This window comes from Rhyacophila brunnea, unplaced genomic scaffold (genome assembly GCF_057557595.1).
Source record: "Rhyacophila brunnea isolate RB1 unplaced genomic scaffold, BYU_Rbru_1.0 scaffold_1, whole genome shotgun sequence".
NCBI classification, from domain to species: Eukaryota; Metazoa; Arthropoda; class Insecta; order Trichoptera; family Rhyacophilidae; genus Rhyacophila; species Rhyacophila brunnea.
In genome coordinates this window covers 50,134,363-50,624,214 of record NW_028232751.1, presented here as the reverse complement: position 1 = coordinate 50,624,214, position 489,852 = coordinate 50,134,363, and the positions used below count along the sequence as shown (strand labels likewise).

The 489,852-nt window shown below is 32.3% G+C and overlaps 2 protein-coding genes across 2 annotated transcripts; one reads left to right on the top strand and one right to left on the bottom strand.

Moving 5' to 3' along the window:
• Positions 1-4,782: 4,782 nt before the first annotated feature.
• Positions 4,783-269,821, top strand: LOC147079911 (dystrophin-like protein 1). The gene is made up of 3 exons (XM_085946878.1): positions 4,783-5,300; positions 24,946-25,624; positions 269,240-269,821. Exons 2-3 carry the CDS (start codon positions 25,448-25,450, stop codon positions 269,294-269,296), a joined length of 234 nt encoding a protein of 77 aa, XP_085803004.1. The 5' UTR covers positions 4,783-5,300; positions 24,946-25,447; the 3' UTR covers positions 269,297-269,821.
• An 88,560-nt stretch (positions 269,822-358,381) lies between these two features.
• Positions 358,382-371,200, bottom strand: LOC147079910 (uncharacterized). Its single transcript, XM_085945893.1, has 2 exons — positions 370,693-371,200; positions 358,382-358,410 (listed from the first exon to the last, which is right to left on the bottom strand). The coding sequence occupies exons 1-2, from the start codon at positions 371,198-371,200 to the stop codon at positions 358,382-358,384; spliced, it is 537 nt and encodes a 178-aa protein (XP_085802019.1).
• Between the last annotated feature and the right edge of the window lie 118,652 nt (positions 371,201-489,852).

The window sequence follows — 489,852 nt, the reverse complement described above, 5'->3', positions numbered from 1 at the left end:
TATATCAGCTATTTTCAAAATTTGTTTGCTGTTGGCTTCCTGTAAAGTGTAAACCGACAAGAACCATGTTTTATTTAGACGTGAATTTTTTGTCAGTACCTAGTATACGACCCAAAGAGGCTGGACGGTCTTTAATATATTCTTCTTCTTCTTTTACCCTGTCACGACCCAATATTGGAGCATAGGGCAAGCACAAGTTCGCGCCAATTCCCTTGGTCCATTGCCAACTCTTGCGCCTCCCGCTATGTCAGACCTGCAGCACGTAGGTCGCTCCTGTAGTAGGTACTGCTGCAGGGTGAGGGAGGGCCGGCCACGGCGACGGAACCCTTGAGGCTGTGCCACAAAGGCACGAAGTGTCGCACTCTTTGGCGGTATCCGGAATACGTGTCCTAGCCACGTAAAGCGTCTATTCGTGATAACCTCAATCACCGAAGGCTGTTGTGTCTGTTCTCGAACTCGAATCGAAGGATTAAGAATACATATTACACATACTGTTGATGAGTCAGCTTTGGTTCATTCCTTTAAACTCCATTAAGCCCTGCCTAAACTAAACTAAAATAGATAAAAAATACTATTTTATCGATAAAAATTTCGATTTAATTGCATTCATTTTTGGACTATTATCTATTATGGCTTGGTTTCGCAGGGTTTAATTGAATTTTAAAAACTAACCAACACCATCTGTAAATTGTAGTCTTATTTCAATGAAAACATATACGTATATCTGAAAAAGTTTAATATGCACTATTTATGACGGATCTTAACAGCCTACATCCACCCTTCACCACTGGTAGCTACCTATGTAAATCAAAATATCACCACCCTTAAAGTATTATGAACATGGCCGCGCCAAAATATACAAGAAATGAAAATAGTTGAAATCATTATTTTATATTTATAATTATGACAAATTATGAAGGGCGGACGTGCTCAGCGTGGGTCAAAATGGAGCTTTTATTCTATTTTCAAAGCAGGATCCTGGACATACCTTAAACGTTGTAGATAATCTATTTATATAATTTTGAAGCCTTATTATCCTTTATATTTATTTTAAACATTTCATGACCGCATAAAGTATTTTTATTACATAAAATAGTATTCTTTTAAACCTCTCGCTCTAATCTTTTAGAATATAGTCATATTTCAGTACATAAATGTGCAGTGGTGTTAAGATTGTTTACATTTATTAATCTTTAATGCATTTATAAAACCATCAGTATAATTTATGTCGACATTATTATAGTGAAATATTTACGATAAAAAAATATATTGATAATCTCTGTGATCCCAAATTTGACAAGAATTAGGCATTTTATTATTCAAAAAATGGGCAAGATTAACACATTTGAAGATAATTCTAAAGATACTAATATTATACGCTATGTCATTGACCATTCAAGTGTGATAAACATCCTACGAATAATGATTGCTTTATAACAATTATTGACCTAAGAATAAGGTAGTGTTTTTTTGAAATACGCCATTTCTTTTGGCATTCCCCAGTGGTTAAGCTACAACATACGGCCGTAGCCATAAATCGACAAACTATAATTGAAGTAGGGAGTAAAATGATGTTAACGCGCGTGTTTGAACATGTACCTAACCGATTTTTTTTAAACGGTACATGTTCAAACACGCGTTAATACACACTATGTTAATAACTTCAGAAAAAATTTGAGCGCTCCGGTTCGTAATCTTTTCCATTTCGAGCGCTTATATAAACTGGCGAAGGGTGGAGGTAGGCTGTTAAGATCCGACATAAATAGTGCACACTAAACTTTGTCGGTAAACTACAACATGCAGTATTAGTGAAGTTATGCAGTCGGTTAGTTTAAAAAAAATAATTAAACCTTGCGTATGGCTTGGTATAATAGATAATAGTAAAACAATAGTTGTCTATCTATAAAATATCTAAAATTATGCCATTATACATTATTTTATATATTTATAGATCTTCTTAGACCATGTCCGATCCTAATTAAGATCATATGGGCCTCCACAGAGTGGATTTTTGTATAAACAGATTTTGTTTTTACGAGAAATGGATGTCGGCCACTTGCTCAACCTATTAGGTCCATACTGTGACTCATACACAAATTGAAAAACAATAATTGTGTAGGTACTTGCCAGACCCACGACACTATAGGCCGACGCTCAAGCCGCGCGGCCATCGTGGAGAATATTATAATATATTCCTTATAGTTTGGTTTAGCCAGGGCTTAATAAATTTTAAAAACTAACCAATACCAGCTGTAATAATATTATTATGTAGGTATTTTTAATTCAATGAAAACAAATACATAAGTGTGCACTATTTTTGTCGGATTGGCCATAGCATACTCAAACTATTAGGGTTTGGTTTAGGCAGGGTTTAATTGATTTTTAAAACTAACCAACATTATCTGCAAATGGTAGTCTTAGTTCAATGAAACAAATATGTTTGACTGACAAAGTTAAGTGTGTACTATGTATAATATACTATTTATCCAGCCTACCTCCACTATTCGCCACTGATGCATATGTATTAATTTTTAGACTTGTGGGTCACCTTTGGTAGTAGGTATAGGACCTACAGCATATTTAGGTACGACATATATTTCAACATTATGCCGGGTCCACACTGGCAACATGTCACCGGCAACCTCGTTAAATTTTACGATAAGTATGATAATTATCGTAAAATTTCTTAAGCAATTATGATAATTATCGAAAATTTAACGAGGTTGCCGGCGACATGTTGCCAGTGTGGACCCGGCATTAGATTTAGTTTACGTATCTACCCGCCTAATGGAATTGATTAGGTATATTGAATTAATTTATAATAGTGAATGCTAGGTATTTTTTTAAATTTATATATTTTATATGCATTTTGCCGCCCCTCGAATCCTGCCTGCATCCCTAATTATGAATGGTATTGTGAATTATTAGTGTACTTGCAAATTGAAAAAAATAATCATAGTGGTTGTCACGGAGCTGGCGAAAATATATGTTATTGTAAATTTAATTGTGTAAGGAAATGTAAAACTGACTGAAATTATTTAACTAAACAGATGTTTTAGTCTTTGGTGCGTTCCTTTTTAAAAAATTATATGTCATTTGGTAGTTTTTGTTGATTTTTATTCTGTCGGGAGGATATCTTTGTGAAGGGCGGTGGCCACTACCCTTTGAAAACTTTAATAGAGTACTAAAATGATAACAAATTGAAAATTATTCTAAAGGACATTACACACGTATGTATCGGATAGGTAAGTATCCTTTTCATCTCCAAAATTTCAGCCACATTATTTGATCATTCATAGTGTAGTAATTCTAATTTAAAAAATAATTAATAATTGAAAAAAAATACTTCTAATGGATTTAAGTTTTGTGCTATTCCATTTGAGTCGTTTTTTGAGACCCAGGTTTCGCCTTTCGGCATCTTCAGGCGCTGTGTACACTCACCAAAGGCAAACATACACTGACAACGAACACTCTTAAGGGGGAGACGCATGCCAGCAGAGAACCTAGCGGAAATATACGAAGCTTGCAATTAGAGATTTTTTTTTGATAATTTACAATTTCAACTGTATTATTTAATAAATATGTATCCGAAAACATTAAAAAGATTTTTTATTTTTTTTTTAAACTTAAAGATAAACTTACAATTGTAAAAAAATGTAATAAAATGAGAATTCGTTGCAGGGTCAAATCTTATTATTGCATTATATTTTATGGTCATAATTATCATTAAAATTTAGTTTATTAAGTTTTAGATTTTATGTGGTGTAGATTTTTGACTAATTCATCGTTTTAATATTTTTTATATATATTTTAAAAAACAACGATTTTTATAAAAATATAAATGTGTATAACTTGAAATCCTTTTTATTTATATCAACTCGAGCTTCAATATTGTGACCATGCCTAAAATAAAATTTGATATAAATAAAAAGGATTTCAAGTTATACACATATATTTTTTTTTAAATCGATGTTTTTTAAAATATATATAAAAAATATTAAAACGATGAATTAGTCAAAAATCTACACCACATAAAATCTAAAACTTAATAAACTAAATTTTAATAATAAATGTGGCCATAAAATATAATGTAATAATAAGATTTGACCCTGCAACGAATTCACATTTTATTACATTTTTTTACAATTGCCAGTTTATCTTTAAATTAAAAAAAAAAATTAAAAATCTTTTTAGTGTTTTCAGATACATATTTATTAATTACTACAGTTGAACTTGTAAATTATCAAAAAAAATCTCAAATTGCAAGCTTCGTATTTTCCCGTTAGGTGCCTCTTTTCGCCTCTGATAGTATAAGCATCCCCCTTAACTCTAGCTTATGTAATAAATCAATACAATAAAGTAGGTAAAAACTCCATTACCTACCTATCAAGTCAAGGGTCAACAATAAAAAAAAGTGTACACAGCGCCTGAAGATACCAAAAGGCGAAACCCGGGTCAAAAAAACACGACTCAAATAGAATAGTAAAAATTTTAAATCCATTAGAATTTAAATTCAAATTCCATCAAGTACATTCGGTCGATAGTATTAATAATAAAAATATACTTATTCCATATTTACGGCGTTTATTTTTTTTGACGGTATATAATAATATTAGAGAAATTTATTTTAATTTCGTCATAGAATTATGTGGAATATTTTCATAAGATGAATCAATTAATTTAGTTTATTACAAGTGACTCGAGACTCGATTCTTTTTTCGGTCGAGACTAGATTCTGTACCGTAGACTCGATTCTTCTGAGTGTATTCGACTCGTCGATTCATTGTTCGGCAACGTGTTGTGGGGTGCAGACGTCGACAGCGCTGCTCGTCCCGACGATATTCCGATAAACTTCACACAACTTATAAATAACTTTTAATTTCATTCATTTAACACATGTCCCGATACGAAACGATGGCCATTCTCTCGTTCGATCCGCACGAAAAGTTATCCGAAGCTTTTGTGAGTTTTTATGGCGACTAAATGGATTCCGATAAGATTCAAACCAGTTAAAAATATTGTTTCATAGATAATTTACCAGTCTGTTTCGCTGGCCACTTTATTACAATAATTGCCACTTTAAAAAACAAAACTAAACACCGTATTTCTAATAATAATGTTGGTAGAAAATAAACATTCAGTGTAATAAAAAATATAGAAAAGTAAATAGCCCGCCAAAAAGTGTTGTGTTGTGACTACGGAAAAGGATCTTTGTTTTTTTTTTGTTGAGATTCCTGACTGCCCACTGAATTCGAAAACGAGCATTGCCGATACTTATATCCACAATAACGATTTATAAGGTAAGATCATTAAAATAATATGTACTTAAGACTATACTTCCGCATTAAAAATGTTTAAAATTATTTACTAAACTATGATAAGAACATAAAATACCTACAACGAGGTTTTTGACAATGTGAAGTTATCATATTAAGTGTAATATTATATTTAAGCAAAATGATTTGTTGGTTCATAGAGAGTTATGCTGTTTATAAAAATGATAGTTTTCTAGATATTACTATATTTTTATAATAAATAATACATCTTTGTTGGCTAATGCAAGCGATATTCTGTGCTAAATAGTGTTAAAGCATTGTTTTTAGGTGTGTTTTAAGGTATCATAAAGCCGGTTTTAACACCTGTTTTGTTCTTGACGTTTAAAATGCGCTCCTGCAGCCACTAGCCGGCCAGCGTAAAGAAGCACACAGATATTTCAAAAACCGGTTTTGAGTTGGATGATAAAAAAAACTGTGACTTTCGTCTTTAGATAATAACAATATTTTTCTGTGATACCTTGCCTACAGCATGTACCTACCATTAAAACCGGGCTTAATTTTAAGGACACCATCGCTATGTTTAATGTACCTGTTATATTATTTTGTTACCCATATATACCCACAATATTCGTTCCGATCCAAACTATCTATGGATCCGAACCATACTATTGAATTTATTAACTAGTAATGTATTTTGTTTTATACCTATTTAATACATTCGCTTTCATTCCCACTAATGGCCTTTATTTATCTTGCGTGTGTATTTCTCTCTCTTTCTAGATGCTTTATGATGTAATCTGGTTCTCCTAAGAAATATTTGAGTCAATATTAATAATAGAATATAAAATACAATGTACTTTGACAAACAACATTATTCGATAATATCTTGTCTTATAACTTATAACAACAAAAAACAATCTCACTCAAATCATATGAAGTTGGTTCATTTATATATAATTATTTCATATTTTCAGTATCCATTTTTAAAGCTTCTACGAAATTGTGAAATAAAAGACAACAAATTGATAGAACAATAAATTATTATAGGGATTTCAAAGTTTTAAATGGACATATTGTTTTAACAGTCATTTCTTTGTGGAAATACAATTATTTATATTAAATAAATAGACCGTTTTTATTTAATCCACGTAATTTCGTCAGGTTGAAAAAAATGTACAAGGATGCGAAAAAAGTAGATATTTAAAAATTGATGGCAACAACACTATGTACGCTAACATTTTTAATAATAGTGTAGGTAACGAAAATCATTCAAACATAATATAGGTACTGAATATTCATTTGTAAGTCAGGTGTAAAGTAAAAATGGTCATTTATTTAAAAACACTGATTATTTTCAGTAAAAAGAAAAAGGCAATACATGTTATGAATTGTAATATTTATTTTGATGAGAAAGTGTTAATTAATTATATTATTAACCGTAATACGTGTGTATATATTTTTGGGTACTGTTCGGTTATCAGGAATACAGCGGAAAACACATTTTGAAAATAGCCGATAAACTGGATTATTTACGAACCTTACCTAACCTAACCTAACCCAACCTAAACTAACCCAAACTAACAAATAATCCAGTTTATCGGCTATTTTCAAAATGTGTTTTCCGCTGTATTCCTGATAACCGAACAGTACCATTTTTTGTCATTTACCCCTGTCGAATTTAATACTCATGTTGTGTCAGCCAGGTAGAGGTTTTTATATAGTAAAACAAACCTCGATTTACTTGTGTGGACTAAAATATGTTTTTCACTGATTTATAAAATGATCGTTTTTACGAGGTGACGTTAATTGTGAATGAAAAGCCTTTTAAATTGTTAAAAACTAGATATTAACCAAAGATGTTGCACATAATATTATCATATTATATTGTACAAGATGAAGTCTTCCGAAATTCCTCTATGTAACACGCTGAAGACTAGGGATTCCAATCCCGGGATACCGAGCTATTTTCGATACCTATGAATCCCGGGATTGATAAACATAATCCCGGGATTTCGGGATTGATTTTTTTATCAATTTTTATGGAAAATAAAATAAAAGCGAAAATAAAACAGAAAAAATACTTTTAATAAAAAATAACTACATTAGAAATAAACTGAGTTTGAATGAAGTTTGATTTATACCCATGTGTAGGTTGCCGATTCATTTTATTTTTTCACATGAATTATTAAAAATGAGAAAGATTGGAAAAAAACAATGCTTCGCACTTTTAACAAAGTAATTATACCATGATATCATACGTTTTACGGCAGTTTCATATTTGGCTGACTAATTAGATTTATGATGCGGAAAGGCCATAAGTACGCCATGATTATTTGCTTTACTATTTTAAATTTCGCTAATCCATTCATAATGTCTTTACTATCAGAAACAGCAATCTCATATTAAATTCACATTATTATTTATATTAAAATATTATTTACTCCGTTAAACTTGTGTATTTCCAAGATTGAACGTATACAATATTAACAATAAATGTCTTAAATAGTATAAATTATACTAGATTTATTTTTGACCGATTTTATCAATGTTATTTGTAAATATAAAAATTTTATATTAACAATGGAAAAAATGCCAATCCCGGGACCAGTCCCAGGATCCCGGGATTGTCAAATTGTAATCCCGAAATCCCGGGATCAGAATTTTGGCTCGGGATTGGATTCCCTACTGAAGACAATAAAATGTCAGTCCTTCATAAACATGTGTCGCTATGGCAATCATCTTGAAATGTCATTCTGACATTTCTGTCTTTCTATAAAAAAATGTGGTCTTTCTATAAAAAAATGTGACTGGCCCGAACTCACACTATTTTATAGATGCCAATTTATCAGCACTTTAAAAAAAATATACTTAAAGAAATAAAAATATATTTGTGTTTAGTACCTACTTACATATATTTTTTAAACGTATAGATTTTGCCGTAATAGTTTCTGTTTTATTTTACAATAAATATAAATATACATGTCATTCTTTAAAATTTTTCAGATAAATAGATAGCTCCCTTAACACTAATACGTTGACGCAAATAAAACAAGACATATGTATTAATGCAAATAAAAAAGGAGTATTGAAGAATTTCCATTTGCATTATTTTAAAATAAATAGATATGTACTACAATGTACAAATGTCTTTTATTAAATGGACTTGTCTATAAATAAATTGATCCATTTTTAGTACTTAAATAAAATTTAGCTTTAATTTTTTCAATCACAACAAAAGTGAAATTTGGTGCGGCCACCAGACGTTTCCATTGAACTGTCAATGTCAATTGTGCGGCCACAGTTAAATTTCACGTGAGGACCACTGACTGGTCTACACTCTACGTGGTGCAGGATTGCAGGAATGACCTGATAAGAGACAAAAAAACTTACAGTAACTTTAACGAAGTGTTGGAGTTAAATTTAGCATATTGTGTAACAATTTAGTAGTTTCAAAATTTTCAAAATTTTTTAGGTCCACAAAACTGTGTAAATTATGAGTTATATTATTAGGTAGACTATTTTATTTTTAATTGTTTTTAATGAAAACTTGCATAGTATTATCAATTAAATCAGACGTTTAACAGAAAATTTGATTAAAATTTTAGGAAAAGTTTTAAACCTTTGGTGGTGTCTATAAGTATAATTGTACTATATAATATGTAACTGTGTAAGCAAACGTATTGTACACTTGAATTGTTTGTTACGTACACTGATTCACACACCTGTAGTTATTACTAAAATCTGGCAAAGGAAACTTTCTTTTACAATATTTTTATGTAAGGACTGTGCGGGGGATGAAAACATGTGTGCGGACACATTTAGGTAGGTCTGCGCGCGCACATGCGCACACTTTAGAGGGAACATTGATTACAATAGGTATATTACGTATATAACGTATAATTAATATTAAGGTTTAAAATATAAATTAAAATAAAATGGAAAAATATAAAAAAATATTTGTCGGAAGATGGATGGATTCGAACCCACGCAAATTTGAATCTTAGACCGTGAAAAATTATAATAAAATATTCCCAAGCGGTCACCCATCCAGGTCGTAGACGCGCTCAATGTTGCTTAACAATGGTGATTTGGTGAAAAATCTTGATAAAATACAGTTGAATTTCTGCACACAGTTTTAATATCGTGGCAAGCAGTAAAACATAATATACATGTTAAAATACAAAATGTCCATAAGTCTTCAGACATCTTCAGGCTGTATAAAAACCCAAGATAACGATAGGTGAAATCCGGGCCAATGAAGGCAATATTTATTCGAAAACACATGTCTTCATAAAGTATATATCTCCCTATCAAACATTTAAATTATAATGTTTGTTATTTCTGAGATATAAATTATAATTTATTATTTTTTTAAATTTCATGTTATTTGTAGGATATTTAAATCTGAAAGATCTTAAAATTATATATTTTATTACATGTTAGATCATAAATTGTTTCCGTAAGTTAGTATTTAACTCAGATTGAAACAGCTTATTATTAGGTAGGATACCTAATCAGATAATTTAATTTGAGTTTTTTTAATATAAATAGTAAAATGCTTTTTATTGTAAATAATAAATATGTTTTGGCTTTTTTTATTGCAGTAATTCCACTTGAACTACTATTGTTCGAAAAGAAATAGGTATTTTGGTACAATAATTTTCTTTTTCAGATACAGAATTATCGAGAAAAATAATAACGTACCTACTAAACTTTTCAAACTAAATAGTTGACGAGTAAAAGAAATTAATTATTAAAAAAGCTTCATTCGGGCATGCAGATGCAGATGCAGATGCAGATGCAGAAAGTCATAGGCACTTTTATAATAATCACTGTACAGCCCAAGTAGCGTATTCATCAATAATTATCAAATTGTTCAGGAAGTGAAAAAAACTATGGGCGTTGGATTTACTTATTATTTTATATATTATTTTATTACAAATGGAGTCGGTTTTCGGGATTTAGGCTTTCGGGATTTCGGCCATTCGGGATTTCGGCCATTCGGGATTTCAGCATTCGGGATTTCGGGATTTCGGCCTTCGAGATTTCGACCCAAACCCGTTGCTAGCAACTAAATTATGAAAATGAATATGAAATCAATATGACATTTCAGTATTATTTCTATCAAGTACAAATTTTTTTGATCGTTTAAGCTAGTCAAGTCAAGTTTATATTATGATTCAACAGAAAATTTAAAAACGTTGTATATAAAAAGTTCTATTTATCTTGTAATTATTTTTATATTATTTCATTTTATAGTTATCCCATTTCAAACTGGTAGCTCTAACCAATCTTCTAAAACCTTGAAAATCATTATTTATTATAATTTCGAGATCAAAATATTCAATATCCCAAATTTTATTTTTGTTTTGACATTTTGACGTGTAAATTTTATTGATTTCCAAATATTAAAAATAATGAAAATTAAAGTATTAATCAGGGTGTCGGTAAAACGGACGCCGCGGAATACGGCATAGGGTGTATTTTGCACTTTCTGTGCATACCTACCACACAGTGGCGAAGGATGGAGGTAGGCTATTAAGACCAACCATAAATAGTGCACACTAACGTTTGTCTGTCATATGTTTTTGTTTTCATTGAAATAAGACTACAATAGTTTACAGATGGTATTGATTTGTTCTTAAAATTCAATTAAACCCTGCGAAAACCATGCCATAATAGATTCGTAATAGTAAAAAAATACTCGTATATCTATAAAATATCTAAAATTATGCAATTACATCATACATAACTTTTGATATTTTATAGACTGTAGTTTGGTTAGGCAGGGCTTAATGAATTTAAAAAATGAACTAACGATAATATAATAATAATATGTAATATGTATTATTAATCCAACGTAAACAAATAAGTATGAATGAAAAAGTGTGCACAATTAAGTCGTATCGCACAAAGTATAACGAAACTATTATGGTTTGGTTTAGGCAGGGTTTAATTGATTTTTAAAAACTAACCAACACCATCTGTAAATTGTAGTATTAGTTCAATAAAAACAAATAAATACTCATGACTAACAAAGTTTAATGTGCACTATTTATACTGGATCTTAATAGCCTACCTCCACCCTTCGCTACTGCTACCACATCATAATCATACATGTCATATTATATAATAATATTATTAAGCTATGTACTTAGATAAGCAACCACAAACCACATAATGACATAATATAGCGATATCATAATAACTACTAAATACTTCTGTATATTTTTCACACTAACTTATTGCAATATTATTTCGATTTATGTGATTTATGCGTGATATATTCAATAACGATCGTTTGAATGATTTGTGTTTTTCAAAACTATGTAATTGGCTAGAGTAAGTAACACCATTTAAAAAAAAATATATATATATATAGGCAATTTCGAGGTGTTTATATGATTATTTTGTGTCACAAGAAAACTAGTTAAAAAAAATCCACTAGCTGTGATCATGCATGCCTTTCAGACGTGGCATCTGACCAATACTCAAGGGTCTTCTGAGCTTCGACGAATCTATAGGTAATAAGACCACGTGAAAAACAGTCAAATCCTTGGTCATAAGTGTCATTATTAGGCTTAACGTAGATATAGCCACTAACCAAATAATGCGGACTGCTATTACCATACATGACATCTATCGCAAACTCGTGTGAGAGTGAGCCGCGCTGTAGCGACTGACGCCCGTTGTCATACCGCGCATTACCTTATTCGCCTCACCACTTCCACCGTTTTTCGTACTGAACATATTTCGGGTCCAGTTTAAATGCCGAGAAACTCTGAGCTTTTGATTTTGTGCAATGGACATCTACCTTGCAGCAGTCACTAGTTACTACAGAGGAGCAACTTATTAATTTAGTAGTCGCATCCACGATTCGTTCCGTGTGCGTTAGAATTAAGAGACGGTGCTCGTGGTTATGGCATGTGTATTGGATTCAATGACATTAATATGGACGAATCATCTGGAAAAGAAAATGACACTCACTTTATTGTCGGGTCTGCCGAATGGCATAATCTGTTCTAACGCCATTACAATAAAGGTGATATTGCTATAAATTCCTGATGCTTTTTGTTGGGTCTGCCGAATGGTTCGGTTCGAACGGGTTCGCTCAAATGAACGTTGACATTAGAAACACTGCTTTAACGGCATTATAATAAAGGTCATATTGCTATAAATTGCCGATGCGTGATATCGCATAATGGAAATTGCGTGACGTCTACCTATACATGCGAATGCGCGAATTTACTTGCTAGCTACTGTATTGAGTGCGTCGTCCATTAATATTGATTAATATAAAATTGATTGAATGCCATCCGATAGTGTGATATTAAGCTCTTATGGCTAAACCTCACAGATGTCGTGGTCGTGGTCAGCTCCCCCCCTAAGGCGATGCTACAAGAACGATCTTAGTTAAGATATTAAGTAGCGTTGGTATCCGTATGCTTGCCCATAATACAGTTAAATAAATGTGAAATTCGTTTAAACTACGTGAGATATATTATTATTGTTAGTTCGAATAAAAATTCGCGCCGAATTGATTTCCTTTTCCGTAAAAGCGACATATCACTTCGTTATGCAAAAACAATATAAAGGATGTGTCGCGAACCGTGACGAGGTTAACTTTAAAAAATCCGCCCTTTTTTTTTGCACACTGCAAGATAATTAAATTTGCAATAGCCATTGCCCGTTTACAGCTATGGTTTATTTACCCCTCATAATGCAGCTATCACGGTTTACGCGGATGTATACTTATCTAATTTAAACCTTAAATAAAATGTCATCTTTTTAACCGGGCTGAAATGTATGAATAAAAGTTTGGTTACCTACTTACTTACCTAGTAACATTATGTCATTTGCGATTCTAAGTAAAGTTATTGCTGACATTATTACTAAGGATTGCATTTCCGGTATCGGTATCCCGGGATTAGTGAAAACATTTTTACGGTGTATAAACTAATGCAAAGCATTTTTGTCTCAGTTTCGATTTGGGAAATAAATCTCAAAGACATGCTTCAAGTTTCAAATTAACCTGTACTACCTACGAAATAATAATAATCAGATATTGTAATCGTTAGCTTTGATGACACTATTTCATCCTCACTTTTTGTTATACTATGTAGGCGCCATATTAATTATTGGATAAGGTTCTATTTATTCATTTTGGAATTGAGGACCTTGATGGGAGAACTACTTAACCCTCGAAAGCTTGTTCTGAGATATTCAGTGTTAAATTCGAAATATTTTCTCGGTAATATAGAATATGTTTACGTATGTGTGCTTTTGATATAGTATTTTGCCATTATTCAGCTATTCAAAGTAATGAAAAAAAAATCTTTTTTATGGTAGTAAAAAACTTATAGCCTTGAAAATGACCCAATGTCTTGAGTTGTTATTCCATCCGGCTAAATATAAAATTTTTAAATGACTTTTTTAAAATAAAAAGTAGATTGAATGGTAAACTATACGTATATAGAAAATGTTTTAAAGGATAATACAATTTAAAAAGTTTACACACTCTTTCTATAAGATTAAAAAATATTTGTTCGTTTTCGAGGAATGCTGTTTATTTTTTATGGATTTTGTATATTACATCCCTTAACTATTGCTATTTTATCAATAAAAGTATCTTGGGTATTTTTATTACCAATGCTCCAAAATTTATCAAACAACTCATTTTTAATTTCGCATCCAATTTTATTTGAGAATTGTTTGGACAGCACTTTTTGACACAGACAAAAGACTTTCCATTAACTTTTTGACCAGTAATTATAATTGCTGTATACGGTACACCAGAATTTCTTTTCTTCTTCACTACTCCTTTCTTTCAATTTTCTTTACACTTTTTACGTTTCATTCCAAGATTTTTTGACACAATAGGTGCATCTGAGATTATTTCGCTTTGGGGAAGATAATCACTCTCTGAATGGTCATTATGAGAATAATTATTAATATATACTAACCATTAAGCCTGCTACGGCTTCTTGGTATTGTATGAAGTCTGTTTATGGTTGAAAAACAAAAATATGTTTCAAAACATCTCACAACAAAAGTATTTGACAGATGAAAGTGAGTTTATAATACCACCAAAATGGCCGCATAATCCCATGTGGAAGAACCACTTGTGGGGTTGTTTGAAGGTAGGTAGTCAGAACATGAACCTTGCTAAATACGATACGAATCGAAAAACCACTTAAGGTGATTTAAGTTCTATTAGTATTCAACTGCGAAGATTAAAGCTGCAGTTCATAGAATTGTATAATAAGCTCAATTGAGATGATTGGATATGCAGTTAATAGGTAGGTACATAGAGATTAGGTATATTCAATTTAGAGTTGTTATACGACTAGTTATAGCTATGCATTTACAATAATTCTGTTCGCATATAACACGATTGGCTTGCAGAGAAAGTGAAATTGACCTATTATCCCGTGATTATGAAATGAAAATTATGTTCATGCAAATAAGTATTCACAGAATTACGAATTATATTTAAATTGTTATGTACACAATGGTAGAGAGAATGACACAAGTTTTCTTACCTCTATTTACTGAGTACAAATACCCATACAGTATAAGCATTACAAGTAGATTTAACACGATTATGTTCTTTTGTGGAAACAATAAATTCGTCAATATGAAGAGCTCAAAATATGTACAATTAAAACAATAATTTTTCCAACATGTTAACGCGCGTGTTTGAACATGTACCTAACCGAAAAAAAAAACTTTTTTTAAACGGTACATGTTCAAACACGCGTTTTATCATGATCTTACTCCCTACATAAGTTTTAGTTTGTCAATTTATGGCTACGGCCGTATGTTGTAGCTTAACCACTGGGGAATGCCAAAAGAAATGGCGTATTTAAAAAAAAACACTACCTTATTCTTAGGTCAATAATTATTATAAAGCAATCATTATTCGTAGGATGTTTATCAAATTTGAATGGTTAAAGACATAGCTTATAATCAGTATCTTTAGAATTATCTTCAAATGTGTTAATCTTGCCCATTTTTAAATAATAAAATGCGTAATTCTTGTCAAATTTGGGATCACAGAGATTATCAATATAATTTTTTATCGTAAATATTTCACTATAATAATGTCGACGTAAATTATTATACTGATGGTTTTATAAATGCGTTTAAAAATTAATAAATGTAAAAAATCTTAACACCACTGCACATTTATGTATTGAAATATGACTATATTCTAAAACATTAGAGCGAGAGGTTTAAAAGAATACTATTCTATCTAATAAAAATACTTTATGCAGTCATCAAATGTTTAAAATAAATATAAAGAATAATAAGGCTTCAAAATTATATAAATAGATTATCTACAACGTTTAAGGATTGTCCAGGATCATGCTTTGAAAATAGAATAAAAGCTCCATTTTGACCCACGCTGAGCACGTTCGCCCTTAAGAGGACGTTCTACAGAATTGGCCTTGAGAATTGAAAATATGATTTTTTAACATGTGGTCCATAATATCTGGTCTACTAGTTAATATAAAAAGGTCGTGTCAAAGTTGTTTGTGTTAATAAATTTGCTCTGTGACTGATCCGACTCATATTTCACATTTATTTCATCAGGGCTGTCGAAGACATAAATCATAATATATATTTATAATTTTAAATTTTTATTTATAATATATATAATTTAAGTTTTGTGCATCTAATGCTGGGTCCACACTGGCAACAAGTTAATTTGCTGGCAACCTCGTTAGATTTTACGATAATTATTGTAAAATTTCTTAAGCAATTATGGTAAGTATCGTAAAATTTAATGAGGTTGCCAGCAACTTGTTGCCAGTGTGGAAATGGCTTAATATCCACTGTGGTTCACGTAGTGGCATGGACCTGGGGTTAGCTAATTCAGGAAGTCAACACCCACGATAGAATTTTTTCCAGTTTTGGTTGCATTATATTCCAAAACTCTTCTGTAAAAATCGTTTCCGAGTTTATAAATGGAAATTTCTCGGTGTACATAGTAAACAAACCTACGAATAAAAAAAGACAAAAAGGAACATACTGATTCATCGCAGTAAAATCTGGTAATCAAATTCGCCATTTTGAAAAGCGACGATTTTGCGTAAACAAATATCACGTGGTCTGTACGTGTGCGGCAAACTTCGAATTTTTTTGTAATTTTGTGCAAAGTGCGAATGTAATGTTTTCAAATAATTGATATGGATTAATTATACCATCGTATTATTTTCTCGAAATCATAAACATACTATAATAGTATTTGAGTATCAACCTATGTTCAATTTGAATTGGGTTATAATAATAATATACCCGTATATATATCAATAGTATGTTTGCTACAAAATCCACCCAAGTTATCAGTACGTACTTGCACAGGTTTGATTAAAAACCATGATGAAATTAACATTTAAAAAATATGAATGCTTAATATTATTTTGACAGCCCTGTTTTCTGATCGGCTTCATCTCGCAGGTGTTCATAAAATAATAATAATTCTCCGCGCGGCAGAAATTATCAGTAATAATAATAATATTTCTTGAAATAAAATCTCCGATGATTAGTGATTTTTGCGAAAAGATCGATTTAAATTGACGTAGTTACGACGCCGAGGTCCTTTTTATACTGAATTATATTTGAACGGCGGGCTCTTCAGCGGGCCCTTAAGGCCCACTACTTATTTCAAAGAAATTATATTAAACATATTTGTGTAGACGAATGGTAAATTCTTAAATCCTGTGAGTTATTCATTGAATAAAAAAATAATTTATTTAATTAAGTACATTAATTACTTCATCACATTTTAGTGAGGGGTGAGGTGAGCAATCTAACAATTTTAGACACACCCAGCTATTCGTAATCCATTCCAAATAAATTGTTACCTACTCAGTAAATAGTGCCAAACCCATATTACGATTGTTTTAAAAGTACCTAATACATTTCTAAAATACGATGTTATAAAAAGCTGCAGTGAACACCATACATATTATTATCTCATGAGTTTACTTTCTATGTTTATATTATATTATAATTATTATTGACTGTTTGTTACCTACTTAATTTAACGTTCACGTCTGTTACGTCACTCATAGAGTAACTGGTTATGACTTAAAATTAATTAGTATTGTTACCTTTACCTACTTATGTATTATTTATTTTCCTTCATAATGTCATCCCTATTGAAACCTATATTATATTATTATATATTAAAATAATTGTAAGGGGTATTTTGTGATGTAATATTTTTATGTCGCCCTGGATATTCCAATTTTGAAATTTGTTATTTATACTTAAGAGGGGACATGCTCGTCGTAGGTCAAAATTGAGTTTTTATTGTATTTTCAAAACGTGATCCTGGACACTCCTTAAACGTTGTAGATAATCTATTTATATAATTTTAAAGCCTGATTATCCTTTATATTTATTTTATAATTAAAGTAGGGAGTAAAATGATATTGATGCGCGTGTTTGAACATGTCTTAGCACCACTGCACATTCATGTACCGAAATATGACTATATTCTAAAACATTAGAGCGAGAGGTTTAAAAGAATACTATTTTATGTAACAAAATACTTTATGCAGTCATCAAATGTTTGAAATAAATATAAAGGATAATAAGGCTTCAAAATTATATAAATATATTATCTACAACGTTTAAGGAGTGTCCAGGATCATGGTTTGAAAATACAATAAAAACTCAATTTTGACCTACGACGAGCATGTGGGCCGTTAAATTTGAATGCAATATTTTGATGTCCTAATTTTTTTATTACAATTTAATTGGTATCATTAAAATAATATAAAATTGTTTGAAAAGAATGAAGAACATTAAATGTATGGAACATGTTAGCAGGTGTTCTGGCCACTTGGTGTTAGGCATGCATTGGTCATATATTATGACTGACTAGAAAGACATGAGTTAGAGACACAATCATAGACCCCTCCAAACCAACCTGCCCTACACTCGCTCTTAATCGAGCGTATCACGAAGCCCTACGTTTGAATGTGAAGCAGCAGTAGTTTTGTACGGCTGGTAATGTTTCAGGGGCAGATAGCCAAGACTGTCGTCGCCACGTTCTCAAATGAGGTTTGACTGAGTTGACTTTATTTAATAAAAGGTGCCATCGCCATGGAAGAGGAAAGCACGGAGAACTAACATAACAAATAACTAAAACAATAAGAACATACAAAACTGTGTAAAGTGATCTTCACGTCCGCAATAAGATGTCGGAATTTTTTTAAAAGCATTATAATTGTTTTTTCATTGGTGGTAACCAGGTTGGATGGCCAGATGGGCCCAACAGTTGGTTGGACCGATTTGAGCATCTCTTCCCTCTCAGAGCACTGTGAGACACACAGAGAGTTGGCGCAACCTTCGGGTCGTCCGACTTGATATCGGCATTGCGGATTTGTGGCATTTCATTGCGGACGTGAAGATCTATTAACATGGTTTTTTTTAGACCATGTCCGATCCTATGATCATAAATGGGCCTTCATAGAGTGGAGGTTTTGTATTGACAGATTTTTAATTTTACGAAAAATGGATGTTAGCCACTTGCTGAAGTTTAGTCACATAGGGTCCATCTTGTTTTAGCTTTGTTTGTACATTAAATTAATAAAAATCATTTATTCTTATCAATTCTCCGTGGTCATTTCTCCCATGAGTATTTTTTTGATTAAATGAAGTGTCACTAAACTTGAGTGCGTGGCGACCTCAGTTTTGAGCATCTGCTCTTGAGACATTCTCCTGCGCAACAACTGTTGATGCTTCATTTCCAAACGTAGGGAATTGTTATATGCTTGATTAAGACCGAGTGTGGTGCAGTGCGTTAGGTTTGGAGAGAACTATTTGGTTCACGCAGGTTTTATGCGCATACAATATACCTACGTCACGACTGATTCAGTTGTCATGGCTAAACAAGTACGTTTACATCTAGACAACGTGTTTCGTGAACGCTCTGAAGATAGGAGCGAGTCTATCTATTATTGTAGACGCAAACCAATAAATTATCGATTTTACTATCTATTCGCCAGTGGCGAAGGGTGGAGGTAAGATGTTAAGATCCAACATAAATAGTGGACATTAAACTATGTCACTCATTTGTAATTGTTTGTATTGAACTAAGACTACAATTAATTTACAAATCTTGCCTAAACCAAACCATAATAGTTTTGGTATTGTATGGGCGATTTAACAAAATAGTACACACTTTTTCATTCATACTTATTTGTTTTCGGTGAATTAAGAATACAAATTACACAATTTGTTGGTTAGTTTTTTAAAATCCATTAAGCCTTGCCTAAACCAAATCATGGTAGATAAATAATGTATGAATAAATAATATATGAATATAATGTATGAATAAGTAAATAATATCCAAAATGATGTATGATTTAATGGCATAATTTTAGATATTTTATAGATGATTATTTTTTGACTATTATTGTCAATTAAGGCTTCGGTTTCGCAAAGTTTGATTGAATTTTAAAAAAACTAACTAAAGCCATCTGTAAATAATTGTAGTCTTGGTAAGATTGAAGACAAATACGTATGACTGACAAAGTTTATTATGCACTATTTATGTCGGATCTTAACAGCCTACCTCCACCCTTCGGTATTATATTTTGATTTATAATATCGGGTGGCAACTGGAAGTATAGGTAGTATAGATACTTCCTTTTAAATTATAAACACATAAGTAAATACCAATATTGTGAATTATTAAAACACTTAACAGCCATAGTAGATTGCATATATTGCAATATAGATGCAATTTACTAATGGCTGGTAGTAATAATCTGCGAGTCCACGAATGGAGACCAGCACGAAATGTTTCACTTCTGTCGCGTGTGTTCACCAAATACAAACATATTTTTGGTTGGCCTTATGTTGAATGGAAACACATTTATTTAATTTCTTCGCAGCGCAACGTTTTGATTATGGTCGTGATCGGTTACTGTTACGTCCGATACTTCTCTTGAATCTTGTATGCCTTGTACTATAGATCTACCATCATAAATTGGCATTTCAGCGAGGGCGCTAGTATGACATTGAGAATATTACCATAACTAACATAAAAATGGTAATTTATAATTTTTTATTGGTAGTAGATTTCTGTACAAATATTATGCAATCCAAAATTCGAGAAACATGTTGTAAAATTAAATGGCATTTGTAACAAATTTATCCTCGATAGACAATTTTAGTTTCAAATTCGACCGGCTGCCAACTTACGATGGTAGATCTTTAACATACCTAATTGAAGGCAATTGTTGTGCTTCAAGTATTCTACATTGTACATCAAAGCGATCTTACGGTGTTGTATTGCAACACCATGTGTCATTATTTCCGAGTTGATATTGTTATATTATACAAGCTCATAAGTAGTGACCGGAAGATAATTTAATCACCACCCTTATAGTGGAGCAACTTAACCTTGAAATTGCGCAGATTGCGATTTTTTCTAATTTTTAAATTTAATTAATGTTACCTTTATTATTTCTGACTGCTCTTACGTGAAACCTATTACATCGTTTTCTCTCGCTCGGCGTCGCTCTAACTACGTCATATTTTCATTCGAACTTTACGCTTATATGGTATGTTTATAGTAACCCTTATCAAATTCGATTTCATAATTATATATAGTATCCATCAACAGGTATGAGAAAATAATAAAATTAGCATAGTAGCGCGTACACATGCATACCTACTGGAACCAATAGTGTGTACATTCAACTATTGCGATAATATCCGTTTACACGAAAAATGCTGACTGTCTCACTAATCTAATTCTTAACCGAGACGTAAAACGTAAACGAGACGCGTTGTTGTCATTTTATGGTGCTATTTGACGGTTGGTGTACGTCAAAAATGCTGTGCTCGGTGCGGTGTAGTTCATTTTTTTTCCCGGCAGGGTCGCCATTGTCGCTCTACTACGCAGGCGCAAATATTTCACAAATTTCAATATGTCCATGTGGCGGAAAAATACAGGATGCAAACCACATCCTCTGGGAGTGTGTACGGAAAGGGAAGAGCTGCTCAAGTCGGTTCAACCAGCTGTTGGGCCCATCGAGCCGACCGACCTGGTCGCCACAAAGGCCAATGTTATTGCATTTAGAAAATTGCCTCTATGTGCACATCTCTTCCAAGGGTACCTTAACTTAAAGTCATGTAAATTCAGTCAAAGCACATTTGAGTGCATGGCGACCTTAGTCTTGGTTAACTGCTCCTGAGACATTCCCAGTCATAAAAAATGATGCTTCACATCCTAATGTAGGGTCCCGTGATACGCCCGATTAAGACCGAATGTGGTTTGGTGGGGCTATTAACTTCAATGTCGCGTCACAATTTAGAACCCGCTGAACTTTTTTGATCTATGCATGTAATGATGTAATCTTGCAACTTGTACGATAATACGTGTTTATACGTACATTTTATTGTTATGGGTGCGATAATACACACTGTCAGCAGTAAATCACACGCTTGTTTTATTAATATATTCGTTTTTTATTACTTTCGCTCCCAACGGAGTTATTTGCTTTCGTCGATTTTCCAAAATCATAATTGGATGTAGTTGTACTGTGGATATAATAATTTTGTAACAAAGTTATAAATGCATTTTCGAACAATAGTCTACTAAAAAGTTGTTTAGGTATTAACCGTTATAGGTAGTATGTCTAGTTGGACTAGACATCTTAATGCTTACGTGTACTCCTATGTCGAGTTGAGCTTTATATTTACATTGAAATTAAACAGCACACTTCTTATAAAATATGTTATAAATAAATTATATGCTGTATATCAGTGGTAGCGAACCTATGGCACGCTTGCCACCAGTGGCACGCGAGATGATTTTGCATGGCGCGCAAATGTTTTATTTTGAAGAGAAAAAAATACATATAAGGGTACTGTTCGGTTATACCGGAGGCAGCGGAAAACGCATTTTTAAAATAGCCGATAAACTGGATTATTTGTTAGATTAACCTAACCAAACCTAACCTAACCTAACCTAACCTAACCTAACCCAACCTAACCGAACCTAAACTAACCCAAACTAACAAATAATCCAGTTTATCGGCTATTTTCAAAATGCGTTTTCCGCTGCCTCCGGTATAACCGAACAGTACCCATATAAGTAATAACAATACATGACAGATTCCACTGTATAAAATATAGCAGGTAAATATTCTTGAAGAATACTCATTACGATTAATGTAAGTATATAGTTGGATAGGTCGGTCCTTAGCGCTTGGCCACAGTGGACGGGCGGGCAGCGGCGTGTGCGACTCAAACGTATAAGCGTATGTGATATGCCCAAATATAAGACATTGTCTACGAACATTTCACACACGGTTATACGTTAGAGTTGCGCACGCCGCTGCCGCGCCGCCGTCTGCCCGACCGCTGCGTTCTAGCACTTGGACTTTATGCGTCACATGTAATATTATCACACTAACCTCATCGGGCGCCGGGAGAAGCCGCGCCACGAACCTCAGATTTTGATTGATTTACAATACTTGAAACCACTGTACCGGAGAATGCCTGATCTGATCGGAGCAATTTTGGTATCAATTTGTGCGTAAAGAATCAAACTAAGTAATACAGTTACAAAAAAATCATTTTTACACAGAAAAGTGGCTTTACCAAAAATAAGAAAAAAAAATGGTGGAGCTTGTAGTAGAAATTCTGGCAGACAGTTTCAAAATTGGTTTACCGAAATGGATGGCGTAATCGAAAAAAGTGATAAAGCTATATGTGTGCTATATTATATGAGTAATATCTAGCTAGAACATCATATTTTTTAATGGAATTCATAAAAAAACCACTTATTCTCCATGAAAAACTGCTCGGCACGTCAGATACGAGTAGTCGAAAATTAATATATGAGAAAATTTCCCACGGGTACGTAAAAAGGTTCGCCAACCCTGCCGTATATTATGTTTATTGCTTATATTATAATTACATTATGTATTTAAATTAATTGACGAGTGGGTGAATGAAAAAAAAGTAGTGAAAAGGGTTAACAATATCCACTGTTGAATGAAGCTGTCTATATTCCGGTTAACGTTTTCCCGTCGAGATTAGTTAACGGCCCACGTGCTCGTCGTAGGTCAAAATTGAGTTTTTATCGTATTTTCAAACCATGATCCTGGACACTCCTTAAGCGTTGTAGATAATCTATTTATATAATTTTGAAGCCTTATTATCCTTTATAGTTATTTTAAACATTTGATGACTGCATAAAGTATTTTTGTTACATAAAATAGTATTCTTTTAAACCTTTCGCTCTAACGTTTTAGAATATAGTCATATTTCGGTACATACCTGTGCAGTGGTGTTAAGATTTTTTACATTTATTAATTTTTAAACGCATTTATAAAACCATTAGTATAATTTATTACGAGATAATTTTTCTAAAATATTCACGATAATAAATTATATTGATAATCTCTGTGATCTCAAATTTGACATGAATTAGGCATTTTATTATTCAAAAAATCGGCAAGATTAACACATTTGAAGATGATTCTAAAGATACTTATTATAAGCTATGTCTTTGACCATTCAAGTGTGATAAACATCTTACGAATAATGATTGCTTTATAATAATTATTGACCTAAGAATAAGGTAGTGTTTTTTTGAAATACGCCATTTCTTTTGTCATTCCCCAGTGGTTAAGCTACAACATACGGCCGTAGCCATAAATTGACAAACTATAATTGAAGTAGGGAGTAAAATGATATTGACGCGCGTGTTTGAACATGTACCGTTTAAAAAAAAATAAAAAAAAATTCGGTTAGGTACATGTTCAAACACGCGCGTTAACATAATTTTACTCCCTACTTTAATTATAGTTTGTCAATTTATGGCTACGGCCGTATGTTGTAGCTTAACCACTGGGGAATGCCAAAAGAAATGGCGTATTTCAAAAAAACACTACCTTATTCTTAGGTCAATAATTATTATAAAGCAATCATTATTCATAAGATGTTTATCACACTTGAATACATTGGTAAAAAAAGCCATCGAGTTAAAAAAGAAATGAAGATATTTCTCGTGAATTCGGGATCGATCAATAAACAAATCTCCAATTCTCGAGAGAAATATATTGTTGAATTCGAGAATTCTCGAATCATGAGAAACAAAAAAGTCGAAAAAATATAATATGCTCTAGGTACAAGTTGCGAAGACAGTAATACAAATTAATATTGTTTGCCAAACATAATATGGATACATACAATAACACAATAATTATAAATATTAGAAAGTTAAGTCTTACTATTGATCAAATAATATACCTAATATCAATTTGTGCCAATGATATTACCGACTGTACAACTAAATTTCCACTGTATTCCAATATTGCTAGTAGTATCGCATTAAACAATATAGTTGCTGAGTTTGCATCCAAAATATGCTGTTATGTTATTTTAATTGGCGCGATGTTTTTATATTGGTGACTGTTAATAATTATTATACCATAGTTGTTAAAAATGATGTCCGTAGCTCTTGTAGCACCGATTTTTCAATGAAATGGTCAGTCTGATTTATTTCAAATTGCTTGAATTAATATTCGATTAATATGTTGCGATGCTTTTGTTTGAAAAGAATGATTATTTATTTGGAGCACATGTTTTGTACGTAATGAATTATATTTTCCGTCGTTTTTTGTTCCAGATACCACAGGATGCAGGTCATGGAATCGCCGAATGCGTTTATCTAAAAAACAACATATCATTAATTCACTGAAAATAGTGTTACAACCGCATTGTGATTAAATAATAACATGATAATTTAATGTCTGCACGTGATGTTTCATTATTGAAATCTTCAATCTAGACAACGTACACATCCTGCGTTCATTTTGATAAACATGGACACTACTTCACCAGGATTTTTCGATATATCAAACAAAAGCAACATAGGCCAATGTTAAATAATAATAAATAAATGAAAAAATCATGTGACGATAAAGTTGAATTAATTTATCATTGTGTGCCAATAATAATTCAAAACGCTTTTATTATTTATTATATTTAAATCAACCAATTGTGTTTCGCTGTAGTATCCGGATTGCTGATCGGTTCAAATGCTTTCATCAAATTTTGGTATATAATAATCATTTGTTTCGTAACAAATCTCTTTCGCCGCGTTATCAGATTCGTAATTGTTTGCATAAATGACGCAAAGTCTGAGTGAAAAGTTTAAGTTTAGTTTCAAGTTGCGTGATTCGAGCAGTGCTGATAAAATGCCCTCGAAAAAGCAGTACAACCTGGTGCAGAATGACGATTACGACACGAGGGTGCCGCTGCACTCCGAGGAAGCCTTCCATCATGGCATCACTTTCCAAGCCAAGGTAGAAATCTTTACCATATTTATTCAATACTACAGCTCAATACCAAATGATATTTCCGTATTGAATACATGTGTTTATTTAGACGTTGTAACTATGTTTAAGATACGCAATATGTTGATTTTTAGAGGGATCTCTTTAACATCCCTTATGTTCGGTTATAATAATGTTTTCTTTACAGGTAATCCAAGATCCTTCTTCAGGTTAAAAAAAAAACTTTCATCGATTCTTAAATATATCTAACTGGCGCGATATTAATTATTTTCAGTTATACTGTAATTTAAATGTAAATAACTGATGCAAAGCTGTTGGTAAAAACAATGATATAAAACAACCCATATTAATTACAACGTTTGTTAGAAAGAAACTTGCAATTATGGTACAATTTAGTACCTACTGCATACATTTTATCATTATCAACTATTAATTGCATTTCTACTTGACGATCGGCTCACAAATATATTCAGATATTTTGTTAATAATATGTTACTATTTTAATGTTGTCAATGATACTTATTCATATTTACGATATAAAATTTTACATGTTATTTATTGAAATTTAACTCTATTTTACCTATGATGGTTAACTATTTCAATGGTGATTGATTATATTGATAATAGTTACTGCGTGGCTATATATGTATAATATTTTATTGCGTGCGTTATATGTTATTACTAGGCTTAGTATTTGTAGGTGCTATAAAATGAATAATCGGTACCTAAAATATTTAGATATAATTGTAAAATATGTTTTTAATATTTCATAAATATGTGCTAAAAAACAAAAATAGGTGCTAAAAAGTTAAGTAAGTATTACAATAAATCATATATATTTCAAAAGTTTAATTTATTATTTATTCACAAACAGAAAACGCTTTATTAGGTACTTACATTAAATAATAAAATAATGCTTCAAATTTTCGAAAGTGAATCTTCGACGATTTGATCCTAGCAAATTTTTATACATGGAAAAACTTATTTCCACTTCTACAGATGTTATTATTGCGTATGTAAATGAAACTATTTCTGAAGTAGAAACAAATTGGAACATCTGAGGCATCTGATAAATTTTCCAAAACATCTTTAATATTCTGCAGCGTTGAAGTCCAGTATTTTTATTTAAAAACACTATTTAATTTTGTACTTATTTTTATTCAAATTGGTCCAGGAACATTGCAATTTTGTGTTTATGTGAAAATATGTGCTTAAACCTAGAATACGTAAAAATATGTAATTATCCAAAAATATTTAAAAATAGGTGCTAACAAATAGGGCTTAAAAGTTTCAAAATTGTCTAAAACAGATAGATATTTTTGATATTTTGTTGTAGGGCCGCTCAAAAAAAATATTTAAATAACTAATAATCCTAAGTCTAGTTATCACTAATTATTTCAGTTTTTCGAAGCGTTTGATCTTAGGTACTCTACTCTCCAATCTCCAGTTCTTTCTGCTGCCTTTAAAACATGCTTCATGGCTCCCAGTTAATATTCACTTTGACGTCAATCGTCTGCTATAAATTGCTCCTGTTTATTAACCAATACACTATTATATTATATTTGTATACAGGTTTATATTTACATAATATAATAATTACTTGAAAAATGCTCTCTTACCTTTTACCTAGCTGTTAGCTGAAACTTTTGACAAGTTGTTTACTTAATTATTACGGGGAAAGCTATCTGCTGTCGGCCAATATCGTAGCCGACTAATTATCAATATTTTACAAAATACCTTTCTTAAAATAATTTATCGAAATACTTCGCACAAAATTTTGCGCGACGTGAAATTATACAATGTAATTAATATGTCAAAGAATGATCGTTGCTTTAAGTCTCACTAAGCACTAATTTGCAGTGTGTATGTACCTTATAAAACAATTATAAGATGGTTATCTATACAAAGATGAATGAGTTTATCACTTGGTAGTTGGTATATACCAGTGGCGAAGGGTGGAGGTAGGCTGTTAACTGACATAAATACTGCACACTAAGCTTTGTCAGTCAAACGTGTTCATTTCCATTGAACTAAGACTACAATGTGTAGATAGGTAGTGTGTGTTAGTTTTTAAAATACAATTAAACTATGCCTAATCCAGCCATAGTAAATAATAGTCAAAAAATATTCTTGTATCTATGAAATATTAAAAATGATGTCATTAAACCATACATCATTTTAGATATTTTATAGATAGAAGAATATTTTTATCGATTGTGGTTTGGTTTGGGCAGGGGTTAATGAATTTAAAAAACCTAGCCATCAATATGTGTAATATTATGTATTCTTAATTTAACGAAAACATATAAACGTGACTGAAAAAGTATGCATTATTTTTGGCGGATCGCCCATTGAATACCTAAACAATTATAGTTTGGTTTATAAAGGCTTTAATTGTATTTTAAAAACTAACCAGCACCATCCGCAAATTGTATTCTTAGTTCAATAAAAACAGATAAATATGACTGACAAAGTTTAGTGTGCATTATTTATGTCGGATCTTAACAGCCTACGTTTAGCCTTCGCCACTGGTATATACCTACCACATAATACAAATTATCAGAAATTACCATCAAGTAAACGATGAATCTCTTGCAAATTATACAAGCTTTGTTTAGTAATGTATGTTTGCACTAAGTATGTATTGCTTTTTGAAACATTAATTGCTACCTGTCTTACCTTTTTATTACTTGCTTTATGAATATTAATTGTATTAAATGCTTCCCCATCGATGCACCTGGAAATCTACATAATATACGCATAACAAATAAATACAATTATACGGTAGCATGTATTATAATACTAAAAAATAGGGTAATCACTAATCAGGTTTATATCACATATTGTAAGGCCTAAGAATACATTAATCTACACAATGCAGACAAGGCACAATTTTGTACAGCAACGTCGATAAATATAGTAATATCCATATCAGGTCATTAGGTTTTCCAGGTTTAGTCCCGCCCGGACATGGATGCCGCGCCGCGTCTTTATTACCCTCGCTTATTATCGCAGAATCATTAGCCGACTCAGCTGTGACCGTACCGTAACGTACCTATCTATCTGGTGCTGGTTTTCTATCTAAGGTAAATTTCCATATACACTTACTTGCCATATAATCAAGCGACCAGAAGTAGACTACCGTATATTATACTATATAAGTAACAGGGGTGGCAAACTTTTTTCTCAATCTGATCAACGACAAGTATATCAAATAAGACATTAAACTTGCACCTACTACATTTTTTTTTTTATCAAAGACTTATATTATTATGTTTTTATTATTATGTAATGACAACCACCTTGTACGAAAAAGCAAGGACATGGTTATTAATAATTATAAAAAAATAAAATAAGTATTATGCAATAATTAAATGGTATACTTACCTTCCAGCGTGCATTGCCAAAAATCGCAGGAGTTCGAGCGCGTTATTATCTAATCTGTAAAACAAACGTGTACGGAATAAAACATATTTTTATTTTTGTCTTGTAGCATTCTCATGTATTTTGATGGATGTGACCTAAAATATTATGTCGAAGATTCATTTGGCAATCAAATTTTAATCCATGTTTTAAAAAAAATATATACATATTACGAAAACTATAATTACGTTGAGGCGTATATACGTAGAACACAGAAAATCTAGCCAAGCCTTCATTAGAGTGTCTTTTATTTTTAAGCTATACATTATAATTAATTTTGAATTTTAAATTTCACCTTATTTATTTGATATAAACATATAAAAACATCACAAAATGATATGATTATATTTTAATTTATAAATAATTGTTTCAGTTAGTAGGTAGGTGGTTAACTCATTTAAAAAAAGAGTCAATTTGTTGATTTGATTTTTTTTTAAATTAAAAACTAAATTACTTAAGTAACTACCTTGTTTTAATTATGTACCTATCATTAAAAATATGTTATTTTAGTCGAATTCTTTATGAACGGCATCTGTGCTGTGGAAATATTTTTTTATACTATTCGAAAAGGTGTAAGTATTTACAACCTTGGTTTTTCCATAATAAATAATTTTCTTTTTAACTCTTAAAATAACAAAAAAAAAAATCATTGGATAAAACTATTCAACTTGAAAGAACATTTAAAAAGGTTCATACAGACTAGCAGAGCTTTGGTATGCCATGTGTGTTTTTATGTTTTAGTGCGGCCCTGTTGGGAAATTTGCGAGATTGACTTAATCAGTAGAACAGAAGCAATTTTTTGCTTTATATTCATAAATTTAGGATCCACCTCTATAAATACAAGAAGATTTTCTTCAACATCTTTGGTCTTAACTAATACGAACATCGTCTGAGTCTACCATAAATGCGATATCTACCGTCATATTATGTGACAATATTGACAATTTTATTATATAATATATCTTATAATTTTTATAGTTTTGACATTCAATTTGGTGTTTCAATTTCTTAGTGAGATTGACGCTAAGATAACGAATAGTATTTTAGAAGAAATACACGCTGCGGCTTAATTATTATACGCTTTCATTATAATATGATATTACTTATATTAAGTATATTTATATTTTATTCAATTGTAGTTAAGGTGAAGCCTTTACTGAGCCTTTTTTAAAGAGGCACCTAGTGGAAAAATACGAAGCTTGCAATTTGAGACATTTTTTTGATAATTTATAGTTTCAACTGTATTAAATAATAAATATGTATCTGAAAACATTAAAAAGAAAAATATTTTTTTTAAGTCAAAGATAAACCTACAAATTAAAAAATATTTATAAAATGTGAATTTAGTGCAGGTTCCGACGTTATTATTACATATTATTTTATAGTCATATTTATTAATAAATTTAGTTTATTTAGTTTTCAATTTTTTGTTGTTGAGATTTTTGACTAATTCATAGTTTTAATATTTTTTAAGTAAGTACCTATATTCATTTTAAAAAACATCGATTTTTATAAAAATATAAATGTGTATAACTTGAAATACTTTTTATTTATATCGAATCATATTTAGTTATAGTACCAATATTGAAGCTCGAATAATAATAGGAATAATAGAATAAAAATAAATATAAACAAAATTCACTTAATAAATGCGTTTAAGTAAAACTTTTTGTAAAAGAAATGAAGGCATTATATTTTTATCACTGTATTACACGGTTATTGTGACAGCGAGCAATAATTATTATTACTCGGTAAGTGTAATGTCATAATGACAGGTGACAGCACGATCAGCTGACTGACCGCATTGACAGTAAAAAAGCGCGCGATAAATGTTCGAAAGAATTTCAATGTCAAGTATATCCAATAGGAGCGTAATTAATTGGTTGGAAAATGTAAACATTATTATGAATGCTTCCGATTTGTAACAATATACATACTTAATACAACAACCGTTTAATAAGTAATATAAAATAAAGATACATTTTAGTAATTAATTGTTCACAAAATTCAATCAATACCAAAACTGGTTTCGTTAACTTCGTACACTAATATTTCGGCCTGTACAACTTTAAGTCGTTAGTCTAGAATTTTAATATATTTTTTTAAGTAAAACGAAATCGATACGTCACATCATTTCTTTAATGACGTCATAAAATTAAAATTAATATTTTTATACTTTGGATTCAGCGTTTATTAGGCATGATATAAAACTCAACTTGTGTCCGAATCTTTTTATGTCATCAATATCAAGTTATTAACTTATTTTATAAAGTAACATGTGTATTTTAAATATAAGGTAAACCCACAGTATTTAGACAAGATAAATACAAGGGCTAAACCTATAATGTAGGTTTAACATAATATCACCTTTAACTGATGGATGATTATTACAATTTTGCATGTTAAATTCAATAAAAATTCTAAACCACTAATTTTTAATAATGATAAGTTTCAGTAAGAATAAATTAAAAAAGTTTTCATGCTATTCGCATCTCAACCGATTGTTAAAATATTTTTTTTTTTTGAAATGCGGAGCGAAAAAGATCTTTTGTATTATCCTCATTTTTTTTTTGAAAATACTAATCACGACATCAAAGCAGAAAAACTGTTTTTACAGAAAACACAAAAATAAAAAAGTTTGTTTCAATAAAACGGAGCTCTTTGTAAATGTTGTAATTTTTTCCGTCGGCGAATTGAACATTCCTTCTTATTGGAAAATAATACATATTATCTTAACGAGATGTAAAATCGGCGAAAAGAAGAATGAATGCTTGCCCTTTTGGATATTTTCTCATTCAAGGATACCATAATATAATATTTAAATTTAAAACATTAATCAGTATCTTACCTTCCAATTTCTTTTAATGAATGTCAATCAAGCCCCGGAGGATGAATTAGGTACATGTTATTTTGCAGTATACCTAATTAATGCTAATTAGTATTTGTTTGTAAAAAAATATTTTATAAAGCTATTTCGAGAAGTTTTAGAAATTAGGTACATACATACAAATATTTTTAATAAAATGTATACCTACGTAAGCTACACTTGAATAATTTTAATTTTATATAATGGTTCTTTAGGCACAGTGGCACCAGTGTGTGCTTCCCGTGATCGCATATGCGTGTGAAACATGAACCCTAAGTAAAAGAGAGATCCAGTAGCACAACGTAGTATGGAGAGGTGCATGCTGAGATAAGGAGTTTGCGATGTAATAGAGTTTACTAAAAGCCTTAAATGGAGATGGGCTGGACACGTAGCTCGAAGAAGAGACAATCGTTGGACAAATCTAGTCATCCAGTTGTATCCAAGAAGAACAAAACGTCCGCAAGGTAGACCTAGAGGCCACTGGATCGATGAAATGATAAAGTTCTGCGGAAGTACGTGGCAGCGTCATGCACAGGACCGAGAGAAGTGGAAGCAGCTTGAAGAGGCCTTCATCCAGCAGTGGATAGATTCAGGCTGATGATAATGGTTCTGGGTTGATTTCGTAGAGAAAGATGACATAGGTACATAATATAGTGACAGTATAGCGTATTTATAATACCATAGAATAGAGTTTAAAAAAATAAACTTAAACTACTAATTTAAAAAATGGTAGGTAATTTCTACCCGTTCGGAAAAATTTTGTCTGGGATGTCTAGAGGCAATACACTTAGTATTCTTGTTAGGTACCTCAAATTATGTAAGCATTTTCATGAACAATTAAAAAAAATTAGGACGATTATGTTTGCTTAAGATTTTTTTAATTTGGGAACCCCATAGTAAGCGCAGGGCCCTACATCTTTCCCTTTCCACACTGCATCGGAAAGAGTAGACATTGAGATAATTATATTAAATATATTTAAAGTACTATATTATTAAATATACCTATAAACATACAATAATGTTGCAATTTCTCCATAGTTATGAGTAAATTGTAAGTTTAAATGAAAAGTGCTACGAAACATCGATGAATAATATTTACTCTTTTATTGGACCAATGACATTATTAATGGACAACGCACTCAATACAGTAGCTAGCAAATAAATTCGCGCATAGCGACATTCGCACATGTATAGGTAGACGTCACGCAATTTCCATTATGCGATATCACGCATCGGGAATTTATAGCTTTATTGTAATGGCGTTAGAACAGTGTTTCTAGTGTCAATGTTCATTTGTGCGAACCCGTTCGAACCGAACCATTCGGCAGACCCGACAAAAAGCATCGGGAATTTATAGCAATATCACCTTTATTGTAATTGTGTTTAGAACATATTATGCCATTCGGCAGACCCGACAAAAAACTGAGTGTCATTTTTTTCCAGATGCTTCGTGCATATTATTGTCATTGTATTGGACCTAATAATATGATCCTAATATTTTGATTTCCATGATGAGATAAGAAACTAGACATCAAACGAGATAAGTAGACATATTTTTTATAAAGTAAAGACTTCCAAAGGTTAGCCTAATTCTTTATTTTTACCTTTATACGACACGTGGAACCTCACTTTTAGTTTTTGAATTATGTTTATATTCATTTTACTACATGGAGGTTGGAAAACCGCATCGCCGTAAAATATTCCATACCGAAACGAGTTAAATGAGATAACGTTTAATATTATGATGCTACGCTTTTTATTAAAAAGAAATCGCTTTGCTGGTGATCGATTCTGAGAGATACTACTGTCACACCTCATCGTGATAGATGATCGCATCAGATGATTGCCATATTATATGGAAGTGGGTAACTTAGCTGTTTAATGAAATGATTTACACATATTATGGAAATACATTATATGATATTTGCAGGCATTATGTACAGTTTTAATTAAATTAAAAGTGTGCCGTTCAGTTATATTCAATAAGACCAATGGTATCAGTAGGTTTGAAATGTAAGACGCACAATATTGGCTAAGCAGTTACGTACCTACTTATTCTGTTACAAATGTCTTGTTAGAAGTGAGCAGGTACTGAGTAGGTACCTACTAGTAAATTAAGTATACCTCATTTCTTGAGCAGTAATATGATATAACTTTTATCGAGCCTGTACACATGCATGTGTTTACTGGCAGCAATAGTGTGTATTTTAAACTATCGTGACAATAACTACTGTTTACACGTAAAAGTGCTGACTGTCTCTCCAATCTCATTCTCTCTTCGCGGTGTAGTTCGTTTTTTTGCCGACAGGTTCGCCACTGTCGTTCTACTGCGCAGGCGCAGATCGAAAAATCCCAACTGTCGCATGGAAATTCAGAAGCTTCCGAACTTTTTTGATGCATGCATGCAATCTTGCAATTTGTATGATAATACTTGTTTACACGTGCATTTTCTTGTTATGGCCGCGATAATAAGTACTGTCAGCAGTAAATCTATGGACATGTGAACGGGGTATTACACTGTATAGAGTATGTTTTCAGCTTTTTTAAAAACTGAACTAGATGCTTCACATCGCCAATGTAGGGCCACGTGATACGCTCGATTAATACCGGGTGTGGTGCATGGCGGGTTTTGGTTTGGAGGGATTAACTTCAAAGTCGTGAACCCTCTTCATAATAGCTACGTAACCTGCAACCTCCCCGCCTAAAAATCACGAATCATAAAGCGTAAAGAACACTGAGGAAAATACAATATTATCGTCCATGTGAATTATCAATCATCATATTTTTAGTCAATTTAATAGTATATTAAAATATCAACTGGTGAATAAATAATATGTTGTCCTATATGTAACCGTTGATGCATATCTGAATGATACTTGTCGCATACTAACGGGATGTTTAAAACTTACTCTTATGGCAAAAGTGCACTTTCTGTCTAGAATCGCATCACCGACGTTGCATTTCTATTAATTTTGTACTGAAATTATTTATTCAAGTTTTCAGAAAAATTTTCTCGATGGGGTTAATCGTGTCTCGAATTTATTCTATCGTGTGAGGTCATGGTGAAACTTGAAATCATTGATATTTAAAAAATAACTGCAGGAATCAAATGACAAGCGAATGTCAAAATAAACTAAAATTTTTATTATTAAATATTTTTTTGGTAACTTAATATTTTAATTAATTCTAAACTTACAGAAAATACCTTGCTACCCTTCTAGAGTCTCGACCCGTGGGCTGGGAATCCGTGATATATTATTACTGGACTATATAGTATTCGATTGACACTCGAAAGACATCATGCAAAAATACACAAGTACATCTTTAATCAGTAGCCACACGTTGATCGCTATACATCTTCCATAAATCGTGCGTTAAAGTTATTTTAAATGAGTAGTGGCGGATTTCTCTGAAGCGTAGGAGGCGCTCGCTTGGTCGGAAGTTCACAAAATCATTAAGAATCGCGTATCTTCCATGACATGAGGTTTTGAAGTGTAATACTTCCTTGCAGCTTATCTCTATTACTATATTTTAACACTCATCGGCGGCTTATCACAGCTTGGAAAACTGACATGTAATACAAACTAATTAATACACTAAAATAAACTTTAATTTCTACCGTAGGATCAAAATCGGTCAGCGCCCAAGGCCTCCACATAGTTTAACCAGACACCCTTAATGTGTACAGTTTTACGATGCAATGTACTGAAGTGATAAATTAGATTCAGTATATAATAGACCAGGGCCACAAACAAAGCGATGAATTACAAACACACGAACCCAAAACTTTAAAGTACGGTCCTGAACATGGATCCGATTCATCAATACGTTTGCAACATGTACCGGAAGATGTTTGATGTTATACATACATGTGTATGTCATGTACCTAGGCACTTATTATTAATTTTAACTTACTACAATGGAATAATATTATATTTTCGAACGTGGCCACCCCAGTACGCACATAAGTCATCATTATTTATTACACCCTTCTAGGGGTAGTTAAAAAACAGCGTCCTGTTTTCTAACGCTCTTTTTAGATGACACTTAGGTGCGGCGTCACAAGAAGCCATGCCCCTCTGCCCGTAAAACATGAAATGGCCGCTCTTAGTGAACCGAACATGATTTTGCTTTTACGATCTGGAAGTGGTCAAGCTAAGGGATGCGGACGACATCTTCGCGTGGTCAAAATACACATCCTTTCCTACCATAAGATAAAAAGTATTATGTGTGGGGCTGGGTTCATTTTATATGTCAATGGGTTAATAAGATAACGTTGTAATTACAAATGAGCCTTCAAGACAATATTGGCAACATAAATATTTCGTTACCTAGTATTGTAAAAAAAAAACTTTGATGCTATGTTAGGTATATTATAAATAAGTAAATTCCAAAGATATTGAAGAGCTCTGCTTCTATGTGTCATTTATAGAGATGTATCCTAAACTCATAAATATAAAATAAAAAGGACCGCAGCAGCTCCATTCCAACTAGATAACATCTTAATTTTCTTGATCCGATATAACTCCGATAAGTTTTAGATCAATTTCTATATACATGGCGGTTACCGAATTTTTGTTTCGTATGAATTTGAAGTAGAAAATAAATGCTATGATCTCTACGAGCCGGTAGTTACCCGAGCCGGTTGATACGCGACCTGGTAGTTTTTAGATACGGTAATTGCCGAATCTAATATTTTTCTGCGTTGTGTACTTTTTACCTATTAACTATTTATTTTAAAAACCGCGATAGTTATCTGAATCCATTTTTTTTATTGAGTTTAATGGCATTATTCTAATTATATCTGCATATATAAAACCTTAATTTTGTGTTTTTTATTATTGAGTTAATTGTTGTACACACAGAACAGAAAATAATGCTCGTAGGGATGACGTGAAAAATTGTGATAAAATAGTAATAGTAACATTTCTGCGTTACCGTTGAATTTCTGCACACAATTTTAATATCACGTCGAGCGGTAAAACATATACATGTTAAAAATTCCGATAGGCAATATTCAATACACTACATTTTGATGCCGGGTTTTGAATGTGTGAGTGTCATACGAAAATGAAACCCGCATTATACACGTGCAATAGTGTGTATAATACACCAATATTAAATGAGCGTCAATGCATAAACCGAAAGCAGTTGTGAATGTTCGACGTATGACGTATTCTTGACGCTTATTTAAGTTTATCCCGGATTACTCGAGATCGGTTTCCTATTACTCCTTACCCGGTAGGTATTTCTGAGTTCCCTGGCTGTACTAATAAAGTGTATGTGTGATTCAATGTGATTGGCTCTCTATCGGCGATTTCATTGACAGTAAAAGACAACTGTGTCCAAACAGATGTTTTCTTCTAAGTCCTGTTCTTCCCCCACCCGGGCTAGCCTCAACAGCATATTACATACCACATTTTTACCCTCTTACCGTCTATGGATAATTTAAAATCATACGAGTATGTTTTCCTTCTTATCTTTTTCGTTTTATCTTCTTTTATTTTGAGGTTACTACAAAAGAGGATCGTGACACGAAAAAGGTCGGGATCCAGTGCTTCGTATGATGCTGAGGGCCGACAACTTAATAATACGAGTGAATTTATTTAGAAACACAAAAGATCACCCAAAAAGACAGCGTGCCCTTAATGTTATCCCACGGAACATCATTTGGGAAGCGTTGCTGTAGAGCCCTTAACCTTAGCGATAAGTAAGGGGTCCACCAAAGATCCTAGCCTAGGGACCCGTTTCGGAATATGGGGGTCCTGGTAAATTACAATATCAATATAATATCGAGATAATATAATGCTTCGTTCGTATTATAGTATTACATTGTTGATTATTGATGGTAATTGTGATTTATTAAAAAAATATGTTGCGTAATTAATGATATTTGATAGTGGTGGCGCTAGTATCGTGATGTGAGTATTAATTCTCTAAATCGCCGAACCTCAAGTTATAATTGTTTTCCTCCATCTCGCTCTACCTAGTCAGCGCGGCAGCCAAGACTGCTGTTAAGTAACGTTACACTTCATACATCGAGATGGTTAACTATTGGCATGTATCATTGTTTTTTATCACTATTTTTATTAGGTTATTTTGGAGTTTTTATTTCATTTATTTAAGAAAACAAATCATTGTGGACGTTCACAACATGAGTTTTACAGCATAAAAAATATTACTCTCACAAGAGAGAAGAAGAAGAATAATACCAATAATAATACGTAAAAATAATAAAAAGAAACATTAACAATTTCATACAATGAAATAAAGTTTCAAAAACAAAATGCAAAGTGCATCATTGAAAATATCTATGTCTGCAGAGAGCGCATTTACTAATATTGTACCCCTCGCCAATGGTGCCTGATAGGCTTGACTCGAGGAAACGGTTCTGACCCAGAATAGGTCATGGCTGCGACTACGTAGGTAATTGACAGGCGCATATAAATTTTAATTCTTTAGGACGCCAGGATTAGAAACCATCCCTGGTGATAGCAGGCAAAAATGTTTCAAGAGCAGAAGTGATCTACGAGATTCAAGAGAGTGAAAAGTGAGCATGCCTTGTAGAAAGGCGGTCGGAAAGTAATCGTTTGACGAATTATTATAAGGAACATAGATATATGTCTTAAAATAAAGACATCGAAGAAATTTCTTTTGGACGCGCTCTAAAATAAGCTTGACGGAAACTTTATAAGGACTCCAGATAATAGACCTATATTCGAGAATACTTCGCACTAGCGAGTCGTAAAGTGTACGAATGACATTCGAATTCTTGAATGGTCTGGCATGTCGCATGATGAATCCTAAAAGCTTACTGGTATAGAGATGCTAGAAACACTGAAATGGGGGAAGGGTAGGCCGAAACAGTTTGGGAAAGCGTAATAAATTGCTATAGTTGCATTGCATTAGTTGGAGAATTATCTTTGGAATAAATTGACGAAATACTTTGGAATATTTTTTTCTAGATAATAAAGGTTTAATAATTGCAGTCTGTCGGATGTGTAACACGGTTACAGGTGAATGATGAGCGATATTTCCGATTATTATTATGCAAAATTGTTTGCCGAATGAATGGAAACCTTTCCACTCAATTTACTATTCATAATAGTGACCAGTGGAACAGTCATTTGGCGACGACATGATGAGTAATAGGTACGCAGAATCCATGAGTGACGTGACTGATGATGGCGATGACTGCTTCGATGCGCTTTTGTTCAAAAATGTTCAAACGCAATGAGGGTTTGTTTATATGCGCTACGTTACGTGACTGTTAATTGGAATTTGGCATTACAATTCATAACTGCATAATAATATGCAGTTGCATTGATAGATTTTATCATACAAGTTCATATCGAAATATTTCAATACGAACCATCTTATGCAGATATTTCAAAATAAGATCACCCAGTGGGTCCTTAGATGCTGCTTGATTAAGAAAATATGAAATTACGAAACGTCATGCCTGAGTAAAATACTAATGGTATTTATTACGATCAGCGTGGTGTGAATATTCTAACTAGCGTTCCTGTCAGTTATTTTCTCATTGCAGAGGACTGCAAACTCGATGTATCTCCAAACTTACAAGAACTCCTCCACGTCTTCTACGTTTGGAAGTTCTGTTTAAGGCACCTCAGTTGAGGCATGGTGTAAAAAAAATCGTGGCTAGGCGATGCGCAGATTGCGGATCGCGGGTGCAAACGACCCATGCCGAACGAAATATAATTTGTCATGTAAATCCAACATGCGTCCATTTAATGTTCTATTAGTAACAATAATAACATATTCATTGACATGTTTTCTTTTTCAAGTAAATGGGTAACGTTTTTAGTCATCTTTACACGATTTAAGAATTAATACCCCCGTCGCCATCACGAAACAAATTTACGTATTCACACCTCGACGTTCTCTCTACGACTGCCAGCGAGTCCAATTTCGTCGCGCCTATAGTTGAAAATTATTTGCCGTTTCACTGAACTATCGTCTTAAGAGAAAAAATCACAATTTCGAGATAGAAATATTGTTAATCCAAAAATACCATAATACCTAGGTAATGGTTGGCAAACCTTTGTACGAACGCGTGTCAAAAGTTCCCAAATATTATTTTTCGATTGTTTGGCGTGCCGAAAATGGGGGAAAGAAGTTTTTAAGAGTTCTATTGAAAATGATGATATTCTAGATACCACTCACAGATCATACCACACATATAGCTTTATCACTTTTTTAATGACGCCACACATTTCGGTCCAACAATCCATTTTTTTGGATGGCAATGATATTGTTTGTTAATGTATTAATTAATGTGTATTTTATGCATACATTTACAGCGAGGCATTCTCTCGCTACAGTGGCCTCAACCGATCAAAATAGGAGGTACGCGGCGCGGCATCCCCTGCCGCCTGATGAGGTTAATGCGATAATATTATATGTGACAGATAAAGCCTAAGGGTCGACCTATGCAATTATATATTTACATTAAACGTAATGGTAATTCTAGAAGAGTATTTGCTTGCTATTTTTTATACAATGCAATTTGTTAATTATTATTATATGTATGTCTTTTCTCTTCAAACGCGTGCCACTGGTGGCCATATGTTCGCCACCACTGACCTAGGTAATAGTACAAGTAGGTAAATATTCATTGCGCAGCCAGTAAAAGATTCAATACAAAGCCCTTAAGTTGTTTTAAAAAAAATTTAATTTAATTTGCATACTATCAACGGCATCGGCGTGTAAGTAAGAATTATAAATTAATTGTCTTCTTACTTACCTACCTAATACACGTGTCCACATGTGAGGCTGGCGTGACGGGTCGACCAGATAAGTGAGATAAATACAAAGTTTTTTTTACAATTTGTACAAAAAATCACTACAATATACTTAACTTTACCTCGAACAGCATTTGAAAAACGCTACTATAGAGAGTCACATTGCCTTCAACCTTAGTGATAGGTTGGGGGGGGGGGGGGGCACTTCAAGATGTAGGAGCCATGCGCGTATCCTAATGTATAAACTGCTAATACATTGAAAGGTCAAACAAGGCAGGCTCCAATGAATTCAGTATCCGATCATGTATACAAAAGATACATACATTTTGTAAAAAATTACACGCATACGATGTCAGTAACTTAGTATCGAGCTTATCGTTTTTTTCACCAGAAATATTGGACACTGTATATGAAAAGAAGTAAATGTATGAAATCATATTATTATTAGGTTGATATCAATCGTGTGATATGGTTTTAACTTTGCGAAATTTGTTCTTTTTTGAAACGATGCAATTTAATTCATGTGCATCGATTTGATCTTCGCTCGCCACTTCGACAAAATTCATTCTAAAAATTACATGACTTTATTCAGCTATCATAAACTCATATTGACCATTACGTCTAACGATTATGTGTAGCAAATACTTACGCACCAACATTACTATACGAGTTCATAAATTAAAATTTACAGAAATGTGCAATTGTTTGAATTCTTTGGATTCGGTTACTTTGATATATAAATTCCCTTTCGAATTTGAACAACCAGCATTCAGAGAATCAATAGGCAAAGCATGTATCCATGTTTAATAATTTTAGCCGTCAGGGTTTAAGTAACCATCTTCTGAGCCCCTGCGAGGCGTATTTTATTATTATTATTAGTCTATTTTACGGTATGTTGTTGTCGTTTTGAGTGAAATACAAAAGAAAAGTATAATATTAAATTTTATGTTCAGTAATTTTAATTGCGTCAATAAAATACTGAAAGTGAAATATGTCCCGTAAATATGGCTGTCTTAGGAATTTACACTTACCTTCCTTCGACAGTTACATGTAAGTTGTACGTATTACATTTCACTGTAGCAGAGTTCGCTGTGAACTTTCTTATCTGAAAGAGATGACCGTATAATACAGGAGCATTGCAGACAATAATGTTGGAATTTTATTAGATCATAACTTAACCTAACCTAACAAATAATCGTTTATATCGGCTATTTTCAAAAATTGTTTGCCGCTGGCTTCCTGTAAACCGACAAGAACCGTGTTTTATTTAGACATGAATTTTATCTCATACGACCCAATGAGGTTGCACGGTCTTTAATATACGACCATATTATATTTCCGATACAATATTTCACGGTGGAGTGTTATACGGCGAACTACATCTTCCTCTTCCACGGCGCTACATCCCGGGGTAGGATTTGGCCTCCTCCACAACCGCTCTCCACTCACTCCGGTATCTCGCCACACTTCTCCAGTTAACCACATACCTACGTAAAAAATCAGGACACGCCTTCAACAGACATGGTTTGCCACTACACATTACAAAGGTACAATTATTGTTGTCTTTGTTATCTCCTTTTAAAATACAATAATATTATCTAATTGGCTACTTCATAATCAATCATTTCTTCGCTTCATTTACATTCATTTTTAGTACAAATATTAATCATAAAACCAAGTTAATGGTTATTGATCGGGCCAACCTTCTACCAACACCAAGTACACTCCAAAACCTCGAAACAGTCGACGAGTTTGTATATCTTGGATCGACCATCAGTGGAAAGGGCGGATGCGAAGCGGAAATAAGAAGGCGCACACAAATTGCAAAAAGTGCGATGACACGCCTTACCACTATATGGAAGGATCGGGGAATTTCGATTGCCACAAAAATGATGCTTGTGCAAACATTAGTGTTCTCGATATTCCTATACGGAGTCGAGTCGTGGACCCTGAAGGCAAGAGAACGGAAGGCAATTGATGCCTTTGAGATGTGGTGTTGGCGCCGAATGCTTCGCATTTCTCGGACGGAGCACAGGACGAACCAGTCAATCATGCAGGGACTGAAGATACAGGAACGGCTCTCGACGATATGTCTGAGAAGAATTCTGCAGTTTTTTGGACATATTGTCAGGCGCGGATCGGACAACCTGGTGAGACTGGTAGTTTTGGGTAGCCTCCAGGGAAGGCGAAGCAGAGGAAGAGCGTCTGCGTGATGGAGCGACCAAGTGAAAGACCTGACTGGGGGCACCATCCATTCTGCCCTGAGAGAAGCGGAAGATCGAGAAGGATGGAAAGTCTTGGTCGCTCAAAGGATGGCGAAATTTAAATGTGGTCACGATCCTCAACCATGAGTGCACGACCAAGAAGAAGAATTAATCATATTACGTATATTGTATGCATTGGGTTATTTTATGACTAATTAAGCTTGTATCATACATTTAGGGGAACCTGTTGGGAAACAATGCGTGTGTACTAAGCGTTGAAATATTTATCAAGGAATCGTTTTCCCCCCTACAAAATAGGGGACAGGCAGCTAACTATGACGTAATAAATAAAATGATAGGTTCTTCTAAAATGCATGCGTCATGGTGTGCCTATCCGTGCAGTGACGTCTGTTGCACCCACAGTGCACCGAGGTACGACGTTGCCGCTATAGAAAGACCGATGGAAAGAATCTGTAATGTTAAATAACCATCAGATAAAATAATAGTGCAGTTAATAATACATAGTAAGAACACACTTAAAAATAAACTTAACTCACAATAAAAGGGAATGGGACATCTGGTCGCCAGGACAATTGGGCGCCGCACTTTCGAATGAAATAAATATACGTTCGTTACGATTTTAAACAGAAATTAAAATTTTAAACAGTTTCTATATACCTACTACTTAGTAGTTTAAATTCATTTTGTTCTTTAAGCTATACTTCAGATCTCATCTTTTGAGGCATGGTCTAAAAAGATCGTGGCTAGGCGATGCGCGGATTGTGCAAATGACGCATGCTGAACGAAATATAATTTGTCATAAAAATCCAACATGAGTCCATTTAATGTTATATTTATTGTTATAACTATTACTAATAATAATAGTATATTCATTGACATGTTTTCTTTTTTAAGTTTTTTAGTGATCTTTACACGATTTAAGAATATTTTCATCCGACACCATGACAAAACAAATCGACGTGCGGACAGCTCGACTGTCGGTCTCCAATTGGCGACTAGTGAGAAATTTCGTCGCACCTACTGTTGAAAATTATTTGCCGTTTCACTGAAGTATGCTCTTAACATAATGTTTTTTTATTGTAAATTGAGAATTATGATGCCTGAGGGTTAATATAAAAATAAAAGAACTCTTTTCTCGTTGGACCTCAAGCATATAATATGCACAATTAAATCATTATTAACGTTTGAATATTTAAATTCTCACAAAGTATTAAATAATGATATAATAATTTAAATATACTTACTGTAAATAATAAAATTAAATATATTTTTAAGTACCTACGTATAATTCACGAACGTCTATTTATTTTAGAATTTCATTCAATTGCGTGGCGCCCAGTTATCCGGCACCAAATCGTCCTAGACTCCAATAAAAAATGTGTAAAACATATAATTTTCAACTAAATCTTTTCTTAATACATTCACTGCTGAGCTACTAATTACCCCTTAATTACCCCAATTGGATAACATGCGAATGACCTCTAATGGCCTTGGGCCAGGCAAGGTGAGCGCACTGAACGAGCTAATTAACCATTTCTTTTATTCAATGAATAATTCACCAAGATTTAAGAATGTACCATTGATTTAGAGAGCGCTTATGAGCAGGTATTAATAAGGCCAATAGTTAAAATTTGTCGCAATTAAGCATATCATTCGTAGCATCGTGGTAATGTATAGGGCGCGAAACCCAAGAGACGTAGGTTCGACTTACTTTTTTCGAAAAAGATTTTTTCTATTGGCTATATTTCTCATGAGTTTTTTCAAAATATGAAAATTTGTTATTATTGCTTATTGTTTTTCCTTTTAAATAATTCGAAAGTGACATTTTGAAGCTGAATTCAACACACGTCATGCAACATGCTTGACAGCTTAGAGGCAAGATGATATTACCTGTATTTACTCCTGCAATGTTCAGATACGGGAAATTACTAAAATGGCTGTATCACTTTTGTTAAAATAACTAAAGATATGGGAATTTCGCATTCGATGGCAGTATTTTTTTTGTTTTTACTACATCAAAAAGGATACGGGATATTGACATTAGACCATCAGTATGTTTATTTCAGTTGTTTGCTACGGTTCGAATGAGGTATATGCGTCGTTTGAACATTCTAAATTTGATTTAAAAATGACTACAATCCGCCACTGCCTACAATGCTAACCATATTATATTATATTGCTTCATGTTATCTCTAGATAAATAGAATCGAACTTGGTTATTACGAGGAAGATGGGACCGACTGAATTTGCTCGTTATAGGCATTACTCGTTATATTGTTGTATAACATTTTTCGCGCCACGATCTATTTGAGCATATAACAATCTGAAAACCATCGTAAAAATCCCCGAAAAGAGCATGGCATTCATAAACTACAAAAGAAGTTGTTTATTGTAATGAAGTGCTGAGCCGCCAGCGCTGGTAGGTACATACTGACTTCACAAAGCTTGCATTTTTTACATACAATTTCAATCATATGCGTGGATACTTTTTCAATGTTGTCGACGAAAACACCAATTAGGTACATAGACAATTAACTAGTGTCATAAACGTAATCCGATCCCGGCGGCATCGGTCTAGTTAACTTCCCGGTCGGATTTTATTGCTTAGTGTCGAAAATGTTGTTTTTAAACGATCGACACATTTACAGTTTTGCTCGGTATAAAAGTAAATAAATTTTAATGTATGGTAAAAATCATAAACTAAAATGTCAACGAATGTTTCCTCATTACATCCGAGATCTCACTATATCCGTGATCGTAATAACCAAGTTCGACTGTACTAATTTCATCCTAAATACATATATTTTTTTCTAAAATGTATTTTACTCGTTCTTTCCCCTGATGAAAATTATATCATGACGGATTGTGACGCGTAGAAACCCGAAGGTATAATAATTTCTAAGTGTGCGTGTGCGTGCTCACTGCATTACCAGGTGCTTTGTTTCATACAATTTAATCGGAGATAGTGGTTTAGTCGGTTAACTATACGTTGTACAATGTGTATGAATGTATTTCTGTTACAGAGTTACGAGTGCACCCATGTTTGTTTTTGTTTCTATACTTCGAGTACCTACACGTATCTATTTCAGACTAGATACGTGTAGGTATAACCATTTTAAACCTCTAACGAGTATATCCATCGGGTCTAGGACGATTTGGCACCGGACAACTGGACGCCACGGAATTCGAAAATAAATAGACGTTAGGTACTTATAGGTACTTTAAAAAAATATGTAATATTAATATTTATATTTAAATGATTATTGAATACGTGCATTAAATAAGGCTCTAAGTACCAAAAAGTAATATTGCCTGGGTACTGTTCGGTTAAAGCGGATACAGCGGAAAACGCATTTTGAAAATAGCCGATAAACTGAATTATTTGTTAGGTTAACCTAACCATACCTAACCTATCCTAACCTAACCCAACCTAACCTAACCTAAACTAACCCAAACTAACAAATAATCCAGTTTATCGGCTATTTTCAAAATGCGTTTTCCACTGTATCCGCTTTAACCGAACAGTACCATTGCCTGTAGTTACAAAATACCGAGTCATTGCAGTAAAATTTCATGAAGCAGACCTTTTGAAAAATGTAGTTTTACAGTGTGAAGCAATCACGGCAGCTTCTATAATTTTAGGTATTAAGAACTCGCAAGTGTCAACACAATCGTTAGCTATTTTATATTGAATGCCGTTTACCACTGCAGTGCTACTTACACCATTATAAATAAAACACGCCAACGGACTTACAACGTCGACAGGTTTAATTATTTTGCTGTATTTTTTTGTCTTGCCTGAGGCACTTAGACTATAGTTGAAGTTATTGGCGTTGGTATGTAGAACATTTTTCTATAAAAATGTCAGTTTTTATGTTTTTGGTACTTAGCGCCTTAATTAATACACGTATTCATATTATGATTTAAAAGTTGGTGAGAATATAAATTATGCAGACGTAAATAATGATTTAATCATGCATATGTTTAAGTTCCGACGAAAAAAGAGTTTTTTATTTTATATAAAGCCTTAGGCATGGTAATTCTCAATCCGCAATAAAGAATACATTATGTTAAGAGTAAAATGAATTAAAACTACTAAGTAGTAGATAGAAACTGATTAAAATACCTCGTCTACGTTCTGTATACGTGTATACGACAGTGCGGCGTCCAATTGTCCGGTGTCCAGTCGTCCCGTTCCCTAGCCATCGTACCTGTGTATATCATGACTAACGTGACCATTTATCTTTTTCTTCAAACGGGAAATCTACTAAATTTTAGTTAATATAATGTGTATTCAAGAAAACGCATATTTCTTCATAGCTTTAAATTATTAATGAAAAGAACAGGAATTGACGCATGCAAATAAATAATTTTTGTGGTCTTATATTTTTTTGAAGAACAAAGTACGTATATTTGGTTTTGATATCAAATAAGATTGAAATTCTTGGCAGGACTTTTATTTGACAATTTACTTTGGTAATTAACATTGCTAAGAACTGCGACTTGCAACTGTGTTTTTCCCAATGATATTAATATGGACGAAGCATCAAGACAAAAAAATGACACTCACTTTTTTGTCGGGTCTGCCGAATGGCATAATCTGTTCTAACGCCATTACAATAAAGGTGATATTGCTATAAATTCCCTATGCTTTTTGTCGGATCTGCCGAATGGCTCGGTTCGAACGGGTTCGCTCAGATGAACATTGATACTGGAAACACTGTTCTAACGCAATTACAATAAATATAGCAATGTAATGCTATAAATTCCCGATGCGTGATATCGCATAATGGAAATAGCGTGACGTCTATCTATACATGTGCGAATTTCGCTATGCGCGAATTTACTTGCTAGCTATTGTATTGAGTGCGTTATTCATTAATAATGTCATCAGTTTTTTCGCTCGTCCATAACTTATTCATAAGAGATAACACCCTTTCTACCGCTGCCTTTCTATCGATTTTTTGATTTTAATTGTTGCGGTGGGTTGCTCTCTTTCTGAAAACGGGACATTTCGGCAGCCCAAAGCTGTGCTAGGGGACAATGGGAAAGGCTACCTAAAAAAACACGTGACTGTCCCCTTAAAAACAGGACGTATGGTCACGTTAATCATGACTAATGCCTTATGGATGCTGCGCATGGCCTCCACATCCTGAAGCGGGCCCCCAGGTCATGATCTTTGGCGGGCCCACCTATCTACCACTAAGGTTAAAGGCAGTCTGACGATCTACAGTGGCGTTTGCTTAATGGTGTTCGAGGTCAATAAAAATTCAGTGTATTTTTAGCGATTTTTAACACATTATGGAAAACACACAATAACCAAAAATTATATCGCACAACCATATATCTATTATACAATTGTAGCAATCGTGAAGTAAACTAGCGCTGCAGGCTACTTTTTTTAGTATTAAACCAAACTTAAGATGTCAATTATGTGGTCGACCCGCCACGCCGGGCCCCCCCTGAACCCGGGCCCCTAGGCTGGAGCGCTGTTAGCCCCCCCCCTTATGGGGGCCATGATGCTGCGTCTTGAGTTTACGTTAAGTTTGAATACTGAGTACAGCGTTCTCACTACAATATTAAATCTGATACAATATTTGTATATATTTAGGGTGTTCCTATATATATCGAATATATCTAAGGAAAACATATAAAATAAAGTATGTAGGGACATAATTTTACATATCATTAATTTAGAAACATACTGACTAATATTGGTATCGAATGGGACTTGAACCCATAATCATCGCATTTCGTGCTCTGCTACCGATGCACTCACTAATTAATATTAACGAAATCTCGTTAAATTTATTTGAAATTTGTTAATATTGGCGACGATTTTTTGGTAATTTTAAATTGAATATATTAACGTCATATTAAGCTCAATTTCTAGAGGGCGTCAGGATCTCTCCAAATGCAGGGCTCGAAATGAACCGGAGCGCCATTCCGGTTCATGACATTGGCAAAATTATCACTCTGGAAAAAATAATTTGACTGTCTGAGGTAGATAGGCCATATAACAAATAACCTGACACACTTATTTTTATAAAATTAGATAACTATGTTAATATTTACAGAGAATTCTCAAGCGTTCCGGTTCGTAAAATTTTGTATTTCAAGCGCTGTCTAAATGTTAAGTTGTTCCTATCGAATGTATGAAATTATCGGGTAACAGGTACCAAATTGGAGTTATGCTCTCCAATTATAATTCAATTATTTTACTATACCTCCTTTAATAGGCTCTTTTTCGAATATATTTTATTCTCTAAAAAAATAAGAGTTAATTATAAATTTTGTTGAGATACTCCATCCATCGGGCACTCTTCGTCGCCCTTTTACATTCTTACTTACATTTTTTTTTTATTATGATAAAAATACTATAACTACGTTTTGAAACTTCTTGATTATTGATATATGGTGACCAACATATATTATTTACATAATGTTGGTTTTAATATAATCGTTTCATAATATTTTAAGTAGGTATCGTCATTTTCACTTTATGGTGACGTCATTTTGAAGTGATATTCAAATTTGTATGTAACCTTGCGAATACAACATGTATTTTTTGCAATAATTAAAACCTAAGACGCTAGCACACCTTTAATATTCCATTCGCGTCGGGACACTAAAATTCCAACGTGTACTACTACAACACACAAAGATGTCTAATGAACAGATAGGTACCTAATGTACTTATATAAATTACGTCGATGCATTGGCTATACTTGAACAAATAATATTAATAAAACTAAACACAGTATTGGCAGAAAACATTTAATAATTCTTATGTATATGTATATTATCGAATACTGATTGATTTGTTTGCGATTATTATATTATAGTAAGGCCGAAAAAATCTTTCGACGAAAACCTATTTTTGTAAATGAAATAATTCAAGAAGAAGAGGATTATGGACTTACTAATGGTATTATAGTGACAAAACATGAATATATTCTTAAGGGCGGACGTGCTCAGCGTGGGTCAAAATGGACCTTTTTTTCTATTTTCAAAGCATGATCCTGGACATACCTTAAACGTTGTAGATAATCTATTTATATAATTTTGAAGCCTTATTATCCGTTATATTTATTTTAAACATTTTATGACTGCATAAAGTATTTTTATTACATAAAATAGTATTCTTTTAAACCTCTCGCTCGAATGTTTTAGAATATAGTCATATTTCAGTACATAAATGTGCAGTGGTGTTAAGATTTTTTACGTTTATTAATTTTTAAACGCATTTATAAAACCATCAGTATAATTTATATCGACATTATTATAGTGAAATATTAACGATAAAAAATTATATTGATAATCTCTGTGATCCCAAATTTGACAAGAATTGGGCATTTTGTTATTCAAAAAATGGGCAAGATTAACACATTTGAAGATAATTTTAAAGATATTTATTATAAGAAATGTCTTTGACCATTCAAGTGTGATAAATATCCTACGGATAATGATTGTTTTATAATAATTATTGACCTAAGAATAAGGTAGTGTTTTTTTGAAATACGCCATTTCTTTTGGCATTCCCCAGTAGTTAGGCTACAACATACGGCCGTAGCCATAAATTGACAAACTATAATTGAAGTAGGGAGTAAAATGATGTAAACGCGCGTGTTTGAACATGTACCTAACCGATTTTTTTTTTAAACGGTTCACTTTCGAAAATTTGAAGCATTATTTTATTATTTATTTATTGTAATAAAGCGTTTTCTATTTGTGAATAAATAATAAATTAAACTGTTGAAATATGTATGGTTTATTGTAATACTTACTTAAATTTTTAGCACCTATTTTTGTTTTTTAGCACATAATTTATTATGAAATTTTAATAACACGTTTACCAATTATATCTACATATTTTAGGTACCTATTATGATTTTTTTAGCATCTAAAAATCCTAAGCCTAGTGATGATAATACGAATTGCTTATATGTAATGATTAATGAAGTAAAATTACATAGTCTTACAGAAAATCCTTCAAAACATTTCCCTATTGGTAGATAATTAAATATTCTTCATTGCTATAGCAATTCTTTCGTACTTGGTGGAATTTGATTTTAGAATAGTATAAATAATAGATATACCTAATATAATATTTCTATTTTCGTTTTAATATGACAGCAATATTACAATTGGAAAGTTTGCAAAGACATATGAATGAAATGAGTTATGATTTTTTAAATTAAATTATTTATCAAAATATTAATTGTTCCTACATTCCAAAATTTTCTTCATAATGACAATGCAATTAGAGTGATTTGTTTTCATTTATCTTCAGTGCTGAGTAGTTTGTAAGCTGATGCTGGTTCCCTGATTCTTGCCACGATTATTCGCCATGTTTTGTGTATGTATTCGGCATTGTTGAAATGCACTGACATACCCGAGCCCGCAGCGTCCTTTGTTTGGTCACTCCAGATAACAGCCATCTGACATAACTCTCGGCGTTCCTCATCCATCCCTAAAACGTCACAAACGTTCTCTAGAAAATACCGGTAGGTATACACGATAAAGAATTGACCCATTTATAATACATTCACTATATACCTATTAGGAAAAATCCTAAATTGGTTTTTGTACCGCATGTGTCTTGAACCCCCATATTTCGGAATCCGGGTAGTGAGCTTTAGCGATTAAGCTACAGTTGCTATTATTTTTCATGTATAAATATAACAAATATGCATCTAATGGTTATGTAAATATCCGTTAATCTTGGCAACTATAGAAAATATGAATCAAGGTACAGACAATACAAATTTTGATTCGTAGACTGTGTCAGGAACTCTCCGAATTATGCAGATAGTTGCAGTGTTGCACTCACTCATATTTTTTATTCATTGATTAATACACAAGTTTTAAGAATGTAACATTCTTCATTGATGTATGCATGTATATATATTACATAAAGAATATAACATCCTTAAAGCTCGTGTGTTATTCATTAAAATATAAAATAATATAACTGAGAAACAAAATTAGCTGCAAGGCAGATTATAATATAAATGCGCATTGCAGATTCATTTGTAGTGCCTACATTCACACTCATACATCGCAAATAATAGTATTAAGTAACTAATCAAATCAAAATGCCAACAATAGGTCACCATTTTCATTTTATTTACGAAGAGTACCTATCGCGGATAATAATAACTAGTAATTACTAATCAACCATAGGTACTAAAATCTCTCGTCATTTCTTCAAAATAAATGTTATTTTACATAATGTTTGCACAGGCCCCTTTTAATTCTAAAGTCACTTTATACTTGTGTATATGTAGATACATACGATACCATTAACTATAGGGAGAAGAATCTGCAGAAATTTTTCATCCTCTATTCAGTCTATTCAACACATTTTATTGATTATTTTCATTTAAATACGTACCTATCTAAAAATAATAAAACATTTTTTGGCTAAACAAATAAACTTAAGTACCTACCTACAACAATTAAAAAGTTTTGTGCGTGTTTTAGAAGTCCGATATTTATTAGTAAATCATAAATTATGAAAATTCTAATGGATTTAAGTTAAAATTCATTTGGTCGATAGTACCTATTAATATTAGTAAATCATAGTTTTATTTATTATAAAATATTTCTCTAGAATGTGATAAAATGATTTTTGAACAGAAATCATGGTTTTTATATCTGCTAATTTTTTTAATATTTTTGCACTAAAAAAATAATTTAACGTTCTAAGAACCGATATTAAAATGATTATTTGAAATTAAATCTATCAGTAAAGTATATTAAATTAGAGTTTTTGCTAAAAACATTACTTTACACCAGTGGTCTCCAAACTCAATAAGGATGTGAGCTACTTATACATATTCCTTCTTTATAATTTTGTAGCATCATCCTTTATCGTACCATACATAATATTATTATAATACATACTTAAAATAAATTACGACATCGGACTTCTAATAAAACATAAAATGCGTACTTTAATTGTTTATTTATAAACAAAATAATAATTGAAAAATATTTTGAAATATGTGTAAGTAAAAGTAAAAATAATTACTGAAAAGAATGGCATTCACTTTCCTCCAAATTTTTTTCAATTCTCGGTGAGTACCTTGTCACTCACATTCGAATGCAATTATCAAGATGTACATCTGTGAGTCTCTTTCTATCATAATATATGAGTCAGTTATAGAAATATTTCATTTCGGAGTCGAATAATAAAATTTGGAGGCAAATTTATAAATATGATAAAATATCCTACGCGAGCTGCCAAAAATGCCGCCGCGAGCTACTGGTAGCTCGCGAGCGACCGTTTGACAATCACTGCTTTACACTTAGGGTGCCGTGATGCCTGTGCGTGTAAATTTGAAAACTGTGGTTGAAAGTTGAATATTACTTAGGTAACTAAAAATTTTCATTTTAAATAATGACACCATTAACACTAAAACGATTGTCTATATTTTTTATTTAAAAATAAATACTAATCTACAATTAAAGAAACTAAGTAAAAACTAAAAACCTATAAATTATAATGTACATTTTTTGGAAGTTGGATTTTTGTTAGTATATTATGAATATTTTAAAAATTCAAATGTTTGATAAGTTCTTTAGAAGGTAATAAAACGGTTTTTGAAAAAAAAAAACATAGTTAGATAATGTACATAATCTTGTTTCTTATTTAATAAAAATCGATTTCTTTTTTATAAAATGTAAATGAATTTAACTGGAAATTCTTTTCATATCGATATAATATGTGTAGTACGTATATTATATAATAGGTATAGTATAAGTAAAAAAAAGTAAAGTTATACTTACGTATTTTTAACCATGGTATTGTTAGGCTGGTTCTGAAACATTTATTGCGTCTTACGTTTGTTATGCCAAGGTGTCCACCCGCATAACGGGTGTTGTGTTGTGATGTGATGGGTGTCGGATGGATAGCAAGCAAGACAGAAGACTGTGAAATAAAACGAGAAAAAGGTATCAGATTTCCGTTCGCTTCCTTGGATCGCTTCACATTGTGTTTATTTTTATCCGGCTGGCGGTGAATTACGAAATATTATGATGCATGCAAAGTGGTGGGGTCAATGTTTTTTGTCCGCGCTCTTCCGCTTCGTGGGCCGCCACTGTCAATGGACGATGACCAATAATAATTTGTGTTTCATTCGCTAGTCGACCGATGACCACTCACCACTGGACGACCAATTTTATTTGAACATTGACAAGAGTTGATTGGCCGTGAAAAAATATTATATTGTCGATTAACCTTTCAATTTAAAATTGCGTTTTTTATAATATTATTATAATCACGTTTGCTATTCGTAATAAATGTTTACTTTTATATTTATATAGAATTGTTACCCATTTGAACCATAAAATGTTGTGAATATTTGGTGCGTGAATGCGTGGTGTTAAAGCTGGCGGAGAATTCAGTATACTATAACTTATTCAGGGAACTGTTTATATTTTATAGAACAAGATAGGGCAGCGTACATAATACAATATTAAAGTAGAAATTTCACTAGGCAAGCGTTACGCGTACGGCCTCAGTGGGTGGGGCGCGCAGTGCAGCGTGTGGTGTTATCTGCTCTAGCCTTATGCCCCGTCCAGGGTGGGCGCATTCGGCGGAACGTTGAGCGGCGTGCGCAACTTAAACGTATAACCGTGTGTGAAAATGTTCGTAGACAGTGTCTTTTTCAGAGTCTTCAGAGGCCACACACTTAGTGTTAACATCCGACCGCATAAAAGCATCAGAAGCTAGTTCTGGCCTAATAAACTTCGAGGAGTCAATTAAGTAGATGCTACTGGGTAATTTGTTGCATCATGTATTCAGAAAGTTTGAATGAATTAATTATAATATTCATATACAGATCAAAATCATTTTTGGTAGAAAACCATTAGCGGATGTTGGTCTCCTCCAGAAAATTTCTTCATTTCAGACGATCCAATGTCATCGCTTTTCAATTATTTTGGCAACTTTAAATCTTCCGTTGCGCAGTCCAGCCATTTCAGTTTCGGCCGTCCAGGTCTTCTCTTACACCAAGGCAGTGTCTGCCAAACTTTTTTACTTCACGGCACACTGGTGAATCGGATTTGTTCCGCGGCACACCGAATAAAAATGCCTTAAAAAGGAAATGTACCTACTTGAACTTACTTAAATGGACCATACATTTTCGAGCTCATTCTTTGCATTAGCAAAATGCTCTTGGAGATGATCATCAATATCTCACTAAATATCTTGAATTTTACGTGAAATCGTATGGGCTGATGAAGGAATGTGCTTAATTTGATGGACGGCCTCGGCACTAATCATTGATTCAACAGTATCCCTGTGTTGCGTCGACCACTATGTACGAACGTGAAAAATATTTATTTGAATAGGTATGTAGATGTTGAATTTATTTGAAATTGAAGACAATTTAAATGAATAGGCATTATTTAAAATTAACAGTTTTGAGGCTTCTTCATTCGCGGGACACCCTTAGATTTCTGCGGCACACAGTTTGGCAGACACTGCCTCAAGGGAATGCCTTACGTAAATCGTACATAGCCCGCCTTGCTAGTAAGGTCTTTGTCTTTCAATGTTGGTGACCCACGCATTGCAGTCTCTATATTTTCACGTGGCTTGTGATCTATTCGCCCTTATACATTGAGTAATTCTTCCGGCTTTATATGCACGTGTATCCAGTACAGTATCTGCATTTTCATACGCTACATAATCTTTTCGTTATAATATAAGTACTAAGTGAGCATGACAATATAATTTTAACTCTAAATAATATTTTCTTCAATATGTCCAAAGATTCTTCTTAAGACTATCCTCTCAAAGATATCCATCCATCTTTCTCTTTTCCTTTGTCCAGTATTCTAATCCACAAGGTAATACTGGGCGCAGAAGAATTTCTATGTCGATAGGAGCGAGTGGAAGGAATGAGTGTGACAATAGGTAAAAACTGACTTTGAAGAAAAATTCTTGAAGCTCTCTAGATGGAATAGTATGATTATGAGTTTATGATGTTTATACTAGATTTGATTACTATCGTACAAAACACTTATGTGCCGATAAGCACTTTGTACTATTAGTTGTTTAGTATTAAGTGGAGGTGGGCTATACCTCGTCAGAGTTTGGTTTTACTCTTGAGCAGGTGTTGTTTCATGATCTTTCTGTTTTACTCTGTCTGCATTGCACCAATCCACCAGGTATCTATGAACAACTGTTGTTGTACCCACGATCCTACGTAGCTTGTGGTAAAGACGGACATGATATTGGCAGAAACAGTCTTTAACAACTTTTCAGAGTAAAAATTATGTATTAATCCGCAACGCTGTTTGAATCAAATGCTGGTATAATAATTAAAAATGTCATGGTGTGATAACAAAAATAACAAACAAATCCATGTTTTCTTTATAACAGACAGACTTTAATTAAACGTATTTAGTATAAATTCATAGCATGAATAAATATCATTCAAATAGAAATGTATGAATTGACATGGTTGGAGTAAAACAAACAAACATCCTTTTTAAAACAATCCATGCAGTTGCATTTTAATGCAATTCTCTTGTTTTGTTACAAATCAAAACTCACCGCACTTGTTAAACAATATATTGTAACGAACCTCCTGATACTAATATTTATATGGTTTGCTTTATTTTTATTTCTCATGAGTCATGAGTAACACTCATAACTCAGAAGAGAGGTGGTCGGTTGTGAAATCTTGTATCGAAAGTTCTCGAGAAATAATCAAAAAAAGCCAATTTCGAAGAAACTAATCATCAATTAAGATCTCGAGAAATTGTTACTAGGCTAAGATGCCGACTGCAACCGGAATTTAAAAAAAATTCTCAAGAATATATGATTTCTAGGTAAAAACTGCATCGAGTCCAGCGTTGCCAACTCAGTATTTTTATTGCCAGATCTACCGTTTTTCAATACCGATCCAGCTTGTAAAAAACGTAAGCAGCATAATATCGCGATTTTTCTATGGTCTGTGATAAATTTTCCGCCCGTGAGACGTAAAAAAATTTTCGACTTTGATTCTGAACGGAAAATAGTGTCTTTATCTCGAGAATCACGAGAAGTCTCGAGAAATCAAAAGACCTATTTTGACTTCTGGAGAAAATAACTATTCTTGATCTCGAGAAATCACAAGCTCTACATACGATTGAATGAATGATTTTACTTCTCTCTTTAGGTTTATTTTTTAATAACAGTGAGATGCTTGAGTAATGTTAGAGATGCGGATTAGATAGGTTTATGTTTGAAGCGCCTAGTTTCAGCCCCTAAAACAGTTTTTGAAATTTTTTGAGTTAGATATGTATTTAAATGAATATTTTTGTTACCTATATGATGGCCAAAGATTGGCCTTTAAAAAACGTCAAAAACCGTCAATACGTATGATCAAAAATTAAGGTAAATTTCAAAACGTGCTAAAATGGTATGGTGTGCTTTTCAAATACCCCTAAAATGGAAAGCCAAAATACTTTTTAGAATGTAACGGATTAAAAAATAAATACATAAATTTCACAGATTTAATAGGTATGATTTTATCTATTTTTTTTAAAACTACCTAAAATAGTTTTTCTCATTTTTCTCAGAACTACCCAAAATCGTTTTAGGGGCTACATTTGAGATAAATTAAAAGAGTATTATACATTGAATAATGTACATTAATGAAACAGGATTAAACATGCATGCACGTAGGTAAGAATCTACACGTAATAAAATCAATTAACTAGAAAGCTTATGTTGTATTAGTAACGTTAATCGGAAAGCATCTTTACTCGTATTTGAGGATTAATACTTACCATATTATATAATATTGTGTGGTTTGTGTGTAGAAATAATATATAATAAGGTGTTGTGCTTGCGCAAATTGTATTTTTGATTTTAAGTGAAATGTGTATGCACCATTAAAAACATGTTGACAAAGAAGCCCGCAAAACCACACACAATGATTAATAGCGCTAGTCAATACTTATATTAAGGCAGAGAGTAACGTTTTAGCATAAAATATAATTTAATACATATTTAAACTTTATAACTTTCATTTTAACCTCTAGCTAGATTTTATAGCCAGATTGGCGTCCCAACTAATAAATGGACGATTATAATTTACTTATCTGGGATACCTACTTATATTTTGTGGAATATATAAAAATGACTTAACTTTTCGTTTTGGAGATCTGTAACTGGCTAGCATTTTGTCAATGATTTTTTAGGACGTATAATGTAATTTTTTAGGAATAGGACGGCATTTAGAAGTACATGCATATATCTAGGTACAATAAACATTTTCTCCATTTGCATTAACTTTGTGGAGACTTGGACACTGAAGGTAATATATATCTGTAATAGTTGTAGGCTTTTGAGATGTCGTACTGGGGGATGACCATAGCTCTAGCCTCGGGCCCGGAGTGGCGGTTCGACCAGCCAAGTATCAAGTAAGCCAACACATATTACAAAATTGCACTAATAGTAAAAAAAATGTCGCCTGCGGCACGGCACTATTTCACTTCAAGCATGCTAACATTTCAAAATATGTACCTACTTGTGTGATACAATTTTCGATTATTGTTTGTCAATATTAGACAACTCCACAATTCAAGTGGATGTATTAGAAATACAAAAATTCGCTATAAAATACCCAAAATTTTACCTTGAACTATATTTGTATTACACAACTATAGATCGTCACACTGACTTTAACCTTAGCGATAGGTAGAAGGGCCCGCCGAGGATTCTAGCCTGGGGGCTCGCTTCAAGATATGGGGGCCATGGGGGTGACACTCCGAATTCCATGTACGACCAAACTGTGACGAATGGTGAAGGATCATCGAGGGTAACGGAACCATTTCGGTCAATGAAGGTCGCGGCCTCTGCAGAGAGGATAATGAGTAACGAATCCACTATAAAAAATGAATGTGATTTATGTATTAATATTATTATTATGATGATGACTTATTGCGATTATGAAAATGTTGATCAGCGCTTCCATTCAATTGTGTTTGACGGGCAATGCAAATTGCAATCTAGATGTGACATATTTAATCAGTAATTTTATAACAATATTATGAATTATTTGTGTCGACTGCCACCATTTTGATTGCGACAAATTAATGTCGATGCAGCATTTGATAAAATAAATATTATTCCAAATTGTATAAACACGATTTTAAAAATTGACAAAAATAACTTACTGACATAAACTGTATAATACTGTATACTTACTGTAATAAACTGAACATGCTCAATAATATCGAAAAATTAACCATTCTTGGTTTATAAAATTGACGAAATATAAACATTTGCGTCACTAATTTTTAGTGATTATTTAAAATATTCGTTACTTATGGATTTTTTGACTGTTTTTCTTTTCCCGCCTCAGGCTTTATCGATTATATTAGGAACGGTTTTTATAATGTACAGTTTCCAATATTAAAATTTTTCGTACATAATTTAAGTCAAGATTTGTATGCCATACCGTACCAGAGGTTGTGATTTCTCGACCGTTTATCGAGATTCGAGAATGCTCGAATTCAAAATTTTTGTTTTCAAGAATGTGGTTTATTGATTTCTCTAGAATTCTTAAGAAGAAATATCTTTAACTCATCCAGCCCAAATTTTCTACCGGCCAAATCCGCCAGAGATTGAGAGAATTCAACTGAAAGCTTTTTTGCAAAAAAATATTCACCGGCGAATAAAAATTAAAAAAAAAACACTATAAAATTTTAGAAATGCCATTCCGGTTCAAATTCTTCATCTTTTTAAAGCTTTTCTTGCGCATTTATTTTCATCGCCACCACCGAATTAAATTTATTACAAAATATGTGTTTTGCAGGTGATAGACTGTTATTCTATTTATAAAATATCTAAAATTGTGTATGTTAATGGCATAATTTTAGATATTTAATAAATAAATTAATATTTTTTGGCTATTATCTAATATGACTTGGATTTAGAGTTTAATTGAATTTTAAAAAGTAACAAACACTATCTACATCAGTGGTCGGTAACCTTTTGAGAGACTGGGTAAAAAAAATCAATTTTGAATCGAAATATTTGGTTAGTGGGTACAGGTTGAGTACCTCCGCTACATGGAAGTACATATGAATGTGGATATGTATCTTCAATCGCTCTCAGACATGTACATATACCAATGTACTTCCGTGTAGCGGAGGTACCTACTCAGCATCAGGCTACTGATGCATTTCTATCCAAGTTCAGCAAATTTATATTTTAATAGTTATATATTTTTAAGAAGTTTTTTGAAATGATGTATGTTCAATAAAAGTATTTATCTTATCTCGATGTGTTTATCATAAATAATATAGATAAAGGTGCATATTTTTCCATTTCAAATTCAAAAAAATATTCTCAAGAAACAATTACTCATGAAAGGGAATTTTTGAAATGCACCCTTTAATTACGAGATTTCCCGATCACATCTAATTTTATTATAACCCCTGTTAAAATAATTATTATCTATTAATTACTATTGAAATTTCAATAAATATTTTCATATTATTAATTCTGTTTCAGGCTTTAACAGAATATAGTAGTACCTACTAGCACTAAAATGTTCTTTACGATGATAGATACGTAGCTGATATTTTGAATTCGGTATTAAAGTCCAGAGGGAACCAGCTTCAAGTTCACTTAAAATTTTGCGCCTGAGAAATTGTATTACTCTAATTGATTCAATTCAGCTGAGACTCAATCAGTTCTGAATGTGATTATCAAGACGGCATAATTATTTAAAATTATAAATTATTTATGTCTTTCCAGTAATTCTCGGGGAAAGTTAACATAATATACACATAATAAAATTGTCAGTAACAATAGTTACATATGACTAGACAGATTTCTGTCGATTTGAGATTAAAATCATAGATCAAAGTTTCCGGCTGCGTCAGGCTAAGCGTTGCCTCTTAACTATGATTTATATAATATATATATATATAAATATTCCCTGCAATATTTAAATCTTTTAAATCTTTAAAAGCTTTTAAATCTTGGGTCGCAAATTTATATTGACAGTACAAATTATGCAAATTGCCGACTATAATATTTCGTTGGAAAATTCTAATAGTTAATGGTTAACTTTCATGATAATGTGTCGGCGAGACTTGTATATCGATGCATTATCATAAAGGTGATAAGTAGGCTTAGGATTTTTAGGTGCTAGAAATGAATAATAGGTGCCTAAAATATGTAGATATAATTGGAAAATATGTTATTAAAATTTCATAAATATGTGCTAAAAAACCAAAAATTTAAATAAGTACCTATCACAATAAATCATATATATTTCAACAATTTAATTTATTATTTATTCACAAATAGAAAACGCTTTATTACAATAAATAAATAATAAAATAATGCTTCAAATTTTCGAAAGTGAATCTTTGAGGATTTGATCCTAGCAAATTTTTATACATGGAAAAAGTTCTTTCTACTTGGTTCTACAGATGTTATTATTGCGTAAGTAAATGAAACTTTTAATTGAAATGAAATTTTTATTTAAATGACTATTTTTTAATTTTGTACTTATTTTTATTCCAATTGGTCCAGCGCATTTATTCTATACACAATACTGCTTTTGGCCGCTACAACGGATATCTATGGTAGGAAAGTATCAAAGTATTAGTACTTATTTTAACAATTACAATAAGTTAGTTGTAATTGTTATAATAGGTGCTATGTTTTAACAGCACCTCTCTTGGCTGTGCTAAATTTCAGAGCGAAATAGTCAGTTTTGACTGCATAGACGGCTAACTTAGGGTAATTGTTACAACAAGTGCTAATATCTCGATATTTTCCTACATTATATAGCTGTCGTAGCGGGCCGACAGCAGTCTTTTGTACAGAATAGATGCCCAGGAACATTTCTTATTTTAGCAGCAGTATTGTTTAAAATATTAATTTGCTCCACGAGTGACTTTGTAGATGATTCTAATATTTCAATTGTGTTAGTACCTAGCGTGAACATTTCATTGACAATTCTATTCTTCTACTTAGATTCTAGATGAAGGCCGTCACAGAGAACTGTTTGGTAAACATAATATTTAAAAAATGAACAGAATAAAAATAATATATTATGTTATAGGTACTTGTGGCCTTCTTTTACGATATGTTAAAAAATCAATTGCACATTCGTGTACAGCGTAAATTTGTACAACTACCATATAAATGACGTGCATTGTGAAATGTTTAAATTGGTGGGAACCCAACCGTAAATAATGAAATACCTGTTTTCAATTACCATACTAACTGTCCCCAAGAAGAAGTCCCGACTTTACCCTCTGCGGATCATAAAAAGTAACCTATGGTACAATAATTATATTATCACACTATTTAATAACTTATATCAGTTAAAAGGTTGAGATTTATTTTTGTTATATAATATTGCGGGTATGAGAAATAATTGTATTTCGAAGTTTTCTCTTCTATCACAGAACGACAATAAACATCAAATTTGTACAGAAAATAGCTTCGAGAAGATAACATAAAGCTCACTATTATTCGAGACAAAATCAGACGGATAAACGTTTCGAAAAGTTTCTTTCAACATAACAAGATTAAAGAGGATACTTGTCAAGCTTTACTACTCGGAACAGATACAAACTTGTCTATTAGAAAACATTTTCAAGTGAGAAAGTTTTAATCGCACCGGCCTTCGGTTTAATTTACACACTGATTCATAACACCAACAACTGATTTTTTGGGTCTACATTTATTTACTTACGTGATTCATTAAAATATTGCGTGATTCACGAATAAATAAACTTATTACCGTTTAAATATCAGTAAATTATTTCGATTAATAGTACAGGGTTCAATTAATTATTGATGATAATTAGAGAACGGATTATAATCAACATAAAAAGCTTGAAATATGCATGAAAAATGCTTAAAATATGCAACACTAAGATACTGGTTTTAGTTTTTTTGTATTTCAAAATCAAATCGACGATAATTATTATTAATTAACAATTATTTAACATTTTGTTACTCTTGTAAACGTTAATAATCAGGTACTGTCAGTGACGTTCCTAGCCAAAATTCCGCCCCTAGGCAGCGCCAAAATGCAACCCCATTTTTTTATACAGTATTTTTTATCATCCTTCCATGACTCCAATATCTAAGAAATGTGTTGTATATATGTATTATGTTTGTATGTTATGTTGTATGTATGTAAATATTACGAGTCCACGGTTTTCAGATACATTTAAATATACACCTGACAATTTTTAAACTCGCGAGTGACTGGCAAAAATATTTGGATAAATTAATTAGGTAAATATGTACCTACCAATAATTCAAAAATAATTCTCAAATCTGCAAGTGTCATTGCTGGTCATCAAGGATGTGACGTCCAAGGACAACGGAAGTAAACTAGACATCGCAACCCGACACAGATACACTCCGGTTAAACATTCTGTGTTAATTAATACATTTTGTTTGCAACCAGTGAGCTGATTTTTTTTACTGGAGAGATATTTCCGCGATTATTAAGTTTAGGTACCTATTTCTATATATACCTAATGATTCTTCACGATTTGCCGCCCTTCGAGTAACTGCCGCCCCCAAGCGACGCTCAATCTGCCTACCCCCACGGGACGTCACTGGGTACTGTTCCAAATGTTTGGTAGTAAGATTGTGTCTTCGATCACTCAATATATTTTTATAAGTGGAAAAAGACCGTTCTACATCCACTGAGGTAACTGGGCAGTATTTTAATTTGAGTGCTATGTTAGCACTAATTGTTTCCGACAAAAGTTCACCCGTCACATTAATAAAACTATCAATTTGACTTAAAGGTTCAAAGCGTGGGTTATTGTTAAAAAATATGTTTTCAAACTTTTCTCTAAGTTTACGCGGGAATACCTCTGGCAATACGGAGTTCATTCGGCGCTAAACCTTGGGTTTCAAGCCTTTTAATACTCGCAGGTATGCGGGGAAAATGAGTACTAATCACAACTTGTACTAATCACAACTAGAATCGTTAAATGCTTCCTTGGACTGACAAACTGCCATAACTTCTGCACTATCGAAGACATTTACTACTCCTTTGATGGACTCGAAATATAAAACATAGCGAACATATGCATCATCACTCAGTGGCGAAGGGTGATTTTTGGAAAGAGGTAAGCTGTGGAGATCAGAGAAAAAGAGCACACTTGTCAGGTAACTTACGGGAAATAAGAAGATAATACTTACGATATTACTACTGATGAATAGGTGCACACTAATGACAACGACACACTGGTCATAGGTTTCACCGCTGAATTTGTCAAATTATTTAAATCACTTATGGCAGTAGAATTCCACGCATACTTTCTTTACCAAACAATACGCATCGCCAACAAAAAAGTTTGTTTAATGTATAACTGCCAGTTAAAAACAAATATTTATCATATAAATTGTTGTGAAAATGTCTAATATAAGTTTTTTTGCTGTATTCAAATCTAAATGAACCCTTGGAAGGTCAAGCTTTGATAATTTTTAAATGCAATCGCTCGCACATTTTCTACCGAGACACTACACAATTTAATAAATACTTATATATTTAAAGCACTGGCGAATGATTTCGGTACAATATGAGATAATTTATCCACATTCAAAACACAGTAATACAATGAATTTTGTATTATAAAATAAACCTTTATCACCGCTTTGAAATGTCAAAATGACATAAACTCTGAATAGCATGTTATGTTTGTCTATGACTGAAGTAACCTAAATAATAATCGCGAATTAATACAATATTTATTTTTAATAACAATTTATAAATTATATGTGATCGAACACAATAATTATTATTTTTTAATCATCCTTATTATTTATTATTTGCTTTTAAAGATAAGCATAGACAATAAACAAATCAACATTTCGAATAAGCTTGTCTGTTTACGCTTCCGAGTCTCGAACAAAAACGCAGACATGCATGAAGTTGGCAACTGAATTGCGGTAGAAAATTCGCCTTGGATTATCGTTGAAATAATTCTAAAAATAGCACTCACGTTGGACGTTCCGTCATTTATTTTTGATTCGAAACTTGACTAAATTAAAAGCTCTACTTATAAATAACGACGATAGATGGCAATCAATATTTTTATTATAACCTACAATGTCCTACAATATAGATATTTATTTATATAAATTAAATACTTGAAAATAGAAGGTAAGCTTTAAATAATCGCTTAGTATGGAGCCTTCGCCACTGTCATCACTAGATTTTAGGTAAAATATGCAATAACCGGTGAGAATGGGCTAAATATGCAAATGCAGAAACTATATATCATTTTATTTTTACTTTTCTTTTTCCATTTCCTCTCCTTATACCCCCCTTATTGAGTTTCCATTATGGGGAATCCGGTTAGCTTAAATAATAATAGTTAAAATAATAGATATTCACGTATTCTTAGTGTTTATATGTAGGTACTTAGGCACAGTTGGAATATAGAATGTTGCTAAACCATCAATCACCGGTTTTCCCGTTAATTGACGTTTGACGTATAGAGTGTGCGTGCGTGGCTTGCGTACAAAGACATGCGCACAAGATGAATAACCTAACAATCTGACAATGCAGTTGCTATAATTAGTATTATAACCAGAAATTAATGATTTGTAACTGTTTTCGTCAAAGGGAAATTTAGTATTTTAAGTATCGATTATATAAGTAAATACAAAAGACTGGCAGTGTTATATATGTCTTATTATATTAATACATTGGACGCTAAAGACGCGCCCAGCGCGTAACGATTAAAGTGGCCATTCGATATAATTAGCATGCTATTTAAATGTGGTAATTAAAAAAAGTAATTATCTAGTCAGCAGCTAATGTGTTAACCACGCTGTTGACATCCAGTTATGTAAACAGACGCCATCCTGATAATACAAGAATTTCTTGCCGTGTGAATTAAACATACGTATATTATGAGAAGACACTGTAGGTATACTGTATCCACGATGCATCATTTATTTTACTGGGTATGTATGTAGTGATAAAGCAACTAAAAATAACTACAATTTATATTACTAGTAATTTATAATTATAAAATTAATTTTTATTAAATAATAAATAGTAAATAGTAATTCTTAATTTTGGCCATCCCATGTATTCCGAGAATTAGTATTGACTAATACGCTATACCTTTAACTCATGGAAGGAAGAAGGTATTGGCTCAAGAATATCAGCAATTGGTTTGACCTCAGCACTTCTGTGTAACCATATAATAATATTAGGATAAGATTATCAAAATCATTGCCGACGCCCCATAACAAATTTCATTATATTAAGACGATGTCTAGACCTACCAGAGACACCTAGCGACAAACTACGAAGCTTGCAATTTGAGACATTTTTTGATGATTTACAATAACTGTTAATTAATAAATTCTCAAATTGCAAGCTTCGTAAAAATACATATTTTTTCCCCCTCCAAATAACCAGATCGCGATCTTCGAGTTGATTGCGGTCAGCGAACATAAGTTCTAAGGAAAACATAAGGCAGTGCTTCAACTATCAGGATGTAGGTACATACAATATACATCGATGACTATTGGTTAGTGTTTTGACAAGAACTCACAGAATCGAGTAAATTATAAATACATATCACTGATTGGATGCATGCGTCACTGAAGTACAGGAAATGTGGAAATAGGAACTAAGAGATTAACTGTTGTGCTGGGTATATTTATATGCATTTAAAGCGAAATAACATTGTAGTCGTTCCATATATAACATGGCATGGCGCTTGTGGGGGTCTAATTTTAGACAGAATGAGAGCAGATGTTAAAAGTATATCGGTAAAAATTGACCAGCCGTTGTAAAAATAGATGATTCACTATGCTTGTACAATGAATTCTAATGTAATTATTATAAAAATAATTAATCACAATCTTTCATACTAGATTTTTCACAACATCAAAGAGAATGGTACGTAATAAGTATTGCCTAAATGTATGCTATTAGTGCTAACGTAAAAACACGTTGTAGTGTTAAAAAGAGTTTATATGTACATGTATATATTTATTAATTTATTAAGAATTGGAAATATGTAAGAGAACAACTAAAAAATAAGAGCAGAGCAACGTGTTTTGGAAAAGTGCATGTTAAGTATAACCGCAAAATGAAGTAATATGTAAGGAAGAAGCCAAGAGTACGTGAGTTTGTAAAACTGATGAATTGCTAATGTACCGGATATAATGTTACTTGTGTAGCAAGTGGGCCGCTAGTAAAATGTAACAGATCTGCAATGTGTTACCCAAGATCCAATAAACGATCAGATAAAACTCACTGTGTATGATTATCGTCGGTTGCTGTGGTTGGTGGTAGGGTCTTCGCACAGTTTTTAGTTTAGCTAGTGAAGCACGGGAAATCTAGATAAAAATGTAATTTTTCCAAAGATAATAAAACATTATCATAAAAACAGACAGTGAAATGAATCTAATTTAGAAGTACCATTATTTATTAATTGATCGATAATATTAATATGGATGTTCCACAAAGACAAAGAACTAAAGTTGGTTGAATCCTGAAGACAGTATCCAAAATGTTTTTAAACTTTAGAAGCATCAAATAGAGTCGACAAGATGATTGAGTATGGAGCTGGGATTCGAACACAACATAATTAAATGTCACGTTACTTTGTTTACTTTACACAAAATAACTCCGTCATTAAAATCCTAGCAGTGAGGTGAGTGTGGATACACTACTTACCATTTTTACAACAGAGCTTCTTGGCACCGTATATTTAACTTTATCTCTCTAGTACAAATAAATCGGAATGAAATGAACGCCATCTCAGATATCCTGTTAAATAAACTTCCTTGGTGTTGAAAGTTTGGAATATCTTACTTACTTACAATGCTCAACTGTCACGAAACACGGTGAAGTATTTCACAAAAATGTTAATGTACTAATTTAAGTTTGCGTTGAGATAACACCAAGATAAAGCATGCTTAAAATGAACTGCCAAGAAAACTGATAATATTAAATTTAAAACGTCAGTCTGAAATTGTGCTTTGAGGTAAATTATATTGTAAAATATGTTTCTATTAAAATCTAGGGTAAATATTAGAATATCTGCATTTTAAACAACGTACAACCTCTTCGATTTCAACAGTTATAATAATTAGGGAATCCAATCCCGGGATCCCGAACAATTTTCAACACCTATGAATCTCGGGATTAGTTTTTGTAGTAGATTAGGATTAGATTGTTTTTATTTATCAATCACAATGAATTATTATACAAAATTATGTGAGTGAAGACTGAAGAGTATGTACCTGCACATGCCATAGGGGGAATCGCCGAATGCTCACGGAACTGACGTTCTGGCACGCGAACGGCACTTGTTTCTACGCAGAATTATATGAATGTAATATTTTCTTAAATAAATAAACAACTGTTTTACTTTCACATTATTATAATATATATATTACAATATTATTTACTCCAAGTATTTCCAAAATTGAACATACATAATATTAACATTAAATGTCCTAAATACTCGACATTTTTGATCGATTTTATCAATGCTATTTGTATAAATAAAAAAAAATATATTAACTATCGAAAAAAACGCCTATTCCGGGAATCGTCAAATTGTAATCCCGAAATCCCGGGATCAAAATTTTGACTCGGGATTGTATTCCCTAGTTATAATTTTTTATACGAGGATATGGTTTTCTCAACAAGTCAAGTGTCCATCGTTCGCCATTGTTCTCCAGTTTACAAATATTTACACTCTGCTCCTTACCCTTCTACACAGTCTCGTTCTGCTTTCAAGTTTCTTCCGATGGGGACCCACTTGATCAGAGTTTTGTCGTCGGTCATTATTTTTCATTCGATATAGCTCACCCGTTACAGGCTTAGAAGGCTTGCTGATCGACTGTGTTGTTCACCTCATAGTTCGTCTATTCTCCAAGTCTGGTTCAAAGATTTTTCTAACCCACTACTGGACACCATTCGTTCTGGGTCAGGCAGGCACTATGTTTCATTAACACCGGTCTTATTATGGTTGCGTACTTATTTGCCTTAATAAAAATGACTTATTTTCACACAAATGAAAATATAGTTAAATATTCACTCTGTATTCACTATTCAGTATCGATTACACGATTACACATCAATAATCCAAGTCGTATACATATTATATTTCAAATATATTTAAATTATGTGGTTTAGTAAATTTATATGTAACTACACAATTAGTTTTGTAGTTCAATATTATATTTAATAACACAGATATATCACAGTTTTTCAATTCAATTTTCCTCCTCATTACTCATTCATTAGTGATTAGAGTGACTGAATGATAATATTCAGAATCGCTAGAAATATTTAGGTTGTGTCATTTTTATTTCCAATTTGATATTTTTAAAGGAAATAAAATAAATTAATCAATTGAAAATGTTTGATTTGCTTCAACTGGGAATATAATTTCTATAATAATTTATATATATTATGAATGTTGTATTTATTTGCTTAGTATTTAATTGTTTTAATTGTTTACTGCATTTTTTGAAATTTGCTATTTTTTGCATACTTAAAACTAGATTATTAATGTTATTCTACAAAAATTTATTGAGTTTTAATTGATTTATATAATACAATCTACGCATTTTCACAAATCTGTATGTAGTAGATAACAATAATGTAATAAATAAATTATGTACTTAAATCATATCTACAACATACGTTTGAATACTTACATAATAATATGTACTTACTTTTAAGACGTGGCTTTTAAAGGATTGGAAAATATTTTAAGAGCTTTTATAAAGAAGTTAAAGGTCGTATTACTGGACATTTATTGGCTTTCGTTGAATTAGCTTTAAATTTAAAAGTCGCATAAAATGAGCAGGGATGAAATTACTTTTTCATTTATGCAAAGCCAAGAGAAAGGCTTAAAAAGGCTTTCCCAAATCAAGGAGAGCGTGTGCTGATTAATTTACGAAAGGATTAATATCTAATAACTCTCTACATATTATAATAATTATTATTATACAATACATTATGTTTAATAATGTATTGGGTATAGGGTTTACAATCCGGGATTTTCACGATTAGCTTCTATATAATTTACATCTGAAATAAACTATTTCTGTGAACTTAAGAAAGTACAACAGAAAGAAAACGGAAAGTTTCTCAAAAAATAGTAGATAAGTATCTATACACTTTTATAAAATCTCTTATTTACATAGACTACTCATCTTCTACGAGTAGGTATTCACTTTCTTCATAATATTAGAGAAAATAAACAATTGTTACTAACAATTTAAATAAATTAATATTGTATTATAATATATTGCGGTTCTTGCGGTAACCGCATATGGAAAACTTTGAGGCACAAAGAAAGAAAGTTTTACAATTCACCGAAATGTGGAAACCATTCAATTGTACACCTACTCAAATTAACTAATTTAAATAATTCTATTACTTATTTCATTGTTTCTTACGTAATTATTTATATGATTTTCGGCGATTTATAATTGAAACAGTCGACAAATTAGACGTAATCATTACATTCGATAATTTGTGTCTTAGTCGTTTTTACCCCGTCTGTCTGATCATAGTTCCTTCCAGCGCCTTAAGCACGAACCAAATTGAGGTGCATATTGTCATGGTGCATCTCGCCTACTGTCGCGCTGTCGCGGCGAAAATTTAGTCTATGGCATTTTGTAGAATATTTTGAACCATCACCATCTCCGTAAATTCACTGAAGAATGACATTGATGAGAGTGCCAACTATAATGTCTTAGTAATTTGAATTATTATTAATTATTCATACTAATTTCAAATAATTTTAATAGTTTCTACGTGTGCGTACATTAAAATACTTATGGCATGACATCCATAGATAATATTTTGAACAAAACCTAACCTGCAGGCCATAGAAAATAGACAACATTCTATTATATTATCTATTATCGAAAATACATAGTGCCAACCGCTAAAACCAAGAAACGTGATTTTGACATGACATTCGAAAAGTGTAGGCATGTGGGATATGATAAAAACGTTCAAAACGTCATGCAGGTGTCGATGCAGTGCAGTTCAACGTGAGGTGACCTCATTGTTGTTTTAGTGATTTCGGCAGATTTTGCCAACTGACAATGTTTGTTTAAAGGTTCAAAATGTGCTCGTGATGGGAGCATCAGTCTGATAACATTTTAAACACCAAGAACAACGACTTTACACATTTTTTTCCCGTAGCGGCAGCTTACTGTGACGTCATGTTATAGTCCGCGACATGCACCTTAATATGGGTCGCGCTTTAGTCTCAGAGATGCTGAGTCTCTTTCTTTACAGTTCAACCACAGCATTCTAGATGGTGCAAGGTTGTTACACCGGTCCCGTGTGGCTTCATTTTTGCACAATAAAATGCAGCAACGAAATATTACACATGTATATACATTACTAATATCAAGTCGATGCTTGATAGAGATTTTGTAGATTTAAAAAAATAAAATACAATAATAATCAGAACCAATGTCGTCCATTTCGATACGACATTACCAACTGACGATCATTGTCCACTGATGACAGATCAGTTAAAATCTTATTAATTATCAATGATTACTAAATTATATGAAATGATTATCTTCTATAATATATTGTGCTTCGTGTTAATTAATATAATATTATATTTTCACTAAGAATTATTAACAGTTTAAAGAAACCAATATAATGCGTAAAGAAACAAGTTTTGGAAGCGTAGATTTGAAAGGATGATATAGCTACATAATTTGATTGTATTATCCCAACACCGGATTTCTCAAAAGAAAAGACAAGTTATGCCTAATTTTATAAACAAAAATGTATTTTGGCCGCAACTGAAAATAAGTAATCCATGAAAAATGCTCCGGCAGGTATTCACCAACATACTTTAGGAATTAAAGAGATCAAAAGTTTACGACTTTAAAATTTGATTATTCCCGTTAAAAGTTATGCTTGTGAAATTAATAAAAGATTTTCTTCTTAATAGTACAATCAAATTATATGTGATTTCTTTTTTGCTTTTATAAAATTTCTTTTATAAGAATGAAAGGTAGGTATACCTAATCCAAAGAATTCAAAGAGACTGAACCAAGGTAATGGAAGGCGTAATATTAACTTTTCGCATTACGAGTTTTTATAATACCTGTGAAGAGATGCTTGGTGTTGGGCCGACTCCTGAGCCAAGCAATCCTGAAAATACTGTTTTTGCAGGATGCCTTGTGATGGTTGTTGTACCCGGTTTTGTCGAAATTAAATGGAAACTATGGGAATTGTGATCTTCGAATTTATTGAAAATACATAATTCGGAAACACCTCAGAGACAATATAATACTATATACTAGAAAAAGTCTTAAAAATCCACATTGGATGAATTCTGATGAATGGGAACATTGCACAATGTTGTATCGGAAATAGATGGCCGTATACTGTATAGTATAGCTATAACATCAAATTCATGTCTAAATAAAATATTTACGAAATATAAACCAATGGAATACAAGGGAAATATAGAAAAAAATCGGTAGGTACCTAAGTATATTAGAAAAAATACAATAATATTCTATTATAATTTATATAAAATTCTGGTACATACTCGTAAGTAATGCTATTAATATTATTATCAGATATTTGATATCAATCAATATAAGATTAATGTTGTTATTGAATCTAATAAAACTGGAGTATTGCTGTCTGTAATGCTCCACGAGCGATGCGTAATCGTTTGATCTCAATGCTATACGGCCATCTCTTTCCAGTAAGATAGATCACGGTGAACTGTGCTACGGTGATTTGTAATAGGGCCAATTAACATATTATGTTACCCAATATATAATATTTTTTAAAGATTTTTTCTAATACTTACATATTATGTTTCTGAGATGTTTCCGAATTATGTATGTTCAATAAAGAATGTTACATTCTGAATTATTCGTGGAATAACAAATAGTTTACTGAATTTATTGTTGAGACAACATATTAATTTTTAGCTGCGAGAGGTAGTTATTTTGAAATGCCACGAGATTGAACGTCGAACGGCCGCAAAAGCAATTTTGATCGGGGTATGTGAGAGTGCGTTTCAGAAGGATATTGTAGGTATCGATAAAATATTTTACTTACAACTATTGAAGTTTTGCTCCCTACCAGTTCGTCTTTGAAAATCTTTAAGGGCCGCTTCATTGTTTTAGCCACATTGTATATTATGTAAATAAAATATTAAATATATACAATATATTATAATAATTAGGACGAAATTAGGTAATGTTTTATGAATATGAAGTGCCTCATAAATTGCATTAATTTTCGCAATCGAATTTTGTGGTATACATTAAGGTACCAATAATAGGTACGTACTAAGGCCTACACAGAAACGAACCATAAGTGCGAGTGAGAAAGCGTTCGGCACGCTTATATTCGCCGCAATATGCGTTTGAGTAAGATAGAATTTCTACGGCTGAATTAAATATTTTTTGTACACGTCGTTGATAAATATTAGTTGAATGACACTATTCATTCAAAAACTGCGAGCATGTATTGCTGAAATTAATTGTTTTTGTGTTAAATATAAAGTAGGTATATGGTAATTATTTTTAGTTAATTTAGTAGAATATAATATGGCTATGTGGTGCTTAAATTTGGTAGCCGTATTAAGAAGCAACATCATGGTTTAACGTTTCATAGGTAAGTTAATAATAGTTAAATTGAGGTTTTAGTGTGCGTTATATGAAAAAAACACCGCTCCAAAAATAGCTGAACAATACACACTCTCTTTATATAATTATTCCTAGGTACGTACCCTGATTAGTAGTCGATGTGAAGATCTCTGGTACAGTATATTGGGGGAAATAAAATGAATACGGTTTTGAGTTTTTTCTAATATATCTGAGGTGTTTTCACATCACAGTGAAACCCCGATTCTACGATTTTCAAGGGACCCTAGACAAAAAACGATGAATGCGGGATATACATTTAAATATTAGATTTTAATTTAATCTTGAATTATTTTCAGTTTCTCAGCTAGAGTTGTAGTTTTCTTCATGGGGGGCATTTTATTTGCGAATCGTAATACGAGATGCGAGGCAAGCCTGAGCGTCAACCGACCTGTGCAAACAATGCGACGCGACTGAAAGGTCTGTAACAGTATGTATCATAAATAATTCTACGAAAGCGAAAAAACGGTCAACCGGGATAATATTTGTGACGATGGGTTATTACCAATGACATTATTAATGGACGACGCACTCAATACAGTAGCTAGCAAGTAAATTCACTCATAGCGACATTCGCACGTGCATAGTTAGACGTCACGCAATATCCATTATGCGATATCACGCATCGGGAATTTATGGCAATATCATCTTTATTGTAATGGCGTTAGAACAGTGTTTCTAGTATCAATGTTCGTTTGAGCGAACCCGTTCAAACCGAACCATTCGGCAGACCCGACTAAAAGCATCGGGAATTTATAGCAATATCACCTTTATTGTAATGGCGTTAGAACAGATTATGCCATTCGGCAGACCCGACAAAAAAGTGAGTGTCATTTTTTTCCCAGACGCTTCGTCCATATTAATGTCATTGGTTATTACACTAAACAGAGAATAAATTTATGTAGTTATCATGCTACAAACTACCTTTATTCATAAAGAAATAGATTAGTTTTTCATTGGCACTAAAAATCTTGCACTGAATATGGGCTAGCCAAAACACTCAATGAATAATAATATTATCATCGAATAGTTACTAAGATAAATTAAAATACGAGAGATGGATCGATGAGATAATCAAGTACGTGGCTACGAAATATGAAGGATCGATGAGTGGAACAGCAAGGAGAGACCTTTATCGAACAGTGAAGCAAGGGTGGCTGAGATGATGATGACCCATGTATAATGAGTACGGGGATCAAGAAAACAAATGACTGAAAATAAATTTGATTCTGTTGTGTTATAACATAGCCGTGTGTTGTAAGTCTCTGACTGTGTGGAGGGCGTTTGTTTTTATTACACCCCGATCCGCTATAAACGTCGTGAATGTAGCACATTGTCTTGAAGATTTCTTCGCTTTTTTGTGTAATATTGCGGCCCGTAAAAACCACTACTCTGATTCCGCCCCTGTACAATTTTATTTCCAATGGCAACACTTTTAATGGTGTTTTACAACTACCTACATGTAGTCGTGATAACTACCAGAGGTGCGGGAATAGACGATAAGTTAGTATATAATTTTCATAAAGTTAACTACCCACCTCTTTCAGACCTTTCGTTGTATTAGACATTTATTAATCTATGATTAAAAGTATACTGTAATTTAATATATCTAATAAATAACACATCTATTCCATCTATACAATAAAATAATGATATTTTTATTCTTCACATGTCACTCCTTGAAGTCGAGAGATCATTTTGGTGATACGTGATACTCATCTTAGAGCCTACTTTTTGGAAACAGGGATTCTCGTGTTTTTGTCGAGATATTCTCTTATAATATACTTATTCATGTTGGAGTATCTTCGCTGTCTCGAGTACTACTTATCTCTAATAATTAAAATATGGAATAAAGAGTGTTATTTTGACAAAGATTTATATTATTACAAGTTTGTTATTGTAGTAACTAGTTTAAAACAATATTTGGAGATGTGGTGTTATATTGCTCAATATCGTCGTAGAAAAATCTATCAGTAACTCCAGCATTTAATCTAATGGGACTATCTTACATGACACATGCCAAATCACGGCATACGATATTAGCGGACAGTCGGTGGTTCAGAAGTTAGAAGTTAGGAATAAAGAAATCATTAGGAAAGGAAGGAAGCAGAAAATATCCTCTAAAACTATAAACGTGATGTAGCCATATTGATTAATATAACCAGGACTTGAATCGGAACTGAACTGAAAACCGGAAAAACCGTTATTTTTGTCGTTTGACAAAAACCGGAAAATTTTCGAGTGAACAAATATTATTGTTTAGCGAATTCGCTAATCTTGAGAAAATATGTATTGTTTATTTCTTTAAAGATACCCTAATTGCGGTGATTAGATGGAGTGGCTCAGGATAGAGCGATCGGAAATCCAGATTGGAGGAGTATTACAGGGATTTCACCTTAGCACAGCTCGCCGTGAGCTTTCTCATCGGAAAGAGATGACCGTATAATATACGGTCATCTCTATAGTATCGAAATAAAAAAATTACGTGTTGTTCGTGGGGCATTGCAGACAACAATGTTCCTTCAAGAATGAAAACCTAACCTAACCTAACAAATAATCCAGTATATCCGCTATTTTCAAAATTTGTTTGCCGCTGGCTTCTTGTAAACCGACAAGAACCGTGTTTTATTTAGACATGAATTTTTTCTCAGTACTATACGACCCAAAGATGTTGGACGGTCTTTAATGTACGACCATATAATATATTTCCGATAAAACATTTCACGGTAAGTATGATACGGCGAACTGCATACGTATAAAATTCCGGACACGTAATTACAGGGGATAGACCGGACTGCGGAAGGCCATGAGTGATGTGTTTTCTATTTTTTTTTGGTTTTCCTTATCAATAATTTAGAAGTGTCACTTTTAAGGTTATTTTCATAACGACGAATATTTCATGACATTAATTTATTATTTATGAATAGTTTGATTATTATATCAATAAGGTTAAAATGAATTTCGTAAAAGAAAATTGGGTAAAATATTTGATTGTAGGTATATAAATTGAAATAGGTCTTGTATTTTGACCTGTTATTTATTTGATGTTTAATTAAAATTGACATCTTTCAACAAGTGCTGCTATTTTAAATAAACAATTAGTTACCTAGCAATATTTACTTCAGACCTAAGCAGACTGTTAAATAATTATTACGCTAAAGCGTATTTTAGGTAAGATTTAGGTAAAATTTTGTTTTGGTTACAAATAAGATAAAGGGTGAACATTTTACGTTGATTAGCGGCGCACCTAACGACGATTGACGACAGCTGGAGTGACATTTTTTTAGGCACGGTCTATTAAAAAAGGTTTATTTATACTTAGTGGTTAATTATTAATTACCAACGGTTCTTGTAGTCTCTTAAACATGATTGATTATATTTCTTAAGTATTTTATGTGATTTAAGATAACTTCAATATTTGAGCGTGATTTATTTTATGTCAATCAACTACTTAACGTATACATAGTTATTAACCGTAATTTTTGTTCTACCACCACTAATTGATAAAATTCCAATATATATATGGGGAGAAACCAGAGCGTTGGAGCGGACCCTTTTTCGAGTTGCTCCGCTCCAGCTCCGCTCCGGGACCCAATACTTGCTCCGGCTCCGCTCCAGGGTCTGCTCCGCTCCGGGTAAAAAGTTTTGTAAAAAGTATTATATGTATACCTACAAGTTAAAAAAAGAAATAGTAGTTTTTTAATAATCGTCATTTTCATTATTAATTCTATTTAAAAAAAATCGGCAGCAAATCGTCACTCATTATTTGTCTCTTCTGTCAAAAAAAAGTGAGGTTATTTATCACTCGGCAGTGTTGCCATATTTCAAATAATTCCAGTGTTGCAAACTGTCAAAATATTTTCATTTCATTTATTTGGATTTTAGGACGAAAATTTAACAATAAAAAAACATCCGGAGCAGTGGAGCACTACAAATTTTCGATGCTCCTGCTCCGAGCCCCGCTCCACCGCTCTGGGAGAAACAACTCAATCCGTGTCAGCATATTGATCGGCGATATTAAACAACTGACCGCAATTATGAATTATTTAATATCCATTTACCGTAGTGTCCAATTTTATGCAAACTCAGTAAACAGCTTACTGCAATTATAATTTCCGAAATATCCATTTTTGCAAATAGTCAGCCATATCCAATGACGTAAACTCCATATAGAGTAGCTGACTCAATTATAATAATTATTTCCTAAATATTCTTTTCAAGATATTATTTTAATTATGAGTACCTACGTCAATAAATAGCGGATCATAATTGATTGGACATGTCATTCGAAAATAAGGTCTGTTAGTATCCCAGCTTCAGTATCGCTCCGCACAACATCTCATTCTACCGATACTCAAACCTCGGAACAGTACGACTACTTCATCCACAACACCCGTGACTCCCACATATTCAAGTTATATTAGAGAATTAGTACTATATTTAAGTTTAAATTACGTTTGATTTAAATTTTGTTCTTTCCTACTTATTACTTATGTCATTTATTGCTAATCCAGTTTTACCTTTCAACACATTCAGGCACTATACCCACTCACCAATTGTAAACGTAGAACTGAGTTCTCTAAACGTCAGTTGTACGTTTGTCATTAGTGAGTATAATATATTACCTATAGTGCCTAAAGAAGCCGAAAGGCGAAAAATGAAAATTGAATGAGAATTAAAGTTATCTCAAATTCTACAGATTGGTTTATTCTTTCTTTCGACCATGTCCGATCCTAATAGGATCATATATGGGCCTCCACAGAGTAGAGGTTTGTGTTAACAGATTTGTTTTTTTACGAGAAATGGATGTCAGCCACTTGCTCAACCTATTAAGTCCATACCCTGACAGACACAAATTGAAAAACAATATGTGTACTTGCCAGACCCAGGATTCGAACCTGGGACCCAGGGCGTTATAGTTCAACGGTCGTTATGCTTTTATCAAAATTACAAAGATGAACGATTTATCCTTGCTTGAGTAGTTTACTCACAAAAAGAGAAGGCATCATCCTTCTTATTCAGTCACTTACTTCCCTCTAACAGGCTCTCATCGCCACTGATATGAAAACCACCGGTATACTATTTTTTTTTTTTTTTTTTAATAATAACCATACCCTTGCTTTTTCGTACAAGGTGGTTGGGTGGGTTAGTTGCATTGATGTGGGGCTAATTAGGTGCCTCCATTTATATCTTTAATTTTCTTTATGGCCAGGATTAAATATTTTGTGTAGTGTTCTTGTGTTGTTCTATTGCTTAGTGCTTCGTGAGGCTTTTGGAGGTCAATTTCGTGATTATGTTGTCTACATCGAGTCCTGAGAGTCCATCGCTCCCTTTCTAGTATAGGGCAGTCGTTGATGACATGCCACACAGTTTGAGATGTGTTGCCGTCACATGGACAACAGTCGTCATCCCTCAATTTAAATCTTTTTAGATAAGCTCGCACCGCTCCGTGGCCTCTTAGTATCTGTGTGAGTTCGTGTGATATTTTTAAGTTCCTGGCAAGAGTGATGGCACAGTTTATGTTTGGAATAAATTTCTGCGTTATTGATCCTGTGGCGGATGTTGTGTATCTGTGGTTCCATAGCTCTATGGTGTCTTCGTTTAGTTTTTGTTTTGCGTAACTCAGAGGGAAGTGTGTATAGGTTAAAGGCCTTTTGTCTGTTGTGGCTTGTTTAGCGTATTTATCAGCTTCCTCGTTTCCGGCTATCCCTGTGTGATTTCTTATCCAGAAGAATCTGGGGTTTGTTCCTATCATTCGAAGCTGTGTTGACAGTGTTAAAATGTCTCTTACAAGTGGGTGTGTCGATGATGGGTTTTGGAGAGCTACCAGACTGGATTGGCTATCTGAGAATATGTTTACATAGTCGTGTCTGTGGAACTTTAATCTTTTGAGTGTCCACTCGAGAGATTCTCTGATAGCAAATATTTCTGCTTGGAAAACAGTGCAGTAGCTTTCGAGCTTAAATTTTCGGGGGGTTATTAATGTTCCATTTTCGTAGGCTACAAAAGCTGCCCCTACTTTGCTATCGATTAGACTGCCATCTGTATAGATCTCCAATCCTGTGATGTGGTATTTTGTTTTAGTGTCTTCGTCAACTGTTCCTATGTGTTCTATATTTTCTAGATGTCTGTTACCAGGATGTGGAAGTTGTGTGTAGTGTATTTTGTTTTCGTATGTTCTGTCTGTAGGTAAGTGTCGGGGAAGTATGTGGCTTGTTTTAACTTGGTATATTCCTGTAAGTTCTTGTATTTTTATATCTATTGGCGCTATTCCTGCCAGGACTTGTGCTGACGTTAGCGATATTGTGCGATATCCCTTGCAAATTGATATTGCGAAAGGTCTTTGCGCGGAATTCAGTCTTTTTTGAATCGACTTTCTGTGAGTTGCTTTATTCCAGACCGATGCCGCGTAAGTTAAGGTTGGCTCCACAGCTCCATGATATATAATTTTTAAAACTTCAGGAGACGCCCCCCAAGTGGCTCTTGCTGTTTTTAAAAAGAATTTTCCCATTTGAGCTGCTTTCTTACATATGTAGTCGACGTGTTTCGCCCAATTGATGTGCCTGTCTAGTATTATGCCAAGAATTTTAAAGGAATCGACCAACTCTTTCGGTTTTCCTTTCCACTGGATTTCTGGTGTTCGTATTTTCCTTTTGTTGATAAACATTATATTTGTCTTAATATCTGAGAAGGTTAGTTTTACGTCTTCACCCCATGAGTTTACTTTTTGAAGCACGCTATTGGTTTTTAATTCCAGTTCGTCGGTGTCTTTTGCTGCTATCAATATTAACACATTGTCAGCAAAGTCTTGTATGTGTGTATTGTGGGGTAAGAGTATTGTTAATAGACTGTCTAAGGCGATATTCCATAGTGTTGGGCCACAAGTTGAGCCTTGGATGCAACCTTGGGTTTGGTCTTCTTTTATTTCTTCGTCTGCATACTTTAGTTTTACTTCCCTATCTTGTAGATAACTGCAAAACAGTTTGTACAAGTTAGGCGGTGTTGATTTGATTGCAAGGGCGTTTTTTATGTGTGGCCACCATGCGTTATCAAATGCACCTTGAATGTCTAGGGAAATTGCTATGAGTGATTCTTTCAATTCGAGATGTGTTGAGATTATGTGTACGGCTTTGTTTAGTGCGTGTTCTGTTGATGTTTGAGGGGTAAAGCCAAATTGTTTAGTGCTCAATTTGTTGTTTTTTGTAAGATGCCAGTGCACTCTCTGAATTGCTAGTTTTTCTAGCACTTTTCCGAAAACGGGAAGGAGGCCGATAGGCCTGTACGATTTTGTGTCCATAGCATCTTTCCCAGGCTTAGGAACGGCCTTAATGATCGCTATTTTCCAGGATTTCGGGAAGTGAACGAGTGTCAGACATTTATTGTATAGTAGTAGAATTTCTTCTGGGAAGTTTTTCGCGAAGTTTTGGCAGACATCTAATGTGAGGTTGTCGTGTCCAGGTGCCTTTTTTGGAGTCATATTCTGTAAGGCGGATAGGATCTCAGTAAGTGTGAATTGGATATCATCCTCTCCGCCCGGAATATGGTTGTCTGATGTGTGTCTGATGTAGTGTTGTATCGGTGTGTCTGTTGTTGGATCATCGTATGGAAAGAATTTTTCCATTAGGGCTATTCCATTAGGGCATTAGGGAGTCTTTTGCGGTTGAGTGCTTTACTCCCTCTGTAGTAAGTGTCGATTGAATATTGCTGGCATTAGTTTTTTTGTTATTTTGTATAGCGAAGACCATGCTGTCATTGGCGTCTGAGATTCATAAAATAATTTAGCGCTTTTAATTTTTGCTTCCTCAATGGCCGTTTTGTATGCTTCTCTTTTGTCGATATAGTCAGTGAGCTTTTGTGGTCGCATGATGTCACTTGAGTTCTGTAATTTACGTTTTGATCTGAGAGTTATTCTTTTCATTTTCGTTAATTCAGCGTTCCACCAGATTGGATTTTTCCTGATATCATGTTGCGTTTTTTGTGGGAGTATTTTATGGCATGCGATAGAGATTGCCAAGGTGACCATTTCCACTGCAGTGTCGAGTTCAGGAGTTGTATGTATGTTTTCAAGGAACTGTTTATCTATGTTAAGCTCGGCCATGTTTTCCCTTGTCAATTCATTTATTTTTCTCCAGTCAGTTTTCTCGTTTGTTATAAAAATGCGTGTTGAGTCGGTCATGGGTGAGAGTACGCTAATTGTATTGTTCCAAGTAAAGGTGATTGGGTTGTGGTCTGAGATGGGGTTGTGTTGGTCTTCTACTGTCCAGTTACCAATTTTGTGTGTTGTGTTACTACTACTGATACTATTATTACTAATGTTACCTTAAATTATTATTCTAGTATTGCAATCGAACCTGTGTCTCCCTATTGAATAAGCCTACATAATTCATAACAAAGAATAATTTAATGCGTGGGAGGTACCTAGTCAGCGTCCTATCATTGGTGGAAAGCAGGGTCGTCAGTAGGGAGAGAGTTATCGTAAATGCCCATTTTAAAATTATGGTAAGATTTTTATGGTACGTAAAGTCGGTTCACGTTTAAGGTCGCGAGCTAGTGAGTCTAGGGTAATCAGTCTGAATAACACCGGATCGGATTAGGTAATACTTGATATTTGCAGACGAGATTTGAACTGGTGTACCGTTGTAATTTACCTACGTTAATTATTATGACTCACATAATTCACCATTCTTCCACGTGTGGTCACGAATTCAATACAATTTTATTGTGCATAATTACAACGTATCAACTTTTTAGTTACTCCTCAATATAAACTTCCCCTATATTTGATATCGATTTCACTAATCATAAAAACCCGACATATTATTTTCATGATAACACAATAGGGTATTGTGATATTTAAATGAGTGGAATTAGTAAAAAAATGGCACATTTATAAATATTAGTATCTACCTACCAGACTGCCTACTCAGATTTTTTTATAAAAATATTAATAAACATGTCCTTGCTTTTTCGTACAAGATGGTTGTAAGTAATTTTGAACAATCATAATCACTCAGGCTTTGTGAAAAACACGTAAATATTTTTTTATGTTAATTTCACCCGTTCTTTAATAATTTCGAAAGTTACAAATTAAATGTGCTCACATTTGTTTAACACAGTCATCTGAAAAAAAATCGGTGTGTGTACTTATGTACGCGCGTTTGAAGTTATACTTCTTTGGCGTAACAAAACAAAATAAGCCGTTACCCGAGTCAATTAATATTACAGTGGATTAGGTTGATGAAAACGTACCCGATTCACCTGTATCTCATATAGCACATGATAATTATTGTAATTTAATTATTGTATTGGACGAAAACTCATCTTTGCCATACAGCGGCTATAATCGATTCAGAAGTGTCCATGATGAATTAATAAAAAATCAAATTTTAATATATTTTTTATATTATTTACCAACTCAACATTCACAAAATTTATTTATTTATTGATATATAATTTTACTCATAAATAATACTTAGATAAATATAGCCTCAAATCTTGATACACAATCTTTACAATGAAAAATAAATATGCACTCCAATATAAATAAAGTTTTATGAATACAAATTAACAGTGTAGAATGTTAGCTTCCAGAAATTTGTTTATAAACATATATATTTATTATAACACTATTAGTTATGTTTACAACACATGCTGTTTACTTGGTTATATTGAACGATTAACTAAATGACACTATGCGCACGCGCATGTACCCCTGAGACCGAAATGAATATAATCATAATAATAATTTATATGTTGCATCGGCGTGCGCAACTTCCGTCACACGCTAAACGTGTTAGATCGGCGCGCGCAATTTCGTCACAAGCCAAAAATACAATCTGATCTGTTTTCCCAAACGCGCCAAAAGAAGTATAACTTCAAAAACCGTTACATTGAATATCAAATAATCACTGGTTGTTAATGTTAAAACTTGACAATTTTAATTTTCACACATTCAGCATCCTTCTGTGATCGTAACGTCTTTACATAGGTATACGTTTTCGTTTTAAAAAGATTTCAGCTTGTATTTTTTCGCAATATTTTGAGAATTCTCATGGAACCCTGATTTAGAAATAATACTATTTTTTTTCCTAATAGGATCATATATGGGCCTCCAAAGAGTAGAGGTTTGTATTAACAGATTTTGGTTTTTTACAAGAAATGGATGTCAGCCACTTGCTTAACCTATTAGGTCCATACCCTGACTCTACACAAATTGAAAAACAATATGCGTACTTGCCAGACCCAGGATTCGAACCTGAGATATATACCTTATACTTATTACCGAATTTTAATGCAGAAAAGACGCCTTAAGGTGGCCCTGGTGGAAATGTATTGCATGGCTGCATTCTGTCTCCGAAAGAGGTGTTCAACCGATCTTTGTTTAGCCATGAACTTCACTGTAAACAAAAGTCGTCGATCTTATCCCACTTATCATACAAAAATCACCGCGGCAACGGTCGATTTTAATTACTTACGTCGTTAACGGTCAATTTTTTTTGTATATTAAAATGTTGCTTACACCGTAGAGCAGATAGATGACGTAAGCACACTGATATTCTGATTGGTGTGTGTGGTTCTTCGCTGAGTAGATACATGTAATTGCAATCCCAGATTCCCAGGAGTAATTGGCAATCCCAGGATTACGCGATTAGTATTTCAATTCGCACCATTGATGAAAAAGTTTTAAATAGCAGATTATAATTGCTGAATATATATAGTTACAAGATAAAAAGAACTTTTTATCTAGTAATTAGTTTTTAAATTTTCTATTGAATCATATAAACTTGACAATTCTATGTATTAATAAATACTTTTTCTTGTACTTCATAGACATACTTAATACATTTAATATAGAATACTGAAATGTCAGTTTAACATTTCATATTGATTTCCATAGTAACGCACGTATATATTAATAATTTAGTTCCTAGGACTAGACACACAAAAAATGTGTACTGGACAAACAAGAATACGAGCTAATAAAAACGCGGTAAAATGATTTTTCCTTTGTGAAAAAAAATACATCGATCTTTAAACTATCGTTTCTAAGTAATGTATAAACACTTTCATCTAATCTAATGTTGCTAATTTAAAAAAATACACATTTTTGAAAAGCGTCACTTAGAAACACCTACCTATTCGTAATGTACTATTCGAAAACGCATATTCCACTTTCTTATATGACGTAATAACAATATAACATTTTTAAAGCTTGTGCATGCAGTTAGGGATCCCGAGCTATTTTCGATACCTATGAATCCCGGGATTAATAAACATAATCCCGGGATTTGGGGATTGATTTTTTTTATCAATTTTTATGGAAAATAAAATAAAAGCAAAAATATAACAGAAAAAATACTTTTAATAAAAATAACTTCTTTTTCATCTTTCTTTTGACCATTTCCGATCCTAATAGGATCATATGGGCCTCCACAGAGTGGAGGTTTGTATTAACAGATTTTATTTTTACCTGAAATGGATGTCAGCCACTTGCTCAACCTATTAGGACCATTCTCTGACTCATGCACAAATTGAAAAACAATATGTGAACTTGCCAGACCCAGGATTCGAACCTGGGACCCTCGACACCAGGGAACTCGGAAATAATGGGAACTGAAATACACAACGGGTAAGGCGATAGCAGGTAACCGACTCGAGTAAGGAAGAATCCGGGTTAAACTTACACACGTGTTAAAAATACGTTTTACGTCGAATACTAAAAACTGCTCTCGGTTTATGCATTTACGCTCATTTAATGTTGGTGTATTACACACACTATTGCACGTGCATAATGCGTGCTTCATTTTCGTAGGACACTCACACATTCAAAAGCCTGCTTCACCATGCGGCGTATTGAATATTGCCTATCGGTATTCTATTTATTATCTGTTCTGTGCTCGACGGCCATCGTCAAAAAAAACTACATTAGAAATAAACTGAGTTTGAATGAAGTTTGATTTATACCCATGTGTAGGTAGCCGATTCATTTTATTTTTTCACATAAATTATTAAAAATGAGAAAAATTGGAAAAAAAAACAATGCTTCGCACTTTTAACAAACTAATTCCACCATGATATCATACGTTTTACGGCAGTTTCATATTTGGCTGACTAATTAGATTTATGAAGCGGAAAGGCCATAAGTACGCCATGATTATTTGCTTTTACTATTTTAAATCTCGCTAATCCATTCATTATGTCTTTACTATCAGAAACAGCAATCTCATATTAAATTCACATTATTATTTATATTACAATATTATTTACTCCATTAAACTTGTGTATTTCCAAGATTGAACGTATACAATATAAATGTCTTAAATATACTAAATTATACTAGATTTATTTTTGACCGATTTTATCAATGTTATTTGTAAATATAAATTTTTTATATTAACAATGGAAAAAATGCCAATCCCGGGACCAGTCCCGGGATCCCGGGATTGTCAAATTGTAATCCCGAAATCCCGGGATCAGAATTTTGGCTCGGGATTGGATTCCCTACATGCAGTGCATGCCAACTGTCATTCACAAAAATATGCCAGATAAAATAAGAAAACATTTACTCAAAATTTAGTCAAAAAATATATCATAATTATTAACATTGTTTTCAGATGAACAAAGATTTAATGAGTAATTTTGTATTTTAGAATTATTAAAATAATTCATAAAATAAAAAAAAACGTTTGTAGTCATTTTGTATGTAACAATTATAATTTATAATACCTATATAAGGTAGAAATGACCGAAATATCGATTTTCAAGCAAATCTCATATAATATTCTAGCTTTATTATGAAAAGTTTTAAGATGTTTGTCGTGTCTAAAAACGCTAGATTTAACACCATACGCCAGATACAAAGTTCCCATGCTAGATGCATTATTAAAAATGCTTGATCTGGAAATAAAAACGCTAAGTTGGCAACGCTGTTAAGTGTATATTCGGTATTGAATAATTAAATGAACAATAATTATTATAATTTTATCACACATATCACTTTATTTAGTAGGTAAGGTATATTGGCAACCAGCTTTAGGAAGGTGATAAATCGTTTAATAGAAATGTTATGTACAATCTCAACCATCTCGAGTCTTCGTAATGAATATGATTCTTTATTAGTTTCCATAAATGAGTTACAAAAATGTAGTTAGACTTCGATCGATACAGTCACTATTAAAATATTCAGATTTCACACACGCAAAAGCGCCTGTGGATGAAATCAATAATATATTTTCGTGATAAAAATGTAAATAAAATAAGTACCTAGGTATAAAATAAAACTAAAAATCATGCACTTGTTGGTACAGATTTTTTCCGATTATTTGCTTTACGCTTGACTTAGTGATTTTATCGTTATTATTGTTTTATACCATAAGCAGATGTTTAACGATAATACAATTTTAAGTGACGATTCGTTCTGCATGGAATATCAAAATAATGCCACTTTAACTTTTACGATAACATTATAAAGCTTCATGGTGCAAGTTATACCTATTGCGTGGTGACTTCGTCGAATGACCCACCAGGCATATTTATGTGACCTCTGCATAGCGACACTACGACAATGTTGTAAAATGTAAAACTTCTTTAGTCTTAACATAGAGTTATGGCAATATTGAATATCTATATTGTTCTATAAGGGCAAGTAAAGATATAGTCCGCAACATAAATAAAATGTGGCAAATTTTATAAAATCGAGATTTAGACTTCTCCGCGACATCTCATTAATGACCTTCCTGTTTCCCGTTAAGTCTTCCCTGATTCTATAAGATTTCAATATTTTTGTGTGAACTCACTTCTTCTGTAGCCGGTTACTAACCATTTATATATTCCATAAACTATAATTAAAATTCGATAATGTGTTTTTATTCGTCTTAGTTCACATGCTTGAAGATTGTAGATTTTTTAAAAATAATAAATTATTATTTAAGAGATTAGTTTATATCTTTTAATACGTTTCTACTTCTGAAATAATTTTTTTATTGAAAGTCAGTTTATTAATAATTACAAGATAAAAAGAACTTTTTATATACTTACCACGTTTTTAAATTCTATTGAATCACATAAACTTGACAATTCTATGTATTAATAAATACTTTTTATTTTTTTTATTGATGAATCATCCCATCAACTTAAAAGAAAATGATCAAATGCGTAATAAAGAGAGCAATTTTAAGAAATTTTCAAACATTTATTAATTGAATAACATAATATATGAGATTTTTAAAACTTGTACATGATATGAAGTAAAAAACAAACAAAAAAAAAACAAGAAAGCGAGTTAATTCTTTTCTCAAAATCGTCGAACGCCGTTACGCAAAAGTACAAGCATTGAATTCGATCAAAGCGCCACCTTGCGGATTTTCCATACAAAACAGAATTAATTGAAAATGAATTCAATTCTGCTTAAAGATGGCTAAAAGTATTAAAATAATGCATTGTCGTCATGTTCTGATATATTCTAAGAGTTTCAAATATCTAGCTAGTCGGGAAGTTCGTTAAAAATCGATTGCAAGATATGTACTGGACAAACAAGAAATCGAGCTAATAAAAACGTGGTAAAATACACTTTCAATAAACTACGAGTATAATAATTAGAGAAGTCAATTATCGTGACCTACGAGCAATAATGTGACCCTAATCAAGTTAAATCTTACTTGCATTTATTAACACGATGTTTTCAGTGTTTTTTTGTAAACAGTTATAAACGGACGTGTCCGAAAATTTGTACATATTATGCAGTTCGCCGTATTACACTTCAGCGTGAAATGTTGTATCGGAAATATATGGCCGTATATTAAAGACCATCCAACCTCTTTGGGACATAAAATTCATGTCTAAATAAAACATGGTGCTTGTCGGTTTAAACTTTACAGGAAGCCAGCAGCAGACAATTTTTGAAAATAGCCGATATACTGGATTATTTGTTAGGTTATGTTAGGTTAGGTTTTCATTCTTGAATTTTGAGAAAATCAGCTATGAAAAATGAATTAATGTTCATGTTGAATCTAATAAAATTGAAGACCGCACAGTATACCTACGGTCATCTCTTTCCGATAGAAAGCTCACGGCGAACTGTGCCACGGTGAAATGTTTTATGTACAATTTACATGTAACCAATCGCGAAGGTTGTTACAGAATAATATATTAGCTATGCAGTGACGTCCCGTGGGGGTAGACAGATTGAGCGTCGCTTGGGGGTGGCAGTTACTCGAATACGGCGAATCGAGTAGAATCATTAGGTATATATAGAAATAGCTGCCTAAACTTAGTAATAACGGAAATATCTTTCCATTAAAAAATCAGCTCATTGGTTGGAAACAAAATGTATTAATTAACACACCTACAAAGTTTAACAGGACTTTATTTTTTGTCGGGTTCGCGATGTCTAGTTTACTTCCGTTGTCCTTGTAGGTCACGTACTTGATGACCTGCAATGATACGTGCAGATTTTTGAATTATAATTAAGCAGATACATACTTAAATAAAAAAAATTCCAAATATTTTTCCCAGTCACTCGCGAATTTTGGAAGTTGCCACGTGTATTTTTAAATGTATCTGAAACCTAGGACTCACAATATTTATATTAAAGCATAGATAACATTTAAATTATATTTAGTAGTATATATTTTGTCGGTAATGTATATTATACGACACATTTTTTAGATATTTTAGTCATGAAAGGATAATGAAAAATACTGTATAAAAAATAGGGCGGCATTTTTTCTGCGCACGTCACTGCATCCATTTTTCTTCTGTAAAATGTAAAGCGTTAATTTTGGACCTTAATTCTCCTTCACGTAACTTTGCGATAGCCGAAAGTCTTTTTTTCTTGAAATTATCCGGTTCACGGCGTGCTAAATGTCCAAACTAATTAGAATGCGTCTTAAACGTACCATAGAAAATCGTTGTTTGATGTGAAGTTCCTGTGAGATTGTTGTAATGATTAATGTGATACAAATCTACTATTCGTCTGGTTGACGTGGTTAATAGGGATTGGAATCCCGAATCCCGAGATTCCGACTAATTACTTATCGATTACCTAACGTCTACGATGTATTAATTAAAGATAAACATTGTTTGGTATTTATTGAAATAACCGACAGATTCATGAATACTATGTCATTTTTCGATAGTTAATCATGAAATTACCAGGTATTTCGACGCCACGGGTTGGGAGAAAAAAAAATTATTAACAATCTTACTTCAATACAGAAATCATAATTCATAATGTTCGCTAACATTATGACGTTTGAAATAAAAATCGGATATCAGGTCGCATAAAAGTATCCAAGTATACTCAGTGGTGAAGGGTAACATGTCCGTTAAAAAAAAAAGATTTTTTTTCAGTCAGATACATGTTCAAACACGCGCGTTAACATGATCTTACTCCCTACTTCATTTATCGTTTGTCAATTTATGGCTACGGCCGTATGTTGTAGCTTAGCCACTGGGAAATGCCAATAGAAATGGCGTATTTCAAAAAAATACTACCTTATTCTTAGGTCAATAATTATTACAAGCCAATAATTATTCGTAGAATGTTTGTCACATTTGAATGGTCAAAGACATAGCTTATAATCAGTATCTTTAGAATTATCAAATATTCAAATAATCGTGCCCATTTTTTGAATAATAAAATGCCTTATTCTTGTCAAATTTGGGATCACAGAGATTATAAAATATAATTTTTTATCGTAAATATTTCACTATATATATACATATATATATTTTAATAATTAAATAATAAATTAAGTTTTGTAAATGCGTTTAAAAATAAATAAAAAATCTAAAAAATCTTAACACCACTGCATATGGATGTACTGAAATATGACTATATTCTAAAAATTAGATCGGGAGGTTTAAAAGAATACTATTTTATGTAATAAAAATACTTTATGCAGTCATAAAATGTTTAAAATAAATATAAAGGATAATATGGCTCAAAATTATACAGATAGCTGATTGTCTACAAAGTTTAAAGAATGTCCAGGGTAATACTCTGAAAATACCATAAAACTGTATTTTGACCTACGTTGGGCATGTGGGTTCCTTAATGAATTAAAAAAAAATGAACGTACAATATGTGTAATATGTATTCTTAATTCAACGAAAACAAATAAGTATGGATGAAAAAATGTGCACAATTGTATCGTATCGCCCAAAACTATAATGGTTTGGTTTAATTGATTTTTATAAACTAACGGATACATTGTAGTTTTAGTTCAATAAAAACAAATAAGTATGAGCAATAAAGTTTAATGTGAACTATTTATGGCAAATCTTAACAGCCTACCTCCACCCTTCACCAGTGTCGCATTTATTTTGTAGGTATAACATTTACCTACAAATGCGACCATTGCAGGATAGATTAAAATAAAACTATTCGAAGATATGGAAGTCGAGCACTTGCTGTACCTCCTACTGTAACTCATGATGATTGTCATGTGGCACTATCCAGGACGTTTGATTGTAATGTACAAGAAGTCGACATACATCTTTAAAATGAGGGACAAGTATATTTGAAATACTTCACGGATTGATTCACATTTGTTACCAAAATTGGTAAAACTCACTTAGGTATTATTCTTTATGTAGTACCATATCCGTTTTTGAACATCGGAAATAATTTTGGCTATCTTTTCTCAATTACCGGTAATCTTCCTTTTTAGAAGTTTATATCTCTTGGGATGCCATATGATGTGGTAGAAGTATGCTAATTTTGTAGCATTTGCTTTTATGATTTTTTTTTCATCGTCTACGCTCGTAACTTTGCCTTTCCAGCCAATACGAAGCATGCACCTGTACACCCACGCTTCAAAAGTTTCAAGCTTTTTGAACGTTTTTTCTGTGAGTGTTGATCTCTTCACTCTGTACAATAGAACTGAAAAGCCATGGCATTTTTTAGAGAATGAAGAATACGTCTGTTTGGAGAATTATACTTGCTTTAAACCTGGGCAAGAGTGGATTTAATGCACAACATGCAAAAATTGGGCTCACATTTCCTGTATTCGTTGAGATAAAGTTAATTTCATGTGTCAGAATTATGATTTTAGTGACTAAAAATATAAATGTAAAGAAAATCACAAGCAAAAAAATTACTTTTACATACATTTTCAATTACTGTTTTATTTGGTAACAATTTGCCCCTACCGTGTAACAACTTGCTCCCGGCTGGAGCACATTGTTACAATTTCCATTTTATGTTTTTAATGCTATTGTAATTTTTGTAAGATATGTATGGATACAAATAAACCGTAGTGTAATAGCTAAATGTATGTAAAATTAGTAATAATTAATACGATGTGTCTTAAGATAAACGGATTTCAAATATTTATTTTTTTCTTTTTTTGTAACAACAAGCCCCCCCTCCCCCTACGTGAAACATGAGTTCGTATAACATTTTATCAAATGACGAGTTCTTCGTTGAACATTTCACCGTGGAATACATTATTTGTACTATCTTACAAAATGCGGCGATAGTTTGCAAATAGTACCCACTGTTCCAATTAGATTAACTCAAACCTAACCTAACCTAGTAAAGACATCTCCACATGTTGTAGCATACGTACAAATATACTCCACGGTGAAATGTTCAACGAAGAACTCGTCATTTGATTAAATGTTACAGGAACTAATGTTTCACGTACGCGGCGCACGAATAAGTGTCCTGCGGTGAACTGTTTACGTACAAATTACCGGATACATTAGTACCTACTGCACGGTGTTGAGTTATGGACGCTGAGGGCGAGGGAGCGGAACGCAATTGATACCTTCGAAAAGTGGTGTTGATGCTGAATGCTTCGAGTTACGTAAAATATGACATATTGATGTAATCTTAATTAATAATCCAATTACGCATCTAAATCAATTTTCCTCTACATTTATTTACATGCTTCATCTCTCTGCTTCTCAATGGATTGGACGATAATATGATTACCATTAATAAATTATATATCTATAATTATATAAGTGATAGATTATAATTAATCTATTTTTTGTACCTGTGTATGACTATTAAGTTATGATTATACTGAGATGCACGTCGTGTACTATCAAGTGACGTTACAGTAAGCTGCCGCTACGGAAAAAAGTGTGTAATGTGGTTTTTATTGATGTTAAAAATGTTATCAGACTGATGCTTCCATCCCGTAGCGCATTTTGAACCTTTAAACGAACATTGTCAGTTAGGAAAATCTGCCGAAATCACCAGAACAACAATGAAGTCACCTCACGCTGTACTGCACTGCATCGATACCTGCGTGACTCAATGAACGTGTTTTATCATTTTCTATATATCTACACATTTTCGATTCTTGTCAAAATCGCGTATTTTTTGTTTTTAGCGGTTGGCAATATGCATTTTCTATATGTATGTTGACTATTTTCTATAGTCTGCAGGTTGGGTTCTGTTCAAAAATTATCTATGGATATAATATCGCAAGTAACTTTAACGTGCGCACACGTAGAAACTGTTAAAATTAATTGAAATTGGCATGAATAATGAATAATAATTCAAAATATTAATACGTTGTTGGCACTCTCCGTCATTGAATTTACAGAGGTGGTTATCGTTCAAAATATTCTGCAAAATGATGAAACTATAGACTAAATTTTTCGCCGTGACAGTACGCGACGTGCATATGAATATAATAACAGCTTTATATTACTATGTATTAAAATTTGTGAACGCAGACATTTCAGCTAGTTATATTTAAATAATTCAAAGTAGCCGAAAGAACAAAAAGCATACACTTTTATACAATTATGATTACGTTTAAAGGTATCCATAAATTTCTGTGCGATTTTTAAAGCTACCCAGTGGCGTGCGCTTACTTGCAATTTTGTGGCTTCAACAAAATCAGAAAACCTTCAGTTACCAATCTGCCATTAATCAATTATTACGGAGTCTCGGAATTTCTATTATAAGGAAATTTACAATGGAATATAATCGATAGATTGGTAATATATGCATATAAGTCGGTTCATATAATTTTATAATTAAATCACTCAGACACAATCATATGTTTCAGTCATGTTTTGGCATCTACACATCCGGTTAGATTCAAATATGTTGAAAAAAACCTTCTTGTATACAAACGGAGCCTAAGCGGATAAAAGTAACGGAAAAATACCAATAAGATATCTATTTTTCTTGCAAAGTCTGAAAAAAACGAGAGGTTATATATATTTTTTTTTACAAAAAAAGTGGTGTCAAACTGAAATTGTCTTCAGTGATTTTTAAAGGATAATCACAAAAGCCTGCATCAGGAAGAAGTCTCTATTTAACCTCGTTTTTATTAGCTCGTATTCTCGTTTGTCCAGTACAATTTTTTTCTTGTTTGTCCAAGATTTGTATTGGACGATTGAAGATTTTTAACTAACTTCCCGACTAGTAGACATTTTAAACTTTTAGAATATATCAGAACACAACTACAATCCATTCTTTTAATACTTCTAGTCATCTTTAGGCAGAATTCATTTTCAGTTAATTCTGTTTTGTATGGAAAGTTATTTCGGAAAAAAATCGTAAAAAGTAAAACACTATTATTGGTTGCTAAGGGGGTCCTATCAACTAAATTATTAATATAATCGTTCGTTATTATGGAAATCAATATGAAATGTCAAAATGACATTTCAGTATTCTATATTTATTCAGTATTTCTATCAAGTAGAAAAAAAAGGATTTATTAATACATAGAATTGTCAAGTTTATATGATTCAACAGAAAATATAAAAACGTGGTATATAAAAAGTTCTTTTTATCTTGTAATTATTTAGCATTGGTTCAGCTATCAGATTTATTATCAATTAGAGAATTAAATATTTTTGTGAATCATTTATTAAGCGAGACAATTAAAGCGTCAATGACATTGAGCTACTTTACAAGCGCTTGTTGGGGAATTTAAAAACTGGCGAATCAGCTAGTGCGATTGTGATGATGACACACAAGACTTTCCACTCGCTCAGAAGCCAACAAGCTAGCGAGTTGAAACCGTCATCTTCGATACTATTTTGACAGGACGTATTGAGTAGTTGGTTTTTTTTACTGGGAGGTCGCTACCATCGCTCTACTGCGCAGACACAGTAGGCCCACACGACAGCGTGTAGCGCGTAAAGTTGACCGGCTTTCATTTTTTCTCGGTAGATTGTTTATAATCTGCTTGTTAGCTTGTTCGGTGATGACACTGGGCGTGTTTACAAGCAGATTGTAAATTCGCCAACTAGCAGCTTGTAAAGTAGCTCAATGTCTTTGAGGCTTGATAAGCTGTGGTAGATTGTAAATAGCTTGCATATATCGCATTCGGAATTAAGTACATAATATTATAGTTCGGCCTTATGGTGGAGAGAGTACAAAAGAAATTTTTAAGACTCCTTTACTTTCGGCTGTATGGATATTATCCGTGGCTCTATCCGACTGATTTTCTCTTAGGGATGCTTACATACTGTAGCTTAAAATTTAGAAGGGATGTTTATTTAGCTACATATTTTTTCAGACTTATACGCGGCGTAAATGTGAACTCTGCCATTCTTGGTGGTGTTGGCTTGTGTGTCTCTGATAATTACCTTAGGAATCGAGGGCATCCGTTGTTTGTTCTCCCATGGTGCAGAACTAACCTGCCATTAGTAATGCCAATTGGGAGGGCAATAACCATGTTTAATGAAATCGCTTCGGATATTGATATATTCCACTTACATGAGGGTGAATTTAGGTGGACGTTGTTTTTTAAATTCTTAAAATAGGGTCTGCTTAACTCATCCGGTGTACTTCCTTGTACCTTTATACGAGGGTGGGTCGTTAATTCCTTAGAAAAAAGCATTAAAACAGTTTTTATTTTTGTATTTTTTTTTTATTTCTCAACATAATCTCCTTGGAGCTCAATACACTTGGTTAGACGTTTCTCAATTTTTTTTAAACCGTCAGAAAAATAAGTTTTCGGAAGGTCCTCAAAATAAGCATTTGTCCGATCGATGACTTCTTCATTTGAAAAAAAACGTTGTCCACTTAGCCATTTTTTTAAGTTTGGGAAAAGGAAAAAGTCACTGGGGGCTAAATCTGGCGAATACGGTGGGTGGTCGACCAATTCGAACTTCAATTCTTCAATTTTAGCCATTGATCGTAAACATGTGTGAACACGGGCATTGTCCTGATGAAAGAGGATTTTTTTCCTGTTTAAATGAGGCCGTTTTTCTTCAATTTCGTTTTTTAGCTGGTCCAATAAAGATGCATAATAATCCCCTGTTATTGTTTTTCCTTTTTCCAAATAGTCAACGAAAATAATTCCACGTGCATCCCAAAATACAGTAGCCATAACCTTACCAGCTGATTTTACGGTTTTCGCCTTCTTTGGACATGGTTCGCCTTTCGCAATCCACTGCTTTGACTATTCTTTCGTCTCGGGAGTATAGTGGTGTATCCATGTTTCATCTACAGTCACAAAGCGACGAAAAAATTCATCCGGATTGCGTTGCATGAGCGACAACAGGGCTTTAGAGGCCACCACCCTATTGCGTTTATTGTCGACTGTGAGCAAACGCGGCACCCATCTTGCAGAAATTTTTTTCATGCCCAATTTGTCATGTAAAATAGAAATGACGCTACCTTTTGAGATCCCTGTAACCTCAATTATCTCACTCAACTTTAATCTTCGGTCACTTAACACCATATCGTGGATTTTATTGATCATTTCTGGTGTAGTCACCTCTACAGGACGTCCTGAGCGTGGTTCATCCTTTATTGATGTACGACCACGTTTAAATTCATTTAACCAGTTATAAATAGTTGCAAGTGAAGGAGCAGATATGCCGTGAACTAAATCCAACTCATTTTTTATTTCCTTTGCTGTTAACCCTTTTATATTAAAATGTTTAATAACAGCTCTAAACTCAATTTTCTCCATTTTTGTAAACAAGCAAATTTTTTTTTAAATGTACGAAAATAAAAAACAACAACCCGACCAATCTGATTGAAACTTCGCAGCATACTGAATCGGTAGTGCCGCTGCATGAAAACAAACCGCTTACTGTACTAGTCGCGCCACCTGTCGGCTTTTCTAAGGACTTATTGACCCACCCTCGTACTTAATATTTTTTGTATTTACACACTTATACTGTAGAATAACTTAATACTGATCTATCTCTTGTGTTATGTACATAAAACTGTTTTAATAATATTTCTTTGTTTCTAAATGTCATGTTGTGAACGTCTTAATTGTAATTTGTAATGTCCACAATATGTAAAATAAATAAATTGAAATTGAAATTGAAATTGAACACAGCACTTTTATCGATGCGATAAGGTTATAAATTATTATAAAGTTTCCGTCGCCGTATTAAAGCTCCGCCATTGTTTAATTTCTTTTATTCATGGGTTGGGTATTGACAAAAGTTGTTTTTTTAGAAAGTGAGGTAACTTTTGTTAATAGTCGTTACCTGTTATGAAACGGAGTTAAAACTTGGATGCACGTGTCTCACCCACGGCAATGAGAATAGGTCAAAGATATTGAAAAAATGTTCTTCCATGCTGTTGAAGATTTTATATATATGAGCTAATGTTTAAATAGGTTGCCAGTAATTTTACACTCCGGTTTCAATTGTAGAAAGCTTGATTTTTTTGCTCTGGCCGCAATATGCAATCACGTCGAATTATGTTAAATAGAATAGATTAAAATGCGATGCATGTATCAACATACAATGATAGCTGCGAAAATTTTAATTAGTAATGCGACACTGTGTTCTGTAATCTGAAATGTTTCCATTAAAAAATACAAAAAGTCCCATGCGTTCTGCTGCTGGCTCATGGCTTTTTGAATTGGTACAGAAACTCCTGGTTAAGCTTGAGCTGCATTTTCAGATTTTTTTCACATTCGATAGTGCCGACATATTATTTCCCGTATCCGGAAATTTGTACGTAAACAGTTCACCGCAGGACACTTATTCGTGCGCCGCAGTACGTGAAACATCAGTTCGTGTAACATTTAATCAAATGACGAGTTCTTCGTTGAACATTTCACCGTGGAGTATATTTGTACGTATGCTACAACATGTGGCGAATTTTATGAAATGTCTTTACTAGGTTAGGTTAGGTTAGGGTTAATCTAATTGGAACAGTACTATTTCAAACTATCGCCGCATTTTGTAAGATACGTACAAATGTATTCCACGGTGAAATGTTCAACGAAGAACTCGTCATTTGATAAAATGTTATACGAACTCATGTGTCACGTACTGCGGCGCACGAATAAGTGTCCCACGATGAACTGCATACGTACAACTTACATGTTACCATTATTTCCGTGTTAGTTTTCGGCATCGCAAAAACTAGAATAAAAATAACTTTAATTGAAAAAATCAAAATACTATATAAAATATTGTAATTCAACAATAGATTCACTTTCCAATTGAAACCCGGATAATGAAAAATGATCTATAATATTAAATGAAGAGATTTATACAAGATTATTAGATTCAACAAGTTTTATTGAATTAATAAATGTATACTTACGTTAAAAAAATACTAACAAAAATTAACCTCAAATACTTAAAACACTTTCAAAATTTATTTATTATTTACACAAGTTTTGTCACCGATAAATTTTTCATTGCCCAATGTGGGAAAAATTAATTAATAATGTATATCGGTGTATATAAATAATTATTGACAATTAATAAAAAATAAATAAAATGTAATTCATGAACTATGAACTGATCCACTATGGATTTTAACAATAACACGTATTATGCTTAGTACCTTGCGTTTGTCTACAGCTGACTGATTTATACATGCGCGTTGGGTATACCTTGATCACGTTCACGGCTAACTTCATTATGTCGCACTTTCGTACCGGTGTGCGCGCGCAGCTCTCAATTTTACCTCTACTAAACTCGCCAAAATAAGTATAGCTTCAAAAAATGAATGCCGATAATAATTACTTAATATAATTTTAAAATTAAAAGTAAATGGAAAGAGAAAGCTCGGAAAAGAGAGATATCTGAAGAATGGTTTTGTGCTATCTGCCATAGACCTGAACGTAGGGACGATGGTAAACGTATGAAAACAGCACAATATATTATGTAAATTGATAATGATAAATTATTATCAGTGATAGATTGAATACATTTATGCATATAAGTACCTCTACAGTATCTTACTTTTCAATTTTTTTATTATCGACATGGCAATAAAAGTATATAATGATCAATATAGCGTCTGTATATATTTTAGATGTTACAGTGAAAATAATAATATATTACAATGCATTTAATTACGAATAAGTATAATCAATAGGCACACAAAATATTGTGCCATCCCCTAGCGGAGGTCAGCCACCATTAAGGCGATCTTGGATTTGTCATGTGCTATCCGGAACAGTTCGGTGGGGCCGCACTCGTACCAATCACGGAGGTTCTTAAGCCACGAAATGTGGCGCCGTCCTCTGCTTTGCTTACCATTGATCTTTCCTTGAATGACAAGTTGGGGAATGCTGTACTTTTGTCCTCTCATAATGTGGCCGAGGTACTGTAGTTTCCTGGTTTTGATACTACGTAGAACTTAGTAAAGTACTTATATAAATTCTGCTTTAAACTGAAATTCAGATTTTAAAGTTATTCGTGACACAGATTCTTGTGCATGTTTTGCGCTCTTACTTTCTCAACTAAACTAAAACACACGAAAATGTGTAATTAGTGTTAATGACGTTTTATGCATCTCGTCCTGGGACTTATTTTCCAGAGCAGCACTGAAAATGTGTCGCATTAGTATTAATTACTGTCGGGCAGAAAGGGTTGTCTTCATTCGCCAGTTTATAATAGGAAATGGTTTTCTGTTCTTTTATGAATTCATATTTTAACACATTGGTGGCGCCTTTTGCAAGTGGACTGTAATTTTAAGGATGATGTGGATTCCGGATCTAGGGGTGGGGCCAATTTAACATGATGCCAGACCTTTTTATGATGTTGATGATGGCTCCGTGGTCTGGTTGCACTCTCACTCACGCAGTATTGTTGTTTGGGTTACTCGGTGCGCGGAACTTGACAGTACACTGTTTTATGGATGATATTATATGGATGAGGTTAATGAATGATGAGAGCCGGTATCACGGCTTGCCAGGTATTCAGAAGTATTGCTTGAACGGCGGTCATACTTTATCAAGCTGACCTGGCCGGGGTCCACGAACTACTTCTAAATCAGTCTGTATTTTACGCAGTGCGGCAATACGCATTCGTTTGTTCGCTTGAGCTGACTACGCGCAACGACTGTCTTGAAGTCACTTTTTTTAGTCACGCTGTAGATAAGAAACGACGGTAAAGCTTAACAACTTGGTCACGTACGCTTGCTGCCTATTTATTGAGATAACTGAATGTTATTTGCATCACGGTCTATAATGACCCGTGACTGCCAGTCACTTGGTCTTGTAACAATAATACTGGGATTTGAGGGAGGTGGAAAGTAAGGATTACGACCACCACAATTTGGTGCAACCACATATTATTATGGTAATAATATGTCAGAGTCAAGCCAGGGTATATAAGGAGTAGTGGAAAAGCCACTCATTCGCCGCCAACGAGAGCAATGCGGCGAGTTCGACCGTTCGAGTCGAGGAGAAAATATATTTGATGGTTTATTAAACTGAAAAACAATAGCGGTTCTCCCGCTGTAGGCTTTTACCGGACTATAAAATCACTGAAGGATTAATACCAAAAGCACTACGTAAAGCATCGAAGCGATTAATCCGGCTAGCGCAGAGTGAAAACGGTCGTAAATACGTTTTTCCGATACGAGCATATATATTTAAACTGCAACTGCTCTTTTCCGTAAGTTTACTTTACTCAATATATTTTAATGTTACTATTACTAGTTGCGTGTGTAATTTAACTAATGCGCAAAGCCTTACGCGATTAATCAATTCGTTTTAATAATAGAAAAATAGAATAACTGATTAATTATTATTAATAATCTTCCACATATTATTATCATCTGCTCTTGAAACACTTTTGTCTGCTATCGCGAGGGATGGTTTCCAATCCTGGTGTCATAATGAATTTGAATTTACATGCGCCTGTCAATACCTACGTGGTCACAGCCAGCGCCCGAAATGGACCGAAACGCACCGGAGCGCAGCTCCTGTTCGTGAATTCCTCGAGATTACCGCTCCGTCTCGTGGAAAAATGAAAAATTGCATCATTTACATATTTAAATATAATTTTTAAAGTTTATACGAAACTGAAAACTTAACTCATTTTTCATCTACCTTGCCGACATCATTATGCCCAAATCTTGCATGCCACAAAACTGTCCCATCAAACCGTCTAATCTTGGTAGGTATATAACAAAAAATCTACTAAGTACATATACTCTTTTTATATAATCTCACATAAATATTTTAATATTTTCGGAAAATTATCGAGCGCTCCGGTTCGTAAAATTGCCCATTTCGAACGCTGGTCACAGCCATGATTTATTCTGGATCGGAACTGTTTCCTCGTGTCAAGCTTATCAGGCACCATTAGCAAGGGGTTCAAGCCTAGTTCATGCGCAGAAAGGCGTAGATATTTTCGGCGACGTGCTATATATTTTGTATTGGAAATTTTATTTTTCTGTATAAAATTGTACTTAAATATGTGTTTATAATTATTTTATTTATTTATTATCTTCTTGTCTCTTGTGAGGGTAATAATATTTGTTATAATGTAAATCTCATGTTGTGCATGTCTTGAATTTAGATTTGTTATGTCCACAATGTTTTGTTTTCTTAAATAAATAAATAAATTATTATTTATCATCATATTCACAGAATTTTATGATTTTGTCTACCCAAGGGGTTTTAGGACATTACTGTATGACGGCATTTGTCCAGTAGTTGTCCACTCACCGAGCGACATTCTAGCCCATTTAAACTGCTTAGCGACCTCTATCACATTGCGTACACTTGGCTGGCTTCCTTATCCATTAATTTATTTTATTATCTTTACGCGTTATACCCAACATGCACATTTCCACGCCACGTGGCGCTACTCGTAATTTTCGATTTCTCTTACATTAAGAGTCCATATTTCCCATGCATACGTGAGCGTCGGTAAAACACATTGTTTGAACATTATACGCTTAAGACACGATAGGAGGTCATTTTTGAAGATACTATTCAGGCGCCCAAATGCATTCCATGCCGGTTTGGTTTGCGAGCAATTTCGTCATAGATTAAAATTATATTTAATAAGTTTCAGAAGTAGTCTAAATGAAAGATTTTAACTGTGTATACACCAGTCAACCAGTGTTTATCAACCCTTTGGCTGTAGTATTGACCCCCACCCATAATAGCTGCTCGGGGGAAAATTAAAGAAATAAACTTTACAAATTGCTTTAATGGTGTTAATAGTAATTTTTTCTTGAAAAAACAGTTCAAAAAACATCAAAACATTTAATGACAGTAATTATATTCGACCGTGTTTAGGAAAAATGACGTAACCCTCACTGAAAAATTTTTACAGGAGAGGCAAAAAATATTTTTTTGAGAGTTTTTAGTTTAATATTTTTTAAAAAATAGGCACAGACATTGGGTGCATGATGATTGATGATTTGGTGTAATATATTTTCGATCTAATAATAATTAAAGAAGTTATTACAGAAAAATCATTAAATTTTAGGATAAATGATATTTTCCATAAATTAAAAATTAATTAATCTCAATTAAAACCTGAATTTAGATAATAATTCGGCATTTGCGGCTTACTTCCTCTTTATAGAACGTGTATTTAGTTGTATACATTGTTAATATATAATAAAAGCACTTTTCGAAAAATCGAGGGTTACGCCCTTTTTCCTAAACACAGTCGTATTATATTTCAAATGAATTACAGATGCGTTTTATAGGTATATTATTTTCTTTATTTGGTGTGATGACCAGTAACACCAAGTGGGGTACACAATGCAATAATGAATTTCAAATAATCGAAAACTTACACCACTAATTATATAGATTTATGAACCATGTATTATTTTGAAAGGTAAAAAACACACTTTATTATTTATTAGTTACTATTGGTATGAAAATATTTATTCTTTGTGTTTTGGTCGGTTAAAAAATGGACGTTGTCTGAGATAATTTCCATTAAAATCACAGACCAAAAATTATTGGCTCGTGCCCTCGCGTTATATCTGAAAACCCCAGTGTAAGACAGTTAAAATATAATTAATGCAAACATTTCGCAAACCGTTGTACCTAAGTATCTACCTACATGAACAGCTACTGAGTTATCTTTTAACTAAACAGTTTTAAGGTTTTTAACCTATTAGGGGTTTATGTTAGGTTAACAATGAAACCAGCAGACATTAACCTTTGGCTTTCTGTACATAAATTATTAACCCCATGACTTGGTTCATATCTGAAAAGGCTACCGGCTTCCTTCCCGCGCTATCAGAACGGAAGGTAAGAGTTGAGTTCTAGCTGGAAAACTGGCATGGATAGTCATTTTGATTATTTTAAATAATTTTAGTCGTAAAATAATATTGAATGTTGGGAGTGGTCTGTTTCAACTCAGTTTCCAGATCAGTTCTGGGGATTTTCATATTTTTCAAACCAAAGCACAACCTACTATACAACGCTTTCGCTGCTGAAGAGATAATGAGATTTTAATTGCATTTAAATGCACGTTAATTACGTTGATCGGCCGCCTGGTCATTACGCACCGTGTGCGTCTTCCGCGTCCAAAGTATTAATATTATATTATGTATTAGGTAACAGACATTCGATTTTCATATTATCAGAACAAATACTAACTAGCACGTATACTTTGAATTATAGTTCATTTCCAATATAATACATACCTTTTTAATACTACTTGTATTTGTGAAGTAAGTATTTCAATATAATAAATTTAAAAGTTTTTATTCAATTTTTATTTACTTACTAGAAAAAATCGGATCTTTGGATGTAGCTTAGTTCTATAAGATAAATTATTTTCCGTCTCTATCGTGTTTCTTATCCGACACTATTATTCTTTATATATTTCCGTCAATCCATCATAAATTAATTGTAATATCGTTTAATCCCTTCTAGATACTCGATAAAATAATACTGCACTGTAAGCATAATGTCAAACTATTATGAGACTACTATTATCCTATCATTTGTTTTCTTTCACGATCCGATAACATAAATTATTCCTTTATTTTTGTTTGTTTGTTTTTAAAATTTAGAGTTTTTCGTATACATGTATATTTTTTTTACATTACCCCTTTTAAAACGTTTTCTCCATGTCTCGCTCTCTCCTAAATATTTACATATATTTTTCTCTCATACATTACAGAGAACAGATAGATAAATCGAAACAAGAAATGTAATAGTAAAAAGATCTCGTCCAAAATTCTGTGGTCAATTCACTTAATAGAGTAAAAACTTCTGCGTACATAATATTATAGTGATTGGATTATAGTGGTTCTCTATGCCGCGTATCGCTGGCTCTAAAGGAGAAACCATGAAAAGTGTGCAATATTAATTTAACATAAAAATGCATCATCTCATTAAGAATTGTTTTATTGGATATTCGCTTATTTAAAAAAACATGTTTATGTTTATTCCGTATATAATATGTAAGTATATTATATTCACACGCTCTTTAACCTAATTTCTACGAAGTGTTAAGGGGGTACGTGCACCGCGTAGGTCAAAATGGAGGTTTTATGCTATTTTCAAAGCATGATCCTGGACATTCTTTAAACGTTGTAGAAAATCTATTTATATAATTTTGAAGCCTTATTATCCTTTATACTTATTTTAAATATTTGATAACTGCATAAAGTATTTTTATTACATAAAATAGTATTATTTTAAACCTCTCGATCCAATGTTTTAGAATATAGTCATATTTCAGTACATCCATGTGCAGTGGTGTTAAGATTTTTTATATTTATTAATTTTTAAAAGCATTTATAATACCATTAGTAAAATTTATGTCGACATTATTATAGTGAAATATTTACGATAAAAAATTATATTGATAATCTCTGTGATCCCAAATTTGACAAGAATTAGGCATTTTATTATTAAAAAATGGGCAAGATTTACACAATTTAAGATAATTCTAAAGATACTGATTATAAGCTATGTCTTTAATCATTCAAATGTGATAAACATTCTACGAATAATGTTTGCTTTATAATAATTATTGACCTCAGAATAAGGTAGTATTTTTTTGAAATACGCCATTTTTATTGGCATTCCCCAGTGGTTAAGCTACAACGTATGGCCGTAGCACATAAATTGACAAACGATAAATGAAGTAGGGAGTAAGATCATGTTAACGCGCGTGTTTGAACATGTAGAGTTTTAATAAGGCTTCAAAATTATATAAATAGATTATCTACAACGTTTAAGGAATGTCCAGGGTTATGCTCTGAAAATAGCATAAAACCTCCCTTTTGCCTTACGCTGAGCATGTGGGCCGTTACTATAAATAGAAAAATTAGCAACAGGATGTATATTACGAATCAATCGTGACAATCATCGAGACAATCCAATTTGTACCTGAATCGTTGGACATAATAGATATTCATAGTTGACATTACTCACAATTAGGGAATCCAATCCCGAGCCAAAATTCTGATCCCGGGATTTCGGGATTACAATTTGACTGGTCCCGGGATTGGCATTTTTTCCATTGTTAATACAAAAATTTTATATTTACAAATAACATTGATAAAATCGGTCAAAAATAAATCTAGTATAATTTATACTATTTAAGACATTTATTGTTAATATTATATACGTTCAATCTTGGAAAGACACAAGTTTTACGGAGTAAATAATATTGTAATATAAATAATACTGTGAATTTAATATGAGATTGCTGTTTCTGATAGTAAAGACTTAATGAATGGATTAGCGAGATTTAAAATAGTAAAGCAAATAATCATGGCGTACTTATGGCCTTCCACTTCATAAATCTAATTAGTCAGCCAAATATGAAACTGCCGTTGGTGGAATTACTTTGTTAAAAGTGCGAAGCATTGTTTTTTTTCCAATCTTTCTATTTTTAATAATGAAATATGTGAAAAAATAAAATGAATCGGCAACCTACACATGGGTATAAATGAAACTTTATTCAAACTCAGTTTATTTCTAATGTAGTTATTTTTTATTAAAAGTTTTTTTTTCTGTTATATTTTCGCTTTTATTTTATTTTCCATAAAAATTGATAAAAAAATCAATCCCGAAATTATGTTTATCAATCCTGGGATTCATAGGTATCGAAAATAGCTCGGGATCCCGGGATTGGAATCCCTACTCACAATCATCAAAGTAAGTTGATGACATGTTTCGCGTAATTTAATGATAAGAATGACACCTCGAAGTAAATCATTGCACTCTTTTCAGTAGAAGTTTGCCTTGTATGCGAAACGTGAGTTTTGCACATATGGCTCGGAGCTGACTTCAGGTTGTTTCTAGCCAACAAACGTACCCGCGGTCATCGTCTAAAGGTGAGCATATCCTTAAACTGCATTAGCGTATTCATTTGAAGTAGGAGTGGGCAGGTCATCGCACTTGGCGGCGGGGCTTCAAGCTTTTCTACGCGATACTGCATGTATATTTTATGTGTTTCCTGTATATCCGTTTATTATATTGATGTGGTATTGTAAACAGTGCTGAGACTTCATATTGTGTTTATAAATGCAGTAGATTTATTATGCTAGCGGGATATTTCAACGTAGCACCATATATTTCACATTTCGATAATAAATTTAGAGAGGTTCTAGAAGTCGTAATAATTGAAAATCCTCACAAATCTTAGTTTTTTTGCATTTCTCGTGAATTATTAATAGGTATGTAATGGATTCTTAATGTACTTATATAAAAAAAGATGTAGTTTATTATTTATTTAAGAAAATAAAATATTGTGAATATGTGTTAACAAAATCTCAATTGAAGACGTTCACAACATGAATGAGAATTACATTATAACATATATTACCTTCACAAGAGAGAAGAAGAGAATATAATATAATATAATATAATATAATAATAATAATAAACGTACGTATAATTTTATACAGAAAAATAAAATTTTGAAAACAAAAAACATAGAATTTTATTCAGAAAAATAATTACAAGATAAAAAAGAACTTTTTATATACCACGTTTTTAAATTTTCTGTTGAATCATATTATAAACTTGACAATTCTGTGTATTAATACATAATATAGAATACGAAAATGTCATTTTGACATTTCATATTGACTTCCATAGTAACGCACGTATATATTAATAATTTAGTTGCTAGGACCCACTTAGCAACCAAAACAGTGAGTAGTAAATATTACTTTTAACGAATTTTTTCCGAAATATACAAAACAGAATTAACTGAAAATGAATTCAATTCTGGCTGGCTAAAAGTATTAAAAAATGCATTCCCGTCGTGTTCTGATATATTCTAAAAGTTTCAAATATCTAGCTAGTCAGGAAGTTAGTTAAAAATCTTGGACAAACAAGAAAAATGTGTACGGGACAAACAAGAATACGAGCTAATAAAAAAGTGGTAAAATAGACTGATTTGATTCACCCCCAAGTCACTTGTATAGACAATGGTTGGATATAGGCGCACGATCCACACCTCACCACTCTAACACTACTATCTGACCACTTTACCAACTCGTGATGAATTATTGTACGTGAATTATTTTCGTGAAGTTTTGCCTAGATGAAACTCAATCGAATTGTTACTAATAATATGTCTGTAATTTGTGCAATATTGCTCTAGTAGTAGTAGTATGTGAAATCGATGGCCGCGCGGCTTAAGCTTCGGCCTATAGCATCGAGGGTCCCAGGTTCGAATCCTGGGTCTGGCAAGTCTAGAGTCAGAGTATGGACCTGATAGGTTGAGCAAGTGGCTGATATACATTTCTCGTAAAAACAAATTCTGTTAACACAAACCTCCCCTCTGTGGAGGCCCATATGATCTTATTAGGATCGGACGTGGTCGGAGTCAGGGAACTGAAATACCTAACGGGTAAGCAGAAGTAGGCAACCGATCTCGAGTAAGGAAGAATACGGAATAAATTTAAACACGTGTCAAGAATATGTTATACGTCGAATACTGAAAACTGCCTCGGTTTATGCATTTACACTCATTTATTATTGGTGTATTATACACACTATTGCACGTGCATAATGCGTGCTTCATTTTCGTAGGATACTCACACATTCAAAACCCTGCATCAACATGTGGCGTATTGAACATAGCCTATCGGTATTATATTTATTACCTGTTCTGTGGTCGGAGTAGTAATATATGAATTATTACGCAATAAAAAGACAGACAAAAATATTTTATGCTCAATTATCAGGAAAATAGTCAAAACACTGATCAAATGGCAAATATTTCGAAATCACAAACATATTACCCACCTACTTACTTACCTACTTCAATTTTATTGGTATAGATATAGACATGTTGTATTGTTTCTCCAATGTATACATTACATACATATGCTCATATTAACCTGTAGTTTTATTTCATAGATACTTTCTTTTGTATACTTTCATGACATCAAATATCTACTATTAACTGAATACATTGTATACATTTCGATACACCAGTTCAATAGGGGAACAACTCCAAATTTAAAGGTTTTGAGTTAAGAATGCCATTTGATGTAGAAAAGTCTCCTCTTTATAATACAGCAAAAAAAAATAATTAAAAATTTCTTCAATGTGTCATAAAATCGAATAATCCTTTCTAAGATTAATCAGTAATTCCATTATATAATCAAATTTATTTGTTAATTCGTTATTGAAATGTACAATTTCATTGTGCATTGATGAATTCCACTAAATAAAATACACAAAAACATACACTTTCATCGAAATCAAGGCTTTAAAATTAAAATAAGAATTACTGCAAAAAATTCAAACGCCATTATCTCGGAACAAGGTTTTATGAGTTGTTCCCCTATTGAACTGGTGTATCGATTTAATAGTAGATATTTGACGCAACCCCCACGATGTTTGAGCGGTGACCGCGTCGGCTTATATAATATCGAGGGTCACGTGTTCGAATCCAGAGTCTGGCAAAATTATTATGTTGTTTATCGATGTGTGTTTGAACCTATTAGGTTGAGCAAGTGGCTAGCATCCATTTATCGTAAAAAATCTGCTAATACAGCGTTTACTCTGTGTACGTTTATAATAAAATATGATCTTCTTAGGATCGAACATGGTATAAATCTACAGATTGTAATAAAATTATTGATTATGATCATTAATCATCAATGCGATAAAGACCTTCACAGCCATTGACTATGTAATATGTATCAAACATACATAACTTGAAAACACCTCAGATATATACCTACTAGAAAAAATTATATAAAAAAATACGAACCTCGACGGTTTTGAACCCGTATAACCATTGGTGTAGCGCCAACTGTGCATTAACCAATTATGCTACGAGACTCTTATCTAATTATGACAATTTAAATTAGTAGGTCATACAATAATGTGTAAATCTTGCCCATTTTTTGAATAATAAAATGCCTAATTCTTGTCAAATTTGGGATCACAGAGATTATCAATATAATTTTTTATTGTAAATATTTCACTATAATAATGTCGACATAAATTTTACTAATGGTTTTAATAAGTGCTTTTAAAAATTAATAAACATGAAAAATCTTAACACCACTGCACATTTATGTACTGAAATATGACTATATTCTAAAACATTAGAGCGAGAGTTTTAAAATAATACTATTTTATGTAATAAATATACTTTATGCAGTCATCAAATGTTTAAAATAAATTTAACGGATAATAAGGCTTCAAAATTATATAAATAGATTATCTACGACGTTTAAGGTATGTCCAGGATCATGCTTTGAAAATAGAAAAAAGCTCCATTTTGACCCACGCTGAGCACGTCCGCCCTTAATATGTATCAATATTATAATTTATAATCTTAGATTAAGTCAATATATTATTAGGATCGTATTATATTTTGCAACTTACCTTGAAGTACAATGATTTTAGTACAGAATTAAACGTTGAATACATCAGCAACAAAGATATTTATTATACATACCTACACCGATACGGTATAAGCCAATTGAGAGGCAAGGTTGGGTGGTTCAGGGGTGGAAAACCGCAGGCTCAATTATGCACCACTCCATCCTTAATTCGCAGGAGCCAAAAGCTGAGCGAATGCTGGTTGGATACAATTATACATATTTCAACACATACAGATGGCAGAATAAATCAATTTGCACAATTTGTGGTAACGAAATTATTTTTTACAAAGTAAACGATAAACTGTACCAATTAGCGTAGGTACCGTATGTACAAACTATCATTAACGTCGAAATATTATAATATTATAATAAATATTATCTTTCATTTAAACGTTTTTAGTAAAATTATTTGATTGTGTTAGATATAGTTATTTTACATTATTCTGGTAAGGTGATTGAAATTTTTTCAGTAACCACAGAAAATGAAATTATCTCATTCTTTTCTCTAACAACAATTACTATTTAGCGATAGACCTAATATGTTGAGCAAGTGGCTGACATCCATTTCTTGTAAAAATAAAATCTATTAATATAAAACATCCACTCTGTGGAGGCCCATATGATCTTATCTAGATTGGACATGGTGGAAAGAAAGAAAAGGAGATCATTTAGCGATGAATGTTCGTAAGTATATAACTACTTTTTAGGGTAAAAGGTTTATAGTATAAAAGTACCAATCTACGTACTAGGTTTCATTCATTATTTTTGGATAATCTTAAAACAATCCAATGATAAAATGATAGTCATTATCGGCACTACAACCCAACTTGGGGTCATGGCCGCCCGCGGGAATGTCTCTACTTTCCTCTGTCTGACGCAAGCCGTCGTTACCGTCTTAGGTATAGAGATGCTGTATTTTTATTAACAAACCAATCACTACAGTTTAGGTCTCCTGGCCCACCGTTTCCCCTTTTCCCTCTTTTGGTCTATTCGAAAATAGCCAATTTGGTGGTTGAGTGTCTTCTAAGGATTGCAATACCGGTATTTAATTATTTATCGATACCGAAATACCGGTTTCAAAAATCCAAAATACCGGTATTTTCGGTATTAAAAAACCATACACATTAATGTTTTTTGAAAATTATTTAAGTTTTTTCTCATTACCTACTACTATATTGTATTTATTTTTAATTTAGTGTAAAAATGAATGCTGCCAAACCGCAAATATATTGACTGAAACCAACAAAAGTTAAATAATATTAAAACAAAATCCTTCTTAAATACTTATTGAATTGTCGCGATGAATAAATATATTTCGAAAAATAAAACATTCGTGGCAAATATTTCCAAATATTCTATAACAGTTATTGATCCAAAATGGATAGTGCATCCAAAAAACGTTGAATTTGAGAGTGACTTTCCTGTATCTGGATATTCTCTATCCTATCTCATCCTATCCTGTATCTGGTATTAATATCGGTATTCAATAAGAAATTCCGAAATACCGGTATTGATATATTCATTCGGTATTGCAATCCCTAGTGTCTTCTATCCTCGAGACATACTATAAGTCTGTCTAACGAAATCGCCTCACTTTCGCGACTGAGGTTTATCATACAACTCTTCGTTGATGAGGTTATGTCATTGTTGTTTTGTAGCTTTTTAAAATATAGTATTCATTCGATGTACTTGACGACAAAAAAATATATTTTATAATCTTTGTGATCTCAAATTTGACAAGAATTAGGCATTTTATTATTCAAAAAATGGGCATGATTAACACATTTGAAGATACCCTACTCCCTACTTAATCTATCGTTTGTCAATTGATGGCTACGGCCGTATGTTGTAGCTTAGCCACTAGGAAATGCCAATAGAAATGGCGTATTTCAAAAAAATACTACCTTATTAGTGCAATAATTATTATAAAGCAAACATTATTCGTAGAATTTTTATCACATTTGAATGGTCAAAGACATAGCTAATAATCAGTATCTTTTGAATTATCTTCAAATGTGTTAATCATGCCCATTTTTTGAATAATAAAATGCCTAATTCTTGTCAAATTTGGGATCACAAAGATTATAAAATATATTTTTTGTCGTAAATATGTCGCTATATAATTTTAACATTAATTTTACTAATGGTTTTGTAAATGCGTTTAAAAAAACTGCACATGGACGTTCTGAAATATGACTATATTCTAAAACATTAGATCGAGAGGTTTAAAAGAATACTATTTTATGTAATAAAAATACTTTATGTAGTCATCAAATGTTTAAAATAAACATAAAAGATGATAAGGCTTCAAAATTATATAAATAGATTATCTACAACGTTTAAGGAATGTCCGGGGTTATGCTCTGAAAATACAATGAAAGCTCCATTTTGGCCTACGCTGAACATGTGGGCCGTTAAGTATGCTAAATTTTACGCAAAGACAACATACAACAATAATGTATTGCAACGATCATTGTACTAGATTTTTGTGGTATCACCACGTGTTATTTGTCCTTCTTTCCTCGACTTCTGCAATGAGCCCGAAACGTTGAAGAAATAAAGAAGAAGAAATACCCGGTGATAGGTTAAAAATCTTTTACGATAAAAAACAACCGCAAAAGTCTTAAACCTACGTTATTTTACCATAGATATTAAATTATAGAAACTTATATTAAATTAAGCGGAATACTGGTATGGGATCGTAAACCTTATCTTATCACTAACCGCATAGCACAAAGCTGAATCTATATATTTGATTTGTTTATTATTATTGAATTGCAAATCTAAACATGAAATTCCAATTCCGGAGTAGGTACAGGAATGCGCCTGGATAGATTGAATAGATACGAGAACAATTTGGCAGTGATTAACACATTTGAAGATACCCTACTCCCTACTTAATCTATCGTTTGTCAATTGATGGCTACGGCCGTATGTTGTAGCTTAGCCACTAGGAAATGCCAATAGAAATGGCGTATTTCAAAAAAATACTACCTTATTAGTGCAATAATTATTATAAAGCAAACATTATTCGTAGAATTTTTATCACATTTGAATGGTCAAAGACATAGCTAATAATCAGTATCTTTTGAATTATCTTCAAATGTGTTAATCATGCCCATTTTTTGAATAATAAAATGCCTAATTCTTGTCAAATTTGGGATCACAAAGATTATAAAATATATTTTTTTGTCGTCAAGTACATCGAATGAATACTATATTTTAAAAAGCTACAAAACAACAATGACATAACCTCATCAACGAAGAGTTGTATGATAAACCTCAGTCGCGAAAGTGAGGCGATTTCGTTAGACAGACTTATAGTATGTCTCGAGGATAGAAGACACTAGGGATTGCAATACCGAATGGGAAAGGGATCGTAAACCTTATCTTATCACTAACCGCATAGCACAAAGCTGAATCTATATATTTGATTTGTTTATTATTATTGAATTGCAAATCTAAACATGAAATTCCAATTCCGGAGTAGGTACAGGAATGCGCCTGGATAGATTGAATAGATACGAGAACAATTTGGCAGTGATTTCGTCACTACCCGAGACAATGGTATGTTCATTAGTCCAGGCCAGGGCTGCTTGCTTATTCATAGTCTTATTCACAAGTTTATGGAAAGTGAGTGGTGAACGGTTCTTGTATTGACTCCAAATAAGCCAGGAAATATTCATTGGTCCGGGAGGCAAACAGGCCTGCCACACTGACTTGAATATTTTATGAAGCTTTGCCCAACCGTATTAACGTAAAGCCATGTTTCTGCATATAGCGGAGATTCGATTGTCAGAATTAAACGGACGTACGGTAGTCGGGATAATATAGAGCAGTTTCATTTTGATTTGGATTATTTATATAATACTGAACGTAAATTATTGATAAAACAAACATCAGATATAGAGTTGCGGTTGGAGATATTTAGGAGGGGGCGAGACACCGACAGGTTTGGAGGCCTTCGTGAAACATTTTTGTCGATACAATAAACCGTCATTGAATGAAATAAATACGGGTATGATATTATATATTTACATATTGATTGTTTTTATTACACTCGAATTATGAAAGGTATGCAACTTTATATATTTTTTTTTACAAAACCGCCACTTTATTGCAAAATTTATTTGGCATAAAAATTACAGGTTGTTCTCATAGAGCTAAACTATTTTTCTTAATACATTTAATAAATAAAGCGGCAGGCTTTCAAATTAGTAATAATGTACAGACAACCAAAAACAAACTTATAGAAAAAGTACACGAACTAAAGAATAAGAATATCTCGTTGTGGTTGTTAACCTATATGTACTGATAGTCCAAATGTCTTCATTTACCTGCCATTATATGTCATTATGCGTACAATCTTTGTAATACCATCTAAATGTAATGACTGAAAATTTATCATGGAAAAGTTAAATCTCTCTTACCTTTTAATGTATTATGAGGATAGTATACATATTTTACAACGTTGTTCTTAGCTCGTATTCTTATTTGTCCGGTACAAATCTTGCAATCGATTTTTAACAAGGTTGATCACCATCGGGGTCACCCGATTCGATACGCGGTGACCGGCATGGCCCTTCTGTATATTACTGCCACTTGGCCTGAAAATATGTCTTCCCAGTCACACAATATAGGCTCACTAATGTAAAGAATGTACATAATGAAAAAAAATTTTTCCTTTAAAATTGTAAATGTATTTTTATTGATATAAAAATTAAATAGATTATAAAAATGTAAGTTATAAAAATTATGTGAATAATAAAAAAATAGAATTATAAAAATGATTATAATGTATGTATACGTATATTTCCAGTTTATGTGTATCCAGGTATTATACTACCCAATTTAAAAACTTTTATTCCGTATTTGTGCCTTTTCTGTTTTTTATACTATCTAAATCTAAATATAATTCGACCTCGAAATGGCACCATGCTCTCGTCAACACATATGGACAGGTGACCGGCGAAATGGCCGGCCCGGCACAATATAATAAATTAACTTGTTGGCGCCGCGACGGACATAATATGTGGCCGGCACTTCATAAAAACCAATATGTACGTAAAAAAATCATCAAAATGAAAAAAAACATTATATTCTTTCATAACCTATCAAATAATACCTTAGAAATATATAATCATTTTTTAACTATTTTACGTAAAACTAGTTGGTGATCAATGTTTTAACTAACTTACCGACTAGCTAGACATTTGAAACTTTGAGAATATATCAGAACACGATGCCAATGCATTTTTTAAATACTTTTAGCCATCTTTAAGTAGAATTGAATCCTACTTAATGAAGTGGTTTAATAAATAATACTTCATTTATATGAATCATTAATGTATTGAAACATTGTGTATATAATATGTGTTTTTATTATGTTTTTTTTTAATGTAAAGTTGTCAACGATGACACAGTAGCGCCGGAAAGTTGTAATTTTTTTGAAGGCTTTTCCAAAGTCTTAAAGAACAACGATGTTCGGCTGAATCATGGTTGGTAATCACTGCAGCTGGAGCATTTACCCCTTGTTAATACTGTCGAATTTTATTTAGAAAATATATCTTCTTCGTAGGTAGGTAATTACGTTACTGAAATACGTTCAACGATGAAATAAGTTTATTCAATTAACTGAAATATGTAATATTCATTCATTCACAATAATTTTGTGTATTTGACTTGTGATTATCCATTAATGTTTTCATTCCGTTTTAATCCAAATGATATTTATTATACAGTAAGTTTTTACTTTACTTATTATAAAGTACATGCCTAGGTCTTAAAACTGTAAATAATTAGAAGATAAAAAGAACTTTTTATATACCACGTTTTTTTAATTTTCTGTTGAATCATATAAACTTGACAATTCTATGTATAGGTACTTTTTATTGTACTTGATAGAAATACTGAATAAATATAGAATACATAAATGTCATTTTGACATTTCATATTGATTTCCATTTAGTTGCTAGGACCCCCTTAGCAACCAACAATAATAACTTTCCATACAAAACAGAATTAACTGAAAATGAATTCAATTCTATTTAAAAATGGCTAAAAGTATTTAAAGAATGCATTGTCGTCGTGTTCTGATATATTCTAAAAGTTTCAAATGTCTAGCTAGGTCAGGAAGTTAAGTTATTTAGGAAGTTATTTAAAAATCTTCAATCGTCCAATACAAATCTTGGACAAACAAGAAAAAAATTATACTGGACACACAAGAAAAAATCTGTACCGGACAAACAAGAATACGAGCTAATAAAAACGTGGTAATAAATACTGTTAATTGCATTTAATGTGAAAATATAATATTTCTGCGAGCTCTAAATGAAAAAGCATTGCTTAAAATACAGCTCATCGTTAATTCCAAAGATGTTTACATGTAATAAAAATATACATTCCCATATAAACCGTTCTCATACATACTTAACTTATATAATTATTGTATACTATCATGTACCTAGGTCTATGCTCTATGAACTTTCGCTAAATACATCTACTTTTCTTGTTGAGAATGTATGTATATTATGCGATGAATAATATTTTCCTCACTAGTGTTTACTCTCGCACGGACATGGTGTTATTATCATTTGCATTTGCGAGCGAAAATACTTTATTTCATGCGATGCAAACCACTTTAACACTTTGTGAATCGACTCAAATTAAAATTATACAAAACACATTTAAAAAAAAAATTGTCTTAAAAATTAAAATACAATACCTATATAGTACCTACTCATTTCACATATTATTATGTTTAATTTTAGTTAATCCTGTTTTTACAGTAAGAAATGGTAAGTAATAATACTATTTGAGTGATTTAAAAATAAGTCTGAAGAATATTAAAGACTACTAAGTATTCATAAATGATTAAATTGTATACATTCCTCGGAAATATAGAAGTAAAACATTGACTTTATAACAAAAATGATAGACGTGTCAAAATAACAGTCAATTGTTGTAGATTAGTGGGCAGTCGCACCATCGTTATTACAACATTTTTCTTATTACAACGTTTTTCTTAGCTCGTATTCTTATTTGTCCGGTGATGGAAGTACACGGAAAAGGCTAAGTACCTATTTAAAACAGCGTTCAACTAATTTCACCATTACGCAAGTGAAATATACCTTTAACTTTCCGAAGTAATTTGGTTGAACACAGCCATTGTCGTCCCAATTGGCATTACTAATAATTAGTAATGCCAATTGTTGCAGTTGCAAATTATTGCAGGTTGATTCCGCACGTCGGGAGAACCTGCAAATAACTTCACAAAACCTGCTAGATCTTCATTAAAGGCTGTGTACACTTTTTACAACGTTTTTCTTAGCTCGTATTCTTATTTATCCGGTGGTTCTTTGTCCTGTACAAATCTTGCAATTGATTTTTAACTAACTTACCGACTAGCTAGACATTTGAAACTTTCAGAATATATCAGAACACGATGCCAATGCATTTTTTTTAATACTTTTAGCCATCTTTAAGTAGAATTGAATTCATTTTCAGTTAATTCTGTTTTGTATGAAAAGTTATTTCGACACCATTATTGGTTGCTAGGGCTCTGGGGTCCTAGCAAATAAATTAATAATATATACGTGCGTTACTATATAAATCAATATGACATGTCAAGTACAAATTTTTTTGATCGTTTAAGCTAGTCAAGTCAAGTTTATATGGTTCAACAGAATTGAAAAACGTTGTTTATAAAAAGTTCTTTTTATTTTGTAATTATTTGGAATATTAATTCATAAATTATTAACAAACGTCAAAGCATTCTGTCAAATTATGGACTATTATTTGTTTATCTATGGTTACAATTTCAATCTCACTAAAGCGTTGTGGAATCGAAATGGAGTTTTGTAATACAAAAAAAAAAACTCACACGACTTAATTTTGTATATATATATTTTGCTTTTCAGTTTAATTTAATTTAATTGTTATAATCAATTTTATAACAGATATACAATTTACCGTAGTACAATTAATTAATACTAGAGGAAGACCAAACGATTTTAAGTAATAACCAATGAATATTTCCAAGCATTTTCAATTTTCATCAAATTAATGTTGGAAAATAAATTTTTATAGCTCATTTTTATGTTTAAGAAGAATATTTATGATGATTTTTCATTTCCAAAGACGCCGTCCTACCGAGAATTATTTACTATTTAAATATATTTTTAATTTGTTCATATATTTGTTTGTTATATATACATATAGCAAAATACAATATAATATGTACCTACTAGTGTTATGAATACATACAAAAATAATTGCGTTAGATTTCTCAAAAAATACCCCCCTTAAAGCCGCGTTGACACGGTCCAAGTACAATCCAAGTACACTTGGACCGAGTGCCATCCAAGTGCACTCGTATGAGACATTTTCATACCAATTATTCCTATCCAAGCTACTTGGACCGCGTCCTACTCATCCAAGTTAACTTGGATAAGAATAAATAGTATGAAGCTGTCACTTGGATGGCACTCGATCCAAGTGTACTTGGATCTGCACTTGGACCGTGTCAACGCGGCTTAAGTCTCAATCAATATCGTTTTCCAAAAACATAATGAAATTATCCCAGGAACCATATACTATAAAATGTATTTATTTAAAAAAGAAATGTGTTTTAAATTATATAATATGATTATAATTTAATGATATAAACAAAACTTTTCTTTCTGGCGTAATTTAAATGCGATATAGAATAAGGTTTTAATGATTAGCCCAGCGGTGGCGAGCCTATGGAGATAATTAATTTTGTATGGCACGCGTTTGAAGAGAAAAATTAACTATAATAATAATAAATGATAAATCGCATTGTATAAAAAATAGCACGCAAATACTCTTCAAGAATAAGCATTACGTTTAATGTAAATATGATTTCATAGGTTGGTCCTTAGACTTTATCTGTCACATATAATAGTATCGTACTAACCTCATCAGGCAGTGGGGGATGCCGCGCAACGAACCTCTAATTTTGATCGATTTACAATGCTTGGGATCACTGTAGTGAGAGAATGAATCATCTGCGCGTAGCAATTCTGATGTTAATTTGTGCGCAAATAACCAAACTTATTAATATATTAACAAACAGTTTCATGTCTACACAAAAAAATAGCTGCACCAACTAAGAAACAAAAACTTGGTGGATCTAGTAGTTGTAATTCTGGCAGACAGTTTCAAAATTGGTGGACCGAAATGTATGGCGTAATTGAAAAAAAACGACAAAGCTATACTGCCCTTCTAAGGAAGAAGGCAGTAACTGACTCTCACACACTTTCGAGATAAATGGCATTATGTGTTTTTTCTCAAACTTTAGTACTGTGAATAAATAAAAAACGGTGGTAATATTTATTAGTAGGATGTTAAAATACAAACAAAGTAATAATAAACAAGCAGTAACTGCAATGAATAGGTGCAATTACTGCCTTTTTGCTAAAAAATGTATTATTTTAGAATATGTCTATTTTTTCACTGAGGATTTTAACGGTATTTTAGTGATAATACTGGTTTTAAAGTGAACAGAATATATAGCTTTCAAAATTACCTAACGGATGGCATTCATAACTCAATTTCACAAATTTCGTGAGTTACTGCCTTCTTGCTTGGAAGGGCAGTATATGTGTGTTATGTTCTGTGAGTGGTATCTAGAACATCATTAAAATAAACAATTTTTTCCCCATGAAAAACTGCTCAGTACGCCAGACAGTCGAAAAATAATATTTGGTAAATTTTGGCATGCGTACGTAAAAAGGTTCGCCAATCCTGGTTTAGACGATTAGTTATTATACATGAGAATTTAAACATTTTGAGAAAAAAAAGCTTACTATGTTATATGCTGTTCCGTGTTGCAGGTGTTAAATTATGCCAAAACAAGCAACATTTAAGCGTTTAAGGTGAGTTTATAGCGCAAACTTTTAACATTGTTTACCCAGAGATAATGCCACACCATAGCGCGCTCGTAATTGTGAAGTTGTAGTAGAAGCATATTGGCTTTCGGGTGTTATGTTATGTCACTGCACAAGAAAAACACAACTTTGCACCATTGCCCTGCTTAAGTAACTGCGCGACACCACCACGGAGAGCTCCAGAATTATTTCATTCTACATATTTATTATTAATATAGTAACGAGACACAATATGCTCCATAAAAAAGTCCAATTAGTACCTCATGTTTATGCCGTCATGTCTAAAGTGTCTAAACATCGTGTACTTATGCGAAGAATGTGAAATAAGTACGATTAAGTATTTATTAATGTGAACGTTTATTTACTGTTCACTTGATTACAAAACGTTATCAATATTAAATAATTATCGATGTTGACAACACTTTACGCTACTTTCACATTATACGGTTTTGACTGCTACAATACTACTGACTAACAACACATGGCAACACAAATTTAATTAAAATTCTAATTCATTAGGCCATTGTACTTTTCTATAAGAATCGGTTAAATGATCAGATGCTTTCGGTATCTTTAGGTTATATAAACATATATTTACTAATGTTATGCCTATTATATGAAAGAGTTCGAATATAATTACTATCATACTCGCCAATATAGGAATTATGTTTTATGCCTGTGTGTCCAATTCCATGCCCGAACCGATTAACAAGCTTAAATGTAATTAAAAAGTATTGAGAAAAATAATTATTAATCACCATGATACATAAATTATCAGAGCGCTGAAGCGGAGCTCGGAGCAGGAGCATGGAACAGTTGAGCAATGGGGGTTTTATGCGGAGCAGTAGTGGAACCGAAGCGCCGAAAATTTGTAATGCTCCACTGCTCCGGATGATTTTTTTCATTATTAAATTTTCGTCCTAAAATCCAATGAAAATATTATATTTGAATTATTTTAAATACGGCAATACTACTGAGTGATAAATAACCTCACTTTTTTTGACAGAAGAGCAGATAATGAAAAACGATTTGCTATAGCAAATTTTGTTTCATAGAATTAATAATTAAAAGGATACTTAATAATAAACCATATTTTAAAACTGCTTATTATGTTATTTTTTAATATTTGTATAGGTACATAATTATAATACCTATTAAAACTTTTTACCCGAAGCGGAGCAAACCCTGGAGCGAACCTGGAGCGGATCAACTTATAAAATAGTTCGCTCTAACCCTCTGCATATTATACGAAAATTTTATTGATAATTTGTGGTTTTAGGACGTAGATCAACTTTCATGAAAAAGTTTTCACAATATAAGTCATTATTTTTACTGTTAAAAGCCAAAGGGTGCAGCCAGTACGTCGTAGATATTGACTTACACCGTTTAGCTTTCGAAAAGTACGTTGTTTGTAGGTTTACCATAAGCAACAGCGTTTTTTTCCGTACCGCAATCAGCGAAATGCAGCTTCAAAGGAAAAAGCAAAAACTTTCTACACCACTAATGAGCAAATGTTGTTTTTAGTCTGTTTCGTAAAATCTACCTTTAGCTTGGAAAATATGGCAAATTTGTGTGCTTTTCCTTCAGATATTCAGCATACAGTAAATAATATAATATACCTATGTGTTTGTAAATATAACGAAACGTTTGATGGAGTTTGATGTTACACACGAATAATAAACTAAATGTTTGCGAAGTAATTTCATGATTGGGTACATTTATTTAATATAAGATAAAGAAAACAAATAATCTACTTACATAATATAATAAATAACTCCTTTTATTCGGTCCATCAGACAAATTACATTATAATATTAAGAGCATACATAAGTGAAACGGCAAATAATTTTCAACAATAGGTGGGCGAAATTTCGCATTCGTCGCCAATCGCCGAGCGGCATTCGAGGTCACGTCGATTTTTTTGTGATGGCGTCGTAAGAATATCGTGTAAAGATGACTAAAAAACGTTATGCCCGTACTCGAAAAAGAAAACATGTCAAATAATATATTATTATTATTATTAATATAACAATAAACATAAAATTAAATGGACGCATGTTGAATTTTTATGACAAATTATGTTCCGTTCGGCGCGCGTCATTAGCACAATCCGCGCGTCGCATAGTTATGATATTTTTAGACCATGCCTCAGCTGAGATATAGCATTAATACTATTGACCGAAGGTACTTGATGGAATTTAAATTTTAATTACATTATAATGGGAGTATTGAATCTCACAGAGCGGAAGTTATGTTATAATAACATGTTTTTACGGAGAATTAATGTGGGGAAAAACTACAATTTGTTAAAATTATGTTACTGCCATAAAATAATATTATGAATTTCATTTTACTAATACTTAATATTTTAAATTTTACAATTTCATTTACTTACTAAATTTAGATTCTAAGACTATTATCTAGACTACATACATTAATTTATTCATAATGATAATAAATAATTTCTGTTAAGTTGTTTCAAAAAGCCCCCTTCAAAAATTTCAATTTTAAGAATAGTTCTGTATTCAGCTGTCGATGTTTTACTGTGCTTATGCTTGTATTTGATTATCTCGATGCTATCGACACATACCCTGCCGCCATTAGAGTGAATGACAAATTCAACAAATTTAGTTTTTTTATCATCATAAGCCACGCCTTAGTTCTTTTCACTCTTCTCAGTCTTTAGTCATTCGCCGTTACAAATCTACAATATTCGTCATAATAGGAACTATATTATTGTTTAAAAGAAGAGTTTACCATACAGTGCTTAAACTATTATTAAAAATAATATATCTTAGTGTGTTTTGATTAAAGAGAATTATTTTTTCGCTGATATTTGAAAAAAAAAGAAAAAAAAATGTAACCTATCCCGAAGAATCATTTAAATATAAATCCTTAAATTGCCTTTATATTTATTTGTCATGATTTATATAAATGTACCTATATCTAAGCCTGGTTTCCTTTAAAATAATGACTACACAATTTTGGACCAGACATTTTTACTATTTTATTATATAGGTACTCGTCTTTTTTACTTATCTGTCTGTAATGCATGAGAGAAAATAAATGTAAATATGCAGGAGAGAGATGACGCATTAAAAGAGGTACGGTGAGAGAAAACATCCATGTAAACGCAAATTATTTTTTTAAAAACCGACACGCAAATAAAGGAATCGATTATTTTACTCAGGTCATAAGATAATAATCTATATATATATCTATATATTATATAAAAGAAAGTCGGGTTAGTTACACCATTTATAACTCGAGAACGGCTGGACCGATTTTTACGATCTTTGATTTGTTGGATTTGTCTCAGCCCCGAATAGCTGAATAACTATTAAAACATCGGAAAATTCACGGAAAAGAAAATTATGAATAAAATTAATTTTCTCATACATTATGACATTTTGAACAATGAACCATTCGCGCATTCGAAAATAAAAGAAAATCACAAAAAATTTAAATCCGTATACAACGCCATCTCTGATACATGACAGAAACAATAAACAAGAAACAAACAAACAAAAGAAAGAATGATAGTCGAAATGTCTAACTGACAATGGTGTGGTGTGCCCAACATTTTGTGCTTCATGTCAACAGCTCAATTTGCTTGAAAACGATACTCATTGCGATATGACAATCGCTGAATCAATTGTTTCTGCATCTCCAAGTCAGATACGCACATTATTTACTATCATTATTTCGACATGCTTCCCATCGAATCCACCTGAACTGTAAAACAAATACAAGGATGACATGTCAGAAGACATTTTACATCGAATTTGTGTCAGTTCAGGGAATCCCGATCTCGAGGTGAATGAGGAGATACATAACCAGGCTTTGCTTTTGATCGAATACATGTGTTACCTCATGTGCGGCAGTTTTTTAGTCAAGTTAGGAATGCCAACGCCACATCGTGGAATGAACGACGCTTTCAATCGAGAATTGGAACGTGATCGTGAATATGATCGACATGCATTGAACCAATCAGTTCGAACGAATGTGCCACTGTTGAACCCTCAACAGAAGGAAGTGCACGATACGTTAATGAAGGCAATTGATGATGGAAATGGTGGCTTATTTTTCCTCGACGCGCCCGATGGAACTGGGAAGACATTCCTCATGTCATTGATTTTGGCTACTGTTCGTGCGAGATCCGAAAATGCTGTAGCAGTTGCTTCTTCTGGGATAGCGACCACGTTGTTGGAAGGATGCCGAACGCCTCATTCAACGTTGAAATTGCCGACTGAAAAACCGACATGCAACATTGCGAAATACTAAGCAATGGCCAAAGTTTTGTTAGCAAGTAAAATCATCACCTTGGATGAATGCAAAATGACGCACAAACGCGCATTGAAAGCACTCAATCGAACTATGAAAGATCTGCGCAATGACTCAAGAAGTTTTGGAGGCGCAATGATTCTACTATCTGGCGATTTTCGCCAAACACTACCAGTCATTCCAAGATCGACCGCTGCTGATAAAATAAATGCTTGCCACAAATCATCGACTCTGTGGTACTATGTGAAGACACTTCAGCTGACGACAAACATACGAGTTGCATTGCTAAACGATCCATCTGCCGAAGATTTCTCCAAGCAATTGCTGACTATCGGTAACGGCCGTGTTCCTGTCGATGAATCGAGCGGATTGATTTCGTTTCCACTGAATTTTTCTAAATTTAACTAAGGACGAACTCATCAACAAAGTGTTACTAAACATCATTGCTAATCACAAACATGACAATTGGTTGAGTGAACGAGCATTCTTGCGGTAAAGAACAAAGATGTGGATCACTTAAACTTCACAATTCAAAATCAAATCGTTGGTCCACTGCATTCCTTCATATCTATCGACTGTGTAACAAACGAAGACGAAGCAACCAACTATCCAACTGAATTTTTAAACTCATTGGATCTGCCTGCCTTGCCACCGCACAATTTACGACTGAAGGTTGGCTCGGTAGTCATCATTGAATTGAAATTGAATTACAATATGTGAACTTACCAGACCCAGGATTCCAACCTGGGTCCCTCGACACTATATACGCTATTATAGAGCTTTATAGAGCTTAATAGAGCTTTATAGTTTTATAGAGCTTAATCCACGCGGTCATCGTGTGTGTACAGTGTGTACAGTTCAATATAATTAAAATGGTTTTCATTTTGATTTGATTTTTGCACATTTATTGAACTTATTCATTTTGAGTATTCATTTTAACTTAATAAAAAACTGAATTTAATTCAGCTAATAAGTTAACACAAGATTATTGATTCTGAGGCGGTACGAAGTTTGCCGGGTCAGCTAGTATATATATAAAACAAAGTCTGGTTAGTTACACCATTTATAACTCAAGAACGGCTGGACCGATTTTTATGATCTTTGATTTGTTGGATTTGTCTCCACCCCGAATAGCATAATAACTATTAAAACATTAGATAAATCACGGAAAAAATAAATTATGAAGAAAATTAATTTTCTCATACATTTTGTATGGAAAGGCTTTTGACTGACATCGATGAATTTGAACGATGAAAACCTCGCGCATTCGAAAATAAAAGAAAATCACAAAAAATTTAAATCTGTATACAACGCCATCTCTGATACATGACAGAAACAATAAACAAGAAACAAACAAACAAAAGAAAGAATGATAGTCGAAATGTCTAACTGTCAATGGTGTAGTGTGTCCAACATTTCGTGCTTCATGTCAACAGCTCAATTTGCTTGAAAACGATACTCATTGGGATATGACAATCGCTGAAGCAATTGTTTCTGCATCTCCAAGTCAGATACGCACATCATATGATATCATTATTTCCACATGCTTCCCATCGAATACACCTGAACTGTGGAACAAGTAAAAGGATGACATGTCAGAAGACATTTTACATCGAATTTGTGTCAGTTCAGGGAATCCCGATCTCGAGGTGAATGAGGAGATACATAACCAGGCTTTGCTTTTGATCGAATACATGTGTTACCTCATGTGCGGCAGTTTTTTAGTCAAGTTAGGAATGCCAACGCCACATCGTGGAATGAACGACGCTTTCAATCGAGATTTGGAACGTGATCGTGAATATGATCGGCATGCATTGAACCAATCAGTTCGAACGAATGTGCCACTGTTGAACCCTCAACAGAAGGAAGTGCACGATACGTTAATGAAGGCAATTGATGATGGAAATGGTAGCTTATTTTTCCTCGACGCGCCCGATGGAACTGGAAAGACATTCCTCATGTCATTGATTTTGGCTACTGTTCGTGCGAGATCCGAAAATGCTGTAGCAGTTGCTTCTTCTGGGATAGCGGCCACGTTGTTAAAAGGATACCGAATGCCTCATTCAACGTTGAAATTGCCGACTGAAAAACCGACATTGAACATTGCGAAATACTCAGCAATGGCCAAAGTTTTGTTAGCAAGTAAAATCATCACCTGGGATGAATGCACAATGGCGCACAAACGCGTATTGAAAGCACTCAATCGAACTATGAAAGATCTGCGCAATGACTCAAGAAGTATTGGAGGCGCAATGATTGATGAAATAAATGCTTGCCTCAAATCATTAACTCTGTGGTGCTATGTGAAGACACTTCAGCTGACGACAAACATGCGAGTTGCATTGCTAAACGATCCATCTGACGAAGATTTCTCGAAGCAATTGCTGACTATCGGTAACGGCCGTGTTCCTGTCGATGAATCGAGCGGATTGATTTCGTTTCCGCTGAATTTTTCCAATTTCGTCTCAACTAAGGACGAACTCATCAACAAAGTGTTACCGAGCATCATTGCTAATCACAAACATGACAATTGGTTGAGTGAACAAGCATTCTTGCGGTAAAGAACAAAGATGTGGATCACTTAAACTTCACGGTTCAAAATCAAATCGTTGGTCCACTGCATTCTTTCAAATCTATCGACTGTGTAACAAACGAAGACGAAGCAACCAACTATCCAACTGAATTTTTAAACTCATTGGATCTGCCTGGCTTGCTACCGCACAATTTACGACTGAAGGTTGGCTCGGTAGTCATCATTGAATTGAAATTGAATTACAATATGTGAACTTACCAGACCCAACATGGGACCCTCGACACTATAGACCGGCGCTTAATCCACGCGGTCATCGTGTGTGCACAGTGTGTACAGTTCAATATAATTAAAATACTTTTCATTTTGATTTGATTTTTGCACATTTATTGAACTTATTCATTTTGAGTATTCATTTTAACTTAATAAAAAACTGAATTTAATTCAGCTAATAAGTAAACACAAGATTATTGATTTTGAGGCGGTACGAAGTTTGCCGGGTCAGCTAGTTACAAGATAAAAAGAACTTCTATATACCTACCACGTTTTCAAATTTTCTGTTGAATCATATAAATATAGAATACTGACAATTCTATTTATTAATAAATACTTTTTTTGTACTAGATATAAATACTGAATAAATATAGAATACTAAAATTTCATTTTGATATTTCATATTGATTTCCATAGTAACGCACGTATATATTAATAATTTAGTTGCTAGGACCCCCTTATAACTTTCCATACAAAATAGAATTAACTGAAAATGAATTCAATTCCGCTTAAAGATGGCTAAAAGTATTAAAAGAATGCATTGTCATCGGGTTCTGATATATTCTAAAAGTTTCAAATGTCTAGCTAATCGGGAAGTTAGTTAAAAACAAGATTTGGGTTGGAAAAACATGAAAAGATTTGTACTGGACAAACAAAAAAGAATTTGTACTGGACAAACAAAAATACGAGCTAATAAAAACGTGGTAGCAGATTTCTAATTATTATTAACTTCATTTAATATTATTTAAGCCATCGGCACTGCATTTTTTGCATTAAATAATACAAACTAAAGATTTTTGTAATCAACCTTCAGTTTAGATTGAGATTCTCATACATATTATATTATGACGTATATATATTACGCATGCATATTATATAATAATATATACGTATATCATCTTCTCGGTTCCTAATAAAGTAAGTACAGCTTTAAAAGCTAAACAAAATTCACGTATGAGGTTTTTAGACTTAGTAGGTACGAGTATATTTAGAGGAGAAGAATGAAGTCACTCCAATGGAATTTTTTGTGGAAAATTATGTTTGTAAAATATAGCAATCTTAGTTTAATAGTGTTAGAAGGCATGACAATAATTATGGTTTGACTATAAACTTATATTTTCGAAACCAACAAAGTCGAAGTAAAGTAGTAGGTATACAGTATCTCCAAGATGAATGTATTTTGGTATTAAAATTGATAACCCAAAAGTGCGTAAATAAAATATGTAACTTTACTAGAAATAAACTTGAATATTGACCAAAAATAGTCATAATTTCGCCATGAAATAATTATGACGCAATTTTGGACGCTGGTATTGATTTCTAAAAATATAGTTTTATAACAAATGATTTTCACCAAACATCAGTTTCTGTATCCATATTGTTCCCACGCACAATTAAATTCTACTGGATTCCTTCACATATTAGAATTGTGGGGATCGAGGAAGTAGATAGTCTAGCAAAAACAGCAACTCTTGAGAGGAGCATTGATAAACTCCCCATACCTTATACAGACTTTTTTAAAACATTCATGAAAATAGCTGAAACCGAAACAGATAATACATTAAAAAATCAAGGATTGACAAAAGGAAAAATTTACTTAATAAAATACTGTAGAGCGGATCACTATAATCTTACCGTATCCCCGGCTCGGTTTGGTATATGAATTGACCCTAGGTGCCAAAGCGGAAGTGAGATTGAATAGATTATTCACGTTTTTTGGCAATGTCCTCTGTATAATACCCAGAGAGAGTGGCTTCTCGAGGATCTAAGTAAACAAAAGTACCAATTGCCACTGGATCTTGCGATATTTTTGGGTCGGCCGAATATCAAGGCGTCCCAGTGTATCCAAGTGTTTCTGAGGGAGTATATTTTTTGTATATTGCCATATCTGTATTTATATGGCAACACTGTCTAACGATAAAACAAGACTGAACTTGGAACAAATGTCAAAACAGATTGTCTTGGTTGGTGTGCGTTTCTTTACCCTGTTAGAACTTTGCTGTGAATTGCAAAAAAGTGAGTAAAATGTATTGTTTTTTTTAAATTTTTTTTGGTGTATAAGTTCATTTCCTACATTCATAAGCATATTTTTACTATATTTTAACGTTTGGTTGCATGTTTGGATCTCCTTCTCATTCGTCTCAATTTCTGAATATATCGGGGTTAATGGAGACGGGAAGAAGGTGAATAGAGACCCAATGGGGGTGAATAGAGACTCCTTCAGGGTCAATAGAGACAGTGATTACACTATATTTAGAAAAAAATTATACTTAAATAACGGTGATTGTTTATTAATTATTTTTTTTGTATTCTTTTCCAGAACCTTTCATCAAATTATACTTAGATAAAATGCCACGTGTATATAAGCCAGATCCTCGAGGAAAAGGGTACAAAAAATAGGTACTATGTTCAAATAGGTACTATGCAGTAGTATCTCCATGCTGTGGAAATATCTTAACAGACATGTTTATTAAAATGGATTTGCATATATGTTTATGCTCAGAATATAAACACACATTAAAATGAATGAAGCTGCCATTCATAGAACGGGGTAAAGCGTTCAAGTCTCTATTATAGTGTGGTTATAATTTAGCAATGAAATATTTATTTGAAACGTAAAAGGTTGATCGTGTATGCAGCAATTTAGTGCAATAAATGCATATAGATACGGGCCCATCCAGGGTCACTGTATTGTATATTCTGCCGTGCACTGGATCTGAAGCCGAAAGAGGAGTGTGGGAACGTAGTAAAGGTCGACGGCAATGCAGCGGCACTGACCCGCCTCTCTCAATGATATCATAAAACTAATGTTAACTATTCTAACTATTTCACTTATGTACAGAGGCGGACCCATACAAAAATGAAAAAAAGGTAGGTATACTACGCTTGCATAAAATTAATTCTTTGTATAAACATCTTGGGGCGTAGATCGTAGCTGTGACTCAATTATTCAACATTATCTGATACTATTACATTTCTTGTCAACCAAGTGTTCAACCAAATGCGTGCTCTCGTGTGTATGTGAAACATGGATTCTTTATGTAAGAAAAATCAAAAAATGGTCATTTATAGGTGAATTTCGGGCATAAAGCAGAAAGAACACAAAAGAATCGGGTGTACAACCGCTGAACATATACTCAAAGTATACGAAATGAACACAGGGACGTCGTAAAATCAGATGAATAGACAAAATAATATTATTAGGTGTATTCCGTGGCGAAGAGCTAAGGACCAAGAAGATTGGGAGGAGCTAGGGCCTTCATCTAGTAGTGTATTGATCCCGACTGATGATGATGATCTCTTACTTTTAAATTTTAACGTTAAAATTAGACCTAAAACTGTTTGTTCACGAAATAAGAATAACGACGACGTAACGGTAACGTGGCCCAATGCTCTCAACGGCATCCCAAAAATAGCCTAAATCGCAATCATGGGCCCCACATCTTGAAGGGGGCCCCCAGGCTAGGATATTTGGCGGGCCCCCCTACCTAACGCTAAGGATAAAGGCTCTATAGTAGCGTTTTCCATATGGTGTAGCAGTAAAATTAATGTGCAGGTATATTTAGTGTTTTATTGTATACTTTTAATTACTTCCATTTGAATTATGGAGATATCGAGTATTGATACACAATTAAAAATAGTATCGTAGAACCACATAATTTAAAATAATAATATCGTTGAAGGAAAATGCGACTTTTTTTTACTATTAAACTAAATTTGTGATGTGTGTTTATCCCATTTATCTGGTCGACTCGCCTCACCGGGCCCCTTCTGAGCCCGGGCCCCCAGGCTAGAGCCCTGTCGGCCCCCCTTGTGGGGGCCATGATCACAATACACTTTTTACTATTATCATCGTCACTACTACACTATTTATAGAGTATAGATCTTAGCCACATCCATGAGATCGCAGTGATTGTATCCCATACCCTCCTTTACCCCTTTGGTCTATTAAAGAGTGGCTTCTTTAGTAATCAGGTGTTTTCCATTTTTGAGACATGGCCAGATCAACGCAGTCGCTCAACTTTCCTATATAACGCCTGGAGGTTCATTATATAATGTGTATAGTTTGTTTAAAATTATTGAAAGCTCAAAATATAAATTTTAGATTGAGTTGAGATAGAACAAGATGAAATCAATTGTCAATGACTCTGCGTATTTTAAAATGTCATACACTACTACATATAAATCGGTACAGTTTTATCGTATTTACTGCATTTTATCTAATATATTTATTTATATTACGTTATGTAGTCAGTAAATATTCTAATCAATATACAAAAGCTCGTTGGAGCTTTCGCGTGTCAACAGGATGAAACAGCTTATGATAATAATACCTTCTGTTGAAATTCTTGGTATTGATTCTACAATTCGAATGTCATTCTTGATTAATGACATAGCGCCGCGGAGAAAATCCTGGTTGATTGATGATGTTTTTCTTAAATGCGAATTGCATTAGCAGATCATTCCCTGTCATCTGTTTATTTGCATTTCAACGATATATCAGGGAAATTGATTCTTTAATAATAGTAGGATTACTAATATATTTCCATATATACTAATATCAGAGACATACAGTTGGTAATATATCAATGCATATACTTAAGTATCTAACTAATTTACTATTTTTAAATATTAAGAAACGTTGAACATATTATTATTTAACACTGTAATGTTCTTTTTCCAATAAATATAGGTTGGTAGATTATGTATTTAATTAGAGGATACCTTCTAACTGCAATAAGGGTATTGATTTTGCTGACGTAATAACTGAAACATTTATCCTTTTAATAAGAAACCATAGAAACATAGGGGAACTAAATTAATCCTATGACTTATTAGTGCGTATCTAGTTAATTAATTCTACAGTATTAACACTACAAGACTTGTAATAAGATCCCTTCTATATTAATGCTGAAATATTGTAATTTTATTTTTAAAATGTTTAAATTGCATTTACGTACTCTACAATGCCGAAAATAATTTTTGTACCTATACTATTAAGGAGAACGAGGTCTAATGCTTACGGGCCGTACAAAATTGTGTTTTTGCTAATTGCTTTTCAAATTAGTAAAAAACCAATAAATATTGGTATTGACAATGTTTATCTAACAAGGATATTTCTGAGTTGTTCCAAATCATGTATAATAATGAATGCTATTATAATATACTTAAGTGTTATTTATTAGTCATTATGCGTTAAAATCATTGCTATATAATGGTTGAAACTAAAATTTAGATATATTCTGACGCCGTCAAGTAATCGAGGTAAATAGAGGTGCATATTATTAATATCTTGATACAAAATCATAAAAGATGGCCGCTAATATTAAGGAAATTTAAGATTAACCTCGGAAGCATAGTTATTAGTTCATTTCAAATTATTTAAGTTTGGCTCAGGTTGTCTAATTGGTAAAGCACATTGGCCGGAACACATGTGTTCACAATGTGTTCCAAATAATATAACATGTTCAATCTAAAATATTATGTAGTTGGTATTAATTGAATAAAAATAGTGAATTGGAATTGTGAACATGTGTTATTTTTTTAACGGTTGTTTTTAATAGATATGTATTGTTTAATTGAAATATATAATATATGTGTGTATAAAAGTTTATGTTGGTAAATGTCCGTAGGACTTACCTATTCCAAAAAGACAATGTAAATACATAATTGCATTAGAATATTGTTGTTTTATTTTAATTTGAAATTGTCGTTGGCGTCTTGCCGTTGCCACCAAATATTTTAATTAATACCAGAATGCACATTAAAAGCTCTCTCTCCCCAGTCTAGTAGTAAACAAGAAAATGACTATCTATTCCTGTACCATAATGTTGCAATCTCTCTTCTTAAGATAGGAAGCACACAACAGTTAAAATTAAATTCAGCTCCGAACCATCACATTTCATCACACAACTTATAATGCTACGTAAACGAAGAATGCTTTTGTAGAAATAGTGAATTAATTTATGTTTGATGTGCTGAGGATTCAACGAATACAAGTGCACCGGTGACAAGAGTTGATTAAATCGACTTCAAAGATGAATCCTGTTGCTCGTCGGTATTTGAAAAAAAAACTCCTACTAGATTAAATTTTAAAATCATGTATCAGTATATTATACTCGTTTAATCATATGGTTCTCATTTGTAGTTTTATCAATACGGACATAAGTATCATATTTAAATAATTTTGGGACAGTAATTAAATAAATAATAATTATTATTTGTTTTATTGTATTCAAACTTGTATTGTCTCATATTTAATATATTTATACAATTTCTTTTATTTTGTTAACTGTCAATTCATGGTGGAACTGCATTGTATTGTTGTTTTAATTTAATAAGACGCATTTTTTGTACTACTTATTCCACTTTTAATCAATAGATTAGGGCCGGTTTAGTCCGCCTCAGAGGAAAGTTGAAAATGTTCCTCTGAGGCGGACGAAACCGGTCCTAATCTATTGATTAAAAGTGGAATAAGTACTTCAAAAAAAATGCGTTTTATTAAATTAAAACAACAATATTTATACAATATTTTTTTTTACATGATATAGTGAATTCGACAAATAATTGGTTCAAGACATTCACAATAATATGACATGGAAGGAAAAAGTAATGTAATAGTAATAGCAATATTTATACAAAAAACAGAGTAATGGAAGTACACGGAAAAAGCTAAGTACCTATTTGAAACAGCGTTCACTTAATTTCACCATTACGCAAGTGAAATATACCTATAACTTTCCGAAGTAATCTGCATGAATACAGCCATTGTCGTCCCAATTGGCATTACTAATAATTAGTAATGCCAATTGTTGCAGTTGCAAATTATTGCAGGTTGATTCCGCACGTCGGGAGAACAAAGAACTGCAAATAACTTCACAAAACCTGCTAGATATTCATTAAAGGATGTGTATCTATGATGTGTATACTTTTTACAACGTTTTTCATAGCTCGTATTCTTATTTGTCCGGTACAAATCTTGCAATCGATTTTTAACTAACATCCCGACTAGCTAAACATTTGAAACTTTTAGAATATATCAGAACACGATGCCAATGCATTTTTTTAATACCATTTCATTTTCTGTTAATTCTGTTTTGTATGAAAAGTTATTTCGACACCAATATTGGTTGCTAGGGGTCTGGGGTCCTAGCAACTAAATTATTAATATATACGTGCGTTACTATGGAAATTAATATAACATGTTAAGTAAGTACATTTTTTTTGATCGTTTAAGCCAGTCAAGTCAAGTTTATATGGTTAAACAGAATTTAAAAACGTTGTAAGTATATAAAAAGTTCTTTTTATCTTTTAATTATTATGAATTGCGTTTGTAGGTGCCTTTTACTAATTAGAAAAATATCATAAAGAAATCCCACGAACAATAAGTATGAAAAGGTTTTTTTTTTGCAAAATAACGATTAGGTACATATTTTTAATAAAACTAAGTTTATAAGAATTAGATTGTTGTAATTTAGTAAATGATGATAAAGTGCTTATCGGTTGATAGTGATACTTTGGGTGAAACTTATTGCGACCTTGAATAATTAATCAAAAAGTAAAGTAAAATTTTTGAGTGATTATTATTTTATGATTAGGTAATATTTGATTTGCTTATTAAATAATTAATTAGTAGGGCTTAGATTGTGAAATCTGCGACTTTGAACGACAGCAATATTTTGATAACTGAGTGATAAGGTAGACAGACACCGGATAGATAATACCTTCTCAAACAATACAGCCCGGTGACGTCATACGTTGACATCGCTGTTGATCTTCTATGGAAAGGGCATGTTTGCGATGTCATAAGACGGCCTTTTCAAGCCCGGGGTCGCAATCTCACAATCACCATTATAATATTACGACTCATAAAACAACGATAAACGCGTAAAACTCTTACATAAACTACGGAAATTAGAATGAAATTTTCAGTCACGTCTTTAATTTACCGTTTAATGGTATTTAAAGTAGTTTGGTCTTTCATACGAAATTTATTTAGGTAAAATAAAATCAAAAATGAATTCGTTTTTTTTTTATTAATAATAATTAAAGGCGTTAAACCACAATGGCCCCCACTGGACCCAATGGATCTATGATAGCCGCGCGGCTTAAGCGTCAGACTATAGCGTCGTGGGTCTCAGGTTCGAATCCTGGGTCTGGCAAGTACACGTATTGTTTTTCAATTTGTGTACGAGTCAGAGTATAGACCTAATAGGTTGAGCAAGTAGATGACATCCATTTCTCATAAAAACAAAATCTGTTTGTACAGGCCCATATGATCTTGTTAAGATCGGACATGGTCTAAAAAAACAAAAATCACAATATGCATAGGTAAGCCAATTTGAAACTGAGTAGCAAAGCATATAAAAATATTTAAGATACCTAGGGTCATATTATATTAATATTTAATTATTCATATGCATATATTGTATGCTCTGAAACAAAATTATAATTTATTCATTATAAAAAAATAAAATCATTCTAAAATAGATCAAAAACAATTTGTCAGAATAATATAACTTATTATTTGATATACGTATTTGAATGGTTGAATTACAGAGTTCATTATACTTACTGACTTATTTACTGATGGTAATTTTTAACAAAACTACAAATATTTTAAAAGAACGATAGTGAATTATTTATATTGTGCTGTCAACTTCTAAATTGGTTATTTGATTTAAATTAATAGAAAATAGTTAACTAGTTAATTAAGCTATCGTCTTTATAAAATCGTCCATCGTGTGCCAGCAATTTTGACCGAATTGATTTGAAGACATTTCACGGATCAAATTGTGCGGTTGTCAATAGAATGGCGCGAAATGCGGTTACAGTAACGTCATACAATGGAAAATGCAACTCCGAGCGCAATTTAACATCCACTACTTGCATTGCACGACTCAGTCGACGTATTTATTCTCTTCGCTTCGAATATTTGCAGCGTGAATCAAATATCTTTTAAGATTATGAGTTACTATTATTGATTATTTTCACTTGTAATATCTTGATTAGGGATTGCAATACCGAATGAAAATGTCAATACTGGTTTTTCGGTATTTCTTATTGAATATCGGTATTTCTTAAACATTAAAAAAAACAGAGGTAGGTGATTATCAAAAAAAAATAGCTATTAAAATCTTATTTTATAGCAAAAATCTACATACCTACATTTATTATATTGACATTTAAAAATATGTATTGATCATAATTGTAGAACTAGTGATTTTTTACAAATAATTTGAATATATTGATAATTTTAACAAAAGCTCTCAAAAGTTCATCAAACGCAAATAAATCCGGCTGCAGGAAATCTGTCAATCATCAATAATTATAGAATAATTGAACATTTTTGTCACGGATGTTTTCTATTTCGAAATAATATTATGATAATTCATCGCGACAATTACTAATATAAATAAATTTGTTTTATTATTTTTTCACCTCTGTTCGATTCACTCAATATATTATTTGCATTTTAGTAGCACATGACAGAATTAATTTTCAAAAACGTAAACGAGTATGGTTTCTTAATACCGAAAATTCCGGTATTTTGGATTTTTAAGACCAGTATTTCGGTATTGATAAATACTGGAATACCGGTATTGCAATCACTTATCTTAATAGAACACATGTTATTTGATGACACACTTTAACCATATACTTACATGTTAATATCTGATAAATCAGCACATAGTAAAAACATATCCTTCCATGCTTTCTTTTCACGGGTTAGATTTCAAATGCAGATTGTATAGGAAGAGTCGGAAATAGTCACTAGCTGCATTGTATTATTTTTTAACGACACTTCTGTCGACATGGATAGGTAGACAGACGATTCAACATAACTATTGCCATCACTGATCATAGAAGTTTAAAAAATGTCATGCTATTTTATTAAAGAAAACAAATTTGTCGTATTAAAACAGTCACAAATATTTTAATAGAAAAAAATACTTATCTGCATATCTTTATTATGTAAAGTTGCCAAAATTATTAACAATTCTATTCGTGAATATGAAAATAAACGAAGAAAATACACTTGCATACATATAATAATAATTAATAAAATAAGAAAACTGTACTTACAGACCTACAAATTTATCTGAAGAATGTGATGGGGGAGCCACTGTCGAAAACTACCCAATCAAGACTCCTTACTGGACAAAATCTGACATTCGGATGAATTTTTCAGAATGGCGTCCTATGGTAGTTCGTAGTTCCATTTTTGGCCATTCTTTAGATACGTTGTAGGTCTGTAATACATATTTACTACACACCTACAAACTTATCTTAAGAATGGGGTGGGGGAGCCACTGTCGAAAACTACCCAATCAATACTCGTAACTGGACAAAATCTGACATTCTAATGAAATTTTCAAAATGGCGTCATATGATAGTTTGTAGTTCTGAAACATAACTAGAATTGAAGACCTTGCATGAAAAGGGGGGGGGGGGCTGATCACATTTTTAAAAAGTTGAGTAAATCAAAAGAAAATTGGTTAATAAAATAATCTTAAGGGACCTTGCAACTAGGCATTACATCTTAGTATTTTTCTTTCAACCATGTCCGATCTTAATAGGATCATATGGGCCTCCACAGAGTGGAGGTTTGTATTGACAGATTTTTGTTTTTACGAGAAATGGATGTCAGCCACTTGCTCAACTTATTAGGTCCATACTCTGACTCATATACAAATTGAAAAACAATATGTGTACTTGCCAGACCCAGGATTCGAACCTGGGACCCTCGACTCCATAGACCGGCATTTAAGCCACTCGGCCATCGTGGGTGGGCAGCCTTCTTCAAATGCAAAGCATGAGTATACACTGGTTCCTGTGGCAGTATAGACAGGTTGGTTTGAATATTCCGAATTATGGGAAAATCGTCAAATAAAGGCATCGTAGTCAAGAGTCTTTCAAATGGTACCTCCTCTGCATTTGTAATCACCTTTTTGAAATGACCTTCGTAATGTTGAATAAAGTTAAAATCATATTTTGATTGAAATTAACAACTTTAAAGTTTTTAGAAGCCTCGTTCGAAGAAGAGTATTTGGTTGAAGTAAAAAACGTAATCCTTAAAGCGTGTACTGACTTGTCTCTAATAGCAACATTATTGTGTCCGTTGCAATAAGGGGGCAGGTCCGGATCTGCTCTATTGTTTCGCCAAACGGACGTAGGTGGCAGATCCAAATTTCACAATAACACGCTTGTTTTTTGACGGAATTTTCTCTGATATATACCAAACGATAAGTAACATTTTTTTGGTTAAATCGCAGGTGAAAAAAAGTGTAATGGCCAAAAATTGCATCCGCCCCCCTTTTCATGCAAGGTCCTCAAATAAATTTTAAAATATACAGTTTATCGCAAAGTATTATTGTATTTAAGTTTCTTTTTTATATTTAAAATAAGATTTAGTTTGTAAGCTCCTGAATCGTGTAATGAAGGCTTATTATATGATTAAATAATAGTAATTTGCATACATACTGGAAATGTAATATAATTAAAATAATTAATTACATTTATTATATTTTTTAAAGTTAAAATACCATCTAATAGATTTAGAAATCGTATGATATCTATTGTGTAAAGTATAATGGCACGAATCCAGCGATTACAAGTTCAAATCCCGTCGGGTGTCGTATTTAATTTTATTTAAGACTTATTCGCTAGGAAAAGAAATATTCTTGAAGCGAAATCACGTCATGGAATCTGATTTTGAACTAGAAGCTTTTATAATAAAATTTTTACACTCAGCTCTGAGCAGCTTTATGTATGTACCCTCGGGAATTATCGGATTAGTTGTGACCGTATGTAGCGCAGGGTTATTTCTTAGAAAATATACATGGAAAAATGTCACCGACCAATAAGAGAGCATTGGCGGTTTACGTATAGCCACATCATCGAATGTTTAAAAAAATCAATTGTAAATTATATTGAGCACACCTGTCTAATCCTGTCAGGTAAAACATTTCAAATTAATCAATCACTGCGACACCTGAGAACATATTTTGCTCTGATATGACGGGCATATATATATTATCTCCCACTAGGTGTCTGTATATATTATATTGTATAAGTCAGAGCGAATACTTGTAAATGAAAGAAAACAAAATATCTAGTTGGTACGTATCTCATATACCTACTATAAACTTCAGAATATCAGTACTATAAATTTAATAAATAATTCTTTTATTGATCGAATAATTCACAAGATACAGGTTCGATTCTTTCGAGTCTGAGAGATCTTTCCAAATTGTGTATGTTTAATATAAATTTAAAAGTTCGATGAATGTTCGTGGTTGCGATGAACTAGGGGCCGAAAAGAATGGAGGAATCTAGGGGTGGGCTTCATCCAGAAGTGGATCGAACTCGGCTGATGATGATGATGAACACAAAAAGCTCGTATATCCACATAACTAATCACGAAAGCTTTCCACCAATTATATTATTAACATAAAGATTAATGGTCTCTGTTGGGTCAATCGGTGGTAATGAAAAATAAACTTTTACAACATTTATGTACATGTTTATCCACGAACCAAGGTAAATTGTACGTAAAACATTTCATTGTGCTACAGAGATAACCGAATACTATACGGTCTCCAATATTATTAGATTCAATATGAACATTAATTTAATTTTCATAGCTAATTTTGGCAAAATTCATGAATTCAAAAATGAAAACCTAACCTTACCTAACAAATAATCCAGTATATCGGCTATTTTCAAAATTTGTTTGCTGTTGATTTCCTGTAAAGTGTAAAACGACAATAACCGGCTTTTATTTAGACATGAATTTGATGTCAGTACTATACGACCCAAAGTGGTTGGACGGTCTTTAATATACGGCCATATATTTTCAAAACAACATTTCCGGATACGCGTAATGACAGGGCGACAATTTGACCGTTCTCTTGAATTTATAAAATCAGTGTATCACGTGGTTTTTATCACATAATTATTTTTTTTTTTTTTTTTTGTGATTTTACCGAGGCTTTGACTGCGACTCGCTGTCATATCGCCTCTTCTCTTCTAGAAGGGGATCCTTCGATCAGGTCCTCACTCCTATTCTGTTAAATGGCTTTATAATTATTTTGTCTAGCTCTTCCGTCTTTCTTTCTTTCTTCTTTAGACGCCAGTGTTTTATGCACCAGAATCGCTCTCCTCCGTGTCCATCCCTTCTGTATTTTCGATACATCGTGTAATCATTGAATTTCAGATAGTCTAATTCAGACCTCAGCCAAGTCTCTGAGATTAATGCTATTGAAATTTTTTGTCTTATTAAGTAGAGTTCTATATCATCCTTTTTTTGCTTCATACTTCTGGCATTCCATTGTAAAATCCTAATTTGTTTTTTATTATCCATTTTGCTCCAGAACCTCCCCTAGAATTTCCTTTAAGTGTCCTTCTTTGAATTGTTTGCATACCCAGTCCACTGCTTTAATTATTAGTTGTTTAATGATCTGCTGCCAGTCTCCCCCTTTCAGCAAGACTTTCATAATTTCTCCCATCGCGTTAACCTCTGTCTTCCCTTTTGAATTTTTCTTATTTTTTGTAGGCTTTACGCTACTACCTGTAGATATTATTGTTGAGCCTGAAGCTTCTACCACCGCTTCTTCTTTCTTTTTGTTTTCCTTAGTTTTTTGAATTGTTTCGCTTTCATCTCTTCCTACGATTTTTTTTTGTTTTAATATGTCAGCATAGCTATTATTTAACATTTTTTTTTTTGCTTCCTTGAAAGGTATGTTCATTTTTTTCATTGCTTCTTTGCAATTCTTTTCCTCTTGCCACTTTGGGCATTTTTGGCTGTTTGCCGCGTGGTTACCTTTGCAATTGATGCACGTAATTTCCTCATTTTTTTCGCAGGTTTTGTGGTTTTCACCACACTTAGGGCACGTTTCTACTGTACGTCCGCAATTGTTCGCGATATGCCCATATCGCCAGCATTTGTAGCATTGCATAACCCTGAATACATACGGTTCTACAGCAAAAGAGACTCCATATATGTAAATTGTTCTCGGCAATATTTTCTCCCCAAATTTAATACTGACTGACGGGGTCTTTGTCAGCTCTCCTGTATCACCTTTTCTTGTCAACCTCTTAAGGTTGATTACTTTTGCATCACTTTTGATTTCCATTTGCAGTTCTTGGAGGTCCATATCAATATCGACTTTTCTTATTACTCCATAAGAGCAGGAGTCATTCTCTTTGGTCACAAAACCGAGATCTTTGAGTTCTCCAGCTTGTTTCACTTTATCTGCTTCTTTTTCGTCTTCTACTTGGATGTACGTCTTTAAATTTTTATTGTAAATTTTCTGTACTTTTACTCCTGCCTTATGCAGCATCTGCGCTATTTTCAATTTTAATGGAATTTTACTTCCCGTCGCTATCATGACGATGTTTTGGTTTCCCTTTGGAGTGACCCCAGAGTCTCTTCTGGGTTTTTTTCCAGAGGTCACCGTCTGCCATTCTTCTTCTTTTTCTCCAACCACTTCCTCTTCATCATCGTTTCTTTTCTTCTTCGTTTTTTTGGTTTCATTCACTTCCATCGTGGTGTTTTCCATTTTATTGCTTTTGCCGTTCACGCGGTCTTGGAATTCGCGCAACAGTGTGAACAAAAAACAGTGTGGACAACCCCTCGCTTCACAGCGTTTGACGCACTCCCCGCACAAAGTGCACTATCCGTGCAACAATAAATATTTTTCACTTTTTCTCAAGCACTGGCACTGATTGTCAAAATCACATGGGACCACACATGTTGAGTTTATTGTCAAATTCATTTACAAACAATATTATTTTTGTTGTATCCCGTATTTATAACCGTTCGCGAGTAACCAGGCGAATTGCGTCCCGAATACGCAAGCGAAGTTGTACAACCTCACTCCACCGCTGTTGGCTTCCGACTGATCACATAATTATTATAAATATTGTTTTTATTAGACGCATTTCGTCAATATGTGAGCTTTAAATGATAATCGTATTATGTGAGTGAAATAAAAAACGATTTTATTAATTATTATCATGAGTTAGTTACCACCAAATAAATGCTGAACATCTCAAAAGGTGTCTTAAATGTTTGGTAAATGTACTTATTGAATTTTTCTTCTTACTACCATTTTCTATTGAAGGTCGCTGACCAAATTGCGGTAGATATCTCTATCCTGAGCCAGTATTAGAACAATAACGCCTTATACTTTGCATCGCCGAAATACATTGTTTAGCCAAAATAATCTATTTCTGTATTACGAACTGAAGTAAATCAAACTTATTTTTTAAGAAATGCTCTTTTAGCTTTTGATAGGGACTATAAGTTATCTTTGCCTTTTTCATCAAGGTATGGAAATCCAGCCTCATCTCGAAAGTTCCGAGTCTTCTGGTGATTAGTTCATCCAGGCTTGAATACAATGTAGCACTTGATCACTTTTAATGCCTCTGTTGAATGCACATATGGGTTGTTTACAGAGGAGGTATCGTCGCTAATTTTCTACTAACACGTATCTCAATTTTTGTCAGTTTTGAGTTGTTTGATGTAATGAATTCAGACTTTGAATACGCCTGTATTCCACTAACACGTATCTCAAAACATACTTTATAATATAATAGATTTAAGCAATAACAAACTCATATTATAATAAAAGACTTTTATAAATATTATAAACTCGTATCTTGAGTTACGTGCTTGTAAGAAGGTATACAGAATACTGATCTCCGACAGATGATTATACTGAAGTTCTTTTTCGTAAGTCAAGATGCGTGTTTGCTGCAGTAATAGTCACAGTAATGTTGCAACACATTCTCGTATTTTCGACAATATGACTGATCGGTCGAATGTATAGTGCGGTGAATTGAAAAAACATAACATTTATTTCATGAAAATTTGAAAAACAATACTAAATGGATATTTCATAAAAGAAAATTTATTTCTAAATTTAAAACTTAGAGAATGAAGTTGTTATTTGCCTCTCATGAATAGTTTTTTGACATACGTGTTTGTAGAAAATTAACGATGATATTTCATTTTTCAAAAGTGATTTTTAACATCTCGATACTCATTTTGATCTCGTGGTCTGGACCCTAGTCTATCTTTAGAAGACAACAGAGTTATTTCACGGAGTTCACCCTCTTTACCGGCTTGTCATCAAAGTACGGACGGTTATGTTCGACCCTTTGCCATAATGTACCTAATTTGTTAATGCATATACAGTGGAAGCAATTTATCTCTTATTGGCAAAGTTATTTATTTTCGGCAGTTTATATTTTTTTAAAACAGATAGTGGATACTTGATCGTTGTAACGTATTATAACAAATATAAAGTTCAAAGTTTTAGTCTAGCCTAATATTCGACGCTTCACTGGGTAAAATGATTAACGCGGCAGGTCTGAAAATAACGCAGGGTGTTTCATTTCATGACAGCGCTTTTACTTACCACTGATATAATATAACATCTCGTCCGATCAATGCTCACGTACGTTATGGGTATATTACACCGAAAGAGCGCAAATTCATTTCGACGCAACAAACTTGAATAAGTAAGTATCAAAAGTTTCAAATCGTTCGAAAAATTAAAACACGCCTTTTTTACCACGTTTTTATAAGCTCGTATTCTTGTTTGCCCAGTACAAATTTTTCTTGTTTGTCCAATACAAACCTTGTTTTAACTAACTTCCCAACTAGCTAGACATTCGAAACTTTTAGAATATATCATAACACGATGACAATGCATTCTTTTAATACCTTTATCCATATTTAAGCAGAATTGAGTTCATTTTAAGTTAATTGTGTTTTGTATGAAAAGTTATTTCGGAAAAAAATCGTAAAAAGTAAAACATTATTATTGGTTGCTAAGGGGGTCCTAGCAACTAAATTATTAATATATACGTGCGTTACTATGGAAATCAATATGAAATGTCAAAATGACATTTCAGTATTCTATATTTATTCAGTATTTCTATCAAGTACAAAAAAAAGTATTTGTTAATACATAGAATTGTCAAGTTTATATGATTCAACAGAAAATTTAAAAACGTGATATATAAAAAGTTCTTTTTATCTTGTAATTATTTAGAATACAGTTAGAAAATTATTCAAAATTATAATATACAATATAACAGAACAGGGCCAGATAGTAAATGATTTAGGGATGGTCTAATTAATGTAGGTCTACTTAAATAACAACAAGAAAAACTACTTTTTATCAATTTATTGATCAAAATTTAAGTTAATAATAATAATAATTAGACTACAATTTATTATTGTTTGAAATATGGTCCATCAATGAGATAGTTGGATTTGATTTTTGGAACCTAATCGTGATTTCAAAGTTTGTACTCCATATCAACAAAATTGATTGTTGAACAAAATTGAACATAATATGTCTATTAAAATTCCACATTCATCTTTAAAATGTTTGAATACCATAAAATAAAACTAAAAATTTAACAATTATTGTGAAAGTGTTTATTGATAAAAATTGGTTAAATGTTAAATGTTCGGCTTCAGACTTCTTAGATTTTTTGAACATTTTTACACATTTATTAAATAAAAACCACATTAAATAATAATATGTACGAGGGTGGGTCAATAATTCCTTAGAAAAAAGCATTAAAACAGTTTTTATTTTTGTATTTTTTTTTATTTCTCAACATAATCTCCTTGGAGCTCAATACACTTGGTTAGACGTTTCTCAATTTTTTTTAAACCGTCAGAAAAATAAATTTTCGGAAGGTCCTCAAAATAAGCATTTGTCCGATCGATGACTTCTTCATTTGAAAAAAAACGTTGTCCACTTAGCCATTTTTTTAAGTTTGGGAAAAGGAAAAAGTCACTGGGGGCTAAATCTGGCGAATACGGTGGGTGGTCGACCAATTTGAACTTCAATTCTTCAATTTTAGCCATTGATCGTAAACATGTGTGAACACGGGCATTGTCCTGATGAAAGAGGATTTTTTTCCTGTTTAAATGAGGCCGTTTTTCTTCAATTTTGTTTTTTAGCTGGTCCAATAAAGATGCATAATAATCCCCTGTTATTGTTTTTCCTTTTTCCAAATAGTCAACGAAAATAATTCCTCGTGCATCCCAAAATACAGTAGCCATAACCTTACCAGCTGATTTTACGGTTTTCGCCTTCTTTGGACATGGTTCGCCTTTTGCAATCCACTGCTTTGACTGTTCTTTCGTCTCGGGAGTATAGTGGTGTATCCATGTTTCATCTACAGTCACAAAGCGATGAAAAAATTCATCCGGATTGCGTTGCATGAGCGACAACAGGGCTTTAGAGGCCACCACCCTATTGCGTTTATTGTCGACTGTGAGCAAACGCGGCACCCATCTTGCAGAAATTTTTTTCATGCCCAATTTGTCATGTAAAATAGAAATGACGCTACCTTTTGAGATCCCTGTAACCTCAATTATCTCACTCAACTTTAATCTTCGGTCACTTAACACTATATCGTGGATTTTATTGATCATTTCTGGTGTAGTCACCTCTACAGGACGTCCTGAGCGTGGTTCATCCTTTGTTGATGTACGACCACGTTTAAATTCATTTAACCAGTTATAAATAGTTGCAAGTGAAGGAGCAGATATGCCGTGAACTAAATCCAACTCATTTTTTATTTCCTTTGCTGTTAACCCTTTTATATTAAAATGTTTAATAACAGCTCTAAACTCAATTTTCTCCATTTTCCATTTTCCACAAGCAAATTTTTTTTTTAAATGTACGAGAAGCACACAACAACCCGACCAATCTGATTGAAACTTCGCAGCATACTGAATCGGTAGTGCCGCTGCATGAAAACAAACCGCTTACAGTACTAGTCGCGCCACCTGTCGGCTTTTCTAAGGACTTATTGACCGACCCTCGTATATAACACATTACTAATACAAGATGTTTGCAAAATAATATTAAAATTAACATAAAGAACCGTTAAATGAAGTTGTAATAAAAATTCAATCTTAGAAAAAAAATAATGATAAAATATTTTTTTTAAAAACAAAATACATAGCGCATCCCTTAAAATATTTACGTGGGTATCTAAAAAACGCAATAATCAGTCGAGCAGCCTTTATAGACAGTATTTCAGATATTCTACAACATGAAGATTTTGTATAGGTATATACTATATACGGTTTTATATTAGCATGTTTTAATAAGATTGAAAGGATCTGATTCCATAGCCTGGAATACAATACAGAATTTTCTTTGAGCTCATATCCAAAGGTAAGCGTGCTTTCTTACAGAAATATGTTTGCACAGAAACTCATCGACAATGTGAATATACTGCATCAAATGTGTAGACCGTAGTTTAATATATTTTATTTGTGATAAGTTTAAAACATTTCTCAAATCTTTTCAGATATTGATCTATATTGGCCATCGGACCTCGACGGCAGAAATAATTAGTTTTCGTATTAGATGTACATAAACATTATATTTTTTACAACTTATCGAATAGTTCTGGAGTTGAATTCCGAGACAAGCAAGTGCTGCTTTCATGAATGGCAATTGGGAGAGATTTTGACTTTTTATCAAGTCAAAACCGGTCAGATCATAAAATACCAGCAAGTTCACTATTTCACCGAATGGTTAAATAGCGAGATGACATCTTAAAATGTTGAGTCGTTTCTTGCGACCCGGGATTCGCCTTTCGGCATCTTTAGGCACTGTGTACAGTCACCAAAAGGCAAATACATACTGACAACGAATACTATTAAGCAGAATGTACCTACTTTGGAAAAAAATCTCAAAACCTGTGTTTGAAAAATTTAGCAAACCGCTATTTCGACCATCTTTGCTTAAACAGATAGATGACTGTACAAATATTTTCGTTAACAATAATAGTTTATTACAATATAAAAGTAAAATATAGCCTATTTAATGGTTTCACTGAAACGTGATATTGACTTTTGTGATGAAACATAATAATTATTATTGTCTTCAATTGTTATAAACCGCTAATAAATAAATTGACATGGGATATACGATAAATATTATCCTCTAAGCCGTAAAAACATGTATTTTTGTGTATGGAGTGTATAAATATTGCAAATTTACAACATACCATTGTTTGAATTATTTACCTACATTCACAAAATTTATTTATTTATTGATATATAATTTTACTCATAAATAATACTTACATAAATATAGCCTCAAATCTTGATACACAATCTTTACAATGAAAAATAAATATACACTCCAATATAAATAAAGTTTTTATGAATATAAATTAACAGTGTAGAATGTTCGTCTTCAGAAATTTGTTTATAAATATATATTTTTTTATTATGACACTATATTGGTTATGTTTACAACACGTACTGTTTACTTGGTTGTAGGTATTAAATGACTATGCGCAGGCGCATGTACGATTGAGACCGACATGAAAAATGAATAATCATAATAAAAGTTGCAACATTCAGTCTTAACCCAACCGGCCCAAGCCACAGCTGAAAATTACAAACCTCCAGCATTTAGAATACCCGAACGTGGCCGCACAAAATAAATTATGTCGCATCAGCAGGCAAAACTTCCGTCCCATGCCAAATTAATGCGTTACATTTGCGCGCGCAACTTTGACACACGCCAAAAAAACACTCTGATCTGTTTTCCCAAACGCGCCTAAAGAAGTATAACGTCAAAAATATTGTGTATCCAAAAGCAGTTCAATAAATAATAGACAAACACTCTCTTTCTTTGAGTGGCATTGTAACGCATGCCGGGTCTCGCTAGTATTTTATAAAATGTATGTTTTTCAAGTTTTTAAAAATTATGAAATATTTTTGATGCCTTTGACGACGTTGAATTAATTTTATGGTCTATGTTACAATTTAGCATTTACCGTTTTATTTTGTATTCGTTTAGCAACTTGATTGTGGTATATTTGTGTAATGTCGACTTTTTTTATATAGATAAAACTCACAAAGCAAGGTAAAATCGGAGCGGGTGTTTATATGGAGCAACGTGTTCGGTCATTTTGTTTGGCTGAAAAAATGCGGCGACTATCCCGAAATAAGATTTAGTGCATTCCCAGAGGCGCATTCAGAATTTTTTAGCGCCCCATTTGCGGCGGTCACGAATGAAAGAGCGAACAAATAACAATAAAAATATTTTTATATCGGGATATCTAGGGTAATCATCGTAACATAAGAAATACGGCGGAGATAAATCAGACTAAACAAGCGATATCTATATTTCTAGTTTCGTATTTTGTATGCTACGCAGTGCTTGAGGTGGGAGGAAAAGGAGGTGGGACGGTGGGAAACCAAAACTATACATATATCATAATGTATACTATATAATTTATAGTTGGTGATGTATTACATATACGTGAGTATGTCTAAAATATTCGGCAGACCAATCTCCTGTACTTATAAAATGTTATTTTATTTTTGTTATCTACCAATAATTATCTAGGTGACCGAAAATCTTGTTTTCATTACGGTTTTAATCTGTGACTTTATGATATTACCACGTTTTTCTTAGGTCGCATTCTTCGTCGCGTTGTTTATCCAGTACAAATCTTGCAATCGATTTTTAACTAACTTCCAGACTAGCTAGACATTCGAAACTTTTAGAATATATCAGAACACGATGCCAATGCATTCCTTTAATAGTTTTAGCCATCTTTAAGTAGAATTGAATTCATTTTCAGTTAATTCTGTTTTGTATGAAAAGTTATTTCGGAAGAAACCTGTAATCCAATCCACTATTATTGGTTGCTAAGGGGTTGGTCCTAGCGACTAAATTATTAATATATACTATGGAAATCAAAATGACATGTCAGTATTCTATATTTATTTGTTTGTTGCAAAATAGCAAAAAAATGATTTGTGGACAATTTCTTTATTTGTCCTAAATTATTAATAAATAGAATTGTCAAGTTTATATGATTCAACAGAAAATTTAAAAACGTGGTATATAAAAAGTTCTTTCTATGTACTTATTAATAAATAGTTTTTTGTACTTGATAGAAATACTGAATACATATAGAATACTAAAATGTCATTTTGACATTTCATATTGATTTCTATAGTAACGCACGTATATATTAATAATTTAGTTGCTAGGACCCCCTTAGCAACCGAAAATAATAAATTTCCATACAAAACAGAATTAACTGAAAATGAATTCAATTCTGCTTAAAGATGGCTAAAAGTATTAAAAGAATGCACTGTCATCGTGTTCTGATATATTATAAAAGTTTCAAATGTCTAGCTAGTCGGGAAGTTAATTAAAAATCTTCAATCGTCCAATACAAATTTTGGACAAACAAGAAAAAAATTGTACTGGACAAATAAGAATACGAGGTAATAAAACGTGGTAATAAACCGACATAATTCAATAATACTTCTTGGGGTAACTCACAAAGTAATCGATGCATCTAATAATTTATATGCGTACAATACGCATTTACTATAAATACCCAACAAGTATAATATTAATATAACCTGAAGTACGTATTCGTTGTATAGCCTGGTCAAATAAATGTGTTACTAATCGTCACTGTTCTGGCAGAAGACACTAATTCGAAAAAATTACATATTGAGTTAGTCAAAATGTTCCTTATTTCAAACTTTACCGTCTGGAAACCTTCTTAATAAATAAACAGTCTTTATTTTAAAGTCATCCTTTTTACGATTACTTAATAAACTCACATGATAGAACATTTTAAACATTTTAACAACTTCAAAGTCAAATTACTCAAAACTAGTATTCTCCAGTTAGTATGTTCTGCCAGAACAGAGACGTAATATTTATTATTATTTAAATAACAGCAGGATTGTGTATCAAACATTGTTATTTTTATGAGTTTATTCTGATATTAATGGGGTAGAAATCATTTGATTTCTACTTCAAGGTAGTCTATTCAGATATGTCAGAGGGGTTAGACAGTACTAAATTGTGCTTTTACAATATAAAGTTACTATCTCTCGAATAGCTTTTAAAAGAAACGGCACCTTTAAAAAGCTTCTAAGAATTAATACTACTATAGGACTGGACTGTTCATTTTTTAGGACAATTTCAAACTTTTATTTTAGTCGATAGAGAGACAAAAAATATAATCCTACAATAGGTAACAGTCATATGCCACACAATATAATAAAAACTTAAGTACCTATCTATGTTATTATATTGTAAGAATAAGTTTTTACTGTCTTAACGTTTGTCAATTCTTTTCTGACTGGTTTTATTGTATTACATTTATTTTAATTTTTAGTTTTTTTTTATGATTTATATCAGTAGATTATCGACGGAAGAAATATTTTTGTCAAAAACGTAAAATTGCAAATACATAAAGATTTTTATTGAAATTTAACATCTTCGCTAAGAATATGTTAAATGTCATTTGTCATTTGGAAGCGTATGGATTTTATAAACAATACGAATTTTAGTGATAACAATAATAATTTAGACAGGCGGCTCTTGTGGTGCAGTGCGTAAAGCGCTGGCCTTCCACCCGAGAGTTATGGGTTCGATTCCCGGTGAGGATACAATATTTATATGTTTTGAAAAAAACCCGGGTGTTTGTTCAAAATTACTAAAAACCACCTTGTACGAAAAAGCAAAGACATGGTTATTAATATTTACAAAAAAAAAAAAAATTAGACAATAATAAAAAGCCATGGATATCGCAATAAGCAGAAAATTTTTATAAAATGTGAAGATGTATGTCAAAGGACCCCACCTTATTACTTATATTTTATGGTCATATATTAAAATATTTTTTTTTGTATGAATGCGTGTTAAACATGGACCCTAAGAAAAAGAGAGATCCAGAAACTTAGAGTAGCATAACGTGGTATGGAAAAGTGCATGCTGGGCATAACGCGATAGGACAAAAAAGGAATGAGTGGATAAGGAAGCAGACAAGGGTTTGAGATGTGATAGAGTTGATTAAAAGCCTCAAATGGAGATGGGCTGGATACATAGCTCGAAGAAGAGACAATCGTTGGACAAATTTATTCATCCAGTGGTATTCAAGAGGTACAAAACGTCCGCAAGGTAGACCTAGAGGCCGCTGGATCGATGAAATGATAAAGTTCTGCGTAAGTACGTGGCAACTCAACGCACAGGACTGAGCGAAGTGGAAGCAGCTTGAAGATTCAGAAGTGGATAGATTCTATGATGATGATAATAAAATAAATATAAAAATATTAAAACTATGAATTAGCCAACAATCTCGTAGGTACAGCTACAGCATAGAAAACTTAATAAACTAAATTTTAATAGGTAATAAATATGACCATAATAATATATATTATAAAAATAAGTCCTTTGACGAATTCATATTTTATAACATTTTTTTACAATAATAATTGTAAGTATATCTTTGACTTAAAATAAAAAATATTTTTCGTTTTAATGTTTTCAGATACAGTTAAAATTGTAAATTATCAAAAAAATGTCTTAAATTGCAAACTTCGTATTTTTCCTCTAGGTGCCTCTGGTAGGGAAAGACATCACCTTAAAGTTCATAGTTTATAGTATTTGTCAACCCCCATAATATTATCGTATCTTCAATACTTGCTGTCCTATTATCAAAACTAAAGGTTGTATGTAATCCAAGTGTTTTTCAACCACTGATTTCGAACGTCATCTCCAACACTACAAAACGATACAACAGCAATTCCGTGACGAAATTACAACTATATTTTGGTAGGGAAGTTAATGAAAAATATATGAGCAAACACCACATAGTTGCAAATTGGCAATCTCTACACGTCATGTTAGGCCTATTCTTGCGTCGTGTTTTTCGTTTTATTGTATTATTACTTTTTCGATACAATATATCAACACTAAGGACCGTTTCAGACGTGACACTAGTGTCGCACTCGATATAATATAGAAAGCCTTTGTATTCGAATAAACGGGCCTTTGTATTATGTTTATGAACGCCCCAGAGCTAATGAGACAACGCATAATTTCACGTTATAAATTAGAACATTAAACTGGCTGCGGTAATAAAAACCGGTGTATCGGCGGCTTGCGAATGTAGCGGCCGACAGAAAACTGTACCGGACACGTGTTGAGTCATTAGCACTGGGGCGTTCATAAACATAATACAATGGACCCTTTATTCGAATACAAAGGCCTCCTTATTACATACGAGCGCGACACCGGTGTCCTGTCTGAAACGGGCCTTATTTTTCATTCCCTGGTTACTCTATAATATTTCCAAGTAACTTTTTCATACTTTTATTATAAATATATGATAATATATTATGCATAGATATATACATATTACAAAATTAATACTTAAGATAGTTTATAATCTAATCAAAATTCTTAATTAATAATATAAAATATTGGTTTTAAAAACTAAATTTCAGTTAGGGCATTGTTTGAATAACATTGAATATTTTACAAGAAAAATACATAATACCTATCTATGTAAATATTATTTGGAATTCTGGAAAAGTATATTCTATGTAAATAGTGAGACTTGATTAAATTATTATTTTTCTTTAAAAAATACAGTACTAGGTAGTAAAAGAAGACATTCTATGTTATATTTTTTATTATGTATAAAGTAATTTTAAAAATTTACATTGTTTATGGAAATAATAAAAAATATTACATAGAAATTTCTTTTTTGCTCACGTTATACTAACAAACGAAAAATTTGAAAAAAAAATAGTTTCTAAATTTTTATTTTTCATAGAATTTTAATAATGTTTAAGCTCTACATTTTAAACGTTTTTATTATTATTTACATAATATATGATACTTATGATTCCTGGAAGATGAGTATTCCAGTAAATATTTAAAAGCTTTCATTTTAATGCGGTGTTTTTTCACATTATTATTTTGATTTCGAGACAATTAAAATTATTCTAAGAAGCTTACAAACTACGTCTAGGATTATGCGAAGTAAAGTATACGTTCAGTAGATAATGCTGCATTTATTCCAGCAATGCAGCCATCATGTCCACAAAACCGCCACAGAAAACTCTCAATGGTAAAACTTGTTTTCATTTCTGTAATGACCTTGTCTCATTTTTAAAATCCCAGCTAGTCTTAGCGAATGAAAAATAATGATCACTCTACTCTATTATTTTTTCCACACACTTTTTTTGTACCCCTTAGGTTTCATTCGTACAATCTTTTTAATATGGAATATGTAGAATGTATATTATTATTACATAAATTTATATAAGTCTTTTTTTTAATACTTTTGAGGCAAGTTTTGTATTCGAGTCTATTGTTTGGGCACCGCATCAGTTGAAGTATGGCCTTATGATCAAGAGGGTTCAGAATTCTTGAGACTCCTTTACTTGAGGTTATATGAATACTATCTGTGGCTTTATCCAACTGAGTTTCTCTTAGGTATGCTTACATACTGCAGTCTGCAATTTAGAAGAAATCTTTATTTAGCTACGTATTATTTTCGAATTATACGAGGAATAAATAAGAATTCTGCCATTCTGGGCAGTGTTGACACGTGTATCCCTGATAACTATCTTAGAAATAGGGAGCATCAGATGTTTTTTCTCCCAAGGTGCAGAACCAACGGGCCACTGGTAATGCCAATTGGGAGGGTGATAACTATGTTCAACCAAATTTCTTCGGGTGTTGATATATTCCACTTGCGTGAGACTGAGTTTAGGTGGACGCGATTTTATAAATTCTTTAAATATGGTCTCCTTAGCAAACTCGGTGTACTTCTTTGAACATCTATAAATGTATAATTGCATTTCCACTGCTTCTGTATGTTTATATTATGTTCTCTTTTTATATTTTAATTTTTATCGTTTTTATTACTTTTCTTCTTTATAATAATGTTTCATGTCATGTTGTGTACGTCTTAAACTTATGATTTGTAATATCCACAATATGTTAAAAAAATAAATTAAAAATTGAATTACCTACATATATTTCTCATAATTGGATCGCGTATTATGTATGATTACAAAAAGGTATAGGTAATATCGAAAAAAAGGTTTAATGTCAAGATCAAAAAATATACTAAAAGTATTAAAATTTCTATATTTCCGTACCTACTATAAATTGGTGAAAAGTAATTTCGTAATTGAAGAAAATTTGGCGAGCCGAGAACAAAAGTAGTAAAAAAGGCCCCTTGACTTTGATTTAAAATGGAATTTCTTGAATTCGCTGGTAAGAATTTTTGGTCGTAAGAGGAAGTTACTTAGGGCCTCATAATTTTTCAAATTCTCTCTTAGTTTTTGTGAGAAACACAAATTTTCAACAAATGACAACGCGTACCATAATTTTTGCTGAAATACAATAATTCGGTGACCAAAAGATGGCAATACTCCTTTAAGGGAACTCGTTTATAATGCCGGCGCTCCATTGGCACGCAAGTCAGACGATTTACAGTCTTCGGACTTTTTTTTCGCATGGAGCACCCCAGATCCGCAGACCAGGCTCGTTGGATTTGGAGTTGGTGCGCTGGCATAAGATCGCATTTGCGGCATGGCAGTCGAGGTGGATGAGCGTCCTCTAAAGCAGTGCTCCGCAACCTTTTTCTCACCCACGGTACACCAAAGGTCTTCCCAGAATTTCGCGGCACACCACACGTAAAACTATTTATACACCAAAACATGGACCCCACATCCTCAGGCGTGGATCTTTGACGAGCCCCCCTACCTATCGCTAAGGTTAAAAGACAGTGTGATACTCTAAAATAGCGTTTTTCAAATGGTGTTCGAGGTAAAATTAATGGTATCGATTGTATGTTTAGCAATTTTTTTGTTTTTATTAATATATCAACATAGATTATGGTTAGTTGTCGGGTGAAGAATAATTATTTGTCGAGTATTGACACAATAATAATAAATTGTATTCTACAATTGCATATTTTTAAATATTAATGCTAGTGTAGGAAATCAGCGCCGCAGGCGACTTTTTCACAATTAAAGCAAATTTTCAATTTGTGTATATCTCACTTATCTGGTTGACCTGCCACTGGGCCCCTCCCTGAGCCTGGGCCTCCTGTCAGACCTCTTGTGGGGCCCATGCACCAAAATTACATTAATTTATGTTTTTTTATTTGATAAATAATAATTATACATAACACACGAGGAAGAACTAAATGTACATATTTCCAGGTACATATTTGTATTGTCAATATAATAACTAATTGATGTGATACCTGAGCTTGTTTCAATAATGTAAAAGTTTTATACCTATATTTTGACTTGATATTTGAATGCAGTGGCGCACCCAGGATTTAATATTGGGGGGGGCCAAGGAGGAGAATGTAAATTAGTCCCATAGGCTCTTTTCCTTCTTCACAGCCTAATTTCTCGTTTATCGATCTTTTGTCTATTGCAATCGGTGTACCTATACCATGGTCCCCACATCCAGAAACGGGCCCTCAGGCTAGGATATTTAGCGGGCCCCCTACCTACCGCTAAGATTAAAAGCAGTGTGAAACACTACGTTAACGTTTTTCAAATTGTGTTTTAGTTCAAATTAAAACTTAATTATACAATTAAATTACTTATACAGTTAATTATTGGCGATTTTTAATACATCTACTTTAATAATGGAGCTGTCGAGTATCGACACATAATAATCAAAAAATATATTGCACAATTATATAAGTAATTGAAAGTGTTCGACTTTTTTACTATTAAAGCTAATTTATGATGTGTGTTTATCTCACTTATCTGGTCAACCCGACTAGCCGGGCCCCCCACAGCCCGGGCCCCCAGGCTAGAGCCCTGTCAGCCCTCCCCAGCAATGACCTACACCACTCCGGAATTCGGGTGGACACCGAGAATTTTTTGACAGTTCCATTAGGGATTGGTTTTCTAAAAAAACCTGACATTAGTGTATCGAAATTGCTGTGTTAGAAATTAAGATCTAAGAAATTTTTCTAAAAAGGGTGCCGGAGAATTATTACAAATCATTTTTTTGCCGTGTTTTTATTTGTCTAAGCCCAAAGGTATAGTTTATTGGCTTTCAATTTCAATGTTTAAAATCATCCTGATAATTTTCATGTTTGGGGGGTGCCATAAGATCTTGCAGGTAGATTGTTTATGAAGAAATGTCAATGTCTTCTAAAATTTTCACTATCTTAAAATAATATTCATATCGCATATTTTGAAAAAAATGTATCAGGCTCGCATAGAACGCTGCAGGTAGATTGTTTTTAAAAAAATGGCAATGTCTTCTAAAATTTTCAACTATCTTAAAATAATATTCATATCGCATATTTTGAAAAAAATGTATCAGGCTCGCATAGAACCCTGCAGGTAGATTGTTTTTAAAAAAATGGCAATGTCTTCTAAAATTTTCACCTATCTTAAAATAATATTCATATCGCATATTTTGAAAAAAAAGTATCAGGCTCGCATATAACCCTGCAGGTAGATTGTTTTAAAAAAAATGGCAATGTCTTCTAAAATTTTCACCTATCTTAAAATAATATTCATATCGCATATTTTGAAAAAAAAGTATCAGGCTCGCATAGAACCCTGCAGGTAGATTGTTTTAAAAAAATAAAAAATTCTCTTAGAATTTTCACCTAGCTTAAAATAATATACATATCGCATTTTTAAAAAAAATGTATAAGGCTCGCATAAGATCCTGCAGGTAGATTGTTTATGAAGAAATGGCAATGCATTCTACAATTTTTCACCTATTTATTACTACGCTAAAAATAATATTGATATTCCATATTTAAAAAAAAATGTACTAGGCTTTCATAATATAGATAAGGTAGATTGTTTGTGAACGAAATATAAAATCATCATAATGTTCTATTTTTCAAATATTATCGGTGCACTGGAAAAAAAGTATTAGGCACTCATAAACTTATGTAGGTATATATTGCTTTATAATCAAATAAAGACAATTCGTTTTTATTATTGTTTAATAGTTACCATGGTAATTTCTTTTAGAATTTTCGCATTCTTACTAAATTTAAATAATGAATAAAGATATTTTCATACTAGGCGAATGTATTAGGTTCTTATAAAATCCCTGTATAGTGTAGGTGATGGTTTATGAAATACAAAAGTAGGTGTCATGATACTATTTACTTTAGTCTACATTCTTATAAAAGCACTGGAAAATGTCTAGGCACTCATACAACCCAGGCGATGCTTTTTTTTGAAGTTATACTTATATTGGCGCGTTTAGGAAAACAGATCAGAGTGTATTTTTTGCGTGTGACCAGCCGCGATGTAACACATAATTTTTATAATTTATAATGCATTCTGGTTGCGTAATACTTTGAAATATAGATAGTTCGATGAACCAAAGAAACACTTTTATTTATTTTGTGAACCTGATTCTAAATCACCACACCAGAGCTAGCCGAAGGCCAAAGAAGAATAACTTCTAACGCGCGTATATAAGTACACACACCGATTTATGCAATATTTTTGTTTGTTTGAAACTAAATACTGTAATCTAAGCTCAAATTTTGTGGTGTGAATACGCAAAATAGATGCGATATGGTTGTCTGTTAATTTTGATCTTAAGTTTGATTTATTAATGCTCATTGTAGAAAATGCTTTTTCACAAATATAGGTACTTCCAAATAAAGAAGCGTTTTTAACTATATTTGGATATACCTCAAGTAAAAGTCCTTTGTAGAATTCAATTAAAATCTTATCATGATATAGATACATACTACGAAACGGCCACAGGGTCGCCCTAAAAGCCGCTGGATTGACGAACTGGTAAAGTTCGGCGGAAATACGTGGCAGCGAAAGACACAGGACCGAGAGAGTTGGAAGAAGCTTGGGGAGGCCTTCATCTAGCAGTGGATTGACCCCGGCCGATGATGATACATAGTTCATATCACAGAATAGATTAATAAATATCATTCCGATAGTCTATTCCCCAATACATTACATTTTGAAGCAGGTTTTTGAATGTGTGAGTGTCCTACGAAAATGAACCAAACATTATAAACGTGCAATAGTGTGTGATGCAACCTTCAATACACCAATATTGAATGAGCGTCAATGCATACACCGAGAGCAGTTGTCAGTATTTGACGTGTGACATTCTTGACACGTCGTGTTTAATTTTATCACATATTCTTCCACACTCGCGATCGGTTGCCTGTTACTCCACACCAGCACCGTCTTTAGATTAATAAAGCCTGAGCATATCTTTTTGCACAAGCAACGAGCGGTCCACTGTTTAGTTGTCAAAATCAGATCCCAGATTGCTTAACATATTGATTCGCCCTTTCTCGTTTCAAATTGAATTATACAAACATCTCAAATCAAAATATATTAACTATCAGTGTTATTTATAAATAATATACATTCCTGTTATTCATCACCAGGTCAAAGTCAGACTAGTATTTCACACAAAAACCGTTGGTAATATCGATTTCCAAAAAATATGTAGCATTGATCTATGCATTACATTTGTAAAAGGTGTGTTACTAGTGTATTATTTATCATGTAACTTATCTATTCAAATCAAACCATTCCCTGTGTGAACACGACAGACGCGTCAGTATGAGCACTCTATAGAACAATGACAGGTCATCCATAGACAACAACGAGAGGGGCGGAAAAAGTAGGACCCGTCGTTGTGAATGTATCGGCTTTCTACTTTAGTCGCAAATGTCCACACTCAGAGTTCCCTGATAGAGTATATGCTTCATAACTTTGCACTCCAGCTCTAGGATGAAAATGATTTAAAATATTCTAAAAATTTTTTTTTTACATGTATTGTTTATTTATTTATTAGTAAATAATATATTATATTAATACAAGTAAATATCATTTGATCTAATTTTATGCGAGGTAATTACGCAAAGAGGCTTATCAGTATAGTAAAGAGTGCAAAAAAGTGCAAAGTTATAAAACGTTTACTCTGGCAACCCTTCGATATGCAGTATTAACTAAATTAGCCGTGCAATTTTAGAATATTAATGGAAGGGGTTGCATTATTTTATTCTGCTTTAGGGCGGCACTTTACCTAAAGACGTCACTGTGTCTATGAGCTTGGTCAAACGGAATCTTTGATGGAATCTACTATTGTTATTGAATATATATACAATTATAGTTGATTACAGTGGCGCACCCAGGATTTATTATTGGGGGGGGGGCGAAGGAGGAGAATGGAAATTAGTCCCATAGGCTCTTTTTCTTCTTCATATAAATATTTTTACATAATTTCACAATACACGGCGATATATTTGTACAGTTTCTCCTAGGTTCTATTAAATTGGAGGCATAGTGGCGGTAACCGTTGAGCGTGTCATCAGCGACTGGCGGATTGGAAGTGAACAGCGACCATGCTGGACATGTGAACCTAGTATGCTGAAACATTACTTAAATAATATCGGCTGTGCTACCCGCTTGGTCTAGAGCAGTGTTTCCCAAAGTGTGGTACGCATACCCCCTGGGGTACGGGAAGAGTTTGGTGGGGGTACGCGCTGCACCGGGTTATGGCTACGCCTGGTGCAACAAGCATTAATACAACATCCATGCTAGAAGGTTTATCGCATGCGGAAGAAGTGCAATTGTTGGAAATATTAGCTTCAGACGGATTCTTGCAAAATAAATATAAGGAGTGTACTTAAACATCATTTAGGTTGCAAATGCAACATGTGTATCCAGTTTTAACAGAGAAATTCCTGAAATACATTTCCTTTTTCAACTTCATATATGTGAAGTTGCTTTTTCAGCATTTGTAGACATTAAGTCAAAAAAAGGAACAGCCTTTGGGTGTGGAACGGCATCTCAGATTAAAATTAATAACCAGGGATCCAAATTGTGATGATCTGTCGTTTTAACATAAATAATTTCATCCTTCTCATGGTTTATAATGAATGTTATTTTTTATAATATAACTTTTATTTATATTTTATTATGAATGAATTTTATTTTTCGTTTATTATTATTTTGTTTATGTACTACAAAAGGAATATATTTTGATTGTTATTAAAGTACTTATATGCATTTTTCTTTGACGAGGAGTACTCAGTGTTACGAAAATTATAGAAGGGGTACACAAAGTTTGGGTAATACTAGTCTAGAGAGCTACAATATTTATGTCGAATTCCACCGAAAAAAATGTTCTTTTGATTTACACCACCACCGTAGTGGGTGTAGTCGTTCTTTTCGCCGAATGTTTATCGCAGATTTTTGGTTTTTTAATATTGAGGTTTCAACATATTAATGAAAAATGGACAAAAAAAGTATTATTGCTTTTAAATTATACACAACCTACTCAATACAACACAGCCTAATATCTCGTTTATCGGTATTTTGTCTATTGCACTCGGTGTACCTACACCATGGCCCCCACATCCTGAAACGGGCCCTCAGGCTAAGGCAGTGGTCGGCAAACTGCGGCTTTTTGGCCCCTTGAGTGCGGCTCTGCCACAGATGCTCTCTGCCATATTTGACTTGGCTACAAAGAAGACGCAAAGAAAATGGAAGAGGATAACCGTAAATGTAATGTTGAATAGACCGAGACTTTGCGTTTATTCAAAGCTTAAATGGCTTACCGACCTTTATTTATATGTCGGGAAAAATTATCGCATTCAAATTTAGAGAGATACTACAACTAAAAACTCGTAATTTTGCGCTAAATATTCTGTCGATGATGCAAGGAAGAAAGCAGCTGAGGAGAAGAGTCAAGAAAAATAAAGTTCTGTATTTAATTAGGTACTGAATAAAATCTTTCAACAATGTTAATATTGCAAGTTTTGTGGTTAGTAAAAAGATTTTCAAGAGAGGAAATCAAGAATAAATATTGAGAAATCGATTTATTGATGAGAACCTGGAATCGTGCTTAAAATTAAATCAACAACATACGAACCTGACTTATCCACATTGAGTTTGTCAGTCATTGTTATGATTCAATTCTATGGATACCTGACATACAATTTAATTTTATAAGATCATTCTTACGTATGATATTCAGTCTTATTCAGTGTACCTACCTATAATTTAATTAGGACTTAAAACTTGGCCTAAAGTTTATTAAGTAAATTAGCAGTGTACCTACTTACTACCTACGCATATAATTTCAGTTTAAGAAATTTGGCTCTCAAAAGAAATCTCAATTGCTGTACTGTTGATATTTGGCTCTATTGACTAATGAGTTTGCCGACCACTGGGCTAGGATATTTGACGGGCCCCCTATCCACCGCTTAGATTAAAGACAGTGTAAAACACTACATTAACATTTTTTAAATTGTGTTTTACTTCAAATTGAGGGTACTTATACAGTAAATTATTGGCGATTTTCAATACATCTACTTTAATAATGGAGCTGTCGAGTATCGACACATAATAATCTGAAAATATATTGGACAATTATATAATTTAAAATGTTGTGATGATGTGTGTTTATCTCACTTATCTGGTCAACCCGACACGCCGGCCCCCCACAGCCCGGGCCCCCAGGCTAGAGCCCTGTCAACCCTCCCCAGCCATCACCTATATCACTCCAGGATTCGGGTGGACACCGAGAATTTCATTAGGGAACGGGTTTCTAAAAAAACCTGACATCAGTGTTTCGAAATTTTTGTGTTAGAAATTAAAATCTAAGAAATTTTACTAAAAAGGGTGCTGGAGAATTACAAATCATTTTTTGCCGTGTTGTTTGTCTAAGCCCAAGGTATAGTTTATTGGCTTTCGATTTCAATATGTAAAATCATTCTGATGATTTTCATATTTTGGGGGGGGGCAAGGCCCCCTGGCCCCCCCTTGGGTGCGCTACTGTTTGAATGAGCTGAGAGACTGCTTATTATTTTTAATGATTATAACTTGAGATGAAAAACTTTGCTCACTTAGATATGTCGTTGAAAATGGGAGTTGAACTGCGGTAGCTTTGTCGGAAATCCGAGGATATTCTTTATTAATCGAAATCCAGAAAATAGCCAATGGAACATCGGCGAAGTTCAGATTTAGCGTCCCGTCGTTTTTCAATACAACAAACTCCTGTTGAATTTATAGGGAAGTGCTAGGTACCTACTATAAAATTTTCGGCATTGGTTGCAAAAGGGCTTCGAATCCTCGAATCCAGTCGTATTGATTGTATGAAAGTAATGGTGAAATTTCTTTTGCAGCAAAGTTAAATATTTTTGAGACGGATCCAAAATTAATTGCTTGTTTTTAATGGTGGTCTGGTAGGTCATTTGGTACATTTTGTAGAGATCCTTGTCTAAACTCCTGCGAAAGTTTATTTTTGAATCCTTCTAATTTATCAGACCATGTCAATATATTTTCATTCTGACCTTGGATTGTTTTATTAAGTTCATGCAGGTGCTCAAATATATTACCAGCCATGTACGCAAATTTGGCTACTAAGTAAGTATTGTATAATATACAAAATTATTTGTGTTTTTTTTAAGAAACCTAGGCACACTTAGCATCGTCTCACGGCACACCGGTTGCGGAGCACTGCTCTAAAGGGTGGCAAACCTTCATATATTTTCTCGTGTGTAGTAATACTATGAATTAAATTTTTGTGTATGTGTTATGATTTACAGCCAATTTATACATTGGTTCTTTTTTAGCTTGTCCGTGTTTCTTCAATATCTTGGGACTTAATAAAATAAAATTGGTTTTTCATTTAATTTCATTATAAAAAAAAAATATGGATATAAAAACTTATTGTATATTTTCTGTTTTGTTTTAGGTAAGCTGACATGAATTATCAACCATGACACGGATTTTTTTTGATAAGAGTCATCTGCTTACTGTTACAAAAAGGTAAGCATAATATTTTTAATGTAAAAAATATTATTTAAAAATCGTTTTCTATTTAATACTCTTTTTATCTTGCGATTTATGCTTCAAAGAGAGACGGTTAATCAGCTATTCAGACTAGAAAGGAAAGCTTTGCAATCGTTAAATATGATTAAAATCCTCTGAGTTAAAATCCTCAAAGTTTACATAGTAATAGCCTTGGCTTCTGATTTGAGTGCAACTGCGCAAATTAAAACTGTAGGAAACTGGTTGCATTTTGCGTTCAATCGCAGTAAGTAGGCACTCGTATATAAAGTCAGCTGGCTTTTATCCAAGGATTTTAAGTGTTTACTTTCACCCGAGAAATCAATTATTGGAGATATATTATATATAATTACTACTATTATACATTATATAATATTAAAGTATCTATGTCGCATTTTCATATGAAGAAAGTGATACTTCGTACTAATAAATACGTTGGGGAATTAAAACTAACGCTTCAGAGACTAAGCTGGAATCGACTTCAGTGTCAATATCAAGAGTTAGCTTCGATTTATTAAAGAATATTATTAAGTGTTATATTTAATTTATTTTGTGTCAAAATTAAAAATTGTGTTTATATTGTGTTTAAAATTAAAAATTCTGTAAGTCACAATATTTCCAAATACACGTTTTAAAGCTATTATAGTTTTCAACCTAATATTATTTTATGTCATATTATAGAACTGAATAGTAGTTTTAAGAATATTATTTTTCTAAAGGAGATATGAAAACCTCCCATCTTTGCCAACCTAAGCAAAAAAAAAAACTTTGACGACATTAATTTAATACACAGTTTTCACTTTTCAGGAGGCTTGTTAATTTTATTTTTTAATACCTAATTTAAGAAATAGTTTTTAAAAATAAGTAAATTAAGTTTAATAAATAATATATTCGCATCATAAGGAACACTTTTTGCGAAGACAGGTGACACAGGTGACAGCAATCCTCTTAAACTTCACTATAAAGTTTCATTCAGCCACTTCTCAACATCCGTTGCGAGCCATAAGTGTTATATATATAACAGAAAACATTTATGATTCAAATAATACGAATGTCATTTCAAACGGCTCTCACGTCAAGTTGCAAATTATCACTGTGTAAATTATTGAAATTGGTTAGTACTCGATAATTGCTTTTTCGAGTGAAATAATGTAATAAAAATTATGTCGCAATAATAAATTATGTACAATTGATATGCTATAGTAATCGTGATTCGATAATAAATATCTCGAAAGGTCCAATGAAATGTGGATCGAATCTGGGTTGCTTTACGAGGCGTAGTAAATATTAATAACCGCTCGTATGAGCTTTAATAATATGACTGGCGTATAAATATTTTTACAATACAATTTGATTCCATATTGCTTTCGTTATATAAACATCGATTGTAATCAAAACTCTATTGAAATGTATGGAAACACAATCAAATAGTAGATGTCGGCATTTCAGAATTTTCGTTGTTGTATATAAATACTTCTTGTGACAAATTTAATTCTTGTTACATTTACATCTTGATAAATTACATTATCGTAATAGATTTTTAGGCTTTCAGTGCACAATTTTCCTCTTTCTTTCATCAACGTTTCGGCTCGTTGCAGAAGCCATTCTCAAGAGATAAATTGTTGTACTGGAATGTGTATGTCATTCTAAGTAAGAGATCTTCTCAGAAAGAGATCCATTTAGCTGAATTTTTCGTTTATAAAAGTGGGTCTTGTATAAAAGAAACCTCAATAAAAGCATATTCAGATATCGACACATTAAAATATGATACGTCTTCTTATTCAACTAATAATAATAAGTTTAAAGATTTTAGCATTCTTTCAAAAACAATATATTATTAAGTAGGTATGTAACAATATTTTAATTTCAAAGTGAACTATTTATATATAAAAAAATAAGTTTCATTAACACATAATGCAATATATCTTCATATTTATTAGTATAAGACTATTAATTATATACGAATATAATATATAATAAATTAATAATATGTATTAGTATAAGAATTAGTTTCATAATGAGATGAAAATAGCTGTCAATGTAGGTATATAAGTTTGATCAGTGCTCCACTGGCAGAACCATCTTCTGTAGTAAATCTGTACAATTAATAATAGTTACACTTGGCTTACCAATCCTTAAAACTGATGCAGACTGACGAGTTTTTTTTAATTTTCTAATTTTTCGGAGTGAAATGTGAATGTTCATACTTTATAAACCTTTAGGGAGGGTGATAGAGGTGCTTATATTTAACAGAAAGGATCATTTTTTCTATTTTTTTGTCTTTTTTTTTCAACGAGATAGACAAACACGCAAACAAAAAATAATGTTGTACTCATTGAAACTTTTTATAGGCCTCTTTGAAAACAGCTGCTTTGTATTATTTCTATATAAAATCTAGACTAGACAAAGGCTTGGTTAATTTGATTAAAAATTATTATAAAATATATATACCATAGGATAAAATGGCGAAACTGTAGATACATAATCCTTGCCGAAGTAATTTATCAACACCGATTACAATAGCACAACATATTAATATGTGCAACTCATCCAATCGTTATAACAATTGAAAATAAATATTCACTTAGGTATATTGATTCTCGGGTTATTATTGAAGGTTTTGTTTTAATTTACTTGATAAGTTAAAATTTGATTTTGTGTGATTGTGTTTGAACCAGTACAATTATTGTTGATAAATTTTAACGCTTTATTTTTATTCGCAGTCTCAGATACTCAGTTGAACGGCACTCACGTGTTTTATCGGTCAAGCGATGATCGATCTCACCCACCATCTTAAAAGTAGTCCCCAGGGTCCGAATGTCTCAAAACCTAGGGGACAGACAGCCGTCTTCTTCGGCTTTGTTAGACTCAGCTAAAAGAGCTGCTAAACCTGACGACTAAACTGATTAGATACAGGTGAGATGCCGTGACTTTAGCCGCTACAGTGGCATCCCAAACCATACGTTTCCCTTCAGTTTTCCCATATTATCATTAATAATTGAAATAGAATAACTCCATTACCATAATGGTCACAAAACGAAGTTTTTATCTTAAATAATTGTAAAATATTTAACGTAGAATTAAAAAAACTTCTTCTTTTATTCTATCTTCTTCTATTCGTATGCATTCCTATACCATTCATCCGATTGCGATAAAACTTTGGCCAGTGTTGTTGTACGCAAACCCGCGAAGGTTTCTAAATTAGTACAACCATCTTCTTCTTCTTCTTTTATTATATCTTCTTCTATTCTTATGTGTTCCTATACCATTCATCCGATTGCAGTGAAACTTGTTGTGCGCATACCCGCGAAAGTTTCTGAATTAGTACAACCATATTCTTCTTATATTCTATCTTCTTCTATTCGTATGTGTTCCTATACTAAATTTGGAAAATCCATGCCTCTCACATTGATAGCTGTATGTGGCCTGCTCACGCGTTAAAAAACCTTCTGATTTATTCGTGCTTGCACCAGACGGAAAAACAAAACATATTGTGTATCTGAAAGCACTTCAATAAACAGAATTAAAACACAAACACTTTCTTTCTTTGTGTGGCATTGCAACGTATGTCGCGGGTACTCGCTAGTTATTATACAAATTAGAGAATTAAAATGACGTTACCTGCAATTCTCACGTAACGATATTATCTAAATGTCATATTCTCCTAGTACAAATCGCCGGTATAACCTTTTCGAAAATGGCTCATTGGAAAAATATTCAGGTAGAAGCTTAGTTACCATCGCATGCCTAGTTTTGAATATTTATAACTACACTTAAATAAAAGGTAATATTAATATTTTTCCAAGTTGCAGCCAATCCTTGTTATAAGACCATCGGAAACCGGCTTCGGGCTGATCCCTCACGAGATGTCAATTTTGTGAATTTTAATATACATACTTATAAGTAATTAGTCAAGTGTTGACGTGAATATTGGCTTCCTTTTATTTTTTATTGCTAATTCAACTATTCTTAAATCCTTCTGAAATGATAAGTACCTAAAACAAAAAAAGTTCATTTGATATCGTTTCCTCTAAGTACCTACTAATGGGACACTTCTCCATAAACACATTGCTTGGGATTGTTCCTGAGTCCTGACTTTCTTACGAGAAGTAATCCTTTAAACAATTCCGGCAACCCTCGACACTTTAAAAAGCAGTAAAACGACAGTACTTTCAAGGGGCCCACTCTACTGGCAATGAGTTTAGTTTTCTCTAAACGCACTTCACTTGACGTTGAAGCATTTTCGCGTCTTATTAATTCTCTAAAGCTACCAACTACTAAAAGGAAGCGCTTGCTCGACGTGTCAATGAAACCTAATTACTATGAAAATATTTCTTGTCGCTACGTCATATAAAATGGATATTATCATTCCAGAACATAATTTTTGAAGTTATACTCTTTTTGGGGCGTTTGGTAGAGAGAGCTGCGCGCTCACAGAGTTACGAAAGTGCGCAACAGTATGAAGTTAGCTGTGAATTAGTCGGCTGTATACAAGCGCAAGTTTGATAGTAGAATTGTTCCGTTGCCTAGGCAACGAATATATTATTGTCGACCATTTGCAATTCCTTACGTTAACAAACAATTAAACGTCAGAGTGACAGTTGTTACTTTAAAAATAAAAACAACGAGACATAATTATATAGGTAATTTAGTAATATAAGACGAATTAAAGTGTATATAAATAAACTAACGGCACTCCAATAAGCGGCCCTTTTTCTTGAGTGTGTAATTGAACAAGATAATTAACCCATAGCTTAAGGGCCGCACAAAATTGTGTTTTTGCTAATTACTTTTCAAATGCAAATTAACACTTTAATTACAAAATTAATTAAAAGGGCCCGTAAGCATTGTGTTAAGAGCTAGTCGAAGGATCTAGGTTCTCACAAGTTTTGTTTTTGTTTTGTTACGCCAAAGAAGTAAGTATAACTTTTAACGCGCGCACATAAGTACACGCACCGATTTTTTTAGAACACACGTTTTAAAGTCTAACATTCTCAGCTCGTTTAATAAAGCGCATACAAACTATCCATCAAATGCATTTGGAATATTAGTTATGTCATGTCACACCCCCGAATATCTTCTTTCGGGATCTACAGAGGCCGGAACCATTTTTGAGTTGACTCATAGTGATGGTCGATTACGAGAAAATAAAAATACCTGGCAACGTGTTGAACGCAAAAAAAGGCAACGCTGTAAATTGTACACCGCCTTTTGTGTGTCAGATTGCTTGAAGCGGAAGAAGTAATGCTTACAGCGTTAAAGTGATCGAAAGCGCAAACCTAATTTTGGCACGGAGACGCTTCTAGACATCCAAACTATAATCAAGTGTCAAACTCGTCCTCCGCAAAGATTAGAAAAATTGTATAAAAATGTAGCTGTAAATAGTATAAGTCACCGTTTTCGACCATTCCGAGGTGTTTATTTGTTCACTCCCAGGTCCCAAATAACAGACGATGACCAGCAACCAGCAAATTGAGCGAGAAGAGGAAGCATCTTCTCGCTCTCGCACTTGACGTGAGATGACAGTTAGTGCCGGTTGTATAAACATGCCAACTGCTTATGTCTGATTTGAAATTCAATCAGTAACCTCCTCGCAAATCACGCTGCCTTTATAATGGGTGATAGTTAATGACAATTTTTGGTTCAAAATTCCAACAATAGTTTTCTTCCAAACTATTTCAGATAATTGAGCAGTTACATTTTTTTCTAACATTTATATGTGTATGCATACTGCATATTGACTGTCATTTTCATTTCGTCATAGTTTATCTTCGTCAAACCAATCATCGTAATTAGCAAAAATATTGATATATAGGTAAGTATTTGATAGGACCAATTGATCAGGACATTGTTTTACTTCCACCGCCTGCCTGGCTTTCATGAATATACCGGGGTGTAAAGAACATGGAGCACTCTTCAGTTGCAAACTCGCTAGCATGAGTAGTGTTAGGAGCGTAACAGTATTGAAACATAAGCAAAAGACACTGCATATTAATAGCATATAGTTACATTAGCGTACGTAAAACTCTTGAATACTTCCACTGATATTTTCATAAATCCTAGATGAAATGAGGTGAATGAGATGTCTCTTGAATGTATGATGCCGCAAGTAGTAAGTGAGCAAACTCATCCTATCCCCGGAGAAGCCAACAATATAACAAGGTAACAGCGTTCTATTTCCTCATCATCACCGTTATGGATAAGGACCTTTTCCATTTTTCCTTATCTTCTAAAAATCTTGTGGCGGATACAATTGGTTGTTTAGCAAATTCCTTCATCCGGTCACTCGCTCAGTGACGTCCCTATATAAAATGCCGCCCCTAGGCAGCGCCAAAATGCCGCCTCATTTTTTTTATACATTATTTTTATCACCTTTCAGGAGTCCAATATCTAAGAAATGGGTTGTATGGATACATTACTGACAAAATACCAGACTAATTATTCGCAAATCTGCTCGTGTCGTTTCTGGTCACCAAGGACGTCGAAGAGCAATGTAAGTAAACTAGATATCGCGAACCCGACAAAACCAGTGAGCTCAATTTTTTAATGGAAAGAAATTTTTGTTATTACTAAGTTTAGGTAGCTATTTCTATATATACCAAATGATTGAATTCGATTTGCCGCCCTTCGAGTAACTGCCGCCCCCAAGCGACGCTCAATCTGCCTACCCCCACGGGACGTCACTGCACTCGCTGCTTCTTTTACAATAACCAAAACAATTTACCTTGCGTTACTTTTTGGACTTTGGCAAAAATTGTATCTGAAGATTCGCATACGATGAAGGCATAATATATTTTATAGATACTCGTTCCGGTAGTATTGATTTGTTGGTTCCATTCAGTGCCACATTTTAAATATGGCACTTTCAATAAAGCAAGAATATATTTCAAAAATAATATGGATAATTTAAATGCAAATTTATACTGGTATACATATGAAATATACCACTGTGGGAGTCGTCGACGTGTCGTCGGTCAAGGTGTTGAGGATGATGACGAAGTCGAAGATGGATGCAGGAGCTAGTTTTATTTGCGGCGTAACGGTCGGTACAATCGTATGTTATAGTAATAGTAGTTATGTTACACAGTGACATCCCGTGGGGGTAGGCAGATTGAGCGTCCCTTGGGGGTGGCAGTTACTCGAAGGGCGGCAAATCGAGGAGAATCATTTGGTATATATAGACAGAGGTATATATATACAATTATAGCATAGTATAAATGGTGTGGAAATAATAAATCTTTGTATTGATAAATGGTACAAACCAAATGTGTCAGAATATCAACCACATATATAACCTCAGACTCTTTTATAAAGCAAACCTCGAGCTTTTTGTATCTTAATTTAATGTTGTATGTTTTCGTGGTACCTATATATTTTGTTAGTATCCAGACAACAAATTTATTCGATATTGGAGTCATGAAAGGATGATAAAAAAATTCCTACTGTATAAAAATGGGGCGGCATTTTGGCGCTGCTTAGGGGCGGAATTTTGTCTAAGGACGTCACTAATGTTACAATACTTATGATACTGCTCCGAGGTCCGCATCTCTGTATAATGAGGTAATTAGATTCGAGTGACATGTCTGATGAATTATTATTCGCCATTTATACAATCAAAATGATATCTACCCATTATAATTTAAGAAATAACCATATTAATCGAGTCAGCTACTTACTGTCATTTGCGTCAATAGACATACAAGTAGATGACTATTGTATACAATAATATAAATATCACGAAAGTCCCCTTTGCTTACTTATTGTACTATAATTTGATACTACGGAAATGCATATTAAAGAATTTGTAATTCCGGCACAGTTTTAAATATCGCCGATTAATCTGCTGATATAGGTAATGAGTTGTTTGCCACCATATAATTCATAGATACTCATTCCTGCAGTTTTGAGGTGTTCGTTTTATGAAATCCCTCGCAATCGTAGTCAGTGCCACATTTTAAATATGGCACTCTGAATAAAGCAAGAATATAATTTGAATCATAATATAAAATTCATACTGGTATATATATATATTAAATGGTATTACATGATATACTTATTATATAAAAGATTCAAACGATGTTTTCAATAAGAGTACGGGTATAATAATATATAGTTTAAGATGCTTCGTATATTATTGTGAAGGTTTCAACACTGTCAGCAAGCAGAGTAGCGAAACAGATTCTCGTATGTAACTGTTGGAATACAAATACCTTCGTAACTCTGCGAGATGCAACAATTTTATTTCAAATTGAAATGCAGACAATAAAAGTTGCAATATCATGTGAGTATTAACTGTTGACATTTCGCTTTTGAAATGATATATCTCATTCTTTGAAACTAACAATATTTCACAGAAATGTAGTCTTACAACATGATTAATGATGTGTGACAACTTACATTTTGATCTTATTTAAGAGATATAGGATTTTAGTTTTTCAGTACCTATTTCAGTATCCGAAAAACTTAATGTTATATTATATAGTATATTATTTAAAAATCCTGTGCAATATTAAGACGTTACATTGTTCATAACCAACTATTTAATTATTAGTAATTATTAAATAAATAACTAAAATTATCTGAAATATAGCACGCACAAACTAATTGAGATAAGTACAACGAAAATGTATTAATTATATGAACTATTTTAAAGTACGCGGTTCTTTTAGACATTAAGTTGTGATTATATTATTGAGATGCAGGTCGCGTACTGTCATGGCGACAAATTTAGTCTACGGCAATTTTGCAGAATATTTTGAATGATCGCCACCTCGATAAATTCAATGATGTAGAGTGCCAACTTTAATGTATTAGTATTTTGAATTATTATTCATTTATTCGTGCTAATTTCAATAATTAATTTCAACAGTTTTTACGTGTGCGTACGTTAAAATCACTTGCGACATTTTATCCATAGATTATATTTTGAACAGGACCTAACCTGCAGACCATAGATAATAGACAAAATTCTTATAGAAAATACTTAGTCCCAACCGCTAAAAACAAAAAAACGCGATTTGAAATGAATTGAAAAAGTGTAGGCATGTAGAAAATGATAAAAAACGTTCATTAAGTCATGCAGGTGTTGATGGAGTGCGGTGCAACGTGAGGTGATCTCATCGTTGTTCTGGTGAATTCGGCAGATTTTTCTAATTGACAATGTTCGTTTAAAGGTTCAAAATGTCCTACGAGATGGGAGCATCACTCTGATAACATTTTTAACACCAAGAAAAACGATATTACACACTTTTTCCACGTAGCGGCAGCTACTGTGACGTTACGTGATAGTAAGCGACGTGCATCTCAATATAATCACAACTTTACTGACAATTAATTAACTTAATCGAGTTTTATTGTAGGTATAAAACGAGGAATTAATTCAAATAAAGATGAATATTGGTTAATCTTTTATGTAAAATGAATAAAGCGTTTCGTATTGTTATTTAATGTTAAAAAAGTGTATCTAATAACAGTTTATAATTCAATTTTTCAAAATAATTGATCAACATTTAATGGATTTTCGTTGTATATTCGGGATAATAATAACATTATTTTCCAGCTAACCATACTATAGGTATAGGTATAGAATGTAATTTAATTTATAATATTGGTTCTGCGTAAAATGTGTCAAAGTATATAATTATTTTATGTTAACTACGAAGTGTTAATTATTTTAAAAATGGCGTATTATAGGGACTATAATATTTCATTTATTTTCGATTTTATAAAAATAAATAGAAAAAAATAATGCGATAATAAAAAGCCATAATTATCGTTTATAAAACATAACACAAATTTATACAAAATAGCTCTAGATGATCCCTGAAAGATTTTTCACACCGATTCATCCCGTTGACATGCTATAGTAGGTACATATTACGTTTTCCGTTTGCCAAAGCCTGACGTTTCCAATTGTTCTAAGCCTTCGCGCTGACAAATGACAGCCACCCGCTTACAAATAGTCGAACGCTGTCCCCGCTGTGCTCGGAAGACGCTGCTCGCTTTTGACTCGTGTAACAAGAGCTTTTCATGTCGGGTGACATTCCTCTAAGCCCAGGACGGCACTACGTTGCTGCCGTCACATAAATATGGACTCCAATATACGTTGGATAAGCAGGCTATTTTAGTTTTTTCACGTGTGTTGCTGCCGACATTTCGTGACACATATCAAGAGTTATAATAATATATCTCCAATGCCTGCGCCTTTGCCTAATAAGTCTACACCAGTGGTTCTCGCATTAAATTTGTGCTCAAAAAAATTGAGTTTTCATTGTATTTTCAAACCATGATCCTGGACACTCCTTAAACGTTGTAGATAATCTATTTATATAATTTTGAAGCCTTATTATCCTTTATAATAGTTATTTTAAACATTTGATGACTGCATAAAGTATTTTTGTTACATAAAATAGTATTCTTTTAAACCTCTCGCTCTAATGTTTTAGAATATAGTCATATTTCGGTACATAACTGTGCAGTGGTGTTAAGATTTTTTACGTTTATTAATTTTTAAACGCATTTATGAAACCATTAGCATAATTTAATACGAGATAATTTTTGTAAAATATTCACGATAAAAAATTATATTGATAATCTCTGTGATCCCAAATTTGACAAGAATTAGGCATTTTATTATTCAAAAAATCGGCAAGATTAACACATTTTAAGATGATTCTAAAGATATTTATTATAAGCTATGACTTTGACCATTCAAGTGTGTTCATGTGACAATTCATGTTCAAACACGCGCGTTAATATCATTTTACTCCCTACTTCAATTATAGTTTGTCAATTTATGGCTACGGCCGTATGTTGTAGCTTAACCACTGGGGAATGACAAAAGAAATGGCGTATTTCAAAAAAACACTACCTTATTCTTAGGTCAATAATTATTATAAAGCAATCATTATTCATAAGATTTTTATCACACTTGAATGGTCAAAGACATAGCTTATAATAAATATCTTTAGAATCATCTTAAAATGTGTTAATTTTGCCGATTTTTTGAATAATAAAATGCCTAATTCTTGTCAAATTTGGGATCACAGAGATTATCAATATAATTTTTTATCGTGAATATTTTACAAAAATTATCTCATAATAAATTATACTAATGGTTTTATAAATGCGTTTAAAAATTAATAAATGTAAAAAATCTTAACTCTACTGCACAGTTATGTACCGAAATATAAAAAGAATACTATTTTATGTAACAAAAATACTTTATGCAGTCATCAAATGTTTAAAATAACTATAAAGGATAATAAGGCTTTAAAATAATAGAAATAGATTATCTACAACGTTTAAGGAGTGTCCAGGATCATGGTTTGAAAATACAATAAAAACTCAATTTTGACCTACGACGAGCACGTGGGCCGTTAACTAATCTAAAATAAAATTTACTTACTATCTCTCAACCGAAAATGTCAACTTTGTTGAAAATTTGTGCCAAATATGGAGAATGTATTTTCAAATACGCTATCTGCTATCATAACTCAGAACACGGTTTTCAATCGGCACTCTTATTTCCGGTAACGGCCGATTTTATTTTCCATGTAAGCATTTATTTCCGATGACTACACCTTCATCGTTCACAGATATTTAAATTGAACTTAATTTACCGATGTGATAAAATTTAAAGAAAGTTTGTTAATAAAACCGCAGATAACAATAAAACATAGTATAAAATTTAAACCACAATATATAATAATTTTAAAAGCTCCGACAACTTTCTAGAAACATATGGTAGTCATCAGCATTACATTTAATGGATTTGATACACTGCTGAGTGAAGGCCTCCCCTAGCTCCCTATTGGGTAGTATTTTATCGAAAATTATATATATATACGTATAGTGATATAATTGGATATTATAAGAAAATAATAATAAAATAAAATATGCATTAGGTAGGAACAGGTGGTGTATTTAATCCGCATAATTTAATAAATATCGGGACTAGTTAAATCTACTTATAGAGATATTATTATTGACTGATTATTTAATTTTAATTACTCACCCATTAAATATGATGTGTTTTCGCTCAGAATTGATAGTTCATACCAATATAATCATTATTATTCGTGGTTTAATAAGCCAGGGTTGGACCCTAGCGTCTAAAACTTCCTTCATCTTTACCAATAATTGTGGACTTACGTTCTCCAGATCTCTCCGCCGGATATATTAGTATCTCTGTTGGCACCAACCACCGACGTTTGGGTAATCGACCTGTGCCACCATCTGGCCCGATACCTATTAATATCATTAACGTGAAAAAATATTGTCAATTTACATCAAGCATATCATATTATAGTTTTTTTGTTCGGTGAGTAAAAACCGAGTAACGTAAGCGATGCAGACCCATTATAGTTGGGCATTTTATTATCTTATATGAGGCCATAATCCAAAGATGTTGAAGAATATTTTCTTGTTGTTTACAATAATTAATAATAATAACTAATTAATTAATTAATATGACTTTCAGACAAGCCTTATTAAAATATTACCTCACTATATTTTGCAAAAAAAAAGTGCTTCTTAAGGGGGGACATGCTCAGCGTACGTCAAAATGGAGCTTTTATGCTATTTTCAAAGCATGATCCTGGACGTTTCTTAAACGTTGTAGATAATATATTTACATAATTTTAAAGCCTTATTATCCTTTATATTTATTTTAAACATTTGATGACTACATAAAGTATTTTTATTACATAAAATAGTATTCTTTTAAAACTCTCGCTCTAATGTTTTAGAATATAGTCAGTACGTCCATGGGAAGTGGTGTTAAGATTTTTTATATTTATTAATTTTTAAAAGCATTTATAAAACCATTAGTAAAATTTATGTTGACATTATTGTAGTGAAATATTTACAATGAAAAAATATATTGATAATCTCTGTGATCCCAAATTCGACAAGAATTAAGCATTTTCTTATTCAAAAAATGGGCAAGATTTACACATTTAATGATACTTTTAAAGATACTGATTATAAGCCATGTTGTTGACCATTCAAATGTGATAAACATTATATGAATAATGTTTGCTTTATAATAATTATTGACCTAAGAAAAGGTAGTTTTTTTTAAATACGCCATTTCTATTGGCATTTCCCAGTAGCTAAGTTACAACATACGGCCGTAGCCATAAATTGACAAACGATAAATGAAGTAGGGAGTAAGATCATAGTAACGCGCGTGTTTGAACACGTATCTAACCGATTTTTTTTTAACGGTACATGTTCAAACACGCAAATCCATTTGGAAGATTGTTAAACATTTTTGCAAGAATCCAATATTTGTGGTAAACGATGCAAACGACACCTCTGTGTCAACCATTGGCTTGTTTCAACGCTAGTTTTTTCCCCATCGTATTGTATTTTAAAAGAAGAACAATACCTATATATTTATATATATTAATTGGCATATACCTACAATGTTTGCAATAAATATACTCATAATAAAATGTTGCATATAAATACATATTTATTTTTATCTGTGTATTAACGGTTTTTGAATATCGTTAAGTTTTTGAACATTTTACTCATCTGATTTATTCGAGTTTTACATAAAATAGACTGACACGTATTTTTGTTGGATTTGTACCATACGAGTATGTGTGTGTGACTTGTCGGTTTGAAAATGTTATTCTTTTTCTTTCGACCATGTCCGACCCTAATAGGATCATATGGGCCTCCACAGAGTAGAGGTTTGTATTAACAAATTTTGTTTTTTTTTACGAGAAATGGGTGTCAGCCACTTGCTCAACCTATTAGGACCATACCCTGACGCACACAAATTGAAAAACAATATGTGTACTTGCCAGACCCAGGATTATAGTCCAACGCTTATGTATCGTTATAAATGAATATAATATACAGTTAGTCCAATAAATATGTAGGTATTATAATATAAAGTAATGAACTTCATAGAATATTGCATATGACTCGGAGATAATAGACCCGCATTAAATTGGATAAATTACAATCGCTAAGGGTTGGTCAAAATGAAATATTGCTAGATAAATCATTCTCCCTATAATTTGAATAATGATTTGCGTAAGCTTTGTTCGGTCTTCACTTAGATTGTGGTAGATTTTACTTCGTTTGATACGGCCTCTGCTTTGTAGAATTGGTGATTTACCTGAAAACGAATATTGTATCTGGAGATAATCCGATTGACCGAAGTAATCCTTGTATAATAATTATTGACTATCTATGAGCTTATATATATATGGCGATATTACATATCGAATTAATAGGCATTTCCATGTAGGTATCAAGTCATAGCTAACTTTGTAGATCAATGACCACAAAAATAATCTTTGTATATCTGTTCTCACTTAATTAGTTGATAGCCTAATTATTACATAATTATAAGTTGATAGCCTAATTATTACATAATTATAAGTTGATAAAATAATAATCAGTACGCCATGATTGATAAAAAGAGAATTATTCGATTGTAAGTTTTCGTCCGAAGCACATCGCTCTGTGCTGTGATTCGCATTATTGTAACAATTGTACACCTGTACTTATGCAATTTAAATAAACTCACACCCTTCATAATCACGACATCGACTTCTCATCTCTCCTCGTCACCACACCATTGGCCCTCACATCGACGACTCCTAAATATATATATAATATACATACATATATTTTACTTATAACTCTGTTAACTGGGTTAATCTATAATATAATAATAGTATTAATTTTAGGATTGGTTTTATTTATCCACAATTCAACAGGTAAATGCATGGTGTCGGTCTTATTCAACATTTACTACGTATTATTACAGATCACGCGTCAGGTTAATTTCATTGATAGCTTTAGTAAGTTAGCAAGCTTTAAAGTTTTGGTACGATATAAGTTGCGACCAGCAATGCGACAATTAATGACGACATATCCACAGAGCGCGAGGGATGAGGCGTCCTGTTGCGGAAAATGCAGAGATGTGGCCTTACAGGCTTGTAATTTATGTTTATGCAAATGCGTCCACCACCTACCCCCACTACGCGACTGGCTTTTCCTGCCGCAGAATCAGCTGTGTACTGAGAAAACGTATGGTCGTAAATATTAATATAGCATTTGGGTAGGTATAATGGTCAACGGTTTATCTGAACTCTCAACAGTTCGACGGATTATTTCTTTAATAAATCCAATAAACTGATGTCTACGATATAATCTCGCTCAGCAAGATTCGTGACACGCACTTCGTGGATGCGATTTCTACTTTGATCGATTAGGTTATGGCTATACTATACAATGTCAATATATTAGTCTGGCATTATCACAAAGGTCGGTATAAACTAAGTTGTGTAAGGGTAAATGTGAATTTTTCTGCGGAGTTATTAAATTTTAAATAGTCTATGTCAGTGGTTTCAAAACATTATGTTACTACGCCCTTTAATAAAATCTAATCTTGGCGCCTCCCCCCACCCTTTATTTCATTAAATAATACAGACACCTTTTTAAATAGTCAACAATGTACTAATAAAAAAATGAAAAAAAATATATATATTCATTTTTAAATTAATTTGTTTTTGTGAATGAGCTTGTTTATTAGCACAATCAATTTCAGTAGTAGTCAATCCAAATTCACCATCATTCATTGACAAATGGATTCTATCATGGGCCCCACATCCTGAAGCGGGCCCTCAGGCCAAGATCTTTGGCGGGCCCACCTACCTATCGCTGAGGTTAAGGACAGTGTGGTGTTCTAATGTAGAGTTTCCCAAATTATACACGGGGGTTATCATTTAAGTATAGCAATCATCATATAGGTATAACGTCTAATTGCAACGCACAACCACACAAAACAACAGCAGCCCGCAGGCGACTTTTTTTACTATTAATGAAATCATGTGAAAATTGCATTTGCAAACTAATCAAGAACTCAGTAAATAGATTTTTTTTTGCTTCAATATATCTGGCGCAGAAATCATTTAAAAGTGGAAACATGGCGAACTTATTTTTTACAAAGTTCCAATTTTTTATAAATGCCTTCACTTTGTCTTTTTAAATCAGTGAATGCATTAGTCCTTCCATTGATTTATTCACCAATTTTTTTTTTAAATTTCAACCAAATAGACAAGGTTAGCAACAAAATTATCGTTCCTAAACAAATTTGCATCAAATTTCAACATTATGGTTTGACCTTTTTATTTCATTTTTCACGAGATAGCCAGCGCGCTTCACAATAGTATTGAAGTGAGGTATTATAAAATCAGTCTTCATATTTTCAGACAGATTTGCAAACAACCTTTTATATGACTTTTTTATGTAGTTTATAACTATCGGCCGTTTTATAAACTATGCATTTGCAAACTGCAAACCTGTGGCTATATTAATTGTGTTAAACTTTTTGCGCCTCCCAGTTTGGAAATCTTCTATTCTAATTCTAAGTAATGTGTATTATCGATTAAAGGCGATTAGTCATGCTTTCAACTACATTAAATGTCTCTAAATTTTAGAGATGGCGTTTTTACTTTGCTGTTATACTATGTGAGTCGTAAAATAACTTGACATTAATGAACATGGAATTATATTATATTTTATAACAAATACATTAAAATATTGGTTAGTAAAATTTCATTTCGTCCGTCCATATCATTGCACTGCACCCACAGCCAGTGTTGACAACTTTACTGTCGTTGACAAAAACCTGCCAGACGGGGTATGAAATCAAGCTATTTGGCAGGAAAAAACGCCAGATTTTGTGAAAATAAAATTGGAAGTAAATATACTTATTCTATCAAGAAAGAAGTCAATACCTTTGCTTTTGCTTATCGAAAAACAAGTGTAAAAATCGAAATGTTGATAGGGAATGGGACGACTGGCCTCCGGACAATTGGACGCCGCACTGTCGTAGACACGTGTAGACGAGGTATTTTAATCAGTTTTTATCTACTACTTAGTAGTTCGAATTCATTTTACTCTTCACATATGTATTCTTTATCGCGGATTGAGAATTACCATGCCTAAGGCTTTATAAAAAATAAAAAAAACTCTTTTTCGTTGGAACTTAAACATATCCACGATTAAATCATTGTTTACGTCTGCATATTTACATTCTCACCAACTATTAAATCATAATATAATCATTGAAATATAAATATAAATATTAATATTGAATATTCTTTTTTGAAGTACCTATAAGTACCTAACGTCTGTTTATTTTTGAATTCCGTGGCGTCCAGTTGTCCGGTGCCAAATCGTCCTAGACCCATATCGATACGTATAAAAACCACACATTTTAACATAAATATATTTCAAAATTGACAACAAATACCTATATTGTGTCAACGGCATTCAAGTTTCGCTTCACGTTTGAAGACGAGAGCTTCTTTCTTGAAGAACAGACATAGATAATTAAAGAACATAACTTTAAGATTAATAATTATTGTTAAATTATTATTATATATACGCGGAGATTCAGAATAATATACAAAAACATTAAATAATGCATGAAATTGTTTCATCGTGGTTTAATTTTCACTAAAATAGGAACCGACCTACCTGCATTAAGTATCTGATATTCAGAAAATGTGATGCGCATGAAAATAAATAAACTAAATATCCACATTTTTTCACACATTTAAAGCTGTTTGAGGCATAAATAACGCTAGTAAAAAGGGAAACATGCTAGATCTACGCTAAATTGACAACGCTGACCACAACATATACAATCGTGATGCTTACATGTAGACAGGAGATTATTGAAGTTATACTTCATTAAGCGCATTTGGAAAATTAGATCAGAGTGTATTTTTGGCGTGTGACATGTAACACATAATTTAATTTTTCGCACAAAAATTAACGCACTCGATTGGATTCGAACCACCGGGTAACAGCCGAACGCACTACCATTACGCCACAGTATGATACTCCAATCGTGACGATTATACAGTATAATATTATAGTTTAGAATTGTTCCGTTGCCTAGGCAGCGAATTTATTATTATCGGCCATTTGCAATTCCTTACGTAAACAAACTATTTTTAACGATTTAAACGATTTTTTTTATAATTTCACTATTCGTGGTTATCATAAAAAGTAGTATAAAGTGTGAGATTTTTGAGATGTCTATTTTTAAAATGACTATTATATTAAATTAAGAATTAGACAATAGGTTTAAATAATTACAAGATAAAAATAACTTTTTATATACTACGTTTTTAAATTTTCTGTTGAATCATAAACTTGACAATTCTATGTATTAATACATACTTTTTTTTTTGTACTCGATAGAAATACTGAATAAATATAGAATACTGAAATGTCATTTTGACATTTCATATTGATTTCCATAGTATCGCACGTATATATTAATAATTTAGTTGCTAGGACCCCCTTAGCATCCAATAATAGTGTTTCACTTTTTACGATTTTTTTTCCGAAATAACTTTCCATACAAAACAGAATTAACTGAAAATGAATTCAATTCTGCTTAAAGATGGCTAAAAGTATTAAAAGAATGGATTGTCGTCGTGTTCTGATATATAGTCTTATATGATTCAACAGAAAATTTAAAAAAAAGCGATATATAAAAAGTTATTTTTATCTTGTTATTATTTGTTATTCATTTGTAAATTATTCGTCCAATCAGTTTGTAGAGATTCATGCAAATATTATAATATATAATGGAACAGTGTGTCATAAACTTAAAATTTGGCTATTTTCTGACTATATTATTTACTCGTGAAGGTGAACTCTTAGTCAACCAATTGTGTACCAACCCATATGATTTAAAGTAGGTACACAGCTATTTACAGTATGCTTTAGTTAGAGTTTGGTACAAGTTTGTATGGAAACTGTAACGGTATAATATTTTCTTCGCTGCATTGGCCAATGCATTTGGTGCATATTTTTGGCATTGGAATTAGATATCTATTAGATTCTATTGTATGTAATTGTTTATTTTTTAATTGTTTTGTAATTGTTTAATTGTTAATTGTTTATTTAGTCACTTAATTAAGATCACTTATTAATGATAAAATAATTATACGTAACATGGTCAAACATCTGGGCCTTATAATAACCGTTTATGCAATATAATGTGTCAATCAAAAGTACCTGAAAATATATTGCCCAACTCGCGGAATATTGGTTCATTTGTAATTAGTATTGCACAATATCATTGAAGTTCAGTGCAAGATTAGAATGTGAACCCAGATAATTGACACAGCTGGTGGCAACAATATAAAAAAAAACTATTGAACAATTTGAGTGTCTAGAGTCTAGACCACAGGTTCTCAAAATTATTTCGACCACCGCCCAATTTGAGATTTAAAAAAAAATCTAGTGCCCCCCATATTTTTTAACTTACCTTTTTACATTACCGTAATTCGATACCCTAGTTCTATAGGGAAATAACTCAAAATACCTTGTTCCAAGATAATGGCTTTTGAAAATTTTGAACAAATTTTCATTTCGATGTTAAAGCCTTGATTTTTGAAGTAAATGTATTTATTTTTTATTTAATTCAAACGAACTTAGCAATGCAAAATGAAATGTTACAGTTTAACAAATAATTAACTCAGACATTCCCGTTAATATTTGAATTAATGATTAATCCCAAAAACGGTTTTTTGAGTTTTTGACCCGTTGAATAGATTTTTTGATTTTTTTTTATTGAATTATGAAGATAGAACCGTTCTACATTGAATGGCATTATTAACTCAAAACCTTGAAATTTTGACTTGTTTCCCTATAGAACTAGGGTATCGAGTATGTTGCGTATACATATAAAAACAGTTATTGCAATTATATTTTTTAAACATGCATTATTCTATGGATAGGATAGATAGGGTGTACCCATATCATATTTCTGAGATCAAAGAATGTTTCAATGAGAGGAAATAAAACTCATACTTAATCATATTTAGAAGTTATAATGGATTTAAGTTTTGTAATATTCCATTTGAGTCATTTTTTGCGACCCGGGTTTCATAAATATTATATTTAGAAGTATTTTTATTAACACTACTGTACGACAACATTATTTAGGCAACAACAGGAAGTTGCTCTTATCGCGTATAGAATATTTCACAGTGTTGTCATTTTTTGAGAAAACATATCCCGCGAAATTAGGTTTTTAGTTTATATCAATTCTATTCTCAGTAAGTTTATAAGTACATTAATTTATAAGTCTAATTATTGTTCAATAAATATCAATAGAATTTTTTTTTCAAATAATTTCACCTCTTAATTATTACTATTATATTAGGTTAATTAATACAGCGTAATTATTGAATTTGGAAGGAAATGTATCATTGAACCCACATTAACTGATAATATTGCTGCAGGTATTTATTAATTAAATAACTAGAACACAAATTATGACTAAAAAACAAGAAGTAGAAAGATATAACATATTCAATATTATATTGATGACCCAATCACATGTTTTATAATTTACAAATGATGTCTTTATATCGTATTTTTAGTAAAATTGTTGTAGAAACACATACTGTGAAAATAATTTTCTATAAATTAAATTATATCCACCTTACATAAATTTTAAAACAATATGTACCTACTTATCGGTTTAAAAATTAGGAAAATAATTAGGAAAAAATAGGACAATTCATTATCTAACTAATGATCATTTATACTTAATTATTATACGTCTAAAAATATTAATAAAATAGATTACGATACACATAACTTTATAATATACAAACATAATTTCCAGTATTTGGGGAAATATTTCTAGTATTACAACACTGAATTTTGACATACCTGACATGACAGGAACCCGTCAAATGGGCTTGTTGAAAGTATTGTATGCCTGTTGCCTTTTAAATACGACTCTGTTTCTTCTTCGCAATAAATCAAAAGTTTACTGATAATAATTCGAACATCATTTCGTATTGTTTTAGACATCTTTTGAATATAAAAAGCTTCAAATTACGTAAATTGATAGATGCGTCCAATACGAAGTGTCAAAAATGTAATGAAAAATTTGGGGGCGTTCCTAATTTGAAACCGGAAGTTCGATTAGCTGTACGTAGTTCACAGATTTGCCACGTAGCCAAGATGAAGTTGCCGGACAATAAAAGAAGGTTTAGAATTTAAAACATATCTAATGTGAAGGATGAATCTGATGCATTTCGACGAGTTTATTAATATCAGACTCGAATTCACCTAAAAACAGTCGTAAGTCGCCGCGTTCCATATTATTAAATGCGTAGGCAACTCTAATTTAACCGTCTATACGGCACTCCAAGCATTCGAGTAGTAAATCGCATCTAAAGTGGTGTCGTGTCTAGATTCCGTCAGATTTTTATAGACAGAATTTGTCTGCCGTCGCCCCTCTAGATTTCCTTAATGCCCCCAAATTTTCTTTCAGTCTTCTACTGCCCCCCTGAAAGCCTCCAGTGCCCATAAGGGGGCGTTATCGCCCACTTTGAGAAGGACTGGTCTAGACTCTAGAGCGGTGGTGGTGAACATGGCACCTGAGATAATTTTGCATGGCACGCGAATGTTTTATTTTTAAGAGAAAAATATCTATTATTATTGATTAATTTAATAAAACGCAAACTTTTTTAGTACTAATTCCACTTTTATTATTTAATAAATTTGGACCGGTTTCGTCCGCCTCAAAGGGGCATTTTCATCAATTTTCATGTCCCTTTGAGGCGGACGAAACTGGTCCAAATTTATTAAATAATAAAAGTGGAATAAGTACCTACTAAAAATGTTTGCGTTTTATTAAATTAATTAATTAATAATACAATGCAGTTTCACCATGAATTGACAGTTAACACAATAAAAGAAATTAAAAAATATCTATAACAATGATAGATCGTATTGTGTAAAAATAGCAGGCAAATACTCTTCAAGAATAAAAATTAGGTAATGGGGGGGAATTAGGGAATGCCCTAGGAGAAGATACCCAGGACTAAGGTTGCTACGCTCAAAGTAAGCTCTGACTGAGTTTAAAGTTACTTTCTAATGCAAAGTGCCGGGGAGAGAAGAGCACAGGGAAATTATAAAAATTAAAATGATTCTAGTGTATATCATCATCATCATCAGCCGGGGTTAATCTACTGCTGGATTAAGGCCTCCCCAAGCTTTTTTCAACTCTCTCGGTCCTGTGTCGTTCGCTGCCACGTATTTCCGCCGAACTTTACCAGTTCGTCAATCCAGCCGCTTTAAGGCGATCCTGTGGCCGTTTCGTGCCCCTTGGGTACCACTGGATGACGGCATTTGTCCAGCGGCCGTCCTTTCGGCGAGCAATGTGCCCCGCCCATCTTCATTTCAGCTGTTTGGCAACGTCTATTACATCGCGTACTCCTGTCTGCTTCCTAACCCATTCGTTTCTCTTACGGTCCTTTCGCGTGATGTCCAACATACACCTCTCCATGCCTCGCTGTGCGACTCTTAGCCTTTGGACATCTCTCGTGTTGAGGGTCCACGTCTCGCAGCCATATGTGAGCACGGGTAGCACACATTGGTCGAACACCCTACACTTAAGACACAATTGTAGGTCACTCTTGAAGATACTATTCAGACGTCCGAAAGCACTCCATCCCAGCTTTGTTCTTCGAGCAATTTCATCGTGCATGCTTCCGTCTATCGACACCTGCTGTCCGAGATAGACGTAGCTGCTGACTTGCTCGAGTTGGGTGCCATTAATACAGATAATCGCAGGGTTTGAAAAATAGTTCCTCATCACTTTTGTCTTTGAGACATTTATCTTTAGGCCGACCGTTTGACTGACATCCGCGAGTTCTTGCATTCTACCTTGGAGGTCTTTCGGGTCTTGTGAAAGTATAACAATATCATCTGCAAAGCACAGGTGACTGAGGTGTACCCCATTAATTGGAACACCTTTTTCCTTCCAATCAAGTTTCCTAAATAAGTCCTCAAGAGTAGCGGTAATATGAATACGTGTATTAATTAAGGCGCTAAGTACCAAAAAAATAAAAACAGACATTTTCATAGAAAAATGTTCTACATACCAACGCCAATAACTTCAACTATAGTCTAAGTGCCTCAAGCAAGTCAAAAAAATACAGCAATATAATTAAACCTGTCGACGTTGTAAGTCCGTTGGCGTGTTTTATTTATAATGGTGTAAGTAGCACTGCAGTGGTCAATGGCATTCAATATAAAATAGCTGAAGATGGTGTGTTGACACTTGCGAGTTCTTAATACCTAAAATTATAGAAGCTGCCGTGATTGCTTCACACTGTAAAACTACATTTTTCAAAAGGTCTGCTTCATGAAGTTTTACTGCAATGACTCGGTATTTTGTAACTACAGGCAATACTACTTTTTGGTACTTAGAGCCTTATTTAATACACGTATTCATATATTACAAATATAATAATAATAATATAAATAATCTAGTGTATATATAACAAAAATAATGAAGCTAATCATACGGACAGCAAAAATTATGTGAAGAGATCTTCACGCCCGCAGTAAGACGCCGCAATTTTTTTAAATGCAAGATAATTGGCCTTAGTAGCAACCAAGTCGGACGGCCCGATGGGTCCAACAACTGGTTGGACCGACCTGAGCATCTCCTCTCGTTCGGAGCACATTCTAAGACATTCCCAGAGGATGTGGTTGGCATTCTGAATTTCCCCTCCGCATGGACATGTCGGACGGCTTACAAGTCCAAGCTCAAAGAGCTTGGCAGCGAGCCCACCGTGTCCAGTCACAAATTGACTGGTGTGATGGTCAGGAGTCAGATATTTGGTTATCTCCAATCGCCATTTTATACAATGAAATTATTTAAAACGATGTGTGTTGAGGCACTAAATTGCAGGGGTGCGAATTTCGATTAAAGAACAATGGTGACAAAATATTGCCGAGACTTATAATATGAAAGATGGAAAATATTATTGTAACAATAGCAAGCCTTTTGTTTATTCAGTGGTAGGCATACTTATTCATGGATTCAATTCGTTAAACCTATGAAGCACGCGTTGGTGGTTTGCGGGTAACGGGTAAACAATGCTTTAAGACCGGCTTAATCCACAGCCAAAGATAAAACGCACAAGTACGAGCCACATGGTCTTGGGTGTTAAACTCACAGACATTTTTTAACGCTATATAAATGATCCTGATTTATTTTTATACTCCAGATTGTGAATAGTGGCATTATTGAGTAGGTACCTTATCAGGGTTATTTTAAAAACTCGCCAACCTTTGATGATTTTGATTGAACAATAAACAATACTGATGAGTTTTATACCACATTAATTGAACGTAGTAATCCATGTTTCATATCGTCGCCCTCAAGGAAGAACTCACCAACCAACAAAAGTAAAATCCTGAGATAATCGACTTTTAAACTTTTTGAAAATTTTAAATTGCTCTCATTAGAAAACGAAAATACATAGAAGGAAACGGTTTTTTTTGTTTGATTGGTTATTTTTATGTTTATGTACATTACATTAAAAATGTAACCTTTTTCCTGACTTTTTCCATAACACAAATATCTTTTCTATGTAGTTGGTGAATTTTTTGTTTTTGTAATTTTTAACATAAAACCTATAGATAGAATTTTGGTGATTTTTTCTAAGATAGAGTTAAAAATTGCAAGATTTTCTGTATAAATAACTCATTTTGAGCAAAAACTGTATTTGGTGAGTTCTTCCTTGAGGGCGACGATATGTACCTATAGTACCTTGCGAAGGGTGGAGGTAGGCTGCTAAGATCCGCCATAAATAGTGCATACTAAACTTCAGTCATATGTAGTGGTCTTTATTGAAATAAGACTACAATTTACATGTGGTATTGGGTATTTTACCACGTTTTTATTAGCTCGTATTCTTGTTTGTCCGGTACAGATTTTTTCTTGTGTGTCCAGTATACATTTTTTCTTGTTTGACCAAGATTTGTATTGGACGATTTTTGAAACTAACTTCCCGACTAGCTAGACATTTGAAACTTTTAGAATATATCAGAACACGACGACAATGTATTATTTTAATACTTTTAGCCATTTTTAAGCAGAATTGAATTCATTTTCAGTTAACTCAGTTTTGTGTGGAAAGTTATTATTGTTGGTTGCTAAGGGGGTCCTAGCAACTAAATTATTAATATATACGTGCGTTACTATGGAAATCAATATGAAATGTCAAAATGACATTTCTGTATTCTATATTAATTTAGTATCTCTATCAAGTACAATAAAAAGTTTTTATTAATACATAGTATTGTAAAGTTTATATGATTCAACAGAAAATTTAAAAACGTGGTATATAAAAAGTTCTTTTTATCTAGTAATTATTTTAAATACAATTAAATCCTGCGAAAGCCATAATTGATAATAGTCAAAAAATACTCATTTATCTATAAAATATCTAAAATTATGCAATTAAATCATACATGACTTTGGATATTTTATAGATAGAATAATATTTTTATCTATTGTAGTTTGGTTAGGCAGGGCTTAATGAATTTAAAAAAAATGAACCAACAATATGTATGATATTATGTATTCTTAATTCAACGAAAACAAATAAGTATGAATAAAAAGCTTGCACAATTTTTCGGTATCGCCAAAAATATAAGAAAATTATTATGATTTAATTTAGGCAAGGTTTACTTGATATTTAAAAACTAACCAACACCATCTGTAAATAAAATTGTAGTCTTAGTTCAATATAAACAAATACGTATGACTAACAAAGTTTAATGTGCACTATTTATGGCGGATCTTAACAGCCTACCTCCACCCTTCGCCACTGTCACCTAGGCCAGTGGTCGGCAAACCGCGGCTCGCGAGCCACACGTGGCTCTTTGGCCCCTTGGGTGTGGCTCTGCCACATATGATCACATACGGGCTAAAACAGTGAAAGATATAACAGTCAAAATGTCTTCGAAAATAACCAACCAGCAAGTCGAAAATCTTAAATTGGTTTCAGCTTTATCAGCAGTTAACGAGTCTTGTGACATAAATGATACAGCACAAGTTTCACGTTTTGTACGATTTATTTCATCTACCTACAGGTCCTAAAGAAGAACTTGTAGGATTATTGCCATTCAAATGTCAAACACGTAGAGAGGATATTGCAATAAAATTGCTGAATGTATGGAAAAACATAATATTCCACTCGATAAAACTGTGTCAATTTCAACAGACGTCACTTACAATTATTTTTTTATCAATAAATAAGATCATTATTAAGAATGATATCACGCCAATAGTGTACCTACCTATACAGTACCTAAGTTTAAGAAATTTGGCTCTCAAAAGAAATCTCAATCGTTGTAATGTTGATATTTGGCTCTGTTGACTAATGAGTTTGCCGACCGCTGACCTAGGCATACAAATAACAAAGATTTAAGTCCGTACAGTAATATTGTCATGGAGATTAACTGTGGAAGTAGCGGTAATGATGAACGCTTTTTAAAATGAAGATTCTGTTATGGATAGTGGGTGAGTGTGGGGTGTGGGTATCAGAAAGGAATGAGTTATACAACAGGGGCCGCGATTCAAAACTCTCCGCATTAATAAACGTCTGCTAACTAGGGAGGTCGTGCCTAACCATTGCCGACTCAAGTAGAAAGCCGATACATTCACAACGACTGGTCCTACCTTTTCCGTCCCTCCCGTTGTTGTCTATGGATGGCCCGTCATTGCTTGTCAATGTTCTTTAGAGTGCTCATACTGACGCGTCTATCGTGCTCACACAGGGAATCGTTTGATTTGGATCGATGAGTTACATGATAAATAATACACTAGCATTAACACATCTTCTACAAATGTAATGCATAGATCAATGTTACATATTTTTTGGAAATCGATATTACCACCGGTTTTTGTGTGAAGGTCTAGTCTGATTTTGACAACTGATGAATAACATGAATGTATATTATTTATAAATAATACTGCTAGTGTTAATATATTTGATTTGAGAATTTTTTATAATTGAATTTGAAACGAAAAAGGGTGAATTAAAATGTCAAGCAATCTGGTACCTGATTTTGACAGCTGAACAGTGGACCACTCAGGATTTATTAATCTAAAGATGGCGCTGGCCTAATGCATAGGGTAGAAAAAAATAATCGTAGTTGAGAACCAGGAAACAAGGAGGTCACGGATGAACTGATAGAAGGGGGTAGGCGTATGAGTCAAGAGCCTTTCTCAACGTCGATGACTCAAGAGCGGCTGCAGAGAATTGAGCTGACCTAGTAACTTTGTGAAGGAGGCCAAGATTCGAGTTGAGCTATACAGCATCATTGAAACAAGAATATTTTTATTAGTATGAAGTATTACGTTTAATTATTTAATTAATTTTCGAGTAAATTTTATTTTAGAAGTCATAACTTTGTACATAACTGAAAGTCTAAATGACAATAAAAATGATATTTTAAAATTATTTCAAACTGTGAAAAATCAGTTTTAAATCAAATTATTTAAATATTATATTATAAACATGTTACACAACACGTACAATCAATGGGGAAGCTGCGCCGAATTAATACGCCGTGTAATTAATTTCAAAAGCCTTGTGTTTTATTAAGAGTTCTAAATTAAAATAAAATAAAGTAGGGACGTGCCATAAATAATTTTAATGTGCCGACAAAATGCACGTCCATCTTTTTGGACAACGAAAAGGACAAGTATTTTTGTTTTACAAATTAACAGAATGTCGTAATATTATTATTTAGATTTAAATCTCACCAGGGATTTTTATGCTTGCTGATTTACAGCGAAAGATTTGCTTTAAAAATACACTCAATTTTCTTAAGAGTAAATTAATTTCTATATTATTATTTTTTTTATTATTCGATAACGAATATAAAAATATAAAGTGTAAGGCTTTATTTTTGAAAAAAAAAACATAGAAACCCTTCGAGCTTCAATATTGGGACCATACCTAAATAAGATTTCATATAAATAAAATGGATTTGAAGTTATACACATTTATGTTTTTTAAAATAAATATAAAACTATCAATTAGTCAAAATTGTCTTAGGTACCTACAGAGTACAGCCTAAAAAACATAAGGTAAATTTTATTAATAAAAATGACCATAAAATATATTTATATAATAATAGGATGGGGTCTTTTTAAAAATTCACATTTTAGAACATTTTTTTTAGAATTGTCTTTTTAATGTTTTCAGATACATATTTATTAAATAATATACTTGAAATTGTAAATTATTAAAAAAATGTCTCAAATTGCAAGCTTCGTATTTTTCCGCTAGGTGCCTCTGGCAGGTAAAGACATCACCTTAATCTTACAGCAGAGTGTCTCTGATTGATGGAATTCGAACTATAAACTAACAATACACGGATCGATAGCTTAGAGGCAAAAGCATTCACATGGAAAGTAAAAGACGTAATTTAAAGTCCCACTATGTCCATTTTTTAGATCTTTTCTAATACGTATGCTCCTGAGGTGTTTCAAAATTATATTTTTTCTATGTTTTATTATGTATTATTAAAGTATAATATATTTAAATTAACTAATTCGTTTTGACCATATAGTTACCAACCTTACTTAAAATTTATCGCATGATTCCGTTGGTATTTTTGAATTATTTAGAATAAAAAAAGTCTTCAAGTAGGTACCTGTACACCTAGGTATACAAAACAATTCTGAAATACCTTTTTTGCGAACAATAAAATTACGCAGATAACTCTTTCTTCGCATGTCTCAGAGTTTTTGGAGAATCCTTCCGTCTATGAGTGGATTTTTCAAGGGAAAGGTCGAGGGTATATTTAGAAAGAAAAACGTAATTGGCACGTTTATTTAGATCATGGAATAGGGGTTGCAAACTATTTAATTAACGAATTTATTAATATCTATGAAAAACAATTTCGTTATTAAATATACATAATATATTATAATTTGGTTTCGATTGTGTAAAATCATCAGAAATAACATTGTGATCACGTTGAAAATAAGTATTACTAATGAATTCAGCGCGAGATTGGTAAATGCGCCAAAAAAATATTTTTTAACTAACTATTATTAACTGGTGGCGCTTTTAGTACTGGACTGTAATTTGAAGGTGATAGTGGATTACCGATCCGAACTGATGACGACGAAATGATGAACCGACTGGATGATTGCTGGACACGACGTTCACTCAAACCATAACAGACTTAGTGCAACGAAGGTCGAACAGATACCTTTTGTATGAGTCACACTGTAGGTAGCGACCGTAAAGTTATGTTATAAGGTTATAACAAACTTACCCACGTTCGCTTTCTGGATGTCACTTGAGCTGACTGAATGTTCTTCGCAATTACGGTTGATTCATGACGCATAACTGTCGGTCACTTGGTCTGGTGACATTAATAAAAAGGGGATTTGAGTAGGTGGGGAATAAGGATAACGGCCACCATATTCGGCGAAACTATAACACGGAAAGAAAAAGAAAATCAACGAAATTTAAAACTAGAGATTTCTTATGGCTCTTCGAGAAATTCTCGATTACGAAATACCTATATTCGGTGTCATTCGCTTAGAGACGGACATTTTCAACTATCCAACTCAAGCCAAAGCACTATTATTATATTATTATAATTACAATGAATACCATCTGTTAATAGAACTTAAACTTAAGAAATACCTACTAACGCTATGAGTTTTGTATTATTCTAAAGTAATTATTTTAAGCCATTCCAGCATATAGGCCCATAGGCTAAAGTCAAGAACGGGATCACTAAAACCGATTCCTATAGAATATTACAAAATAAATTAGAGTTTAATGTACCTAGAATAGATTTTATTTTATTATTAGTTTAATGAAACATGCAGATAGGTATAGCCCACGCATAATGTATGGTGATTTTAAGGTAGAAGAAGCTGATAAAAATGTGAAAGCAAATTGCTAACGTTTAATAAATTGTCGATTTACTCGAAATTAGTTTAGAATGAAACATTTGGTTATATTATAATATACGGATTATAACATCTATATTACAATCACTATACACATTTAATTGAAACTGGGGTTGTCCAACTGACTTTCTCTTAGGTATGCTTACATACTGTAGTTTAAATGCTAGAAGATGTCAATATTTGGCCACGTATTTTTTTCGGCTTATACGTGGTGTAAACAAGAACTCTGTCATTCTTGGTAGTATTGATTCGTGTCCCTGATAACTATCTAATGAATCATGAGCATCAGTTGTTTATTCTCCCGAGGAGCAGAACTAACTTGCCATTGGTGATTCCAATTGGGAGGGCAATATATCTATTCAACCAAATCGCTTTGGATGTTGATATATTCCACCTACGTGAGGATCAGTATAATAATATGAATACGTGTATTAATTAAGGCGCTAAGTACCAAAATAATAAAAACTGACATTTTTATAGAAAAATATTCTACATACCAACGCCAATAACTTCTACTATAGTCTAAGTGCCTCAAGCAAGTCAAAAAAACACAGCAAAATAATTAAACCTGCCGACGTTGTAAGTCCGTTGGCGTGTTTTATTTATAATGCTGTAAGTAGCACTGCAGTGGTCAACGGAATTCAATATAAAATAGCTGACGATGGTGTGTTGACACTTGCGAGTTATTAATATCTAAAATTATAGAAGCTGCCGTGATTGCTTTACAATGTAAAACTGCATTTTTTAAAAGGTCTGCTTCATGAAATTTTACTGCAATGACTCGGTATTTTGTAACTACAGGCAATACTACTTTTTGGTACTTAGAGCCTTATTTAATACACGTATTCATATGTGGACGTTGTTTTATAAATTCTTAAAAATTTGGTCCACTTAGCTCATTCGGTGTGCTTCCATGCTTTATAATTTATATTTTTATAATTTTTACTTTACTTTTCATACTGTTTTTGTGATACTGCATATATTTATTTATTCTTTACACTGTTTCTTTGTTTTTAAATGCCATGTTGTGAACGTCTTAAATTTATAATTTGTTATGGTCACGGTATGTAAAAAAATAAAAAATAGAAAATAAAAAAAAAATTATGAAAGTCTTTTTCAGAACGATTTTTTTTTTTTTTTTGATTTATCATAAAGTGATCTGGAATACTTAAGTACAAGTTTGAGTTGGGTGTCAACCTATATAACGTCACGTCTTAGTGGGGTGGGTTGATATTATGTGACGATTTGTGGTAAAGTGAATAGGGGAATTGTCAACAATGTGACATCACAAAACCCGTCAAAATATAAACTTTTTTTCAGAGAATAAAAGATTTCGTGGTAATCAATCATTTAAAAATCCTTTATAACGAATGGAAGGCAGTATGGTAGAAGACAAAATGTTAAGATGGGTTCAAGAAATAACTACAATAATGTTATGTTTTTTATGGACGACTACTTAAAAATAAAAGATATATTTTCTACCACTGACCTGTAGATAGATAAAGATAGGAAAATTTATTCAGCCCCGTAGTCGGAAATAAGAGAACGGACCAGGAGAGGGAATTAAGCCAAATGAAAATATAATTGACATTCAAGTGGGATTTAACGTTTTCGAAAACATTGTTAGCGAGATAATGGTGAGAAAGGCATTAAATGACACTTAATAGCCTTGCTATTGAAGAAAAGCCAATTCTCTTCTACTTTATTCGTATTTAGCCTCGATTGCACTGCGTGTTGACTTGAATTGATTCATTTCATTTATAAGTATGACAGCGGGGGAAATAGATGAAAAGAAAATCACGACAAAATAGGTATAACCGTTATTATGGCACAGAGTCTTTGATTATGGGTTGATCATAATAATAGCATTTAAGAATTTAAAAAAAATATAACATAATAATATGCTGCAGTTTGTATTTTTTCGCGCTTTCATAATTTCAATGTATTTATTTTTTAAAGTATTGTAGACATTACAAATAATAAGTAGAAGACGTTCACAATATGATATGAAACATTATTACAAAGAAGAAAGAAAAAGAAAAGTAATAAAAGTGATATAAATGAAAATATAAAAAGAGAACATAATATAAACATATAAAAGTAGTGAAAATACAATTATACATCTATATAAGTTCAAAGAAGTACACCTAGTTTGCTAATGAGATCCTATTTTAAGAATTTATAAAATAGCGTCCACTTAAACTCACTCTCACGTTAATGGAATATATCAACACCCGAAGCAATTTTGTTGAACATAGTTATCGCTTTCCCAATTATTGGCATTATCAGTGGCAGGTTGGTTCTGCACCTTGGGTGAATAAACAAAGTATGCTCCCTATTTCTAAGATAGTTATCATATACACATAGGTCAACACAGCCCAGAATAGCAGAGTTCTCATATATGCCTCGTATAAGTCGAAAAAAAATACGTAGCTAAATCAAGATCTCTTCTAAATTGTAGATTGCAGTATGTAAGCATACCTAAGAGAAAGTGAGTTGGATAAAGCCACGGATAGTATCCATACAACCTCAAGTAAAGGAGTCTCAAGAATTCTGAACCCTCTTGATCATAAGGCCATACTTCATCTGATGCGGTGCCCAAACAATATACCCACTTTTAAGCCTGCTTCGAACCCGAATAATAATAATCCGTAATCCATCCGAATCTTTGTGCGAATAATTTCGTCTCATTTAAAATAAGCACGAATAAGTCTACACAAGTACCTAACTTTGTTATTATTTATTTCCTACTGATAATAAGTTTACGTAATTTTATTGAAAATTAACGTAATGATGATTTTTATTTATTACTTATTTTAGGAGCTAAGAATTAAATGGAGCAAGGTGTATACTTAACCATGTTGAGAAATCGACTTTAAAGTAAAATATGATTTGAGTGCCAAGACAAAATATTGACATTTCTTTATGTTTATTAATGTTTGAAGAAATGTGGCTTAGGCCAAAATATTCAATTTAGATACCTTGCTATGATCTGATCTATGCGCTGATCAAATGTTTTCAATAATAAGAATCCCATAATACTATGTTATACAGTTGAATCCTTTTTCTCGGATATTAATATAGGTATGACATGGTATATGAAAGCTGTCATTTTAAAATTAAAAAAAATACTGACACCATTTTAATTATTAATCGTCGTGTGAGCTCGCAACATACACTAGGTCAGGGGTCGGCAGTTTGTCAATTGAGAAGAGCCAAATTGTCAAGGAAACAGGATAACAAAGGTAGCAGAGAACCGCATATTATATATAATATACATATGTATATGGATTTTTAGGGGGGTACAAGATTTTTTATTGATTCGTAGATGTGAATGTTTGTTCGCATATATTATGAAGAGCGAAAGATTGTGAGAATACCAAAAGCTAGTTTTTTAATGCATCATTTATGTTTTAGGCAAACTATTGTATCAAATATTATTGTTTCTATTTTAGGCAGTTGTTTTATAGCTGTCCACTTGTGCTGATAAATCAAATTAGATTTCTCTCTTTTGAGTTCTTTCAAGCGGCTGGTCTGATCTGTGAATTTGTTGCTCCACAGTTTCTTGCTTTTTAAATCTATTAACTGCATCTGGAGTGAACCAGCATCTGTGTCGAACGGTGTCAAGTTAAGTTCATTGACATTAATTTTGAGAGCACGTAAGATAAAAGCTAGTGTAGTCTTATTTGCTCTGAACTGCTGAAAACGTTCACCAAAATTGTTGCTCATTTTTCTCAATATGTGCGTTATAAGGCTTCTTGAGATGAGGTGAAATTGGAGTTTATGTTTGAAGAACCGCTTCTGCCGACCCTTGCACTAGTTAATTCCGTTATTACTAAGTATATTATTTCAATGTCACAAATTAATCATATTATCCTATCAAAGGTATCTCTAATTCTGGTCCATCAATAATATACATATTGACCGTGTTAGGAAAAAGGGCGGAACCCTCACAGAACAAATTTTACAGGAGGGACAAAAAACGTTTTTTGAATGATTTATGTTTAATATTTAAAAAAAAATAAGCACATACATTGAGTTCATGATGATTGATGATTTGGTATAACATCTTTTTGATCTAACAATAATTAAAGAAGTTATTACAAAAAAAAATATTAAAACTGAGTGTAAATGCTTTTTTCCTTAAACTAAAACTTAATTAAAGCTCAATTAAAACCTGAATTTAGATAATAATTTGGTATTTGCGGCTTACTTCCTTTTTACAGAACGTGTATTTAGTTGTATATATTGTTAATATCTAATAAAAGCACTTTTCGAAAAATCGAGGGTTACGCCCTTTTTCCTAAACACAGTCGATATATAATAATAATATTGTACATATTTACTTAATGTACAATAGATAATGCGTCAGATATATTGTTGGTTGCATAATTATTAGCAGGTATAGTCTGACGTAGTAGAACCTCCGTTTATGATATTTTTCTTGTGACGCAGTACTCATGTATTTTCATTCGTTCTTTCTCCCCATGTTATTTCGCTTCTCTTAATTCTCGTATTTTATCACGGGAGTTTTAATGAAGATTTACCTGGCTTTTAATATTCAATTTCCGACGATATATCTGTATTTTATATCGAAATTTACAAATCGCTAAGGGCTTAGATGATGCGTGGACAATAAATGATAATATTTGAATTCAATGTAACCTATATTATTTGGTTGAATATTGTATGACAATTAATAACAAATAATTTGGACTTAACCTAGAAGAAATATTATGAAACGTTTTTGTTAAAGCATGATATTTCGATCGTTATTGTAGGACGTTTTTAGTATGGTTGAATTGGTCACGGTAAATGTATAGAAAAAAATAATATCATTTGCGTTGGTTACTTATTTATGAACTGCTATTTTAAATAATGATTGTTCAGTATCAGTTAAATGACAAGTTTGCTACAGATTAATGTGCAACGCAAAATGACTTGCGCTTTTTCAAACCCTTTTTAAGCTTCACTTTCGTATATTTGTCTACATCGTCATAGAATTTTCTTCAATATATCTTCAATATTAGTAATTTTATTAAATTCATTTTCATTTTATTTAGTCGATAGCTATTTTACCAGTGATATCATTAACGAATTACTATCAAAGTATTGCTCAACAATCTGGTTAACGATGTGTTTTATATATTTAAAAATCACCAAGTAAAATAAATATAAAAGTATATAGGTACCTATATATTTTTTTTATATCATGTCTGATTATATGGGGCTCTACAGTGTAGAGGTTTGTATTAACAGATTTTTGTTTTTACGAGAAATGAATGATAGCCACATGCTCAACCTATTAGGCCAATACTGAAACACAAATTGAAAAGCCATAATATGTGTATTTGCCAGACCCAGAATTCAAACCTGAGACCCACTACATTATAGACCGACGCTTAAACCGCTCGGCCATCGTAGGCGTTACATATATATGAATAAAATTAATGGACGTTTTATACTTTTTTATTTTTCATTGAAATTCATTTGGTAATTTTCTTTCTTTAATACTTTTCGTAATGGTAAAAGCTCAAACAGTTATATGTCCACACCAATTGAAAGTTGGAGACATAGTCATTAGTTTTTTTTTTTACTTGAAACACTCCATTCTACCACCATCTAAAATATGTAATACTTTTCTCGAAACACCCTACATAAGTATATATTATACAGGGTCTAGGACGATTTGGCACCGGACAACTGGACGACACGGAATTCGAAAATAAATAGACGTTAGGTACTTATAGGTACTTTAAAAAAAATATTCAATATTATTATTTATACTTCAATGATTATATAATGATTTAATAGTTGGTAAGAATGTAAATATGCAGACGTAAACAATGATTTAATCGTGCATATGTTTAAGTTCCAACGAAAAAAGAGTTTTTTATTTAATATAAAGCCTAAGGCATGGTAATTTTCAATCCGCGATAAAGAATACATTATGTTAAGAGTAAAATGAATTCAAACTACTAAGTAGTAGATAGAAACTGATTAAAATACCTCGTCTACACGTGTCTACGACAGTGCGGCGTCCAATTGTCCGGAGGCCAGTCGTCCCATTCCCATTATACATGTTAAACCATGGGACCTTGGATTTCACAACTATAGTGTCTTTTGCTGCATGTCGATGAGAATGTTATTATTAGGGGAAGTATTACAAATTTCACTGCTTTCGCGTGTAAATTGTAATTTAGTATGAAGCGACCGTATGGTTAATAGACTCAAAGTTATCATTGTGAATCTATAGTTAGGGTTAGAATCTACAATAAAGGAATGAAATCGGATGGTTTGTTGATGAACGCTATTGAATAAATTAGTTAAAATTCACCAAAAGTGCACTTCGATCTTTCTGCATTGCAAAAACCGAAACCCGATTTTCATGTCGTCACGTGAATCGAACGATTATGTATAGAGATGTTGGGCGAGCGATCATCGCTGGCATAACATAAAAGTTAAAAGCCCAAGTTATTTTGATGAAATGAAAAACCGATTATCTTCCAGCGAATCTTCCAATCCTGTTTATCTGATTCTAATTTAAGCATTAATCTGGCAGAAGATTCATTGCCTTGAGGATATTAAATTCGTTTTATTAAGCGATTTTTTTTAAATTTTCCTCTACATATTTTTAATGGGCTGATATATTACCAAAGATAAATTTTGCTTTAGATCAGTGGTTCTAAACTGGAAGTCGCTTGGCGTAGGCGGTGGTCGCAACGGAGTAAGTTTTGTTAACTATAAAATAAATATTATCAATAAAACTAAACTATCCCAAAACATTATAAAATAACTCTGTACATCACGTGATGATTTATTTAACAAGTTGATTAAAAGTAGTAGAAACACTGAAAATTTACATGCTTTTATTGTGTTTTATATTAATTAAAGCATAAATAAAATGTTTAGATTTTTATAAATTTTAAGAAAAAGTAAAATAGCTAAAAAAGGAAAAATATGTTATGGAAATGAAAATATTACAATAATAATTATGTATTTATTTATTTAAGTATACAATTTTCTAATATAAATTTTTCGTTCTAAAAACCACTATTTTTCAAAAAGTTTGCAGACAAAAACAACCTCTGTCCCCATTTTTTACATAGGCGTGTTTGTTATCGAATATTAAGCACTTTATAAATTCTATGCTGGATAACGCTTTCTACTTGTCCAGAATATCCCCCAGCTTTCATTTAAAAAAAATCACAAAAATATTGTTTCTTAAGTTTTTTTTATAAACAAAAAATAGTATGTCGTAATGGAATAATATTGCATTCAAAATTGTTTTAACAATATCTAGCACATTTATTGAAGAACGTTGAATATATAATTTGTGTATACTTTAAAACAATTAAGTTTGCATACAAATTATGTTAAGGATAATAGGGTATAATAATATGAAGATGTGAAATTAGATTTTTTGTCTTATTTTACAACGTTTTTCTTAGCTCGTATTCTTATTTGTCCGGTGGTTCTTTGTCCGGTACAAATATTGCAACCGATTTTTAACTAACTTCCCGACTAGCTAGATATTTGAAACTTTTAGAATATATCAGAACACGATGCCAATGCATTTTTAAACACTTTTTAAGTAAAATTGAATTCATTTTCAGTTAATTCTGTTTTGTATGAAAAGTTATTTCGACACCATTATTGGATGCTAGGGGTCTGGGGTCCTAGCAACTAAATTATTAATATATACGTGCGTTACTATGGAAATCAATATGACATTTCAGTATTATTTCTATCAAGTACATTTTTTTGATCGTTTAAGCTAGTTAAGTCAAGTTTATATGATTCAACAGAAAATTTAAAAACGTTGTATATAAAAAGTTCTTTTCATCTTATTTTATTATATAATTATTGTATTATTTATGTCGCAATATCACAATGTTGCAGTACATTAAATTAAGTCAATACCTATTTTGGGTTTTACACTGCTTGTTTGTGGATTGAATGTAGTCAGTGTTATTATCACCAGACAATCAATAAGCAATTACGGGTCATGAGAGACGGTGTTACAAAGAACATTCAGTTGAATCTCGATAGCGGGTGTGAGCGGGCTTCTAATAGCTTTCCGTCGCTTAAGTGATTGACTCAATAGATACAGACTCATTCAGAATCTATCATCATCATTCATACACCTTCACATATAATCCATAAAACTGTGTCACAAAGTGCGTGAGTGTACGAACCGGGTGACCCAAAACAACAATACCGCGAGAATGAAAATTGCAACCAGACCACGAAGCCATCATACATCATCACAAAGGTCAGTGTCTTGCATTCTGTTCCATCGCCCCTACCCCTAGATCCGACCTCCTCATCTTCCCTAATCATAATTACGGTCTACTTAAAAAGCTCAACCATGTACAATGGTTTAACAGCACCACTGTTGGTTGTGATAAATTTTAGACCGACAGTTTTGACAGTTCAGATGGTTAACTTATCGTAATTAATACACTTTACACAATTGATACAATTACTATACCTACTTTCCTACCCTATCTATCTGTAGATAGATATCTGTATAGAATAGACCAGTAGGTACTGATTATATTCACTACTCCAAATAATGATGGTTAAGACGTATGAATAGTGTCAATTAGTCGTTGCGCCACGATATACCTACTGATGCTTAAAAAGATGAGTGGCGTATGGTAGAGAAATAGTTATGGTTAGTTGTTTTGACTTTACATTAATGTAAATATTATCAATTGTTTCAGTTATAATATTAATTAAATTATATTATGTCATAAATTATTTTATAAATTAATATAAATATCTAATTTGAGAATATTGATGCCTCTTTTCTTCATCGAAAATTTAGTGAAATCAGAGCCATAGCGAAATTACTCATTAAGCTGAATCGTGACTTGTTCTAACGTCATGCAATTCCACATAGCTCCGCTAGTTGTAACGACTGCATTCTTTGTGACAAAAGATCGTTCGAAAATTCTCGAAAACCTCAGTCCTTGTTGGGCGAACGATTTTTTAAAAAAAAAAATAACCAATAAACTTTCAAGAAATTTTATAAAGGATGAAATGGTCAGCCGATGTTTTAAAGTAACAAGATGCAGAGAAACCTACTCTACACCCTGAAAACCCAGACAACTGGCTAGCTGAAATCAAAAAGTTGCATCAAAGAATGCAGTAAGTACCTAAGTATAATAATAATGTAGATAGTCAGTTTTTACCCCTTACGAGATGAGGTAGGTGGACTCGTCTTCGGTGAGGTGTGCGACCCACCAAAATTGTCGCATTAAAAATAAGTTCACTTTTGTGTAATACGGTGTGTAATTAAATAAATAATAATAATTTAAGTGAATAATAATATTATTTTATTATCTAAGTGTAATTTTAACCTTCCGTAATATCATGCGCCCGATGACAACTAAAAACGTTAGTAGTAGTTAGTAGTTCCTGTAGAATATTCTACTTCTTAATAACTGTAACCGGGGGGTTTTTTTTTTAAAGGTGCCAGAACTCACTTCTTACCAAACAATTTACCTACTGTAAAAACGTCATATATTTGAATAAAAGTATATAGTAATTTCCATGGTACCCACATCCTGAAGCGGGCCCCCCTACCTATCACTAACGTTGGCAGTGTGATGCTCTATAGTAGCACTTTTCAAATGGTGATCGAGGTAAAATTAAAGGTATTCAGTGTATCAACAAACATTAACCAAAAAATGTAATTACACAACCATATATTTAAAAATATTAATACGCTCGAAGGAAATTGGTGCCACAGGCGATTTTTTTAACGATTAGAGCAAGTTTGTGATGTGCGTTATTTCAATTATCTGGTCGATTCCCCGGGGAAAAGCCCTGTCAGTCACCCCTTTGTGGGGGCCATGGTGATTCAGTCCAATTTTCGTCCGAAAAATCGTCTCAATTCCTTTTCTTATTGTTAGAGTGTATGGCCGAATGTCTTCTTCCACTGAGTCAACACCGATCAATGTATTTTGAATAATCGAAAAGTGTCAAATGTGGTCTGACGAGTTTGATGATCAAAAGTGCTAAAAACAATTGGTCAAAGGGCAAAACTGATTGGTTTTCAACGAAGCTCTTATTGGGGTAATAATTAGATTCATTTGCAAAAATTCACGTTCTCATTCACTTGAAGAAATGGTTATAGAATTCAATGTACAAATCAAACGCGATCGTTTTTCAGTATATGTCTTTTCATATGAGATGATTCAGGAAAATTAACTTATACAATGTAATCGCGAACAATGTTTCATATAATTGCTTTTGAAACATTAAAAATACCTTTAAAAAAGGTGCCAGAACGCCGTTCCACCGCGTTACATTGCAAAACAAGCCCTGACTATAACCATAATAATTAGTTAATAACTTGTTTTGTATGTTCAACTTTATTTAAAATAATATAATCCTGAGCGGGAATATAAAGTATACCTAAACCCCTGTTTTATTTTTTAAATAACCATGTGAATTATATTATGTAAAGCCTCCCTCAATTTGAAATTGATAGTGATGGACTCCCAAGAATCCTCTCTTAAGTTCTTGCTGTAAGCGTATCTATAGCTATAATAACTATCACACCATTATCGAAATTAACTTACAAATAATATTATTAAGATTGCCATGGTAACATTGTGACAGCAGAGATAGATCACAAAAGACTTATTTTTGGAATTCAGTAATATAATTATTGATAGTAGGTATACTTAATGTAGGAAGCTTTTTAAAGAGTCGATAATATAATATGCAATATAATATTGTATAATATTAATTGTTATTCAGGTTTTACGTTTAAAGGTATGTTGTTTTTAATATAGCCTGTGGGGTTTTTGTATGATTTTCAATCCAATTAATAAATAATTTATTAACGATGTTATTTTTCCCAAACAATTACTGTTTATACCGATACGTCGTATAATCGGATGAATCCACTTAATCCAATTTCAATTCATGATTCCCATCGCCCGAGTACTAAAATGGGGAGTCGCCAGAAGATGTAAGCTTTATTTTTGTTCATTTGTCTAATATTAATAAGTATAATATTCTGTTACCCAAGACTTGTGCCTATCTACCCCAGTTAGTTCGCTTCTACTCTGACATCTTCAGGGCCAAGACACACCAACCGTATATTAATATAAATTCGGGAAATTTTAACCGTTAATAAAAGACTGTTCTCTTCTTGGTCGTGCACTCATGGCTGAGGATCGTGACCACATTTAAATTTCGCCATCCTTTGAGCGACCAAGACTTTCCATCCTTCTCGATCTTCTGCTTCTCTCAGGGCAGAATGGATGGTGCCCCCAGCCAGCTCTTTCACTTGGTCGCTCCATCGCGCAGACGCTCTTCCTCTGCTTAGCCTTCTCTGGAGGCTACCCAAAACTACCAGTCTCTCCAGGTTTTCCGGTCCGCGCCTGACAATATGTCCAAAAAACTGCAGAATTCTTCTCAGACATATCGTCGAGAGCCGTTCCTTTATCTTCAGTCCCTGGATGATTGACTGGTTCGTCCTATGCTCCGTCCAAGAAATGCGAAGCATTCGGCGCCAACACCACATCTCAAAGGCATCAATTGCCTTCCGTTCTCTTGCCTTCAGGGTCCACGACTCGACTCCGTATAGGAATATCGAGAACACCAATGTTTGCACAAGCATCATTTTTGTGGCAATCGAAATTCCCCGATCCTTCCATATAGTGGTAAGGCGTGTCATTGCACTTTTTGCAATTTGTGTGCGCCTTCTTATTTCCGCTTCGCATCCGCCCTTTCCACTGATGGTCGATCCAAGATATACAAACTCGTCGACTGTTTCGAGGTTTTGGAGTGTACTTGGTGTTGGTAGAAGGTTGGCCCGATCAACAACCATTAACTTGGTTTTATTCCTATTAATAAGGAGGCCGTATTTGCGACTCTCTTCCTCTACCCGGTGTAGCAACTCTGTGAGTTCTCTTTCATCAGCAGCGATTAGTGTGGTATCATCTGCGAATCTTAAGTTATTTATTTATTTATTATTAAGACTGTTATATTAAGAAAATTATATTTTTTATGTCTGTATCAACAGTATTTTGCAACTGTCTTACATCAATTTCGACTTATGTATAAAAAATATTGTGGGAAATTTCTGGATTTAATGAAAATAATATTGTATGTCGAAGAGAGTATCAAAAGAGAAAATGTAAATTTTACTTATGATTAACTGATGATTTACATAGAACATGTTTATTGACAATCAGGAGGCGAGTGTATCAACCATTGCTATACGGTGGGTGCAATATTGTAATATTTTAAATATAGCTAACTTGAAAAATTAGAAACAAAGGCAACAGAGCCTTGTGTACTATTATAGAATTTCGTTAACTTTATTTATAATAGCTTGGCTTATAATTATCACGTTTTTATCAGCTTGTATTCTTGTTTGTCCAGTACATTTTTTTTCTTGTTGTCCAATACAAATTTTGCAACCGATTTTTTAACTAACTTTCCGACTAGATAGAAATTTGAAACTTTTAGAATATACACGATGACAATGCATTCTTCTAATACTTTTAGCCATCTTTAAGCAGAATTGAATTCATTTTCAGTTAATTCTGTTTTGTATGGAAAGTTATTTCGGAAAAAATTCGTAAAAAGTAAATTACTATTATTGGTTGCTAAGGGGGTCCTAGTAACTAAATTATTAATATATACGTGTGTTACTATGAAAATCAATATGAAATGTCAAAATGACATTTCAGTATTCTATATTTATTCAGTATTTCTATCAAGTACAAAAAAAAGTATTTATTAATAAGAATTGTCAAGTTTATATTATGATTCAACAGAAAATTTAAAAACGTGGTACATAAAAAGTTATTTTTATCTTGTAATTATTTATATGAGTAATTTTTGTTGCTCCTGTTATGTTGCTCCTAAAATTAAGTTTCTGCGCTGATCGAACAAAAAAAAATGACGCATATTCTTTAGCTGAGAAATGCTTGTTATTTTTGGTAATTTTTGCCTTTGCATTATCTTCCCCTGTATGCTTAATTGAAATACGGAATATTTTCGCATTATACAAAATTCACCAAAGAATATGAGATTTTGGTACCTCACACTGAATCTAATCTTTGAATACATGTCGTTATGAATGATTCAATTCCAATATATATAGCAATAATTCATCCATATACCGAGGTCTTGAAAGATGTCACTGTTTCTTATTTTTGTGTGATGCACGGCTCTGCATCACACAGGAGAATATAGAAGGGAGCATTAAATTTAGTTAACTGTGTCATTAAGGTAAAAAATAAGCATGTGATTAATTTCTCGACTTTTTTCGTTTTTCGGAATTCGAGAATAATTATTGAATTCAAGATATTTTTTGGTTTATAGATTTCTCGAGAAATATTTTTATTTCCTTTTTTTAACTTCAAAATTGTTTGCCGACCTAATCCATCTAAGATCATGTCGAGATTTTTTTTAATTTTCTCTATTTATATAGATATGTTTTCACTGGAAAATTTAGAAGAATCAGTTCGGTTAAAAGTTGAGGACTTATTTTAGATTTTCTAATGCCAATTATTTTTCACCGGCGATTTTTTAAACTTCCAGATGCGATCAGCAGCTTTCTTTTTCCGCTTCAACTTCATGTTGTTATTTTTGACTATTAAAAATTTATCGAATTTTCGAGAAACTCATTGATGATTTTTGATGAAATATAGAAATTTCTGAAAAATTGATTCTCGAAATTTCTCGATAATAAGCTCAAAGTAAGTGATTTGAATCACGGTTGCAGACGATTTCGTTCAACCTCATGAATGCATTTCTTGTATATTCAACTCGCCACCCTATAGTTTGGTCCCATTTTCCAGTATTCAACTATGCACTCCAGTGGCGAAGGGTGACTTTTGGAAGGAGGTACGCTGTGGAGATCTGATAAAAAGAACACACTTACGAGAATAGTACGATATTTACTAATAATGAATAGGTACACACTAGTAACTGACAACGACACACTAATTCAATGAAACTTCAAAAACTCATTGACGACATAAAAATGAGCGATGTGTTTAAATTACGTATTTTTCAAAACATGTATACCCATCAAACATCATTAGATTAAATTTATTTTTATTTAAAAACAATCTATACTTACTTATTTATTAATATTCGATTAAACGCCGTTGAAATATTTTTTTTAATTATCTAATTATTAATGGTTTTGGACAAAGTGCGCAGTCGTGACAACATTATTATTATGTTTTAGGCTCTGCGATAGGAGCTTACCTTATTTCGTACAAATCAGCAGACTTGCTGAGGTTATGAGACGTAAAGTCCATACGAAAAAAATTCAGAATTATTTCACACATAATCGGAGATTTATTTACGTCGAGACGTCACGGCGCTTATTATTTATTTACGGCGCGCTGTGGTATATTTTTTAATACCTTTGCAGTTGTTTTGTAAACTGTGTAATACTGTAATACATTCCTACATATACGACATCTCTCGTTGGCAAAATAAATTAATGTTATATAACATAAAATAATGAAGTGATTAAGTATATAAATATGTCAATATGCAATTAAAAAATATTTTCTTAAGAAGGTAGGCTTTAAATAATCGGCTAGTATGGAGTCTTCGCCACTGACGCACTCTAAGTATCTATGAGTAGGTATCTACATTTTATTATCTGTAGCTCATAGCAGTGTATCATGTGTGTGATTTTGCAGAAAATTAGTGAAATACAGATTTTGAACCGAAAATATCATACCTTTCAGAGTCAATTCGCATTTTGAGAATATTCATAACAAAAATTACCTACTCTAAACATACTACAAAATGTCGAAAGTCCATATAGGTACATAGGCCACCCAATAATGTTAAATTGCGTTTTCCCGAAAATGTTAATTTTAGACATATTTTAGTCTTTCCACCAAGAACACCATTAAAGTGATTGTAATTGGTATCTAAATTATTAGGCAATCAGTTGAAAAGCATATCCTTTCAGTATTATGATTGTAGTATTGCGATGTGCCCGAGTACCTAATGGATATTAAAGAACTCAGTAAAGTGTGCCAATTTCACTAATTGAGATGGTTGAACGCTGAGCAGGTGAGGACCAATTAGTGACTTCGAAAATATCCACAGCAAGCTAAGTGACTCCATTTTCAGCTTTTTCATAACATCACCCATATTACGTAGTACATAACGTAGATTTTTTTTTAAACTTATCAACAAATATAATTTTTGGCAATCGGTTTTTGTGTTTTAAATCAAGGAATTGATTACTTTTTTCCAAATTTTAGTTATAACGTACTTGCAGTCAGGTTGTTAATAATTTAAGAAACTATTTTTTTTATTAAACAAACAATTCATAAGATTTGAGAATAAAGCATTATTTATATAGAACATACATAATTTGAAAACATTTTAGATATAATATACATATTGGAAGAAATCTTTGATGTTTGTTAATTCACAAACGTAACAAACGCATGATAAAATCAAGCATTTTCAAAAATCACAATAATTTATAATTGTAAATAATTTCTAGGTCGCAAGTTTCCGTGACTGATGATATTTTTGAGGAAATTTATCAATAGAATGATTAAATTCGATCGGACAAATAAAATACTAACAGAATGATACTAATAAGATAATTGAATTTATGTAATTATTCCTGACTTTAAGTTTACATTCACTTAAATTACTTTGAACTCATAATATTGTACTCAGGGAATCAAATCCCGAGCCAAAATTCTGATCCCGGGATTTCGGGATTACAATTTGACAATCCCGGGATTGGCATTTTTTCCATAGTAAATATAATTTCTTTATATTTACAAATGACATTGATAAAATCGGTCGAAAATAAAATAATCTAGTATAATTTATACTATTTAAGACATTTTTATTGTTAATATTGTGTACGTTCAATCTTGAAAATACATAAGTTTAATGGAGTAAATAGTATTGTAACATAAATAATAATGTGAATTTAATATGAGATTGCTGTTTCTGATAGTACAGACTTAATGAATGGGTTAGCGAGATTTAAAATAGTAAAGCAAATCCGCTTCATAAATTTAATTAGTCAGCCAAATATGAAACTGCCGTAAAACGTATGAGATCATAGTGGAATTACTTTGTTAAAAGTGCGAAGCATTGTTTTTTCCAATCTTTCTCATTTTTAATAATTTATGTGAAAAAATAAAATAAATCGGCAACTTACATATGAGTATAAATCAAACTTCATTCAAACTCAGTTTATTTCTAATGTAGTTGTTTGTTATCAAAAGTATTTTTTCTGTTATATTTTCATTTTTATTTTATTTTCCATAAAAATTGAAAAATAAATCAATCCCGAAATCTTCGGGATTATGTTTACAATCCCGGGATTCATAGGTATCGAAAATAGTTCGGGATCCCGGGATCCCGGGATTGGAGTCCCTAATTGTACTTAACAATTTGGAAATGAGCATCTTCTAAAAACTTTTGAAAAGTCCTGCTGCTTATTCTCAAAAGTATGATGAATAAAGAATGACTCATTTGTCTACTTAAATGGATCGAAATTTTTATAATGTTCCTAAAATATTGCCCTTCTCTTATATTGTATTTCTAGGTATAGTCAAACGAAACTGCACACTTATATTATTTGATGTTGCTGAAGTTAGCTTTTTGAAATAACGGAGAGCCGTTTAGAGTTTTCCATTTGTCGATTGTGTCCTCTTGTCTCGTCGGCCATAAGATAAATAGATATCAAACCAACATTGAAAGGGGTCATGCAGACTTTTCTCTTTCGACCCCTAGAGAATCGATTTCTCACAGATTCTAAACCAAAAATACCAGCCTTAGCAATAGACTCAGGCGTTTACTTTGTGAAAATACGATACTTTTTTCATTTTATATTTTACACACATAAAATAAATTTCTACACGGTATGTGTCGTTATTTTATTAAGTTAAATCGAATATAATATTGACCTCCGCATCTCCACGCGCCAGAGAGCCAACATTAATTCAATGACATACGTCTTGCATTCTGAACAAAATCATCATCATATTGATCCACCGCTGGATAATGATGACCCTTCTTAAATCCTTCTATGCTTCTTGGTTCCCAGTTTATCGCTGCAACTGTTATGCTGTTTTTTGAATCAGTAAGTGCTGTGATTGTTTCGTATGTTAAGAGTACTTCCCAAGCTCATGGGTAGATTAGCTATGTAAAAACATGTAACCACATCCCTCTTATTAAATTTTTTTGTAGGTTTCAAGTAGGTATACTAGGTTTGGTACTGTTCGGTTAAAGCGGATACAGCGGAAAACGCATTTTGAAAATAGCCGATAAACTGGATTATTTGTTAGGTTAACCTAACCTAACCTAACCTAACCTAACCTAACCCAACCTAACCTAACCTAAACTAACCCAAACTAACAAATAATCCAGTTTATCGGCCATTTTCAAAATGCGTATTCCGCTGTATCCGCTTTAACCGAACAGTACCCTAGGTTTTTCTTATTTTATTTTATTTGTGATAATTAATGTCATACGACATTTGATAACAACAATAGTTTATTTTTCGTCGGAGTTGGGCCTTGGATTCTTTTTTTAAGATTTTGGGGGTTTTTTTATAAACAAGTTTGGAAAGTTTGGGACTCATTTTATATCATATTGAATACCACTTAAAATCTGCATTTTTCATGCGGTAATCCACTCGCTGAGCGACAAATTCATCTCATAGTCATTTCATTAGCTTGGCAACCTCTATCAAGTCGCGTTCTCCTGACTGCACCATTATTGATTTTTAGTTTTTCCTACTTTTTTGTACCGAGCATGATTCTTTCCATACCACGTTAAACTACTCTGCATTTTTCGATTAGTATTGTAATAAGAAGTAATTCAAGTCGAATAATTTCGGATATTTCATCCTTTTTTCTCAATACGAGAGATCCTTCAAACATGATGATTCGTATTGGTAACTGTATGTAAGTGAGCACATAATAAATAATAGGCGACATGAAGAAGGGGAAACACGTATCTAAATTTACTTAATATTATTTATTCTCTTCTTTCTTCATGTCGGTGGTGAAATAGTAAGATCAGTAAGCAACTATAGATATATTTTTTAGATTTTACTGTATATATCTCAGGCATATAAATAACAGTTTGCTTTCCTTGAATTAAATACACAACAAAAAACAACAGTAATATTTGACAGACTCCACGAATTCAATTTCAGCCGCGCCTTACCACTATTTCAGCGTTAGGTAAATAAATAGGTACGTGTCCGGAAACTTGTACGTATGCAGTTTGCCGTATCACACTTCACCGTAAAATGTTGTATCGGAAATATATGGCCGTATATTAAAGATCGTCCAACCTCTTTGGGTCGTATAGTACTGAGATAAAATTCATGTGTAAATAAAACACGGTTCTTGTCAGTTTCCACTTTACAGGAAGCCAGTAGCAAACATATTTTGAAAATAGCCGATATACTGGATTATTTGTCAGGTAATATTAGGTTAGTTAGTTTCAGTTAGGTTTTCATTCTTGAAATTATGAATTTTGTCAAAATCAGGTATGAAAATTGAATTCATGTTCAAATTGAATCTAATCCAATTGGAGACCGTATAGAATACCGTCATCTCTTTCCGATAAGAAAGCTCACGGTGAACTGTGCCACGGTGAAATATTTTACGTACAATTTACATGTAACCAAATAAATAAAAATAGAGCACTAACACTGGCGTAGTTGGTAGTGCACCCGACTGTGAAGCAGCGAGACGCTAGTTTAACCCCAGGTAGTAAACAATAATGAAGAAAAAATAATCAGATGAGTTTGAGAGCCGCCGCCTATGTGATATGGAAATTCATTTTGCGGGGCTCACAAAACGACCCCCCACCGACAAATAAAGGCAAAAAAAATAAAATATCCACTGACCTCACATTTTTTTTGCTGTTGGCTCGCCGCGAACATTCAAACAAATAAATACTTAGATATATTTTTCCATCGAAAGGTAATGTTTGGTTTTGAATGCGTTTTGATAACTCACAGCTATATTATATCAGGAATTTCCGAAGCACTTTGTGATATTGCACTAGTCTTAAGTAAAAATATATTCTGCAAATTGTCGAGCACAAGGTCGCTGCACCTTTTTTATATACTTATATCCTGTGGCGTGGTGAGCAACGATGTAAGATATTATCGTAATTGATAAACAATTCGCAAATGATTTTATTAGTTAGTTTTAATGACCTGGGATTCGCCTTTCAGTATATATATAAAAAATACTGTCAATTTCTTCTTAATGACAAACTCAATGCAAAGTGATAGTTACTGTATTCATTATTGAGATTAAATAATATTATATTATAAGCCAGAGTTTGCGAACCTTTTTTTAAGTACGCGTGCCAAAATATCCCAAATATTATTTTTTGACTGTCTGACGTGCCGTACTTATAAGAATTTTATTAAAAAAGTTCTAAATTTATAACTGAGTTCTTGAGTACTGTATATTACTTATTTTGGTTCTTTAAACACAACTTGACAACAGAATTGCTCAGATAAGACATTCCTCGCTACAGTGGTCTCAAATATTGTAAAATGGTTGTAAATCGATCAAAATCAGAGATTCGTGGCGCGGCATCCCCCGCCACTTGATGAAGGTCCGATATATGTAATTTAAATTAAATGTAATGCTTATTATTGAAGAGCATTTGCCTGCTATTTGTCATTTATGCATAAATTTCATCGATTTCGTTTGCACATCGATTGGTAAATATTGTCGAAGAAACTATTATTTATAAACCGAAGAAAATGCGCATGGCTATGTTTTCATTACTTATTAATATAATATAATATATATTTATTTGTGAAACATTCGCCTACCATGCAAAATCATCTCACGTGCCACTAGTGGCATGCGTGCTATAGGTTCGCCATCACTATTATAAGCGTTCCGTTAATTTCAATTTGTCTATTTAGGTACCAAGCGGAAATAGCACCGCTTATTCCGAATCAGTATATTGATCCTGAATTCAAAATTGCTACCTGTGCCCATAGAGTATGGAATGATTAATTTTAAATTATTATTAAAATCCTGAAAATCAGATATTTTCTACTCGTACAATAATTATTATAATAAGATATCTAGATAAATTCTTGTTTAAATCAACGTGTCGATATTAAATTACCGTTTTCATTCTCATAAACAACGTAGAGAGTCTACAAAAATGCTCCCTCGTGTATGTTCCAACTTCCAATGTTTGATACGTAACGTACTCACCTACTGCACACACCTCCTGTAACACACGTTCCCAGATGACAAATAAATTTTAATGGAGGTTCTTCATCGACCCAAAGTGGCTACTTGACTTTACCATGGCGCCATTGTCTGGTTTTTTACCGGTGTGCTTTCAATGAATTGAATATTATAATGTACCTTTTTATATTTATTTCAACTGACAAAAAATCAGTAAAATCAACATAAAAATTCACCTTCTTTTAATGGTTTTACAGCCCAAATCTAGCATTGCCCACCACAATTTTTCTCTTACATTCCTCTCAGTCTCCCGCAATCTTCGTTTGTTCCACTTGTTCAGCAGAGCTGTGGTGTAACCACTTTCAGCTTCTTATTTAGATTTAAGGTGGTGATTATTGTTGAAACCTCTGTATTTGTCATATTTTGGATATACTTACCCACCTCTTCTGAGTTGTAGTAGTTATGTAAGTATTGAAAGACTGGGTATGTTGTTCTAACATATCATTACATCTTATTCTCGTGGCTGCTCTTTCCAGCATGATTTCTAAAACTTTTCTCTTAAATGACTTCGTATTCCAGTCATTCTCACAGAAAATTATTCATGCTTCGTTTACATACGTGAGTATTTTACCACGTTTTAATTAGCTCTTATTGTTTGTCCAGTACTAATTTTTTCTTGTTTGTCCAAGATTTGTATTAGACAATTGAAGATTTTTAACTAACTTACCGCCTAGCTAGACATTTGAAACTTTTAGAATAGGTATATCAGGACACGACGACAATGCGTTTTTTTAATACTTTTATCCATTTTTAAGCAGAATTGAATTCATTTTCAGTTAATTCTGTTTTGTATGGAAAGTTATTATTGTTGGTTGCTAAGGGGTCCTAGCAACTAAATTATTAATATATACGTGCGTTACTATGGAAATCAATATGAAATGTCAAAATGACATTTCAGTATTCTATATTTATTCAGTATTTCTATCAAGTACAATAAAAAGTTTTTATTAATACATAGAATTGTCAAATTTAAATGATTCAACATAAAATTAAAAACGTGGTAAGTATATAAAAAGTTCTTTTTATCTTGCAATTTATATTTTAGTATTATCTTACTTTTATGTTGTCCAAATTTAGAATTTCTGAATATAATTTAATACATTAGATTCTTTGTTGTTAGACGTTATATTTCAGCAATATCTATATAATCTTTGGCGATCTTAGATCCTGGTGAATATATGTGTTAGAAGAGACTGTTTGTCTACTGTGTCATTCTATGCTCAGATATTTTCATTCAACTTGTTGTCATGACATACTTTTCATTTTTAATACAATATTCACGTAGTTTGTAGTACCTACTTTATTGTATTGATTTATAATATAAACTAGAGTTAAGAGTGTTCGTTATCAGTGTATGTTTGCCTTTGGTGAGTATACACAGCGCCTGAAGATGCCGAAAGGCGAAACCAGGGTCGCAAAAAACGACTCAATTGAAATAGTACAAAACTAAATCCATTAGAATTTAAATTCAAATTCCATCAAGTACCTTCGGTCGAAAGAATTAATACTATATTTTTACCTAGATTTTTCCCAGTGTAGGTACTCGTACCTCCCGCGCCGGGCCAATCTGTCCCTGTAGTTAAATATATTCTATAATATAAATACTTACATAATATATATTTCAATGCCATTTTTTCATTTCTTTTTAAATGGATATTTTCAATTGTTTTCATTTAATCTTGTCGTATTACTGCTATGCTACAACGGCGACTCATCGTTTTTTAGGTAGATAGGTATTTTATTTCTTACGAGACTACAATGTAAACATTGTTTTATATTCATCGGAAAAATGTATAAATTTTACTTCATATCAACGACGATAAAAAGTAAATATCGATTTAAATAAATACATATATTATTTATCGGATATATTCCGGTAAATAGACCCGTCTATTTATTCGATAGATACAAAATGACAATAAGTTTTCATATAACGTTTAGCTTCAGCGAAAGCTTACGACCCTTTACCGCCATTCCTTTCACTACCGAAACTAACTTCAGCTTTTAAGGTAGTGGTCACCTGAGGTAAAAAAGTACTTAAGTAGGTACAATAAAAACAAACTTTGTTTCATGTTAAAAGATATATATTATATTATATATTATATAAGTATATTTTTATGTCTGAGAAAGTTAATGCGAGTAAAATAACTCAAAACGTTTTATTTCTGCAAATAAACATAGTAAGACGCAATAAAAACTAAACTATTACTATTGATATTAATATAAAGTTTTGCTATAAAATTGCTGACAGTCAGTAGTTTATTTGACTAAAATACGGCCTTTGATAGTAACAAAAAATATGTTTGCATTATTTTGATCGATACATGGCAGTCGAGGTGGTCGCATCCACCAAAGGACGACAAACGTATCTGTTTTTTTCCAGATGTGTCCTAAAGGCTTCAGATGAGACAATTAATACCAACACACTGGATAAGCCAGTTTCTGACCGGCTATGGTGACTTCGCAGGCAAGCTGCATGGTTTTCACTTGACAGGATATGGGGCGGAATGCACATGCGGGCACGACCATCAAGTCGCTGAACACGTCCTCTGGGACAGCCCATTGATGGGATCCGACCAAGCGGAGCTGTTTGCCAGGGTCCGTCCACACACGGGCCCGATTAGCCACGCCGACTTGATATCAACCAAGGCCAACTTTGAGGCATTCGTAAAATTTGCTGCGTCATACGGAGGATGGAATAATTTCGATCCCTCCTTAGATTCATCACTCATAATTAACTCCTGACTCCTCTGTTTCGGCAGATTTTCAGTACACGGGTACAGAGGACACTTCATGTCATTAAAGATAAATGACGGCAGAGCAAGTCAAGATTCTTTTTATTTTCTAAAATTCTTTCTTTAAGCACTAAGGTGCATGGTTGCTACATCAGTCCCGTGCAGCATCGCTTCGGGACAAGGAAGTGTGGCACTAAAATCTTTTCATTCTGACACGTTTATAGCGTCATGAAAGGCGGCCGTGCACAAACCGCGGCTGCATATACATGGCGGGTGGAGACGGGGATTCTCAAGTGATTGTATAGATTCTTGAAGACATTGTGTGTTTTGCATATGCCCCATCTAAGGAGGGAACATGGATAATGAAACGAAAAGTTGTTTTCTGCCTTATGAACTATATAATGCTCAAGACGCAAATTATCTTGGTTGAAAATATGAGACATTATTGTTATTTTACGAAAACAAGTTAATTGGGGTTAAACATTAAGTATCCAACTCTGATTTTAATCAAAATGGCGGTCTACTAAATCTCAAACACAACAATCATTACGTTTGAAATCAAGAGTTTTAACAAGTAAGCAGTGACGGTAATATACTTACAAAAAAACGGCAGAGTTGGATTAAGATTAAACAAACGAATCAGGGCACTTATCTAATTATTGTATAAAGTAACCCATAGAATCTTATGAATAGTTAATTTTAAATCTATTATCATTTCATCATTCAATATGATAATATGCCAATATTTGACTCGGGTGTACAGCTTCGTACGTATTTTATACCCTCTTCAGAATTTCACGACGATTTCTTATACATAATGCAGTGCCATTCCTGACAAAGAAACGTAGATATTGCAGTGGCGTACGTATCAATTATTTACGACATAACTATTAACGGTTACTTAGTATGGTTCCATTGTAATGGGCTTGAAGCAAAGTTTTGTGTTGGTTAAACAGTGTTTAAATAATCATTTGACTTGGTCTTATACTATAATATAATAATATACTTATCTACCTACTTAATGTTTTTTTATATTTCAAAAATGAATCATTAAATTATTTCTTTAATTTAAAGTCAAGTAGACACATTTGAAAAACATTATTTGTATAATTAATAGATAGATAATTACATAATTTTTGAAAACACTTCTGAGAAAATATATTATAACCAATGGAAAACACCCTACCGGAATCGAACCTGCATCTCTCGGATTTCACGCCCACGCACATAGACCACTATGCTAAAGGTACCTACTATGATTTAAAATACAAAAGCCGATAGCCCGATATAAAAAGGTGATCACGATCCTCAGTCACGAAGGTTACATCGGTAAAAAGCAAGTTAAAGTACGTGAAAATATATCAACTTGAAAAACTCTGAAATAAGTTTGTTGAGTTCGAGGTATTCTTGACCATAATAATTATAGTATCCATATTTTTTGCCGGTGGTAGGGGGAGAATATGGTCGAAGAAGAAAAATAAACAACAAACGTCTTTATCGAAGGTGGCGTTATAGGCACACCACTGTCGATAGGCACTAGGCATGGAGTGCGACAGTGTTTCTTTGCCAAGTGTAAACAAATAAAAAGAAAAACTTTTCCATTTCGTTTTTGGGAAACTGAGTACGGACTCTCAAAAGCGCGTGGGAGCGAAAAATGATTGAGTTTTCTTCTTTTGGATCCCGAGCCAGTTTATTGATACACCCGCCAAATAAGTACAGAACGAATCCGTAGGCATCTTGCGGCGGCAACTCGTTTGGTTTTACTTGTTTTTTCAGCTGTCTAACATAAACGTTTCGACATTTCTATTAACAAAGTCGATTTATATTGAATGTAGTTAAATAAAAATAAGTAGGTACCTATTTATTGAATCTAGAAGAGACGACGCAATAAAATATTATTTTACATAATATATAATATGTATTTATGTATATTATTTTAAGAGAAAAGTAGTTCATTCTCAAGAAATAATGTGGTAAAGTTTATTGTAAAATATATACATGTGAATGCTGCTTTAAGAAATGTGCGAAAATCATTAAAATTAGCCAACATCGAACGTTGTTCAGAAAATACTCACCCATACAATCAAGTAACTGGCTTCCGCTATTGCATTAATGTTCTCGGCACAATGGACCGTCGTCATACAAGTAAAAGTGTCGAACTGCATTTTTCGTGAAAATGCACTAAATGACTATCTGACATCTTACTAACGTTGCAGTTGTCTGGAAAAAATGCCAAGTTGATTTACAGCCTGGAAACATTATTACTAACCCGAGTTTGTCATAATGACTGCTTTAAGACACATTTTTTTTAAATGGAAAAATTGACCAAATGTAAATTTTACAGGGAACGTTTGACGTATCATTTTTTGTCTCGCAATAAAATTACATTCGTTTATAAAATTACTCATAGATGTATATAAATGGGGAAAATATGTCAAAACCAAGTAAGAGGTGATTTCAAATATATTTGTTTATTAAATTACTTTGTATTTGATTTTTGTAGAACCAGAAAGCTTCTTTTCTTTGTTGCATTATTATTATTTAAGAATTAGATTACAGTTGAATGTTTTATATTTTGAATATTTGTATTATTATGTGTACAGTGTACCTATCATTAAAAACAAAGCAAATTTTTGTTTCATTTCTTAAGATGGGTTTACTAAGACTACCCAATTAACTTTTTTTGCAGTACAAGTAAAATTGACCAAGTGACTATTTATTTTTTTCCCACAAAGTAAATAATTTCTTATGTTCTGAAAATGAAAATTCAATTGTCTTAATCATATCTATTACATATAAAAAAATGTTATTATGTAAAATTATACATAATAGAACCATATAAGTGCCTTGCTAAACACAAAAAATGGCTCCACTGCAAAATGTTGTTTTTGCAGTTGTTCATTTTAGTTGTATGACAACGTAGGTGAGCCGAGTCATTCAAGAAAACGCGGGCACTAAGGATAAAGGTCCAATACAATATTCATTGAAATTAACATACTTATATAAGTCTTATTAGAATTGTTTAAGAACGCAAGATTATTGTTATATTCTTTATGGTTATCGAACGCATCTGAGGCATGTTCTTGGTTCAACATAACTTATTTATTGCTACACTGTCCACGTTTTACCAAACGGTAGTTGGAAAATAAAGCCTTATTAAATAAACTATTTATTTCGTAAGTTAATTGATATCAAGTAATTCGGGAGAGCTAATTCGTCTTATTATTCTGATTCCTTCACTCAGCATAACGGGTAACGTTGTCTGCTGCCATGCAAGTAAGTCCCTTCAATGTAGGGATTGCAATAACGAATTAAAATGTCAATATCGGTTTTTCGGTATTTCTTATTGAATACCGGTATTCGTTAAAATATTAAGAAAAACAGAAGTATGTACTTATCAGTAAATATATCTATTAAAATATCATTAAAACATTATTTATAGCAAAGACCTACCTACCTACATTTATTATGTTGAATTTGAATATATTGATCATTTTAACAAAAGCCCTCAAAAAGACTTGTTCATCAAGTGCAATAAATCCGGCTGCAGGGGAGGTTTCCTCAATTAAATGCTTGTACAGTCATCAATAATTATAAAGTAATTATTGAACATTTGTCACGGATGTTTTATATTTCAAAATAATATTATGATAATTCATCGTTAAACAATTATATGAATATATTTGATGAATTTTGTTCTATTATTATTTCACCTCTATTGGACTCAGTCAATATATTTGCATTTTAGCAGCACATAACTTATAATTCATTTTCAAAAACGTAAACGAGTGTGCTTTTGCTATACATATGTTTTTAAATTCTCTGATTAAATTCGGATATTTACATACGGGAAAAAGCATGATGGCTCGATTAACCTTTATTGTTACCCCGCACACTACCTTACCATGCTTTAGGCTAAGGCCACATAGGCAAGTGCCTTGCTTGGTGGCTACGTGCTAGGTGACAATATATCCTAGCAAACGAACGCACACTATTCTATCGCAATGGCCACACTGCAAACTTCGCGCCTCGCTACGTGATTATGGTCACCTCGTTAGTCTCCCGGCGAACAAACGTGTTGGTTATTTTTATTGTGTCACCTAGTGATTTTGCCATTGTCTATGGATTTTGCAAGATGGCGGATGTTTCTTCAGTATGACAAACGTCAAACACCGTATATTTTGAGGTTATGAATAATGACGCATGTAATGAATTGACATTATGCACCCGACAAGTTCGAATTTGTAACTTTAAACAAAAATTCTCTGTGAGAAGTAGCTTTCTGGTTAGTTTTGAGAGTGACATATCGTTGTTGACTTGAATGCTCCCAAATGTCAAATGAATTTATACCTAAGCACATAGCGTGCAATGTGGCAGTAGTGTTTTTAGTAGACAAGCATAGCACCTAGCTCGCACTAGCGAAGCACCTGCCTATGTGGCCGAAGCCTTACCGTTTCTACGGCTGAGTGATGTTGATACGGCATTACCCGCTTTCATACATTATCAAAACGAAAAAACATTTTTTTCTGAATGCAACGTAAGATCATAATTTATAATAATTAAGCCATAAAAACATACAGACCTCAATAATTGTTTAACCAAAGACCTATTTATTGTATTATAATTATACCTACATATTGTGTTGATGTTCTCTAAATTCATTAACTTTATGTGAGGGAACTGAATATTATAATTAATATTGTCAATAAATATAAAATTATTCACATTTCATATAATTTTTAAAGATTAATTTTCTTTTCATTGTTTTTATTAAACGATTTTATTGAAAAACATATTATAAATACAAAATATATTATATGACAATTTAAAAATAAATAAAAAATCCTAATTTAATCATATTTTTAGTGAATGCTCTTTGCTGTAATAGTATTTTTTATTAATTACTTATTAAACGCATCCTTGCCTGTGTTAAAATATCAGAAATAGTTATAAGTAACTCAAATTATTTTGCCCACGATGACCGAGCGGTAACGTGTCGATTTAAAATGTCGTGGGTCTCGGGTTCGGAAAAAATTCAAATCATGTTTTTTTCAATGTGTGTTTGGACCCAGAGTATGGATCTAATATATCGAGCAAGTGACTAACATCCATTTCTCGTAAAAACAAAAATCTGTTAATACAATAATTATTATAACTTTGCAGCAATTTGCAGGATTATCTCAACTATATTTAGTTATTGATACATACGAAGAAAGATTCACCTAACCATTAAGCGGCCAGCGTTATTGAATCGATTGCATAACTTTACAAAGTGGTTGACCTTGCATTCTAAGCAGTTTTGTGTATCATATTATACCTACATAATATTTATTTAAAAAAATATAGTATTGGCAGCAAGTTTGTAGTGATTTAAATGGCTTTTGATTTGCATTTTTTTTATTGTATTAATGTTAATGTATGTACGTACCTACCTATTCATTTTTTCACTTAGTTTTTTTTAATAAGATTGTTAACTATGGTAAGATAAAACCATCATATCTCTCCAGATGTTTCTGCAGCGAACACAGTACCTTGGTACTAAGTAAAAACTTCAATCAAATAAGTATATAAGTATTATTATTATCTACAATTCAGTAATAAGTATTATTAATTGAAGATCTCTCTGCAGATATATTTTAGAGAGAGAGAGAGTTCTTTGCGTTAATTTAATACCTACTTCTAGTTCCTTTTTATCGTCCGGGAATCCATAGCATGCATCTCTAGAATCGCATCAATCTTGCGTCATTCTTTTTGCTTTATGACCAAGTCTCAGCACTCGATGCTATAATATGAGAACTATCTGTTATTTAATCCAAATTACTTTCTGTTGCGCATGCTTACTTACCTGACATAGTCCAAAAGGAATATATCTATTTTTAAATTATTATTAAATTTCCGAGAAATACTCGAAATAACCAAAAATTATGCCATTATTAGTGTTGATCTGAGTTCATCCAATAACTACTGTGCGAAAATATCTTCTTGGCTACGCTTCTAGGCGCTGTTGTTTACGAAATGGGATGAGCTTGTTAGTTTATAATGGAAGTGCGGTTAAAAATGGGCAGAGCATGTTCGTTCACAGTTTTAACACGTAGCCAAGAAGATGTTTTCGCACTATATTTGTAAAATCCGGAGAATCAGTGCTTAGTTTGTTTTCTCATCATCATTTTTTTAAATTATTATTGACTATTAAGTGACAATTTTTAAAGTAATTTAAGATTTTGATACATAACTAGGTATATAATAATATATCGCTGCCTAAAAACAAAAAACAATTTTGAAAAAATTAATGAATTACAAAATATGGAGAATCAGTTGAAGTTTCTGGGAAAAGCTGCAATATTTTTGTAGAAATTTATTTTACCACAATATTTCAGATAAATTTGTATGACATCAATATGCATATCAAAGGAGTATAATTGTTTTAGTGCAATACTACACTTTATTACATAAATTGATTTAATTTAAATATGGGAGGGAATTTAAGGTTGTTCTTTATAATTTTAGATAAAATGTTCATTTTTTTAGAATATTTACCTGATCGTAATATATAAATACTTTATAAAAATATATAATTATCTACTCTCTCATTGGTATTCAAAAACTTTGATAGCCATTTTCTCCTAACAGGTTTTTGTCAAATAGTGTACCTTGTACTGAGGCAGCGATATATATTTATAGTTATGTATCGAAATATATATATTATATTATTAAATTAGGTATGTACATCATTTATTATTAAATTAGGTGAAAAACCTACCTAAAGATGTACGCAAAACATATAATTATTAGAAACTTTATGCTAGAATCTATCCCTACATAATTTAAGAACGTGCCTCGTGGAAAATAACAGAGAAAGATTGCGCAAAGTCCCTCTATAGTCTATATAGTTGGTCCCTAATCCCATCAACATTTTTTTACCACTGCCAAGGAAAAACTCGCGTGCGTAAAAGTATTATTTCCACAATCAATATTTCATGAAGTCGTCCAAATGGTCAAAATGTTTTCTAAAATATTCCAAAAAATCTTTTAAACACTTTGCAAAATTATCCCCATCATTTTATTAAACCTCTACAATATAGTTGTAATATGCACGTATAATTAAAAAAATATCTAACCGCATATTAACCATTATGTATAAATAATTACAAGATAAAAAGAACTTTTTATATACCACGTTTTTAAATTTTCTGTTCTATCATATATACTTGACAATTCTATGTATTAATAAATACATTTTTTTGTACATGATAGAAATACTGAATACATAATATAGAATACTGAAATGTCATTTTGCCATTTCATATTGATTTCCACAGTAACGCACGAATATATTAATAATTTAGTTGCTAGGACCCCCTTGGCAACCAATAATAGTATTTTACTTTTTACGATTTTTTTTCCGAAATAACATTCAATACAAAACAGAATTAACTGAAAATGAATTCAATTTTGCTTAAAGATGGTTAAAAGTATTAAAAGAATGCATTTTCAGCGTGTTCTGATATATTCTAAAAGTTTCAAATGCATAGCTAGTCGAGAAGTTAGTTAAAAATTTTCAATCGTCCAATAAAAATCTTGGACAAACAAGAAAAAAATTGTACTGGACAAAAAAGAATACGAGCTAATAAAAACGTCGTAAAATAAAATTTATTTGACACAACAGACGAGGGATACATGTTTATTTGACAAAAAAATTGTTTTAAAACGATTTCGACAAAACATTTTTGTAAAAAATATTTGGTCACATAATGGTAAATATTAAAAAATATTTAATAAATATAGTATTAATATTCAAAATATTGAAATCTATTAAAAAGTCTTTTATTAACCTAATGCATACACATAAAAAGTTTGTATTCCAAGGGGTTTTTTTACGTTGGGGGTAATTGTCCGGAGGGCATTAAAATCAGGGGTTGTAGTCTAGGTGGTTTTTTCTACAGGATTTTTGTCCTGTTACCGTATATTTGCATAACCAACATTTGGATAAAGCCACTTTAGTCCATTATCCATTATAGTATAAATTTGTGTAAACTAGTAGTAAAGAATTTGCACAAAAGGCTATTTACTGAACGCTTCTCTCCTAACGGTCGCACAACAGCTGATGCGATACCCAAACAATTGATCTATTCTCAAGTTTGCTTCATAATAAAATATATTTTTTTTCCGAAATACATTGATTAAGTGAATCTATCTGTTCTAATATTATATATTGTATTACTTAAAATAAAACACGGTATATATCTAATACTAATTCCAATTAGATTAAGTTTAAACTGAGTGGAATAAGTACTAGGTACATATTGTATTTAATTTAATTACTATTATGTATTTCTACCAGTAATTGACAGTGTAACAATAATTACTTTCGTTTTATATAAATATTTTCTAATAAAATTCATTCATTCAATTTTAATAATAAAAGTATATTATGTACATTGAAATGCTAATTTTACATATTGGTTTGAAAATTTCCAATGCATCTGAAAAGTATATGCAACGTAATTAAAACTAATTTAAGATTTATTTATGTATTTTTCTTGCCACCATAGTCATCCCTTTCTATACTTATACAGATGTATGTATTTATAACATCCTCTCTTTTCTTCCCTTTTCTCGATTCCGAATTTTTAAATGAGGTTAGTCGAAATATTGGTAGATGTGTTATCCTGGGGCTCTTCGTAAAACGGCTGTTACAATACCTCTAGCGCATTGTGAATTCCACCAGCTGGATCGGAAGTTATTTCAATATTTGAATATTAGACGCTGTCTATTAGACAAATCACTAATTTTAATATTTAACTATTTTTGAAGTTATACTTCTTTTAGCGCGTTTGGAAGATCAGATCAGAGTGTATTTTTGACGTGTGACATGTAACACATAATTAATTTTTTCACACGAAAAAAAACGCACTCGATTGGATCGAACCACCGATTGTTCGGTTATCAGTCGAACGCACTACCTTTACGCCATAGTATGATACTGCAATCGTGACGATTATACAGTATAATATTATAGTTTAGAATTGTTCCGTTGCCTAGGTATTTATTATTGTCGGCCATTTGCAATTTCTTACATAAGCAAACGATTAAACGTCAGATTGAATGTTGGTACTTTAAAAATATAAACAACGAGAAACCATTATATAATTTAGTAATATAAGTTAATTAAAGTGTATAGAAATAAACCAACGGCGTTCCAATAAGCGGTCCTTTTTCTTGAGTGTGTAATTTAACAAGATAATTAAGAGCTAGTCAAAGAATCTAGTTTATCACAAGTTTTGTTTTTGTTTTGTTACGCCAATGAAGTATAACTTCTAACGCGCGTACATAAGTACACACACCGTATTTTTTACAACTGTTTTTTACATACCGTACACACAGTATGCCTCCTTTGGTATAGTGGACTATGTGCGTGGGCGCGATACCCGAGAGATGCCGGTTCGTTTCCTGCGGGGCGTCTTACGTTTTTCTATTGGTTATAAAATATTTTCTCAGAAGTGTAGATATAAAAACACTCAAATGCTCTAAATGTAATCAAAGATAAATAATCTGCAAAGTTAGAGAAGCATACAATAACAATGGTCTGCGTTGTGGTGTTTTTTTGTTCATAACTAAATGAAAGAAAAGGAGAATGATTTATGATGATGATTACGGCAGAAATGATTACCCAAATACCACAACAGATATAGTACCTTATCTTAAGAGTAAGTAATAGGTAACATCTAACGCGTGTGATGGTGTGAGACGTGTACAGATATAATCGGGCCGGAGTGTGTTGGTGTCGAGATTTTTCGCTCCGCCTCGCTTCCTGCGGCCATTCACCCTTAAAGGATTTCAGACACTTCGTTTTTGCATTGTTCTAAATACATTTTATATATCACCTGTACCATCTTGCGTTTCAAACAGTATTTTAAAGTTTTAAAACATAATTACAAAATAAAAAGAACTTTTTATGTATCACGTTTTTATATTTTCTGTTGAATCATATAAACTTGACAATTCTATGTATTAATAAATCCTTTTTTTTGTACTTGATAGAGATACTGAATAAATATAGAATACTGAAATGTCATTTTGACATTTCATATTGATTTCCATAATAACGCACGATTATATTAATAATTTAGTTGAAAGGACCCCCTTAGCAACCAATAATAGTGTTCTACTTTATATAAATTTTTTCCGAAATAACTTTGCATACAAAAGAGAATTAACTGAAAATGAAATCAATTCTGCTTAAAGATAGCTAACATTTTTAAAATAATGCATTGTCATCGTGTTATGATATATTCTAAAAGTTTCAAATGTCTAGCTTGTCGGGAAGTTAGTTAAAAATCTTCAATCGTCCAATACAAATCTTGGACAAACAAGAATACGAGCTAATAAAAACGTGGTAAAATAAACTCATCACAATACGATTAATTCTTGATTGTATGTTCCAATCAAAAACTAACTTCAATCCATACGTTACTAATGTTGCTAAACGTAATTTTGTAAATCAGTGTTTTTCAACATTTATTAGATACCGCCACACAATTTGATTATTAATTCGCAACACATCGAAATTGTTAAATTAAAAAGTTTTGCTTATAATAATAACACATTTGAACATAATTTATAGTATTCGAACAATTTTTGCGACATACTAATTGGGAAATAGTGCTATAAAGGATAAGGAAATCAATATAAAATAAGTTAGTTTAGATCCCTAAATAAAGTCGAAGGACACTACGGGACATCTATGTCTAGACGCCGGAGTCTCGAATATCTCGTGTGAACTCTCAATTGCATGAATATTTTAATGATTTTTTTTATAACCATCAATAATTTTTGTCTCTTCTTTTTACCATCGCGTACTCAGTTTATTACTACTGCAGTACCTTATTAGATTACGATTAGATGTATATGTGGAAAGAAACATTATAGCATAAACTAACGATGAAAAAAATAATAATAATGTTTAAAATACGTAAATTACTAGTTATTTTCCATGGTGAACCCAAGTAATGGTTATTTTAACATTGTTTTGTGATTCGGTCAATTCGTTGCGTGAATTTGTTTTGGGTATGTCCACTATCTCACCCCAATTATAAAGATGTTGTATTGTATTTAAACCTATTTTGGTGTTCGGCGGCTTAAATGAAAGAACTGGGTTCCAAGATGAATGTAAAAATAAAATTTATTATACGAAAGAAGCTAATTGAATGAGAAAAGCAAGGCTGTAATATATATATCCGTAGATTAAGTATATTGTCTTAACAACCCATTATTAAATATATAAATAAATCTCTTAAATAAACATGTAAGTATACAAAAGGTGTTAAGATAGTACTTATCTAGTGGCAATATTGTAACGCGTCATTAGTTTTGATTTTTACTGTGTGTTTTGAATAAAATATATTTAGGACATCATCCCGTAAGAGAGCTAGTTCTTCTTGCGGTCACGCACCCTCGCACCTGCCTGGATGCTACCTTTCGCTGCCCTTCCTTTGTTCTCAATCAAACGACCCACTGGCTCGTACATGCCCACTACCATTTAAAATTTCTTCACGAACCTTCCTACTTATTTTATCAGTCAGTCGAGTTACTGGAACGTCTACCCAACGTGACTAACACAATATCCTTATTACTCGTATTATAAGTTGGTACATACTCCTATGAAGCAATTGTATTATAGGTAGTTACATATTCACTGTTTTGATTTTATACACGTGTATTATTGTGATCATCATCCTCGGCCTGTTTCAATCTACTAAGACCTCCTCAAACTTTCTTCACTCCTCTCGATTATTAATTGTTATTCATTTTAATGTAATTCAGCCCAACCTTAATACTTCGAAAACCTAACGTCTTTACTCCATCTTATACTATAGAGCGCGAAGTGTTCAACCAGGGCCTGCTTCCCGTAATCACATAATATGCGTATGAAATATGGACTTTACGTAAAAGAGAGATTCAAAAACTTAGAATAGCACAACGTGGGATGGAGACGTGCATGCTGGGCATAACGCCAAAGAACAAAAAGAGAAATGAGTGGATAAGGGAACAGACAAGGGTTTGCGATGTAACAGAGTACGCTAAAAACCTCGAATGGAAATGGGCCTGAAACATTGATCGAAGAAAGGACAATCGTTGGACAAATTTAGTCATCCAATGGTATCCAAGAAGTACACAAAACGTCCGCAAGGTAGACCTAGAGGCAGCTGGATCGATGAAATGATAAATTTCCGCGGAAGTACGTGGCAACGCAACGCACAGGACCGAGAGAAGTGGAATCAACTTGGAGAGGCCTTCATCCAGCAGTGGATAGATTCAGACTGATGATAATGATAATGATGGTACCATTGCATTGGAATTGTATAACTGATAAATAAATGATTAAAAAAAACTTAAACTTTTAAGTCACCAAACCGCTATTTTAAAAATAGTTGTTTCTTTATAAATAATAATTATATAATAAATATTTTAAGTATAATTCAATTATAAAATTCAACGACGCTGGCCGAGTTTGTCGAGCGGCCGTCAATAAAGATGTGGTTGGTGGGTTCAATCCCGCGGCACGGTAATAGCATATCGGTTTTTCAATATTTGTTTAATCCAGTGTGATGAGCCAATTAACAAACAAACATCTATCGTAAAAAAAAGTCTGTTAATATAACCTCCACTCTCTAGTTAACTTTTATAAATTAATGTGAAATACTACCATATAAACGTTAATTTTTAACGCATGTTTTGCTTCAAATGTTATCATTATCAAGTACTAATAATCACAAGAAGGAGTTGGTCTTGAAATTAATGCATCAAATACGTGATATCCTCAAAAGTCACAAACACCGATGCAGATACGTGGAAATATAACTGTTCGGAATTACTCATTCGAAATAACCAACCATTTCACATAAATAATATGTGTTACATTGTTACCGCTAAAACGGTATGGAAACGTATATCAGAAGATGAGTACATATACCAACAAGTGTTACTTTGGATTCTGTAAAAATCAGAAATCCAAAGTGTTGTCTTGGAACACAAACATCGAGATATACAAATACACATTACTCACGCAAAACGTCCGAAAAATGTCTTTTGATTTTCGAATGAATAATATTTGGAGAAAATAATGATTAAGTCGGGAAGTCTACGATTAATTTGGAGAACTTTTTGATTTGATTTTGATTTTGATTTCGATTTGAGATAGGGTAATTTGAAGGACCGAGTCTCTAAAATATATATCCAGATAGTTCTTCAGTTCTTTAGTCAAAGAGAGATTAGATATAATTTGCAGAGTCTCATTGTCAGTGGAAACATCGAGGGTCGACGTGGAAGAACCGGGTCGCCTACTCGATGGTCCGACTTCTGAAGGTGAGGAGAGATATAACGAGGATATTATTTAGAAAGATAAAATACTAAAATAATAAAATTACATAAAGTAAAATTATTTACAAAATTTTTGTGTCAACACCATTTTCATTAACATCGGAGAAGCTATGCAATGAAAGAGTTAAACAATTTGACACTATTATTCGGATACAAATCTCTTGGACCCTTTCCCAAGTAGTTATTTTGTATTTCTCTCGATACGTTAAAAGGTTGGGTTTTCCCTGTGGATTGCATTGGGAATGGTTTATTTTCCGGTAATTGCCAATAATATCTTTCAATAAATGCCGGGCGACAAATTTACAGCGAGAAATCCCACAGGAAATTTCTTTACGTTAACTGCTTCAATTTGCACATTCAGGTCATTGCAGATAGAAAATGACTAGTTGCGCATTCGTTTTATTAACTGTATTATGAAGTAAGAAAGATTTGGAATAGATTGGTAAGTACACCATCATTATTGGTTCTACAAGTCTTCTACGATGTAGTACCCTGACATTACAACTTTAGCTAATCATTTTCAAGTGGTAAGGTATCCTTGCTATTGGCTCCTACGGCATTTTATAGACGATGTGGATACAGTTGTATTCTTATGCGCCAGGTGCTAGCTTCATCCAAATAACATGAATATAGCTCGTCAATCATTATATCCCGACCTCCAACTATCATTCACTCTAACATCCCCAAAAGTATAACCTATCTTTCATCTTGATTGATAAGTTTTCAAGGGTCTAGGGCGATTCGGCGCCGGGACTACTGGGCGTCACGCAATCAAATGCAATTGGAAAATAAATAGATATTTGTGAATTATAGATACTTTTAAAATATACTATAATTAATATTATTTTAAAAGTTTATATTTAAATTATTATTTAACACTTGGTGAGAATTTAAATATGCATACATAAATAATGATTTAGTTATGCATATGTTTAAGTTCCAATGAGAAGAGAGTGAGAATGAGAATGAGAATGAGAATGAGAGAGAGCCTCAGGCATGATCATTCTCAATCCACAATAAAAAACATTATTTTAAAAGCATTATTAATTAAAACTACCGAGTAGTTGATAGAAATTGATTAAAATTCCTCGTCTACTTTCTGTATAAAATCGAACGTCTATTTATTTCATTTGACGGTGCGGCGCCCAGTTATCCCATTCCCGTTGTCAGCATCCTAATCGGTATGTTAATTAGTACTGGATGTCGGAGATTTCTATAACAAGTTGTCCTCATTTACTTCCGTTCTCTCATTTTACTGAATCAATATATTTATCTTAATTTTATTTATTTTTCCTTTACCAACCACGCCACCATTCAAAGTATTTATGTTTTCGAATGGGATAATCCAGGTCTCTCAACATTGACCGCAGAGGGCGTGTTTTAGGTTTTGACCCTTACGTAAATAATTGGACTCGTTGAATAATAAATTATAATTAGGCCCATTTATTCCGCATAACCATTCTATTTGTTTCAATCGTTTAGTAAATCTGAATTGAATAATTGAAAGGATGTGATAATTAATTAAAATATGTTAGAATTTTCATAGCATTGCAGTTTAATTTTTTAATTTAAATCTCCAGACTCCGAACACGTCAGACACGTAACGTAGCAGACATGATAATTAATATTGTCAGTAATACATTATTTATGAACGCATTCATGTCTTATGCCACGTAGCCTAACCTGTACCTATCTACAGACATATAGTGCCCGCAAACATTTTGTCTGTGCTGATACGTGACTTAGTTTATCTGCAGGAACTATGCTTACTTAAAATCGCACTTTGTTTTGGTATCAGTAGAATAATAATTTTATTCAGAATATTAGTTTCAAATTGATATTGCTTCATGTGAAAATATGTACAAATAAATCTTTATCATCCATACAGTCTTACAATGCAATGCAGTTCCTTCTGTCTTTCTTTGTTCGAACTTACGTTCCAAAAAATACTTATTGAACGCTACTGTGGTATTAAATAAATGTTTAAATAATTTCAAGGAAAGATTTTTATTCTTCTTCTTCGGCAATATCCGCCCCTTAGTTGGAGCATATAGACACCACGCGGCGCCTCCAAGAATCCCTGTCGCTTGCCAGTCTTCTTGCTTCGTTCCTGGTTCCTGGCCAAAACAGAATGCCCTAGCTCCGCTGTATACACTCTATATATAATATTTAGTGGCCTTCCAGGACGCCGGAATCTGGTCGGCTTGAAGAAAAGGCAAGCCAAGTTTAGGTTCTCTTCTGGCATCCGTTGCACGTGGCCCAGCCTGGTCCAACGTCGCCTCTTCACTCTCAGCGTGATGAGAGGCTGCTTGGTGCTTGATTTGAATGATTTTTACTCGTGGATATTAAAAGGTCTTATGTCACCGGATTTTAATTTTGACGGGTCATGTAAAACGTCGCAGAATCTTCTAAGTTTCATAGATTTTTTTTTACAAACCTGAAGGTATCGCGTATGTGTAGCTATATATACATCGAAGTGAAAGGCAAAAACAATCACCTATAGTTGCGTTTACGCGTGTTTGGTAATACATTTTGGGATAATAATTATGTACTATCATTATAATAATAAAGACATGATGATAAAATGACAATAGCAATACAACCAAAACTGTGTGAGTCTGAGTACAAGGTTCGATGTAGGCATGGAATGTACTTTTTCTAAAAAAGAGCCTTTAAAAAATGAAATTTGACAGATTTAAATAACTCAATTCGAACTAGGTTACGTATTCAGTATATCCGTCTACTCGAACATATTCCCGCCAGGCGTAATCCAACAATGTATGATTTTTTCTTTCCACGTCTATAAAATGTATTCACAAAAGAATGATCTGACTATTTTCGTGGAGGCCGCTTGCTTATTCTCACCTATTTTATTCACACACGATTTCATCGTGGAGCAATTTCGTTCAATGTTTCAACATTTTTTCCCTTGCCAATTTATACGTGCCCTATACTCTACAGACAGTTCCGCAATTTACACGACTATCGAACCTAATAATTAATACATAATTTAATCAAAATAAATTAAGTCAACCCTTTTTTGAAGTTCGATTGTTCTAGTTAGACCATGCTGACCGGAATAACAGTGAACTTATTTTTTTGTCTAAAGGCTCATTTACACGAGTCACTGCGGATGATCCTCCGCAGGGAATTGGATTCAAACATTCACTTTTTATTTACACGTGTCACTGAAAGTGAAGTACTCGATTCATTCCAAAATAGCGTCAAGTGAAATGGCGAGCACAGAAATCAAAGAAACGGCAACCAAGAACCACAAAACAACACTTTATTTATTACAATCAGTATGTACTATAAAATAATATGATGTAGACTGCTGGAACATCTGTTTAACTGGTTTGTTTTCAATTATTCAAAATGACACTTTACGTACTTATTTAAATATATGCGCATGCGCAGAATCATCCGCAGTGATAAAAAAATGATACAAAGTGGAACAAGTCCAACTTCATTCACTTTTGATTCCGGATCGATTACTATCGATGATTCATTGATGAATGTGCGTTTACACGGGTCACTGCGGATGATTCCTCCGCGATGATGGTCAAAAGTGAACGATGTAAACGGAACTTAAGCTAATGAACCATCTCTTAAGGTTTTCATTCATATAAGAAGAAGTCAAAGTAGCGATGTACGTCAATACAGAAAAAAAACTATGTTTTTTCTGACATATCTATTATAATTTGATTTATGTTTTCTCTACCAGAGATAACAGATCGGTAATTGGATTATGCTGAAAGTACTGGAAGCCACAGTGTTTGTAAAAATTACCCATCGTTTCTATTGACATTGTCAGAGTCAATATATTCCGGAACTTTCAGCAAAATCTAATATACACCATGCAAAGTTACACTATACACAAGGCGGCTATCGACGGTAGTTTATCATATTTATGTATTGAGGGGTTAATTGTTACAATAAATTAACCGTTTACAAACTATCAAAAAGTGCTATGTTTTAACAGCCGCTCTCTTGAGTGTGTTAACTTTTAGAGCAAGATCTTGATAAATATATATCACTTTAGCCGTCGATAGCCGCCTTGAGTATAAAATAGACCCACTGGTATCACTAGTCACCGCAACTGACACAACACAGTACACTATCTATTACCATGTTTTTACTCTAAAAACGTTTTTTCTCAGCTAAAAAGTCTCCTTAGGCCTTAACGACACCCTCTGAGCGACATTTTCATTTACTATGATTCGATGCAATATTATATCTCTAAAATTACCTCTGTAACGTGTTCGAAGTATCGAAGAAAGAAGAAAGGCGAATACGCAATAAAAACATAAAATTACGATAACAAACAACCGTGAAAAAATACGTATTTTTTGGTTAATCTAACAGGTTTTTAGATAATGTTTGAAGTAAGAATAAGTATTACAAGATAAAAAGAACTTCTTATATACAACGTTTTTAAATTTTCTGTTGAACCATATAAACTTGACTTGACTAGCTTAAATGATCAAAAAAATTTGTACTTGACATGTCATATTGGTTTCCATAGTAACGCACGTATATATTAATAATTTAGTTGCTAGGACCCCAGACCCCTAGCAACCAATAATGGTGTAGAAATAACTTTTCATACAAAACAGAATTAACTGAAAATGAATTCAATTCTACTTAAAGATGGCTAAAAGTATTAAAACAATGCATTGGCATCGTGTTCTGATATATTATAAAAGTTTTAAATGTCTAGCTAGTCGGGAAGTTAGTTGAAATCGATCTAAAAAAATCGATTGCAAGATTTGTACCGGACAAAGAACCACCGGATAAATAAGAATACGAGCTAAGAAAAACGTTGTAAAAATAAGAGGAAAGGTTGAAGTAGGTGAGTAGTTACTGTTAGTTACTGTAGAATGGAGATAAGTGTATTTTTGTGTTAATTCAATATATTATGAACTATCAAGTCGTGTCGAGAACCCCTTGTGTCATTCGTAGCACGGGGCCGAACCTGGGTCCAACTCCCAATTTTCACCATAGATCTGTTCTCGAATTACAGAAAATGGTTAATGTATCATAATGCAAACGTTACATAGGTTTTTATCGAATACAGCACTCAATCCCTTTTGTTAATTTAGAAATTTGTATGGCCAATAAAAATGTCTGAATACTTTTTACAAATTACATTGTATTTTACCCACGTCAGTGTTCAGTGTTAAAGAGAAAGTGTCTGAGTATTCCATGTTTGTTTTTCCGTGGTATTATTAAATTTGATATAATAATATATATTTGTAATAGTGGAACCCCAGCTCTGTAAGTTAAACTGATGTTTTTATAGAAACCGACAAGAATGTAAATACATGTAGTACAATGTTATATCTTATGTGAGTACCTACCTATTTTCGTTCCAGGTATACTACATCACGTTAGCATTTTTACGATAGGGGACTCTTCTATTCTTACTAAAAGTGGATGTGACATAAACTATAGAGCATGTACTTACAAAATAAAACTAGAAAACTCATTTTAAAAATAAGCCACGTTAACATGTAGGGTATAATATGCGATAGCTTATACGTATATTTGTTTGTCGTTACACAAATTTTTAGTTTCAGTTTTTCGCGCTGTTTATTTAATTTTAATTCTTCAATATTGAAGAATGGATTTTAATGTCACTTAATAAAGTATACCACTGAAAAAAGACCTGAATTTTCATGGACCAATCAGACACATTAATATAACAACGTAATGCTTATGTATATGGTCTGTTAGTACGAATAATGCATTGCAGAATAATCAATCACGATTGGGGCACATGTAGATCTTATGACCGATAATTAAACAATAGTGAGGATCATCTTGGGCAACCCAATAGGATGTAAAAGAAGAGGCAGGCCAAATTTTTGTCAACGCCGAAAAACTGTCGTATTTGTAGGTACCTATATCGAACTAGAAAGCGGTCACCAAGAATAGGAACTGTTGAAGAGATTCAGGATCACCCGAGTTATCATGCTCTTGAATCTTGACGATGATAACGGAATTTAAAAACTAAATATATTTTTTATGTTGTATCGGTAGACTAGATAAGATAAGATACGTGTAAAGTGTGGTATATTATGGTCAGTTCCGTAAAACCGTGTAGCTTACGAAAGTAGACATTTCACGCATTTTTCGGAGCACTATGTACCTCCATAGAGATTCAATCATCCAAAGCCCTTCGATTCTTTTGTCGGTTTGCTTTCATGCATACGAAAAGAATTTGAAATCTACGTAAGAACTACTAAACGGAGTTCTCTTACCTCAATACCCAGATATACCCCTAAGGTTGTAGTACCTACCTACTTATTGTAGAAGTGAAAAAACCGTGACCTATTTGACATATTTACTCGTATTTTTTAAATATGTTTTATTAAAAATATATACTTAATTAGTTATTTTTTTAACGGGTTATCACTTGGCATCAGATGTTGTTTCGACGAAACGCCTATTCCTCAATTGATGAGTTTTTTCAAATATGTAGGTATAGATACAGAAATTTACGTTAAATTTGTGTTTATGTAGGGTTATTTAAGTATAACTATATGGAAATAATTTTTAGTTCTAGTCGGTTATGTGGAATACAGCGGCAAACACATTTTGAAAATACCCTATATGCTGGATTATTTGTTAGTTTGGGTTAGTTTAGGTTAGGTTAGGTTTAGTTAGGTTAACCTAACAAATAATCCAGTATATCGGCTATTTTCAAAATGTGTTTGCCGCTGAATCCGCTATTCCACATAACCGTACCAAACTTGTACTCGATTTTTTTTTCTATGTCATCTAAATATTTTTCAGCAAGAGTTAATGCATGTCAAAGTTACAACTACTTTTGGCAGGATTGATGGAGACAATGAAAAATATATGACAATTAATTAAATTAATAATTTATAAATGTTCGTATGTAATGTTGATTATTGACATCATTGCCGTTTTAGCTTTACACAGTTGATTTGATTTTATTTATTTTGGTGTTAACTGCCAATTATTATTGGTGGAACTGCATTGTATTAATTTAATATATAGTACTAGTTCCAATTATTTTAATAATAATCAAGACCGGTTTCTTCCGCTTCAAAGGGGCGGACGGAATAAAATATATAATACATTTATTATAAGTGATAAATGAAAAAAATGTAATTAATATGAAATAATTACAAGATAAAAAGAACTTTTTATATACAACGTTTTTAAATTTTCTGTTGAACCATATAAACTTGACTTGACTAGCTTAAACGATCAAAAAAATTTGTACTTGTCATTTTGACATGTCATATTGATTTCCATAGTAACGCACGTATATATTAATAATTTAGTTGCTATGACCCCAGACCCCCTAGCAACCAATAATGGTGTCGAAATAACTTTTCATACAAAACAAAATTAACTGAAAATGAATTCAATTCTACTTAAAGATGGCTAAAAGCATTAAAAAATGCGTTGGCATCGTGTTATGATATATTCTAAAAGTTTCAAATATCTAGCAAGTCGGCAAGTTAGTTAAAAATCGATTGAAAGATTTGTACCGGACAAAGAACCAACGGACAAATAAGAATGCGAGCTAAGAAAAACGTGGTAAAATAGTATTATAATTTTACGATTATCAGTCAGGGTAGTTATAGATTACGACATCTTCTAGCTTCTTCCACTCTTCACGGTCCCTCAACTATTCCGATTATTTCAATAAACCGCTTGGTTAAGACTTTGAGCGATGCTCTTGTATTTTATGGTAGGTGCTTACACTATCGCATTGTTTCTTCTTCCTCATTTCGCGACGTTTCATGCTTGTTACAGAGTACATTTTCCCCTGTCTACGCTGAGAATGAACTCTAAAAATATTCTCATTAATATTCTAGTCATGGGAAAGGTTTACTAGAAAATTTTACTACATACATATTAGTATTCTGTGCAAAGCATCTGGCTTACCTCGCAATTACCCTAAGGGGTGCAGAGTTTTAAAAAAATGGCGTGAGATTGACGAAGGTTATAGTGTCATTCAAGTCGGCGGAGATCGCGACCCTCATCAGTGAGGTTAATATATTCCGAAGAATAGTATAGAAGAATATAAGATTACAATATGCGAAATACGTAGAAAGGGAAATAAGTGGAAAATTCTTTTGTTTGTACCATCTTGTATGTAGTAATTGTAGCTTAACAATAATAGAAATGTAGTCAATGGGTTATCCAGTATCAGAAGTATTAAATACTTAATCATTTTAGAAAAAGCTAAAGTTTATTGATTTGAATTAGAATACCTATATAGGTATATTCACTAAATTAAAAAAAAATATTAAGGAAACAAACAGTTACATATTGATTAAGTACAAAAATTTTAAATATAATAATGAAAAGTTATTGCAACCAGCAAAGTTTCAATGTATACATTATAAAAAGTATAATTTAATTGTTTATTTATTTAAGAATACAAAACATTGTGGAAATTCAAGACGTACACAACATGGGATTTATATTATAACAAAAATATTACCGTCACAAGAGAGAAGAAGAGAATATAATAATAATAATAACAGAAAAAAAAAAAAAAACATACTTATTTATTACAATAATTTAATACAGAAAAATAAAGTTTTGAAAACAAAAAACATACAATTTTATACAGTTCAAAAACAAAAAGCAAAGTACACCATTGAAAATGTCTATGTTTTTAGGGAGCGCATATACTAATCTAGCACCCCTCGCTAATGGTGCCTGATAGGCTTGACACGAGGAAACGGTTCCGATCAAGAATTAATCATGGCTGCGACCACGTAGGTAATTGACAGGCGCGTGTAAATTCAAATTCATTAGAACACCAGGATTGGAAGCCATCCCTCGCGCTAACAAGCAAAAAGGCTAGTTAAGCCCAACAAGATAGAGAGTAAGAATAACATAAATATAAAGAAATTACATGAGAAATGAGGAACAATAATGAATAATTAAATTATACACAAAAAAGTAACATCTATATAGATTATTATTTCCGTGTGAATAACTCACTAAATTGCCAAACTACGAGTGACCCTTCGATTACATTATTAGCGGATTGGAAAACAAATCGCTTTCAGCTGCATCAATAAAGAACAACATATTGTATTATTTCCGTTACGTTGATGACATTTTGATTTACTAGAAGGGGACAGACCGACAGTTGAGAACATTCATGAACACAGTCTATTCAATTCGCGATAAAATCAAATACACATTAGAGACACAATCTGAATCAAAGATTGACTTCTTGGATTTGACGATTATGCAAGTCGCAATTACCTCAACACTAATTCATTTTATTTAGAAAACCTACTTTTTCAGAGGTACTTATAAATGAGAAATCGATACACCCTTGGTAACATAAGTTAGCAGCATATTATTCCATGATCCATCGGTTGGTAAGCATACCGATGAGCAAGTCGGACTTTCAATAATTAGAATTAAGGCGACACTTCAGTGAAACGGCAAATAATTAATAACTATAGGCGCGATGAAATTTTGGACTCGCTGGCAGGCTAAGGGCGAACGTCGAGGTGTCAATACGTCATTTTGTTTTGTGATGGCGACGGGGGTATTAATTCTTAAATCGTGTAAAAATGACTAAAAACGTAACCCATTTACATTAAAAAGAAAACAATATGTCAATGAATATATTATTATTGTTACTAATATAACAATAAACAGAACATTACATGGACGCATGTTGGATTTTTATGATAAATTATATTTCGGTCGGCATGCGTCATTTGCACCCGCAATCCGCGCATCGCCTAGCCACGATCTTTTTAGACCATTCCTCAACTGAGGTATAGCCTTAAACATAAAACAGACAATAGTGTGTAACAACGGGTATCAGGAAATGGTCTCAACACTAAGAAAAAAACTAAATAAACAATATACTAACTTATTAAATATATTTAGTCTACACCTCGAGCTACTCATTATTTTTTTTTATAAATCTATTACTTTCATTGATGAAATTTCAGAAAAAGTAGGTAAGATTTTAAAACGTCACAATTAAAATGTAGCAGTAGGCACTCTTCTGAAAAATAGTGAAGACCGCGAATACTACAGAAATGGTGTGGTAAATTTTATTGTAGTGTGAGACTTGTCCAGCGGTTTATTTCGGCCAAACAGGTAGACATTTTCGTATAGGTACCAGGTATAAAGAACACATTCAGTCACGAAAAATAGGTAAGGCAGATTCCAAAGTCGTCAGGAAGAATGCCAGCGCTCCATTGGTGAGCCAAAAGTCCGACGACAATAAATCGTCCGATTTGCCTATGCTCTGCTACTGATCAACGAACGAATAAAAAAGTCGAGCTGTCAAAAGTCAAAAGATACGATAATCGTAATGTCTTACGATGATCCTATAAGTTTGTGTTATATATATGTAGACTTGCATAAAATAATATAGCAGTGCAAACAACACAAGTTTTACGTTTATGAATTTCATAAATAGGTACAAATAAAAAATAATTGGTAAATCTCTCATTTTATAATGTATAACTTAACAAATTAATCAATGAAAATATTTAAAACAATTACAGATTTTTTTCGGTCCGAATGATCGCGAATTAATTATCAAATCTAATTTGCACAGCGATCGACGGACGAAGTTTGGCAACTAGGAGAGTAAAATATCAAACATGTTTGAAATCCAACGAGCCTGGTCTGCGGATTAAAAAGTCCGCAGATCTGAGGTGCTCCACGCGAAAAAAAAATCCAAAGACTGTAAATCGTTTGACTTGCGTACCAATGAAGCGCCGGCATTAGAGAATAATATAGCCATACTGTCTTGTAGATCCTAGTGAAGGTCCTATACGTGTTGTACATCTATGTAACTATGTGAGAGTCATCGACTCAGTCTCAAAGAGCAAGCTGAGTAAAACAAATATAATATCAAAAGCAACTTAGAGATTACTTAGGTTTTAATACGTATTAATATTTACAACCCAGAAATATATGTATATATGGGAACGTATGTTCGTGTATATGCATGTGATGTATGCGTATGTGTATGTATAATAATATACAAAATAAATAATAATATAGGTAATAATTAAATAATAAAAATTAAAATTGGAAAATATATTTATACATATTAATACTTAAATAATAATATAGGTATAGGATGTTTACTAAACTGTCGTGAGTGATAATACTGATAAGAGACGAGAAAGAGATATTAAGATGTTGACATATGAAATTATACTGCAGTCCGAGAATAGCTTATTTACCCAAATCTTCAACTTTTCTTATAGTTGACCGTTTCGAAGATCAGTTTATAGCCTAAAAAGCTGTCAACGTAATTACCAAATTAAACTAGAATTATTAACACAAATAACTTTTGTTTTAAAATCACATTTCTCTTCAAAAAAATATATCTCAGTTCATTCGAAATTCACACCCTTAGTGCAAACCATTTTGAAAAAATACTACCTTGCTAATCTTAAAATAGGTTAAACGTTCGCAATGCTGACGCAAGTATAATACTGTGAAACTGGGCGCAAACCGTTTGCTGAATTCCATCTTATCTCCCAATTTTGAAGCGATTCAATCTTCCGTCGTCACCCTTTGCTGAAAGAAATTTCGAATTTTGAATGGAAATGATTTCCCGCCGACCTTATTAGACCTATGCTATTAAAAGACCGGACCAATGAGCTTCAGACAACGACAGTGATATAAATGACAATTTCTTTACAATATGGTTTCATACTAAAAATGTTCATTTCTAGATTTTTTTCTATCATACAAATAAGATTGAAACCTTTGCCAAATTACATTTATCAGATTAATAAAGTCAATGAATGCCTTCGATTGGTTGGCCACCTGAACTGTATGGATGGACCATAACCATTCGAGTCTTCATATAGAGAACAGGAAACAATACACAGAGAATTATTAATAATTATCATCTTGATGGTGTCATAATTTAACGGTGTAAGTTGAAGTAGATAGAATTAATATATATGTTTGCATATAATAAAATACTTACGTGCCACCTTGCATTACGTGAATTCGCACCATGGTGGGCTGCATACAGCCAATTGCAGAGTCACCGTGGGCGACTCTCCCACACAGGTCCAAAATGGTAGTAGGTGCGGAACGTCGCGACAAATTAGGGAAATTGCACAATTTTGTGCTCTACAATATAGAACAAGCACCGCTTGTTCGATGCTCCCATAATGGAGCATGCTGGGATGTAGGTAATAGTAACGGGTGTTTTTTTAGAGGTGTAGAACTTTAAAATGAAATAAAACACATACAAATTATGGTAATGGAAATGTTATTGGCTTTATTCGAAAGATAATTTTATGCCATGAGTGTTTAAATATGATTTCGGGCATATGGGTGCCGCGGCTGTCTCGAATAAAGCGCAATCTGAAAGTCCAATAATTTTAAACCACTTTTTCGAGCAGCTGTGGCCGTCTATCGGGAATAACGCGGCGAATGTTGCCTTCGAAGTCGTGTATCTTCTCTGGTTTATCGGCGTAGACTAACGACTTGACATAATATTATCCCACAGAAAATAATCTAAAGGTGTTAATTCACAGGTCCATAACGAGAAATTATGCGTTCATAGAATGTTTTTTTTTCTTCAATAAATTGATTGTGGTACGCGCTGTGTAGCATGTTGCGCCGTCTTCTTGAAACCTCAGCTCTTCCACATGAATGTCATTTAATTGGGGAACGAAAAAGTTAGTCATCATAGATCTATAGCGCTCTCCATTGACTGTAACGTTCTGGCCGGCATCATTTTTAAAGAAATATGGACCAATGATTCCACCAGCCTATAAAGTACTTCAAACAGTGACCTTTTCTGGATATAAAGGCGTCTTAATAATGGCTTGTGGATATTATTCACTCCAAATGCGGCAATTTTGCTTATTGACGTAGCCATTCAACCAAAAATGAGTCTCATGATGGACGATTATGTCGACCGTACAATCGACGTAGTGCACTGTATGTCTCGCGAACTAAACCACGATTTTCGAAATTGATTTACACAATTTGCAACCAATGTTCGGGTGTTATTATATTTATGATAAAATGGCAAACCAAATTGACCACAAACCAGCTGTCAGCTGTCAAATTGGCTGTCGCTGGAAAAAGGGTTGCCAATTTGAAAAACAAACCTCTAAAAAAACGCCCGTTAGTATATAAGAAATTTCTTATTTAAGATTTTGTTGGGTCTCTTATGATATGTGGGCCTTAGCGATGGTGCCCACAGAACGCGTCAGGCGCCGCACTCGCGCAAAATTTCTACAAGTGGCGCATAAATCATTGAAAATACAACGTAATCAAATACGCCAGCGCCCACTGGATATGGCGACGCATTATACGCGCGCGCCGCATGAATCATCGTTTTTTCGCGAATCACCGCTTCTCGGCGATACGAATGAAAGAAAATACAATGGAGTCCATTCATTGACCACAGCGAGCAAAAACACGCTGCGCGAGGCATTGTCGATCGACGGGCGGAAAGCAATTATTTAATTACAGAGAAGTCATTGTTTAATTTTATTGCGTGTTCAGTTTATCGCTGGTTGAAGAATGTCGTCGTAAATTTTAATTACAAGCCCCGAAATAATATAATATTTTTATTGCTTTGTTATGAGAGGCGCTGTAATAATATTTATTTTGTGCTGCTTGGGCCGCTTATAACATAGGTGAAGGGTAATGCGCGGGAAGAGACGTGTGATTATGGTTATGAATAAATACTGCATTCGCCGACTTCGCGCGCCCGACGCGTCTGTGGGCACCATCGCTTAGATGTAAATATGTATTAAGTCGAATAACTCTGTTGAAGAAGTGTGGCATTCGTTGTTTTGAATTTTCTATAAATTTAACAGGAAGTCGTATAAATATTGAGCGAAAATGTTATTTTTGCAATCTTTTCAGGCAACACCGGATAGGCCTATTAAACGGACGTGCCAATTGCTACAATTCCGGGATTATGGCCGGTTGTTATGTTCCACAACCGGGCTTCTATATTAGACCACGAGAATAATTATTATTGTTGCCAATTAAATAATATGTGAATATCTTATGAATAGGCATATGGTAATGCGGATACAACTCAAACGTTTTAATATTTAACCCACATATTGCACTAACACATTCGTTTACAACATTTTAAACAGAAGTGAATTCAGAACCACTTTTCAAAAATAATGAAATCACATAATATGCCTACACACTTCCCTGTTTTATTTTTGAGTTTGGTCGTCTCACGAAAAGATAAAATCGAAACAATAAATTTAATATTAATTACTTATTCAAACTATTTGGTTCATGCTTTGGGTCCAAACATACATTGAAAAATTGTAAGTTTGCTAGACCGAGATTCGAATCCGACAGCCACGACTTAAGCGAATCATCTTCGCTAGCTGTCAGTCGCAGAAACTTACTGTTGTATTTATATTATAATTAATTATTCATAGAGATATAGATTTTTATATAAGTGCGTATAAATTTATTTGACATAAAAATTTCATTTTGTATCTAGTTGGAGAGTATCGAGACAAAATGATATTTTTTTGAAGCCAGACCCGACTTGATGATTATGGTTTAATTATGGCACTTAGAGTTTGTAATTTCCCGATTTTTTTTGAAATCACGAATATTTATTTTCTCATAATTCGAGATTGGTTTTTGTTTTGTTGAGAATTCTCGAGATTCTTAAAAAATCTACATTATTACGAAATTACATCTGGCTGTTTTTTTAGATCTTCCCTTCAAAAAAAAATTTAGCGACAAATTTAAGAAATTCCGTTAAGAATGAGAGTTGAAAGATTTTTTTTTTTACCGGGAAATCATTTTTTTTTTGAGAAATTCCATTCAGTTTTTTCCAGTTACGGTCGGCAGCTTAATCTGGTGGCAATTTCTCGAGAAATGAGAGATTATTTCTTGAGACGATCACAATCTCTAATGCTACCGCGTCGTCTTAGGCGCGTGATCTAAAACAGCGTTGCCAACTTAGCGTTTTGCTAGATACATATAGCATTCTTGATATAGCGTATATATAATAACATTGCGTAATATTGGTTATCGTGAAGACAATTTACAATCATTTGAACACACAATACTAATAAAAATCAAAATTATTCTATATTCATTACGTACAATTCACAAAACAGATAATAAATAGAATTCCGATAGGCTATATACCAATACATTAAATTTTTGTGCAGGGTTTTGAATGTGTATGTCTTACGAAAATGAGCCACGCATTATTATATACGTACAATAGTGTGTGTAATACACCAATATTATATAAGAGTCAATGCATAAAGTCAGCAGTTTTCAGTATTCGACGTATAACGTATTCTTGACACGTGTTTAAATTTATCCCGTATTCTTCCCTACTCCAGTTCGGCGGCCTGCTTCTCCTTACCCATTGTGCATTTCAGTTCCCATTGTTCTCTGGTACACTCAGTAACTCTTAAAATTATGAAATACAGCCATCATCAGAGTTACATTAAATATAAATAACTTCAATATACATGCATAAACCAAAATACAATGATAGTTATTTAACTAATTTAATCAATGGCGTCACATCGCATCCGTCACCTTATCACTATTGACGTCATTTTTGAAATTTAGATTTTTGAGGCTAAGTAGCAAATACCGATGTGTGATATTTCATGTATCGGGCTCTTAGACATTAAGGTACTTAGTTACGATATTACAAATAATATATTAGTTCGTACGGAAGTATCTATATTATATACCTATGTACAATGGGATTTTATGCTAGTATTCAATAGTATATTATATCTACTAAATGTTTTATGACGCAGTCAACTTTTTAATTAATTACATACGTCTGAGGAACGGATTTTAAGACTTCATCGTTATTTACGATAATTCTGGAAAAGCTGTAATAAAAATACATCGGAAATTGTTGGTTACTGTTAAAAATATAATTTTTTTCTCGTAAAAATACACATTTTTATTATTATTTCTTGATTTAATTAGTTACTCATTTATACCCAGGTAAAATTTAAAAAAAAAAACAGTTCGCAACTTTATTATAAATTTCGTACTAATTGATTACTCATATAAAATAATTGTGAAATAAAAAAGAAATGCTGATTTTTATTGTTTTAAAAAATTTATTGTATATGAAGTACCCAATAAGATTGTGTAAATAAATTTTCTTTCTTGTTCTCATGGATACAGATGATGGGCGATGTTGACTTATCTGTTAATTAATTTAATTAATTTACTAACGGACGTTTACTTTTAATCTTCTTCTTCTTCACCCACGTTCGCTCCATAGAATACTTTTAGTGATATTTATAAGGACACCAGAACCCGGTTGACTTGAAAAAAGGTAGGACAGTTGATATTTACTCATAATGTACCTATACCCTCAGCGTGAGGTATATACAGCTGTCAATATGCTTAATATCCTATTCCAAATCTCCACACTGCACCAGTGTATACTAATATAATTAAATTAAAAATATTATTAAAAAAATGCTATAATTTAGTGTTTATTAGGTGTAACAGCGGTTATTTTCCGAAATGAAAGTTTTAAAATTATTTTATTCGCATTAAGTTTCTCAGAAATAAAAAAAAATATATTTAGCTTAGAATAAAGTTTATTTTTGAACTTAAATACTTTTTTTTATCTCAGGTGACCAATACCTTAAAAGTTGAAGTTAGCTTCGGTAGTGAAAGAAAGGGCAGTCGGACGGGTCCTATTTACTGTAATATAAGCGATAAATTCCTAAAAATAAATAAACTATGTACAGTAATACACATTAATTAACAACATATGAAATCCTAATGGCTTCCTACTCCTCAAGACATTCTCATTAAAAACTCTCATTCCCTTTACTTAAGTTTAATACAGAATTTCACCAACTACTTATACCTTTTCCACATAATATCCCCACTACACAGTGTTGACAATGTAGGCACCTATGTAACATTACAGAAAAAAAACATAGGTAATTTTTCTTGATGAATCTCATAATGGGAGCAAAGCATGTATCGCAGATTATTGTATATAATATGTAGTGAATACCAAATAATAAACTAATTTTAATCAAAAATTATCATGTATTATCATGAGATGCTAAATCTCTTGAAAAGAGTTCTATAATGTTTGCTGTTCATGGCAGTCATTTTTAAAATGAAACCAGAATATATAATATATTATATATGTATTAGTTAACATGATATGTGTTGCACAGCGGCAAAAAGACAGAGACAATATAGAGCGCTTATGAAATAAAGCCTCAAATAATGAATGTCTTCATTGTTATATAAAAGTAGGCTTCAGCTTTATATGGATCTTTCTGAAAATTGATGGATTTTTAACCGTCCCAATATTATTTTTTGTTATGCAAATGTGCTACAATGAAAAAATAATATTGGATATAGGTACTTACTTAAATACCTAAATATATACATTTATTCAAATTCAATATGATTTTGGTTTTAGATTCCCTTGTCTCAAGTCTTCGCTGTTAAGGCAATACTTCAGTGAAACGGCAAATAATTTTCAACTATAGGCGCGACGAAATTTTGGACTCGCTGGCACTCGGAGACCGAACGTCGAGGTGTGAATACGTCAATTTGTTTCGTGATGGCGACGGGGGTATTAATCCTTAAATCGTGTAAAGATGACTAAAAACGTTACCCATTTACTTGAAAAAGAAAACATGGCAATGAATATATTATTATTGTTACTAATAGAACAATAAACAGAACATTAAATGGACGCATGTTGGATTTATATGAAAAATTTTATTTCGTTCGGCATGCGTCATTTGCACCCGTGACCCACAATCCGCACATCGCCTAGCCACGATATTTTTAGACCATGCCTCAACTGAGGTATTATAGCCTTAACATTTTACTTTTGTAATCAGTAGCGGTACGTGGAGGCCAGATACACTGACAGATTTGGAGCCTCCCTGCGAAAAGTTTGCCTATGCGACAAACCGCAAAGCAATAGTTATGTTGCTGTTTTTTTTTGCTTTAATTAATTTTACACTTATATTTTGTACTTTATGACGAAAACGGCCGCTTAATGTGTTTTATGAACAACCGTCACTGTTATCTAAATATATATGTTATTATAATGGATGGATGCATAGGTGTTGATGGTTTTATAAAGAGATACTCTTTGTCCCACTGACCTGGTCTTCAGATCCAATTTTGTTGCATATAAAAAAATGCGTTATCTTATTGCAGACGTGAATATCTCTTTATTTAGTTTTAATCCATACTGTTTTAGCTTTGTTTTTGTATAGGTACCAATTTAAAATTTTATTAACTAGAATCATTATTTTTGTTAGTCTGTGGTGCTCCTCTCTCATATGGACACTTTTTATTAGAAAGTTTCTGTAAAATCTGAAAAAGCACACTTGAGTGCGTGGCGACCTCATTACTTGGGTAATAGGTCCTGCGAAGCTATTCTAACATATCACTTAACATTCAAAAATACCACATGTGAAAAATATATCACATTTATCACTTTATGTATTCAGGCAGTTAATTTTTACAATAAGTTAACCGTCTGAACCGTCCAAAGGTGCTGTCTACAGAACAGATTTCTGAGTTTCCTGGTGCTGTCTTTTAACAGCCCCTCTCTTGTCTGTGTTAACTTTTATAGTGAGATAGAGTATGCCAATTTTACATATTGAGAAAAGAGATGCAGGATCTGACTGTTTGGAAAAATAATTACGTCATGGCCGCCGCCATAATGTGTAGTTCCCAGCGATCTGTCAAATATCGAGTGGCTAGTAGCATCTATATCAGTATTAACATAATATTTGTTATACTACTTGTAAAAGTGTAGGTTATGTTGATATGTTTGATTTTTCAATAACCTACAAAATTTTTGGGTTCGGGCGTATTCGCCAACACGAACATACCCGAATTTGGCCGACATGGCTATCAACCTTAATTTTTGCTGAATTACGAATTTACCAATTGTTGTAGATAACCACCGATAGCCGTCGATTATCGTTTCGTGTATGGAATGCATTCTGTGTTAATTTGTTAACGTGCTAAAGTGATAACTGGAAGAATAGCTGCGCTGAGACATTTCCAGGCGTAAAAACTGCTGATGCTTCACACCAAACGTAGAGTCCCGTCATACGCTTGATTACGATCGAGTGTGGTTTGGGGTAATTGGTTTGGAGGGTTATATGTTTCTGTTATATAGATAAGATAATATATTTTTTTTTCTAAAGTTTTTTCATTATTTTGGTAAATCCACTTCGGTACCTAATAACAAAAGGGCATATCTTCAACTTACTATGAATTGTTGTTTAGTATAAGTTGTAACCAGGGAACTCAGAAATAATGGGAACTGAAATACACAACGGGTAAGGCGATAGCAGGTAACTGACTCGAGTAAGGAAGAATGCGGGTTAAACTTACACTCGTGTCTAGAATACGTTTTACGTCGAATACTGAAAACTTCCCTCGGTTTATGCATTTACGCTCATTTAATGTTGGTGTATTACACACACTATTGCACGTGCATAATGCGTGCTTCATTTTCGTAGGACACTCACACATTCAAAAGCCTGCTTCACCCTGCGGCGTATTGAATATAGCCTATTGGTATTCTATTTATTATCTGTTCTGTGGTTGTAACATTGGCGCATCGTAATTATTATTACTCTGTTACGGTGCATTAGAAACAGTCTCATTAGGATAATATTCACTAGGTAGGTACATATTTCAGTAATAGGTACAACCGCCAGATTTTTATATGATAGTTAAAACCAGAGCGTTGGAGCGGAGTACGGAGCAGGAGCACGGAACAGTGGAGCCATAGGATTTTACCTGGAGCGGTAGCGGAGCCGGGGCACCGAAAATGTGTAGTGCTCCACTACTCCAAAATCTAATTAAAATATTATATTTGGCATGAAGACGAATTCAAGCGGCAAGTCGAGTCATATCCAGTATGCCCACTACCTACTAGGATATTTTTAGCAAGAAACAGATAATGAAAGATGATTTACTGTCAGAAATTTTGCTTAATAGAATTATGAATAAAAATGACGAATAACCTCTTTTTAAAACTTCATATTTTTTACATTATACATTTGTATATTACATAATCTTATAAAGCTTTTTACCCGGAGCGGATCTGGGTGAGTATTAGGTCCTAGAGTGGAGCAATTCAAAAAAATGTGCGCTCCAACCATCTGGTTAAGGCCTACCGCGCATAAACGATTTCCTATCGTACGGTCAACAATCGAGGAGTTGTAACCATCGTATTGCAATGCTACCCCGCGCATGGACGATCGAGCGAACGGCCGAATTGAAAATCTGTGTTCAGACACAAAATTTTACACCGATTCGAACCGGCCGGGGTCCCATTGGCAATGCTTTTAAATGAGAGCCCACACATGACAAGTCATGGCCGGCCGAGAGTGCACTCATACATGCACGCACAAGTGACGCGGTCGTATGTAGCGCACGCATACATCGAACCGCCACATTTGACTTGACAGTTCATCGATGCGTACCTATTGGCTTTGCATGCGCGTACCAGTCCCATTTTTTCAGTTTCTTTCTTCATAAATTAATAATATATACACCCACACTTTAAAACAGTTTGATAATCTATACAAAACCTCTATATATTATATAATATAAGCTCTAGAAAATCCATTTTGACGTTTCTTATATTGCGTCCGCCATTTTTCGGTGCGGAAGCATATCTTCAGTGCGCGTGCATTGCCTCCGATCTATATCACGCCATGCGCGCTCAAACATACTGGCCGGTAATAATTTGGATCATGCGCGAGCAAACCAACGATTGTCCGAATGCTACCGGCCGGTTATGTAATCGTCCATGCGCGGTAGGCCTAAAACAATAAAAGTGGGTAGTAAGCTTTGAGAGTTTTTTTTTTTTTAAATAGATTTTGATTTATTTTCGAACAATGCGATGACAATAATAACTATCGAGTTATGTATAATTATTCTTCTTAATTGTTAACTTGCAAATACACACTGATGGACATACATAGATCTCTCTCATTTCTGTACAATGCATCTGGTCTTGTGCCTTTCGCATCCATCTCAATCCGGCAGCGCTTCTGATGACATCCATCCATCTTGCAATCGGTATATCAATAATTTGGTATGCCATAAAAGGTGACTTAAAATAATATTGTAACTAAAATTGAAGGTGAATTTATAATATATAAATTGTATCTATATTTACATCGTTCTAGATTCTTGATTACCTTTGTATTTAAAAAAAAATTGTGCTTTAATCACTTTTGCTCTTTCTGATTTGCGAGTTTCATTTATTTATTTCGTCCTAACAATTTGTACTTTCTTGGAATAAGTTTTATATTAAAAAGTTCACTCGGCATTAAAAGTTTGCGTCCCCGGATTATTATTTCGTATGCCTTTAAAATATTATAATGAGAAATGTTCCCGAAGATCCATCTTAAAAAAATTAAATACAGGGAATAAATGCGCGCCGCTACTCGCAGCTATCTTTTCTTCTACAAATTACTTACGATTCCCGCCTTTTTTATCAAATTTCATTCGCTCAAATGAACTGTTGCAAATGAAAATTGATTCAATAAAAAATACAGCGTCCTTTATGAATCTGTAAGTCTTATTTCAATATTGAATTAATGGGGAGTCATTCCGTCGTTTTATTTTATAAAAATAAGTGTAAGTACGTTCGCTTTTACCGAGTGCCAATTTTGTAGCCGATATTTTTTCTTAATGATTCTCATAATATTTTATTTATACAATCGATATAAAATTTATCAAACTTTGGAAAGAATATACATGAATACTTATTACAATAATTAGTTTTATAATGTAGCCCGTATATGCACTGAGGTACCTGCTTCACTGTTTTATATATATATATATATATATTTTTTTTTTCGACCATGTCCGATCCTAATAGGATCATATGGGCCTCCACAGGTAGAGGTTTGTATTAACAGATTTTGTTTTTTTTTACGAGAAATGGATGTCAGCCACTTGCTCAACCTATTAGGTCCGACTCACACACAAATTGAAAAACAATATGTGTACTTGCCAGACCCAGGATTCGAACCTGAGACCCACGGCATGATAGTCCAACGCTTAAGCCACGCGGCCACCGTTTATATATTTACCTACATAAAAATTTCGTTTACTCTTACTAGACTTCTTCCACCCAAAGTAGAAATATCAGTGAACTTGAGCTTAGATTTTTCGAAGGTTCATCATATAATATGGTTAGGTACTTAAATTATGAAACCAAGAGTAGAAAAGAGGCTAAATTTACTTATTTTATTATTACAACGTTACAAAGTTTTTCTTAGCTCGTATTCTTATTTGTCCGGTGGTTGTTTGTCCGGTACAAATCTTGCAATCGATTTTTAACTAGCTTCCCGACTAGCTAGACATTTGAAACTTTTAGAATATATCAGAACCCGATGCCAATGCATTTTTTTTAATACTTTTAGCCATCTTTAAGTAGAATTTAATTCATTTTCAGTTAATTCTGTTTAGTATGAAAAGTTATTTCGGAAGAAATCCGTAAAAAGTAAAACAATTATTGGTTACTAAGTGGATCCTAGCAACTAAATTATTAATGTGTACGTGCGTTACTATGGAAATCAATATGATATTTCAGTATTATTTCTATCAAGTACAAATTTTTTTGATCGTTTAAGCTAGTCAAGTCAAGTTTATATGATTCAACAGAAAATTTAAAAACGTTGTATATAAAAAGTTCTTTTTATCTTGTAATTATTTTAATATGGTTATGAATGTGAATATTGTAAGTATCGTGGAAGGCTAAACGGACATACGAGTCCATCGTCAGTGAGCTCTATATTATATATTATATTCTATATAAGACTTTTTTATCATTAGAATATCAATCTGAAAAAAAATATAAAACGTTTACATGAATAAAATAAAGCGTATTTAAGAGGTGGCAAGAAGCTGTGGAGTTTAAACAAACTAGCAGTTGCCACCAACTTCCACATATTGTATCTTGCCTATTACTTGATGTCTTGATGCTTCAATGGCCAACATTCGAACTTATTCAGGTATATTCCCAGTACCTAGCCACTCCGCACTTCAGTCTGGCTGTAAAAACCTGGCCTGCAGGTGTAAATAAGGGTGTTCACTTACGAGTTACTGCAAGTTGTCGCATTGGTATGTGGTTATCGAATACGCATGGCTTAACGGTCATGATTATGAGGATCGTTAGTGTCCGTTTGTTGTTGAACCACGAGTTAGAAGAATTAATAAAACATGAAACGGTGGTGAAATTCTGTCGATCCCAAAGACTAAGGTGGGCTGGACACGTTGAGAGAATGCCTGAGCACAGGACGCCAAAAATCATGACCAAATGGATCCCACAGTGGAAACGGCCTAGGGGCAGACCAAAGAAGAGGTGGGCTGACTGTATCGAAGAGGACTGGAGAAAGATGGGGAGGGCTGGAGACTGGAGAGGAGCAGCCAGGGAAAGGAGCGTGTGGAGGACAATTGTAGAGGAGGCCAAATCCCGCCCCGGGATGTAGTGCCGAGAAAGAAGAAGAAGAAGAAGAAGTGTCCGTTTGTGTCATTTGTCATTTGTCTGTCAAACATGCCGTTTATAAATATTAAAGCAAACATTGGATGTATCAGATAGTTGCAGCAGTTTAATAGTACGAATGGTCTTCCAGTGACCACAGGTCTTGTATGTTGTAGAAATGCTGAGAGTTCAGACTGTTGTTCCACAGTCAAATCATCCGGGTCACGATCCTCAGTCAAGAGGATGGAGAATAAGAAGACATAATATTCCATTTACCTGCATGATTTGTATTTTTTCCGTTTCTGTAGGGGTCTGAATTGGAAACCCCCCCCCCACTCCTCTAGTGTACGCGTTTCCTCACCGATATAGTGGTTCAGCCGAGCCACCGAGAAGGTTGATAGCAGCCCGACGGTCTAGTAATGAAGAAGAGTTGTATGTATAATATAATATTAATATTTAATAAAACAATAATAGGTAATAATAAATTTTAAGCCAAACGTATGATGGCTAGTTGGATGCTGGTAACGCAGTAGCATAAAAACACATTTTTCTCTGATAGGTATGTACTTAAACTATCGATTATTTTAAAGAAATGTGTGAAGAAAGTGATCCAGACGGTTATCGAAAATCACATTGTTTTGTGTCATTAGAGCATGGCCCCCAAATCCTGAACCGGGCCCCCATGCTAGGATCTTTGTCAGGCCCCCCTACCTATCTCTCAGGATAAAGGCAGTGTGATGCTCTACAGTAGCGTTTTCCAAATGGTGTACGCGGTAAAATTAACGTGTATATTTAGTGTTTTTTGCTGTATGTATATTTTAATAAATCCATTTGAATTAAGGAGTTGTCGAGTGTCGATACACAATCAAACAATATATACAACCATATAATTTATTATAAAATTAATGAAGGAACATAGCGCTTTTTTACTATTAAAGAAAATTGGTGTCGTGTGTTTATCTCACCCATCCTGAGCCCGGGCCCCCAGGCTAGAGCCCTGTCAGCCCCCCTCTCTTGTGGAGGCCATGCATTAGAGCATAAATAAAATACATAATATATTACGCATTTGAGTGGCTTTTCTGTATTTACGCCATATAGAGCTGGAAATATTTTAATAGTCACAATATACAAGATGTGAGGGTAATTTGCGTCATTACTGTCATCTCCGCCCCTTGACTTAATGTATCGTGGCGAAAACACTGGAGCGTTATCACTGATTACGGAACATTATTTATGCCCCATTAGTCATTGTCGTGGTTGGTACCTGTGAAAAAATTAGTTTCAGGGAGAATTTGCAGCAATTAGTGTTGTTGGCAGCTGACGAGTTCGGCTCGCCGCATAATGGTTCGGCGGAGCTGAACGCGCGACTACCTTAATTATCCAATATCATTGCAACTGGTTGTCAATTACTGTTGCTAAATTGCTGACGGCAGCAATAGGGATTGCAATACCGGTATTTTAAACCCGGTATTTCAGTATTTATCAATACCGAAATACCGGTTTTAAAAATCCAAAATACCGGAATTTTCAGTATTGAGAAATCACACTCGTTTACGTCTTTGAAAATGAATAATAAGTTATGTGCTTCTAATGAGTAATTGTCGGGATGAATCATAATGTTATTTCAAAATAGACAACATCCGTGACAAAAATGTTCAATTAAGAATCTTTTCCTGCAGCCGGACTTATTTGCACTTGATGAACTTTTGAGGGCTTTAGTTAAAATTATCAATATATTCAAATTATTTGTAAAAAATCACTAGTTCTACAATTATGATCAATAAATATTTTTAAATGTCAACATAATAAATATAAGTGTTTTTCTATAAAATAATATTTAAAAAAAGATTTTAATAGCTATATTTATTGATAGCACCTACTTCTGTTTTTTTAATGTTTAAGAAATACCGGTATTCAATAAAAATACAGAAAAACCGGTTTTGACATAATCATTCGGTAATGCAATCCCTAGGCAGCAATACATATTAAAGATACTGTACACAATCAACTATATATTCATTTTATTTTGAGATCATTTAAAAGACTGTACACACACAAATCAACAACGGTGGCCGCGTGGCTTAAGCGTTGAACTATAACGACATGGGTCCCAGGTTCGAATCCTGGGTCTGGCAAGTACACATTGTTTTTCAATTTGTGTGTGAGTCAGGGTTTGGACCTAATAGGTTGAGCAAGTAGCTGACATCCGTTTCTCGTAAAAAACAAAATCTGATACAAACCTCTACTCTGTGGAGGCCCATAAATGATCCTATTAGGATCGGACATGGTCGAAAAAAATAAATAAAAAAATAGAAACTTAACTCAAATTTGCTCATTTATTTTCGGAAATAAATTAATAAAGATAAGGCGTAAAAACTCATCGAAACAGTTTTTGACAAAAACTAAATAATTCCCATTGTTAAATATTGTTGAGATTGTCAATAAACATTATTAAATCATATGAAGCGTCCTAGAGAGAGTCCCTTAATTTATATAGCGTAGGCAAAAATTTGGCTGCCATGTATGCATTCTATTGTGCACTTTTCGATGCATTTCTTGTGTGCGAGTGAAACGCTCTCGCTAAAGGAAAATAATATCGAGCGAATAAAATCACTGATCTAAGATTTGCGTTGGCACACATTGGTTGGTTCCTACTTTCTTTTATGTCCTAATATTTTGACGATTTCATTTATCTACGCAAAAAAAAGTATTTTCGCGCACGTCATTTTGTCTAGGTACAAAATTTAGGTGAGATTATGATCCACACACACGATAGAAAATTTAAGTAGACGGAACATTGCCTACTTGTAATTGGAGTAATATTGCTACTTATTTTTCTTCTTCTTCTTCCACCCTATCACGTCCCAACATTGGGGTATAGGGCAAGCACAAGTTGGTGCCACTTCCCTCGGTCCATCGCCAACTCCTGCGCCTCCCGCCATGTCAGACCTGCAGCACGTAGGTCGCTTTTGTAGCACCGCTGCAGGGTGAGGGAGGGCCGGCCACGGTGACGGAACCCTTGAGGCTGTGCCAGAAGGGTACAAAGTGTCGCACTCTTTGGCGGCATCCGGAATACGTGTTCCAGCCACGTAATTGTTGCTACTAGTGATAATTAAAAATGCATAATATATTAATTTTAAGATTAATGAAATAATAATAAAATCTATTTTATAAATTAAAGGTGAACGGAGGATTCCGGACACGAAAATTATGCACACAGAAAATTGCAGATATGGAAAATTCCGGACATCAAGTCATCAAGTGAAATTTTGACTACTAATTATTATCACAAATAACATAACATTCAAGAAATCTATGAATTACGTGTATAACGTATGTAAATAATTTTACTTTTATATTTATGTAGATAATACGTCTTTTGTATTTAGTAGGAAGTCTCAATTAACATGAAAATATATTTAATAAAATCACGTAGAAATACTGTGTACCTATTTGTTTTTTTTTTAACTTCCTTAATATTAATGTTTTCATTTTGTCTGCGGTTGAAAATGAAAAATAAACAATGTGAAATAAAATAAATTAGATGAGTATGTGGTCCTTTTTAGCAGGTTCAACATTCGAAAATCTAATTTTATATTATATATTTTTAATCTAAATGTAATTATGTTTATGTCCGGAATTTTCTATGTCCAGAATTTTCTGTCCGTAATTTTTGTGTCCGGTATAATCACTGAACCAAATTAAATTGTTTCATATTAATAGCATTGTTCTTTTCAATTTTGGATAAACAATATTCTTTTTGTGGTAAAGATTTCAAATATTTTTTGCCTCAACTATATACGTACCTACATAATATTATTATGACTTTGATTTAAGGTAATTTTAGTGTTCATTATTTTTCATACCAGAGCTGATAATACACATATGTAAAACATACATACGTTTCCAACATGTTCAATTTGGATATATTTGGAAAATTACCACATGATAACGATCATGTTGGAATTAATGTTATACCTAATATTTGAGCGCGCGTCGCCCTGGAAAATTCGGCTATCCACTTCCGGGAAATTTATACAAATAATATAATTTTATTCATCTTCTATATGTGGCTATATGATAATTGCATTTTCTGTTTTATTTTGTGCATAGTTTAAGATACAATCAAAACTGGATTATATGTTTTTAAACTAGTTAAGTTTTATAAACGTATTATTATTCTACATGAAATATGTAGGTATCATAATGTAGTATACATATTTTTATGAGAAGCGGTTATTATAGTCATTCGCTCAACTTCTAATGCGATGGTTGGTGAATGGATATGCACAGAGAAATTGAAACACTGCATACGTAGGTATTCATTCATGGAACCATTAGGCTAAGGCCATATAGGCAGGTGCCTTGCTTGGTGGCTACGTGCTAGGTGACATATCCTAGCGAATGAACGCACACTATTCTATCGCAATGGCCACACTGGCACACAAGGCATGTTCATGGTTTTACATAACTTCTCTATTGCTACACTGTCCATGTTTTACCAAACGGAAGTTGGAAAATAAAGCCGTATTATATAAACTATTTATTTAGTAAGTTAATTGATATCAAGTAAGTCGGGAGAGCTAATTCGTCTTATCAGTCTGATTCCCTCACTCTGCACAACGGGTAATGTTGTCTCCTGCCATGAAAGTCCATTCAAAGATTAACTTTAAATGTGTTTTTAAATTCTATATAAAATCTAAATGCTATATACCTCAGCTGAAGCATGGTCTAAATAAAAAGATCGTAACTATGCGACGCGCGGATTGAAGTAATGACGCGTGCCGCACGGAACATAATAATTTGTCATAAACATTCAACATACGTCCATTTAGTCATTTAGTGTTATGTTTATTGTTATATTAGTATTAATATTAATATATTCACTGGCGTGTTTTCTTTTTCAAGTACAGGCATAACGTTTTTTAGTCATCTTTACACGATATAAAAATATATTCTTACGACGCCATCACAAAACAAATTGACGTGCTCACACCTCGACTACCGCTCTCCGTTTGGCGATAAGTGCGAAATTTCGTCCCACCCTCAGACTATAGATACATCGTCCCACCTACTGTTGAAAATTATTTGCCGATTCACTTATGTATACTCTCAAGAGCATACATGAGTGAAACGGCAACTAATCGCAATTCATTTCACAAATATACATGCACCAAACGAAGACAATCCTCACTAATTACTACGAAAATATAATCTAAAACCATGTCACTGTTTTTTATCTGTCAAACTAATAGACTAATGATTGTCGTTTGTTTTCTTTCGCTTATTTAGTTGACGTGTCAGAATATTTTCAAATTTAGAATTTGTTAAAATCCTAGAAAACATCGAACAGTAATATGACATTTCACAAAGCATATACATTTATTGCAATATTATATGTATACACATTGCCAATTAGTGCAAAAAATTTTAACACTACTATCAATAAATAATAATTTCAGATACCTTGATTATTCTGATATAGTATGTAATAGTATTATTATTACACTAAGGTAGGTAGGTAAATGAAATTAATGTGACGTTTATTCCAAATAATAATTAAATCGTGATGTTATTAATAATAATTAAATTGCAATAATGTTTCTTCCTATTAATATTGTAAAAAATGACATTACGTATCATTTATTCTTTATCACCTGTAACATCGCTTATATCTTATCGCTTATTGGCAAATAATACTCTAATAGTCAATTATTACTATTTTACTCCATAATTAGTTAGGTACTATAAGTAAGTAGCTACTGCTTTTCCATTTTTGTACGTGATAAAAATAATATCATTTTTATTTCCACGCCCAGATAATTTGTTAAATAATAAATTAAGCATGTTGGAATTTATTCAGTAGTATTATTAAAAACCTACTAATTTTAAAATAAAATAGCATTTTTGCTCTTAAGCAAAGCATATGAACACACCCCTTCAGAGTGGTAATTATGAGTATCAAAAGACTTAGTACGAGAGATAGTTTTTACATTTTTTCAATCTAATGGGATCTTCCCCCATTCAATAAATAAAACGTATTGTAACAATGCAATAATCTAAATGTATGAAAAATTAGACTATCCTGCTGTGGCGATGGGTGAAAGTAGGGTGGATCCACCATAGATACTGCAGACTAAGCTTTGTCAGTTATACGTATTTGTTTACATTTAAATAAGACTACAATAATTTACAGATGGTATTGGTTAGTTTTTAAAATTCAATTATACCCTGAGAAACCAAGCCATAAATCATACATCATTTTGGATATTTAATAAGTGTCATTCGCCGCGGAGTATTTAATTAATATTTAATTACCACATTATTTTATCGTCCTTATCATCATCAATCTGGACCTATCCACTGCTGGATGAAGGCCTCCTCAGCCTTATTCTACTCCTTACTAACACATGAATTGTGATATTTATCAAAATCAGTGATATTATATTATCTACCTATCTATATAATATAATGCGTTATTATCACGAGCCTCCATAAATCCACTGCTGGATGAAGGCCTCTCTACGTTGATTGTATTCTTGACAGTCTTGAATTTCTATATTTATTAAAAATGCTAATGTTATTTATCTATGTATTCATATAGTCATAATCATCATCAATCCACTGCTGGATGAAGAATTCCGTAACGTGATTCTACTACTATCGTTTGAACGAATTTGTGATATTATACCTATTTTTATCACCCTAATCATCATCGACCTGAGCCAATCCACTGCTGGATAAAGGCCTCCCTAGTCTGATTCTACTCCTTTCTGTCATTTGAATTGCTGTATTTATCAAGATCGGTGATATTATATTTATCTACATATTCATATCGTCATCATCATCATCACCACCATCATCAACCAGAATCAATCAACTGCTGGTTGAAGGGTTCCACAACCTGATTCTACTACTATCGGTTTAACGAATTTGTGATATTATACCTATTTATGTCGTCCTTATCATCGACCTGAACCCATCCACTGCTGGATAAAGGCCTTATCCTACTCCTTTAAGGCCTAGCCTTATCCTACTCCTTTCTGTCATTTGAATTGCTGTATTTATCAAAATCGGTGATATTAAATTATATCTATTTATATTGCCTATGAGCCTGAATCAATCCACAGGTGGATTGCATTTCTGACGGTTATATGAATTGCTATATTTATCAAAATTGCTGATATTATATTTACCCATTCAAAAAATTGTCATTATCATCATCAACCAAGATCAATCCACTGCTGGATGAAGGTTATACCAATTCTACTCTTCTTGGTCATGTAAACTGCTATATTTTTTTTAAATTTGTGATTTTATATACCTACCCATTTATATCGTCATCAACCCATATCAATCCACTGCTGGATGAAGGCCTCTTTAAGCTGATTCTACGTCTTTAGGTCTTATAAATTGGTCTAGAATAGACTCAGATATAATATGTATTTCTTTATTATTTATCAACATTTGTCAAGATATGAATGTCCCGCACCGGGAAACTATATTGTTTAAGGTTTATTTATAAATCAAAATATGATTTTAAAATATTATTCTATGGCTGCAAGCATTTATTTTTTATAGACAATGAAACAAAATAATGTTTTAATTTATTTTTTATGCTGCTAACCTTTTTCTATTATGTAAATGGGACCCAAAAGAGATAAATATTCGCGTTATATTCGATCGCCATTTATGATAATCACAATTGAGATGTATAATTATTTATAATATTTAAATGCACGTACCTACACATATATTGTATTAAAATTAAAATTTCAGTGGTAGCAATCGGCGATTGCCAGCTGTTCTGCTAGCCATAGGAGCCTGAAATGGTGTCAGATGATATTGTGAAGGCCAGACTCCAGAATAGACTACGTATATGACTCCAAATTTGTATTGGCAGTGACGACATGCAAGTCGTGACAAATCAGCGAATGTCTGACGTGAATGAAAATCTATCCCGAAGGGAAAACTATGGCGCCGTCTATACATAGTTTATAAATATATTAAAATCCAACGCCATGTCATTATGACGAAAAGCTGTCTGCAAGACCTAGCGAGACAGACTGGCGAGAGCCAGCTGGCTCAGCTAGTATATTATTATTATTATTACTAATATAACAATAAACATAACATTAAATTGAAGCATGTTGAATTTTCACGACAAATTATTTTTAGTTCGGCACGCGTCATTTGCACAATCCGCGCGTCGCATAGTCACGATCTTTTTAGACCATGCCTCAGCTGAAGTATAGCCTTAATATTATACGAATGTAAATAAAATCAGCACGAAAATGTCTGCAATGTGCACAATCATCTTAATCGAAATGTCAATGAGGCAAAAATGCGTCTTTTGCAAATTCAACTCGGAAGTAAAACACTAACCCAACGAAGCGCTATCTACAACGTGCAATAACACTTTGCTTTGATAATATGATACGATATCATTTCTGTCCAAATCGCGGCAATACTTACTGCTTCTGATGCAATGCAAACGATTCGACTGTTAACTTTGAATACCTCGTGTAATCTAATAACTAATAAAATAACATATATGCATTATATTGTTTGACGTCAATGGCCAATGGAGTCAGTGCTATAGTCACAGCCATCCGTAGGTGAAAGCTAAATATAACTGTATTCTTCATGTTTGAGAATCTCAATAACAGGGATTAAAGCGGGTATTATAGTTTTTTCAGTGATTTTGTCAACTGATTTCTTTTTTCTTTTATACCTTGGGACGCTGTTCGAAGCTACTAACCTCTGAATCAGTGGCGAAGGGTGGAGGTAGGCTGTTAAGATCTGAAATAAATAGTTCACACTGTACTTTGTCAGTCAAACGTATTTGTTTTTATTGAACTAAGACTACAATATGAGTGTTTCACAAGCATAGTGAACCATGTCCATTCTATTTTTGAGTAAGCTAGGGTTAAACATAATATTTGATTATTATTATTGAGTATTAATAATTATTTAAGGGTATGATTGCAATTATTTTGAGCCCATTCAAGTTATTTTATGTAAGGGAAATCATACCCTTACAAAATAAGAAATACTCAAATATTATGTTTGAACCTAGCTTACTCAAAAATAACTAGAATGGACTTGGTTCACAATGCTTGTGAAACACTCATATGTAGATAGTTAACTTCGTTAGTTTTTAAAATTAAAACATGCCTAATCCAAACCATAGTATTATATTATAACATTCAAAAATTATTCATTTATCTATTAAACCATCCACAATCTTAGATATTTTATGGCTATGAGTAAATTTTTTATCGATTATAGTTTGGCTAAGCAGAGCTTAATTAATTTAAATAACAAACTACCACCATATGACGTAATAAGATGTATTATTTATTCAACGAAAACCAATAAGTATGACTGAAAAAGTGTGCAATATTTTTGTTGAATCGCCCGTACCATACCTAAACTATTGTGGTTTGGTTTAGGCAGGGTTTAATTGAATTTTAAAAACTAACCAGCACTATATGCAAATTATTTCAATGAAAACAAATAAGTACCTGTGACTGATAAAGTTTCTTATTTTTCTTCGGCTATATCCGCCCCTTAATTGGAGCATATGAACACCACGCGGCGCCTCCAAGAATCTCTGTCACTCGCCAGTCTTCTTGCTTCGTTCCAGGTCAAACCAGCATCCCGTAGCTCTGGCGTATATACTATATAGATAGTATTCCGGAATCCGGTCGGCTTGAAGAACAGCCAAGCCAGGTTGAGGTTCTCTTCTGGCATCCGTAGCACGTGGCCGAGCCAGGTCCAACGTCGCTTCTTCACTCTCATTGTGATGAGATGAGAGATGTTGCTCCTAAAGTCATACCACACACCCAGTAAACATCTGCTTTCGAAGCGCAGTATACGCCGTCGACGCTCTCGATGTTTTGTCCGTCGCTAATCAGATGGAAATCTGGATCAGGACAGGTGCTATTACACAAAACGTTGGTTTTCTTCGCGTTGATTTTCAAACCAACGCGAAATGAGTTGTTATGCAACCTGTCGATTGTCTCTTGAATGCCCTCAATAAAGTTTAGTGTGCACTATTTACGTCGGATCTTAACAGCTTACCTCCACCCTTCGCCGCTCTTCTGAATGCGTTCAGATTCTAGAGGAAGAACGTACATATTATCACTCCCCGTTGTTGTACTGAATTTATGTTGGCGTCGTCTAAGAAGTGTCTGTGGGTAAGGTGGCGCGCGTGACATATTGAGGAAATTATAGGTTTGTACAAATTATAGCGTGTTTCAATTCATTTTTTTTTTTACACATATTATGGACATTACAAATTATAAGTTTAAGACGTTCACAACATGACATGAAACTTTATTATAAAGAAGAAAGAAAAAGAAAAGTAATAATAGGGATAAAAAAGAAAATATAAAAAGAGAACATAATATAAACATACAAAAGCAGTGAAAATACAATTATACACAGGGGTCGAAATGGACCGGAACGCACAGGAGCGCCGTTCCGATTAATACAAACTCGTAGGAAAATAATTTGACTGTTATAAAATACTCATAAATTTAAATAACTATGTTAATATTTTCGTAAAATCATCGAGCGCTCCGGTTCGTAATATTTTTCATTTCGAGCACTGATTATACATAATATTTATATAAGTTCAAAGAAGTACTAGGATATGGGGACCATGCAGAAAGGCGATGTCCTTACTCTGATGTCCAACATAAATAATATTGTATTAAGCTTTAAACGATAGCCACGTTGTATCTGTTATATTCTAGAAATATAAATACAAAGTATATTTCCTAATATGAGTTTTGAAAAGCTTGCAACCACCTTTAAAATTGTCTCAATGTGTCAACTCTGAGTACCTGTCCACTACCTACGTACTAACTGAAAATATCTGATTAAAATGACTTGCAAGCGAGTCAACAAAATGCCTAACAACATAAAATAATCTTTTATGACATTATAATAGCTGCTAAGAATTTACCTTCTTTTCACTCTGTTGGCCCTAAGAATTTTGGGACAATATGGAATTTGCGTAAAGAACCCTTAGCTTTAGGACGTAATAATATTATTTCCACTGTACATATTAAAATGATTTAACATACATGACTTGAAAACACCTTAGATATATACCCACTAGAAATAATACTATGCTTGCCGGGATTTGAACCCGTATATCCACTGGTATTGCGCCAACTGTGCATTGACCAATTATGCTACAAGCCTCCTATTTAATTACCATAATTTAAACTAGTAGGTTATACATGAAATGCTTATCAAATTACGCTATTATTGACTGTCGGTTTTTGTGTATTAAATCAAGGAATATTAATTAATTTAATTACTAACCCACGCCCGGTAGGTATAATGTATGACCTACTAAATTAAATAATCGTAATTAGATAGGAGGCTCGTAGCATAATTGATTAATGCATAGTTGGCGCGATACCGGTCGTTATACGTGGTCAAATCTCGTCGAGCAACTTTTTTTTCAAATATGATTTTTTTTCTAGTGAGTTTATTATATCTGAGGTGTTTTCAAGTTATGTATGTTCAACATTATGGAATATTACATTCTCAAAATATTGTGAATTATTCGTTGTATAAAAGAAATGGTCTATTAAAAATTGTTAGCACGTTCAAGTAGTCGTTATAACTAAAATATTTGACGAGAGCCGGGCGTCAGTTAGCAATTAAGGTAATTAATATTCCTTGATCTAATACACAAAAGCTGATAGTCAATATAAGCGCAATTCGATAAGCATTTCATGTATGACCTACTACTTTAAATTGTCGTAATTAGATAGGTGGCACGTAGCATAATTGGTTAATGCACAGTGGGTGCGATACTAGTGGTTATACAGGTTAAAATCCCCTCAAAACAATAATAAATTTAACCTATTTAACACATTCACGAATATTACGAAAAATAAATCCATCTTGCTAGTTTACCCAGTATGTTATAAGTTATAAGGTTTTTAGCCCCGTTTATTTTATTAATTTATTTTATAGATGAGAATTGACTATTCATTTGATTGTCAGTGTACACTAATTACCACTGGTGAACTCGCTTAGTGCCGAAAGGCGAATCCCGGGTCGCAAAAAATGACTCAAATAGAATAGTATACCTACTTAATCTCAAATCAATTAGGATAAAACATTATTTGAAATTAAATAAATGAATATTTTTTTAACATGTATATGTTTTACCGCTCGACGTGATATTAAAATTATGTGCAGAAATTCAAGTGTAACGCAGAAATGTTACTATTACTATTTTATGACAATTCTTCACGCCGACCGGTCGTCCGATCTTCGGAGTTAAGCAACATCGGGCGCGGATAGTATTTGGATGGGTGACCACTTGGGAACATTTTATTATAATTTTTCACGGTCGAAGACTGCAGTAATTGTATAAAAATTCTGTTAGCGTGGGTTCGAATCCAACTTCCGACAAATATTTATATATTTTATTTTATTACTAATAATATGTATTTCTTAAATTATTATTTTATATTTTTAACCTTAAGAAAAATATACGTTAAAAGGGGAGGGTTGTACCTAGAGGCACCTAGCGGAAAAATACGAAACTTGCAATTTGAGATATTTTTTTTGATAATTTACAATTTCAATTCTATTAATTAATAAATATGTATCTGAAAACATCAAAAAGATTCTTTTTTTTAAGTCAAAGATAAACTTACAATATTGTAAAAAATGTGAATTTGTTACATATTTCAATCATCTTTATTATTAAAATTTTGTTTAAAAAGTTTTGAATTTAATTTTTTTTAACCTTAGTAAGACAAATGTACTGTAATAAGTGAATACTAAACTAAAAAATTGAGGATAATTTTTTTTTCTATTTACAAAATATCTAAAATTGTGTATGGCTTAATGGCATAATTTTAGATATTTAATAAATAAATGAATATTTTTTGACTATGACTTGGATTTAGGGTTTAATTTAATTTTAAAAAGCAACACACACTATCTAAATTACTAGTTGGCAACCTTTTGAAAGACTGGGTAAAATAATCAATTTTGAACAAATTATTTGGTTAGTGGGTAAATGCTGAGTACCTCCGCTACATGGAAGTACATTGGAATGTGGATATGTGTCTTCAATCGCCCTCAGACATAATATACATGTTCCAATGTACTTCCGTATAGCGGAGGTACTCAGCATCAGGCTACTGATGCATTTTAATAGGTTTTCATCAAAAACATTTTGTTAAAACAAAATTTTGTTACTTATATGGGTGATTATAATAACTAATAAGCAGTGTTTTTATTCTTATTTTGAAAATAATGATTCTTTATTGTATCTCTTCATGCCTAAATAATATATTTAGCCGCTTTACGCTGATAAATTATTGTCTCCATAAATATTTTCCGACCGAAAGAAAATATAATAATTGGCGAATATTTTTTTGTTTTAATATTACAGCACTTTCCTCGAATGCATTGAAAACAAGTACTAAAAAATAAAATTGGCGAAATGTAAAAAACTGTGTTAGCGGGCGGCATTATTTCTTTTGGTCCGTTCATAAAATTTTGAATAAATAAACAGCAGCGCAACGGGAGATTCGCGGTCCGCTAACTTTTATTGACGTTAGATGCTTGCCTCTACCAACTTACTATACACATAGTCTCGCTTCCTAAAATTAAAGCCGATTTACGCGCAGGAAGCCCCCAGCCTTAACTGCTTTATAATGTAATTATAGATTTATAATTTGAGCCGTTATTGCACTGCTAATTTGTTGTGTAAAAGAATTACACAGCTGAACCTAAATCATGTAGAACACCTCACAATATAATATCACGAAAGTGTTTCGACTAATACTGTATAAACTTCACTTATACGGTAGGTATAATGTATAAAGATACAGGATAATTTAGTACTTGTATTGATATATTGTTGGTTCAAAATAATTATTGATCAAGTCCATCAAATTGGATGTTGAGATATTTGGACCTAAAGTTAAGACTCCTTTTGTAAAATTCAGGAATGTTTTCACTGTAAATACTTACCATATTTTGATAGTACACGGATCAATTTAAATAAATAGTCGAAACATAAAGTTTATTCAGGCTTTATTAATATTAGCAAATTAATGTTAGCAAATACCTCTTTATAATGCTGAAGGAACTATCAAAATGGACATGATTCACATCCAATTTGATGTATTATGCCATTTTTGTGGAAAATTGTAGAGCTCCGACTGTGATAATAATACACAATATAGAAATCTGTTTTATCTAGACACTGAAATAAAATTATCGAATTTTATGAAAATTGTACTTGATCCATAATTATTGTGAACCACCCATATTAAAAATACTATGACATGTGATGAGTAAAAAAGGAGGCATACGAAACCTAACCTAACGAAATCTAATGGTTGTAAATTAAAAATGTATTTTTTGTTAGAAGCAGTGACAAGTTTAAACTATCTACTTCAATTGTGCACATTATAGAATACCTAAGTAGTTCAGAGGTCGATAATTCGTAAACCATTTATTAAATCCATCCTAACGGTAGAGTCTGTTTAACGAACCTTAAAGAATCTACGAGAAATATTAGAAAGCATGTGATGGAAAGCAAATTCTTATAGTTAATGCCAAGTGATAAACTCATTTTATAAATTAAATAATTTCCTTTATACATAATGTCAAAACTCCAACAGATAGTGTCAAAGCATGAGTTGAAAAGGTACCGTGTCTAGTTCGGCTGAGTTGGGATTTTGTCATTTCCTACCTCTCGACTTTATTATAAATCATTTTTTCACATGAAAATAATATGTCACGCTGCTAGTATTACCTGTTATAGCGATCTTATCCACTAGGTACTCCGTCGATTCTTAGAGACTACATGTATTGTTCTGGTAATGTCTAAAGCAGGGGTTCACAAACTTTTTCGTCAACGTGACAATTTTAAAATAAAAAATATTTGGCAGGCCGTTTCTTTTTGTAAATATTTTCAATTTTTAAAAAACGTATTTCATTGTCATATTCACAAAATTATATTTTTCACTTAATATACATTATTGTTACTCTTATTAATATACTAAAAAATAATATAAATTTTTTCACCATGTAATTTATGCAATTTGCTGTTGTTTGTTTGAAGCTAAATCCTGGAATCTAGGCTCAAAGTGTGTGGTGTGAATACGCAAAAGATTTTCAAATAAAGAAGAAGAATTGATGAGCGTATTTAACTATATTTGGATATACTTTAAGGGAAAGTCCTTTGTAGAATTTAATTAAATTCTTATCAAGATGAGATGCTTTTACTTCCACGTTCTCTTGCAAATCTATTCATTCAAACTGCATATTTACGGTAATAGCACAAATATTAAAGCGTCTGACCATTAATTTTTGCCATAGATTTAATTTAAAATGTAATTTTTAATATTCAATATGAAAACTAAAAAATAATACAGATTTAACATAAATCTCACGGGACACATCAAAAACGCTGGATACACTTTGTGAACCCGTGGTCTAAAGCCTATTGATGAGCATACAAAAAACGAATACAAATAAAAGTATCTTTAAAAAGATCACGAAAATGTAGTTTAAAAATTTATTTCGAAGATCATACGAAGATTAGTTGTATTATGTAGTATATGTATTTTATTTGGAATTAACAAACTATAGACTGTTGTATAAAATGGACATGCATTGAGCTTTTGTACTGTGTTCCTACCAATATAACATTTCTTTGAAAAAACACACCTAAACATTATTTTTTGTGAATAATATGGAAGAATTATTACTGAGATAGCTACATTCATTGATAATAATGGTAATAAGTACACGCCGTACAACTTCCCCCCAGCTGTTAGATAAGGAAGCACGTATTTCATGATGCTTAATCGGCAATCTCATTCGGCAATCAGAATTTCATTCATTTGGGAACTGACATTTCCATGCGGAATTAAAGTGGAAATATTACAGTCGTGGGTGATTAGGAAATTTATGAGACTTGATTAATGTGTAGTGGCAATATTGTTTCCAATCATGTTTGGATAATTATCTTGAATAAAAATGAATTTAACATTATATTGCTTGACACTTACTGACAACACCAAGTGAAATGAATCAATATTATTAAAGTGTAATTGGTAGTTAAGTTAAATCATACATAATTGAATTATTCATACTTCAAAGAGTAAATAAATATTAAAAATAATCGATAGACATAGAAATAATTATATTATAAAGAATATAATATGTAGGTATTTATGGTAAATTTGTGCGTTCTACAAAAGTAATGTATAACGCATTCATATTGTGTACGTTAACTTGCCAAAATAATTCATGCATACAAGTAGCTAGTTCCACAATATTTTAGTTGTATTTACATACATAACTAGTTACTTATAAGGCTTGGAATGGAGTATTAACCGTTAGCGTGCCACGTTCAAGACTTGTGTAGGGTGGGTTCCAATAACCAAGAAATTATTGCGGAGAACGGTGTTTATTGAAGAAAAAATAGTTTATAGCTGACAATGAAAACGATTAGGTACCGAAAAGTCAAAAGTTAAAGTTAGAGTCTCCGGCAATAGGCAGTGTCCGAATGACGATGTGATTTTGAAGCGTATAAAAGCAGATCCCAACATACGATAGCAGGTACGGCCTATTTTGTCGGAATTGAGCAGCTTTGGTCTACGCAGATAGTTTTCATTGAAAAACTTAAAGCTAATTTATATAAATACAAAAACTAAAATTTAATATTAGATAATGTTGCTGCTGAATTTATTAATTCGCTGCCAAATGCTGGTTATAGCTTGTTTTTGAGGCCATCCAAAATATGGGAATGTGGTGATGTGAAACGTGTCCGAAAACATTTTAACCCATAGCTTACGGGCCGCACAAAATTGTGTTTTTGCTAATTACTTTCCAAATGCAAATTAACACGTTAATTACAAAATTAATTAAAAGGGCCCGTAAGCATTGTGTTAATTAAGTTATCTTTCTTTATTATTATGTTTAATTTAGCCTCTGGGTATACGATGTAACAAATTCATTCGCTTAAGATTACACAGTTACTCACATAGTTACATTATTATTACATTATGGTTTATATTTTTATATTTTAATATGCTGCTTAATATACATTATTTCAGCCTAAAAGCTTTAAAATATTTATAACCAAGTCTTTTTATGTTTATAAATTGTATAATTAATACTATGTTTCAATTTATTTCAGGTGGGTGCGTATGCTATACTGCTCAGTCAGGAATTTCATAAAGTTAAAAGTAGGTAAGCAAACACATATTTGCATGGAGCTTCAGTGACGTTCCATATTTTACATTGTGACATTAACATTATTAATTATTTTTAGCTTATTTGACTTAATTCCTTACATGAATTTATTATTTGTTTAACTGTAATAGTTAATTTTTGTTGCGAGATCACGATCGCGTAACATAAATAGAAATATATTTAAACGTATTGAATGAGTAAATTTATTTTTAATTGTAAAATTCCTTCGTATTGGCAACTTCTAGTCTCCAATGAGACTCGTGATCTTTCACTGGTAAAATGATCGGATGACATTTTGCCTCAGTTTTTTTTTTGGGTTAGATGTCACAGTTAGGATGATAACAACGCAGGACTGGAAGGAGCTGGAGATTGCTCTATCGACGATCTAATTTTGAAACGTCATAGTCGGTAAAGTCGAAATGATTAATTCTAGCTCTGTCAACATAGATAATGTGGAGCGTAGAGTACCGGTCCCTAACCCACGGGTCTTGACAGCGAGTCTCAGTCAAAGCCTCGTTAAAATCACAAAAAAACCCATTGGTCGAGAGATATTTCATTCAAATTCAAATTTTAGGTATAGTGAACATTACAAATTATTAATTTAAGACGTTCACAACATAGCATTTAGAAATAAAGAAATATTATTTAAACAGTATTATATAAAATTTATTAAACAGTAGAAAAGTGTAAATACAAATATATAATATATAATATATATATATAAATTAGACACAAGGAAGTACACTTATTGAGCTAAGTAGACTCTATTTTGGGAATTCATAAAACAATGCCCACCTATACTCATCCTCACGCATGTGGAATATGTCAATATCTGAAGTGATTTGGTTGATTGTTATATGTTGTTATAGATAGTTATTGCCCTCTCAATTGACATTACCAATGACAGGTTAGTTCTGCACGCTGGTAGAACAAATAACCGATGCTCCCGATTTCTAAGATAGTTATAAGGGGTTGCCAACTACTGAACGGTAAACTGAAAAAAATATCGACTACTTATCTGAAAATTCAATATGAAAATTCATTTCGATTTTAATCAGATGGAATTTTATATTTCCATAATTATATTATTATATATACTTATTATTTATTATTTTATTCAACGCACTATGAACTACTTACGTTAACTGAAAATCAGAGTTATCGGTTTGAATTTTAAAGTTGGAAACAATTTAGTAGGTATAAAATAATTAATAAAATTGCAACAAACAATATTATTTATAAAATATAAATAAAAATATCCAGTCAGTTTTATACTGTTATGTGATGATTGCGATATGATATGAAGACATAGTCAAAGTGAAGGAAAATGAATGTGACATTATATTTAATGTATTTTCTTTATCTTATAATAAATTATTCTTATATAAATATTACATGTGGATCTTAGTTACTTAGCTACTCGTATTATAAAAGATGGTTGTGACTCGAAAGAGGTGTGGAATCCGTGCTATAGAGCATCGGTTACCAACCTGTGGTACGCGAGTGGATAGTTGGTGGTACGCGAAAAATAATCAGTAATGGCGGACATAAAAAGTTTAAAAAAATTAGTCATAAAAATAACATTTAAACTATTGTATTTTTTCTATAATTCATAATTTTAATTAATAATATACAGCACAGTTGTTAATATGTACAGTCGATGATCGAAAATCCAACAATCAATATCGTATTTTTAGCGCGTTAGCTATCAGTAACTTGGGATGTCGCCGTCACTGTTTTGATGGCGCTGTACTCCATTTTATATACATATATTATTTTCTATTAATATCGGTATTTTTTGGAAAAAATTGCCTGCGACGAATTTAATTTTTTTTATACAAATAATTAAATTTAATTCTATGTAATTTTTTTTAATAAAAATTAGTTAAAAAAACCTCTTTAATGTCCTGGTTTTATAATTTCGACAAGAAATTAGCTTCGGCACCTTTTATTAAAAAAAAAAAACATTGTGTTATGTAAAGTTCAAATGTCTCATTTTTATCAGAAAAAATAAACCTTTAGTATTTATTTTTAAACTTAAATAAATTGAGTTCTGGGAAATAGAGTCACCCCACCCTATAAAATTTATAATGCAAATAGAATAACAAATTTCTCGAAATACAATCATTTTTACGAAGTGGTACAATTAAGCGTGATGTACTACCAAGTGGTACGCGAGCCAAAAGAGGTTGGGAAACGCTGCTATAGAGCAATACTTCTCAAACTTTTTCATACCACGGCTCACGAAATTAGAAAAAAATCCAAGGCTCTCTTCCCCAAAAAATTTGGTTTTATCAATAATTATTATTATATGTACATTTTTATTAAAAAAATTAGAACATTTCATTACGTCTATGTAAAGCAAAAAAAAACTTAAAATTTATTACAGCTACAGCCTACTCAAATTCAAATTATTATTATTTTTTTAACATACCGTGAACATTACAAATTACAAATTTAACGTTCACAACATGACATTTAAAAACAAAGAAACAAAACAATTTAACGACAGGTGTGTGATCACTATCAATATCCGATACAATGTTTTAAACGCAAATTCGCAGGGTTTGCTCCAAAGTCTCCGTTGAAAGACACAACCTGTATTTATTTTTGATTACCAGTAATTATGAAATTGCAGTTTCGCATAAATGTATGTTGTTACAAAAGGAATTATGATTAAAATGCTGCTTTTGTAATTGACAGCTGATATTATTCCTTGAATCCTGATATTCTCCCAGTTATTACTGCTGTACCATATGTGCATACTCCTACGCAGTTTGATCATTCAAGCTCACTCTCGGAAAAGAACTCATATGTGTTGTTCGATTTCAAAATCAGCCAAGTCCATAATAGTTGAATAGGAGAAAAACAGCTTTTTGTTTTCTCAAATACACAGTCACAAGGGTGAAAGATTATATTATTTCGAGTACAGAATATTTAAGATTAATAAATTCCACATTTTGATTATGCAGAAATGTTAGAAATCAGTAGTTCTTCAGCAATTCACAAAAAAGTAAAAAAAATCTAAAGGTGGACTTGGCTGATTTTGAAATGTAGCGACACATATACGTTCTTAAAAATATCTATTCCTTTTGTTGTCGCAAAAAGTTCCCTACAGAATAGCACATCGTCATGAATTTTGGAATCATAGTGGTGTCTTACAAAAACCATTAACTATGCGTAATTTGTAATATCAGTAGAATCATAAAGTTGTTTTACAAAGAAGTTGTACTTACTGTTTAATTCGAATCACGTTTTTATGATTTTTTTTTCAAATACTGAAATATTTCACGCCTCAAAGTTTGAGAAGTACCAAGTACCTACTACTATAGAGTATTGGAAAGTGTTCTTACCGAAGGTTCAGCAATTTGCATAAAATATCTAAAAGTAACCTATTAAGGTGTATTTTTAATTTTATTTAATATACTGCATTAACGACTAACGAGTAATGAATATAGCCGTTACTTTATCCCATTTATTTTTGAGTACGGTGTGGCACTGCCAGTTTCCTCTAACTAATTCATCAAAATGCGTAAATTATAACAACGGAATTCAAAAGGAATTTTCAATTTCGATCTAAGCTCCCGCTTTTTCCTTACTGTATTTATTATATTTTCCGTACCTATAGAGCAGAATAGAATGTTCATTACATCTTTTGTAGTTTTTTTTGCCTTCATATATGGACGAGATAATATATATTTCTTCCGTGCAGAAAATGTGGGTGGATAGTGATAGGTATTTTATTAGACTCTAAACATCTTTCGTGTTCGTGTGTATGACATGTTGATGAAATACTTTTTTGTGTTGAAATAATTGTTGTTTATAATTTGATTTATCATTATAGTATGTTTTTTTATTTATAAAATAGAGACACTTCCGATTTTAGTATTAATTCAGAGTTCACTGAGATTAATCAACAATAACAGAGAATACTTCAAACGGTACACGAAAACAGATTAACAAGATATCAATACCGATATCAATACCGAAATACCGGTTTTAAAAATCCAAAATACCGGAATTTTCGGTATTAAGAAAGCACACTCGTTTAACTCTCAATTATAAGTTATGTGCTGCTAAAATGCAAATATATTTAGTGAATCTAACAGAGGTGAAAAAATAATAAAACAAATTTCAACAAATATATTTATATAATATGTAATTGTCGCGATGAATTATCATAATATTATTTCGAAATAGAAAACATCCGTGACAAAAATGTTCAATTATTCTATAATTATTGATGACTGTACAAGCGTTGAATTTAAGAAGCTTTTCCTGCAGCCGGACTTATTTGCACCTGATGAACTTTTGAGGCCTTTGGTAAAATTATCAATATATTCAAATTATTTGTAAAAAATCACTAGTTCTACAATTACGATCAATACATATTTTAATTATCAACATAATTAATGTAGGTATGTAGGTTTTTGCTATAAAATATTTTTTTAAAAGATTTTAATAGCTATATTTTTATTGATAAGCACCTACTTCTGTGTTTTTAATGTTTAAGAAATACCGGTATTAATACCGGTATTCAATAAGAAATACCGAAAAACCGGTATTGACATTTTTATTCGGTATTGCAATCCCTAGCTTGGACCAAATGCACTGATTGAATTAAAAAAAATACATTAAAAATTATTTTTTAATATCCTTCTGATACGTTATATATTACCAATCATTCAAAATGATCTCGAATCTAGATAAATAAGCTGTGATGTCCCATAGTAAACTAACTTCGCGACCTCTGCGCTATTATTTTTATGAGCAATTATATTGTGAAATTGGTTTTGCTGCACTTACCCTAGTTTTACTGAGAGATTAAATTAATCTATTGTTAATATACTATATCAATAAATATTTTATAGAATGGTGTTATAACTTATTTATTATAGAATTACAGTCTATAAAAGCTCAGCTCATCTAAGCGGTATTTTATATCGATGCTATTCTAATGATTTTTTCAATTATCATTAAAACAATAATGTTTCTCCGAACTTTCGGTGGTTACTATAAAAATATCAAGTTAAATACCATTAAAGTTCATCAATAACAATTTAATGCTTCATTTAAACATACAGAAAATTTTGAGTGGAAGAAAACATGCATTCTTTGGCTGAAAAAATCATTGATTCGATCATGTTGATTTGAATTACCCCATCTCCACCCGCCATGTAGGTATATGCAGCAGCAATGTGTGCATGGCCGCCTTCCATAACGTGATAAAGTGTCAGAATGGTCACTTTTTGTAAATGAGATGAGTAAACATGGATTTTAAACCAATAAATAACATTTGCTCTGAACAGAGATTCCCAACCGCTGTGCTGAAAGATATTATTAAGTACAGCAATATTGGCCACTGTCAAGAATATAAAAGGTCATAATATTTAATACTTCTAAACCAGGAATTAAATTTGTGAAAAAGTTGCATAGTTGGTACATAAAGTATATCAGTTAAAATTGGATGGATGCCGGTTCGAGTCGTGCATGGTACACATATTTTTCAAAAATGCATATTTGATTTAACCTTTTTTTATATCGTTTTAGGTAATTGAATAGCAACTAAAAATATTTAACATTTTATAATTATGGTTTTGAGGTAGGTATTACAAATGACGTAGTTGTAAATTGAATAATAAATTAACAATTGCTGTTTAATTAACTATTTCTTTTATTCAACGAATAATTCACAAGATTTAAGAATATACTATTCTAATTATTGACATACATAATTTGCATAAGCGTTCTCTAAATTGAGTTATGGTAGGTAATCGATTTTTGTATTCTAAATTAAAGTATTTATTAATTAAATTACAAACCGACGTCACGGATCACTCCAATATTTTTCTATTGTAACTTACTTGAATTTACTTAATTTAAAGAGCGCTAATGAGCAAGTCATTTGTCGCAATTAAACATGGCAGTCGTAGTATAGTGGTAATGCACAGGCCGCGAAAACCCATGAGACGCAGGTTCGATCTGCCGGGTGTCTTACTTTTTTCGAAAAAGATTTTTCCTATGGGCTATATTTTCTCATGAGTGTTTTCAGAATTATGTATGTTCAATTACTGTTTAATCTACAATAGAATACGTTGGCAATATATCTTTGCCACTGACTAAAATCACACTGCGAGTGTAAATGTAAACAAATTTTTATAGTAAGTGCATATTATATTTAATTTTTTTTCAAAGATTCAATGTGAAACGAACTGTAAATTTGATAAAATACATAAAATATATAAATTAACGAACGAATGTGGTGTAATGTACATATAAATCAATAAATTTTCAAAACTTAATTTTTCTTGACTAAATGAAGACTTTAAATCCTAATATCTCTAAGCTATGTCATTTGCACGTAACATGGTTATACACTGACCGCGCGATATATTATGTAGATACTTTAATATAAATAACTACCTAGTCAGTCGCCCAAAGAACTGTTTGAAAATGCAGCTACCCTACAAATCGTTCCGATCGAAAATTAAATTATTTACAAATGGCGTTGTCATTTAACAAGAAGATGAATACGTAAATGGTTCAATTTCCTTCTGACTGTAAGTTTGTTTTATCACGAAGATTTCATTTAACCTCTGCTGCGGTCTGCGGTTTGCGGTTTGCGGTAGAGTGCACTTTGCAAATCCAACTTATTTACAAGTTAAGGTGGAAGGAAGCGCAATGCTTCGACTTGAGACTTGAGAATTTCAATGCAATTCCGCGAAATATTAAGAAAGTTTAATATTGTGGCTTCGTCGTTTAAAGAGAAATATTTTCGTAATCCAAGAACTTCTCTATCTTGTTTTATATTATTTTCTCTTAAGTCAAAAGCTTTCAGCATTGTAAACTTTTCTTATAATATGCTACGAAACATTCGCTGTCAGAAATGAATTTTACACAATAATTAAGAATCCACAGATGAAATTAATATGAGCATGTCTGACTGAGAGACTGTTCAGTCGGTAGACGCTCGTTGCGGAATTGGACCTTTATTAATTCCCTCCATTACGTGCCCAGTCCAGTGCTTTTTGTATCCAACTTAGTTCATCGGTTTTTCGGATAATATCCGTTCACTTGGTATAGGTTCTATCAATACTTTAATATTATTACTTAATAATTTCTGCAGATATTGCGGATTCAATATTAGGTGCATACTTATTTATTTTTGCAATTATGATGTATGGAATCAAGCATTTTGGAAGAAGTTCATGCGATATTATTCGATTATAAATAGATCTTATACCCCGTTTACACATGCATGGATTTACTGTTGTAAGTATTATCGCGGCCATAACAAGAAAATGTATGGGTATAATGTATCATCCTGCAGTTGCAAGCTTGCATGCTTAAATCAAAAAAAAATTGAAAGTTTCTTAAATTTCATGCGACAGTAGGGATTTTTTCGATCTACGCCTGCGCATTAGAACGATAGTGGCGAACCTGCCGGCAAGAAAAAGAACTATACTCATTTTTAGGGTAATCGATTGTCACTACCTGTCAAACAGTACCATAAAATGATAATATTAGTCTCGCTTATTCTTGAAGAATGAGATTGGAGAGACAGTTAGTACTTTTACGTGTAAACAGTTATTTGTCACGATAGTTTAAAATACGCACTATTGCTGCCAGTAAATCCATGCAGTGTACAGGCGCTATTATATTTATACATTCCGCATAACTAGGCTTATTCTCCTTATCGTGCTATCTCCTAATGAAGGCCACCATCAGGACGATCTTCGTTTTGTAGCTTGTCTAACCATAATTATTTGTTCCCAAACCTCTATCTAAATCAGACACTGTTTACTGTCACTGTTATGGATTTTTTTAAGGAACGCGTTGATACCTTTTTTTAAAAATCAGAACACGATAAATCTGTTGATTTTACACACTAAAGACCTTTGATTGTTGACTCAGCTATTCCACCCTTATCATTAGATCAAACATGATTTATGATTGAGAACACGCTTTTGACAGGAGTAGGTTCCTGATAAACAGAATATATTTTCCATAGCATATATTATTTTCTACATATTAAAAATGACCTTTTAAAGTTTAAATCGTTGATCTATTGCAAATAGATCAGACAAATTACTATAACATTATAAACACGGCGTAGCCAAGTGCTGCGATTGTCAGAAAAGAATCTCAACCTGGCTTGCCTGTTCTTCAAGCTGACTGGATTCCGGCGTCCTGGAAGGCTGCTGCTGCTGGTTTGACCTAGAACGAAGCACGAAGACTGGCGAGCGACAAAGATTCTTGGAGGCGCCGCGTGGTGTCCATATGCTCTAACTAAGGGGCGGATAAGGCCGAAGAATAAGAAGATAAACAAGGATGAAATGTCAAACCGACTGGTACATCGGGACCCATCATTAATTAATTATAACAATGTTTTTTATGGATACTAACTTAATTCCTTAGATACGAAATTATTACAGTTTGATTTGCATCACACATTTATTCATTAATATATATCAATTAATGGAATTTCGTTTTATTCCTTAATAGTTATAGAAGATTAACAAACATTTATTAAACTTTAAATATACTTACACATTTATAAATTGTATGAAATACCTACCTACATATTTGATTAGACTGTGGAAACATTGATTCCGATGTCATTTTGGTAGTAGGTGTATAGCATGTTTACATGTGCATAGGTTTACTGCTGACAGTAAGTATTATCACGGCCGTAATACGAAAATGCACCTGTAAAACCCTTATTATCGTGCGAGTTGCAAGATGAAATGCATGGATAAAAAAGTTCAGCGGCTTCTGAATTTTCACGCGATAGTTGGAACTTGTGCGATACTACGCAGAGCATTTTGACATCGACTTATCAAATAGCAACGTACAATGACAACAACGCGTCTCGCTTATGCTTGAAGAATTAGATCGGCAAGACAGTCAACACTTTTGCGTGTAAACATTTATTATCGCGATAGTTTAATTTACACACTGTTGGTACCAGTAAATTTATGCACGTCTACCGGCGCCATGATTCTAATACTAACTCTTAGATAGAAAGCTAAATTGACTGGGAACGTGTGTTTTGAAAATGTTCTTATACATAGTCTAAGAATAACCAGAAGCTTCATTTAATTTCCAAGCCAATACATTTGCTGTAAAGGTCACTTGCTTTCACGTCTATTTGGTTTAATCAGTGAACTAAGTATTTATATAAAATATAATGATAACATTTTTAAAGATAGCTAGTAATAAATAGTTCCTCAGGCATTTTTTCAATGTTTCTACCACCTTTCATATTATATGCCTTGTATTTTTTTTATTAAGACTAGGTACAATAAGTATTAACCTATGTATAGGTTTTTACTTACCATATTATGAAAACTGTGGAAACGAAGCTCGTATAGTGTGGCAGTGTCGGTGGCATCTGTCGTCAAATGGCGTGCGGTTATACCCTTCCTAAAATGGGGGAGAATTTTGACAAGAAGGATTTTGGACCTCTTTTAAGGACTGCCTAATTGACTATCATGAAATGAACTTTTGAGAAACAATTAAATAAAGTGAGATGGAGAAGTCATTTAGATTTGCGTCTCTCGATTTGTCTGAATTGTGATTAAATTTTATATCAAAACGACGCGACGGGTGTAGTTACCACAGAGTGAATTGATAGGGAAATATTTAAATTTTGTCGTCAAATTAAATTCATTAATATTACCAATTATTCTTAAATACATAATTTTATTGCATTTGATAAAAAAACAAAGCATACGTTTTTCTTTTATATTTGTTTAAATATTTCAGATTTATTTCTAAAAATAATTATCGAATTCCTATAATATGATTTTACTTGCTATTCCTTATTGTTATGTGTTTATCTTTTTCATGGTTTCTTGTGGGTTTTCTAAATGATGCCGATTGCGATTGTTTTTACATCGTTATACGTTTGAGTTTGGCACAATTAAGATTCTTAATTGAATGCAATATTATTTTACAAATGGTTTTGCAAAATTACTTCATCTGTTTAAAAATAATATTTATTAAATGCAAAAATCATGGGTGCTTTTGATTGACTTTCCGAGATAATTCCCATATACGCCACCAAACGAAATATTATTCCACCAAAAATATCGCGTACATGTCTTGTCAGTGAATATTTTTCGGTTGTGAGGGAACGGATTTACTCTATCGTATTTTTGATTTTCGCAGAACGAAGATAGCTAGGCTAGGGTACTCTTGGATGCCTGAAATAATGTAATGTATTCATTTTTTTCTAAAATATTAATTATTTATAATTCTACTAACAGTGATGTCCAAAAAGGGTAAACAGAGGTGGCGTATTCTAATAGCGTTTGGAAAAGGAATGCGAATATTTATATTTTAGAGAATATTATTAGGTATACCCTGGAGATGATAAAATTTTTACCATGTTGTGGATGTATGTCATAATTTTAATGATTTACATAGCATGTACTAACACAGAATTAATAAGAGATGGTATATAATAAATTGACATAATATAATTTTCCAATAAACATATAAGTTTAAAGATGGTTAAGCGCAGGACTTGATAGATCATAGACTACTGCTTGATATGTCTATTTTGTAATTTATCCATTATAGAACCTTAATATCTATCAGTCATATATCAGAGATTTTGGAAGATACTTTAAGGGGGGACACGCTCAGCGTAGGTCAAAATGGAGCTTTTGTTCTATTTTCAAAGCATGATCCTGGACATGCCTTAAATGTTGTAGATAATCTATTTATCTAATTTAGAAGCCTTATTATCCTTTATATTTATTTTAAACATTTGATGACAGCATAAAGTATTTTTATTACATAAAATAGTATTTTTTAAAACCTCTCGCTCTAATGTTTTAGAATATCGTCATATTTCGGTACATAACTGTGTAGTGGTGTTAAGATTTTTTACATTTATTAATTTTTAAACGCATTAATAAAACTATTAGTATAATTTATGACGAGATAATTTTAGTAAAATATTTACGATAAAAAATTATATTGATAATCTCTGTGATCCCAAATTTGACAAGAATTAGGCATTTTTTTATTCAAAAATGGGCAAGATTAACACATTTGAAGATAATTCTAAAGATACTAATTATAAGCTATGTCTTAGACCATTCAAGTGTGACAAACATTCTATGAAAAATGATTGCTTTATAATAATTATTGATCTAAGAATAAGGTAGTGTTTTTTTGAAATACGCCATTTCTTTTGTCATCCCCCAGTGGTTAAGCTACAACATACGGCCGTAGCCATAAATTGACAAACTAAAATTGAAATAGAGAGTGGGATCATGCTAACGCGCGTGTTTGAACATGTACCTAACCGAAAACAAAATCTTTTATTTTTAATTTTATTTTATTTAGTCGTTCTATATATTTAGTGTTAGATTTTATTCGTTTAATATTATTTAAATTTTAAAATATTATTAGACTTAAAAATATGTTCAGTTTGGTATGTCTATATTTTTTATTCAAGTATTAAACGAATTACGTCAAACATAGGAAGTGCCAGTTTTATTTTCAACATTTTAGAATGAACGAACCAAATTTCTTACATTAATATTTCAAATAACGTATTCCGTTAGCACAATAAACATATTTTCATGACATTATCTTGTGTAAGCTGTTAAATGAAAACGAATATTCTATTTCCCGCGGTTTTCCTTTTCTGCCTCCTTCCGCAAGGTTTTTTCACCCCCTTCCTCCCCGCCCCCAAGTCACTGATAATGTTTTTTATGTGCTCAGCTAAGCGTACTCTGATCGAATTCGGTTACAAATATTAAATGAGTATTGTTAAATGTATTTTCCAAATAAATAATGTATTGTTTGTTTATTATCTATGAGTTCAATAACAATATATATATATATATATAACATACTTTAAGATCTAAATTCCAGTTTCTTTTACTAACATAATTGATTTTTATTATTCTTTGTAGTAATCTTTTAATTTCATTGTCATCGGAAATATCTCCATGTATACAAACCAGGGTTCCGGCCTCCACAATAAGATCTCAAGCGTGTCAGCCTTCCGTTGCTAAGATAGACTTAGTTGCTTGCTTTAGTTGGTTGACACTATCAGTTCGTCGAAGTCTGATATTCAAGTGCTTTTTGACTTTTGAACTTTTTCAAAACACCGTCTTGCATGTCAACAAGCAAAAACTCCTAACAGCACAAGTTTAGTATAAATCTGTATGTAGCTTTTAACAATCAATAGTGGTTCATCCAAAAGACAAAATGTTGCTTGTTGTATCTATAGTCATTTTAATGAATCGAAAATCCGCTGACTAATAAATGTGTAAATTTCAATCTTAGTCGTAAATCTGAGGAGTACCTAAGTGGATTGCTAACAACTGATCATATTTTGTTGTTTGTCTCAATTTATCAAAAATTCTTTTGAACGCCTGTTTAGTTCAGTTGGTGAGTTTTATTAACGGCTCACATGCGCCACGTAGGTCAAAATGGAGATTTTATTGTATTTCCAGAGTATAAGCTTGGAAATTCATTAAACGTTGTAGATAATCTATTTATATCATTTTGGCGAGGGTGTCAGTGTGCACAAACGACCAAGTATTATTTCAGTAGGAGTTACGGTGACGCCTCTTAAACGCCTCTTTTAACTTTTAAGCAGATTATTCATTGAGGTTAATCAAAAACTTGTGAAGCTTTTCCCACAATGCATAGAAAAAGTAAGCAGTGCTGCGAATTGCAAAAAGCTTTCAAAAGCTCATATATCTTTCACGCAACCATTTTGCATGTTTCAGCTGATGCATTAAGTTTTGATCATAAAAAGCTTTAAGTTTTCGAACAGATAATCTGTAGTACCTACATAATATAATGCAGATTATCCCCGTTAGTGTAACATAATACTATAAACTATACTTTTGTTCACATATCCCATTAAAAACATTTCCACCACAGATGCTTATTTTATAAATATTATATGTGTCAAGTCCACATTTAGGTATTTTTGACTTTTTTGTGAATTACTGAAGAACTACTACTTTCTAAAATTTCTGCATTATCGGAATGTGGAACTTATTAATTTTAAATATTCTGACTCGAAATAATATAAACTTTCACCCTTGTGACTGTGTACTTGAGAAAACAAAAAGCTGTTTTTCTCCTATTCATCTATTATGGACTTGGCTGATTTTGAAATCAGCTAAGTCATGTGTGCAATGAGCAATGACACACTATTTTCTCATAAATAAACACTGAAGATACTAACAACACCGTGGGAGCTTATTTACTCCACCTTGAAAATGAAATAATAGCTTGCTTGACATATTTGTAAAATAATAATTGAAATAAATATCATTATCCCTTTATAACTCAATTACTTCGAACTCATTTTAATCGAAATAACTCATAATGCGTTTATTGACAATAAAATCTCAAATCGTAATTTACTTAACAGATAGTTCACTCATTATTTGCCTCACACTGTTAATTATATAAGATTCTTGTGAGACTGGAAATCTCGGAATTACTGGAAAAAATGGAGATTCAAGAAACATTTTTACTAGAAAAATTTCGATCACAATAATTAGTAAGTAGCATTTATTTATAAGTCAGATAATACTTCGATAACATAATGAATCATTGCTTTCTCACTTAATAAACAAATTGTTGAGTTAAAAACAATAATTTACTTACCACATAATATAATATACACCGTTAATTAGTAAGTAATTAATCTATTACAGGAGTTCTTCTCTAAATATTTTCTGTTTTAAAAAAAACAAAAAGTAAAAAGAATATTTTCTCTTACTCTTCACGTCATCCCAACTGTACAGTAATATTGAATCTAGGGCGGGTATACCCACCCTCAGAGATCTTCTTCGTCCTTCAGCCTGTTTTTCATAAATCTAATTGTTTAGTTTTCTCCGCTGACGAGTCTTTGAGACGATTCGATTGAATACAATTTCCCGTTCAGATAAAATAGGATTGTAGTTCATAAATACAATTATTAGTCATCATTCATCATTTTCAGTATCTACAGACTAACACAATTAATTAATTGAACTGGAGTTTACGTGGTAGAACTCCATTATATTGGTTTTGAAACAAAGTTACTTTTGTGAAATTTAACTCTTATTGTGTTATTTACGTTAACAGCTGTTTAGGGATATAAACCCATCTTCCATTACGTGTAGTCAACCGTTCCGAGGACGCGTTTATAACCAGATCACTATCAACAGGCAATGAACAAAATTAAAAAAGTACGTAGTAGTTACTTATCGCTTTACAATTTACATAAAGCAAAATAACGGACGAGAAAAGTGTGTGAACATATTACTTTTTATCCAAAATATAACAGTAGTAGGCGATTCCCTAGCTAGAAATTTACTAACAGCCCCATTTGGAGGTGGCGACCCATGGCTCAGGAACCGTTGCTCTAGGAACTATATATATATAGGACTATTTTAGGATACATATTCTAGATCTTAGATAGGCCGTTAATATAAAGAAATGTACTCTTTATTTATTTAAACATAATATATAAGCTGCAAAAAGAAGTTAGATATCTACGTCAAATTGCGTAAAAATCTCTCTCGTTTATTCCATGCCTTGGTTTATTAATGAAGTAGGTATATTACATAAATTTTATTAATACTTGCACAGTATGGTTCACAGGCTTTTTAAAATGGCAATACAAAAAACATCCACACCTACATAAGTATTTTTACAATGTTTTTCTTAGCTCGTATTCTTATTTGCTCGGTGGTTCTTTGTCAGGTACAAATCTTGCAATCGATTTTTAACTGACTTCCCGACTAGCTAGACATTTGAAACTTTTAGAATATATCAGAAAACGATGCCAGTGCATTTTTTAATACTTTTAGCCATCTTTAATTAGAATTGAATTCATTTTCAGTTAATTCTGTTTTGTGTGAAAAGTTATTTCGACAACATTATTGGTTGCTAGAGGGGTCTGGAGTCCTGGAAACTAAATTATTAATATATACGTGCGTTACTATGGAAATCAATATGACATGTCAAAATGACATTTCAGTATTATTTCTATCAAGTACAATTTTTTTGATCGTCATTCGCTGCTGACTAGATAATGATTTTTTAATTACCACATTTAAAATGCACGTTAATTACATCGATCGGCCCGCCCGGTCATTATGCGTCAGGTGCAACTTCAGCGTCCAAAGTAGTAAGCTAGTCAAGTTTATACGATTCAACAGAAAATTTAAAAACGTTGTATATAAAAAGTTCTTTTTATCTTGTAATTATTTATATTTTGATTTCAAAACAATTAAAAATCCTTTAAGTAAAATCGAATGAAAAAAATTAAAATTATCAGTAAAAAGACGGAGAATAGATTATCAAGAAATAATCACTGGAGAAGATTTAAAAAAATCTTCGTAAATGATGTATTTCTCTGAATAACTGAGAGTTACTGTCAACACACATTAGTTGAGAAGCCATGGTAGGTATTTAACCTATATGTCTATTAAAATATTTATAATGTGTTTAAGTACATAACATAATAATATATAAAATTCGTCTCTCGAATGGAAAATATTTTCTTAGGAAACACTCGTAAATAGTCCATTACTTTTATGGAACACAATGTGATGTAATTTTGTTTATGGCTTCAACGAGATGTTGATCGAAATAAGTCTCTTCCGTTCTCATCACTCCTTATAAAATATTTTAGTGTCGTAAACTTTCATGAAATATCTAATATTTTCTTGAGCATATGTTATATTATGGACGTTTTAACGGCCATAGAAAAGCTATGCGAAATACATAAAAATATAAACGTGGTGGATAATGCATTTTTATGTTCACCATCCTAATAAATAATAATATATTCTTGAAATTGTCTTTATGCTGAAACATTATGACATCGTTAGGTACCTATATTGTAATTGAATCCAACATAGGTAAAAACGCTGCAGAATCGGGTTTTGTGAGATAAAAAATGTGATAAATCGACGTAAATTCGACTGCAATGAGGATAGTATTATTTTCAAGAAAGAGTATTTTGTAAGATACGAAAATTGTGGTAAATTTGATAATTATTAATATATTATGTTTAATATTAAAATATGCAATATATTTTACCTAATACATTAAATTTATAGTAAGTACTTAAATAGATACTATCACCTACATATTTACGAGGTCTTTCATGTTTTTAGAAATTGCATAATGTAGATATATAATACCTAACTATATAATTACATTGTAGAATCATTTATAGCTATTGTATTTGTCTTGCATCTTCTATGCGTATTGTTGCAGATGCTTCAGCTTGCACACTTTTTATTTTCAACACTACAATTAGTTTTTATTTCTAGATACATTTATGGATACTCCGTGTTTGCTATCGAGGCTTTTTTAACGAGTTTGGCAGGCAATGTACTCTAACTTGATGCTAATTCAAAGAAAAAGTGTGCCGACCGAGAAAAATGGCTTATTGAAAATTTCCGAATTTCCCAATTTGTCTCTACCCGTATCGGTTATTGATGGTTTCAATTCAGACAGAAGCTATGTATCCGCCTTGCAAAATTTTGAAAAAAATACATAAGTACATATATTATATATTGTGATTTCAATGTGGGAATCAGACCACGAGCCTCCATTTTGGAAGTCATTGCCTTGAGCATTGGACTTATAATGATTTATAACCGTGATGGTGATATGTATTTAATCTTTATTAGAAGTTATGATCGAGATTTCTCGTCTCGAGATTTTTAGAGAAATAAAATAATACTGAGATATGCTTATCTCGAATCTCGTGATATTAACTTTTCTGAAATTTTTAAATTTTTATCCGGTAAAAATACACTTAATGTAGGTACCCCTTTAATATTCATCATGCATGATCATGCATGATCATGAATTATAGAAAGTGCACAATTCCTTGAATTTTTCGAACTATGCCAATGCACTGAGTTGTAGTGAATGTACCTAGTCTTTTAGAAACGAATGAATAAATTATGATACCTAATATTATTTTTCATATTGCCTTCCGATGAGAATGAAATATTTCATAATAATCATAAACTTTGAAGTATTTTCACTCTTTTAATGCGCCCATTACCATAATTTTCTGTTATCCATTTTGCGTAAAAATGTATTGTTATTTCAAAGTTGTTTTTACATTTTTAAAAATACTCAACATATTATTTAGTTGCTAATCAGAATTTTTCAGAAAAAACATTTTACTAAAATAATATTACGTTTTTTATAAGAACGGTTCAAAAGCTTTCACGAAAATAAAAGCCATATTTTTACATTTAGTAAACATTCGAACGTCTATGCATGACGGGCTTATATAATTGAATTGATTTCTTTGAGTGCCTCCTTGTCATTTATAAATAAACGTATTAAATTTTATTGAAATTTTGAATTAAATATTTTAAATTTGATTTCTACCACTTAAATATTACTTTAAAATGTTTTAAAAGTAGTTGAAAATTAAATTGAAAATTGAGCAAATGTAATGTAGTCGGATAATCGGTCGATAATATAGGTAATGTAGGATATGAATGTGTCTTGCAGGTAAAAGCCAAGAGAGATACAATTATTGGGAACTGGCCTACTCTACCGGGTATGGTATAATACGGTGCGAATCTCTAGCGTGGACCAATATTTTAGTTATTTTCAATAGTATCGTCTGCCTCATAATAAAATGCATTAAAGTTTGTCACGTAAATAAAACGCGCATTCAATATTTGATTTCCAACATTCGCCTCGCTTTGTGTCGCACTATCATCTGCTACTCGGAACAGTTCGGTGAAACTGCACTAGTACCAACGTTATTTAGTTGTGAAATGCGGTTCCTTGACTGTTACGTATATTGTTGATATCTCATTAGAATGCTGTCACTTTTCGATCACCGAGGTACGGTTTATTAGTCTTGATAAAACACAAAACTTCTCTTTACTTCACATTAGTCTTCACTTAGCTTCAATTATTTGTGATGTCATATAGTCACATATATTGAATATATTATTTCCAATATAAGTAAAGTCTATTCTCTGTCTCAGATACAAACTCGATTATATTATAATTGAAGAAAGAAAAAATGAGGTATGCAAGTACTTAGTGCTAAGTAAAAACTGTACATTGTTGCAGGCGGGAGGATTTTTTGTGTAAAAAAGATAACGCGTTGTATAATGAATAATTGCTGGTAAAGTTTAAAGGACTCAACCGTCAGACTGTTGAACTTGATGAGAGAAACCGGTCGTGGTTTTAAAATGGCGATCGTTCCGAAATGGGGGGCAGGTGGATTTTTTGCGGTGAGTTGGAAATGGCAGCGCCACCGTTGTTGTCTCGCTCCCTCTTTGAGATAAAACGCATTCTGCGGTGCATCAGTGTATTGCATTGAGCCGTCAAGGATGTGCATTTATTTTATTAATATGTAGTTATAAAAACTTTAGAAAATAAAATTTTGATAGGGCCTTAGCCATGTACGCAACATTACTGATTTTACCACTTTTTATTAGCCCGTATTCTTATCTGTCCAGTACACATTTTTTCTTGTTTGTCCAATACAAATTTTTTCTTGTTTGTCCAATAAAAATCTTGCAATAATCGATTTTTAACTAAGTTCCTGACTAGCTAGACATTTGAAACTTTTAGAATATATCGGAACACGATGATAATGTATTCTTTTAATACTTTTAGCCATCTTTAAGCAGAATTGAATTCATTTTCAGTGAATTCGAAAAAAATCGTAAAAAGTAAAACACTATTATTGGTTGCTAAGGGGGTCCTAGCAACTAAGTTATTAATATATACGTGCGTTACTATGGAAATCAATATGAAATGTCATTTTGACATTTCAGTATTCAATATTTATTTAGTATTTCTATTAAGTACAAAAAAAAGTAGTTATTAATATATAGAATTGTCAAGTTTATATGATTCAATAGAAAATTAAAAAACGTGGTATGTAAAAAGTTCTTTTTATCTTGTAATTATTTTAATGTGATGTCACTAACATCTTCGCGAAATTATTACCCTTTCAATCAACACCACAAGTGACAAGAGATGTTGACGCCATTTATAATAATAATATAATAACTGTAGCACTTTGACTTTTATATTGACGTTTTTGTTAGTTAATATATTCGGCTTAATTATAAATGCAGTAAATAATACTATTTACTAAAATCATAGAAAAAGTGTTGTCAACCACTTGCCCAATCCGTTTGTTTCTTGTACTAAATCAAACACGCGTTGGATAGGTGTGGGTGTCCTACAAATTGGGTCTATATTTATTTTGGTAAGTATTCAAAACTGCATTTTTTTTAAATGTTAAGACTGTGCTAATATAAAACGTAGATTTAGGTAGGTACATAATATATTTGAAAGCGAAAACAACACGACAATTACAATTTTTTAAATCATCAATTTCAGCGTAGACATGATTTTTTATGGTCCTGAATACTATTTTTGTTATTTTTTTTTTGATACAATTGATTATTTTTAATACGATTGCATTAAATGTATAAAAAGGTTTTATACTTTTTAAAACTTTTCTATATTAAAGAACTTTCATGACATGGTGACAAAATGCTGTTATTTATTCATAATATCATCTATCTAATTTTAATTTTTACCAATATTTTGTTCCCAGCGTCGACTCAAGTTTAATTTAAGACTACCCCTCATTCAGAGAATGCTCAAGACAGTTAAGTAAAATTTATAACCATATATTTAATAATTATGAATTAATTCACTTAACTTCATAATTAAATATGCGATACCGATGCACTTCGAATCTTAAATCCTTATAATCCTCAATTATTATAATAATTCAAACATTAAATAAATATTTTAAAGTCTATTTTCTTATTTTCAGAAAGCACATCCTTGAGTCGTGATAATGCAATATAATGTAATCGTTTTGTTTCACGACTTTCGCCCTTATTGACGGGTTGATTGAAAACTACTTGCCTCCGCTGCGATACGAATGATTATTTAACCTGCCTTATATTATACGAAGAGAATCAACTAAGAGGTGAATTGATGGACTTGCGCGGTATACGATTATATTGAGACTGTCAGTCATGGAGTTCCGTTTATTAGAAATGTTTCATCGTGATCGCGTAGCTAATAATATTGCACACCACTATTGCTGAATACTCAAGTCAAAACGTGCAAAACACTTTTGAAAAAATATTTTATAATCAATAGAATTTTATTTTTTGAAAAAGGTAAGATACCCCGCAGGAATCATACCTACATCTCTCGGGTATCGCGCCCACGCACGTAGTCCACTATGCTAAAGGAGTCATACTTAATTACGACAAATTTTAACTAATGGCTTTTTAATACTCACCGAAGCTCTTCCCAGATTGAGCTACTTATTGGCAATCGGCTTTTGTATTTTAAATCAAAGTAGGTATTACTTTAATTACTAACCGACGTCACGGATAACTCCAAGATTTTTCGTGTGTAACTTACTTGAACTTAAAAAGCCAATAGTTAAAATTTGTCGTAAGTACCTAATTAAGTATGACTCCTTTAGCATAGTGGACTACGTGCGTGGGCGCGATACCCAAGAGATGCAGGTTAGATTCCTGTGGAGTGTCTTACTTTTTTCAAAAAGATTTCTTCTTTTGGTTATAATATATCTTGTAATCTTGTAAATTATTCGTTGAATAAAAAAAAAAAATTATTATAATATTATTATATTTAAAGGGGCTCTCATTTGTTGTTCTCTCATGGTTGAGAATCGAAGACCACCATGACCCTGAAATGCAAGGCCATTTGCCTGGAACTACCACAACCACAACGATTTAAACCATGGGTGGCCAACCCGCGGTCCACTGGGTGTCAACTTGTGGCCCGTGGAGCAGTGAGAAAATAAAAATAATATCAAATGCTGCCGCTAAATTCGATATTGGCTCAAGATTATAAAAAGCACCATGTGCTTTTTGCTGCGTTTGCCACGCCATTTTCCGTAGACGTGAATTTATTACCGGGAAATTTACAAATGGAACATTGTGAAATATGAGAAATTCCATCAGGTTGGCTTGGAAGAGCTTTACAAAACATAGTTGGACAAGGAGAAATATCCTTTATTTTACAAACATGTTATAATGATGACTTTGCTATTTGGAAACACCTACACGTGTGAAAAGCTTTTAAGTCGGATGAGGCATATAAAATCCCGAGTGTGAACACGAATCACTGATGTGCATTTGGAAAACTGTTTGCGTGTAGGAACGACCTCACTCGATATCGATATTGATGCACTTAGTTCTGCCACACAAAACCAAACTTCTCAATAAAATTTATTATTTTTATATTATTTTGTTTATTTTTTATTATTTTAAAAAGTCTGATCTAATAAATATGCTGGATTCTCATTTTTGTTTTATTTTATTAATATATAATATATATTTCTTTTTTGTTTTGTATAATAAAAAAATGGTTGTGCGGCCCGGTAGGAAGTCCCATTATTAGAAACTTGCCTGGCTGCTGAAAAGGTTGGCCACCCATGATGAAACAGTGTTTACGATGATATTTTTTCGTAAATTAATTATTTTTTTTGAAAGCGTTTGATCGACGCGGTAGTAAATGAATAACCACTTTGAGAAATTAGCTTGATCATGATCAGTTTGATTTTCCGTCCGCTCAGTTTGTCCGATAGGAAGGAGATTCCGAACAATTTATTAAATTTCATTTGCAATTTAAATACTTTAGTATATCGTAGGTTTCGCATTGACATATTACTTCTATAGATTAAACTTGTTTAAAAGAATTTGCCTAAAAAGTTTTAATAAAATAATAGGTAAACAAACAATTGAAAAATTTAAATAGTCAAATAAAATCGTTTGCAGAATGACTGTATGGATAATAAAAAATATAGTAATATTATTTTTCCGATTATTCGAAGAATTAACGTGACTTTTTGATATGCCACAACTATAATGAAATGAGAAATAGGTATTATGTACTAGGATATTTGATTTGTACTGTAGGTACAACGAAAGTATCCTGTTCTAAATTCTGTGAAGAATTCTTATTGGTAAAGATGTTAAAAAAACCAGAGCATTGGAGCGGAGCTCGGAACAGGAGCAGGGATCAGTGGAGCAATAGGGTTTTACCTGGAGTAAGAGCGGAGCCGGAGCACCGAAAATTCGTAGTGCTTACTGCTCTGGATGTTTTTTTATTATTAAATTTCCGTCCTATGAAATTCCAATGAAAATATTATATTTGACACTTTGCAACACTGGAATTATTTGAAATACGGCATCACTGCCAAATGATAAATAACCTCACTTTTTGACACAAGAGGCAGATAGTGAATGACGATTTTCTGTCGGTAATTTTGTTTAATATAATTCATAATGAAAAGGACGAATAATAAACTTTATTTCAAAACTACTTATTTTTTTATTTGTTTCACATGTGCATACATAATTATAATGCATGTTATATTAATTACCCGGAACGGAGAAGATCCTGGAGTGGAGCTGGAGCATGTATTAGGTCCCGGAGTCGAGCTGGAGCGGAGCAACTCAAAAAAGGGTCCGCTCCAACCCTCTGGAAAAAACCCTCTCTTGAAAATGATATTTGAACCATTAAAGTTCATACAAACCCAGATAAGATACTATGTTAATTACGTTTCTTGTTCATCTTTATGGGGTTTCCGTACAAGTGAAACTTACGCGTTACGTGAAATTAGTTTCAGCGATTGTAATAGTCACAGAAAGCTCAACCTGGAAGAAGATTCAACATCGTTGTTTGTAGAGGTTTTGTGTATATATCTACAACTGTCACGTTGTTGTCTATGGTCATTGATAGACCATAGACAATATCGCAAACGGAAATGCAACAGTTGTCATTGAGCTTTCCTAGGACACAGTAAAGTTATCACCGTGCCTTTCGAATTAATGTAGTCGATACGCACGGCTCATTCGTTTCTCTCGTAATCATAATTCAAAACTTAAATCAACCAATGTTAATATAATGTATTCTATAGTGCCGTGTAATAACTACGATATATCTTTGCCGTAATACAGAACATTCTTTATCACTACCGAAATATATTATATCACACACACATCAAGCAACCTTCTGAACACTAAACTTAACATAGGGGGTAAGAAAAAATCATCGTCACCCCCGATATGCTTATGCTAAATGAAATTTAAAAAATCTTTGGAACACTATTAATAAGCTGTCTTCAATTACTAATAGATTTTTTGTAGTTGTATCATTTCCAATACATACAACATAGGTCTAAATATGAAACTTGAGGGGTGAATAATAATTAATGATTATAGATACTTAGTACTTTTTTATAATATCATATACATACGAAACAGTACCTTTTGGGAGTGAGAAACTAAGAGTTGATAGCATGAATCAGTAGCGGATGCACAGACGTGAATGATATGATTACATGTAAATTGTACGTAAAACATTTTACCGTGGCCCAGTTCGCCGTGAGCTTTCTTATCGGAAAGAGATGACAGTATACTATACGGTCTCCAATTTTATTAGATTCAATATGAACATTAATTCAATTTTCATAGTTGATTTTGGCAAAATTCATGAATTCATGAATGAAAACCTAACCTAACCTACTAAATAATCCAATATATCGGCTATTCCAACATATGTTTGCTGCTGGTTTCCTGTAAATTGTAAACCGACAAGAACCGTGTTTTATTTATGTCAGTACTATACGACCCACATAGGTTAGATGGTCTTTAATATGCCGCCATATATTTCCGATACAACATGTCACGGAGAAGTGTGATACGGCGAACTGCATACATATAAGTTTCCGGACATGGAATGATATAGAGCGACTCTAATAATTGGGCTCTGGGATCGTTGGAGATATGGTTTATTTGAATTGATCTTATTAACTGTATATGAATACAGTTGGTTTTTTCAGTTGAGGCAACTCTTACGCGCATTGTCTTCACGGAATTTTAGATTTGAAGGTTTAGTTTATCTAAAAATACTTTTTAAAGATATATAAATTAGTATTGTAGTAATATGTTTTTTACTCTGTGGAAGCCCATAATATTATCCTTTCAGGAGCGAATATGGTGCAATACTAGTATAATATTAAAGCAATCAAATATTTATAATACTTTTTACAATTTCTGTTAAATATTATGACATTGAAAGAAAGGTGTCCCATTTGTATGATAAGATGGATTTTACCTGTAAGTAATAAAGGCAAAGTAAAGAAAAATAAAATGTCTCTGCGATGTAAAGATTTTAGCACCATTTTATTTGTTTTCATTCCAAAACATAAAACTCTCTAAATACAGACCAGTTTGTTTAGTGATAAAATCAATCCACTTTTTGATGTAAGCTACTTACTTCAAGTTACTTATTCCGATTGAACTTTCGGTAAAAATATTTTTGCAATATACCGAGATAATAATAATGTAAATGTCCAAAATACATAGTTTTTGTCACAATTGAGCTTTTTCACGCTCAACGCTAAATAACCATTGTAATATTATGCGGTGAATTTAACAAATATATCATATATACCTATATATAATATAATATAGCATAAAATATCAAAATACATACGTTAATCTGGTGTTTGACAAATGTCGGGATTAGATGTTATAATAATATGACATATTAATATTGTGTCAAATTCTCTGTAAATATTTTATTAATCTCATTTAAATTTCGATTCATATTTTTAAAATTGAGTATTCTTTTTCAAAATGTTAAATTTTATTGATTTTTCTTACTTACCGAACCTTTTATCCGGAAGCTCCGGTTTCGAACCCTGATTAGGACACAATATAATAGTATTCTCAAAGCCAGGGTGTTTGTGATTGTTTCACTTATATTACTAAATATACTACTGGTAAACTAAACTACTATCATTGGGTATATATGCCTGTTGTAGTGTTAAAAATAATATTTTTTTTCTTCGACCATGTCCGATCCGAATAGGATCATATGGCCCTCCACAGATTAGAGGTTTGTATTAACAGATTTTGTTTTTTTACTAGAAATGGATGTCAGCCACTTACTCAACTTATTCGGTCCATACTCTGACTCACACACAAATTGAAAAACAATATGTGTACTTGCCAGACCCAGGATTCAAACCTGAGATAATCCAACGCTTAAGCCGCAAAAAAATAAAAGAAAATAATATTAGACTGAATTAAATATCTTTAAATATCAAAACGAATTTAGGAAAAGATTTTAAACAGGTTTACATCATTGAGAGAAAATAATATGAATATTTTATAGTTGATAGCTATTTCGCCTATTATGCATGTCATTATCAAGACTTCTTCACTATTGTCAGATTATAATAACTTTACAAAATAATAAAATAGCCCTAGCACACGATGCGCTGCAGGCTTTTTATTTGCAGAAGTTTATTAATAATATATCCGATGGAGCCTCTCTTATTTCATTTCAATATTCATCTGCTGAAAGATATTCGAAGTGTTTCCGCTCTGCAAAAGTTCCAGGTAGAGCCGCACAGTTTTATGACATCATAAAAAAACATTAATCCTTTGATTCTTTGATGTATTCTTTATCGCTGGCTTGCAAAAAACTTTAGGGCCTTCTTTTTTGCTAACACAAGAGTCTCACGGATATTTAATATATAATTTTCCTCGTTTATGGCTTCAAAGAATGGTTTACTAGAACTGGTTGCGTCACTACAACGATTAATCACGATCTTCCTAAGATTTTTATAAATACTTTTCCCGGTATATTCTCCTAAAAACCCTAATATTTTTCGGCAAAAATAATAAATAACACTTTCGCCTTTAGAATCTAGGTGCAACATTGATAATCTATATTGAACATACATAATTTTGAAAACACTTCTGAGAAAATGTGTTATAACCAATAGAAAAAATCTTTTTGAAAAAAGTAAAGTAAAAGTAAGGGATCGAATCTGCATCTTATGGGTTTCACGCCCGTGAACATTGACCACAATGCTAAAGGCGCCTTAAAACATTATTAAATTAATATTATAATAAAACAGATGATAAAAATATGTAATTATATTACATGAAGGTCATATTATGCGAGAAGTATTTAACAAAAAAGGATGACAATTTAATGCGATCTTTGGATTTCTTCAATCAATATTTCATTGTTATGAATGTATGTGGATATTCCTATTCTTAAAGAGTCATTTAGATTCGCGAGTCATGATCTGTATATTGATTATACTGGGTTCATTTTTTTTAATAATGATTCGCATTAAGAGCATACCTCAATAATTTCCAACTATAGGTGCGACGAAATTTTGGACTCGCTGGCAATCGGAGAGCGAAAGTCGAGCTGTGAACACGTCAATTTGTGTTGTGATGGCGACGGGGTTATTAATTCCTAAATTGTGTAAAGATTACTAAAAACCTTACCCATTTACTTGAAAAAGAAAACACGTCAAAGAATATATTAATATTGTTACTAATAGAACAATAAACAGAACAATAAATGGACGCATGTTGAATTTTTATGACAAATTATGTTTTGTTCTGCACCCGTCGTTTGCACAATCTCCGCGTCGCGTAGTCAAGATCGTTTTAGACCGTGCCCCAGCTGAAGTATAGCCTTAATAAGTTAAACTAAAGCATGATTTTATCTTATATTTCACTTTATAGGTACGGATATTTTTTTCAATTCACCAGGTTGCTTGTTCATCTATGATGATTTTAATGTTTACAATCAACTAACACCCAAATTAAGTTGATATAAATTATGTTTACTAACCGATTTTAAATATTATATGTTACAAATATATATATTTTAAATTATATAAAATTAAAAATGAGTTCGTGGGCATAAGATTGGGATCCCTGAATTAAGCCATTGGTGATTTAATATTTTTTGTTTAGCTACAATTAGATGTCATATTTTTATTTTGATGAAATAATCTATATGTCAAAAAAATATCAAACTTCGTATAGCATCCTTGGAACATAATATTATTATTATTTTTCTATATACTATTTTTGTATCGGCCGCAAATCTTATTTGTCGATTTCCGGTCTAGCTTTATCTTTGTTGGGAACAACATTTCAAATAACCCAAAAATCTGATACTAGAGCTAGGTATATACTTTAATAAGATTGATAAATGTGGTTTGCTGTCTCGTAGAACAATCCCATCACATAACTACAACACTAATCATCTAATCACTAATCTAACATATTATATATTTATATATTGTAAACATATTTTTTTAGCAATAATGGATTCACATAATACCTGGGGCGGGTCTACCGGTAAGCGGACTAAGCGGCCGCGTCGGGCCCCGAGGTACCAAGGGGCCTCGAGATCTTGGAATGTATTTAAAGAATTGTCGTAGGTACAGACGGATTTTGATAATGCATGATAATTTTTTGATAATTTCTGTGATTGGGTGCAGTTCATTTTTTGTCATATGTGATAAGACCAAGGCAGAACCATCGCAAAGAACACAAACATATGAAATAGTTATAGAGCCTTTTCGAATATTTTTTGATTGGAATCCAATGGAAGAAAAAAAACAACGTGATAAAAAAGTTGATGGATTTTTACAAAGAGGACATTGATGTTTGTACTTTTGAAGATGAATTTGATGATTTTGTAATATTTTTTATTAAAACCACAATATACATCTATCGAGCCGCCAATGACATGTCTTGCACATTCCCAAAATAAATGTAGAAATATTATTGAATTTTTTTTTAACAGTCCCCTTATCTAATGTGTCAGGTGAAAGCTCATTTTCTATTTTAAAGCGTGTGAAAAATTATTTGAAAAGTACTAAGGGAAAAGAAAGATTAAATAGTATGGCCATTTTGTATATAGAGCAAGAAATTTTAAACCAAATTGACACTGCCAAAGTAATTGACAAATTTGCAAGAAATAAAGCAAGACGAAAATTTATTTAAAAAATATGTATTTTTTAATTTTATTTTTGTTACCTTTGTTATATTTTATGTTAATAAATTAATGAGAGTTTCTATTTATAATTTTTTTTTCTAACTTGTATTTTGGGGCCCCGAAAATTTTACCGCTCAGGGCCTCCACTTGACTTGATCCGCTATTGCATAATACTGTTCCTACTGTGACTGTAACGATCAGACAATCATGACAATTTTTATACAACTTATAAAATATTTATTAAAAAAATATATTTTGTAGGTGATAATATCACATTTTTCATACAATGAATCATCATTATTAAGAATAACAGTAATGAAAAATCTTAAATTACAATATATAAAATAACTAAAATAAGTAACCAAAACATAACGTCAATATAGGCTGATATATTTTACTTTATCTGAATACTTATGGAGAGAATATTAATGTTTGTATAGTGTCCAATTATTCAACCATACTAAAAACGTTCTATAATTGCCATTTGTGTTATATTATAAAAAAATCATATTATGATAACATAGCATATTAAATGTTCGTATATAACTCATAACAGTAAAGTTTATCTATATTTTATAATTTCTCGATCCACTGCTAAAATTTCTCGCAATCTAGAAATACTGCACTGATGTTAAGTGATAGATTTAATTAATGAAAGGGGTGGAATCTTTGGAATACGACGTATGTCGTCTTATTATTCCAACCTTTTTCTAGTCGTGACTCCCAATTCACAGTCGCAATCATTATATTTTCATTCAAACTTTTGTGAAGATTTAATATCTTTTTCACCGGTTACTAAATACTTTTATTTATGCAAATAATGTTCATTGCACATTTAATAATTTTATTTAGAAATTAAAATGATGATGAATAAATTTTAAAAATGAAAAAAAATAACTTAAATGTAAATTTGAATTCCGAGCAGTCTGGAAAGAAGGATCATTGGTGGCGACGAAGTGAGTGCGTTGTAGGGTAAGTGAGTCTATTTATTTGAATGAAGCAACAAGATCAGCACTGGATCATTCTAGACGGAAGGAGATTGTTAGAAATGTATTTAATTGATCAGTGGTTACCATCCTTACTAAGGAGGAAAAGGATATGAATAAAAATATTAATTTTCGCCCGAACAAGGACCATATTCGATAATATGTTATATTATAAGATCATGGCACCGAAAAAAACCTAATTTCATATTGAATTTTTACCACAATCATTTTTTTTTTCAGTCTAAGGTGACCTCCTAAAAAGCACGTAGGTTGGCCTGGAGGTTGAGAAACCATCACGCATGGCAAACAAAACATGTTGATACAGTATCTATCAAACTACTGATGGTATTGATTTACCGGTTGACACAAAACAGCGTAGGTACTATCAGAATGCCTATCCTAAATTATACAAACACATATTTATTTAAATATTTAAAAGTCAACACGGGTTGATAGAAATGTTTTTGATACATTATAGATTTAAAAAAAATCTATAGCTTATTTATTATATTTTATGTGAAAAGAGGAATGACTGGATAAGAAGACAGACAAAGGTTTGCGATGTAATAGAGTTCGTTAAAGGCCTCAAATGGAAATGGGATGAACACGTAGCTCGAAGAAGGGACAATAGTTGGACAAATCTATTCATACATTGGTACCCAAGAGGTACAAAATGACCGCAAGGTAGATCTACTAGTAATTCTACGAAAGTACGTGACAACGCAATGCACAGGACCGAGATAAGTGAAATCAGTATGGAGAGTCTTTCATCCAGCAGTGGATAGATTTAGGCTGATGATGATGATGTGATCAAAAACAGAGGGCGTGATGGCGTTCACGAAACCACATTTTCAATCATTTCTTTGCTTGTCATATACCTACTTACTTAATCCTACATGTTTTTTTGTTGTTCTGACATATTTTTTTCTAAATTGCTTGTAATAATATTACATTTATAGAAGATTAAAACAGGGATATTCGTATTGCTTGAACGCTAAGTCTTTTTTTGAATTATTGCACTATTTTTTTATCAATCAAAATTTTTACTAATAGCTAAGTCGAAGGTAGTTATAACAAATTGTGAATGATGTGTTTTATTAGCTACCACCAGTGGAAAATACTCCATTATCTCCATCACTCCATGTGATTATAATATAAAGCCTACCTCTTAAGAGATATATTTTTAAATAGCCTTCAAAGACATTTCGAAGGGGAAAAACACCAACAGACATTTATATTTCTTTTCTAAGCCACAGAACTATCGGTCTGTCAGACGTATTCAATTAACGATTCACATACACATATATATTTACTGTATCTAAGTCTACTAACGCATGCAAACAAAGGCTTTGTAGAATCTAAAGTTTTTTTTTATATAAACTTTGACGGTGTTGTTCGATTCGAACCCGAGTCATAACACAAAATTATAAGTCAACGCGGTAATCTTTCGTTTAGTTTTTTGTAAATACAACAATTAACTTATTCTCTAAAAAAACATAATTAACAAGGCTACGTACGCAAATATAACAATGACAAAGATGCCAAAATATTAAGCGATGTCCACATTGGCAACAAGTTGCTGGCAGCCTCATTAAATTTCGATTAATATAATTTATGGTCATATAAATTATGATAATTATCGTAAAATTTAATGAGGTTAACAGCAACTTGTTGCCAATGTGGACACGGAAATTAGTCAAAATATGAAGAAAACAATTCTGCTAACGACCAGGGCTAAAGTTAAAAAATATTGAATAGGTATATGGAACACTACAGAGTTAAATACCACCGACTCGATTAACAAACAGTTCTGGTAACTACATGATCGATCAACAACCGGATCGTGTAACTATATATCGATAAACAACCAATTATATAGAAGGGTTACATAACACTATTAGATTAAGGGCAAGAATTGATGTTACTTAATTTGTTTTCACTGTATACTTCATCCAAGATGTCACCTATTAATTTGTTTATTATCACGGGATAGGGGTTGTTTTATTATTTCATTTATATAAGGGACGACATTTTATAATTCATAAAAAAAAATCATTATCGACTTGGCGTGTTTAACCGTGAAATAAATATCGGATTGGCCCGCGGGGTTCCTAGTATTTTCCCTTCTAATCGGTAAGGGGTGACTGTAGATCTCTTTTTCAAATCTGTCTCTTACGAGACGTCAAATGAATTTTTACAGTTAGGACAAAATGAACCCAACGCTTTTTCTTAATACATTTTTCTTGAGTTTGTTTTTTCAAAGTTGCAGGCGATGGTCGGCAAGGAAATGGTATTCTCTGCCGATACTATTCGGTTGCGGGCTAGGGATATATTCCACGGTACATACATACATTTACATAAATTAACGGTTGTTAATGAGGTATTACAATTAATTAAATATAAATATCAAAAAAATGTAATAATATGCATATTTGGCATATTGTGGTTAGATGGCTCCAGTAAACCAACTCCCGTTTAGGGAAATTTTTAAACATCGATACAAAAAACATAATATTAATATGGACGATATAGATAAGTATGTAATTTATTGTACACATTATTATAGGATATTAGCTTTTTTAAATGTTTACATAAGTCATTTTTTCAATCATTGTCTGTCTGCCAGACGAAAATAGATTTTAAGTGTTCATATAAAATAAGTTTTACGATAAATAAATAAACTCAATTATTACTTCGAAATCAAATGTATTCAAAGAAAAATAATTGGCATTTTATATTTACCGACTTAAATATAGAATCAGCTATAGTTAATAGTTTGAATAAATAATATCTTATTATGGATATTTAATTGTAACATATGGAGTATGGACAACTCTTGATATGACAATATTGTGTTATTAACTTTTTGAATTTATATTATTATATCCGATCTAATGATATACTATCCTAAGCGATACTCAATTTTCCATCGAATAACTGTGATATCAATATAAATGAATTAATACTGTTCTAAATCTAAAACCAACAAAAATAATTACAAGATAAAAAGAACTTTTTATATACCAAGTTTTAAAATTGTCTGTTGAATCATATACACTTGACAATTCTATGTATTAATAAAAACTTTTTATTGTACTTGATAGAAATATTGAATAAATATAGAATATTGAAATGTCATTTTGACATTTCATATTGATTTCCATAGTAACGCACGTATATATTAATAATTTAGTTGCTAGGACCCCCTTAGCAACCAACAATTATAACTTTCCATACAAAACAGAATTAACTGAAGATGAATTCAATTCTGCTTAAAAATGGCTAAAAGTATTAAAAGAATGTATTGTCGTCGTGTTCTGATATATTCTAAAAGTTTCAAATGTCTAGCTAGTCGGGAAGTTAGTAAAAATCTTCAATCGTCCAATACAAATCTTGGACAAATAAGAAAAAAAAATGTACTGGACACACAAGAAAAAATTAGTAATGGACAAACAAGAATACGAACTAAAAAAAATGTGGTAAATGTGCAGCACTCTCTCATCGAGGAAAGTCTGAAAATGTTCCTATTATAACGTTATTAGCAAAGCTGCGCTTGAGAGTGACATTATGTTATAACTGAGCATAGATTGTCAATTATAAATTTTAATTAAGTTTAAAACTTTTTATCGATTTTACGTAAAAGAAAATATATACGCGGAGCTTAAAGTGTTTGTTAATCAAGCTTTTGTTCGATAACATTTTTTAAAGAAAATATTTCTAATCAACCATAACTATAATATGACTTATATGATGAAATATATGATTAAAAGTATTATGATGTTTCGTAAAACATATTGTATTGAAATATTGTTAGATGTGGAAATACGTATAGTTACTTAAATTTATTTATTTATTAATTACAATTAAATGGCTAAAATACTCTCAAAATTTTACTTTTAAAGTACATGAAATTGGTATTTTTTAATAGGACTAATATTTATTAAATTAATGAATAATACTTTTATTTAAAGTGCTCGATTCCTTTTGAAAGTGTTCCGAATTATGTGTGAAAATATTATTGACATACTATTCATAATGTTTTATTTAACCAAAGCAATATTTCAGATGTCTTCTTTTCAACGAACAGTATATTATACCAGCATTGCTGAACCTCGATATTGAAAAGGTCCAATTTCAGTGAAAAACAACGCAAGGGGTTTGTTTACATTAAATTTAACATCTGAACTCTCAGGAAAACCTCGCTCGAAAGAAATTCAATATGCCTTTTCAATGCTTATGTATTTTGTGTGAGTGATGGTGAAGTATTTTGAAATACTCATTATTTTTCCCGAAGAGACAATATAACACCATAACCACAATGTTAAAATATCTCATTATATTGTAGAATTTGTATTCTAACTTAGAGTGATATGACAGTATATATTTTTAATACAATTGGATAAAATAAATAGTCAACCCGCTAATAAGTAGGTGAAATGGCGATAATTTTAGACAAGACATATTAATAGCGAGAATAATACTTTTTTTATTGTCAAAGTATGTGGAAACTTTTAAATATTTTAAAGGACTTCCACATTGTTAAATTAAAAAAAAGATTTGGTTTAAAGTAAATTATAGATTTCTTACAGATTGGGGTTGATTTCTACGGTAGAGTATTATGTTTCATAACTTTGCACTCTGATCTAGGATGAAAATGATGTAATATATTCTAAAAATATATTTTTAGCATATTCGCACCGTGAGTCTAAAACCAAGGCATCTGAAAATTTTTCAATTTCGAGATTAAATGCAAAACAACTGCAAAAGTCGTGAACTTGATAATGTAAAGGTGAAGTAACTGAAAGAACATGCAATATAATGTAGATATAAAACAAATATTATGTTTTTTTTCTAGAAACTCTATTTATCCTAACAAAACGAAGACTTCAAACTCTAATATATCCAAAATATGTTTTTTGCAGATGCCTTGGTTTTACACTCACGGTGCGATTATTATCTATTTATTTATTTAGTACTACATATTAATTACAAGTGAATATCATTTGATCTAATTTGTTGTCAGGTAAGCAGGCAAATAGGCGTACCAGTGTAGTAAAAAGTGCAAAAAGAGTGCAAAGTTATAAAACGTATACTCTGTCTAGCTACTTAGAAACTGTATGCCAATACGTTTTACAATATAGGTAAGTACTTACTTTGAAAGGTAAATTTCGCATTTGTTTCACACGTGATGAGCTTTCGCCATAAATAACCATGAAACTCTGCCGAAAGTCTCTCCTGTCCAATGCTAAGTTTTTACGAATCATGTCCCGTAACTATTGGTGAGGTATGTTACTTTTTTGCCTTTTGTCTCAGCTTTTACGAGTCCCCTTACGCTAGCAAATTTACAACCGAGCCGTGGACACTTCGCTATATTGCGAGACTTTCGAAATACGCTTTAACGGTTGGAGAGCTACTAGACTAGAACATCAGCCAACGATCAGCTGAAATAATTATTTCCCTATATAATATTTGTTATTCTGATTTAACAACATAACATTTTAATTATACTGAATAAATTTTCAATTGGACGTATGATTTATTCCCGCGTACAACGCTGGGAAAAGTAAAAAGAAGCCGGAGCACAAATTATCTTGGCTATACAACCTCCGTACGTCAGTGGCGAAGAGTGGAGTAGGCTGTTAAGATCCGCCATAAAAAGTGCACATTAAACTTTGTTAGTCATACGTATTTGTTTTTATTGACTACAATTTATAGATAGTATTGGTTAGTTTTTAAAAATCAATTAAACCCTGCCTAAGCCAAACCATAATAGTTTTGGGCGATACGACAAAACTGTGCACATTTTTTCATTCATACTTTTATTTGTTTTCGTTGGATTAAGAATACATATTACAAATATTGTTTGTTCTTTTTTTTAAATTCAGCCCTGCCTAAAATATTCGAAGTTATGTATGATTTAATTGCATAATTTTAGTTATTTTAGTTTTGTATATCTATTTTTGTGGCAATCCTTGTATGTTCCTAGTCAGCACCAATACTATATTAATTTTATTTAAAAAAATATATTTTAATAAAAAAAAACTACTCGTTCTAAAATTACGAATATAATAATATTTTTTTGAATTATAAAAATGTTTCTTCTGTGAAGCACTAGTAAATACTAAATAAATATTACCTATACCTAGTTATTACTGCTCTAACAAGATAGACTGCGTCGATAGACCAGTTATCAACCAATAGTTATCTATAAAAAACATTATTTTAGATTAATTTTACGTGACGGAAACGGGTAGACAATTCCCAAACAAATCGTGAGGATCACATTATTTAGAAAATTACGCAATCTGTAGATACATCGTTAAATGAAATCTCCCCATATAAAAAAGAATATGTCGAATTTTAGACATCGTCCATCGGGTCAGTTGCAGAATACTACTATGCTGGTTGAACAGACCTTGACGTGCTGGGTAGAATTCCGAAAGCAAACACCCACCAAGAAAAGAAGACCTTTCATAAGAGCTGGATGTCTGGAACCGAAAAACTTGATAGGGGAGTGAAACTATTAAAGAAGTAGATTATCGCCAGCACTTGTACAACTTACTACAACCCTAAGCGGGTCATGCCACCTTCCAAAACCTTTTTCAATCCAGGATAATCTAGCGCCGACGCTTTCGAGTTGCCGTGTCCGAGGAGCGTTAAATCTTCCCTTAACGCAATCCAGCCATGTCAGTTTCAGATACCCAGGCCTTATTTTATCCTCATATGATGCGGACTAGGGATTGCAATACCGAATGAAAATATCAATACCGGTTTTTCGGTATTTATTATTGAATACCGGTATTTCTTACACATTAAAAAAACAGAAGTAGGTGCTTATCAATAAAATAAAGCTATTAAAATCTTTTTGAAATATTATTTAATAGCAAAAACCTACATACCTACATTTATTATGTTGACATTTAAAAATAATGTATTGATCATAATAATTGTAGAGCCAGTATTTTTTTAAGAATAATTTGAATATGCCTATTGATAATTTTAACTAAAGCCATCAAAAGTTCATTAAGTGCAAATAAGTCTGCAGGAAAAGCTTCTTAAATTCAACGCTTGTACAGTCTATCAATAATTATAGAATAATGGAACATTTTCGTCACGGATGTTTTCTATTTCGAAATAATATGATAATTCATCGCGACAATTACTTATATAAATATATTTGATGAAACTTGTTTTATTATTTTTTCACCTCTGATGGATTCACTCAATATATTATTTGCATTTTAGCAGCACATAAATTATAATTTATTTTCAAAAACGTAAACGAGTGTGCTTTCTTAATACCGAAAATTCTAGTATTTTGGATTATTAAAACCGGTATTTCGGTATTGATAAATACTGGAATACCACTTTTGCAATCCCTAATGCGGACGTTATCCGCTTTGGTGATTACTCTTAAGATGTAGATTTTTTGGGTTAATACAAGCATTTAAATTGAAGAAAAAGAATTTAAAAATTCATTTGATCATGTTGTGATATTGAGTATATATTGTATCGAATTCATAATTATTAAACATTAAAAGATGAAACACAAGAGTTGTACTACTTACACCAATTCACTTGATAAATGTAATTCCGGTATGAAACAGGTTCTAGAGGTGTACTTCCTGCCGTAGGTACTAAAGCTTTTGCTTTCAGGCTGTATCCGGTAAACAGTAACATGAAATCGACTACGAGAACGCTATTACAGCTTTTACCTGCCATTTTACAAAAGATTTTTTTTAATAGTGGTGGGGTTTTTTATGAATTTTGCGCTTTCGTTCATGAAAGCACTATTACAAAGCTTTTGAGACATAATTGGGATTTTATTATATTACATATTCGAATATTTTGTTATATTCTTGCTCTTAAATTCGTGATATATAATATTATAACAAGAATAGCCACACAGTCATGTAATTGGTAAAAGGATTACCCCTCTAAAGTCATGAATACGAGTTTGATCGAGAAAAAAAATGGAATATCACTGTCGGAATAATCTGTTAATTTAATCTCCACTCTATGAAAGCTCATAAATATAATGGTTTGCCAATAAGCATAAATTGGTTTTTCATTATTTTCAAGTATTATATTTAGTTACTCGTGTATCTAATTATATTACTAAATATTCCTCTTGTCGTGTAGGAAATGTCCAACGCAGAAGTTGTTACGAGAACTTTGCATACAGCATGACAACTTCTGTCTGTGTGTGACATAACAATAATAATATATAGCCATACAATGGCGTTATGTAAATGCATAACCAACACTACCAATCGCTTATAAATGCACAATGATAACTAAGTTGAAACTGCAGCGTCGTGCGTTGCAAATTTGAGATGCAATCTGTATTATCATTAAATTTCATGCTCGGGTAGAATTATTCCTGGCTTTGTATTACAACATTTCAATAATATGTGAACTTGAATAACTTAGTGTAAAACGACTCTACATTATTGAATCACGAACGTTTTGATATTCCGCAGTTCCATATTATAATATCGTGTTATACAAGTAACTGATAAACTTAAAAAAATATATATATAAAACTAATATTATATTATAAAGGTAGTAATCATCATCATCATCAGCAGGGGTCGATTCGGACAATACTTGCTCTTTCATTAGCTTGGCGACCTCTAACCACACTGTGTAGTCACTTTTGTCTTTTTATGGTTTTTCCGCTCTATACCTAACATGCACCATTCCATTCATGCAAATGAAGGTTATTACTAATAAAATGGTCAATTCATATTTCTGCCCCAACGCGGAGCACCGTGATGGTTGTTCGTTCAACCAATTCGTATCATGCTATGGATTAAATAAATAATAATAATAAAATTAAAAAAAAATAAAAAGCCTTTTTATTTCTTACAAACTAAAAAAAGTAAATGACAGTGAATTGACTATATCTAATATATATATCACCTATGATTATATATATTATGTATATATATATAATTATATATCTATCCATCTATGATTTTTTTATATTTTATCTATATTTTTATATTTTTGTATAATACATAATTATTATATATACTTATTAAGATTTTTATTTCGTATATAATACTGATAAATATTGTTTATATATTAACCAGTGTTATGTAATGTTTATATAGTATAATATATTTTTGTATTTGTAACTTAAATAATATTTTAATGCTAAGATACTAGGTAGTTTGTTTGTTTTGCAAGAACCCCTCTTCGGGTGAAGGCCTCCTCCAAAGAAAGAAATCCCACTGGACTCTGTCTTTGGCTATTCGTAGCCAAATTGGGCCCGCTGTTTTTATGATGTCGTCTTGCTACCTCGCATGGGGTCTTCCTCTGTAGCGTTTCCCTTTTGTTCTATTGCAGGTTAATATGTAAAGCTTGCTTGGTGGGATACATGCAAAGTTTGTGCACGGCAATGGATTTAATACAACGGTTAAAATAGAATAGGTATGTAGCATAACAGCAGATAGAGCATTCATCCGGCCAATGAATATTATGTATTCTCATTTCAACGCACCATATTTTTTTCTAGGATTCGGTATATTTTTCTGCTATGGATAGAACATTCAATATACTTACTATACGATAGAAAATATTTTAACGCAAACAGAATTTACATAATAATATTTATTATGATATTAAATTATGTAAAACTATATCTTTCCTATATTATAATATTGATAACATAAACAAATACGATGAATCGAATGATTCGTTTTTGAATGCTGGACAACTAACAAAACACATACTGGAGGGTTGAAATAAAAGATTATTGAGGCTTTTCGAACTCTTTGCAGAATGAGCCTTGCCTCGAATGGTTAAGAATAGCCTCTGCAATGAGCCCGAAACGTTGAAAAAATAAAGAAAAATAACACGCGGTGACAACATAAATATCTAATAAAGGGACAAGGGTTGCAGAATTTATATTATGATACTGTATTACTTATCATCTGCTAGTAGCACGTATCAGAGACAAGAAGTAAATTACGATGTCATCTTCAGGAATCGTCGCTTTAATGATAATGGATGGTTGGACAGCCCACTGGGCGCTGACTACTAATTTAATTGATTTCATTTCAAAAAGGGAACCCGAATTCAAAAATTCTTAATAGAAATCAAAGCAGTTTTGTGGGATGAGATACGGATGACAATCAAACATGAGTTGGTGTCAAATTGACCGCACCAACGTATTCGAGGAAATGAGCTGTCTGATTGTTATTGTTGGCGGTGATGATGATTATCGATAATGATATTGGCAGTCAATGTGCAGTGATCAAATAATATGTTTGATGCTCAAAAATCTTCTGACAATCTGGTGTTGTGTATAAAGAGAGTCATATTTGCAACGTAAACAGTCGGTACAAGTGTATTTTACAGTAAATATGTTACAATACGTATGATACTGTTCCGAGGTCCGAATTTAGGTAGCATGAGATGTTGTGCGGAGCGATATAAAGTTTGAGATACTTACAGACCGGGAACGTTTAATTCGAGTGACATGTCCAATAAATTATTATCCACTATTTATTGACGTACATAATTATGACATAATTAAAATAATATCTTGAAAAGAGTATTTAGGAATTAATTAATTGAGTCAGCTACTGTATGGAGTTTCTGTCACCAGATATTGCTGACTATATAGAAAAATGGATATCGCGGTAATTATAATTGCAGTAAGCTATTTACTGTGTTTGGCGTAATTGGACACACGGGAAATGGATGTTTAATATCGCCGATCAATATGCTGACATGGATTGTGTTGTTTATCCCCATACTACTAAAAATATCAGTTTAAGTAGAAGATTTTAATAAACATGATTTAAAATATGAATGTTTCTGTCATTGTCAATTACATAGTTTTACGAACCGGAACGCTCGATGATTTTACGAAAATATTAACATAGTTATCTAAATTTTATAAAAATAAGTGTTTGGTTGTTTTGTTTTATGGCCGATCTAGCTCAGACGGTCAAATTATTTTCCTACCAGATTTTATAAATCGGAACGGCGCTCCGGTGCGTTCCGGTCCATTTCGAGCCCTGCAATTACATGATACTATGCTATGAGAGGAGAAATTTAAAAATCCTTTACGTTCGGCCAGGTAAAAGTATACATAAAAAAGAGATTGTCTATGTTTAAGTGGTAATTCAACGGACAATAAGATAACAAAACAACAAAAAATTTCATTCAGTAACCACATAAAAAATAATAAGGTGGGCGATATACCTACAAAGGTAAAATATACTATCCGGACGAAGCTGGATATAAAAGCTAGTTTATAATAATAATTATAGTACGTGTTCTAAGTAATTGCAGGCCAGGTGTCATTAAAGAGACAGGTGGGGCTGGCGAGATTTCTTTTTAGTTTCTTTTCGTCAAAAGCGTGCAAAATCACGCGACATAATATTATTATAATCCAACATCGGCCGACCGCTACTCGCGTGATAAGTCACGTAATATTTTTCGACGGATCCGAAACGATGCGTGAATCTTCCTGGAAGGGTTGCAATATACGTGGGGCGTACATTAATTTATCTGCCTCAGCAGGAAGACGATGACAGATCAAAACGATTTATTTTTTAAATATGTAGTACCTATTATTACAGTCAAAATCATTTTGTTTACTTCTCCTGCGACGACGTTAGCTATTTTGAAATAGATTGTTCTAAAAATCAGGACCCGCCACCTCTTTGACTTCATTATAGTTTGAAAGACGCCGTCCCTGATTTTTTTTTTAAACTAGGAACTAAGACAACATTATATAGTATTATATACTACATTATTTAGTCACAGATGTATAGTGCGAAAACATCTTGGCTACGTGTTAAAACTATGAATTAACATTCTCCGCCAATTTTTAACCGCACTTCCATTATTAAGTAACAAGCTCCTCCCATTTAGTTAGACAACAGCACCTAAAAGCGTAGCCAGAAGATGTTTTCGCACAGTAAATAAACTATTCCTTCAAAGGTCGCTTCGTAGCTTGAACCCTGCTTTAGAATGATTATTAAAACGTATCTTTATTTTTATAAAAATATATTCTTGGTATTGTAATAGTTTCCCTGCTTTCGTGGATAGTAGGTACGTCGTGGTTATTTAATATGTAGGGGAAGATGGGGTGGTTAGTTGCAACAGTTTTAATGTTTATATTTTTATTTTCAAACTTACGCAATGTATTTCAATGAAGAAATATTAATTGATAATCAAATAATACATTATATTGAATAAAGTAGTTAATTTATATACAGTGATGTTTATATAAAAATGATGTTAATATAAAAATGGAGAATCGTTGCAACCTGCCCCGACAGCGGGATTGCTTGCAACACGTCTGAGATAAATTGCAACATCTACTCGGAGGTATCAGGGACAGCTGATTTGCAGTTGACACATATGTAAAAAGCATTATATTGGCGCATATAAAGTATGCCCACATGTCTCAAATTCTTTATTTCCTTTGGTGTGAAACTATACGTCATAATATTACTGATTCGTCGAATGAAATCTCTTGAAGTTATTTTCATTTTCACTCGTTAATACCTAACAGTCGTTTACACAACCATAGCTTATTTATCATGTTTCCGTATCATTATTATTATTAAATAATATATACAACAAAAGCAATTTTTACTTAGGGGTCAGTTGCAATATATTGCAAGTGACGCCGTAACATTTGCTGAAACCAACCTCGTCATCTAAAATTTAATTCCAGCCTCAAAATTTTGTGATTGCTGTATTATTTTGACAAGAAAATATATTATAACACAGATATCCAAATTAATAAAGTATAAAAGTAACAGAAAATATTTACTTTAAAAAAAAATACTTTGAGTAAACGAAAACAAACTTTTAATAATATCATTTCTCCTGTCTAACGCAATATATTCAACTGATTTCTAGACCACAGTATGTATTATACTACCATCTGTTGTACAAATAATATATAAAAATAAATTAATAAAATAAAAATTAACAAATAAAATAAATGAAATATAAATTTCGTTTACCTTTAAATCGTGATTGGCGGCCATTTTACATCGATTGTTGCAACTTGCCCCTTTTGCAATTTCCCCTACCCGTTTTATCATTTAAATTTCCCATACTTATATATATTAAAATGTAACACATTATATTTTATATAGATATTTACTACCAATGATAATTGTAAATCTATGTATTTTTACTAAAAATCTTTAAATACCTATATGAACAAGTATATACATTAGAAGATATCCCGTATTTGCATATTCTGATCACATATTATTTTTGTCATGTGCACCGAGTTTTAAACATACATGAATGACATCACAAAATAACTTAGTATTTCAAACAAGCATAATATTCAACCCTCGGCAGCGGATATTGGCGGCCTTTATTCTACGGGTTCAAATCCGAGTGAGGTTACGGTACATATAAATGTGATTTTATCAAAACATAGATATTTTAGTCATTATTTCACTTATATAAATAACTACACTACTATCATTCAAATTCATGGCATATTGTAGAGTTAAAAAAACCCTTAGACGATCCTATTCGATAGATCAATAATGAAAAAAAGGGGTTGGGAGTGTAGACAGGAGATATAGAAAAACACACAGCGTTAATTAGGCTAATGAAGTAGAAAGTGTTTGTGGTAAATGGTAAACATTTTTTGTACATAGCCTAGATCAAAGTTGAAGCCAATGCTGAATGATTAAATTCTTACAACTAACATATTATTTATTAATGTTTGTAATTACATTTAATTGAATTAAGTGACCTCGGTTGGTCACTGTATGTACTATATAAATGAGAAATAAATTCATGATGCCTACTATTGTAATTAACTAAATTTAATGGAATGATACTCTATCTGCTATCAGCAGTACTGTCCGACAACAAGAAATCGGCGATAACAGGATGTCGCACAGCTGTAGTCGCATATCATAAACTTTTCAGTATAGTACCTATTATGGTGACAACGCGTACTAGAGACGTGTTTAATTAATGTATCAGCTCTCTTTTCAGATGCAACTCTTTTTCGTCTTCGAAATAAACCAAAAATTTACTAATAATAATTCTAACATCACTACTGATCATTTTAGACATACGAGGGTGGGTCAATAAGTCCTAAGAAAAGCCGACAGGTGGCGCGACTAGTACTGTAAGCGGTTTGTTTTCATGCAGCGGCACTACCGATTCAGTATGCTGCGAAGTTTCAATCAGATTGGTCGGGTTGTTGTGTGTTTCTCGTACATTTAAAAAAAAAATTTGCTTGTTTACAAAAATGGAGAAAATTGAGTTTAGAGCTGTTATTAAACATTTTAATATAAAAGGGTTAACAGCAAAGGAAATAAAAAATGAGTTGGATTTAGTTCACGGCACATCTGCTCCTTCACTTGCAACTATTTATAACTGGTTAAATGAATTTAAACGTGGTCGTACATCAACAAAGGATGAACCACGCTCAGGACGTCCTGTAGAGGTGACTACACCAGAAATGATCAATAAAATCCACGATATGGTGTTAAGTGACCGAAGATTAAAGTTGAGTGAGATAATTGAGGTTACAGGGATCTCAAAAGGTAGCGTCATTTCTATTTTACATGACAAATTGGGCATGAAAAAAATTTCTGCAAGATGGGTGCCGCGTTTGCTCACAGTCGACAATAAACGCAATAGGGTGGTGGCCTCTAAAGCCCTGTTGTCGCTCATGCAACGCAATCCGGATGAATTTTTTCATCGCTTTGTGACTGTAGATGAAACATGGATACACCACTATACTCCCGAGACAAAAGAACAGTCAAAGCAGTGGATTGCGAAAGGCGAACCATGTCCAAAGAAGGCGAAAACCGTAAAATCAGCTGGTACTTTATGGCTACTGTATTTTGGGATGCACGTGGAATTATTTTCGTTGACTATTTGGAAAAAGGAAAAACAATAACAGGAGATTATTATGCATCTTTATTGGACCAGCTAAAAAACAAAATTGAAGAAAAACGGCCTCATTGAAACAGGAAAAAAATCCTCTTTCATCAGGACAATGCCCGTGTTCACACATGTTTACGATCAATGGCTAAAATTGAAGAATTGAAGTTCGAATTGGTCGACCACCCACCGTATTCGCCAGATTTAGCCCCCAGTGACTTTTTCCTTTTCCCAAACTTAAAAAAATGGCTAAGTGGACAACGTTTTTTTTCAAATGAAGAAGTCATCGATCGGACAAATACTTATTTTGAGGACCTTCCGAAAACTTATTTTTCTGACGGTTTAAAAAAAATTGAGAAACGTCTAACCAAGTGTATTGAGCTCCAAGGAGATTATGTTGAGAAATAAAAAATAAAAATAAAAACTGTTTTAATGCTTTTTTCTAAGGAATTATTGACCCACCCTCGTATTTATTATTATAAAAGGCTTCAAATTAAGTAAATTGATAGATTCGTTCATCACAGGAGCGTAAAATGAAATGATAAATTTGGGGCGTTCCTCATTTGAAAACGGAAGTGAGATTAGCTTTATTAGTTTACAGTTTTAACAAGTGGACAAGAAGTTCTTGTTCGACTTTAGTTATGCCATTGTTTTGGTTTTTTATATTTACGAGATGTGCGTACAGATGTAGTTTTATAGCTTTAACTCTCAAAATAAGTTACTCAGAATGTTGTAATCCAATAATGAATTGTAGGCATGGTTACCCCATTGAAATGCCAATGGCCGTCTGAAATCTATTTCTTATTTGGAGAAATGGGTCTTTTGAAAAAAAATATTTCATTGGAGCTTATAAGTTATAAGCTAACGCGTGCTGATTCAGAAAAAAATATGCCACGTTGTATATTTTCACATATTTTGTGTGATAATATAATAATACGAGTATAGAAATAAAATTTATTTGAAATAATTTGAAAATAATTTTGAAACATATTTTTTTATTTGTTTTCAATAAAATGTATTACTTAATAATATGATTGAAAGAAAAAAAAATAATAGGATATATAAATTTTATTTCTTTATCGCCAATGTCAATTAAATACCTACACAAAAAAGATTTAAGTGTGAATTGTGAACGAGTGTCCGCTAGATTAGGGAATGCAATACCGGTATTTCAAAACCGATATCCCAGTAGTTTTCAATACCGAAATACCCGTTTTAAAAATCAGGCAATACCGATATAAAGTGGATATAAAATGAATACGTGTATTAAATAAGGCTCTAAGTACCAAAAAGTAGTATTGCCTGTAGTTACAAAATACCGAGTCATTGCAGTAAAATTTCATGAAGCAGACCTTCTGAAAAATGTAGTTTTACAGTGTGAATCAATCACGGCAGCTTCTATAATTTTAGGTATTAAGAACTCGCAAGTGTCAACACACCATCGTCAGCTATTTTATATTGAATGCCGTTGACCACTGCAGTGCTACTTACACCATTATAAATAAAACACGCCAACGGACTTACAACGTCGACAGGTTTAATTAATTTGCTGTATTTTTTTGACTTGCTTGAGGCACTTAGACAATAGTTGAAGTTATTGGCGTTGGTATGTAGAACATTTTTCTATAAAAATGTCAGTTTTTATGTTTTTGGTACTTAGCGCTTTAATTAATACACGTATTCAAATGTATTAATTAATATAAAAGGCTTAACTGGACTGTAATTTTTGTCAGGTTATGCGTGTTTGGCTTATTTCCGTTGTAATTTATTTTAGTGACCGAACAGTGAGGACACGTGCAGATTTGTGAAATACATTTAGATTATAGATAGGTTGGTAGGTACATACTTCCCTAGTTTTAAATTTATCCATATTTAATATTTTCGCCAGTGGGTAGTAGAAGTTTCCAGGTCTATTTTTAGATGTATCTGAAATTGCGCTTGAATACCTAATGTTCGTTTGTATAATAATTAGTAACCTTATACCTAGTGGCGAATATGTACATTATAATATAATATAAATAATAATTCTACTATAATGGACTTGCCCGTGCCAAATTATTTGATGTTTATGTGCTCAATAGTAGCTCATAGAATAATAGAGTAATATAATTTATTGAACAATAATGTGAGCAATGTTGTGTTTTCTTTTACTTCTTACGGGATAAAAGTAAAGAAGTTTCTAAATGCAAAAGTGCATAAAACATTAGATAGAATTACCAGTAGGGCACATACACATTCAAGAACACATCATAAAATAAATTTATTGAAAGACCATTCGAAGAAGAAAGTGCCAATAGTTTGACTTCATATTATATAATATTGTTGTTTGTTTTCTTTTATTTTGTTAACTGTCAATTCATGGTGGAACCGCATTGTATTATTGCTTTTATTTAATAAAACGCAATTTTTTTGTAGTACTTATTCCACTTTTAATCAATAGATTAGGACCAGTTTCGCCCGCCTCAGAGGGACATTTTTAACTGAATACATTTTTTTAAAACAATATTTATCAAACAAAATCCAAAGCGACAGAAATAATATAACAATATGTACATAAATTATTCGTCCAATAATACCTTCCCAATAACAGATTCATTTAAAATTAATGAGGTTGGGCATTATTATTTCATACTATATTAGCATCTTTACCATATCTTACCTTTATATATTTTTAAAGTAACATATTATAATATGTACTTAATATTAAATATTAATATTCTAAAGAGATTTTTATATCTATATTAATTGGTTTCTGTTTTTATATTTTTCACGAATAACGGTATTAATACCGGTATTCAATTGAAAATACTGGTATTGGTATTTTCATTCGGTATAGTAATCCCTATGACTGCATTAATCTAGCGGACACTTGTTCAAAATTAACATGTATTCCCACTGTTGTATCATGTCGAGTAGGTACCACTAAACGAACATAGCGCCTTTTTTAAACCCGCTTGATTGACGAACTCATTTCGTTAGGTGGATGTATAAGTGCGGTAGCGAAGAACTAACATCCGAGAAGAGAGGAAGAATCTAGGAAAGGTCATCATCCATCAGAGGATTGATCCTTGCTGATGATGGCATGTGAATTGAATAATAATTTTAAAATATGATAATAATAATGAAATTTCAATATTTCTGTACGTAAGTTAGTAAGTTTGAATAATTTTGACTATTTTACAACGTTTTTATTATCTCGTATTCTTGTTTGTCCAGTACAAATCTTGCAATCAATTTTTATCTAACTTCCCGACTACTTAGACATTTGAAACTTGTCTTGACTTGTCAATGCATTCTTTTAATACTTTTAGCTATCTTTAAGCAGAATTGAATACATTTTCAGTTAATTCTGTTTTGTATCGAAAGTTATTTCAGAAAACTCCGTAAAAAGTATTAGACTATTATTGGTTGCTAAAGGGGTGGTCCTAGCAACTAAATTATCAATATATACGTACGTTACTATGGAAATCAAAATGAAATGTCAAAATGACATTTCAGTATTCTATATTTGTTTATTTGTTTGTTTTTTATTTACTTCATATCAAGTACAAGTTTGAGCATATTGAGTATAATAATTAAACAGAAAATTTAAAAACTTTGTATGTAAAAAGTTCTTTTTATCTTGCAATTATTTATAAATTCATCTGACAATTTTTATAATAAATGAAAACACTGTAAATTTAATATTATTTTATATAATTTAATTAAAAAGTTAATTTAATCCTTAATAACTACTAGTGACAAAAAGAGTGGATACCTAGTTAAATAAAAAAGAATATTCTACCAAAGTAGTTTCAAAGTGGAGTATTGTTCTAGCTCATACTATCTCTTACACAAAGAATATTTTTCATTGGAGTAATACTTGGTGCCCTCCCTGGGCCAAAGTAACGATAGCCTCATTCTGAGAGGTGTATGAAGAAAAGAAACCTTTGAAGTGTAATATTATCATATAAACGACTAGGGCCAAGATGAATCTTTCCGAAAATCCCATAAAAATATGGTGCTTACCTACCGGCCGAAATAGAAGAAACATATACCTACCTCAAGGCTGCGTTTTAGATCGGGCCATATAAAATCAAATATTACATCGGTCTTTCTATTCTTCGATATAAAAGAAACCGATTCAACTAAGAATTCTGGTCACTTGCTCCTTTATTATTACCCGCTACGTAGTTTAATCAATACCCAATTGATAACATATCACTAAACCATTTGGTGTAATAACGTCACTTCTTTTCTTAACAAAGTTTAACAAAACTTTATTGTTAATATTATTACTTTCCATAGTATACTTCTTGTAATAAAATCAGAATTACTACGTAAAATGCAGACGACGTATACGGTGTTTATACGGCTTTTGGTTTCGCGAGCATAAAAAATGAAAAAAGCGTAAATGTTTTTTAGCTTTTTCGTAGAATTCTCATATACTTACATACTTATTTATATTTAAAAAAAATCTACATTTCTATGACATCACGGTTATAAGTCATCACTTTAATAGGGTTGAAGGTTTTTTTTTACATAGTTATAGGTTGATTTAATGGCATTGGCTGAAAATAATACAAAACTTATGTTTATTTTGATTAGGTATGATCGATTATTTGTTCGTCGAGAACACATCGATTATAATATAATGTGTCTTTTTCGTAAGTATATAAATTGGTTTCTAATGATTCTTTCTAATATTCCGGCTAGTCAAAAAATAAACGAATGTTGCTTTTTCATGATGTGTATTTGATCCAGTGTAAGGATTTAATACGCTGGACGAATGACTAATAACTATTCTACGTAAAATTCAACCAATATAACTGTTACTGTATGCCTATTTGTATGCTCTATTTAAAATCACAAATAGTTTTTTTGTTGATTTTATGAATAAATACATGTTACCACTTCGGCACTGTTATGCAGCTGGGATGTAACGGATACGTTGCCCCCACTACTTTTGAGAACGAATGTTTATTGGTTTTCCTATTTAATTTTAAAGATAAAATATTTTTCAGAAGATGCGAAGGTATGTAACAACTAAAAAATATTTAATTAAGAATACTTTATTCCATTCTTCTTCTTCTTCTATGACCACGCAGCCTAATTCAGGCCTCGCTGTCCATAATTTTTCACCTTTATAATATTTGGTCTGCCAAAGGCTCTGCTCGACTTTCTCACATTATTAAGATTATGAATTTTAACCAATATAATCTAATTCTATAATGTTAACCAGTGTTGCCATCTTTTTCTATGTTGATTATAGTACAAATCAGTAAAATTTATAGTATTTTTGTCATATTTGCGTAAAATTATAGTATTTTACATTTTTCACGAATTCAAATTTATAGTATTGTACTATAAAAATTATATTACGGTTGGTAACACTGATGTTAACACAAGTTAAATAAATAAATTCATATACGTAATAGTAATGAAATCAATCTTTTACCATGTTTTAAAATATATGTAGGATAATTGTAATACTATGCGTGTGAACGAAGATAGGTCGAAGTTAAACGGAAAAGTAAAAGTTACTCATATATTATATAGTAGGTATTTATTACAAGGTAAATCATTTTTTAAAATATGGATATGATGTTGACATTCATGTTAATATCGTACCTAATGTCGAAAATAATATGAGTTGAGTTGTGAGAGAATTTGAAAATTGAAATGGACTACAAGATACAGGACTGAATTATTCATTCATACAAAGTGCTTTTTCATGTGACAGTTTCTTTATACTGCGGCGATGTGTATATATAATTTCTAACAATATTATACTATGGATAACATGAAATATTTATAGAATTTATATTACACCCGTTTGTTTATTTGACTGTAATGGCGATGTTGTATGAAAAATTATGAAAAATATTCTCGAATAAACCAATAATTAAGTAAATGTTACAATATATTCTTATTTCTCGGACTCTCTCACTGCTAAGTGCACACTCATATAATATATTTAATATAATATACCTTTACATAGTGTTGGTTTCATTGAAATTTTTATTCGAAAATTTTTTCGACTTATTTACAGTCCTAATCATCCACCAGTAACCCTCTTCTCACACTGTCTCGCCAGAAAAATTTCGGTGTTTCCACGAGTAGGTATATTCTTTGCAATGTAGGAGTCCTGGAACAATACAATGATTACTATATGATGAAGTTTCATAGATCGTTGTACCAATAGTTTATACGAACAGTTCGCCATAGTCTCAGATTTTTCATACTTCTCCATCATACTAATAAACACACAAATTAATATAAAATCAATCGAATATGTTTATAGTCGTATCATTCCGGCCAATCTTAATAAATTTTATGCAATTCTCAGATGATGGTTTAAATAAATAGAACAGGTTTCCCAGATATGCTCAGTGATTTGTGTTGCAGCATATTAGATTGGTGTTTTTCTATATAATAATTATTTGGTCTATTTTAAACGATTAGTGCTGCAGTGAATATTCTGTCAAAATGCTGTGTTTCAGTATATTATATTACTATTAAATTACAAAGTAAAATAGTTAAGACATCAAACATGAGTTTTATATAAGAAACTGCGTTATACAGCAAATATAAATAATTATATTATCGAAAAAACGACTCAAAAGGAAATGTAGAAAACTCGAATATTAATTATATTGTCATGTAACAGAATACGAGGAACAATAAGGCAACGAGGAAATGGAAAAAATAAATATGAATGATTTCATTTGAATAAATCCATTTACCGGGTTGTTAATTTAGACTTCTCGGATGCAAACACCGAACAATAAATACGCGTGCTTCGCAAAAAAAAACGAGAGATTGAAAACATGACGTAGAAACGAGTATATAATGTACGGTTGTTATATCTACCTATGTGCGGTAAAAACCAATCAATATATCGTTTTCCGTTCGACCAGCAAAATAAAAGCTGATTAAAATATATTTTCAAGTTAATGGAAGTGCCCTTACCTAACCTAACCTAACCACGAAATTAATTAAATTAATTAAGTAAGAAAACTTTACCCGGATCTTGGAAACTTGTTTTCAAATTTAAAACTTTGGTTTGTTTTTGCTGGTTAACTGAAAAATCTTTTTTTTTAGTTTTTCTGTTTGGAAGGACTTTTGAAATGTTTGTTGCGTTTGACAGGGTTGCCTTTACTTCTTTGTCATGAATCTTTCATTATTTAATGTGGTGTGAAGAAACCTCGCTATAAATTAATATTATTTATTACATTGCCATTAATGATAAAATTGTATTGAAGAGAAAATTAATAATAGGTATTGAATAAATATCAAAGATGTTGAATATTCTTACAAGTGAATTCATCTATGGTCTCCGTATAAAAAAACTACAGAAGCTAAAGCGGGCGAGAAAATTCTACTATTTCGATAGTTGACCATCTTTACCAATACTTATACCATTTGGCATCGAATCTGACCCGCATTAATTAATGAAGTAATATTTAAAAAAAAAATACAGTTCTTTAAGCATATTAGACTATAAATACAGCTTCAGGGTAGGTACGCCATATTATGACACTGGTTTTAATTGTATGTATGTGTTGTATGCGTAAAATGTGCAAATTCTCGTAACCTTTCTTTGATTGTATTAGATTCGTAGCTGGACACTTTTGGCTTAGAAACCGACAATCAATTTATAATACATGCCACACACCTACAGACAGATGTCGTTGGAAAATTATATTATTTTGTCAGGATATAAAATAATGGAGTTTTTACTTAAATACACAAACAGGCAATTAAACATTGTTTTTCCTAATGAATTTTCCTATGAAATGACATTTCGTTATTCAGTATTTCTATCAAGTACAATTTTTTTTGATCGTTTAAGCTAGTCAAGTCAAGTTTATATGATTCGACAGAAAATTTAAAAACGTTGTACATAAATAGTTATTTTTATCTTGTAATTATTTATGTAGTTCAACGTGTTATTGAGTGAATAAAATACCACGTTCGTTTTAGTATTCGATTTTTAAGCATATTTAAATTCCTTTCCGTGCCGAATAGCAATATAGATAAAAACAAATCCTGTTTTAAATCCCGAAAATGTATTGGCGGCATGAAGGGAGGAAAGGATAAATCTGTAATTCAAAGGGCCAAATAGTTCCACGCGGCAAATTGCTTTTCTTTGGCGAACTTTTTGCTGTGAGTAGGTAATTTAAAGAGGAAACTGTAAAAGCAAATTCAACACAGTTGATTGTTTGCACAGTATCTATAAAAAATGAAATACATTCCATCAACATTCTATTTTAAATGTTTTTCTTGACAAACGTAAATAAACTTTTATTATTATTTAATGTGTACATATTTCCTTTCTGTATCGAACCTAGCATCGTATTACCGATGTCATAATAATATACAGACTACTGTATCCATATAAAACTTAATTTATTTGGTGTAGAGTATGTAGATATTCTGTAATCTTCTTTATAAATTTGGCTTATTATTTTCAGACAACATTCCATTTTATCGACCACTTCGATAAGTATTAAATCCTGATATTTGTGGGAGTCATGTACGGTGGAGATGAGGAAATCGTAATTTGGTGGTTGCTCCGATGGATGAGGTAGTTTTATTTTCAGCGTAAATAGTCGGTACAAGAGTATGTTAAAGCAGTTATGTTACGATAGTTATAATACTGTTCCGAGGTCTGAGTCGAATTAGATGTTATATGTAGAGATATAGAGACTGAGATACTAATAGACCGGGAGCGTAATATATTTGACTGACATGTCCAATGAATTAGAATTCGCTATTTATTGACGTACCTACTCACAATCAAGAAACCAATATTATTTAATGTTATCAAGAATCTCCAACAAAATACTCAAATTATATAAAATTATAGGTAGATACAGTAAACGAGCGGTAATACATATACATATCAAAACACATCAGTAGCCTGATGCTGAGTACCTCCGCTACACGGGAGTACATTGGAACATGTACATGTCGGAGAGCGATTGAAGATACATATTCATATTTCAATGTACTTCCATGTAGCGGAGGTATCTACTCAGCATTTACATAAAATTGATTTTTTACCCAGTCTTTCAAAAGGTTACCGACCACTGATGTAGATAGTGTTTGTTACTTTCTAAAATTCAATTAAACCTTAAATCTAAGTCATAGTCAAAAAATATTCATGTATTTATTAAATATCTAAAATTATGCCATTAAACCATACACCATTTTAGATATTTTATAAATAGAAAAATATTTTTTATCGTCAATTTTAGTCTAGTATTCACTTATTAACATATATTTTACGTATATTTGTCTTACTAAGGTTAAAAAATTTGAAAACATAATAAACTAGATTTTAATAATAAATATGACCATATAATATAATGTAATAATAACGTAACTTGGGAATTAAATATGTTACAAATTCACATTTTTTTTTACAATAATTGTTGTAAGTTTATCTTTGACCTAAAAAAAAGTCTTTTCAATGTTTTCAGATACATATTTATTAATTAATACAGTTGAAATTGTAAATTATCAAAAAAATGTCTCAAATTACAAGCTTCGGGTCACGGGTTATAAACCCAAATCTAGAAAAATATGTGTTGGGCGAATCGCTAATAATAAGAAAAGGGAAGTGGTGCGAACTTGTGCTTGCTCTATGCTCCAAAACTGGGGCATGACATTATTGCATAGCTTCATTTGGACATTGAAATGATCCTGAATATTTCAATCTCGTATAAGTAATATAATAATATGTATTTCTCGATAGGATTTTTATTCTTTTAAATGTAATTTCTTTATCTAAAATAAGATTTGAAAATACAACTGTGTACTTATATTCTTTTTTATACAAATATTACCAGGCGGAATAATAACAATAATTGATTTTGAAAAACACTTCTGAGAGAATATAGTATGTTCAATAATAATGGTACATTCTTAAATCTTGTGAATTATTCGTTGAATAAAAGAAATAGTTAATTATAACAATAATTGTTGATTAACGCACATCGTAATTATTAATATATTATGGTGTGATTGATGTCTGCCACTTAGAACGTTACCTCTTTTTGTCCATCTCACTCTTCTTTACCAAATCATTCTACACCCCGCTCTCCGGAGCTATAGGTTGGTCCAAAAGTCCACAGATTTGTATGCAGGTTCTGTAGATTGTACGGCAGGCTTCGGGTGTCGCAAATAAAAAAAACCGTCAGCTATGAACTGCTTCCGTGATGAATTTAAATTTACCCTTTACATTATTCTGTGCGCCTGTAGTTGGTTACACGCCGGCCCAACCAACAGTTGTACAAACCTCACAGGAATTAAATAGGTGACTACTCAGGAAGCAAGCTAGCGTCACGTTTGGGGTGGTTGTTCAGAATGCGTACGTACTGATTTTTTTTTTGTAATATTGAAAGTGGAAACATATACAGAGGTATGATAATATAAACTAAGTGCAGGAAAAAATGTTGCTTATCTCTATTTGGATCAACAGACGATGACTTTACTTTGTCATAAGCCAATATGCGTCCTTGTTTTCACGATATATCAGTATCAGAATAAGCACTGAGATAAACACACGAGGGAGCCCAATATGGAACCAGTTTTGTACTCGTTTAGTATAGAATCCAGGGGTAGACAACCTTTTGCATACCATGTGACAATTTTTTTCACTGACGAGTTCAGATGTGCCATACAACTCAAGCACCTTTTTTACCTTCTTACATTCACGGTTGGGGTTGGAAAATAGGGATAGGGGTAGGACCTGCTTCGCTTAGGGGAGGAAAAGGAATAACTCAATCTCGCAATTAAAAAAAATACTTTACTAACTGCACACGTTTAATGGAGCACCAATCTACAATAGTCAGAAACGATCTCTTGTATGACAGGGTGATCGCTGTCGTGGACCCCGCTGATGGTGCTACAGCTGGCGGAGAGTCTCGTTTGACGATGATAACTCTGGACTACAGTTGTTGGATGTCATGATAGAGAGAGAGAGAGAGAGAGAGAGAGAGAGAGAGAGAATGTTTAGTGTTAAATTTGTTACTGAGCAGGAAAGAATTCTTCAAATTTGAATCGGTTATTCGCGACTTTGTTTTGATTTTAATCAGCACTCAGGTGTTGAAAATATGAAGATCGATTCTGTTACAGCACCTACTACAAAAGAATAAGTAGGCGTAAAGATGCAATGCGCCACTATTTATAGACAAATCCATTTAATAAAAGACATTTTAACATTTTAGTACATATCTATTTCTTTAAAAATAATGCAAATGGATATTTCTCAATACTCATTTTTCCAAAACGAGCCGCATGGCTGCTTCTAAGTAAAGTTTACATCTGTCAACTCTGAACGAAACTACAATACCTAGATAAAAAGTATTAATATGTCTATAAAATATCCAAAGTTATGTATGATTTAATTGCATAATTTTGGATATTTTATAGATTTATAAATATTTTTTTGGTTTTTTGGTTATGGTTTTTTTTCGCAGGTTTTAATAAAATTTTAAAAACTAATCAACACTATCTGTAAATTGTAGTCATATTTCAATGAATTACTGACAAACTTTAGTGCTGCACTATTTATGGTGGATCTTAACAGCCTACCTCCACCCTACGCCACTGGTAAAAGCTATAACAATAATTGACTGGTGACTGGTGAGTGCTGATATTGTGATGAATTTTAATTTAAAATATTGAATGTACGCAGACTGGCTTCTGTAACTGAAAACTCACTGCTGTACTTTAAAGCCTCGCTTAAATATTCTAATTTTAATTGAATAAGTTTCCTTCGTAGTGGCGTTCTTTCGCACAAAATTTTGAATGGATTGTAAATTGCTAGGACTTATAACAAGATGACGCTGCGCGCGTCTATTCCATTTATTATTAAAGCGCGTGCACCGTCTGCGATACTACTTGTGTAACCACTTCGGTCCCAAATATTGTTATTTCCTCAGACCATTATTTTATTATCTGGGAGAGGTGGTTTTGGAGAATAAACAAACCACACGTCATATTATGGCATCAAAACTGTATATTGATAAATAAAATAAAACAATAGTAATATAACCTAGGTCTGAGACTGCGTATGGTACGTTGTTATGTTTTCTCAATTCTTTTCTATGGTAAGGAAGTATGTACGCTAAACCAAGAGATGTCACGGAGACTAGAAGCTTTCGAGATGTGGCTGTATAGACCCATCCTCAAAATTCCTTGTTGAACAATGTTGAAGTTCTCAATCGAATAGGGAGTGACCAAGAAGTTCTGCGTAGTATCAAAACCAGTAAACTACAGTACCTCGGCAACATTATGAGAGGACAAAAATACAGCATTTCCCAACTAGTCATTCAAAGAAAGCTCAATGATAAGCGTAGCAGAGGACGGCGCCGCATTTCATGGCTTAAGAACCTCCCTGATTGGTACGAGTGCAGTTCCACTGCACTATTCCGGGTAGCAGACGACAAATCTAACATCGCCTAGATGGTAGCCAACCTCCGCTAGGGGATGGCACAAGAAGAAGAAGTAGGTATTATGTAATTCTTCTACATTATTTAATATTATTACAATTAAAACCATTAACCTGTTGCTCTTCTGATATCATTCTAAAGATAGAATACGTTGCTGTCGTGCTGAAGATTAAAGTGACGTATAAATTGGTTAGGATTTAAGTTGACCCATATCCACCCGTCGTGTATATGCAGCTTCGGTCGTGCATGGCATCTTCCATGACCAGTGACGTCCCGTGGGGGTAGGCAGATTTATCGTCGCTTGGGGGCGGCAGTTACTCGAAGGGCGGCAAATTGACGAGAATCATTTGGTGTATATAGACATAACTAAGTAGGTAGGTACCTAAATTTAGTAATAACGAAAATATCTTTCCATAAAAAAATTCAGCTCACTGGTGGGAAACAAAATGTATTAATTAACATAAAAGGTTTAACAGGACTATATTTTTTGTTGAGTTTGCGATGTCTAGTTTACTTCCGTTGCCCTTCGACACCTTGGTGACAAGAAACGATACGCGCACGGATGATACAAAATACTGTATTCTAAATGGAGCGGTATCTTGGTGCTGACCAGGGGCGGCATTTTGTCTAGGGACGTCACTATCTATGACGTTATAAACGTGTCAGAATGAAAAGATTTTAGTGCCATCCTTGATCCGAAATGAAGCTGCACGGAACTGAAGTAAAAACTATTCACCTTGGTGCTTAACGGCCCACGTGCTCGTCGTAGGTCAAAATTGAGTTTTTATCGTATTTTCAAACCATGATCCTGGACACTCCTTAAACGTTGTAGATAATCTATTTATATAATTTTGAAGCCTTATTATCCTGTATAGTTATTTTAAACATTTGATGACTGCATAAAGTATTTTTGTTACATAAAATAGTATTCTTTTAAACCTTTCGCTCTAATGTTTTAGAATATAGTCATATTTCGGTACATAACTGTGCAGTGGTGTTAAGATTTTTTAAATTTATTAATTTTTAAACGCATTTATAAAACCATTAGTATAATTTATTACGAGATAATTTTTGTAAAATATTCACGATAAAAAATTATATTGATTATCTCTGTGATCCCAAATTTGACAAGAATTAGGCATTTTATTATTAAAAAAATCGGCAAGATTAACACATTTGAAGGTGATTCTAAAGATACTTATTATAAGCTATGTCTTTGACCATTTAAGTGTGATAAACATCTTATGAATAATGATTGTTTTATAATAATTATTGACCTAAGAATTAGGTAGTGTTTTTTTTAAATACGTCATTTCTTTTGTCATTCCCCAGTGGTTAAGCTACAACATACGGCCGTAGCAATAAATTGAAAAACTATAATTAAAGTAGGGAGTAAAATGATGCGCACTGGTTAACATAATTTTACTCCCTACTTTAATTATAGTTTGTCAATTGATGGCTACGGCCGTATGTTGTAGCTTAACCACTGGGGAATGCCAAAAGAAATGGCGCATTTCAAAAAAACACTACCTTATTCTTAGGTCAATAATTATTATAAAGCAATCATTATTCATAAGATGTTTATCACACTTGAATGGTCAAAGACATAGCTTATAATAAATATCTTTAGAATCATCTTCAAATGTGTTAATCTTGCCGATTTTTTGAATAATAAAATGCCTAATTCTTGTCAAATTTGGGATCACAGAGATTATCAATATAATTTCTTATCGTGAATATTTTACAAAATTTATCTCGTAATAAATTATACTAATGGTTTTATAAATGCGTTTAAAAATTAATAAATGTAAAAAATCTTAACACCACTGCACAGTTATGTACCGAAATATGACTATATTCTAAAACATTAGAGCGAGAGGTTTAAAAGAATACTATTTTATGTAACAAAAATACTTTATGCAGTCATCAAATGTTTAAAATAACTATAAAGAATAATAAGGCTTCAAAATTATTTAAATAGATTATCTACAACGTTTAAGGAGTGTCCAGGATCATGGTTTGAAAATACAATAAAAACTCAATTTTGACCTTCGACGAGCATGTCCCCCCTTAAAGAAAGTGTTTAGACAATAAAATAAGAATCTTTAGTTGCTCTGCCGTCATATTCTATCTTTAGTGACATGAAGTGTCCTCTGTACCCGTATAGTGTGTCCCAGTGGCGAAGGGTGGAGGTAGGCTGTTAAGATCCGCCATAAATAGTGTACACTAAATTTTATCAGTCATGCGTATTTGTTTTCATTGACATAAGACTACAATTTACAAATGGTATTGGTTAGTTTTTTAGACTAGTATAGACGGCGTAGTGGAAAACTGAAAGTTGTTTCGTGGCACACCATGTGAAAATCTCTCAATAAAAAAAATATCTTATTACTATTGGTTTACCAACATATTATTATAAAATTATATGCATACATCGTGTGTAATATAGATAATACTTATTTTATACATGAGTAGGATGCAATTGATTTTGAAAAAATATTATGTGATGTCAAATCGCGGCTCTAACTTTGGTAAACAAACACGTAACGTATCATCTACCATCTGAAAATCGTTCGCGTTTATTATCACCACGTTTTTATTAGCTCGTATTCTTGTTTGTCCGGTACAGATTTTTTCTTGTGCAGTACAAATTTTTTCTTGTTTGTCCAAGATTTTTAACTAACTTCCCGACATTTGAAACTTTTAGAATATATCAGAACGCGACGACAATGAATCCTTTTAATACGTTTGGCCATCTTTAAGCAGAATTGAATTCATTTTCAGTTAATTATTCTGTTTTGTATGTTTCGGGAAAAAAATCGTTAAAAGTAATTTTACTACTCACAATAATTATTGATTGCTAAGTGAATCCTAGCAACTAAATTATTAATATATACGTGCGTTACTATGGAAATCAATATGAAATGTCAAAATGGCATTTCTATATTCTATAATATTTATTCAGTATTTCAGTATCTACAATAACAAGGTTTTTATTAACACATAGAATTGTCAAGTTTATATGATTCAACTGAAAATTTGAAAACGTAGTAAGTATATAAAAAGTTTTTTTTTGTCTTGTAATTATTTTTTTTATTTACTTACATGAGTGCTGAGAAACCTCATAATGAACCTAATAATCACAAAGATACGATAATCCAAATAGCAACAGAGATTTAATGGACGTAGTAGTTAATTGGTGATACTACATCCAGAGCTCAGAAAATGAGGCTTAGTGAACTGGATAGTTTTTCAAGTTTTCCATTTTGTACCTGCTACCCAGTGATCTGAGCTTTCTCGGGAATTAACTAAAATTTATTTTCATTTTCTCAGGATATTCTTTCGGTTTGTACTTATGTTGCGGATGATAAAATGGTGTTGCAGTTTACTGCAACACCATCGTTTCATTTGAGGTTCGTTGTCGAACAAATCGTACAAAAACAACCGACTAATATAAAACCACATTCGATGTACGTAAGCCGTTTTCATAATCTTATTTTCGTTTTGATAAAAAATTGATTTTTATTCTGGGCTACTTCTCAATATGAATTTATCCGTGTCCGGAAACTTGTATGTATGTAGTTCGCCGTATTACACTGTGAAATGTTTATCGGAAATATATATCCATATACCGCCTATCTTCTGGGTCGTATAAATAGTACTGAAATAAAATCTAAGTTTAAATAAAACACGGTTCTTGTCGGTTTACACTTTACAGGAAGCCAGCAGCAAACAAGTATTGAAAATAGCCGATATACTGGATTATTTATTAGGTTAGGTTAAGTTAGGTTTTCATTCTTGAATTCATCAATTTTGTCAAAATCAGCTATGAAAATTGAAATAATGTTCATATTGAATCTAATAAAATTGGATACCGTAGATTAAACGGTCATCTCGTTCCGATATGAAAGCTCACGGCCAACTGTGCCAATAGCTTTAAAATCCAGTTTAACTTCATTAATAATAAAAAAAGATTAAATAATATTTCAATCCTTATTTAAATAATATACTCGTATTAGCAAAAACAACTAAGATTACTATTGGTCACTGACAGTCTGTGTTAAAAGAAAACAAATAAATTATTCCTTCATTCGTATCACACCTGAAGCCTCTCACTAAAACACAGTTTGGCAGAAACTGGCCTATAACTAATACGGTCATACTAGTGTACCTCAACGATTATAATTAAAAGCTAATACCCTTGAGTTTTGATCACATGGCACGTCTCACAAGCATAATAATTATGACTGTGACATGTGGCTGTACATTTATATAATATGGAGTAAATATTGATTTCATGGTTGTAGTAATATGTACCTACTAGTTTAAAATTGATTTTATAACTTATTATTTTAATTTAAAACAATTACAGAGTTTTGAGCATGTTGTCTAAAACCGTGTGAATTTAATAATAATTTATTAGTGTAATCATATTAGTGTAATTAATTTATTAGTGTAATTATTTATTGTATTAGTTTATTGTATTAATGTAATTAATTATTAGTGTAATTAATTTATTAGTGTAATTAATTTATTAGTGTAATTAATTTATTAGTGTAATAATAATTTAATCAACATCGTGGTATCGCTGGATGGTTATGTCCATGATCCCCACAAGGGAGGGCTGAAAGGGCTCTAGCCAGGGAGCACGGGTTCAGGAAGGGCCCGGTGTGGCGAGTCGACCCGATAAATGAGATAAATACAAATCACAAATTTACTCTAATAATAAAAAAAAGTCTTTTTCTGCAAAAGCCGTAAAACTGTCCCCGGGGTGGAACGGGCTAAATCTGAAATTTGAGACCCCAACCATACACTCTGGCTTGTCGGCTTCCTTCTACTATCCAATTTTTTTCGAAATCAGACTGCGTTTGTGGATTTGTATAAAGAAAAACCGAAGTATGGTACAAACATACAAACGTCCAAATATATTCTTCAAATATTATAGTATAGATTTTATGAGTCATTTTTTGTTACCCGGGTTTCGCATTTCAGCATCTTCAGGCACATGCGCACACACCAATAGTATCTACATGCACACTGACAACGAATACAGTTAATTTTAACTTATATAATAAACTACCACAATACAGTACTTATGTAAAAACTTTATCACAAATCTATCAAGTCAAGAATCAAAATAAAAAATATAACAAACAAATTATGAAGTTAGTTAGTAGGTAAGTTAGTTAAATTGTATAGTTTTTTTTAAATATGATTGTACCACGTCGTTGTCAGATATACAAGGAATCGGCAGGTAAATAATATACTTATATTAGTTATAATACGTATAATGTAATATAATAATAGCATCACGGTAAGATATCCAATATTGACTGTACTTTGGTAAACCATCAAACAGATACTGTTTATTTTCCGTTGATTTTTGTTCAAGCAGATTCTGTTACTTAAGACTTTTCTCGCGGAGTGAAGCAATGTCAGGATTTTTTTATTTTTCCCTTGTTGACGTTTCTTCTCTTTATTTCCAGCCGAGAGTGCCTTCGACCATTATCTTATGTTACTGCATTTGGCGTGTTCAAGAGAATCTGTTTCTCTATGGCTGGAGTATTTTAAAATTCAGACTTCGTACTGACTGTTTTACAAAAGGAATAAACAACAACAACAAAAAAACAGCCAGGGGAACAATGATTTTTTTTAACAAAAAACTGGAAAAAAATATTATTCACAGAAGACAAAAAAACTGTCCAATTATAAATTTTTTTTTTTTAATTTTGCAAGCAATTTTTATTTTCATTTAAAAATAATTGTCTGTACTCTTCATATTTATTTTAGGCGACCCTCTTTCATAATGAATATTAATTATCATGACTAATTGAATGTCCTTCCATTAATAATGTTGTTATCACTAAATTATTTAAAAAGAATACAGTTAAGAGATTTTGATAAAGAAATAAATTACATAGACGGCGTTTGAATTAAATACCTATTAATTTTGCAATTTTATAGTTGGTATACTAACTTAATCACATGCCATCCAAATAACCATATTGGCTTATATAACATTGGACTTGTTAAATGTAATTTTTATATAAAAGGAATGCTTCTCACGACTAATAATTATTATTTGACTTTCGTTTTGCATTCTCTCCTAACTAACCTCTTCCATCCATTCATAAAGCTTAGATTAGTCGTTGTAATACGGCTCTGGAACGATTTGGCGCCGCCGATTGGGCGCCGGAATGATTGGGCGTCACACACAGCAATGAAATTAATGAATAAAGGAATATACGTACGATACGATTTGTAAAGAAAGTACAGGAAAGTCTCATAAGTGCCTATCTACTTAGAAGTTATAATACATTTATTTTTGCGTTTGACATATTTATTTGTATTACGGATTAAAAAGTATTATGCTTGACGCTGTAGCTACCTATGTACCTACTTGTTTCTTTATAATAATATTATATTAGATTCCTATACCTACTGATTGCAATTTTTAAATTGGTTATTATTAATACGTGCTGGCATTATTCTCAAGGAATATTTCTTTGTTTAAAATACTAGGTAAGTAGATAGATACCAGTGGCGAAGGGTGGAGGTAGGCTGTTAATAACCGACATAAATAGTGCACATTAAACTTTGTTAGTCATACGTATTTGTTTTTATTGAACTAAGACTACAATTTGTAGATGATGTTGGTTAGTTTTTAAAAAATAATTAAAATCTACCTAAATCTTACCATATAAGTTTTGGTATACTTTGGGTGATACGATAAAATTATGCACATTTTCATTCACACTATTTGTTTTCGTTGGATTAAGAATACATAATGTTACAAATATTGCTCGTTCATTTATTGAAATTCATTAAATCCTGCCAAAACGAAACTATAATAGATAAAAAATATTATTATATCTACGAAACATTCAAAATAATGTATTATTTTTAATGTAGACGAGTGTTTTTTTTTACTATTATCTATTATGGAGTGGTTTTCGCAGGGTTTAATTGAATTTTAAAAACTTACCAAAACTATATGTATATTATTGTAGTCTTAGTTATTCTTCTTCTTTCTCGGCACTACATCCCGGGGCGGGATTTGGCCTCCTCTACAATTGTCCTCCACACGCTCCTTTCCCTGGCTGCTCCTCTCCAGTCTCCAGCCCTCCCCTATCCTTAATTTGTAGCAGGGGTCTTTCATTGATAGCGGTCCTGTGTTCCGAGGCGCTTGTGTTGGTGTTCGTAATCTGGTGTTTTTACCATGTAGGGTGATTAGCCCTACGATGAACCCTCCTTCTTCATCCGGGCTTGGAACCGGCAGCAACCTAGGTGAATCCTATGGCTACAGGCGGAGTCTTAGTTCAATGAAAACAAATATGTACGGCTGACTAAGTTGAGCGTGCACTGGCGGATCTAAACAGCCTACCTTCACCCTTCGCCACTAGTAGATACCTAATGATGCCAATTCGGATCTCGCTCTTCATAAAATTATAATACACATACCTACCTACCAACTTATTGTATAACTGAATATCCTTTAAGCTAGGTAATTACATAAAATTAAAATTTTCTCTGCATTTTTTTTTTAATTTAGAGGTTCAGTTTTGAAGCGACCGTTCTAATAATGCTTTTGTAAAAAAGTGCACTATCATTGAATTTTCCGAGCTATACCACCAGACTATAAGTATATCGATACTTTTATTAAACTTCCTTGTATATTTTATGTAATAAATCGTAACATATGTGTATTTTATTCATTCATGCAACACCCATTTGTCCCGGCATGCAGTCGTCCGGGTATCCAGTCGTCCCGGGACGGGAATGGGACGATTTGGCACCGCGAACTGGCCTCCGCCGATTGGCCTCCGGTAATTGGCCGCCGGTACAATCGGACGCCGGCCCAATTGGACGCCGACCCAATTCGACGCCGACCCAACTGGCCTCCGGGAGATTGGACGCCGCACAGTTGAATTAAATGCGCAAAGGAATAGACGTACGTTACGATTTGTTGGAGTAAATAAGCAAGTCAGTTTAATATGCTTCTATCTTCTCAGTAGGTGTACCTTATACATTTCGCGCTTGACACATTTTTAATATAAATTGAGAAAAATTATTATGCCTGATGATGTTTATTAAAAGAAAATAATTCTTCCCTCGCTAAAACTTAAAGATGTGCATAATCAATTAATTTATTGTCTATACATGGGTACTTATTTATATTTACAACAAATATTTAAAATAATGTTAGATGTTAGAATGAAAATTACATTATATTTCAGCGTTTTATCGACTTAATATTATAATAAAGCTTAAATATGTATATTATTATGCATAAATGCGTATTTTAAGATAGTATGAAATTACAAACAAAATATTAAGTAAGTTATCTGCTAAGTATAAATGTTTCAGTAGTTTGATTGATAAACTACTTAGGTACTGGGTGCCGGACGAAATCCCGAAGGCCGAAATCCCGAATGCTGAAATCCCGAATGGCCGAAATCCCTAAAAATGAAAAAATACAAACATCAATAATTGCGCAATTTTTGCAAGAGAGACAAAAACCCATTTTTTGTGGAAATATAAAAAATGTAAAATACAAACATCAATAATTGCGCAATCGTGAGCGCAATTTTTGTAAGAGAGACAAATCCCATTTTTTCGGAAAATGGGTTTTTTTGATTGCGCAATTTTTTTCAGGAGAGACCATTTTGTAGAACGAATGGATTTTGTGCATCTTACAAAAATTGCGCAATTCACTATTGCGCAATTATTGGTGTTTGTATTTTACATTTTTTTTATATTTCCACCAAAAAATGGGTTTTTGTGTCTCTTGCAAAAATTGCGCAATTATTGATGTTTGTATTTTTTTTATTTTTCGGGATTTCGGCCTTTGGGATTCCGGCCATTCGGGATTTCAGCGTTCTGGATTTCGATATTCGGGATTTCGGCTTTCGGGATTTAGGCTTTCGGGATTTCGGCCTTCGAGATTTCGTCCGGCACCCAGTACCTAAGTAGTTTATCAATCAAACTACTAAAACATTTATACTTAGCAGATAACTTACTTAATATTTTGTTTGTAATTTCATACTATCTTAAAATACGCATTTATGCATAATAATATACATGTTTAAGCTTTATTATAATATTTAGTCGATAAAACGCTGAAATATAATGTAATTTTCATTCTAACATCTAACATTATTTTTAATATTCGTTGTAAATATAAATAAGTACCCATGTATAGACAATAAATTAATTGATTATGCACATCTTTAAGTTTTAGCGAGGGAAGAATTATTTTCTTTTAATAAACATCATAAGGCATAATAATTTTTCTCAATCTATATTAAAAATGTGTCAAGCGCAAAATGTATAAGGTACGACTACTGAGAAGATAGAAGCATATTAAACTGACTTGCTTATTTACTCCAACAAATCGTAACGTACGTCTATTCCTTTGCGCATTTAATTCAACTGTGCGGCGTCCAATCTCCCGGAGGCCAGTTGGGTCGGCGTCGAATTGGGTCGGCGTCCAATTGGGCCGGCGTCCGATTGTACCGGCGGCCAATTACCGGAGGCCAATCGGCGGAGGCCAGTTCGCGGTGCCAAATCGTCCTAGACCCTCCCGGGACCTAACTGACGGCGCTGAATTGTCACATTCCTTTGGAATACTAACGTACGTTGTTCAGATTTGCATGAGATAAACGAAGCTTTGTTGTGTTGTAGTTTACGGTATTATAGACTGTAGATCGTCACAACAGTTGTCTTATAGGATATTGATACGACAGAAATGGCATTTTTTTATACTTAAAATATATTAAAAAACTCACATAGAAGAGAAGTATTGTTACTGGTTAAATTAATTTAAAACTTTTCAATTCGCCTAGATATAGCGCTCAACTATTTCAATATTATTTGTGTTTTTAAATTTAATTAATTAATTTTCATTGTGTGTTGATCAGATCCAGAGCATAAAGTAATATGTTATAATATATTATGTTTGAAATAATAATATATGAAAGATAAAAAAACCAATCAGGACCAGGGATTCCAATCCCGGGATCCCGAATCCCGGGATCCCGGGATCCCGAGCTATTTTCGATACCTATGAATCCCGGGATTGATAAACATAATCCCGAAACTTTCGGGATTGATTTTTTTATCAATTTTTATGGAAAATAAAATAAAAACGAAAATATAACAGAAAAAATACTTTTAATAACAAATAACTATATTAGAAATAAACTGAGTTTGAATGAAGTTCGATTTATACCCATGCGTAAGTTGCCGATTCATTTTATTTTTTCACATGAACTAATACAAATGAGAAAGATTGGAAAAAAACAATGTTTCGCACTATTAACAAAGTGATTCCACCATGATCTCATACGTTTTACGGCAGTTTCATATTGGGCTGACTAATTAGATTTATGAAGCGAAAAGGCTATAAGTACCAGTGGCGAAGGGTGGAGGTAGGCTGTTAAGATTCGCTATAAATAGTGCACACTAAACTTTTTTAGTCATATGTATTTGTTTTTATTGAACTAAGACTACAATTTACAGATGGTGTTAGTTAGTTTTTAAAAATCAATTAAACCATGCCTAAACGAAACCATAATAGATTTGGTCTAATTTGGGCAATACGACAAAATTGTGCACACTTTTTCATTCATAGTTATTCGTTTTCGTTGGATTAAATATACATATTACACATATTGTTGGTTAATTTTTTTAATTCATTAAGCCCTGACTAAACCAAACTATAATAAATAAAAAATATTATTCTATTTACAAAATATCCAAAGTTATGTATGATTTAATTGCATACTTTTAGATATTTTAGAAATAGACATGTATTTTTTGACTATTATCTATTATGGCTTGGTTTCTAATGGTTTAATTGAATTTTAAAAACTAACCAACACTATCTGTAAATTGTAGTCTTATTTCAATGAAAACAAATATGTATGTCTGAAAAAGTTTAATGTGCACTGTTTATGGCGGATCTTAACAGACTACCTCCACCCTTCGCCACTGATAAGTACACCATGATTTGCTTTACTATTTTAAATCTCGCTAACCCATTCATTATGTCTTTACTATCAGAAACAGCAATCTTATATTAAATTCACATTATTACTTATAAATAAATATTATTTACTCCATTAAACTTATGTATTTACAAGATTGAACGTATACAATATTAACAATAAATGTCTTAAATAGTATAAATTATACTAGATTTATTTTTGACCGCTTTTATCAATGTTATTTGTAAATATAAAAATTTTATATTAACAATTAAGAAAAATGCCAATCCCGGGATTGTCAAATTGTAATCCCGAAATCCCGGGATCAGAATTTTGGCTCGGGATTGGATTCCCTAATCAGGACGTTAGACCCCAATCAAAAATCAAACACACCACACCAATCACACAATCACACCAATCAAAAATCCAGGACATACGAAAACTCCTTGAGTGGCGACGATTCGAGATACCTACCTATATATCGAATTGAAAAGTCAATAATAATACATAATGAAATATTTGCTATTGCATATTATAGCATATTATATAAAAACATTTATCCATTTTGCCATTAGTTATTATGGCGCATTGGCCAATCGCTGTAATGTCGTAATACTCTTTTATAGATAAATAAATATTTTGTTGAAAATTTGTAATATAATAATACAATAGTACTTACTTCCTTTTCGTCTTTAGGCTATTGTGTATGGGTGCGTAGATGTCCACTACTTAACATGAGCTTCTAATGTCTATAATAATATGAAATATCTAGGAAATATATATACCTAACTGGTGATAATAAATAATCTTTGTTTTTTACGAGCGAAATGTCACTTGTCTCTTTTGGCTGTCGGGTTCTAAATTCACACAGTCGTCGTGTGGTGGCGCAAGCTCTGCAATTTTAACACGAATTTGAAGCTTAGTTGCATTCGAAACAAAGTACGGCTTTAGAATGAATACTTTCGCGAGGATCTTTATCCTCTAGGCTGTAAAACACGAAAGAAGACTGTTATTAACTCCGTCAAAGCCTTTCATTGGTTTGACGACATTTCTACTTTTTGTAAATTTCGAAAGTTCTTCTTTATAATATAATACATTTTGGTATGAGAAACCACTTTTGAGATGTAATGTTTTTTTGTAAACTGTAGGTAGTATTATTATCGTAATAATACATTGGAAAGACGTGTAAGTCGATGTATTATTGTAATCGTGATTTATTGACCAAACCAGAGACAGCTTCATTTTTTTTTTAGATTTTTTTCCGCGTGCTTTAGCATAAACGACAAGATGAAAACAGTTAAGCAATTGCTAACATAACCGCTTTCGGTGATTTTTCTAACCGATGAAGGATTCATTGTTCAACGTATTGGCAGGCATTCGATTCAAAATGTAACTTTCCCAGGCTTGTTTTTGGGGCATGGGTGCCCTTTTAGACTCTTTCAATAAAGTAAAACCAATTCCAGAATCGTGTATATCATATTATTATAAATGTGATTTATCGAATATATAAATAAGAATAACGATAACTGTGTATGGCCGGAAGTACATACTGATATTAATTACCTATCACTCAACCTCTTCGAATCGAAATCATATTCAGTTTTCTGTCGTTCACTACGAAGTACCATAAGTCTTAGTGTGATAGTAGGTACCTACATATTATCAACTACAACTTTCGATGCTTATAAAATTTTCATAATCATGCATTGAATTCAAGATAAGCAATATAAACAACAATATTTATATTCACAGCTGGAAACGGTGCCGGGTCTGGAACCCTTAATTTTGAATTATGAGAACGCCAAACCCGCAACTTTTAAAATGTTAGGGTTGCATTGTTTATTAGTTCTTAATTTTTATTCTATTACTTTTTGTTATTGTTCACACATGCTGATGTCAGTTATTCTAAAAAAAATATTTATTATTATATCTACTTACTTATTATAAATTAAAATAAAATGTTTAATAATATATTGTTTACTAATATGGATGAATAGCTACAACTACAATTTATTATTTATTATATCTGTATATTCAGTTATAGGAAGGTAGGCCAGTTTTATGTTTTTTTAAGAACCGGAACCGTAGATTCAATTTTAGATTTTGTGGAATCAGACGAATCATATTATTATTATTCACTATAACCGAATTAGGAAGCGAACTGGAAAAAAATGGAGGTTCTAAGAGCTGCGATTATAATAATATAATAGCTATTATTATACCGTAACAATGTTACAAAGTTGTATGGAAATCGTTTCTGAAATTTCTAACTTTACTATTACAGTTTGCGGGGTTCGTTTCAATAGTCGTTATATTAAGCAAAATGACTGCGCGGGACTTAAACAAACGACTCTTCTTGGGTAACACATATATTTCTGCCATATAATACGTATATGCTAACATATAAAAGATATCTTAGGACCTAGCTAGAGCATATTACATTGTTATCATTATAGTTTTCCACTTCATTCTTACATTATACATACTATATAAGTACTTATATATAACTGTGGGCCAAAAAGTATGTAACGGACGATACTTCACTTTGACTGTAAATGTTCTAGTTAAATATAGCATTTTCCAATATGTGAAAATTTCAACTAAACATATTATGTGAATCAGCAAAAATAAGATTCTTATTCATTTATTTATCAAAAATGACAGTCGTAATCAATACTTATATCAATCAATATTTTTAGTATTGCTTAATCATCATTACCAACCATGCGCTCCACATATAACATGCATTATTTAAATATATATTTATATATAATATATGGATATATAAAGCTACCGTACAATAATGTAATTACGGCCCCTATTTGAGGGTAAAGTCTCTGAGAGTGGTCTCCCAAGCGAGACCTAATCGTTTTCTTCGAAAAATGTTATTGAACAAAGACGTTCGTAATTATCTCCATCCCCTATTTTGCGATGTCTTCTGTTTTCTCCTTTGCTTTATCATCTGGAAACTCTTGAAAAAAACAATAGAAGGGCTAGGTAACGTTTTATCCTCTTTTGCTTATCACTTACTTTTGACCTATATTCTTATTATTACAAACTACCTTTTGCATTTTTTTAAAAGGTTTAGACAAAGAAATTTAGTACAATAAAATTATTAACCAACTTCACATCTAAGTTTTTGATTTTTATATTATCCTTAAAGACTATTAAAAATATTCACTTTTTAAAATAGCTAAAAATGCCTCATTTAACTTATACAGTATGTGCCTAGGTATTTTTGTTTCTCGACAATCCAAAAATACTTTTTTTCTGTAATTAAAAAATCTTTACTTTAATGAATTTTATCAGTTTATTTTAAATGTATTGTATATTCTCTTATATTTATCGAAAGTTCAAAGCTAATCATTACGTCTAGGGATTCCAATCCCGGGATCCCGAGCTATTTTCGATACCTATGAATCCCGGGATTGATAAACATAATCCTAAAACTTTCGGGATTGATTTTTTTATCAATTTTAATGGAAAATAAAATAAAAACAATAATATAACAGAAAAAAATACTTTTAATAACAAATAACTACATTAGAATTAATAAACGGAGTTTGAATGAAGTTTGATTTATACCCATGTGTAAGTTGCCAATTCATTTTATTTTTTCACACAAATTAATAAAAATGAGAAAGATTGGAAAAAAACAATGCTTCGCACTATTAACAAAGTAATTCCACCATGATCTCATACGTTTTACGGCAGTAATATTACTTATTCCATTAAACTTATGTATTTCCAAGGTTGAACGTATACAATATTAACAATAAATGTCTTAAATAGTATAAATTATACTAAATTTATTTTTGTCCGATTTTATCAATGTTATTTGTAAATATATTTTTTTTATTAACAATAAAAAAAAATGCCAACCCCGGGATCCCAGGATTGTCAAATTGTAATCCCGAAATCCCGGGATCAGAATTTTGGCCTGGGATTGGATTCCCTAATTACGTGTATACAAATTAATATTAGGTAATTACAAATGCAAACCCAAAAAATAATATAGTGAATTAACATTTTGAATTCGAACTCGTGACCCATGGATTGGGCGGAAAGATTCGCGATAAAGAGATGTTTTATATTAATGTTACATGCAAAAATACATCAATAAAATAATAATACTTTGTACATATAATATATCGAGATATACCACAATATGTAGATGCATGCGCCAAAATAAAATAAATATTTATCGCACTAAAATCAGAGTCAAAAAGGGTCAACCGAGTAGAAGGTTCTCTACCCTGAGTTGGTAATAAGTACATATAAGTTGAGTGGCCTCTTTGGAGTACCACAGAAAGCTCAGGTCCTTGGGGTGCAATCCTTTTGTAGGGAAATCGACAGCAAACACGACCAAAGGCGAGCGGGGAGGACCCAACCCGGCTACCTAATTTATTCATTTTGACTGGGAACTCGGTTTTTAGCGGGACCTCTAGTGTTTAGTGACAAAGATCTTTAATTTAACTGCTACAGATTGTAAAGCAAAGTTTAAATCCGTATTTAGTGAAAGCGTAAAGATTAAACGGTGCGGTTGCTATTTATAGGTTATTAGGTTTCTTGCTATAACGAAAGATCTGATATCGTGAATCTGGATTATATTTTAATTGAATAGGTACGTTCATTACGAGATACGATATTTAATTAGAACGTAGTGAAATTACTAATTGTATTACCTGCGTCTTGTGTATACCTACTACAGTTAATACTTAAAACAAATGTCTCTCTTATATCTGTTCAAGTCACAGTTAGCGTATCTCAAGAACAGGGCTTCGCAAACTCTATAGTACAGGGGTGGCGAACCGTTTACGTAGGTGTGCCAAAATTTACCAAATATTATTTTTCGACTGTCTGACGTGCCGAGCAGTTTTTCATGGGGAGAAAAATGAAAAAATAGGTTTTAAAATTCTATTTTAAAAAACTTTAAAAATTACAATTGAGTTCTTGAGATTCTATCTTTCATCGTGTTTCTAACCGAAAGCATATCTTTTATTTTTTGAATAATTTTTTCGTTGTTTTGAAAATTTTTAAAGTGATCGTGGAGCATTTAAACCACGCTTTCATATCATCAATGAACGGTTTTCCATTTTTATGATTATGTATGCAGCAAGAAGTAGCTGTTATATTTGAATGACTCCCAATAAATTTCATTAGGTTTTTTGATTACATATTTTTATTTTTGATTGCCTGAACAATAAATTCTTTTTGTTCATCCTTGATTCACCCCATACTCCTCAGTTCTCCAACTTTTAAAGTCACTGCTGCTTGATTCTAATATTTTTTGTTTTTTTTATTTCCATTAGTCATATTAAATAAGGCTTATTAAATTAAATAAAATACATGTACCTTTATTTACTGAGCAAGTGTCACTACGGCGAACTAATAATGAAACAAATTTAAAAACCGAAGAAGGTAAGCATGACTATGTCTTCATTATTTTTTTTTATTTTTAATATTTAGTAAGTATACTATATTTTATTCGTAAAACTTTTTTGTAAAGAATTTTTCTTTTAAAATAGGTAATATGGGTAATTTTATTTTTTCTTAAAAAATAAAATCACATGCCATAGGTTCGCCATCACTGCTATAGTATATAGCGTCAGATTACTATAACTTATGACTAGGGATAATTATTATCACAACGGATTAATAATAGTATCGACACTTTTTTGACCCTCTTAGTCACGATTAATTGAATTATAAATTCTTACATTTTCGATCTTCAATCTTTAAAAAATAAAATGTAGTTGACATTTCAGATCGAGGTCTATGAAAATAAAAGTGCCTAGAGCCTACAGAGGTCTTAAAACGGCAATTTAAAGCATCTTTATGATTGATAGGTTTTTGGTTGGTATATTAAGATATTCAGTTTGAAGGTCGATGATTGAACAAAGAATCACCATGCATATGTAAATTATTATGATACGCGTGTATCGAAGACATGGCATACAAATTGGCTTCGAGATGCTCGTCACGTCGAATTGGATTTCCGTATCCTCAGCTCAAGTTCGCTGTTGGGGAAATGACTTGTATCAGAATCGTCAAATTATACACAATGTAGCTATGTTCATTTTCTCTCTAAAATATCCTAAAGCTAATCCCGACAACCTGTTTCATTTTCTATATGTTCTGTTATATAACTACTTGGTCACAGAACATATTATGTGAATCGCGTTATGCATTAGCATACCAAGATACAAAATGTCAAACTTTTATGGTTTTGAATGTTATTGCTATTATAAAAATATTATATATCTAATCAGAAATTATAAGACACGAAACTAAATACAATTTATCAAAAATGATATAATCTAACTAGAAAAAATAATATGAATAACATATATATATACTTAAACATTATTATTAGAGTAGAAGATTGGATGTAATGAAATATTTCACTAAATTTCAATTAGAATTGAATTATTCAGTTGAAACTATAATAACAAAATTGCTGAGTATTTAATTTAACAATCATAAGTATTCTGTTTATTTAACAAGAATTAAATTTAAAAAAAACAATACGAGTTTGAATCCAAGTAAAGAACTACTAATGGAAGATGAGAAAACGGGTAAATCCCATTTATAGTTTAAAAGTCATTCACATATATTCTACAGTTAATTAAAATTTGTATATATTTAGCTAATTGGTGAAGTTTATTATATGTAATTATTAAATAAGTATGTTGTATTAGCCTGATTATGATGTTTTATCACAAGAATTTTGCTGATTATGAATATAATAATAAAGTACTATAATATTAAATAATTTATTGTGTTTAATTTATAGTATTACATTTAACATTAATGTAATAAAATAACACTGATAACTTAGTAATACCATTTGAATTACGATTAAACCGGATTAACTTCAAGTGTACTTTGTGGAGACAAAATAAACACATACGTATTCAGCAGCGGCTTTGTTTTGACAGAGACATTATTTCTGCTAGCATAATAGCAGAGCCTAATGAACTAACCAACTTACTTGCAGAGTTATCATATTTTATACTTCCGAAGTCGACTACTTTTACATTATTCAGAATTAAATAAAATTACTTATTGTACTCAAGTTGTCTACTGTACTCTATTGTCAAGTATTAATAGAAAATAATATGGGTCAAATGCATGGTAATACTTATTTAAGTAAGTCCTCTTATAATTTTCTTATAAATTAATAATAATTAAGAATTTATAATATACATGTAGCGTCATTGAAAAAAAAGTAACAATTGCTGTCAAGTGATCACTTCTTGCTAAAAGAGATAGTAGATGTTTGGGATAAAGCAATATTGTAGACACCAGGGAACTCAGTACTCTGTGGTAGACACCAACCAAAAACGAATTAATAATTTGCAAGAATTAAATCGATTATTCGATTGAGAATTTTTTAAATGAACACGAAAAGCGTGTTGCCATTTCAATAGTAAATTTTAATAATACCTAATAATGCTAGAAATAATTTATCCGTGTATTACAATAAAAAGCAGCGGTAAAGTAAATTATTTAATGTTTATAATATTATCTATTTATTTTATTGAAGTTATACTTCTTTTTGCGCGTTTAGGAAAACAGATCAGAGTGTATTTTTGGCATGGTCCCCACATCCTGAAGCGGGCCCTCAGGCCAGAATTTTTGGCAGGCCCCCCCCTACTTATAGCTAAGTTTAAAGGCAGTCTGATGCTCTACAATGACGTTTTCCAAATGGTGTTTGAAGTCAAATAAAATCCATTAGTCTATTTTTAGCGATTTTTTAACACATCGAATTACGGAGTTGTCGAGTATCAACAAACAACAACCAAAAATAGCAACGCACAACCTTATATTTGAAATAAGTAATAAGCCCCAAAATAAAGCAGGCGACTTTTTTTACTATTAGAGCAAATTTAAGATGTGTGTTTTTATCATTTATCTGGTCAACCCGCTACGCCGGGCTCCCTTGAGCCTGGGCCCCTAGGCTAGAGCCCTGTCAGCCCACCCTTTGTGGGTGCCATGATTTTTGGCGTCTGACAAAGTTGCGCGCGCCGACGTAACGCATTTGGCGTGTGACGAAAGTTGCACCACAACTTATTATTGTGATTATTTGGCGGGTTTGTTGAAGTTATTCATTTTTATAACTATTATTACTAGGGAGTGGATTTATATGCAATAAAAAACATGATTATATGCATGCACGTATGCACATAAAATCAATAAAATATGCACTAAAACCGAAGAAATATGCAGTTAAAAATCGACATTCTTTGTGGGAAAAATTGTAAATACCCACTTTATCCAATATTACTGACAAAAAATCGAATAACTAGTTAATACTTTTTCAACATAATACGATAGCAGAACAAAAAACACAAACAATGCATATAAAGTTAATCAATTACAATTTTCAAAATAGTTTTTTCACAACTACAAATAATTGAATAATAAATGCAAAGTGAACCAAACATAACTTAAAAACATAAATGACACTCGTAACTATTCCTAAATACTATGTACATAATGTTTTTTTTTCGAAAAAAAGTTACAATATTTTTTTCAATATTGTGCTCTGGCAATAAAATTTTCTGCACATCTGCCGGCATTTTGTTTATATGCGAAAAACGACCTTTCAACGTCCACAGAGGTGATTGCACAAAATTTAAATAAAGGTGCACCAGTTGACTACACTTTTTCTAATAAATCCATAGTTTGGAGATGCCATTAAGTGCATCTAAACTATCCACCTACCTAATTTAGTAATATTTCGTTAAAATAATTTAAAAAACCAAAACGATAAATGCAAAAGTCTTAAAATATGCATTTATTTATGAAATATGCACTAATGTCTCAAATATGCTCTAACGTCTCAAATATGCATTTATATGCACAATGAAATTTTATTTTTGGATTCTGCGTCATTCAAAATGGATTTCTGCTGTGCATACACCCTAACAAAACATGCACTAGCATATAAATCCAGGCCCTAATTATAACAATCTACACTGTTAGTTTATGTTCATAAAACTTTATTTATATTGTAGTGTATATTTATTTTTCATTGTAAAGATTGTGTATCAAGATTTGAGGCTATATTTATGTAAGTATTATTTATGAGTTAAATTATATACCTCTCAATAAATAAATAAATTTTGTGAATGTTGAGTTGGTAAACAATTCAAACAATGGTATATTGTAAATTTACAATATTTAGACACTTAATACACAAAATACATATTTTTACAGTTTAGGATAATATTTGTCGTATATCCCATGTCAATTTATTTATTAGCGGTTTATAATAATTGAAGACATTATTTATGTTTCATCACAAAAGCCAATATCACGTTTCAGTTAAACCATTAAATAGGCTATGTTTTACTTTTAATTTGTAATAAATTATTATTGTGACCTAACAAAAATAGTTGTATGGATATCTGTTTAAGCAAAGATGTTCGAAATAGCGGTTTGCAAAATTTTTCAAACACAGGTTTTGAGATTTTTTCTCCCAAAGTGTACATTCTGCAATAATATTATTTATTCGCATATATATTATTATTGCTGACAGTACCTATATCGATAAAATACCCTTGAGACCGAAATTAATAATAAAACACGCCAATACAATTTGTTTTTTTTATTAATTCATTATGGGCACTAATTCTGAATCGATTATAACCGCTGTATGGGAAAGATGAGTTTTGGTCCAATGAAATAAATATTTGTTTTGTGACGCCAAAGAAGTATAACTTCTAACGCGCGTACATAAGTACACACACACCGATTTTTTATGAGTATTTATTTTATATTGTTCATTGTACACGTTTCATATTTTTTCTAAGATATCGTGTAGTTTTAATTAATTGTTGTTATAATTAATTAAAAATTATTAGCAAGTTCAAATAAGTTATGACACAAAATATCTTGGAGTAATCCGTGACGTCGGTTAATAATCAAAGTAATACCTACTTTGGTTTAAAGTACAAACACCGAATGCTAACGTAGCTCAATTTTAAAAATCACTTCAGAGAGTATTGTAAGACGTTGAAACGAAGATGGAGACGTCATATTTAAAAAATATTTTTTAATAATAATTACCGCTTTAAGTTATTATACTGATATTGTACATTTTCTTCTTGTTTCAGGTAAAACATTCATTGATATGATGACCTGTTGGGTTGCAACTCTACTAGTTAATTACTAGATGCTAATTTCGTAAGTTTTATATTATATTATTTTATATATCGACCTATTATTGAGTTAAGCTGTAATATCACGATGGTAACAAATTTTATAAGATACAAAGTCATTAAATTATTGTCCGCATTTTCGACTACCTATTCATGTGAGAAGACTTTTTCGACCATGTCATCAATAAAAATGAAACAGAGAAACGGAATGGATGTCAATGTAGTTCTTTGGCTTACTGAAATATCAATGAAGTCACGATTTTAGCAAAGATGTAACATACACAATACTATATAAATGATAGTTTTTATTTCTGTGTCAACGGTCCGCGTAATATTTATCCTATTATCACCGGTCAGCAGGTATGAAAAGGTTGGGAACACTGGTTTAGACTGTTCAAATGTAGGGATTAAAAATGGGCGCAATAATAAAATACATAACTGAGAAATATTTTTTCGAAATTTATCTGTGAATTCCAAAAGTTTATTAGCAAGTGAACCAACTTGAATGTATTGATTTTGGGTTAGCTGAACAATTTATTATTTACTTTTGCTTTCGAGATATTTGTCTTTAAGCCTGTTTTGCGTCTTTCAATTGCAGGCTCTATTTTTTTACCATGTAGTTTTCGATCTTTTGCGAAAACAACAATGTCAGGTTGTACTAATAAGATTAATTCGTTTAACGAACGCAAATTTTCAACAAATTTATTTTTACTAAAAGAAATATATTTCATGGATATTATTTTTAGATAGGTGAAAATGAAAATTATCAGTAAAATGTAAGGAAAACTCTTCAGAGAGTATTAAAAGCCATTAGTTAAAATTTGTCGCAATTAAGTATTTATTATTTAGTCCTTTAGCATAGTGGTCTATGTGCGTGGTATGTGCGTGGGCGCGATATCCGAGAGATTCTGGCTCGATTTTTTCTATCGGTTATAATATATTTTATCAGAAGTGTTTTCAAAATTATGTATGTTCAATAATTAGAATGTAACATTTTTAAATCTTGTGAATTATTCGTTGAATAAAAAAACAGTTAATTAAAAATTATTAGCAATTTTAAATAAGTTACAACAAAAAATCTCGGAGTGATCCGTGACATCGATTAGTAATTAAAGTAATACCTAGTTTGATTTAAAATACAAAAGCCGATCGCGAATAGTAGCTCAATTTAGAAAACGCAACAGAGAGTATTAAAAGCCATTAGTTAAAATTTATCGCAATTGAGTATGGCTCCTTCAGCATATGTGCGTGGGCGCTATACCGTGAGATGCTGGTTCGATTCCTCTTCATTTTTTCAAAAAGATTTTTTTTATTGGTTATAATATATTTTCTCAGGAGTATTTTCTAAACTATGTATGTTCAAAATGTATCAAATGATAGTTTTCGATGTAAGCGTTACTCTTATTCTTAATAACGGATAACATTTTATATTATATTCATGAGGTATTAAATTCATAATATTGAAATCAATATAATTATTATAATAAAGCAAAATATTAATTAATATAATTGTAAAACTTCTAAAAATATATTATTATAACAATCATTTTTTTGTAAATAGCGAATAAATAGTATGAATATTGAATAAGAAATATTTCAACTATTGATACAACTCAATTAATAGATTATTAATAAGGAGTCTGTGCTGTGTAATGAATTTGTGTTTTACACTATTTCAATATTGTAAAGATACATTTAATTAAATTTAAGCAACATCTTCTTTGTGTTATTAATTATTTGATTTAATCTTAAACGTGTAACTTTGATTAATAATTGAATATAAAAAAAAAACTGTTTACTGATACGTTGTCAAATTATTGTAATTTATCATACGAAGAAACACTATGATATTATACTACTTACTTTTTTGAAAAATCGGTAGATAGTATCCAACACAAAATAAAATATGAATAAATTATTATTTTAAACTATATTTTTGATTATATTGTGGAATTCATTGAATACATTTTTCAAAATATTAAAATACTTTGTATTTTGAATCATATTATGAATATAATACCCCGTTTACACGTGCATGGATTTACTGTTGGAATCCATCAGTAAATCCATGCACGTGTCGCGGCCATGACAAGAAAATTTATGGGTGAACATGTATTATCCTGCAGTTGCAAGCTTGAATAAAAAAAAGTTTGGAACCTGCTGAATTTTCATGCGGCAGTAGGGATATTTTCGATCTGCGCCTGCGCAGTAGAACGATAGTGGCGGACCTGCCGGCAAAAAAATAAACTATACTCATTTTGAGGTTAACCGATTTTCACTACCTGTCAAATAGTACCATAGAACGACAACATCGTTTCTCGCTTACTCTTGAAGGATGAGATTGGAGAGACAGTCGGCACTTTTACGTGTAAACAGTTATTGTCACGATAGTTTAAAATATGCACTATTACTGCCAGTAAATCCATCCACGTATACAGGCGCTATAGTAGGTATATAATATTATACAGTATTCAATATTAATTATTCGTAAGTGCAAGCAGTACAAATATATTATTATTGGTAAATTTGGACAAAACACCGGACGCCATCTATATAAGTAATAACCATTACATATAATTAATTATAAACCTGGATACCTTTTATTGGTGTAATTTTGAAAGACTTCGAATAAGGTTGTTGTTAGAATTAATTATCATGACTCACAGATGCCTAAAATGATAAGAGGACTTACTCATTTATAGTGAAATATGTGAGTTCGTATCCCAGTTGCCCCATTTTTTTTTTGATGAGTAAGTGTTTCAAAATAATATAATAATATAATAAGAATCGAACATTCTTAAATCTTGTGTATATTAAGTTTTTAATAAGAAAAAAATCACAATATTGGTAAGGTAATGAATAATGATGATAAAATGACTTTTACTCATTTTCACGTTCATTTAATTAAGTAATGATTTAATGATTGTCAATATTTAATGACATACCTGTATTGCAAATTGGTATAGGACAATAAACAATTAAATCTCACAACTACAGTATTTTTAATGACAGTTTATTACGAAATTCCGCCGTGCAATCAGAAAAATATGAGAGATTCGTGGGAAAGAAAAGGATGCAACAATATAGCTCTATTGCAAGTTGTTGGATGAAAACTGTATGAGGGAATGCAAGGGAATGATAGCGCTGTCGCAAGCTGTCGCATGAAATTACCATCGGCGAAAATTGCAATGGCAGGCTTTCATCAGGGCAGCTTGCATACAACTAAGTAGATATTGCATAACATTTAATTCACGACAGCTAAGCGATGTCTGTATAAAAGTTAGATATTATTTCTGTTGATTGCATTGTGTAGCAGTCCGTCTAACACTCTTCTGGACCGATCATCGGCGCAATTTGGATAATACAAGGAAAAGTTTCCCATATTTAGTAAACTGTGACGTCTTTCCAACAACAAAAAAAATAAGATTTATTATTGAGACTTGGACAAGTAATAGGTATGTACTTGGTTGGGCCGATTTTGATCCCAATTCCATCGTTATACCCGCAAAAATATATCACACCCGTCATCTTTGTTATTATTGTCATCCAGGCAGTTAACAATCACGGGTCATCAATAGACCGTGATTCAATTACAGTCAGTTATTAGTAGACAATGAATGAGTCAATTTGTTACAGTGTGGCGGTCGTTTAAGCAAGAACTCAATACGAGTCTCCGTACGAGCTCAGTAATTCAGAACATTTATTTAAGCCGCGTTACCGGCACAGGGTATCTGATCATTCATACAAACGTCACCATCATCAATATTAACCTAAGTGTAACAGTGAGAGTGACACTCCAAAACTATTTACCTGATAGTGCGTGACTGCATGCCCCGGGATCAGTTTCAGCGTGCGTCAGCCCTCGCAACAACAAAGGTCAGTGCCTGGATCAATTCGCGTGTATATGCCCTCCCCAGATCCGGAATCTACAAGCATACTTTAAAGTTACAGTCCACAAAATCTCAACTAATACTATTAAAGATTAAATAAAAATCACGCTTAGTTGTAACTTATAATGATTAATAAGCGAGGGCATAGGATATTGCTTCAGGAGACTCCAGCTCCGATACGATAATTAAGAGCACCTCGTGTTGGTACATTCACATAAGGAGTACCTACTTCCAACAATATCTTATTAGGCACACCTACTTATATACAAATTAAAACCATCGTTAAGAATACTTTTATTGAGATCAGCGTATGTGTGGATAATAATATTCTTGGACAAGTGATTTTTATCCAAGAATTTTCTATGAAGTACCGTTCTTATAATTAAGTATTCGCGTCTTATTAAAAGACACCTTAAAAATATGCACATTTTATATCCACGGAGCCAAACAGCATATGAATCATAATCTGAAAAAATGGATTATACTTAGAGCCGTTTCAGACGATACACCGGTGTCGCGCTCGTATATAATATATGAGGGCTTTGTATTCGAATAAGGCCCGTTTCAGACGGGACACCGGTGTCGCGCTCGTATATAATAAGGAAGCCTTTGTATTTGAATAAAAGGGCATTTGTATTATGTTTATGAACGCCCCGAGCTAATGAGTCAAAGCGTGTTCGGTACACTTTTCCGTCGGCTGCTACATTCTCAAGCCGCCGATACACATTTTTTATGACCCCAGCCAGTTTTATGTTTCAATTTATATCGCGAAATTATGCGTTGACTCATTAGCTCTGGGCGTACATAAACATAATACAAAGGCCCATTTATTAGAATACAAAGGCCTCCTTATTATATACGAGCGCGATACCGGTGTCCCGTCTGAAACGGGGGTAAAGGGGCTTTTGTATTATGTTTATGAACGCCCCGAACTAATGAGTCAAAGCGTGTTCGGTACACTTTTCCATCGGCTGCTACATTCTCAAGCCGCCGATACACTTGTTTTTATTGTCGCAGTCAGTTTTATGTTTAATTTATAACGCGAAATTATGATTTGACTTATTAGCTCTGGGGCGTTCATAAACATAATACAAAAGCCCCTTTATTCAAATACAAAGGCCTCCTATTATTATATACGACCGCGACACCGGTATCCCGTCTAAAATGGGGCTTAGACTGATGTTTAAATAAGAAGTCATTTCACATTGCCGAATCATTTATAGAGAATTTACACTGTTATAATATCATGTATAATATTTAAAAAAAAAAGCAAAAATTTTAACCTACTTTTTGATTCACTCATTCAATTCAATAAATTATTAAATTTGCAGATATTGTCAAGATAAACCTTGAAACTTGGATTTATTATGAATGAATTATATTGTTTTATTAATAGTAAGCACATTGATTATTTGCAATCGATAAATTGTCATTATTTATATTATGTGTACATGACTGTAGCTATAACACTTGAAACGACATACCGCAATACATATTAATAATATGTTTAATGTAAATATATGCAAGCCATGCACTACAAAACACGCTATTAGCTGATTAATTTCAGCACTTCTCCCAGTTTAGAAAAAATCAGCAGACACAGAAAAAATGCCGAAAATCATCGTCGATAAAGCCGCGTTGACACGGTCCAAGTACGATCGATAAGTAGACTTGGATAGGAATAATTAGTATGAAGATGTCTCATTCAAGTGACAGCTTCATACTATTTATTTCTATCCAAGTGACAGCTCCATACTATTTATTCCTATCCAAGTTAACTTGGATGAGTAGGACGCGGTCCAAGTAGCTTGGATAGGAATAATTATTATGAAGATGTCACATATGAGTGCCATCCAAGTTTACTTGGATATGAATAAATAGTATGAAGCTGTCACTTGGATGAGACATCTTCATACTAATTATTCATATCCAAGTTTACTTGGATCGTACTTGGACCGTGTCAACGCGGCTTAACGGATATGTTACAGAAAGAAGGAGAATAAAAATGAATATAATTTTTCTGCCGGTATTCGAACCATAAACATTTCCATTATAGGTATTATATTACTGACGTGAAACACTACCGCTAAGCTACGGGTGCCGGTATTATGATACGATGTTACTTTTTCTCATTTCGAAAATTGTAGCTAAAATACTTCCACAAGTCATACAATGAATGTCTTGGGCGGCCGTTAATAATCATTATCCTGTACCTACATGTCGTGCTTTTTGTGTTAAGTAAGTCATCATCAGCCTTCCGCAAATTGCCCCATAATCAGGAACATCCACCCCCGAAATTTTCGTTCCCTGATATAATTTGACGCGAAGAAAAAAAAACCAGTTTTATCGGAGTGTCCGCAACATCAGCGCTCACCCATCTGCTTTGCGGGAGGGTGGAGCTTTTTTATTTATTTAAAATATTGCAAGGTCGTTGACATTATTCAAAGTTTAGTGTGAACAGCTTGACTCATCATCACCATCAGCCTGAATCTATCCACTGCTGGATGAGGGCATCTCCAAGCTGATTCCACTTCTCTCGGTCCTATGCATTGCGTTGCCACCTACTTCCACATAATTTCATCAATCTATCGCCCTCTAGGTCTACCTTGCGGACGTTTTGTACCTGTTGTTACTCTATAGTAGCGTTTTTCAAATGGTGTACGCGGTAAAATTAATGTGTACATATATTTAGTGTTTTTTGTATATTTGAATTCAACTATTTGAATTATGGTCTTGTCGAGTATCGATATACAATTAAAAATTGTATCGTACAACCACATAATTTTAAATAATAATAATAATGAAGATAAATCGCGACCGCAGGCGACTTTTTTTACTATTCGAGAAAATTTGTCTTTAAATCACTTATCTGGTCGATTCGCCACGCCGGGCCCTTCCTTAGTCCGGGCCCCCAGGCTAGAGCCCTGTCAGCCCCCTTTTTGTCGGGGCCATGAACCGTGTATTATCTATCATTTACACATCAGCTGTATTATTTTAATTAAAAAAAACGTTTGACGGTGTACTGGTGTAGTATATTACATATAAATAGTTGACAGTTATTTTCAATACGTCACACATATTGTATTGAAATTCCACCTCATGTCACTGACTGTTTAGTATAGAAGGTAACCAGCTATCGGAAATCTGTTATTACTATGTACATCTTATTGTGGTCGTAAAGAAAATAATAAATCACAATAATAAAATTATTACTGCTTCCTAGAAGGCGTATGAAGCTTAAGACTATTAAAGAATCTTAATGTGTTTTTATCTGTATTTTAAAAAGAGTTTCGACCCAAGTCGAGAGATTTATATGAAATTTAATAACACTTGATAGCAGTTCCAAAACGTTTTTATCGTAGTTTGAAGAATCAGAATTCATATTCCACGCGTTACCACATTATTGACATATCAGCTGTATATTAATTAGTATTCTATTATGAGTTACGTATGAAAGGTTGAATCGCAAAAAAGTAAATCTGTATAATAAATGTATTTGAACGATTTATTATTTTTATTGTGTATAATTTAAACATACCTACATGATTTTTAGTCGCATTTAATTATATTTCAGACTTCGATTTCTCTTAGCAACGTATGATCTGCATACTCCCACGAGACATCTCTAATTCTAACATTGTTGAATGATAGCTGAGTGTTTATGTTGTGAAATCTAAATATATATTATTAAAAAACATACATTTATGGGGGGGAAAAAAGATTTTTGAATAATTTAATAATTGCAATAACTGAACGCAGAACTATTCAAAGTTAGGTACATTTAATTTTTTTGAGGAGAGAGTTTTTTGAAACAACTGAAATTATTTATTATCTTTATGGATAAAATGTACGCATCATATTTTAGTAGGATTATTGATGAAAATAATGGTGCATACATTTGTCTATATAAATAATAAATAACTGAAGTTGGCTGTTTCAAAAAACTATTCTGTAAAATATTTCAAATGTGAGTTAGAATAGTTCTGCATTCAGCTGACGTATGACTGCTTTTTAATTTTTTAGACGAAGCCGTTGTGTCATTTGCGTCAACGAAAATCCCCCCTGTTTGTATTCATCATAGGAATTAGGAATTATGACTACCTACCTAGTGAATGTACAAACTTAAGGTTGTTTTGTAAAAAAATACGAAGTTCAGTGTTGTAGGGTATTTTAACTACACCCCAAGTTCCAGTATTCATCGTGGCGTCTGAAAATTGCGGTGCGCGCGCGCGTTCCCCGTGCCGCAATTTCACGCGGACGTGCAGGCGCCTCGCGCAATCTTTTTCGACGAAAGCGTGCAACATTTTGCTGCATACGTGCTCTCATACACAATATTGTACACTTACCATCGTCCTTTCCTTATAATATTTTATAATAATGAAAACCAAGCTTTGGTTCGGCATTGTAATCTTATATTATTATAATAAGGTAAGTAGAAAAAAGTGGCGAAGGGTGGAGGTAGGCTGTTAAGATTCTACATACATAGTGCACAATAAACTTTTTCAGTCATACGTATTTGTTTGTATGTAACTAAAACTAAAATTTACGAATGGAGTTGATTAATTTAAAAAAAATCAATTAAACCATGCCGAAACCAAACAATAATAGTTTTGGTATCTTTGGGCGATCCGCCAGATTGAATACACTTTAAATTCATACTTATTTGTTTTCGTTGAATTAAGAATACATAATTAATATTACACATGTTGATGGTTAGTTTTTTGGGTAAAGTGACGTTAGTCAAAATGGAGATTTATGGTATTTTCAGAGCATAACCCTGGACATTACTTAAACGTTGTGGATAATTTATTTATATAATTTTGAAGCCTTATTATCCTTTATATTTATTTTAAACATTTTATGACTGCATAAGGTATTTTTATTACATAAAATAGTATTCTTTTAAACCTCTCGATCTAATGTTTTAGAATATAGTCATATTTTTTCAGTACATCCATGTGCAGTGGTGTTAAGATTTATTAGATTTGTTTATTTTTAAACGCATTTAAAAAAACCATTGTTAAAATTAATGTTAACATTATATAGTGAAATATTTACGATAAAAAATATATTTTATAATCTCTGTGATCCCAAATTTTACAAGAATTAGGCATTTTATTATTCAAAAAATGGGCACGATTAACACATTTGAAGATAATTCTAAAGATATTGATTATAAGATATGTCTTTGACCATTAAAATGTGATAAACATCCTACAAATAATAATGATTATATTATAATAATATAAAGTAAGGGGGCTGACAGGGCTCTAGCCTAAGGCCCGGGCAGAAGAGGAGCCCGGCGTGGCGGTCGACCAGATAAATGAGATAAACACACATCTTAAATTTGCTCTAATAAGTAGTAAAAAAGTCACCTTCGGCGCTATTTTACTTCAAGTTTATTCACATTTTAAAATATATGGTTGTGCAATTTTTGTTGTGTGTTAAAAAATCTGCACTAAATTTTATTTGACCTCGAAAACCATTTGGAAAACGCCACTGTAGAACGTCAGACTGCTTTTAAGCTTAGCGATAGGTAGAGGGGCCATGCCTATAGGCATATGGTGCAATCGACTAAAATCAATCCCGTGATTTAAGTGTTGGACATCAATTTTCCAATCAGATAATATTATTGATGTGTGCGCAAAATTCAATACAAAATTCAACTGTATTTTTACTATCGGTTCACATGTAGAAAAATGACCACTACCATAGGCTGACTACTACTATTTGATTTTGCGATAAGCCAAATAACCCACGAAACGCAATGCGGTGGTCACTACAGCATGTTAGTATTATTAACATTTCGACCCACTGAAATAATAATCATTTGATTTTTTGAAAAAGAAAAAATGGCAACGGTACATAGTAATTGTGGTGTGCGGCGAGATTTAAATGATTTTGTTGAATTGCTCATACCGTTTGATGCCATGTACAGGTAGGTATTAATGGTATTATGATTAGTAATGGTTTTTTAACAAGCGTAGTTACCCGTCGCGTTACATCGTGTAAAATGACATAACACAACGGTTAGGTCTTTTTCATCTTATTGTTTTAATACGTACACAAAACACGAGGATTTGACAGATGCCAAAATAGTTTATAAAATAAGTTCTACAGCAGAGATATCCAACAAATGGCATGCGGGTCAAATTTCTTTACAGTCTAGTTGTTCAGCATTAAATACAAGGGAAGCTATTACTGCCGATAAATTAATATAATGAATTATTTATTGATAAAGCTATATTTTTTGACTTCATAAAGAAATATGAAAATTTTCAGTAAGTAGATACCTACTATATATTATAGAAAAGCATATGATGATAATATTGACGAAAATATTCCTAAAAATTGATCAATCAATAAACAGAAACAGAAAAGTTATCTTGAAATAGCTGGCACTAGAAATGATATTGTTCTTAAAAATGTGATTCCTTTATATTTGCGGCAGAAAAATGTCTTTTCAGAAAACTAAGGTTCTAAGAAATTTTGCTTAAATACTTAAAAATACCTACTTATTCTAATATATTTAAATCGATTCATAATCTAAAAATGGAACAATAATTGACTAATGGTATCTAACTGAAATTTTATGAAATAAACATTATTGATTGAAATTGATTTTGTTCGTGATATGCGGCTGATTTCGGCTTGATTAATAATTCGCTGCTGACTAGATAATTTTTTTTATTTACCACCTTTGAAATGCACGTTAATTACATCGATCGGCCGCCTGGTAATTACGCGCAAGGTGCGTCTTCAGCGTCCAAAGTATTCTCTTCTTCTTGGTCGTGCACTCATGGCTGAGGATCGTGACCACATTTAAATTTCGCCATCCTTTGAGCGACCAAGACTTTCCTTCCTTCTCGATCGTCCGCTTCTCTCAGGACAGAATGGATGGTGCCCCAAGTCAGCTCTTTCACTTGGTCGCTCCATCACGCAGACGCTCTTCTTCTGCTTCGCCTTCCCTGGAGGCTACCCAAAACCACCAGTCTCTCCAGGTTGTCTGGTCCGCGCCTGACAATATGTCCAAAAAACTGTAGAATTCTTCTCAGACATATCGTCCAAAGTATTAATAAAGAAGTAAGCAATGAAAGTGAACACTTAACACTTTATGCATCGGAAACAATATGAAATACGCGATTTATTTAGTTCGTAATCACTGTAATCAGTAATCACTATCGAGTATTTGTTTATTCAAAAAGAATTGAAAATTATATCATATAATATGTATGTGGTATCCAATTCATCACTGATGGAATACATTAGTGGGATTATAATATTGTGTATGGCGACGCCCGCGGCCAAAGGTTTGCGGTAATCATGGCTCATTTATACGCAAGTTCAACGCTCCACTAAAATAAGAATAATTGTATGGCCATTTGTGGTCCCTCAATATTCTTGCCCGATACCTATCCATTTTTGCTACCGTCCAACAAACCAGTTATCAGAGAACTGAGATTGCACCGTTTTCCCTCGGTTTCCAACGTTAACAACTATAATACGCACTAGGCGCATCTAGTGACGAGATTACGAAACATATTCTCTTAATAATTGATTATTACGTGGTTAAATCAATAATAAGGCAACACATAATATGTTTTCAGTTTAAAGTCAATCTTACAAAATTTAAAAATTAAAATTATTACACCTCGTGATACACATAGTTTAGTTTAGTGCAGGGGTCGACAGAAGCGGCTCGGGAGCCGTACGCGTAGATTATGAGATAGAGCCGTCGAACAAACTAACATGACACCATTTGACACAGATGCTGGTTCACTCCAGTTGCAGTTATTAGATTTAAAAAGCAAGGAACTGTGGAGGAACAAAAATTCACAGATCTGACCAGCAGCTTGAAAAATCTTGAATGAGAGAAATCAAATTTGATTTATCAGCACAAGTGGACAGCTATAAAAAAACTGCCTAAAATAGAAACAATAATATTTGGTATATGGAATAGTTTGCCTAAAAGAACTAGCTTTTGGTATTCTCACAATCTTTGGTTCTACATATATATGCGAACAAACATTCTCATCTATGAACCAAAATAAAAATTAACTTAGAAGCAGAATAACGGATGAAAATTTACAATCATATATTTGCGTCTTTCAATAAATAAGTATGGATCATTATACTATAGATAGAAAGCACGTCATCAAGTAGATAAGCAAATAACAACTTTTTCAAATACAATTTATAAACACTTTGAAAAATCATAAAACATAAATCCCATAGTGGCGGAAAGTTGATCTCTTCATCTGGTGACAGTACCTACTGCTCTATTTAGGATCAAACTGATGACAACATTGCAAAGTGAAACATAGAAACGAAAGAGAATGCGTTTTTTTGTAAATCAGACAAACCCGTGTAATGGCATCTTTCACCGAGCAGTTTTAGCGCCATATTGCAAAGCAGGCGAAGTGGGCAGCTGAAAATTTTCATTTTACTTTGTCACTCTGCGCTAGATTTTTGTTTGGGGGGGGGTGAGCGATGACTCTCAGTGACTTTATAATTCTATTATTAACAATACAACCGTGTGAACCGTGTTTTATTTTTTTGAATTGTTAAAGCTATTTACTCATTTTTTGTCATCGGATCAAAATATCAAGAAAATCCAGACAGCGAATTTTTCAAAAATAGTAACATATTTATCTAAAATCTAATGGATTTAAGTTTTATACTATTCTATTTGAGTCGTTTTTGCGACTCGGGTTTCGCCTTTCGGCATCTTCAGGCACTGTGTACACTGACCAAAGGCAAATACATACTGACAACGAATACTATTAACTCTAACTAATATAACAAATCAATATAATAAAGTAGGTAAAAACTTTATCACCTACCTATTAAGTCAAGGATCAACATAAAAAAATATAATAAACAATTTACGAACATACATAATTTAGAAAAACGCTTCTGAGAAAGTATATTATAACCAATAGAAAAAAACTTGTTGTAAAAAGTATGCCACCCCGACAAGAAATCGAGCCCTGAATAACCTGGGCTTACGCCCGTCCGAGCATTATCCTCTTTTTCAAAATTATATATGTTCAATAAATAGAATGGTACAATCTTAAATCTTGTGAATTATTCGTTGAATAAAAGAAATAGTTAATTAAAAATTATGAACAGTTGAAGTGTTTGTAAAAACCCCCTACCTTATCAATAATAATATTCTGGGTAAGCGTATTTAAGGGGGGACATGCTCAGCGTAGGTCAAAATGGAGTGTTTATTCTATTTTCAAAGCATGATCCTGGACATACCTTAAACGTTGTAGAAAATAAATTTTGAAGCCTTATTATCCTTTATATTATACCCAGCACGTCTGCCCTTAAGTGTACGGGGGTGTTTACAAACACTACAAAAACTGTTCATAATTTTTTTTTATGCGAAAACATGCATTTTATCTTCTCCCAATATTTTTTGGTTTAGTTTCAATGTATTCAGTGCTTAGAAATCAAGGAGATAAATGTATCAACAAATGAAAGATATGTTATTATAATATTTTAAATATAGAACATTATAAATAAATGCATTTGAGCGCCACAGAATCGTATACCTTCTTGAATATCATGTTCATATAATATCTATATTTTGATTTAGAGCTACTCAAACCATCGCACAAAAATATCAAGAAGGTAATTTTATCTTAAAAATATAGACAGTTATTATCATTTTAGATAATTATATGGATTAAAAAATCTGTAATATACTGATGATATTTAGAGAATTTTATTACGATGTAGCTATTCACAATACGCATAATGTTGTACAGGAACTGGGTAATAGTGGAATATTATTGTAATATGGCCGATTTGTGTATTGTTTTAATTTTGAAAAATTAAGACAATGAAAAAATGGTTTTAATTTTTTTTATTGAACTAAATAAAGCATAATCATTTACGCGAATTAAAAAACATATAATACATAATTAATTTTTTTTTTTGATTAAAAACCTTTTTTATATTTAAAGAAGTAGAATACAAATTACGAAGATTTAACTTCATTGATAATATTCGTTGATAATTCATTTAGTTTGTTTTTAGATGTTTTTCTAGTCGAATTAATTATAACGCCTTTGTAAACATATATGAATGCAATTCCAATGTTATTTTCTGATAAAATAAAATAACATTTTATGAATGTGTTGAAAAATTAATAATTAAAAAAAGTGAAAGTACCTATCAGGGAATTTCTGTACATCCATGTGTACTGAAATATAACTATATTTTAAACCATTAGATCGAGAGGTTTAAAAAAATATTATTTCAGGTAATAAAAATACTTTATGCAGTCATCAAATGTTTAAAAGAAATAATAATGTTTTAAAATAATATTATACAACTTTTAAGGAATGTACAGGCTTATACTCTGAAAATACCATAAAATCTCTGTTTTGACCTACGTGGCCCGGCCCGTTTCGACCCTTAAGTACCTACCTACCTATTTTTTATTGTGTCAGTGTTTGTTGTAAGTCTGTCATTCAATTCTTTTTTTATCAGTTCTTTCGATATTCCGAGTGATGGATTCGGATTTTCACAATAAATATTGAAAATTCTCACAGACAAAATGAACGATGAACTTCTTTTGCGATCTAAAAAAGATTCTCATCAACGTGGCCCAGTTAAATCAGTGTAGATTTATACCCAATATGTTTGACGTCAATTGTATTGTTATAGGAAAGAAACATGCCTCACATTATTTATTTTGTCCGACTAACTTAGTGAGGGTGGAGTTCATTTGGACGCCTTAAAAGAACTGTGCCACAATTGCATGTGCAAATTACAATGCCCACATATACATAATATAAAATAATATTGACAATATATAATAAGACAAGGAACCAATAGGTGAGAGATCGTACAAGATAATGCAAACTTACACATTTCGCCAATCAAATCAAATGACAACGTAGACGTGATAACCAAAATACAAATTAAGTTGTTCAAGGGGACATAGTTGCCAAAGGGCCACCCAAAAGACCTCTTGTTTAATGAAATACTTCAACGTGGTAGAAATGCATGGCAACGTTGCAAAGACCGTTGACTGAGAGGAATGGGAAATCTTCGGGTTGGTTTCGCAAGCTTTTTTCAGTTGTAAATACGGGTGCTCACCTATGAGGCTTTCACAGCGGATCAATAATGGCGATGACTCGAGTTAATTCACAAGTCAATGTATACCCTTTGAAACCCCGGCTGATTAGACTCGATGTCTATCAAACGTTGTTAGGTTACCTTACACACATAATGAAGTAGTAGCTACACCCCTAAACAAGTTGATTATTTCTGTTTTGGCATCTCAAAAAAAAATAAAACTAAATTTTTCCAATGCCTTGGCATTATAAGCACAATATATTTTAATGCACTGAGACTCATCTAAATAAAATAATTGTTACAAGATAAAAAGAACTTTTTATATACCACGTTTTTAAATTTTCTGTTGAATCATAATATAAACTTGACAATTATATGTATTAATAAAAACTTTTTTTGGAACTTGATAGAAATACTGAAATGTCTGTCTGAATGTCTGAACTGAATAAATAAAGAATACTGAAATGTTATTTTGACATTTCATATTGATTTCCATAGTAACGCTTGTATATATTAATAATTTAGTTGCTAGGACCCCCTTAGCAACCAATAAAAGTGACTATTACTTTGAACGATTTTTTTCCGAAACATACAAAACAGAATTAACTGAAAATAATTCAATTCTGCTAAATTATAGTCAAAAGTATTAAAAGAATGCATTGTCGTCGTGTTCTGATATATTCTAAAAGTTTCAAAAGTCTAGCTAATCGGAAAGTTAGTTAAAAATCTTCAATCGTCCAATACAAATCTTAGGCAAACAAGAAAAAATCTGTACCGGACAAACGAGAATACGAGCTAATAAAAACGTGGTAAAATCCGATAAATTATTATTCCTAATTTGTAACTAATAATTATTATTCCATCGATTATTTTTTTTATCATACATCGTGTTTTGTTGTAACATTTTTTATGAAAAATTCAAACAAATGGGCGAGTAAATACGTTGCCACCTTTTGGGGCTTATTTCAAATTTAATAAAAACGCAAACAATATTAAATGAATTTTTATTACAAAGTCTCTACGTAAGTTTTCTTTTGTTATTCAGGTGTCAAATTAAAATGTAACATTTTTCTTCGCAAATGAGTTTTCTTCTGGCAACATTGAATTTAATTACGCCTTCAACAGTGTAACAATATTGTTGTATCATTGCTTGAATCCTGATGAATGAATTTCAGTTTTTTTTAATTCTCCGAGTCGTAATAACGCTTAAAAGAAAGATAAAATTGAATGTAGAATAATATAATTTAAAAAAAGTCGTTTATAATATAAATATTATAATTTCATAAAAATGACTCATTTTAATTAATTTATACAAATGTTTATAATGCAGAAGAACAAAATTATTTTTTAATAAGCTAATAATTTAATAAACTCATTTCTGAAGTTATACTTCTTTTGGCGCGTTTGGGATATCAGATCAGAGTATATTTTTGGCGTGTGACATGTAATACATAATTTATTTTTTCACATGAAAAAACGCACTCGATTGGATTCTAACCATCGATTGTTCGGTTATCAGCCGAACGCACTACCTTTACGCCTTGGTATGGTACTGCAATCGTGACGATTATACGTTGCCTAGGCAGTGAATTTATTATTGTCGGCAATTCGCAATTCCTTACGTAAACAAACGATTAAACGTCAGAGTGACAGTTGGTACTTTTTGTTTGGTTTGTGGTTGGTTTAAAAAAATTAAATTTGGAATATCACGTTATCTATGAAATGGCGGACAGTGGCGTACGCCGCTGTCAGAAGATATTATACGTAGTGAATTGTACCAAGATTATGGTTTTTTTCACCGGAAAAAAGTGCGCCAATGCCTACATTACGATATTTGAATAAAAATAATCGATTTCGTTTGTCAAACAAAGCATTAGAAGGTCTTAAGCGACGAAGACGTCATTCTGTGAGGCGTAAACAGTAAATATGGCGATTGTATACGGTATGTAAAAAAATATCGGATATAAACGTCACGTACATGTAAAATCATGGAAAATTTCTGAAATGTGTTCAATTCAATCGGTAGCGCACATTTCGAAGTGAAGATGTAGAAATAACAATAAAATGTCGCTTAAATGAGCTGTTGGTGTATTTTCCAAAATCTCTTAGGATAATAATATATAGGAGATTATTAGGTTTCATCACAAAGCCAATATCACGTTGCAGTTAAACCATTAAATAGGCTATGTTTTACTTTTGATTTGTAATAAATTATTATTGTTAACGAAAATTGTGTTTAAGCAATGATGGTCGAAATAGCGGTTTCCTACATTTTTCAAACAACACAGGTTATGAGTTTTTTTCTTTCAAAGTAGGTACATTCTGCAATAATATTATTTATTCGCATACATAATATTATTGCTGACGGTACCTATATCGATTAGCAATACCTATAGCAATTCCTTACGTAAACAAACTATTAAACATCAGAGTGACAGTTGGTACTTTAAAAATAAAAACAACGAGAAACCATTATATAATTTAGTAATATAAGTTAAAGTGTATAGAAATAAACAAACGGCGTTCCAATAAGCGGTCTTTTTTCTTGAGTGTGTAATTTTACAAGATAATTAAGAGCTAGTCAAAGAATCTAATTTATCACAAGTTTTGTTTTTGTTTTGTTACGCCAAAGAAGTATAACTTCTAAAGCGCGTACATAAGTACACACACCGATTCTTTTATTGAATATTCATAATTTTAAAACAGAGAGTAATGTAAAAACATTAGTTAACTTCATCGCAGTCATAATCATTATAAAACACGCACAGATTAGTCGTCAGATTAAATGGGCGCATATCCCAGGGAGCGCAGGTTCGGGTCTGCTTAGTATTGTATTTTTTCAAAAAGATTTTTTCTAGGGTTTCAAATTGTTTTAAAATGATGTATTTTCAATAAAATAATATTAAGTACGTTCTTAAATATTGTAAATTATTCGTTGAATAAAATAATTTCATCACAACAAATTGATAAATCCAGGATTATGTGTGGCATCCAGTTTAAATTACAAAAGATGGTTGCCAATATTGCCGAAAATTAAACTATTACCCCAGGTACATAGTTGCTAAGAAATTGCCGTACGAGTAGTATCAGAGTGGGTACCTTAAAGCTGGCCACCTGAATTGGGATGGATGTGGCTTCATGTACCATCCGGTTGAAAAAAATGTGTATGATTTTGAGGTTGTTCTAAATTATGTATGATTTGATAAATTTATAAATCATAGATACAATGAAGTTTACGAAAAGGTCATGAAGAAATGTTAATAATACGTGTAATATACGAGTAATATACCTATCAGTGGCGAAAGGTGGAGGTAGGTTGTTAAGATCCACCATAAATGGTACATACTAAACTTTGTCAGTCATACGTATTTGTTTTCATTGAAATAATACTACAATTTACAGATGTCGTTGTTAAGTTTTTTTTAAATTCAAATAAACCCTGCGAAAACTATGCCATAACAAATAATGAGATGATGGTAATATTTGTCATAATGTAAATCGCATGTCGTGTACGTCGTGAATTTAGATTTGTTATGTCCGCAATGTTTTGTTTTCTTAAATAAATATATAGTGAAAAAATACTCATCGCTCCATAAAGTATCTAAAATTATGCAATTAAATCGTACATAACTTTATAGATAGAATAACATTTTTATCTATTATAGTTTGGTTTAGGCAGGACTTAATGAATTAAAAAAAAAATGAATCAACAATATATTGTGTAAGTAGGGGAAAGGTGTACAAAATGGCATAGTGGAGCCAAATTAAATTTTGCTCTACTGCTGAACTGGTGCGGTTGAACATGCTCATGAACAATCCATGATACGTCATTTACATGCTCAGCTATATTTAGTTGACATAAAAAAGCTATACAAGAAATCCATGCAGTGGAAAGATTTTTGAACGATAACAATATTTTTGCAGCTTTTCGTCAAAAGGTAAAATTACACGTATTTTATATTATTAAATATACATATAAAAAGCAGCTTTCGTAGCCGTTATTAGTGTCCATGTTCGAAGTAAATTTATCACAATTACTGAAGTATAAACTGCATTATTTTAACGAATTTGCAAAATCCGCCGATTAGAGTAAAATCGCATACACTATGGTAGGGTAAAACGGCACAGTGTGTCATTATACTGGATATAGATGACCGGGCCAGTATTTGTCAAAGGGCTGGAGAGTTTTCAAAAATATCTAAAGCCTCACCGAATGAGAAGGTCCTACTTATTGTGAACGTACACTGAGATGTACACAATATCTAAACCTGGAGAAACTTGGCTAAGATTCATGAAATGTGGAAAATGGGCACATGTTAATTGTGCTGGTTTAGATAAAAAAGCAAAAATATTTTTCTGCAAAGCTTGTTCTCCGTAAAACACGTCATTTTTATTAAAAAATATTCTTTTTTTCTATTTTTGACAAATATATATGTGGTATGCTATTTCGTACACCTGTGGTAAAATTGTTTTTAGCTTCACAATATTGATTCTTTTTTTTTACGATCACGTATGTAATATTTTGTTATTAAAAAAATGACAACATATAAAAAAAACGGTATTACTTTACAGTCATGCTCTATAATAAAATACATGTTTTGATATTCTTTTTCTCAATACACTAAACACTATGCCATTTTGTACACCCTTCCCCTAATATGTATTCTTAATCCAATGAAAACATATAAGTATGAATGAAAAAGTGTGCAAAATTTTGTATAATCCCCTAAAATATACTAAAACTATTATGGTTTGATTTAGGCAGGGTTAAATTGATTTAAAAAAAATAACCAATACCATCTGTAAATTATTGTAGTCTTAGATCAATAAAAATAAATACGTATGACTAAAATAGTGTAATGTGCACTATTATGACGGATCCTTCACCTGTCGCTATCAATACCTATAAGTTTAAGCACATATGTATATATATTATTATATAATACGAGTATTTGCGTTTAGAGGGAAATTATGCTGATTATATGTAGCTACCGTTGCCAATGTTAATTTGGCCCATAGAGACGATATTATTAATTCATAATGTGTGGGAATCTAGAAATATTGTCGCAGGCATCTTGTCGTCATAATAGATTCCACAAACATTTTGTGCGAGTGCGGAGGGGTAAATAAACCGCTCATTAGTGAAAGACTGTTCCAGCGCCGCGCTGTGTGCTTTGCAAAGAGAATCTTTCATTTGAATTAAACGTACGGCTGCCTCTGAATGACAGATTCGTTAAAAACTTTCCGAGGCATGATACAGCAATTCATCGTTGAGGACAACGGCGTACACAGGGTTTAAGTCGGATTTAAGTATTCATATTACTATACCTAAATTTAATTTGTTAAATGAAGATTAAATTTAGTGTCTTCACCTGAAAATGGACTCTGCCACGAACTTGAGGCCCAGATGCATAGAATGACAGTTATGCATGGCAGTGGAGAAGGGTGGAGGTAGCTTTTTAAGATCTGTTATAAATAGTGCAAATTAAACTTGGTTAGTCATACGTATTTGTTTTCACTGAAATAATACTACAATTTACAGAATAGATGATGTTGGTTAGTTTTAAAAGTTCAATAATTAAACCCTGCGAAACCTAGCCATTATAGATAATAGTGAAAAAATATTCGTCCATCTATAAGATATCTAAAATTATGCAATTAATCATACATAGTTTTATTGATATTTAATAGATAGAAGAATATTTTTTTTATCTCGAATGGTTTGGCTTAGGCAGAGCTTAATGAATTTAATGAACCGACAATGTGCGCAATATGTATTTTTAATTCAACGAAAACAAATAAAAGTTGAAAGAAAAAGTGTGCACAATTTTGTCGTATCGCCCAAAATATACTAAAACTATTATGGGCTGGTTTATGCAGGGTTTAATTACTAATTTTTAAAAACTAACCAATACCATTTGTAAATTATAGTTTTAGTTCAATAAAAACAAATTCTTACGACTAACAACGTTTACTAAATGCACTATTTATGCCTTTCTTTACATCTTTGCATATATTATGTATGGTTGCAAGTACATAAATTCAACAACAAGAATTTAATAATTATGGCATGGATTGAAATTCTAAACATATTTGATATATATATATATAATAAAAAACAAAGCTTTTAAATGAAAATTTGATTTATATAATACTCGTAGGTAGGTATTAGATACACTTATTATATAGTATGTTTATTTTCGCACGATAAAATTTAAAAAAATATGAAAAATAATGTAACAAAAACATGGACCATAATATAAAAAAAACATTAAAATTAAATAATTCTTTCTCCTTCTTTTGTTATAAATAGGGACGTCCATTTAAAGAGCTCATTATTTGTGTCTTTTAGGTGAACAAAACATCACATTTTATTTGAACATCGGGTTGGTTGTAGGTTTTATGTTATGCTATTAAAGTCAATTGTAAAATTTATCCTTCCAAGAATAACAATTCTCTACGAAACGAGGTACTTAATTTCTTTTTCTTTTATATTACAGGTAAGCTTTTACGGATTTGATACATCACAGCAGAAAGATGGCAAGTTGACTTTGTGAGGTAGGTACTAACATGTTGTTTCCTCAACTCTTGCAATCATAATATGACTCTGGATTCGAGAGTGTAAATAGCCTGCTTAAAAAAATATAAATGTAAACATGTATTATTGTGCAAGTTGCAAGACTACATGCATGGATCAAAAAGGTTCAGCGGCTTTTGCTTGCTTTACTTGTTCGATATATACACATCGCAATATAACAATAATGGCGAATCTGCCGGGGGAAATACGAACTACACCACACAGGGCATTTTGAGAATTACGGATTTTTACACCCTACCCGAACCTATCAAATAGCGCCACTCAACGACAACAAATGCGTTCGATTATGCTTGAAGAATGGGATTGGCGAGGTGGTCACTACTTTTTGTGAGTAAACGGTGATTGTCGTAATAGTTTAATTAACACGATATTGCTACCAGTAAATTTATGTATGTGTACAGGCGCTATAAGTGTCGTAAGTGAATATTATGAATTTCTGTTACTATTTTCGTTAGCTACTCATTAGTTAGCGACGAATATTGGTACCTACATGAGTTATTAAATATATTAAAAAAGTATAGATAGATAGGTAAATACAAAATAATAATAATTGTGAACGCGTTTTAAATGAGATGATTTTGTTTCCTTAGAAAACTAATGTTATTACACTATTGAGTCCAGAATAATGCTCACCACTTATTACGAAAATAATATACGAGGAGGTAAGGATTATTAAATAAAGGACAAATACTAGAGTCACAAAAACCAATATAATATCAATGTATTTTTTTTTCAAATAGTCGGCGTCCTGTTAATAATTGTTCACGGAGCAATCTTTGAATTCCACGTCGTTATAGAAGTAAAAGTGTCGAACTGGATTTTTCGTGAAAATGCACTAAATGACTATCTGACATTTTACTAACGCTGCGGTTGTCTGGAAAAAATGCCCAGATGATTTACAGCATGGAAACATACTAAAATGACTATCTGCTTTAAAACACATATTTTTAACTGGAAAAATTGAAGTGAAAATTTCATTTAAAAAAAAACATTTGGACGTAGGTACCAACTTTTGTCTCTCAATAAAGTTACAAAATTTGGTTATAAAATGACTCATAGATGTAGATTCTTCTTCTTCTTCTTCTTTCACCCTGTCACGTCCCAACATTGGGGCATAGGGCAAGCACAAGTTGGCGCCACTTCCCTCGGTCCATCGCTAACTCCTGTGCCTCCCGCCATGTCAGACCTGCAGCACGTAGGTCGCTTTTGTAGCATCGCTGCAGGGTGAGGGAGGGCCGGCCACGGCGACGGAACCCTTGAGGCTGTGCCACAAGGGTACGAAGTGCTGCACTTTTTGGCGGCATCCGGAATACATGTCCCAGCCACGTGAATCGTCTCTTCGTGATAACTTCAATCACCGAAGGCTGTTGTGTCTGCTCACGAACTCGGATATTTGTAACGCGGTCGTACCAATGTACCCCTAAGATTCTGCGGAGACATCGATTCTCAAAGCTCAAAAGCCGAGACTCTTGAAGCTTAGTAAGATGCCATGTCTCACAGCCATACAGGAGCACAGGTAGCACGCACGCGTTAAACAAACGACATTTGGTCCTCACAGAATACAGCCTTGACCTCCATGCGACTCCAAGTAGGTTGAACGCAGAGCCCGCCACACCCATGCGGATTCCAAGCTCACTAGAAATACCACCATCATCGGCAACCGTGGCACCCAAGTACTTGAATCTGGACACCAGCTCGACGGGCAGACCAGAAACCCGCAGAGGAGTGTCGGCGTCGATGCAAGCAGCACTGCACATGGATTTGGTCTTAGCGGCATTCAGATGAAGACCCACACGCATCGAGTTCGCGGCTAGCCTGTTCACGGTCACCTCCAACCTCTCGATCGTCGAGTCAAACACGACTGCGTCGTCTGCATACTCCAAGTCGCACAGTCTTTCTTCGCATAGATCGCTTGTGTCATCATGATGTAGGCGTATCCCACTGTCGGGGCAAACCGTCTTACGCATTATGAAATCCATCATGATGATAAAAAGAAAGGGCGCAAGTACACATCCTTGCTTGACTCCTGACGTGATTTCAAAGAGGTCAGAGGATGTTCCGGCTGCTCTCACGCGACACTCTGTATTGGTGTAGAGAGCACTTATCACGGCGACCAGTTTCCGTGGGACACCATATCCTAGCAGAATTTGCCACAGAGATTCACGATGAGGACTGTCAAATGCCTTTTCATAGTCCACGAAGCAGCAGGCGACAGGTATATTCATCTCTTGGTACTGTTGCAGAAGGCTTCGGAGAGTTGAAATATGCTCTGAGCAGGACTTCCCCGGGACAAATCCACTCTGCTGCGCACGCAAAACGTCCAGCATGGGACTTCTAATCCTGTACAGGAGAATCTGCGCCAACACCTTCCCGGGAACGCTGAGGAGAGTGATTCCTCTGTAATTATTACAGTCTTGTGGGTTACCCTTTTTGTGCAGAGTAACAACGGTACCATCCCTCCAGGCTTTGGGGCACTGCTCCCTTTCCCACACCTCGTGCAGAAGGTCACACAAGGACGGAAATACAGCGCTCAGTCCGCAGAGCAGAAATTCTGCATGGATGCCATCATCTCCAGGAGCTTTCCTGCGCTTCAATCTTTTGACAGCCTCTTTAACTTCAGCAGTTGTCGGAGGATCTTCGCAGAATCCCGATGCAGTAGTGATTCTGAGGGCGGTGATCTCCGACGGAATATCGAAGGGATGCAATGGAGGTGGGCGATTCAGGACATCACTGAAATGTTGGCGCCATAGCTCCTGGACCTTTGCAGGTTCGGTGACTGTCACTCCGTCAGAGTTGCGTAATGCAGTGACCACTGGACGTTTCTTACCGCAAATTGCTCTGGTGATGCGGAAGAGAGCACTTGGATTATTCTTGCAGGCAGCAGATTCCGCATCCCGAATGAGGTCATCCAGGCGTCGGCGCTTATCGCGGCGGGCAGAACGCTTTACCACGCGGTCCATTGTCTGGTATTCCGCGCTGCGCTGTGGGTCGTATGGTCGTAGATGTAGATTAATGGGGGAAATTTGTCAAAACCAAGTAAGAAGTGATTTTAACTATATTTGTTTATTAAATTACTTTGTATTTGATTTTTGTAGAGCCAAAATGATTCTTTTCTTTGTTGCATTATTATTATTAATTACATTACAGTTGAATGTTTTATATCTTAAATAATTGAATTAATATGACGTGTACTTAAAAACAAAGATTTTTTTTTGTTGTATTTCTTATGGTAGTGTTTACTATGACTACCTAATTAACTACGTCTGTAGTACAAGTAAACTTGATCAAGTGACTATATATTTTTTTTCATTAAGTAAATATATTTCTAAAGTTCTGAAAATAGAAATTAAAATTGTCCTAATCATATCTATTACATATAAAAAAAATGTTATGTAAAACTTTACAATATAATGAAACCATTTAACTCTTCACTGCATATTTTCCCACGTTTGCCACATTTTATACTATTTCGATATAGCCAATAAATGTCGTAAATCTGCGACACCATGGAGTAAAATACAAAATTAAATGGAATTTTCGAAAAAAAAAAATTATACTTTTTTTGGTGCGTTTGGGAAAAAAGATCAGAGTATATTTTTGGCGTGTGACCAAGTTGCGCTCGCCGATGTAACACATAATTTATTATTATGATTATTTTCATTTCAGTCTTAAAGGTACATGCGCATGCACATACTGTCATTTAGTTAGTCGTTCAATACAACCAAGTAAAGAGCACGTGTTGTAGACATAACAAATATTGTGTCATAATAAATATAAACAAATTTCTTGAGACTAACATTCTACACTGTTAATTTATATTCATAAAACTTTATTTATATTGAAGTGCATATTTATTTTTCATTGTAAAGATTGTGTGTCAAGATTTGAGTATTATCAAGTAAGCATTATTTATGAGTAAAATTATATATCAATAAATAAATAAATTTTGTGAATATTGAGTTGGTGAATAATTAAAAAAATATATTAAAATTTGATTTTTTATTAATAATTCATCATGTGCACTTCTCAATCTCAATCAAACCGCTGTATGGCAAAGATGAGTTTTGGTCCAATACGATAATTAAATTACAATTATCATGTGCTATATGAGACACAGATAAATCGCGTACGTTTTCATCAACCTAATCCAGACTCAGGTAACGGCTTATTTTGTTTTGTTACGCTAAAGACGCATAACTTCTAACGCGCGTACATAAGTACACAAACCGTTTTTTTTAGTTATTTTTCCTTCATCAACAAGGCATTTTGACACCAAAAAAAAAAAAATCAAAAACAAAAATCATGCAGTGAAGGATTTAGTACCTTGCTAAACACAAAAATGGCTCTACTGTAAAATGATGTTTTTGAAGTTGTTCACTTTTAGTTGTATGTCAACGACTACTGTTATAGAAAATTGTTGGTACAGATATAACTTTCACGACTCCCTCAGTAAAAATATAGAAGCTTAAAACAGCGAGGTTGTTAGCGTTCTATTAAAATTTAAATTATAACATTTAAAAAAGTAAACACAAAAGAACACCATTAGCGGAAACATTTCGCCTGATATCTTTTCACAGTCGACCAGGCGATGTTACATTTTACATTCGCGGGATGATAGATTGTCGGCATTCATTCCTAACGAATGCCCAACGGATGCCATAATTCATAATGTATGTCGAGTGACAGCCTTGCATTATAGTAATATTATCTCACAATTTGTTATAACTTGTCATACATACATACATACATACGAAAAATCTCTTAAGTTGATTAGTATTTCTTCGCATAATCTGCTTTCAGTGTAGGTAAATAAAACTATCGGAAAACGATATAATTATTCCTCGCATTAATTTATTTGTTATTCGCTATATCTACATATCTCATATATATTTAAGGCAGTGGCGAAGACTCCAAACTAGGCGATTATTTAAAGCCTACCGTCTAAGAAAAATATTTATTAATTGCATATTTATATAATCACTTTATTATTTTATATTCTATACAAATGATTTAATTTACTAATGACAAGTGTCGTTTAATATGTTGGAATGTATTATATAGATTACAAAACAACCTGCAAAGTTTTGAAAAAAATATACCACAGCGCGCCATCTGTCTTGAAGTAAATACATGTCGGATTATTTCTCAAGGAATTGTGATATTTTTTCGTATGGACGTCACGTAACCACAGTCAGTCTATCGAATTGTATGACATATGGTAGGCTCCTATCGCAGAGCCTAAAACCTTCACATATGATATTGTTGTCTTGCAAAATAATTAATAATTATTAGATAATTAAAAAAAAAATTCTATGGCATATTAATAAAAATATGGATTGTTTTTAAAAATATCATGAAATTGTATCTAATGATTTTTAGTGTTTAAGTGTTTAATTGTCATTAGTGTGTACCTATTCAATAGTAGTAATATCCTATTATCTTCTTATTTCTCGTTAGTATACCTGACAAGTGTACTCTTTTTCGCAGATCTCCATAGCCTAATTCTTTCCAAAAACCACCCTTCGCCACTGATTTAAGGATACGTGTGCAAACCACTTTTAGGAATTGTACTCTCTTGATCTTTGTGCGGCTGATTTTGTCATAATTGAGTGTGCAATTAATACTCAATACAAAGCGATATTTCTAAAGTAAAATTTAGTTTTATTTGAATATATACCAAAGTCATACACTGGCAATATTGCGAATTGCATCGGTAATATTCCACAGAATTCAAGAGCTTTTTTTATATTTCACATGTTAATAGAATTCACGCTATCGCGCGTAAAAAAGTTTCACTTACAAATATCCCGATAAAAGTATTTTCAACTAATACTCTCATGGGCCTCATGTCATCATCACTAGCCAGAATCAATCCTTTGGTGGTTTTATTCTTCTCAAGCATTGCTTTGCCACGTAGTTACCAACTTTCCCAGAACGTAACTATTTAGTCAATCCAGCTGTCTCTCTGATCATGTAAACCTAAACCTATCGCATTCCCTTTTTTATTCCCTGTCAGCCTATAAATCTTAGCTTCACGGCCTCTATGTCTACGAGAATATGTTTTATAATAATTATTGTTGTTTTCAATTTTCATACAGTTTTATAGAATTAGTAAAAAGATCACTGAACACAATATTTTAATTCTCCATCAAATAGTATGACCTAAAGTAAAAGTCTATCTACTATGTTCATGATAATGTATACAAAGAATTTCAGCAAAAACAACCTCAGGATAATTTATTCATTAAGCGCGTTCCGCTGATGACCCGAGCCACAGAAGACTTCAGAGGGAAGATAAATTCTCAATTAATGAAAATATTTCGCAAATTCTTACGCGATTTGATTTAGAAATATTCCAATGTAATAAAATAAGTGGTATTAATTATGGTTATCCATTCGCAATTAATTTTCAATCAGTTTTCATACTACGTTTGGAATTCATTGAAATATCGTGTCTTAAATGTCTTACATAAGTAATCAAAAGTTAAACGAATTCTCGGTTTTCGAAAGTGTGCTTTAATAAATTTATTATTAACAGTGTCTGAGTTTTCGTTTTCAAAATAAATTCTATCTGTCTTGATAAAATAATTTTATTCCACGAAAGCAAGATGTTTCAACAAATTTGGATACCAACGATTCAGTCGTCAGTCAATTCAGCAAAACTTACTTATTATTAATTATAAATGAGACAAATATATTTGTACCTAATACTATACCTATTATACTAGTATATAATATTTTGTAATTAAATTCCTTTCAATAATACATATTTAAAAAAATTATATTGTATTACACCTACATTTGTCTGTCATTATTTTCTTAACGCACCCTGATACGCTCCAGCATCGGAGTATATGATAAGCACAGGGTTATGTCACTACTCTCGGTCCATTACTACATCTCACGCCTCCTAGCTTGTAATATCTACGACGCGTAGATCGCTTTTGTAGAGTGAGATACTATCGGCCACGTTGAGGGTATCCTTGAAGCTGTGTACACAAGGGTACAGAGTGTCGCATTGTCTGGCATTATCCAGAACATATGTCCAAGCCATGCGAAGCGAGTGTCGTGATAAGGCTGGTCGCCGAAAACTGGCTTGTCCGCTCACGATTTCGAGTGTTTGCAACGCGGTCGTGTCAGTGTACCCCAAAGATTTGGCGGTGACATCGATTCTCCAAGATTAAAAACCGATACCTTTGGCGACAGGTAAGATGCCACTTCATACAACCATACAAGAGCACGGGTAGCACACATGCATTAAACATGCGGCATTTGGTCCTCACATAATACAGCGTTAATTAATTAATAAAGTAAATGACCGTAATGTGTTGCGTGAAGGTTTAATTGCTGATCGGCGCAAATATTTTTCTAATATGTATATTTTTGACGAGTTATTATGTACATACATAGGTATAGTATTTATTACTATTTCTAGTAATACTCATAGTAGTATAGGTAATATGCAATCTAATACAATTTACTGTAAAATTACCTATGAAATAATACAGGTACCGAATTAGAGGAAATTAAAAAAAAATCTTATTGTTTCCTCTACAAAGCTTAGTAGAAATTTGTATTGTACTTTTACATTTGAATCGTTTATTGATCATCTTTAGGCACTATGCATACTCACTAAAAAATAGCAAACGTACAACTGGCACAGAATATACCTAGTTTATAACGTACTTTTAAGTATCGGTAGATACCTACATTAACATTAGAAGCGAAGGAACACTTCAAAATTATGATTATTTTGTTATGTACTATTTTGAAAATGGAAAGTTGTTATAAATTGGTTCGTTGTAAAAGCATTACCATAAAAAAATCGGTGTGTGTACTTATGTACGCGCGTTAGAAGTTATACTACTTTGGCGTAACAAAACAAAAACAAAATTTGTGATAAACTAGATTCATTGACTACCTCTTAATTATCTTGTTAAATTACACACTCAAGAAAAAGGACCGCTTATTGGAACACCGTTGGTTTATATATATACACTTTAACCTATATTACTAAATTATATGATGGTTTCTCGTTGTTTTTATTTTTAAAGTACCAACTATCACTCTGACGTTTAATAGTTTGTCTACGTAAGGAATTGCTATAGGTATTGCTAATCGATATAGGTACCGTCAGCAATAATACTATGTATTCGAATAAATAATATTATTGCAGAATGTATCTACTTTGGAAGAAAAAAACTCATAACCTGTGTTTGAAAAATGTAGGAAACCGCTATTTCGACCATCATTGCTTAAACAGATGACTGTACAACTATTTTCGTTAACAATAATAATTTATTACAAATCAAAAGTAAAACATAGCCTATTTAATGGCTTAACTGCAACGTGATATTGGCTTTTGTGATGAAACCTAATAATAATTATTATTGTCTTCAATTATTATAATATAATAAATAAATTGACATGGGGTATGCGACAAATATTATCCTGAACTGTAAAAATATGTATTTTTGCGTATGAAGTGTCTAAATATTGTAAATTTACAACATACCATTATTTGAATTATTTACCAACTCAACATTCACAAAATTTATTTATTTATTAATATATTATTTTACTCATAAATAATACTTACATAAATATAGCCTCAAATCTTAATGAATAAGCATAATAATAAATTGTGTTGCATCGGCGCGCGCAACTTCCGTCTCAAGCCAAAGGCGTTACATCGGCGTCACACGCCAAAAATACACTCTGTTCTGTTTTCCCAAACCCGCCAAAAGAAGTATAACTTCAAAATATATTATATTTTGTTCACGTTCATTAATACAACTGAAATTATTCTGAGGTATTGATTTTTATGATTATGGAGGGACATCAAAGCATTATGTGGCTGATTGATCAAACGACCATCTCTCTGACAGTGACAAATTGTACGGTCAATGAGTTATGACAATATTTTCCTTAAGATTGTCGTAAATATGTACCTACCTAGTGTTTTTCGAATAAAACATATTTTATGAAATTCTCGTCAAATAATAATAATAAATTTTTTCTAATTCCGATAATATTATTGTAGTTTTATTGTATTTAATAGTAATTCAACAAACATAGATATCCTATTTATTAATCTCTCAAATAGTGAATTAGGCTACATCATAAGTAGGTACATTTATTATAATATATCAGTGATGCTTAAATCGCGGCCCGTGGGTAGTATGCGGCCCAAAATAGCATTTCGGTGCTGTAGGATTGGTTTGTCGAAGAGACCAAATGTCAAATGTTCAGGAGACAAAAAACAAATTTTATTATCATATATTTAAATATATGGAAGTATTTAAAATGTTGTTTTACAGCATATGAATGCTGTATTCATTACAATATAATTATCGAGTGATTGGAGGAGCTGAAACTAAATGTAACAAAACGAAATGTAACTAAAAAAATAAAAATAATAAAATATTTGTCTCATCTAGTATATATCATTTTTTTTTCAACATTTTTACCCACTGTGGCCCGTGAAAATGAATAAATTAAGCTAAGCTTCACTGTTTTAGATAATCGATTTTACAAGTTCTTACTTGTATGCAGAAAATTGAAGAATGACCTTCAAAATATAATCGATACCTAGATAACTCACTGTCGAGGCCGAAGATCGTGTAACGTAGCATCCTCCATGATGGTTAACTTTGTAAGAGTATGGTCCCAAATGAGGGCAGTAGTATCAGATTCGATGATGATTACCAAATTAGTCATCCAGCAAACTGTTAATAATAAACGTCTTTAAATAATAATAATAAAACCTAAGATTTTAAAATCTCTTGGTTTCCTTAAGGTGAAAATAAGAAACTATTGCGTCAAGCTTGACAGATGTGACTATAGGTCATGGTCCCCATAAAGGGAGGATGACATGGCTCTAGCCTGGAGGCCTGGGTTCAGGAAGGGCCCGGCGTGGCGAGTCGACCAGATAAGTCATATAAACACTCACCACAAATTCTCTCTAATAGTAAAAAAGTCGCTTTCTTCAATGATGTTGTTGTTTAAAAGTATGTGGTTGTAAGATATAATTTTCAATTGTGCATTGATACTCGACAACTCCATAATTCAAATGGATGTATTACAATATCTGTAGAGCATCACACTGTCTTTATTTTTAGCGATAGATAGGGGGCCCCGCCAAAGATCTTAGCCTAAGGGCTCGGTTCAGGATATGGGGCCATGCTAAAGGTACCTACTTGTATGCCTGATTCGCGACTATTGACAAACTGCTGACAATAGAATATATTATATAATACTTAGTAGATACTAGATTTACCTTTTATATTATTAAGATACCTACAGCGTCTTTTATAAAATAATCAAAGCCAGGATGTCAATTAATTAGCAAGACAGCCTTACCAGCGCCATGCCAATGTTTGTGTACATTATGTCGTTCATTGGATTTATTAGATTTTTGATCGAATTACATAACAACGTAAATAAATGCATACTTTTATTATTATTATTACGTTTTTATTAGGTCGTATTCTTATATTATGTCCGGTGGTTGTTTGTCCGGTACAAATCTTGCAATCGATTTTTAACTAACTTCCCGACTAGCTAGACATTTGAAACTTTTAGAATATATCAGAACACGATGCCAATGCATTTTTTGAATACTTTTAGCCATCTTTAAGTAGAATTGAATTCATTTTAGTTAATTCTGTTTTATATGAAAAGTTATTTCGGAAGAAATCCGTAATCCAATCCACTATTATTGGTTCCTAGGGGGTCCTAGCAACTAAAAAATTAATAATATATACGTGCGTTACTATGGAAATCAATATGAAGTGACATTTCATTATTCAGTATTTCTATCAAGTACAAATTTTTTTGATCGTTTAAGCTAGTCAAGTCAAGTTTATTTATGAAATTTAAAAACGTTGTATATATAAAAAGTTCTTTTTATCTTGTAATTATATATTCCTAGGACATCATTACTCTTTTTACATATTCGTGTTATACACACCTACGGGCGCCATTGTTGGTTTATTATTGATAATTGAAATTTTTAATTGTTTATTAAAATAGTATGATTATAGATTTCCTAATTAATTAATATGCTGGTTCTACAATCCGGTATGGATTCTGGCCGTAGAGGTTTTGTAACATTTCTTATTACGAGAAATAAGTGTTAGCCACTTACTCAACCTATTAGATCCATGCTCCGGATTCAAACACACATTGAAAAACAATCTGTGAATTTGGTCAGACCCGAGATTTGTACCCCTTCGACTTACCAAGCGGATACGTTACCACTTGGCCATCGCGGACGCTCCAATTATACGTTTACTAAACATAAAATTTGAGACAAATAAAATAACATTATAATATTATGTTTGTAGTAGGTAAATATTTAACGCACATAGTATTTTGATAATGTTCATGGGTATTGTCAAGGCATGTTGACCATATTGACTTGACTGTTTTTGAAACATGGTTATCTAACACAATTGAAGCTGTTTATTCATTTCATTTCTAACTTATCGTAAGTGTGAATTGTAAGTTTTCAGTTAACAGTGTGAAAATTGTAATATACATAGCAGAATTCTGAATAGCAAATATTTAAGCCGTTCAATAAAGATTGGCACATACGATATGTACACAGCGCCTGGAGATGACGAAAGGCGAAACTCGGGTCGCAAAAAACGACTCAAATGGAATAGTACAAAACTTAAATCTATTAGAATATATTTAAATATTTGCGGTATATTTTTCAATTAGGTTTGTAATTGCCTCGTAATTTTGGAAAAAAATGAGCAATTTGCGTTCCGTAAAAATAATAATCACTTATGTTTATCTGAAGGCTCATTTTTTCTCATTAACAAAATACTTAAATAATAATAATAATAATCAGAGAAAACAATATTTTTATATGGATACTTTCAGACATATAAAATCACGTTCCATTACCATAGCCTATTTTATACTAGAAATAGTTTAATTTTAAGCTTCGAGTCTTTGGAATAAAAATAATTGCTCAAAATATCATTTCCGATCTTCACACAGCACCGATGCCCTTAAGGGGGGACATGCTCGTCGAAGGTCAAAATTGAGTTTTTATTGTATTTTCAAACCATGATCCTGGACACTCCTTAAACGTTGTAGATAATCTATTTATATAATTTTGAAGCCTTATTATCTGTTATAGTTATTTTAAACATTTGATGACTTCATAAAGTATTTTTGTTACATAAAATAGTATTCTTTTAAACCTCTCGCTCTAATGTTTTTGAATATAGTCATATTTTGGTACATAACTGTGCAGTGATGTTAAGATTTTTTACGTTTATTAATTTTTAAACACATTTATGAAACCATTAGTATAATTTATTACGAGATAATTTTTGTAAAATATGCACGATAAAAAATTATATTGATAATCTCTGTGATCCCAAATGTTACAAGAATTAGGCATTTTATTATTCAAAAAATCGGCAAGATTAACACATTTGAAGATGATTCTAAAGATACTTATTATAAGCTATGTCTTTGACCATTCAATTGTGATTGACATCTTATGAATAATGATTGCTTTATAATAATTATTGACCTAAGAATAAGGTAGTGTTTTTTTGAAATACGCCATTTCTTTTGTCATTCCCCAGTGGTTAAGCTACAACATACGGCCGTAGCCATAAATTGACAAACTATAATTAACGTAGGGAAAAAAATTATGTTAACGCGCGTGTTTGAACATGTACCTAACCGAATTTTTTTTTATTTTTTTTTTAAACGGTACATGTTCAAACACGCGCGTCAATATCATTTTACTTCCTACTTCAATTATAGTTTGTCAATTTATGGCTACGGCCGTATGTTGTAGCTTAACTACTGGGGAATGACAAAAGAAATGGCGTATTTCAAAAAAACACTACCTTATTCTTAGGTCAATAATTATTATAAAGCAATCATTATTCATAAGATGTCTATCATACTTGAATGGTCAAAGACATAGCTTATAATAAGTATCTTTAGAATCATCTTCAAATGTGTTAATCTTGCCGATTTTTTGAATAATAAAATGCCTAATTCTTGTCAAATTTGGGATCACAGAGATTATCAATATAATTTTTTATCGTGAATATTTTACAAAAATTATCTCGTAATTATTAATGCGTTTAAAAATTAATAAACGTAAAAAATCTTAACACCACTGCACAGTTATGTACCGAAATATGACTACATTCTAAAACATAAGAGCGAGAGGTTTAAAAGAATACTATTTTATGTAACAAAAATACTTTATGCAGTCATCAAATATTTAAAATAACTATAAAGGATAATAAGGCTTCAAAATTATATAAATAGATTATCTACAACGTTTAAGGAGTGTCCAGGATCATGGCTTGAAAATACAATAAAAACTCAATTTTGACCTACGACGAGCACGTGGGCCGTTAAGAAAGCAGGAAAGCATAATTGATTTTATGAGTTTGGTTTAGTTAAAATTTTTTAATAATGCTTCTGTACAGCGTTGATGATCTTCTATTCTATACAATTAGATAAAAATAATAATGTTAAGAAAACGTAATGTGATATGTGTATTGTATTTCCATGCTATTTCATGTAATCCTTAAGTAAGTGAAGCGGACGCTTTACCCGGTTTATTTACCAATTCCCCAAAGAGTGTTAAGTTTCGCTCCAATACTGTCCTATTCATTTTGGCAAAGTCTTCATAATTAGTCCTTGGTGGAGTATTTCAGCTGTAACTTAGCAAAATAATTGAGGGTGTCCTTTCTCTTCCACCCCCACCCACTCCTTGATTGTGTAACCTTTTATTAATTGTTGTTTTAGTAGGCCTAGAAAACTTGTGTAAATATAACATAATATGGTATATACTGATAGGTATGGGATTATGTAGGGTGTTGATATATACTTTTACACTTATTAAAAATACGGATTCAGGGACATTAAGTATTACGTAAGTATATTTCGCTTTTAAGACGAGTAACAATTTATTAATTATTATCAATATTTGTAAACACACGCTTTGGCGCGAAAAGGTGGCAAATTGTATTTAGACGCGACGTTCAAGGCTCGGGGGTAGGTTACCGACTGAACGTACTTACTCTCGGTCCTTCGTCCGCCCAGAAACAATTAACGGTATTTTTTTGTTTGTTTGTTTGGCTGTGCACCCTGGCCTGGCCTCGACTCATTTATAGTTACAAAATATAATATTATTATCATCCCAACTGTGTCGATTACAAGATTTTTGATGGGGGATTTAGGCATTGTAATATTTGTTATGAATACATACTTACATGTTGCAACTACATCAATGGTTGCAATTGACTAAATAAATACAACATTACGCCTAGTGCGCACCAAGCTACTCTTCAAAATAAATTAACATTGATCATTGTACAAAAACCGTTTGAAAGTTGTATTTGGATGTTCACTACTGATAAATTATGTACATATTTGGAACACCTGAGAAACACACCTATCAGGGTATATTTTTGAACATTAACCAATATCTTATCTATGCTTTACGAATTAATCCACCTGGGCCATACCTGATAATAGAAAATCTGTTGAAAAATATAGTAGAGTTTAATATAGTATTTAACGATAAGATAATGAAATATAGTGGAATTCTAAATGATGAATGCTATCTCAAGTAATAACTTTAAATAATTTTGGATTAGTGCAGTGTTATCCTAACTTTCCTAAATTCTCGCCACAAAGAAATATCACTAAATTTAACAAATTCCTATTCAAAAAAGTCGATTACTATTTTTTATCTCTTTATCTTTAGAAAATGAAATTTCTAAAAATTTACTTCCCGATAATCAGTTTTTATCATTATTAGAACCGTTAGTAGGCCCACGGTACGACTCGCATACCCACTTTGGAGACCATAGAATTAGAGCATAAATTTATGCTAAAACTCTGCAATCTGAAATAGTATTAAAAAAAGCTTTATTTAGGTCTGTTGAACGTTGACAAAACATGCGTTTTTATGTCCGAGTGCAGCTCTGTTTGGGAAAAATGCGATAATATCACTTGTAGCTAACTTCATAAATGTGCTGGTGGTATTTTTTGTTTACATTTCATACATTTATGCTCTATCTATATAGAACAAGGTTTTTTCTTTAAATATCTTTGACAATAAGATATGATAGAGGTGTAAAAAGCTTAGGTACCTACCTATGTGTTCGAATTAGGTATCTATCTAATACAATTTTGATCTCTAATTCATTCGAAAAGCTATAAACGAATATAGTATCACATTTTAGTTTGTAAAGGTGACACATGGACAAGAGTAATTGATTGATCAGAACATATAAGCGAATCGAAAATATTTTTTATGTCATACGTTAAACCATTTACCAAAATGAGGATATCTATGTGATCACATTACATAGGAAACCTAGACTTAAATAATGTACACAATTTTTGATAAATCTTGATAAAAATTGTATTGATAAATCAGGGAAAATTTTAAATTAATACCAAATAAGAATGATCTAACTAAGTAATAATATTCGCTTGTTGAATATTACACAGTGTGTATCAATCATATCGATGGTCTAATGTCAATACCCCATATTTCACATATATGACGAAAATGACTTTTTGTTGTAGTACCTACTAAAAACAACAAAAATACTGCCCATCGACTGCGAAATTCCCATATCTGCAGTTATTTTAACAAAAGTGATATAGCCGATTTAGTAATTTTTTGTATCTGAACATTGCAGAAATAAACCTTTAATAGCCCGTATCTTGCCTCTAAGCTGTCAAGCGTGTTGTATGACGTGTGTTGAATTTAACTTCAAAATTTTACTTTCGAATTATTTAAAAGGTAAAACAGTAAGTAATATAACAAATTTGGATGTTTATCTTTATATAATAATATATATGTCACATTTTATTGGATTTTATCATTATATTAGGTGTTATGCACTTTGCTTTACCATTTTTTACGTTACGGGTTATCGGCATGCTAGGTATGTTGTTACAACATATGCGAACTATTAAGGGGGATAAAATCAAACGTTTCGATTTCATAGAGCCATCTATTCCCCGAATTACGAAGCATATAGGTCCAAATTATATCAGAATCTAATTCCGATTACAATCCAATTTAAATGAATCTTCGAGGCATCTTATCTAGATGTCACTGTAATTATATATTAATAAAAAATCTAAAAACAGATCTTATAATTACAGTTATTATTTAAACAATGGTATAAGTATATATTTTTTGCATTTTATTTCAATCGGACTTTTTTATATTTTGTCAGATTATTATAAAAATATACGTGGACCATAGACCATAGATAATAATTACTTATGTGAATTTAATGGGAATGGATTGGATTGGATTAGATTTTGGATTTTATAGTAATAAACGTATAATAATATTATGTAATGATATTTATCTGTGATAACAATCTGTGAATTATTGACATTCTCATAGTCATGAAGATAATTAATTAGGTATGAATATTGGTAAAAATGGCGTCATAGGCTATTTTACGCCATGTTTTTACAAAATAATGATTAGGTTTATCTTATACCTAAGTAAACATATAAATATTATCAATACATTATTAGAACAATCCGAAGATGACAGCCGGTTTGGTGTATTTGAAAATAATTAAAGTCAGATACGGGATTTTAAATATTTAGTTTTTTTTTTTGATTCCTGAACAATTTGTAAAAAGTCATTTGCGTTATATTGAGATTAGGCCATCGGTATATAGTTAACAGATAAATGACTCACCCATTTATTAATGGTTGACATAGGTACTACTTTTGAAGAAAAACGTTTTTGGTCTAAAGGTTTATTGTCGAAAATGAATGAATCGAATCCAGCGAAACTTAATTTTCATTTGGCTTTACTTCATAAACTATAGCATATAGCTAGAACTCCTTACGTCATGTGAAATGTAGTAGATAATGTTAACGATGTAAATAATTGTAAACTATAGTCAGGTCTTTCAGCGTAATGCGGCCGCCAGGGAGACGATCAAATATGATCCGTCAAAAAGCAACTTTTTGACATCGCGCCTTCAATAAACTGGCAAAAGTTGGTACTTGTACGCGATATGCCCTCACCAAAATGGCAGCTCAAACTTTTTTTACACTCAATCAAAAAGTAATTTACCAAATTTGTTATCTCGCCCAGCTTTCCCGTTATTTTGAATGCCGCCATTTCTATCTACATTTCGAATTTCAGTTTTTTTTTAACCATTCCTAACTCTTTTTGTTCTGAACCGTGGTTTGTATATTTTGATCGATAACCTGAAATTAATAGACTGCCACTCGCATCTGAGTAAATTTCTACGATAATAGTCGAGTTTAATTAACTTTTTTTTAGGTTACATTCTAATTATTGAACATAAATAATTTTACTTATTATTACAAAAACCGATCGCTAAATAGTAGCTGAATTTGGGATGCACTTCAGTGAATATTAAAAGGCCAATAGTTAAAATTTGTCGTAATTAAGTATGACTCCTTTAGCATAGTGGACTATGTGCGTGGGTGCGACTCCCGAGAGATGCAGGTTCGATTCCTGAAAGCTGGTGTTCTTTTTTCAAAAAGATTTTTTCTATTGGTTATAATATATTTTCTCAGAAGCGTTTTCAAAATTATGTATGTTTAATACGATAACAGTAAAATAATATCATAATAAAATAACAAAAAAAAACAAATACAGTTTTGATAAACATTATGAGTAGAATACGTGTTTAGATTTATGCTTACAAATATTTTGAATTGCGTCTATGATAGTAGATACCTATATATTATTTTTATTTCATGGTAGGTAAGTACTCAACTACGCGGCTAGTCTAGAGACAGAGCGCTGCCTTTCTCGTGACAAATCCGGAAAAAATACAAATTACCTATATAAAATACATACATAATTTTGAAAACACTGAGAAAATATATTATAACCAATAGAAAATATCTTTTTGAAAAAAGTAAGACCCCGTAGGAATCTAACCTGCATGTCTCGGGTATCGCGCCCACGCACATAGACAACTATGCTAAAGGAATCATACTTAATTGCGACAAATTTTCACTAATGGCTTTAATACTCTCAGAAGGGTTTTCCAAATTGAGCTACTATTGACGATCGGCTTTTGTATTTGAAATCAAAGCAGTTATTATTTTTAATTACTCACTGACGTCATTTACCACTCCAAGATTTTTTGTTGTAACTTACTTGAAATTGCTGATAATTAACTATTTTTTTTATTCAAAGAATAATCCACAAGATTTAAGAATGTAATATTATAATTATTGAACATACATAATTTTGAAAACACTTTTGAAAAAATATATTATAAACCAATAGAAAAAATCTTTTTGAAAAAAGTAAGACATCCCGCAGGAATTGAACCTGCATCTCTCGGGTATCGCCCCCACGCACATAGACCATTATGCGAAGATGTTCGACATTTAAATTCTCTTAGACTTGACATATTATTTTTGTTATATCGTATCAATGCATTAAAATTAAAAAAAATGTTTTGTTTTATTTACTTATGCGCTCAACATTATATAATAAATATTAATAATATTTATAGTCGAACAGGCGTTATAGCACTTACTTTCTTTGACACACTCCACTTCTGAAACTGTCAGTTGTGGAAAAGAAAAAAAACTTCGTCGGCAAAATGAAGAAATGCCGATCCTCATTTTCCCCTTTCAAAGAACCGCTTTTGAAGATGTGATCACTCGCCTTCAAACGTATTTCGCGAAATCGTTTATAACCACCCCTACGTTAGTACGGGGCTGGAGGGCGGAGAAATTATTAACGCGTACACTTACAGAAAGGAAACTACCTACCTGCTGCTATCAACACGATTCTCGTGAATATTATATTGTATCCGCTGGGCAAATATTGATTGGTAGAGTATTGGTCCTATTTAAAGTGATGATGGTGAAGATTAGAGATTAATTATAAATTAATGCTCTACGCAATATTACATAATAATATATTAAACGTATAGGGATAACGTCGGCAGTAGGGAATCCAATCCCGAGCCAAAATATTGATCCTGGGATTTCGGGACTACAATTTGACGATCCCGGGATTGGCATTTTTTCGATAGTTAATATTATTTTTTTATAATATACAAATAACATTGATAAAATCGGTCCAAATGTCTAGTAGGTATAATTTATATGTACTATTTAAGATATTTATTGTTAATGTTGTGTTCATTCAATCTTGGAAATACATAGGTTTAATGGGGAAAGGTAAACAATATTATAATATAAATAATAATGTGAAAGAAAAACTTATTTATTTAAGAAAATTAAAACATGCATTCATATAATTCGCCGTGGAAACAAGTGCATGCCTTCACGTCGGTGGCGCTGGCGGTTAGACGCCGTCCGCGTGCCAGCACGTCAGTGGCGTCTAGCTGGTTAAATTAACGGATTTATTATTCTTCTGATGTTATTACGATTCCGTATGGCAGCAAAAATGATTATGTATTATCCGCGACCATGCGGCGAATTCCCCTGTGACATGCGCAGGTATATATACGTCACTAAAATAATGATTTTGTACACATACCATTATTTGATTATGATTGATAAAAAAATCAATCCCGAAATTTTCGGGATTATGTTTACCAATCCAGGGATTCATCATTCGGGATCCCGGGATTGGATTCCTTAGTCGGCAGTATCCATAAATTGGTAGGTATATCTCAATATATTATAATAAACCTATTTATATACCTATTCAGTTTTTAGTATACTATTAAAAGTAATAAAAATTATATATTATATTATATAATACGTAAATACATTATTTTTAACACAAAAACAAACCACAAAGTCTGATGACAGTAGTGTAGTGAAACAGTGCTGTAGTCATAGAAGTGAAACGATCACTTTAACACCCTAGTATAATACCTATGTGTAGATAAAAATATTTTGTATATTTACGAAATGCTTGTTTTTCTCGTTTCTTTTTTGTCCAGATCCATTTTTCATGTCACGGGTTTTTAAGCTTTTTTGTTTGTGCGTAAAAATTCTTTCACGGCGGCCCATTTTTTCATCATTCCAAAAAAATAATTCTCTACACAATACCATCTAGGTATATACCTAGTTGGTATTGTATCACAAGTCATAAACTGCTAGGATGAAAATCACTTTTCATACGGTTTCTAACGAGATTTCAATCAGATTCAATAATTAATGTTTGACAGTCAGCAGCTGTCACATAAATTTTAATTGGAATGGTAAAATTGATGAACCATGACTGAAAGAAAATTTTTCTTCCAGTCATGGTGTCATCTCCGCAATGTATTTTGCAGAGCTCCATAAAAACAAGTTTTCAGAAAGTATGAATAGTTGATTGTTTAAGATGAGTTTTTCATTATAATTTACAATATTGCGATTGATAGACTCCGTAGGTTTTCTACGAGATTCATATTAAATTTACTCCAAGAATCAAATCTCTTGTCACCAAGTATGTATAACGACTATTTTGGTGATTTTATTGAACATGACTCATTCTCATGAACGATACGCACCGAAAATTAATTTAATACTCTTATTAGTCGTACTCTCGTGGCTGAGGATCGTGACCACATTTGAATTTTGTCTTCCTTTGTGTTTTTTGCAGAATGCGTCTCAGAAATATTGTTGAGAGTAGTTCCTTTATCTGCAGTCTCTGGATGATTGACGGGTTTGTCCTGTGCTCTGTCCAAGAAATACAAAACATTTGGCGCCAACACTATATCTCCAAGACGACACCTTCCTCAATAAATACACCAATTTAAAATACCTATGTAGAATAAGAATAATATAAAACTATAAATTTTGCCAGTTAACTTATTTTAAAGGAGTTGAAAAGGTCGGCAATCAAATAACACCAGGTGTAGATAGGATATAACGTCGTCATCCGTTCAATCCCTTAATACAGTTTGCCGGGTGCAATTAAAATGTCAACAGGGATGTGACATTACCAGACAGGCGGCTTGTTTCTACGTAATGAGATTTCTATGTAGTTTCAAACTGAACTCATGTGTGACATCTATCTGCATACTTGTAACAATGTAATACTCTATTTTATATTATGTACATTTACAAAATTATACTCAAGACTTCATTTAGTGAATTCATTCAAGTAAATAAAATATTCATTCATACGAATGTCGGCAGGAGGTAGAATGCAAGATAGAAATACAAACTAAAATTAAATCACAGGTACCAAAACACAATCATGTTGAAATTTGTTATTTTTATATACCTACCTACATCATTTAATGTGAATATGAAATCTGGTGACATTTTATTTGACGAGAGGCTTAATATTGAAAAATGCGTAAAGTTTGAAGAAATCAGTTTTAAATGTAGGTTTAAAGTTAAGTCACTATTGCTGAATCTTCTCTATGGACAGTCTTTGTAAATCCAAGCTTTGAGTAGACGCTTGAAATTTTAAATTACATTTTCCAATCGTTCGCGGCACACCGGTATGCCACGGGAAATTGGTTGAGAAGCTCTGGGTTACTTGGATTATGATTAAAAATAATAATTGTCACACGAAGTTAACGCGAAGCGTGTTTTCGGAATGAAGTTTTGAAAGAGAAAATAGACATTGCCCTTTTTCATAGACTACGGCCATTTTGGATCTGTCAAACTGTGTTGACGAACCTTTATTGAAATAGTATGAATTTTTTATTATTCATACTGAAACCTGTGACATGTCAATAAATCTCACAATACATCATATGAGTTTAAGTAAATTCATAACTAATGCATTGTCGTATTAGTAATAATGGAACCTCAGAGCCAGTGTGACGTATGTACGATTTTGCAGAAAATGAGCGACGATTCTAAAATCTAAAAATTGAAAGTCCATACACATCACGCGGTTAAAATATCGTTTTCCTGAAAGTAAATTCTGTTTTGACATAGGTACTCAGATACAATAAAATGTAGGTAGGGATGTTAGATTTAAGTTGATTTTTTTTTCTATTAAATGCAATGTAGTGACATCAACGACCAGCATCTGATTGCTGATTGATTTAGAAGTTAGTTCACTTATACTGTACTAATTAATCCGTCTTAAAATATATTTTCATTTCATCTGAAATTCAAGTTCTAAATAAATCACTTTCTATAACCTAACTTAACCGAGTTTCTATAGATAGAGGGATAATAAATTGATATATTTCATAGTCAAAGTTGATATGCAAAACTATCCTCCGTTTCACATGGATATTATTATGCACGTTTCAATTATGCAAGGAAGCTTTAAGCTCATCTGTATGTGGTTTAACTTAACAAGACAGTTTGTCTAGACTTACTTAGTTTAGAGCAGAACCTAGCAGATTTGAAGTTCACTGTTTGTGTAAAACTCGCATGTTACTGTTTTTTTAAATACATAATACCTATAATATTTTGTGTGTGTTCATAACGTACATTGAACAAGAAGCTGATGATCAGTTTGCGTTGGTGACTTAAATTGTAAAGCTGTCATCCAGAATACGATATATTATCTGGGAGCTGTTTATCCAATAATATATTTCCATTTTTTTAATTCAAAGATGAGCTCCCATAAAAAAAAACAACTGTAAATGAGCATCCGTTGAATATTCATTCTGTTGTTGCACCTTTTTGAATTATAATTTTTATTAATGAAATGTTATTTAAGTTGTCTCCTCAATCACACTTTCACTTCGATTTATTTACACCCGAGAGTCGTTTCGCTTGATAAGCATATCGCATGTTAAAAACATTTCTAATTCTGTTAAAAAAATCATTCTGTAGTCGCTTAGAGAGCATACCTTTTATTTTCACGCCCAGGATTGCTGAGCGGTTATCGCGTTAGCATATATTGTCGTGGGTCTCGGGTTTGAATCCCGGGACTGGAAAATTCACATGTTGCTTTTTTATGTGTATTTGGAAAATAGTTTGGACCTAATAGGTTGAGCAAGTGGCTAACATCCATATTTTTATCGTAAATAAAAAAAAACTATTAATACAACCTCTACTCTGTGGAGACCCATATGATCTTCATAGTAATTAAAATTAATTTAAATTTAATATTTAATTTTAAAATTCTGTAGCATATAGTATTTCAAAGCATATAAATAGTTTAAAAATATTTTTTTATTAATTCTATTTCAATTGAGTTATTTATGTTGACCGCTGTTTCAGGCTATGAACCCATCTTCAGAACGATACTAAGAGAACCGATTTCCTAATTTAAAAACTAAATAATTGTAGCTAACAAGACATGGCAGATGAGGTCGGTTATTGTGTTTATTCTATCCCATTCGGAGATCAGGCCGTAACCGGCCTTAGGTGGTCATATGTGATTAGTGAGAAACTATTGAGAATGCTTCTGCTTCTGTGTATATTTTACTGGATTTAGGAATAATAATAATTGCTATAACAATATTATTTTATTTAGCCGCTCCGGCAGATTCTAAAAGAATTAGGCGATACATGCCCAGGCGAATGTTTGAATGCTGACCAAATTTCGAGAATTTTATAATTCTATACTATAGTAAAGTTACATGTAAATTGTACGTACAACATTTCACCGTGACACAGTTCGCCGTGAGCTTTCTTATCGGAAAGAGATGACCATATATTTGTACCTAATATACGATCACAAATTTTATTAGATTTAATATAAACATTAATTCAATTTTCATAGGTGATAAGAATGAAAACCTAACCTGACCTAACAAATAATTCAGTATAATATCAGATATTTTCAAAATTTATTTGCTGCTGGCTTCCTGTAAACCGACACGAATCGTGTTTTATTTAGACATTAATTTTATGTTAGCAGGTACTATACGACCCAAAGAGGTTGGATGGTCTTTAATATATGGCCGTATATTTCCGATACAACATTTCACGGTGAAGTGTGATATGGCGAACTGCATAGGTACAAGTACCCGGACACGATATAGTAGCATCTATTTTGCTTTCGTGATTAATCTGTCAGACGTTGTGCTTTTAACAGGCCGAGGCACCCTGTGCCGGATGCATTTATAAATTTACATTTATTATATTTGTGATCATCTTTTTTTTAAAAATAAATACCTCTCCATCGCGAGATGTCATTTATTGATTTTCCACCTACAGACGTAGCTAACGCCAAGTATGATTAATTTTAATTCACTTGTTTTTGAAACTATATTCTAATCTATAATTTATGGCTCTTATACGAGTATGCAGACTTTCAGAAAGGAATTTCGGCTCACACAAAGTAAATTAGGATCTTTGCTTTATAAAGCAATTTATAAGATTTATTCTAGTTGCATTGTATCAAAGATATTTTTACATTGAATAATTATTGTAATATAAAATAATTACAAGATAAAAAGAACTTTTTATATACAACGCTTTTAAATTTTCTGTTGAATCATATAAACTTGACTTGACTAGCTTAAACGATCAAAAAAATTTGTACTTACTAAACTTAAGTGTCATATTGATTTCCATAGTAACGCACGTATATATCGTCGGTGTTTTGTAAAAAGGGCGAATCAACCATTTTGGCGAAATCGAGATTTTAATGAAAATACAATATGTACCCCACTAGCTTTGTTGTGTAAAACAGCGAATTTTTATCTCCACAGGAAAGTACTTAAAAACGATAATCGACTAAAATTAAATTAATTAAAATTACGAAATAAAAAGCAAATGTGTCATATTATGCCTTTTAAAATATTATATAATAATACGTATTATAATTAACTGTATTCTTTCTAAGCTTTATTATTAACTTGTTAGATATTTATAATCATCTACAGGTAAAAAACAAATAAATGTCAAAAGTTAAAAATCCTCCTCATGTAAAGTAGCATTTTGGTTAATTCGCCCTTTTTACAAAACACCGACGATATTAATATTAATAATTTAGTTGCTAGGACCCATTTAGCAACCAATAATAGTTTTACTTTTTACGGATTCCTTTCGAAATAACTTTTCATACAAAACAGAATTAACTAAAAATTAAATCAATTCTACTTAAAGATGGCTAAAAGTATTCAAAAAATGCATTGTCATCGTGTTCTGATATATTCTAAAAGTTTCAAATTTCTAGCTAGTCAGGAAGTTAGTTAAAAATCGATTGCAAGATTTGTACCGGACAAACAACCACCGGACAAATGAGAATACGAGCTAAGAAAAACGTTGTAATAAAAAAACGTTGTAAAAATGCTGTCGTAGTTCATTAACACATAATTATTATACTGCTACTAACGTTAATTTAACGTTATGTCGTCAGTTGGTCCGGCTTGGATTAGTTGTGAACAAAGTCTAGAATCTAGATGTTGTACCTAAGCGAGTGGCGTTCACATTAATGATTTACGTAATCTATATTATAATATTATATATGCCAAAGAGATTGAATTATATACAACTCGTAGTGCAATAGATGCATCGTAGTTCTCATTACAGATTAGTGTGATATAAATCATTATTAGTAATGCTTCATCTTTTTAAGCCACCAGTTTGATCATAAACCTTGCCATGTTATTACGCCAACATTTATTATAGTTGTCAAGTATAACTACATCAAATTTGTACATATTATCTACAATATAGGTAGCAGTACATTATGCCTTAGTCACATTCTAATGGACAGCATAGACCAGGGTTTCACAAAGTGTGTCCCGCTGGCCAATTATGTTCCGCGTGACTTTTTGATGTTTACCGCGTTATATCTCTATTATTTTTTATTCTTCATATAGAATATTAATAATTACTTTTAAAATTAAATATCGTCTCTGTTCTGGCAGAACACATTAACTGGAGAATACTAGTTTTGAGTAATTTGACTTTGAAGTTGTTAAAATGTTTGAAATAATGGTCTATCATGTGAGTTTATTAAGTAATCGTAAAAAGGATGACTTTAAAATAAAGACTGTTTATTTATTAAGAAGGTTTCCAGACGGTAAAGTTTGAAATAAGGAATATTTTGGTACTAACTCAATATGTCATTTTTTCGAATTAGTGTCTTCTGCCAGAACAGTGACGATCATCTGGCAAAAATGAATGGTCATACAATTTGATATTTGTGTATGAAGACGATGAGTGTGGCAGGTTCGGCGCAGGCGCAGTTACGGGCGCGCCGCTGCCATAGTTGTTGTAATGTTAGCTGTCAAATTTTACCGGTTCTGTTGAAAAATATAACTCCAAAACTAAAATGGATAAAAGGCGTCGAACACAGGTTGTAAAGAGAAAATGTCAAGAAAAATGGAGTGACCGAACAAAATAACGTTGTTTTATGACTAATTTGCAAACAAAATATATCCGTTATCAAAGAGTATAATATAAAAAGATACTATGAAATAAACCACGACAGTTATAATAGTATAAATTAAAGATAATCGAACAATAAAATTTGAGTCTTAATAAATCAAACTTAAGATCAAAACTAATAGACAGCCATATTGCATCTGTTTTGTGTATCCACACCACAAAATTTGAGCCTAGATTACAGGATTTAGTTTCAAACAAACAATAGCATAAATTACATGGTGAAAAAATTTAAATATTATTTTTTAGTTGGTATATTAATAAGAATAATAATAATGTATATTATTTAAAAATATAAGTTTACACAATGAAATATTTTTTATTTAAAAAAAAACAGAAAATATTTACAAAGAAAGATCGGCCCGCCAAATATTTTTGATTTCAAAATAAAATTGTCCCTTTGACAAAAAAAAATGTGAACCTCTGGTATAAACTATGAAATAGAATTTCTTTATTACGATTTATGTGCGGCGAGATCTCTCCGAGCGTATTTATTTTTACAGTAAGCAAGAATACAATATAAATTGAAAACAATTTAAACCTAATTACAGACTGGGGGCTCGGAGTGTAATAATATCAATAATCTCACCTATATCCTGTACAAAAGAATAATGCTTTGATTTGACTATGTATATTCTCAAATAAATACTATCGGATGACTACAAGCTGCAAGTTATAAAAGACAGCTCGCGGCGGACTGAATCTCCATACAGGACGACTGTGTTGTACAAACGTTGTGATTGCAATTAATAATACAGTATAACCTCGTTTTTACGTGCCCGGTATTCACGTTTTCCCGGTAATTGCGTGTAATTTTTTCGGTCCCGATGTATTTCAGTACAATTTATACCCGCATTTACGTTTTTATTTCCCGCGATTTACGTCGGAAATATTCAAAATATGCGAGTTACGCGCGCTTCTGAAGAACTGTCTGACGAAGACGAGGTTGATATTCCAACAAAAGAAGAAGCAATGAGGTTCACCGAGGGTTTAAAAACCTACTTTACAAACTTTGCTGATATCCAAGATGACACTTTCAAATGTATATATAGTAGAAAGAGAATTACATAACAAAAAAACAAAAATGCAAACTAGTACATGATTTTTTCAATAAAATTTTTAATTGAATGTTGTTTTTTAATAAAACGTTATTTTTTTAGAAGCATAACATTTTAATGTTCTTTTTTTCAATACCCCCCTTTTACATTTTCCCTCCAATTAGGTTTTTTTTCCAGTCCCTTAAAAAACGTAAAATAGGGGTTATACTGTATATTTAATATCATTCGGAAATACCTTATATACTTTTAATAATCTTCCAGTAATGCTCATACTAAATGAATAGGCGTTGAGTGAAAATATACCCAACGGGGTAAAAATTATAGTATTTTTGAAAACAAAGACTATAAAATGTGTGTAAAATACAGTGATTTGAAGTAGGTACCAATAAGTTTTAATTTTTCGAAAAAAATATACTATTTTTGCGTAAAATTAGAGTACTTATCTATTTAACTTTAGTTAATTTTACGTATCAGATAAGTATTTTTATACTACATCTGATACTCTTACGTCAAAATTTTTTTTGTATTAGGTACTTAGCTAGCTGTAGTAGTAAACAATAGGTAGGTATAAATATCTTAATTCTATATAATGTGCATGGTAGGAACATGAGCATGGCCCCCACAAAGGGGGGCTGACAGGGCTCTAGTCTGGGGGCCCGGCATGGTGATTCGACCAGTTAAGTAAGATAACTATACACCACATATTTGCTGTAATATTGAGAGAAAGTCGCCTGCGGCGCTATTTCACTTAAAGAATAATACCATTTAAAATGACTGTGCGATGCAATTAAGTGTAATATTATGATGATTGATATAATTAAAAGACAATTTTATTGTATAGTTATTATTAGTGTATTTCTTGACTAATGACAATGACTGTTTTTCCAATATGATGAAGGTTTGCAAGTTATTTGGCTACAACAAAAGGGGGTCGTGATCAGAAGTATCGCTGAAAATAGACGAAATACCCCTAATTTTACCTCGCAGAACCTTGGGGTTCCACGGAATACCAGTTGGGGAACACTACTGTAGAACATCATACTGCCCTTAACCCTAGCGATAGGTAGGGGGTCCGCCAAACATCTTGGCCTGCGGGCCCGTTTCAGGATGTGGGGGCCATGGACATGAGTTTATATTGCTTACGTCTTTCAACAGCAATTTCATACTTGCAATAATGAAAGTACTTACAAAATCGCTGTTGAAAAAATGCGAACGAATTATTTGAGGAACTCATTTCAGAGCATTGGAATAAAATGACTACATAGTTTCAAAATTATTAGCATTATTAGTACGCGATGCGGGACGTGACAGACGAACGAAATTGCACAAACAGGGTTCACATAAATTATTAAATTTAATTATTAAATTCATATCATTAAATTATTAAACTGGTGATAAGATTTGCCATGGTCACTATTGTATTTATTTGTGTAATTATTTATTTATTTAATTTAAGAATAGTTTTTTTTGAGAATGCTTTCATTTTCATACTGACGTATAGATTGGATTGTAAATGTAATTTTAACTATTAATTGTATAATTATTATTTATTTTGTTATTACTTGAGCCTCTGAAAGCTTAAGTCAAAATGTGTCTATGTGGAAACTCAAAATGTGAAAAGGTGACTTACCTACAAAACTTTAGTTTTCAGGGGCTCGCTTATTAGGTACTATTTTCCAGGTTTGGTTTTTGTCAAAGCTTTAAATATTTTCACATCTCCTGTTTTATCATGCGGTGTGATTTAATAGTTGTCAGATGGGTACTCTAAATTCAAGATTGAATCCAAATATATGCCATATTAATCTAAGTAGGTATATCGCATTGTAGAATTCCATGTAGACAAGATTTGGGTGGATCAAAATATAATATTGACAACAGAAAAGGGACAAATACTACACACGTTTGAAATATTTCAATGATTTTACCTTGGGATAGGGTAAACATGGGCTGACGATGGGTGCATCATTGACGGGTTATTTGTTTTATCAATAATAAAAACATATTCTCGTCATCGTTTTGGTAACCCTTGTTCTACAATTGATATTTCAGGCCAACGAAATATAATTTAAGTGTTGGCAATAATCTAAATTAATAATAGCCATCGCTTTGTTCGAATATATCATCGTTCTAATCATTGTGAATACATATTATTACGAGAAACAGGATATTGTATAATTAATTCTTTGTCATATAACTTTCGTTCGGTTCGGCTTTAAGTTTTCTTCTAACATTTTTGAGGTAAGTAATATGACATAAGAGTTTAAGATTTTTATAAAACCAAATATAAATAGAGAACACGATAAATCATTGACGAAAACAGTACAAATGATGGCTATTTTAAGTAAATATTATGTATGTATAATGAAACTCACATCAGTGCTACCCAAGCACGAAAAAATACACCCCTTGGGAGTGGTATGTGACGCAAATGAGATATTAGAAGATACGAGCTAGGTAGGGGGCACCTTTGCGCTCAAAAGAGCCAAATAACATAAATCAATACCTTTCATCTTCATCTGTGTCCTGTATTAATCGTGTTTTGTTTTAAGTACTGGTAAGTTCTGCTAGCAAAATAACACATGTTGTATTTTAATTATATTATAATATGTATGTTATTTTATGTGGTGATGTATTCGCTAAATTTTATAGAATTTGTTTGAATATTAAAAGTTGCAACGTTAAAATATAAAAATATTCGATATCAACACCATTCTGTAATAAATATGGAAACTTGGGTAATTTCGTCACAATTAAGACCATTTTTTGTAAAACTTACACATGGAAAATATCAAGAAAATAACTTCAAAAGAACATAATATTTGTGTTAAAAGAAATATTAATTATTGTCAGATGTGAAAATTCGTGGCGGACATTTCCAAATGGAGGATAATAATTATTATATCCGGGAAAATTCGGTCGTCTGGTAAACCTACTTCTAAGTCATAATGTTATTTTAGTCAAATACTTAGTCGTCGTAAAATAATATTATCTTTAATACAGCTTTACAAAGCAACATAAATCAATCAAAATATATGGCTTTCTTTATTGTTATTGATTTTAATTGCCAATTTCATAGAGTCATACGTTAAGAAATTCAGTTAGATTTATTTCTAACTACATAATATATATAACATATAAGTATGTACTATTATTTTAATAGTACCTATATCCATATTATAATATTATGATACATAGTTGCTTGGTATAAATATTATGTTTAACGTCAATTTGTTGGAAAAAGAATTCATTTTATATTTTTAGTGCAGGTATTATTTATAAAATATTGAAAGTGAAATCTCATGTTCGATTCTAAGCGGAACATATTATGGGTCCCCACAGGGTGGAGGTTGTTTAACAATTTTTGTTTTCAAGAGAAATGGATGTTAGCCGCATATTTTTTTAATTGACTCTACAATCCTGTATGGATATGGGCCGCCTCACGAAGAGGTTTTTTAACAGATTTTTTGTTTTACGAGAAATGGGTGCTCAATTAAATCAAATTATGTAGGTATATTCAATATGTATGATGTTACATTATGAAATCTTTTGAATTATTCGTTGAACAAAAGAAATTTTTAATTACTTTAGTAGAAAGTGCAAGTACGTTGTAACTAAAATTCGATGTGATCCAAGCGTCGGTTAGAAATTAGGGTACTTAATAATTATTGATACCTTGATTATTAATTGTAAAACACAAAAACCGACAGCATTTCATGTACGAACTACTCGTTAAATTCGTCGTAATTAAATAGTTAACTGAACTGGCTTACACAGCGTAGTTTTATGGAAAATCTATGGATATTGATTGGTAAAGAGACAGCTTTTGAAAATTTGGTATTTAAAAAAGTATCTTCTTAGTTATATTTTCAGTATCACAAGTAAGTATTGACTATCAATGAAATTTCTATTGGGCTATTGCATATTTTGTTATTATGATTAGGTAAGGGATATTATTAAATGTCCACAGGGTCGCCCTAAAGTCCTCTGGATCGACGAACTCAGCACGTTCGTTGGATATACATGGTTACGAAGACCTAGGTACCGAGACAAATGAAAGGAAGGCCTCAGTTGATGTTGACATAACCAATATTAGAAAAAAAACACTATTAGGTACGCAATAAAATTAAAAAATGTCGGATAAACAAAATACAGTAGGTACGTAATAAAGTTTTTATTATTGTGACCACGAGGGTCATTTGTCTTTTTAAACATTTATAAATTTTCTAAAGAAAATTCTTTATGAATGATTGTGATTTCAGATGTCTTACCACTAAATAGTGTATTATTTTGATTACGAAAAATACATAAAAACATAATTGTCGAAAATATTTCTTTAGAAATATCTACGTAAAGATTTTTTCGTTAGTATTTATCATTTGAAAGATGCTTGTGATTACTTTTTTTAATAACATAATAGAGAAAAGTGTAAAGAAATTAATCTTAAAAGCTCTGTCCTTTTATTATGGGCCATAATTTTATGTTTTATTGTTAAAATGTTTTCAATTTCTAAACAATAAGTAATAGAAAATCTTTCAGATGAACATTTTAACGGTCACTGTGTATAACTGAAATACACGCAATTCTAAAAGTGATTCGAGGATATTTTATTTTAATTTTAATATAAAGTTAGTGATACCTCAACTCATCCTTTCGGGCACTTCTCTAACAGAAGTGATGACGAGCACTGGGGAGTGATGGGGCGAAGATACATTTTATTGTTAAATTGAAAATACAAATGAATAAACATTTTTTTTACATGGCGGATAATAATTTAAATATTTCCCAAACCCAACACAGTACTACATTCTGATGTAGGGAAACTAATCCCGGGATCCCGGACAATTTTCGATACCTTTGAATCTCGGGATTTGGAAATATAAACCCGAAACTTTAGGGATTGATTTTTTTTATCAATCATAATCAATTTGTACCTATGTATACAAAATCATTATGTTAGTGACGTGTATATATAACTGCACATGGCACATGGGGAATTGTCAGATTCTCGCGGATAATAAATAACCATTTTTGCTGGTATACACAATCGTAACATCAGAATAATAATAAATCCATTTATTTAACCAGTTAAATGTCACTGAACGGAACTTGCCACGGACGTGCAGACACGCACTTGTTTCTACGCCGAATTTTATGAATGTACCTATATTTTAATTTTCTAAAAATATGCCAGGCAATGGAAGGAAATAAGGTTGTTCTTAAAATTAGAAAAATGTATAGAACGAGCGTTTAAAACCAAACAATGATAATTATTGACAATAAAGATGATAAAATAATACTTATCTATATTATTTGCAACTGATGAATACATACTTGATGTACAGTACACTCTCAGTAATCCGCCGCTCGATTATCCGACAACTACTATAATCCGCTGTTGAAAGTACTAGTTGAAAGCACAAAACCAAGCTCTATAATTCCCCTGTATTCGATTGTCAAATTCAGTAGTCCGTCGCGTACAAGTATACAACACAGATGAGACGGGTTTATTTTGAAAACTTCTCCTTCGTAAAACGTACGTTCATCGCAAAGAAAGTAATGTATCTACCAAAGAGGAAAGTGCCCAAGGACCGCATTACAATTATGCCGTGCTCCAATGCAACCGGGACATACAAACTGAAACTTTTGGTCATACGGAAAGCCAGGAATCCTAAGCCATTCAAAAATATCTGCCTCACTGAACAACTGGCTGTGTCATGTGATTTACTGTTTAATATTTGGTTGAAAAACTTAGTTTATAAATATGTAGGATAATTTGTTAAATAAGTACTTGATTTTGATTATAAATAAAACCGTAATTTGCTAGTACATATTTCTCAAAAAAATAACTATTTTTACAAAATACCTGCACCATGCACTATAATCCACCGCTTTCACTAATTGAACACTTGTCTGATTTTGGGGTGGCGGATTACTGAGAGAGCACCGTAATTACAAAATAACGTTAGTTCGAATTTTCATAAGCGCTTAAATATCATATTATGTTATATTTATTTAATAGCTAAAAATAAAAATAGATTTTCAAGCCAATCTGGTGTAATATTCTGGCGTTTTTTGTATATAATTTAAGCTATTTGTGGTATCGAAAAACGCTAGATTTTACGCCATTCGCCAGATGCGTATTTAAAAATGCTAGATCTGGCAAGAAAATTTACTAAGTAGAAAAAGGCTGCGCCGGTATAGCAAAATAATGTACCACTGAATAATGTCTCATTTTCAAGCGCTTTCATTTTCAGGCGAACGATTGATTGGTATTTCGCTCCATTGAGTTAATATAGAATCGGTCATGTGACATAGGCAGATGTGGGTGCGCCTATTTCAGGCGACAAAATCGCTTCGAAAGCAATCCGATTCAATTCAATGTGTCCGATTTCTAATTCAATTGATGTGTTTTGCAGTTTCATTCCCCCGCCACTGTAATCTATAACTGGACTATTGAAAATGAGGTTTAGTTTGTTTGTTTGTTTCGCTCCCAAATCAATATTATTTTTCTACAGGTATCTCGCTACAAGTACCTACCTCAGCTTGTGCATGGGAAATCCAGTAGTAAATTTTTGCATTAATGTATTATGTAAGGTTACATTATTTTATTAATTAAGTATGTATAATTGCATAATTGTAGTTAGGTGTACATAAAAAAGTTATAGTAAACAAATTACCTTTGCTGGCAACGTTTTTATTGATTATTTTACTTAATTAATTTAATTTTATTAGAACAAAGGTGATAAAATTATTGTAATACAAATTGGTTCATTTTTTACGTATTACATACGTGTAGGGGGAGATGGGGTACATTGATTCAAAATAATATGTATATATCAAGTTTTGGCATTGCCATGAAGTATAAATTTTTGTCAATAGATGGAAATACTAGTACTGATTTCACCATACATTTTTTAAAAATCTAACTGCAATTAAATAACGGCGCTATTGTAACATAATGTCTTTGGTGGTGTTAAAAGTTTTATTTTCTCTCGTGAATGTTTTTCTCTCCACAATGAAATCTTTATAAAATCAACAAAGTTCATAGTTTGTTAGTAAGTTAATTTATTTAAAATCACTCTATATATATATATATACTCTATAAGTATAGTTGTTTTACTAAGGTTAAAAATATAAATGAACAATTTAAGAAATACATATTAGTAATAAAATAAAAATGAAACATAAAAAAATATTTGTTGGAAAATGGATTCGAACCCACGCGAATTTTTATACAATAACTGCAGTCTTAGACTGAAAATTTATAATAAAATGTTCCCAAGCGGTCACCCATTTAAGTAGTATCTGCGCCAAATGTTGCTTAACTTCGACGATCGGACGACCGGTCGGCTAGCGCGCTCGTATATTTGACGTAAAAAAATGTGATAAATAGTAATAGTAACATTTTTGCGTTACATTTCAATTTCTGCACACAATTTTAATATCGCGTCGAGCGGTAAGACATATATGTCAAAAGTATGTACAATTTTATCGTATCGCCCAAAATATACCAACATAATATGGTTTGGTTAGGAATGGTTTAATTGATTTTTAAAAACTAACTAATGCCATCTGTAAATTGTAGTATTAGTTTAATAAAAACAAATACGTATGACTAACAAAGTCCAATGTGCACTATTTATGGCGGCTCTTAACAGCCCACATTCACCCTTCGCTGCTGCTACCGCAATGTTATCAACTTAACTTTTTATTGCCAGATCTAGCATTTTTCGAAAGACTAGAAACGCAGCTAATTTTATTAGCATTTTTCGATGCCCCAACTTCTATTATAAATGTGCTCAAAATGACCTCGAAATTTACACTGTCAAGTGTGGTTCAATCTCATGGAAATTTAGCAAAAATAACCGTAGTATTATTTTCATGATTTTTTTAGGGATAAAAGCTAAAAAAAATTGGGGCGCCGTGAAAGAATTTTTAGACATCAAGGCGACCATGAGCTGGAAAAGTTTGAAAACCTCACAGTTAAACCGCTAAAAATACTTTCGTATTGAGTCAGCGTTTGTTCGATTTAATCGTTGGAAGTTGGAATGCAGCTGTAGACGACTGACATTCAACTTATGACGTCACTTATTCTCACATTTATACCTGTTCTTACCTGCTCAAACCGAATCATGCGCCAACATAATAAATCAAACATGCGGTCTTATCTTATAACAACGAATACCATACTCTAGCACTGGCTAGGGATGCCGTGCCATAATCATTGAAAAAATATCATTATCTATCGAAAGAATGTATGGTGATGTTAATTTGTCAGGAGAAAACATTTTTGCAAACGTCATATTGAAAGAATTTGTTCGAGAGCTTTTTTAAGTCATCCCAATTCGTATCAGATTGGAATAATGTATCGATTTGAGTAGGTAACTAGTGGTGACGAACCTATGGCACGCGTTTGAAGAGAAAAAAAAGACGTAAAATAATAATTTTAATAAATTACAGATCGCATTGCATAAAAAATACCTAATAGGCAAATTCTCTTTAAGAATAAGCATTACGTTTAATGTAAATATATAATTGCATAGGTCAGTTCTTAGGCTTTATGCGTGCAATATAATAATATTATCGCACTCATCGCATCAGGCGGTGGAGGAAGTTGTGAACCTCTGATTTTGACCGATTTACAATGCTTGACACCGCGAGAGAATGCCTCATCCGATCGGATTTCTACCCACAAAAATGGCTGCACCAAATAAGAAACAAAAACTTGGAGCAGCTAGTTCTTAGTAGTAATACAGACAGACCGTTTCAAAATTATTGAAAAAAGTGATAAAACTATATGCGTGCTATTTTATGTGAGTGATATCTAGAACATCATCATTTTTAATAGAATTTTTAAAAACCAATTTTCTCCATGAAAAACTGCTCGGCACTCAGAGAGTTGAAATATAATATTTAGGAAATGTTGGCACGCGTACGTAAAAAGGTTCGCCAACCCTGATGTAGACCATCATATTTTATGATTTCCAAACCGGAATAAAACATAAAGTTAGATTGTGTTTCCTATGACGTTCGGGTATTAATTTGAACCTTGTTAAGACACTTTCCAAACGTATAAGTACCTAATCGTTTTTTTTTCTCTCAAAAAAAATCTCTCCAGATTCAAGGTTGTCCTTTAAAATTCCACATTAGTCACAAACAAAGTCAATATTGAAGATAGAAATCTTAACTTTGGCGTGGTGGGTCTACCAGTTAAGTGAAAAAAAACACACCATAATTTTTATCTTATAGTAAAAAAAGTCGCCTGTAGTGGTCTATTTGCCTAAATGAAATAATTAACATTTAAAAATATGTGGCTATGTGATGTAATTTGATGTAATATGATAATTGATATAATTAAATGATCATGTGTATAATTTTATTTTATAATATTACTTAATTTAAGTGTGTTTCCTGACTTACAAAATGGCTTTTTATCCAATATGGTGAAGGGTTGGATGTTACTTGGTTACAACAAAAGAAGGTTACGACCAGTGCTTCATAATATTATGCTGAGTGCCAACAACTCAATAAATCAACTAGATTTTTTTTTAAAATCGCTAAAAATATACGATATACCCTTAACTCTGGGGTTCCGTGGAAACCACTCTGGGAATACTACTGTAGAAAATCACACTGCCTTAAACCTTAGCGATAGGTAGGGGGCCCACCATAGATCTTGGCCTGGGGGCCCGCTTCAGGATGTTGGGGCCATGTGTTAAACCCTTGTTTGACTAAGACAATCTTGCTCTAGGTTTGGAGAAATCGTGCACAAACCTATTTGATGAGGCCGCAGTGGGTGCAAAATTTGAAAAATAATGATACTTATATTATACTTAACGTGACCATACGTTCCGCTTTGATCTGAACCGTTCCGTTTTTAGGTAGCCTATCCCGATGTCCCCTAGCACAGCTTCGGGATGCCAAAATGTCCTGTTTTCAGAAAGAGAGCAACCCACAACAACATGTACCAATTTCAAAAAAAGCGCGAAAAATTAAATAATCGATAGAAAAGCACATTATCCAAATGGTCTTCTCTCTTATGTAAGAAAAAGCACAGTTTCATGTCGCAGTTTTTAAAGCAATGCTAATTACCGAAGAAAATTTTAATAAGTAGGTACCTACTGGCAAGAATTTCATTCTTATTTGAAAACAAAACCAAATATCTATACTTTGTTCTTCAGAAAAATATTAGACCACATATATTGTTTATTTTCACGTATTCATTCATGTTCTTTTCATTAATTAATAAAAACTATGAAGAAATATATGTTTTATTAACTACACATAGGTACTATTACCTAAAAATTAGTAAGTACCTATACCTATGTCCCGTTTTAAGGAAAAAAATAAATGGTTAGGTACGTTAATTATACTACACTAGACATGCATTTTAATTATTTTAAATTTAATAGTTACATAATTATCAGATATTGATTCTAGGCTGCTGGCTGTGTATCACTACTAACTGTAGATATTATGGATATCAAATATATATAGGATATAAAAATTAATTTAAAAGTATCGATGGCGGGTTTCAAAGTATCGACGCTCATTTCATATTCCTAGCAATTTCTAGCCGGATAATATTAATATTTTACATAGGTAGACAAGTGTAGGTACGTATAGGGATTGCAATACCGGTATTTTAAAACTGGTATTCCAGTATTTATCAATACCGAAATACCGGTTTTAAAAATCCAAAATACCGGAATTTTCGGTATTAAGAAAGCACACTCGTTTACGTTTTTGAAAATGAATTATAAGTTATTTGCAGCTAAAATTCAAATATATTGAGTGAATACGACAGAGGTGAAAAAATAATAAAACAAATTTCATCAAATATATTTATATAAGTACTTAATAGTCGCAATGAATTATCATAATATATTATTTCGAAATAGAAAACATTCGTGATAAAAATGTTCAATTATTCTATTGATGACTGTACAAGCGTAGAATTTAAGAAGCTTTTACTGCAGCCGGACTTATTTGCACTTGATGTACTTTTGAGGGCTTTTGTTAAAATTATCATCAATATAATATTCAAATTATTTGTAAAAAATCACTAGTTTTACAATTATGATCAATACATATTTTTTAATGTCAGCATAATAAATGAAGGTATGCAGATTTTTCCTAGAAAATAATATTTTTAAAAGATTTTAATAGCTATATTTATTGATAAGCACTTGCTTCTGTTGTTTTAATGTTTAAGAAATACCGGTATTCAATAAGAAATACCGAAAAACCGGTATCGAATTTTTTATTCGGTATTGCAATCCCTATGTACGTAGACAAAATTACAGGAAAGACAATTATTAATAGGTACCTGTTTCATAAACGACCGAGGGTTTATCAAATAATACTAATTTTCGGGTAGGTACACCAAAGGACCGTATTATTTTACCCTTTTCAAGAATCTAACGAAGAATCGTTATTTTGTAGATATTAATGATACCTATCGTATTTTCATATTTATGTTGTGAGTGGGGAGCTAGTTTATTGGACAGTAACAATCCAATAAAGTGTCCTCTCATAACACTGTTACCGCTTTCCGTTTTTGAGATCAAATAGTAACAAAATAGTTCCTACACATAAAATAACTTTTATAAGGTATTACTTATATATTATATTTATTATAATATGAAAATTTGAACATACATAATTTTGAAAACACTTCAGAGAAAATATATCGAATAGAAAAAATATTAAAAAAAAAGTAAGACACCCCGCAGTAATCGAACATGCATCTATGCACCACTATGCTGAAGGTACCATACTTAATTATGACAAATTTTACAACTAACGGCAACTAATAGGCCATCCATGGACTGAAACCGTATGCGGTTTCGAACCGTGTGTCATACTAAACTTATCTTTTCTGTTCATGGAGATATATTTTCACAAAGTATATTATAAGCATCTGATCGTATCCGTTTATACCATACACTAATAATTACACTTACAAATTTAGTGAAAATATATTGTCATGAATAAAAATCATAAGTTTAGTATGGCACACGGATCTAAACCGCATGCGGATTCAGTCCATGGATGCCCTTTAATACTCTCTGAAGCGCTTTTCAAATTGAGCTACTATTGGCTATTGGATTTTGTATTTTAAATCAAAGTAGGTATTACTTTAATTACTAACCGACGGATCACTCCAATATATTTAAGTGTTGTAGCTTCCTTGAACTTGCTAATAATTTTTAATTAACTAGGTACTTCCCTTTTTTATTCAACGAATAATTCACAAGATTTAAGAATATAACATTCTAATTATTGAACATACATAATTTTGAAAACACTAAGTTATGAATGTTCAATAATTAGAATGTCACATTCTTAAGCCTTGTGAACTATTTTTTGAATAAAACAAGTAATTACAGTGCACTCTCAGTAATCCGCCGCTCGATTATCCGACAACTACTATAATCCGCCGCTATTCTTACTAGATGAAAGCACCATATCAAGCTTTATAAATCCCTTGGATTCGATTGTCAAATTCAGTAGTCCGTCGCGTTAAACAACGCAGATGCGACGGGTTTACTTTGGAAACTTCTCCTTCGTAAAACGTGCCCAAGGACCACATCATAATTATTCCGTGCTCCAATGCAACCGGGACACACAAACTGAAGCGCTTGGTCATAGGGAAAGCCAGGAGTCCTAAGCTATTCAAGAATATCTGCCTCACTGAACAACTGATAGTGTCTGTTACTACTATTTAATATTTAGTTAATAAACTTAGTTTATAAATTTGTATAATTTAGTAAATACTTGATTTTGGTTATAAATAAAACCGTAATTTGCTAGTACATATTTCTCAAAAAAACTATTTTTACGAAATACCTCCCTATTTTAATTTTTACCATACATATTTTGTATGCATAAACTATAATCCGCCGCTTTCACTAATTGGACAATTGTCTGGTTATTGGGGTGGCGGATTACTGAGAGAATAATATAATTAAAAAATATAAACATTTGTTACTTTTTTATCATAAATATTTCGACTGTCATTATTTATAATGAAAATGAACGGCAACCGTGATATCGATTAATTATACAGTGGTTATATTACTATAGATGGATACATACTTATTAATTTATTCTAATCATTCTTTTTATACTTTCCATGTATAACAATCGTCATTGAGTTTAAGACAATCAATGACTTTGAATTCCTACCACGGAAGAGTTTCCTGTGTCTGTCAGTCATCAACACGTGTCTTTTGAATGCCTCTTGATTAATAAACAATGTTGCCCGATGAGAATTGACTCACTAATAAATAATCACACAGTTTCGATATTCATTCAATTATTGTCTTCTATTAGTTTGTCTTGCTGTAAACTTAGCGGTGGCCGCGCGGCATAAGCGTTGGACTACAAAGCCGTGGGTCCCAGGTTCGAATCCTGGGTCTGGCAAGTACACATATTGTTTTTCAATTTGTGTGTATCAGGGTATGGACCTAATAGGTTGAGCAAGTGGCTGACATCCATTTCTCGTAAAACACAAAATCTGTCAATACAAACCTCCATTCTGTGGAGGCCCATATGATCCTATCAGGATCGGACATGGTCGGAAAAAAAAACTTAATAAAAAAGACATTTATCGTTGAGTACCTACTAGGTAAGTATACATATTTGTAACTATATTTTAAATTAGCAATATTATATTCATTTCACATGTAAATAACTATTATACGTTTTTTAGTTGTCACACCATTATCAGTATTATCATCACTACTTATCAGTCTTGATAATGACATAATAACTAAAATAATGTGTTTTATTTTCACTTTTACATTATGTACGGCATGTAATCCTAAAAATGTTTATTATGGTAATTTTCATGATATATATTATATAATTATATAAGTATTAAAGAATATGGCATGGAATGGGGTCATTCTGTCGTCAGCATGCTTTGATTAGGAGGCTAGAGTAGAGCAAGGGCAATAATCAAAAAGTTGATGCAAGTAACGGTGTTTATTGAAGAAGGCAGACGGTTACAGTTTGATAATCGTATTTCAATTTCGTTTTCATTTTCAATTTCAATTTATTTATTTTACATATTGTAGACATTACAAATTATAAGTTTAACACGTGACACAATATGACATGAAACAGTATTATAAAGAAAAAAAGAGAAGTAATATAAGGGGTAAAAATGAAAATATAAAAAGAGAACATAATATAAACATACAAACGCAGTGAAAATAAAATTATACATCTATAGTATTTCAAATAAATACACCGAGTTTGTTAAAGAGACCCTATTTTAAGAATTTATAAAATAACGTCCACCTAAACTCACGCAAGTGGAATATATCAACACCCGAAGGAATTTGGTTAAACATATCGCCCTCCCAATTGGCATTACCAGTGGCAGGTTAGTGCTGCACCTTGGGAGAATAAACAACTGCTGCTCCCTATTTCTAAGATAATTATCAGGGACACATAGGTCAACACAACAATTATTATTATTAAGTCAGCTACTTGGTAGCCGTGGTGTTTCAATCCTCGAAATCCATTCATTAATAAATGAGTGGCGGGGCCAATTTTCCGCCGTCAAAACCAACGTACTCAGCTTAGCAGGGATCGCTAGGTACCTTAAATGAAGTGTAATCAGTAATCACCTTTTGACTTTAATGTAACTATTGTGAAATCAACGGTACAAATAGTAATTTTTTTAACATTAAGTATTATACATGTCTGCAATTGTGGTGTCGCGATGAAAGGGGTAGATATGATAATTTTTAACCATCTCCGCGCCCCACCAAAGATACCACGAATCGCAATGGCTGCGCTATTCCTCTTCACTACAGTTGACCATTCTTTGCCGGTAGTGGAGTCTCCAAGAGATAAGTCATTTCCGGATACCGGTGTCGTCTCAGATTTCTGAGTCGTCGAGGTTTTGGGAGTGACATCTCGCTTTCCTGCTAAAGTCTTCTTTGCACGAGTTACATCTTTCAAATCTCCGGCAATATTTGCGATCTAGTTGCATTCGTAACACAGGTCATCGAGTGTTTTTGAGTTTTTAGTGGTTTGGGCTCATTAACTGCTTTAACGCCGATTAATGTTGGTGCAATTAATGACTAGTTTACAGTTGAAATAAAATCAGACATGCATCGACATGGCGAGAATTAAAACTTGTATATCCCTGACGATAGACCCGGGCTGAATGGTAGCTAATGTTTCTCTGGAACATACTAACTGATTTTGGCATACGATAGTAGGTACCTACAGACTGCCTTTCCGGAATTGAGCAGCCTATTATTGTTAAATAGTTGGTCGCCAAAATTGCCACTTCTGGTTTATTTGCTGATGGCATCAAACTATAAGTTTAGTGTATATCTATATGTCAAATACCTTTTTATAATCTCTGATTTGGTCTACTAGCATACCTATGCCATATTACAATATGGATTTATATCATTTTATTTTCGTATTATACGTGTATTTTCGTCTTCTCTATGGCTATATGGCTCATAAAAACAAGGTCTTCAGTAGCTAAACGTGTAACAGAGCCGAATTTTGTGATCTTCGTGTGAACGATTATTTAAATAAATCCACCCAACATATACACCAGGTTCCTACTTGGATAGGTTAAAACAGGGATATTCAACCTGGTCCCCACCGCCCACTACTGGACGTTCCAGCTTTCATGGTGGGCGGTAGGGGGTTTAAAAATATTTTTATTAAATTTCATAAAATTCCCCGTGACAATTTAAATTTCGAAGAATATACTATTTGTAGCGCCCTCGTATAAGTTTAGTTCACGTTACGTAAGTGAAACTAAATAGCGCTATAGTGCGACCGCAAACAAAAGAGCCTCGTCCTAGAATAGCTCGCGCATCTCTCCCCACACAACCCAGCTGTGACAGACAAGCAGAGCTGGTAGCCATGCGGAATCGGGCTTTAGTGCTGTTAATCATATTATGACCAAAGAAAGAAAACGCCTGAATATTTCGGAAAGAGGAGACCTTCGTTTGTTCCTCACAAAAATTGAGCCAGATATCCATTATTTAGTTTCTCAGCATCTATCTGCCTCAGGGATCTCATTAATAATTTAATTAATTAAATGTAATTTCATCAGACTTTATGCTTTTATGTATAAATAAAAAGATAGATCTACAGTAAGTGGTTTTATAAAGATTTTTTCTTCCGAAACTAGCGAAAGTCCGACATAAAGTATTAATTGGTAAGTAATTTTGATTATAAAATGCTTTCACTTATCTTGCTGTAACTCTGTTTTATAAATTTTGTAACGTAAAGCTACTTCCTTACTTTATAAATCACTATTACTGTGGAACCGGTGGGCGGTTAGAAAATTTTACTACTAAACAGAGATACAAAAGTGGGCGGTAGGTATAAAAAGGTTGACTACCCCTAGATTAAATGATATGTTATCATTACCTTTCAAGATACTTTATGTACGTACTTACCTACATAATAACTTTTAGTTGTTTTTTTTATTTCGCTACACATACCTACTTAATATAATAATATATTTGTATAACAAATGAATCTAATATTAAGGCTATACCTCAGTTGAGGCATGGTCTAAAAAGATCGTGACTAGGCGATGCGCAGATTGCGGGTCGCGGGTGCAAATGACGCATGCCGAACGAAATATAATTTGTCATATAAATCCAACAAGCGTCTATTTAATGTCCTGTTTATTATTCTATTAGTAACAATAATAATTTATATTCATTGACATGTTTTCTTTTTCAAGTAAATGGGTAACGTTTTTAGTCATCTTTACATGATCTAAGAATTAATACCCCCGTTGCCATCACGAAACAAATTGACGTATTCACACGTATTCGCTGTTCGATTGCCAGCGAGTCCAAAATTTCGTCGCACCTATAGTTGAAAATTATTTGCCGTTTCACTGAAGTATCGTCTTAATGTATAAACCTTCGTCTTCATTGTTTACTTGTTCGCTGAACGACGCAGTAAGTAGTCGGTGATAATAATATATTTCCGATTTTGAACCACTCTGTGTTAGCAAACAAGTTTATGTTTACCGGAATTTTATGTTGGGGACTATTTTTACGCGACCAAGCGGACACCTTTGAAGTGATTATGAGATTTGAAAATAAATTCCCGCATCGAACGCCAGGAGAGTTCGATTTTCGGTTTCAACATTTATTTTTAATAATACGACATCTCATAGAGTATAATTATAATTCTCTTTCGTTTCGACTTTGGATTTTTAAAAATCTTTATAGCTGACACATTGGTTCAGAACCCTCGGTGATGTCGATAGAAATAATATTTTAAAACATACATGATTTTGAAAATACTCATGAGAAAAATAGCCAATAGAAATTTTTTTTTTTTTTTTAAAGTAAGACACCCGGCAAGAGGTCGATTTTTGAACGATGCACTACGGACACCCGTTGCGCAAACCTACTTCAGTTAAAGTACGAAAAATTATGTATTTTCTCGACCGGCAGTGCGGAGTGCAGATTGAATTTAAGGCCATACCTTAGTTGAGACACGGTCTAAAAAGATCATCGCTAGGCGATGCGCGGATTGCGGGTCGCGGGTGCAAATGAGGCATGTCAAACCAAATATCATTTGTCTTATAAATCCAACATGTGTCCATTTAATGTTCTGTTTATTGTTTTATCAGTAACAATAATAATATATTCATTGACATGTTTTCTTTTCTTTCTCCCCCCCATATTTCATTAAATAATGCAGGCACCTTTTTAAATAGACAACAATGTACCTACCTAATAATAAAAAAATGAAAAAAATATTTATATAAATTCATTCAAAATCATTCTTTCACGAGATAGCCAGCGCGCTTCAAAAGTATAGAAGTGAAGTAATATAAAATTATTCTACATATTTGCAGACAGGTTTGAAAACAACCTTTTATAGGACTGTTTTTTGTGTAGTTTATAATTAGCGGCCGTTTTATAAACTATGCATTTGCAAACTGCAAACCTGTGGCAACGTTAATTATTGTGTTTCGCGCCTCCCTTTGCAACACTCTGCGCTTCCCAGTTTGGAAATTGCTGGGTTACGTATTGAGTAGATACATCATGATTCATATTTTATGAAATTAACAATAATGCATATTTACTAAAATTTAGTAACTTTCCATTTTTTCTTTAATTGTAGAAAAAAATAAACCAGCCACTTACAACTTTCGCTCATGAGTAGAGCTTATATACTTTCATAGAGTGGGGGTTAAACTACTAGATTTTTACGAGTAATAGTCGTTAGCAAGTCGCCCAACCTATTAGGTTGTTGCATTGGATTAAACACAAATAAAAAAAATATTACACGCATAATATCGAATAACTTTACCATAATATGGGTTTTAACATATAGATTTTTAGAATTAGGTAATATCTGTCTAAAGAAAAAGGTTTAGAGTCACTGTTCTAGCATGAGTTCAAAAGACAGCTCCAAGGTCATCGACGCTCAGATTTATATTTTTAAATGTGTTCGCGTCACGAGCCGATGAATATAATTTAGCACACTTACTTATTATATTATATTTCTACCATTCAATTTCGTATTATAAATAAATATATCAATCAATGAAGCAAGCTTAACCCTGACAGGAAATAAAATTTAATATGTATATATTTAATACTGTGTTATATTCAACATTTTTCTTATACTCAGTAGACTTTTGTAAATATTTAGTAAATTTCTACAATTACTATTCTTTATATTTATCCCGAGATGGATTTTATAATGTCGAGATAGTTAGGTACCGTTAACATGCATGGGACAAAATAAAATAATTAAATCTGTTATAGGTATGTACTCTTTAATTAGTCACGTCACTGCGTTCCTACATTTTTTTTTTAAATTATGATTTCTCCGATAATTATTATTAAAATATGTTTTAATTGTCAGACAAAGGAAACGTCAAAATATGAATTTAATACCTATAAACTTTAAATAATTTAATGGTTACTTTACCAGTGCTTAAATAAATCAATTAATATAATACCTATGTACGATCCAGTACCTCTTTAGGTAGGTACCCAGTGAGACGTAGGTATTCTGGGCCCGTATACATTTATATTTTTTTAACATTACAATAATATTCCCAACTTTTTAAAAATGGCCTCAGCTTTCGTTTCAGATATCATAATTAAATTAACATAATACTTAGAGTGTTTTGAATTCGCGTATTGAATCAAAACTCAATGTAGACAGTCAAGTAGTTGTCGTGTTTAAATGTTCTGATTATTAGGTATAGACTATTGATTTTCACTGTGATATTATGTAATAAATTACCATTGAAATATTATAAGCCCATACCCAAGAAATTTGCGAAATTTTTCGTCAAGGAAATAATGACTCTCATTATTAAGAATTTAATTCGAGTGAGTTTTTGTGGGTCTTTCCTAAAGTCGTTTAATTCGTTTAGGGAAGTTTAAATTTCTCCTTTCGATTAAGTTTATAATCATTATATAATATTTTACTTATTAATGATTATTTTCTGGAAAAATTTGTTAATTTAATTAGAAAATTAAAATTTAAAACACTTTGTGGCGTAATTTGCATTTTTGGTTTTGGAAAAGTTACTAAATTGAAATTGATTTACTTCACCCTTTAAACTTTGGTATGTATATAATGTACTTATACAATAATTCATTTTATGTTTAGTAGGTGTGAATTTTCATAACTTGTAATATTCAGTATGTACCTATTACATACCAGGGAAAATAAACTCAAAAATAATTACAAGATAAAAAGAGCTTTTTATATACCACGTTTTTAAATTTTCTGTTGAATCATATAAACTTGACAATTCTATGTATTAATAAATACTTTTTTTTATACTTGATAGAAATACTGGTACTGAATAAATATTATAGAATACTGAAATGTCATTTTGACATTTCATATTGATTTCCATAGTAACGCACGTATATATTAATAATTTAGTTGATAGGACCATCCCCTTAGCAACCAATAATAGTATTTTACTTTTTACGGATTTCTTCCGAAATAACTTTTCATACAAAATAGAATTTACTGAAAATGAATTCAATTCTACTTAAAGATGGCTAAAAGTATTAAAAGAATGCATTGCAATGCATTGCAATGCAAAAAAATGATTGCAAGATTTGTACTGGATAAACAACCACCGGAAAAACAAGAATACGAGCTAAGAAAATCGTGGTTATAAGGAAAGTTGGTTACCAACAAGGTAAAATTCTCGAGTATAGATAACAAATATTGGATAATATACTAATAATTGAACACGTTTTAAATAACACAATATTTTCAATGATTACATCTGTAATGGCATGTAATTAGTTTAATAACTATTAAAGTAAACAAACGTGCAGACATTCCGAAGGCTTTGTATTTCATTCGTTTAATGACCATCATTAGGTCAAATACCTAAATGTCAACTTCATTCAAGGTCTTAGTCGATGACAGCTGGCTTTCGCATTTCCAGTTTATTAATCCGTACTGTGCATGTCATCTTATCGGTGTTATCTTGAATTATTTGTACGTATCGAAAAAAGTAGGTACCTACCCATTTTCACTGCTAGGATAATGAGTCCGTTATGCTCCGTTAGCGGTTATAATTATATTTTCGTCGGGATAATTAATACTTATTATTGTTTGATCTAAATGTGCCGTGTGAAATGTTATAAATTTTCAGTAATTTAAAACATATTATGTAAGTATATAGTGTAAGCATAAAGTAAATATGATAAGAATAAGTAAAAAAATAACAACGATTATCATCTTCGTCAGGTACGTTTAATTTACTACCGGACGAAGGCCTCCTCTAACTAGGTACTTCATTTCTTTTTGGACTCTAAAGATTTGTGTTTGTCTATCCAGCAGGTTATAGACTTATAGAGTATCCCTATGGTTATTTAGCGCCTCTTGGGTTCCTCTGTATACCGGCATTTGTCCAGCAGTTGTCTACTCGGCGAGAAAAATGTCCAGCCCGTTGACACTTTATCTGCTTAACGAACACATCGCGTACTGTTGTTCACTTCTTCTGGTGAAGATATTCAGGTAGGTATATTATTTTATATCAATGCTAGTTATACGTCAATCGTTGTACTATATTATATGAAATCCGTCAATGAAATGTCTAGCATTTGATTATAAAATGGTAATTGGTCAACATCGAACGACCCTAAACAGATTACCTTAGTTTTTATCGAGAGGATGATTATTAACAAATATTTACTTTGTCATTTTGCCTACAATCGATTTCTTCAAGGTTTTCAAATCTCATCTATCTTGATTGATTATACGGGTAATGTAAAAAACTTTCATATAATAGGTAAATACAGCTATATTTTATATTTACTATATGATGTGTCTGATGGAAGTTGGTTTAAAAATACAAAACTATCTTAAACTAATATATAATAAATCATAATTTAGAAAATTCATTAAATACTCTACTGAAAATTTTATAGGTAATAACGTTATGTATTATGGATAGGTGAATATTTTAAATGCAAATTTATAATAATATATTAGACATGTTATTTATCCTTTAATATTACGGTGCTGGTCCAAAAATTTCAAAACATATTACAAATGGTATATTGGGGCCTTAGGAGTCGACAACTTTTTCAGACATTTATGCCATATTCAAATTTAAATTTTAATAATAGAGCTGTAAGTTTTCAAAGTATATGGATATGCAATAATCAATCTTAAACAATAAAAAAAATAGTTTAATTTTTATTATTTCAAATATTAAAAAAAACTTGGAAATATTTAACATGATTTATAAAAATTGAACAGAATGAAATTTTTTGAGTAACAACCAAAATAATAGATTGAAAAAATGCATCACTATCTGTTTCCCGGTTTAATGTGATATTTGACTGTATTTACCTTAGCCAATCAATTCCCTATATCAAATTTAAATTTGAGGTGCAAATTCGAATTGAAGCATGCTGTAATCTCGCCAGTCGTCAGTCCTCCGTCAAGAAAAAAAATGTGTTCCATTTTTAATTAAACTCGCGTTTACTCGAAAATTTTGAAACGTTGTATATAAAAAGTTCTTTTTATCTTGCAATTATTACTTTTTTCTTTATAATAATGTTTCATGTTATGTTGTGAACGTCTTAAACTTATAATTTGTAGTTTCCAGAATATGTTAAAAAATAAATTGAAATATTATATAGTATCTTACGTATTTCTACATTGTGATACTACGAGAAGACGTGTATGATAATGGTGATGGATACAATTTTTATACAGCCAATGATGATATTATTGGTTTTCGTTACGAAGACATGACATTTCGTCATGTAATTATTGTTCGTGAGTGTCGAGCCTTCAATTCCGGTGATACAAACGTCCATTGTGACTTCGTGCCATACTTACTAAGAAAACCCGATGTTTAGTTATTCAATAAGCATCTCAATTTACCAATTCAAACATTGTTTCTTCAATTTTACTTTTTTATCATAATCTTCACTTTAATATGAATACACTGAAATATCGCTTTTTGTAGTAATTCAGTTCCATAAAATAAGCATTTTTTTCTATACACTTGAAAATTAATAACATTATGTTAAAAAAGATAAATTTACAAATTGAACTACTTATATAAATATAATATATATACATAATTTTGAAAAAACTTCTGAGAAAACATATTATAACCAATATAAGAAATCTTTTTGAAAAAAGTAAGACACCCCCGCAGGATCGAACCTGCATCTCTCGGGATATCGCACCTATGCACATTGACCAGAATGCTCAAGGAGTCATACTTAATTACTACAAACTATCACTAATGGTTTTTAACACTCACTGAAGCGCTTTCTAAATTGAGCTACATTGACTTTCGGCTTTTGTATTTTAAATCAAAGTATGTATTACTTTAATTCTAACCGACGTCACGGATCACTCCAAGATTTTTGGTTGCAAATTGCTTCAGCTTGCTAATAATTTTTAATTAATTGTTTTTTTTTTATTCAACGAATAATTCACAAGATTTAAGAATGTAACATTCTAATTATTGAATATATTATATAATATATATATATATATATATAAACTTCAAATTTACCTACGTAAATATTATTAAACATATAATTATACAGGTATGATTATACTTTCGTGTTACTTATAAAATAGTCAGTACTTATAGAATAGTGCTAGAATTGGTAAAGTTTTGAGAACCATCGAAAGCTGTATAAGTACTTATTTGTCCTGATGACAACCTGATCAAAAATTTAAATATTCTAATCCATTCACTTCCGATTGAAAATATATGTAGGTATGCATTCGACTTCATACCTACAATTATTGTTGTATTATATTATATGATGCTTGGTGTAGGTATTATATAGATAGGATAACGCGAGAATTAAGTACACGTACTTATATAATATTATCATATAAATTAGTAAAACAATCACAAATAATATATTATTATGAACAATCGCAAATTTAAAAAAATGGAATTTATTATGCTTCACACATAAAAATATAGGTACACCTATTACATTATAATAATATTATATTCCTTATGTCAGCTATATTGTGCGTTATCATTGTTATCATTTATTTACTTTAGGATGTAAGTATGTATGTGTATATTGATTTAACTCATTTTTGGTATTGTAATCGTATTAGTTTATTGATTTGGTAAGCAATCACATCTTTTGGGTTTTATGTAGGAACTTTTTTATTTTCTGCAGCATATTATGTCATGTTTTGAAAATAAGTAAAAAAAAAATACTTAGTAACAATATAATGTACATGTACCCAGGTACCTACATTAGAGGTGAGTTAGAAATAATGTCAACTGTTTGTGTACTCAAGTCTCGGTATGAAACTACCCATACTCAGTAGGTGTGGCTCAATAAACTTGTTCGAACACATACGATGAGATCATTACGACTCGCTAGTTGGTTTTGGTAGACTTTCAATAATATTGACATTAAATGCGCGCGAGCGAGATAGCATAATACAGGTATGTCGAGCAGTGATTCACTCAACTGTCATTGGCATCATTGCTCTCTCTTTCTCCCCAATCGTAAAGTTGGTATAGTGAAGGACAGAAATGGTGACCAGTTTGCGTGACGCCAAACGCTCTATATAATATCCCGAATACTAGTAAGTATTTTGGAACAAGTTTCGATCCCAAGTATTTTTTTTATACTGGTAGTAAGTATACTAAGTCTTAGTCCACAAAATCGACCAGTATTCCCACCTCTAACCTACATGTATATTAAAACTTCGTGGCCATGATAATATTATTTGCTATACCTGTGTATAAACTGTGTAAAAATTAAATCAAAAACAACGATATTTTGTTCAGGTAAACGATGTTAAAATATAATTTAATAATGAAATATAATGGAAACATTTTGCATTTTTAACCTCCGTACAAACAGTAACTTTTGTAATAGGACTTTCAGACACATTATTTTTAAAATTTACTGCATACGGAAAGATCGTTAGCGGTACGTGAGAGTATGTGAAATACCGTGAAACCATTTAAGAGGATAGTTAGTCATGAGAAAACAGTAAAAGCTTTTTAAAAAAGTACTTTCACGTACATACTTTCAAAGTTCCATATCACATTATATGTCGAGAATATCTTTCGGCACTTAGGTATTTACTTTCGTAGGTGTAGATATTAAAATCATATTATGTTGTATTTCAATATGTGTTTGATTCAGGGTAAGAATTTAACGAGATCGCAGATTCTTGTACAAGTATATACTATTCTAAAGCCTGTGAAGGTCTGTATGCTCCGCTTACGATCAAAAATGTTTATTTATGTATGCATCTGGGCTAGATCGAAGTTATTCGAACTACCTTCATTTTAATTAAAGTGCAATAAATTTAAGTTTTCACGAAAAATTGAAATAACTTTTAATCACGTAGGTATATTACAGTCTTTAAAAAAATGAGTTAATTTTTCGAATGAGTCAACTCTTCAGAGCTATTCCGAAAAATATTAAATTGATAATCACAATAACTGCTAACCTTTTAATTACCACATTTAAATAACACGTTAATTATATCTAATGGCCAATGACACCAAACGCGCCAGTTGCGGTGTTAGCACTAAATGAGTTAAGCTATTATAATCTTTAAAATGGCACGTCATGAAATCACCTATTATAAAAATAATTACAAGATAAAAAGAACTTTTTACATACCACGTTTTTAAATTTTCTGTTGAATCATATAAATTTGACAATTCTATGTATTAATAAATACTTTTTTTGTACTTGATAGAAATACTGAATAAATATAGAATACTGAAATGTCATTTTGGCATTTCATATTGATTTCCATAGTAACGAACGTATATATTAATAATTTAGTTGCTAGGACCCACTTAGCAACCATTTGTGTTTAATTGTTTTAATTTTTACGAATTATTTTCGAAATAACTTTCCATACAAAACAGAATTAACTGAAAATGAATTCAATTCTGCTTAAGGGGGGACATGCTCGTCGAAGGTCAAAATTGAGTTTTTATTGTATTTTCAAACCATGATCCTGGACACTCCTTAAACGTTGTAGATAATCTATTTATATAATTTTGAAGCCTTATTATCCTTTATAGTTATTTTAAACATTTTATGACTGCATGAAGTATTTTTGTTACATAAAATAGTATTCTTTTAAACCTCTCGCTCTAATGTTTTAGAATATAGTCATATTTCGGTACAGAACTGTGCAGTGGTGTTAAAAGTTTTTACATTTATTAATTTTAAACGCATTTATAAAACCATTAGCATAATTTATTACAAGATAATTTTTGTAAAATATTCACGATAAAAAATTATTTTGATAATCTCTGTGATCCCAAATTTGACAAGAATTAGGCATTTTATTATTCAAAAAATCGGCAAGATTAACACATTTGAAGATGAATCTAAAGATAATTATTATAAGCTATGTCTTTGACCATTCAAGTGTGATAAAAATCTTATGAATAATGATTGCTTTATAATAATTATTGACCTAAGAATAAGGTAGTGTTTTTTTGAAATACGCCATTTCTTTTGTCATTCCCTAGTGGTTAAGCTACAACATACGGCCGTAGCCATAAAATGACAAACTACAATTAAAGTAGGGAGTAAAATTATGTTAACGCGCGTGTTTGAACATGTACCTAACCGAATTTTTTTTTATTTTTTTTTAAACGGTACATGTTCAAACACGCGCGTCAATATCATTTTACTCCCTACTTCAATTGTAGTTTGACAATTTATTGCTACGGCCGTATGATGTAGCTTAACCACTGGGGAATGACAAAAGAAATGGCGTATTTCAAAAAAACACTACCTTATTCTTAGGTCAATAATTATTATAAAGCAATCATTATTCATAAGATGTTTATCACACTTGAATGGTCAAAGACATAGCTTATAATAAGTATCTTTAGATTTATCTTCAAATGTGTTAATCTTGCCGATTTTTTGAATAATAAAATGCCTAATTCTTGTCAAATTTGGGATCACAGAGATTATCAATATAATTTTTTATCGTGAATATTTTACAAAAATTATCTCGTAATAAAATATGCTAATGGTTTTATAAATGCGTTTAAAAATTAATAAATGTAAAAAATCTTAACACCACTGCACAGTTATGTACCGAAATATGACTATATTCTAAAACATTAGAGCGAGAGGTTTAAAAGAATACTATTTTATGTAACAAAAATACTTCATGCAGTCATCAAATGTTTAAAATAACTATAAAGGATAATAAGGCTTCAAAATTATATAAATATATCATCTACAACGTTTAAGGAGTGTCCAGGATCATGGTTTGAATATACAATAAAAACTCAATTTTGACCTTCGACGAGCATGTCCCCCCTTAAAGTATTAAAAGAATGCTTTGTCGCCGTGTTCTGATATATTCCAAAAGTTTCAAATATCTAGCTAGTCGGGAAGTTATTTAAAAAGCTTCAATCGTCCAATACAAATCTTGGACAGACAAGAAAAAAATTGTACTGGACAAACAAGAATACGAGTTAATAAAAACGTAGTAATAACCATCTGTAATCGAAATACAATATTGTACCTAGTTAATGAGTGTATAATATAAACTCATAATCTCATTAAATTAACTGCCATAATAAGTATATAATGTAAACTCGCCAAATATATGCCATTTCAACTCAAAAGAATCTTCTGCATATCAGATAATTACTGATAGTTACCAAAAATATTAAGGATGCGGAGAGAGGCTCGTTCAATAATCTAAATGATTGATAATGGAGAGATATTTATTTAAAAAGCACGATTACAACACATAAAACAATAATTATGAATGATAAATGTGAATGAGCTGGCAAGGAGACGAGTAAAACATTATATGCAATTCTCAAGTAAGCGCAACCGACGATAATACTATTATGTAACAATCACCCCTTCTCGCTCATTGATGTTTTTCTCTTTTACTTGATGCCGTCGCTGACTAAGGTGCTGCGTGACCTTCTCAGAATTTTTATATGCTAACAATCGATTAAACAGGTGGGTATTCGGTTATACTTAACAATTATTATAACTATGGCGATAAATAACTCATGATCGGCGATATTAATACCCATTTCACGTAGTGTCCAATTATGGCAAACTCAGTAAATAGCTGACAGTAGTTACTATTTCCGCGCTATCCATTTTTCCACATAGTCAGCTATATCCGATGATGCAAACTCCATGTGGCTGACTCAATTATAATAATTGTTTCCTAAATATTCTTTTCAATATATTATTTTGATTGTGAGTACGTCAATAAATAGCGGATCATAATTCATTGGACATGTCACTCGAATATAAGTTCCCGGTCTGTTACAATCTCAGTCTCTATATCGCTCCGCACAACATCTCTTTATACCGAGATTCGGACCTCGGAACAGTATCATAAGTTATGTAACATAACTACTGTAACATACTCTTGTAACGACTGTTTACACTGCGAATAAAACTCGCTCCAACATTCATTGGAGCAACCACCAAATCTCGACTTCTTCATCAACAATACCATGACAACCCACAGTGATCACACCCACATAACTAATAAAATTTGTACCGATAGGTACTCGCATAAGATACAATAAATATTATTATTATTATTTGAAAGCTAAAGTATAAGACTACCACAAGCCAGTTCCAGCCTAAGCTCTGAAGGAAGTGAATTAAAAGTGAAAAAAAAACCATTCGACACATTTTCATTGTCAACTCAACGGCCTCTAGTGGGAATGGGACGACTGGCCTCCGGACAATTGGACGCCGCACTATCGTAGACACGTATACAGAACGTAGACGAGGTATTTTAATCGGTTTCTATCTACTACTTAGTAGTTTAAATTCATTTAACTCTTAACATAATGTATTCTTTATCGCAGATTGAGAATTACCATGCCTAAGGCTTTATATAAAATAAAAAACTCTTTTTTCGTTGGAACTTAAACATATGCACGATTAAATCATTGTTTACGTCTGCATATTTACATTCTCACCAACTTTTAAATCATAATATAATCATCTAAATATAAATAATAATACTGAATATTTTTTTTAAAGTACCTAACGTCTATTTATTTTCGAATTCCGTGGCGTCCAGTTGTCCGGTGCCACATCGTCTTAGACCCGCCTCTAGTTACTAATATCACTATAACTTAATAACATCTGCAAAATAATATACTGTCATTGATTTAAAATATAAATTACCTCCAATATATTATTATACTCGATTCTTTGCATAAAGCGATAGTGCTTGTGACATTTTCTTTCGCCGAAGTAACGTATTCCAACAATATTGTTGTGCAGGCTTTGTATTCCTGTTAACCTGTTTACTCAGTATTCATTAATCAGGCAGTAAACTTATTTCGCTAGTCGCCTTGTGTAAGGCGTGTACACAGGAATAACGAGAACGAAGTCGCTAGATCGGCTTAGTGCCATTTCGCATATCATAAACTCCAACAATGATACATAAATGTATCGTTCTGAATATGAGTTTGAAGCCGGAAACATGACGTGTCAACATTGATAACACAAAAAGTGTTATATTTTAAATTTGTTATAACGAAGTTCTTCCTCCCAAACGTTGGTTTAATACTTTATTAATAGTTTGAGAACACGTATGCAATGGGTGCGAAACTATATTAAATTGATTTTATTCATTCATTAGTGGTCTACTTTTTCGTAATTCATGATAAATTATTATTAAGATTTTATACTTAATATTATATTAATTATCACATAAGTATGTATACACTTATTTTCATTTCATGCTATGCTTATTTTTTAAGCATTTCAATGTTTTCGCTATAAATAAGCCACGTGTTTTGTAAAATGAAAACCATTTTTCGAGCTATTTAGGTGGTAGGTATTATTTTTACAATTTATAATATAATCAACCTCTGTTTATGGTTTGATTAAGAAAATGGGTTTATTATTACTGAATAATAAATTATGTTTAACATACATAATTTTGAAAAACACTTTCTGAGAAAATATATTATAACCAATAGAAAAAATCTTCTGATTCTGAAATCTGAAAAAGTAAGCCACCCCGGCAGGGAATCGAACCCTGCATCTCCTGGGCTTACGCCCCATCCGTTGCATTTACATCTATACTACAAGGCGACGTACTAATTGCGACAAATTTATTGGCCTTTTTAATATATCGTCTCTGTTCTGGCAGAACACACTAACTGGAGAATACTAGTTTTGAGTAATTTGACTAAGCAAAGACTAAACTAATTTGAGTAAGCTGTTAAAATGTTTGAAATGGTCTCATGCGAGTTTATTAAGTAATCGTAAAAAAGATGACTTTAAAATAAAGATTGTTTATTTATTAAGAAGGTTTCCAGACGGTAAGGAACATTTTGGTATAACTAACTCGATATGTCATTTTTTCGAATTAGTGTCTTCTGCCAGAACATTGACGATATACTCATCAGCGTTCTTCTAAATCAAGCTACTTTGGCAATCGGTTTTTGTTTTTATTAAATCAAAGTAGATACCTATCACTTCAATTACTAACCGACATCGTGGATTTCTCCAATATTTTTTTATAATGTAACTTACTTGAACTTGCTAATAATAATTTATAATCAACTATTTTTTTTATTCAACGAATAATTCACAACATTTAAGTATGTACCATTCTGGTTATTGAACATACATAATTTTGAAAAACAATTTCTGAGAAAATATATTATAACCAATGGAAAAAATCTTTTTGAAAAAAGTAAGCCACCCCGGCAGGAAATCGAACCCAGCATCTCCTGGGTTTTCTCAGAAAGTGTTTTTCAAAATTTTGTATGTTCAATAATCAGAATGGTACATTCTTAAATCTTGCGAATTATTCATTGAATAGAAGAAATAGTTAATTATAAATTATGTTTAATTACGCAGTTTGATAAGCATTTCACGCAAGGACTACTACTTAAAATTGTCGTTATTAATTATGATGCCCGTAGTATAATTGGAAAAGCACACTGGCGCGAATCCAGCAGTTACAGGTTGAAGTACCGCTGGGTGTCGTATTTTTTCTATAAATGAGATTTTTTCTAGTGGGTATACGCATGAGATGTTTTAAAATTATGTACGTTCAATACACATAATGTTACATGTGTCTTATTTGTTGAATAAAAGAAATAGTGATACAAGTTGGTTTACAGGAAGCCAGGCAGAAATCTATCCTAACTAATCTAATCTAACAAATAATCTAGTATATCGGCCATTTTCAAAATTGCCGCTGGCTTCCTTTGAAGTGTAAACCGACAAGAACCGAAATAATTTATGAAATAATTAGGTGTTAAATAATAAATTATTGAGGAAAACATATTGTATATTTTTAGCATTTTTCTAGGTTATAGTGTATTATAGAGTTGAGCGTCCGTTCAGGCCAAATGAGTCCAATTGTCAAGTCTTGGGGCTCGAGCTCGAATCCCGGATCTGGGAAATTCGCATGTTGTTTCTTTCAACGTATATTCGTACCCAGATTATGAACCCAATACGTTGAGCAAGTGGCTAACACAATTTTCTCGTAAAATACACTGATACAAAATCTCTTTGTGTAACGGTCAAGCCCCACATAGGATTGTATGTCAATGATGCAGTTGATTACCAGAGTGCTGTGTCAATGTTTAAATAGAATTAGTTTGTAAATAACGTCACTAATTCCTGACATCTTCGAGAGGCTGCAAACGATTTTTTTCAAGACCTCTTTACTTGAGGTTCAGTGAATATTACCCGTAGCTAGGGAATCCAATCCCTAGCCAAAATTCTGATCCCGGGATTTCGGGATTACAATTTGACAATCCCGGGATCCCGGGACTGGTCCCGGGATTGGCACTTTTTCCATTGTTAATACAAAATTTTTATATTTACAAATAACATTGATAAAATCGGTCAAAAATAAATCTAGTATAATTTATACTATTTAAGACATTTATTGTTAATATCGTATACGTTCAATCTTGGAAATACACAAGTTTAACGGAGTAAAATATAATATTGTAATATAAATAATAATGTGAATTTAATAGGAGATTGCTGTTTCTGATAGTAAAGACTTAATGAATGGATTAGCGAGATTTAAAATAGTAAAGCAAATAATCAGCGTACTTATGGCCTTTCCGCTTCATAAATCTAATTAGTCAGCCAAATGTGAAACTGCCGTAAAACGTATGATATCATGGTGGAATTACTTTGTTAAAAGTGCCAAGCATTTTTTTTTCCAATGTTTCCATTTTTAATAATTTATGTGAAAAAATAAAATGAATCGGCAACCTACACATGGGTATAAATCAAACTTCATTCAAACTCAGTTTATTTCTAATGTAGTTATTTTTTATTAAAAGTATTTTTTTCTGTTATATTTTCGCTTTTATTTTATTTTCCATAAAAATTGATAAAAAAATCAATCCCGAAATCCCGGGATTATGTTAATCAATCCCGGGATTAATATGTATCGAAAATAGCTCGGGATCCCGGGATTGGAATCCCTACCCGTAGCCTCAGCTACCTGTTTTTTTCTTGGGCTTGCTTATCATGGCTCCCACAAGGGGGGGGAGGGGGTTGACAGGGCTCTAGCCTGAAGACCCGAGCTTAGGGGTCTCGGCGTGGCAGGTTGACCAGTTAAATGAGAAAAACATACATCACAAATTTACTCTAACAGTAAAAAAGGTCGCCTGCGGCGCTAATTTCCTTGAAAATGATTAACATCACAAAATATGTGGCTGTGCAATGTAATTGATGTGATAAGATGATTGATATAAGTGAATGACAATTTACGTGTAGAATTTTATTTTATAATTATTTCAAGCGTGTCTCCTGACTTAGACTTACAAAATGGCTTTTTATCCAATATGGCGAAGGGTTCCATGTTACTTGGGTTACAAAAGAAGGTTTCGATCAATGAATGCTTCATAATATACTGAGTGCAGACAACTCAATAAATCAACTGGATTTTTTAAAAAATCGCTAAAATACATGGAATACCCTTAACCCTGGGGTTCCGTGGAAACCACTTCCGCTTCAGGATGTGGGGGCCATGTTTGTTACAATGTACTGTTGAACAAGAGTTGGGTGAAATCTTTTCCTTAAACTTATTTTAACTTGTTAATGTTTCCCGATTAATTCATGATGTTCTTGAGAACTATGACATTCTTGATAGTGTTGATATATACTGTCTATATATATCCTGATGAACATCTGATAAATTGTGGGCATCAGTTGTTTATTCTCCAAAGAAGTAGAATAATCTTCCAATTAATACCATTAGTCAATTAGGTAGATAATCGAATTGTCTCGGATATCGATATATCAGGTGCCTATACCTATTAAAGTAAGAATCAGTTAACGTAAACGTATTATAATTTAGTTAAATTCGGATCTATTTAGGCTAAGTAGATACCATATATTTTTATCGTACTTATTTTTGTGTGTACCTTTTAACGTTTTACTAACTTTAAGGTAATTTTTGTGTATTTCTTCATATCATGTTATCGACGTCTTAAGCTTATAATTTTTGCTGATTTTAATAAATGAATTTTAAGTAGCTAGTCTGCCTGGTGTCTAGATTCAAATACTTGGGTGCCATGGTTGCCGATGATGGTGGTATTTCTAGTGAGCTTGGAATCCGCATGGGTGTGACGGGCTCTGCGTTCAACCAACTTAGAGTCGCATGGAGGTCAAGGCTGTATTCTGTGAGGACCAAATGTCGTTTGTTTAACGCGTGCGTGGTACCTGTGCTCCTGTATGGCTGTGAGACATGGCATCTTACTAAACTTCAAGAGTCTCGGCTTTTGAACTTTGAGAATCGATGTCTCCGCCGAATCTTAGGGGTACATTGGTACGACCGAGTTACGAACACCCGAGTTCCTGAGCAGACACAACAGCCTTCGGTGATTGAAGTTATCACGAAGAGACGATTTACGTGGCTGGGACATGTATTCCGGATGCCGCCAAAGAGTGCGGCACTTCGTATCCTTGTGGCACAGCCTCAAGGGTTCCGTCGCCGTGGCCGGCCCTCCCTCACCCTGCAGCGATGCTACAAAAGCGACCTACGTGCTGCAGGTCTGACATGGCGGGAGGCGCAGGAGTTGGCGATGGACCGAGGGAAGTGGCGCCAACTTGTGCTTGCCCTATGCCCCAAATTTGGGACGTGACAGGGTGAAAGAAGAAGAAGAAGAATTATTGAAATAAATATACGTATAGGCAGAGATAAAACGTATAATACCTAGTAACTTAAGTGTATCTCTTAAACTTAGGACATTCATCTTAGCAACGTCATTTTCAGCTAAGTAGAAGCAAAAACATTTATAATATAAGCCAAGTCATTAATTCTAAGGGCTTTTGTATTATCGCTCCCTGAATACAAATCGGACACTTAGCATTTTCAGATTTCAACAAAACCGTTCTAACATCGTTATATCTGTTTCGATATTATTCATTGTGTACCTCCTTTTCAACTACTGTTTTATTCATTGTGTTCAACAGGAAAGGCGATATTTTTTACGAAATTCGGGAAAACTATTTTTTATCTTGCCCTGCCAATAGTAGGCAGTTTGTCATTATTTTGGCAGAAACACTTTATTATTTATAAAAATTACAAAACTCCATATTGCTTCTTCAGTAAGTAATATTGTTAATGGTGTGTAACCTTTTCCCTGAACATGCAAATAAATTGCGATTTGGCCTGTATCGTAATATTGCATTACCATACTTAGTGTTTTGATAAGAAATAAAAATAAACGATACTGCAACACATTAAATAGATTTATAAATATTTATTTTTCAAACTTTAATATTTATTTTGTCATTGAATGCAAAAATAGCTAAGTGAAATGTAGCAACAAAAATATTACACGCAGAGCACATTAACTAAAAACCTGACTTGACATCACAGAGCGTGAAAGGTTAATATTTTATACTCAGTTGCAAATATAATATGGCAAATTTTACTATTTAATTCATTTTTTTTTCAATAAGTACCTATACATAATTAAATAAATTATAATAACAGTTAAGAATCAAACTTATTATATAGAATAATTTAATTTTGAAATTGGGCAGATTGAGATTTCTTCTGCGCACGAATTACATACGGTAAATTTCATTATTGTTACCGTTATTATTTCAGAGTGCTCTTATATGAAACCTATTGCATCAGTTTTTCTCACTCAGCATTGCTTTAAATACGTCATATTATATCAAAACTATCAAACTTGGCACTTATGTAGTGTATTTATATTTCATCTTGATTAGTATTGTACCGGTTGCTTAATTGGTAAAGCATATTGTCAGCACAAAAAGGTTTATACAATAAGGATAAGGTGCACTAAGAATCGACTGCCATTAATTACCTAAATATTATAGATTGCAGAGCCTACTGGCGACATTCAGCTACTTTAATAAGCATTACAGGTTGCTTAGCATCCTAATAGAATAATGATAGATTTTAATAAAATAATGAAATAAATGTAAGAATTATCATGGGATCTACTGTCTTGGGATGCCTGATAACTTTATGCAGTAGGTAGTAGGTAGTCAAAGCAGTTTTCGCAGAGCAACTATCAAAAAGTGCCCATCGTGCCACCTACGCCACGCCCGCCTCCTCCAGTGTGTTTTGGCCCTATGATGCATAGTGACCATTTTCCTATATATGAAAAAGAAAATGTAGTCTAAAATATCGTATCATGTAGGTAGGTACTTACTCATAGTAATTGTGACAACACTGTTTTTAAACTATTTTATTTTAAATGAAAGTAATAACATAATTTGATAAAATAGCAAAAAACATCCCTATCGTCAGTAGTTACCTACTTACAATATAAAAGCAGTAGAAATATTGTATTCTTATATAATATTGTAGTATAATTAATATTAATAGTTATTAACTACAAAACGTCCCATAAATTTTACATATCTACCTAAATGTTTATTATTACATATTATATCTATGAATTATTCTGACAGGCGAATGATTCGATATTTGAAAATAAAAATACTACGTGTAAAAAACAAACAAAATCGTTGTAGTCTGTCTAATTTAAGGGTGGAGAATTTGATTAATCAATGCAGTTTTAAACTTTTAAGCCCCATACTATTCATTATATTACTTTAGTGTGGCATCATTAGATTTAAATAGAATAACCTAAGGTTTATTAAACGTTCAGTCGTGATAATGTATTTGGACAGCGCGACTTTAAATGTCGAGAAAACCACCGAAATACATGATTTAAACATGGGATATCGCCGAAATTATTAACGACAGTGATATCCCTAGACAAAATGCCGCCTTATTTGTTATACAATATTTTTTATCATCGTGTCGTTTCTGGACACCAAGGACATCAAAGGGCAACGCAAGTAAACTAGATATCGCGAAACCGACAAAAAAATACAGTCCTGTTAAACCTTTTATGTTAATTAATACATTTTGTTTCCAACCAGTGAGCTGATTTTTCAAAAGGACATATCTTCGTTATTGATTAGGCACTCAGCTTACGTAGCTATTTATATATATACAAAATGATTCTCCTCGATTTGCCTCGGTTCGAGTAACTGCCGCCCCCAAGCAACGCTCAATCTGCCCACCCCCACGGGACGTCACTAATTAACGAAGTGACGTTTAAATAAGAAATTAGTGTTATGTGAGAGATTTAAGGATAATAATAAGTATTTAATATTATTGAAAAAAAAATGCGTTAATATAAAAAGCTGTGATTGCAGTAGATGAATAATTATTGTAGATGGCTAATTATAAAATCATATTTTATGCATGCTGCTTCTTGCATGGAGTAAATAAATAAACTTTTGTGGGGTGGCGGGAAGCGGGGAGCGATCACATAACGTGTGCTTAGTGCTTTCCTCTCGTAAATCGTTGGCAACTTTGTTCTTTGTTTTTTGTTATAAATTCACGTTCAACTTTTGACATGGCTTTTGCTGAAACTGGTGCGCGCGGTTCTTTAATAAAGGCACTGCTCGTTTTCACCACCATTTAAAAATATGATCATGTTTTGAAATTACTTCATACATTGAGGGGTTTTTAAGGATAATGGATGGTAAATTTACCGCTGCTCACTGCCAGTGTATTGATCATAATTATATCATATAACAATTATTAATAGTAATATGTACAATGAATAATTATAACTAGGTAGATAGGTTACTCATTTTTCCCCGAGGTTGCTTCGTTGAAGGATTTTCAATTATTTGCAGTAATCATGAGTCCAATAAATATGTATGTCGGAAGAAGATTCTTAATTTATTTGTTAGCTGTGAACTGTTCTGTAAGAATATCTTCACTAACGCCTTTGTTTAATTTATCCTAGAGATGTCGTGAATTTTATGGCGCGAAACTATAGCAAAAACTCTTAATGGTTGAGATAGAAAGCGTGTCACAAATACACCCGTCAATTTTATGCTTTAATATTGATAATACACACTACATGCAAAAGATTATTGAATTTTTCATGCATAATATTTAGGAACTTTAGTATGGGTTTTCTTTCTTCTATTATGTAAGAAATACATTCATCATCAAGACCTTCCTACTAAAAAATGTTCCTGAATAATATACAATACTAATAATATAGTGAAACATTTAAATTTATATCAAATAAAATGATTGGTAAATAGAAATGGTAAAAAAAAAGTTCGCGATAATTTAATATCCTCACAAAAACTTGCATTATCCAAAATCTCTAAGAGTTTATAATTAACTATTTCTTTTATTCAACGAATAATTCACAAGATTTAAGAATATATCATTCTGATTATTGAACATATATAATTTTGAAGAACACTTTCTGAGAGAGTATAAAAGAGTAGACCAATAGAAAAAATCCTTTTTTGAAAAAAAAGTAAGTCACCCCGACGGGGAATCGAACCCTGTATCTCCCGAGTTTACGCCTCATCCGTCGCATTTATCCATTATGCTACGGCGCGACATACTAATAGCGACAAATTGTAACTATTGGTCAATTTTAATACCTACTCATCAGCGTTCTTCCAAATCAAGCTACTTTGGCAATCGATTTTTGTTTCTTAAATCAAAGTAGGTATACTTTGATTACTAACCGTAAAATGGATAAATGCGACGGATGAGGCGTATTATTATAATATGTTCTAAAAGTTTAATTTAAATACTCTTAAGCGCGAACCAAATTGAGGTGTGCATGTCGCGGACTATCACGTAACGTCACAGTAAGCTGCCGCTACGGGGGAAAAAAGTATATAATATCGTTGTTATTTGTGTTTAAAATGTTATCAGACTGGTGCTTCTATCCCGTAGAACATTTTGAACCTTTAAACGAATATTATCAGTTGGCAAGATCTGCCGAGATCACTAAAACAACAATGAGGTCACCTCACGTTGAACTGCACTGCATGGGCACCTGCATAACGTTTTGAACGATTTTATCATATTCCACATGCCTACACTTTTCGAATGTCATGTCGAAATCACGTTTTTTTTGTTTCAGCGGTTGGCACTATGTATTTTCAATAAGAATGTTGTATATTATCTATGATGTGCAGGTTGGGTTCTGTTCAAAATATTATCTATGGATGTCATGCTGCAAGTATTTTATTAACGTACGCACACGTAGAAACTTTTAAAATTATTTGAAATTAGCATGAATAATTAATAATAATTCAAATTACTAATACATTATAGTAGGCACTCTTCATCATTTATATATATATATGTATATATCGAGGGTATACTGACAGAAAGCATTAAGTCATTAAAACAAGTTCTGAGATAATCGCATTAATAGCTTAATTTTTTTTTCAAAGCTTTCTCCCACGTAGAATGTTTTATGATTTATATTTTTTTTTCTACGTTATAAAGAATAACCTTTTTGGCATACAAAACATAAGATTTGATGTTGATAAGTTGTATGGATATTTAAAAAAAAATGTAAATGTAATGTGACCGCTGACATAATGCATTCTGTCAGTAACTATTCGCTAACTTTGACATATTATTAGATAAATGACAATGCATTATTGTTATATTTTTTTATGTTAATGATTAGATTGGTACATAATAATACAAATAAAAATAATATTTTTAATGAAAATAACATTATTTATTTCAAATTAGAAAAAATACAATGAAAATAATAATAAATCACAATAATTTTTAAACAGTTTTTTTTTAAATTAAATTATTTACCGTAAACTACAATAACATTTTTCTGAAGGGTGTACAGATTGGATAGTATGCTACATATTACGACTAGCTTTAATTCTGATTGACATTCTTTGCATTCCCTTGCACTTGCACATTGCACTTATTCATGAAAACAATTAGATTAGTATCAGTATTAATATTAACCCAATGCTTACGGGCCCTTTTTATTAATTTTGTAATTAACGTGTCATTTTCATTTGAAAAGTAATTAGCAAAAACACAATTTTGTGCGGCCCGTAAACAAATTATTAAAATTATTCGTCGTTTTCGGCATCGGAATCATTTATATCGGGCTCCGGAAGTAAGTCTGGATGGCTGTTATTCTCGGCAGATAGCTGTTGAAACCACCAATGAAAAATGTCCGGAATTACTTTTTTTTCACACAATTCTAACAAATCCTTTTTTTTGGCACAACTTATTTTCAATGGATTTTTATATAATTGTGGAATGTTGTCGATTTCCACAAAACAAATTTGGTTGATACGCGAAGCATTTCTAATTTTTAAAACGTTTATTGTTTCGTACGTATCACCAAAATTATATTTATATTGAATGGTAAATGGTTTATCCTTTTCATATTTAAGACATTTAATTTTTAGCCAATTTACTTTTTCTCCGCGAATGTTTAAGTTTTTATTTTTTACTAGCTGATTCGATAAAAATTTCAGGTCATAAAAGTCAGTATATTTTAGCTCGCTTGCTTCGTATGGTTTCTTTTTCGAAGTTGAACGAGACGTTCTAAAAGCATTTAACCAGTCATTCGCACAATATATCGACGCAAACTTTTGCCTGTTTTCTATGGCACTATGCATAGAATCGCATTCCATATAGGAATGCCCACTTTCCAAAAATTTTTGCTCAATCACTTTTAAATGTGTCACTTGAACAAGATTCATGAAAAGAGCAGCTACTTGCAAATTTCTATTCTGGCCTCCGCATGTGTCGGAGAAGAGAGATATTTCAGTAACACTCGATGGAAGCTGCTTGAGATACCACATGAGACAACTTCCTATTTCGCAACTCCCTCGCTTTCCATTTATTTCGGTCCAAGCCAAACAAAATCCTTTATTCGGCTTTGGACCTTCGTAAATAGTTAAGTTAAACATATTTAATTTTCTTTTATAATAGAGCAGTGAAACCTCTGTGGATGGTATATGTAACACACTTTGAAGATCGTATGTTACAGTCATGAACGATGAATCATTATTGGACCTATCCTTATCTTTTTCCTTTTCAGAATGACATTCATTTTTCCTTTTCAAATGACTCTGAAAATCCTCTTCCATTATGATTTTGTCTTCCGGGCAACTTACTTTGTATTTATTACAAAATGTGCACTGGTCCTTTTTTGGTTTGAAAAACGATAAATTATAATTTGTGCAGAACACTCTGCGATAGGTTATCTGCGTCACTGGTGATACACCTTTTTCTGTGCAATAGTCTTTATACAGGCTATACATCTTGCAAATTGATAATTTACTGTCTAAATATTTCCTTTTCGAGTCCTTTCTCGTGTAGTGACTCTCCATAAACGGGAAGGATTCTATGTGAGTCTTTATATGGATTAAACTCTCATCGCTTGTTTTGTGAATAGGGGGATGTTTACCTCTACGATCGTGTAACATAAACTGTTCTCCCACGTCTTCTTGTCCTTTAAATGCTTGAATTACTGATCTATTTGAAATGTGTAATGTACTCAAAAAAAAATTTTCACAGACTCTGACTTTTTGTCCACTCTTCAAAAAGAAATAACTCTTGATGTTTTGTCTGGGTTTCCTTCTTTCATTCCTTGGTTTTCTATTAACGGGAAATTTAATATCAACATTTTTTAGAATGTAATCTTTTTTGCGATCATAAGAACAAATCCAAAAATTGCGACATAATTCAATTCTGTCATCTTCATCCAATGAATTGCAATTAAATTTACATTTATGATTTTCAAGTAGCTTCGGCAATTTCGGAGCTGTTGTAATACCTTTATAATTGTTATAAAAGGTAAGCATTCATTTCTTAAACGTTTATTTTTTTCTCTCATCCAGTTTTGAGGATTTGCCTGTTTCCATCTTTTCCCATTTGAAATGCTTTCGTCAATTACATAATCTTTTTCGACAAAAAGACCAGTTTCCTCATCAAGAATAACAAGTTTCGGCAGATTCATAGATGTACCGTTGCGAGAATTTTCTTCGACTAAAGATGAGTTATGAATTTCAGGTTCATTAATGATATCGTCTATAATATTTTCATCAATTTCGAAAAGCCCCGATGAATCATTGAGTATAATATTATCAGCACAATATGGCAAAGTACTCGTACCCATCAGGGGAGACAAATTATCAGAACTATATTCAAGTTCAAATGTTCCTTTATTCAAGACTTCCATTTGAAATTTTTTTAAATCACCCAATTCATCTGTTTGAAAAAACGTGGTTTCACCTGAAAAAAAAAACCGAGTTTTATTTAACATAGTCGAGAATATTACGATATTTACATACATAATACAATTGATGCAATAAACGTTATAATGCATATTAGGTACTAATAATTATTTTAAAAATATGTAATTAAAAATACTTAGTACCTGCATCAGCTTTTTCATTGACGTTATCTATTTGTGACTCAATAGATTCTTTTAAGTCATTTTCATTACATTAGTAATGCATTGTAATGTTGTGTAAATGGGTATGGTAGTTGATTCACCTGTAACATAATAATAATAAATGTTTTAATAATAATATAGATGATAAATATAACATTTAAAGTCTTAAATTATAAGAGACCGCGACTTCAAACAATTGAACAATCAAAAAGGTAATAATAATTACCAATTTAAACGGCAATCTAAACGATTAGACGAAATAATGTATACCAAATAAAACTTTATGATTATGATACATTATGATTATCCAATTTATATCTATAATGAATGCCCTGTTATAATGCAGGCACTAATAATATTTTTGTAAGGAGATAATTGAATAATATTTGATACCTGCGTCACTTTCACCGTCTCCCTTATTATCTATGTGTGGCATAATAGATTCATTCGATTCAATTTGTTTGGTAGTTAATTCACCTGTAATGATATTATGAACCCATTAATAATAATGTCGACAATAAGAATAATATTAGCAGGTCAATTCTTACATTAAAATAGATGCCAGCATGAGTGTAAACAGGTGACATAACCTCAAAGAGATCAAAAACAGAAATCAATCAATTATGTAATGTAAACTAAATATTTAGAAAAATAAAATAAGTACACTAAACATACCTTTATGAATTCCTCCTTCGAACAAACACAACTTTAATATATGTTTTGCTCTTTGAGACGAAGCCATTCTAATAAATTCTTCAAATGGTTCAATGTATTGTTTCACTGATCACTAATGACAGATTAATTAAAATTGCAAAGGTATGGCCTATGCCCTATGGTGACATCTATTGACAAAATTTGTACTGACAGAATGCATTATGTCACACTTAATGCATATGCCATGTTACAACTCCTGTATTTTGTACACACAGAACGCATTAGCTCATATCATGCTTTCTGTCAGTATAAAAAAATAACAATATGACTTAATGCGGTTTCTATTTTCTTACCAGTACATCCTACGACCAAGTGCGTTTTACCAGAACGTAGAGCGTAAAATTTTAAGAATTTTGGCATTTAAAACAGAAAAACAGCAAAAACTCACTTAATGCGTTCTGCAAGTATACCCTCGATATTATACTTTTTATGTTCTATTTAATACGAAATATCACTCATGGTTGGGCTTGCAAGCAACAACGGTTCGGTTTACAGCCGAACTCGCTGTCAATTGTGCCACTCAGGCCGTTGCGCGAGCGATGATTTTAGCCTAGTGTATATTGAGTACCTAGCCACATCTACTTTATTTTCAACTAATTCATGCTAATTATTCAAATTGGTAATTTCATATTATGTTTTGCTATTCTTCCAGTCAGGCTTCTATAAAAATACTTACAATTTTCTCAGCTTCGGCATCCACAGACAATAACATGTAGATACATGTTTTATAAGTTTTGCTTTATTAATTTATTAAGTTTAATATCTATTGTTATTTGGTTGAAAATAAGATAATAGTATATTATTAATTTAAAAATGGGTTAATCAATACTGTCGACTGTGCAATTTTAGTTGTTTTCTGTTTTGTACTTTTACAATTGAATCAAATTTTTAGAGTGACTGTTTTGGTGATTGTACATAGTGCTTGACGATGCCGAAAGACAAAACCCAGCTACCAAAAAATGATTCATAAAAAAAGTAAACAGCTTAATTCATTTAATAACTTAAACATATTATGTAACTAAACTTAACTTAACTTATAAATAAATGATTTAAATTCTAATTGATTTAAGCTTTGTACTATTCTTTTTGATTCGTTTTTGGCGACCCGGGTTTCGCCTTTCGGTATCTTCGGGCGCTGTGTATACTCACTAAAGGCAAACACACTGACAACGAATACTCTTAACTCTAACTTATATAATAAATCAACAAAATAAAGTAGGTAAAAACTCCATTACCTACCTATCAAGTCAAGGGTCACAATAAAAAATATAACAAACAAATTATGAATAGCTGAAGTGTGAGTAAAAAACACGTATCTTATTACTCGTAATAATAATACACTCGATAAGCATATTATAATAAATCGCCAAAACCTAGTAATAGATCATTATTACTTATAAACAATAAAAATACTACACTCAAGAGGTGTAAAATCTGCTGGGATCAATCGTAATGTAGGCAAAAAATTATCTAAATGGAATAGTAAAAAGCTTAAATCCATTAGAATTTAAATTCAAATTCCATTAAGTACCTTCAGTTGATAGTATTCATATAATAAATGATTTGTCGACGATATGAATACGTTACCGAATCAAAACTTTAAATTGAATGGTTTGTTTAAAATTTTAATTTGTTATTCAATGTAAAATAGGTATCATTCAAGTTTCATGAAATTATTATTCAAAATTCATGAAAAGTAAAGTTAGTCGAGTAATCATTATAATGGGTCGTAATGGAATCTTAGCCAGATTTAGTTTGAATACAAATAAACAATAGGCATCGAAATCAAACGAGAAGACCTTTCCATTGAGTACCATACAAAAACGTTATATTGTCATTCTGAAACAAAAGGTTGTATCGCCAAATAATCAAAGAAATCAATTTTGTCGATTTTCAGATACTAACGATTCAAACCCAATAATTACCTAAGTAGGTAGGCGTACTTGATAGAGTCGCCTTTGTCAGGAAAAACAACAAACCAATAGACACCGCTGATGAACCTATATATTATATACGATATATCAACATTTTTATGTTATCACAGATGGGGAAAATCAATTCATTTAATTGGAACAACACTGTCCATTTTAAATTAGGTACGAGTATCTTACGAGTATATATAATTCTAATGTAATATATTAATCATGGCCCCCACAAAGGGGAGGCTGACAGGGCTCTAGTCTGGGGGCCCGGGCTCAGGAAGGACCCGGCGTGGCGAGTCGACCAGATAAGTGATATAAACACACATCACAAACCCTTTCTAATAGTAACAAAAAAGTCGCCTGCTGAACTGAATGTTATTATTTTAAATTATGTGGTTGTACGACACAATTTTTAATTGTGTATCGATACTCGACAACACCATAATTCAAATGGATGTATTAAAATATACAACAATACCCTAAATATAAACATTAATTTTACCGCGTACACAATTTGAAAAATGCTACTATAGAGCGTCACACTGCCATTATCTATAGCGATAGGTAGGAGAGGGCGCCAAAAATCATAGCCTGAGGGCCCGCTTCAGGATGTGGGGGCCATGATAGTAATACGGCATAAAAGAAGTGGAAGCAGTTTGAAGAAGCCTTCAGAGAGCAGAGGGTAGATTCAGGCTGATGATGATGATGATGATAGGAATAAAAATGCCTTTAATTTAGATGCTTGGATAACGTTTAGAATGATAAGAATGAGAGTAAAAGTACAGGGTTGGGCGTGGGAACTTCCTTTTTTTAAAACAGAATGGTGAAGTTAGTGAGGGTCAGAGATGGGAGAGGATGAGCACACTGAGAGGGGCAGGATTTAAGGTTTGTGTTTATATGATTATGTAACCCGAGAAACATCATGTGAGCTGCTGGTTGACACCTTACCCAACGACGTGCTTGTGTTCTTCTCTGACGAGGCACATTTGCACCTTAGTGGCTGTGTTAACAAATAGAATATGTGGTATTGGAGTGGAGTGAAACAAATTTCAGAGTACTTCTTGAGAGATCCCTTCATTCGGATCGTGTCACTGTAGTATGGTATGCAATTTCAAGAGTAGGGATCATCGGCCCTGATTTTTTTCAAGAAAACGGTTGTGCTGTAACCGAGAATTCAGACCGTTATAGTATTACCTAATGCTTTTGAGATGTGATGTTGGGGGCGTATCCTAAGACAGCAAAGAGGACAAAAACCTCCATCCTGAAAGAAATAAACGTAAATTATTGGCTTTCCAAAATGTATCTCCAAAAAGTTTTGCAGTTTTATGACCACATATCTGGAAGAAAAAAATCCAATCGACAGAGGAAACAACGACGTTTAACGCTGCTTATACAAAGCATCGACTAAATGAAGGACGCTACTGATCTCAAAATAACTTCAGTTATGCGGATGGTGTAGGTTTTTCAGTAATCTTTTTATTTCTATTATTCCGTTGGTGAATCTTGTGATTGACCTGGTCTTGGTGAGTCCTGATCGGCTTTTTTCTCGGGTTTGACCATCGCCTCAATTCTTGCCAGACTGAAAAAGTTCATTTGATTAACATTTTATCTCTAAAACCGTATTTGCGAAAAGGAAACGAACCGGAAAATGTCTGATTTTATTATATTTAAAAAATAACTCAACATAATTGAAACTGTGACGCTTTTAATAAGTGATATACCAAAATCCTTACTAAAAGTAAATATTTGTGGGAGACTTCTATTGATAAAACTCAGTCGAAATTATATTATGACCGACGCATGATGTTGCCCACATCCATAAAGGAAACTCGTTCCAAGTTAAATAAATAAATAAAAATGTTTATCACAAATCGAATACAAACAAAAATGTCATTGTTTTTTTGTTTATCCTCTCATGTCGCAATGTACCGATTAAAATAAACTTTCGCTTTTGGCATTTCGAGTAAGAATGGTAGAATACTTGGAAAAAGGAAGTTTCATTGAAAATAATTATTGTTTTATTGCTATGTTGATTGTTTGCTTTAGCAAATCGAAAAAAAATAAAGAAGTAAGTATATCTTTTATAATTCTATGTGAAAGGTTTTTTTTATTTCCCAGTATATAAATATAATTTCAAATACACAGTGTAATATAAATCACCTGAATATAAATTAAAATGAAATACAGTAATAAATAAAAAATAGTAGGTACGTACCTACATACGCCACATACTTATTAATGATCAGAACAGCTTTCATTCCTTTTCATAAGACATTCTCTACTGATATAAAATATGTAATCTTATATTTATAATTTACACTAATAAATTTAAAGATAAAATTATTAGTATGTGTATATATTTTGTATCGCTTTATAACATCTCATTGATGTTGAGGAAACCAGTTCTGATCGTTATTTAATTTGGAATAAGTACTACACATTGAAACCATATTTTATTTTTTCATCAAGAACTGACAGTTAAAACGGCTACAGTCGCCTTAGTATATTTAAAAATGTATTGTTGTATTATAGTTAGTAATATGTAAATACCTACCGCCTAATATTGATATAAATATTGATCAATATTAAAACCGATTATTTATAGACGCCATATTGATATGAACGATTAAAAATAAACTGATACATAGGAGTTATTTTATTTTCAAGGATGTACCTACTTTACACTAACGGTACCTACTAATTAGCACCTACATTGTTTGTAGAGTGTTAGGAAAATATATAAGTAGGTAGGTACATAATATTTTTTGAATATTTTTCAACTGATGCATAAACTTATCAATTGTAGAGATTTCGTATATCCCTACAACCGACATGTTATTGTCTGTGGTCATTTATAGACCATAGACAATAACGCAAACGAAAATGTAACAGTTGTCTTTCGGCCTTCCTATAATATAGTCGACCCGCCCCACTGTTCTGTGTCTCTCACCGTATATAAATTCCAAATCAATGTAAACCTTTCAACTCAAACTAAAATCAATGTGATAGTAATTTCTTAGTGCCTTGTTAGGTACTATAAATTATAACCAAGAAAATACCAACTCCGTGTATTATTCATCACTGCCCGAATATACCATGTCACATACTCATAAGTAACTTTCAGAGATTTAAACTTAACATCGGGGGTAAGAAAACATCACTCGTCATACCCCCCGATACAATCATTTATTTAAACCATAAAATCATTGAGCAGGGGATTATTAATTTGATTGAGATGCCTAGTAAAACATAATATTATAATTTAATAGTGTTTAACCACATATTCAAATGTGTACATAGTTAATGCAAAAGAATAAATAAATTATAATTAAATTAGATTAACAAAAATGAAATTCACAATACAGAGTTAAAGTTAAAAACATTTAAAAAAAATAATCCGATGTATATTTTTATTCAACAACTTTATTTTAAAAGTTTGTATAATACCATTTGAAATAATCAGTATGAGGGTATTTTTTACGTTCTAAGTACAAACTATGAGAGCAAAGAAAAAGAAAAAAGAAACAACTAGTCTCGCGAGTCACTAATCCGGAGTGGGGGAAAAGATTACTCGAATGCAACAAATTGGTTTTCGCGGAGAAATGATGTATTTTTGTTTGTTTAAATTCACTTAATAATCTCCAAAGTCATCAACAGTAATTTTATTGTCAGTTACAATTTATTTTCACGATCACTCAGCTGAACGTATGATACTTAATATAAAGTATTCGCTAATTTTCTATATTAACGACTCTGAGAATATACGCTGAAACTAATATGGGAGAATAATAATGTGGGTTCCTAAACTCAGGATCGATAACTGACCAATTTTGTAGTGTACGACAGATCCTAGAAAAACGTCATGAGTTTAATGCTGATTGCTGGCGCACAGCCAACCCATTCGACACAGCGTAGGGCAGCTTCTTGTACTACCGGCACAGGTTGCTAAGCGACGTGTGCACGTTTAGGCGTATAATTTGTATCATCACTTCTGAGTCTTACTGCTGGATAGTGTCCCATTGCATAAATTTCAATTTTTTTTAAACATATTGTGGACATTGCAAATTATAAGTTTAAGACGTTCACGACATGGCATGAAACATTGTTATTATAAAGAAGAAAAGTAAAAGAGAACATAATACCTAAACTCACTCTCACGCAAGTGGAAAAATATATCAACACCCGAAGAAATTTGGTGGAACATTCATAGTTATCGCCCTCCCAATTGGCATTACCAATGGCAGGTTGGTTCTGCACCTTGGGAGAATAAACAACGGATCAGGGACACACAGGTCATCACTAACCAGAATGGCAGAGTTCTTATTTCTACCTCGTATAAGCCGAAAAAAATACGTAGTTAAATAAAGATCTCTTCTAAATTGCAGAGTGCAGTATATAAGCATACCTAAGAGTAAACAGTAAATTGTTCAGTAATATAATGTGTTGTCTATACATAACATGTAAAATCTGGTAGAAATATATATATTTATTTTTCTTTGCGTAGGTACTCACACTTCCCTCCAATATCAGTCATTACTAAACCTGACTTTTAATGGGTGTCATATAATTATAGTAGACAACAATAAACTATCAAAAAAAAAAAATAAGGTTTTTCGCCTTTTTTGTAAGAGTATTTACTAATTTATCTTCAACAATACTTATATATAATATTTTCTTCGAAAGCTTGTAGTTATTCCATGTTCATTTGCGGTATTTGTGTCAGTAGGTTTATCAATGAAAACTATTGACATATTAATAAAGGCGTTGCTTAAAGGCAAGACTTCTCTCATGGGTAAGACTACTTAAGGTTTTGAAATATCTTCAGTGTCGCAATTTAGTTGAAACGTCATTTTCTATTGAAGGTTGAACCATCGATAGTATTTTCACAGCTCTAGGAGACACATCAAAGTGCATTGCATTTAAATACTTAGGCATAAAGCCCACCAAAAAAACGCTCGATGCGCTCACTACTGAGTAGGCCCCCTCCCACCCGCGCATTACCCTTCACCTATCTAATAAGGGGCCCAAGAAGCACAAAATAATTATTATTATCAGCGTCTCTCATAACAAAGCAATAAAAATATTATATTATTTCGGGGCTTGTAATTAATATTCACGATGACATTATTCTACCAGCGAAATATCGGACACGCAATAAAATTAAACAATGAGTTCTCTGTTATTAAATAATGGTTTCTCGCCCGTCGATCGATGACGCTTCCAGAGCGTGATTTTGCTCGCCGCGTTCAATGAATGGACTACGTTGTATTTTCGTTCATTCATATCGCCGAGAAGCCAAAAAACGATGACTCATGGGGCGGGCGCGCATAATGCGTCGTCAAATCCAGTGTGCGCTGGCGTATTTGATTACGTTGTATTTTCGATGATTTACGCGCCACTTGTGAAATTTTGCGCGAGAGCCCCACTTGCTGCGTTAAGTAGGTTTTACGCCTTAGAATAAAACACACCAGTAAAATAAACAGATTTTTTTTAAAAAACATTACCTCACTCTTTGACATTGATCTAAATTCTAAATACTAGACTGAGTAGAGACAAATTAATATTGTTAAAATATATTAGCATTATTATATATCCCATTATTTTACCGTAAAAAGTACACTGAGAAAACACTTTGGTAATAATATATTTTGACAGATCAATAAGCATGAAGTTGTCCATCGATATGAAAATGAATTAATTTTTAGCAAACAAGCAGTAATTGCAATACGTAAATGCAATTACTGCACTTTTCCTAAGAAAACTACACTTGCTGCCTTTTTTTATGAAATATGTATCATTTTAACAGATGTATTTTAACCGTATTTTAGTGACAATACTGATTTTAATGTGGACAGCATAATATATAGCTTTAAAAATTATCTAACGGATGGCATTCATAACTCAATTTCACAAATTTTGCGAGTTACTGCCTTCTACCTTGGAACGGCATAATATGTGTACTTAATGAAAAATTGCGCTATTATGGTTTGGTTAGGCTTGGTTAAATTGATTTTTAAAAATTAACGACCATCATATTATGTAAATTATTGCAGTCTTAGTTTAATAAAAACAAATACGTGTAACTAACAAAGTTTAATGTGCACTATTTATGGCGGTTCTTAATAGCCTACCTCCACCCTTCGCTACTGATATAGATTATAATGTAGTATCACACGCTGACAAGATTATTCCTTATATTTTCCAAGGATACTTGAGCTGTCTGCCTACATTGCCCACTTTAAACTAGACCCAAGCATTGCTATCATAAATGACGGAAGTCATAAAAAATTATGGTAAGTAGGTTTTTAGCCAGAAAGCGTGTAACAGGTGTTTTCCTTCTCCAGTGGCTCATCAAGTAAAAAAAGAAAAGTATCACTAAAAAAAGGTTGTTTTAGGGATAATTCTACGTAGGTACTCTTTATCTGAAAAACTCCTTTAATATAAGCCAATGGCTGTGAATATTTAATAACAATAGAAAAATAAAAACGAACCCCTAACATTATAGGTAGCGACTAAAAAGTAAAACTATGACGAAAAAATATTCTAGAATAAAAACTTGCTGTAAAAATCAATTTTTACTTACTTATGTATACGTAGTCACAGAATGGATACCTAATTAAATGAAAACATATGCAAGTATACGTGTATGTCTAACTTGTAGACAAAGATTTTTCTTTGCCTATTGCTCTTATTAAACAATGCTATATAAACTCTACAAAGTTAAAATTTTGGTTATACTTGGTGAACGAAATACGCGGTGTCGTATCAGATTTTTTATATGTAGTGAAACCAAAAGGGAGATAAATATTTTATGATATTAAAATTATCATGATTTACTATGACTGAAGTAAATCAGTAAATGCTGAATCTCTTGGAAAGATTGAACGACACGCGTATCTTATTATTTATTTCCACTTTTTTCCATCATAGCTTATAAAAATATACATTTTTTCTACATACGTTTTGAAGTACCTAGGTACGAAAATAATATATTCTAAGAACTGTATAAATGAAAAATATAATTATGTTAATAATGGTTTTCGTAGGTTGGTAAATAGATAGTAGAAAAAATTAAAATAATATTTCTAATAAAACTGATGAAAAAATGTGCAAAATACTTGTATCGTCTTCTTCTTTGTGCCATACCCTAGCGGAGGTCGGCCACCATCAAGGCGATCTTAGTTTTATCATCCGTTACCCTGCACTCGTACCAATCATGGAGGTTCTTAAGCCACGAAATGCGGCGTTGTCCTCTGTAATGCTTTCCATTGATTTTTCCATGAAAATTAGTTTGGGAATGCTGTACTTCTGTCCTCTCGAAATGTGGCCGACTTACTGTGGTTTACTGGTTTTGATACTACGCAGAACTTCTCGGTCTTTTCCCATTCAATTGAGAACTTCGACATTAAATGTTGTCACCCGGTCAGTCCAAGGAATTTTGAGGATGCGATTATACAATCTCATTTCGAAAGCTTCAACTCTCCGTGGCAATACAATGGCAGTAAAAGAATATTAGTATTATTATAGGTTGTTAATGGGTGTTTAATGTATGGTCCTTATTTTTTTGTAAGTTAAGAAATAGCATACCTGCTACACTAATAAATGATACTTTACACTGTAAACGTCCTTTGAGGACCAGGGCTCGAAATGGAGCGGAACCCACCGGAGCGCCGTTCCGGCTCATGAAATTTGTAAAATTATCGCTCCGTCTCGTGGAAAAAATATGTTGACCGTCTGAGCTAGATAGGCCATAGAATAGAAAATCTGACACACTTATTTTTATAAAATACACATACGATTTGATGACTATGTGAATATCTTCAGAAAATTTGTCGAGCGCTCCGGTTCGTAAACTTTTCCATTTCGAGCGCTGTATGAGCACTATAACTTATGTCTGGACTACCTCCAAATCTTGATAAAACATCAATTGTGATTACAAGGCCTGTTTGCTAAAATCAAATTAGATTTATTGTTGTTATCTGATGCCTACATAATATTGTAGTATGTCATTTGAAGTACCTGAAGATTCTTCTTCGGTAAAGCGAAAACTTTAGAAAAACAACGATATAAAAGCTTCCGCTAAATTGCCACCACAAAAAGAGAAAGAAAATACAATGCGTAGTTAGATTTAGACATTTATGAAATTTTCGCTTTGAATATGTTGATATGTTTTTTTTCTGATAAACAAACATGGATACGAGTTTAATCTCTTTTAATTAAAACATCATGGACCCATGGATAATGGACCCATATTCAATAATACTCCTTACTAAAAACACTGCGTATAATATGTAAAACATTTGGATTCTTGAATGGCTAGATTTGTCTTATGGCGAATCCTAGAAGCTTGCTAGTTTGTGTACTCAGCATACGTCATAAGGTTTATAACTGTTGGCCGAGCAGATCTAAATCCATGCTGAGTGTCAGTCAGTTGATCGTCTACCTACATGTTTATAAATATACATATATGCAAAATAGACTCAACTATTTTATCTGGTGAAGATAGAACAGCCACCGTTGGAAAATTTATTATTTCCGGGCGCGAACCTTTTTTTGCACGGGTTAGGCTCCAACAATCTGGAAAGGTAGAGGTACTTAGGTTGATATTAAATAAACCTAGTAAAGGGTCAGTTAACAGCTTATGACAGCCCTTTAAAACTCAAGGGAGAATACCGTCTTTCGATACCGATTTCGGATATAGTCGGGAGAGAGGATATGCCATGTCAGTATATCTAGTACAGGCCAGGAAGATGAAATACTGTCCGGTTAAAGTATGGGCAATATCGAAGGAGCTTTAGAATAGACTCACATAAATATTGACCGAAACTGTAAGCTATGGATGGGGGGCCACTCAAAATACTACCTCCCAGAGACATATGATATTTGCGCAGAGGAATCGCGCATACTTCTAACGTAATTCCAAAATTTAGGATCTGACATTAAGTTACACCCAATGCCATCAATATACGACTTATGCGCAGCACCAATGGACCGATGCACACTCCTGCGTAGATTGAAAAATAAAATATAGTCATTGAGACACTTTTTTCTTTCACTTATTATGATGTAAGTGTTTTAGTTGTATGTTTTTAATAAACTCAAAATTGAACCATTTTGGGTAGCGGCGTGAAGAGCCCCATGATTTTTTGATAAAAAATGAAATTTAAAATACATTATAATATATACGTTGGTAAAATACTTTCACTGCAGCATTGACGTCACTAATAGAATATAAACTTTCCCAGTCATCATTCTGAAATTCACAGTACATATTATACAATATGTCATCCTTAAAGAAGTTCCAAAAATATTCTTAATTGAGGGCGGACATGCTCAGCGTGGTTCAAAATGGAGCTTTTTTCTATGTTCAAAGCATGATCCTGGACATACCTTAAACGTTGTAGATAATCTATTTGTATAATTTTGAAGCCTTATTATCTTTTATATTTATTTTAAACATTTGATGACTGCATAAAGTATTTTTATTACATAAAATAGTATTCTTTTAAACCTCTCGCTCTAATGTTTTAGAATATAGTCATATTTCGGTACATAACTATGCAGTGGTGTTAAGATTTTATGCATTTATTAATTTTTAAAGGCATTTATAAAACTAGATAATTATCTAAGATAATTTTAAGTAAAATATTTACGATAAAAAATTATATTGATAATCTCTGTGATCCCAAATTTGACAAGAATTAGGCATTTTATTATTCAAAAAATGGGCAAGATTAACACGTTTGAAGATAATTCTAAGGATATTAATTATAAGCTATGTTTTTTACCATTCTTTTGGCATTCCCCAGTGGTTAAGCTACAACATTCGGCCGTAGCCATAAATTGACAAACTATAATTGAAGTAGGGAGTAAAATGATGTTAACGCGGTGTTTGAACATGCTTTGAAAATAGAACAAAAGCTCCATTTTGACCTACGCTGAGCATGTCCCCCCTTAACTTGGATTCAGTACACTCACTGCCTTCATTTACAATATTATTAGGTTGAATACGACTATTTGTGAACCGTTTTTTTTAATGGCAAATCTATTGCGAGCGCGAGGTGATATGCATTTTCAGGTACAAGTGAGTCGGCATAGGCATGCACCGGTACACAATAAGCTGCATACACCAAAACCAAGTCCAAAATTCGCGATTTCACATTTCTAATCTCTGAAAATTGTGATACACACAGGATACAAACTAAGTAAATTCCAGATTGACATTTTCCGAGGACGAATACAAATTGAAATCACCAATGATAGTTATAAAATTATCGATTACCCTGTTTTTAAAGTATAAAAAAACGATTATATGCATAGCGAGACGATCGCGGTGGAAAATACACATAACAAATAGTGAAAAACGACCCATTGCACCGCTATAGAATAATAAAAACGTCAATAGCCACCGCAAAATGACAGTCAACAACCGGTACGCTGTCCACTCGCTTGGATAGTACAGAAATGAGAACGCCGCCACCTCTTTGTCCAAATCTACGGTTACAACGAAATACCAGATATCTTTTATCAAACAGCTCGGAATCACATACTGAGTTGTTGAGCTAAGTTTCACTCAGACATAATATGTCTGTCATATTATGACTGTAAAGACTAGGGAACTCGGAAATAATGGAAACTGAAAACGGGTAAAGCGATAGCAGGTAACCGACTCGAATAAGAAAGAATCCGGGTAAAACTTACACACGTGTCAAGAATACGTTTTACGTCGAATACTGAAAACTGCTCTCGGTCTATGCATTTACGCTCATTTAATGTTAGTGTATTACGCACACTATTGCACGTGCATAATGTGTGCTTCATTTTCGTAGGACATTCACACATTCAAAACCCTGCATCAATATGCGGCGTATTGAATATAGCCTATCGGTAATCTATTTATTATCTGTTCTGTGGTAAAGACTTATGCTAGAACAGCATTTTGCAAATCAACAGATTTAGTTAGAAGACCCCGAACGTTTTAATAATAGAATTAATTAATATTGTTTGGACGTCATAGTTTCGGACTCCGAGAAGGCTGTTTCCACTGCCACTAGCTTACGACTGTGTTTACAGGCTAAATATCTTAAATTTGGAAACATCCGACTGCGGAATGACATTTTTAAATTAAGCATATTTTTTTCGCAAGAAGTATCAACACCAACTGTCTGCTACACTTTCACTTAAAAAGCTGGTCAGTGCTTCCACTGTAGTATCATAATGATGAGACCAAACGTGAATTAGCTTCGTCTTCTCGATACCAGAGGAGAGTACCTTATTTGGTACCTGTAATATTAACAGCTGATGTAGAAAACTTTCTGTTTTTACATTTGCTGCGTTCTACTGGGGACCATATTTTATCATCAGTATTAGACTGTGACAAATCGTCTTGGAAAATGGCCGGTGTAGCCGGTATAGCCAATTATTAAAAATGAACTTTGTTATTATACATTATATATATACGAAACACTATTATAAATAATATTAAATCGGTCGAAATGGCACGAAGGCTTCTACTCGCAGTGACAGTTCAGGTGTATATTATGTGGACGGAGCTCGATATTGACTCCAAATAATACTAGAATATTCGAAAATACTAAACGTTTACTATGTAGGTACTTGTATATACGAATATAATGTAGGTCAGCGAATTCCAAACTGGGATGCGCGGATTGTTGCAAAGGGAGGCGCGAAAAGTTGAACACAGTTATTAATGTAGCCATAGGTTTGCAGTTTGCAAATACATAGTTTATAAAACGGCCGCTAAAGTGTTGAAAACTATACAACAAACAGTCATAAATAAAAGGTTGTTTTCAAACCTGTCTGAAAATATGGAGACTAATTTTATAATACTTCACTTCTATACTATTGTGAAGCGCGCTGGCTATTTCGTGAAAATATGAAAAGAAAGGGTCTTTGTTTAGGAACGATAATTTTGTTGTTAAACTTGTCTATTTGGTTGAAATTAAAAAAAAAAATGAGTGGATAAAGCAATACAAGGACCACTAATGCATTCACTGATTTAAAAAGACAAACCAAGTGAAAGCATTAATACATAATTGGAGCTTTGAAAATCAATATTACAAAAAAAAAAAATTTCGCCATGTCTCCACTTTTAAATGATTTCTACGCCAAATATATTGAAGCAAACAAAAATCCATTTATTTTTCTTGGTTAGTTTGCTAATGTACTTTTTACATTATTTTATTAACTCATTTAGTGCTAACAACGTGACTGGTGCGTTTGCAGTAGTTGGCCATTAGATAGATATAATTAACATGAGGTAATGGTAATTAAAAAGTAATTAACTGATCAGCATCGAATGTATTAATAGTAAAAAAGTCGCCTACGGCGCTGCGTTGTTTTAGGGTTATTAAATATTTTAAATATGTGGTTGAAAATCCTGGCCTGGGGGCCCGCTTAAGGATGTGGGACCCATGATAGAATCCATTTGTCAATGAACGATGATGAATTTGGAAATTAATTTAAAAATGATATAATTAGTAAAACCTTGTTTTTTATATATTTTTTTTTCATTTTTATATTAGTATATTGTTGACTATTTAAAAAGGTGTCTGTATTATTTAATGAAATAAAGGGGGATGTGGAGGCGCCTAGATTATTTTTTTTTAAAGGAAGGCGTAGAACATAAAGCTTGACAACCATTGATGTACGTAGCACTCGGACATTTTCGAATGATCTTAAAACTCTTATAACATAACTAAGCACTTTGCTAGGTCTGGTACTGATGTCAAGAATATGGTGATTGAAATTGGACTCATATGGCGGAGATCATACTATAATAAACTGTATAGATAGTATTTAGCGGCCTTCCAGCACGCCGGAATCCATCGGCTTGAAGAACAGGCAAGCCTGTATGACAAGTGGGCAGTAGGCAAATGATGTTTGTTTACTTGGAAGAAGACTGGCGAGCGAAAGGGATTCTTTGAGGTGTTCATATGCTCCAACTAAGATGCCGAAGATACTGAGAAGAAGATGCATGTATTATAATACACCCAAACCTTTTGCCCCAATAACTCTACTAGGCGACGTGTTTGAAAACAATAAGGAGTGTCTTGAAAGACTGAATAAAATGATACTCCATTTGGAGGTAAAGTTGTGAGGGAATGACAACTCATATTTTTGGGGTACATTATGCAAAATTACGTATAATACTTTCCTTAATAGTTTACGGGAATTCAAAAGGGAAAAGTACTCAGGAAGAATACTGAATCCTTGACTGAAGAATCTACTCTAGAATCACTTTTTAGAGTCGAAGTGGATATGGCGAAGATTAAAACAGTGTTAGCCGATCTTCGTTCTAAAGACGGCAAACAAAAGAATCATACGACGGATCACTTTTTTTGAACATTCTCTCCGAGTTAAGAAATAAATCACTCAAACTCTTCACTTCATATTCTTCAAAAATATATAAATTCTAGCGATGTGAAAATGTTAAAAAAATCTGCTTGTTCTTATGGAAATTTTAATAACGATCTTTTTGACATACAATTTGGCACACAATATAATCCCGATTTATCTGTTGTATCCAATTTATAAAATGTCATAAAGAGGATAAAAAAATTTTTTTTTACATTCCATGTTAAGTACCATCACCGACATTGTGTACATTTTTAATATATTTTTGGAATATTTTATTTGATATTATATAAGTAAATAAATAGTATTTTACATTCACATAATTCTGAAAACACTCATTAGAAAATATAGCAAATAGAAAAAATCTTTTTTGAAAAAAGTTAGAAACCCGGCAGGAATCGAACCTGCGTCTCTTGGGTATCGCCCCCTGTGCATTACCACTATGCTACAACTGTCATGCTTAATTATTGACTTTTTAATACCTGCTCATAAGCGCTCTCCAAATTCAGTTACGGTAGGCGATCGGTTTTTGTGTTCTAAATAAAGTATTTATTACTTTAATTACTAACCGATGTCACGTATCACTCCAATATTTTCCGTTGTAATATACTTAAACTTGCCAATAATTTTAATTAACTATTTATTTTATTCAACGAATAATTCAAATGCTTTTTAGAATGTATCTACTATTCTAATTATTGAACATACATAATTCTGAAAACATTCTTGAGAAAATAATATAGCCAATATAAAAAGTCTTTTTAATTTCAATTTTAATCGTATTTTGTCTAAAAATACACCAAAACTGCTGTACATTGAAAACCGAAAAAATTGACGAGCTAACAGAAAACTACAGAAAGATAAAAAAATTTTTTTTTATTACAAAACGTAAATCAATAAAATATTAGAAGTATTGCATAATATTATGAGTATTAGAGATCATAACGTTTACTCAATATTTATAGATGTAAAAAAGTTATCCAAAAACAGTGCTGTAAACACAGACTCTTTGTTCAGGTAGGTGGATATTCGCTTAAAAAGCTTTGTGAATGGAGGAATAATCCCGTGCATTTGATGAAAGTTTAGCACTCTTATTTCTGGTTGAACGGTCGACTTAACTTTGAAAAAAATTCCATCTCCGCACCCTCTCTGGCCGCCGCACCATCTTCGGTGTGATTTTTCCACTTTCCTCCCTTTCTGCATGATTATTCTCGATACTTTCGTGGAACCACTTTTTCCCGTGGAAAAATTCACTCTTTTCACATGTAGATTTTTTAACCATATTCACCGCATCTTTGATTTTTACGAACCAAAAATATGGCTTCAGATTATTTTTAATGATTTGAAATATAAATTTGTATTAACAATAATTGTATTAATGTATAATAATTTTGCGTTTTGTATGAGACTTTTACAGATTGCTGACATGCAACTCTCGTGTTAGTAAATTCGTAAAAAATAAAACAAGGTACCAGTGAAAGCGAACTGTTATTTGTGTATAATTTTAATAAAATTAAGATTCATCATCATCAGCCTGAATCTATCCACTGGTGAATAAAGGGCTCTCCAAACTGATACCACTTCTATTAGTCCTGTGCGTTGCGTTTCCACGTTCTTCCGCAGAACTTTATTATTTCATCGATCCAGCGGCCTCTAGGTCGAATACCTCCTGGATATCGCTGGATGACTAAATTTGTTCAAGGGTTGTCCTTTATTCGAGATATGTGTTCAGCCCATATCCATTTGAGGTTTTTAGAAACGTCTATTACATCGCAAACCCTTGTCTGTTCCCTTATCTACTCATTACTCTCTTTGTCCTTTCTCGTTATGCCCAGCATGTACCTCACGTTGTGCTACTCTAAGTTTCTGGATCTCTCTATTACTTAGGGTCCATGTTTCACACGCATATGTGATTACAAGAAGCACACACTGGTTGATCACTTTGCGTTTTAGGCACAGTGGGAGGTCACTTTTAAAGATATTATTCAGGCGGCCAAAAGCACTCCAGCCTAGCCCTACTCTACGAACAAGTTCATCAAATATACATCTATCTATAGACACTTGTTGTCCCATAGAGATGTGGTTTTTTTACCTGTTCGAGCTGAATAGATACATATATAATATTGAACATTATATAATTTTAGAAAAACACTAACTGAGAGAGTATATCACAACCAATAGAAAAAACTTTTTTGAAAAAAGTAAGCCAACCGGTCGGGAATCGAACCCGGCATTTCCAACGGGTAAACGCCCCAAACTCGTCGCATTCAACCATTATGCTACGGAAGACATACTAATGACGACAATATTTAAGCTATTGGCTATTAAATACCTACCACTCAGCGCTCTTCGAAATCCTGTTACTTCGGCAATCGATTTTTGTTTATTAAATCAGAGTAGGTAGCTATTTTACTATTACAAATGATTACTAACCGACGTCTAGGAATTTCTTCAATATTTTTTAAGCAACTTCTTGTACTTGCTAATAATTTTTAATTAACTATTTCTTATATTCAAACGAATCGTTTCGTTTGAATATAAGAAATAGTTAATTAAAAAATATATAATATTATATATATACATAATTATATATATTACTTATATTACACTCACCAAATATCGTCAAAATGACATTAAGATAAGCAGACGATGGCATCAAAGTTTTCTGGTAGGTCCCTGATAATTGTAAAAACTATTGAATTTAGAACACCTAACGAATGCTACATTAATTAATATTTGGACTTATTCATTGAAAAAATAGCCTGATTAAAATAATAAGTAGGTACTGATATAAAATAAATTTTAAATGTTGCCTCCTATCTGCTGTGCATGGTTATCACATTAGTAAATTTGACTTATAAATTAACATTGAGCGTTAGCTATTTTTGAATATTGTGATATACGGCAGTTTTTTCAAATAGTCATTGGGTGTATTTATTTAATAAAATATTAGATCCAGTTGGAATAGGTGCCTACCTTAGAAACATAAAAGTATATTAGAAAAAATCGCATCTATCGGTTTCCGGCCAATGTGTTCAATAAAGATTGCTAGATTTAATTCCTGCGTATTATCCATTAAATAAAATTTAATAAGTATAGCTAAATTCAAAGTATATTTGGAAAATTAATATGTACTCTCATTTGACGAACATCTTCATCATCAACCAGGGTCGATTCACTGCTAGATGAAGGTGACCTCTAGCTCACTCCACTCTTCTCGGTCCTTAGTTATTCGCTGCCACGTACATCCACCGATGAACTTTATGAGATCGTCTATCCAGTGGGTTTTAGTTTAATACCACTTGGGTACCACTATTATGGCGCTATTTATCCAGCCCATTGCCACGCTGAGGGACCACACATCGCGTCTGCTTCCTTTCCATTCGTTTCTTTTGTGATATTTCCGCGTTTTGCCCAACACGCACCTCTCCATGCCTCGTTGCGCTACTTGTAACTTTTGTATTTTTCTTACGTTGAGGGTACCTACTAGATAACACCGGAAACAAAATTCTACGAACTTTATTTTGTAAAAAACTTTAATTAGATAATAATTAAAAGTGTCTTTTTGTAACCAATAAATTTTACGAATTTGCTCCTTCTCGTTACAGTGTTGATATGTCATCTACTTTGAAGGAAAGTTATAAAATGTTTAAAACTTAAGTGACAGAGCCGTGAATATTAATTTTAAACATCATAATATATAGATGTTGTGACTGCAACCTTTCATTTTTAATCATTTACGTATATTTTATTTTATTAAAAAAAGATAAATCCAGTTTTAAGTATATTCTGTTGATTTACAATATCCGGAATATTATTAATTCCCTCCAAATTTGTCAAATATTTTTTTTTCATGAAAATTGGGTGTCTATACTTTTAATGCGTAATACCTACTTACCTAGGGGATTTTACCAATGTTGAAACTAAATAATAATTGATTGTTTGCAAAGTTTCAAATAAATTTTATAATATATTTTGTTTCACAAATTTATATTATCGGACGATAGTCCTCATTGATTTTTAAAGAAACGATCCATCCTTAAACTTTATCCAATACATCTTGTTTTTCTCAAAAGCAACTTGTAGCATCGACTTCAACTTATAGTGTGGTACCTACCTAGTATTTATTATACTTATGTATATTATGAAATCCAAGTTTCCGTTCTAGCTCAAGTCTTCTTCGATACTTCCTGTCCATTGAAACTTATTTAATCTCGAAACGGTTTTACTTCTCTACTAAATTTTGTTTAAAGACGCGGAAATAATTTTATTTTATTGCGTTGGAAATATCATTTGCTAATATCCTGAGGAACTACAGCGAAATTTTGATTTAGCATAATATTATTACTTAGGTACTTTAAAATAACTTTATGTTTTAAAACTTTTAAGATAAAAGTTCCAGATGGTATAGAAAAGCTTGGTATGGATACGTGACAGGTTTTAATTATTAGAGATTATCCATTTATGTTTATGGTGTAAATTTACATAAATTTTGCTAAATATAATTCCTTTTAGAAATGCAGTACAAATTAATACGCTTATCAATAAATGTAATATATATTTTTTATTAAAAATCTATCGTATATTAGAATAAGGTAAGTTTTATATGATGGTTGTATATTATATTCTTCTTAACTATTTCAAAAGATATGTCACGTTTTAAGGATATAGTATGTCTTTCTTTCATACAAATGAGTCATAGTACTCGAGTGGTTTTATTTTACGTCAATAATTTATAATAAAACTATTATTTTTCCAAGAGGTGGCATTTAAAATTTTTATTTATAATAATGTTTAAAACGTACCTATAAACTATTAAAATATGCAATAAATTTTCTAGCAGATTAATAAAAAGAGAACGATTAACGATAGAGATAAGATAAGTAGGTACCGACGTTAAAACAACGATTTTTGATAAATCCTGACAACGGCTAGGAATCGATAAATATCTATTATCTGTAACTTGATTAAAACCACATTTGACACTCGCCAATATTAACGAAATTTTATAAATACATCAGTTGCATATCTATTAGTTAATTTACAATATCTAAAATTATTCTAATATGTGTATTTCTGAGATGTTTATTTAAAAAAATATTACAGTGGATTAGGTTGATGAAAACGTACGCGATTCATCTGTGTCTCATATAGCACATGATAATTGTAATTTTATTATTTTATTGGTCTAAAACTCACCTTTGCCATACAGCGGTTATAATCGATTCAGAAGTGCCCATGATGCGTTAAAAAAATAAAAAAAAACAAAAAAAATATTCAACATTTATTAGATAAGTAGGTACATAATACAATTATGATACATTAGGTATATATACGATCTTATTATTTTGATACAGTCTTCTATTGAAGGTTGACGACCAACCTGCGGTAGGTACACTCCCTATCTTGGGCCAGTTGTATAGATAGATAGTTACCCAACGCCGTGGACATTGAAACACAAGAAAGTTGCGTAGCCATGGCAATATCAATGTATCTACGCTTCTGCTACCTTCTCCATCTTCTGGACATGAAGAAACTCCTAAGCCGTTACCTGAGTCTATTAATATTACAGTGGATTAGGTTCATGAAAACGTACGCGATTCATATGTGTCACATGAACAGCGGTTATAATCAATTCAGAAGTGCCCATGATGAATTAATAAAAAATCAAATTTTAATATATTTTTTTTAATTATTTACCCACTCAAGATTCACAAAATTTATTTATTTATTGATATATAATTTTACTCATAAATACTACTTACATAAAGCCTCAAATCTTGATAGGTACACAATCTTTACAATGAAAAATAAATATACACTACAATATAAATAAAGCTGCATGCTTTCGCTTGATATGACATGGGCCGGAATACACATGTGGGCACGACCATCGAGATGCTGAACACGTCCTCTGGGACTGCCCGTTGATGGGATCTGACCTAGGTCCGTCCACACACGGGCCCAATTGGCCACGCCGACTTGATATCAAACTAGGCCAACTTTGAAGCATTCGAAAAATTTACTGCGTCATATATGGAGGACGGAATAATTCCGATCGCTCCTAAGATTCATCACTTTTAACTCCTGACTCCTCACAAACCGAGGCTGCATATACATGGCGGGTAGAGATGGGGAAACTCATAATATCATGTACATTAAATAATAAATATAAATAGCTTTCTCGAAAAAATATGCCTTAAATACGTGTTTAGTTTTATTTTTACCACGTTTTTATTAGCTCGTATTCTTGTTTGTCCAGTACAATTTTTTTCTTGTTTGTCCAAGATTTTTATTGGACGATTGAAGATTTTAACTAACTTCCCGACTAGCTAGACACTTGAAACTTTTAAAATATAACAGAACACGACGACAATGAATTCTTTTAATACTTTTAGCCATTTTTAAGCAGAATTGAATTCATTTTCACTTAATTCTGTTTTGTATGGAAAGTTATTTCAGAAGAAATTCGTAAAAATTAAAACACTATTGTTGGTTGCTAGGGGTCTGGGGTTCTAGCAACCAAAATATTAATATATACGTGCGTTACTATGGAAATCAATATGAAATGTCAAAATGACATTTCAGTATTCTATATTTATTCAGTATTTCTATCAAGTACAGAAAAAAGTATTTATTAATACATAGAACTGCCAAGTTTATATAATTCAACAAAAAATTTTAAAATGTGGTATATAAAAAGTTCTTTTTATCTTGTAATTATTTATAATCATTTAGAATCCTCGCGTAGTTTGCTGTACCCAACTACACTAGGTATCTAGAGGACAGAGCGCATAATTTATGGGCGATAAGCTTTTTACTATGAATCATTACCCGCGACCGCACAAAAATATATCGTTTCTAATGAAAATTTCAATAAAAAATGTGACGTCTCTACGTTACGATTTTTCGTGGTAGTTCCTGCGAGTAAACGTGTTCTATGATAAATTTAATATTAAAGAAATACATATTAGTCATAATAATATTGTTAGCTCAGCTTCGAATTCTTTGGCTGTATATTAAATAATCTGGATGCTTTTATTTTACCCAAAAAGTGGCAAGAAAATGTTTATTTTAGAACATTTTTTATTACTTTCTCATAAAAAAGAACATTCCGGCATAAAAATATTTCCGTCGAAAACGCTCTTCGGCGTCTTATTTAATAATGCGAATTTCGTAGAAAGATTTCGGAAAGTCAAAATGTGTCGAGACATAAACTTTCCCCTCGTAAATAATGTCACACTGTGTAACCCCACTCATCATCATCAATCATCAATCATCAAAAAAATATGCTTAGAAGCGCATCGCATCATCTAAAATAATTACCTTTTTAAAAACCATCAACGTTTTTTGTTAACACTATATTATTATTATTGAAGTTATATTTCTTTTGGGGCGTTTGATAGAAAGTGAAATTGAGAGCTGCGCGCGCACACCGTCACGAAAGTGCACGACAGTATGCACTTATCTGCGAATCAGTCAGCTGTATACAAACACAAGTTTGATAGTAGAATTGTTCCGTTGCCTAGCAACGAATTTATTATTATCGGCCATTTGCGATTCCTTACGTAAACAAACGATTAAACGTCAGAGCGACAGTTGTTACCTTAAAAATAAAAACAACGAGAAATAATTATATAATTTAGTTATATAAGTTAAAGTGTATAGAAATAAATCAACGGCGCTTCAATAAACGGCCCTTTTTATTGAGTGTGTAATTTAACAAGATAATTATGAGCTAGTCGAAGAATCTAGGTTATCACAAGATTTGTTATTGTTTTGTTACGCCAAAGAAGTATAACTTCTAACGCGCGTACATAAGTATACTCACCGATTTTTTCTCAGTCTATTTTTGGTTTTTAAATATCAGTATCGCAATCCCTAGGTATAAGTGACGAAGCGTAGAAAGTTGCAATAGTTGACCCGATAGTCTTGTGGGACAGCAGGTTATTAAATCCTTTATAGGTACGCTTAATTTCCGTATCCTGTCTCGCCCCAATGTGTGGCATTTATTAAAAAAAATAGCTATACAGTGTTGTATTTCCCCTAACTTATACAAATACATAATAATATGACAAATATGAAAACTCATAAAAGTGACATAAAAGCGTGTCCAAGAATGAAAAACAAAATAAATAGTTTCATTTCTGTCCTGAGTGCTTGTTACACATATTTACTAATGTTTATTGCATCACAATACCTTCAAAACTTTTTACGTGGTTGATATAATAGCCGTACATATGTATTCAATTTGTATTTCATGTTATTTCTTCTTCTTATTTTGCCATCCCCCACCGGAGGTTGGCCACCATCAAGGCGATCTTAGATTAATTTGCCATTTGCTACCCGAAACAATTCAGTGGAGCTGCATTCGTTCCAAGTACGGAAGTTCTTATGCCATGAAATACTGCGCCGTCCTCTGCTAAGCTTATTTATTAATATTATTTAATTTGTATTTAATCTTATTTTTCGATAGTTTTTGCCCTTTACGAGATATGGCTGAAAAACTAAAAATCGTCCGCTATTTTCCACGACAATAGCGATATACACGCAATTTATTGTAATTGTTCGTCTTAATTAAATATTCTATATTTTATAATAATGTCTCATCTATCTGGTTCATTTTATTCTATGTATAGCACATAATGATAGCCTGAACTCTGGCAATCAGTTATAGTTGCATTTATATTATAATGTTAATGTTTTGGTTCCAGTGGCGTAGCAATAATCATCGCGAGTATATTATGAATGAATGAATTAATAGTACGCAAAGAATTGGCGGCAGAGAAAACAGAAAACAAACAAAATCACTAGTTTTAGACCGTTTCTAAAAATATAGATTAAAAATAAATGCCACTGAAATCTGAAAAGGGAAAAAGTTGTCGAACCCAATATTTCTACCTAAGAATATATTATTATGTTTTGTATTCTAAATTGTCGCTGTAGTCATTAATAAAACTATATCATCCATTTATAATAAAAGAAAGTTTTGGGATTTATCTTGACAGTTTATAGAATTGATTGAATTATATTAAATAATGTTTTACTTTTTTTCTCATACCTTTTTTTTCATATACCTATTATTATTACAAAATATTCCGTTAATATGGAGCAGTTTCTCTTCAACGTCTCGTAGTACCTACGAACGACTATCTGATATTCTTAAGGCGATACGTCAGTGAGACGGCAAATAATTTTGAACAGTATGTGGAACGAAATTTCGCAGTACTCGTCAATCAGAGACCGACCGTCGAGGTGACTGCACGTCGATTTGTTTCGTGATGGCGACGGGGGTATTAATTCTTAAATTGTGTAAAGATGACTAAAAACGTTACCCATTTACTTTAAAAAGAAAACATGTCAATGAATATATTATTATTGTTACTAATAGAACAATAAACAGAACATGTTGGATTTATATGACAAATTATATTCCGTTTGGCACGCGTCATTTGCATAATCCGCGCATCGCCTAGCTACGATCTTTTTAGACCATGCGTCAACTGAGATATAGCCTTAAGTCCTTCAGCTCAACCCTTTCCACGATCTCGAATTTATTTTCTTACAAATTTGCATCATTGGTAAAATTAATATTGTGTATAATATATGTGTAATGTGTCACTGGTTTTGGTGTTATTATAAGTTGCCAGAACAACCAACTATTTATATAACTAAGCACATTTTATTTGCATGGCTTTGAGAATGTTTATCATGTTAAACAAAAATAACGGCTGTGTAACTAAGTTGTGCTAATTATTTTTCTTTGTAAACATCTCGTACGCCGAAGTCTTAAGTTTCCCACCTGGCAACACCAGAAAGACTGCCATAAAGATGAAACTCATACAAATAAAGAGCTCCGTTCCATCAAATGATTCCAGTGTAATAACTGTGCAACCACTATTGACTTTCAAAATCATCATATTCCACCCCACGATTGAAAGAAGGCTTGTTCCACGTTGATCAGTTTTTATATCACATATTTTTGACAAATTTAATGTATTCGTCGATTTAGTATATTTTACCGAGGTTTAGAATTATTTTATTTTAAATACCTACCAGAGATTCTGAAAAAAGATATTAATGGTGGTAAAAAGAGAACAATGATAGATTTAAACAAAAAAAGTAGTGAATATCAAAATGAACCAAAACTCGCCTAGTCAATAATCTGGCCATCTCCATTCTTCTTTATGGTGAAGACACTTGTAGAGTTGCTTCTTCACTCCGGCTCTAGGATGAAAATGATGTAATATATTCTAAAAACATATTTTTACATATATTATGCATTTATTTTCTTATTCCTACATATATTCATCATCATCAGCCGGGGTCAATCCACTGCTGGATGAAGGCCTCCCCAAGCTTTCTCCAACTCTCTCGGTCCTGTGTCGTTCGCTGCCACGTATTTCCGCCGAACTTTACCAGTTCATCAACCCAGCGGCTTTTAGGGCGAGCCTGTGGCCGTTTCGTACCCCTTGGGTACCATTGGATGACGGCGTTTGTCCAGCGGCCGTCCTTTCGGCGAGCAATGTGCCCCGCCCATCTCCATTTCAGCTGTTTGGCAACGTCTATTACATCGCGTACTCTTGTCTGCTTCCTAACCCATTCGTTTCTCTTGCGGTCCTTTCGCGTGATGCCCAACATGCACCTCTCCATGCCTCGCTGTGTGACTCTTAGCCTTTGGACATCTCTCGTGTTGAGGGTCCACGTCTCGCAGCCGTATGTGAGCACGGGTAGCACACATTGGTTGAACACCCTATGGTTAAGACATAATGGTAGGTCACTCTTGAAGACACTATTCAAACGTCCGAAAGCACTCCATCCCAGCTTTGTTCTTCGAGCAATTTCATCGTGCATGCTTCCGTCTATGGACACCTGCTGTCCGAGATAGACGTAGCTGCTGACTTGCTCGAGTTGGGTGCCAGAAATACAGATAATCGCAGGGTCCGAAAAACAGTTACTCATCACTTTTGTCTTTGAGACATTTATCTTTAGACCGACCGTTTGACTGACATCCGCGAGTTCTTGCATTCTACCTTGGAGGTCTTTCGGGTCCTGTGAGAGTACAACAATATCATCTACAAAGCGCAGGTGACTGAGGTGCACTCCATTAATTGGAACACCTTTTTCCTCCCAATCAAGTCTCCTAAATAAGTCCTCAAGAGTAGCGGTGAATAGTTTAGATGAAATGGTATCACCTTGCCGGACACCATTGTTAATGGGGAATTTACACGACCGTTTGTGGAGTTTCACGCATGCTGTGGCATCACTGTATATACTGTTCAATATGTTTATGTAGCGTCTGGAAATTCCTTGGTTGCTAAGGGCGTCTATAATTGAGAATTTTTTGATGGAATCAAACGCCTTTTCATAGTCTATAAAACCAAGATATAATGGCAGTTTGTATTCCTGGTAGCGCTCTATGATTTCCCTGACGACCTGTATATGATCCATAGTACTGTAGCCTCTTCTGAATCCGGCTTGCTCTCTTGGTTGGTTCTCGTCTAGAACTGTTTCGAGACGGTTTGAGAGTATTTTCGTGAAAACCTTATACAGAATTGGCAGTAGACTAATTGGTCGATAGTTTTTCAGATCTTCAGTGTCTCCTTTCTTATGGAGAATAATAATGGAGGCATTTTTCCATGACTCTGGGATGTTCTCTTCGTGCAGACAAGACGTGAACAGACGTGCGAGCACTTCGCTCACCGTCCTCCCGGCCCGTTTGAGAACATCGATAGTCAGCCCATCTTTTCCCGGGGCTTTCCCACTCTTCATGCACATTATAGCATATTCCATCTCTGTGGTAGTAACCTCGGGAAGAGGATCTCCATATTCTCCGTTCACCGGAAGATCTGAATTGATGTAAGTGTCATCGTTGTATAGAGCGCTGTAAAACTCTACAACAGTGTCCAGTAGATGATCCCAGTTACGCACGATACTTCCATCTTGCGCTTTTAGTGTCGTGATCTGCCGTCTCCCTATTGACAGATGCTGCTTGTTCTTATGTAAGCTCCTTCGTGACGCAACAATTGATTCAACAAGGTTCATATTGAACTTACGAAGATCTTCTCGTATGTTTTTACGTAGAGTTTTGCACAGCGTGGAGTACTCGAGATCATTTTCTACTTGTTGCTCGCTTTTTGTACTCCTACGCAGCTTCATAAGATCCAACGTTTCCTTTGAAAGTTTGCTTACTCGTTCAACCACAGCAGCAACTGTCTCTTCCGAAGAATCTATAATGATTTTTGTTATTGCCTCGGTGTTTTGTAGGGAGATTGGGTCATTTTCAGCCTGGAAAGCCGCTAACCTGTTCTCCAGCTCTTGTTGGAATTACTACATATATTAATACAAGAGAATATCATTTGATCTAATTTTATGCAAGAAAATCAGGCAAAGAGGCGTATCAGTATAGTAAAAAGTCCAAAAAAATGCGTATACTATAAACGAAAAAGAAAACACTTGAATCCTTTAATATGTGGTGTTGGAAGCGTATACTACAGTTTTAGAGGATTAATATCTCAGGTCAAGCATCGTGGGTCAGCACGAATGAGAAAATTCGTCGGCACGATATTCCAACTTAGTGAATGACCCTATATCCTTTTAAAAATCTTTTAGTATGCGGACGGCAAAGTAATTCATTGGATACATATTATAATTAAGACATTAATTTTAAGACGAGTCATATAGTCATCAACAGCGACGCATACGAAAATGAATTAGTTTGATTAGAATACTAATAATATTAGGGATTCCAATCCCGGGATCCCGGGATCCCGAGCTATTTTCGATACCTATGAATCCCGGGATTGATAAACATAATCCCGGGATTTCGGGATTGATTTTTTTATCAATTTTTATAGAAAATAAAACAAAAGCGAAAATATAACAGAAAAAATACTTTTAATGAAAAATAACTACATTAGAAATAAACTGAGTTTGAATGAAGTTTGAATTATACCCATGTGTAGGTTGCCGATTCATTTTATTTTTTCACATAAATTATTAAAAATGAAAAGATTGGAAAAAACAATGCTCCGTACTTTTAACAAAGTAATTCCACCATGATATCATACGTTTTACGGCAGTTTCATATTTGGCTGACTAATTAGATTTATGAAGCGGAAAGGCCATAAGTACGCCATGATTATTTTCTTTTCTATTTTAAATCTCGCTAATCCATTCATTAAGTCTTTACTATCAGAAACAGCAATCTCCTATTAAATTCACATTATTATTTATATTACAATATTATTTACTCCATTAAACTTGTGTATTTCCAAGATTGAACGTACACAATATTAACAATAAATGTCTTAAATAGTATAAATTATACTAGATTAATTTTTGACCGATTTTATCAATATTATTTGTAAATATAAAAAAATTATATTAACAATGGAAAAAATGCCAATCCCGGGATTGTCAAATTGTAATCCGGAAATCCCGGGATCAGAATTTTGGCTCGGGATTGGATTCCCTAAATAATATGTCTAATAAAATGCTAATCTGTGAGTGACAGGGTTAGTTGGGTGAAACAGACTCGCTGTTTAGCACACGACGTGAAAACTTTTGTCTATGTTGATTTTGTGTACCAAAACGGAACATATAATACTAAGCTGAAACTATACACTCCGAATTTAAATTTAGAATTATTGTTTTCTTGATATTTTGTTGAGATATTGCAACAGTTATATTCATTATGTGATTAGTTTTTGCTTGCAAACTTTTTGTAAAACCGTAACCAAACTTTATCTTTATAAAAATCTAATTTTGACACCTCCTCCCTTGTTTCATAAAATTATACACATACATTTTTAAATGGAAACAAAATCAAATAAAAAACGTAATCGACTGAACAGCAACAAGGTTTTACTAAGTATATATTATTCAGTCCAACGATTGCCTCCCAGCGGCTGAAGCATCGGACTAAGTGCCGTGGTTTCCAGGTTCGAATCGTGGGTCTGGCAAGTATAGGTAAATATTGTTTTTCAATTTGTGTATGCGTCAGAGTATGGAACTAATAGGTTGAGCAAGTGGCTGACATCCATTTCTCGTAGAAACAAAACCTGTTAATACAAACCTCGACTCCGTGGAGGCCCATATTATATGATCTTATTAGGATCGGACATGGTCTAATTCATTTTTAAATTAATTGATCTTTAATGCGATGGATGTGCTTATTCATTAAAAAAAGTTTTTCATTTACAGCTAATTCAGAATATCCCATTTCGCAAATATATGACGTTACTAATGGCAGTATTACTTGCATTGCTTTGCTTGACAAAGTATTATATTATTCACTTCAATTCTACTAATGAACTAAGAAAAATTGAACTTGAGTTTCACTCTGAAATTTTTGTTCCAAAGAAGTATCGCGTGGTAATTCTATCTATTTTTTTCTTTTCAATAGTAGTCAATCCAAACTCATCATCTTGATCGCGCCTCCTTTTGAATTAGTCTGCGGCTCCACAGGGAGGCGCAGACTCCCAGCTTGGAAATCGCTGCCGTACTGTATGTTGATTCAATAATTTCATGATCATCGTATATAAAAAATTCATATGATACATATAAATACGTGCTTAATTAAATAATTTTTCTTGTATGAATATGAATAAAATAATTCATCCAAAAAGCGAACTTGTTTCCCCAGAATATTTAAGATATATAAATAAATACGACAGTAATAAATATACATTAGAATATATTCTATCCAAATTGAATTTAATTGATCTTAAACAGTAAGAAATCCTAGAAAATTGTATCAATCAGTTTTGTTGTTGTGATTAAATAAATTGTTTGTGTATTAATTTATACCATGATGTGAAAAAAATTAAATTATATAAGAGAGACAGAGACTATCGCTTTTCTTCAATAAATTTGTAAATAACTTAATAATATATAATATTAGTTAGTGTTATAATAATCTTAATAATAAATAGTATACAGCTCGTCATCATCATGGGTTTGTAATAAATATTATGTATTCGGTGGCAATATCGTATTTAAGTAAGACAATGTTAAATTAGGTGTTGCCACTTGAATACTAAAAAAAATATTTATTAGAATTATTAAATCAGAATGTGTATTCAATTCAGGACTATGATAAATGAACGATTAAGGTATATAAAGTTTATATTAATTATTCGTTTATAATTATTAAATTTTAATTGTACCATTCACATACTTTCATACTTATGGGTATTTTTAAAATATTAAATTAAATATCGGGGAATCAAAATTATAAAGTTAGTCATCTTAATGACCTCTTGATGCGATGTGAAGTCACTAACAAGCCGTTTAGTAACTGTCCTTGTATGTTCGTTAATGCATGTGATATTAGCATTGTTTTGACGTTCTAAGCATATACCTCATAATTGCTATACGTATGCAATATTCGTTACATTTCACAGCAGGTATACAATTTAAGATAGCTCTGCAAATGGGAAACGAATGATGTCACATACTGTGCAAGATAATGAGTATAAAGCCATAGTCGTTGCTACGTTTTGATTAGAGCCACTTGTTACGATATCTGGAAAATAGGTCATAGTCTTAATAATAATAATAAATTACTAGTACCTAACTATCATTACAAAATGGGGCATATTATGTGATTAGTTGAGAATAATAATAAATTATGATCATGGCCCCCACAAGGGGGGGTCTGACAGGGCTTTAGCCTGGGGGCCCAGGCTCAGGAGGGTCCCGGCGTGCTTTAATAGCAAAAAAAGTTACCTGCGGCGCTATTTTCCTTCGATAGTGTTATTATTTAAAAATATGTGATTGTACAATACTATATTTAATTGTGTATCGATACTCGACAACTCCATAAGTCAAACGGATGTATTAAAATGTAATAAAAAGTCACTAAATATACACATTAATTTTACCGAAAACGCTAATGTAGAGCGTCACACTACCTTTATCATTAGCGATAGGTAGAGGGGCCCGCCAAAGATCCTAGCCTGGCGGCCCGCTTCGGGATGTGCGGCCCATGGTTATGATATTGTTATAAAGTTAGTGTATTTACTATTGGTGAGAGCGCATGATGCCTGAAGTTGCTGAAAGGCGAAACCCGTGTTCCAAAAAACGACTCAAATGAAATAGTATAACATTTAAATCCATTAGAAATAATAATACTGTGTTATTATACGGAAACTATTGAAGTTGTCATACGCTTGTTTGAGTTTTCATTAAATAAAGTTGTTTCAAACTACCAACAGTCTTTTACTGTCAAAAATCGTTAGCGATAACCTTGTGGCTTGGTGGCTTATAGGCCAATACTGTCATTGGCCCCGGGTTCGAATTTCGGGTCTGGCAAAAATATCATATGTTGCTTTTGAACTTATATTCGGACCCAGAATATACTAAGCAAGTGTCTAACATTCATTTATCGTAAAAAAATTAAAATATGCTTATGTGTATTATGATTTTTTATAATCAAACATGGAAAAAAACTGTTAAAAAAGCTTGAAAAAGCTTTAAAAAGCTCTCCTTGTGTAGTTCGAGTTAAGTATTGTAACAAACAAGGTTAAATCTTTTCATTGGTATACTTATACGTAATCCATGACTCCCACGAGTCTTTTCAAACCATGCAATATGACTTACGACCTTCAGAATGTCAATTTAGCCGTAATTTGGTCCCAAATGCCAGTTTTATTTCTCATCGGTGATTCAGGCGTGTAATAAATCTATGAATAAACTTAATTGTGAAGGAAATTCTCTGTGAATATACCTTTGCTTAACCCTGTTTAAATCTACATCTTTAATTTACTTGTAGGTATTATTATATTAAAAGAAAATGCTTGTAACTTCTTACTTATTAGAATGTTTTTATTAGATTTGCTATCGAAGAATTATTTATTAATCATTGTATTTCTTGAATGCACGTTTTGTTATGTTGCTAAGCAACTAAAATAAATTATTAATACTGTTTCAGTTAGCGAAAGGTTTATTTAGAATTGGAAGTACGAAGTGTCATGAATAATACGAATTAATAATATGTATAGCGAACACTGGATCAAAACTTTATTCCGCTTCCCGTTGTAGTTTCATTGAGGTTGTTATGGCACAATTTTGTCCTGTAAACAAGTTGTGTGCTAGCATTGTGTGGTAACATTGGACACAATTTAGAATTTGATTAAGTTTGTTCTTGCTCAGACTCATAGTTCAGAAAATAACTTTTTAAATGTGCAAACAGTACACTTTTAATGAACAAATCTCATGAAATCTAAGCAACTCGCTAGTATTAGTGTCATTCCACGAGTTTCATGTGGACATTTTAATTTCTTTAAAAATATATTACCGTAAAATATAAAGTATACTATAGTTAATAAATTTCCGGAGTAACAGGTACAATCTATAAGTACCTAATTGATGTGAGATTACTACTTTTACAAAATAATCGGTTTTAGCGTCCCGGGTTTTGTCCTTTATAATATATTCAGACGCAATATATATTATATACATTTCCATTGGTAGATAATACATAGAACCTGAATATTAGTAAAGAGGGTCGCAAAAACCGATTCATATTATAGTCACAAGTGGGTATGTACTATATAACTATAATATATTGTACAAAACATTCGTCAATTTGATGAGATTTATATCAAGTTTCCTTAAGAGTGATGCTTTTACCTACCAGAGGCACCTTGCGGGAAAATACGAAGCTTGCAATTTGAGACATTTGTTTGATAATTTACAATTTCAACTTTATTAATTAATAAATATGTATCTGAAAACATTAAAAAATATATATCTTTGATTTTAAGTCAAAAATAAACATACAATTGTAAAAAAATGTTATAAATGTGAATTTGTCACAAGACCGCATCAATGTGAATTGGTTAAAAGATCCCATCTTTTTATTACATATTATTTTATTGTCACGTTTATTATGAAAATTTAGTTTATTAGGTTTTAAATTTTTCTTCGTACAGATTTTTGACTAATTCATAGTTTTAATATTTTTATATTTATTTTAAAAAACATCGATTTTTATAAAAATATAAATGTGCATAACTTGAAAACCATTCTATGTATATCAAATCGAGCTTTAATATTGGGACCATACCTAAATAAGATTTCATTTAAATAAAAAGGATTTCAAGTTATACATTTATATTTTTAAAATAAATATAAAAAAATATTAAAACAATGAATTAGTAAAAAATTTGTGCGAGGAAAAATTGAAAACTTAATAAATTCAATTTTAATAATAAATGTGTTGTAATAATAACGTAACTGTGTACGTAAATATGTAACAAATTAACATTTTTTTTTACAATTGTAATTAAAATAAAAAATATTTTTCTTTTTAATGTTTTCAGATAATATGTACATTGTTATTAATTATTATAGTTAAAATTGTAAATTATCAAAAAATTGTCAATCAATATCTAAAACTGAAACTAATAGATTTTCGGTAGGTATGCTGACTATTCAAATGTCAATATTGACGTTGGGATGATTTTCTATATATGTTGCTTCTCGCCCGAATTCTATTTGCTCTTGAGTGCCACAAAATAGATCATATGAATATTTAATTTATCTTTGGGTATTGCGTAATAAAATTCGACAGTCTGTCTGTTTGTCTGTTTCCATTTTGTTCAGTCATAATTCTAAAATTCTTGAAACAATATTGATGAATCTTGCACAGTTTCTAGACAGCATAGTTGGTTGTAACATAATACAATTATTACATCTTTATCTGGTGCTCCAAAGATGAAGTTCTATAATATTAAACTACTTTCAAACAATAAAGTTTTTACTAATGATGTTCTCAATCTAAAATAGTCACTGATATATTTCTTATGGTCGGTTTCCAGATAAAAATGTAATAGTCTCCTCCATCGACTTAATTGACTTTATAATATCTTTGATCTGGTATATTTTGACGTAGACCATTAGTGATATTATTAATTGAACATATATAATTTAGAAACACACTTTCTGAGACTTTAACTATTTAAGAAATAAAAATCGATTGCCAAAGTAGCTTGATTTGGAAGAGCACTGATGAGTAGGTATTAAAATTGACCAATAGTTAAAATTTGTCGCAATTAGTATGTCACCTCGTAGCATAGTGGTAATGCAACGGATCAGGGCGTAAACCTGGGAGATACGCAGTTCGGTTCCCCGTCGAGTTGGCTTACTTTTTTTCTAAAAAGATTTTTTCTATTGGTTATAAATATATGCTCTCAGAAAGTGTTATTCTAAATTATATAATATGTTCAATAATCAAAATGATATATTCTTAAATCTTGTGAATTATTCGTTGAATAAAAAAAATAGTTAAGCACAGTAATGTAATAAAACATCGTATGCTTTGTACTATAATTATTATATATTATGTAATTATATATTATGAATTGTTGTTTATTAGTGAAATGGTGTACTACCTAACGTCTTACATATAAGTAAGTACCTAAATATGCTGGAAAAATAAAATCAAACAGGTTCTTCTTCATTGCAAAAATATTCTTCAGTTGCAAGATGAAACTTATCGAAAAATCGCATGGTAGATAGAGTCATCAAATAGCAGCGGTGGAGTGGTAAGGTGCGGGTAAATAGCTGGGTGCCTACACCCAAGCGTTTCTTATTTCAATGATTTGAAAAATAGTTGAATCAGTATATTTATTAATTCTGTACATTTGTTCGTATTTTACATAAAGGAAGCTAGTCTTCCAATAATATTGTTAAATAAAAAGTAGCGACGGCTATGCTCCGGTCACAGGCGTTTCGAAATGTCGTGAATGGAAGTTGGGTTGTATAATAGGAATAGTGAAGGAAAATACAAGCGTTTGCAGCTGATGATTGAAATAATTTTCATTCGTTTTGTAGCTCTAACACCCAACGTCGATGGCCTCGATCAGATAATGTCGCTGTAAGCGCGAGCGGCCTCTTTTTTAGTTTAGAATATTCTGCTGAAGTGGGTGGCACCTTTTAGGGTTGTGTAGATTATGTTATTCCCTGTAGGAAACGTTTTTTTTATTATTTTGCTTGTATTTTCGTCCTATATATGCCGACATTATTAGAAATTTACACTTTGATGTACTTTTTCTGTATTATTTTCAAATACGATCTATGATTTATATATTAGTATACGTTAAAGTTCCCACCACCACCCGTGATATATGCACAGCCGTGGATATGCAAGGCCGCTTTCCATGACGCATTAAATGTGTAAAGAAGTGATTTTAAGTGCTCATTCCGTCCCGAGACGGAGCCGCACGGGACTGATGCTGCAACCATGCATCGTAGTGCTTAAAGAAGAAAGTTAAGAAAGATTTTTTTCCTGGCTCTACTCTCCGCTGACGTTAAGCGCCCTGTGTACCCACATACAGAGTATCACGAATTTAAATGGATGAGTCTACAGAGGAGTCGCCACAATCCCGCTCCCCATACGACGCTGCAAATTTCTCTAATGCCGCAAAGTTGGCCTTGGTTGCTATCAGATCCCCAAGTCCAATTGGGCTCGCGTGAGTTAAAACTTGTGACAAATCATTTGTTCGGGTACCTACTATGCGCGATGATTATTGGGCGATTGAAGACATTTTTGCCATTCCCCGCACAGCCGCCCATAGAATATTTATCCTTTATCTTTACAACGCCTTGTCAGCAATATCACCTATAAAGTGTATGCGTGTGCGCGCGCAAATATACCAAAATGTGTCCGCACACATGTTTTTATCTTCCGCACAGTCCTCACAGAAATATATTGTAAAAGAAAGTTTCCTTTGCCAGATTTTAGTTTTGCCAGAATGTACGAAACTACCATATGCACAATTATCCGACTCATTTCTTGGAAGGCGAAGGTCAAGTTTGACTAACGACAAGTGTTTATTAATAACCAACTATGTGCCGGGTCCTCTACATTTCTTATAAAATCACTGAAATTAATAAATACCTTAAAAATATAAGTTTCAATGAAAAATTGTATGTATGTGATTATGGGGGAGGGTGTAAATTTACCGCACCGGGTGACGGCCCATCACTGATGGGTGACACCAACCCTAGTTACGCCACTACTCAGGTGCGTTGATGATCCGCACACACAATATAAATTAGAGGGAACGTTGCTTGTCAGTCATTGGGACAAATTAGTATAGATATTATATAGTAGACATAGTATTTAAAATATACGCGTTTTAAATTACTTCCAATTTTGAAGTGCGGTCTCCCTGATCATGTCACCTCATACATACCGGAAAAAAACGTAGTTAATTAAACAAATTATATATTCACTTACAACAATTAAAAAATATTATATTCAGTTATTATCAACTCGGATCGTGGATCTGTTTGATAGTATTTATATTATGTGCTACAGAATGTTTCTCGTATTCCGAAAATGTCAATGGGATCCTATCGATATATGGGAAAAGTTTTAACAAATCCAAAAAAGTACTTTTTATCTCTCTTCTGATTTAAAATAATATTCTGTTTCTTGAGAATTCTGGTTTTGGCAAACACGTGAGTAAGTAGGAGATCTTTGTTAGATTGAAGTGAAGTTTGACTGAAGAAACTCAAAACTTATAAAGTGGACGTGTAAAGACGCGCGTTCATGTGGGGCATGCCATGTGGGGTGGGGTTTACGTGTTTTTTTCTCTCATACTTTCAAGTCAAATAAAAAAGTTTCTTATTTTTAAGCAAAAAGGTATCTATGCTCAAGTATCAATCTTGGAGAAAAAGTATCCGACAAATTTTAATTTCAGTAAAAATATTCCAGAATATTCTTATTTTTAAAGATAAATCTATTCATTCGTACATTTTAACTCCGTACGCAATGTTTTATCTAAGGTATACCTATATTCGATAATCTAGTGAAATAATTAATGTAAGATATGCAGTTAAGCAAACATTATTGTACAATAACCAATTGCAGAATATACCTATCTAGAGAATATAAAATAAAATATATATTTATTTTTAATCGAAGTTCCAGCAGATGTGATAAGTACCTACTGATTTTATGAATTCAAAAAAAAAATAACATTTTATGCCATGCTAGGTATGTATTTAAAGTGAGTATAAGAGAAACTACATATTTTTTTAGGTTTTAGTATTTTTTTTTTGAAATATTATATTATGTTGTATTAGTGCGTATATTGAGTTTCTTAATTTTGTTAATAATTAATGGATAACTAATCAATTGGAGATAGCTTTGAGTTTTTAGGCTTTTTCATTTATTTATAAACGGTGCGGGGGCACTTTTTAGCACCCTTTCGCCTTCATAATTCAATATAGTATAGATACGTCTCGTATTTTTTGTTTATTATTTTAAACCACATAATAAAAGTTATCAAAGTTTATAGATTTGAAACTGCTACGTTGAAATGTTGATTTATACTTTAAAAGTATTAAATAATCAATTTATACAATTTTACAAAACTGTTCACAATTTACTAGTATATTATGAAGTATTTGAAGATAAAACATTTTGATTTCCAATATAACACAAAGATAAAGAAGAAAAAGATTTTTCTTATTTATCTTCTTTCTTCTTCCTTCTAACAACTACTAAGAATTACCTAAGTATTAAAAAAACATTATAATAGTGACAATTAATTTATTAAACAATGATTAAATTTGTACTTTATTCATAGGAATTATAATTGTATCAAAACTGTAATCAATGTGATCTAAGCAACCTTTGACTTTAAATAGTTTTTTTTTCAATTATATTGAAAATTAATCTTTGAATTAAAAAAAAATGCACCGTAAATAATAATATTTTTAAATTTTATTGAATGTAATAGTTGATCAAATGAATGTAGAGGAGATAGATCGTAGTTCACCTGTAGTAGAAATAGATCGCAAAATCGGAAAAAGAATACGAACAAAAGTATAGTAAGTTTCTTAAAAAAAACTTTTAGTACCGACAGATTACTATTGTTCTAGTTGACCTTTAAACCGGTCGTATATTTAATTCATCAGCATTTGCAGATGTGCGCGAACACAGATAATTTGCAGCGGAGTTGCCGGGATGGGTTAGGTACATTTTTTTACGCGTTTCGTCTTTTTACGTCTTTTTTATGCGCCGTAAACGTGAAAAAATACGCTGCGATATGAGATCCGCTCGGTTCGCGGAATGTGTTTTGTTTCATTTTAACGTGATTTATTGCGTGGCCTTTACGCCTCTACGGCTCTACGGTACAACGACGCTACAGCGTAGACCTTAGTCGGTACAAACCATTTAATGTAAAGAGTGGGGGTTCACACTCATATTTGATTATTTTTGTTGAAAATTGACAATATTATACAAAATAATGTATCCCCAAGCTCTTTCCGTGATCCAAATCTTCGCAGTTTTATATCTCTTAGTATTATTAATAGTCCCGATTAATTCAAACTGTCTCCTTGTGGAGTAATATGGTCAACATATTGTCATTCCAGCCGCTTGACAACATTTATCACCCCGCGTCCTTTTTATTTTATTACCACTTTCGTTATTTTGACATCCTTCCGTATTATGTTCAACATGCTCTTTCCCATGCTGCGGTAAGTGACTCTTAGGTTTTGTCCCTCTCATGTATAATGGGTATTTGTAATATATTATATATTTTGAAACGGGTATAACATGCTTAATTTAGTTTGTATGTTTTTTAACGACAGGTGGAATCATTCTGTGAAACGTGAAGTATGCCATTGAATTTTCTTGCTTTTGAACTAAAAAAAAGGTGATTCTCTTTGATATGTTACGAAACTTTTAGAAGTGAACTGTTATTACATACTATTAAGACGTTTATATAACTTTCGTGAGAGTTTTAGGAATTTTATGAAGTGATAATTTTATAAAATATTAAGATTAATATTCGTCGTAAGTACAATGACTAGACAAAAACTTTATTCAATTCAATACTATTGAAATATTTATCAATTGATAACTGTTTCATTATATTTAGAACACGTGTTTGAGTAATCAGTATAAATGGTAAAGTATTTACACATTTTTTTTGATTAATCAATTAAGAAAACTAATTTTTCAAAAGTACAGTACAATAGATAATAACCACACTTAAATTCTCTTTTTTCTAATAATTGATAATGTTAAACAAATATGTTTTATCGCAGAAAAATATTTAAATAATCTAGTATAGAAAAATCGATTTTAATTCTAATTGAGAAAGCTTTTTCAGGTACCTTGGTTGGGTTTTTGTGAACCATGTTCTACCTTACAACTCTACTAAAACCGAATCGTATACTAGGTATAGTGAGAGATTTAATAATTATAATTAAAATTATTGGGATTAATTATTAACATATTCCCATTAGCATTTATGAAAAACAAATTTTTTTTAAAGTAAGAATTTACAGAAATCAATTATTTACTCAACTTTAATATTATTATTTCATGTTCACAAATTTAATATTGTGCAGTTTTGACTAATGGTGGTGAATTATTGCTGTCCATCACTAGAGACTCCTGGGAGATTGCGTGTTTTGGTGAAATCTGTTTTTTAGTATTTCTATCGCATCTCTTCGTCGGAGACGCTGACGATGCGCCTGTGTATTCAAGAAATTGGTCCTCGGGTTGGAGCAGAGGCACATTTATCATCCTCCTACTGTCAACCTTAATCTCTTTTGCTTTTTGCTTTTCGCTTCAAACTAGGCTGAGACTTACACGACACTTTGAGAAATGCCAGGTGATAACATAACTAACACACTGGGTGACTGGTAAAAAAATAATCGATTATATTATTCCTCGTACTTATTTATGGTTTTTTTTAACATTATGCAGTAGGTACTTACTTATTTAACTGTCGTAAAAATACAAAAGTTTTATAATTAATTATACCAGAGCTAGTCTGATTTTTGTTTGAATTTCGCGCCATTCAACTCGCTTTCCACTATTGTGAAAACTCCGAAGCAAAAGAGGCGAGGTTGTTCGCTTACTGTCCCATTGTACCTATTAGTGAAGATCCGATTCAAAATGCAAAACAAGACTTATTTGAGGCTAGAGAGCGCCCAATATGGCCGCGTGACTTAAGCTTCGGCCTATACGGTCGTGGTTCCCAAGTTATATATGGGTCTGGCAAGTACACATATTTTTTTTCAATTTGTTTATGAGTATGGACCTAATAGGTTGAGCAAGTTACTGACATCCATTTCTCGTAAAAAAAAAATTGTTAATATAAACCTCCACTCTGTTGATGCCCATATGATCCTATTAGGATGGTCCAAAGAAGAAGAAGAGCGCGTTGTAATCTTGAGCTCCTTTTTACGGTAAAATCAATTCCATAATCCTGTATTAATATCATATAAATCAATGTGTTTTGTTATTTATATTAAAAGTCTGTATACAAAAATACCTCCGGGGGATCTGAGCGTAAATGAAATACCATTCAATTAACATTATTTCACTTCCTCGAAACGAAATCAGGACGAACAGACGAAAAGTACCATGAACGTGAAGTGTGTACTTCGCTTAGGAGTATACACCAGTGACGAAGAGTGGAGGTAGGCTGTTAAGATCCGCCATAAATAGTGCACACTAAACTCTGTCAATCATACGTATTTCTTTTCATTGACATAATACTACAATTTACAGATGGTGTCGGTTAGTTTTTAAAATTCAATTAAACCCTGCGAAACCAAGCCATAATAGATAATAGTAAAAAAATACTCGTCTATCTATAAAATATCTAAAATTATACAATTAATTCATATATAACGTTGGATATTTTATAGATAGAATAATATTTTTTTATCTATTTTAGTTTAGTATAGGCATTGCTTAATGAATTTACAATATAGTGTAATATGTATTTTTAATCCAACGAAAACAAATAAGTATGAATGAAAAAGTGTGCACAATTTTGTCGTCTCGCCCAAAGAATACCAAAACTATTAATTGTGTGGTTAGGCAGGGCTTAATTGATTTTTTAAAACTAACCAACACGATCTGTAAAGTGCAGTCTTAGTCCAATAAAAACAAATGCGTATGACCAACAAAGTTTAATATGCACTATTTATGGCGGATCTTAACAGCCTACCTCCACCCTTCGCTACTGGTATACACTTGGCAATACGATATCCGGTGCAGTTCAACATATGATACATCAACAGACACAAGATGTATCTCACATTATTATATTAAATTGTAGCTAAGAAAATATTAAAACGGATAACGATTTATGATCACGTACTTAATTATTTTTAATTGCACGTTCATTTGCGTTTTTGTCATCGTTACACTGATCGAGATTTTTTTACGGCGTACTAATTATCAAGAGCCGCCTTAAACTAGTATTATAAGCGAAGTATCATTAATTGGATCACTGCACACCTGAAAGAGGAAGATTTTAAACATCATATTGTGGCAGTCAAAATATTTGCTTATATTTAATTAATTAAATTCAGGGATGAGAAAATTTTTTAACGATAATTAAAAATACTACTTTGTGTGCTCTGGATATACATAGGTACCTACATCCAAAGTGACAAACATATTATTATTAAGCAAAGTGAATTAATATTAATACAATCGACTGAAGATACTTGATGAAATTTGAATTTAAATTCTAATGAATTTAAGTTTTGCACTATTCCATTTGAATTGTTTTTTGCGACCCGGATTTCGCCATTCCGCATATTGAGGCACTGTGCACACTCACAAATAATAAACACTGACAACGAATATTATTAATTAGAATACTAATATTAAGTAACAGTTGGTTCATTCTAAATGGTTTTCAAAATTGAGTAACATGGCTTCTTCCAACAGTCACTATTTGAAATGTCCAACTTATAAGTATATATAATTATGCATTATTCACCCAGCAAACCCTCAAAAATGCCTTCATTATTTTTATGCGTATCTATATCTTGAAAAGAAACCCCTTCGGTTTATGACCTACTCAACTCACTTTATTATGTTTGAGATGATTGAAAACACAGGGACACCGACTAATATGGAAGCTCCCACAATCGTCCGCAGGGTGCCACTTGCGTATCACTAATATGGATGAACAATCTTATATTCGCAAATAAACATTTGATAATGTTTTAATACAAAGAGTTATAATAATTTTGATAATTTTATTGTCCTAATAACGATGAATTAAACATACCTATTATGCAGGTTTAAATTACCTCTAAACACCACCATAATGGACTTATTCATTGATTTTCATGTTTTCTGCGCAATGGTTCATTTTAAACGAACACGTATTCATGGCCAATTGTTTCGTTTACAATACTAAGCATAAACTTTAGATGTATCATTTCATCATCATCTATTATTTAATTTTTTTTTTTAATAATTATTCATTATTTATTATAGTACAAAGCATACGATGTTTTATTACATTACTGTGCGTTTGACTATTTTAACATATGGTTCTGTATATACTCTCGGTGACGGAAGGTTGAGCCAATATATAAATCATGGGGTAGTGAACTATATTACTTGCCTGATTGAGATAAACATAAATATAAATATTTTTTATTAAATTCACTCACCCGGTATCTGGTATTCTATGTCTCTCCAAATATGAAGCTGTGAATGTGTCGCATGTTTGAAAAAGTGTGAGTACTTTTGCGCGAATTCTGAGCAATCATTTTATCGTCTTGCATTGTCAGTATGTTTAGAAAATAAATTGTAAAGAAATCATATTATTTAGTGTTGACATTGTAAATTGGTACCTTCATGTCTGTGAAATTTGTGACTTCTACATATTAATATTTTCTTTAGTTTCTTGTGCATTGTTACTCCATTTATAATTTATTATACAGGTAAATAATTGTAACTTATTTTATGATTTGTAACTTCAATCGGTCAAATTAGCATACAAGATTTAAACAAATAATTATATAAAGTTAAGTTAATATTACAACTTCTTCTTGATCATTGCTTCATGGCTGAGGGTCGTGAACGCCTTTAAATTTTGTCATCTTTTGAGGGACTGATATTTTCCACCCGTCTTGAGCATCTGCTTCTCTCAGGGCAGAGTGAATGCTGCCCCCGATCAGCTCTTTCAGTCCAGCCTTCTTCTGGTCGCTCCAGCACGCCAACGCTCTTCCTCTACTTCACCTTCCCCGAAGGCCATCCAAAGCCACTGGTATCTCCAAGTTGTCCGGTCCACGCCAAACATGTAGAAAAAACTGTAGAATGCGTCTCAGCTATTTTGCCGAGAGCAGTTTCTTTATCTGCAGTCTTTGGATGATTGACTGGTTCGTCAACATTCGGTGCCAATAACAAAATTGTCATCTTAAGACATCAAATGCCTTCCGCTCCCTTGCCTTCAGAGTTCATGAGTCGACGCCGCATAAACATATTATGGAGAACAATAATGTTCGCATAAGCATAATTTTTTGTGGCAATTGAAATTCCTCGATCCATCCATATAGTGGTCAGTGTCATAGCATTTTTCACAGTATGTGTGCGCCTTCATATCTTTACTTTATATCCGCCTTTATTATTAAATAGTGGACAATGTATTTTATTACCACGTTTTTATTCGCTCATATTCTTGTTTGTCCAGTACAAATTTTTTTCTTGTTTATCCAATACAAATCTTGCAATAATCGATTTTTAACTAACTTCTCGACTAGCTAGATATTTGAAACTTTTAGAATATATCAGAACACGATTACAATGCATTCTTATAATACTTTTAGCCATCTATAAGCAGAATTAAATTTATTTTCAGTTATTTCTGTTTTGTATGGAAAGTTATTTCGGAAAAAATTCTTAAAAAGTAAAACACTATTATTGGTTGCTAAGGGGGTCCTAGCAACTAAATTAGTAATATATACATGCGTTACTATGGAAATCAATATGAAATGTCAAAATGACATTTCAGTGTTCTATATTTATTCAGTATTTCTATCAAGTACAAAAAAAAGTATTTATTAATACATAGAATTGTCAAGTTTATATGATTCAACAGAAAATTTAAAAACGTGGTATATAAAAAGTTATTTTTATCTTGTAATTATTTATAAATATTTATTTTATTATGGTTTAATTAAAAATCAGGTACCTACCTGATTTAATTGCATTGTAATACCTTTTCAAAAATACCATACCTTTGTTATAATAAAATTATGTGTGAAAGCAGATTTAAATAGGCATGCAACTGCTTTATTTAAAAAAATATTAAGCTTTTATTCTTAACATTGGATTATATCTCATAAGCTTGGTGTATGATATCTGTTAATAACTTTCATAGCAAGTATAATATATTATAATATAACGTAATATGTTATTAAATAAAGAATATTACATTCATAAATCATATGAATTATTCAATGAATGAAAAAAATAGTTTTTTAAACCGTATATTATTTTTATATTTTGGCTTGGCCCAACTAATAACATCAAGAGATTTTTAGTAAGAATAGAAATAAGAACCCTTGAAGAATGAGGCCTCAGTTACAGAATTTTGAAATGAGAGATTGACAATGGCATACCTGACTTTTAAATCGATAGGCAAATTTTAGCCGAGTAAAAATTTCAGCGTTCTAGTGCCTACTGTTTCTGAACTTTTAATTTTCGGACAATATTTGTGTTTTATAGTATAGGTAAGTGATCGGCAAACCATGGCTCGCGAGCCACATGTGGCTCTTTGGTCCCTCGGGTGTGGCTCTGCCACAAATGACCACGTACGCGCTAAAATGGTCAAAATGTCTTCGAATATAACCAACCAGCAAACCAAAGATCTTAAATTGGTTTCAGCTTTATCAATAGCAGTTAACGAGTTTTGTTACATAAATGATACAGCACAAGTTTCACGTTTTGTACGCTTTATTTCATCTACAGGTCCTAAAGAAGAACTTGTAGGATTATTGCCACGCAAAATGTCAAACACGTGGAGAGGATATTGCAAAATTAACTTTGAATGAATACGTCAAACGTAACTTTGAATGAATAGTACATCTGATTGAATGAAAATTTTATTTTTAATATTCGATATTTGTATTAAAGTTTTTTTTCAATGAATAAATGCACTCGATTTAAAAAAAATGCCACATTTAGAGTTTCATAATTTGAATAAGCAAATAGTTTGATCTACGTATAATATTTTATTTTTTATACAACTAATATGTAAAACTTTAAATATAAAATTATTACGCGTCAATTTTATTATCATAATATCTAATATTACCGTATGAGTAAGATAAATTTTAATAATCGTGAAATTCTACTATCATGAAATTTGCTCAAAAGCTCCTTATTAATTTCGAATTTAATTATTAAACTTATCGCTACCCTGCATAGATATTTAAATCAAAACATCCATTATATGTCAGTTATGTGTGCCCAGATAATATATGATATTGTTCAGTAGTTCATATCTCATTTTACAGGTGTGAAAGTTCCTTGTTCTTCATTTTCCGTATTACATATTATAACAATATCATCAAAATTATCTACAGACTTATTGCTTAATAGTCTAAAAGCCCGACTTTGTATCCATAGAAATTTCCTACAACGGGGATAGGTACCCACTTACTTGCGTTGTTGATTATGGTAAAATTATTTTCCCTCAAAATCCTTTCGAGTAGTATTTTATTTTAGTATATGTGATGGTAGGAATTCAAATAAATGGAATGTAAATTATTGTAAATAGTTATTACATCGCGTTATATAATAGTAATCTGATGTACTAATTGTCTAAATTTAGGAGTTTATATTATGTAGTTGGCGTGCGGTGACTTATGTATGTAGGGATGCTGTAGAAAAAATACATTCAATTTAGCATTTTATTGAACATACATAATTCTGAAAACACTCCTGAGAAAATATAGCCAATATAAAAAATCTTTTTTTGAAAAAAGTAAGACACCCGGCAGGAATCGAACCTGCGTCTCTTGGGTATCGCGCCCTGTGCATTACCATTATGCTACGACTGCCATGCTTAATTGCGACAAATTGTAATTATTAGCCTCTTTAATAACTGCTCATAAGCGCTCTAAAGTATTTATTACTTTAATTACCAACCGACGTCACGGATCACTCTAATATTTTCTGTTGTAACTTACTTTCTCTTTTTCTTGGTCGTGCACTCATGGCTGAGGATCGTGACCACATTTAAATTTCGCCATCCTTTGAGCGACCAAGACTTTCCATCCTTCTCGATCTTCCGCTTCTCTCAGGGCAGAATGGATGGTGCCCCCAGTCAGCTCTTTCACTTGGTCGCTCCATCGCACAGACGCTCTTCCTCTGCTTCGCTTTCCCTGGAGGCTACCCAAGACTACCACTTTAACTTGCTAATAATTTTAATTAAGTAACTATTTCTTTTATTCAGCGATTAATTCGTTGTATATAAAAAGTTCTTTTTATCTTGTAATTATTTTAATATTAATACTATCGACCGAAAGGAAGTTGAATTTAAATTCTAATAGATTTAAGTTTTGTACTATTCCATTTGAGTCGTTTTTTTCGACTCGGGTTTTGCCTTTAGGCATCTTCTAGCACTATGCGCACTCACCAATGGTAAATACACACTGAAAACGAATACAGTCAATTATACCAACTTATGTAATAAATTAATACGATAAAGTAGTTCGGTGGCCGCGCGGTTTAAGCGTTGGCCTATAACGCCGTGTGTCCCAGGTTTTAATCCTGGGTTTGGCAAGTATACATATTGTTTTTCAATTTGTGTATGAGCCAGGGTATGGACATCGTAGGTTGAGCGAGTGGCTGACATCCATTTCTCGTAAAAACAATATCTGTTGACACAAACCTCCACTATATGGAGGCCCATATGATTCTATTAGAGTCGGACATGGTCGAAAAAAAATTATGTTAAGGATCACAATAAAAACATACCAAACAAAGTATGGATACTGTGTGATAAGTGTTAGTAAAAAAACCCTACCCGATACATCATTAGATACCTAATCATACATTCTTTATTTTATTAATTTATTATATAGGTTAGAATTAAATTCGACGTTAGTATGTATTTACATTGGTGAGTGCGCATAGTGCCTGAAGATGTCGAAAAGCTAAGCCCGGGTCGCAAAAAACGACTCAAATGGAATAGTCTTCTCTTCTTCTTCGGCCATATCCGCCCCTTAGTTGGAGCATATGGACACCACGCGGCGCCTCCAAGAATCCCTGTCGTTCGCCAGTCTTCTTGCTTCGTTCCAGGTCAAACCAGCATCCCATAGCTCCGACGTACACACTCTATAGATAGTATTTAGCGGCCTTCCAGATCGCCGGAATTCAGTCGGCTTGAAGAAAAGGCAAGCCAGATTGAGGTTCTCTTCTGGCATCCGCAGCACGTGGATGAGCCAGATCCAACGTCGCCTCTTCACTCACGTAATGAGAGGCTGCTTGGTGCGTTCTCTTATCTCCTCGTTGCTCCTAAAGTCATACCACCACCGCACACCCAGTATCCATCGCAAACATCTGTTTCTGAAGCTAAGTATACGGTTGCTCTGAGTCTTCGTAAGGTGGCATGATTCGCTACCGTAAAGCAGCACCGTCAGAATGCAAGCGTCTAATAGGCGGCGTTTGGTATAGTATGTATAAATGGAATAGTACAAATCTTAAATGATTCATTAGAATTTTTTTATATAATTTAATGAAACTCCTATTATTATTATTCTATGTATGCTATTTATGTTTTTTTATTTCTATAAGTTTCTGTATGTCATATTTTATTATGTATATTTTTATAATTTATCTTTATAATGTGTTTCCGCCGTTTATAAATAAATACATTTTGTGTATAAGAAAGTTTTGCGAATCTTCCATCAAAATCTTGAATACCTAATTAATTAGAGATACTAGTGCGTGTTCATTATACGTCAATAATTTTGTATTGCCTCATTAAACAAAAACCGATGAGTAAAATTAGTAAAGTTCAGTTTCCTTAGAAGTTCCGTTGAAAGCTTTTCTTTGGAAGTCTCAACACTGTGACTGGCTGCAACTTAATTACTTTAATGCGATCAAAGTGATTGTTCGTCCGCCTCGAGTCACAAACTTGCGAATGTCGTGCCGTATAAGTATTCTAATCAGACATATAAATCACACCTGACAAAAATTATACGCATTACATAATATCATTATAAGGCGTGCGACAACCTTAGAGGAATCCTGGATCCACTCAATAAATCTTTTCACTTATCTCGATCACGATTGGCTGTTCTCCAATTCAGCGTCTCGAATACACGGCAGCCATTGACAGCCCCATTTAGTCAACGAATTATTGGTCTGTCTCTTCTCTTATTTGACTCCCTATTTTATAATGATTGGATAGGAAGTATTTTGTTCCTAACTATACCATGTTTTATATTCAAACTGCCAACATACTTATCATATATTTTTGGTACACTCAAATGTCTTGAATTCAGTAATTCGCAGACAATACATCATATTTGTATTTGACGGTGATCCGGTTCATTTTAGGTAACAATTAGGTTAACAACTATTTAGGTACCTATCAATCCTTTTTGAAGTTATACTTCTTTATGCGCGTTTGGGAAAGCAGATCAGAGTGTATTTTTGGCGTGTGACGTGCGCAAATGTAACGTATTCATTTGGCGTGGGACGTGGGACGGAAGTTTTGCCCGGCGATGCAACATAACTTATTTTGCGCGGCGACCTTCGGGTGTTCTAAATAATGTTGAAACTTTTATTATGAATCTTCATTAAGGTGATACATCAGTGAAACGGCAAATAATTTTCAACTATAGGCGTGACGAAATTTTGGACTCGCTGCCATTCGGAGAGAGAACGTCGAGCTGGAAACACGTCAATTTGTTTCGTGATGGCGACGGGCGTATTAATTTTTAAATCGTGTAAAGATGACTAAAAACGTTACCCATTTACTTTAAAAAGAAAACATTTCAATGAATATATTATTATTGTTACTGATAGAACAATAAACAAAATATTAAATGGACACATGTTGGATTTATATGACAAATTATATTTCGTTTGGCATGCGTCATTTGCACCCGCGACCCGCAATCCGCACATCTTTTTAGACCACGGCACGCCTCAACTGAGGTAGAACCTTAAGATTTGAGGCTATATTTATGTAAGTAATATTTATGAGTAAAATTATATACCAATAAATAAATTTTGTGAATGTTAAGTTTGTAAATAATTCAAACAATGGTATATTGTAAATTTACAATATTTAGACACTTCATACACAGAAATAAGCACATATTTTTACAGGTTAGGATAATATTTGTCGCATATCCCATGTTAATTTATTTATTATTATGATAATTGAAGACAATAAAAATTATTATGTTTCATCACAAAAGCCAATATAACGTTCTTAATATTAGTACAATTTGGGGGTAGTACCTACGTTTATGGTGCTTAACCTCAATTATTCTAAATTTGTCAAATCTTCATATTGTATGATGCACTGAGTCACAAAAAGTCCTCATTATTAAGTTAATCATAATGCCCTGTTTACAATTTACAATTTATATATTTATCTAATCATTATCGTATAATTAAAATTAATCGTAATTACGTATTTGCGTATTCTGCGATGATAGTGGTAAAGACATAGGTATCGATTTCACGAGCAAAGATATCTCTTAGATTCAATGAAATGTCATTACTTAACTTAGACATTTTTCATTTTTCATTGATTTCATTGAATTCATTGATTTCTTAATACTCACAGGTATATGTAAAGTTATATTCAAAAAGAAAATCGATTCAAACATTCTATTCTTTCTCTATGGTGGGATATTATCGTTGTTATAATCTAAATAGTAAAATGGTCAGTTGAATTTTTTGTGGAAATTCGAATTTTCATTGTATTTAATTAAATAAATGGGTTGTATACAATTTTCTCCATACCTACCACATATCTTGTATTTAATCTTTTCTAGGAAAAAAATATTTACGTCATTGGCTACCCTACTTTACATCCTCATTCATCCGGTGCATATATTTTCACCGTCTCTAATTGGCTCTCAGATACGAAGGAGTTTTCATTAGAAAATATCTAAAGCCCATTCATTTTACTAAGTCTGTTTAAATCATATGCTTGTGTTTAATTTAATTCGAATGTATTTGAAAATATATTCATAAATTTACTCAATAAATAAGAATTCATTTTAAATATTAATTTTGTACCATTAAACATGATATTTGTGTGTAGTCAAAGTTGGTTTGTTTCCAATCTATAGCAAATAATAATAATTTTGTTTTTATTGAACTCTAAAAATGTGATATGGTTTCATTCACCCATTTTGCTCCTGCGCCACTGCCATGAATCCACTTTATTTTATATTCCATTTGATAAATAAATTATCTTTACTCTATTGGCGAAAAACATCATACATCATAACAGTTTTTATTATATATTTCTGATATGATTAAGTTAATTCGAATTTGTGTATTTAACCAGCAAATAATGGTCTAACTTCCAACTGAATAAAGTGAATTCTCAGTTTGTTACAAATCTTCATTTCAGCTGCTCGCACGAATTTATCTTCCCGCCATTTTCTCGCGGAAGTTTCTAATTGAAATAATAGTCTCCGGCCGCCCAACACCCTCTATGTACATTTATTCCGTTGCCACCCCCTTCCTTCCTACCCTTCTGGATATTCAAATAATGCACACACATTTGCCGCGCTTATCTTGTGTGGGAAATGTAAAAATATACGTTCTCTTAGATATTGTGACATGACATAAAGTAAGAAACATTTGCGATGATACAAAAATATAATACTTTAGTTTACCTTAGATTTTAGTAGGATATTCTTAAATTTGTGGTGGAAAACTGACGTTTACCCCCATTAGGAACCTTGACACAAATATACTACAATAACAATATACTTTTCATGAGTAATAACTAAGTCGTAGAAGCGCCTAGTTTCAAAAGCCCCTAAAATAATTTTAGGTAGTTCTGAGAAAAATAAGAAAAACTCACATTTGATTGTATTTATTTTTTAATTCATGACATTCTAAAGAGTGTTTTAGCTTTTCATTTTAGGGGTATTTGAAAAGCACATTCAACCATTTTAGATGAGAGCCTAATAGTAAAAAAGTCGTCTGCGGTACTAATTTACTTCAAAGATTAACGTTGATTATGGTTTTAAAAAATGTAGTTATGTGATGCAATTTTTGATGGTTCGATACTCGACAATTCAATAATTCAAGTTAATGTATTAAAATATACAAAAAATATCCTAAATACTCTTAATTTCACCTCGAACGAACACCATTCGGAAAAAAATAACTATAGAGCACAACAATGCCTTTAATCTTAGTGATAGGTAGGGGGCCTACCAAAGACCCTAGCCTGGGGGCCCGCTTCACGGTGTGGGGGCCATGCTTACATTACAGGAAGTGGTTATCTATTTTTTCAAACCCATCCACTTATGCTACGCGAATTAAATACAAAATTTAAAATGACGATATTTTTATAGATACTGGACATATTTTTTATACATTAATAATTATATAATGAAAAAAAAATCGCTGCGTGTACTTATGTACGCGTATTAGAAGCTATATTTCTTTGGCGTAACAAAACAAAACAAATAAGTAGAAGATATTTAATGCAATGAATAAAGTTTTGATTAAAAAGTATAAGTAATCATATTAAAATGATATTTATTTATACACGGTTCAATTATTTTAACATAAATAAACAAAATAAAATAACAATAACCACGTGTTGCTGAGTACCTTGCGTTTGTATACAGCTAACTGATTCACATATGCGCGCTGGGTATACCCCGATCACGGATAACTTCATCATGTCGCACTTTCGTAACAGTGTGCGCGCGCATCTCTCAATTTTACCCTCTACTAAACGCGCCAAAAGAAGTATATATAACTTCAATAAATACCGGTATCATAATAATAAAAGTATCAGCATGCTAGATTTGACATACGTTGTTTTGATAAACATGATAACTCATTTAACACTATGAAGTATATCACTTTGTTATTAAAATATCTAACATTTGACTTGGGGTAATGTTAAATGACATAGTAGGTAAGTTGCTTTTAAACCACTACGATTGACAAGTTTACCCGT

Coding starts and splice junctions, on each gene's coding strand:
- LOC147079911 (XM_085946878.1), top strand. CDS start 25,448: ATGACGCAAAGTCTGAGTGAAAAGTTTAAGTTTAGTTTCAAGTTGCGT. Junction 25,625..269,239: donor GCATCACTTTCCAAGCCAAG/GTAGAAATCTTT, acceptor AATTTATTTCAG/GTGGGTGCGTATGCTATACT.
- LOC147079910 (XM_085945893.1), bottom strand. CDS start 371,200: ATGGACCGCGTGGTAAAGCGTTCTGCCCGCCGCGATAAGCGCCGACGC. Junction 358,411..370,692: donor CCCCAAAGCCTGGAGGGATG/GTACCGTTGTTA, acceptor CTCTCATTCAAG/ATTTTTCAAGCTGCTGGTCA.